Raw genomic sequence first — 446021 nt, 5'->3', positions numbered from 1 at the left:
ATATGAAGAATGAATGATAAAGAAGAATTCAAGGTAGGTAGTTTAATAATTTTAAGGAGAATATTTATTACATTTTATTGTACGCTGAATAGATTAGATATGTATTGTCAAGAGTATTCAAATTTACATTTTGTTTCAATCACATGCACAGTATGGTAGTTTTTGCCACATTTTCTTCTATTGTATTTGACATATTTCTTGTGTAAGTGGTCCATTAACTATGTGACCTGAGTATTTCCATTCTGTGCTACAATACATAAACATAACTACAACAATGGGGAAACTTTTTTACTGTACTGCATTGCATATATATTACAGTTTTAGCTATGTTTTTAGCACTGAGATTTTATGTAGCTCAATTAAAATGTTTGTCAGGGGTTTCCAGCCCCCACGAAAAAACCATGACAGGACAAAAACACTTGTTTTTGCTCCTTATCACAGATGCTGATTACCTGTTTACAGCTCCACTGAGGAGGCCACAGCTTTGTTTTGCTTCTTTCATTCACAAACAATGGTCTCATGACCCCCCAGACTTATCTTATATACCCTTTGCAGGAGGCCTGACTTCTATAGGCTGCAAACAAATGGATTAAACTCCATACACAAAGTAAATTGGCTGTATCTCCAGCAACTCCAAAGGTAGAAAGCTTTTTAGAGATTGCTGCATATTAACTAAACTTTATTGGTACTTTTACTTTACTGGAGAGTCTGAGTATCTCTCCACTATTGAAACCCTGTGTCTGCAACTCATCCCCTCACATGATGTTCCCTGCAAAAAGTATTGCATCACTTTGTTTGGCTTGTGGTTGGGTTTTCTTTTGGGGGGGGGGTTGTCCTCTGAGGCAGGCAAGCTGCTGGCCCATGAAGGCTGGACAAAATGAATCACAACAAGGACGAGCGCCAAAAGCCAAAAAAGGAGCTGAAGTAAAGCCAAGAGTGACCTGCTGAGCCCTTGAGGATGAGGCAGTCAGCTGATTCTGAATTTCAACAAACACACACACACACACACACACACACACACACACACACACACACACACACACACACACACTCCTCTGCATGTGTCTAAACTGTCAGGCAGTGGAAAGGTCTCAGTTTTGATGGAGACAGCTTTCCACTGTATTTTACAGTTTTTTCTGATTGCTTAAGCACATTTTTTGTAACTATTGGCTAATTTTGCAAAACTCTTCACACAAATAAGAAAACCTGTCACCCAATCATCAAAACATTGTAGTTCTCTTGCAAAAGCAAACACAGCTAGATTAACTCTTCACACCTTCGTAAAAATGGTGTTTCCGTATCAAACAGTACACACAAGCCATCATCTACTAAGCACACAATGCGCCAACTGCACACGGATGGTATGAATACAAAACACATCTGGCGTTTGCCTTCCCTGTGCACAAGGTAGGCTATGTCAGTTTGAGCTCATACTTCTGTCATAGATCCATAAGCATGGAGGGATCCAAACTTCAAGTACTGGTGTTTGGTCAAACACATCAAAACAAACACAAGTGTTTATTTCCAAGTATAGGATTATTTGCAATCGCCATAATGACTATATGGGTTACGTGGTCTGCAGTGAACATGCTTCCTCTGCCCCCTCCTCGTCTTCCTCTTGCTCCTCCTTGTCCTTGTCGTCCTCTTCGTCCTACTTCTTCACCTCCACGTCCTCTTCCTCGGCCTCCTCTACTTCTCACTCTTTCTGCTCCCACCATTGTACTCCGCACACACAACTTACCTGTATTATAGTGCTTAGGCTGATTGCAAAGTGAACGAATTATCTAAGAAAGTTTTCACATGTGAAAGTGTGCCAGACAGTTGGCAAATTAGTGTTAATGATAGCCATACATGTGTATACTTTTGCTAGGAGTGTGTTGGAAATTTGGAAATTGAGTGTTGTGCAGTGAATTGTGCCTACAGTCTTGCAAAGTGTGTGTTACAAAATTGCAAACTGAGTGCAAAGCAGTTTTTGTGCTTTTAGTTTTGCACACTCAGTGAGTGGTTTTGCTATAAGTCTGACTAGTTTTAGAAATTGTGCTACAGGATTCACAGTTAGTGTTTAGGCATTCGGTAAAAACTGTAAGCCGGGTTAAGTTTGACCTCTGCCTACGTGAGTGTTTACTAAAGTCTTTCTCTTATAATACTTCTGGCTGGGATTTGGAATGACTCTGCAGGCAAATAGTGTACATAGTATTTTCTTGTGTCTTTGGCCAGTTGTATTTGTTTGTCCGCACTAACTGGGGGTGGGGGCGTGGGGGTATTTGTCCGCAAAAGTCTGGTTCCGTTGGGGTTCCCACTGTCTTCAAGTGCTTGCTAACAGGGCATTGTCTGATTATTGGGACTTTTTCTACAATGCTGTATAGTGTCCTGCTGTTGCTATACAACATACTGAAATTAAACTCCCAGCTTAAAAATCAGCATCCTTCTATCTGAGACAGTGTATTTTATAGAGCATATGAAGACTGCCAAGTTACGTATAGTTGTTTACTTTAAATGTGTGCAGCACTCAGAGGTTGAGTCTCTTAACCTAATGAGTGTACCAAAGAAAAGAAGCAAGGTTAATTTTAAGTTAAAAGCATTTTGTACAACAATAGTTGTTCATATAAATAATTTTATATGAAACTCAGAAAAACATCACAATACGAATGGCCTAAATTTTCCTTTAGAAGGCTAAAGTACTTCTACACAGTATTTACATTATGAGACAGAAATCAAAGTTTGTATTGATGGCAACACGACTAAATTAAGGATAAGACGTTAAACAGTCCCAGTCTTTGCTTCTACTCTTCCAGAACTCTGTCTTACACGGAAAAATCACGCACAAATTAACAAATGAAACAATTATGCACAACCAGTTTAGGTTATGAATGCTTATGAGGAAATTGCACCTACGTCCAGAAAGGATGGCTGCAGCTGCACGAGCCTTAAACATCTAATATTAGCAGCGGGTAGTCACAGGAACGTCAAGCTGCCCAGAGATGTTCCCGCAGCCTTTAACTTTACCCTGCTTGGCATTTCTGTACTTTCTCCTCTGTGTCAGTGTGATACAAGAGAAGCCTGGGATACTCCCTACCAAGAGATATCACACATTTTGTCCAGGCCACCTCAGAAGATCTTTGCAGAGTAAATAAGCTTTTTTTCTCTCCACTTTTTTTGGTTTGAATCTGTGACACACCAAAGGTACCAGGGCATGTATCACAACATCGCTTAAGAAGACTCTCCTGACTTTTCAAGCAACACTAAGCTCCAGCGCCCCCACATGCTTTTTTCAGCTTGATAAAGACAATAAAAAGATACTTTATATTTATTTGAATTACATTGTTTCAGTTCAACGTCTTTTTTTTAGGGCAGTAGTGAGGGAATTGAAAATTCCAATGGTGCTCTAGCAAAAGTACAGACTCATGGGACTGTTAATGTTCAACTTTGAACCTTTAATTTAACGATGGTGTGATCTCTGATACATTAGCTGTGTTTAGACTTTGATTCTTGTGGATGCGTGACATGGTCATGGTCTTTGTGTGGCAGTGAACCGTGTAAACAAAGTATTACGATTCCCATTAGTCAATGTTCTTGTTCAGTTTTTGATCAAATATTAATAAAACCAGTGTCTGTGTGCTGCATGAGACACAGGAAGTCAATTAAAAACCTTGTGTACAAGTACTCTTAGTTTCCTAGTGACATATAAGGAGTTTATTCATTATACAATTTGCTGGACTGAAACCGCAACAACCACTTTTAACTTAATTAGAATTAGAAGTTAGTTTTATTTTGACATGTGATATTAAACTCATCTGGCTTAATCCACTTAAGTTGAAGCAGCAACATATATACATATGTTTTAAAATGAAAGCAAATGTCTCTACACAGAGGATGCTGTATGGCAGTCGTCTTGTTCATGTTGCTACAGCCTTAATTATAAATAAAATAAAAGCTTAAAAATTAACTGGAAAAGTTGTAGGGACAATTACCCATAGTCCCGATTGCAAAATGAATGAGGAGAAACAACCCTTAACTCCATATTTGGAGACAACAGATGCTTAAATATATATAATTTTTGTCCTGTCATTGCCAAGATTTGGAAGAACAATATTTGAAAGCCAGAAGTCACATTTTCTGATACCATAGGGTTGGGGTTATTTCTCAGACCCCACAGGGTAACTGTGAGGGTATCAACAATAATGGCTATGCCTGTATGACAAAATAATAAACAGCAGTAACAACAGCACTGGTGGTAAGAGCAACAATAACAATATGAGGCTTTAATGCACGCATGTAACTCTGAGGTTCATGAACACGTCAGTAAAAGTTCACTAGAAGCATAAACACGTTAACGTGGCCACTGTCGTTGGATGCCCTGCGTCACACAGCAGCAGGTAAAGACAAACAGGACTCAGCAGGAGCACTTTAACCCGCACGGCTGCACAAACAGTCCGTATCTGACAGCAACAGGTGACAAGTGAGGGGGCGTTTAATCATGAGTAACTGGGAAACGTCACAGGGGGACAACATGATAATCTGTTGTTGCCTTCCTTGGAAAAGGCTTTTTATGTTGCATTGTTACTGATCGTTATCATCTGCGATTCACATTCCCATTAAGTCACAAGATTTACGACCTAATTTCAAACACAGAGGAAACATCTTGTCCTTTACAAATCACCTGGTACATAGCAGGTCTTAAAATTGTGTAAATTCAACCTCGGATGAACAAACCTCGTAACATATTACACCGCGTCATTATTCTATTTAACAAAACTTAAGCAAAAATGCAGAAACGGCGTGTGAAAAATAAAGTACACCCCATGATTCAAAGCTTGCAGCACCACTGTTCATAGTAAAATGTGAAGGAATTGTTTTCTTAACACTTTATTAGTTTTATGTGTCACTTTGGAAGATTTTTGATCCACTCTTCTTTTCCTGCCACAGAATTTCAGTCAGGTCTGGACTTCAATCATTCTGTTGCAGATTTGTTGGTGTGTTTGTGATCACTGTCCTGTTGCATGAGCAGACAGATGGCTGCACATTTGGCCAATTTGCTGTTTATTTATTTTTGACAAACATTATGCTGTGGATTATAGCCACACATCTTCACTGTGGTTTCATCTGTCCAAAGGACATTGTTCCAAAAAGATCTTGTAGTTTATTCAAATACTATCAGCCCTTTAGAGAGAAGAGGCTTTCTCCTGGAAACCCTTCGAAACAAACCTTAGAAAAAGTTTTTAAAAAGCCATCATTCTTCAGTCTTTTTTCTTTAACTGTACTGTCAGGAACCTTAACATTTAACATGCTAACTGAGGCCTGTAGAGTCTAAGACGTAGCGTTGTGGGGTTTTTTGGGTTGGTTTTTTTTTCAGTTTTTCGGAGCATTACACAATTTGACTTCAGGGTCAGTTTGCTGGGATGTCCACTCCTGGGAAGATTAACAGCTGTCTTAAATGTTTTCCACTGTAGAAAGATAAACTTAGCCTCAGAACCCTTCTTTCAGATCACTGCTGATGTCATTCAATTCAGTTCCCTTTATATTGTAAAATAAAGACCTGGCAATAATACAGAGAAAATAGAGAAAACCCCATATGAGCAAGCACTTTTGTGACAGTGGGAAGGAAAAACTCCCTTTTAACAGGAAGAAACCCAAGCAACCACGAGTAAGCCTGCAGTCTGAAAGCAAAGTGCTCTGTTGGGGTGATGTGCGCTCTTTCTAGATCCTCTCAGTACTCTTGCGGCAGCATTTCGGATCAGCTGAAGACTTTAGGAAGCTTTCTAGGACATCCTCCTCAGCATTGAGTTAACACACATCTGAATGCTTCAGACCTGCAGCCTGTCCTGTTATGCTTTTATAGAGTTGGTCACGCTTCCTGATGAGCATTTAATCAAATGCTTTAGGACAGGTGTGGGCAACTCCAGGCCTCGAATGCCGGTGTCCTGTAGGTTTTAGATCTCACCCTGGGTCAGCACACCTGAATCAAATGATTAGTTCATTGCCAGGCCTCTGGAGAACTTCAAGACATGTCGAGGAGGTAATTTAGCCATTTGAATCAGCTGTGTTTATCTAAAACCTGCAGGACACCGGCCCTCGGGGCCTGGAGTTGCCCACCCCTGCTTTAGGACTATAAGCACCTCACTTCTATTTACCCTCTTAATTCCTGTTGAAGCAGTCAGAATGGACAGGTTTTCAGAGCTTCTGCCTTTGGCCTGGTGTGATATGTCATGTGTTCATCTGAGGTTGCATTTATCCAATTTTAACACTTGCTAAGGACCAGATATTTTTTTTAAATGACCATTTACTGATACATAAAACGTCAGATGTGACAGGACATTAAAAACACAAAAAGAACATGGAAATCACATCAGCTCTAGTACCTTAAACCCTTCAATAATGCACCGTGGTATCTGTCACTCTGCAAACAACACCAACAGTTTGTTAGTGTGACCCCAGCCTGACCTCAGGACACCATCTTCTAAGACTGTCTCGATGTTTCATCTTAAAATCTGGAGGTAGCCATGATAACATGAACCATTTACTGCTTGGGAACATAAATGTAGATTTTTGACTGTTGACAAACAGTTACTGTGAGGTCCAGGTATTTTACTTTATTTCAGTAAGCTCCCTAAAGTCTACCACGAGGTAAATCAGCTGCACACATACACGGATTTAATAGAGAACTTTAAATACAGGCTGAATTTCTTCCAGATCTGTGCTGCCCTCTGTTGGCTGACTGTTTACTGACTCTTCTCATAGATGCACACGTTTCTTCGTGGCATACATTAAACAGCCTGTTTAATGTCAACATATCCTGTTTAAAACAGGATATGTTGACCTGCAGCCTGAAGTGCGCCCATGCAGACACATTAGCAGGCAAGTAAGTCCTGACTTTGATATGACACATCTTCAAATAAACCGAAAACAACAACCCAACAAATCTTTGTGCGAACTTTATTGAAACCTCCTACGACCTGGCGTTCACATATCAGCCTAATCAGCCCAAATATCAAGGAGAAATTAAAAATGCATGCCGAGGAAGAGGAGGTTAAACTTGGTCAACTTTATTTAAACTTTCCAAAGGTTTTAGAGAGTACGGATTAAATAAATAAATCAGTGAGCTGTAAAAATGATTCATGATGTCATCAAGTTTTCTTCTTTTGGTCACAGTGTCTGAAGGAAAAATGCAGAACTAAGGTGAAAAAGGGGAAAGACTGCGTAAATTTTATTTCCAAAATATTAATGTATTTCTAAAAAGAAAAGTTTTGATCCCTGGATGTTCATGGTTCAGTGGTTATTATTAGGTTTTTGCCACTTACAGCTAAATCTGCAAAATCTGCTTAAAGTGAAGTCTGAGCAGCGGTGCTGTGAACCCATCCAACCAAAGGAATTTATAAAAATTTATAAAACCCAGATGGGTTATGAAATCACTGAAAATAATGAAACAAATTAAGTTGCACAAATCTATTTTTTTTAATGTATTGATTTTTTAAATGTAAAAATAAATTAATATTTATATAAATTTATTTATTCTTTCTTTATTAATGTGTGCTATTTGCAGGTTTGGGGAAAATATTATCAGGTACTTTCAATCCATGTAAAATTATCAGGTGCTAACTGGTGTATAACTAATAAAAACAGACACAAGGAAAAAAAATGCAACTTATATTTAACAAATTCAATTTGAATTCATTAAAATCTTCCGCGTAAAGTTGGTAAGTTTTGAGTTTTTGGATTCCAAGTCCCTGAAGGTAGCATCACTGTGGCGGTTTGTACCGCACGGTGGCGCTGTTTCACGTTGAACGCTACAGCATGACTGGCATGAATGAAAGTCCAAAAACTTTAGGCAAGTTCATCAGCTTGAACCAGTGTAGCACCGGAAGTGCCATGACTCACCTTTAAAAAGTCTTCCACAGATAAAATGTTTCGTGTTCATGCGCCCAAATAAATCTATTACATCTATATTCGTTTAACTTTATATCAGTTATATATTTTTTTAAAGCAGAAACCACAAACCTAGCTAGTTAGTGTTTGAATAGCATCTTGATTAAGTTTGAACATCTGAATGAGTGTTGTGAATTTATTATAATGTAAAACTGTTATTAGCAATCACATGAATTCATTTTTAAAATTGCACATAAATTTGCAAGTTTTATATTTTTTTTTAAAAATCACTTTAAAACATTTCTGAAAAACCATCAATCATCTATTTCATTACAACAACAAGACAACATTATTCGGCTTATTTTTAAGTAAACTTTAATCTCTGCTTTTTCATTGTACTTTCCTTAACTGTCACTCACACAAGTTGAACAATTAGAGCTGTTATTAATGTATAATTATTTGTTTAAATGATTAGTCAGTGGTTCAGTTACTGAGTAATTTTTTTCTTTTTCTTTTTCCAATTTATGAACACTTTAAAAAAAAATCTTAATATTAAACATTAATTCCAGTAGAATGTTTCTTTTGATAATCACAAATGTATTTATTTATTTTATTTACATTTTAATATCTGTATCAAATAATACGATAAAAAAAATACTTATTTTATCTTAAGTTTGTATATAGTTTGGCTGCCGACAGAAAAAGAAATTAATGCATCTTTGCCTGACAAACATGGTTTAGACTTTATTCTGAAAGGTAAAAACCGGATATTCCGCAGCATACTCTCGTCAGCTTGATGCTGCTAGCTGTAGGTTCCTCCTCTCCGTACTCAAAAGAGAAAAGCAAGCTGAAATGTCTTTTTTCGTCATTCCGTGTTGTTGAACCGCGGCTGGTGAAAGCCAGAGGACCCAAAATGTCCCCAGGTGGGTTTTTTCATTACTTTTAACCAAACACCTCAAGTTTTTTTTCCCACTTTTACGGACATCTTTGAACGAAACGCTTAATTTGTTTTCAGATATCTGCGGTGAATCACGTCCTGAACAAGAGTTCTAATGAAAACACACTGAAAACACCAAGTCGGCACGTTTACTTTAGCACAGCCTTGTTTTTTTACCGTTTACCGTGTTTTCCCCCGTTATTTTTGATAGCTTTGAGAGTCTTTTAAACTATGGCGTTCTTCGTGAAAAAGAAGAAATTCAAGTTTCAGACCCATCTTACCCTGGAGGAGCTCACCGCGGTGCCTTTTGTCAACGGCGTCCTCTTCTGCAAGCTCCGGCTGCTGGATGGAGATTTTGTCGCTACTTCTTCCAGGTAAATACTCCTGAAAACAACCTTAAACGTTTCTTCACACATGCAAAACATTGTTTAAAGTACCATGTTGTGGTCTCATACAGTTTGGAAGCAGTTACGGGAGGTTAAAGTGCATCTGTACATCTGAGCTTGCAATTACTGCAGTGTGTCTAAAATGTATGCAGGGTATATTAGTATATTATTTAGTACAGATTCGGTGGTTGATTTTTGGGATAAAGATGCAAAAGTTTGCATCTTAGCAGTCTCTGTTATTCCCTGTTGTTTTTAAACCTGTTTCTGCTCTGTTTGTGTTGCACCAGCTCGCTCCATGAGTCAGATTTAAACGCTGGGTGTTGCCATGTTAAGTGGTCTATCTGTGTATCTGCATTGGCACCTCTGCTGCACTGGGCTGCCAGACTAAACACAGCAGCAGCACCTCTAAAACCAGCTCATACTGGTCAGATAATCTTGGTGTACCAGCTCTTTCAGCTGTGTCGGGGATGAGACGGGGAAGATAACTCTGATTTCTGGGCTTTTCATCTTCTCATTTGCGTCACATAACTTCAGATTTTCTTCTTCTGACCTTGATAACGTTCATAACTTTCATCTGTTTTTCCTTCCTCGTTCCTGATTTTCTAGATGAGATCAGGCGAAGGACACACAAGGTCTTTGCTTCAGTGTTTCACACTTGTTGGAGGTTGAATGGATACAGTGACTGTCTGAAGTCAGTTTAAGACCCTCCTGCTTCTCTCTCCTTCTTACAGACTGGCTTACTGAACTGACCTCATTGTGTAAAACAATATGAGGCACTACGCTGTTAGTCAGCTAAGTGCTTTATTGGCGGAGGATCTCTGAAGTGCTTTTAACCTGTTTATCAGATCCAACGATGAGACCACAATTTTCCAGATCTGCTTTCCTATTTCACTGGTTGAAATACTCTGCCTCTTTTTCTTCTATTACTGGGATGTTTCCTCACCCTGTTTGGACCTCATGTACATACAGGCCTGCTGAACTTCAAATCCCACAGCTGACACATGTGTATGTGGGGTGGGAGGGGGGGGGGGTTCCTGTGCGTGCTTAAAAAGCAGGTCATCCTCTTCATCTACCCACTCAGCCTCCCTGTTTGCACGTAGCATCACTGCAGACTGAGTGTGTGAGAGGGGCTCACAGAGGGGAAAGTAAACACACAGACAGATCGGGATCATCTTGATCAGGTTTCTTGTCTGCAGATGTTTCCGTTTTCTTACCTTTCATCAGTGTGGCGGGGAAAGCGGTTTGGGACTTCTGTGAGGAGCAGATAATCTCACGGAGGGAGCAAACCTCTGCGGTCAGAGCCCAAAACCTAGTTACTTTGGAGAACATGTTAGTAAATTCAATTACAACACATTTAAAAACAACAGACAGTGACAGCAAGTGATCAAAACATAAGAACATTTTTATTCATTTCTCATGATTTAAACAGCAACTCCCACTGATTTCAAATCTTAAGGGTGGCCTGGCCAAGGCAGTAGCCATACGAGCTTTAAAAAAAACATGAAAATGCAACAAATAAAACATGAAATAAAAGATCTCTAATGTGATATACTATATACAAATACACACAACAAAACACTAGTGGTTTCACCAGAAAAAAACATCAACGTCTCCTGATGATGCTTTTAAAATCATTTGTAGATATAATTTCCTCACCCAGGTCATTTCTAAAATAAGTCCTCAATAGTAACGCTGTGGGAATCTTTAGTTAGATCAATAAAATCAGATTTATGGCCATCTGCATAGGTGTACTGAGTTTGATTGTATTAAATATTGAAACAGAAAAAGTTTAGGTTATCTGGTAAATGGCAGTGATATTATAGTGCTTTTAATTTAACGTTAATGGTGCTCTTAACCTAACACTCAAGAACTTGGAGTCCAGTGGATGCATAAGGGGGAACTGTACGGTTCAGCATCTTGGCCAATGATACTTGAACATGAGACTAGAGGAGTCGCGGATCAAACCACTGAACTTCTGATTGGTAGACAAGCCACTCTACCTTCTGAGACAGCTTTATTGAGCCTCAAATTTGAGAAACGCTTGTGCAAAAGCTGATGAAACTGGAAACGTGATGTATAACAAGAAGCAAAAGCTACTCTAGTGGAATCCACTGACTTTTGCCAGTTTTGTGTTGTAATATAAACACAGAGGTCTCTGAGGTTCAGGGAGATCCATTGTTTTTATTTTCTGCCTTCAGAGGATTGCAGCTCTCACTAAAATGTTTATCTGTCAAACTAAAGCTCCCCTCTGCTGAGGAAAAAAGCGAACTAAATGCCTCCCCTTTCCCTTTCTCTCGGCTCATGTCCCCTGGAGCAAGGACGGCAATGTCTGAGCCCTCTGTGCCCTCAGAGGTCACTCTCATCTCGGGTGGTTATATAACAGCTCAGTCCTTCCCTGGGATCAGTTATCATCTCTGTGACTGAAAACAAGGGCTCTCTCAGAGGAGGGGACAACAACCGTGGCACAGGGAGGCTCCCTCCACGGCGGACATTAGATTAGGGTTATGTCATAGATCTGACAAGCCCGGTCTTTGTATGCAAGGCCCCGCCTTGTTGAAGGTTGGGGACAGTTGGGGTGGGATTAACAGCGAACGTGTCCAGGGGACTGCGCTGTTGGAAGCACAGAGGGGATCACATGCTGCAAATGTGACTGTCTAGCTCTCAGAGCAGCGTGTCAGGGCTTTTTATTTAGTACAATTGGAAACTTTTTACTGAAGCCATAAAATACTCTAGAAAGTGTTTACTGAGGTAAATGGGTAACCAGAGCAGTCGCCCTCCTGTCTATGTGTCATCACTGTTTTAGCCGATGCTAGCTTGCAACCAACCAACGCTCTCCTTTGGAAACATGAGCCGAGAAACAAAGTGTTAACTGTGTTTTTGTTTGTTTTTTTTTTTTACTGTGCAAAATCAGACTCGCTCAAGGCTGAGGTTTTTTTTTTTTTTGTATTTTTTTGAGGGGGGTTGTGTGGCGTCTTTAAATGTTGTATTTTGTCTGAAGAGCAGTGACGGATGACACTAACTGGGGTTATCAAGTCAATTTCCACACTAGAAAAGACAAACATAATATATTTGGAGTCTTGTAGGCGGTGCTTCCCTGCTGGGGTGGTATTAAAGGCGACTGAGTACTATGAAGAAAAATTTATTATATCATGGATTTTAAATCTCATCTGGTGGTAAAAGACTGCCCTGTGGTTTCAAATATCTGTGCGGTTTGTTAATGCTGTTATGGTGGCTTTTACATTAGTCTGAATGACCACAGCAGTGCCTTGCAGGTGGATGTTGCTCAGGTTTAAGCAAAGGGTTTAACTTTTCTGCTTAATAACCTTGTGTTTTCTCCAGAGCCCCCCTAATGTCTGCATACCTGCTGTGTAACACATTGGAGCAACTGAAACTAATAAAGGAGTGTTTTTGCAGGGGTTACTCTGTCTGAACTCTCTCTAATGCCACAAAGTGGGTTAATGTTTATACCAAAATATTAAATTGGTAATTATTTTTAACGGGTGCAGTAATTGTTGCCAGCTTTGTGGTTGTTTCGGGACTTACTTGGATAGTTTCAGTTTGGAGATATGTAGCTGCACCCTCCCTGGAGCAAACTGTGCAGAGCTTAGAAGAAAATTGTGAATCACTTCAAGACTTTGCATTGTCTAAGGAGACTGTTAAACATGAGCTTTAAAGTCTAGCTATTGGTGGAATAACTTGGACCCCCCCCGCTTGGTTGAACTAGTCTGTTCAGAGATGTATCACAGTGATATAACACATAAACTCGTCATGCATGCACGGACTTCTTAGAAACTGAGCTAGAAACGGCTTGAAAGAGTTCAGGGAAACAGAAAACAGAGTTGTACTTTAGTTATAACCTTTTTTGGGAGTTTAGCGTTCTGCATTTATCTTTGTATCGAGGGGTAATTACACTGCAACGAGTATATTTTTATAAAAGTAATACAGTAAATCCCTTTCAGATTGTTTTGCTAATCGAGTGAAACGTTCCTCCAGTTGTCCTGCCTTCATGTAGATCCCAAAAAGGAATGTGCAATCAGCCCCAAGAAGCCCGTAATCACCCAATCCCTTTTTTCCTCTTATAAATCTTTCCAAATGGTTTTGTATTGAAAACCAACAAAGACTCGTTCGAATTTGATTTTTCTTTGGTGCTCACTTTTTTAGGCCATGTGAATATAAAGAAGGCTAAAGATTACTCAAAGTATTTTTTAGAAAGTATAGCTATCTGGGAGGTTATCAGCATTCGAGAGTGTCCACTGCGTCGAGTGTGTTGGACTGCTTGTGGAGAATGTGTTTTCACTCTGTAGAGCTATAGAAACCAGATGGTCTCCGTCTTGATTTGGCAGAAGAACATGCTGCAGGAGTTTGCAGGCTTTATCAGCTCTGATTCTTACGGTTCAAAGTTTACATTTTGGACATTAAAGCTGATTCTTTTAATCCATGCTGCTCCTGATATTTCACCACTGCCTGACACCAGTGTGAAAACACAAACACATCAGCCCTTGATGTATTTCTCTGGCCCTGCTGTGACCATTCCTGATAGATAAGCAGCAGGAGATGGAGAGTGTTTCTGTGTTTCTAAGAAAAACACAGGACTTCTGCAGCGATTTGAGACTCTGAAGAAAGTGTGATCACTTTTTATGACTGCATAGTTATGCCAGTTGTACCTGGCCGACTTTTCCCTGGATCTTGTTCTTATTAAGAATAAAATCTTGTTTTTGTTTTAAGTTTAATTTACACTTCTGTGTTCAGTCTGTATAGCGCCTATGGTATAGCCTGTGCAACAGGCAACACAGTTAGCCAGCATTTTCATTTGAGCTAAGTGCCAGTGTTGCAACTGGTCCGCTTCTTATTCAGTCATTCCAGAAGGAGGAAATGACATGTAGTTACATTTCTGCATGGAAATTGTGTTGTAAATTAGATTTAACAAACATCTATAAATCCAACTCAATGTGACTAATGTAATTGTTAGCTTTGACTGGATGCTCACAGGCCAGAGCTCTTGGAAGATGTAAAGCAGAGGGACAATTATGAATTGTCATAGAAGTACTGTGTGTGTGTGTGTGTGTGTGTGTATATTCATGGCACTTTGGTGTAGTAACAATATGGACTTCCCTCTGCTCTCTGTCCCTGTGTGGGGGGGGGACATATGGGACTAACATTAACATGTCCTAATAACAAATAAAAGTCCTAATGTGACCACTAATACTTTGGATTATGTTCGCACTGATTTACTCACTTGCACTTCAGTGTATCTTGCTGGCTCAGTATTGTGTTGCGCTGCCAGCAGTACTTCCAGGATGTAGTTCTTAGGATGTTGAAGTATCATGATCCGTTGGGTGGAGATGGCAGTTTCCGGGCAGTAGTTGTCGCACATCACCGACACTACTGCTGACTAATCCAACATATAATGATGAGTACATCAAAGGCATTGTAGCCCGCTTTAACTGTATAAATAGTTTATATCAGTAAAGAGAATCCAAAGTAGACTTCAGTGATGAATCTGTTCTCTTAGTCACAAACATCTCTGTTAATGTGTGCCACCCTACTTCTTCTGCACTCCGTGCTTTAATGTTTTATTTCTTCTACACAGTTTATAAAACTGTATCACGGGGCATTTAGTCATTCTTTGTATCTGTAAAGTTTTGGCTCGAGCGAAAGCAGCTGCAGGGGAGTTCAGTGGAAACGCAAGCAGGAAACCATCCAGCCACCTCTGTTTTAAACCACTTTTGGCAAATTCCCACCAAAATGTACCTGCACTGCTTTAATGCACAAGTGTGCAACCATGATGAATATTGGAGCCCCTTATTTTGTTAAGTCTACAGATGTGTGCCACGTGACAGAGAGAAGGGAACGTCCAAAACAAAAAATAAAACGTAAGGAAGACATCCAGAGAGGAGCGGGTTTGCGAGGAGAGTTGAGAAATACGACTGGGACGTGGCGCTCCACAACAGCTGTTTCCTGTTTTCCTCTCACTTTTCCAGCGGTTAGCGCTTTGCTGGGATGTGAGGGGAGGCGCGTGGGGTGTGGCGGGGGGGTTTTTGGATGTTGGTGGTCTGGTATCTGACCAGGTAATCAACGTGAACTTCCTCCATACAAGGGCTTTCCTGTTGTGAAACTGATTGTTAGGGATTGCAACTGTAGAGCTGACCTTTTTCATTATCACACATGTGTGACAGCAGAGCTTCACAAAAGTTGACTGCAACCAACAAGAGACGAGAAAGTCGACTTTATCAATAGTCAGAATGACTCCAGTGTTAGGTTAAGGCCCCGAAGAGGCTCGTTGATTTGATTTCCCTTGTGGGTTTAAGATTCCAGAGCCCAGACTGTGGTGTTTAGCCGCATATAAACCCGCTGATGATTGCATCCAAATTACAGCCAAATTATTATGACATTAAAATGTAAGAACTATCAGTTTGGTTTGCTTTTTTACTCCTAAACTGACAAATAGTGAAAGGAAAAATAGCCGTCAGTTTTACAGAATGCATAACTCTTCTCTGTCTTATAATTGTTTTAAGCTTTAGGTTTAGGATGTTAGTTGGACATTACAAAAAGAAGGTTGATTTTCCAGGTGGTGTTTGACCTAAACAGTTACAGATACAGGTGAATGCAGTGGTATGCTGACATTTGCCGTTCTTTTCCTGAAAAAAGCTTACCGTTTAGTCCAGCTCAAGGTTATGTGAATAAAAGTGATACTTTTGGGTGGTGAGGTTTGCCTAGAAGAATGAAGAGGTACTTGCACTGTCTTCATCCTACACTGGTGCTAGTCTTCTGGGTTCTCTGTTGTATTTTGTTTTGCTTCCATCTGCAAGGGGCGGTTGGGGTCATGGTGAAAACTGTAGCCGGCAGGAACAGGAGTTTGCCCTTGCAAGATAGGGGTCATGGTCAAAACCATCCGCTAATCCTGCTTCCATGTCTCCCACCATTTTTGCCTCGTTTTCATTAAATAGATTGGTTTAAATCTTAATTATAGAAATACATGATATGATGGTTCTATAGTTAATTTGTATTTGTGTTAAATAATGTTTTCAGTATTGAGCAAAATGAGTAGGACTGATGTAACAAATTTCCCACGTGTGGGACTAATAAAGGTTATCTTATTTGCTGTAACTGAGCATGTTGTACTTCACTGTAACCAGGGCCAAACTACCTATGAATTTGACATTTAATTGATAAACTTCCCATTTAAACATATTATTTTCCAAGAAATACTGAATCATCAAAGGGTTCCACATGTGAGCTGTTTAATTACTACCTTTGAAGTCTACGTTACCATTTGCTCTACTCATTTCCCCTCAGTTCCCTTCACTGTCTGAAACGAGCCGTTTTAGATCCCCCCCCTTTAAGGCCACCCTCCCTGTAAGCTGACTTTCTTCTGATTGGCAGAGGGGAGATGAACATATTTGGGACGTCCCCTCATACAGAGCCAATAGTAGGACAGAATAGTCTGTTTAGAGTTGTTTTAAGCTTTAGGTTTTGGCTCACAGGGATTATTTGTACATGCGCTGACCTTGTTATGTGAAACTTTGGTCGTGTTTAATTTGAACATAATGACAGATAATAAAGAAAAATAGAAAAATGAGCCGCTGGACTAACACTGACACATTTACACTGATGATGATCAGTAGGTGTATTTAAAAAAAATAAAATACACGATAAAAAAGTTAAAGCAGCTGGAGGAAGTAACTGTTGTGCTCGAATGGTTGTTAAAAGGGTGATGGCGTCAGCGAGGATCGACCCTGTGGCTTTCTGACTCCTCGCCCGTTCCTGTCCCCGTCCGTGGACTCTGCAGGATCCGTCTGCTTCCTCAGCACTCTGCCGTCTGGCTGTTTATCTGAGCGCTCGATACGACCCGACCGGGGTCCTGCCTGAATGTTTGTGTTTCTTGTGCGGCCGCGGGCCCCCGGAGCCACGCAGCCGGGATGAGCGATAAGGATCCCGCTCTGCCGACATGTTGAGTCATCACATGTGAGGTCCGGTGGAGGGGCAACTCAAATCACAGGCCACAAGTTTATATCTCAGTCTTGCAGGCTGAGTTTAGTGTGTAATCACAACTTTAATGATTGTTAGTGGAGAGATTGTCTTTGCTCTAGGGGTCATTTAGGCTCAGTTTTCCCACATTACAAGAGAACTGAACGTCTGAAGAGCAGGAACATGAACTCCAGTAATCTAGCCATGTCAGTTTTAATAATGTTTTTTGGCAGCTCAGAGAAGGTCGGAACAAAACTGATTCCAGTTCCTGTAACTTTAGCTCACCGTGATGGATTTATTTTTCATCATGTAAGGGTTTCCGAACAGCAGTAGCAGATGTGATTCGTAGATTCTGGTGCTTGAACCCCTGAGACACCACAAAACTGTTTGTCAGAGATGAAGCAGACTGTAAATAAATAGTCAAAATCTAAGGAAACCGTCCAAGACGACTTTCTGTGTTAACATTTTAAAAGAAGTTGGCGTTTTAGAAAATGCTTTCACCTGAAAAAGATCAGCGTTCTGCTCAAGACAGGCTGGATTAACACAGTTGCACACAAACATAAGAAAAGATATGTAAACTTGTGTAACATTGACAAGATTGTATAGAGCTGTCTTAGCCCACCACAGATAACAAAAATAACACCAAATAAATGATAAATAGTTCCTAATAAAGACAACAGAACAGGGGGTGCTGCTGAAAAGGGTTAAAACTGTGCATCGCAGCCTAGTTTCCGCCGATGTCCACCAGTAATGAGCCAGTCCTCACAGACTTCCACCAGCACAACAGTACAAGCTGTGGTTTATTTATTTATTTTCTTTATAAGTTGCACGTTTTAAATCTGTTTCCTGTAGTTCATTTGTAAACTGAAAAATTAAGTTATTTTTCATGTCGAGGCGTTCCTGTCTCACCCTTTTTCTCATGCTGTGTTTCCGGTTTTTGTCTCCACTGTATCTCCTCAAAAATACTCTGAAGAGTTACTTCATATCCTTTATTTGCTCTTCTTAGTTTTAACCTCGTTTCCTATGTCCTCTTCCTGTCCTCCTGTGCTTTTGTCACTCAGTTTGCAGATCTTATGCTTTACTAATACTTCCCAGTCTAGCCAGGATGTTACCGTTTTATTTAATCTGTTGGTCTTCTTTGGTTTTGGTTTCATTATTTGACTTCAAACCTGTTCTCCTGTACGAAAACCTAACTGTGTTTTCAGTTTGATCGATGGTAAATTAAATGTGGATAGTGATGCTCGTTGTAGAAGTTTGACAGCTTGTTTTCAGCTGCTGGAAAATATGCTTGGATCAGAGCAGATTTCTTTTATAAATACTCGTGATTTGGTTCAAACGTACCGGATGATGAAAGGGTTGCCTGCAGGACAAGCGCTTGGAAGAGGACAGGCACAGTCACGGCCTCCATTTAGTTTTTTTTTTTCCTCACAGGCGGTTTCATGTCCTCTGTTTATGTGAGCTCTGTCCGGCTGTGGTGAGAGCAGTTTCAGCATCTGTCTTCTGTCTCTGCAGCTTGTTTTTACTGAGCTGCAATCGCAGCACAGCGCAGAAATGCTGCTCCCATGAAGTCTTTCATTTTTGGGGGGTAAACCAAGTGTTTTTGAAGCCTCTAAAACAGTTTATATAAGGTTTATTTTAGTAAGTGAAAATGTTTAATCTGTGTCCTTTGTAATGTGTGATAGTGCACATACTTGGTAAGAAAGAATGTATTCTTTACAACATTCTGATGTCTGTCAGAAAAAATAAGTCCTTTTTTGGCTCATGGTTAAACTTGAAGGTTTTGTTAAATCCTACTTACAAACAAATGGGATCAAAATATATTGGTAAAGTTTTAACCCACATACTGTCTCACATAACAGATTATGGATTAGGATGAAGACAGCTGATAGCTGTAACATCTTTCAACAGCTTAAATGTTTGTTTGTTTTTTTTGACAGTTTCAGTATCAAACTCTTTCTTTTTGTTTTGTTCTATATAAATGTTCATATAAGGTGAACAACAAAGCAGCAGCTGTTTGTAGGTATTTCAGTATAGCTTTAATAACAACTTGTATTTGTAGGTTTGCAGCAGTTTTGAAATTTACTGCAAGCTGTGATCAGAAGGAGTTGAAATGACGCAAAAGCTCAGGTGACGGTGCTTTCTCCCTGTCATTGTGTTTGGTGTGTTACTTCTTTTGAGGCTGTCACTGCACTTATGGTAACCGAACATGTTGTCATCAACCACATTGATGTCGTTTTACATCACTTGTCTCTCCACGAGTGACTAAGTGAGTGAGGAGCAGTAAAAGGAGGTGCACTCAGACTGAAAGTGTGACTAACGGTGTGAATATCATCAGCAGTAGACTGACTCTCTAACTGAGCAGAAATGAGATTCGTCCAAATAAATTGAATGAACAACTACAAAGTCAGTTTATTCTGACTTTGAACGACTGTTTTTCTTTTCCACCAACACAATGCTGGACTTTCCACTAGAGAAAGTGGGATGTTGGTGCCAGAAAGCTGCTGCTGGCACAAAATTAACTGCGTGCATCACAGGTATTCTGTCTTCTCTGATTCTTTTATGTATTTTAATGTTTTAATGCTCCAGCCAGTTCTGCCTTGTTAGCCTTTGGGAACCATCCCACATTCTGATAGGTTGCAGAGCCACACCTTAACAGGAATCTGTATATTTTTCCAGTTTTCTTTTCTCACCATATATTTATTTTATAAGCACAAAGAGTTTGAAGTTTGAAGCTGGGTTTTTGTTCATACAAAATCCTGTATTTGCAGCTGACTCTTTTTCCCAACTTCTTCCAGCTGAGGTGAATCAAACCCCCTGATACAACACGTTGACCTTTTCCTTTTAGGTCAGTGTTGAGTGACAGGGGCAGCCTTTGCAGATTTTAATTTCAGGGCTCATGTGCGAGCTGTACGTAGACCTCAGTCTTAATAAATGTCTGGGTCAGATCAGAATTGAAACGAGGCGGCTGCTGGATGGGGATTTGGAGTGTTTCCTTTGGTTTTGTTCCAAGGTTGTTTTCGTTACAGACAGCCGAGGCACATGTAAAGAGCAGAAGCCAGAGCTGGTGTGAGCAGAGCCAGAAAGCACTCTGTTAAAACCTCTTCTGCAGAATTTGGGGTAATGGGGGAGAAACTCACGGCAGCCTCCTCCTGCATTAAAGGAAAAGTGTGAGAGTGAAAACAGGGAACAGAAGAGAGTCAAAGGCAGCAGGTGAGATTAGAAACAAACACCTTGTAAAAATGTACCAGGGTGAAGCCGAGTGTTGGTGTGAGCTGCTCCTCCGCCTCCTCCTCCTCCAAGCTGCTGGGAAAGCGGTCGGTGGATTTGAGTGCGAGGTTTCCATGGAGCCTGAACAAAGCCATCTGGACTGAGGAATGTGGTTTGGGAACGCTCCACCTTACACACTGACTGACCAAAAGCGTGGGGTCCTGATAAGTGTGTGTGTGTGTGTGTGTGTGTGTGTGTGTGTGTGTGTGTGTGTGTTCTTGTGTTTTGACTCTTCTTGGAACCTCACTCGTTTCCAGGGATAGAGAGATTAAAACATTTTACCTTCCTTCACCTCTTTATATGGCCTGTTTGGGAATTAGACTTTGGTGAAGGGTTAAAGTTTTAGGAGGGGGTTGTGCATGTAGTAAGTTACAATAGATTCTCTTGTCATTTGTTTAGAAGTTAAAAACTCAAATTTTGATTTTAATAAAAGCAACAAACTTTCTTTGGATAAGCCAGCACATGATGTCTGATTATTTTAGCTCCATAAAGCCGTAAACAACAGGTTTTATATGTGAGTAATACTGCCTCTTCTTTGTAATAGACTTCCAGGCTAATAAATACAATAACAAGGAATAAATAATTTAAATGTAGCCAAAGAACACCGTTTAGGGCAATAAAAAACATAGAAGCAAAAATGTAAACTGTTTAGTACTTTTAATTCTTAAATTATCTTAAACAGAAAACACATATTACATGCTTTTATATATGCAAGTGTGATCTGTTCATTCCCCTGTAGTAGGATGAGTTGCTGTTAAAAGACAAGAGCTCTGAATAATATGACTAAAATGTACTCAGAATAGTATTTAATTCATTGTAAACGTGCAAACGTGTAACTGGCTCAGCTGTTTAACATTTGCTAACTGTGAGAAAAAGAATTAAAAGAAGAAGGAAAAACAAGATGATAGTGGTACAAATCACACAACACATCGTGGAGAGCTATGAATAAAGATGAAGGGGGGATGGGAGTGTGAGGAGCAGCTGCTGCTAACTATAGACACTGTGCGTGTCGTTTGAGACAGCTCGACCTCATGTACACTGAAGTGGCTGAAATTAAAAGTAAAAGTAAAAAAAAAGATTTTTAACTGAACTCCTGATCTGACTGTCTGACTGGTCCAGAGCAATGTTTTTAGGCCAGTTTTCCATAAATTTGTGTAGTAGTGTTTCCTTAAAGAGTGCAAGCAAATTCATTATGCATATTCATGGGCTACACATGATGAATCCTTTTGATTTTAATTTAACATGTAAGTGACCCAAGTGTAGAAGTGGAAGACTAAAGGTGGCATGTTTGTTCTCCCCTATGAAGTTTTTTCAAAGTAAGTTATGTTTGATGCAAAAACATCTGCTAAGCATGGACTATAAAAGATGGACGTAGCTTCTGGTCTGAAAAGTGAATCCCGTGCACAAATGCTTTAAAGCTGCACTTTTCTTAATGGCCACCAGGGGCTGATACCCATTGTTGGTAAAAGACCAGTCCTGTACAGGTCTGTGGGAATAACGGCCTTCATATGAGACCTTAGTAAATACCTGATGAGTTTATGTGGTCAATCACTCGTTTGAAATGATGGTGAAGTATATTTTTTAAAACAGGATTATTCGGGCTAATGATTTGTGATTAACAAGTTTTTAGCCAATGAGCATTCGGTTTTCCAGTTGGATCTATCCGGCAAGATGGCGAGAAAGCTCATCTTGACAGTTTTAAACTTGACTTCACAAACCAGCAGAGCACATGAGAGTAGCTGCGCTTTGGGTAAATTCAGAAAAGTAATCACTGATTTTTCTGGAGTTAATTATGCCTAATGGAAATGTTGCAAAAAACCTAATTGACGACAACACAGACATCCATTTGTTCGTCCATCAATCCATCCACCTGTCCAGCCATCTGTCTATGCATCATCTCCATTATCTTATCTGAGGTCTGGTTGCGGTGGTAGCAGGCTAAGCAGATTATACCAGACATCCTTCTTCTCGCTCAGCCTTTCCAGTTCCTCCAAGGGGATTCTAAGGTGTTCCCATGGTAGTAGACCCAGATGTCAACCCAGCAGGTTCTGGGTCTTCCCCAGGGTCTCTTCCAGTTGGATGTGCCTGGTCTCCTAACCAGATCATCAAACTTCCTCAACTAGCTCCTTTCGTTTCATAGAAGCAGCAGCTCTACTCTAAAGATCCCTCTGGATATCTGAGCTCCTCATCCTACCGCTAATGCTGAGCCCAGCCACCCAGCAAAGGAAGCAAAGCTGCTTGTGTTCACAGACTTATTCTCGGTAATTCAGAAGTTGAATCGATGAGCTGAGCGTGTAGGGATCATCTACAAAGTGTAACAGGAAAAACTAAGATACTTCAAACACACATCACTGGTCTTCTGTTGGTTTTGCTACTTTAGTGTTGGAATAAAGACTTTTTCGAGTCACTTTTGTACTGTTTCATGAATATCCTGCAGCTTAATTCATTTTCTTTTTTGTTGTATTGGTTTTCTGTGTTGAGCAGTCACTGGGAGTTGTTTGAGTGTAAATGTTCCTCTGTACAGTTCGAGGGTGCTGTGTGGGATTGGTGAGGAAACACTTGGTGTATTGTCACACTAACTTTTAAATCCAAAGGAGCTGTAATAGAAATTGAGCTCATTAGTGCTGATCACGAAGCCCGCCGTGTCTGTGATTTATATGTGGTGGGATTAAGGAGGCGTCACGCAGTTTAAGTGACTCCAGAAACATTTGGCTGTCCATTTAATCTATTCCTTCTCAGCATACTGTTACAGACTTTCCAAAATGAGCTGTTTGCCATTTAGAAGGAGAAAAACATGACTCTTTTTTTTCATCTCATTTCACTCCTGATTGACAGAACATTTACACAAATTATGGGGCTTTTCAGCAGGATGGTATTTAACAGAAATGTTTGGCTGACAAGATGATGGTGATTCACAGTAAAGTGTAGATTCTCATAACTTCACAATAATAAATACTAACCTTTACGTAGTGTTTTCGTCCCCCCATAATGAGCATGCCCTATAGTATTTTAGAGATTTAAGAACAACTTGAAACATCCTGACTTTGGCTTTTTTTGGATGTCTCTCCTTTAGCACCAAACATTTATATTTAGGTGCAAATAACACACTGCTACTCGCAACGAAACACTGCTGGCACATCTCAGTAAATTTTAACTCAAATACCAAAAAAAAAAAGACGTTTATCAACAAAAAAGACATTTTCTTACCTCATTTTTGGTGGAGGTAAGAAAAGACAACCTGTGAAAACACCTAAAAGTTTTACAAGTTTAGACACGTTCAACCTAAAGGAAACTGCTTGCTTTAAGCAGAGCCATTCTACTTCCTACTGATCCCATTGTACAGCAGTTGGCTGAATTGAAGCCTAGCTAAAATACATATTTGATTGCATGCAAAATGTGGAAGTAAACAAAACATTTCTTACAGAGAGGCCAATTTAGCCATATAAGCTAGCTTTCTGCTAATTAATGCTGGTTGGTCATCTAAGGTTTTACAGGGTGTTCTTCCTTGACGGTACCCATTTACAAGCAATAACTTGAAGTCAGAAGCATAATCACTCCACAGCAGAAACTTCCATGTGTGCTTAGGAAACATCTGGATTTAGTAGTTTATCACGAGGTGTTAAATTAAAATGACAGATGATATAAAGTGTCTTATCGTACTGTGATCTCCCCAATATTAACAGAAAGATGTTTCACTACAATTGAAACCCACAGAGGGAGAACAAAGAAATGTTCATGTTGTCAAACCCTTGGTTAAATGATCAAAATTATAATTTTTTTAACCCATGAAATGTAATCCGACAATGTTCCTGCTCATTCTGCAGAATGTGTGTCTTTTCTAAAAACTCCAAGTCCACAGAGTGTATGTTCACGGTTATATTTAAAGTTCTTTATTGTAACTTATGGTGTGTTTATATTAATAAACATTAACTCAGGGCTGGCTTCAAACGTTTGGCACTATGTCAAAAAAGGCGTATTATGTGAAATCAGTCATCTGTGTCAGAATGCTTCACTGACTCATGTTTCAGGGTGTTTGCTTTAATAACGGTAGATGACTAGTGACTGTCAAAGCCGGACTGGAGATTCTGTTTGTTTGCTCAGTACATGTATAAGAATTGTTATAAATGACACACAAAAGATGATGAGAGCAAACCTGTGGAAGAATCTGTAACAGCCCCCAAAAAGAAATCCGAAGCAAAACTTTTTTTATTTGGGGCAAAATCTGCAAACTTTTTAAGCATTTAAAAAAAATAAATAAATAAAAGATTTACTGGCGATTCTGTACATGTGTTGTTGGTGTCCTCGAGGCCACTGAAACTGAAGCTAAATTGGTAATCAAAATCAAAATAACTTCCCAGAGAGGGATGCAAGTGGTGAGACTTGCTTATAGAAAGACTTTGGCTTTATTCCTCAGTGGTTCTTGTGCTGGCATCACAATAACTGGGAATGATGGCCATGTCATTCCTGAAAATAGAACCATTTCTGGGAATTTTCCTATTCTAGAAGCTCAAACATTACAGAACATGCTCATTATGGGGAGAGATTGCTTTGACATTTGGGAATGCGGGTGCACAATGGTTAGCTTTCAGTCATTTTTTTTTAAATAACCAACTAATGGATACAACTTTGACAGTCAGTGACTCTAAATTTGAATAAGAGTTTTAACTAAAACTTTTATTCTTTGCTTTAGACTTCGCTTATGACTACATTTCAGTGGCGCTGGAGGTGGTTAGTTCAGTAGCCCCAGTGCTTCCTGACTTCCTGGTGGCTAGCCTGACCCCAGATAAGCTTGTCCTGAGGTCAAATGTACTTTACCTTCTCTGTCTTGGACTCCACCTGCTAACCAGAACCTTCAGTAAGTGTTAAACTGGTTTTTGTGCTGTTCCACTGAGGAGACTGAGACTCTAGAGAAGAATAACGAGTGCTAGCGTCAGTCTAAGCCCACAGAGTTTGAGTTCACTTTGAGAATCGGCTGATTTGTTTGAATCTTGCAGCTAAAATGTTTGCAGATGCAAGCATCATCCAAGCTGCCAATGCCACAAATGAAATCTGATTCTGTGGGAAACACTTAAATTGGATAGATTTCCACGAACATTTCCACATGCTTAAAAGATCCTGCTGCAATGTCCAAATACCAGGAAGGCTAATGACATTACCATTAGCTACAATAGTGGTATGCTAAAATGCGCTTGCTTATTTTAACAGCTTATGTTTTATATTTATTAGAAATAAATAAAACATGAGCTCTAAAATAGAAACAAAAAAGATCTTGATGTCACACCGGACTGCAGAAAATCCAATTTTGATGGGAATTTCATCTTACCAACACGTTACACATCAAGTGCTTTATTTGATTACGAACTCCAAAGATCTGGATGCACATTTTCCCATCAGCTGCTGTTGTGGCGTCTCTAGGACACTTCTCAGGAATTTGTTTTCAGGAACAAACAGATCACTGAGCCGGTCTGTTTTTACACCTATTGTTCTGTTCCCACACGTTAACCAGGATGCATGGGTACTTAAAGGTTTTTCACAAGCCAGTCTGGGTTTTCACAGAAGTCTCGTCACCATTGTAAACCACTTCCTTGATGGGTTTCTTGTCAGTCAGACAGGTGGGAAAATCAACATTGTAGGTCGACGATGTGGGGTTTGTGTGAGAGGCCGAGACAATCGTAAACGTTTTTGAAATGAAAAATTGTAATCGGTGTCAGAAGCCCTGGGAGCCGACTCTGCCCTGCAGTTAGTTTTGGAAAAACTGGATCATGACATGCTTTCTCAGCACAGCTCTGAATCTGATCCTCAGTGGACACACTGGTCATGAGGCTGTGAGACGGGTATGACAGGACTGGAAAAAATGTGACGTTCTGAAGGCAGAGAATATAGCGATGTTTGTTTTGACCTTAAATTGAGATTGGGAAAATATTCTGCTTTTAATTTAGGTCTGTGTATAAATACAGACTTTATGTTTGTGCAATCTGGCATCGTTTTCAAGTGAGGAGTATGAAGAAATGCAAAGGCACTGCAAAATGTAATGAAGCCTGTTTTTCTGTCTTACAGAGAGGAGGTTCACAATCACTGTGTGCGCTGGAGGAAAAGGTTTACCTTTGTGTCCAAAATGAGCGCCAACCCCCACACTGGAGTTCTGGACCCGTCTGTCTGCAGGGTGTCAGTCAGGAAGGTACGCCTGTCAAAGTGGCCTCGTCAGCTCTGGGGACAAACTTTGGGTTCCTAAGCTGCTCAAAAAGATGAAGGGAACACTCGATCGCAGCAAAACACAAAGTCAGTTAAACTTCAGGGAGATCAGCCTGTCCAGTTAGAAATAATTCAATTCAAAATGTATTTGTATAGCACATTTAAAAACAACAGAGTTGACCAAAGTGCTTCACTGTTGGTTAAAAACAAGAGAAAACAATAGAGAAACGAATACAGATAAATAAGAAGACGGTGAATTAACAATAAAAACATAAAACAGGCCTGATGGTGCTCATACTGAACTCGAATTTAAAGCCAAAGTAAAAAATTGAGTTTTAAGACTCGATTTAAAAGACTGAATAGACTCTGAAGTACGAATCTCCTCTGGCAGATTATTCCAGAGTCTGGGTGCTGCTATTGCGAAGGCCCGATCTCTATGCTTCAATCGAGACCTTGGTTGTGCTAAGAGCATCTGGCGAGATGATCTCAGTGCTCTTTTGGGGTCATACATGTGGAGGAGTTTGTTTAAAAAAACAACAAAACAAAAACTAGGCGCCATATTATTTAAAACTTTAAAAGTAAGTAAAAGAATCTTAAAGTCAATACGATATTTTACAGGGAGCCAGTGTAAATTTGCTAAAACTGGAGTGATGTGTTCATACATTTTAACACCTGTTAAAAGACGTGCAGCGGCATTTTGGACGAACTGCAAGCTATGAAGAGATGAGTGTTGAAGACCTAATTAGAGAGAATTGCAGTATTCCAGTCTAGAGGTGATGGAGGCATGGATAAGTGTTTCTAGGTCTCTTGGAGGAAGATAAGGCTTAGCTTTGGCAATTTCACGCAACTGATAAAAACTTGTTTTCACAACTGTAAACTATTATGAATCCATTTCAGCTGGTTTGGTGCAGAGGATGTAGACAACAGGTTTGCTGGAGAAGCAGCAACAGGGCAACTCCTTAAAAGCAACCCCTCTAACCCCTCCTGGCGGATTTAATTATTTATTTATTTATTTATTTAAATTAAAACTACAGCCTGAGATGGTACCTGCACAGAGAGGGCCAGTTGGTGATGTACCAGTGCAAACTGGGTTTTGGCATTAAAAACAGTAATTTTGGTATTTACACTGTACTGATAAAATTGTTTATAAGAATTGTGTAGAGATTTTTTGCAACTGACCATTTTGCATGTGTATATCTGGGAGTTCCAAGTGTAGGGAGGAAAATGTTGAAATCAAGCATGCAAATTTATTTTCTAACATTTGCAACATGCAATTTACTGCTAATTGTGCTGATAATTAACACAGATAAAAACAAAAAAACAGGTTTTATTTTTTGTGCTTGATATTCAAATGAACTGAGTGTGCCTGTGTTTAGAAAAAAGCGCAAATTTTGTTAATCACTAGTAAAAGTAACCACATCTATGAGCTCTGAGGATTGGACTTGCATCCTATTTTCCCTGTTCAGAAAATTTGGCTCATAGTCAGTCTCCTCCAGGATGGTACGTTCATATATGTCATGGCATTTATGTCTGAAGTTTTGGTTCCTACCAAAGAGGTTTTGCTGTTCCAATGGAAAACCCCGAACAAAAAACAAAAAAATTCACTAGGACTGATGAAAATCTCTGTAATTCCTTTTAAAAATTGTTTAAGTAGGCTTTAATATACAAGAGCTTATCATTTTTCTTCTTTCTGCTAAGAAAATGATGGAAAATGATACCAAAAGACATCAGACCATAGTCTTGTAAATAGGGACCTTTTCTGATTTGTGATATATGTTAAGTCTTTTAAACATTAAACCTTAAGTCTTTTCAGTGTAGCTGGTGTAGCCACCGCCACAGAAATGCAGGCTTTTGATGCTAATTCTCCCATGTGAATGCCACCTCAGCGGCTCACTGAGCTACACCGGAGCCATGTGTGTGCCCTCAGCCTTTAATTTCATCCATCTTTTAGGAGCCCTGTAATCAGAAGGATGCTGTAATATGAAGTTGAATCATTCAGTTCATTACAGTCTTCCTGTTTTCCCTGCAGGAACTCAAAGGAGGAAAGGCGTACACTAAGGTAAGAGCTCCTCACCTCTCACATTCATAAACACATACAGTTACAGATGAGCGGTTTCATGTAAATATTAGCATTCCCTGAAGTGTTTGGCCAGCATTCCATCAGCCGGACATGAAAATGAATCATATTCCCATCACATTTGCCCAGAATCTGCAGAAACATCCTGTTAGCGTCTTCCTATCCTTAACCGTAACTGTAACCGTAAAAGCTCCGAACAAATGAGTAGCGTCTCGTAAATGTAACTCCAAGGTCAAACCCCCTCGTGCACATAAACTTTTGTTGATCCCTGGACGTTGCTGCCCGACAGGAACCGTTTCCTCTGCATTCGCCTCGTTCTTGATTTAGATTTCCTTCAGTTAAATATACCTCGCTTCCCTCCTTAGAAGACGGCTTCCTTAAACACACACCTAAGAAAACAGGACCTACCCCAAAGAATCTGGGAACACTTTTCTTGAGAGGGCTATAAAAATAAAATAAAAATAACATCGTTTCCACCTGGCAAAAAGCTCTGTGGTCTGATTTTGAGATAAAGGTCATGCAGACCCTTTCTTATCAGTGTGATCAGTGGCTGTCTTTAAATCCCTGATTGACATCTACAACCAGTTCATCAGCATTAAAACATTTACTGATAAGAAGTGGAGGAAGAGGTCTTTCATCAAGTGGTTTAGGGTGAAAAAAGCAGGATTATTGAAGGAGTATTAAAAGGGATTAAAGGATCTGCCTTATGGCTTGTAAACAGGGCTGCTGTACATTAGAAAAATAAGATCCTGAGATGGAAATGTTAAATTGTGTGGTTTGATAGCTGGTGGAAGCAAATCATAACCAATAAAGATTATTTTATAAATCAGTTTATAAAGATTTCATGGTTTTAATCTTACTGGCTCAATGTTGTGCTCACGTGAATGTAGTAATGTCGGAAATCTGCGAATATTTGCTCCCGAATTGGTGATTGCAAATTGGATGAGAGGTAGGCTGCTTAAAGAGTTTACCATAAAGCTGTGAATGAAGGTGGTTTGTAGTCTAAGGTGCTTTGAGTGGTCAGTAAGATTAGAAAAACACTATAAATGTCAGTCCATGTCTTGTTCAGCTCATTTCCAGGTCCTTATTTCCATTCTTGCACTCTACTAGAGTAGCTTTGCATGATTTCAAGTTCAAAATAATCCTTATCTCATACCAGATTAAACAGACCTATTAAATCCTCTCACTTTCATGCAACTTTTTTCTGATGAACTGCTTTGCGCACGCAAAAGGAATAATGTGCAGGTGGATGGGGCTTCTGTGCTCTTAAGATGACCATATTAGGGATATCCCCTCTCCATGATATCATAAGGCCAAGAGTAGAAAAACACGTCAGAAACGAAGCTCTTAAGCAGTGTTTGGCTCACGAGGACCTCAAAAATTGGTCATATTTAATGAGAATTAACCACTGAACATTAAATATATAAAAGAAAAACTCATCTGTCGAGTAGCATAAACAGAAAGTGCCACACTTATTTACTAATGTTTATGACCATGCAACAAGTGGATTGCTTTTAACCTAAATGTTTAATGTTTATCTGTTGTAAATCTGCCATCCTAAAAAGGAGTAAGACATCTGAAACAGTTGGGCTTTGAAGTGGTTTGACAGATAATTATAAAGGAAAGAAATGGATGTTTAAAGTCTGCAGAGGACATTTAAAAGAAAGACTGTAGTTTCTACAACAGAGAACCAGTGAAAGTGAAGATTAATCAAACTAAAACTGATAAGATAAACTGATGTTATGAAACTATGTAACATCAGTACAATAAAAAAAAAAGGATACTTAAAACAACTTTCAAAATGCAGGTTTCACTCTCAGTCTGGGTTGATGTCTGTAAAGACTGACTTGTGGTTTTTGCACTCTGTCATCTGCTTCACACTTCAAACGCTTGTGACGATAACTGCGTAAAATTACTTGGCTTGCTAAATGATGGGTGTCTCAGAAATCTGCTTTACCTCGAACGTGTGCCAAAAATAAAGACCGGGGAAGGCCTCCATTAGAGCAGCTTGAATTAACTCTGTTCAAACTTCTCTTCACGCCCAGCTGGGCTTCACAGACCTCAACATGGCGGAGTTCGCAGGTTCGGGCTCCACCGTGCGCTGCTGTCTGCTGGAGGGATATGACACGAAGAACACACGGCAGGACAACTCCATACTGAAGGCAAGGAGATGAGCACTGAAATAGGAATAATGGATGTTTATTAAGAAGTGAACAGACTGGACAGACAGAGAATGAGGAGGAAGTTGTCCCCTCTTTTATTTAAAGCTGAGTTGTGATGAGATCTGCCTCCTTCCAGGACCAGTGTCATGTCTTTTTCACCTTCATTGTGTTTGTGTTTTATGATGATAGTGTGGTGCTGAAATACTCAAAAAAACCTGCTGCATTAAAAGGAGACTAGCTGGTACCTGGTTGGACATCCTTAACAGCCTTAATTCAACAGTGTGCTGGAAAAATTCCCCAAAGCTTTTGGTCCATGTTGACATGACAGCATCACACAGCTGCTGCAGATTTGTCAGCTGCACATCCAAGATGTAAATCCTGTGTTATAACACATTATAAAGGTGTTCTATTGAGATCTGAAGGCCATTTGGGTTCAGTGAGCTCACTGGTGTGTTCAAGAAACCAATTTGAGGCGATCATGCAGTGGTCATAAGGGGGATGGACACGATCAGCAAAAATACTCAGGGAGGTTAAAATGATGCTCAGTTGGTACTAAGGGTCCTAAAGTGTACCAAGAAAATAGAATTTATTTCTCAATCTGTGAAATTATTAGGTTTTTATGCGTTTTTTTTTTCTTCAATAACTGTTTAGTGTCCTTGACAAAAAAATAAATTTAAAAAAACAGGCGTCGTTTTAGGCTTCAAGAAATGTTTCTCTTTTTAATTGAAATTGTTTTTGTATAAACACAATGGAAATGAGCACAGCTTACGATGAAGCTGAGTCACTTCATTGCCTTTGTGGATGATGGAGGCTGGGAAGTTCAGGAACTCTATGGCGCCACCCAGTGACCATGAACACAAACCACTCTGTGAAGCAAAACAGTCACGAGTCTTTTTGTCATCTCGAGTTTCTGGAAGACTTTGTGTTGCGCAGATGTTTGTGACTCACACGTCACAGATGGGATTAATGGGAACTACTCCAGGCTTTTCCAGTTGATGCTCATTACTTCTTAAGAAAACGGTCTTTTCAGTTTAGTCACGTTACATCTCGGCATGAGCGTAAGATGGACATTTTTGGGAGGTTTCAGCCACTGGGTTAGGGTCTGACTTCACTTTGAAACTGAAAGGAAAATGAAAAATGAAGTAAAGATAACAATGTGTTGAACAAGTGAAATAAAATAAAATCTGCCAGCTTTAGGTTACGTTACAACAGTGGAATGAAAAGGTTTACATGTGTACAGTTTGGGTAGCGCCGATAATTATTTTCACACCGCCTTAGTTAACAAGCGCCTGTATCGACAAAACCATTTGAACCATTTTCCTTTGAGTGATGTGTGAATAACTTTATACTGTATAAGTTGTAGGTTTGTGTTCCTGGTTGGGTAAAATATATTCATGCATGTTTTAATTCAGAGGTCTGAGGTGGTAGAGAGAAGGCAAAGTCTTTTTCCCGGTGAAATTACTGTTGTCGTTTCTGAGGTACATATTAACTTAGTCTGAATATGAGTTTTTTCCTTGTATTAATTATTTTTATTAATTTATCTGATCATTTAGGTGGTTCCAGTGAGTTATTAAGTTTGATTTAGATTTAATGATGGATTTAAGTAAGGTAATTGGAAGCAATTAAAACAGGTAATTAAGTTGTGGAAGCATCTTCATTTTAACTGTGGATAAAGGGCTAATCTGGAAGTTTTCATATTTAGGTTGTGAGTAGGTATAACTCGAAGTCTTGTAGTTTCAGCTGAGTAATGCCAGAGAAGCTGGTTTTGTCAGGCATGCTGCTTGTTTGGATGTTCGATATTGTTTCCTTCATGGTTTTGTTTTCTTGAATTTTTCGATGTAGTTATGCATGCATTTAAGACTTGATAGGAGTTTTTTTTATTTTGTTATGTAGTGCTCCAAGTAAGTCCAGTTTTTTATTTATCGATGCAAGAACACTGACTTCGATATCTGTTGTCAGGTCGCTGGTGTCGGTGGATGATGTCGTCTTGCCTCTGTGAGGTTTCGGCATCTCCTGTTGCGTTGTGGATTTATCCATATTATCCATCGTGAACTGGTAGTAATGATTATCAGAAACTTAGATGAAAGATTTAAAGGTATTGAAAAGTGTCATGAAAAGGTTTGTTTACCCTGAGTGGATGTGTGTGGCCATGATGAATCTGATGAATGAATCCATGATGAATCTTGTGACAAAAGTAGATTATTCTTTAGTTAGGGCTTTAAAGTACTTTTTTTGTTTGTTTGTTTGTTTGTTTGTTTCATTGTCTGAAATCAATTTCCTGTTTGAGATGTCCTTCAAATGACAGTTTTAAAAAAATGCTCTTTTAATTTTTTCCCCAAAAGGTGATCATTGGGATGACCCTCCTGTCAGGAGATCCGTGCTTTAAAACGTGAGTAATCCTCAGTGTGAGATGTAAGATGTCACAATGAATTCTCAAAAGATGTGCTAAATGATTAAAACTGATAAATAAATATGTGATTAGCTGTGCTCAGGCGTCCTCTAGGTTGCTAGGGAAAAATGTGCTGCAGCAAAAACCTTGCGATTGGTTTGACTGGTGTCAGATTTACGTAGTTGCCTGCAGTTTGCATGGAAGATGATGACTTGTCTGCAAACACTACTTGCTGGGCAGTAGTAGTGACACTGTGAAAAGAGTGGCACAAACTGGAAACGGGAACGCTTGCCTCCAAAATAAAAGCTGCACCTTTGGAAACATTGTGGTTGCCGTGATAAGGCACAACTTTTACTGTGAAGGCGAACATACTCCAGACCACAGATAATAGTTTTTAAAGTGTTTTTTATTGTGGGGGATTTTAGTTACTCTTTGGAAGTCTTGAAGATTTCTGTTTATTTTTTCTTTATGTAATATTTGTGAAAGTAAAAAAACAAACAGACAGACTATACATTTCCAGCTTAACAAACAATATTTTCTACAGTATTGCATAGCAGTAAAACCTTTTGCGCAATCCACTGGTATTTAATATGTTACTGGTATTTAAAGTTCATTTCAACCAGATTCCTTAGTGCTTATAACTTTGTGCCGTTCTGTCCTTTGTTGCCAAAATGACTCAGTTTTTCCTCCCTCAATAAAACAAATCTTATCTGAGCGTGCCAAGCTAAGCAGAACTGCACCGCTGTCCCCATTTAGTCTGTCCCAGGCTGATAAGCTGTGTATCTTTTTTCTTTTTTTTTTTTTTTTTTACCCTGCAGACCTCAAAGCACAGCAAAGTCCATCTCCATCCCAGGACAGGAGCACACCCTGCAGCTGGACTGCAAGGGGGAGGGCACTGCTGAGCCTGGACCGCCGGGAGGGGTTTCCCTGGGCCGAGGCTCCAAACATCGGCCTTCCATCATCAGCTCAGGTACACGACGTGTGCTACGAAGAAATAGGACTGAAACTGAGCATCTGTAGCAGGCTGAAGCCTAAACCTTGGGCATGTTTTATATGACCTTTCATCATTTTAACAGGTTTAGTATGACAGAAAAATAAGGAAAAGCACAATATGTCTGAGAGGAAGAGACTGGTAATACAAAGAGCAAATATGTAAATGATCAGTATATTATACTTGGAAGGTGAAAGGTGTACTTTACTGTTTATCTTGAGTTTTAGGGAGATATTTGGAAGGATTTGAATTTGATGAGCAGATTTTCTTTGGATTCTGAATCAATAAAATGGTTTTACACCCCCACAGCTGTTTTCCAGGTGCAGTGAAGTTTAAGTCAGAAGAGATTTGAGTTGAATCCACGGACAGATTTCTCTTCATCATAACCATCCACGAATGTTAAAGCCAAACAGCTCCTGAACTCGGTGGCATCTGTCAAACTGTCAGACTGAAGGATAAATCCCACTGAAGTAATGTCTAAAACAAATGAGATTAAGAAAAGTATGAAAGATCAGATAATGTTCTTGAAATTGGACTCCAATCTTTTAGATCTCGGCCCAACTTTCCTAAATCTCAGCCAGATGTTTTGCTTGGAGCCAGAAATTCCCAGAGTTAATTTTCTTTGTATGGGAAAACTAGCCGACTGCGTTTAGGATTTTAGGTTTGAATTAAACTAAAAAAAAAGAAACCTGTTTTCGTTTCAGACTTGGAAGGCTGAGTTTGTTAACCTTTTCCATGCAAAGAAAACGTGCAGATCCTCAACCACAAGCCGTAAATATATAGATGGTTAGATTTCTGCTGCGAAAGTGAAAAGACTGCATTATGTCTGCTCTTTACAGACATTTTTACCAATTATTATCACGTATGAGGTGGTAACAGTGGTGCTTTTTTCTTCTTTGTGTACCTTCAGGACTCCTGGAGGAATCTGAGGTGAATCCGTCAGTTCCCGCAGAAGCTTTCCAGTCTGGTCACTCTCGTAACTCCAGCTATGCCAGCCAGCACAGCAAAATCTCAGGTACACAATCTCAGGTCTCACACGGATGTTTCATCCATGACGGGGTGAGCATGATTTTAACACCGCTGCTGTTTAACATCTGACACTGATGTCCTCACGGCCTTCTGCAGGATACAGCACGGAGCACTCCTGTTCCTCCAGCCTGTCGGACCTCACGCATTGCAGAAATACCTCGACAGGAAGCAGCACCTCCGGGGGCTTGTGCTTCACGGTTGACACCCCCCCAGATGGGGACAAGGACGCTGGACGTCCGGAGAGACCCCCTCGACCCCCACGACCAGTTTTACCCCCAAATAGGCCTCCGAGGTACACACAGAGTACGCTTGGTCGTGTGATTGGTAGCCTAGTTCTGTTCAAACTACACAATCTTCATTCTTCACTGTGTTTCAGGAGGAAGCAGGACTCGGTGGAGAGTCACCCCTCCTGGGTGAACGACACTCGCATGGATGCCGACGACATCGTGGAGAAAATCGTCCAAAGCCAGAACTTTGCAGACATCAGCCACACTGAAGGTACAAAAAAGAAAAGATCAAAAACATGCTGCTTAGTACAATAATTTTTCAGAGAATATACAGTTTACTTATTTCCGGAGTGTTTTCAAAAAGTTTACTGGGTGCTGAACGCAGATTCACGCTTTACCGGCAATTTGTAGTCTGTGTAAAGCTGATGTGAATTTGTGGGAAATGATGTCATCACCAGCCGTAGCTGCAGACTGTAACTCTTCAGTAAGGCCTCATTTGTTTACAGTGAATCTCTTCATATGAAGCTCTCACAGTTAATTTGACAGCAGCTCATTGATGCCTAAAAGCAGAAAAAGGCAGCTGCTGCACCATCTTTGGCCCGAGCGCTTCTTCAGTTTTCCGACTCTGTGCTCCGTCACTTTCTCTTCGCTGTGCCTTCTGGTTTCCATCAGCTGGCCTTAACTCAGTTTCTGTGTTTCTGGACTTTCAGACAGCAACCTGCGCCTGTTCGTCAGCAGAGACGGAACCACAGCGCTCAGCGGCATCAGGCTTGGAAATAGGTGAGGAGCTCTGCTGTCTTTGTTTTTGGTTTATTTCTCACTTCCCAGAACTTGAGTTTCAGTATTGGAGTGCAGGAGCTGCATGAAGTCTAGTCGGTTTCCAAAAATACTGGAAAATCACAGCAATGTAATAATTTACATACCGTAAATCTCCCTCTGAGGACCCAACTTTGAAATATGAATTTAAAGCCCTGTCATCCTCTTCCCCTTGTTTCACCATCTCTATGTCACTCTCCCTCTTATGAGAAGCTCAAATAGGCTCCTATGATTTGGTGGCTTCTTCCTTTTTCTAAGAGTTATGGCTGTAATTCACAGCAGTTATGGAGAACTCATTCAGTTAAATGTCAGGTAAATCGGTCTGTCCAGTCGAGAAGCATAAACTATTGTGAGTCCTTTTCAGCTGCTGTATGAAAATGATAACTTCCAGTTATAGTACACTGTGCTGTTCTGAGCTCAGGTCCCACTAGAGGATGCTCGACTCCTCATGAAGTCTGATTATGACAGTCTGCTTAGAAACATGCATGAGTCACTCACTGGAGGTCCTTCTGTAGGGCTCTGGCTCCCCCAGCTCCTCGTTGCACAAAGGAGCAGATAGCAGTTCTACTACTGGGTCGATGGCGTTGCCAGCTCTTCTTGTGTAACAGCCCCTCTCCTAGTATCGCCGTAATACTTTTGAAACTGTGCTTTGATGGAGCAAACCTTCTCGGGGCTGCAGGTCCTGTCTCAAGCTGTGATGAGGTGATAAGCACACTAACAAAAAGCAAAACTATAGAACAATCAGTGAGGAGGGATGAGGAGAGAGAAATGGATTCACTGTGGTTTATGCTTCCTGACTATGTAGATTGATTTCCCTGAAGTGGTTTTACTGTGATGATCCAGTGTTCCCTCAATTATTTTTAGGAGGGTTTTTTGCTTTTTTCAACAAAACTGATTATTATGAAGATAAAAGTTTTTAATAACTCGCAAGAACAGAATCAGCATTACGGTTGGACCAGAGAGAGAGGAGGTCAAACATGGATCATAGAAACATGAAATCATAAAGTGCAAGTATAAGACGAGGGCTAAATTACTGCTAGTGTGAACCAGCACATCCGTTCTCCATTTAGAAGCATATATCATGCATCTGAATGTGAAACATGCACAGTTCAGTCCTATAGTCCACTTTCTTTTTTAATCCGTTTTCATGTCTGTTTTCACTGTTTAATGTGGAGAAACGGTAAACTCTGAAACTGAATTCTGCTTGCTATTGCTAACTCTGATTCTGTGTTTGGATCCCTGCAGGGTGCCTGCTGGTGGCTACGAGCCCGTGGTGATCGAGAGCCATTAAACCGAGCAGCAGGAGAGGCGACACGTGGACCAGCACGTGCATCAGCTTGACTTTTTTTTTTTTTTTTCCTGGAGTTTCAGCTGGTCTGACGCCGTGAGAGGAAAACCTCATCAGTGTGCACTTTATGTGAAGTTTGTGGCAGCGCTCGTGCTGCGCTCCGTTAAGCTGTTTCTGTGACGTTTAAAAGGCGGCAAAAATGCACAAAAACGTTTCTCCTGAGCTGCTGCTGTGACACAGTAACAGCAGGTTTTATAGATTAAAAAATATTTCAAGCATTGAGCTGATTATTAAGCTTTGTAATAAATATACACTAATCCAACGTGTTTTTAGCTTCAGAGCTGCCAAAATTCCTTTAAAATGCACGTTTAAGATGGCAGTAATCGATTGAACACTAACTGGATGCAGTACGTACTGAAAACTTTCATGTACTACATGCATGAAAATACGTACTGCTGCCTTTAAATACCTCTCAGATCGCAGTAAGAAGGGCAGGGAAGGGCGCCTTTGTTAAAAAAGAATTATGGAAAGGTTTCCATCTCCAGAAGTCCTCATCTGAGGCTCAGCAGCCAAGCAGGATAACTCTCTGCGCATAAATGATTAAAAAGTGCCCAATTCTGAAGCATCTGATCTCCCATTGAAGGCACCAAATCAACACTGAATGTGATCCAGATGTTTAAAAAAACCCAACACTGAGCAGAAACTTTTTGTTTTAGTTTGAAGTCGTGTCCTGTTGATCAGGGAAATCACTACAACCACTCTGTGCCTGTAAAGTTTCTCTTAAATGACCCTAAAGCACGATGAAAACTGTTAAGTCCGAGTGCTGGTGAAGAGAGAACTGTTTGTTTGTTTGTTTGTTTGTTTGTTTGTTTGAGGGGTTACTCACTTCAGCATGCTTAAGTTTCAAGCTGCACTTTTGCTCACTCACATCGACGATCAGTTAGTTAATTCTCTCCTCAGAAAAACACTAGCTCCATGCAGTAAACTAGCGATGGCCTTTTGCTGCGAAAGCCTCTGTCGCCCCCTGGTGGAGGGACAGGGCTTTGCAGGGTGCTTTGTTTAACAGCAGATCAGCAGAGTTTCTGTGTTGCCAACCAGCGGGCTGGTTTAAGCTTCTTTTAAAGAAAGGTTTCAGCTGCTCTACAAAGTTTTCCACCTCAGGATGGAAAATAGATTTCTATCCTAAAGAAAGAGTCTTAAAATCTTATTTTTCTTTTGTAAAACAATCAAAAAAGCTGATAATGCTGTGAATTACATAAAAGTTGTGCCTTGTATGTTTACTAAACTCATGGCTGAGTTAAAACAGGTCATTTTGCTGAAGAATAAAATATATTTTTCTTTATTAAATGTGTAAAAATATAATGGAAATACATAGATTTCTCATAGATAACCAGCCTGGAGAAATTCAGACAGTGATAAAGGATCTTATCTTTTCAGTGTTGTGCTCTTTTATATACATTTTAACCAGTTTCTTTAAGAGAGCTTTCAGTTACTCAAAAGTAAAATAGATTTTTGTTTATCTGATTAACAGGAATGTGAAAAAACATTTTTTTTGTGTGAAGAAGAGCAGGACAGTTAAACCGGCCTTTTTTGTTTGTTTGTTTGTTTGTTGTCTTTAAATAATTTGTTCGCCCCTTATTGTATTTTAAAGATTAGAGACTCAACAGTTTTAGATTAAATTACTGATAAGAAATCATTTTTAGTGTTTAGGTTTGGAGTTTGTAAAGGCGTCCTGATGGGCTCTGAGAAGCTGTTTAGAGACGCCGTAGCTGCAGAGGTTTAAGAATTTATAGTAAAATGAAACCGAGAAAAACAACAAATTGCTCTCCATGTTTACTATTTTAAAAGGTAAGATTTTAAGACTCTTTATCAGTGAACTTGTTATCTTTTTTCCTGTTCTGCTTCACATTATGCTCATTATAGATTTTATTATAGTTTATTAATCACACAGTTAGTTATTCTCACATTTGGGGATGAACCACTTTAGTCAGAGTTTAGGGTCACCAGAGCCTCTTGATTTAGTTTAAAGCCTTTATTTATATGGTTTTGGTTCTGTTTGGAGGTTTGTCATAAGCTATGCACACAACTCGCCTCCCTGTGCTTTTGTTTTTTTCTTTTAGCAAATTCTTCTATTATAACGAAACTAGTGTAACCTAAATTTGTAGAGATTGAGTTGGAAATTTATTTCCAAACACACAATAGTTACAATGATTCTTTATTTTTTTTGTATATTTCTTTTAAAAGATGACTTCTAAACAATAAAAAGCTAACCCGAGTTTGTCGTTGTGTTTTTCATTATCTTAATATGATATAATATGATATATATAATATAATAAAACAGAGTCACAAGGATGCTTAACAGAAAGAGCCGTCCGTTTTCTGTTATTAGTATTTTTCACCAAATCTTAGACATTTGTTAAGGTCTACCTCACTGAAACTACATGAACCACAGCTGTAAAGTTACAGCAGTTCATAGCATCGTTACTAGAATGGTTTAAATGGTTTTTATACTGACTCTATAATCTGCTGCAAAGTCTCTTCTGTATTGAAAATGCAGCTACTAGAACACCTGCTCATGCAGAGTCATAAGAGGAAAAACTGGCAGTCACTTTTTAGCAAAACACGAGCAACTCTACACCTCTGGTCCGATCCGTGGTCTCCTCAAAGCTCAACAGATCACAACATTTGATGTTTTTATCTTCTGGTCCAACATTTTCAGAACTTCAGAGCTTTCATTGGTCGATTTGCTTGAAAACGTAGACAATAAATTAGATGTAATATCAATAACAGCATGTGGATACATTTCCAGGATCATCCTACTATATATAATCCAAATTATGGAATGAAAATACTCCTTCAATATTGGGCCAAATTATTTAAGTGCAATCCTCCAACTCCACCAGTAGAGAGCGCTCTACACAACCGTATCAGCTCTTCGCTCAGCTGGTAAATAACCGGAGGGAAATAATCGCCACTTGCTTCTGCATTAGACTTCAAATGCATTTGCCAGAGTTATCATATTTTAAAGATCTGACTGTATTGTATTATCATCCTCTCTACTCTTAAGATCAGGCTTCAGTCGTTTCTTTTTAACAAGCGTATAGTAAAAGTTTGACTTATAGGTTTAAATTCAATCCCTAAATTTGACCCTTACATGCTCTTTTGGTCAAATGTGACAGCAGCAAAAATAATTTAAATATCATTTTTCAGCCTGAAATTTAATAAATTTTTATAAAGTGGCCCAAAATGCACAATTAAAAAAAAAAAAAACAAAGAAAAAAGTTTAATACTGTTATATAGCTGGCACAATTTTCTGTAAATTGAGGCATGATGGTGGTTTTAGAGAACTTTCGGGAATGATGACACTTGGACATGAGCACATAAGGAACAGAACATACAGGGGTCAAAGGGCACCTTGAGAGATGGTTGCTGAGTTAGAAATAGGGCAGCAGAGTGCTACAGTGGTTCATACGATCAGCTCAAGGATTCTGGTTCCAATCCTGGCAGGAGAGTTTCTGTGTGGATGTTTGAACCACTTCAGAGTACCTGAAGTGGGTTTCCTCCAGTTTCCTCCCACAACCCAGAAACAAGCATGTTAAGTTACAGGTAACTTGAAACTGGGAGGGAGTCTAAGTGGGCAGTAAAACTAGGAAAGCGCAATATAAAAGCAAATACATTACATTTACAACTGCAAGCTTAAGTCCCCATAATAAAAAAATTTAACCTCTGACAAATTAAAATCACTTTATTCTGAGTTAATAGGTAACGAAAGGGAGTTGGGGGAAGTCATAAGATCATAAATGTGCTTGATCTGCCATTTCAGTGAGAGTGGGAACCCACACATAAACCCACATAAAGTTTCCTGCCACAGACTGGCCGACAATAAGCATGTTTTGTGCTCTGTGAATTAATATTCATATTTATGATGAAAAACAGGACATGCTCTCATGTGAACATGAACTATTCCTGCGCTCTGAAACATTAATCAGGATCAATTGTTCATTTATTAATTTCAGGCTATGTATACACTATAAATGATTCTCTAGACACTTGCAGTCTAGAAAGTTGACCCAAACCATAAACTTTGAGCAGTATGTAAGCGTTATTTTACCCTAATTCTTTGAGTTATTCTTTGGGGGGGGGGAAGTTTTCATTTTGGGAAAGTTTTTTTTTTTTTTAAATTGTTGTTCAGTTTCAGTTTAGCTGATTAGTTTCAGCACTAGTTTAGTCTTTAACTCAGGGGCGGTGTGTCCGTGTGAGATTTATAGTTGTTAGATTTGGTATTACTACACAAACACAACAGTTCGTGACACGTAGACATCACGGCCTTATTAAACACGTGCCTCCTGATAAATGTAAGGTCAACAAATTCCCCTATCATCCCACAGTGGTGGGGATATGGAAAATATTATTATGTGGAAGGGGAGTTACTTCATAATATCTCCCCAGCATCACAGAGCGCTCGTGTATGCAGCAGAGGAAGGGCTCAGCTGATTGGTGTGTTTCTGGGGTTTTTTTGTTTTTTTTTATCTTATAATGTCTTTACACAATAAATCACCATTAATGAAGACCAACAAATAGAGTCGTGGTAAAAAGAAAGTACAGCCTCTTTACATTCTAAGGTTTTGTGCATCAGAAGCAGTCGTGCAAAATACTGAGCACATCATTAATGTTTCCAGAGGAATCAACAAGATAAGAATCAGCCCGGTGCTGCTAATCAAATGAACTTGATTAACTGATTATAAACATGTGTGAACGCCTCTGTAGAAGCAGATGTTTTTGTGGTTTGCATGTTTGGAGCGCTCAGATGTGTGTTATCACAATGCTGAGGAGCAGCAGCTGTTTCCGTCTGGGAAGGTTACTGAAGTCCTTTCCCAAACCATTAGAAGTCGATCGTTCTACAGTGAAGAAAATTATTCACAAGTGGAAAAATATTCAAGACAGCTGCCACAGCCTGAACTGTGCTCAGATGCAGCTTTGCAAACCTGAGCCGCACTGTTATGTTTAGCTCTTCTAAACAAGCTTTCTTCTAATCCACCGGTGTGGAAATCCAGGCCTCAAAGGACGATGTCCTGCAGGTTTTAGATGTTTTCTTGATCCATCACAGCTGATTCAAATGGCTAAATGACCTCCTCAGCATGTCTTGAATTTCTCCACAGGCCTAGTAATGAGCCAATCATGTGATTCAGGTGTGTTGACCCAGGGTGAGATCTAAAACCTGCAGGACACCGGCCCTTGAAGCCTGGAGTTCCCCACCCCTAATTGGACGGTCATGAACGTTAACATTCAGCAGGGGTCCCCAATCTCAGTCCACGAGGGCCGGTGTCCCTTCAGGTTTTAGATCTCACCCTGGGTCAACACACCTGAATCACATGATTAGCTCATTACCAGGCCTCTGGAGAACTTCAAGACATGTTGAGAAGGTAATTTATCCATTTAAATCAGCTGTGATGGATCAAGGACACATCTAAAACCTGCAGGGACACCGGCCCTCGTGGACTGAGATTGGGGACCCCTGATATTCAGCATGCTCGCTGAGGCCTGCAGAGTTTGGGGTTGTTTGTTGCAGTTTCTCTGAACATTGCAGAGTCTGACTTTGCGGTGAATTTGCTGGGACGTCCACTGTTGTGTTAAGAAAGACAGTTTTTCACATGACTTGCACCTTAGCACCCTCATATCTAAATATGATCACTTTAGCAAAAATCCAACATTACGGCATCCAAAACGTTAATGCTGTAAATTCAGAGTTGCGCGACAGGCTGGTGACATCACAGCGGCTACATCTTAGGTGGGATTCCCTCATCGCCTTCGGTTTGGCAACACAAGAACTTTTCAACTTTTGCGAAATATCGAGTCTCGTCCTCGTTTCTTACCTAATACTGACGAGCTTACTACGATGCACAGTCAGCACTTTCGCCATCTTTCCTTCATAGCTTTGCAATAACTTTGCAAAAACTTTATTTACAGAGGGCTTTTCCAGTCTCACCCCAGTGCATAAACATGCAGCACCTTTTGATTCTGTAATCTTGAATTGCAGCGCACACATCAAATATGACAGTCAGCAAAACGAGTGCCCGGACTTTATTCTTTTCAGTTCTGCTCAGAAACAGTGTTTTTTCTTTCATTTACTGATACAGAGAAGATGTGTGGTTAACACCTCGAAGCGTCGTAGGCATTAGCTACAGTTTATGAGCTCAAACCTCACAGTTCTGGTCTAAATGGCATTAACAGATAGAGAGTTTCCTGTAGCTGGGGAATCAAGAATCCCACGTGTTAACTGCACGATAGAGATGGCAGTAAGTGACAGTTACTGTGAAATAGGATGTGGGACCTTTTATGGTTGCATGTCTACCCAGATGAATAGCTAAGCCGAAGAGCTTAGTTTGTTTCCAAGTGGAAAGTGAAAAGGCGTAAGGTCTGAGACTCTAAGGTGGAACTTTTTTTCATGTCAACATAAACAAACAGAACATAGTCAGAAACGTGTACATATGTTCAAACCAGCAATGAAAAGAGCAGGAAGTGGAATAACCATGGAAGTGTGGGCAGGCTGCAGGAGGGGGGGGGTCTGAAGTTTCCATTATCGTCTCAGAATGATAAAAATGAGTCACGGTGACCATCACCCCCTTCAAACTTCAAATGTGAATCTTTCAAGGTTGAGGCTGCACACATGAGTAAATCCGTGGTCGGCCTGATGGTGGGTTATTTGTGGGTTTTGTGGTATTCAGGAATTTGGATTCTTAGTTCGAGTTTGCTGTTATTGTGGTGTCTAAATTTGGCTCTTGTGTTCACACCTTCATTATACGCTCGTAAAAAGCACTCGATCATCACAGTATACGCAAAGTCAGGCGTTCTTCAGGGATATTAGTCTGTCCAATAAAGAAGCAAAAACCACTGAATCCATTTCAGTTGCTTTTCAAATCGAACAGACAGCAGGTGCACTGGAGAGACGACAGCAAGACAACCATCCACAGAGGGGATGTTTTGCAGGCCGCAGACCTTATTCCTTTTATTGTTTTTGCTTGTGTTATTGTTTCTGCCTCTAGCCTGAGATGCTAATCCACTCTTCAGGTTGCACAGATAGTCCAACTCCTCTTCCAGGATACACGCTGTCATGCATCCGAACCAACCCTTCCTGTGACATGCTGTCAAGGAAGGGTTGCTGTGTCTGCCGGCACACTCTCAGTGGTGCGGAGGAGAAGCTATGAGACACAAGGAGAGCTACACAGGACCACAGAAGGACATCAAGAAAGCAGCAGGACTCATATCTGCAAGAAAGAACAGGAGGAGTTGGACAAAACGACCTCCTGCATGTTTATGACCAACATGTCAAAATCAAACAGGATGAAGGTCTGGCATCCTTTAGCAGGACCTGCGTCACTGGAAAACACCCGAACTGGCAGATCCACCTCTGGTACCCTGGTCTCTTCACAGATAATGGGAACAGAATATCCCACAGTTTCTCCAGACTTGTATCGGTTTTAAATGCATGCTTAGCTGGTTTCACTGTTGTAGTTTTGCTTTTGAGTTCTTGGTGTTTAATTTACTTAGGTTTCTTTTCTGGGTTCCCTTTGTATTTCCCTGTGTTTCTGTTCCTCCCTCTGTCCCATCTTTCTGTCTCTCTGTTTACTCTGCGTCTTTCGGATCGCTTCCTATTTTACTTTACTAACGACTAAAGTAGTTTTATTTTGCATCTGTCTTCCCAATTCCTTGATTGTGCTCACCCGTGATATTATTTGTAACTCTTCAGTGTACAAATAACCTGTTTATACATGTATATACACGTTTTAGTTAGCGGTTCTGAAAATTACCTAAATGGACCCTCAGATGAAGAATAAATGACATAATACACTTTACCATTATTTATTTAACAAAAGCATTCGAGATAGCTGCTGATCTTCCCAGGAGTAGATGTCCCAGCAACTTCACCTCAAGCTCAGACTGTGCAATGATCAGAGAAACTACAAACCCCCACCAAGAGCTACATCTCAAATCAGAAGTAACTAGATGAGGCTAATAGACAAATATGTGCATATGAACCGAGGTCTTTGTTTCTGTGATAAAAATGGTTCCAAATATCAAGGACACTGTGATGGCTTGATTTCAGAGATATTAATCTCTGTCTCTCTTCCACAGCATGTCTTTTATACTGTCTTCCTTTTCTCACCCCAACCGGTCGCAGCAGATGGCCCCGCCCCTCCCTGAGCCTGGTTCTGAAGGAGGTTTCTTCCTGTTAAAAGGGAGTTTTTCCTTCCCACTGTCGCCAAAGTGCTTGCTCATAGGGGGTCATATGATTGTTGTTGTTTTTTTCTCTGTATGTATCATTGTAGGGTCTACCTTACAATATAAAGCACCTTGAGGGAACTGTTGTTGTGATTTGGCGCTGTACAAATAAAATTGAATTGCTCTCTCGCCAGCACACACATCCAGCTCCAGTGTCAGCTGTGTTTGTTGAGGGAAGTACAGGTTTATACAGTTAGGTCTATAAGACTATAATAATGACAAGTTTTGTTTTATGTTTTTTTTATTACTTCCTGAAATCCTGATTGAGCGGGTTCAGCTCAGGTGCTTTGGATCATCACGTCATGTGAAGCTCAGTCTGATCGGCTTTTCAGTTATTTGGCGGAAACTGAGCAGAGAATACAGCCCTGTAATTCAATTCAGTTCAATTCAGTTTTATTTATATAGAGCCAAATCGCAACAACAGTCACCTCAAGGTGCTTTATATTGTAAGGTAGACCCTACAATGATACATACAGAGAAAAAAACAACAACAATCATATGACCCCCTATGAGCAAGCACTTTGGCGACAGTGGGAAGGAAAAACTCCCTTTTAACAGGAAGAAACCTCCGGCAGAACCAGGCTCAGGGAGGGGCGGGGCCATCTGCTGCGACTGGTTGGGGTGAGAGAAGGAAAGCAGGATAAAAGACATGCTGTGGAAGAGAGACAGAGATTTATAATTGGTATTATTCAATGCAGAGAGGTCTATTAACACAGACCTGAGTGAGAAAGGTGACTGAAGAAATACTCAGTGCATCATGGGAATCCCCCAGCAGCCTACATATTACAACATAACTAAGGAGGGATTCAGGGTAACCTAAAGGGGATGATGTGACTGCTTCTCTCTGCAGTCACATCATCAGTAAACACTCGTGACCTGGCTCCTCCGACAGCCATACATGCCCGTAATGTTGCCTTCACCGTATTTGGCACCTTATCACAGATGAAGCTGGTTCAGATCATCAGCTGTTTCTCTCCTTTTTCTGTTTTCCAGGACTGTGCAGACTCTTTTAGATGTTTTCTAGCAAAGTCTAATCTGTCCTTCCTGTTTTTGAGCGTAACCAGTGGTTTGTGCCTTGTTATAAACTTCCTATGTTTATAAGTATAAAGCTGTCTTTTGATGGTAGACCTTGACAATGATACCCCTACCTCCTCATGTGCTTCTTAAAGTTCAGCATAAAAAGTAAAAGCTGTTTCGCTTTGTTTCTAATAGCAGGTAAATTTGTGTGCTGAGCTATTTTGGCACTTACAGCTGAGTTACGGCACATGCAAATGTTGTGTGCACACATGCTTGAGAAGGGCTAGGGAAAGTTGGCCAGATGTGCCACAAATTTAACAACTCATTTGAAATCTATGAACCACAGGATTGCCCATATATGGTAAACCTGTGGCCAAGTAGTGAGCCAGACTCACCAGAGCACTCTTAGTTCAGGCCCAAATGAAGTCCAACAATGTGGGTCACAATTTAGGCCAAACAGTCTGAGGTATTATGGACAAGATTTACTTGAAACACAAATGTAAAGCAGGATTTTTAGGGATTTGTTAAGCTTTATCTGGATGCAAATACAGGAGGACCTTGAAGTTCACCACAGGTTCCAAAACATTTACCTCCATAAAGGTTTTCCATAATTCCAGGACTTTATTTAATGCAGCTAAATGGCATAAAAAGTACAGTTTATCTGTTTATTAAAGGGCAGTGAACTGGGTTCAAAACTTGCTGAACAGAGCAGTCACTTTATTTTTCTAATCAGCATTTTGTGTGTGTGTGTGTGGGCGGGTTGCTGACCTTTTATCGGATGTTGAAAGTCGGGAAACTGAAGTGCATTTTCCTTGCTTGAAAAGGGTGGCATCTCAAAAGTGCCAATAATAGAGTACAGAGTTGATTTATGTGGTGAGGGCTGCACTGGTGGTCATGAGGAGGAAGTGTCTGCAGTCAAGTGTGCTTTCCTGAACTTAGCTTTTTTTAATCTGCTGGATACTTTTGATCTACTTTTGCAGCACACGGCCCTTGAAGAGAAAGAAAGAAAAGAATTGAAACAAACTTCGTATTTTAGGTTTTAGTACAGCACTGAGCCACTTTTCATTTCTTCCAAGAATTGGGGCATCATCCAAAGAAGAGCTTTGAATGTCTTTCAAGAAAACTGGAGAACTATTCCTGAAGATTAAGAGGGTGTGTTGAAAAAAGAAGGTGGTCATACCAAATACTGCCTTTCAAGCTTGTTTGAATCACATATATAAATCGTTTTAAACTAGCCATTTCCCATTTCCCTAAGAAAATAAGCAGTTAATCAGGCAAGGGTTGGATTTACAGAGGCAGCCTGCTTCTAGCAGAGGATGAACTGAGGGGCTGGACCAAAGCCCAGCCAAAGTAAATAAGGATCATTTTGAAATGTGAATTGTGCAGAGCTACACTAGTAGATCCCAAAGATACAAATATGTAAAAGAGTAGAATATGGCCACGTTGAAGAATAGGAGGAGATGAATGTCACGCTCTTCCTCCCTTTGAAAACTGAAAATAAAGAAAATGAAGTTAATTCCCAAGATTTAATTTTATGTGCAAACTTGTTAAGTTTCCATGTTAAATGACCAAAATTTTTCAAATACAAAAGCCACAAATCTCTTCACTCTGTTTAACCTGAAGAGAGGAAAGATTGTTTGATCAATGAACGGGACCTGCTTTTCTTTTCTTCCCCCGCAAGTTGATCTTCTGAAAGTGATTTCTATTTTGGTTTGCCAGCTGTAGAGATCCATGCACTCCTCCACTTATAAACATGCAGGAATGGTTTGTTTGAAGACTTTCAGTCCGGTTTCACAGCACAAAAAGGTGAATTATGGAGTTCCACAGCCTTTCGTGCTAAGACTGTTTCTGTTTGCATTATAGGTGGTTCTCTAGGCAGTATCATTAGAAGGAATATAATACATTTTCACTGCTATGCAGCTGATACCCAACTTTATCTATCCATGAAGCCAGTTAACCAATTACTTAAATTGCTAGAATGTCTTAAAGACATAAAGACCTGCATGACATCCTTTCCTCCTTCTAAATTCAGGTAAGTTATTGTACTTGGCCCTAAAAGTGTTAGAAACATGTTGTCTTGCAAGATTTTTACTCTGGACGGCATGACCTTGGCCTCCAGTAACACTGTGAGGAACCTTACAGTCGTTTATGACCAGGATATGTCCTTCAGTGCACATATTAAACAAATATGTAGGACTGCTTTCTTCCATTTGTGCAATATCTCTAAAGTTAGAAAGATCCTTTCTCAGAGAGATTCAGAAAAACGAGTTAATGCATTTATTACATCTAGGATGGACTAGTGTAATTATTAGGTTGTCCAAATAACCTGCTTCCCATGTGTTTATACACCACTCTGTATTTAATTATTAGTCATTACTCATTCCTGCCTCTTTTCCACAGTGTCATTTTTCCAGTCTTTCACGGCAGATAGCTGGCCCTGCCTGAGCCTGGTTCTTCTGCAGGTTTCTTCCTTTAACCCTTTCACACATAGTGGTCACTACAGTGGACAGTTATTCAAAGGCTGTTTTCTTGTATTTGTGTCAGTGTTGATGGTATACACGCACATAAACCACTACATTGGACACTGATGTATCACTCCATGTTGTCCACCTAAGTGAACATGTAAAAGACTCTTTGAAAAGTACATGTTTAAAAAAATAAAGTTCAAAAATCAGATGAATAAAAAATACCTAAGAAAACAATCCTGATTGAGGTTGTCATAATTCATGTATGAAAGGGTTAAAAAGGGAGTTTTTACTTCCCAGTGTTGCTAAGTGCTTGAACATAGGGGTTGTTTGGTTGTTGGGGTATTTTCTCTATTATTGTAGGGTCTTTGTCGTACATTATAAAGCACCTTGAAGAGACTGTTGTTGTGATATGGCGCTATATAAATAAAATTGAATAGAAGAAGCATTGAAAAAAATCATTGCTCTTTGCAGACACTTAATGTTGTCTAATGCTATATTTGCAGCGATCACAATGTAGTTTAGCTAATAATATATATTTTTTAACATTTTGAGGCCTGACAGTGTTTATAACATGGCAAACCTCAGCCTGATATCTGAATGCTGCTTCAATTAAAGGGTACAACTTAAGGAAATCGGATTTTTGTGTGTAGGAGGGAAAATGATGAAACTGTAACTGGTTTTATGCTGAATAGGTGAAATAAATGCAACAGTTTTCTTTTTTATTTCATAATTTTTGCAGGGTGTGACAATGTACGTGATCAAAACAAAAATTGAAACAATCACTTCTCCCACTCTGTTGATCTCCACTGTACATTTGAATATTTAAAGGAAATCCTATACACCATCAACAGACCTTTCTGTGTTCACATTCTTTCTGTGTCAAATTAAGGATTTTTCTACTTTAAGGAAACGTTACATTTCACACATGCGTTGGCATCCGCAGTTTCCTGTTTATCACAGAGATGGTGTGAAGTATCGTTTCTATGCAAAAGCACATTGGTGAATGACTCAGGATATAATTATTAGAGAAGCACTTTTGGTTTAGTCAGTACAAACCAGCAGGTTTGAAACACAAAATTAGAGCCGGTAAAAAGATGTCGTGTTCATTTGTCTTCATGTCTTAATATTGATTGTGTAAATTAAGCCAATCCTTAATGACTCAGTCAATTCCTCAATCAAAAGAGGAATTGCCATAATTTTCTAAAAGTAGTAACATAAAGGTCAATCTTTTTTACTCGGAAAAATGAAAAGGAATCAACATTGCTACTCCCTTATTCTGTATAACAAAGAAATGGGAAACTGAATGTGCTGAATAAGATTTAATGCTTGAAATTGGTTAGGAAAATTACGATTGCATAAGGTGACTGTTTTGTCACCTCATGACAAAAGGGTTCTCCGAGGAGTTGACTTGATGACTACAGTACAGCTCACCCATCATGCAGCTAAGCGTTTTTTGTTGTTGTTTTTTTTTTGCATAAGTTAGCATAAGTTTTAGTTACCCTAATGCCAACTTAAACCTGAATCAAAGTGGACCATAAGTGCAAAAGTGACATAAAATGACAATGCTTTAGAAAGAAGTGCTGGAGTAAACAAAACAAAACAACTGTGACCTTATTGACCTGTGAGTAGCAGCGTCACAAATGAGTCTAGATATTTAATTTTTTAGAAAACCATCAGAAATACTTTATTAATCCCAAAGGAAATGTCCATGCCTCACCAGTTTGTTCTGTGCTACAGTTTGTAAAACAATTTTTACTGTATTGCTTTATGCTGCAAGGTAAAAACCTACAATATTACAGAGAGAACCGTAACAATCAGACAATCCCCTGTGAGAAAGCACTTGGAGAGAGTGGGGAGGAAAAACTCTCTTTTGAAAGGAAGAAACCTCCAACAGAACCAGGCTCAGGGAGGAGCAGCCATCTGCTGCGACTGGTGGAAAACAACACAGGAGAGTGTAGCCAAGAGTTTCTGGAGGTTGCTGGCAGTCATTAATGTCGCTTCGGTAAATAACAGGTTGATGTGGTTCACAGTAGTTTGCATGGAAAACGATAAGTTGTCTGCAAACACTCACAAAATAGTCGCTGAATGGGAGTGACACTGAAAAGTTCAATGCAAACTGGAAATAAAGACCATTCACCTGCAAAATAAAAGATGCGCAGTTTGAAGCACGTGTGTTGCAGCTGTAATGCACAATTTTTACTTTGAAGGTGAACAGTTTGTAGTTTGTGTTGCACTTTGTCAACTTTCCCTAATTTTAAGTTTCACCATGTTGCAATTGTTTGTGTCTATGGAGACTCTAGAGACTAACTCCGGGAATCAGACTTTCATGAAAGCTGGACAGGAAGTCAAACACAAGAACAGTATAGAGAAGACATGAGATTTCCAAAATAAAAGCTTTGGTGCATGCTAAACGATAGACAGACTGGATGGACATGCTGACATCACCCACTGGTTTTGAACATTTCGAATCTTAATTTTGTAAGATAATCCATTAAAAATGCGTTTTAGAAGTGTTGTGGGTTATTATACTTTTTTTTTATTTTTAAAGAAAAGCATTTTTGATGGAAGAGGTCCAAAAGTGAACGAGGCCTTCCAGACACCAGTAGCTACAGCTACCTGTGCTGGGACGCTTGTCAGTCATTACAGCCACACATCAAATAAAGTCACCCCACAGAGATTTTATGAAGGGGGGGAAGTAGAAAAACATATTTAAATTTGGGTTTACAGTTGTGGAAAAATTACAAGGTTGGGAATTTTTAGACTTAATTACACCAGATCAAAACTGTATAATCAGAGCACAAACACTGTCTTTTATACAATGATTGAGTGGCGCTGGTGTTATTCAGTCCCTTCCTGTTATTCTCCACTGCAACTCCCCGAAATGCAACACAAGTGTTGAATGTTGAATTTATTACAGTCATTGTAGGCAGGTGAATGTGGCATGCTGCGTAGACTTTAAAAGCGCAACTTTTTTAGTGTTCTCTTCTATCCAACCACAAGATTGATTGATCAGGGGGGTCCCCAACATTTACTGCACATAGATCATTTTTATTTGTTGCTGGAATGTACATCTCATTTTCATATACGAGAAGCACAGTCTAATTTTAGGGTCAGAGACAAGATCCCCCATTTAATAACTTGACAGAAGAGGAAGTGGTTAGCAGCCCCTCAGAGGCAAATACAGAAGTGCTGCTGTGCCAAGTCTAGTTGTTCTTAAGCACCAGTGTTGTATTTTCTGTTCCTGATTCCAGGCAGGTTAAACCCAGTGTGAAGTACCAATACTAAATCTGTTCTGGCCTGAATTTCCACGAATCTTGACCACAACAGTTGCAGTTTACAGAACTGTCCAGTCATCAGTTTTATATCCATGCCTTCCTAAAGAAAAGCCATGATGCACCACCTTAGTATATGTTTTTTGGCCTGCTGGCCCTCCACCCAGTGCATGTTTGGTTGTACCTGCTGTAACTGATTGGTCATTTTTACAGCTATGAAGCAAACATCTGATCGCTGAACCAATTAATATTTTGTGTTAATGCCGTGAAAGCCAAATGGGTCACAATTCCCTTGGTTGTGGGTTCAAAGTGCACTATGGTGAATATAAGAGAGCTGAGCCTGAACAGAGAAAATGCAGTTTGTCTGACACCATCCTTTTCCTTTTCCAGAATAACTTCAAAGGATATTTGCTAATATACACGAATTGCTTTGTTTGCACCTGTTCAATAACACAAACGTCTAATTATCCAGTCACATGAGAGAAACTTAAGTTCATTTCATGTTTTTAGTTTTTGACTCTCTAGTACAAGTTTTCAAGCCTTCCCATAGTGTAAACTTGCAATACGTAGGTGTGTGTTTAATCTTTGTATTAGTTGCTCCCTGTTTTTTTTCGGTACTCCTTTGTGTCTTGTGCTTTGTGTGTACTTTTCCCTCCCCTGTGATTGTGTCCATTGTGTGCACCTATGTCTCATTTATTTGTATGTATAGAGTATAAATAGTGCCATCTTCCCCTTTTGTCTGAAACCCTTTCTTGTGAGTCTTCCTGCCTGGATTCTGTTTGTTGTTTCTTTTGGATTGCTGTGCACCTTCCCTGACTGGACCCTGACTGGAAAATGTTGCTTGAAAGCACAGATCCATCCTGCCTGTATCAACACTCAAAGCTGGTTTAATGGTGTAGGGGATATTTATTTTTAGTTTAAATAACACGAGTGCTGTTTCTGACCATGTCCATGTCTTTATGACCACACTGTGCCCATCTTCTGATCGCTGCTTCTGTCTCACCATGTCACAAAGCTGAGATCATCTCAAACGGGTTTCTTGAACATCACAGTGAGTTCACTGTACTCAGCTGGCCTCCACAGTCACCTGATCTCAATCCAGTAGAGCACCTTTGGGATATGGAAGAATGGTAGATCTTGTGCAGCTGATAAGCCTGCAGCAACTGTGTGATGCTATTGTGTCAATGTGGACCAAAATCTCAGGGATGTCCAATCCAGCACTATTAGACTGATGAGGTGTCTGAGTTTTACCTCCAGCCTTAAATTTGGAGCCGACATCTAGTAATCAAAGAAATCCAATATTAATTGTACACTACATTTACATTTAGATATAACCCTAAATACAATAATAAAATGTTATTATATAACAATATGAAATTATATTTATAATTTTATTTTATGACTCAGTTTTTTATATTGTAAGTGGTGATGAAATGCGGTGTTTGCCATATTTAGCTCAGTCAGCAAAAACTACAAAAAAAAAAAACGCCACAGAGTTTCCCTCCTTACTTCCTCTTTTTCAGCTTTATAAACCCACACTCGACTTCATTCACTCTCAGACTTTCACTCTTGCATCCTCACTGGTCCTCAAAGATCAAAACAACCATCACGAAGATGAACAAGCCACTGCTCCTGCTGGTCGCTCTGACTTTCTGCTGTTGCATCGCGTCTCTGCATGGTAAGAAAACATTATTGCTTTAATTAAAAATATTTGTACATTTTGGTATCTCACAGGAGGGCAGCCAAAATATGCCATTTGATTTTGAGGGCATTATTTTATTCATATTTATCGTCTTTAAATGTATTTTATCTTGTCTTGGTTCACATGATGTCATAGTTTATTTATTCTGTTTTTTTTTAATGCATTAAAGTACAGTACAATAAAAAAAACAAGCTTTTTAAGTAGGTTGTAGGTATTACCCGTGACACTTGTTTTGAGTGTCAAGGGTAATACCTGACCTTAAAGACAGAGCAACAGATCCATTTACTGGCTTCTCTGGGGCTTTCAGCTGCATCTTAGTGCTTTGAAAAACTTTGAAATGGGACTGAAAGTTGCAAGATTTGTACAAACATATATAGATGCATAGTAATTTTGAGCCTTAACAAAGTCAGACTGGTTTAATCTACTAAAGACTAAAATAATAACTAAATCCTTTTTTACAGGTTTTACCATTAACACCTGCCGCTGTAGGCAGACGGTCGCGAATCCTATTCCTCCTAGAGCAGTCAAGAAGATAGAGGTGACTCCTGCCTCAGGACACTGCCCCCGAACTGAAATCACGTGAGTACTTGCACTGATCTGGAGCACTGGGTTGCACAGATTCTCAGTGGGCCGCAGGGTAAATTTAAAAAGAGCATCAATTTGAAATACTCTTTGGTATTAGCTACAAAGCCAGAGTGGGAAAGTTATGAGTACATTTTAGCTAATAATTCACATGTACTGTGCTAATCTAATGTTTTCCTTTAGCTTTAGGTGAAAGTTTATAATAGGAAGTTGAAACACTCAATAGAGCCCCTGGCAACTCTATTATAACTCTCACTGGTCTGATGTCTGGTGTCATTTTGGCACACAGATCTGTAAACTGAAAGCAAAAAGGAAAGTTGTGCTTCGATTTCTTACTTTTAAGTCTGTGTCAGGTTTAATCAAATGTGTGCAATGTGCTAATTTCTCCATTTTTAATTTCTTCACAGCATCACCGTGAGGAATGGTAACAGGATTTGTGTCGATCCAGAGGCCAAGTGGTTTCCAGGCCTTCTCAACACTCTGCAAAAGTAAGGAGCTTTATCACCTACAACACATATAATCACATTTAATAGACCCGACATAAATAACGTTTACCTAACTTGCTGAGAATATCTTTTTAACTGAGTTGCTGTTTTCAATGAATTTTGATGCTACATTTATCTATCTTAGCTACCTGGAAACAAACAGTATTTTTTTCACTCCTATGTATATTTATTGTGTCTAAAGGAAGGAAAACACATACTAGTTTACTGTATCTGTCACTGCTTTCTGATTTGTATGATTGTTATTGGTTATTCCAGCTATTCTGACTCCATCCTTTTGTTTTGATTACAGGAAAAAGGGCCTCCCAGCTGCTGAGCCAACCACTGTTTCTAGCTTCTGATCACGTTTCGTGGCATATCGATGCCTTCAGTCATCAAGCTGTGAATTACCGGAGGAAGGCTGACCCACCTTCCATTGTTTATGTCACTGTCTTTTTGTTTTGTATTGAAACTTTTTGCAGTTTCATTTATTTTTAGTGTTTAAGGGAAAAAAAATTATAACATATACAAAATACCATGATCGAAATGTGACCTTTTATACCTGATAGTATTAATGCGCTGTCTTACCATTTTAAAGAATGTATTGAAGAAAATGAAATACTGCAGTATTGATGCACAGATTTGAACTTTTATATGTTTTGTATCTGTTAGTGTTACCATATCTTACTTAAGAAACATGTATTTGTACTGTTTGATTAAAAATGGATGATTCTAGCATGTTGGTTAGGATGGTTTTTGTCACTTTAGCACTAGGGTGCTATGACTTCAATTTATGTTGTAATTTGGATTTTTGTTTTTTTATATAAAAAAAGATAAGAATAAAGAACTGACAAAAAGACTTAAAAATGATATTTTATTGCCTGCAGCGGGTGTGGGTGGTGGTGATGGTGGGTTCGGGACTGTGTGGGAGGTTTAAAATCCTGGTTTTGATTTGTTGTCATTAAAATTATAATTTCGGCAACAACGTTTTCTAAAGTTTTCTTTAAACATAAAAACACAAAGCACTATTCTTTGGGAAGTATTTACTTTTAAGGCAATAGTATTGTATTTTGTATATAAACAGTTTGACCCTCAGATAAATCTATTGACCTTGAAGGAGAGGTCAGAGGTCAAACATGACATGATGAGTTTCATCTTCATGTGGTCCTTTCTGTATGTTGAAAATCCACAATCATGGTAGAATTGTAGCTCCTAAGTTATATGGCTTTATATCAGTTTTACACCGATAAACAGTTGGGGACTTATGAAAAGTGTTTCTAAGGATAAGCTGCAATAACCCTGAAGATTTCGCTATTACTAATCAGGCTTTACATAAATGTAAATTAATTAACATTAACATTGCGAGAAAATGACATCCGCCTTTTGAGAACACTTTCACAGAATTGTATGTTTGTGTTAGAGGAATCGGTATTTAAACTTAGCCATATGGAAAAGAAATAGTAAAAACTTATATGATTTACTCATGAAAGTGGCCACTTCCTCATTACTTTCATATATTGTTTTAGTAAGTATCCAAAACATACAAGTTTCATTATATAATTTTTCAAGGGATCTTATATCCGTTTTCACTCTTATATGCTTTTCATACAAGTTTCACACAAGACAGATACAAACTTTATAAGATTTATATATATCTTTTCCATATGGGTAGCCTAAATGCCAAACATGAGGCTAAGTTTGGCTTTGGTAAGAGCTGTTCACCACAGCTGACAGTTTTCCAATCAGAGGACGCTGCCTGCGGTGGATGCTTGTTGGACTGGAAACCAGTGTGGTAAAGAACTGCATGCCACCTTCATTGATAACAGTTTTAAATGTGGTTCTTTAAAAACTCTCCTGAGAGCTAGAGTAGCACCAGCTGGTGGCCTGAAGACACATGCCCAGTTTTTGTCCTCTTACCTCACTCTACTAAAACAACAGTGTAGGGATTTTTTAAAATTCAGATTTAGAAAATAAAAGTTGGTCATCTGCTCTGAAAGTGTGTGGAACTCCTGACTTGCTTAACATGTAATTTTTAACAGTAATTTTTTAACAGTGCATTAAATGAGACCTTTTCTGCTGCGGTCGTGGCTCAAGAGTTGGGAGTTCGCCTTGTAATCGGAAGGTTGCCGGTTCGAGCCCCGGCTCGGACAGTCTTGGTCGTTATGTCCTTGGGCAAGACACTTCACCTACTGCCTACTAGTGTTGGCCAGAAGGGCTGATGGCGCAGTATGGCAGCCTCGCTTCTGTCAGTCTGCCCCAGGGCAGCTGTGGCTATAACTCTAGCTTGCCTCCACCAGTGTGTGAATGTGAGAGTGAATGGGTGGATGGCTAAAGTGCTTTGGGGTCCCTAGGGGGACTAGTGAAAGCGCTATACAAATACAGGCCATTTACCATTTTACACATAACCAAAGCTTCTAATACTGAAGAGTTCTCATTCCTAGCATTTGTTTCCATGTCTCACTATAGGATGTGCCTCCCTGTGTATTCCTCAGAAACACCTATCCCAGTCATGATTGGCTGGTGTTCGCGACGACCATGTGAGGCAGAGCCACCCACTCTTAAATAGCTTGCGCTATTACACAGTCGTTATTCAAAAAACGCTTGTGTAAATTAGACACGCTGATCCCCAGCACAGAGACAGAAGCCACTTTCAAAGCTCCTCAAGAGAGGCAGATATTATCCAGGCAGCTCATATAGTGGTGAAAGTAAAGTTTCAGTCATGACTGATGTCGCCCTTCAGCATTAATAATAATAATAATAATACATTTTATTTGAAAGCGCCTTTCAGAACACTCAAGGACACTGTAAACAGCAGAATAATAAAAGCAACATAAAAGCAAGCAGTTTACACAATCATAAAAGCATAAGACATAAAACAAAGTTAAAATAGCAGAGTGGAGAGGTTATGTGGTATAAGCTACTTTGAACAAGTGAGTTTTGAGTTGGGGCTTAAAGAGAGAGAAGGAAGAGATATTTCTTAAATGGAGGGAATTTGAGGAGCAGAGCAGCTGAAAGCCCTGCTCCCCACGGTGTCAAGACGGGGGGAGGGGACAGAGAGAGAGAAAGGGAAGAAGAAGATCTAAGATGAGGTGGTGATCTGAACCAGATCAGAGAGATATGGAGGAGAGAGATGATGAATAGCCTTAAATGTGTACAAGAGTATTTTGAAATTGATACGATATTTGACCGGGAGCCAATGAAGCTGCTGCAGGACAGGAGTGATGTGGAGCCACAGCTGTAAAAGCTGCTGGTCATGATATTGGTTTGGATATGTGGTGAGAGGGAAACATGAAGATGAAACCAGGAGATGTCCTTACTGGATCATCAGAGCTGAACAGGTGATGGAGAAACAGGTTTACCTTTTAGGTGACATGAATGAGTTGAAGGGAAGTTATGAACTGTTTCTGAGAGACAAATAACCCCAGGATCCTTTTCTAAGTAGCTGACAGCTGGTAACTGTGCAGGGGCGGCTCTAGCAAAGTTTTGCCAGGGGGCCAGGTAGGGCATTAACAAGGAAAGGGGGGGGGGGGAACAAAGAAATACTTTTCTTTCTTATTCTCATTTAAAATGTCTGGCTGTTATTAAATAATTATCTGAAGCTTACAACCAAAGTTTTTATCTGATGTACAACGTATAGAAATCATACATATACCAACAAGACAGTACATCACTGTCACAACAGCGTTTGTTTTCATTCAAAGGCTTTATGGCTTTTCCTGTAATACCTGGTGGGCCGGTCTCTAGTCAAAATGCCCGGGCTGATTTTTTGTCCCAGTCCAGCCCTGAGTCCAGCTGTTGTACATCGAGCTGCATTTACAACCTTAGTTAATTCAGACAGGGAAATAACCTTGAAGTCAGACAACACCAACAGGCAGAGCAGCTGAGTGATGAAAGTATGTGCAGAGGCCAAAACCACAGCCCAAAAATCAAACTCTGGCTTTGGGTCACTTTAATTCCCTTTTTTCTTGATATTTTCATTTGATAATCATATTTAGTCAGTGCGCCCCAGGGCGGCTGTGGCTACAATGTAGCTTGCCATCACCCGTGTGTGAATGTGTGTGTGAATGGGTGGATGACTGGATGTGTAAAGCGCTTTGGAGTCCTTAGGGACTAGTAAAGCGCTATACAAATACAGGCCATTTACCATTTACCATTTAAATTTAATTGTAAGTGTAAAAAAGCAGTAACCGTAAAACAAAAAAATTATGTAGGATTAATTACAGCAGATCTAAATTAAACCACAGCATAAACACTGGCTTTATCATAGTGATTGAGTGGTGTTGATGTTATTCAATCTCATTTAGTAATTTACCTGCACCTCCACCTAATGCAACAGAAGTCTTAAATGTTGAATTCATCGTCATTTGAGACAAGAGCTTATTTTCAGTGAATGCGGCATGCTGGGCAGAGTTAAAAAAAACCCCCACATTTTTAGGGTCCTCTTACCCACATAGCAAAATTGGTACGAGCCGGATCTTGCCCACACAGTGTGCACATGGCCCACATACCACAAATAATGGTGGCCCAAAGCTGGTTTGCCAGAGGTGGCCCACACATGGGACAGCACAAGACCAGTTGCAACCACACTGCTGGCCCAGAACAGTTTCAGCTCTAGCCCCAGATGTCAGCCTAATGTGTACCTTAATCAAGCCATGTAATAACAACATGTGCTAGAACATAACAGTGCAAAAGTAACACGACGTAACTCTGTTCAGACAGCGAATGGACTAATTTTCACATTGCGCTTTCCTACTCTCCCAGATTGCGCTCCAGGGCGGCTGTGGCTACAATGTAGCAGCCATCACCAGTGTGTGAATGTGTGTGTGAATGTGTGTGTGAATGTGTGTGTGGATGGGTGGGTGACTGGATGTGTAAAGCGCTTTGGGTCCTTAGGGACTAGTAAAGCGCTATACAAATACAGGCCATTTACCATTTTATATACAACATGCCACATTCACCCAAACACACACTTTCTCACTACATTCATACACACTCACAACATACAGTCTGGAGGAGCCAAGGACTGAACCACTAACCTTCTGATCAGTAGGTGACCTGCTCCACCTCCTGAGCTAAAGACACCCAGTGGTAAATATGAGTAAACCCTCACTAGGTTTTGGATAAAGTGTACACTCACAAACCTGACAAACCTGCATTTGAAACGTTGCCTACCATAGTATAGTATTGTATACTATAGTATTGTATAGTATTGCAACATGGCATTTGTTTCTTCTAACTAAAATAGGAGAACATAAATAGTGTCATCATTGCCAGACCTGGCCCACATCTGGTTGACATACACCCTGCCATGACACCGTTCAGTCAGAAGTGCCAGCTTGATGCCAGATCTGGGCCAGACCTGTCTGCTATGTGGGTATGACCCACAAAAGCATTTTGCGATTGATCAGGAGTTCCCAGTCTGATTCCAGCAGATGCAAATGTTTACTGCGTGTAAATAATTTTTATCGGTGTAATTCTGGGTTTTCCATTTCATTTTGAGGTATGAGAAGCAGTTTAATTTAAGGGGCTGAGACAAAATTCCCCCAGTCAAAGCAGAAACGGAAAAGGTTAACAGCCCTCAATTACGGAAGTGCTGCTCTGCCAAATGAAATATTTTACTTTATTTATTTATACTAGCAAGGTGCAACTGTTGAAGTGTCTGAGTGTATCTGAGCATCTTTACAGCCTTAGATTTGGAGCTAGCATCCAGTAATCAAAGAAATCCCCTATTAAATGTACTCAGTATTTACATGATTGGTAATCATATGTTACATTTATAATGATTTAATATATAATTCTACATTTTTATTATATAATAATATGCAGTTATATTTATTATTTTACTTAATAATTCTGCTTTTATGACATATTGACAATATGTGAGTGATGACGAAGTAAGTTTCCAAACTTACTTCCTCTTTCTCAGCTTTATAAACCCACACTCGACTTCGTTCACTCAGACTTTCTTTCTTGCATCCTCACTGGTCCTCAAAGGTCAAAACAACCATCACGAAGATGAACAAGCCACTGCTCCTGCTGGTCGCTCTGACTTTCTGCTGTTGCATCGTGTCTCTGCATGGTAAGAAAACATTACTGCTTTAATGCAGTAATATACCCTTTGATTTTGAGGTCATTATTTTATTCATATTTATCGTCTTACTTTAGTTATTCTGTTTAAAAATACATTAGACAGACAGATCGATAAATTATTGATCCCACAAGGGAAATTTTTATGTTACAGCAGCATGATAAAGAGTAAATATATACTACAGTTATATAGTAGATATATATAATATATATATATATAATGACACAGTTAAATAAAAGTGCCACAGGCGCCTGGTGAGCGGCTTATATTGAGATACTGCAGGCATTTATATTTTTACATAAGTGATAAAAAACAAAGAATAGTAGAAATGTAGAAATATTAAAATATTAGTAGAACTATTAAAACTTTTTCCTGTAATTGAAAGTAAATATTGTTTTGAGTGTTTGAAGGTTATTACCCGAAGTCCATCTACTGGCTTCTTTGGGGCTTCTTACTGTTTCTTACTGTTTCTTACTGTTTTCACAAACTCTTTCCTCCTAAAATAATAGAAATGCTTCTTTTCAGGTTTTACCATAAATACCTGCCGCTGTAGAAAGACGACCATGAGACCTGTTTCTGCTAAGATGGTCAAGAAGATTGAGGTGACTCCTGTTTCAGGACACTGCCCCCGAACTGAAATCATGTGAGTATTTGCAAAGGTGACGTTTCTTAACGGTGCTTTTTACTCTCTACTGTAATGCATCACAGTTTATATTGAAAGTGTCTTTAAAGATTGCAGAGCACAATAAAATAAAGCTTTCTATAGAAATGTTGTGGAAACTTACAAAAATGCACACATTTGAAATACTCAAGTGTACTATATGTACTTTATTGTTGAGAAATATACTTTATTACTTGAGTATTTTATCTTCATATCTTTAAGAGTTTTTCATTTTAAGCTTTTATACTGTAATTTTAAACTTTTTCACTGTTCTGTGAACCATGTAAATGTCAATAAAGCCCTTTTACACTTTGACATTATTGTATTATAACTGGCACTGATGATGATGATGATGATGCAAGTTTGAAGTTACCTGCTGACACACAGAACTGTAAACTAAGAGCAAAAATGAAACTTTTACTTCATGTCTTAGTTTTGTTTCTGCTTCAGTTTCAATCAAGTTTGTGCGGCGTGATAATTTCTCCATTTTTAAGTAATGTTTTGAATCTTCTGCTTTCTCAACAGGATCACTGTGAGGTCTGGTGCTAAGATCTGTGTCAATCCAGAGGCCAAGTGGTTTCCAGGCCTTCTCAAAACTCTGCAAAAGTGAGAATTTCTTATCAGTCATACACTTATCACTTTTAGAATACATATGAACATTTCATAGAACCGGCATTTTTAATGTTTAGCTAACTTTCTATACAAAATCCTATTAACTTAGTTTCTGTATTTACCGGTCAAAAGGGGGGCATTTTTAGAGCCAAAACTAATTTGCTTATTTTGAGTTATTCTGATTATTAACTCCATCGTTTTTATTTTGAATTACAGGAAGAACACCGTCTCAACCACTGGGCCACGCACTGCTTCAACACCTAGCTTCTGATCACACGGCAGATCGATTCCTCCCTTCATCAGTCTGAATTACCTGTAGCAAGCCTGTTGTATTCAGCCCGAATACAGTTTCATTTTCTCTAGTGTTATCCTTTGATGACAAAGGTATAATTCTTAGAAAATCACATAATCTGAATGTGATTTTTTTTTATGCTTGAAATTCTGATAGAATACTATTAAACTGCGCCACCTTACCATTGTAAGAATGTACTGAAGAAGAAAAAAGGACTGCAGTGTTGTTGCACACTTTTCTCTTTTTTAATAGTTTGTATCTGTTAGTGTTGCATTACACATGTGTATAAGTACTGTTTAATTAAAAAACTGGTTTCTCTAATACTATGACTTCAATGTGTGTTGTATCCCTGAATTTTGACTTTTGACTTTAACAAACGCCACTTAATTTATGTAGACTTTTCAAACAGACATCAAACACATTACATCATTATATTGTCACCACTACAGAAAATAAACTCAAATATGAATATAAAGACTTACACGACTTTTGTTTAAATAGAAAAATGGCACTCTCTTATTAAATACTAATTTCAGCAAACTTGATGTGTATTTTGGACTCTTTTTCACCACTTGTCTGAAAGACAACATGGTTTTGTCGCCTTAATTATCTCCAATAAATATTTATGTAGTTTTTACTGTACTATAATGATGAATTATCTCACTTTTTTAACAGTTGGGGACCCATGACAAATGTGATAAACTGTGATAAACCCTAAAGATTTCGCTCTAACGTAATCAGGATTTACATAAATCTATATAAATTAACATTGTGAGAAAATGACTTCCCTTTTGAGAGCACTTTCACAGGATATTTGAGTTTATGTTAGAGGACTGTGTATGAACATACAGGGAGTGCTGAATTATTAGGCAAGTTGCATTTTTGAGGAATAATTTTATTATTGAACAACAACCATGTTCTCAATGAACCCAAAAAACTCATTAATATCAAAGCTGAATGTTTTTGGAAGTAGTTTTTAGTTTGTTTTTAGTTTTAGCTATTTTAGGGGGATATCTGTGTGTGCAGGTGACTATTACTGTGCATAATTATTAGGCAACTTAAAAAAAAACAAATATATACCCATTTCAATTATTTATTTTTACCAGTGAAACCAATATAACATCTCCACATTCACAAATATACATTTCTGACATTCAAAACAAAACAAAAACAAATCAGCGACCAATATAGCCACCTTTCTTTGCAAGGACACTCAAAAGCCTGCCATCCATGGATTCTGTCAGTGTTTTGATCTGTTCACCATCAACATTGCGTGCAGCAGCAACCACAGCCTCCCAGACACTGTTCAGAGAGGTGTACTGTTTTCCCTCCTTGTAAATCTCACATTTGATGATGGACCACAGGTTCTCAATGGGGTTCAGATCAGGTGAACAAGGTGGCCATATCATTAGTTTTTCTTCTTTTATACCCTTTCTTGCCAGCCACGCTGTGGAGTACTTGGACGCGTGTGATGGAGCATTGTCCTGCATGGAAACCATGTTTTTCTTGAAGGATGCAGACTTCTTCCTGTACCACTGCTTGAAGAAGGTGTCTTCCAGAAACTGGCAGTAGGACTGGGAGTTGAGCTTGACTCCATCCTCAACCCGAAAAGGCCCCACAAGCTCATCTTTGATGATACCAGCCCAAACCAGTACTCCACCTCCACCTTGCTGGCGTCTGAGTCGGACTGGAGCTCTCTGCCCTTTACCAATCCAGCCACGGGCCCATCCATCTGGCCCATCAAGACTCACTCTCATTTCATCAGTCCATAAAACCTTAGAAAAATCAGTCTTGAGATATTTCTTGGCCCAGTCTTGACGTTTCAGCTTGTGTGTCTTGTTCAGTGGTGGTCGTCTTTCAGCCTTTCTTACCTTGGCCATGTCTCTGAGTATTGCACACCTTGTGCTTTTGGGCACTCCAGTGATGTTGCAGCTCTGAAATATGGCCAAACTGGTGGCAAGTGGCATCTTGGCAGCTGCACGCTTGACTTTTCTCAGTTCATGGGCAGTTATTTTGCGCCTTGGTTTTTCCACACGCTTCTTGCGACCCTGTTGACTATTTTGAATGAAACGCTTGATTGTTCGATGATCACGCTTCAGAAGCTTTGCAATTTTGAGACTGCTGCATCCCTCTGCAAGATATCTCACTATTTTTGACTTTTCTGAGCCTGTCAAGTCCTTCTTTTGACCCATTTTGCCAAAGGAAAGGAAGTTGCCTAATAATTATGCACACCTGATATAGGGTGTTGATGTCATTAGACCACACCCCTTCTCATTACAGAGATGCACATCACCTAATATGCTTAATTGGTAGTAGGCTTTCAAGCCTATACAGCTTGGAGTAAGACAACATGCATGAAGAGGATGATGTGGACAAAATACTCATTTGCCTAATAATTCTGCACTCCCTGTACACTGAAGAATTTTAAAGAGCCAGATAGTCCTTTTGTTAGAGGGACTAAACAAAGACAGCAGCATAACCCACATTATTTAAACTTATTTTTTTCTCTCTTTTTAAACATTTAAATGGCAAACATGAGGCTAAGTTTGGCTTTGGTAAGAGCTGTTCACCACAGCTGAAAGTTTCCAGTCAGAGGAAGCTGACCGAGTGCTTCCTCCTGCCTGCGGTGGGCGCTTGTTGGACTGGAGACCAGTGTGGTGAAGAACTGCATACCACCTTCATTGATAACAGTTTTATTATTAGTCCTTTATTTATCCAGGTAAAATCTCATTGAGATTATTTGACAAATTCTGATCTATCTATATAGTTTCTGTCTTCATCTACAGTGGAAGTGAATTTAATTTAATGTTTAGGTAACTGGCAAAACTAGCGCGCTAATTTCTGCTAACTTCTAACTCAATTATTATTAATAATTTAATAAATTCTGTTTTCACGGATACCGGGGTGTTAAGATAAGATAAGATAAGATAAGATAACCTTTATTAGTCCCACACATGGGAAATTTGTTTTGTCACAGCAGGAAGTGGACAGTGCAAAAGTTATGACGCAAAAATTAGAATACAATAAGAATAAATACAGTACACAGCTGTACAGAATAGAATAAAATAATATACTATATACAGTAGAATAAAATAGAATAAAAATATACAATAAGATAAAAATATATTTTGCACATGTGTGGATGTGTGTGTTTGTTCAGTTAAAGTCTTTGTTGTGGAGTCTGACAGCAGTGGGGAGGAAAGACCTGCGAAATCTCTCCGTCCCACACCGTGGGTGCCGCAGTCTCCCACTGAAGGAGCTGCTCAGTGCTGTCACAGTCTGCTGCATGGGGTGGGAGACGTTGTCCAACAGGGATGACAGCTTAGCCGCCGTTCTCCTGTCACTCACCACCTCCACTGGGTCCAGAGGGCATCCTAGAACAGAGCTGGCCCTTCGGATCACCCTGTTCAGTCTCTTCCTGTCCCCAGCAGAGATGCTGCCGCCCCAGCAGACCACGCCATAAAAGATAGCAGAAGCCACCACAGAGTCATAGAAGGTCTTCAGGAGTGGGCCCTCCACCCCAAACGACCTGAGTCTCCGCAGCAGGTACAACCTGCTCTGCCCTTTCCTGTAGAGGGCGTCTGAGTTATGAGTCCAGTCCAGTCTGTTGTTCAGATGAACACCAAGGTACCTGTAGCTGTCCACAGCCTCAATGTCCATACCTTGGATGTTCAGTGGTTGCAGTGGAGAATGCTTGTGCCTGCGGAAGTCTACCACCAGCTCCTTGGTTTTACTGGCATTGATCTGGAGGTAGTTCAGCTGGCACTAGTCCACAAAGTCTTGGGTCAGACCTCTGTACTCCTTGTCGTCCCCATCAGTGATGAGGCCGACTATTGCAGAGTCATCAGAGAACTTCTGCAGGAAGCACTGGGTGGAATTGTGGGAGAAGTCTGCAGTGTAGATGGTGAAGAGGAACGGAGCCAGAACCGTTCCCTGTGGGGCCCCCGTACTGCAGACGACCCTGTCTGACACACAGCCCTGAGTCCTCACATACTGTGGTCGGTCGGTGAGGTAGTCCAGGATCCAGGTAGTGAGGTGATGGTCCACTCCAGAGTTCTCCAGCTTGTCCTTCAGAACCGAGGGAAGAATAGTGTTGAAGGCACTGGAGAAATCAAAGAACATGATTCTCACAGTGCTTCCAGCGGTCTCCAGGTGAGCGAGGGAACGATGTAGGAGGTGAATGACGGCATCATCCGCTCCAATGCCAGGCTGGTAGGCAAACTGAAGTGGGTCCAGTGATGAGCTTGTTAGGCGCCGAAGCTGAGCCAGGACCAACCGCTCCAGGGTCTTCATCAGGTGGGATGTCAGAGCCACCGGCCTGTAGCTGTTGAGGTCCTTGGGGCGTGAAGTCTTTGGCACTGGTACAACACAGGAGGTTTTCCAGAGCTGTGGGACTCTTCCCAACCTCAGGCTCAGGTTGAAGAGGTGCTCCATCACCCCACACAGTTGGTCCGCGCAGGACCTGACGACCCTCGAGCTGATGCCATCTGGGCCCGCTGCCTTCTTGCCATTAATCCTCCTCAGTTCCCTCCTAACCTGGGTGGTTGAGAGAGACAGGCTGGAGCCTTGTGTTGAGTGTGTATTGGATGCTGTTGTTGGGGGTGGGGAGGAGTGAGCAGGGTGAATAGAGGAGGTGTGAAGTGTCTGAGGTGTCAGAGGTGGAACAGCAGCAGTGGGGGTGGGTGAGTCTGCAGCCGATGTTGTAGACTGTCTCATGGTTGAATCAAATCTGTTGAAGAAATGATTCAGTTCATTTGCCCACCTCACATCCCTCCCAGGCAGAGAGTTCTGCTGTTTTAAACTTAATTGTTAAACCTGGTAAAGCAGCAACACTGATCATTTAATTAAAGATGAAAGAAGTTTTTAACTCTCAGTGTGCCGCAGTGTTCGTTTGACTTTGGTACCTGAAGAGGACGGAGTTTTGGACCCAGATTGCTCCGCAGTGTTGCCAACTCTTCAGTAAGTAAAATCGCGATTGGCTGTCCTAAAAGTCGCTAGAAGTCGCCAAATGATGTCATCGCCTAATTTGCATAATAGGTCATGCCTATGCAACAGACGCTGTAGGAGAGAGAAAAAAACATTGTGGAGTTTTTGTTTTTTTAATGTCACAATTCCAACCCTCCTCCTTTATCCGTACTTGGGACTGGCAAAAGTGACCCGAAATAGGCACTCCGGCCGAGTTACTTTGTGTGTGTGTGTGTGTGTGTGTGTGTCTTTTTAAGTAGTTTTATACCTTGTGATTCATAAAAAACATTTTTAACCATTAACAATCAAAAGGGACATAGCAAGCCTCACCAGACAGCGGCTTCGCTCATGCAAATGAGCCATATTCTATGGTGATATTTTAATTTCTTATTGTTGCGTAACATTGTACCGGTTTTACCGTGAACGGTATAATGTGGCCCAGCCCTACCTCACATTACTAAAACAACAACGCCTATATGGCTTGCACTATTACATAGTTGTTATTCAAAAACCTCTTCTTGCTTCAGGGCATATCTCAACCTTCTTAGAATAGTTAACTTCACTTTCCACAGATAGGAGCGTTAGCTATTTCCTGTTGCTGGGTGCTAGCTACCTTTGCCTGTCTCTTCTGAACCCGAATCTTCACCAAAGATTGGTCGTCATACCACTTACCTTCCAGTAAGGCGGTCCTTTTTGCACAGTTTAGCACACCAGCTACCACCGTTCATCTTCAGCCAAGGTTACCAAGCCAACTAACTCACATCCTTCGACGTTAGTATACCAGCTAGCAAAAATCGCAACTTTCCCTTATACTGGAGGACGCGGAGACTCCAAGGTATGGGGTCTCGAGTAAGAACACACACCAGGTCTGCTTGTGTTGCCTTGGGCTGGAACATGCCCAGCTTGCAATCGAAACCCCTGGTTCCTGCACTGCACCCGCTTCAACATGAGGAGTCTCAGACGATGACTGATGTGCCAAGTTAGCCTGTTGGGAACAGACCCCTTTTTGCCCACAGCTGAAACTGGGGCTGATTGTGGCCAGTGTTGGGGAGTAACGGAATACATGTACCGGAATTATATTTAAAATACATAATATGAGTAACTCTATTCCATTACAATAGCCTCTTAATGGCTCTAATGCCTGTGTCTCAATGAGAGTAATGTATTCTGAATACTTTGGATTACTTAATATATTATCATGCTATTTACAACTACATGAATGTACTATTGTTGTGTGACCTATTACTTTTACTGAAGGTTATTTGCCATACCAATACCAACTAGGTTTTAAATCTTAATATAAAATGAGTAACAGTAGGTTGACATTAGGTAAGGCTGCACTTTCTGCAGCGATCTCGTATAGAAAACTATTCCGCACCTGTAAAACAGGTTCGCGGCTCCGAACCGTAAAGGCGTAAAACCGTAAAGAGACCTCTGGCTAATACATCCAGTTCCGTGTCGGGCTCGTAGCTGAAAACTAGCTTTACTTTGTTGTCTGAGTCAACTTTGCTAGCGAGAGACAGAGAGAGGCGTTGAAAGGCTGCTCCAACGGAACTTTTTGTTTCGGAGGAAAACACGAACACAGCGTACAGTCGAGTCTTAAGAGCTTACTTACAACTGGGCTCGTCAGGCACTCTTTTTGGCTGCAGTGGTTATTATTATATTTACATGCTTCCATTTCCCGTTTCTGCTCGGTGACAGCTCGTACTTTTCCACTCTTTTTCTCCCTCCTCGCGCTCACAGACACATAACAGGTATGGCTATGCTTGTAACAGGGTGTCACTAAAGCCCAACCCGACCTATGTGCCTAGGTGGTTGGGGTATTTGTACCTATTGTCCTGTCTGCATTCTCCCCCCTCCCTTTCTCTTCTGAAGAATTACAAAGGCTGTATACTAGTGATGTGTCGGTCGTGAACAAAACGGCTCTTAGAGCCGACTCTTTGAAGTGAACGACGCGAGCCTAGTGGTTTTTTTTTTCTTTCTCTCACTTTTTCCCGCTTTACTCAGCACGTGAGCCTTGTGCTTGGACTGAGCAGAGGGGGGGGGGCGGTAGTACTCGCAGTAGCACAGGAACAGAAGGCAGGGAAAGACAGAGAAAGAGAGCCAGGGACAACAACAACAGACAACATCGTCACATTAGAAAGGTATAGTAATCGTCCACAACTATTTTCAGTTGCAGATGATAAAGGATTCAGAAAGTTTATTCATGCATTTTCTTTTTTAATTATTATTATTAATATTATTATTATTATTATTCGAATACATATGAGTATTTGTGTATAAATACACAAACAATACACATATGATTATAGTATATGTGTAGGGTGTATAGGGTGGCAGGCAGCAAATGGCCTTCCGGCTTACTTCACTCGTGGTGGAGCAAGCCTGCAGGCCGCAAGCCGGTCTTGCAGAGGCAAGCTGGTCTTCACCTCTCATTTTTGTCCAGTTTTACAGGTTGGAAGTCTCTGCTTCAAGTAGTGGGCACTGGGTCCTTGACATAAGCTTGTCTGGCAATACTGGAGTCTCCATTTCCCATAGTGAGACGGTGAAATGAATGCTAGAAATGAGATCTTTAGGTAACTTGCGTAACCCTGGTTCTCAGAGTACCATGAGTAAGACATCTCACCAGACAGCCCTTCATGCCGGGGCAAAGCGACAAGAGGTGTTTATCTTAAATAACAACTATGTAATAGCACAAGCTATTTAAGGGTGGGTGGCTCTGCCCGACATAATGATTGCAATCACCAGCCAATCAGGATTGGCAGAATGAGATAAATGCATCTGAGGAATATGCGGGGAGGCACATTCCATAGTGACACATCTCACTCATGCAACTCTGAGAACCAGGTTTATGCAAGTAACCTAAAGTTAACACCGTTCATGTCATTCAGACTCACTTTGCTCTGCCCCCTACTCGCAGCTTCCTGCTTTACTGTGTTTAGTCGACCTGCGGTCACGTGACTAAGTGGCACTGAGTAGAGCCCTGAGCCCTGTGCAGAGGTACTTCCCTGCTGTAAATGAAAAAGTTGCTAACAGTGATGAATGTTGGACAAAGAGTCCCTGCTGTGCAAACTTCATCAACTTATGTAAACACACAAAATATCGTAAAACAAGAAATAACTTTAATCCTTGGAAGGAAAAGAGGAGGAAGGAGATCCCTCAGACACGCTGATCCCCAGCACAGAGACAGAGGCCACTTTCAAAGTCCCTCAAGAGAGGCAGATATTATCCAAGTAGCTCATATAGTGGTGAAAGTTTCAGTCATGACCGATGTCGTCTTTCAGCATTACTTAATGTTGAAGTGTTATTAGTCATCACAGCTGTTACTTTATGAAGGGGGAAAGTATGTGCATAGGCCAAAACCACAGCCCAAAAATAAAACAATGGCTTTGGATCCCTTTATTCCTTTCCCTCCTTTTTTCTTGATATTTTCACTTGAAAATCATATTTAAATTTAATTGTAAGTGTAAAAAAACCCAATAAACCTAAAGCAAAACATTATTTAGGATTGATTACAGCAGCTCTACACTAAACCACAGTGCGGCATGCTGGGGAGACTTAAAAAATGAATCTTTAGGGTCCTCTTATGACCCACAAAAGCATTTTGTGATTGATCAGGAGTTCCCAGTCTGATTCCAGCAGATGCGCGTAAATAAGTTTTATCGGTGTAATTCTGGGTTGTCCATCTAATTTTCATGTATGAGAAGCAGTCTAATTTAAGGGGCTGAGACAAAATTCCCCCAGTCAATAAAGCAGAAACGGAAAAGGTTAACAGCCCTTAATTACGGAAGTGCTGCTCTGCCAAATGAAATATTTTACTTTATTTATGTATTTATACTAGCAAGGTGCAACTGTTGAAGTGTCTGAGTGTATCTGAGCATCTTTACAGCCTTAGATTTGGAGCTAGCATCCAGTAATCAAAGAAATCCCCTATTAAATGTACTCAGTATTTACATGATTGGTAATCATATATAACATTTATAATTATATAATATGCAATTCAACATGTTTTTATTATATAATAATATGCAATTATATTTATTATTTTATTTTATAATTCTGTTTTTATGACATTTTATTTTGAGCAGTGACGAAATGGGGGTGTTTGATAAATTTAGCACAGTGAGCAGAAAACTACAGAAAATGTCACAGAGTTTCCAAACTTACTTCCTCTTTCTCAGCTTTATAAACCCACACTCGACTTCGTTCACTCAGACTTTCTCTCTTGAATCCTCACTGGTCCTCAAAGGTCAAAACAACCATCACGAAGATGAACAAGCCACTGCTCCTGCTGGTCGCTCTGACTTTCTGCTGTTGCATTGCGTCTCTGCATGGTAAGAAAACATTACTGCTTTAATTCAGAATATTTGTACAGTTTGGTATCTCACAGGAGGGCAAAATATACCCTTTGATTTTGAGGTCATTATTTTATTCATATTTATCGTCTTACTTTAGTTATTCTGTTTAAAAATACATTAGACAGACAGATCGATAAATTATTGATCCCACAAGGGAAATTTTTATGTTACAGCAGCATGATAAAGAGTAAATATATACTACAGTCTACAGCACTCAGCAAATGACACAGTTAAATAAAAGTGCCACAGGCGCCTGGTGAGCGGCTTATATTGAGATACTGCAGGCATTTATATTTTTACATCAGTGATAAAAAACAAAGAATAGTAGAAATGTAGAAATATTAAAATATTAGTAGAACTATTAAAACTTTTTCCTGTAATTGAAAGTAAATATTGTTTTGAGTGTTTGAAGGTTATTACCCGAAGTCCATCTACTGGCTTCTTTGGGGCTTCTTACTGTTTCTTACTGTTTCTTACTGTTTGCACAAACTCTTTCCTCCTAAAATAATAGAAATGCTTCTTTTCAGGTTTTACCATAAATACCTGCCGCTGTAGAAAGACGACCATGAGACCTGTTTCTGCTAAGATGGTCAAGAAGATTGAGGTGACTCCTGTTTCAGGACACTGCCCCCGAACTGAAATCATGTGAGTATTTGCAAAGGTGACGTTTCTTAACGGTGCTTTTTACTCTCTACTGTAATGCATCACAGTTTATATTGAAAGTGTCTTTAAAGATTGCAGAGCACAATAAAATAAAGCTTTCTATAGAAATGTTGTGGAAACTTACAAAAATGCACACATTTGAAATACTCAAGTGTACTATATGTACTTTATTGTTGAGAAATATACTTTATTACTTGAGTATTTTATCTTCATATCTTTAAGAGTTTTTCATTTTAAGCTTTTATACTGTAATTTTAAACTTTTTCACTGTTCTGTGAACCATGTAAATGTCAATAAAGCCCTTTTACACTTTGACATTATTGTATTATAACTGGCACTGATGATGATGATGATGATGATGATGCAAGTTTGAAGTTACCTGCTGACACACAGAACTGTAAACTAAGAGCAAAAATGAAACTTTTACTTCATGTCTTAGTTTTGTTTCTGCTTCAGTTTCAATCAAGTTTGTGCGGCGTGATAATTTCTCCATTTTTAAGTAATGTTTTGAATCTTCTGCTTTCTCAACAGGATCACTGTGAGGTCTGGTACTAAGATCTGTGTCAATCCAGAGGCCAAGTGGTTTCCAGGCCTTCTCAAAACTCTGCAAAAGTGAGAATCTTTTATCAGTCATACACTTATCACTTTTAGAATACATGCGAACATTTCATAGAACCGGCATTTTTAACGTTTAGCTAACTTTCTATACAAAATCCTATTAACTTAGTTTCTGTATTTACCGGTCAAAAGGGGGGCATTTTTAGAGCCAAAACTAATTTGCTTATTTTGAGTTATTCTGATTATTAACTCCATCGTTTTTATTTTGAATTACAGGAAGAACACCGTCTCAACCACTGGGCCACGCACTGCTTCAACACCTAGCTTCTGATCACACGGCAGATCGATTCCTCCCTTCATCAATCTGAATTACCTGTAGCAAGCCTGTTGTATTCAGCCCGAATACAGTTTCATTTTCTCTAGTGTTATCCTTTGATGACAAAGGTATAATTCTTAGAAAATCACATAATCTGAATGTGATTGTTTTATGCTTGAAATTCTGATAGAATTGATAAAAATACCTTTAAACTGTGCCACCTTAATATTTGAAGAAGGTACTGAAGAAGATTGTTGCACACCTTTCACTTTTTTAAGTTTGTATCTGTTACTGTTGCATTAAACGTGTGTATTTGTACTTTTTAATTAAAAAAAGATTTTTGTAATACCCACTGCTATGACGTCAATATGTGTTGTATCCCTGAATTTTGACTTTTTTAAAAAACAAAAATAAAGCACAGACAAGAAGAGTTTTCAAAAAATGACATTTTATTGCCTACAGAAGGTGTGAGTTGTTGGGGGAGTGTCTCTGAAGATTTGTTTGTAACTGACAGGTGATGCTCACATATAAAATACAGATGGAGCCTTTGCAGAAGTCCTCACTTTATTCATGTAAATATCACAGCTTCAGGTTTTTCTATACGACTGTTTTTGCCATTTCATTTCCCACAGTCTGAACACTGGATGAAGCAGGTTTAAAATACTTATTTCATTTTTGTTGACACATTGGATTCATTATTTATTTATATGGAATTACGGATTATCTCAGAAAATAATTTAAATAGACAAAAAAAAAAAAAATCACATTCAACATGTTTTTGTTCCCTTAGTTTTCTCCAATAAATCCTTATGTCGTTTTTAATTGTAGTCCAATGATTAATTATCTCACTTTTTTAACAGTTGGGGACCCATGACAAATGTGATAAGCTGTGATAAACCCTAAAGATTTCGCTCTAACGTAAACAGGATTTACATAAATCTATATAAATTAACATTGCGAGAAAATGAGTTCCCGTTTGAGAGCACTTTCACAGGATATTTGTGTATGTTAGATGAACATGTAATCTCTAAATTTTCTCAGATTAAATCACTTTTTACGTGTCTTGGAATCCTGTGTCTTGTGAAGTTTTCTACCAGAATCAAATTCGTGCATTTCCTTGATTTGAAATTTAAATTTTAGAAGCCAACAGGAATTCTACAAAGGAGAGATCTGCATTTCTCTCTTTTTTTGTCAGAGGAACTAAACAGAAATGACGTCGTCACCCACATTATTCTTTTCCTCTTTTTTTTTTAACATTTAAATGCCAAAAATGGGGCAAACTTTGGTTTTGGTAAGAGCTGTTCACCACAGCTGAACGTTTTCCAATCAGGGGAAGCTGACTGGGTGCTTCCTCCTGCCTGCGGTGGACGCTTGTTGGACTGGAAACCAGTGTGGTGAAGAACTGCATACCACCTTCATTAACTTCATTAACATTAACTTTAAAAACTCTCTCGAGAGCTAGACAGCTGTTGGTGACAGCTGGTGGCCTGAAGACGCACGCCCAGTTTTTATTCTCTTACCTCACATTACTAAAACAACAATGAAAGGCAGAAACTTTAAAAATACTTTAATTCATTTTGCAGAAATAACAGAATTGCATTTCTGGCTTTTGTCATTTATTTTAATTTTCTAAAATTCGGATTTGAAAAATGAAAGTTGCTCTTCAGCTTTGAAAATCTGTTGAGCTTCTGACTTTCTTAATTAATTCTTTCTTAATTAATTTTCCACAGTGAATTAAAGGAGACCGATTCTGCTTTTTCCTGTCTGTCTGCCAACTCTGTACTGATCCAATGTTCATGCTCAACATGGCCAAAGTCTGTAATAATGAGGTCAGAGTGTGTACAATACAAGTTCAGGCTTCAGACTGATGCAAACATCCTGTTTTCCTATTCTTGGGTCTATATGATGGCAGAGAAAGTGAATATACCTAATATGGTCATCTCAGGCACAGAAGCCCCGCCCACTTGCAGCTGATGAGGGGCACCCAATCAGTAGAAAACGGGCTTAAAGGGAGCTAAAATACCTGAGTTGCTGCATCAAGGCTAAACATGATGTAAATAAAGATTACCTTGAACTGCAATCCACCTGAAGATGCTCCAGAGTGGACTGGATTAGGACTAAGCATAATAGGTCCCCTTTAATCGATATAATGAACATACTCGTCCATAATGCCATTTTTCATTAGTTGTATTTCTTAAATTCTGTGTAGAGATTCTGCAGCGAGCTGGCCTACAGCCATAAAATTCAGAGTACAAACATGACAATGAAATTAAAACGTCTGCGTCTTTCCCCCAGTTACTATCACCAGGCATCGTATTCACCACCAAAGACTAATGGGCAGTAGCCGAGACAGTTTGAATTAACAGTGGAACAAAAATTAAAAATCAACTACAGCCAGACATCAAACATCAGGATTTCTACGTTCAGAAACTCCACGTGATGCTTGTGATGATCTTTGTCCTAGCAAGGAAACCACAAACAAGTGAGAGTGACCGTTTTACATAACGTAACAGAAACTGAAGGGAAAGAAAGTCCTGAATTCCTCCCACAATCTCACCACATGAAAAGTTGGCTTGGAGGGATGGAAGGATGGATCGAAGGGTGTTGGCTGGGCGATGGTGCTGGGTTAATCTCTGAGGGTCTTGGTCTCATGGGCAGTGTTGCTGTTGGAGAAACTGTACAAACTAGGCACATTGTTTGTAGAAAAAGTGTATGAGGTGCATCTACAGAGACAAAATTAACAAGTGAACTGCTTTCAGGTGATGACAGTTTGGTATTGTTGTGGAATAAATGCGAACGTAACTGGTGTTTAATGTGTGTGAAAGCAGAAATGACAGGAAAACAAAAGCAGCAAGTGAGGCTTTGAGATGACACTGGAGAAATAAAACCCATATAGACGAGCTGCTTTTAAACCTAGAATATTTATGGTTTTTCTCAAAAAAAAAAAAATGTTGGTAATACTGAGTAGTACAAAGTACTAATTGAAAGACTGCATGTTGGAGACAGAAAATGCCCGTAGTTCAAAAACAAGAGCTGGAAACAGAGACACGTCCGGTCTCTACAAGAGCATCAGAGACAAATGTGGAGGTGGTATTCACACGAGATCTTTAGAAGAAAATTACAACACCAAGTACACGTTTGAATTGTGAGAAAATTTTACGCCCCTTTATCAGGAGAATGGTACATTCCCCTCACAGATGTGAAAGACATGCCGTCATCAAAGACAGATTCATTTATGTACAGCTGTGGTACAAAAACCAGGAAATAAAAACCCTGTGAGGTTAGTTCAGGAGTGAAGTATAGGCCTCTAAATGCTCACCGGGATCGAATCCACCGAACCCAGAGGTGAACTCCTTAGCGTTAAATCATGTGCAACAGAAGGCCAGTAAAAGTGAAGAACCTGCGATTTAAAGCTGCAGCTACACGGTCACACACCTTGCTGTGCCGACGCCACGTATCCCAGAATTATGGCTTTCAAACACAGGAAAAGCTTTGAGTGGTTCAACTAATCCAGGTTTACTACACACTACAGTGCGAAATGTGCCAGATATGTTTATCACTAAGAGGCACATCTGCCTGCACAGACAGGACTGAGTGTCAACCATCCTGCTGCACCAGTTAAAATGTGTAGAAAAAGCTGGTTTTTAATATCAGATGTTTTGAATTCATTCTTTGAAATCAGATGGTTTCTGATTTAACTAAGCTTAACTTTTCTGTGTTCAGACCAGTGGTTCCCAATCTTTTAAACTTTTCCTGTTCCAGTGTAGAAATGAGGGAAAAAATAAGATAATAGGACACAATGTACATAGTAAGTATGTCCAAGGTTTCAAATAATGAAGTCAGCATATGTACATGAGCTACGTGAGCTTAAATCCCGTGCTTCAGACTGCTCTGATGCTCTGCTTCAGACAGTTTTTATAACTCTCGTTTCTTTATGAGGCCAAATAGAGAGGAAGTGCCAAATAAGGTCATACTGGCACCTGCAGGTTTTGAGGGGCAACTAATCAGAAGAAATTTGACTTGAAGAGAAGGTGGAAGGGAGCTAAACAGCTGAGTGGTGACACTAAGATTAGTTTTTTTCTACTCTTAGGTCTGTATGAGGCCAAAAGATGGATATCCTTAATTTGGTCATCTGAGACACAGAGTCCCCACCTAGCTGCAGTTTCAGAGGGGCGGCCAATCAGAAGAAAGCTGACTTAAAGAGTGGGTGGTCTTAAACCAGGAAGAGTATGGGGCTGCACAGACACATTTAGATAGTTGGGTTTATTATTTTTGTCCTGGTTTTTAAATTTAATGGTATTTAATGAGGTGATATTTCTTGGCACCAACAGTGTCTGTTATGACAGATACAACAGAAGGGTTAAAACTCTCCTCTGTGCTGCTTTATGAACACTTTACATGTACTTTAATTTTCCTTGTTAATACGACCCCCCACTGGTCCACATGCCGTACTTTGAGAACCCAGGTCTGAATGAGAGAGGAGCTAAAACTGGTCGTTTCAAACAGAAGAGGAACTAAGAGGCTGCATTAAGGCCCAGTGTAAGATAAATAAGGATTATTCTGAACAGTAATCATACAAAGCTACTCTGGTAGATTGAGCTGGAAACACATAACATCCACTTTAATACAAGCCATGTCCACTTGTCTCAGTTTGCATAGCTGAATTGTGAGCAGTGTATTGACATTGAAAGAGTGATATTCTGTTTTAAGACTTTAACAGCTGACAGAAATCACACAACGAGTTAAAAAGGGCAGAGACTAGAGCAAAGTTCCCATAATAAACAGGATGCAGATTTTAGTGTGTGGATTTGCAGCTGCTGGTTTAATCGTGAGATTTCTTTGAGGAAAAACTCCAAAACATTTATGTTCCTCCCTCTCCATCTTAAAAAATAATTTCTCATTTTCTTTGTACTGGCACTGAAAACATGTAGTACTGACACCCAGTCCGATCCCTTATCATTCATCGCGTCAGCCTCTCTAAAGGCCTTAAAGCAAACTAAATTCTTATTCAATTAAAACTGACCAAATATGCTTTATTTGTTTCATCTAAAACTAGGACAAATGTGATTTTCCCAGGTTAGGAGTAAAAGTGCATCAGTATTTTATCAAAAATGCACAAAGACCTGGGACTTCTATAACGACACGATGAACAACAGCATATCCGTATGCAAACACATACATTACCTGTGCTTTTTCAGAACAGTAGCTTCCTGTTTGGTTTTGCTCGTACGACATGACTCTGAGAGTCTTTAGTGTGAAAGGTGCTGCTGGATGCATAGCATAGCCCTGAGTTACGACTTACAGAATAAAGAGCTATTCCTTCTAATCATCTGACACAAATACACAAAGTTTAGAGTCCACAGGGATCTGGCATTAATCGGCTCCGAGAACCAAATTCATAGCGAGCATTTTTAGTAAATACATTCAGCCTCTTGGTCAGGAAACATTGACTAAAACATTAAACGATATACGTTTTCTCTCTGGCACCAATAAATAAAGGTCTTATTACTGACGGAGGACATGTCACTTGCTGCGGGGGATTCTTTGGCCAGGCAGATCAGGGGTTTAAAAAAAAAAATCACAGCATGAAAAGCTCAAAACTGTGAAGCGGACTGTTTGTGGATGTCAGGAAAAAGGCAGTGTCTGAGCAAATCCGCCTGCAAGGCTTAGAAAAATATTCGAACAACTGATTGTTTTATTACTTCAGAGCTGCAGAGAACAAAAGCCTTTGCAAAAAGAAAACACTTTTATAAAAGACGTACCGCACCGAGGTAAAGTGAAAGAAATTCATACAATGCTGAGTGACATGGGCCTAATTCTAAACATGGATCCAGGATGACGCATACCTCCATGCTAAATAGCATTACTTTTAAAAAACACCCAGCTTGCACATTTTATCCTTAAAAATTTGCACCCATTTCCCCGCTTATTATCAAATTAGTTTTTTGAAACTCAAATAAGGACCTTTTTGCAAAACAATTACCAACAGAAACAATCCTTCTACATTCTCCTATAACATTCAAAAGGTTGAGGTTTTTCTTTTTGTAGTGTTGACCCCCCCGTTCAATTAAATACCTGTCAGTTAATCTGGGAGTGAAAGCAGCTTTCAGCTCTATAAACTGTGCAGCATTAATACGATCACGTGTCTGTACTCTAAAAATTTCACAGCTGTGTGAAATGATGCTTACGTTTGTGTAGCAGCTTTACCTTAAACAGTCGTTTGTATTAGTTTGTTATTGTAGAATCTTTAAGCGGCCATGATTACAACTAATCAAAAAAAACAAAAACAAAACAACAAAACAGACGTTGGGAAATACTTCATCCCAAGCCCAACATTTGGTATCAAGCCTTTTCAAGGGGAGAAAAGAAAAAAAATATACAGTGTGCAAAAACATAAAAAGGAGCAACACCCGGGGCAAATACTTCACTCCTTTTGGGGTTAGAGGCGGTCAGATGGTGTCCGAGTTTAACGTGAACTGTACAGGGTCCTGTATAAAGCTGGAGGGAGGAGGTGGGACAGTGTTTAAAAGGTGAGGTAAAAAGGGGTAGGCGGGGCGCTCTCTCTCTCATTCTCAGGGTGCACTACCTGTGGACCGGCAGGTGCAGCCCGTTGAGGGGGTTGAGCGGGTGGGGCAGGGGAGGGTGCAGCTCCAGCTGGGCCAGCAGGGAGAAGTGGTCCGAGGGGATGTGCGGGTGGGGGCAGCCCGTGATGTTGTTGTCTATGAGCCACTGGCTGTCGAGCGGTCCGAGCATGCCCAGGACGCTCATGTGGGTCTTGGAGAAGAAGATGTAGTCGATCACACCCTGCAGACACACAAACACCACCTGATGTTAACTCTGTGTGGGAGTCACTTAAAACAACACCAACCAATTTAATGATCCACTGCTTCCCCATTTCCATGGCAGCACATCCTCAATTTCTTGTGTTTTGGTGTCTCGCACCAAAGTTACAAATGGTCTGTATAGCGCTTTTCTAGTCCCTAAGGACCCCAAAGCGCTTTACACATCCAGTCACACACCCATTCACACACTGGTGATGGCAGCTACACTGTAGCCACAGCCACCCTGGGGCGCACTGACAGAGGCGAGGCCCTCTGACCACCACCAGCACGGGTGAAATGACTGTCCAAGCTGGGGCTCGAACCGGCAACCTTCCAATTACAAGGCGAACTCCCAACTCTTGAGCCACGATCGCCTCCTACAAGCAGAGGAGGCGAGGAAGAAAGCTTTTCTTGTTTCTCTAATGTGTGCCATCCATCTGTCTGTGACCTCAGCACACCTTGCATAATGCAACAGGAATGGAGAGGAGAGAGGAGGATGCAGGAGGAAATATCAGTGAGAATGCACAGGGAGCGTTTTTACCATCAGTATATAAAAGACACGTGGCCACAGCGAGGGGAGGAGACAATGACGCACAAATCAAAGAAAGGAGAAAAATCTGCTGTTTGTCATTCGTCCGTAAAACATTTGAATCTGCCGAGACTCGTACAGAAAGCCCGAGCTCTTTCTAACAACTGTGGAAAATGTTTAAAAAGGTCCAGTTGGTCTATTTTATTTACCCCTTTCCTCACTTTTCCACACATCACTTCCTGTCCTCTTTTCCTCATCACCGATTGGCTGTTGTGTTTCTTCTTTAATGACACCACCCTTTTCACTGAATCACAGAGAGGCCCTTTGGGTGACTTTTGGTTACTTGTTCTTATTACCTGCAGTTTAACCAATCACTTCATGACTTAAAGCCTAATCTAGTTTTTCTTTGCTTTTCAGAGTAAACATCATTTAGCACTGGAGTGCAACGTGGCAGGTTCCCCTCGATGATACAAATCTTTACCTCTGAGCCTCCCACTTAACAGGTTGCATAAAATAATTCAGGTTGTTGCTCAAACTTCCACGAGTGGACGAGTGCGAGTGTCGTGACTAGTAATGTTCTTGTTGATGCTGTGCTGAGATGTCCAAACTTAAGTGTTAATTGATATTGTGTTGTTTTTAATCTGTTTATTACATTTTTGTGTCATTTTATTTCACAATGAGAAGGAGCTGGTTTTGTTTTTTGCTTCTTTTATGAGTGTTTATAGAAAATCCCTGTTTGATGTAGAGCTCCAGTTTCTAATTTAGTTTCTAATGAATCTATTTTTTTTGCATGAACACATTAGCTCCTCAGATGAGTAATCAACGCTAAGAGAAGCAGCAATGAGTCAAGCTCGTTATTAGTATAAACATTAATCACCGAAAGTGTTGTTAGTGACTCCGTGGGATTCAGCCAGTGATATCGCCAGTGGGCAGAGACTAAAATTGTAAACAAGTAGATGAGTCTTACAGACGCAGGGTTAGTGAGAATGGCTCGTCTGCACTGTCTGAAGAGCTACATTAAAAAAAGTTGAGTCTGTGGAAGGTTTATTAATGGCTGGCCGTAGATGCCTCGTCTCAGAGGTATCACTGTGAGCTTTAGCTCCCTGTGGGTCTCCCCGTCACTGGCTGCCTAGGTCTCGCCCCCACTTGTAACCTCAGACATCCCCGTGTGGAGGCTGGAGGGACTAAACATTGCTCATGTGACGATTACAGTCAAAAACACCCACCAATCTGGGCTTAAATTCCCCAACAGAGAACTCACTGGAAAGTCTGTGCATGCATGCAAGCATACATATATATACATATATTAAAAAAAATAAGGTAATAAATAACTGTTAAATAACTGACGCCCCAATACTGAATAAATTAACCATTTGTGAGACAAGAAAAAGAGAGCAGAAAAAAAAGAAGAAAAGAATTTGATCATGAACTGTCTGGCTCGATGACTCATTAGAAACCGAAGCTGAAATGATGTGACAAATCAAAACCGCGAGGCAGCTTCGCACAAAATAAAGCGAATACGAGTTTTTGCTGCGGAGCGCGCTGAAGGGTAAAAATCACGGCTCACAGGCCGCGATGTTCAAAGTTTTCCGTTCCCGCTGACAGCTCCCACTGCAAAACTCAGATATACAAAAGTGAAACACACAGCAACAGTATTTTTTTTCTCGATTGAACTTAATGCCCACCTATAAGTCTGTGTAATTCACTCAGTGATACAGAGTTCCCAGCACCAAATTTAACGGAGGCAGTAACAAAAAAACCTCAGTACAAAAAACCAATTTGACAGAATTCATGGTTGACGTTAAATTTGTCGCTGTAACGCGTTCATCTACCCGACTGAACCTGCACCTGAAACAGCGACATTATCCACAATAAATATAGCAGGTAGTGATTTTCTGTATTTTAACATGGCAGAGACGACTAGGAATATCACGTTTTCATATGCAGCCCTTTTGTCTTGACGACACCCTGTCGATGCGACGGCTACAGCGATCGACCAATGAAGGGTAACGGTCCATCTCTGGAAACATGCAAAGTACTCATTATGAGGCTGGAGGAGTAGCGGAGGCATGATTTGCCAGTTTATTAGCTGGGAAAAACCACTCGGTTAAGTTTAGGGACTAAACATTTCTTGTTTAGGTTTAGGGAAACATGGCCATCTGTTCCCTGACTCACAGGGTTATGGTATTAGTGTGACAGCTTCATAATGCCTGAAACCGCAAAGGTCACAAAGCACCAAAATGAGCCATGGCGGTGGTTTTTGATAAGATCAAGTGACACCTCAAGGATGAAAACGAGCTTTGCGCATCAGCATCCGTCCCAGTGTACATGGAGACTAATTTTATTCCTCTCTCTTACTTTATTTCTTCCTTTGGAAAGTCCGCGCTGCGAGGTGACACGCTTAAAAACTGTCAGCATCTGAGTGCAGCGAGGGTCTCCTCAAAACCACAGACCATCGACATGTTTTACATGATAAAGACGCTTACAGCACAGTGAAAGTTTGAAAGTTCAAAACAGATACAAATTAAGATGGTGACAACAGGATGCGTAGGCTATACTGCAATTTGTAACGTGATATTACTCCACACCAGCGCCTGTTATAACATGCCCCAAAGATAGGATAAGCTTTATTAGTCCCACACGTGAGAAATTTGTTGTTACAGATGTCAGACAAATTCTTCAATTATCTGTGAGACGCACAGGCGGACAAAAAAAACAACAACAAAAAACAAAAAAACAAAAAAACCTCATTTGTGCCTTTTAATTCCTGCACACATCAGTTTTTGTGTAGCGAGGAGGAAAATAGTGGATGTTAGTGAAAATATGAGCATTATTATTACTAGAGCAAGATGATAAAGTCAGGACAAAAACTAATGTCTGTACACGGCGGCTCTAAAAACAGTATGCTAGCACTAAACTAGTAGCAAACATACCCAGACCCAGATCTTCAACAGTTAACAGTAGCAGTCAGACACAGCACTGTAGCTATTTGCACAGTGTAAGCACAAGCTGCCATTCACACACTCACCGATACACTCATGCTTCTTCCTGCTTCTTCCATCTAAAGTTTGTACTGTTAACCGGAAATCATGCGTGACAATCAAGCTCATGTGGATTAATGAGAAACTGATGCAATGACCACTATTTCTTGGTAGCAGCTTCCTCTCCGATGGGGTCTCTCTGGTTCAGATGCGTGAGGTCCCCACCATGAATAATTGCTGCTTTGGAAAGGCTTTCTCAAGAATAAAGACACAATCATTACCTAACCCTGGCTTGCTTAACATGCAGAAACAAGACTAGCTGGCAGAGTGACTCACATTTCATGATAAATATGATCCAGTAATGTAAACCTTTACATTTAAAAAAGAAAGTAACTGGTAAGCATTTTTTTCATAAGTTGGGTAGCTTCTCTCTAAGTGAGCTCACTCTGTCTCACTTCACTTACAGAAACACATAAGCTGACTCACAAAAATCGGGCACGACCCACCGACCAACTTCCGCAGACCTACAACAGTGAACTCGTCAAGCTCAGTTGCTTTACTCAAACCAGGATAAGGTGAGCTGTCAGATCACTCAGTAGTAAAAGGGGAAAGAACATCTGCAGCGGGACATCTGTGTCCTCTCACAGAAGCTGATTAGAGCCAATGTGACTCACTGCACTCTTTGACCAAGTTATCACACAAACACAGAATGAATCTTGGCGTCCTGAAACGTGGGGCAGGGAACAGGGAACGTTTCGGGTGGGTGAAAACAACTCCCCCTCTAACTTTTCAGTCAGACACATTTGCAGGACCAGAAATTCCCGACCCTGCTCTACGCCCTCTCTGAGTCTGCTTCTTGAAGGTTTTTTCCTTCCACAGAGGACGTTTGGGGGTCTCGCTCAGCTTGACTTTTGACATTTTGGGCACTATATAAATTACTGTTACGGCTTCAAATGGAAACGAGTTTATTTGTGTTTTTGTTTTACCTTGAAGTCATATGTGTAGTTGGTGTAAGGCATCAGATTGCTGTCGTAGGCGCTCTTGAGCTGGAAGCTGTGTGTGATGCTTCCATCCGAGTTTCCGTTCTTGCCGTTGCAGTTGAAGTTGGTCAGACATTCGCTGTAGCGTAGCTCCTTAAAGTCCTTGTGGTTCTCGGCCACTCCTCCGTCGCTCAGATACTCCACCACACCTGCATCAAAGAGCAGGAACATTAGCGAGATATTAATCAGAACTTTATTTAATTATTAAATCCTTTAATTAAGGAAAAGAAACTCATGACATCATTCGTGGCTTTAAAGGGAAACTGATGATGGAAACCACGCTGGCAACAAACGAATATACAGACACTTTCCCATTGCCGGTAAAAACAAAGAAAAAACTAGATAATAAAATAAAATAACGAAGGTTCACATTTTTTAACATGGATAGGTCATTTTAATCAAGCTAAATCTATTTTTCTTTGTTATGTATTAATTGTGTCAAGTTATCAGGTGTCCAGAATGTATCAGGTGGGAACTTTAATCAGGTTTGGTTGATTTATATGGAACGACCCTGGTTCCTGATAAGTGACAGAGCCCTACCGGAGTCAGGCAGCGAGTTGAGGTCAGCGCACAGGACGATGGGGATTGAGGACGGGTCAGAGGTCGGCGATCCCGTTGCCACAGAGCCCGAGGCCCTCTCAGCAATGCTCTTTAACTCTGACAGGAACATCATGGTTTGGATCAACTTGACGTCCGAGTACTCGGGGTCCCAGTGCATGTGGGCGTTGGCTACCAGGATGAGCTGCCTCTCCTGAGGCGGCTTCATGCCTTAAAAAAAAAAAAAAAAAAAAAAAAAAAAAATTCAAGTAGGGCTTTAATTAAAATTCCTTTAATTAAAATTTTGATTTACACATTATTAAAAAAGATCAAATGTAAAAAACAATCTTCTCATGCTCTTTTTAATTCACGTCCTTTTACTTCTATTAAAAGTTCAAATTCACTCCCCAACAGGTTCACATACATTTATATAAACTATAGTTCACTGTAGGGCTGTGCGATATGACCAAAATCTCATATCCCGATATAAGAATTCTATCGCCCGATAACGATATAAATCACAAAAATTTAACATTTTCTGTAAAATCTGTGAATCTCGGGTCGAGTGTTTTAACCGATGCATGAAACAATACATTTTTAGACACAAGTTGTAACAGCCGCCGTTTTCTTTGTGAGTATTTATTACACGGCGTGCTGCGGGGAAAAGCCTGTTCTAACGTTTGAGTCTAAGGTTTATTTTTTAGCACCGGCTGGCGGCTCTTTTTTACTTCTCATCCGTAAATAATCTTCTCTTTCACGTGATTCAGTTTATTTTGAAAAGTCTCAATAGGATGTTGAGCTTTATTGTGAAAGGTTTATGTGGAACATAAACAAGCGGACACGCGATGCTGTTACTGTAGTTTTTGCTAACCACAACGCATAAAAACAGGCGCTTGTCCGTCTGTAGTGTGGTTATATTAAATAGAAAGAGAGAACTTTAAGAAATTAATATAGCCACTACAGTGACCATCAAAACCATGAAAAAAATATTGCTGTAAACAGTTTATTTTGCGACACCACGAAACAAACGATAGCGTAAAATGAAACGATAGACGTTTTTATATCATCATCCGATATATATCGTTACATGAACAGCCCTAGTTCACTGAAATGTAATTAAAGACCAATACAAACTTAATGAAAAATACTTGATTCCCTTAAAGTTTAAAAAAAAAAACCGTTGTCACCATTTGTACTCGATCATGTGACATCCTAAAAGTCTTCATAAAGAAGCCCTGAAAGGAAACTTTTTCCACAAGCAGCAACTTCCAGAAACAACGGCAGACAAGCCGAGAAGCTGCAGCTCCTGTTGTGGCCGCTTGAATAAGCAGCAACTTAACAGAAACTTAAAAGCAGAAATCAGCATTTTACAGCCCGACACAAAAACAACTTTTAATTTCCACATATAGTTTTCACATATGATCAACGAATTTTATTTATGCTTTTACGAACAAAAAGTTCTATGAATAAAGCCGTGAAAGATGCATATAAAAAGTACATGAGGAAAGAAATCAACTGACAATGATTCTAAATCTGAGTTGTGGTTTTTTTCTTCACTTATTTTGAGAATAAGACTTTAAAATATATGAATTACACAATTCTACACACTTTTACTGTACAGACATTTATAGTTCCACAAAATTATACTGGGGAAAAAAACAGACGCTATGTAAGCAAAATAGTACATCACTTTCACTGACACATGAAAAAAAACAAAACTAAAAATAAAATAAATAGGATGTAAAAGTCCCCTGAACAAATCCTCATCGTGGTCTTATTTCAGATGCAGTAAACCACAGAACTATGAGGCAACTTCAGAAACTTAAAAGCGCTGACAGAGTAAAATATTTAAAAAGGAAGAGTGCGATATAGTGAGCATCAGTAAACCAGACAGGGAACGACCACAAACAGAAGTTTTACTGTAGCTCGCTGGGAGTGCAAATGGCCTGTGCCTGTCTCTCGCTGCAAACCTTAGTAAGTTAACTAACTAATTAAATACATATAAGCTTTAAAACACTGATATTATGTGAGCATCATCAGCCACAGTGAGGCAAAACACCTTCAAACACACAATCTCCGTGGACACAACTACACTAAAACGCATTTTCCGTACGACGGCCCGGACCCAACAGCAGGACCTGTATCTGTGTGCAGGTAGATACGGGAGGAGCACTGCCAGCGCCCTACACGGTGACCTCCAGCGGGCAAGTTTCTGACAAACTGTCAGGAACAGACTCCATGAGAGTGGCGTGGAGGCCCGATGCGCAGCTCGACTGGGATCCCTGAAGTTTAACTCGCTTTGTGTTACACTGTGATAATCGAGTGTACCTTAATTAATTTTTTAACAGCGTATATTCTGTTCGGTTTACTTGTCTTTTAAACATTACATCTTTTCTTTCTCTCTTTCCATTTCCAGCCTTCGTTGTAACTTCTTAACTCTCTTTGTAAAGCACCCTGAAGCCTCTGATTAAAACCCAATTGTGACACCTTGTGGGAAAATACATTACTGCAGTTTTACTGTTTAATATTTTGGGCAAAAATAATTGTAGATCACAATTTTCAAGCTGAAAACCCATCAGATTTAAAAAAAAAAAAATCTTGCTCTGTAACTACTGAGCTGTGTGCATATATCACATGTAAGTAATAACGCTGGTTTTATAACCTTCTAAATTTCCAAGTTACAGAGGCAGGCGAGTCAGTTTCACATGCATGGTTATGTTGTCATAGATAATTTGATAATATAACAGAGCTGAAGGCATTTTTGGGTCAGGAGAAAACAACTTGGAATTACCTAAACTGCTAAATTACAAAATGAAAGTCCTTTCTTACCCCCGGAGAACATGTCCTTATTGACCTCGAGCAGCACGGCCACCCCGATGTTGTCTTTGGTCATCACTCTGTTCAGCATGACCTCTGAACCCTCAGAGTTAGCCATGGCTACCTGATTGAACTCCACAGTGTGTTTCTGGATCAAAGTGAACCTGTGAGAGAATCAAACAAGCAGCAGAAATGTCCATGAGGGCTTTGAAAATGCACTAGTTCCATATGAAAAGTTTTTCCTCCTTTAAATCTGCTCCTCGTCCTTCATTTTTCCTGGCTCAGAGAGAACCAGGCTGGGCGACTACAAAGGAAAGTAAATGCAAACAGGCTGCGATGAGTCTGTGATGCAGTCTCCCTGTTGTTTGTGACCATTTCTAAATAGATCACATGAAAAATCATACATCATAAAACACAGCGAGCTGAGCTCCATCTATGGCAAAGATTACCCAAAAATGACATATTTATAGTAATAATATAATTATAATAATAAAATACATTTTATAGCTGAAACTGGAAAAAACAAAACAAAAACAAAACCCCAAAAAACAACTTGAGCTCAGATTTTAATAAGAGGAAATTTTTTTCTTTATGTAGAAAAACTTTTCATCAAATGTGTTCACACAGTTTCAAATCATCACGGCCAACATAAAGGCATGTTTTATAACGTGTAGGGATGGGTACCGGTATCCTGACATAAACGGTAGTAACCAGACCGAAAAGCAGCGCACATTTCGGTGCTTTATTTTTTCCTGAGCTGTGATACACTTTAGATTCTAGCCAATCATTTTACGTTTCCGAGGATAGTAGGCGGGTCCAGGTACGTACGTTCTTTTAGAGCAGAGCTACAGATTAAAAACTCCAAGAGGAAGCGGTCAAAAGTCTGGCTGTACTTCACAGCAAAAGAGGCAAACTCAGCAGCCTGCAACAAGTGCTTTAATGTGATACTGTGCAAAGGAGGTAACTCCTCGAATCTGATGAAACACCTGGTGATGCGTAGCGCGCCGTATTTGATAGCTTGCTGCGAGACCTCACACCGAGCACATCTACTGCGGGTGTGGTGCCTGTTATCGGACCCGGAGTTAGCAACATCCCCCAAAAACCCGAAGAGCAGAGTCCTGGCCCCTAGCCCTGCCAGTGTAGCAGAAATGATGACGGATGATGATGCAGCAGCAGCCGTTCTTCTCTGCGCGAGTAGCTTAATGTTGTTCGTGTGTAATTTACGTTGAGTAGGCTAACCACGTTATTACATTAATGCATGTGAGGTGAACTAGGTCGTAGTTACATGCGGCTGTCTTCTTGTTTGATGGCAGATACTCCCTTCACCCTGGCCAAAAAGGCTAAAATGACCAAAGAAAAAGTGGAAAACAGCTAAACATGAGAGGTTTTTGGACAAAGTTTGTGTTTTTTCCATTGTTTAAGCACTGCTTCCAGCCAAGAGTGATGCCATAAATCCTCTATAGCTGCAGAAAAGGCTAACATTGTTATCGTTTTACAAAAAAAAAAAAAAAAAACAGCTGAACATGAGAGGTTTTTGGACCAATTTTGTGTTCTTCATTCTTTAAGCACCGGTTCGAGCACCGTTTAAGCACCAGCACCGTTTCAAAAGTACCGGTTTGGTACTGGTATCGGATAAAACCTAAACGATACCCATCCCTAGTAACGTGTATAAAATAAAGCTCTTAAACCCACTTCTCAGTCTTGAAGAACACGGCACAGCCGTCCACATGTTTCCTCTCCTGTTCTGAAACCAGTTTGGCACGAGATTTTGGACAGAAGTAGCCGTCATAGCCGCGCTCCTTTAGTGTTTCCAGAAACAACATGTAGTACTGCTCCGTCTCCACCTCCTGCAAAAAACACACAAGGTAAGAAAAGTCACGTAAAGGAGCAGATGAGATATACAGGGAACGCACACAACATTAAAACACTGACAGGTGAAGTGAACACCACTGAGGAAACCTTGTAAACTGGATAAGGAAGGGCTCAAAGTCATAACCAGGGTTCTTGTACTATTTAAAGATACACATCAGTGCTTTTAAGATCTAAGTAAATACGATTACTTGTGGCTACCAGTGTGGCCCCTCAGTCTCCGAGTAGATACAAGCTCTGAATTATCACATTCACAACTTTGGGGTGTCCACGCAACCTGCCCGGTGATGACGACACCCCATCAACTTTTCACGGTTGTGGGGTTAAAAACTAAGGATGAACATTCTGATTCCTTGATTTTCACTCATGACTGTAAGTGTACTTCACTCAAAAACGCCAGTGAAGTCAAAATGAGCAGTCAAAGCCGTCATGATTTACTAAAGAGATGAACGCTGGTATTTTTGCTGTGGCTTTGTCGGAGGAAAAAACTTTGAAAGGATAATTAAATCACAGAAACATGATTTAAGAAGGCAAAATTTGCCATGTTTGATGAATGAAAGGGGAGTGCATCATAATGATTAAATGGTGCAGGTGGATGGCTCAGAGCTCTGTGTGCAGTGCATGAGTTTTAGCTCCATCCTGTTCCTCACGTCTCTCAGATCCATACAAGATTGAAACGGCTGCCAAAATCTAGAAATTATCGGTATGCATGTGGCACAGTCACTGTATCATTTTATTAATATGCAGCTTTGTCAGGGTCTGATGATAAATAGTGTTTTGTTTCTCTTCTGCATGTCCTGCAGGTTAGCTGTTACACAGATGGACTAGTTGGTAATATACAGCACTTCTCAGGGAAGTTTCCACTCAGTGGAAAATAAAGCCAGCTTTGTATGGGCAGGATTAATCAGTAACATCTACCTCTTTATCTTCAATACACAATGGCTCGGTTGTGCTGACAGGTGAACGCTGGATACTGTGGATTGATCCAAGCAGTTTACAGCAGCTCTGCACACAGTCTAATGATTAGAGCGGAGAATAGTCCGAAGAATAATAACAACCTTTGTTGACACGATTGTGGGGGAATCACCTCAGGGGACGGACAGATGGCTACAGAAGGCAATGGCGCCAATTAAAAATGTTAGAAAAAACACAGCCAGACAAAAGCAGGCTCGTTTTAGTTCATCTTTATTGTTTTTGTTCAGATTTCGAAAGCATTTCTTTAACTGCAAAAATGGGTCCAATGCCTTGTGCACTGGAGAGCAGTCCGATCCCTGCCCTAGTGCATGAGGCTAAGAGGTGCTGGGAAGATGTAGCCTAGTTCACCTCAATCCACAGCACTGTGTCTGGATATACACATAGACAACCCCAATACTGATGTAACCAGATAACCATCTGAGTGGAAAGATATCCAAATTATTAAAAAATCTCTTTGTGTAAGGTACACTATGGCTCCACCACAAATACTAGTAATATGCCGCAAAACAGTTAGTGAGGAAGATTTAAAGTATCTTACAAGGTGGTCTAGCTTTACCTGTAGGCTGATGATGTCAGCATCACCGCTGGTGATTTCCTCCATGATTCCCTTCTTCCTGTACTCCCAGTTTAAGGCCCAGGATGGACAGTAACCATACAGCTGTCGCGTGGCATACTTGTCGCACAGCACGTTGTAGCACATAACCGTGAACACAGCTACAGGGAGACAGAAGTAAAGTTTGCTAAATTACTGAATCATCTGAGAAAAGACACACGACACATCTGACAGTTATGAATGTAGTTTACCACGAACAGCCTGAATAATTATTCCCCAAACTCAGAGTCAGAATACTTTATTAATCCCTAAGGAAATCATGTGGTTACAGTTGCTCCAAGACAATAACAGTAACAGACTGAACTAAATTAAATAACACAACATATTAGAAAGTTTACAAAATATAAGAAACAGCTCTACAAATAGCTCAGAACGGATCATCAATGGACTTTGCTAATGCTAACTTTAAGAAATCTGAATGTTTATCTCAGTTTCAAATTTATGAGCCAGTTTCAGTTGAAGCTTTTTCTGTCAATCAACACAGCCATAAAGCTAACGTTAAGCCTTACCAGAATCCAAATGGGGAAGTTATTAAAAAAAAGAAATCTTCTCCAGGTACATCTGTTTTTCATCCCAGGCTGTAAAGGTGCTATTTAATGCTATAAAAATGCTGCTGGACAGTATGCAAGTTTTTATTTTATGCATGATATCAATTTTTACTGCAGCCATAAGAGTGATTATAGAAAATACCCACAGTGGCTTATCCAGATTTTCAGACGTACATAATAGTACTATAACACGGCATGCTGGGTAATGCTGGGCTTTACGGATAACCTAAAGAGCATAAGAAGCCATCAGCTCATAAACGACTCACTCCCAGTGCCACGTTACTATATGAAGGAAACTTACCGGTGGGGATCATTTGGTCTCGCTCTTTCAGAGTGATCCAAGGTCTTTGGGGGAGCTGCTCTGGGTGCACTGGAAAAACAGGCCGGGATTAGCGCTCATTTGTGCGTGACAGACACAGTGGTTTACCTGCTATGATATACCTGCAGCGCTGAGGTCTACAAAAAACTGTTTGATAAAATATGCATGAGTTCTGATAAACAGATGAGGGGTGAGGTCATGCGTTGCAGAGCCGTTTACCTGCTAGATTGTCGAGCATGTAGTTCAAAAGCTTTCTGGTTCCATCTGGCTCCTGGTACAAATTGAGGATGTCTTGGGACAAAGGATTTCCTGCAAATACGATAAGATAAGATAACTCGTTATTGTCATTGCACAGTCATACATAGTACAGTAGTACAATGAAATTGGAAAACTGTCCTACGTCGGCACTACATATAACACAACACGACACGACACATGACAACGCAACACAGTATATTAACTTAGTAATAAAAAAGAAGAATAAGTGTATTTGAATTGCACACTGTTATTATTGCATCTTGTTATAAATATAAATATTATTATTGTTACTGTTTTTATCGTTGTTACCTCCCCCCCAAAAAAGTCCAGGGCGGTAGCCAGTCAGGTCAGCTATTTACATTGATCAGGGCTGTTGCCCTGTTGTAAAAGCTGTCCTTGAGTCTATTTGTTCGGGACCTCAGCAGCCTGAACCTCCTGCCAGACGGCAGCAGCTTAAACACCCGGTGTCCTGGGTGTGTGCAGTCCCGTAGGATGCTGCGTGCCCTCTTGAGACAGCGAGTGCTGTACAGGTCCTTCAGGGAGGGAAGAGGATGTCCAATGATTTTTTGGGCCATATTGATGACCCTCTGGAGTGCCTTTCTGTGTGCTGTGGTGCAGCTGGAGAACCACACACCGATGCAATATGTCAGCACACTTTCAATGGAGCAGCGGTAGAAGACTGTCAGCAGCTCCTTCTTCAGGTCTATTTTTCTGAGGATTCTCAGAAAGTGGAGACGCTGTTGGGCCTTCTTTAAGACCGCAGAGGTGTTAGAGCTCCATTGGAGGTCTGTGTCTATGTGCACACCCAGAAACTTGAAACTGGAGACCCTTTCCACACACTCCCCGTTGATGCTGACAGGCTGCAGCTCAGACTTCCTCCTTCTGAAGTCAACTACCAGTTCTTGTGTCTTGGTGGTATTGAGGTCCAGGTTGTTATCTACACACCAATCTGACAGCCTCTGAACTTCAGCTCTGTATGCCGTCTCATCTCCCCCTGAGATGAAGTCTCTGATCCAGCGGCAGGTGGTGGAAGGAAGTCCGATTTCCAGCAGTTTAACTATTAGTCTGTCCGGGAGTATCGTATTGAAAGCAGAGCTAAAGTCAACAAAGAGCAGTCTGGTGTAACGGCCCTGCACTTCCAGGTGAGAGATGGTGGTGTGGAGCGTTGTAGCAATGGCATCTTCAGTTGATCTATTAGCTCTGTATGCGAACTGGAGCGGGTCGAGTGTGGGTGGCAAGCAGGACATGATGTGACGTCGGACCAGTTTCTCGAAGCACTTCATTATAACAGGTGTTAGAGCAACTGGTCGGTAGTCGTTGAGGCTGCTAATGTTAGTACGCTTTGGCAGTGGGGCAATTGTGGCCGACTTTAGGCACGGCGGGATGCAGGACTGGGACAGTGAAGTGTTGAAGATCTTGGTGAAGACCCCAGCCAGCTGGTCTGCACACTCTTTTAGGACCCTTGCGGTTACCCCATCTGATCCGGCGGCCTTCCTGGGGTTCACTGCCCTCCGTGTGCGCCTCACCTCATATTCCTGCACCATGAGGCTTGGGCTGCTGCTGCTGTCCGATGCTTTTGCTGCTGCCGCCTCTGGTCCCTTCACCTCAAAATGTGCAAAGACGTGGTTCAGCTCCTCCGCAAGCGCCGCGTTACCCTCAGTCAACGTGGTATTGCAAGGTTTGTAGTTGGTTAAGTGCTGAACTCCCTGCCATACCTGTCGTGAGTTGTTGTTGCTGAAGTGGTCTTCGATCAAATGAATCAGTTTTGGGTTTGTTTTTTTTGCTTTTTGTTTTGTTCTTTCTTCCTACCTTACAATTGGCCTTTGGGGGGAGGGACTAAATATATAAATACACAGTAAAAGCAATTAATCTGTGTCAGCTTATTGGAGTCTATGCGTTTGATGGCTATTTGTGACCATTAAATGTGCTTGAGTAAATGAACAACACTTTTAGCTCTCATTGAAACTCTTTGAGAGAAGCCAAAAACGTTTATACGAAGGAAAAAAAACTGTCTGCGCACTCTATTCAACAGCTACCATTACGGGAGAAATTCTCAGGTTTTTTTGGTAAGCAGCAGTGATTCAGTACTCTTATATCGCTTTTCCATTAGTACCTACTCGGGTGAGTCAGGTCGCACGACGCGGTTTTTCATTAGGTGATGGTACCTGGTACCTTTTAGCACCTACTCAACTGGGGTTCCAAGAGATCCCAGGTAATCCAAAATGCGACGTCAAGAGATCGCATGCCACCGATTGGGTAGTCAGTGGCGTCACTCTACGACTCATGAGAGCGTCTCCATCGTGAAAACCAAAACAGACATTATTGAAACCCAGCAACGAGCAACATGGCTACAAAAAACCCCCAAAGAGTCTTGACGCTCGCTTTTGTTGTAGCGCTCGTGTCGCATGCAAATGATGTCATGGGATGTTTGGCTGCGTTGCTATAACGACCCCACAAACATTAGGTGGTACTCGAATTGAATGGAAATCGAATACAGGCTAAGTGGTACCGTCTAGAGATGTGTGGAGCCGATCTGAGTAGGGACTAATGGAAAAAGGGCTTCAGACATTCATTTTTGTTGCTCCAAAATCGTAATAATGAAAAACAAAACTCACCTTTTAGCCCGAGGGTTTGTAACTGGAAAAGCCTTCCAAGTTCGTAAGGCAGAACTCGTAAAAGATTATTGTTTAAAAGCAATTCCCTGCAAGAAAGGAGACAAAAACAGTGTTTTTTCTAACAGTTTGGTGATTCCTCATCATTGATGTATTTCTACTGGCATCAAAGCGTCGTCCACCACACATTCTTTTGTTGTCACATCTTCAGTCTCTGCTTGACAGCTTTGTTTTTGTTTGCGAGATGCTTTTATCACTCCCTCTCTTCATAATGTTCCCTGTGTTTTTAAACATTGTGTTTATCATGATCGCTTCTCTTCATTGCTTTGAGATGGCTCTACGTGCCATCCCTTCAGTGACTCTGAAGAATTCTTCGTTTTCAAGGCTAAATACGCACGTCTCCTTAAGTGAAGTTAGAAATACCAGCAGACAGCCTACCTGAGAGAGACCATGTTGCCCAGTTCGGCGGGCAGACTGCGGAGTTTATTGGACGACAGGTTCAGGTAGACCAGGTTGGGCAGCTTGGCGATGTCTGGCGGGATGCGGGTCAGGTTATTGTCATTGATGTGCAGCGCCGTGAGGTGGGTGAGTGTCCACAATGAGCTGCTCAGGCTCCTCACCCGCCCTGCATCCAAACACAGACATCAAGTCGAACATAAGAACAAAAGCACAATGTGGATGAGATGAGAAAAGTTAACTCTCGCGGATTAAAACACAGTATTTTGGCTCTGTCATGAGCTGAGATTTAAAATGTTTCCAACATTTTCAATGCTTCCTTCCTTTAGGAATAGTTTTAGATCTGAGCTTCAAGGCCTCATTTTATTTTTAATGGAAGCGGGCCCAGAGGGAGTGAGTGAGACTGACCAGATATCTCGAGCTCGGACCAGTGAGACTTCTTCCCACTTGCCGCCTCGTCGGCTGGCATGATGGTGTAACATCTGCGGGGATCTGGAGGATCATATTTTTCCTTTGGCATACCTGTTAATCTGAAAGACACAGCAAGAACACGGCAGAGATGTGCTTTAACGTTCTGCACTACAAAGAGCAGGACAACGCTACCGACGAATAACAATAATAATATTATTTGATTTTAGAAAACAAATTCAAAGAAATTATTTTATAAATACTAAAAAGGACTCAAGAAAAACCACCTCCAGTTACAATAACACGATGATAAAATTGCCACTAATAATGATTATTAAAAAAAAAAAGATATAAAAAAAAAAAACAGAATATATTTATAATCAAAACATTAGAACTGCATTTACATTAATAAATATATTTAATAGTATTAAAATGTTTTAAATGGATAAATAAAAACATGATAATAATTAAAATAAAGAAAACAATTATAAGATTAACAATAATTCTACTTCTATACAATTGCAAAATATCGTATTAGTATAATATTTAGCAATTATAAGAACTGTATTTTTAAATAAAGTAATTAAAAAATAATACATCAATGTAAAAAAAATTAACATTTAGATTTAAGTTATTTTATATTAGATATCTGCACCTCACAAAATGAACCAATGTAAATTTAAATTAATGCCCATTTTGCAAAAATATGATGATGATACCACCATAATAAATAAAAAAGAAACTACCACTGTGATATAAACACATGCTTGTACCAGTCAGCTCTGCTGTCATCACCACTATGGTCAAAAGTTCAAAAGTACGCATTAATAAAAGAAACTCTATACGATATATCTATATATAGAGAAAGACTAACAGATAAAATAATATATTTTAAAAAACCAAATGATTAAAAACTTTTAAAGGAAAACGTCGCCTGTTTGCAATGGAACTGCGTTCTCTGGAAACAAACAGATCCACACTTCTTCTCACATACAGCAGTTTATACGTTTATTAAAACCTTTTTCTTAAATACTCTGCAAAATATTTTCCCTCTCATTCACCCCACCCGCAGCAGTCAACCGTTTACCATCAGCAGCCTCAGAAAGCTTTTACCGGCACGTCGCTGCTAGAGATGATTTCCCACCCGTAGCATACCACAGTGTCTGGACCAACACGATGCCAAACCACAAAACCAGAGGGTGCACCTGGAGGAGAACTGGCAGCGACACAAAGAGCTGATACTCTGAAGTAACTCTCCCAGTAGGTTTTAAACTCAGCTGGAGACATTTTTGTGATAAAAGCATCAAATTTCTGATCTTTTAGCAGCTGACTGAAAGCGCTTTCCACCCTTTTGACCAAACAGGACGACAGCAGTCGGTTATTTAGAGCAACAATCAGACATTTACTCCAGGGTTTACCTTGCAGCCTCAAATCAAGATGCCAATCAAGAGAAAACACAACACAGTACTTAAGGCAAGTTTAAAGAAGGAGGTCTGTGAAGGCATTTATTGAATCACTGGTCTCCTGCTGTCTCCAACAAATAAAGGCTGAAATTTTGCCCTTTATTTTCTCTTGATCCCAGAAACAAAAAGAGAAAAATGTCCATTATGTTACATTTGGCTCTTGTTTAGTTTGAACAACAGTCCAAACCACAGTTTAGTATCATACACGTGAGGAAAAGGCATCGCATTTTAAAAGCTGAAGCCTACAAATGTTTCTGGCTCATTTTACTTACATGCCAGATTTTATTTCTTTAAATTTCAAAGCTACGAAATACCCATGTTTTTAATATATGTCATCACATGTATCCATGGACCACTTGGCTTTAAAAAAAAAAAAAAGATTCACAGAGATTTCCGTTTTGGAATCATCTCAAAGTTTGATTAAAATGGCTCAAAGTTCAGTTAAATACTCGCACTGAATTAAACAACAACTCCTGCAGGTTCTTCTCGGACACAACAACACTACAGAAACTGCTTGCAGAGTTAAATTCTTTATCTGGCTTCTGTGCTCACAAACAATAAACTCCCTTCCCTACAGACTCTGGCAGTTTTAGTTCACGCGAGGAGAAACAAATATTACCATAAGTGGCTGGTTAAAGCATAAGACAGGTCTCCTTTTTACATTTTCTAAACCAGGTGCTTCCCTAACCGCGGTTACTTCTGTGCCAAAATAATTTTCCAGTATAGCCTCCCGTCCCACATGGTGGCATGACCCTTCAGAGTTGAAACAAAACGCACTTTTTTTTTTAGGTTTTCTCCAATGAATTAGCAGAAAACTTCAAAGTTCAAATATCCAGGGTGCCTTTTTTCTGTTCCTCTATGTCACTGACACGAAACTGATGCAGTTATGCATCACTACGGTGATGCATAGTTTAATTATGCACTGCAGAATTAAACTATGACATAACACATAACCCGATGTTCAAATTTATAGAAGCAAATATGTTGTAATAACACAAAATTTGGCTTTAGACTGTGACACTCTGACAGGTGTAAAAGGTGTAAAATAAATCTGCCTGCGGGGTATCTCCTGCACTTAGTAAGTTCTGGTGAGTAAATAAAGCCAAATTTCCATCCACCCCTGAATTTCCAGGGGCTGTCACTTGGTAAGATGTTCAAATTGTGAAGGTAACATTTTGTATAGCTTCATTAAATATACTATGCAATTAAAAGCAGCTGATTCTGAGGGGGTCAGATGGGACCTTTGGCTGATTTTATATGACCACATTACAATGCAAAACCCTGCCTAAATGAAACAAAAGTGTAGATAAACCCTGTTTTATTCTACTTTCATCCAGTTTCTGTTTTTGTGTCGGTTAACTAAAATGTTTTTGCACACTTAGTTTAGTTTCAGTTTGCTTTAATAACCTTGGCTGACCGCTGCTTGAAGCAGGAGCGTGCATGTTATTTAAACTCCGCTGCAGTCAGCAAAGCTATGCATGCACAACACTTGATAACTTTTGAGCAGCGTGTATGTCAACATGAAAAGTATGCAAAGCCGAAAAGGCGAAGGCGCAGGGCTATTATGCAGCAGCTGCCGTGAGGGTTGGCAGAGGGGAATAAGTTTGGAGAAGGACTTACATAACCTGTTTACACACTAATACCAGGTCACAAGTGAGCAGTGACAGATATAAAGCTTGCTGGCATCGATTCATATCACAAGCACATGGAGACAGGCACGAATCTGCAGCTCCAGCAGAGAGCCGTCACTCTATCACAAGCTGGAGGGGATTTCAATAGTTTAGGCTCCAGATGTTATCGCACACAACCAAAACAGTATGTCAAAAAACACCTTTCAGGGAGTGAGGAGTTCTTATTTATTTTATTTCATTTTTTTTTAATACAGCGATTGCAACTGCTCCAACAGCTGAGTATCCAAACATAGCCATAATGTCAGAAGTGACACGGTCGGGCCCGTTCAGGAGGAGTTCAGCCCTCCAGCTGTCACACCTGACAGCGAGGTAAACACGCCCTCTGGCTGTGCACACGCCAAGATATTCCACAGCTCCGCATACTCAAACAGCTCCAACACTAAGCCCAAACACGGCTAAACCTGCAGCGCTCTCCGAGCACGCCGCTGGATTTGTTTGGCTAGCGGCTGTGAGGCGCGAGCCGCCCGGGCAGCCACCGAGGCGGACTGCGGGGGAGAGCACTTGGCACGAATACGAGCGGATTTAAGTGCTAAATTAAACCCGGGAGAGCACGGAGAAGGTGGCAGCAGCACAGAAACAAAGTGAGACCTGACATTACCTTCATTCGGGGGCGGTAGAAGACGGGTTATTGCGGGAATTGGCAGCGACATGCAGACGCGGCTGTTGAGCCCGTTTAGACCCTGAACGTCTCGGAAACAGAGGGAAGAACAACAAACGCCGTTTCCGCTCGTGCTCGCACACCCACCCAGGGCTTCTTCTTCCTCTTCTTCCTCTTGTTAACTTTGGTGCATTAGCGCCACCAACTGGTAGGGACTGGAGGCCACAATGTCGCTCAAAAAACAAAACTAAATAAATAAATAACTTCAAACCAAACTAAATATGACCTGATAACTTTGATTTCTGAATTTCCATTGCAGTAAATCGATAAGATCTGTTTTAACTTTGATTACACTGAGTTTTTGGTTTTGGATCAGCTACCTTCTCTCACCTTCATATTTCTGACATATAACATGTTCCCTGGTTTCATCATTTCAACAATACTCCCATTGCAATTACCTGTTTGGTGTTTTCCTGCTATGAACAATTAATTGTTTTAACCACTGTGTCGTGAATTTGAGTCGTGATGTATCCCAGTCCTTTCTGTCATCCTCTCCTGTTTCTTCTTCTATTTTCTTTTCTTTTCCTGTAAAACCATCATCCTCTCGTTTCTCCCTTCCATAGCTTTTCCCAGTTTTCCTTCTTTGGCTGCCTCATTATACCTCCTTTGCAACCACATTTTTGGGGTAGCTGTGGCTCAGGAAGTAGAGCTAGTTCGAGGTTCGATCCCTGGCTGCTCTAGTCTGCATGCCAAAGTATCATTGGGCAAGATACGGAGCCCGAGTTGCTCCTGATGCATTCAGGAGTGTGAATGTGTGTGGATGTAAGACAGAAAAGCACCTAAATGTAAAAGAAAGTGTTTGCATGAATGTTTGTGAATGGGACATGTTGCACAAAGTGTGTGAGTGCTTGAGCAGAAAAGCACCACATAAGAACCAGTTCATTTGCCCTGTTATTTCCTTTTACTCCATAATGTGCTGATATCTATGAAAAGGTAACCATAAGCCCATCATACTGATTCTGCATAGCAACTGCTGAATCTCTGTTAGAGTGTCTGGTCTGCTGTCTGATTAACTGCAGTGTTACTGTACCTGCAACACTGCTGCTGGGCTGTTTAAAATGCACCTGTGCAAAGTCTTAAACCCTAAATGCAGGTAAACTTTAGGAAGATGTTTTTCCTCATTAGCACCAGGATGAGATGAACCTTGAATTGAAAAAATGATTTAACCCTGAAAATGATGGACCACCAGCATCATCAAACTTCATGGCAGTGACGTTACTGTATCCTCAGGCAGAAAAATCATGTCCTGTTTGAACACTAGATGTCAGCACGGGTCAAAAATATGTTTCTTATGAAAACTGACACTATAAATACACCAGAAATTATTCTTGTGAAGGGTAAAAATATCAGATGTACACTGAAACCATTATTGTACATCGGACTGACTCGAGAAAAACAAAAAACATTATTCACTGAGTGTTGCAACAGTTTCATCATAATCCGGAATAAATCACTTAAAAAACAGAAAGTCAGGGATCAAGTACTACAACTAAAAAACACTTCCCCTACGGTTAGAGACTTTTCACTGTGTAGAAACCTACACTGGAAAGCGGATGCGTGTTGTCATATTTTACCGCTTTTTTCTAATTTGATGGCTTGTTTTACATGCAAATATTATAGCTTCCAGTTGCTCAACAGTGTTAGATATTCTTTTTTAATGATGCTCCAAATGTTGTCACCTGGTGAAAGGTCTGGACTGCAGGCAGGTCTGTTCATCACCGGGACTCTTCTACTGTGTCGCCATGCTGTTGTACTCAGTAAGTGATTTAGCACTGACTTTCTGAAACATGCAAGGCCTGTCCTGAAAAACACACTGCCGGGACGGCAGCATATGTTGCTGTAAAAACTCTATAAGCCTGTCAGTACTGATGGGAACTTTCCAGATGTTTAAACTGAGAATTCCATAGACAGCGATTCAACTCAATACAGCCAATCTTTTTGTATATAAGAATTTTTGGGGACCCCTAAAGAAGTCTTACTTTGATCCAAAGGAATCGCAGCTGTGTTTTAATCCTACTTTAAACAGTTTTTGTTCGTGGAGGTTTCATTCATGAAGCATAGAAATGATATGTAGGCATGAACCTCTTTGCATTTGTTACAGCTAAATTTCACAGTTCTGTTTTGTAACCGCAGCCTGAGTTCACTACGACAAGCTTTATTTTCTCTCTCACCACAAGGTCATCCTGCATCATTAAACTGAAGGCCGCTGCAAATCTGGAAGATTGATTTTTTTTTATTTGTTATTTTTCCCTGCCCACTTGCTCTTCCTTAATAAATTCACTGAGATGTTTCTCCTTTACCCTGTACATGACATGCTGGAATAGTAAATACATCAATACCTCCCCTGTAGAATGATGATGAGTATATTCGGTTTGCTGCAGAAACAGGTCCACCACCTGATTCTTACAAATTTGCACTTTGAAAGCAATTCCCGATCACTGCTATGCTCATTAACGCATTCTCTATTTTCTATCCAGTAAAATGATCAGATACTGGAGCTTTTGTGTTTCCTGACTTTTGTTGCCCCTTTTAGCAAGATGAAATTGTTCAAAGGGACAGAAAATTCTTTGCTGTGCAAGATAATGATAAATATGTTACTTCCTTTTGACCCACACTAAAACAATATAATACTACATCTGCTTTTCCTCTTGCATAATCACAAGAATTGTAATTTACATACATGCCCATCCTATTGTCTGTCATCTTAGCAGTGCCACTCTAAGAAATGAGTGACTTTAGGTACTTTAAAAGCATTTTGATTGTAGAACTTGTGCACTATTAAGCTACTTATGTAGAAATATAACATTTTTTTTTTTTAAGTTGACACTTTTTGCTTTAAAGTATTCATTGAGTACTATAAAGTACTCATTTTCCACAGTGATTTTATTTGTGAGTAAATATTCAGATCTCAAAGATGCCAAGAAAACAATTCCAAACCCGTTATGAGCTGATATTTATTACTTTCCCTTCATTAACTGCTTTATTATTCATTCAGTTATAGTTTAAGAGTTACAGCACAGAGGAGCCATTTATATTTGATTAATTTCAAAGATTTCAGAAAGGATGCACATTTTAATGTATGCTAAAAACTGCTGCAATGGAAATATCTGCAAATTGGATTAAATATTCTACATGTGGCCAGTTTATCAATAACACAGAGAAACTGCACCACTAAATCTTTATTTTTATTACATCCTTCTCCGTGTGCAAATTTAAGAAACAGGGTTACACAGATAAACAGAAAAGAGAGGCAGGCGTGAATGACACAAGCGTGAAGGAGAAAGCGGGTTTCTTCTCGTCTTCAGGTGGACGCTCTGTTAATCGTCTCTTCCACAGATGGCCTTCACACACTCACACTGGTCGCCCGACAGATCTGACTGGAGGACACATCAACACAAGCAAAGAGTCAAGCATCCAAAAGCACATCCCACGTTCGGTCTGGACCACTGCAGTTTTTTTTTGTACCACACTTTTGTTCTGTTTTTTGTGTCAGCGAGATCAGTGAATGTGCAGCAATGCCTGTGAGCCAAAACTTTGATTGCAAGAACAGAAACTCCACCCACCTGTTGTTCAAACCTTCAAATCAGAATAAATAAGCTTAAAGGAACGATCGTCTTAAAGACAGAGGAGCTAAAACAGCTTCAGGCAGAGGGTGAACTGAGGGGCCCAGGACAAGATATTATACTGGATTATTTTAATCTCTGAATCATGGCAAACTACTCTAGTACAGTCCAAAAAAAGTAAAATATGTTGGTGAAGCAGGCAAAACAGACCACCTTTAACTTCTTAACATGTGCCAGGGCATCAGAAAAGTGTCCAATGTAACCACATGATGAATAAAAACAGTTTCAGAAGACTTTCAAATCAACTCTCGCACACATTTCGGCCTTAGAGATTTTGCATTAATAGATCCATTTGTTATATAATTTCATATAAGGGGGCAATAATGACCCTGACTGGCCTGTCTCAAGCTCTCTGTGTTTTCAGGGGGACAGCGGTGTCAGAGAAAACACTGCATTAAAAAAATTATAACACTTTTCTGCAGTGAAGCATGGTGGTGGAATCATCATGATATAGGACGACTTCTTAGCAGGAGGAACAGGGAAATATTAGGAAATGATGAACTGCAGCAACTTGAGGCACTTCCTGGTGCCTCTCCAGCTCCAGGAGAAGATGAACTCAAATCTGACTGTCCTTAGGTGTTCTACAGAAACTCTGTAGAGTATCTCAAAGATAGCATATAAAGTTTGGGGGGATCTGACAGGAAGAAGTTGATCAACTGCCAAAATCCAGGTCAAGCTGGGAGTTGTTAAGTAGTTAAAAAAAGTTAAAAACACATCTTCACTATTTAATTCTGACCAGAATTGACAGCAAATGTATCCAGTAATATTACAGTCACAGCGCAAAGTGTGAAAAAGTGTGAAAAAAATGCTTTCTCAGGAAACTGTAAAACTGGTCTGTTTTTTAAGTATCTGGGCCAAGTAACACTTGGTGTGTCAGAAGAAGCCTCAACTCCTCCAGGAACTCCTTACAGGCCAAATCGTCTTCTGCTGTATTTTTTTTTTAACATGATAGAGAAATGACCGGCCAAGGATTTTACCTGGTTACAACCTGTTTTTCCTCATGTCATGTCTTGCGTTTTGGCCAAACAGTCTAATCTTATGTACTCATTTTTATACATTATATATATTATATTGTATGTATATATATTTTATACATACAAGTTCTTTGAAATCCAGTAACAGATTTAATATACATCTGAGAAAGCATCACTACATGTGTGGACTCACTCCCTGCATCTCTCTGTTTTGAGATGCGCTTGCATCTCAAAACAGAGGATAAAAATAAAACATATAAAACAAAAACAAAACATATAAAAATAAAACATATAAAATAAAATAAAACATATAAAACAAAAAACATATAAAATAAAACATGCCTCTCATGCTTTATTTGTTTCATGAAGCAGTAAAATTATATGAGCAGTAGTGAAGCTTGCAAAGGAGGCAACTGGACTGCTTTAAGTTTGTGAAGATGTTTCACTTCTTACCCACGAAGCTTCGTCAGTTCTAAACACAAACAGCAGCGTGTCCCAGGTATTTAATCCCCGAGAGAGGCGGTCATTTACCTAATATTGATCATCACATGAGCCAAGCTGTGAAAAAAGACCTGGGTCATTATCTTTGCTGGGGGTTAAGGGTCAAACCACTGTAAGACCTTGCTCCACCACATCATGTGACCTTTTGAGGTCACCTTAGGCGAAACTACACAGGAGAAACACAACAGCCAGTCCATAAAAGCACAGATGTAAGATAAATATAGATGAGCCACGTCAACAGGATGATGTAATCTTAAGATCCCTTTGCAGACACTACACACTCACACCGTGCCTCAGGTGACCTCAATAGGTCACATGACAGGGCGGGGTAAGACATCACCATGGTTTCGCCCATATGCCTGAATTATATTTGAGTGGGAAAGCTGAAAGCTTCCACACAACCTGATGTGAGAAACGTAACCATATTTGGGGTTGATGGAGCCAACAAATAATGTGTGGCCTGCTCAGCACCAGGCTTTACTAAGATTTCCTGCAGAAATCTCAATCAGGCCTTAACCCCAGTGATAGTATTGACCCGCGACCTTTTTCACACCTTGGCTCACGCGATGACGCACATGATCAATATCAATAGGTCGACGAGAACCTCGGAAGAGGAAAATCTACATGAGGGGTTAAATACCACCTTTTGTGGCGAAGCAGTCCAGCTGCTTTCTTTTTCAGGCTCTTAAGACCTCCATGACCTGGATAACATAGACAGATGTGAGCCACAGTCGGCTGCCTGTTCAGTCCTTGTGCTCCGGAGCATCTCCTGCTTTTTATGTGACTCCAACCAGAAAATCAGAGAAAGATATTCATGATGCGCGCATGGCTTGCATCAAATAAAACACAAGCGGCTTCATGAAAACTTAACTGCATAATTTACTGGCATAGAAACATCAGCTGTCTTTATATTTGGCTCTGATGATACAACTTGTAGGTGGCGTCTCTTTTAATCTCCAATGAATTAAGATGTCGCTCTTTCTCGGACTTTTGGAATCTGACGTGAAGAACTGTTGCAACACTTTCTGATTTCTCCAGTGATCCAGCAGATGAGTCATTTTGTGTCAGTACTCTCTTTGTGTGTCTCTGAGGGCCTCCAGACTCATTTAATTATTCAAACATATTTTGGTTTGCAGATATCAGAGTGATTCTCCAAAGAGACCCGAGCTGCCGTTACCGTACGTCAGTGAAATTAAACTTCAAAGTCTGATGACGTGTTAAACCTCAAAGAGTGAATTAACAGAGGCCAGTATGAGACGGATCAAGCTCAATCAAGTTTAGCTTCAGAGTGCATAGAAGGCCTCTGATCGTGCTCGAATTTATTATCAATTTATGTTGCTGCAAACTGTGGATCCCTGAGATGAGCTGTACTGGAGTGAACCCAGTTCAGCGTGGCTATGGTAGCATCAGGTGGCTTTATTCAGACTTCATTTATTGAATCAATAGAATTCAGAGTAAAAAACTGAAAAAGTGGCACTAAAAGTTAAAAATCTCATTTCTCACCTGAATGGCAGAGAGCAGCGAGTGTTCGTAGAGTTTCTTGAACTCGGCTCTGATGTCCAGCAGGTCGATCTCAGACCGGCTCACCATGATCCGGTTCAGAGTGGACTCATCAGTTCCTGCACCCTGAATACGAGATTCATTCAGTTAACTTACAAAATATATTTAAGCACAAGGTGGTAAATGAATCCAAAACTAATTACGTTCTCTCTGTAACATTAGTTTGTGTATTTTATTTTTATTCTTTTTATTGTGTTTTACTGGTCCGGCCCATTTGAGATCATACTGTGTGTTTTTTCCACAAACTAAAAGGAGATTAACGGGCCTGTTTAAAGGGTGGGTGGCCATAAAAGGCAAGGAGCTAAAAAAGACGATCAAAGGATGAACTGAGTGGCTGGGTGAGTGGTTTAAGGTCAACATGCTGGTTGTGTTGTGCACCAACTATCAAGTTACCACAACCCCATCACACCTTATACTGGAAACTCGAAATGAAAAACTCTGCATGAGCGCTTGTACAACAGGAGAAGGACTCAAAACGGTTTTTCCACAAAGTCTCTGGAAAGCTGTTTAAGGATCAGGGAATCTCTGAGCTCCTGTACAACCACATATGTGCTCTGAACCCTGCCAGCACAAACAGAGACACGAGAGGCCAAACTGACACCAAAGCGCAGCCGCTCCACGAGGGTGTAAGGTATGAAAGGATTATTTTTAACTTATGCAATGTTACCCAGATAATAAAATAAGCAGAACAGATCCACTTTAAATGCCGAATAATACTGTTTGGTAATAAAACACATGTCTGATAGTCTATTAGTCACATGTGCATACTTTTTATATGATACTTGATAAATTGGTAAATGCACCAGATGGAATTAGTGTGAAACAATAGTGACTGCAGGACAAAACTTGTGTTGTAACTTAAATTAAAAACAGTGTAATCACCTTCATGCTCTCATGCAGGAGTTCTGCAAAGTAACCTGGTACGCTCTTCACACATTTCACTGGAAAAGGAATTAAAAGGTTTGAACAGAATAAAAAAAATCTAAATCAAGAGTTTTAAACATTTTACAAATTATGCTGAAAAAACCTCCCACAGCTGACCTTGCTCACATTTTAAGGCACCGTAATGATGCTGAATAAACTAGAAAGAATGTCAAAGAGAGAACTACAAAGTGTACTGAGGGGGAAAACGTATAAAAGTAAATCCAAATTAAACTCATAACCCAAAAATAAACAGAAAATGTTAAAGTACTGACGTAACTGAGAGCTACCAGATGAATAAAAGGAGAATCGTTAAGATTTAAAGCTGCTGCAACATTTTTCCACTGTGTGTATTTGGACACCACCATATTGAGTTTCTACATGAGTTTGTCCACATATTTTTAACTAACCACTAACCCCGACCCTGCAGATCAGCTTACCAACAGCCACGAGCAGGTTCTCCAGGTCTCCTGACATCTCCCCTTCAATGCTTTGCTGCAGGGTCTTTCCACTGATGTTCTTGTATTCAATCACAGCTGCATAAAAAGAACCAAATCGCTTTATTATTGTTTCTTATTGGGGGAAAAAAGCCTTCATAAAACACACGATGTGACATACTTTGTCTCAGGTGAGGAATGCTTTTTTTGCAAAGGATTTCAATGAATTTAGATTCGTCGGTGCCCCACTTCTTCTCCCCGGCATTGTAAAGAGTCTGAGCAGAAATACAAACAAAGCTTTAAATACATACATGACATAAAGAGAACAGCACGTATGACACACATGAAGAATACCCCACCTTGGCGTCTTCTCTTGCCTTATTAACATCCACTGTGGTGCTCTCATCCCGCTTACCCTGAAAACGAGAACAAAAGCAAAATCAGTTTGAACCATTTCATCGTTCGTCTGTCTGAGTGATGACTTTTAGGTTCAGGGGACTTGTTTCTTTTAAATCTTCTGTTACTTTTATTTCATGGCTCACATATTTTGTTTACATATTTTGCTACTTTAGCTGTTTCAGATAGATGTGATATCCATGAATGAAGAATGTGGAAACTTAACAGAAAAATGGAGCAACGTTCCACCCAAGCTGCTGAGTTCCAAGAAAAGAGAACTGATTACAAGAAGAAACTGCAGAACCGGAGCAGCAAGTTTGCAAAATGAATGACGGTGCACGAGCAAAGATTTCATTTCTGTCCAAAAGTGCTCCAAGCGTGCCGTACAATGCGGATGACATCGTGGTGATTACTCATCGCGTATGAAACGAGGAGGAGAATCGTACGGGGCGAGTAAATCCCGTTTGTGAAACAAAAATGTAGAAATGAAGTCTGGACGCTTTCCAAAGACTGATGCATGCAAACAAGATGGCAGATGTTTTACAGATGATTTGACTAAAGGAGACAAAGCGGCTGTGGGAGCAATATTTTCAAGGTCTTTATGGCTTCATAGAAAATGTACAAATATTTGCATAGAGGATTTGGATGGAGGATATGCCGTCCTGTGAAAACCTGTTCCCATAGGAGCTAAGAGGAAATTAGAAGCCAGGTAGTGCTAATAAAAATCGCTTGATTAATTTGTCATCAGCCAGTGCGAGCACCTCCTCCTGCAAGCAGAAGTTTTGGCAGTTTGTTGGCCTTCAGCTCTCAGACAAATGCCACATTCTTCCCAGGGCTGGATGATTCAGCGATTTCACCCTGAGGTCTGACTGTGATGCTCACAGAGACTGAAGAACTACGTCTCAGACTCTACAGGACTACATCACGACACGGCTTAGGCTTGCTGAACACCACCTGAACAAAACACAAGATTTCTGGAACGATGTCCTTTTGACGGACAAGACCAAAGTGCAGATGCTTGTCCATATTGCACAGCACCACATCAGGACAAATCCAAATGCATCATGTGAGCACAAACACCTCATACCAACTGTTAAGCATGGTGGTGGATTTCTGATGATTTGAGCTTGTTTTGCAGTTTCTGTTTTGCAGAAAAGAATCAAGCTGCTGTAATGGCCCAGTCAAGTCTAGACACCAATGCAATTGAAATTACTTCAGGTTATTGGTGCTAAAGCCACTGAATCATGTGGTCTACTTAGCGTTTCACAGTTCAGTATTGTTCAAGTTTGTCACATAAATAATGACATTGTGGAATATGTTGCTGTTCATCTGAGCTTTAGCTAATTAATTTTAAAAAGACCAGATGATTTAAAAAAAACAAAAACGTCTTAATACATAAAACTCTTGAATTGCGTTTGCTTCTCGTGTAACAAACCAGAGCCAGGAGGAGCAGCGCTTTGGAATAGTCTCCCGAAACTTCACTCTCCAGGGCAGCTGTCAACTGCTTTTTGGTTTCTGGGGAGGGAAGATACGATAGACGATGCTGATGTTAGAAAAACTATCACAAAGCAGACTAATGTCTGTGGTAGATTATTTTGCTGCTGTCCAGCATGGGTAAGGTATATTTTGTTCTTGTGACTAAAAACATATTAGTTTTAAAATAATTGCCAAAAAAAAAAAAGTATCAAACGTAACTTTTACCTTTGAAATAGACGTCACTGAGATCTTTAATTTGTTGGTTAGATCTGGAGGCAAAGATTTCAATCAAGACTTTGTCTTTGGTTCCAGCTCCCTGCAACAACACGCAGTATTACTCAGCTACAGTGTATTCTTTACTCTTTAGTCCTACATATCAGTCAATCAAGAAAGCAATCAATGAATTTCAGTACCGATAAGTCCAAAGGTTTTTAAAGAAGTAACAAGAAGTAACAAGTACTTTTCACTGAAACTCTCAATATAAAGCACAAAGGGATGTGGATGCAAGTGAAGGAAACCAAAATAAAGCCGCAAAACAGCAACTTTGCAACATCTGACACAAAAAACACGTCACAGAAACTCAAGGAGGCAGGTGGATTATTGTCAGAGTCTACGATCAAGAGGTTTTATATCAATCGCAATGACAGCCTGAAGTCTTGAACACACATTTCCTCCTTTTTAATGCCCAACAGGCCTTTACTGCAGCAACTTTCAGTTGCTATTTGTTTGTGGGCCTCTTTGCCTGAAGTTTAGTCTTTAACAAGTGAAATGCTCAGTTGGGTTAAGAAGTTAAGACTTCTTTGCTTTAATAAACTCCTGGGTTGCTCTGGCTGTATGTTTTGGGCCATTGTTCATCTGTATTATGAAACGCCGCCCAGTCAGTTTCACTGCATTTAGTTGGATTTGAACAGACAGCAAGTTTCTGAACACCTCAGAGTTCTTCTTCTGAGGCTGCTTTTGTCCTGTGTCACATCATCGATAAACACTGGTGTCTCAGTGCCACTGGGAGCTGTGCACGCCCAAACCAAACCAGCTCGTGCTTTGGATCATGAGCGGTTCCATGCCATCACTCTGGTAGAGGTTGATCTTGGTTTCATCTTTCCAAAGAATGTTTTTCCAGATCTCTGCTGGCTATTTTAGATGTTTATTACTCCAGTCTAGCCTTTCTATTCTTCAGGGTTATGAGTGGCTTGCACCTTGCAGCGAACACTCTGTATTTACTTTCATGCTGTCTTCTCTTTATGGTACACTGGATATCGATACGCTGACCTCCTAGAGAGTGCTGTTCACTTGCCTCAATGTTGTAAAGGGGTTTCTCTTCACCACTGAAATGATTCTGCGATCATCCACCACTGGTGTCTTCTGTGGACATCCAGATCCCTAAACAAAAGCTGAGGGTCTACACATTATGTCCATGTCCATTATAGAACTATAATTGAAAGATCTTTCAGTAAACAGGTAAAAAAAAAAAGAGCAAATATGTATGGACATAACTGTATTTAGATAATGAAACCGAGATAAACTGAAAAGAAAAGCATGGAGGAGTGAAACAGCTCGTGGTCAGAGCGTACCATATCATCTCTGAACCATGTTGGTGAAAATGTTGCACCTTTGAATAAACAGTGGTGTTTATTAATGTCTGAAGTCTACAGGGTTGCACTCTCTGCTCAGATTCAAACAAATGCTGCAAAACTGATCCCACTGAGCTTCACAGTGCAAATGGATAATGACCCGGAGCGAAAGGCAAAAGCAACCCGAGAGAAACGAGATACTCTTCAATGGCCAAGTCAGTCACCTGATGCCAACTCAGTAGAGCAGAGGAATGCAGTTTATGGATGTGCATGGATTCTAGACTCCAGGTAGGCATTTATTGCAAAGGATTTTAATCCAAGTATTAAAAATAATTCTTAATTTAAAAATGATGTTAGTTTGTCCAGTTATTTTTGAGCCCATCAAAATGTGCTTGATGGCTGCACTCTGGTCAGCTAGAAAACAACTTCAAGGCAGAATTCATTGAGAAATGTCACCTTCATGGCCCGCATTACTTCATGGCAGTCGTACTCAGCAGGAGGAGTGACGAGCGCCACGAGCAGGTCCTCAAAGTTCCCGCTGGTGTCCCCTTTCAGGTCCTTCACTAATGTCTGTGAGTTAAACACAGCCCAGTGAGTTTTCAGACACTAGCACACATGATCCTGCAGCATTAAACCACACCCATGTAAATACCCACAGATCTCCACCCTGTAAGCTAAACAGAGACTTATCTGGCTAAACACATAAAGCATGACATTCACCTGTCATGAAAAAGGAACTATTTGTGTTCAACACAGAGGTACACATGCCATCAGGCAGACAGCATTCATGTTATTATAAGAATGCAGAAGCTGCCTGATGTTTGCATTTCCAAAAACAGTGAGGTCCAATTTCTTTAACCCCCGCTGTTCTACAACTCTTTTCATTATCATTTATTTTTTTAATGAACATTGACATCGATGAACTATTTCTTAGCCTGTTCCTTCAGAATAAGATGCAGGTGCAGTCTTAATAAAGGAAACAGATTTGTTTTCGTACTCTGCTGGTGGCCTTTTCATAAGCTTTACAGATGAGCTGTCTCTGAGCGCTGCTTCTGGTGGTCAGAATCTCAATCACAATCTTCTCATTCGTGCCTGAGACAAATGAAAAGCAAAGAGTCAGACTGATAAACACAATAAAAGGAACAAGGAACGCAGCGTGTTAACTGTGCTAGCAACCTTCAGGTTTAATCTAATAATCACCTCAATTTGTAAAGTTTACTTTATCAAAAATGTATTGATAGTACTTTCAAATGACGGAAACATGACTGTGTGCATTCGTACCAAGTCCTTCAAGGGCCTTTTTCAGAGCTGCAGCATCCTGCTCTGCATTAAAGTTTGCTTTGGGCTTGATGGTTCCTCGCTCTCCACTCTGAAGAGCACAGATACATTCACCTGTCAGCATTTATTTTGCTCTTTTATGTAATTTCTGTAATCATAAGCCCTTCGGTGACACCTGACGCGAGGGTAAAGGCTTAGTTTGACCTACTTTTGCTGAGAAAGAGGAAGGAGCATCCACGAGGCTTTCCAAGTCATCCTGCAGAGCACGTTAAATAAGTCAAACCCTTACTGAAATAATAATAATGATGATAAAAAACACAGGACATGTCTTACCCATAAAGATCCCATGATGTCTGCAGATAATTTGTCTGCAAAACAGCAACAGCACATTCACTAACTGTCTTTATATGCTGTAGCGTTAAACATTGGCTTAAACGTGAACATTTTATGTACAATGAGCTTATGCACTATTCTGTAAAATTCACCTATTAATCCATCAGTCCCTGAAAATACAGGATATTGGAGTCTTTGTGGGGTGTTCTTATTTTCTCATGTTTGCTGCGATACCTCAGTAAAGCATATGATTGAAAACCATTGCCCTGTTGTCACATCTGGGCTTGTCTATATGAATATCTGCTAAACAGAAAGCAAATAAACCCTTCAGCCTGTGATACTTCTTATTACTGGAGTCACACAGTTTACAGAGAAGCAGCTCCAGCAGGACACTGAGCAAACTGATTAAGATAAAGACTGGAAATGGAGATAAACTGTAAGACTAATAAGGAGTTCAGGAGACAAGTCACCATCTCTAATCAACTCTAAATGAACAGTGTCTAATGTGCTGCAATGAAAGACGATAAAATAAATGAGAAAAAGCTCACCTAGATTTCTCTCTGAACCAGAAATTTTACCTGCTGCACCTCCTGGTTACCTGCAAAAAACAACGAGCTACCTGAAAAGCAAACCGGCCACTCCCAATCTCTACAAGTGACTGCACAGTTTTACAGTCATTGGCCTACAGTCAGGTGATGCCTTCAGGGACTACTTGTACACTTCATGATCTGCAGCAGAAAGCCTTCTAAATAAACCAACAAACTATCTTTAATATTGAACCTAATAATTTGCCTAAATGATATCATGACTTTGCAAAGTTTTAGTCTTTATCTGTTTGGTCAGATTTTTTGGTCAATTTGAAAACTCCCACAGTGGGAACTAGTTTAACCTATCTCCACTGGAGTAACTGGTTTAGCAGCACTGGGATGTTTATTCATTAAACGTGGAGCATAACAAATAACACAGTAAGAAAACTACAATCTTAAAAAGACAAAGGAGGAAGCAGCAGCTGGTTTAAAGGGATCTTTACATCATGGAGGTCTTTTTCTTCTTTTATACTTTTTCTGTTTGAGCTTTTTAAAATCTGCAAAAATAATAAATTACTATAAAAAACAATCAAACAAAATTGCACAATATCCTAGAAGCAGGAAGCAGAATAAGAAAGAAAGACAGCTGCAGAGTAGAGTACACGGTGAGATCTAACCCAGTGTCTTTGGTGAGTAGACGGGTGTTTGCCTCTGGTGTGCAGGCCGCTGTCATCAGGGTCCTGCTGGTGTTGAATTTGGAGAGTAATAAATAAGAGGCTGCTGTTATTCTTATACAGCCGACCTCCTTCTCATACAAGTATGAAGTTATTTGGTGAAGTGTTTAAAAAAAAATAAAGGATATATTTTCCTTTTCGATTTCAAACTCTTTTAAAGTCACTCAAGTAAATTTAATGACATTTCTACATGCTAAGACAAACCTGGCGAACATCAGTAAAACTCACTTCATCTTTATTGACTAAAAATATGTCACAGCAGGTAATTGCTGCCATCTCTGTCCTTATTTGTCACAAACTTACTGTTCCAGTGGTGGGCGCTCATAATGATGTCAGTATATACACAAACACAAGTAAATCCCTATGAGCCAAAGGTTTGCCTTAAACACTCAGTTTGAATTTCTAACATGGTGATTGCAGGCAGACAGTGCTTTGAGCACATGCTGTTCAAACCTGTGGTTTATGAGGGCCAATGAGAAGAAACGTGGCTTAAAGCATGGTGGTCAAATATACAGAACGGAGCCCAGGACTGGCCTGACATAAAGGTTCAGCCCACTGGATCATTTTGGGAAATGTAAAAACTGCAAATCACACTTGTGTCTCTTTTACAGCAGCCTCACTTATGAAGAGGTTGTGCATGGCCTGAAACGCTGCACCAGTAGTGCTGTCATGAAAAAAGAAAATTCAGCTTCATTAAGTGGAAAATCTGGACCTCAACAGGTTCTAAAATTATTTAAATACAACCTCAGGTGAACAATATATAAATACACTGTGTCCTCAACCCCAGTGAAATGCTGTGATGGGACAGTGAGAGAGTTGTGCATAAATCAGGGCCTGCAAACATCAATGAGCTGAACCAATGTTGTACAGAAAAGTGAGCCAAGTTCCTCCACAATTATGTGAGAGACTCATAAAGTCACTCAGAAAACAACTACTTCAACTTACTGCTGCTAAAAGTGGTTCTCCAAGAATTTAAGCTTAATCTTTGTTAAGTATATAAGTTAATAGTATAGGCTCATGTGTTGTTGTTCATTTGAGTTTGTATTTATCTAATTATAAAGGAGGATTTTTACTTTCTTCTTTGTGACCATAAGTAAATTATAAACCACTAAACTGCAAAAAAGGGACGTTTTTCTTAATTATTTGTACTTCATTTAATACCAGATCCCATTACTTACAAAGTAAGTAAGTAATGGGACTCTTTTTTTGTGAATTCATGACCTGCTCCTAACTCTAGCTCCTAACTTTTTGCATTGATTTCTGAAAGTGTTGGCCAACAGAGGAACAGAACTCAAACACATTTTTACAGTTGCAATTATTTTCATCACCAGTTTTATAACAAACATGTTGTTAAACTCATTCATACTCAAACAACTGAAATACTTTGCAGTTTTTAGGTTTTAAAATGTTATTGAGGAATAGCTTATCTTAAAATCAAGTAGCTGTATGTGGCTCATAAAGTCAACTGCATTGGATCCCTGCCTTAAACAGAAAGGAGGTAAGATGGCTTGTTTCCGACAGAGGATGAACTGGCCTTTGTATAATGGATTATTATGAACTGTGAATCATGCTAAGCTACTCAAGCAGAGTCCAAGAACAAAATGTGGTTTAATCTTTAAATTTATGGTTCATTAGCAGAATCTAATAGTAATAAATAAAAGTTAAATCAAAAACTTGCTGAGTTTCAGATTATTTTTTATTACTAAAAAAAGGCACCAAATACAGGCATCAGTATTGATAGCATTGTTGTCATTTTCCACAAAATGATAGCACCAAAAACATAATGTCATTCCCATAATTCCCCACTCCCGTGTAGTTTGATAGGCACACAGTGGGAAGATGACAGGAGGTGGGATCAGCGAGAAAGACGCATCACATGAGAACAAACGTGTTTTTCTTCAGCAGTGCACTCGAACCAGTGTCATACACTTAAAAAAATAATACAGGTACATCAGTAGCTGAGTGGTAACATAATACATCACAGGAGGGTACCATAAAAGTACATAAATGAATACAAATAATTATCTGAGCGATGTGAGAAAATGGATTCTGTGTCTTTGGGCAGAACAAAGGCAGGTAGACACGTATCTCCTATAAGTGATTATTTTCATTAGGACAACAGTAAGGCTGAAGCAGTCGATCGTGTGGACGGGATCAGTGAAAATCTACGTACACTGTCACAGAAAAAAACAAAAACTTTGGGTGATTTATTCTGAAATTCATGAGGAAAAATACTGCATGGCACTTAATATTGGCAGCTGTCAGAGCACAGTACAAACTCAAAAATTAAGAACTGGTGTTGAGCAACGTGACAGTACAAATGTCTCTAAGTAAGGCTTAAAAACAGGTTTATTTTTTTAAATGCAAATCCTGCTAATGAAGGCAGAAATAACAAAAGAGATGGCATAATTGCACTTGAAAAGGTTGTCATTCATTTTTGTTATTTACACTCATTCATTCTCGGGCGATAGCAGCACACCGGACGTGCCAAACACTTTAACAGCAGCTGTAGCTCGTGTAGAGGTTTCTCTGAAGGACGTTTCTTTTTCGTGGAGCCAGAATTTTGATGTTTAATTCATCTGCAGAATCACTGAGCAACACTAGTAATACAAGGGGGGATCAGAAAGTTCCAGCTTTTAAGCCAAAAAACCCCAAAACATGAAAACATTGCTTTAAATTTGTCACATTAAAGGTCATCTTCTAGAGAAGCCCTGATTTGAACACAAATAAACTCGTTATCCTCAGGTATAGAATTCAAAAATCCCTCAGTGAAGCAGATAATTCAGAGACGGTAAACCTCTGCCATGAGATGGAAAACTGAGGCCCCTTCATGGAGCCAGGGCAGGATGGGATGGCCTGGAGTCTTGATGATGGCTCCAAAAGCGAGTCAAACCCATCGACCTCCATGCAAAAATGCCCACCTTAACAGCATTAAAAGCACATTTTCAGCCTTGCTTCTATTGGTAGTTTACATTTATAATAAGATGCCAATTATTTTGTGTGTTTTTGGATATTGGAATTAAGGGCGTGGCCACAATAACTGACAGGCGTCCTGACACAAGCCGCTCTCTTTGTGTCTTTGTGAAGCCTTTTGATGATCATCTGATGATGAAACAGATGATTTAACTCCTGATATGTGCGATGTGGTTCAGACCAGAGGAGAAGCTGAGGAGGTTTGGAGACTGCCTACCAACTATTGGAGGTTTACTGGGCACGCCCAAAACTAATTGGAGAGATCCAGCTCAGGAACGCCTCAAGACCAGCAGGAGGAAGTGGGAAGTGTTTCTGGAAAACCTGCTGCTGGTGACGAGAGCTGGGTTTTTATTACGTTCCTTTGCATTTAAAGAAAAACAGCTCTTCATGGCAGGAGCTGACTGTTTGAACTGTGTGTATGTGGAAAATGGTGAATGTATTCAACAATCAGGCACTCTTTTCCTCAACAACAGGGCTGCTAGCACTACTGCTACTCATCACAAAGTTGTAGTCTTACTGTGAAGTTGGGGTAGTTGCATGAGCATCCGGGACTGCAGCACTGACAGTTTACGGTTTGGAACAGAAGCACTTTTCTCATTGACTGTCTATTCTTTTTCCTGGTCGACCGGCAGACGGGTCATTGATATTTGACCTACAGTCAATGGATTCCAACAATTTTCCAACCATGCTGCATTTCTAGAGAACACGGCAGAAATGCAGGCGCACGATGCCCACATCCACCCAAGGGTGGAGGATCCATCCATCAGGAAATACATGAACAGCACGTAGTGATGTAGCAGGAGCTCGGGGAGCAATTTTAAAATAAAGATTTGGCTATGCTCCAGAAGATGATCTTGAAAGGGAGACATTTAAAAGGCCTGTTCTAGGACTTTCTGATCCCATCGTTCATCTGAAGGAGGACTCCTACACTGGCTCCCCCTCCACAGCAGGGACATGAATAGCAGTGACGTGAATAAATGCAGCAGAAAGAGTTTTTTTTAATGTGTTTTTTTTTCTTACAAAAACAATCACCAGTGTCTGAGCTACGGCTCACCATTTTGGTGCTAAAAAGGTTGCAAATGTCAAGTAACACAGTAATGAAATGAACACAGTTTGAGGTGAAGTTTGGCTGATCAGATGCAGATGTTTTGGCTGTTTCACACAGCTGTGTGTTTTATGGATTCCTGAGGTAGCCCAGTCGCCTGCGCGTCACACTCTTCCCTTTTTCAACGTGGTATAAAAATACATTAACCTCTCATTCCATTAAGTACAAACTTTCTTTTAGAAAATACCTTTTTTTAAATTCCACTTTCACCTTTTCCTCGCCTTCCTCGTCACGCGTTTCAGACCTCAGTGCCGTCGTTGAGGTTGTTGTGGAGTTTGACCTCCAGGTTGACCTGTTTGACCTTGGCCTTGCTGTTGGCCTCCTGGTTGCGGTTCAGGACGTTGATGTTTCTCACCGTGCAGTGCTTGGTGCCGAAGTTCTTCTCCACACACTTGTCCATGCACACCTCCACTTTGGTGTTGAGCGGATACTCCTCGTAGATTTTTGGTTCCTTCTTCTTGCTCTTCTTCTTGGCCAACCGTCGGCAGCGGCGGAACAAGAAGCAGGAGGCCAGCAGGACCAGGACCAGCAGGGTGATGGCGGCCACACCTCCCCCCACGGAGCTGCCCACGTGGGCGTTAAAGGTGGGGGAGGGCCCGGCTTCCAGGTAGAGCGACTTCATGTTGGTCCCGTTCTTTATTTGATCTCCTTCGTTGTCGTAGATGAGCGACTCGTCAAGCGTCAGCCGGCCGCTGCGATCCACCAGGTCACGTTTAGAACGGCTGAGCTGATACGTCACAGAGCGCTGAATCCTGGGGTTGGACCGCGACTCGGGGCCGATCACATAAATTACCTGCAGGTACCACTGGTGCCCCGCCTCCACCTGTCAATCCCCAGAAAGAGAGGATCATGTTAGCTGCACAGTTTGTTGTAAAGTAAATTCAGTGTTCACGAATTATTATGTAGAATATGCAGATCAATAAATCTGGACCCATCCAGCTGGTCTACGGCGCCCCAGAGGTGGGAAGTAACAACGTACAAATACTTCATTACTGTACTTAAGTAAAATTTCCAGGTCTGCATACTTTGAGTCTTTATTTTTTGACAACTTTTTACTTACACTTTAAAAACAAATATCTCAAACTATCTACTCCTTACATTTTTAACACAGGCTCGTTATTTTAAGTTTAACACATTGAGGGACGTTTTTATTTCCCAGCACTGCACAGCTTCAAACATCAACATGAATTAAATTAAATGGGCTTCAAACTAACTGAGAGGGGCAGGATAACAAAGACAATCCTATTGATGCACTGGTGATTATGACACACAACAAGATGAGAGAGATGCATCTAACTAGACCTACAGAAGAGGAGTGAGTGCAAAGAGTGTAATGTTTTTTATGTGGCAGGTAATTTCAAATGAAACTCTAAAGATAGCTTAACATATATTAGCAAAAACAAACTATTTGTGTGACATCGGTCATAAAATGTGTCTGCTGCTGTTTTTCACAAGGAGAGAAAAGTGTGAGCGCTAACTTCACTCAGAACGATGTAAGAAAGACAGGACAGGAGAGAAATAAGAGGTTAAATTTCAAGGTAAGAACAACTCAGTGACATTTGATGAACTGGATAATTTTATCATTCATTTTAGAGCTTTTTTGACAAGATATTGTTTCCATACATGATATGTTGCCAAATTATTTTTAAGTATACTAATTTTTTGTTTTTCACAGGTTGCATGTAAACACTAGGCAGCTCAGTGCAGGCTACACTGTTTGCAGCACTGTGGTAAAACTTAGGGTAGTGAGTTATGTTGGATTGGTGCAGAGCAGCTGTGGCGTTCATGGTCTGTGCAATATTTTTGGCTCATGTGCAAGTATGTGGGTCCCAGTCTGTTTCAATGTTTCTTACACATACACCATGTATATAGTTTCACTCACATATATGTATACATATACACTGCTTTTTTTTTTTTTTATTTATTATATATTCTTCCCCCTTTGTTGTATATTGGTTTCTCTTCTTCTTACTTTTGCACCTTTGTGGTCCAGCTACCCAATTTCGCTGTGCAAGAAACTGCACAATGACAATAAAAAGTCTAAGTCTCTAAGTCTACTGCAGTTCCCACACCCACTCTTTTTGTGAATGTTGCGAGCCTCCTTCTACACGTTGGTCAAGCTAAGATATCTGAACAGTGGATAAGAATTCCTGTTCTGTATGCGGGTCACTGTTTATGAATGCAAAAGCTTAAGGAACGCTAAACTGTCAGACTTCAGCATTTCAAGAAATTTATATTTACCAGCTTTTGATATCAAACTTTCATCACTTGCCCACAGATTTCACGTATTCTGTTACAATATAACTGATCTTTCATAGCCATATCAAAAAGGTCTATCTGCCATACTTCTTGTTACTGATTGAGATTTTATCAAAGTAACTATTTTAAGCATCTCCAAAAGTTCAAAGCTGCTGTGGCTCATTGAACAAGAAGTCTTTACTGTCTGGACTAAATCTTTATTACTTTCTTGTAATCAAACTTACATATTAACTTAACAGCATATTAACAGCTACTTCTCACATCAGATATATATACACATACACACAAACACACTATTGCTGTGCTAGACAGCGCTGTACCACATGTGCTGTTTCTGATTCCACACACCTTGTAGAGCGCATCAACCTTCATCGTGAAGCCGTCTACACCTGGCATGGCCGTCATGGACTGCAGCTCTGGGATGTCTGAGGCAAAGTGAGCCTCGAAAGGAACGTCGTGGAAAAATCTGTCACAGACATCGGGCTGTTTACGATCCTGCAGAGGAAACATGAAGAGAAGAAATGATAGCACATGTCCAGAAACACTGTAGTCTCTTTCTTCAAATCAGAAAACTTTAATAAATCTGTACCAGCAGCAGGAAGCGATGTTTGAGGTGTTTGTTGGGTTGAATGCAGCCGTACTGCGGCCCCTCGTTGTACAGAGTCCCCGTGGGGTCGAAGAAGGGAACATATCCGTCCCTGCCAGTGCACAGGTAAACCTTCTCCAGCTGCAGTTTGTAGGCTGCGTTCAGGTTCTGCTCAGGGTTCCACAAAACCCTGCCGTACAGAGTCTGACCTGCAGGGGGCAGCAGAGGGACAGGTTTTCTGCTGTGTACTGAAGCGTTTACTTTAGGGAATTAGAGTGACTCGGTAAGTGCCTCTTACTGTATAAAAAACCCCCAAATTAGTACAATAAATATTCATTATTTATTAATATTAATAATAAAATAAAACAAAAACAGCTGATTCTGAGGTGGTCAGACTCATTTTTCGTGGAATGACTTTTACATATATATATATGTATATATATGTACCCATGGAGAACGCTCCTTTGTAGTCCATCTCAGCCATCGACACATCAGCAGTAGCCGGGTCCATCATGAACACCTTCTCATTGTTGCACAGCTGGAACTCCGTGTTGAGCGAGTAAACCACAGGAACAGGCCTGTTGGTTTGTTGGAAGGCAATCGGCACCAGAAACCTGTGGGGAAAAAATTTTGTTCAAGCTCCTTATGCAGTAAATCTCTATGAAATTAGTTTGGAATCTTGTTGGATTTAAATAAGAGAACTAATTTGAGAAACTGTCTGCGGTAAATGTCTGCAGCTGTTTGGTCGTACTTCTCTGGAGCGTGAGCTGTGCAGGACAGCTGTTTGTCACCGGGATCGATCCACGGCTGAGTTGGCTGAACAGTGCAGGGGACCAAGAAGACTGTGTACTCTCCAGAATAGTCCTTCCTGTTCAAGAAAACACAAAATTATTACTATCCCATCATCATGGGAGGTCAACACGACCTGAGCCTATAGGCTGGTTATGAATGAATGTACTGACCTGCTGTAGGAGCTGGTAGCCCTCCACAGCTGGTACGGTGAGTCAAAGGTTTGAGCGCTCCACAGCAGCTGGATGTCAAACTCGATGCCTCCGAGGTGGTCGGGGGCCATGAGGCGGGACTTGTGGCCCGGCAGGGTGTGGTGCTCAAGCACAAACTGACCTGGAGGGAGAATAACAGCAGGGGCTTTGATTTTTAGTGTAAAAAAAAGAAAGAAGAAGAAGAATATATCCTGCATCCTATTTTTGCACACCTCATAAGGCTTTGCGGTCTAAAGGCACCGCAATACCATTTGAACAGGCACAGTAAAGCCCTCTGAATGCAGTTCTACAAACACAGCGAAAACCTGAAGCTAAATTTAAAAATAACAAATGTTTGACCATAAAGGCTAGAACTGTGTAGAACTGTGGGATAAAACTGAAAACCTTAAATTGTCAGTTTAATTTCCTCCCTCAGTGGCCTCCTCATTGCTGTAATAAAAGATGGATTTACATTGATTTACCTCGATCACAGACTGCTCTCTCATTAGCTTCCATTTCTTGTATCAATAACAATATTAAGGCAGACATAATAATTCTATGCAGTGCTCTTAGAACGTGTGTTTGTGGACTGACCTCTGAATTTGGCGTGAGTTTTAAACTCAATTACCAGCCGACCGTCTTCCCTGATATAGATCCTGATGATCTGCAGTCTGGCTGAGAGGACGCTGTCAGTCTGGATACCTGCAGACATGAAAAGCCAGCCAAAGAAAACCTAAATTAGAGCAGAAGTACATCACTAATAATTTCTTGAATAAGAACTTGGATACTTGGAAACAGTCTTAAATCTTAAATGATTTATTTCTACAATGCATTTTCATCATTATCCCATTTTTCAGAAAGGAAATAAACATTGTTACCCTGCACAATGAAAGCAAAACTACAATGTGAAACCAAAACACATCCCGCTATATGTTTACATCCAGGACTGTGGACAATAATAAGGTGTGCAGAGTTCATAGACATAAACTCATGACCTGTCCTCCAGAGCACGGTGTCATAGAAGAAAGAGAACTCCATCTCGGTGTGATGCTCCAGAGAGGCCCAGCCTCTCGGGGCTGTGACGTAGATGTAGGAGACATAGAGAGGAACCTGCACCGTCAGGAAGGACTGAGCAGAGTCCCGAACCTGGAAGAATAGCAGCAGCCTTTAATGTTAATTCTCTCAGAGGGTCACAGAGAACTTTCTTCTGTTTGTGAGGACTTTACACACAGTACAGAGCATTATTTCACCATCAAATAGATGCACTATGATTACATGATGGACGTCCACATCCCAACACAGTCACGGTCCCAGGTTCTGTTTCTGGGGCTGTCTACATGTACCCTATCCTGCAATCACTCCTGTGCATATTTTAGACCTTTCTCATGTCAAATGCCTTTATCTGTGCCTCCTCATCTCCTCTGTTCTCCCGCCTGTAACCTGAAAATCAATCAGTCCGACATTGAGGACTGAGGAGAAATATAAACCCATCGAAGTGCTTTAACCTGCATTTGTGCACACAGACACTTCTTTAAATCTTTTAATAGTATGAACTGTAGATGATGATATTCAATGTGCTTGCAGTTTTATTGAGGAAATTATGAAAATTGCTCCACAGTTTTTTGGGAGGTTTTTTTTTTTGCAGATTGTTGAACCTCTGCCCATCTTTACTCATTAGAAATGTCCTGTGATGTTCTTTTTACACCCAGTCTGTTACTGACATGTTGCCAGCAAATCAAAATCACTTCCCAGCCTTCTGTTGCTCCTGTCTCAACTTTTTCGAGGTGTGTTGCTGACATCAAAATCAAAATGAGCTTAAGTTTTCCATAAAGTAGTGAAATGTGTCAATTTAAACATGCGATGTGTTTTCTATGTTTTATTGAGAATGATATGGGTTTAAACAATCAAGAATGCACAGGTGTGTCCTCTGCAGGGGTGTTTTGCCATTTAAATATAAAAACCAAACTACAGCTGCACTGGCAGCTGTGTGAAATGTCATAGGTTACTGAAAATGAAGCTCCTTGATCGCCTCCTTCACTTGGGTCTCTGGAGGGAGGGACTAAGACGTGAGGAGCGAAGTCGATGATGTGCAGTCTGGGGATAGTTTAGTCAAGACATCTGTTTTCTGCTCCCAGTGGTCTTCTTGTATTCTTCTTGTTTTTGTGTTACGCTTTTAGATTCCTTTATGAGTAACCTTTTTCCCCCTCTATCTCCCCCATTTCACCTTCTTCACCTTTGCTGCCACTGAGTTTTATAACTGATTTTTAAAATCGATTTTTTTTGTTTTTGCACGTTTCTGCACACATAAATAACTCTTCCATAACAACTGATTCAATTTATCAAGAAGACTGAAAACATTGTGAAGAGCGACTGTTTTAAAAGCTCTGCCTTTGACCGTCCTACGCACCTGGAAGTCCGCGGTGACTGAGCCCCCGCACACGTCGATGAGTTCTGTCATGTCGTAGTAGGCATCGAAGGTCCAGATGCAGCTCTTCAGGTTGAGGTGCTTATAGAACTGGAGGCTCTTGCCCTCGCGGACGTTGGGGTTGAACTGGTAGGGGCGGTCGTAGCCGGGCCCCAGGGAGATGCTGTCATACGATACATCATCGAGGAAGCCCGACTCTGAGGAAGAGTGTTGTCAAAGAAAAGTAAGAAAACTACACGTCTGGTTTAATAATTATTTTTTAAATCGATCAGGAAATCTTGCAAGCATTGATTAAAATTGGCTGCCTGTAAAATATTAAACCATGAGAAGATGAAGCTGACTGCAGCAGAAAATTAAAGAATTTTAATATGGTGGTAATTCAAACGTGAGCCCTAGATACTGTAAATGGTTCAAATGTGGATCTAATCACACTGCAGCCTCCTGAAGATGAAATTTCCAGCTGTGAGGTCTGTGTTTGTGTGACTGACCGGCGATCCCCTGAAGGTCTTTGAGGGTGACCAGGTTGGAGCAGACGTGCTGCTGCCTGTAGATCGACTCTGACAGCAGGAAGTGAAGGTTGTGCAGCGGCATGGTGGAAACCAGGGGGAGCATTCCATCCTGATGGGGGATCTGGACTGAGATGTGGATCCTAAACCGGGACATACAGAGAAGAGCAGAAATTAGCATAAACTCTTGGTGAAGATGCTTATCTGGTTTAAAAAGCCGCTACGGACCGGTTGGGGTGCTCTTTGTGCTTGACGTCTAAGTATTTGAGTGTGGCGATAAAGGATTGAGCCTGGAAGCCTCTGGCGGTGCCCGTGGTGACGGGTGTGTGGCAGATGGAGCCCTCTGTGCCGATGGTGGCGATGTTGCTCCTCAGCGGTGTTCCCAGGTGTCCAGCTTTGTCTCTGGCCTGAGCCACGCAGCGAACGTGGAAGCGCCGGCTGAAATAAATGCTGTCCAGAACCTGAGAGACACGAGAGTTTCCACACACAGGGGAAAATTTTTTTTAAACATAATTTTATTGTCTTACTGCCAATAAATCCTATTAAATAACAACCTAATGTATTCGCCTCTTAATTTCAGATTTATTTGACTCCTTAGTTTAACTCACCATATGGTTGACGCTAGTATACGGGGTTGTATCTGTGACCGTCTCAAAGGGGGATCGGGCGCCGCTGGTGTCAGTGGGAGCCGCCACTTCCCACGAGAAGTGAACTTGGGTCTGGTTGATTCCCGCCTCCTCACAGCGCTCCTTCATCACAGAGTACTTGGGGTAGTGAGGGTCACAGGGTGTGACACACACCAGAGGGTAACCTGGAGAGGGAGTCTTCTTGCTGCCCTCTTTGATCACTTCCTGGACATGATCGTAATCAGCGAGAGAGACCACCTGAGCAGGAAGGAGGGTGGGAGATCGTGTAAATGAGAGGAGTTCAGCTTTTACATTTCAAGGGGCTGGCGTACAAAACACAGTATGAGATGAGATTCCTCCTAAAAAGTCGTTTGGGGTAAAATCACCCACCATATAATATTTTAATGGCAGCTGAATAGATATATTCATTGCAAGTGGTTCTGGTAAATGCATAAGAAATGTAAAAGCCTATAAACAAGTGCCTGAGGGAAAATGCTGCCCACGTTTGCTGCTGCTTTTTTGGAGTTCTCTGAATATGTATTAGGGGAGAGATGTGCTTTTGCCAGGAGTGGAGACGTTTCAAGTGACAGGTTCTCTAAGTGCTGCAGAAAATAGACAAAAGATTAAGTTCTCAGCTGAATGCTAAAGTTCTCCTAAAGGCTGAACATATCCTCCACTTCTGCTATTCTACTGCTCCTGCTTCATGTATCCTCCAAGGTTCCTTACAATAGGCGTGGCAGGTAGGATGAGACTTCCTGCCGCCTCCTGATCCAGAATGGTCACTGTGGCCATTGTGATCTCCCCAAGCACTGCCTCCACTGGGTCATCAGGCCCAAGGACCAATGAGAAGGACTCGTGCCACTCTCTGTCCTCATTGGACAAAATCTCCACTTTAAAGAGGATGTGGTCCATGCCTATGGAGAAAAAAAAACATATTTACTCCCAGTAAAATCATCCCACTAACACTCTTCCCAAGTCCCAACGAGGAGCATTTTCAGCACTTACCCGGGGTGAATTTAAGCACTCGACTCTTGGGATTGTAGTCGACTCCAGATTGGGCCGATCCATCCCGGGTGCTGCAACGGATCTTGGACGTTCGGTCCAGATCTCCTCTGCGGATCACTTTGATGTTGAGCACTTCGATGCCATCTGGACCGGGAGGCTCTCTCACCTGAAAGGACGCCTGCTCGAACTCAATGGTGGGAGCTGGAGGAACGGGAGAAGTCTGACTGTCAATCATTTGCACATATAAAACTTTTAATCAGCTTCCAAAATAACAGGTGCATCCAATTAAAACTTATAGAACAGCGGTATAATAAAACCCACCTCCATTAAGGTTTTACTCGTTTTCTTTTTTTTTGATGGAAATAAATAAATACAAACATCAGGCACCAGGCGATAATTAAAAATGAGCCTGTCAGGGAATCAATTCGTGTCACATACATCTGTGCTTCGGGAGGATTTTTAAACATTATTTGTTGAAGTTGACCAAAAGTTGACCTTTGGAATACAAGCATGCTGATCCACACAGGTGTACACACGGGTGTTCACAGACGAGGACTACACCTTTCTTGGCTGCTGCCTCAAAGCACATTGTGCGCTGTCTATCTTGCGTGTAGCACAATATCGTTTATTATTTAGTATCTACTGATATCTACTGCTAGCTAGTTTATTGTGATGGTGCTGTATTTATTATGTTGCTCTTTTTTGTTTGTTTTCTCTTCTGTTTTTTTTTCTCCATACAGGTGATCCAGGTGTTTTGTTTTTCTTTCTTTCTTCCCCCCTTCTCACCGTCTCTTCTCCCCTCTGGTTTTCTTTCTCTCCCTCTCTTTCATTCTTTCTCCCTGTCCTATCCCCCAGTCATGTCTGTCCCGTTTGTAGCAACTGAAAATAAAATAAATTCATAATTATAATAAAGGTCAATCAAATGGACCAATATGGCAAGGCCATGATGATCCACTTGGTAAAATAAATCCGCTTGGCATCTTTCTTGGCCTTAAGACAACAATTCTGATGGCTAAAGAGCCAAACGGGACACACAAAAAAAAAAAAAGAAAAGAAAAAAAAAAAAAAAGAAGTTGACCAAAAGAAAAAACGAGGAACATTATCTTAAAATTAGTTTGGAAATCAGGAGCAAGTTCAACATACTCAGGATATTTTATCCATACCAGGCTTCAGTTATTCTAACATCAGCAATTAGGCTGAGGGGTCACACACTCGAAAAAATTAGTGACGCATAGTTCAAAAAGTGCAAGTAGACTATGATATACCTCAAATATGCAGTCAACAGGAAACAAAAGGAATGGTGACGACGTTTTCATTGGTTATTAAATCTATATAAACCCATCACCCAGTAATTCACAACTTAGTTTTGAGAGTTTTGTTCAGGAACCATTTCAATATTCCCCCAAAAAATAAAAAATAAAAAAGTGGGAATGTTTTTTCAAAATAAAAGTCCTCAGCTTCTTTCATGTTAGTATCAGATAAAGGATGTAAAATGTATATATGTAGCTCTTTTTATGATATAAAACCTATCATTATTCTCTGACAGCATATCAGTAAATCCTGTTTAATGTGAATCACATGGCGATCAAGCGCCTGCTTACCATCTTCATCATTGGTGATGGTTACAGTGACAATATCATTGGCTCCCACCATGGCGCCGCTCCAGTGGTCACTGAGCGGTGTACCGAGATGCACCTGAAACTCCTCCTCAGGCTCGAACACTGAGTCGTCAATGATGTGAACTGTGCAGTTTTTCACCTGGAAAATGCACAATCGAAGCACCCTGATGAGCAGAGTCTGAGAACAAGGACACAAACATCAGGTCACATTTTGACTCAACATTTTACCTTCTCTCCTTTGAGGAAAGTGATGCGCGACTCATCTGCATTCCTTCTCTCCTCAAAGTCGTCCATCACCATGGCGGACATGGTCCGGGTGAAACAGCGCACCGATGACTTGAAGGAGAGGTCGCCGGTCCGGATGATGGGGATGTGGAGAAGGTTATCCTTCTCCTTCGCGGTGTAGGAGCTCTTCTCAAACTGCATGTTAGGAACTGAGAGAGAGCGAGCAACATCTGATCAATGAAGGGTGTTTGACATGACACATGTGTATTAAAGCCTGCGATTGTTCTGTGAGGACGTACTGTCCTGGAACGTGTCCGCGATGATGACGTTGGCTTCATAGGGCTCTTGGAGGACAGCACCCTGAGGAGAACTGAGGAACACCACGAAGGACTCAGACCCCTCAATGGACGGGTTCTGGATGTCATCCATGATGGTTAAACTGCACGTCTGTTTAAAAAAAGGGAGGTCAGATTAAATGATTTGCAAGGGTTATACGGGTGAATCTGTTATTTATCGAGGAATAAAAACACCTTCCTGGTAGCTGCAGTAGAAACTTGGTGAGCTCGGCTGATGATGTTATAAAAAAATGTTCATCTACTGTACGTAAAGATGTCAGTGTTGAAGAATTAACTCAGATCCAGCTGTGTACAAGTGCTGACACCGTTCTACGCATCCCAGAGGCAAAACTTCATACAGCGTATCCAGTTCAAGCTGCTTTATCTGCTCACAGTCTACAAGCTGCTTTTTTAACCCAGCATCCCCGACTGTCCTCCATCCTGTTTATCAATTATCTGATAGCCCATTGCACAGCTGGCTCAAGTGTTTTTGTTTGGGACGATAACATAACTGTGACATCTGTGCTGGGGTCTCCGTGCTATTTTCACTGTTGTAGCAAAATCATTGCCACTCCTAAAGTTGGACAAAAGTTGACCTACCTGAAGTTAACTGACTGCAGTGTGAGGGTGCATTAAAAAAAAGGATGATGGATGTTTTTTTTAATCACCCATCACACAGAACATGTAGAACAAGAGAAACAACATAACTGTTTCATTCTTAAAATATAAACTATAGAATTCGACTGTAGGTGAGAAGTCTGTCCTCACCTCGTCAGTTTTTCCAGGTTTGAATTCCACTTTCTTGGAGCTGGGAATGTAGTCGACCCCGGGGCTGGCTGACGGAGGGTCTGAAGGTCGGGTGGCGCACCACACAGAGGTCAGCGAGGACAGGTCGCTGCCATGACGCAGCACTGGTATTTCAATTGTGCCTGAGAGAGGGAAAAGTGAAATGCAAGGTAAAAAAATGTGAAATGTGGGAAGTTGCTGTGTTTTTGAGGGGTTATAAGATATTAATAACTCTAATTTACAAAGTTGTTTTGATCTTTACATAGAAAGTAATTTAAATCCTGATCTAAGAACAAAGTGACACAGAAACTGAATCTCGCAGCTTCTTTTAGCTGCAACTAATGATACTGTCTGTTCAACACTGTGGGGAAGATACCTTTGTATCAAAGATCAAAGCTACGCCAGCGAGAAGAAGGAGAAAAAGAAAGAAGTGGAAGAAGTTCAGCAGAAAGATGAGGCGCAGTGTAGCTGTCAGTGATGCTAATTATAAGAGAGGAAACAATCTATTCTGTGTCATGCTCCAAAACACGTCCAATGTTCCTAAATAAATGAAACAAGTAAAATATCACAGAGTGCAGTGATCTAACTGACGATGAGAAATGTTTCCACAAAACATGATGCACGTAAACTGGTTACACTAATATCATTAAATGTATCCATTATGAAACCTCCCATACAAAGACTACTTTCTAACAACTATTGGAAATGCCCTAAATTCCTAATGGAGAGCTATAAGAATAGGCATCACTTCAAACAACTCATATAAAAAAGTAATAAAGAAAATATAACCATTACTTATAAATTATGTAATTTTTTAAAATATTAAATCATTGTAAATACTGTCATGTGTACAAACACCTAATATTATAATGTATGGTAATAAATGTGTATCAAATAATTATTTTATAAATTATTCATGACGTACTGATGATAAAAATTATGTTCTGATGACATTCCATATAACATTTTTACATTATGTATTTCTTAACGATGACCTTAGACGTTATTGTTGTTTGATTAAGGTTTCAAAGGCTTCATTTAAAGCTGCTGCCAGGATATGCAGATGGATTACCAGTGAAACCAGTGACACCAGTTTTCCACCTAAGTCCTAACATGATCCTAAAGTGGTCTTCTCTCTTCTATTTTATATCTGCTTGTGTTTCGTAGCCTGTTTAGGCCCTGTCCAGGACTGGAGCTTCTACTTCCGCTTTCTGCCATCTCCTCCAGCTCCCAGCTCCCAGACTGTCACTGTGCTTGATTGTTCTGGTACACCAATCCCTGCTTCAATCAAGCCGCACCATCAATCACACCACCAGCTTAAAATGAGCAGCAAAGCAGAGCTTATTATTCAGAGCTGCTTTGAGCTGCCATGCCACTCTGTCAGTCTGTATTATTTAGACTGTACCTTGACTGTGTTGTTTTAAATGTACTTTGGCTTTGTGCTGTTTTTAACTAGTTACACCTGTACTTTATATTTATTTGCTTAATTTTCAACTCGGGCAATAGCATCTATTTTGGCTGCATAACCTCTCAGTGTTTCTGGAGAGTGGAGCAGTGATCATCTCCAACATTCACACGTGATAAAAGTTTGTCTGTGAAGGTTCTCAGTCATCCAGGTCATCGTAGTCTAAGGGGCTTGGAAAGAAAAGCGTCTGGACTTCTTTAAGTTTCCTTGAAGCCTAGTTGGGTTTTTTATTTGTTATCATTTGTGATGAAAGTGAAACTACGCAGTGAGTGGGTTCACAGGTTTTATGCCAACCCAAGTGCCAACTCTTAAAATATCTATCATACTAACATTAATGTTTGTTTATAGATCATTTATACAGTCAAAAAAAATGATTACTACTAGTTAGAATGCTAATAATAAATATGTGTAACTAAAGTTTAATTAACTACTAATCTATCATTCATTGCTAATGATTATTGTGAAGTGCTAGCTACCAGTGCACTAGTTTTTTATAGGAAGCTATTAGCCGTTTGAAACATTTAATTTTTTTTACTTAAATTTAATTTAATTACGCAATAAGAAATATGAATTCATAAAGACATTACGCTGGTGGATGCACGAAAAAGGCTCATACCAGCATCTTCGCTGAAAGTAAACGTGGCGTTTCCAAGAGAAACAGTCGATGCATCGTTGGGTCCATCAATAATGACCTTGGCCACCGACACGTCGCCCATGCGTGCGTTATCGGAGGTGTCTGAAAGCACCAGCTCGAACTCCTCGGACAGTTCGTACTCGCTGTCATCGATGAGCTTAACATCACAGGTGGACATGCTGACTCCAGGACCGAAGATCACTCGGTTGTCGGTGGTCATGCCGCGGCTCTTGTAGTCAGAGCCGGACTCCAGAGCGTGGAGGCTGCTGCCCTGTGCTGACTTGGCTACGGTGTAGCAGAGAGCAGAGACTGTGCTGGAGGTATCACCTGAGCAGAAATGAAGAGAGACAACAAGGTCACACAGTGTGTGCAGGAACTAAAGTGAAAATGAAAAGAAAGAAATTATGAGAAAATTCGTGGAAAATGAAATGTTAGAAACTCCTCTGCAGTGTGTACCTTTCCTTTCAATGGGAGCATGGATTAAGCCTGAGCTTTCATTGACATGGTAAATCTTCTTGTCAAACTGCAAAGTGGGTTCGTCTTCTGTGTCGTTGATGTTGACGACAGCGCGCGTGTTTCCACCCAGCAGCGCGTACACGGGCATGCTGAGCTCCACATGGAAGCTCTCGATCCCCTCAAACACCTTGTCGTCGTTAATGACTATAGTGCACACCTTTGTGTCCTCACGCTCATCAAACTGCACCTGGAAAACAATGAGAAGGAGGCATTAAAGAAGTGATTACAAAACCTTAACTTAACATAGGCTAGTTATAGATGATACACGTCACTGAATGTCAAGTAAAGCAAAAGTGTGCCCACTTTACTAAATCTTTTTCCTCCTCAAACCTCCATGTACACAAAGGAGTACCTCAGGGTTCCATATTAGGACCACTGATTTTCTTCCTCTGAAATAGGATGTTTGTAGTACAAACATTATGTTCCTGTTGTACTCCACTTAAAACTGATGAAAATGCAAAAAGATTCCAGGTTCACGTTACTCCCAAGATGTTAAGGTCAAAAACTGCTCGAAGCCGTGGATCTGTTTTTATGCTTGATGCTGTGGTCCACAAGTTCATGAACAGGAAAGTAAGACCTAACCTTGGATTATTTTGTTGTTACAAAGATAAATAAGATTTTAGCAGCATTTACTGGTTTCCAGACTAAATGAAGAACACAAACTCACAGGAGAGAAATAAAATCAATTAAAAGAGAAATGTTCATTTTTTAAACGTGGAATATCGAGTTTCTACCTGCCCAGCATATTCCACGTAGTCCTGCTGTCCAGGTCTGGATCCGACGCTGCTCGTGGAGGTGGCGCTGCCCTGTTCAGTGCGGCAGAGCACGATGGCGTACTGGTTGAGATTACCGGTTCGCTTCACGGTCACCGCCACTGTGCCGGCCTTCTCACTCACATTGTAGCTGTGGTGCCAATAGAAGAAGTAGGAAGGTAAAAGGGTGGGTGTCCAACGGATAATCTTTATAAAATATGTATATTTCTTTGAAATGGTGCAGACCTTTTGTGCTCAAAGCTGATGAGGGACCACTGGATGTGGAAGACATTGTCACTGACCACATTTGGTTTGCTGTCTTTGACCAGGAACTTGAAGTTGTCCATGGTTTCCTGGACGTTCTCCTGATGAAGCACGTACCGGATCAGACCCAGATTGATATCGGCTACAAAGAAAAACAGCCACATTAGTCTAAATTTATTTCTCTGTTTGGGGTTTTTAGTATTAGTGCTTCTATTAATGCTTCTTCATCAGTTCATTCATGTCTACCAATTGTTTTTTATGTTTCAATCACTTCATGTTTCAGTAGCCGTTTGGCTCGATTTCTTACTTTGTTACCGTCATGTTTTCTTCCACCCAGCAATGCTTTTCTGATCCTCCAGAGGATCCCAAGGAGATCTCAGGCCAGATGAGACATAAAGTATAAGCTCTCTGGTTTCTGGGTCTTGCTTATAATTTCCTTTGAGTTAGGTGTGCACTGATAATCTCTAAAGGAAAGATACCCAGGTGAGATCCCGCTGAATGTCTTAGAGCCTCACCCTGAAGTTGAGCTCAACGCTGCCTCAGAAGGAGATGAACATAATTATTTTAGCCATTCAGACTCAATTTTAATAAAATACCATTACTAAGAAGTGAACTGACTCAGATCAGGTCTGATGGGAGTCAGTCAAAAACGACCACACGGGTTCAAAATGTGCTGAAAATAATGTTTTAAATATGCCAGAAATGTCACAAAGCACTGCAGCAGGTTTTTAAATCAGCAGGAGAGCCAAATTCACACGATGGTCTTTAAAGACAATTAGTGCTGATTTTTATGCTTGCACACAAATTTACTGTGAGGAGGGGGACACCCAAAAAAGACTGATTGAATCTTAAGAGTGAAAATCTTTTGCAAAGAAGGCATTTCTTGGAAAATATCACTTCCATAATTTGCAGCCTTGGGCCAATTCACAGTACTTGGAGAAATAAAATAGCCTGGAAATGAATGTGAAAGTTATTATTGGCTCTGGGTTTCTGCTCATTTACACCTTCCACAGAAGGTTGTAGAAAGGGAAACACTTAGATGTGAGCCCAGCTGCTTCAAAATTGGCCAAATGACCTTCAGGAAGCTCAGCATAAACACCACAGAGATGAAGACAGTACTAAATTATGCATTAATATCCAGAATAGTAATATCTCAAACATAATTTTTAGATTGCGTACAAGCATTTGGCAGAATATGGGAGCAAATGCTCACAGTCGGGATGATGTTGATTACTAGAAATCTCATCTGTTTTATTTATTCATATTGCCTCCATCTCTCGTGCTCAGGCTAAGGGTTATTTCACTTATTGGAAATTTATTATCATTAAGAAAATGATGTTTACAAGCTTCAAATTGAGCATGCGACACATCAAAGTGGCTGTTTATACTTGCTCTCTGCAGCCTGGAGGATCAACATTTTACAACAGCAGGCTGACACTGATCCTCGTCTGCAGCCTTGAGGTGAACATAAGCAGGCTCATAATGAGAGCACTGCTGATTTAAACTGCAAATTAGCTGAGTAAACGTGTGCAACGGGAAATACAGCAGATAGGTGGTGTCGTTCAGCGGAGAAATGATCAGAGCGAAGAATGTGGGGTCAAGCTTTTGTCCCTCCTTCTCACTGTGAAGACAAAATGTGACGGAGTCTTTTGTTTTCCCCTCCTCTACCTTCCAACAGGCACCGAGTTTTCTCTGCAGCGGCACGAAGGATGCGGGATGAACAGAAGAGGGCACCGATGCAACACTGAACTGGTGCAGTGAAGGAAACAGGTGGCTCTCTATACACTGATAGAGAAGTCTTTGTGGTTTATGTCATCCGTTGAGGGAGTTTAGAAGGAAAGCCCAGGAGCAGCGGGTTTCCAATATGTGAGTCCCAACTGCTCTGAGGCATAGCTAATCCTCAGGCATTAAAAAGTCCTTCAAATGAAACTATCTCAGAAGAGAAAAAAGATTGAACTTGAAGGGAGTCAGAAAGCCATGGCTTCATTTTAAAGAGTCATAAGGGTTTGATTTGGAAACGTAAACTGGCACTAACTGCAGCTTTACACAGTATATCCCAACTATGACTGCGGTGATCCCACACTAACCTGATAAGATAACCATCCTGCATATCAAAAAGTAGCCTTCATTTCCTTTTAATATCGTACACCATCAGCCCATTGATGTGAGTTTTTAAAATGCACATGTAGTACATGGTTTATTAGTATTCAGTATGACACAAAAAAGGAAAATTATCCTAATTTTTTATGAATATTTGAAGCAGGAAAAGTAAAAAAACATCAAAGCTCACAGAAGGAGGGGAAAAGCAAAACTGCACCCACTCTTTTTCTCAACCTGTGTTGAGCTGATGGAAATTTTCTTTGATATAAATATATTTGAGAACACTTTAGTGGATAAGCACAATCGTGTGGATATCAGCTTCTGGACCAATCAGGATTTGGCCCTGATTGGTTCCAACATGCCACAGAGAGTTGCAAAAGTGTCACCACTTTAAATACAGACTCTCTGGATAAATTTGATGAACTGAGTCTTTTTTTGGACAAGGATCGAAGCTGTCTGAGGAGGAGAAGTTAAGAGGGATGGGTTGTCTAATAAGTTAAACTGTTACTGCTGTAAATATAAAGGCAACAGAGAGAGCTTCGGTACCTTGTGTGAATGTGGTAATGGGGTTCCCAGGTTTCAGCTTGCTCTCCAGGAAGCCGTGCTTTGGCTCTGTGGTGATCTCATAAACCAGCTGTCCATCATCTGTGTCCGGGTCCATGGTCAGCAGCTCCTTCTTGGTGATCAGATTGGTGGCCTGACAGACATCAGACAGGATTGACTCAAATTTCCTGTTTTTCAGTTTTCACTGCACAGAAATCATCTCACAGTGCAAGAATTCATTACTGGGGATTTCATTCACAATGTCACACTGTGATTCAGCTGAGCAGGAAGCTTTTCTTTTCAATTTCAGCTTCCCTGATGTAGCTATCATAGCAAAAATACCGCTGTTAAGAAGCGTCGCTTCACTACTGGCTCAAAAAACAGAAATCAGCATATCCAACATCACAACACCAACTAAAAAACGTGTTTGCTTCTGTATCTGATCTCGACATTGACATTCAGCCAACAAAATTTTGAAGAGCCCCTCCTCTGAAGGGCAAAGTAGTTAACTTTTCTATTCTGTTAATGGACAGCATCTGGTTTATGTGGGTTATAAACTCGCTAATTGTTCCAGTGAGTTTGGATAAATTATTGGGAAATGCTATTGTACACACTGATCTCCCCACTTAAGTACAGATTAGCATCCAAACTGTTGTTATTTGACTCTTAGTTGGATGAAGGACTTTAGACTGATCTCTACGTCGTCTTTACAAGTTTTCCAAAGTTTAAAACCACCAGCATGCACATCTGGAACATCACCACAGAAGGTGATGTGATGGCTTAAAAAGTTTTTTGGTGTGTCTCGTATATTTTAAAGATGTTTCATTTATGATTATTACAAATACGTTTCAATGTATCCAACAAACAAAGTTCAGCTGTGTTTTTTTTTTAAGCCGTTTCTTCTGCAAACTACTTTGCAACCAACCTTCTTTTTAGATTTGCCAGTAACTTCTACGTGGATGCTGGGTTGGGAACTACAGTTCTGGAAATCCTTGATTTGAACATTTTCAGGTTCAGGTTATTTTATTTTTAACCGTAGGTAGATTTGGTCTCGTGAATTGAAGAAACAACAGAAAACAAAAAAGCAGAGCAAAAAATACTGACAACAAAAATTTATACTAATTTTGGCCATCATGTAATCCACAAAAGTGACTTTTTAAACCTTGTCGTTTTACAGTTTGGGACCAGAAGCCTTTGTCTGGGAGGAAGAAAAACAAATCTCACTGTGTAAAGAAAAATGAAACCAGCCAACCGCTGCAACTGTCTGGTGGACAGGGAACTTCAGCTGTGGTTCATCAGTCAACCTGTTAGACCACAGAGTTTCTGCTCTTTTCAGATAACTATCCAAACCACAACAACTAAAAGGACAAAACAGATTCAATAAAAGCACGAAGAAATAAAACCATCATGGTTTTATCAATGTGGAAACAAGAAAGCCTTCTTAAACACGAGAGCTGCTGGTGCTCCTTCCTGCACACAGCTTCACAGTTTGCTTTGAAAATCATCTTTGAATCAAAAGTGAGATATTTATAACTCTGAACACTTTCCACATTTTGATTGCACGCTCCTATGTTAGAGGCAGGGCAACGATGCTGTAATGCATGCCCCGCTTCACCTAAATGACTAAAGAGGACCACAATTAGCAACCGAAACATCGTGTTGTATTAAATCACAGGTGTTGAACTCCAGGCCTCGAGGGCCGGTGTCCTACAGGTTTTAGATGTTTCCTTGATCCAACACAGCTGATTTAAATGGATAAATGACCTCCTCAACATGTCTTGAAGTTCTCCAGAAACTTGCTAATGAACTAATCATTTGATTCAGGTGTGTTGACCCAAGGTGATGTCTAAAACCTGCAGGACACCGGCCCTCGAGGCCTGGAGTTCGACACCCCTGTATTAAATGAAACTCCGTAAGAAATTGTTTTGAAATTGCCTCCCCCTGCAGGCCATAACAAAAACTGCACTATCATGGGACCACCTACTTGCTCCTTTCTCAACCTCAGGCGATCCATGTTTGCACATGGAAGTCTAGGATATCCCAGAACACAGCTGCACCTCCAAATATTAATGAGTTCAGATGGAATAATTTTCTTTGACCAAAGGTCTCCTGCCTATATGATCAATTGGTAATGGTCAGGTTTTGCTTTCCCCTCCAGCACTCAGGAGAAGATACTGGAGTGTAACAGTATGATAATTTGGCTCAGTGATAAAACACCCAGGACTTAATTACCTGCAGCGCAAACACAGCAAAGGCTGAGAATAAATGAACGATGTGACATATTTACAGTGCCTACCAAACAAACCTGTGCGCTGCATTGCGATGAGGTGTGCAAGCCAGCAGGTGGAGGTGGAGGGGCTAATTTCAGAACAAACGGTGATGGAGCTTCTCCTTCGCACTTCACACAGACACATTTACTCTGCTGGAGAATATTCAGGCAGAGCAGGGTGTGCTGGCACTTTTTAAAACATAATTTGCTCAGAGAGAGTTCTGCTGAGCAAACATGCAGCTCATTTAAACACATCTGAATTATCCTGATGTCTCCGTCCTCTGCTGGTGTCCAATTAAAGGTAATAAATTAGAAAAAGTTCTCTTCAGTGTCCGCTGTTCTCACTTTACGGCTATTAAACATCACAAATAGTTTAATTAGATTTGTTTCCTAAATGCCTACTAACTTGGATTTCTGCAGAATTTATTATCACCACTGTGGGACCTGGATTTAATAAATATGGGAAGGACACCAGGTTTTGTGCATGTAGTGTGTACAATAGCAAATGCCCACTACCTGAAATCTAAATCTTTGGCTATTTCTGTCCATCTCCTCACTTCAGTCAGAAGCTACAGCACACATCAGCGACTTCTGCTGTCCAAATTTGTTTTGGTGTGTGCCAGTTTTTTTACACAGGGGTCAGTGTCCCCTCAATCAGTGCACCGCTACATGCTGCATTTCGGTTTGCTGGTTAGTAGCAGCAGCAGCCACGCTCAGATAGTCAAGCTAAATTTGTTATTCCACACCACACACTGTGATGCAGTCTCGAGTCACAAGACTCGGCGTCAGACCTTGACCTTGAGATCAAGGTCACTGATTTTTGCGTGAATAGTACTAGAGGTATCTATGGTATCAATTTGAAAACCCAAAACTGGTTCATCTTCAAGTCATCGTATTCACAAATCTGGGCATCCATGCCAACTGCCTGCGTGCCGTATCGGCTTTTTACAGCTGGGGGGGTAAAAAGTTTAATGAATTAAAGACCTTTTGTTCTTGCACACCTCGGGCCTGCGGTTTCTCCCACATTACTCCCTGGAATCGATGTCTTCCTCTACTCTCACCTCTGACACGTGCACTGGATCTCTTCAGTGTGTCAAAACATTACAGACATCTTTAACATCCTTAAACTTAATTTTTGAAACTTTATGGATCATATGAACATGTAGTCTCAAGCCTTGTTTTTGCCCGTCATGCATATGGTTGTCTCTCCTCTGGTGTGCATATGTAATAGAATGCAAGTGAAACTGCGTGTGCTTATTGTCTGAGGGAGGTCATTTACTTCATCATCTCCAGCCACAAAGCAGACCAGTCTGCCACTGATGCTATGGATGTAAACATCAGTCTTACTGGTAACGTAATAGCAGGTTTGTGGCATTTTTGTTCAATCATTTCTTCTCTCTAAGAGATTACATTGGACAGTTGAACGTGCCCGAGAAGATGAGCTTGACCTTGACATTCGACATTTTTATGGATCTGTTCTCTTTTAATCAAACCCCACATTCATTTTACTCATGATCAGATGGAAAAATAAAAATGTGTCCCTGCATCGTTATCGTACCTTGTTATCCATGTACTCCAGCCACTGCAGTCCCAGGTTGGTGAAAATTAACGGCGTTCCATCATCAACTGGCAGGATATCTATCTTGAACTTCTGGGGAGCGGCTGTCACTATCTGGAAAACCCAAAAATGAAAGAAATTAAAAACAATTTTTAAAGACCGCAAACATGGTTTAAGTGAATTTTAACAAGTAGTAAAAACTACAGTGTTAAAAGGACAGCGTGTCTAACTTTCTTGTGTTTTCCTGCTGGCGACTGATCCAGTGAAACTTCTGAGCTCCTCCTTGTTCAGGATTTCTACTCAACTAAAACAAAATCCCCTGCATGTATCGCTCATCCCAGCTGATCCAAAGTAAAACTTAATTAATGATAATACTCGTGTCTGGCAATACAACAGACATGACCAATACAAACTGAACTATAGCAAACCTCAAATGTACTTTGATTAATTACCATAATACCCTCATAATCTGGAATTAGAGCGCTTACAGTAATTCTTCACACAACTCGACATGAACAGAGTTTATTACAGCAGTGTGATGTTCAGAGTTCAGCTGTGAGTTTAACAGGCTGAAAATTCTAAATATATCAACAGATTATGGAAACGGAAAAACACACATAATTAACATAATTATATGATCAGCGCTTTTTGTCAGTTTTGTGTATTGATTGCTTTAAATGATGGTCGAATGGTGCATCACTGTCAATTATGGGATCTTCTCCTGCCAAAGGAGATAATGAAGGTGAGTTGAATCATCTTTTCTCAGTATTTAGACAATTCGACCAGCTCTTATTATGGCTGCCACGCGCTTACTTCGCTTCACTCAGTTAAAAACCTTTCTAAGAAAAAGTGACTACTCAAAGGCATCCTTGACCTTTAAAATGAAGCAGGAAACAAACAGAAGATAATTGACTCTGGAGACGAGCTCGAGCATGATCGCAGACAGTGAAGCACAGAAGACAGAAGCACATGAACGAGACGGAGCACAGACAGGGAGACGCTGGAGCTCAGGAACACAAACTTAAACATATTAAATAAGTGTTTAAGCTCAAAGAAAGCACAAAAACACTAAACTTAGACACCCAGCTATTAAAATACGCCTTCAGACTTTGGAGTAAATTGTTCTTCTTTATGCAATATCAGGTTGCAAAAAGCTGTGCTAGAGACATGCACAGACTTCACTGTAGGTTCCACTTGAAGTCATTCTCATTGAACAAAGTTTTGAAAGCTCAAAATGTTGTTAGGAACCATTTAAAGGTTCTGCTGGGTTTTACTTTATTGATTCAGCCGCTTCCAACAGCGATGGCAGGCTGAATCAGATAAGTTACTCCAGTATGCACAGTTACCGCCTGCTGTCTGAGGTGCATGAGGGAGCAACTAATCACCACAAGAGAGGCTAATAAGGCCAACTTTGACACGTGCCATTTGAAGGCTGAGCTTGTCCACACAGATTATAGCAACTCATACATTATTTAATAACACAGCAGCTCCAGTGGGAATGAAACCGAAACGACAGCAGCGATAATGCCACGAAGCATCTACTGAGCTACAGAGCACGCGTGGCTGTCGAGCCAAATGTCCCCAGGTGATGGAAAGATAATAAACCCAAGGCTGGGAAGTGTGTGTTTGCGATCGGGGATGTCAATACCTACACGCTGTCATTCAGTTTAATCATATGGGCTATTAGTAATGACAGGTGGTGGAGCTGAGGGGGGAAAACTGACAAGCAGAGGAGTCAATTCACCCTGAGTCTTGCTCATAACCATAAAGCTGACATTACCACTGCACACACATTCGTCCTTCTGTAGTTGTAGGGACCTTTGTGTGATGGTTTCTGGTCTAGCTGTGAAAACAAAACACTCGCAAGGATGTCAAAGTGCATCCAGGGCAAACATGCGTGGAATAAGCCCCTCCTCACGGACCATCTTACAATCCTCGATAGTGGCGACGGGTTAATACATTTCTAGAGACAACATAGTGTGCTGCACTTTTGTTTGCCCAAGTGGCAACTCCTCAGCTAAAGAATAGAGAAGCGCTAAAATGTAGTTCCTCTGATGTCCACTAGAGGCTGGCTCCGAATTTGAGGTTTTACTTCAGAATTGTTACTGTTTCCATTTAGGAAACATAAACCACTGTTTATCTATTTCACCTGCTTCAGTGCAAATGACAGTAACAGGATTTTAGATCTGCTTTTTGCCAGTGTCACTGCTGGTAGCATTACGCTGTACCTGCAATCCATTCGGGTGGCACAGGTAGTGACAGATTGTGACACATCCATACGGACCAAAGATTTCCTGTGTGTTGCAGCACAGCACTTTTTCGTGTTTTAGGTAAACTGTCCATTGTGTGGCCCTTCACTGAATCTATGTGAGTTTTCAGGGCAGCAGATAATTAAATACGCACATTTAATAACACAAAACTTTGTGTGTCTCCGCTCTGTAGGACTCTAAATATTATTCAGATGAAATGAGCTGCAAACATAAAGCTGCTCCTTCCATGCTACAGAAATAGCCTGTCCTTCCAAACATGTCCTTTGCAAAAATATTTTCACTGTGTTTCCGGAGGTGTCCGCCCTTTGCAAAAGCCCCCAGCTTCTGTCCTCACAAAGACAGAAGCACATGAATACACCCACAAATTCACAAAAGGTCAGAGCAGGCACACTCTCGCAGACATGCCCTCACTCTGCCATTTCAATCATCCCACTGTAATAAAACTCCAGAAGGTGCCTTTTATACACACACTGATACACTCACACACACACACCTCTTTTCCGTCGTCCTCCACCATGAAGAGCAGGTTGGTGCTGTCGGTCACGGTGAAGGTGAAGCGGTCTTTGAGCGAGTTGGAGCCGTCGTGGTTGTAGCTGATGCGGTTCTGGTAGATGTCGTCCATGGTGAAGCTGCTGGTCTGTCGGTAGTGTTGGCCGTTGATGGTGCGCTCGATGGTGCCATGTCGAGGAGCCTGGACGACGCTGAAGATGACGGACTCCGCCTGGAGGAAGGTCGTGTTATAGGAGGAAAAATGCAGGGAAAGGAAGGACGGCTCAGTGATATCGTCTGCAATGTCTCCCTAGGATGAAGCTACATAAGGAGCCGTGTTTGTTCTGCACAACCAACAAACAGCCAAGCATGCAAAATAGTGAGAACTCAAATTCAGGAATCAGCTTCAAAATATCTATCTAGTGCCGGACTTTAACATCACTTTCGGGTGTTATTCTCTAAAATTCTACAGTGAAGCAGTAGAAAATAAATCTTCAAGTTTTTACTGAGAATTACAGATTTATGGGATTAACAGTGTTGGATTATCCCTTAAACCGGCTGCTTAGTTTAGCCAGCTTAGGTAATGATCTCAAAATAAATATTCAGATTTTCTAAACTGGTAACTGTACTGCTTTGATATCATTCCAAACATGACGCCAATTAGTTCGCGAATCATACCAAGCTTCAAAGATATTATCTGTTTATATTGTGCAGCTCATAAAGCGAATCAGCTGCTTAAAGAAGGAAAAAGGCAAAAGAGCTCATTGAAATTACTTCATATAAATTTTATACTTACTATTAACTCAATATATGAGTTATATATTAACAATATATGCAGCAGAGGATGGAGAGCAACATTTGCCTTCGTTTAGCCTTAATTAAAGCAGAAGCATGAGTGTGCATGCTGCAGAAATCAGTCCTCGAATGCTTTATTTTGACCTCAGTTACACATTTGAAAAGTTTTTTGTTTTGTTTTCCTTTAAGATCTTCTGAAGTGCTCAAAGCATCTCTGTCATCGTTCCTTCTCCAGAAGGTGACACCTGATTCTTATCATGATGTCACACATATACTGTAATTAAAGCTGTGAAAGACTTGCAGAAAACGTATGTAGCCAGTGTGTTACCTCTGTGTCCGCATCGGTGGCTTTCAGCTCAAACTCAGTGATGGTCTTTCTTACACCCTCCTGCACCCTCATGCCAGGGACCTGAAGAAGAGGCAGGGAGTCGTCCACAGGCTTGATGGTGATGTAGAAAGTCTGGGCAACCTGATGACAAAGAACAAATAATAAGATGATGAAACTGTTACACATATGCGTAACCAAAAATACATCCTGTCATCAATGTCCTACTTTCCACCGAAAACTTTCTCAACAATTCAGCAAATAGAAAAGTCTCACTATGATGAAAAAGTTTAACCCCAGATGGCATAACCCAAATACCACAAACTGCATTAATACAGAATTGGCATGCCCTCAAGTAATCCCATCTCCTCGCAGGGACAGAACAATATTCTGCTTTGGTATCATTAAAATACCCCCCCCTCTAATCTTAAAGCAAAACACTTGATTATAAATATGCAGTAGTTCTCAGTTGTCAGGCTTCTCAGAGTTAGCAAAAGTACAAAAGGGCTACACAATTTCATCAACTAGCACAGTGGCCACAAAGCTTCCACACATTGCAGTCAGCCAGGCGTGAAGGCCAAATGACCTTTTTCACATGTTTGCTCGAGTCCTTGTGATCCTCATTAGTTCGGATTAGCGAGGCAGATTTATGCATGAGGTGACCTGGGGCAGGAAGCTGCCACTTTCTTGCTGTTATAAAAGCTTTAGAGTTTGTTAGATTTTTAGATTTCTTTCATATCTTTCAATTTTATGGCATCGTTAAGGTTTTTTAATTAAGCTAAGCTTTTAAGTGATCAGAAAACATTTCTCTTTCTGGTTTTCTTTCTTAATTCCTGCCAACAGCTTGTTTTCTGCACCATTTAAGGTTGTTCCCTGCACTTGAGCTTAAAGGTCCCTCTTTGGACACACAAGGACTGCTGACTTATTTCTTGGCCAAACCGGGAACAAAGTTATTTGTCTTTAGGAAGAACATATAACATTTCAGAGCTTCTGTTGTAGTCAGTAGATATCTGCATCAAGACCTCCTTCATGAATGAATTTCAAAATGTGTTAAGCTACCAGGTATCGTAAAAATCTTCTGCCATTCACCTCATTTGTCCCGTCGGACACAGTGAAGGAGAACTGGTCAGCATGTTTCTCTTCTTCACTGCTGTGGACGTACTGGATGCTGCGTGATGCCAGGTCAGCCTGTGTGAAGGTGCTGATCCTGGTGCCTAAAGAGACAAAAGAGAGAAAAGTAGTCGTTAAGCCCAAAAACGTCCATTATGTTTGTTATTTCATCTTTCATATTTTGGTATGAGATGGTTGTACACTGCTAAAAAAATAGGTTATGCTTGATGATCACAGCATAACACAAAGTTGGTTATACTTAAATCTGTCCAATTAAGAAGCAGAAACCACTGTGAGTCTATTTCAACCTCGTTAGTTTAATATTAAAGCAACAGCAGGTGCAAAACTACAAAACTCTGGAACAGGGACTGGCTTGGCAGACCGTTGCTCTCTCCTGATCCCTCCTGACTGATTTTTGTCTACCTTTGATTTTCTTTGTGTTCATTCTGGTGTCCATTCCACCAGTTCTGGTGGTCTCGGGCAAATGCCAGTTCAATAAAGTGAGAAACTTCAGAGATTAATTCTTCCGCGTCTGTTTCCGTTATGTTTCCATGTGATGTCTCATCCTTCATATTTTGTTGTGACATGTGTTTGAAAGCCACCGTGGCATTTTCTGACCACACACTGAGTTTGTTTCCTCAATTTGGCTCTTATCAAATTTACATGGGGATAAAACTAAACTGAGACTGAAGTCAAACTGAAATAATAATGCTTCTCTTTACTCTGTGTTGCCTCTGCAGATTAAAACCCAGTGGGAAACATAATCAGGTTTGTCTGCAACAATCCAGCATCACTCAGCATGAAACTAAAGGTGACTGTCTTAAAAACAAGAACTTCCCAGGAGTTCTGTTATCCTCGCTTATTGTGGATGCAAAGACCTGATGCAGCCATTCGTAAGAACGCATTTATGGTTATTCCTGACATACAAAGTGTGCAACAGACACATTACATAGTTATCTATGATGTGCATTAATAAAGAAAAGGACAGAACTTCTTCTGAATTTCCATTTTCATTGATTTCCAGCTGTGATATTTCATTTTCCAACATTTTCACATTGGACAGTTTAACAAACCCATAATATTATCACATAAATTGCGATATTAAATAAAACAAGGAGTCAAACAGAAAAACAAACAAACAAAAAATGGTTTTAAATCCTGATTTGTATCAGCTTCCAGTTAACTGGTAGCTGATACAAATCAGGCGCAAGAAAATGAGAGAAAGAGCGCTGAATTAGAAAAATGATCCTACCAGCTTCAAGAAAAAGAAGGTGAAAGGAGAAAGAATGGGCTCTCCAAGACAAAAAGAATCAGGAGCTCCAAGAAAAGCTTGATGAAGCTCTGGAAAAAAATTAAAGAAATCCACCAAGACAAGAAACAACAGCCCATAGAGCAGAGAGACATGCAGAGCAAACTCCAAGGCATGGAGGAAAAATGCAAAGCACTGCAGGTAAAGCATAAGAAAACTCTGCACAAAAATCAACAGTTGCTTCAAGACAAGAAGCAAATGGAAATGAAACAGAAACAAAAGGACTCCAAGCTTGAAGAGATGGAGGAAAAACACAGATTGCTCCAAATAAAGCTCGATAAAACAGTGCACAGAAATAAAGAGTTGCTTCAAGAAAAAGACCAACAGAAAATACAACAGGAAGAAGAAAAACTTATTCTCCAGAAGAAAAACACTCCAAGAATTGTATAATGAAACGAAGTACAAAACAACTGTACTGGAAGGAGAAAAGAAAAAACTGCTCAGAGATGCAGCATCGCATCAATGAAATGCTGAGAAACAACACAGAACTTGAGAAACTTTCCAACAATTTGAAGTACAAAACAACTGTACTGGAAGGAGAAAAGAAAAAACTGCTCAGAGATGCAGCATCGCATCAATGAAATGCTGAGAAACAACACAGAACTTGAGAAACTTTCCAACAATTTGAAGTACAAAAACACTGAAATCCAGGCGCAAAAACAACAGAAAACACACGAAGACCTGCAGCGTAGACTTCAAGAAATCCAGAAGAGAAACCAGCATTTAGAAGACATGCACAAGAAAGCAGAACAGAGAAATACAGATATGCACAAAGCAAAGCGAATGGAGAAGGCAACAGTTAAAGAACTGAAAGACAAGCTTGAAGGAAAACAAGAAGAATTAGAAAACATGGTGAAACGATGCAACAAACTTGAGAAAGAAAACGCAGAAACAGTCGATGAGCTGAAAACCCTCAACGAGCAGAAAACACTGCTCGTGCAACAGTGTCTGAAAAAGAAGGGAAAACGCCTCCACTGGTTCTGGAGGAGGGACACTGCTGCTCCTCACCTGATGTAACCTCGTTTTCTTCCACCTCTATTCCATCTTAATTTTCACCACTCCTCTCCCCTCCCTTCTTCATCCTTTTTTCACCCTCACCCCCCCGACCAGTCCCGGCAGTTGACTGCCCCCTCCTGAGCCTGGTTCTGCCATAAGTTTCTCCTTTAGCTTTCTTTCATTTTAAAAGGAGTTTTTCCTATCCACTGTCGCCTGGTGCTTGCTCAGAGGGGATTGTTGGGGGTTTCTCTCCTCTCTCTTTTGCCTTCTTTTTCCCCTCTCGTATCCCTCTCTTTTTGCCCCGTCTACACTCCCTTTACCCTCTTCTTTTCACCCCCCCACCACCTCCTTTTCCATTCCCTCCATCATCTGGGGGGAGGAAATAAAGACATCTCAGCATCAGCTCTCTTCATGTCATCTATTGACAGCAAAATGAGCGCAATTCTGTGGTCTTCCTGGCTTTTGGCATCTACTCCTCAGCTGAAGGTTTATACATCATTATAATCAGGACAGGCAGGCTGTGAGACAGATCCAATATTCTCAGTCAGTGATGAAAACCAAGCTTTTTTTTAGCTCCATCATATTTAAGCAAATTACATTTTCCATTTGTCCTGACAGGGAATAGCAGAAAATGCCACATTTTGTTTAAACATGGGCTGAATGCTATGCAGGTTAACATCTGAGCTGATACCGTGGTACAAAACACAGCAAAAATCATTCCTATTTTCACACGTGAAGTTAAAACTTTCTGGGAAGTTGAGTATATTGGATGTTTAATGGTTGTAGAGACTGTCTGATGTTAGTTTAAGTCTGAATCCGATCGGCTTATCTGTCTAGTTGTGGTCTGCACAGATGTCCGGTTTTTAGAAATAATTCAAGGGCAATAGTGTGATATTTTGTATTTATTTATTTCCTTTTCTTTGTCCTTCTTTAAGAAATTTGTATTGAAATAAAAACAAGAGCAAGGGCTTTTATTTTGTCCTGCTGAAACCCACGTTACTGTACTTGACATAATTCTTTTTTATTTATACAGATATGCAGATATACTACATGTGTACAATTCCTCTCATTGTTTAAATGTTTAATAATAAAGTACATGAATATTATATATTATAGTAAAGTATATTTCCTATTAACTAGGCAGGTCATTCTCTTTCTCTTCACAATGCTGTCTTTAAATAAAAATATATAATTCCCTATATTCCTATCTATTCCAAACAATGGTAGTAAGCAACAAAGTTTTAAATTTGTCACTTTGACTCTTAATTTATTAACCATGAACAAGAGGTCAGAGGTCAAATGTAGCATGATTCCTTAAATCCTTCTATGATACTTTCTGTATGTGGACCAGAGACAGGCAATAACGCATAATCTCATTACTTTTTTAAGTAAAGAGTAAAGTAAGGGATTACTATTGCAAAAAAGGTAATTAGATTACTGTTACTTTCCTGTAAGCAGGCTACATTACTGCGTTACTAAACCGTTGTGATTTTGTTTGTGAGAGTGTCTCATGAGCGTGGAACGTCCGCGGCAGCAACAGACGTGTGTAGATCAGCAACGGATAATATGGAGTGCGGGAGAGAGTACGACCATGCAGCATTTAAAGCTTGGAAGTACTGACATTACTTTGAGTTTGATTCTGTAAAAAGTGACAAAAACATTGAAAAAATCCATGACCGATTACGCAGAAAAAATAGAAAAAGGTCTGTTGCTTTATTATGTATTCAGGTTGTGTATCATGTTTTTAAAAAAAAGAAACAAAGTAACTAAGTAATAAAGCAATTACTTTTAAAAATAAGAAATCGGTAAAGCAACAGGATTACTTTCTTGGAGAAGTAATCAGTAATTAGTAACTAATTACTATTTTAAAAGATGTGTTGTGTCGTTTAATATAGTCATAGTTTCTAAGTTATTAAGGAAGCAGTTCACCCATCGGCTGTGGGAGGTGAATATTTCTACTCTAATGAGCAACATCAGGCAAAAGGAAGACACCATTACCTGACCAAAGTTAACCTGGCCGATGGATCTGACTGAAGTCTTTCCTTCTTTAATGTGGCAGAAAAAGGGCTACACACTCAACTTTAAGCTTTATCGGAATTTTAAACTTTAGGATCAAACAACATAAGCTGTATCTACTTCTGTCATTTATTAGGAAGCTTGAGCTACGCCTCAAACTAGTGTCTAAAACAAAGCTGCAAAAATCATTTGAGGAGGTGAGGCAGGTTACTGTCTTAAGCATTTTGCGAGACAAGTGCCTTTTGGCAAACACTCAGCTGGAGAGGTGTGTCATAACCTCAGTCATTTAATAAGCCCCTTGAAAACATTGGCTTTGAGAGCGGGAGCTGAAAGGGAGCATTCATCTCTTTGTGCTGTTACCTTGACATTCCTCGTATGCTGACAAGCTTCCCATAGGGGCAGTGGGCTAGCTGTGCGTGTTAGCATGGTGTGACAGACTGGCTGAATGGCTAGCAGTAATTATCCGGTGCTGCTCTGTGGCTCAGAGGTGATCTGATGCTTGAAGATCGGGGAGCAGTGTTAACATCCAGCTCGTTAACATGCTGCAAGCACTCGTGTGGGGAATCCGTTCAGCCGGGGCTGAAATCCTCAACAGCACGGAAGCTAATAATCACCTCTCTGTGATCGGAGGATGCATCAGTTATTCCTTTTTTGTTTTCTCTTTATTGCATCACAAGATGAGAATTTTAGTTATGGCTGCAGTCATTTGAAGTTTGTTTGTGTCACAAGAAGCAGAAAGACAGAGTGCGTGAGTGTGTCTGTTTTGTAGAGGGCAGCTGGAATAGAACAGAAATAATGGATGGAGGAACTGGAGCAAGCTTCATTACAGCTCCGTCTGTGTGTGGAGTCAGTTATCATATACAGAAGGGAACGAGTCTCCATCTACAGAGTTTGTGATGAGATTTGGTTTTGGAAAGTTTTTGGTTCCATTTTCTTTTGTTATTGTAGTGAAGTCGGGTTTTTGTGATTAAGTTCTTAGCTCCCTGCTTTAGTTTTATTGTCGGTCCCCGGTGTTCCCCTGACTCTCTTGGTATTTGATGCATGAAGGTTTCCTCAGCTCAGCTCTCGTGCTGCCACACCCTGTTGTCACTAAAATACTTCTACTACCATCACACCGACAGGCACTTTAGAATCACCAATTGACAAGCATGTCTTTGGACAGGCTCAAACCGGAGAGGTGATCAATGCACCACAGCGCTGCACACCCCTGGAAACTTTGGGGAAAACGCCATTGGTTGGTGTTGGTTGCCAGGTGAAATCAGAGTCTGCTGCACCAAAAACACAAGTGTAATTGCTTTGGTAGCAATCAGAATGCCATAGTCACCTGCAGTTTGCATGCAGGATGCCAAGTACTCACCGAGCAGTTGAAAAAGTTTGGTTTGGTTTAGTGTTTGGCTGTCACCTTTGCTTTTGCACCCTCTGTGTCAGCCCCTTGTGCATATGTAATCACGCCTTTCCCTGTGCTTTGCCTCACAAACAGCATGCACACCTGACTTTCTGTACAGTATGGAATTAGCTTCTAAAAACACTGACATATAGGCCTGGTCTACCTGGACTGGCAGTATGCTCGAGGTGCCCCAGGCTCGTCTGTTTGGTGACACGGTAGATGAGCTCGCCCGGCTCGCTGTCCTGGTCGCTGGCTGACAGCTGCAGCGTGGTCAGCTTCTTCACTGAGTTTTCATCAAGCACCAGGCCTTTGTTTACCACTACAGATGGAGGGAGATGGTCCTCTGCAAGATAAAATAAATAAGGTCAGTATAAAAAGAAAAGGAGCAGAGAGAAGAAAAAAATTCCCCCGTCAAGCTAAGATTTATCAGTAAAACCCGGCTTTTGGCAGCGTTTGGGAAAACAATTCATCCAAAAGGAAATCAAAGTATTAAGAATCAGTTTCTTATCCTGGTAAAAGGGAGAAAGGATGGACTATAGCAGAGGAGGTGAAATAAGCTGAGATTTATATAGACCGAGAACGACAGTTTCATATCAGGAGGTGTGAAAAAGTGATATAGGTTTGAAAGATGTAAAAAAAAAGATAGAAAAGAGTGAGAGAAGGGCAAAGAAGTCATCAGAGGGCAGCACGGCAGGAAGAGATATGGAAGGAGAGCTTCCCTGTAGTCACATCTGAGAGGGTGCAATAAACAGAAAAGTGAAAAAGGTGAGAAAATAATAGGCTAAAAAGAGAGCTGCAAAAGATATGAGAGAGTCGGGATGCTGCTCAACCATGAGGGAAAGGCAATCCTTCAATATCCAGTAGCTTCTCATGTGGACACTGGATTCAAACTGCTGAACCAGTGCAATAGTTGGTTTTATCCCCAGAAGGAAGCGAGAGGAAGCTTTTTAGATGGAAACGGTGACAATAAAAATGTGCGCAGCTGAGTTTTCAAGGTTTATCATGGCTCAGAATGGGTCTTTGGCAGTTGACTACACACAACTGCAAAATAAGTCTGCGTAGCTTAAAATAAAAATGCATCTTTTTTTCTTTTCTCACAATCTCAAAAAGAATAGTGTCATTTATATATGACTAAAAATTGCCAAAAATAATTGCATTACAGTGATGATAAAAAGAAAATCACTGTAGCGAATGAAATTTACAAATTTCTGAGAATGTCGATTAAAAACCCAAAACGAGCTCATTTAACATGCGAAAGCTAACAAGCTGTAAAAGTGGGTTATAAATAACATGACTGCACACAATTCGTATTCAGGACGTATGCAGGATGCAGCATCACATCAGTAACCACGCCTGAGACGGAGGGATAAATCTGCAGTAATTGCCTTCTCGTCTCCACCAAATGAAAGAACACTTCAGTCCCTGCTTTGCAGAGGGTGGAGGAAACCCTACCGAGCACACTGATGAAGAAGGACTGGTCGATCAGTTTGTTGCCCTCCGGATCGAGCAGGTTGAACTTGAACGACAGGCTTCCTCCTTTCTCCCCCTTCTCGTGGCTGTACTGCAGCAGGCCTGCAAGACAGAGACAAGCACTCGGTGTCAAAGCTTCTGACTTCATGCAAAAGTGTAACTGCTGGGAATAATTAAACTCCAATGAATCGCACGACCTTAGAGCTAAATTACTGTGAGCGAAACTAGAAAGCACTGAGAGCTTTGAATGCGTCTTCTACGCTTTTATTTTGTCTTATCACTAAGTTTTTGAATGTAATTCAAACAATGAGTGAACTGAATTTAGCAGAAATGTGGTTTAAAATTACATTTTGATAAATGTACACTGCAAACCACCTGTGACCTTTTCTGCATTTTGTATTCTTGTCCATGTCTGGGTGAAAGCAGCAATAAAACTGGAGCAATTTTTACTCTGCCATCAAGCTGTGCAAGTTAAGAGTTCATCAATAAATACCTCTTGCTTCTCAACCCACCCCTCTGCCATTATCTTACCTCCAACAACAAAACTAAGAAGTAAGATAATAAACTGCATACACAGTTAGCTGTAGCCACTGTGACATCACCAAGTTAAAATGACCTGTTATAGCAGCTGATGGGGCATTTAACCTCTAAGGTGGTCCCGAGACGCCACGTCAGGACATGTTTGTGACTTAAGGACGCATGCGTTGAGGTATCAGTCGAGGTTAAATTGCTCTGAACAGGCTCTCAGGACTGTATTACACATGACCTTTTTTCAGTGATGGTCATTCACATTCCTTTAATGCTCTCTCAAACCACTTCCTTTCTCTGTCTTAAATGTGAACCTCCATATCCTCAAAATAGTCTCTTGTCTTGTCCTTTCCATGCACATGCACATCTGGGGCTTGTATTGAAGAGCTGAAACTTCAGGCTCTCCTGTATTTGCTCTGCACGTGCGGAGTGGTTGTTTGCTCTCTCCTGTGTATTAAATCCAAGCACTCTTCACTGCACTGCACACCATACCAACATTTATCAGTCCAGCTGCATTCGACTCAAGAGCTTTAGTCTACCATGACTCGGACGCCTGAGCTGAAAGTGTGAAAGCATATCCCGTTTTATAATCTATTAAAGGGCCCATAATTTATAATGTTGTATTCATTCAATCTTTAAACTACAGGTCAAGACCACCTTTGTCACAAAGGAGATGAGCATTTGGTTAGATGCTTAAAATATGGGCTATAACAGTGGCTTTGATACTTTTACTTTATGTTCTACAACATAAAACATTTTAAGTAATTTGCTAACAAATTGCTAAATTACAGAAATTGTTGTAACAGGCAACATCATCGCAGCAAATGCAGGAGTTTTACTTCATCTGTAGCCTGACGTGTTTCTTTTGCTGATACGATATCCTTATATGTTGCTAACTTCCACGTTGGCCTGCAAAAGACATCATGTCACTTTATCTGCTGGTTCCTGCTGGTCACTGGGAAAAACGCAGGATTAAAGCAGTCGTTCCAAACCTAGAGGTGACATCCATCTTTTATATACAGTCTAAGATAAAGCAAAGACCGAAAACTGTGGGACATCTGTGCAAAGTTACAACAATAAAAACTAAAGCTGGCACCTTTGTTGACGTCCTCCTGAGTGAAGCTCTGAATGGGACCTCTCACAGAAACGCTCTCCGCTCGGCTGCTCCTGTTGAGCTGCAGCTTGCCGACTGGGGGGTCTTTGGTCAAGATGTACCGGAGCTTCAGGTGGTCTGAGTCGATGTCAGTACCTTTCAGATTCTGCTCTGTGATCTTAGATGATGACCCTGAAAAAGTACAGAAATGTCAGTGATCAGATTTTACTTTACATTTATTTGATGACTTTATTTATTTGATTGGATTCTTTTTTTTTTCCGACTGAAAATACAAGAGCTGCTTAAACTCACTTGCAGAGACTGAGAAATACTCTTGAAACAAAAACCTTAACAAGCCTTAATTTGTCTTTTAATAACCCATAAAAAAACCCAAATATTTCCCCACACACGAAAAGCTGGACATAACAAATAAAATAGGAAGAAAAAAGTGGAAAATATTAAAAATGGGGCACTACAGTGTATCATAATACATTCATGTGAATAATTACTAATCAGCTGAGGTTTTTTTTTAAATAAAAACAACACTATTTTAACGTAGTTTCTCACTCTAAGCAGGGGAACTATGAACAAACTGATTTAGGAGGAAGAAGAGAAAAACAAGAGGCTATAAGCGTGAAAAGAAAAACTACTGAGTTTATTTATGATTGTAAAAGTATTCTGACTGGTGTCCCCGGGCGTCTGGTTTAACCTGAGATGAGTCAACATCTCATTAAACACAGACATATCGTTTATTACTGCATTTCTTGACTCTCACCTGCTGGAAGCTGCAGTCCTCTGTTGACGGTCATTCGAGGTCCCTCGCTCCTCGTGACGTCCATCGTGAACTCCAGGCGGCCCGTGTGGGTGTGAATGCCATCGGTGAGGGTGAAGGCCATCTCGTCTGCTCCCCCGCTGACAGTTTCAGGCGTGTAAACCAGCAGCTGATCCACCACATCCTGATAGGTGAATGTGGAGCCCTGCGTTAGGACGCGACCGTTCTCCAGTGGCTGGGAGTAGAACTGCCGCCTGCGGAGCTTGCCTAGGGGAATAAAAAATAAACCAAGCTCAGATTGTGAAGTGGGTGTAAGTGGGGGAGTGGTAACTGAATAAGTACATCTTTTTAATTGCTCTGATTATCTAAGTCAAATGGAGGATGTTTGAGTTTTTCATGCAGCACATGAAAGACAAGAAAGCTCTTTGTAGAACCTAATGAGACATTTTAGATTCCTCTAAATTACCCTGCTTCTTAAATCAAAGCCCAGGTTTAAATAGGATTTAAGTCCAAATCCTGCAGCGTGAAGAGGGGACACACAGACGTACACCCTCATTTATTCCCTCCCACACATTCCCTCTTCTTCTTCTTCTTTTTTTTTTAAACGTCTGCAGTGAAACGTTTCCGCACTGTTTAAAAGTAGAAGATGAACAAATCAAACACTTCCACCAATCCTCTATGGAGGATTTAAAAAGCCAAAAATCATTAATTAAATCAAATACAACCCCAATTTCCAAAAAATGTTGGAATGCTGTGTAAAAAATGAAAAAATGATTTGCATATTAAACCTATGAAAATATTTTCAGAGCTTGCAGTCAATTTATTATCTATTGCCCTGCAGTATTTATTTTCACTGGATTTTCTATATTTTGCCTTTTTTTAAATGAATCTTTTATTTTGTCAGTGCAAATCCATCGTTGGGGTATCCCCATGTTATTTGCATTAAGATTAATTCATAGAGTTTGAGACTGTTTGGCACTAATTACCTGAAAATTATGTGCATTTAGAAATATCTCTTGGCCTTAGACTGCTTCGACAGCACGAGGTCTACAAGTGCGTGCACATTTGCTGGAGTGTTGCTGCAACCTGGCATCTCATACTTCCTCTAAGATAAATAGATCGTTGTAGGGGTGTGTGTGTGTGTGGACAGTGGAGAGGTGGCCAGTTAAAAAGACGAGCTGACTGGGAGTCATCGACACGCCTGAAATCACTCATCTCCCGCTCTGTCCCATCAACCGTTCACGCCGGTGGTTTTATGGCGGAGGCACGCTTGGTTTCACCAGCTGCTTTATGGTGCTTTAACTGAGTGGGAGGGGGGGGAGGAATGTCCCAGACCAGGTGTCTGTTGGGGTGGGTGAGGAGTATGGGAGGGGTGATAGTTGAAGACAGCATCGAGTTAGTATCAAATGGACATCTAATCCATACGACTAATTTGCATGATCAAGACCAGGAATTCAGAAGTGTCAGTCGGAGATTGCCTTTGCATTAACAAAGCTCCTTAAATCCTTAAATACAGAACAGTCAGTTAGAGAGAATGCCTTTAAGTTTTGGGTCATTATGGCGTTAAAATAAAAATCGTAACATGTAAAGAACAAATGAGATCCTGTGAAACAGGGTTTATATTCCGCCGTCTTTCACGACTTTGTAAACTTTGCTAAAATTGGGTTAAAAGACATTTTTGCTGTGACTAAGTGCTGTATACTTATCTTAAAAAAATGTGTTTTCCGTGAAGCAATTTCTTTTGGTCTACCAGACTGTGGCAGGCGGAGAGAAAATTCAATTTGGGACGGTGAGAGGGCGTCAGAAAAACAAAGTGTTTGGAGGTCAGTTGATTTGAGTTTGTGTCGCTGTGTCATGTGAGGAATGGCTGCAGTCAGAATGCAGCGCTGCAGCGGGCGGCCGCTGTGTTTGTCTTGTTTTAAACTGTTTGGGTGTCGGAAATAAGAGTAATGTGTTTATGACTCTGTGTGTGTCTGTTCATCTCTATCACGTCCAGAACTATTTACTATCAACATGCCAGGTACCTCTTAACATAACTCTCTCCTGAGCTCTGTGTTAGGTTTTGTGTGTGTGCAGATCTAAAGTATGTGAGATATTTTAATATACTGACTGCACATCACTGCATATTTTTCCATGTTTACCTGCTGGGTTGCTGCTGTGTTAACACATAATTCTGTTTTTGAAGCGTCTCTGTTGCTTTCATATTTGAAAAACATATATGATGCCATATGAACTGGTGAATAAGCAAATGGACTTTAAGAGGAAGAATAACTAAACGTATCTCAAAAGCATCTGTTTGTTTATCTAAGTAACAGTAAAATTGCATAATTTCCTCAGGGATTAATAAGGTATTCTGATTCTGAGATCAAAGGGACTGTTCTAATTGCACTTTTCTGGGTTCATAATCCCACCAATTTTGATAAAATCCCCAACATCACTGGCTGAAATGCAGCTCTGAACCATTAAAGAGCTGGACAGATGTAGACAGTCACTGTTGTACCTCTCGCCTCCTCCGTACGTCCCGAAGATGATTTGAACCAAAACCTTCGATTTCTAAGGATACAATTTAAAATTGGTTCTTTGCTAAATTCTCTGTTATGTGTAGACAGTCCTCTGAAAACAGCCAGGTAATAGGACTGTACTGAAAATGAGTGAAGAAACAGCCAATGGCAAAAAAAAAAAACAACTTTGAAAAACCACTAGGAAGCCCAGAGAAGTACCGTTCAAGTACACTTAAAAATACAAGAAAATCTTGCTCCTTGGAAGCAAAACATAAAGAAATGAAGGGTGAGTCAAGAGCACTCTATAATAGAGAGCAAAAAGCAATAAAAATGTCAAGTTTATATAGATGAACTGAGTTTTAGCCAAAAAACTTGCTAAAGCTATAAATCACTTCAGCTGTTAGCTACGTTAGCAGCTAGCTACATGTGAGTAATCAAATCAAGCTTTTAGCTGAAAATAATGGATAAATAATTGCAATAAAGCTAGCTAAGGCTATGAAGAAGATTGTGTACATTTTCTAAATCGAGACCTATCAGTTAAATTGCCTAATAATTAAAACAATAAAATTTAAGTTTATTAACTAGCAGTATGAATTAGCAAAGGAAAACTGTTAGCTAACTGCTAGACAAATGCACTAAGTTATTAACAGATAGTAAACTGAGCAGCAGCTAAAAGTAGTTTATAATAACAGGTTATTACTTATAGACAGAAAGAAATAGTTTTTAGTAAGCTGAAAGTAATCTGCTGCTTTAAAATGAATTCTCATAGACAGACTTAACAATGAAAGGTGCAGTTGAAGAACAGCCTTTACAGGCCAATGCAGTCTGTGCTCACCATAGCTGGGAATTCTGATAATAGTGAAGAGGATCTCGTTCTCTGGTGTGTCCTGATCGTGGACGCTGAGAGACGAGTTGGTGATGACAACTCCAGAGTTTTCCTCTATATGGATGCTGCTGACGGACACCACCGGCTCTTTGTCCTCTTTACTCTGCTGAAAGACAATAAAATAAAGACATCTTTTAATATTTGTGGAATAACTACACTGTTCCTCACCAACAGAACACCAGCTTCACAAAGCAGATCTCAAACAATTTCTGTTAAATTATTTTAAGTAATGGCAGATTACTCCTGTTCCTGCTGATTTTATTTTTATTTGTGATGTGGTCCAATTTTTGGTTTCTGTCCTGATGCTTTGACATCTTCCAAGGTCTACTCAAACATTTTGCTTGTATACGCTCAAAAATTTAGACACAGGCGACCAGGAATAACCAGCATATTTCACCAGAGATGTATAATCTTTTCAGGTCCCTTGTTGGGGAGATGTTTTCCTTCAGTCAGCCAAGTGGTGTGTCTGCAGGCTTTCCCTTAACTGCAGACTCGTTGGCATATTCAGATTTTTTGTCTTATAAATGCAGATTACAATGTGGTTCTGTTTGGTTTGTTTCACACAGCCACAATGTTCAGGTGTTAAATATAACGGTTTTGTGACATATCTGTGGTTTGTTATTGCCAACAAAGTAATAAAGCAGAAGCAGTCCTCCTGGTGTGGGGATTTCATATTTTTTGCCAGGGGTTGTATACTACCACCTCTACATTAATACACACCGTGAAAGATTTATTATATACAGGTCACGTGTTCAAATACACACACTCAACAAACTTAACAGCTCACTGACAACCCCATCAATCCAACTCAAGACCTAAAACAGGCTTAAGTGATGGATTTGGAATCTCAGTTTGTTTATGTGTTTATGAAGGAGAAAAAAACAGGGACAGCCTGAGGCCATAGCAGTTTTTCCTTGGAGGAAGCCTTGTGATGCTCAAGGACAGCAGTAAAAAAGAAAAACAAAAGCTGAGTAAGACCTCTTTTTTTTTTTTTTAAATTACTAATAGAGCGTGGAGCTGTTAAGACCTCGTTTCATCTCTTTTCATCAGCACAGACACCACTTAATCAGCTCAAACTTTTATGGGTGTGCACCAGCTTCAATTTTTAAAAAGTGTTTTTGGTCTTTTTCAAGCTTTTATCGTCTTCTTTTGAAGAAACGAAAGCATCAACAGGGGCGACTTATCTAACTGAAACTAATTAAACTTGGTGATTTGGACTGATGGGGGTACAGGGTGAAGTGCAACAGTTTCCAAAATGAAGCATTACAGGCATAAGACTGAAAAATGTGTTACTTATAAAACAATGGTTTGAAACTGACAGACAGGACGTGAACTTTACCTCAGACCTAGAATATTATGCAGTCCTGTGAAAAACTAAGTACATACCACGATTCAATAGCTTTTAAAGGCGTGCTTGAAATTATTGACATTTTAGACGAGTCATTTTAAGCCAAACTTTAGCTGTCAGCAGTCAGATGACCTGACATTTGACTCTAAAATACTTTGGTATACAAATGAATTCATGGCTGACTCAATGTCCAGGGTCCTCTGGGTCCAAAACGAGCCCAAGTTATCGTCCGTCCACCACTGAGCTGACAGTTGGTAAGAGGTCTTTGTGCTCATATGCTGTGATGGTTTTCACTCGTGGTGTAGTGCATCATGGTCAAACATCTCCGCTCTGGTCTCCCCTGATCAAAGGATTTTGTGGTTCATCCAGATGCAACTTTGCAAACCTGAACCGTGATGCCAGGATGGTCTCTTTAGAGAGAAAATGCTTTTTCCTGGTAACATTTCTAGTAAGCCATTCTTGTTCAGTCTTTCTGAGAGTGTAAACTTTAACACTGTCATAAACTTAAACATTTAACATACTAACTGTGTAGTGTAAGATTGAGCTCTCAGTTTTTTGTAATTTCTGAGCATATGGGTGAATTTGTTGGAATATCCACTCCTGACAATTGTTTACTTGTGAAACGTTTGGGAATGGCCTTAAAACTCTTCCTAGATTCATAAGCTGATGTCTTTCCTCCTAAACACACCTACAGACCATCAAACTCAAAATATCCACCATTATAGAGGCGCTCACACTTGCTGATGATCAATTAACCGAGTGCATTTGATTACCAGCACTTGACTATGACTAACCCTGTTAATTCCCATGGACGCAATAAGGATATAGTTAGTTTTTTATTTATTTAAGCAGCAACGTCTGTGGTTAGAAATGAATTTTGCTGGGAAAGAAAACCATTTCTGTGCTAACCTAGCTAACTGATAACTGTCCTCCCTCTTCTTCATCACATTTGGCTAAAAATAACACAAACAAAATAGTAATGCCTTGAGACGGCAAAATGGGGCTTCTCAAACCAAGGCGTTGTGTCATTGTGGTTACTTCTGCCATAGAAATGAAGGAAAGTGCAACGGTATATTTAACACAAACACCTTCAAAAATTAAGAGAGTTGAAACAAAATCTTCAAAGAAAAACAAACTTCCTTTATTTTGAAATACATTCTTAATTATACATTAATCAATGTCACTTATAATGATAGTACTACAAGATTTAGTAGTAGTAGCTTTTTAGTTTTTCCTTACCTGGATGTCAATTTCCACACTGAAAGCTTCCGTCTGACTGAGCCCGTCGCTGATGTAGACGCTGAAGATGTCCTGCTTGGTTTGAGGTTTAAGCTGGCTCTCCTGGACGTAAGAGATATGGCCAGATGTAAGGTCCTCCACAGAGAAAGGCACGTCAGGGGTGACGACATGTGAGCCGCCAACAGAGCTTCCTGATTGACGAGAAAACAGAGGAAGAGATGCAATTTAGAAAACAAAGAGCACAGGAGAGCCACCTTTGTCCCCAAAGCCACTCTGCTTTGTAACTCCAGCAGATAAGACCATTTCCTGCACCAGAAACATAAATTTCCTTCGGGATTAATAAAGTATTCTCATTCTCTTTTTATACTACCGACACTTTATTCACTCTTAGTCACTTACAGTTATTTATTCACCTCTCAGTCACTTTAATTTTAAACTGTGTAATTTTAAACTGTATATACCGTATATTCTGTGTATTTATTATCTCACTCTTATTGCCTGTTCGTATTGTTCTTATCTTCAACGTTATGCTGCTATGTTGTATGTTAATTGCCCCTTGGAGATAAATAAAGTCTTTCTGATTCTGATTCAAATTCAAAGTGCACAAAATCATTTTATTCATTAAAGCAATCTAATTTATTCTTAAATTCTTTCTTTTAGTGTAAAAATGATGATTTGTCGCGTCGTCCGGTTGTGGCTACACACTGAAAAAAGCCATTTCTACACTGGAACATTTATTATACTGCAACAAAGAACTCATAAACCTCTCAGGTGACCAGTTAGCAGGCCATCACTTATATCCTCTGACAGCTCCAATGACAGCAATATTTGTCTTCTCCGTCCCATCAGGCTTTTCATTTGACTTCAGCCGGAACTGTCTGGTAGTTTAGATGCATGGACGGTCTTTACAATTCTCCAGAAAAGCACACTTTGGCTGTGATGACACGACCTGGCTGTCCTCAGGTTGAAGGAGAGTCGCCTTGAATACTTAACATCAACCTTGAAATCTCTGAAGTTTGAGAGAAAGTATGAGTGTCTTTCTTGCAGAAGACGGATGACTCCGCACTGAGCTGAGTCAGGGCTCTGGAGGGAATAGCTGGTGTGTGTGTACTTGTATTTACTTTAGTGTATGCGTGTAAATCAGGCCCAACAGTAAATCGCATCACATCGCCTCATCTCCCTGTTTTACGGTGAGCATCGGGAGCTTCTTATCTGAGCGGGAACCCTCACAGAAGTGTAATCAAAACAGGAAATCACCTGAAGCCACCGGGGAATTACAATTTTTCCAGAATCATTTTTTTTGGTTGTTCTGTTCTCACACGTGGCGTCTGCTGATCTCAGATTCACAGCACCACTCCTGCAATCACGCCACTGACATCTCTGTGCATCGCCGACTGAACAAGGCTCTGAAAAGGAATGTGGGTCGAAAACAGATCCAGTTGTTCAGGAATGTGATGCAGAGAGTTAGCAGGCTGGAATATTAATCCCAGAATTGTTTTTTTTATTAAATTTCATTAATTTTATTTTAGGATTAATTATAGTTACAGATGATTCTACACTAATAGGATCTGAATTACTATATTCCAACCCTACTTCTCTCTTAATGCTGGACTCATAAAAGCACGATTATGAACCATCCCAGATGATGTGGGGCATTTACTCTTGTTCAATGATGAAAATAAGAAAATGGGTCATGCACACGGCAGTTTATGGTTCCTATCTCGTTTACAGGTATCCGGTTGTACTACACAGCAGATTGTAGTATTACACAGATAAAATGGCCCAATGGGCACCAACACCACAGATAGTTCAGGTCTAGTTCAACTCAGAGCGGCTGCCAGTGCCAGCGCACCTGTAAGTGTAAGCAGGTGTGCCCTACCTTGGACCTTACCGATATCTGAATGCGTGAGATATGAAAAAAATTACCAACCATATAATCATGAAGAAAGTGCAAACCATCTATAGGTGCTAACACTGCTCTCTTTTCCAGGCTGTAGACTTATTTCCTCTATGAAGTTGGATAGCACAACATGAGTCAGTGGAGACTGGTTCACTTTTGGAGCCAGCCTCCAGTGGCACCTAGAGGAACTGCAGGTTTAGCACTTTTATATCAACTTAATTTTTTTTTTAGCCTTCAAAATTTCTGCTTACAGTATCTAAGGCAGCGGTCCCCAAGCTTTTTAGCGCCACGGACTGGTTTAATGTCAGACAATATCTTCACGGACCGGCCATTAAGGTGTCGCAGATAAATACAACAAAATAAAATGACACGACCAAGACAAAAACTATGTATTTTGTAAATATGATAATAAACGCGATTTCACTGTGTAATTGTGTAACTTTATTAGCAGCGTCCTCCTGAAATGCGCCGACAACATTAAGAGTAACATCCTCCTCTCTGCCCTTAATGCTCTCTGGTTGCTATGGTAACTATGGTGGTAAATATTTCTTTCAAAATAAGACACAGGAGACGATAAAAACATTGAAAATCACAAATTTCACACCCGAGCCTCAACTCTCTCGGCCCGGTACCGGTCCGTGGCCCGGGGGTTGGGGACCGCTGATCTAAGGAGTTTAAATAATCATGGGAGTGAGTAATCAGAATAATCCATCCGTTTTCTGCCACTTATCTGAGTCTTACACAGGGGGAGCAACTGGGGCTGGAACACTGAGGCATTCCCAAACCAGCTGTACTATAATTTTAGACAGAAAAGGCCAACAATCAGACAATCTGCTACGAACAGCAACTGGTGATGGTGGGCAAAAAGAAAGGAAGAAACCACCAACAGAACCAGGAAGGGAGTCACTTTTGTCTCTTTTCCTCTCCTGACATCTACAGAGAAAGACTAACACAAGGAAACAAAGCGGCATGTAAACAGATGGGGAGTGACAAAGATGGGCTGGGAGTTGTTTACTTACTCTAGGACCTCAGGGGCCAAAATGAGATTGGCCGTATTCCTTCCATGTCAGCTTTATATTAAAGTAATTATTTAAATTCAAATTGGAAAATGTCTATACTGCATTGCAGTACGTGTGCCTTCCTCTGTGCTAATCACCAAACTATTATGTATTTTGTTAAGGGAAAAGCCATTTCCTGCATAAACACTGCCTGTTTGTGAGATTTTTGTTTTTTCCATGTGCATGTTTTGAATTGCTGGATTCATGCAAATGCACAACATCAGCATGCAAGTCAGTGTCTTTTGTGCGATGGTGCATCTGCATATCAACATTAAAAAAACCTGTGCATGTTGGTTTTGTTGCCAGCACACTGACGGTGACACTGACTGGCCTCCCCTGTGCCCCGGTGACAGCAGAAATCCCATCACCGCTGGCTGATGCTGCTGAATACCAACGACTCCAGCTGCCATCAAGGACGGGCCGCCGGGACACGGAGAGAAAAGATTGGTGCCAGCTGGTTATCTACAGCTGCAGACACTATAAATATCTGACCCCACAAATTTATCCTTCATTATGTCTGCAGACAATGTATAATAGAGAAGGCCAATTATGGTAAATGGTCTGTAATTGTATAACGTCTTACTAGTCCCTAAGGACCCCAAAGCACTTTACACATCCAGTCATCCACCCATTCACACACACATTCACACACTGGTGATGGCAGCTACATTGTAGCCACAGCCGCCCTGGGGCGCACTGACAGAGGCGAGGCTGCCGGACACTGGCGCCACCGGGCCCTCTGACCACCACCAGTAGGCAACGGGTGAAGAGTCTTGCCCAAGGACACAACGACCGAGACCGTCCAAGCCGGGGCTCGAACCGGCAACCTTCCAATTACAAGGCGAACTCCCAACTCTTGAGCCACAATCGCCCTAATTATCTTATTATTGTTACAGCTATGGCTACACACCCATTAAAAATGAACAGTTTCTTTACATATGCAGATCAGTATGATGATTTTCTGCTCTTAACTGCTAAAATCCGACCAACAATATGATACGATTTACTGGTTTTAATGAGATTTTATTTTTACAAAGGTTTCTTCTTGGATTTGGAGTTTTCACTCACTGCCTTATTCTGTGTATCCCATGGAGTAAATCCATGTTTTCTAAATGCATTGCAGTATTCAGGTCATTTACTGCAGGTTTTGCATGCAGTCGATATCCTGAATGGTGCAGATCATGCAACTCCAGATGCTTTCATTGAGTCTGTCAAAGATAAACAGCAACCGTGTCACACAGCACATGAATGCAGCTCTCTAACCAAGGTTGATAGTCCATTCCATCCATCCATCCATCCGCTTCCGCTTATCCTTTTCAGGGTCGCGGGGGGCGCTGGAGCCTATCCCAGCTGTCTTGGGACACCCTGGACAGTCGCAGGACTAACACATAGACAAATACATGGGTAATTTAGAGTTTCCAATTAACCTATCCCCACTAACTCCATGTCTTTGGACTGTGGGAGGAAGCTGGAGTACCCGGGGAGAAACCATGCAAACTCCACAAAGAAAGACCCTGGTGGAATTGATCTCAGGACCTTCTTGCTGTGAGGCAACAGTGCTAACCATCGTGCTGCACGTGGGCATGATGAGCAGGGTTGATAGTGTCAGCTATAATTTAACTTTAATAATTTAAATAATAATCTAAATGCTGAAGATTTAAAATACGTCCCAAACCAATAGATCATCTTTTATTTAAAGGACCCAAATAGTCTGGGGATGTGCTTGTTAAGGCTTCAGAAACACAGAATATTCCCCTTCAACACTAAAGTTGTACCTTTTGAAACATATTGGTTGAAGCAGTAAGACTGATTGCTCAGGAAATACATATTTCTCCCTAGTGACCAGATATTGCCAGGGGGTTGCCAATCTGTCTCTAAGCCTGGGTCACTGAGGCGTGTAGGTCAGATCATATAATAACTTTTAAATCACAAGGTAGTCCCACCCTGCTTTATCATGTTTTTTGGACACTAATCGGAACCATATTTTATAAAATAAACTGATACGCTCATCAGGAAAATGTTTACTGAGAGTTTTGATTAAAGCAGCCAACTTCCTTACATCCATAATTGCCTTTGCAACCAGAGAAGTCACCTTGGCCATCAGAAAGAGAAGAAAGCGTAAGATTCACTTTTCTCTAAGCTACGCCCAGCTTTGATTACAACCTGTTCTTGCTAATGTGGGCTCATAATGTCACATCTGCATACAAGCATGATTTCTTCTGGCTGAAAAAAGAAGAAAGCCAAAAACAAGATGGTAACAGCCAAAATACTAAAAACGAGGCTTCACAATCTAGTGGCTGACATCACCGCTCTGTCTATTTTTTATATATAGACCAAAATTAAAATTACAGCAAGATATACCATTTTCATTATTCATTCTCAATATGACTTTTCTTCCTACTGTGTTTATATCTATTTCATTTCATGTTGTTTCAGCTTCTGCACTTGCAATGTTACAGTTTCCCCAGAGGGAATCAGTTCCTCTTCAACTCTTGTCACCTTTTTCATTTTTCCAAGCGCTTCCTCTCGGGAGCAGAAGAAAGAGCAGCAGTAGTTGAGTGAGCCTCAACATTGTGAAACTTCAACAATTGCCCCATCTGTACCTGGCTATCTGGCGGCTCTAATCCACAGCACAATCAAGCCGAGACAGATGGCACTGGTACCACGGGGAATTCACCCGGCATTGTGTGCACAGGAATGTGACGCAAATTGAAATGTGAAAACAGTTGCAGTTTGTCACATCATGAGCCAAAGTCAATTCAGCTTCCTGTAACAGTGACCACACTCCAAAATATCTGCATACCGTCACACAGGCACTTCTCACCTGTCCTGGTGTTCTCAATAAAACCATATTTAGGAGGGCTGACAAGCCAAATCAGCAGGTCCTTCGGGGGCGTGTCCACATCTGACACTGTGATGTCATTGGTAGACAGCTGCACGCGACCGCCTTCCTCGACCTAGACATGGATAATAAGCAAAAATAAATTATTTAATTGGGAGATCCTAGTTTTCTCACTTGAGTCTAAAGTATAGTTAATACAATATAGTCTGTTTAATATTTTAATCATATTATATATTTAAAGCTCTGAGAAAACTCAGAGTGGGCTCATAAAAAAAATCAGAATCTCAACTCCAGAAAAACAAATCCCCTTTCTGCATTTGAACATGATTAAAAACTCACAAAAACTGGAAATTCAAATCTTTACAAGACCCTTGAAGGATGAGTAGACAGTAGATGTTAAATTATTTAGTGCTCCGTGAGGCTTTTCCTCTTTTCTACCTTTATTGTATTCTTTTAATTTACCCAGAAACAAGACAAGCTGTGAACCCACAGAAGAGGTCCCACTTTGAGATGTATTGGCTGACCCAGAAAATTTCTCCCCACACAGCCATGAAATAAATAGATCCAAGAACGAGACATTTCTTGGGGCGAGATTTGACTTCGTATCCTTGATGAAGGGTGGAATTTGTGGAGGGACATCATATCCCAGGTACAGCCTGCAGATGCAAAGCTCTTTCTCTTATCGTATTGTTATCTTGCAGTGAAAGACAGGAAGTGCACATTTCTTTAGTGTAACACAATGAGACTGACAAATGTCCACACACATACACAGGGGAGAATGTGTTAAATATAAAAGCATGCTGATGCCATATTCTGCTGCATTTGTATTAGCCCCTGGACTGTGACAGTGCATACCTTTACCCTTATCCATGAGCCTGTAGTTTGTGGACTTGAATGTCCAGTTAGCTCAGCAGGACAGAACAAAGCAAGCAGAAGTAGAGGAGTACGTATCTGTTATTCCCACTCACAGAGGACAATACTCAAACATCATGGTACGTAAATGCCATTTGCTACATGTTGATGAAGGAAATCCAGCAGACATAAACGCAACTTTCAATTTGGAGCTATTTTTTAAACAAAGACCCTCAAGCAATCTGATGGAGTTCATGTGACAGGAGTCCCTCGCTTCTTTTGTCTCAAATATAAAACAGGTACATTAAATATGATTCGATGCTGTACTTAAGATGTTCTTCTGACTAAAGGTAAATATTGTTTCAGCTGGCCTGCTGTGTGCACCTCCGTTAAGTGTGTAAGATTCTTACTTGCACATTTGTATGCAGGACATAGCGTGTGCGTACCTTGATGCTGCTGCGGACAGTGACCAACGGCGGCTGTCTTGGTGCGGAGGTGATGGTGATGGTGCATATCTGGTTGTCAAGGCGATTGTTGTCTCCATCATAAACAACAAAGTGGAAGATATCAGTCACTGGCTGACTTCCCGTCTCTATTGAAGTGATGTACCTGCAGATGGAAAACCCGTTTTAATCACAGTTTCTATTTTCTTCATTTATCCTTCCATTTTCTTATCCAGGTCTGGGTTGCACAGATGCACCAACTTCCTTCTCTCTAGCCTTTAGCTGAGAGACACATGGCCAGATTTACTAATGGTTTACTAATGAGGCAAAAAGCCTTCGCCTCTAGTTCTTCTGGAGGACACGGAGGTGTTTCCAGACAAGCCAAGAGACAAAATCTCTCTTCTGAGCCTTGTTAGGTTTGTATTGTTGATTGTCATGTATGCTTAGAAATATTTACTTATATATGCTTAGAGTTTTGTAATTAGTTGTAGATTGGTAGAGGTTTTGATCCTTGATAGTCTGCAAACTTTGTGTGTATTAGAGAGCACTTTGGGAGCATGAGAGGTCATACCGTGTCTTATTGTTTTATGGTAGGATTAACGTAGTTGCGTCTGTTCTAGTCTAAGTGCTCTTTGTTTAGATGAACTGCAGGACTTCCTCACCGTGTTATCTAGGATGAACCATCTAGGGTGAGGGGGAGGCTACCCTCTTCCTGACCAAGGATGTTTGACCCTTTGATCAGCAGTCCACACACACACACACACACACACACACACACACACGGTACTCTTTGTGTGTATGTAGACGTCATATGTTAATGAACTTATGCATATTCATGTAACCTCAATAAAAGAACAGTGGTACGGGAGAACGGACGAGAGCAACTGGGGTCAAGCGAAGGAACGGTGCCCGTCCGGTTCTCTCCCGTGCACGAGAAACATGAAGAAGCTTGCCTACTTGTGTCTTGCTTTGCAGTGTAATTATATTGTCTTCAACGTTCCAGCGGATAGATTCAAGCTACAAACCTATCAAGCCTCAACTAGGAGACTTCAATGAGGCATCCTGGTCAGATGCAGAATTCAACTTGCTCCTTTCATTGTGGAGTACCAGCACTGCAACTCTGAGCTCTTCTTGAATTACTAATCTCCCCATCCTACTGCCTTAAGGCTGAGCCCAGACGCCTTTTAGAGGCAGATCATTTCCACCACCTGTATCTGAAACTGCAGCCATTTGGTCACAATACACAGCTCCACCTCATAGATGAGGACAGGAATAAAGATTAGACCATAAATCTTTAAAAAAAAAAAAAAAAAAAAAAAAATATATATATATATATATATATATATATATATATATATAAACACCCAGCACGCCCCTGCGGGCGGTTTATCCTTCAAGCTCGGGTCCTCTACCAGAGGCCTGGGAGCTTGAGGGTCCTGCAGTATCTTAGCTGTTCCCAGGACTGCGCTCTTCTGGACAGAGATCTCCGATGTTATTCCCGGGATCTGCTGGAGCCACTCGCCTAGCTTGGGAGTCACCGCACCTAGTGCTCCGATTACCACGGGGACCACCGTTACCTTCACCCTCCACATCCTCTCGAGCTCTTCTCTGAGCCCTTGGTATTTCTCCAGCTTCTCGTGTTCCTTCTTCCTGATATTGCTGTCATTCGGAACCGCTACATCGATCACTACGGCTGTCTTCTTCTGTTTGTCTACCACCACTATGTCCGGTTGGTTAGCCACCACCATTTTGTCCGTCTGTATCTGGAAGTCCCACAGGATCTTAGCTCGGTCATTCTCCACCACCCTTGGGGGCATCTCCCATTTTGACCTCGGGACTTCCAGGTTATACTCGGCACAGATGTTCCTGTACACTATGCCGGCCACTTGGTTATGGCGTTCCATGTATGCCTTGCCTGCTAGCATCCTGCTGTTATGTGCTGGATTGTCTCTGGGGCATCTTTACACAGCCTGCACCTGGGGTCTTGCCTGGTGTGATAGACCCCAGCCTCTATGGATCTTGTGCTCAGAGCTTGTTCTTGTGCTGCCATGATTAGTGCCTCTGTGCTGTCTTTCAGTCCAGCTTTGTCCAGCCACTGGTAGGATTTCTGGATATCAGCCACCTCCTCTATCTGCCGGTGGTACATACCGTGCAGGGGCCTGTCCTTCCATGATGGTTCCTCGTCTCCCTCCTCTTTCTTGGGTTTCTGCTGCCTGAGGTATTCACTGAGCACTCGGTCAGTTGGGGCCATCTTCCCAATGTATTCTTGGATGTTCGTTGTCTCATCCTGGACTGTGGTGCTGACACTCACCAGTCCCCGGCCCCCTTCCTTCCGCTTAGCGTACAGCCTCAGGGTGCTGGACTTGGGGTGAAACCCTCCATGCATGGTAAGGAGATTTCTTGTCTTTATGTCAGTGGCTTCTATCTCCTCCTTTGGCCAGCCTATTACCCCAGCAGGGTACCTGATCACGGGCAGGGCGTACGTGTTGATGGCCCGGATCTTGTTCTTACCATTCAGCTGACTCCTCAGGACTTGCCTGACCCTCTGCAGGTACTTGGTGGTTGCAGCCTTTCTAGTGGCCTCTTCATGGTTCCCATTCGCCTGCGGGATCCCCAAGTACTTGTAACTGTCCTCTATGTCTGCAATGTTGCCTTCTGGTAGTTCAATCCCCTCAGTTCTGACTACCTTCCCTCTCTTTGTTACCATCCGACTACACTTCTCCAGTCCGAACGACATTCCAATGTCATTGCTGTATAGCCTGGTAGTGTGGATCAGTGAATTGATGTCTCGTTCACTCTTGGCATACAGCTTGATGTCATCCATGTACAGGAGGTGGCTGACAACTGCTCCGTTCCGTAGTCGGTATCCGTAGCCAGTCTTGTTAATGATCTCACTGAGGGGGTTCAGGCCTATGCAGAACAGCAGTGGGGACAGAGCATCTCCTTGGTAGATCCCGCACTTGATGGTGACTTGTGCTATGGGCTTGGAGTTGGCCTCTAGTGTTGTACGCCACATCCCCATTGAGTTCCTGATGAAGGCTCTTAGGGTCCCATTGATCTTGTACAATTCTAGGCATTCCAGTATCCAGCTGTGGGGCATTGAGTCATAGGCCTTCTTGTAATCAATCCAGGCAGTGCACAGGTTGGTCAGTCTGGTCTTGCAGTCTCGGCTGACTGTTCTGTCTACCAGTAGCTGGTGTTTTGCGCCTCTGGTATTCTTGCCAATTCCTTTCTGTGTCCCGCTCATGTATTGACCCATGTGCCTGTTCATCTTAGCCGATATGATGCCTGACAGGAGCTTCCATGTAGTACTGAGGCAGGTTATTGGTCGGTAGTTGGAGGGGACCGGTCCCTTCTTGGGGTCCTTGGGGATCAGGACCGTCCGGCCTTCAGTTAGCCATTCCGGGTGTCTCTCGTTAACTAGCAGCTGGTTCATTTGTGCTGCCAGACGCTCGTGGAGTGCAGTTAGCTTCTTCAGCCAGTAGGCGTGAACCATGTCGGGCCCTGGTGCTATATATATATATATGAACAGTTGAGCTAATACAAGGGGAAAAAAAGACCTGAAGCCAAACAAAGAAACAAAAGTCTTATTTTTCCATTCCCATGATAATCAAAGGAAGTCGAGAAGAAAAGCCTCCCTCAGAGAATCACTCAAATGCAAATGCTGCTAGACTTTAAATCAAAATCTCTGACATTTACAAAAATTCTTGAAAAAGGTTTCTTAATCTTTAAAGTGTGTGTTTAATAATGATTTTGTCTGATACAATAATTCTCTTTTAATGGGTACATAATTATCTGTTTATGTGTTAAGTCGTGGATTGATAGAGGACTTGGCACAGATTCGCTTTAGCCCTCTCACAGTGATACAGCTGCTAATCTCTGCAGAGCACTAATAAAACTGAAAGCCATGCCAGTGTAATCTCCTCTAATCCCATTCAATTCTTTTAAAACAATTCCCAGCTCTTGTTTGTAAGAGCCAGCACCAAAGAGACAAAACTAATACAGCCGATTTGACGTTCGCCCCCAGAGATCGGCCCATGCCGCAGCTAATCAGGGGCTGCGTTATGGAAATGAAATAGCTAGTACGTGAATATTTATGCTTTATTTTAGTGCCTCTCATAGGGGCCTTACTACCACTTGCAGGTACAATCAGAGCTAAGTTAATTGGCTTTGCTAATGCCAACAGGCTGATTCATTGAACGCAACGGGAGAAAGACTATTGAATAACTTCCAGTTAATACGTTTGTTTTCTTACCGGGTTTTGGTTAATGTCTGTGGAGCTCTCATTTCATGAGAAGAAACATTAGGATTAAAGGAAAGCAAAATGGATCTGCAAGCTGTTACAGCGTCTTCTGCAGCTTGAAGCTGACAGGGAAAGTGATTCCCGCTGACTCGAGCTGCAATCAGAGAAATTGATCGTGAGTACGACTGCAGACTGAAGAACCCGAGACGGTGTTTTATTGCACAGAGTGGCCTCGACACCAGGCTATTCCTTTACAGCTGCCTCTTTATTAGAGGCTTAAAAAACCTCCTCCTCTCACCTAAAAACCAAAAGGGTATAAGCTTTTTCTTTATTTCTTTAAATTTTTTCTACCCCCAACCCGTCAATTTTCTACTGCTTATCCAGCTTAGCAGTCCAACGAGTGATGCAGATGCCTCACTGTCCAATGCCACCACCTCCAGCACTTCCAGGGCGACACCAAAATGTTCCCAACTGGCAGAAAGACTTTTTCTCCCCAGCATGTCCTGTGTCTGCCCCATGCTTGCCTTCTGGTTGAACCCATAACACCTCAACATCTAAGTAAGTCCGAACCCAAGTGGCTCAGAGCTGCACGGTGCTCTGAGCCACTGCTTGTTCGAGAATGTGAATCCTGCCTGCTATTGAAAACCAGTCTAAGCATCTATTCATTATTTTTATTGTTGTCATTTTTGCTTTCTTTTTTTAAAATATGTTTTTCTTTAATTTCATTTATGTTTATCATGTGTGCTTGTGTATACTAGATGAACAGATATTACCTCACTCCATGTTGTTTTCAATGTGCCACATTTAAAAAAAAAACTGACTCAACCCAATAAAAATAGATGAAACCAGAGCAGGCCTGCAGGTGAAGGTGATAAGACCTCAGCTTTTACATATAACTACTCCTAGTTACTCAAACGCTGTTGCCGTGAGGCAGCCGTTAATAAAAATATTAACATTTTTTGTAGACTCCCATCGAGCTTTGTGAATCTTTATCGCATTTTCACTGACTGCTTCTGGGGACAACCGAGGGTTTTTGAAAGTCATTTTTAGTTCAAGTGCAGATGTTATACTGATATTACAGTTTTGTAAGTCTCTGAAGAAACATTTAAACCTTCACAGAAAGCCGTAATTAAACACCCGTGTCTTTGAGGTGGGGTAAAGTGCTTCACAGGTCACATAAAAACACACCATTGCAACATTTACTAAATGCTGTCCTCGTTGTCTGGAGGATTTTAAACGTCTTAACTAGTCCCACCGAGTAGCTGTTGCTACCCATACCTGATCCTGTGCTTATTGATGTCCTCCATTGTGAAGGAGGAGTACTCCCTCAGCTCCTGGTGCTCCTGCTGGGACTGGCTCCTGGTCAGGATGCCGTACATTGGCACCGACACCAGCTGGAGTCGAATCTGGTCATCTGGAGATGAGTCATCCTGAGGGACCAAACAGACTTTAGTGATACTGTACTTAAAATGAAAACAGCAAGTCTCACCTACAACTCTTTATTCACAAAATTATTCTGTGCTGTAAAATTTCCCTCATGTCACACACATAGGATACAATGTATAAAACATTGCCTATCTTCCTCCGGTCACCCCCGGCCCTTGGATGGTGTTGCGCATCCATCCTCTGCTTATCCAATTCAGGGTACCTGGGAGGTTGGAGCGTTCCCTTCACCAATCTTTTACAGGGCTATCACATAAAGATAGACAACTATTCACACATGCTGGTAATTTAGAATCACTACCTGCTGTGATCTAACCCCATGCATGTCATTGGACGAGGAAGTTGGAGTACCTGGAGAGAACCCATACAGACATGGGTTCTCTCTAATATATCCAGGTTTGGTTTTGGGATTGGTAATTTTTTGGTAGCCTGCTAAAGAAAACTAACCTTACCTATACTGTAGGCGTCAACAAGAACTTGGCTCTGTTTATTAAATAAGGGTCACCCAGTCACATCAAAGCTGACTTGTAGCTTTAAAGGAAGACGGAGTTTACAGCTTGTTTCAGTCAGTGGATCGACTAACAGTCAGGTACATCTCAGGCCCCTGAAGATTCATATCTATATCACACATTATAAAATCATCGGGTTGTCCATCAGCATGTAGCTTTATAAAGGCTTCATATTTTAATTTCACAACAATATCATCTCATTTATTTCCACAAAACTGGGATGTTATGAGATAAATGATATAAGGCCTTCATGTTGCCTGGCAACCACTTAGCAATGAACTAAAGTGACATTTGTATAGTACAGCAAAACCTCAGCCTTGCAAGAGAGACACACAAATTGGCTGATTGTTTTTAAACTAAGAAAAACACATAAGTGTATTCTTTATTTATATATACAACAACACTCACCTATATTTTTTATTTTTCTCTATGCAACCACATCAAACCATACTGTAGCACAGGCATGTACTAGCAAGATAAATGAAGATGATTTTAAACTGTGAACGATGCAAAGTTTCTCCAATGGAGTCCAAAATAAAAATATGGAGCTGAAAATAAGCTGAATATGTCTCTCCATCATTGAGTGCATATGCCTGTCTATTCTAGGGCTGATATAGGGATGGACAGCTGGACTTTGAAAGATAGCACCAGGCCACAGAAGCAGCAAACAGGCCCGGAAAGGCCCTAAAATCATCTATTCGAACCATAGCTCGTGCAATATGCATTTGCTGGCTCATGTCTCACAGAACTGCGAGCATAGTTTCGAGTGCGTGCAATCAGCTCCGACCGCCGAGTCCAAACCAGGACGCGACACAGCCCGGGGACAGCCCATTATCAGATCCTACTGTGGATTTTCATGCATGTTTGGTGTGTTCCCTGCTGCTTGGATTTTTTAAAATCCTTCTTTAGTCATGCTTCGTGTTTCGCTTCTTTTCCACTTTCCTGCATCACCATATGTATTCTTCTCCTTTTTCTTCTTCTTCTTCTGTACACCATGTCTTTCTTTTTAATATTATATCTTTCTGAACCTGCCTGCACAACCTCTCTTTTCCACACAAGACCCCATGACACTTGCGTAATACATAAACCAAAGCTCAGCGTAATTCAAACACTAAACACTCTCACTGGCACGCAGCTCTCCTAACTCACCGTGTAAGCCAGGTGTGAGCGTCTGATGACAGTGCTGCTTTTCTCGCCCACTTCCAGCGAGAGCGTGGCGATGGGGTCCTGCTGTGGCCCGCTGCCTCCAGCGCCTAGAACCACCACCTGCACTACTGTGGCAGCCATGGAGATACCGTCGCTAACTGAGAAGGTGATGGCATCATCTTGGGTGGAGAGCCCGGAGTGGTGGTAGAGCAGGACATTGCGGGTGACGTCGCTGAAAGTGAAGGTGTCACCTGAAAAGACGGAGGAAATGTGGATGTTACAACTGTAGTTTCATGTGTTGATTTTAGTCCGCCTGCTTTTCTGTTACCTTTCCACCAGAGACGCGGTTATACAAGCAGGGAAAAAGAAGACGTGAGGACAAAAAAAACTGACAATAACTAAATTTTTGAGGCCATAAAAATATTCTTTCTTCTTAAGCGGGCGGCCAAGCTTCTGTTTCACATTAACTTTAAAGCTGGTGTGCAGTTCAACTCAAGCTGAGACTAAAGTAAAAATGACACGAGCCCTACGAGCCAGCCTCATGTGACTATGCAGTGTTAAAATCTATTAGCTGAACATCAAATGATGTGATAATTTACAGATCCTTAAAAAAGTTTAAAAACTAAAATCAGACAAATAAATGTCCATCCTGTTCCTCTGGTCCCAGCAGTGTCAGTGTGTTGTACTTTACCATTAATCATGCGAATCTTTGTGTTGCCGTCAGTCTTTATCAGCTCTCCATGGACGGGAGCTTCTACCACCTCGAACTCCAGCTCATCTGGAGCCGTGTCAACGTCGCTCACGGCCAGCTGCTGACCGCCTGCATGCGCCACAGAAATGGAGAAGAGTTAGAAGCATGAACAGCCGGCCCTCAACAAGTTCTCTTCTTAAATAGTTTTTGTACGAGCCTGTTTTTGCGTTTATATAATCTTACCGATGGCAGCTTGTCCTCTGAGGCTGACCTCCAGCAGAGGGTCCAGAACCTGAAACACCGGCGGCTGCTGGTGGTTTGTCAGCAGCAGGACGGCAAAGTCCAGCTCAGGCGTGTTGTGCTCGCCATCTGACACTGAAGCACACGCATGCAAGAAGGAGGAGAAGAAGAATATCATTAAAGCAACCACACAGATCATACATGACACAGAGGAAACACACAGACACAAATTAGTCCAAAAACAAACGCACACCTCTAACACATCACCGCTAATGAGCTTCCCAGCTTCTTTTACTTCACAAAGAAATCTTTTTAAGGAAATTTAACAACCTAAAAGTCAAGATTATAAAAATAAAGCACATCATAGAGGCTGAAGTTATTAATTAATTTAAAAAAAACAGAATCAAGCCAAAAAAGGTGTTAGAGTGTAAACTCTACTTAATGGGGCCACTTGTCGCTTTGCATTAACACATGATTTAAAATTGAAACAGCAACAAGACAACTGTCAAGTGTCAATTTTGTCACCTGGACATAAATGAGAGGGGGAAAAACAGCTTTATATAAAAATATATTATGATTTTATTATTTTGCTGCTCTTTTGTTTTACCTTATAACAAATTCTTCAATAATCTGAATTAAAAAGACAAAATTCCCGAGAGTTTTCACCACTGTGTGACTCTGATGGTGTAGCTCTTAACACATTTAATTGGCAAGTAAAAGGTTGCTGGTTTGATTCCAGCTGGAGACACAAATACCCTTCGGGTTTGTGTCAGCAAGGGTAAAACTTGAGTGGCAACAGAGATATTTTCTCTCTTCCACACATTTCTGATCATTTTAAACTCAAATTTTCTTCCTTCAGACTGAAATGTTTAGGCTTTAGATGAGTGCTGTCGTGAAAGTAAGTGAAGGGCCGCAATTGAAACGACAGTCCCACAATAGTGCTGAATTATGCTGAAGCATACATTATTATCAAGATACAAGGGGACAATTTTCTCTACCCACAGTAAGAACCAATTCATTTAGAAGCACAGGTTTGTACAGGGCTACGGAGGCATTTCAATGAAGATACAAATAAAACTACAAAACCTTTAAAACAACATTTATTTGCTGTAACTTTTAACCACAGGTAGAAATTCTTAGAATGAAGTCGCGCTTTTGTCTTTGCTGCAGTAATGATGGATCGTGGTTGAACAGGGTGAGCACTAACCATCAGTGCTTACCCTGATACGAGGCACACTCTGTGCTATAAGGAGCTGTTTTTGTTGTCTGCGTTTAAAAGCTGAACCAACATTATCATTTTAAATCATTTATTATTATAGTTCATGGTTGCATCAATGAATGAAGAAAAAATAAATGAGCACAGACACAAAGTACACGGTTAAACTGATAAACATGAATGAAGTCATCAATCTGATTCAGATTAATCCAATAATGACTGTTTATGAAGTGTTTTATGTACAGTTATTAATTTTAATGATGAATAAACTTTGATCACTTAGAGTAATTGGAATAACTGAGAGGGTGATTTCTCTGAAACACCATAAAATCGTGACACTTGATGAAAACTTATTCACACAGCTCAGCTGACTGAGAGCTGCAATATTTATAGTTTATCATAGTAAGAGTTTGTTTGCACTTACAGTGTAAGTAGAGTGACCTTTGTTTGAACTGAGTTAAACTGCAATACAGACTTATTACAATCATTTGTCTGTCAGATTCAATACAATAAAACTGGTGTTATTGCTTTTTGGAGGGCTGTTTAGTTGCTTAGCTGTTAGCTGTGCTGTAATTCACTGTAAATTAGTCTAAACTCACAAGTGGACTTCAGTGTTGTGTGTCTGTTAAGCAATTTCCTGTTTTATTTTGGAAGTCTTAGTCTGATCACACTGTTGTCTTTACTTCCTTTATGACTCTTATTTATTTATTCTATATATTTGCAGCATCTCTGTGCTCGCTGATGCATCATCTTTCCTTCTTGTTTAGCCAAGTCTTCCAGCACTCCTGTTTTTAGTTATATTCCTCTGAGGTCACACTTGAGCTTCTCGTGTACGACCTTTCCTGGATTTTTCCCAGGAATTTTCCTTTGTTTACTCCTTGCAGATCTGTTTGGCTCGCTACCGTTCACATGTATGACCGGTGCCTGTTTTTGCACTTGTTTTAGGTATTGCTGCTTTCTTTCTCAGCCTCCAGGTCTCCTGTCATTAAAGTTAAACACCAGAACAGAAACAGCGCAGTGAGTGAAAGTTCGACTTAATGTCTCAGTTTGAGAGCTGATGAATAATTTGGAACGGATTAAAGCCAGAAAACTGCCACCGTGTTTTTGTATTAAAAAATATTTAAAGAGGAAAGCAGCAAATGCATGTAATTAACAAAAGCTGATTACTAATGAAAGGTGTGCTTGTAACTAATCAGTTAACTGGCTAGTCTGCTGATTACATAATGAAGAAGACAAGAGGTATGAACCTGATAAAAAAATTTAAATGCTCAAAATTAAATATAAAAACAATATCTGAGCGCGTACAGCAGCTGTTCAGGTAAATGTAATTTATCTTCTGCGCTGCAGATCAGCAACAGTGTCCTGATAACTGCAGCTGAGCTTTGGGTAAAGGTCATTTTTTCTCTTTTAGGGACCTATAGAAGTCACTTAAGACTGAACTGGAGCAGAGGCTGAAAGCACTGTGTGCTCCCGAGGACCGACACTAAAGTGAAAAACACTTTGGTGACACCTGTAAACACAGACTGCTGTTGGGGTGGAGTTAGAGAGTGATGGCACGCTTCCAAATGTTCAGTAAGCCTTGTTTTTATCTTAAGGTTCAAGGTCAAAGTTCGAAAACAGAGAATCATAAAGGATCTGACGACTTCAGTTGAAGTGGATCAGTGTACTAATGGCAAAGGAGCGAAAGAGGAGAAGAGGATGGAGAGAAGCACTGGGTGTGAAAAGAGGAGAGATTAGAGAGGTGATGAACTTAAAAGCTGAGAGAAAGATGAATAGAACAGGAAAAACATAAGAGGTGAGGAAAAATCCAAGGGGAGGAACATTTATGGGGAAGACAAAAACCAGGAGAGGGGAAACAGGAAACAGGAGTAGGAGAGGAGCAAAACAGAGAGGTGAAATTCAGAGAGAAGAATCTAAAATGTACGGTGGAAAAGAGGGAAAAGGAGAACTTTAGGACTGAAAAGGGAAAGCGATATAATTAAGAAAGGAACTGAAATAAAAGTGGAAATGAGAGAGAAACGAATAAAAGGAGACACAGGGGGAGAGAGAAGAAGGATAGGTGGAGAAAAGTTGAAGGAGGTGAAGAAGGGAAGATAAAAAAGAAGGAATTGATAGCAGAGGGGAGAAGACGGGAGGAGAAAATGGAGTGTGGAGGAGGAGGTGAGGATTGAGAGATTTAAAATGAAAAAGATGAGAAAGGAGAGGACTGGGTGAGGAGGAGACAAACTGCCTCTCTTTTGTCTTCTTCCTCCTCTTACTTTTTAAATTCAGCGAGATGAAGTAGTTACCTGTGAAATAAACGCTCAGCGACTCCGGCAGGCCTGTTGGGGTTAAAAACAGAAAGGAGTTACAGCCAGGAAGCGATAAAAGTAAAAAACAGAGGATTCATGCAGAGGTGACGGTGTTTCACTAAAGAGAAAAGCCCATACTGTATAAACTCAGAGGCAATGAGGATGATTTACTGATGCAAAGCTTCCACTGGAGCTCCATAAACCCAGATTAAGAAAATAAAAGTATGCTTTGATCTCGGATTATGGAAGATCTTTTTAAACGGAGGTCTGTGCTTCTGGAAACGTCTTAGCGTCCTCTGATAGTTTTCGAAATGCTAAAACTCTGCTCTTCCTTGTCCAACCCATCCACCTCTTCAATTACTAACCATGCAAGGCTAATTTTATTGTTAAAAGCTTTGCAAGAAAAAAGGTGATCATGAGTGGCAATAAAAGACAGAAACACTAAAGACTCAAACTTTAATAATGATTAACATGTAATACTGTAATATAAACGTTCAGTTAGGACCATTTGTTGGGACAAGCAATCAATATGTGATTGAAGTTTGAGGAGTTTAACAATTTTTACACACAGTCTCCCATTTTCAGAAGCTCAGATGTAATTAGACAAACTATTAAAGCCATGTAAGGCTTTAAAAGCTGTTAGGATATCTGTTTTTACATCTAACAGTTAGCTAGTGTAGACGAGGTCCACTCTGAGTGGGGTAAAGTCACAATTTGGTGTAAAAAGGTGTAATATAATTAGAGATTAAAATCTCAAATTAATGACCAGAAAGTGGACTGTCATGAGGGGTTTTAAAGGCATGATTTTAGCCCAGAGTGACCCTTTTATCAGAAGCATCCAGGTGAAAAGGACAGAGTTGTTTTTTAAAACAAGTCAAAAACACTCAGACTTGACACTGACTGTTTACTGATAGCACCTGTGTGACCCTCAGGCTCTGCAGTCGGCCTGATACGACGTGTGGATGCTGCTAATGGCAAATGATTATTGAACCGTGGTGCAAATGGTGTCTGTCAGTGGATAAGACTATTCAAACCCTTTGTTTTAGTTTGGGGACCGCTGGTTTAAACAAAAACAAGGACAACAATCAAAGAGGTAAAACAGTGTAATTCAGTGACAGGTCTCTGAACTAAGTACATCTGGCTGATCTGGTGCATAAAGGAGCTGGAGGTGAAGTGTGAGTAACATCTTACCGGTGAAGGAGTACTGGTAGAGCTCCTGGAGGTGTGATGGAGCCTGCGGTGGTCTGTAGATGATCTTGCCGTTATTCACATCAGCCTGAGTGAAATGTTGCACGTGTGTGTATGGCCTGTCCCGATGCTCGATGGTCCCTGGAAACAAAAAATCAGCACATGATGAGATTTTGTTTGAGCGTGTAGCAAGTGAAACAGAACAGAGAGCTGACCGGGTCACTAAAGATGCTGAGAATAAGGCTGGAAGTAAGATGTTAAAGGCCAAGCAGAAAAACAAAACGTTAATATCGGAAATAAAGAAATGCAGGATGTGAGGTCACAGGGGCTGAGCAAAGATGCTGTGACGTCCCTCTCGCCAGTTCATCTCTGCCAGCGCCTCTCAGAGGACACTGAGATGTTCCCAAGCCTGTGTTCCCGCCCCGGGGTCTCCTCCCAGCCGGACATGCCCCAAATACCTCAGATACGAGGTACCCAGGAGGTTTTTGCACATTGGAGTCTGAGGCAACATTTAAACAAGACTTTGTTAGAAGGCTGTTAGCTACCTTGTAGTAAAGGAAAGCTGCATGCCATGCTTTAATTAAAACAATAAGGATGCTAATTTCTCCCAAACAGCTCTTCCCTCTGAAAATGTTTGGTGAAATCCTTTAACTTCCAACTTTATTCTTACAGAAAACCGGAAACTTCAAACTTATTTTGACCAATATATTGTCATTTAACTAAAAAGAACTAAAACTTTCAGGGTTTAAAAAAAAAAACTAAAAATCCTGAAAAACATTCCCACAAAAACAGAAGTTTTCCTCCTCCTTCTGTTTGGCGCCGTTCAAAAAGTCTACACACAAATTTATCAGTCCATTAGCTGATGAATATGACCCATTGTAAATCGCTTTTCTCTTTCATTAGACAGAGAGCTGAAAATGATGCAGCACTCTGACAGATGGTCCAGCGATGAAATGAATGTCTGAACGGCACATTAAATTCTGCAAAAATGAAAGCAATGCTCATCCTTATACACGGAAAGACGATAATGAAATTATTTTGGAGGGCGGCGACGCTACTGAAGCAGACTTGGAAGCAGAAGGTTGGTAGTTTCTGCGACTCCAAGCTGGGAAAAGCCAAACTCTTGAGCCAGTCATTACAGCTAAGTGCTCTGCAGAACATGATCCCCCTTCCTAAACTTTGTAGTCTCACTTTATTTTATTATACACTAATAAAATGTAACAAGGTGCACTTTATATGCTCTTTATTAGAATGGCCTCATAAGGCTCTTTACACATAAATTATGATCTAATACACTGCTGTTCATTCTAAAGTATACAACACTTGTGCTGTAACACACTAACTTATATCTGGATTAGCCTTTAAAATAGTGAGTTAAACACTGAGGTTGGTGGGTAACACATTCAATAAGCCTTTACACAGTTGGTTCACTTGGTGAAACTGAAATGAGGCCACTTAAACCACATCAGGTCATATGACCACAGATCCAGGTGTGATATAAATGATATGGCTGCAGTGCGAGTCTGTGTTGATGTACTGGTCCATGTACACTGCAACGCTCGCCTACTGTTGCGAGCTGGGAACAAAACCAAGACTGCTGGTAGAGATCAGAGCTGCTGCTCCACATCGAAAACAGCCAGCTGAGGTGGTTCAGGTGGTCCAGCCTCTTGGATGAGGTGCTTCAGGCAACGGAGAGATTGCATCTCTCAGCTGGCTGGATATCCCCCCGAGCAGCTAGAGGAGGTGCCTGGTGAGAGGGAGGTGCGGGCATCTCTGCTTTGACTGCTATCCCTGCAAACTGATCCAGATAATTGGCAGAAAATGGGATTGGAAGGATGCCACTATCCAAAGCTAAAACCACTCTAGGGAAAATGACTTTCTTGGAGACTAATTTGGACACATTACAAGAGAAGCGTGTCGTAACATGATGTGCATGTACTTTGTTCCTATTTTCCCCCGTTCCTCGTTATTAAACACAACATGAAATAAAGGTCAACATTTTAAAGGAATATTTTGGGTGACAAGTCTTAAAAAAACATGATCAGTTGTATATTTTAACCTACTTCTTTGATCAAACGACAAATTAACCGTGTGATAAACAAACAAGGATGTGATGTCCTGATAGTCTCCCCAGAGTAACTTCCACTGAGCACTACGAGGTCTCAACCTGCAGGAAAGTAACGTTTTCTTCTATCAAGGTACAAATAACTCTGTAACAACCTCATGCATTATGCACCAATAATAAAATGTGACAACATTTCAACTCCTCAGCAAATATTTGATGCCTCTGCAAACAAGAAATTAACAAGAAGTAATGGCTTACTCAGAAAGAACAAGACAAGATTGTCTGCAGTGCTCTGTTATCCTCTAATACCAAAAGATGTGACTGTACTTAGCCCTCATTTTAGATAATGTAAGACTTCCAGACAAGTATAAAACTCCTGGTCTCTGTACCTATTTGCAGATCTCAGGTAAAAACTCTGAGCCTTGGTGCTTCCTCTCATGATTTGCTGTAGTTTTCTGTCCATTCTCACAGCTGCTTTACATTTTTGGTTTATTCTCATCAATACTAAATTTCATTTTTTGTGGTTTTGGTCATCACATTTCTGTTTTGCAGGCTCGTGTTTTGATTCATTGTTATTCTAGTATTCTGAGCTTTAGTGGGCCTGGATTATGAAGTTCTGCTTCATGTGTTGGGGTAGTTGTGAATTCTTCAATTTCTGCATTCTCCCCCTCAGTTAGTTCGTTTATATTTCCGTGTCTTTTTTGTTTCAGTTGGGGTCGTAGCTCTCTTCCTGTTTTATTCGGACAGCTAGTTTCCTCTTGTGTTGATTTGGGTTTTCATTTGTGTCCTGATTGTTTGTGCCTGTGTCTCATTCCCCAGCTGTGGTTATCACTAATCAGCCTTCTGTGTGCATACACAGTCCAGGCTTCCCAGTATGCTTTGCTAAGGAACCTTTTACTCTGTGTCTCTCTGTGCATTTCACGTGTGTTTGGTTATGTTTTTGCAGCCTCTGTAAATTGGCTCATTTTCTGTGACACATAATTTGGTCTAATCATGTCTAATTTTGATATGACAGCACTACCATGTGGATTATGTGTCTGACCAAAATTTGGCTGTAAGGTGTCTATCTCCAGTCGAATATGGCACAGAGCAGTTCATCTCTATTTGCATTTTTCCACAGATGTTCTGGATGCAAAGAGTTTTCCAGTTTTATAACAACCCCCCCAAAAAAACAGGAAGAAACCTTTGCCTCATTGCACCGCTCCATCCCACCAAATTGTGGATTAACAGCACCCGACTTGTGACTATTTAAGTGATAATTAATGAGAATCAGTATAACTTCTTGACACTTTAACTTCTCCCTCTCCAGCTCTGAGCTGAAAATCAAACATGAACTCAGAAACTTACCCACTGTATCTAGTTATAAGGCTCCTACCCCCTGACAGGAGTTAGATTTTAATCCTGTTAATCTTTTCCACATTATGAGGGAAAAGCTGCACGAGTGTGTGCGTGTGTGGCTGACCTTGTCCCGATGGTAGAGGTTTGGTGATACTGTAGACGAGCTTCTCGCTGGGAGTCTCAGAGTCGACGAAGGACAGCGCTGAAGGCGTTATCTCTGTCACCTGAGCCTCCAGAGCCTACACACACACACACGCACACACACACACACACACACACACATTAAGGTGAGAAACGAGGTAAGCTTCTATATCCTCTATTTCTAGGCAGAAATCACCAGAAAACAACCACAAACATAAGGAGTCTCTTTAGGATCGAAAGCATTTCACCAGGAAAAAAACTAAAAAAGTTGTAAGATGCAAGAAAAAAACTTTTGGCTGCTCCCTTTTCACAGTGAAACTCAAAAATGTGTCAAAACAAACCCACTAATACAGGATAATGTCACCAAAGCCACTTCACAATTAAAAAAAACCCCCAAATTATTCAGAGGAATACTTAAAAAACAAATTGTAATTGTAACTAATTGTTGTGTGACTCACAGGACAACCTGGATGTGTGTAGTCGTTTTGGTGACACTGCACTCTGTTAGTGGGAATTCTTGGACTAATTTGTAAGTTTCTTCTTATAAATTTGTGTTTTTCTCTCCTCATAAATAAAATCAATCTTAAATATTGATGTTACGTTTTTTTGGATTTGCACTTTACAGATATTCCCCACATGCTCGTCTCTATCGTCTCACACCCTGATGGAGGACGACTCCATCGTGGACTTACACCAACTCGCCACAATGAAAGCGAGTTGGTGATTTGATGTTGTGGCTGAAATAATGTGGTTGAAAAGAGCGCTGTTGGTGTTTAGAAATGATTTGTATGATTTATTGGTTCCAGAAGTTGAAATATATGAATTCATTCCATTTATCATAAATCATTTTTTTTCTCATTTTCTCAACCTCACTGTGATCTTTTCTCTTGTAAATTTATGAGCTCCTTTCTTTAAAATTTCTGAAGTTTTCTCTTACAAATGTACAAGAAAAAACCTCACATATTTATGAGTTTTATTCTCTTAAATTTCCTGTCATTTTTCCCCTCACAAATTTATTACTTTAATCTCAAAATCTGAAGGTTTTTTCCCTCCAAAAACTACAAGCACTCCCCAGACCACTTACATTTTCTTATTACCTTCAAAAGCTCTAATATGCCGTCCGAGTCGCTAATTCTTGCAGCCACTCTAATGTCTCCTTTTTTAATCAACGCTGTGTCGAGTACAAGACTTTATAAATGAACTTTTTAAACATGGATTTTGCTGAATTATCTCCCCAGTCAACCTTTCTGTAGCTGAACCTACATCCAATGAACAATATACAGCAGATTGCACATTTATTTATGTATAAATGGTCAAGGTCACTCAGCTCAGTGGAATGAGAAACAGATTTCAGGGTGAAAGGTCACCAGTCTCTCTGGTCGCTAAGCATCTTCTCATAAGTTTCTTAATCTTCTCAAAAGCAACATTTTTGGGGGGTTTGTTTAACAGGAAAACATACAGAAAGGATGTCAGGGCGATGTCTGAGGACGTGCTGCTGACAGAAACTTCAGACTAGAAACCAAAAAAGATCAGCTGATGGTTATTCACAGTCAAAACTATTGCTGAGTTTTCACAAATAATCATGTAGTTTAGTGCAAAATAAGGAAAAAATGTATTTTACTGTTGCAGCAGTCAAAACAGTGAACAATAAAATAAAATGGCTTAAGAGGTGAAAATCTAAATGTGACATTTTCATGTAAAAAGCAGAATATAATACAATAAATGGGTCTACAGAGTAAATTAAAAAAAGAATGTGCATTATAGTAGCTGTATAATTGACAATAACAACATCATCTGTTGTTGAAGCCATTGTTTTCTAAGACTTTCATACAGCATGTCATGGCTTCCACCATGGTGTCTTTTTGCGTGTTTTCCTCTCACCGTGATCTGTAGGTCGCAGTCGGGGGCCAGCTGTGGGAATCCTGGGATCTGAGGCATGACTCCTATGGTGAAGGTCTGAGCATCGCTCTGAACGACTGGTTCTGCCTCTGTGGAAACCTGCACAGACAAACAGGTACACAGCCTCCTATATGAGCCGCATCTTCAACAAACTCCATCCACCTCAGCATCCTTAGTCTGCCTCTGCTCACTGTAAGGCTTGAAAAGCCTTAAGTCTCAATCTGCAGCATACCAGCTGAAACAATGTCTTGTTTTTCCACTGCAAAGGCATATTATAATTAATTTCTGAGTGACACAGCTGATGACATACTCCTGAGAACCACCAGAAGTAAGACACAACCGCTTTGATGAAAACAAGCTGCAGTCTAATAACTGAACAGGAACATAAAGTGAGCCTGGCATCAGGCTGCACTGCAGGAACGAGCCACAGAGACTCAGTGTGCTTCTTTTCATAAATCACTGCCTACACCGTGAGAATATTAAAAAAGAGACGTCAATCTGAGTAAAATTCAGCTCGTGTTTTTGTTTTTCTTTCAGCATTGGAGCAGTTATTACTCTGAAGCCACACCACTGCTGTTTGCTCTTAAACGATGTTCTGAAATCCACACTAAACGTGTTTCAAGACTTTTAAAAAAAGGACGCAGATGGAGCCTCTGAGGGTTTTTGTTAAGGAGCATGTTGCTCTTTGTGTTGACAGCAGTGGACAGCTGTTCTGTTTCTCAACGTATGCTTCAGGCTGATGTGTCTGTGAAGTAAAAACTTAAAGTAATCACTTACAAATTAAAAATAATTTGTCATCTCTCATACTGAAAAACTGTGGAAATGTCACCTCACGTGCAGTTACTGTTTGTGTTGCAAGGAAAATATTCAGTGGGTAAAATAATAACTTGGAATAACACCCGTATATCACAGACTTTATAAAACAGTCAAAGAAGCCTGTAACCAAATCTGAGGGAAAATCCTGAAATGCTGAAGATGGAGGTCGTTCCACGTCTGAGAGCCAATCAGCAGCTGAACCAAGAAACGTAGGAGCCAATCATGTTGTTGCATTGATGAATACAAACTTTAGAACTTCAGGCTAAAGATCTGGTTTAGGATGTGTGATGTCAGAGATATTTACTCTGTGGTGTAGTAAGTGTACTTGTAATTACATTTGCACTTATTTGACTTTTGTATAATTTTTTTTCGGCTAAGCAAAATGAAAAGTGGTTCAGCATTACTGTCTGTGTTTCAGTGATTTTGTTTCTGCGTTTGCATTTTAGTTCTAAAGAGATATTTGATGTTTGTTTAATATGTTATATGTTAACATTTTAATCTATGCTTTGGTGATTTTGCATCCTTGGGTTTTATTTAGTGTCATATATGTTCAGTGTTGGGGAGTAACGGAATTTACGCATCAGCGTTACGTGTGTAAAATACAAAAAATGAGTAACTGTATTCCGTTACAGTTACCGTTAAACAGAATACAGTTACTTTGTTGAAATAAATGGATTACACGGCAGGCTTGTCCTGTTTCACACGTTAAGCTATCCCCTCTCTATTTTTGGTAATTCCATGGATTGCCGGTCCGGAAACCCAATGGACCTTTGTAAGATCTATTTATAAATATATCTATATCTCAATATATATATGCCATGAACATGCCAGGTACTGCATGTACTGGACTTCCTCTCATGTCCACTTAAGGCTGGCTCCCATATTAAATGTTCAAACTGACAGTGGAATGAAACAGTTGTAGGCGCTGCTCACCTGGTTGAGAACAGATAACCCACATGCTCAAAGCCTGCAAAGGCCTGATGCTCAAGTCTTCCCTGGAGCATTTTCTGTGCGTCACTCCCCCTGACTCTCTCTCTCTCTCTCTCTCTCTCTAATATCCTTTCAAAACTAAAGGTCATCCATATGAAAACTGGAGTTAGAGGCTTGGCCACTTTGATTGATGCTCGAGTCGCTGTTGGTATACTTTTTGAATTATTTGAATTATATTACAGCTCACTGTGTTGAAATCTGTCCCTTACTTTGGTATTTAATTACAGTACTTTATGTATAAGTATCTGTGTCTTTGTTAGTCAGTTCAGTCTATAACCTTTGACCTTTCTGCGTGTTTATGAAGCAGCTGATCGTTTCAATTAGAATTTAAGATTACCCTAATTGAATTGCTAAATAGAGAAAGATGATAGTGGATCAGTCTAATCGTCTCTGTGTTCTTCACTGGAACAAAACCAGATTTGAAATTTAGCTCTCTTCCTGTCTGCTGACGCAACACTTTTGAAAACTTTTAAGCGAATGCACTGTTGTCTTACTCGAGCCCTCTAACGTATGTAGCCATAAATTGTTTAGTCCCCTGATAGACATGCAGAGGCAGAAGCCTTGGCTGTTCATTCTAAAAGCCAATTTCTGTCCCCACTTACTTATTCCGCTGCAGCTTGTTCCTGTCACATCAGTGGCATTTGCAGGAAGGAAAGTTCAAGAACCTGTAGTCAGCTTTGTCAGTCAGAAGTAATGTAGGAGCAGCATGAAGCCTGGAGTCAGCGGCACCAATCACAAGTAATGTGTTGTCATGAGAGGCAGTGTTGAGTCAGCTGGATTTATTGAAGCTGGTGCTGCTGCAGAAAATTATTGATCATGTTGATTTGCTTCAACATAAAAAGACATACCCTATTTTATAATCTTCATAAGGTTTAAAATCCAATCCATGAGACTTCCAAAGAAAGGTTCAGCAGCTTTATCGCTGCCAGAATACTGCAGGACTGCTACACGTTAAATTTAAGACCTTTTAATACCACTTTAAATAAAATTTAGGACCTCCATGCAACGGGAATACACATCAAAAATTAATATGGACTTTTTGTAGGAAGAAAAAAACCCATTCGTGTCAGTTAAAAGAGAACGGTAAGGTAAGCAGGGTGTTTTCCAGGATTTTGGGGTCATGAAAGAAAAGAAAAGAAAACAAGGCACAAGAGCACACAGGAAGACAAAATATTTGAAATAAAGTGACAATTGGCATTGATAAAATCAGGAATGTCTTGCAGGCTCATTTGTAGCTTCAGATGAAATTGGCAGATTTACTGTTACAGTTTCTCTTTATTTGTTTCATTTTATTGTAACTTTAGGCTGAGAGTTAAAATTGATTTTCTACAACCTGGTTCTCATCAATCAACATCTGTTGTAGTTCTAATAATTACCATTTTCTTAAAACATGTACTTTCCTTGCGTTTTATTCACATATTGTCTTAAATCTTTTAGTTTTATACAAAAGAAAAAGATGATGTAAAAGAAAAATGAATTTCCCCTCTCTGCTCAGCATACAATAATGACAAGCGCTTTAACCTTTGTCCTTTAGATTGAGTATTTCGGGTGATGGATGTGGATGAGTCTCTCTGCATGAGTCATTTCACAATTTCTCCACATCCTCACATTAAAACTAATGCACCCCGTGTGACTGTTTGTCAAAATCAAAGGATTTGTCCTTATTGAACATGACTTTTAACTTTCCCTGAGAATGATTAAATGGTGACTCAGTGGCTCCGCATTGAATTTAAACATACAATTGAGCAATCATTCAAGTGTGAAGTTACTGTCTTCAGTCCCAAGACTCGTTCCTTATGTTTGTCCTTAAATTTGAGCTGAATTTGGAAAAATGCGTTGAAATTTGCATGACTTCAAATGGCCTCTGATTATAACTGATTTATAATCCTGTACTGTGCATGAGACAGGGCTACTGGGACCTCACCTGGAGCCAGATCCGGGGTATGGCTTCAGGATGAGGGTTTAGTGGCACGGGGCCCAGATGGGCTTCTGTCAGTCCAGCACCCACAGGACAGGGCGTAGACATTTAGTGCAGGCAGTTCGGTGGTTTCTGAAACTGTGTGTATCTGTGTATGTATTTAGTTCATGCAACAACTATTGACTGTACTGCTGCACACTTTTCTTTTTTTCTTTTAATCTCAACAGTCATATTTTCCTGCTTAAAGAAAGATAAATAACTTGTCAATAAATCTTTTAAATTGTTTTTGGAGCTGTCTACTTACTGTGATTGTAACATAGCTGTCTGTTATCTTCCCATTAACAAACCTGATAAACCGCTTAAGATACTCCTCAGCTTCCAAACAACAACATAAAAGTCAAGCATGAGAGGAAAAAGTTGCAGGGGCACAGATTCCGATCCGTCTGGTTTGAACGTGGTTTATGATTTATGTGCAGAATGCAGCTGAGCACCCTCCGTTCTGCTGCAGAGCCCAGAGTTGCAGAACCAAAGTGAATTTCAAATCAACCCATTCCAAGAAGGCATCGCATGCTTTTGATAAAAATCCAGAGGAGGACAATAATACCACCCTGACAAGCCGTCAAGTTTAATCGCTACCTTTAACAAACCGCACCGATGATGGGTTTCGCTTCTCTATGTCACGTCTTCACCACTTCCCGGAGAAATGATGAGACACTTTCGAATTTAATTTGAATTGAGCACTGTGTAAATTGAAATGCATCTACTCTGATGGATGAAGCCAAAATGTGAGGGGTTGGACGGAGTGTGAGGGATGATTAGATGTAGCTACAAGCTTTTGGCTGCCTCTTTTGTTTTTCTAATGGAGGTGATGTGAAGCCGAGGCTGGCGTGAAAACACTCTAACCGTGGTGTGATGAATGCGCCATCGGTTTTAGTGCAATTGTCTTGAATTTGAAAACAATTTCAGTGTAATTTGGTGTCATTAACGCTAATTGAGATAGACCACTATGGGTGGATTTTAAGTGCCTATGCTTCACACGGAAAGTTTGAAAAGAGGGGGAAGAAATCTGCAGTGAAAAAACTGGAACGAGGAAAGAGGGAAACAAACCAGGAGGCATAAATCCAGCCAAAATGCCGGCTGCATTAACAGACACTAAACCAGTAGTGGAGTGTTTGGTGCATAAAACAAATGCTGAATGATAAGCAGGCTGTACTTTCTCAAATAAAAAGCAAAGAACATTTTTATAGCATCCTATAAACCACACAGTCTCAAACGGTTACAAGAATAAAGAAGAGAAGAGCAGAGGCGGTAAGTGGTGAAAGACGAGCTGGAGGGAGAGATGTCGGAAAGGTTGGAGACTTTTGGTTTCCAAAGGAGAGAAGAGATAAACACAGAGAAACACAACAGAGAACAAGGCCACAAAAGCAAAAATATTACAAGGAAAATGTGGCAAAATGTGTGCCTGTCATCATCTCCATTTCTTGTTTCTTATCCCCCTGAAGTTTCATCTCACGGCGCAGTTCATATTCATGTTCTTTTATCGGGTTTTGGAAAATATTGATACCTTGCTGTGGTATTAGCACAAAGTCAGTGGCAAAAATATCTCAACCCCCGCAGTTCAGTTCAAAAATAATCCCTATTTGACTTAAACTGGGTTCGGTGCAGCAACTCAGCTGCTTTATACAGTCCTTTAAGCCAGCTTTCTTCTGATTGGCTACCCTTCACAAACAGAAGGTTTGAATGACAGATGGGTGTGTCTTATGCCTGAGATGACCACATTATTATCCACATAATGGCTTACATAATATGACCTTACCATCTAAAATCTTTTGTCATGTTCAACATAAATATCCAGAAAATAATGAAAGTCATATTTTATGTGTTATAAACGTGTAAATATGTTTTGTTGTTACATTGTATTAATCATGTTTTAATGCATCTGCATTTTGTTTACTTTAAGTTTTGACACTTGATGGTTTTGCTTTGCAACGACTTCATAATAAAAGAAGAAATCTGTGATGGTTCGAGTTGGTTTTCTGTTCACTTTCAGTTTTGACGGTGCAGCTTTCTTTGTTTCAGTTTTGTATACAAAACAATAAGACACTGTGGATAGAGCTTTAATAGAGCTGTATGCTCTCCCTGCAGGAGTTAGAGGTTTTTTCCTTTAATCTGTCACCTGTATAAATGTGTAAAATGCTTTAAACTCAAACATAATCTTTTCATTTCAGCTGCCAGGAGCCAAAACAAAGGCATGTGTGAAACTGGTCCTCTGTGGACAGGGTGCATCAGCACTGACCTGGAACAGGAAGGAGTCACCGCTGCTGCCGGTGCCAAAGTGGCGGTACCAGACCGCACCGTCGTTCACGTCTTGCTGCGTGAAGGAAGTCGTTGCTGTAAAGCTGCGGTCGTCTGTTAGCGAGGGAAGCCAACCCTCTGGGGGGCCGTCAGCCGGCATGGACACCAGCAACACCTCACCTGGACGGAGAAGGTGAGTAAGATGTTATATTTACCTTAAAAGCAAAATTAGAGTTAAAATTTATGTTTAATAAAGTTTAGAAATTACATTTGAAATTAATTATGTACTAACTGTTGGAAAATCTACAATATTACAATCATACAGCAGATAAAACAGCTTGTTTGGAAATATTAAAGGAAAGTGTCACTGAGTGTTAAGGTACCATATTTGGGTTGCCCCTCTGAGGGGAGGATGCTGTAGACAATGTTATCAGTGCTGACTCCTTTGAAGTCTGTCTGCAGGTACTTTTTATCGAGTCGCACCATGCCTCCCTCTTTCACCCAGGTCACTGGGATGGACAGCATGTGAGGAGAGTCTCCAGGCTGAAAAGTAACAAACACACACACATCAAATTAATCAAAATGAATTTCAAATAGTTTAACATTATCTCTGTGGGAAACATTAAAGCCCAGAGAAGTAATTTCCATGTACTCTAATTTATATTTGTTGCTTTACTTCAGTTCTGGGACGTCCTCACACGTCCTCTGAAACCGAATGCGGTGGTAAATACAATAAATTGAGTCGGAGCTTCTGTTCAGGCGTTGCCGTCATCCCACATGTTGTTTCTGTCATTTCTGGATTTCTTTATTCGAGTGGTGTTTATTTATCTTAATTTAATGATGATAATGATTTCATGTTAATGACGATTATATTTATTCACTAAATTCCACGTTTATACCACCTTTATTCTCTCTATGGCTTGGACACGAGCCATCTAATATTTGCTTATAGCTCGATGAATTGAATTAAACAACAAAATCTATTGGAGCTCTCAATAGAAACTATTCCAACTTATTTCTGAGCGATTTCTTTCACCATGTTCATATTCATTTTTTCACAGGCAAAGTCACATGTCTACAACAAGCTCATTTTTTACCCTTTATGTTTCTCTGTGTTCTCCATAATAGATGACTGAAATCATTAAATTAGTATCTGTATCTGCACTTCTACATTTGGTACGTTCTGTTGAGACCTTGATGTCCTTCAAAGTAAAAGTTTATTTACAGTTTAGGAAGTATCCACCAACTAACTGTTACACCTGTCACCAACCCAGGTGTTTTCATTTGTTGCTGTCAGCATCGTCCAGTAAGAGTTTTAATGCAAAGGTAGAAATGAATGTTTGGGAAAGTGGTCAGTCAATAATCTCCTCGTCTCACACGTCTAACACCAAGTTGTATTTTGTTCAAATGGATTACCAGTGAGGTTAATTTACAATTTTAAGGTGACGACTGAACTGGGCTCCCAGTTTGGAGTTGCCATGGTAACCAAAAGCATGCATAAATGGGAAGCATAAAACGGGGACGGCAACAATAAAACATCGCATCAAAAGGAGGATCTTTTTTGGAGGTGGCTTGCAAAGCAGCTTGCAGCCGAGCAGGAACTATAAACAGGCTTAAGAAGCTTAATTAGTGCAACTTACATATTCAGCATATCTGCGAAGCTGATTGTGGGCTGCACACTACGCTCAGTGGATGATAAACATGTGCTTTTACGAGTTGTCTTACTGCTTCTCAACATTTTGGAAGGACAACATCCATCCATCCATTTCTAACGACCATCTAATGGTGGATTTCTCCAGAACACTGTAAAACTGAAAACACAGTTATGGGGGATCCAATCCCACTCACCATAAATAAATGAAACACATTATCCGCTGATTACCATTGAAATCTTCACAGACGCCAGGTATTTACTGGAGGTCTTATGTAAAACTTGAAACAGGTGCAGCGGCATCACGTTCGTTTACATTAAATTAGCTTTCAGACACAGTAAACTATACAATATGATAAGTGTCAGTTAATTTTCATCCTCAGATGCAGCTCGATGCCAGTCTCACTTTACTGTTTGGCTTCTTTTAATCCACATCTGTCCTGAAATCAAGTTTGTGAGCCTTTCATGAAGTTGTCTGCCAGCTTCAGCATCACCTGAGTGCAGTGAGTCTACCCTGAGCTCCAAAAAACCTCAATATGTGTTTTCTTTGTTTGAGAAGTTTCAGCTCAACTTCACAATCAGACTTATTTTTGTGATGATTTATTGATCCACGACAGAGTTCCCCCCCCTCCAGGAAAACAAAGAGCAGGATTAGCTATAGAGAGCACACAGAGTTGGTGGATGAGTCAATATCGCCTGAGGGCATTTCAACAAAGACAATTCCTGCTGTCGGGGAGGTTTTGAAACTAGACCTCTTGCTCACTGTGTCATGCCGCTGTCTAAATAAAAACAGATATGACACACTTCTCGGATGTCTAGAAAAGATAGACATCATGGATATACGTTAACATAAGCAATAAATTATGCATTTGATTATAAGGTTCATATTTATAGAAATTACCTGCACAGTACAGGCGTTTATGGGTCAAATTCTACAAGTAATTTTACATTATTTTCAGCTGAGGAGGCACAACTATGCTTTCTCACATACATTAATAAAACCACACTACATATAATATTAAATACTATAGCTACACTGTAAAAAAATACATATAAAAATATGGTACAGCGTGTCATTTATAAAGTGTGAAATGCATTGTGGGAGAAAGAACTAAAAATGGTGGGAAAAGTTAAAGAGAAAGCAGAAGAAAATGCATAATCTGGTACTATTGGGGTGAGGGGTACTTGGATCTCAGAGAGTTAAACAGTCACATTACTTCAGTATCAGGTTTATTTTAGGAAGTTTAGAGGTTTTTCTTAGGCTTTAATCACAACAAACACACACACACACACACACACCTGGCTATTTACTGCAGGGGATAATCAGCATATCAGTGGCATAAACACTGTGGCAGTAGGTGGTAATGCATTACAAGAGTGCACACAGGTGTGCGATGCTGAATGTGGGTCTCTGTGTTTGAAGATAACAACCTGCTGACCATCTGTGGCTCCTCTGCCTGCCGCCTGCTTGATCCAAATCACATTATTTTAGTGTGGCAGCAGAAGGCAAAGAATCACAGATCAGGAAGAGAAAACACACAAGTCAGTACGGCAGGCTGTTAGCTCACAGCCCACATCATCCACGAGATTATCAAACTCTCAGGCTGAACATCAAGGTCTCTCAAGGACATTCATACCCAGAAACAGCACGCTTTTCAAAATAAAACCGATCAAAGGTACCTGTTTGGAATCATGGCTAATATCCCCAGATGTCTAACGTTCTTTGACCTGCAGCTGCACTCCAGGTTGTAAATTTCCCATTTTTTCTTGGATAATACACAAATCTAATTAGTTTTTTTCCATGTGAGATTTGTGTTGCCTCATTAGGTAGACAGACAATCTAATCTCTTTCAGACAGGTGGAAAGAAAATGACATGCTCATGGAAGTTTCATTGCTTTTGACCTCTGGGAGTAAAGAAATTAGATAAGTACAGAGAAGGTGAAATACTGAGAAAACACCTGAGAGGACGAACTAAACAAACGGGTTTTAAAGTAGGTTAGAGACAGACCTCCATAGTCAGGATCTACTCATTAATCTGCTCATTAAACTGACTCATTGTCTCTGGGGGTTATTTAGTTCTGGAAATGAAATCAATAACATTAAACTGCAATTTCCAAATAACCAGCATAAATAAAGACATTTGAGGTTTGATACCTGAAAAATGGACTGCTCTAATAGGCTGCATTAACTAACTGCATTAACTGCATTAACACACTGACAGGGTTTTCCCACAAACAGATTTTTCGAACCCACCATTCGGGTGTTAGCCAGTAATAAAACAGCATTAATTTTACAGCAGGAAGTTTTGTTTTCACATCCTTCACTGAAGCACATTAAACATTTCTCCTGGTCAAATGCACAGAGCAATGCATACATTTCTGTCTGTCTGTTAATTAAAATTAGCAGTTAATTATTATGATGCAAAATAAGTGACTGCACAAACATTCACCCGCTTCGAGTCACATCCAATCATCACTGAGCCTTTATGGATAGGGCTCAGATGGGCTTGCACGTCTGGACAGCACAATCTGACTAGACTCGTCTTTTCAAAACTGCTGAAGCTCTGTGAGGTTTCAGGTCTGGGCTTTGACTCGGCCACCTTGAAACATTCATTTTTGACCTTAAAGCATTTTTGTGTAGCGTTTGCTGTTCATTTTATGTCACTGTTCTCGTGCAAGTTAAATCTCTTCTCTGAGACTGACTCAGATTGTCTGGCAGGATCTTCTATGATGTTGTTTCATTATTTCTCCCTGTATACTTATAAGCCTTTCAGGATCTGCTGTAAAGAATAAGCCCACAGCATGATCCTGCCACCACCATGCGCCGTTTTTGTGTTGACGTGCAGCGTAAAATACAACATCGAGACCCATCAAAGTGAAGAAACTTCTTAGACTTGTGACCTCGGAGTGTCCCACATGCCCATGGGGGAATTGTAGTTGAGATTAAATATGAGATATGAGCTTTCTTTTTGTCACTCTCTGCTAAGGTTTACACTGACTGTATGCAGAATAGGGCTGGACCATATCATACCATTCACAGTAATACCGCTATAATGTTCAGCAACGATAAGGAAATGAAATATCGCGATAGAATATGGGCGCAGTGCCTTTGTTTACATACGCACATGGCGGCGACGGAGAATGAGAAGGGCGAAAGCGTAACGTTGAATGAAACGGATGAACCAGAATTGGTTTGTAAAAATGCTGCAACTTCAGTGGTGTGGAACTGGTTTAGCTTTCGTCTGTCAGATACACAACAAAGCACTATTTTTGGTAGCGCATGCTAGCGGCCGTCGTTATTACCGTGTTGTTTGGAAAATACGACACACTTAAAATCAATCCTTTGATTTTTCTGAAAGTCGTCAGTACCCCTTATAATCCCGTGTGCCTGATGTATGAATTCTGGTTGTGTTTACTGACCTCGAAATGATTTTATGTGCACGGCGCTCGGAAATCTGTCAAATGTTTTAGTTGATGCTTGATGGATTGTCGGAGCATTACGGCTATCGTAGGCAGGAGCCTCGCGGAGTGATACGTACTGCGCTTCAACATAATATTACCGTATTGTGTGTGTATAACCTCTTTTTAAGCTTTGTGGATATTATACATGGTTATGCTGAGGATATGTCGGCCAATTTCCACTGGAAATGCCTTTTGGTTAAACTGTCAGCAAGGAATTTGCATTTGCACTGTTAAATGTTTATATAACTTTAATGCACATAAAAAAACAGCTGCTTGTTTAAGTGAAAATACATTGATTTTTTTTTTTTTGCACTAATAAAGTTGTGGAGTCGTAAAGTATTTTGTCTAGTGTCAATTATATCGTCAGTTATATCGTTATCGCAAATTTTCAAATGTATATCGTGATAAATATTTTTGGTCATATCGCCCTGCTCTAATGCAGAATCTCTCCTATTTCGGCTGCTGAAGGTTTTAACTCCTTTAGAGGTGTCTTGGTGTCCCCAGCTTGTCTCCTTCTGGGCAGATTTACACATGCGCCATTCTCCTTTCGTTTCATAATGACAGATATAACTGAACTCCAGGCGGTCCTCCGTGACTCTGAAACGTTTTTTTTCTCCATCCCTTGACTTTCACTTTTCAGTAACCTTTTCTCTGAGTTGCCTAGAGTGTTCTTTTGTCTTAATGATGTAACTGTAGCCATGAATAACTAATGATTTTCAAGGCGATCTCCACATCAGTAATTGTAGCAACAACTGGTTGAGCCTTGGTTGAATTCTGCCGGGTGCCATATGGACGCTCATCCAACACGAAGGTAAACAGAACATATGAAGTAGAGCTGTGCACACAGTGGAACCATAGACTTGATATAAAACTTGGTCGTAGCCACCGGGATGGCATCTTGGTCATTTCAAACCAGACGTGATCATCAGTGTTGGACATGACTGAGAATCTGAGGGATAAATAACTCACAGGTTCATTATACGGGCCACCAAGCACCAAGTAAAATCCTTTAACTTTACACACAAATACACACTGTTCACCTGTTTAGTGTGTTTTACACTGACATGTTTGCAGGAAGGAGACTTTGGAAGCTGCTTATTAATGAAAGTCTATAGGGACTCTTTACACAGGACTCTGCACGTCGAGGTGATTTCTCTTACAATCAATCAATCAATCAATCAATCAAGGCTTTATTCGCCACGTGCAGGTTGCCCTGCAGTGAAATAGGACCTCCCCCAGACATCACATGGGGATACAGGTCGGAGATCGGTAGCGTTACAGAAAAAAAACACTGAAATATACACTACAATGGGAAAGTACAAGAGACCTCTACTCATGCTGGGGTCCTGGGAGGACAGCATGAGAACAAGAGTAATATCAGGTGAACGGGCACAAAATGCCCACATTTTGATGGATAAATTGCATATATAGAGGGAAAGGTCTGGCCATGAGACAATATGAAAGCCATTTTTTCTTCAAATAATCTCCAGGCTTACAAAAATGAGAACACTCAATGTTTTACAAAACTTACAGTGACTGTGGCACTAAGCCCAAAGCTTTGTGACCCGTTTAAAGTTTGAATGATGCCTCTGCAATAAGGTATGGCCGAGAGCTAGGGCTCCAGAGGAGGCCGGGTTTTTCACTCTCGGAAATGAGTTTATTTATTCCAGTGAAGTTTTCCGAGGTACTTTTTTTGTAAATCTCAGAAAAAAGTGATGAAAAAAATGATGAATTGCTATAAAAAGTCATCGCCAGATTTAGGTGCATGTTGTGATATAACTTTTGCGGCAGTCCTCTCAAGGTTTCCAGACTAGTTTAATGCAGAAAATATTACAGAAGACAACGTATACACTGTGCATCAATTCCTTTTTATAGTCACACCCAAGTACAACAAGACAAAATCCTTAATTTCTTTCTCTAACACTTACATTGAAAATCATCCCACATGTATTGGGGTGATTTCTTTTTCGTCCCCAGGCTGTACTTGGAAACATAGTCTCAGCTTTTAACTGACTGCCAGTCTTTTTGTTTCTATAGCTGAGACCTTAAAGATTTACCACAACATGCCAAAGTCCCATATGTGACAGCCAGTCACGTCATGCCTCAGATTTTAACACAAAACTTCTTATTTTGTCGCAGAGTCATTATTTATTTTGACTTTTTGTGACGTAAGACTTGGTCTTTCTCCTCAGGTCTAAAGAAAATGAGTAAACTAAATAAAATAAGGATGTTTCTTATGCCTTTAAGGGGTTGAATATTCAGTCTTGTTCCCCATGCCAATACGGCATGCATCAGACGAACAACTTTGCTACAACAAAAGAACAAAACAGTTTTGTCAACAACATTTTTTATCCCCAGCCACAGTATTCACAAGGACAGATGCAGAAAAAGTGCATAATCCGAGACCTTTAAAGGACTTTGAGCCCGGGGGCCTGAGATGGACCGTAAACAAGCTTTTGGCCACAATCCACAAAAACAGAAATAAATGTTTTTCCACAGATGAAGTCGGAGTCATCCATAAAACATTGGCAAGCTGCCCGCCAGGATGGTCATGCTGTTGTGATGACAATGGCATTGTTGTCTGTCATATTTCCATAATTCCTCTGGGTGAGCGGTGCACAGGGTGAGCTGATGGGCTTATTAAACAACGAGTGAAAGTCAGCGAATGAAGACTGAATTCTCATCAGCAACCTTTTGTTATTTGATCTCAGTGACGCGTCCAGTAAAAGCGATGGAGCTCTTGGTAAAAGTAAACATGTAAACAGAAAGAAATCAGGGTGTAATCGCCGAATATGGACTTGAAGCACAATTTGAAAATAAAGTAAATAATTGTACTTCTGCAAACTTAACTCAGCAGCTCGCATCTGCTTCCAGAGCTGGATGGTGAGCAAAAAAACCCCAAAAAACAAAACTAATTCCCTTCCATTTGAGCCGAGGAACAGAAGAGCCCGAGGGTCTTTCAAAGGCTAAAAGTGTTCTCCCCGAGACAGTAATTGAAAGCCAAGAGTCCTGCTTCCTATTCAGCTGAGCCCCAGCAAAGCTCAGAGCTCAGGCTCCATCAGGAGAAAGCCCATCCATCAGAGGGTCATTATCAGCCTGATTAGTCCCCTGCTTTACTGCCCCGTAATCCAACTTTCAGGAAAGCCTATTGTCCCTGAGACGCCCTGGCATCGACAGCTACTGTTGCTGCCCGGATGGCGAGCCTGGAAGGACAAAGCACTCCACACAGTGCCACGCTCCAAAATTAAAAGATTCATCGGCCCGAGTTTGTTAAAATCCAGGCAGAGCTAATAATCACTCAAGGCTTTATCTTTGGGCGCTGAAGGAGCAGTCAAGGTTCATGAAGTCTTTATTGAGAGCTTTATCTCTGGATTTAGGCTTTTATTGCCTTTGATCGTTTCTACTTTCCATTTTCTCTGGTGCATCACTACTTTTGATTTTGTGATTTACAAAAAACCTTCCTCAACTCGATGCCTTCAGTGTTTAGCTTTAGGTGAAGCCATGTCTCGTATATTGTTGTAGAAATTTAATATGTAGAGAAATCCTGTGAGGCATCAGTAAACTACACACAGCACGATCATGTTTACCAACCTAACTGTTTGATTCAATGTGTCACGAAAAGGTCAAAGAAAGCGATTTTGGTTGGAGGCGTACACTTTAACGCGTTTTATAATACTGCATTCAATAATACTCGCCGTGTACGCTGTAAGGCTAAAAGAAATGCTGCACTATCTCAGAAAACCACCGTTAATAATGACATTAATTGAACTGCTTGGTTGCTTGCACACTGTGAGCCAGCTTGCAAAGAAAAGGAGATATACACATGACTGTCCTGCACTGCTGTCTGCCACTGTTTTATTACAGCACTGTGCAAAAGCCTTGAGCCACACCCAATTTCTTTATGTTTTTCTAGGAAAATGGGAAACAAATGCAGCAATTTATTGAAACGTGTGCAAATAGAAATAGAAATACATTATAGGGTAAAAACAGGGTTTTGTACAATTTCAACAAGCCTGAAAGCCAATATTTGGTGTGACCACCTTTATTCTAAATGCTGTCATTTCTTAAGGTCGTCTTCAGCTATGTTTTCGGGATCATATGCTTTCCTTTACTGCGTGGTGGATAAAAATCTGTACTTTTCTGCATTAATAATTCAATTTTAACGAGCTCTTCAACACTACTGGCTGAAATTTAGCCCTAAACCATCACCGAGCCTCCACCACTGTAGTTCTCGGTGTTATGCCTCTCTCTTGCTCTTCTCTGTATATATTGCCAACGATCTGAACCAAAAATGTATCGCTCCATCAGACCCGCTGCCACTGGTTTTCAGTCCAGTTCTTGTGTAATTTGCCACACCTCTGTCTTTTCTGTTAGTTTCCCTTCTTAAGAACGGCTTCTCGACAGCCACCTTTCCACTGAGACCCTTTTTGATTCAGTTCATCCCTTGACTTGGGCGTCTGTTTTATGCTTGAATGATTTATGGGTCATTTATTAAGTGCTTCAACAAACAAACAAACACATAAATTCCCCTGAAAATGGTCATGTGCAAGGACTGGACTGCAAATTGGTTCAGAAAGCCTGGAGCTTTATTGCTCAAGAGAACGTTAAAGGAAAGTATGGCTCATTGGACACAAACACTAATATAAAGGATGGATTTTGCAAAAAAAAATGTTATCCAAAGTGTTAGCATAACCACTCCTTGATAACCAACCTGGGCAACGTCACCAGCAAAATACTGTAAATAAAGAAAAAGCAAAACAATTTCTACATAATGAGAAATAGAAATTCTGAAAATTTCTGCTTTTAAGTTCATCAACTTGGAAAATGAAGTCCGTAACTTTTAAGGCTCAGAATTTAGTTATAACATATAAAACTTCCTCGTACAACTGTACAAGACATGATAAATAAGGCCTTTCTTTCTTTAAAAATGACTGTGGTATCTGGTACTCTTCTCACATTCCTCTACTGTCTTTACTATGGTAATGTACTCATGTAGATCAAACAGAGAGGAAGTGGGGACAACAATGCAGCCGAGACTCGTCCAAAAGCTGTTGACATAAATCACAGACATTCGTTCAGCTTTCGGTCACACTCTCCTGCTCTTCCTCATGCATGACAGAATGCAGCATCAGGACATTTTACAGTAAATGGAGACTGGTATGTGTGAGTGTGTTGGATGATATTGATTTACAGAAGAGGAGAAAGCAGAGGAGTTGAGCCTGAAGCGTACCATCTGTACAAAGCCAGACAAACAGAGCTGCCCACCTAAAATCAAACTGTGGTGACTGTGTGAGCTGGAAAAAGTCTTCTATGCTACACAAAATGACGTGGGATGTTTGTCTTGTTGTTTAAATTATTTTGTTAAAGATATGACACATAGTGTGCACTTTCTAAAAATCTTATTTTTTAGAGCCCGACTATTTCGACACAGGAAGGTGAAGTTATCAAGTAACAACAACAAACTCGGCTAGTCTCCAGATCTGAAAGGTATGGAAGCTCGTTTCCGCTCACTTGTTACACGAACTCAGTAAACACTTTTCTCAAGAGATTATGAGCTCAGTCACTGGTTGCATATCTTAGTTATTACAACATAGTGTTCATTTTGTAAATGATGGCCCCTGTTTTCCCCTCTGTGGTAAAGAAAACATGTCCTTGGCCCAAACAATCTTCAGAAGCCAAAGGTTAGACGTGTTTGGACCTCAGAAAGTTTATAATACACAACTTCAAGCTTCAATAAAATGTAAACAGTTGGGTTATAAAAACATTTAACACTCTGACCAGTTGATATAAAGGAGAAATCAGCCATAGTGAGCTTTTTTTTGTACCATGCTGTAAAAGATGTTTATTTCTGCTGTAAAACCAGGCATCACTTTCCAAAATAATATCCTCACTCTCAAGTTTAAGACTGCGTACAATAAATGGAGTGCAGACACATGCAGAGATGCACACATTAATATCGCTGACTTTCATCTGTCTAGATGTCTCAGGCATTGGAAGCTTGTCCCCCTTGCGTGCCTGTGCTAATGCTTAGTAATTCAGATGCCAAACCTGTCTCAGGCGAGACACTCCGCTCCCCTTTCGGTCACAATGGTCAGGGCTTTTTGCAAGATAATTGCATCCTTGTCATAAAAAACCCCTCACCAGGAGCGATGAAAGAGCAGGACTCACGGCTGAGATTTTAGAGGCCTGACCTGCTCTTTCTGTAACGGTGGTTAAGCATGTGGGGGTCAGACTGCGCCTGCAGGTAACGGCTTTTTAGAGCACACTGTGTGGACAGGTCGAGTGAAATCAGGGTGATAAATGCTAAATTTTGGGTAGCTTAAAATGGTTCAAATAGAGGGAAGGGACGTTAACTCTTTGGATGTAATCCCTCTCAATGGGGAACTTAAGAGAAGGTCTCCTTTTTCTCACAAAAGCAGGGTAGCAGGTCGATGGGGTGGGCACGGAGTGGAATTTTCCTCAGCTTAAGTTGGGAAAAAACATGCCAGTAATTAAAATAATTTAAGCTGCATGATCATCCTTCAAGTGTGGCGATTCCATAATTTTTTGTGCCTCTGTTGTTGTTTACTTTGTGTTCCCTATGTTACTGTTTTCTTCAGTATCTTCGTGTATGACTCTTTTGGACTTTTACTCAGTCTTCTTTCTGAAGTCTCAGAATTACAGCGATGAAATGACCTTTAAAGACAAACGTTTGACCTCCTCGTCCTCCTTGTTTGCAAGCTCCAGTAAATGATTCTACAAATTACCTCCGAGTCTTGTAAAGTATTCCTCGTGCACTGAGGAAATCAAATCTGCACAGCACCACTCTGAGCTCTACGATGAGTCAAATTATCTGTTGTAGGACTCCTTTGTCACGGTTTGGAGTTTCTGTTTAAATACTTCCTGTTTTATTTTGAAATCTCGTTCATACGCCTCAGTAAATTCTACTTCCAGCATTGTTTTGTTTCCTGTGTTTTGTACAGTCAGTATGATTGGTAGACACACCTCTCCATGTGTTTGTCTTGTCTTCTGTGTGTTTCGAAGTGATCTCTTTGTGCCTCTCTTTGACTTTTTGGGCTTTGCTTCCTTTGCTTTGGGTGTCTGTGCTGGTTTTCTATATATGCACGACCCCTGTCCAGGTTAAAGACCACATGCTAGATTTTTACTTTGCATCCTGTACCTCACATTCAGGTCCTCTCATCCTTGCTGTTCCTTGGACTCAGTAATTTTGGCTTTGAGGTCATTTTCAAGCTGCAAGATGAAACTGGAAGCAATGAGAAGTCTCACTGTTGGTATTGCAATGAAAATACCCCCCCTCCCCAAAAAAAATTCACAGTGCTACATGTTGTTATAGTTTTGATTAAACATCTTTCTCTAACGAGGTTTTTAAATTCTAAACTGCTGAATTAGAGACAGAAATCATTCTTTGAGCTTACACGTAAGGCTTGATGTGACTTCAATCTTAAACCGATTAATAGGCATTTTTCTTTGGATTTTACGCTTCCGAACATAAAAGCTTCTCCTGCTGCCAGAGGACAAGTGAGAGTACGTTTCCACTAAGAGAAACTGAACTGTAAAATGGGTGGAAATGCAAATGAAATTCTGTTTACACTGCTGATATCTCAACTCCCATAGCAATTTTGATTTTATAAAGCAAATTTTGGAATAGATTTATCCGTGTAATTCTCCACTGATATGGCTTCTACGCCACGAATATTAACTATAAAACAATCATTTGAGTGTGGGTGCTGTAGATAATGTCTTTTTTTCCACAGCTGCTGAAGCGTATTTGCATTTAAATTCAATTTTATTGCACATTACAAACATTTCTGTGTGTGTGAAGTCTCACTTTTAGTCACATTCTGTGTGATTTTTGGGGGATTTGACTCATTTCCTGAGATGATACGAGAGGATTAAAAAGAAAAAAAAATCAATTGCTCTGGTTTCTCTCGAAGCTACAGTTGGTGGTGAGGTGCTGATACTTCGAGGTGCAGCACACTGATGTGACTCGGCTGTGTACCGTCCAGGAAAGAACTTCATCCAGTAATAACAGATGATCAATGCTGCAGTTTTTACTCTGCAGAGACGTTTGAAGTGAGCCACTGAGCAGCAGGACAGCTTTAGATTAAAACCAGACAGCCTTTAAAACATCTCTCTTTGAATCTAAAAGTATGTCAGTGGTGCTTTTTAATTATTACTTCCTGTTTAAATTTTGAAAGCAACCATGTCGTGCATCAAGTCGTGTGCTAAAGTTGGACGTAGAGATTACAGCACCTCCCAGCAGCTCAGAGTGCTGTAACGTTTAAGAAACACACAGATTGTATAAAATCAGCAAATATGACTTAAAGTTAAAGAAATTTAGGGGGGGAAATAAATTAACACACAATAATATATAATAAAACATGTTTTAACTGCCATTAGCTGCACTCGAGGAAGAGCAAACATTGGATGGAAGTCAGTAATGTGGATATCTGGTGGAAAAGCAGCGCTTTGAGCAGCTGCTTAAAAGCTTTAACATGCAAGAAAAAATGCTTCAGTCTTATAGTGTGCAGCTGTCACTGTCTACTATGGTATGTAATTACTATTGCACTATATTGCTGCTGCTGGCACCTTGTGGTGATAGAGTCACACTTTAAACGGAAAAGTGTGTCATCAGTTACATTGTTTGCACTGATAAATAACCTCCTGCGAGCTACAATCACCAACAAAACACTGTTGTTTTCTACATCATAATAAATATCATTATTGAAAATTTCCAGGGGTCCAGGTGGTGGGACAGCATCCTACGTTGAGACCTGTCTTATCCCAGTCACGTCCTCCAAATCTTCAGAGGCCACACGTCTTAATGCTTGACTTCAGGTATTTTAAAGTCTTGTTGTCACAGGTGTGTAAAATCAGGCACCTAGCCATGGAGCCGGCCTTTACAAGCATTTGTGAAAAAATGTGTCGTTTTCTAAAGAGCTCAGTGAAGTTAAGCGTGGTATTGTAATAGCTAAACTTTTTAAATTTTATTTCATAAATTACAGCAAAAAAAAAACAAAACAAACAAGAACACAGCAGAGCATACTTTAGGGTGTGACCAGCATGCAGTGCTCACTGGTTTCTCAGCCAAGCTCCTGATGTCTGTTTTTAATAGGGGGTCACAAAGAGGCTTCATCCCATGGGTGCTGTCATGCTGGCTATGTGCACGCCTTTATCTTTCTATATACAAACGAATGAATTATGCTGAACTATGCAGACTAATCTTATTAATTTAATATTTTTAAATCTATATATAAATGTCAAACATCAGGCATGAAGCATTAATCCTTCCCCTCGTTCCATCCTACCTTGTGGTGTATTTGGACTCTGAGCAGAATATTCTTGTAGCTGTGGCCATCGTTGACCTGCAGCACCGCCCCGTCCTCTGCCCCCTCCGAGCCGTCGTGGATGTACTGAATCTGTTCCCGTGACAGCTCCTCCAGCTTGAATCGGCTGAGAGCGCGGTCGCTGTGGAGACGGGTCAGCCGGCCATAGCGGGGCGGCTCAAGCACCATGACCAGAACATCGGCTGCGTTGTCAGGGTCGTCGACCTGCAGGACCGACTTGGTGATGGTTGCCAGGCTGCCACGGCCCTCCACGGTAAGAGGAGAGAAGGTCACGACTCTCGGGGGCTGGGAAGGATTTTAAAAAACAGGAGGAACAGCTTTGAATATAACCTGACAGCTGTGAAGGACAGAGGTAGATTTGATTTAGGAAACATACAGCTTAGATACATTTTAACACTTCTAAAGGCTGATAGCAGAGGGGGATACAGCAGTTTACCCCAAACACACTCAAATCATCACATGATGTATTTTCTCCCAGAGAACTGGGACACGGGGGCTGTGCTGACGCCAAGGGAAATGAAGAAATGAAGGTAAGGCGGAGATGAAGCTGGGCGCCTCATTAAGCTGCACTCAGCCATACCTGGAGCCTCACCACAGATGGCAAAATGCTTCATCTTGCTAATAAAGCCATTTTAGGAGCACCAGCAGGACTGGGAGGCCTCGCGTTGTAAACAAGAGCATAACTTTATCCATATTCTTCTTTACACTTTTAAAATGAACCGTTCTTCTTAAAAAAATAAAATCTATCTAGACTAGATGTCAAACCTCCACCTCAAAATAAAGCATATGTAAAAAAAACAACCTGCCATTGTTCTTCCTCTTTAGATGTAAGAAGTAAGGACAACTGGAGAGTGTTCACCTGATCCAACGGGGATATACACTCTTTACCACATGCACTTAAATGCTTTTCCAAACTACAGAAAGTATTACTTAAGTTTAGTGAGAAATCTACTCATAAACAGATGGTGAACAGCCTGAGATCACCCTCGGTGGACTAGCTCAGGTTCCACACGTACAACCCTGGTCTCGATATTTTTGACTGTAGAGATCTCTTCCTTCTCTTGGCTATGAGGAAATACACAACACTAGCTTTGTGCAGCTCAAAGCACTTAAAAATAGATCTGAACTGCACTCAGCAGGAATCCCAGCAGGAATCATGACTGGTTACTCAAAAACCCCACAAACCTTGTTTGGAGAGTAGGAACTATTTTCTTTCTGCTTAACCACACCCGACCCCATAACTAAGCATCACAAGTAAGAAAAGGGCTCTTTCTTGTTAATACACGATAATTTTCTTTTATTTGTTTTCTGTGGATGAATCAATAGAACAGACTTCTCGTGTGATTGAGGGTTAGTTCCCTCTTTCTTCCATAGGAATGTTTGGGTCCAATGTGAAATCCGATCATCTTTTGCATCTCACTTAAGATGTTTAATCACAACTTGGTCCTGCAGGAAGTTTCTTCCTGTTAAAAGGGTGTTTTTCCTTTCCACTGTCTCCAAGTGCTTGCTCATAGGGTGCCGTCTAACTGTTGAGGTTTTCTCTGTATTACTGTAGGATGTAGAGCTGACTGTTGTTGTGAAACGTAATAAAAATGAAACTGAACTCCTCACATTTCTGTTTCCATAGGGGAAAATAAACCTAAACCTGTACTTAAAAAAGGAATCACAGATGCATGTTTTAATTTCCTGTGTTTAAGTATGTGACAAGGAAAACAACACAGCCAGGATGGTAAAATCTGGAAGCAAAACGGCTTGGCTAAAGTTCATTTTAATGCAATTTCTCCACAAAACATTTGTTAGCAGAGCAGCTTGGCAGGGACGAGGTACAGGTAGAGATGCATAGGCTGTCCCTGCGGAGATGCCAGTCTGCTGTGGCCTTAAATCAAACCGTTGTCAGGTACCGAGCTCTGAGCCGCTCAGCCTGACACAGGGCTTGTGTCCAATTCGTAGTGTTTGGCGGTGGTTGGCCGAGCTCCAGCTTTTTGGCATTACAGCAGCAACTTGAGCAAAGGGCAATGCATGAAACAAGCTGGCGCCAGAGAGAAGGATGACTTGTGGGAAAGTCATGCCCACACACTCCCTCTGTGTGTCTTTAAACCAAAGTGACCCCTGGTTGAAATTTCTAGACAGAGAACTGAAACAAAGCACAAAAACACAGGAGGCGCACGCAGTTATCTGCAGCCCCCTGCAAGGGGGCCATGTGCTGACAAATTTTTAGACGTCAGAGGAGTTATCTCCAAGAGACAGACAACTTATTCCTCAGGCGCACACCTTAATCCTGTGTCGTCATTTCTGCAATTCTCACAGGGGAAACAAAAGGTTTTGTGCTGGTGGGGGCTGAAATTGTGTATGTGTGTGTTATTATTTTTTAATCGTGCTAAGACATGCTAACGCATGAAAGGCAACCGGTAAAATCTCCTCCCTGAGGCAAACGAAAGCAAACATAGGCGCGCTGAGGTGGGAGGGCTAACCTTTCATCCTGCCCTTACAGGTTCATTTTTGGCAGAGCTGTCATCACCCACGAGGCCCTTGGGGCTCTGCTGTACTTCAAGAAGATGGGAGAGGCTTTTTGTGTGGTTGTTTTTGAGTTTATTTCTCGTTTGTTCTTAATTTGTTTTGTTTTTCCTGCTGGATGGTGTTCATGGGGAACAAAGTGGAAGAATTTCCAAAGCCAATTTCCACCCTGTGTCTGCCTTATCTGCAGCTTTTCTTTAGTGCTTTTGATGTGTCAAACCATCACAGCACAGACCACTGAACTGCAGTCTACCTGGACGTATGATTAAAAAATGACCGTTTCACAGATTGCCTATAGTTTTGGCTCGGTTATATTTGGTCTTTTTACTGAATTTCAACAGAAAATAAAGGCAGACGGCTTATTGGTATTGACTGACAGCTAAGCGCGCTGCACAGCAGATACTGGACTCTTAGAAAGTTTTTTCAAAAGAAGCAGCCACTCCTGTCAGAGCGGGGGAGGGAGGCTATCTGCAGCTCAGATCTTTCATTCCTGAGGCTATTACATTCAGAGGCCCTGCTGGCTGGCGATCTGATAGGGATTTCAATTAAAAATGTATTTTATTTTGCTTTTAGCTACACAGAGAAGGCTGCATAAGCAGAAATCGTCTTGTTCTCCCTGCTGTATAGTCGAGTCAGTGTGCGGCGTAGTTTGGTTTTTCCAGCTCTGTATGGGACAAAATAAAAATTATGCATGAATAATAGGTGCAAGCCTCTGGGCTGCAAAAATAAAACAAATGCTTAAATTCCAAAAGCTGCAGCTCCTCTAATGACCACTGGAGGCAGAGCCCACAGTTTGGGGTGTTAACATGAAATAAAAATTAAATGCAGCCAGTTTCCTCCTGCATGACATTTTTCACACAGCTCACCTGTTTAAATGTTATAAATGTGTAAAGTAAGCACGGTCAGGAGCAGGAAGGGTTTCTGCCTGAGCTTCTGCTAATCTGAGTCACTAAACTGGATCTATGGACCATGTTTGTGCTGTTGGTGCTTTTTGGAGCAACATCTATCTGGTAACTGTCATGGCTTGCTGTGCATTAAATTTTACACGCTGTCCTGGAAGTCTGTGCTCCAGTTTTGACGCGTGAAATTCTCATATATTATGTCTATGCTGTACATTATGTGCGTCTGTGTGGTTTGTTCATACAATTTACGACAACAAAGCATTTGTTAAACTTGCTAACAAAGCATGCTAATGTTTGCACAATTATTTAGACGCTTGTGTTTGAATATGCTAACTTCTGTCCGATAAACACACAACCTGGTGATGCCCCTGAATGTGACTTCACAAATCGACAGGTGGAATCACACTAAAAGATCGCACCCATGGTCTGCTCTCAGTGTTGGTCTCTAGTCTCAAGTTCTTTCAGCATTTGATGCAGAACAGCCAGAAGATGTTGCAGTATCTTTCCCCCAGCCTTTACACTCACAATAATCCCTGACCCCCCAATTGATTCTTCTGTTTATCAACAATCCATGATACTAACACAACGCTATCAGCGAGAGAGCCCTGAACACAGATCACCTCTGGATCCTCCGTGCTCAAGCTGAGTGTCTGCAGACCTCAACCGACCAACTACAGCTTGATTTTTACTAATGAAGAAGATGAACGGGCCTGTAGGATTGCACATTTCTACCTGTACTCATTCCTACACTAGAATCTGTTTATTTTTGACTGTAACATCTAAACATGTTAGTAAAAGAAAGGTCTTCAGTATATATTCTTTACTGGCATTGATATTTATCCAGATATGTTGGAGGATAAAAGTTCAGAGTTGTATTGTTAATTACACGGGCGATGTTGCAAAGCCATGCAAACGTAATGCAATAAATATTGTAACAGTAGCCTAACACTGCTTATCATTAATTAGAAAAACACACATTTTATGGCTGTAGTTTGTTCACTCAATGCAATTTGACCACTGCACTCTTTTGTCTAAATGTGGTGAGCACACAAACCAATGAATGATGAAGTCACAGTTGTTATGTCCATCTTTTAAATATAGTTTCTCGTGTGTGCATACTAACGCTCTCTCTGTGTAAAATATATTATGATTGTGATGATGAAGATAAAATGGAGAATGCATTCAGTATGCTCGCAATCAAAAAACCGTCCTGCACATCTCACCGTTTCTGCCACTGAAAGATTTCTTTCAAAGCTTGAAATGTTCTGAAACCACACTGACAGGATCTACTTTCTTTCAAAGAAAACTGTAGTGCACACAACAAAAACACTGAAAGTTACATCAGTGTATGTGAGTCGCTTTGATGTGGACTGAAAGGAGCAATCACCATGTTCCCTTCTGTCTCTCTGAAGAAGTTCAAATACTAAAAAATAGCGTATTGAGGTAATGTTCTTTCTTAGAAATGTATGTGAATTACTCCCAGAACAAAAACAGCAGGTAGCCGTCTGCACATCAGAAATATTGGAGACTGTGTGGGAGCATGAAAGCTGACCACGCACATACTTGCAGAAACTGTGCAAAGATAAGTCTTTCTTGGAAAATGAAAACTCAAATGCATCTCCATTAACAGCCTCTGTCCACTAATGCTTTTTCAGAGAGGGAGGTCAGTAGTCATCAGGAAAACATACACAAAAATGTTCTCCTTTGTAAGCATAAAGTCTATTTTTCATCATCTTTTCAAAACAGTAAATGCCACAAACACTGTTGTGTGTAGAGCAGGGCGATACGAACAAAAATATTTATCACGATATACATTTGAAAATTTGCAATAACGATATAACTGACGATATAATTGACACGAGACAAAACACTTTACGACTCCACAACTTTATTAGTGCAAAAAACCCCCAAAAAAACCCATCAATGTATTTTCACTTAAACAAGCAGCTGTTTTTTATATCCATTAAGTTATATAAAAAATTAACAGTGCAAATGCAAATTCTTTGCTGACAGTTTAACCAAAAGACATTTCCAGTGGAAACTGGCCGACATATCCTCAGCATAACCATGTATAATATCCACAAAACTTAAAAACAGGTCATACACACACAATATGGTAATATTATGTTGAAGCACAGTACGTATCACTCCGCGAGGCTCCTGCCTACGATAGCCGTAATGCTCCGACAATCCATCATCATATGATATGACCCAGCCCTAGTTGGGTGTAGGGCATTACTGTGCTATATTCTTTAATCACATTACAGTTACTAATCAAATAATCATTTTCATTTATTGCACAAAATAACAAGAATGCGATGGTTACAAACTGCATCCAGGCCAGAAACAGCCGTTCACTGCTGCTAACGTTGTGACATGGACTGTTTTCAAGCATCTGTGCAGACGGCAGAGTAACATAAAGCAACACAAGGAACACGACGTTATTTAAAAATGAGCGCATGCTGAACCCGGCCCAGCAGCCAGAGCCCGATCTTCAGCAGCTAAGAGTGATGAGCAGTCAGGCTTGTACCGCTGTAGCCTCCAATTATACCCCATCCTGCTTCTATAGAAGAATCAATCATTGTTTTCTAGACCCTTTAACAACATCTTGTAGTAGCAATATTGGCAAATAGAGCTTGTAGTAAACAGGGGGAATAAGGGAGGTATTAAGGAACTTCCTCTCGGCTCATTGGTTTGAAGAAAAGGCATCACGGTGCAACAATCCTTTTAATCAACAATCCTTTTAATCTTTGCTTGAAACACCATAAAAAGGGTTTTATCCATAAGTGACTTGTTATTTTCAGTTACATTAATATAATATTGCTTTAACTTGTTCATTTTATTTGGGATTGAGTACTGTATTTCTAATGATGTTTATTATTTGTTGAAAGTACTGTTAAAGCTGCTTCTCTAAGCTGTCAGTATAGACTTCTGACTCGTGCAATAATATGTTTTTTCAAATTGTTGTATTATTGCTTTCTTTTGCATCGCTACATCCTAAAGGTGACTGTGGAGGCCACCTAAGTGCAGTGAACCCATTCTCAAGTTGAAGAAACCCACTGCTGGAAGCAGCCATCAAAAGATGTTGTCATAAAGGGATGGAGATGGTCAGAAACAATACTCAGGTGGGCTGTGGTATTTAAATGTTTAAATGATGGTCAGGTGGAATTAAGGGGCCCAAAGTTTCTCAGTAAAATATCCCTCACACATTACACAACCAACACCAGCTTAAACTGGTGATCCATCACAGGATGAATCCATGCTTTCATGTTGTTTGCAAGAAATTCTGATGCTACCATCTGAATGTCAAGACTCATCAGATCAGGTGTTGTTTTTCCAGTCTTCTGTTGTCTAATTCTGGTCAGCCTGTGTGAACTATAGCCTCAGTTTCCTGTTCTGAGCTAACACCAGTGGCACCCAGTTTGGTACTCTGGATACCTTAATCTCATCTGACCTCTGAAGCCTAAATAAAACACAGGTGGGACAGACAATAACAAAGGAGAGAAGACAAAGACAGGAAGTAAAAACAGAGTAAAAGGTGAAGCAACTATGGCAACAAGACAGGACTTGGAAACTTGAAAGATGAAGACAAGATAGCAGATGGCAACATAAGAAATATCCGAAAGAGTAACCAAACATTTCAAATAAACACCAGATAAGAACCCAGGCCATGTCACACTTTAAATCGCTTTCTTCAGGGTGGTAAATATGTAACATAATGGATGACTTTTTAATAACAGTAATAACTTTTATATTGACTCCAAACACTTGTCACAAATTTTATACCAAAGAACAGGATATCTGGCCTCATCCTACACCTGCTTATAGTCAGATAATAAGTTAACCAGAACTAATTTGCACTGCTGAAGAAAGCAACATAATTATATATCGTTATCATAAAATGATAATCATCTGCTGCAGACATTAATTAATTTTGCACTGGTAGAAAACTAGTGGAGTGCCAGTCAAAACACAGACACACACAAATTCCTGCTAATGTTGTATGAGAAAGCAGATAAGATTGCGTAATTGCGAAGTCAACCAAAACAGACTCAAATGCAGCACTACCACTAAATCACCGTCTGCAAGCGGCCCCCTGAGCTCAGTGTCTGCAACATTCATTTGCCTGGGGGCAGATTTAATAGAGCGGTTACGCTGTGCTGGATAAACACCAAACAAGGACACACTAAAAAACGTTTAAAATCCTCATTTAAGGTTTTAGGAGACTGTCAGACACAAGAAAAATGTCCTCAAGTGCACGAGTAATTCTTTTATCATTAATATTTATAATAAAAACAAAAAGGGATTTTGTTTGGAAGACTGTAGCATACACGGACCTTTGTGAGACATTTTAACTTCTTTTAACTATTTCTCCATAAACAGCGAGTGCAGTAATGCAGGTACCACACTGACCCATCAACTGTTCTCAGAGAGGGCATGTTAATCCCTTGTTTCTCATTATTTTCTAAAGCTGTGCCAAAATCAGAGGTCAGCTTGACATCAATAGAGGCGTGCTCTCAGGCTGACATTGGCCGATCACCGGGGCTTTACTCCGCAGAGAGAGAGCCTCAAAAATAGTGAGAAATGCAGATCAGCTGGGATGATGCAGCAAAATGAGAGACAGGCTCACTCTAAAATATGAGCTGACAGATCAGATTAAATGTGGCTGTCTGCTGTTTGAGTGGTCGTGGAGTGAGAGGCTGCAAATCTCACATTTCTTAGCAGTATATGCAATAAACATGTAATATAAATAATATTATTAAAGCTTAAACAGGCATCAGAAAATCTACAATAACATTTCAACAGGTGAGTTTCTTGAATGTTTCAGATACATCTGCAGCTCCTCTGCTGAACTGACTGCTTGTAGTGCTCAAAGATGCTTTTATACAATGAACCCATTCAGACAAGCGCTTTTTCTACACTTGACTGATTTCTATCTAACGTTCACACACTGATGGAAGCAACCGAGAAACCTGCTCTACCTCCTGAGCTACAGATCCAACCGCCTAAAAAATGACCTGCAACCACCAACGTTTTCCTGGATGCAGGGAGGCCGTTGTCCTACTTTCACTCTAATACGACTGAGCCTTAAACTAACTACATGTACCTAACTGTAGGATGGCGGTATCCAGTTGACTCGTCCTGTATGACATTAACAAAAGTTAGTATAGTTTTTATGTGCCAAAACTAGAGATGTGATGTAATAAGGAGACCCACTGAGATTTTGGACCACACCTTTCTTTAGAAATATGTTTTTCCTCCAGATAAATGGTCGTCTGTCACTCAGGAGGTAGAAATTTCTTGCTACTAACTTCAGTCCTTTGTCAAGATACTGATTGCTAAATTGTGAGGTCTGCGGCGTGGCTGAGGGGGAGGCGGACGTACCTGAGCAGCATCCGCAATCTCGCCTCGCTGGCTTAAAAAGAATGAACTAGGTCGTGTTGTTGTTGGTGATGTGTGTGGGCTGTAGTTGAAAAGCTGGATGCAGCGGATGCTCATGTTATTAACGTAACTGCCGCAAATTTCTTTGTAAAAGTGATTCCGATGTTAAACGTTAGTTCCCCGTGACTTTTCTGCCAGGTAACTTGCGCCCCACCTGTCAGAAACTCTAATCCATGCAGCTAAATCAAATGATTTAGGTTCATGAATGTGGCTTAGAAAAGGTGCTTTGGGTGGTCTGTTGAAGTATATATGCATCACTGCAAACAATACCCCACACTCAGGTGCCCACAGATTGGACGACACTAATCTTTGAATCCTGCTATAATTTTAATCCAAACAACAAACCTGTAGAGTTTCATGAATGCACCTTGCACAGCTGCTATCGCTAATGCCATCATATTGACAAAATCTCTCCAAACTCACTGCTCAGTCAAAGTCAGGCCTCACATTTCCACAGTCCTCAAACTGGAGTCTTTTCTCTCTGCGGTAAACTTTCTCAACAAGGACTAAAGATGACAGATAGAACAAACAAACCTCTACATTTCACACTGAACTAAATTTAGAAACAAATGTGCCCCATGTAACGTCACTACATTGGTCTGCAACGTGGAAACAGCAACCTTTATTAGATATCTGGATTTGTAGCCTGAAGAACAGATTTATGATACAGCTTTTTTTAATGGCACTTTCAAGTCAGTTCATTTCTCAGTAAATAAAGGAGAGTTGAAGGAAATGTCTTCTTACCTGCATGGACACGGCTCGGACTTGAATTGTTTTCGGTTGGGAAAACAGCTGGGGATCAGCAACACGCAAGGTGAACTCACCGCTCCTGCAGGAAGACGAAGAAAGGGGAACTCTTAAATGAAGACAAATCTTGGAGTAGGGAGACTAAATTTCACCATCCCTTATTTCTGAAATTGCTTTAAAAACTGCTTTAAAAATGTGACAGGCACAGCATGCTACCCTCAGTCCCGTGAGGGTAGCATGCTGTGTTGTCATTAGACCTGATCACCTGTGAGTTATCTGTGGGAGTGGAGGTGAGCTATCACAAACACACAAAAGCCCACCTGCTCACACACTCATCATCATCAATGTGCCCCCCCTACACTGCTGCCTTACCATATTCCAAGCCAAGGCTTATTACCCACAACTCCCCAGGGCTGCAGCTGGGAGACATCCAGAGAGTCTGAAGATCAAATAACCGAGCGGGTTGTTTGTTTTAGTGACAGAAAGGAAAAAGCCAAGTGCTTAGGTGCTTTTTGGACTGCAGTAGCATCTTTGAAAGTTGCTGACAAAAGTCTGCTGAAGGTTGTTTTCCTAATAGTTTTAACCGTCATGGTCCTCTGGTCCATGTGTTTCTAGTTTCTCCTGCCTCACTGGCACCACGTTTGATGCCAGTCTTCACATGCTCACCCATCTCGTTTTGGTTTTACTTCCTGCTTTTGGTCTGGACGTCTCTTCCTGCAAAGATGCTGAGATGTTCTCAAGCTAGTTGAGAGAAATAATCCCTGACTTACTGCCAGTAAAAACACACCAAACTGCAGCTCTAAAGTGAAACAGCCACAGAAACAGCCCAGATACACGTAAAGTATGGAGTTATATTAAAGTAACAGAATATATTTCTGAAAAATAGTCGCTGAAGTTGTGAATCTCATTTTCTGTGCAGAGTGTTGCTGTTGCTGGTACATGTCTTCACTTCATTATAGATGAGAGAAAGATTTTTTTTTTAAATGCAGCCTTGAGACAAGTGGAAAGGCTTCTGATCAGTAGTAAAGTCTACCACTCAAAGAAATAAAATTCATTTTTTGTCAGCGTCTTGACCCATGGCATGTTTTTCAAAGGCACTCGTGAATGAAAATCACTCATTTTGAAAGCTCAAAAGAGTTTGTCTGTAACAGCAATCAACATTTAATCTTTTTATTCATCATTCGTCCATTTTTTCCCACCATCATCTGAACGCAGCACATGTTTTTGGGTTTTTTTTCCTGATGGACACATCTCCTCTTACGGGAATTAAAACCTGTTACCATGTGCTTGCTGTTCTGGGTCTACAGCCGTCATCCTCTGCTTGACATAATTTGAAAAATATGGCAGATTTAATCTCATTTGGAGTTTTACATTTTTCTGTCTCCATTAATCTAATGGCTTAAACCTGTACAGAGGATCACATTTTGCTAATTCACTGGCATGCTGCCATTTTAGGCCTAACCAGCTGAGTCAGGATTGACCAATATGACTGCTCTGTCCATTCAGACTGAGTGAGTGGACATCTGTCCCAAACACAGCGACAGAGAACAATGGGCAACATTTCTCACCCATTAACATAAGACTGCCTTTTGATTTTCAGCTGCTTTGTTTTCCTTTTAGGATGTCAGGGGTCAGCGCTCTTTAATGTCTGCTTTCTGCTGTCTACACGTATCTGCAGCCTCTGTGATTCCCGGCACGGAGTGCACTCAGACTGGGGTCAAACAGAAAGAAATGCAGATTATGCAAATATGACCACATTAACCCAAACATGTAAATGTAATGCATCTCACATCCATGTTCAGGTTAATAGAAATGAACTTTGGAGTCAAGAAGCAGCATAAATCAAACAGGAAACTTTGACAAGGAGTGAAAAATTAAATGTCAGGATAGTCATTAATGAGAAGGAAGGAGATGATGAGCTTAAAGGGATAGTTTTATCCACAGTTTGGGATAAGCTAACAGTTATAGTGATCAGGTCAGAAAGGTCTGAGGAGTCTAAGGAGACATGCACAGACCTCCCAGACACCACCTCCAGTAAGTCCTGGATTTACCCAAGATGCATTCTGGTCATCAAAGGAAGCTCATGTCTGCTGCGTATCCACAATCTGATTCTTTTGGTCACACCCACAGTTCACAGCCACAGGTGAAATGTAGATCGGCCAGTAGACAGACAACCTCACCTTTACATCCAGCTCTCTTCACCACAACAGACCAGTACAGAATCTGCATTTCCCACTGCACTCAACCCTTGAATAAGACCCTGAGGTACTCAAAGTTCTCCACCTAGGCCAGCAAGTGGAGGAGTGTCCACCCAGCTGAGACCCACCTGAATCTGGAGGTCATCACTCAATGACGCCAACACATCCAGGTTCTACTAACCGATGTTAAATTGTTAAGTCACGTTAGGCTCGCTAAGATATCTTATTACCTTTAATTTCGAGTTAATTGTTTTTGCACATAAAAAAATGCTTGAAAAAACCAGAAAGAACTACAAAGACAAAGAAATATCTTGGTACCATTTCATCTAAGATCTGTCGTTTAATCGAGGTCGGCTAAATAATCCCTGTGTGTGTGTTATCTCTGGTTTTGCACTATGAATTAGTCCTTAGTCCTGTCACTGTCTAATGCCTCTTCCACCAAAATAAATCCTTATTACTTGGTGGGACTTTTGGGACAGCGGAGGCACAAAGTAAAGATATAATCAGAATGATCATGAAAACCACCCAGAACAGTAGAAGCAGTCCGTTAGATTACGTTAGGTAAGATTTTTGCTGTACATGGATGGAGTTACAAAATTGCACACCTTGGCAAAGCAGTGCCTGCCACCCAAAAATTCATAAATTATTGTTAAACAAGTATAAGTATAGTAGCTCTGTGACTGAATACGTCCAAGTATTGTGTCAAACTCATGTCTGAGAAAAATAATTCCAGGCAAAATACAGAAAAAGTTTTGTCCATCTTACTGACCTGTCTTTGTCTCTCTGGTATTGGAATCGGACCCGTCCGTGCCTCAGCTCTGCCCACGTGAACGTGTCGTCCTTCTTTATTTCTCGGCCTCCCGTCTCTTCGCCTTCTTCCCCTCTGAACAGGACCAGCCGTCCGTTACTCGGCTTCTGAACAAGCTGAAAGATCAGCTGCTCAGACGGACTGTCTGGGTCTTTCACCTGCAGCAGGGTGGGGAGCAGCGGGGCAAAACCATCAAAGGGAACCAGCAGGGACCCGTTGACATGGAGGGCAGGTGTGTGGGCGTTCACTGAGAGGACCAAGAAAAGAAAAACTCAAATCAATAACCTCATTCAAGCCAAGCTGGTGGAACACAAGTAAATTCTCTTACAGTGCATTTTAGATCCTTCTTGTGAAATACACAACAAATAGCAAACTTTCTTATACCTGTGGGGAAATTCATCGTCACGGATCCTCCAAAACAAGATTAAAGCAAAACTGGATTGTCAACGAGTATTTTTTAATAACAGAATGGGAACTTGGAAGGTAAAATAATCAGAAATAGAAATACTGAGTAGTTTAATCCATGCACAGCATCAAAAGTACATTTGTGAATGGTTTACTGAAAAAAGCCATCAAAGTAACTGGACTAATAACCAGTGTACAATAATAATTTGGTTTAAAAAAGCATCCAATTATCTTCATTAATACATTTTAATGCCTTCTTTAAATATCTGTTGGCATGGAGTTGTAGTCGGTTGGCGTAGAGGTTGAGAGGAGGTTATAAACTGAAAATGAAAAAAGTGTGTGTGGGAGAAATGGCAGACATATCACGAGTGAGACATCTCGGCCTTGGCGTGGCATTTTAGAAGTTGGCTCTAATTGGTGCTGACTTTGTTGGGGAACTTTTTAAAGATCAGCTCTTTTTGAGATGCCACCCTAATCTCATTATACCTCCCGTAATGATGCCAGCAGGCGTGCTTAAATCTCAAACTCTGGGCCATGTAATTATACTTCCAAATGAGAAGAAGTCTATAATTTAAAGCAATAGTTCCTGAACTTTTTTTTTTAGGGGGGGCTGCCAATTTTTTGTTTTTAAAGAGCAATTTTTTCTCCGTTTTACTTCATTAACGTGTGGATTAGCTGAAGGCAAAAAATGTTCATTATTTTACAAGAAAACGCATTTATCAGAAAGTGCGTGATAATATATTCCTTAATTATAAATATGCTTTGTCACTTTTCATTAAGAACTACAGTCTGCGCCTCAAGGCCTCGGGCATTTCAGCCTGTGGGTTGTTTTAAGATAAAAGAGGAAAAAAATTAAAGTACAAACTCTTTTAACATCCTAACTCTGCAGACAAAGCCTCCCCAGTCTTATTCAGGAGGACCAATTAAAAGTCACCAACAGGAACCTTCTAATTTCAGACAGATGTTAGCAGTCTTAGCTTCCAGTATCTTTATATTTGACCTGCAAAGACTTACATTTGTTATCAGTTTTCAAATTTGACTTCATAAGATGAAGTTCTATAGACCTTTTTCACTTCTGGATAGAGTCTGATTGATAGTTTATTTACGTTCGTCAGTGACTGAGAAACACAAATTAAATCAAGAGTTTTGCTGGGATCTCAGCAGATCAGCTGATCTCAGTGCCAGTCCACATCAGCTGACACTTCTATATATCCACCAGCTCTCTCATGCAGAGAACACTATTTATGTAGCTTAGCTTGCCTACTGCACACTGAAGCTCATGCGAGCGGTATCTGACGTATTCAATGGCATAATCTCTTATCTTACTTCTGTTCTCACTCCTCTGGTTTTCAATGCATGGAAGGTTTTTCCTTTCAGTAACAACCACCTGTAATATTTAGGCCCTCTGCTAAAAGTAACCGAGATTTTTTTATTCAATCTTAAATACTTTTTTATGAACTGGTAAAAAAGAAAACCAGGAGAATGTCTTCTATTATATTACCACAGACTCTTTGGTTTAACTGTGAATGGACCGATCATAGTAACTCCCAAAAGATTTTAAAAACGGGAAAAACTGACATGGAAATAAAAATTTTTGGTCCTGACTCATGTTAACATGGTCTTTATGTTCCAAACATTTAATTGCGATCACAAATTCTACCTGCTGAAAATATATAACTGGTCTGCTTGGTTGTGAGTTTCTTTGTGAAAAATACAATTGAAGCCTTTAATATGTTCTGATATATTACTAATATTATATTACAGTTGCTATGACCTTTATCTTCAACTGGAATCACTGTATCTGTTCTTTTTTTTTTTTTTCAAAATAGCTGTTGTGAGCAATACTGCATTTATTTATTTATTTATTTATTTCTCTCCTTTTTTTTTATCATTCTCCCTCAGATATTTTTATTAAAGTTTCTGGATCCAATTTTACAAAAGACAAATTGAACAAATGCCGTTTTCTTTTTGAAGAACATAAAACAATATGAAACATACACTCCCACCTCATGATTATGATTACATGGTCTTAAAAAATTTGGCCATAGACCCACGCAGAGTGAATTTAATCTTTTCGAGTTTGCTAAAATGCAAAGCGTCTCTGATCCAGATTTCCCAGGATGGGGGAGAAGGGGACTTCCAACATAACAATATTCTGCGTCTTGCCAATAAGGTGAGAAATGCTACCAGATCCGCTTGGGGCCTCGGCAAGACAACTGTATCAGGAAGAACCCCAAACAAAGCAGTTAAGGCCACAGGTTGGAGGGTTAGCTGGATGATCTTTGATAAAGTCAGAAAAATATTAATCCAGTATTGTTTGAGGGATGGACATGACCAAAACATATGTATTAGAGAGGCAGGTGTTTGATGACAACGGTCGCAATCAGGGCTAAGGTTGGGGTATATTTGAGCTAGTCTGGCTTGCCAAATTTGAAACACATCACACCGATGTGTCGGTGATCTGACCACAGTTCAGCATTGAGCTGCACAAAGTGACTGAGGACTGCCAATGACAAAACTGCTCACTGAGTCGAGTGTGTCACAATAAAAGCACCACTGCGACACAAAAGTACGAGCTGCTGGTGAAACTTTATCATGACATTTGTTGCTGTGCAACTTCAAACTGACAACACGTTTTACTGTATAAGCTTTATTTTTGGAGGGACATTAACATTTTGCAGCTTAACCTCCTCCACAGCATCACACACTTTTTCTGTTAGCAATGTAAATTTGCTTTTATGTAATATCTTGTGGTCATTTGCATTATTTATGTGGGCATCTTTAGTTTATTTGCATATAAGAAAAAAGCTCCCACTGGTACAGTGCTTGATACATGATGCTGTGCTCAGTATAGAAACCTCCCAGCTGAGAGAGAGAGAGTGACCTGGACCTAACCCAAGCCTCCCAGTTTGGCTGCAGAATTCACCTACTGTTGGTCTTTAAACTGTATTTATGCAATTCTTCTTATCAGAATTAACAGATTTGAAGTCTGGGAGCTTTCTATCAATAAATTAAAGGACTTTTCTGCTATGTAATGATAACTGTTTGCAGTTTTAAAACCAACATAGGCATCATGTTATCACCGTGACAGGTCCTGGTCTTCTGGTCTGCATAGTATCCATGTCCACAGTCAGGAGTGCAGTATCCTTCCATGAGGTAGGTCTGATTACGACAAGCTCTGCAGAGTCCGTTCCCGTCGCAGAGCACGCAGTCGGACGAGCAAGCTGAAGGAAAAGATCCAAATTATTCAAATTAGAAAAATGCTTCTTTTTGTTTTTACACAAGTCTTCAACTTTAAATGTTTTAAATGTCTATTATAAATTTATTTTTCAAACTAAATGAATACTCTGATCTTCATAGAAACAGTCTTTAAAAGTCTATCACTACATATAGAAATAGAATAAAAAGAAGATGTATATTCTTACATTTGCAAGCTTTGGAAGATGCATCCAGGAAGTAGTTCCTGCCACATTCGAGCACACACTGGCCGTGCAGCGTGGCGTAGGGAGGCTGGCATTCCTGGCACTGTCCAGGACCTCGACAGTCCAAACAGTGATCATCACAGCCTGCCACAGAGAGCAAAACATTTGAAAAAAACAGTGATATAGTAACTGAGTTAAAGACATTATTTATTTTATCACCAGATATTTTCTTAATGTGTTTTTTGGCTACTAGCGCCGGTGAAAAAAGTAACATGGAGTCACACAGAAGCTGTATTACAGACTGATTAATGCACACATGCATTAATCAGTTTGCTTAGGCTTGTATGAATGTGTGTGACTGAGTGAATGAGGCTTGCTGAGAGTAGAAAAGTGCTATACACCAGTCCATGCAGTTGATTTGGCCAGTTCATACAACTTCTACATATAAAAGCTCTTTTAAGGAACCTTTTAGTTCAGCTGCTGCTGATTATCTGCTTTATTAAGATTGGCTGCGTTAGCAATCGATTAGGAAAAACAACTTCAAATGGACACAAATGTACAAACAACAGTGTAAAAGCCCAGAGGAAGCTCTTTGTGCAGCTACAATAGCACCGACTGCATGTGAAGTGGGTCAATTTATCTGCTTTTTGTTGGACTGACCGAGGCATCTGTCTCCATCCCGATAGGAGCCAAAGGAGCACCCCTGTGTGCACACTCCCTCCTGCAACACGTAGGCCTCCATGCATTGCAGGCAGTCAGTCCTCAGGGGGCCTTTACAGGCATTGCAGCTCCAGTCACACTCTGCAAACAGGATGGACGGTAGCAGAAAAGGAGTGAGAGGAGGAGGTGTACGTGCGTGTGTGTGTTGGGACATTGGGATTAGAAGTGAGGGGATTTTAGAGGTGAGAGCAAATAGTGAGAACAGAACAGAAGAGAGGGAGGGCGAGAGACCAAAAGAGATTAATCAACTTTTTTTCTCTATAGGATTGATTTTAAAGCCATTTGTGCTTCTTTCTCTCTCATCACCTGCACATCTGTTGTTTGTCCTGTGCACAATTAATACAGGCACGAAAATGAAGCACAGTTGGGACTCTTCATGCTTGTATGACCTTCTACATTTGTATTAAACCTGAAGATGAAACTAAGCAGGATATACAGTTTGTAGAGCAACTACACATACAGTGAAATGCTACATTTTCTTAAAACGTATCAAATATACAAATTAGCCATAACTGTAGCCCAGAAAACTTCTGAACACATCAAGCTGAACTCTGAAAAAGGGACACATGTCAGCGAGGCGACTGGTGTCTGGGCATTAGTGCCGTTCATGTGAATCAGTGAAGTGGACCTGGCACCATCTTTGTGGTGTTGGTGTCTTTCAGATCACTTTAAACGAAACGATCTGAGTAATAGCACGGCTTTGTGCTTGGTCCAAAACGTTTTTCTTCCGTTTTGGTTCTAGTAATTGATAGTCTGCTGAGAACTCCAGCCTTTCATCCACAAATCACCTCAGTCTTCAATAAAACAACACAGTGATCCAGTATGCTTTACAAACCTATGGCTAATAACATGGTGGCAGCGTCCTTCCTTAAATATACAGCATGCAGCTGAGATGGATGTTTGGACCTCCTGCTGTGATGCTAAGTTAATTAATATTCTAATTTCCTCATGCAAGTTTTCCTTGGGGTCAATCTTTGATTTTTTTGTTTATATTATGGCAATATATATATATATATATATATATATAATATATATATATATATATATATAATATATATAATTTCGTCATTTTGTTTAACAGCCACCATGAAAACTAGTTAATCTCTTAGTCTGTCTTCAGCATCTACCTTTGTTTTTAGGTGATAGTGGGAGGCAAACGGTGGGATCTGAGATGTAAATGAGGGATTTCTCAGTGGACAAAGATCACTGATAAAGCCAAACAAATGTAGGTTTTGGTAGTGCTTAAGGGTTTGTAAGAGACTCTCTCTGAGAACTTTGAAAGCTCCCCCGAGGCTGTGAAATGAAAGCTCCCAAAGTTTCTCGAAGCTGTTTTGGTTTTTGAGAGAGCTGATAGCCGTGGTGCTTTTAACTCTCTGGGTGCATCTAAGGTTCAGTGGATTAACCAGGGGGGTAAACACCATCATGAGCTGGATGGCTAAAAACCACCTGTCTAAGTGGGAGGCGCTGCTCGCTGGCTCAGAGGGAATCAAAATGTTTATTTAGCCCGGAGCAGCTAGCTTAGCTTCTAATCCCATAACAGACATGTGCAGTGTTGGTTCAGCCTCTGGGACCGGTTCCTTTGGGCCCCCGATACCTGGAAAACCCTTACTGCACTGGACTGAATCAGTGATAAAGGGTGATTTCCGCTTTATGTGAAATAACTTACTGTGAATTAAAGCATATGGTACATCAGCGTAACAACAGTCATGGGCTGAAATTAAATCTTATGCAGTCATTATTCTTTGATCCGGAAAAAGGAAAACGGATAAAAAACACATTTTCACGTGTCTTATTATTGAGTTCCAGCCTGAAAAAATGCAAGCAAGGCTGATTAGTGGGTATTTAAATATATAAACAGTGGTGAAAAAAGGGATCACTATTCACTCAGGCCCGGGATCCCCTGAGGCTCATGCATCAATGTCTCTGTGCACAGGAAGATGTAATACTGAGTTAAAATGCACACACAATGTGTAGCATTTGCATACCTGGTTCTACAGTTTATTACTTGATTGATGGAGCCTATAAACTCAATGTAGCACAGTACACTACATGCAATATGGATGAAGAGCAATTTATGAATATCATAAAGGGTGCACTGCATATCCTCATTATTAATCCCCCTTGCCTCACTGCACCAGTGCATTTTGTGTGAGGTTGTCAGGCGACTTGGCAGCGTACCTCTGCAGGTGCGGGTCGTGGTGTTGAGGTAGTACTGATGGGCGCAGCTGTCGTACTGGCATTCTCCGAACAGCAGCACCTTGGCCGGGTCACGGCAGGACGTACAAACCCCGGGCGTCTCGCACGTCAGGCACTGGCTGTCACATGCTGCAGAGAACAGAAAAGGTTGACGGACTAGTGAGGAAAATGTGAAACACCAGCCAACACCATAAACTGCCTGAATGTGGCTGTGTCGGATGCATCGATTGCCAAAATTCCTCCTAAACACATGCATGTGAGGTTAATAAGTGATTCTAAATTAACCTTGTGTGTCTGTAATAAGGAGGCAGTCTGACCAGGATGTACCCCACCTCTCGCAGCTTAAAGAGGCCCTCACAACACAAACAGAACTGAAGGAGTACTGAGTAATTAAAACACCAACTAACTGCACTTACTTGTTCATTGAGTCTGGGATCTGTCTGTAAAATGTAAAAATATCGTCTTAGCATTCTTTCGGTGTTGATGGCCTGTTTTCATGACTACCTACATCGCTTTCCCACCGGCTTCTCTGCTTCACTCATTACTTTCAGCGTATATTCCACTGACTCACCATTCATTTTCTGACACACTGTCTTTGTGAACTTTCACTAAACTTTTGTGCCATGAATGGTCCTTTTTGTTTGTGCCTGTTTTTGCCCTCTGCCCACTCTGTCTGGAATTCAATTCAGGCAATTCGTTCAATTTTATCTGCCTGACTTGTAGATGAACTTGTTTCACGCAAACAACAAGTTGGCTTTTTGGTTTTCTGTACGTGCATGCTGCATTTCGCTCTGTTTTACGAGTTGTGACAAACTAAAAAGTAGCAGTAAGCTAATACCCATCAACTTCCACGTTAAAAAGTTTCCAGCAGAAACACACCTTCTTTATAACAACCGTACCAGGATTATTATTTTTAATAACTCATCCAACATTGTTGCTTGTGTTGGAGCTGAAAATCAGTGTGTGGCCCTTGTCTGTAGCCTGTAGGTGTCTGCTAAGCTTCACCTTCACTAACCGGAGTCTCTGAACTAGACTTGTTTGGCTGTGTTTGTGGTTTTGGTGTTTTTTGGGGCATTTTAATTAAATAATCTCACCATTAATATTGCCTGATGTGTCCAAGAAGTTTGTAAATTTGTAATGGTAAGTAAAAGTCTATGATTTAATTAGACACTCCTTAGCAGTTATATATGCAGACAGTCTTCTCAGTGCAAACATAGAGTGCAGCTAACAGGAAAGGACCTTAACAAACCAAAATAGTAACATAGCAAAGGCATATTTTTAACATTCACAGTAAGCTTGTGTGTGTGTGTGTGTGTGTGTGTGTGTGTGTGTGTGTGTGTGTGTGTGTGTGTGTGTGTTTTCACTAACCCTGGCAGATCCTTTGGCCATTGTTATAGTATCCAAGGGGACATTTGGGGGCACAGAGTCCAGATGGCAAGAGAACGCTGTTGGCAGGGCAGGAAGTACAAGAGAGCGGCCCAGCCCCACTGCAGGCCTCGCATGATGGATGGCATTCTGGGGAAAAAAACGTCACCTTTTATGGACATGCAGTGACATAGAAATATAACCTAAGTTCCCAAAAAGCTGGCAGACCGTGTTAAATGTAAATAAGAACAGAATGCAATGATTTGAGATTTTACTCGTGGTTTAACATTGAAAACATATCAAATATTTAAAATGAGCCATTTTATTACGTTGTGAAAAATACTGGCCAACTTAGATTTTGATGGCAGGAACATGTTGGGATGCAGGCAACAAAAGGCTGTAAACAGCTCTAAAAACAAGAAGTAGACGTGCTGTCTGTGTTTGTTTGTGTCTATCCCAGCATCACCTCGACATCCTTGACGTTTGTCGATTGTTTCGTTCCAAGTTCGATGGAATTTCTATGCTGCTAATTAAACCCTCCATGTCAAAGGTTTTAATCCAGCGTGCCTTTATGATTTCTAAACTTCATCTTTTCCTCCGTCTGCCATGCGCCCTCCATACCGCCAACTGCCAGCTCGACAGTCTTTGCTTCTCTGTTCATTCAGCCTCAAGCCTTTATGTTCCAGTCCAACTATCCCCAGACTCTCCATTCACTGTAAAACGCGGCTTAATCGGCCTTCAAATTCCTCTATTTCTACTGAAAATATTGTATTTTGCACAACTCTGTTGCTTGTGAAGCTCGCACACAAGAATTTCACTCACATGTGCTGTACCAATGTACCTGCACATGTGATGTGACAATAAAAGTGATTTGATTTGATTTGATTTGAAAAAATAAAATCATTTTTAATAAAATAGAAACTTTTGGCTTTCTATTTAGACTTTCTCAAACCTGTAAACTTGTAAGAACTTTCAAAAAAGATAATCTGATATGTTGGAGAAGATATCAGAAAGACACTGATCCAAAAGGATGGATTGTGACAATAAACGTAGTCCTTTGTTGTTCTGTGTTTACTTCCTTAAACGTTAAACATGACCCTGTAGTGAGAATAAAGTCATTTTAGTAGTTTTGACTGTTAAAGAATTGCAATACAAGAAAAACTCAGATGGAAAAGGTTTTTTTAAGCTATAAACCCTCTTTGAAGTTGTCAAAAACAGATGGACACAACACTGAATCATCGGTTTCTTGACGACAAAAGGCGGCACAGTGGTTCAGCTGTTAGCTGTTGCCTTGCAGCAAGAAGGCCCAGAGTTCAAATCTGAGGACGGCCCAGTGCTGTGTTTTGTTTTGAAGTGTGCATGTTCTCTCCAGGTACTCCCTCAGTCCAACAACATCAATGTGAATCCTTATCTGTCTCTATGTGTTAGCCCAGCTCCCCCAGTAAGTCTGAACTGAGTAAGCGGCTGAGAGAAGGGAAGGATGGAAAAAGTCTTTTCCAACCCAAACTGTTGAGTTAAAAAATATTAACTTATCTAATAAGTGTATCGCGTTATTATCAAGGATACAGTCACTCAGAGTCATCTGCTCCTCATCCTTAGACACTGCACAGCCCAGCACCACACACTGCTCAGCACACTAACCACGGCATAAAAATATGAATCTGATGTAAAAATTCATCATCTGGCCTGAATCAGCACCAGGATAGAGGCAGATGTGCAAACATGTAGCTAATAAAATGTACCCATCCACCCACCTACCTGTTGTGTAGCACATGTTTGACCTGAGAGGTTTGTTCTGTGTCCACAGGAGCTATTTTTCCCCTCTATCTTGTGCTTTCTTCATATAGCTGTTGTAGTCACTGTGTGTGCATGAATGTGTTTGTATGCTATTGCCTGCAGCTAAGCTAAATGAGACTCCTGAGGTTTTACTCTTAAAGCCAGAGGCTTCCTGTTCACGCTCTGCATTTAGACCCGTGCGCAGATTCGCAGCAGATCAGTGTGGAGGCTGTTACAGCTGCTCAGCGGCTGAACCACAGGATGAGGAGGAGGACGAGGAGGAGGAGCAGGAGGACGATAATAATAATGACCAGGTATGATGAGGATAAGGATAATGGAGACAATGCGGAGGATGGCTTTGAAGAGGATGAGGGGATAATTAGAAATTCTTTTCTAGAGCAATTGTTTGTTTAAACATTTACTTTAAGTGTTTCTCCTGCTTGTTGTTTTCAGGTCAGCAGAGGGTGGAGAAACAAGCCCTCCCAGGTCAAGGAGGAGGAGGTTTGATTGATGAATAAAACACAAAAGCTTTGATTAGATTTCCCTACATTAAAGAAAGCTACTGCCTGACCTCTGACCTTCTTGTACAAAGGCAGAGAAGTAAAAAGTCCTTACTGATGCAGGCTCCATGCCAGCCATAATGACCCAGAGGACAGTGAGAGACACAGTGATCGCCCAGCAGCCACGTTCTTGGCGCTTTGCACCACAGACAGATGCTGCCGACGCCCGTCTGGAGGTCTGCTGTGCAGCGCTGGCAGTCCGAGCTGCACTCTGTGGAGATAACAGAAAGAATGATTTGTATTTTTTCATCTTCACAATGTAAACAGAAATGTACGCCATTATCAGCCACTCGTCAACGCCATGCTAAAACATCTTTTCTTAAATCAAACGAGCTGATGTGCATCTGAAGCAAAGCAGGCGCCTCGCTGGTTTTTGTTTAAACGAAAAGCAAAAATAATCCAATCAGTCACAACTCGCTGTTTCTGACTACGAACAGCTCACGAGCTCCAGTTTTTTCTCCTTATGTCTCCCTTTCCCTCTGTTCCCTTTGTCCCCTGGTTACTTATTCAGGCTTTTTTTCATTTCTCTAGTTTGTTGAGTTGATTAATTTATATCCATGTTTAAAAGTAGTAAAATTCCTGCATGGCTAAAACAATAAAATCGCAATTAAAACATAAAAAACAAGGAAAATATAAACAAATGATTTTTTTTTTAATCCAAAGAATAAAAATTGGTTTTCAAACAGGATTTTAAAATGCCTGTTGTTAGGCAGCAGTCCGCTCCACTTACTATCAGTGGTTACTTAAAAAATCAGATCTTTCTTTTGATGAAAACTTCAGGAGCATCTCCACAGTGATGACCTCAGTGATGTAGTTAAATATATGTTAAATTATGAGGACTTCCCATAATGCACTGCTCGTGTCGTCAGCGTTTATCTTCTCGCTCCTGTAGCTTGTGTTTTGCCCTGTCCGACATGGTTTTTATCTGACAGAACAAAGTTTGCTGAAGCGCCTGATTAACTGAGGATTTAAAGTTCTCTGCAGAAATGTTTCTACTCTGGTGACTTTTCACATAGATGTTCTATGCCGCTGCATGTATATGTTCTTTTTCATGAGCAGTTATCTTTGTCTGACATATTTGATCATAAAACACAAAAATAGGCTGTAACAAAGCAACGGACAGACAATACAGCTGCATCTCGAAGTCTCTCCTCGTGTGCTCCTCGCCTCTCCCTCTCACATGTCTTATGGAATAAACTAAGACAAATAGAAAAAGGAAAAGTAGGCAGTACAAGTCTGTAGGATTAGACGTGGCATCTACCCCAGTGTTTCATCCAGACCTCGATGATCTTCAGCTGCTTTATTCCAATTTCTATGTAACTCCCATCTCTACTGCTGCTAATTAAGCTCCCCGTGTCAAAAGTTTTAATCCAACGTGCCTTTATGATTTCTAAACTTCATCTTTTCCGCTGTCTGTCTGCCCGATCTCCGTCTGCCATGCACCGTCCAAACCTCCAACTGCCAGCTCGACAGTCTTTGCTTTTCAGTTCATTCAGACTCAACCCTTTATGTTCCAGTCCAGCTATCCCCACACTCCCCATTCACTGCAAAACTCTGTTTAATCAGCCTTCAGTTCCTCTATTTCTACTGAAAAAATAAAATCATTTTTAATAGAATAAGATGTGATAAGCTGGGTAAAGGGAGAAAGAGCAAGGGAGCTTATGCATTCACATTTAAGTTCTCCATTTACTTTGAAAACTTTTGGCTTTCTTTTCAGACTTTCTCAAACCTGCAAACTTTTAAGGGCTTTTAAATCCGTTTAAAAGAAAATCTGATATAATGGAGATTCAAAAGGATGGATTATGACAATGGCCCCATTCAAAGCAGTCCCGTGTTATTCTGCGTTTACTTCCTCACACGATGGCAGCAGGTAGCGGCAAAGGAGGAAATTAACAGCAGAGGTATTTATTGCTGCTTCACCAACAGCTTGATTTGTATATTTAGTTTCTGACTTAACCACAAACTGTGGTCAAAGCGAGTTGACTGAAAAGAGTTCCTCTCAGCTTGTTTACGTCCTTTCTTGCAGTAAGCAGTCAGAGACATTACCCAAGAAGCTGGAAAGACCTTCACTTAGTATAATAAAAGCTTACTTGTGGTAAGATGTATATTAAGATGAGGAAAAAGGAGAAACTACTGTTTGCAGCCTAATGACTCCCACTTTGATCCAAAATAAGACAGATGGTAACTCAGATGCTTCTTGCTTCAGAGCAACAGTAATCGATGCAGCATTACGGTGCCCGAGCATGTGGCAACAATACGTTTTGATAGCTCGAGCGCTTGTAAAACCACACAGTTTGTGTTTTTTTAGACAACTGCTGGTGTTTGGTGGAGAACACTTACTAAATATCAGCTCATGGCAAACAAAAGTACAATATAGTTTGTTGCTAACATGCAAAAATTAAGCAGAAATAAGTAGGAAGGATTTTAAAAGCAAAGCATTTCTGACTAAAGATATAAAAGGAGAGTAAATATGATTCCTTTATTGTTTTCCACACCTTTAAACTCCAAAACTGTGATCTCGTAAGATAAATGCCAGTGATAGGTGAAAAGAAGCTGCCCACACCCACACCCCCACCCACAGACCCGTATATACCCTCAGAACTAAGTGCAGCAGGATCTCCCAAAAGGCGCCAAGATTAACAGAACAATGAGCATCTGGTGGTGTTTTATCTGATGGTATCTGGGTTGTGTCTGGCTGACACAGTGGTGGGTACCTTAAAGTTATTTGTCTGTGATGAGATAACGATGTATAGTGGAAACAATGAGGCAGAGTGGGGAGTTATGTGATGGTGAGGACAGCAGTAAAAGAGGCGGACAAAGAAGTATCACTAACAATTTATCATTTTAATTCTGTTTGCAGATATTACAATTTGATGCGCCATAAAAAAAACATTAGGTGATCTTTAGTATTTGCACGACTAAGTACTACTATATTAAAGAAATGAACTTCTGCAAACCCAATTCCAGAAAAGTCAGGATGCCACATAAAATGTATCAAAACAGAAGGATCGCAAATCTCATAAAGCCACATTATATTAACAGTAAAATCTCAGAGATACATCTCAAAGAAGTTGGGATGGACAAAACAAGTCAATGGAAAAGGAAGCAGCGCTATAAAATAACAGCTGGAGGAACATTTTGCTTCCAATAAAAGCATCTTAGACAGACTGAATTTCTCAGAGGAGGTTCACCAATCTGCAAAACAATGTGTCTACAAATTGTGGAACAATTTCAGAGTAATGTGAAAATGCAAAAACATTGAATATCTCATCATCTGCAGTACATGATGTGATCGAAAGATTCAGAGTATCTGGAAAAATCTCTGTGTGGAAGGGACATGGATGACCGTGATCGTTGGCCCTGAAGCAGCATTGTGTTAAAAAACAGGCGTGTTTCTGTCACGCCATCAGTGTAAACACAGTTTACTGTGCCATCCACGCATGATCCAGAAACACTGATGTCTTCTGTGGGCCAAAGCTCAGTTAAAATGGCCAGAAACTGTTCTGTAGTCAGGATCCAAATCTGACCTCATGTCCTCTGAACTAAAGAGAGGGACCATCCAACTTGTTATCAGCGCTCACTTTGTCAGCCTGCATCTCTGATGGTATGGGGGTGTATTAGCAGCACGCATATCTGGAAAGCCACCATCACTGGTGAATGGTGTATAAAGGTTTTAGAACATCATATATACACATATAACATCCAGTCAATGCTGTCTTCAGGGAAGGCCTTCCATATTTCAGCCTGACAATGCTAAACCGACATACTTCCTCATTAGCGTCATCTCTTTATGTTTATATTCTCAGATCCTCTGGGTTTTAGAGTAGCTGGTCCCTGCACATGGTTGTCAAGTCTCTGTGTTAGAAGTTTTCCTGTTTTGGGTTTCCTGCTTTATTTTTCTAGTCTCTTAGTTTTAGTTTCAGTGTCTTGTCATCATTGATTTGTTCAGCTGAAGTCTGAAGAAATCACTTGGATGAGTGACGAAATGAAACTGAAAACGCTACGTCCAGATGAACAGAATCAACTATTTGGGATTTACTTACCTGGATGATTGAGCATGCATCAAGACTGCTCAGCTGTGTCTCATTTTCCATTAGCCCTCAATGTCTGTGTTTACGCCTCGCTTTTCCTTTGGTCTTTGTTGCACTGTACTGTAGTCTTCTGTTGCTTTTCCAGCCTTTGTTTGTAATCACACTTGTGGATGCTTTGCTTTGGCATTTTCATGGACTTTGTGTAAAGGTAAAGGTATGTTCTTACTCTTCTTTGATATCTGTCAGCTTAAACAAGCAATATCTTTTCAATGTTCACGTGCGAATAAAATATGGGTTTGTGAAATTTTTGAAACATTAAATTCTGTTTTTATAAAGCAAAGAAACAGCAAAGTTAAGCTCTTTTATGCTTGTGAAAGAGTTTATAAGTGTTTCAATCTGCAGCAGCACAGATGGGAAAAACAGTAAAATATAAGTAAAAGCAAAACCACAAGCCCAGTGTGGGTGTGCGTACTCAACTGCGTAATTCAAAACTCCCAAGTTGCCTGATTGCGTCAAAAACTGCTTCTACTGGACGTGACCTCAATTTTAAACCAAGTAGGGGAAAAAAGACTCTTCTGCCTCTTTTTCTATTCATGTGGCTAAAACAAGATTTTTTCCTTCCCCTGCAGGCATGTTTTATTTTACTCACAGTTTCTATGGTTTTCTAAACACACGTATTCATAGGCTTTTCTTTCTTTAGATTTCTGTTTTTCATCGATTTATTTTCTGTGCATGAACATAGTGCATGTTTGGATGTGTATTGTTTTTTTTTTATAAAGATGATACTGCCCTGTCAGTCAAGCCCTGAGGAAAAACGCAGTTTACCTTCAGTTTAAAATCAACACAAGTGAACTGATGGAAAACGCTGCACCCTAATGAGTCACCAGATTTGCATTTCTCCTGCATATTTCCACACATTGCCCTGGATCTTTATTTCATTTGCATTTTGGTCATGTTCAGTGAGGTATATGCGATGCTGTTTGGAACTAAACAGCTAAAAAAAGAAATCAAAGATCTCAAGAGGAAGAAAAAGTGAGAAACTACAAAATAGGCGCCCACTTATGCTAATGCATTTCTAACCACACTGGTTCGGTTGTTATTACACTGCTGCATTACAAGTGGGAGGATTTAAGTTATGTATTTTCACACATTAACATTATTTCTCGGAAAGCTTCATGTTTTAAACATACTAAACGAACGAATCTCTGGTTCAGTTTCATGATGAGGTTTTACACTGAGGTAATATTTAGATTGTCAGATCTATCCAATACATTTGTCAAAGTATAATAAACCAAACGGCAGCCTCTGGCTTTGTTCGTTTGTTTTTCCCCAAAGCCTTTTAGTGAGCACAGACAACTGAGAAACTGATGTCAGCTTGTAGTCAGTTTTAGTCAGCTGTTGGTCACTCTTAATCCTTTTATTTTGTTCATCTTATTCATTGCATTATTATTGTCTATTTTACTCATGTTTTAATATTTAATATATATACTGATTTATTTTTATCGTCTTTTTCATTTATGTATTCATTTTATTGTTATTTATATTTGTTTCCTTGTCTGCTTAATGTATGGTTTTTAACTGCTATCTCTGTTTTATTATTGGAAAGCACTTTGGTCAACTTTGCTGTTTTTAAAGTGCTATATAAATAAAGTTGGATTGGATTGATGTCCCACACAGATATAATGCCTGTCCCACATATAGTTTGTTCAGACCTGCTTACCCTACACTTATCATCTGCTATATCTAGAGGGGTTAAGGTTTAGGCAAGCCTGTGGTTATCTGGTTTAAGTTTTTTTGGTTAGAGTTCTTCACCAACTTTGCTCAGCAAAACAAATCTTCATAGTTCATGCAGGTTTTCCGAGAGTGTGAGCCTAGGCTCTGAAAAATGTTTGTCCTGTCCACGTCTGACAGCTTTTTGATCTTCTTACTTATTTCTGAATAGCTGCCTTTAACTCAGAAAGTCCGATTACTGCCTACAGCGCAGCGTTTCCTCTGACAGGTACTTACACTCCATTCTTCTAAACCTGGCATCTGCCCAGGTGAGTCATACTATATTTCTGAAGCAGGTCCGATATTAACCAAGTGTAAGAAGGAAAAGAAGAGAAAAACGAACTTCCCCACCGTCATCGCACATTCACACCTTTCATATCACGTCACTTTACAACAAAACACGCATCAGCATTTTCCCCTGCCAAAACTCTCCGGGCGATCCAGTTCTCAGCGCTGAACAAATGGCTTTGTGGCAGAGATAAGATAACTCAGGCGTCAGGGATTATTGACTGTGCAGCCTATAACTGAATATAAAACTAAAATGGTATTGATTTGGGCCCTTAGAGTCCCTCTTTATGGCACAGTTACCATTTTTGAAGCACATGAAAAGGGATTCTAGAGTTATAAATGCCCTGCACACAATCAGGATGGTGGTATTCTCCTGTGTGCTGGATTTATACGAGACATTATCCTATATCATGCTTTCTTTCTCTGCTTCCCCTGCGATACATGAAATAGAAACTTATTTAATGAGAGTCATACAAGAAAATCAAGACACTAATGTGCCTCGGTGGAAGTAAATGAAATGTATTTCTTAGGGAGTCTGAGAGTGGGGATGGCGCCAGAGCTGACGGAAGAGCATACGCATGACATCATCTTTATTGGAAGTTACAGGTGTAATAAAAGCAGATGTAGAAGCTGTATGGTCCTGTGAGGCTGATCTCACCTCCACTAGCCCTCCTGTTGTGTGCACTCCCACCCCTTACTTCAGTGTTCCGGTCACAATTGGCCAGTCAGTTTTAACAGCTCTTAAATTAACATAAGAAACATTTTTCACCACCAAATTCAGTTCAGTGGGTAGTTCAATCGTTCAGTGGGCCATTCAGTGGGTCAGAGGCCGGGGGGGTAACAAAGAGATGTAACAAAGTTGAACGAAACAGGTGCTCATCACTTTTATATGTTCAAGTGCATAGTGTGGAGGATGTCATAAGGCCTTGAGGCAATCCAATGTAAAACACAATGTTTATGAGTTTTTAAATTTGTAAATCGATCAGATTTGACCCAAACACAACAGGAAGACATGGATTTAAACATGCAGCTATTAAAGAAGCCCTACTTCCTTCTTTCCTCTGAAGTTGTGGTTAGCTCAGTCCCCTGAAAACAGTCCCTGTTTGACACCTCAGAATTATGGTGGGGAGTAGTCTTTTACCTAGAGCTGTGCGATATGACCAAAATCTCATCTCCCGATATAAGACATCTATCATCCCGATAACGATATAAATCACAAAAATGTAACATTTTCTGTAAATTCTGTTAATCTCGGGCAGCTCGACTTGCATTAAGTGTTTAAACTTGGCGCTGTGTACCTGGAGTCGAGATTTTTAACCGATGCATGAAACGATACATTTTTAGACACAAGTTGTAACAGCCGCCGTTTTCTTTGTGAGTATTTATTACGCGGCGTGCTGCGGGGAAAAGCCTGTTCTAACGTTTGCATCTAAGGTTTATTTTCCAGCACCTGACGCCTCTTTTTTGCTTCTCATCCGTAAACACTCTGCACACTCTTTCACGGGATTTAATTTATTTTGAAAAGTCTCAACAGGATCTTGAGCTTTACTGTGAAAGGTTAATATGCAAAACAAAGAAGCGGACGGCGGAGCCACGCCATTGTTTTACCGTCGTGGTTGCTAACGACAATGCGTATAAACAGGCGCTTGTCCGTCCGTAATGTGGTTATATGAAATATAAGAGAAAGAGAGAACTTTAACAAATTAATATAGCCACTACAGCGACCATCAAAACGATGACAAAATATTGCCGTAAACAGTTTATTTTGCAACATCACGAAACAAAAGATAGCGTAAAATAAAACGATAGATGTTTTTATATCATCATCCGATATATATCATTATATCGAACAGCCCTACTTTTAACTGCTTTTGAAATACTTCTTGGTGTACATTATTGTGACAATTAGCTGAAATAGCCTGTTTTAAATCAGTGGTTAACCAGAAAGAAAGAACCCATTACAGCTACCCATTACCTGACAGTTTTCCCAACAATATTAAATTCTCATATTAGTTTCAGTTAGTCCTGAAACATAGTGGATGTTGGACTCTACCAGGGCCGCCCTCTGTCACCAATTTTGTGGATATAATCACTTTTGTACTTGGTCTCAATATCTTTATGGTGAGAATTATCTAGTAAGGGGAGGTTGGAACAGGAGATTGACAGATGGATTGGTGTAGTGTCGACAGTCAGGCTGATGCTGTGCTGACCTGTTGTGGTAAAAACAAAAAGAGTGAAGGCAAAACTGTTGATTTGCAGGTTCATCTAAACCCTCGCCACAAGATGGACGGACTACCTAAACTATGGTATGGTTTCATGAGCTGGGAAGATCCTTCAGATGCTCCAGTGTTCCTGTTGTAGCTGCTTCACAAAGCAGAAGACAAACATTTGCTGATGCTGCTGAGAGCCACTGAACAACGTTTGAAAGGAAGTGAGAGGAGCTGGAAATCTGGATATTTTTAGATCTAAATTAAATTAATATAATTTAATAATTTCTATACTTTATTTCTATCATTCTTTCGTTCAGTTTTCCTGTTTTAATATAATCAATATGTCATTTTAATGTTATTTTTATGTTTTTATGTTTCCTGAAAGCAAGTTCTGTTTTATTATTTTAACTACCTATTTTTTATTGTTAAATAGTTTTTTGCTGTGCACAGACTCCGATCAATTTTACTTTTGTCCGTTGCTTGAAAAGCATTTTTAATTCCATCTGATTTGTCTGAAAAGTGCTAAAGACATAAAAAACAAAACACGAGACTAAAACACTAAATCAGGAAACAATTCAGCGTCATTTTGTAATGACACTCACAGTAATTATAGTATTTATGCATCAAATGCAGTGCATTCAATTGGCCTGAGCTGCAATTATCTGTGAGTACTTCCCTGGAGCAAAATGTAAAAAAAAAATTAAAAAAAATAACACAATAAAGTAATAACCCTTTTCACAATGCCGTGTCAATTGACTTCCACATTTAGCAATTTAATTACAAGCCAATGCTTTTATTCAACCTGTAAAATAACTATGATTCCCTGAGGGTCTAATTATGATGTAAGGTCATCTATTTAATGTTTTCTAATGCAGATATTCAAAAAGACCTCTGTAAGTTCACATGTTGCTTCCTACAATCACACCTCGACTGTTTGCACTGCTAAAAATCAAGTACACAGTACTCAGTCCTGTCTATTTTCTCCATTTTCTCCAATTAACTGGTTTCAAGGTAAAAAAGTAACCAATACGTGAAATGAGAAAGTGCTACATGGCAAATGATAATAAAAAAACAAACCAGTTGTGCATTCAAAGCTGGGAAAAAAGTTATATTTCAACTAAACTGAGCAACACAATCAGCAGTAACCCATTTTAAACCGCTCGTATTCCTGCTGGCCTTCAGCATCAGCACTTGACAGATGCTTGAAAAGAGACATTCGCAGCATCTGTCGCCGTAGGCGCCAACGTTTCTTAAATGCGTTTCCATGGACGGATTTTATTCTCAGTTGACCACGCAGAAAAGAAAAGAAAAAAAAAAGAACACGATCCCATGTCTTTCATTTCATTGTTGGCATGCTGTGTTTCTATGGTGATGCATTCATGTGTGCAGGCCTATTTTAAACCTCACATGTTCGGCTCCAGCACAATCATGATGCAAAAAAACTCTCGCAGCTGTAAGTTTTGAGTGAAAGCGTTCCACAAACACTCCTTTATTTGAAACTCAGATCTTTCTTCATCACTGGCTCAGAAGCTGATTGTCTTTACTTTAAAAGTCAAGCTTTAAAAAAAAAAGAAAGAGAGAGAAGAGAAGAGGGCAAGAGAGCAAGAGGTATCAGGCTGGCCAGAGTGAAAGTACCGTTGGGAACTCTCATAGAGAGGAACTACAACAAGCCCTTTGCAAGAATTTGGCCGATTCCATCTGTTTATTATCTTTACGATAAAACAGAGACTGAAGTAAAAGTCTACGGAGCTCCAGATTGTTGCAGAGTTCAGTAATCTTTATACTAAAATGTTGAGATGAAGAACCAACAGTCTTTCAGGAGATCTATTGTGATCATTTGCAACTTTGTATATTTCATTCTTAGACTGTATTTGCCTTCTTCAGTGGTTCACAGGTCAAGTTAAACATAATTTTGTAGCTTTACATCAAATTTCTTCTGACTGGCTGCTCCTTGCAAACTGAAGGTTTGAACAGCAGGTGCCTAGATCTAAGTGTGAACCTGTGTTCCTGAGAGGACCATATTAGGATATCCTCTCTCTAATAACAGTAACACTTCTTACAGTGTGCAGCTGTACTGCAGATTTAGGTCACTTTCAGAAAACCAAACCCACATGCTCTTAATCTCTACACACACCTGACTCATCACTATCTCCCATCATGCACCTGAGGCCACTGGCATAAGTGGGAAATACAGACCTGTATCTTAGCACCCATCTTGGCTGAGTCACTTTTGCCAGAGTCTGAGTCGCACACATGGAAACGTTAAAGCAGTAACTGAAACAAGTAACTGAAAGAAAGAGCTGAGTAACAAGTAACTGAATACTGGTCAATTAAAAGGAGTTAAACTGGGAGAAACACGTAATTTTTACAGGTACAACCTGTTGGTCTGTATCTCCAGCAGATGCGAACATTTCTGCAAAAACATCACAAATAACTTGCAAAATCTGGCAAATCTAGAAGGAACAGCTGCATATGTATGGGACTGGACTCTCTGTGCTTTTGAATACTGATGAAAGGAGAGTCCCTCAAGATCCAACACAGACCAGGAGAAACAGAGTGTGACAGAGAGAGACGGACAGCAGGAGAATAAAAGGAGGCATCTCCGTCTGATGGCTGCTCTCATGTGAACTCACAACTGAGAGGAAAAGCCTCAATTGCCCAAAGGAGTTGTGTAACAGTGATGGTAGCGCAGGATGGACCGAGGTAATCTGAGGCTCCGTGTGTGCGTGTGAGAAAGAGAAGAAATAATGTAGAAATGTTTTTTGGAAGCTATGAGTATAAGAATTAGAGCTCGTAGGGGCAGGTTGTGTGTATGTACGTGTGTGTGTATGTACGTGTGTGTGTATGTACGTGTGTGTGTCCTGACTATGCAGAAATGATGACCCCGGTATTTCTGTGGCCCAGAAGTGCCAAAAGGCATCTTTTATTAACTAGAGTTTGGCTGAGCTTGACCCATTTGAGATTAGGTTGTGTGTGTCTCTGTTTCACCGTGTTTATTTTCTTGTGTGTTTGCGTACATGTGTGTGTGGACATGAGCCAGCCGTGCATGTCCGCACACGTGCACGTACGAGTGGGGCTAAATCTTGTTGCCGTTTTACATCTCCAAACAATGCGCGTCATCAAAAACTGTAATTAAAAGTCGATTTTTTTCCCCCTCAGATTTTGTTTACCCTTCCACTATCTCCTCCATGCTGACTTCTCATCTTGTAAATATGCCTGTTTATAATCTATAGCCTGCAGCCCAGATAGGTAAAAACTCATTTCATTAACAAGGAAGAAGGAGGACAACATCAGAGGACACACACACACAAACTAATCTTACATTTTCTATTTATCTTCTGTCACTTTGCCTGCCAAAGACAAGCAGCGTATTTTGGGGACAATGAAGGAGACGAGTGGGGAGGAAGTGAAGCGTAAGCTGGTGTTTATGAGAAAAGAGCTCATGAAAATTCACCGTTATCTCCATGGATTTTTCTCTGAAACCGGGAGCCACAAACTTTTATCCAGTAACTTGTAGGAGGGGAAGGGTCTAGTTAGGAATGTGTTTTTCTCTACTTTAAATTCCTATTTTAACTCACTTTATTCTGCAGATTTAGGTTATGGCCACCATTATTTTTTTATTTTGATTTATTTGTTACACATTGGTGTAAAAATGTGTCTCTAAAAACTCAGCTTGTTTTCATTCCTATCAGATTTTGCTGTTTTGTCAAAGCCAATTACACCTCACAGTGCTTTGGCCTCAGTGCAGTGATGCATCAGGAATGATAATAGTGGATTCACACAGAATTCCTCAAATACACCTGCTTGTAAGGACCATTCACTATTACAGTTTATACTGAACTTTGTTCACTGAGCAATTTTTAAAAACCATTTTATGACCAAGCATTATGTTTCAATGTGGAGAGTTAACATTGTGAAAGGCACGCATTATAACCTACACTACAGCTGTTTCCTCCATCTGTGCAGCAAAAGATTATTAGTTCCATTTGTCACAGTTTCTTTTGATAAATGGGGATGAAAATGTATGCAAAAATATATTATATGCATGATAACCGTCAGCTCAGTGAAAACAAGCTACCATATAAAAGCCTTTTTATTGCATTTGTGGTTTATTTCGAGACAGCTGATTGGCTAACTAGAGCAGCTGCTATAATTCACATTATCGAATTAATCCTGCAGATTTTTCAGTTTCAGTCTGTCAGTAGGTTTGATTATTTGATGCCGGGGAGTTAATCAGCAACAAAAATCAGTTGTGATGCACTTACTGGTATTTTTATTTGTCTATAGGTTTGATGAATTTAATGCCAACATTTAGAGAACTGGAAATAAGGGAAAGTCTATTATAAGTGTCTTTTTATTCATACTAAAGGTCTCTTTGAACATCAGAGGTTTTCAGCACACTCAATAGATGTTATTAGCTGCAGTCAGTCCCTTGCTATCACTGCAGCCTCAAACTAACAGGGTCTGTAGGTTTTCCTTTGTAACCAGTGATAACACAGATCTGTGCGAAGGAGTCGAACTTGAAAACTAACCGTGCACTACTCAGTGAGTGGGTGTCCTCACACACACAATTAGGATAATATTAACTGAGCTGACAACAACAAGATTGTCCCATTTTCACCTAATGTAACTTTTGTGATTTGATCAGACTGATGAAATCTAATTATTGGATCCTTAAGTGGATGGTATGTGAGTGAAACCTCCACCATGCCTCCATCCACTTTATGCTTATACTTAGTAGAGAGTCGATAGAGGATACTGCTTACAGGTGATATGTATAAAAATGATAACAACTGATGTAAGAATTTCAATAGGGTGTTTAGATCTGAAATAAGTGTTCTGGGAAAAAAAGGACAAAACCTGCTTTATGTCCAACTGTTCCCGTGGATATTGAAGATAAATTATCTAGAAGCCTGCAGAGTGAAATACAGTACAAGTACTTCATCGAGGAGTTTTCGGTGGCTACCCAAAAACTCAGTATGGAAAAATGAGATTTCATTTACTCAGAATAATGGACATTTTTCTTCAGCTAAATAGTTGTAATTAACGTTAAAAAGCACAGATTTCTGCCCAGTAATACAACACAGACCTATCGCCCTGACTGTATGTACTCACGAGTGTAGTCGCCCTGCTAAAGGCTTAAGCTAAGCCAGGAAAAACCCTGAAGTAGAAAGTGAAACCAACTCTAAGAGCATCTATTTTACAAAGATGACTGGCATTTCTGATGAATAATGCAGATTACTGGAGCTTCAGACACGCAGGAATTGGTATGTCTCTATGTGTGATCATGCAAAGCTAAGCGGGCAGAGCAAGGGACTCTCCCTGCCAAGGTTGGTAGTTCTACTCCCATGGGTGCCACTCGGAGTGAAAAAACAGCGTGTTTGATGAAAGCTTTGCGCAAATGGCATATAAATGAGCATTAAACCATCCGTACTCTCTCTCACACACATTTACACACAGTCTGACTTACTGACGCACTCTCCAGAGATAGCATTAAGGAAATGCCCCTCTTGGCAGTTTGCCCTGCAGTGGCCACTCTGCAGGGACACCAGCGGGGGGCAGGCGATGCAGTCGGCCTGGGAGGGACCGGAGCAGGTCTGGCAGGAGGGATGGCACGCTGAGAGAGAGGGGGACAAAGACAGGTGATGACATACTACATATGCGCATGGAAACTCACAACACCACAGTTCAACTGGACTGCTTGGACGTGTTAGTGCTGTTGGAACACTCCGGTGGTCACTAAAAACAATGAAGTCTTTGGTTTGGAGTCTTCCTGCATACTGCATAGTGTTCATTTCTTATGTTACGATGCCATGCAGAGCAGGGACATAACTACTTTGTGACTGACAGGTCGCTGCCAGGCTCGGCTCAGCAGGCAATATCCTCCGTTTTTTCACTCAGTCAGACCGGCCACGAGGTACAGGGTGTGTATCCTTGATATACAGTTTGTAGGTTGTTCATTAGCCACTCTTTAATTTTGCCTCATGCATGGTGCAGGGTGGATGGTGTACAGCAGGTTTGTCAGAGCTTAATTTCTTGTTGGCTTTTAACAAACAGCTGGCTTCAGGAGATGGAGACAGAGCTGATGGAATAAAGCACTGCAGAGTTGATGCTAATGCTTTCCGGCTTTGTCGTTATGAGCCACAACTTTCACATTACACGTCATTTGGTGCATTTAAGCAACACACAGCGTTTTTATTGCCTCACATTAAAAGTCACCAACGCCACTTGTATTCTCATCTACACTGAAACACAATTCTTCTTCTGGGTACTTTCTAATGAGCCAGTCAGTACTGAAGGAGATAAGGCCAAGTCAGCAAGCAGAGCCCATTTATTGTGTAATCCAAGACGATGTGAGTTCATCGCTCTTCTTAACTGTCTTGGTATCCATCTTCATCGGTCAATTACTGAAGCCAGGTTTAAATATGTGATCCACTGAGGTCTTCAAAAAGTTTTTTTCTTGTTGTTTTTTTTCAAGATAAACAATAAAATTTAGCACATTTAAAAAAGACCAAAGAATAAAGCTGGTAAATGGAAGATAGGAAGGGTCATCTTGTTTCAAATGAGGTCAGAGTCAATACACCGAGCTGAGGTAATGAGTTGGAGATTAGAGCAAATGGATTTTCATTAAGTAGGCGAGTCACAGAGGGGCGGGGGATAGATGGGGAGAAGAGCCCAGCTAAGGTTAACATGTGTTCACTAAGAGCCACACTGAGGAATCAGAGTCATTTAATGGGTCAGATATATAAAGTTTGGACAAACATAGTAATAAATTCTGATTACCGCTCTGCAAGACAGCTACATGCATCCAAATCACAGTTACCTGTAGCACTCGCATACATTTCACAGCTAGGATATTTATAGGATACTTACAGGATATTTACCAAAACCAAATAAATCTGTGTATGTAAGATAAAAATGATGAATTTTTTATTTTATTCTTTCACATGTCTGTAAGTCTTGCCAGTTCGGCTTTACAGGCAAAACCATCACAACTTATTAGCTGTATAAATCTTTGATCCTGTGCTTCGGTGGTGCTGTGGCTTAGTTGGTTAAAGCACCTGTCTAGTAAACAGGAGATCTTGGGTTTGAATCCTAGCGGTGCCTTTGGGGCAGGGATAGCTCAGTAGGTGGAATTGTCACCCCATGATCGGAAGGTCGGGGGTTCGAATCCACTGAACGGGTACCCCTGAGCAAGGTACCGTCCCTACACACTGCTCCCCGGTGTGCCTGCTTAGTGGCTGCCCACTGCTTCACTGAGTGAATGGGTCAGATGCAAAGAGAGTAATTTTTTTTGGGTCATACTGAATAAAACACTAGTTATTAGCCTTGTGTTGATGTGGTCCTGAGAACCAGCACCCATCTCTTTTCTCAGTCTCGGGTTTTAAACAACGGCAAATAAAGGAAATCATGAAACAGGTGAGTGAATCAAGAATAAAGGCCTAGAACAAAGATGGATTTGCCACACGTTTGCCATTGTTTCACTTCCTTTTTTAAGGAGCAGTTAACCTCGAGACCATTTTTGCAAAGTAAAGACTTTTTTTGTGTGTGTTTTACTGTTAAGGTTAGAATCTAGGCTAAGCAATACTATGACACTGAGTGTGACTCAATAGTACAAAAGCAGATATGTGTGTGTGTATGTGCTCTCACCTTGGCATTGGTTGTCCTGAATAAGGAAGCCTTGTGGGCATGTGGGGACACAGCGGCCCTCGTACAGGCTGGACGGGGAGGGACAGGACGTACAGTTGTCTGCAGATGGCCCAGCACACTGCCAGCAGGAGGGATGACACTCTGAAGAGGACACGAAGAGCAGCGACATGGTCACCATGAAAAAAAGAAGTATAAAGGAGAAAGAGAGGAGGAGGCTCAATCCCCAGCTGTGCCTTCTTCACTATAGCACAGCCACAACAGAAAAATGAAAAGATGAGTGGATGGCACTTTTGTTCTAGAAATGGGTTTTGGGAGTTGAATTAAAAGGAGATGGACCAACTTTTGAGATTTTGCTATTGTCACAATAACTAAATCTCAAGAAAAACTTTATCACAAGCTGGAGCCAAACAGTATCCAAGGAACGACTGGAGTTCCTTATGTAAACTTCTGGGACTAACTTTATAAATTGCCCAGCTTACAGTTTTCAACCGATCCTCTCTGCTAACATCGCAAAGCAGTTTTTGCTAAATTCGTACAGTAGCTACGTTACAGTGAAGCGTTACGTCAGCTTGCTGGATGAATATAGTTGGTATCTGCTGTTGTATGCTTCTTAACCTTCAAGTCAAGTCAAGTTTAAAAAACCCCAACTTAGTTTATACAAGCTGTTCTAGCAGGCATATTATTACAGTTTTAAACTACATACCCTATGTACCGAACTGCAACATCACAGTACTGTACAGGATATGTAGGCAAAAGAGTCCTGAAGGCAGATCACTAAGTTCTGCTGATAATTTTAAAACTAAAAGAAAAGAAAATACATGAACCAGAAAACTTTACAAGTGTCTTCAAATGACACAGGTAGTAATTTGAAGTACTAAACCAGGTTGAGGGAAGTGCAAGTGTTTGTACACAGTTTATATACAGCCACTTATTTAGGAGTCATGCATTAATGCAACTTAAAACTGAGTCCTGTTTCTTAAATGCTCATCCTTCTCAGGGTCACGTAGAACTGAAGCATGCTGACAAAGAGGCAAGAGTCAGGGTACACTAAGACAGAGACTAAGACAGAGACTCCTATTCCTGTAAAGTTATACAGTAAAAAAGAAACACAGCCCATTTGACTGTGTCTGAACTGAATTCAATTTCCACCACTGTTCCTGCTATTTTACTGCCACTTTACTGTACCTTGGTCCTTCCCTGCTGGCATGCAGTAATCTGATTCTCAGGAGCTTTTAGTCAGCTCCGTCAGCCAGAAGTAATGTAACACTCAGATAAGGCCAGCAGCCAGATTCCCCAATCAGAAGTTACGCATTAACACCAGAGTCAGTGCCAGCCCAGAGAGCCTCCTCCAAGGCGGACACATGCCAACCAAGATGCAAATCTATAACATGCTCCACTGTTTAATTTGGACTGCTGAGATCAAAACAAACCTTCCACACGGATCATTGTAAAACACATCAGAAGATTTTAAACTGCATAAATTATAGGTGAACTTTTTAAAGCTGTCACGGTATCTCGGCTTCTAAACGAAGGACTAATTAATGAGAACTACAACTAAGAAACTGCTGATGAACAGAAAAGGATCAGCAGATGATCCTGCACAGAAAAGACATCTGTGAGAGCTGCTCATAGGTTACATTTTAAATTATTATTGTTCATTGCAGTTTGTCACTGATGGCTGGTTACTGGTGCAAATTCCAGGTTTGTGTTGCTTAGCAACCCTCTAATTATTTACTATCCTGTCATCTGTCAATTAACCGTATCCTATAGTCTGATGAATGGTCACTTCCATTGCTTGCCTTACATTTAAGCCCTGTTTAACTGAGGATTTCACACTGCCTTTTTCACAGAGACAGCAGTAATTTCACCTGCAGTCACTGAATTGCTAGCCTCTGGTCGCCAAATCACTGCTAGTGGCTTCCTGTGTAGACACAACTTTAGTTAAGCTGTGATAGGCCCAGGCTACTGGGTGATCGCCATGATGATGATGCCATGATTATTTCTTCTCCACTTCCCTCTTTTCACTCTTCTCTGGTCATGGAACATAGATGCCCCTCTCCTGAGCCCGGTTCTGCAGGTTTCTGTTCTTTCCCATCATTATCAAGTGCTGCCCACAAGGAACTGTCATGGTTATTGGGTTTCTCTCTTCAATATTGTTGCACCCTGAGGTGACTGCTGCAATCAACTGGTGTATTTTATATTAAATTAAACTGGGTAGAATTTAATGATTTTATGGACTTAAATAACACTAAGAACAAATAGTTGGAAGACTTGTTGGATCCACTTTGCTTATTTGTTTTATTTATAGATCTTTTTTTACTGCATACAGTAGGGCAGAGCTTAAAAAAGTACATTTTAGAAGCCTAAAAGTTACGGCAAAATAAATGACACTAAACTCAGCAAAGGGAAATTTTGGAACTGATCAGAAGTTAAGGGAAAACTAGATATTTTTTACGAATAAAGACAAATAAGACAATCCATGATAAACTTTCTTCTAAAAAAAACTCAAAAAACTACCACTAATACTACTTCTAATAAGACATTTTTGGGCCTCTGCTGGTGAGCAGCCTCATTTGATTTGACCAAAAGTGCTGCCTAATGCAATTTTACATTGCTAAATGTAGCTCCATATGCAGATTACCCTGCTTTTCTATATATATGCACTTCCTAGTTTATTTAGCCTTCACTTACATGCCCCCACACTGATCACCCAACACAGCAGCTGCCCTGAAACAGGCATTTTGTGCAGCCTTTGATGTCTGCTTTGGCACCATGAAGACAAATAGCTGAGCAATGCTATCAGCTCTGGCAGCTGAGAGGGGTTCATGCTGCTGGCGGGGGTTCGAATGAAAGACAAAAGGCCTGTCATCAACTGGCTAGCAGCACCAGGTGTGTGTGTGCGTGCCTGTGTGTGTGTGTATGCACTACCGGTCTTGTTTTTTTTAGTATATTTACACTGGACTGTGTGTGTTTATAATTACTCCTCTTTGGATTCTTTCAGAGGGCTGTCAGCTGCATCCGGGTCTTGTGTACACACTGCATGACAGCACTGGCAGGTAGCTCTACCTGAGCCAACACTACTGCGTGTGTGTGTGTGTGTGTGTGTGTGTGTGTGTGTGTGTGTGTGTGTGTGTGTGTGTGTGTGTGTGTGCGCGCGCGCACGCGCAAAAACATTTACCCTGTGGGACCATCTCAGTGTCAGAGCAAGGACTTTTAAAGTCACACGGTTGTCAGCCGAAACTGTCAGTCTGACATCCCATCATCGCCCACCGTCTCCCTGCCGCCTACCCGTAATCCCTCTTGTTCTTCCTCGTCAACTATGGCAGCTTAATTGGTAGAAGAGATGAGACGACATCCAATATGTTTATGATCGAGTTTACCAACCACAAATGCGCTTATTCATCCAACAACATGCAAAAACACATGACAAATAAATAAATAAATAAATCAAAATCAGCTCATCTTGCCAATCACAAGCTACCCAGAAATCTTCACATCAACGGTCCAAAAACAAACGCAGACTCAGAGGCGTATTAAGCAGGCCTGCTGTCAAACTTATGTCATTAATACGGGGAGTGAATAAGAGTGATAGGACGCCTCTCGCTCTTTTATTGCAGCTTGGATATCTAATTTGTTCCAGGAAGGAGAGCGCATATTGATTCCTGTAGTAGCCGAATTCATGTGCGCAGGCGTTCTCATCACACATTATCTGGTGCACGAGCTCAGAGAATCACATTCATTACTTTGTTTTGTGCTGATAGGGTCATAATTCGAGGTGGGCGCAGTCGATGAGATTGTGATTTAGTTTGGGGGTGTGAGCGCTCCTTAATGCTTTCCATAAATGATTCTCCTGGTACAGTACAGAGCTTATCATTTCATAAGTGCGGCAGCATGTGCCGCAGAAACACAGGTGGATGGTTATATCTCATTCCTCGGAAGTGTCTAAGGTGTCACTCATATTGATTCCGCTGCGTTATGAGATGCTCGAAATCAGCCCATTTCTATGAGGAGCAATTTGGAGGAAATGGCAACAACAACTGCTGCAAGAGCCGAGTTACAAATACATCAGGGAAAAAATTATAGGAAACTGTGCTCCTGAACAGGTTTCATTGATATGAATGACATGTAAGCTGTTTAATCCGCCCAATTAAAGTGCAGAAAATGATTATTTGTTAAGCTGGTTATGTCAAACATCAGGTTTCCATCAATCAAATTTTCCCCCTCGCAGTTTTCATTCTGGTCATGTGCTGCAGAGTTGCAGTGGAGGATAGCTGTGATCATTGGGGCCAATAATCACCCTATAAGAAAAAATTCAGAAGCCTATCTGCGCGTTTATGTCTTTGCATACCTAAATGACTCTGGTAGAATGCCTAACACTTGCAGTTAGGTTCCCAAAGAGAGCTGGGAACCATGGGGAGTATGTATTAGGACTGGAATAATGTGCTTTTACACTAGTTGGCGTCAGATGTTGCCTGTGTCTTTTGGCTCTGGTGCCTTGATGCACCAGCGGAAACGTGTCATTATTGGTTATGGTTGAACATGTTTCGACAGCAAAGCCTACACAGAGCTACAGCTACGTCGTGGTCTGGAGTAATGAGGTGACAAACACCTTTAATCTTAATGATGGAAAGTAGCCCCGAGCTGAATATCATATGTCATAAAAACACATCTCAGAATTTCAGTCCAGCCTTGTAGCGCAGTCCAAATAGAAAACATTAGCATACATATGACCATCTGCCAATTTTTTCAGCTGCATATCTTGCAGCTTAATGGTATTTCAATCAATAACTGCGACAGTTAAAGTCAAACACGGTCAAAGTTATTCCAGCACATGTTAGGCGCGCGCTAACTCTCCTCGTGTGTCACGGTGTGCTGCGCCTCAACCTGCGCATCGAGCAGCGTTAAGCCTCCTACACACAAACTGTCTCTGTCTGCACTGAATGGAGAACGTGGGGATTTACAACCTGGAATTTACTCTCAGACGTCTGATGGCTCACAGGCCCCAGCCTCCTTTAAGGACAGTAGCTACGGGGGAGGTCTGGTTATCTGTCAGAGCGCCACACTCACACACACTCACACACACACAGAAACTTGTACAACAGCATGTATTGTTCCCAGCCGTACAACTGAACCCACTGACACTCCACTGAGGGAAACCTTTGTTAGTGAGAATGGAGGCAGAGAGGAGCGACTCCTTTACATATTACTGTGAATAGAGCTTAAATGACGTGCCATTTATTGAATTGATCTTCAGCTAAATTTGTGTTCATCTGACAAAAGGAGGCTTAGTATGAACCTGGCACCCACACAATAGACACAATAACTCTGCTGACTTCAAATTCAGGTTTTCTGTACAACAAGAAAAACTCATTTTCTCATATAAGATAAGATAAGATAAGATAGAACTTTATTAATCCCTCGGGTGGGTTCCTCTGGGAAATTCGACTTCCAAAAAAAAGCACAGCAACGACCGAAGTTACAGTTACAGAATTGTTATATATATATATATATATATATATATATATATATATATATATATATATATTCCTCTTCCTGTACTCCTCTTCCTGATCATCCCAGATACACCCCATGATGGCCGTGTCATCTGCAAACTTCTGAATATGGCATAATTCAGAGTTGTAGCAGAAGTCAGAGGTGTACAGGGTGAAGAGAAGAGGGGACAGCACAGTTCCCTGTGGGGCTCCTGTGCTGCTGACCACAGTGTCAGACGTGATGTCCTTCAGCCTGACGTACTGTGGTCTGTCGGTGAGGTAGTCGGAGATCCAAGCCACCAGGCAGGGGTCCACCTCCATCCTGTTCAGTTTTTCCTGAAGCATACTGGGCCGGATGGTATTAAAGGCACTGGAAAAGTCAAGAAACAGGATCCTGACCGTGCCTTTTCCCCCATCCAGGTGTGAGTGGGCTCTGTGTAGGAGGTACAGGATGGCATCCTCCACTCCGACACCCGCCTTGTATGCAAACTGTAGTGGGTCCTGGGCATGTTGTACCTGTGGTCGGAGGAAGTTGAGGAAGAGCCGCTCTAGATATGTCAGCAGGTAACGTAGAAATCCAATATTTAATTAATGTGGCTTAAATATATATTTTTTCCCCACACACAAAAATCAGCAAAGAGAGGAACAACATGCGTACAATAAAAAGAAAGTTGTGAGATCTACACTTTCTACCTGCAGCCTTCATCGGGGTCAATAACACCTAATTGAACATGCTTTGTGAAGAGTGCGTGATCGGTTCAGCCTCACTGATGCCTGAACTCACCAGAGACTCTGTGACTCGCCATCATTTCCCCGTCTCTCTCCATTTCCCTCTGCCATCATTTCTGAGGTCGATTCAGGCTGAAACATTTCCAGCACACGCAGGCACGTCTCTCCTCTCAGTTTGTGCTGCCATCAGAGAATTTGCATCCAGTCTTTCTATTGACTTTATGTGTAATCGCACCGTGTCTGAAATTCACTTTGCATTCAGATCACTTAGACTGCTTTGCCTTCATGTGTTTTGCAAGTAGAATTTGTTCCAGTTATACCACCACTTTACTTTATGGAGCTTAACATTGTGTTTGCAACTTGAGTCTATAGAGCCAAGTTAGCAGCTGTTAGATTATAATATTATTTTATGCCATGTTATACCCCTAATTAAAGATTGTGAATTATTATGTAGTTTTAGTTTGCATTATTCTCCTGAATTAGAAGAAGCTGATAACTATTGCATTAGTTAAACTGATTTGCATTACATTAAACTGCTGACTTGTTGTGAATGAATGATATTGTTTTATGATGCATTATACTGCTGAGTTATAAGAAATCTAATTTGTCTGAGTAGGAGAGAACAGAGTGTGCTGGAGTTTTCTGCCCCATTTCAGCAGGAGCAGATAAACAGGGAGCCAAGGTCGTAGCTCAGGCGCTGTGTGAGAGAAAGCATGTGAATGTTTAGGCTTTGTATGATAAGGTGGAGGCACCAGAGGCTATAAAAGTTTGAGCAATGCTCCACCATTTTGAGATTTTGAGGCTGTCTGCATCAGTGTCCATCTCCCACGTGTGTGATCATTAAATCATCGTTTGACTCAACCCGACCGGACCAGTGTTGTTATTGTGGTTTTTCTCTTGTCTCCATCCCCAATATTAGGAGCCCCAATATTGAACCTTAACACAGCTCTACTACTTAGTGTGCTTTTTGATTTAATCAGTCATTTTCACAAATGGACTATGGACAATGTCAGGAGAATCAGATCTAAGCAGAACAGTAGACAGTATCATGCACTCACACTTATCCAGGGGACAGGAAGGTGTGCCAAATAAAACCATTTGCAGATTCCCACACATTTTTCTTTAAACTGGCACATCAGCTAATGATGGACACCTGTGTCAGTCACAGGTAGTAAATCAGATATCATTTGTGTTTTCCACTTCCTCACTTGGTTTGTGTTTAGACTTCCTTTTGCTCATTAGGCACTAATGAGGCACTAGAAACTATTAAATTCTAACCTCAGCTAAAATCTACTCACAATAACAATTTTGCAATGGAGTAAAAATTTAAGGGGCCACAAATGCTACACCCTCTGGGGAGTGGTATGCACACTCACCAGCTACACCTCATTTGTACTGAGCTGCACATTTCTCAGAGATTTTGGTCCACGTGAACACAGATGTGTCGGCTGCACATCCATGATATAAATCTGCCATTTCGCCTTATCTCAAAGGTTCTCTGCTGAACTGAGGTCTGATGACTGCGGAGGCCAGTTTTAACTTCAGTGGATCACACTGACAATGAGACAGTGGCTACACGCCTAAATGCAGGGAGTTACTGCCACGTGATCGGCTGATTAGACATTTGGGTCTACAAGCAGTTGAACGTACCTATTAAAGCGGTCAGAGAGTGTATTTGTTCAGAAATAGAGAGGAACCGACGAAGATAACAGGCTGGAGCGTCAGAAATAACTGGTCTACCCTCTGCAAAGTTACAGCAACCTTTTAACTTTGATACTTTTAAATATTTTCTGCGATTTTACATCCACACCACGTCTTCCACAAGATTAAAGGAAAAAGACTCATCCAGGTGCTGATTTCACTGTTTTTAAAACAGCTGCAAACACTGGTGGTGTCATGGCTGCCGTGCCTTCTGTTAACTGTGTGTATACATGCACGTCTTGCTACTAACTGAACTTCCATTTAGTGACAATAGCTTCAGACACTTTTCTTAAAACCACTTTAGAGTCTACATCGGTTTAGTGTCGGTCCCAAGTGATCACAGAGACGAATGAACGTTAGAGGACACTCCAATCCCACTCATTGATTTGTAATTGTGCCCCCCAGGATGATTAAGGAAATTCAATACTGCTAAGGGCTATTCAATTCCAGGTAAAGTAAACAAAATTTTCTTGGCTGCCTGAACTTAAAAACAAATTGTCGTGAGGAGACAAATCAAGCTATTACTTAAATGGCTTTTGGCTTAACATCCCTAAAAGCAAAGTGAGTGCAAGGATATATTTGCAGAGTGTTCAAGCGTGACGCAAAATTAGGATTTTTCTTTCTTTTTATTCAGGTTGTTCGAGCCCACAGGTCCAAATCGCCCCTTACTTAAGCTTAAGAAGCACGAGAGCTAACTTTTGACTCATTTCATCACTTTAATGCAAACTCGAGTTTAAGAACTGTGTCCATTTGTAGCAGCAAACCAACAGTGCTTTTTACCTCGCTTATATTCATTAACTGGCCTAATGTAAGAAACCACACAGGAAAAGTATTAACAACGTGAGCAACAAATTACAGTGTTTCCGAGCTGCGAGGGGAACTTCAGCTAACAGGAAACTATGAAGACATTCCTCAGAGCAGCCTGTAATTGACGTGCTCACTGAACTGCACTCACGCTTTGAAACACAGCTGTTGAGCTGCTGTAAACAGACGAGGATTTATCCGCGGCACTGTGGGAAATCCCAACAATCCAAGAGCGCAGCTTGCCTCGTTTTCTGCGCTCGGTTGTCTCGTGTGGCTCGTCTCCACAAACTGCTTGGAAGTTGGAAGTTTCGGCCAGAAGCAACAGTGTACTTCAGTTGTGAATATCAAATCAAATCAAATCAAATCAATTCACTTTTATTGTCACATCACATGTGCAGGTACATTGGTACAGCACATGTGAGTGAAATTCTTGTGTGCGAGCTTCACAAGCAACAGAGTTGTACAAAATACAATAATGTAAACAAGCAAAATACAAGAATGGCTACATCTGAAACTAATAAATATATGTACAATATAGCGGTAAAGCTCTGCATTTTCATTTCCTTCAGCGATGTGCTGACTGTTCACATCAGTCCAAATAAAATCTCTGCAAACCTGAATAAGTAAAGAAGAAAGCGGTTCATAAAAGCACTCATTGCTTCGTCACTTCTCACTTACTGCTGAAATATTCATTAGATAACATTTTGTTCTTCATCAGTGAGGTATTTGAGGGGCGCTCCACATTCTCATGTGTCAGTCCATGAATGAATATTTGGACAATGACAGGGTTTGATGTTGCCTCTTTACACCGCAGTGGAATTTAAATCAAACATTCAACATCTGAGTGCTGCTGTAATTCAACAGGTTTAATAAAAATATTGCATTAACTGTTAACCATAAACCACTTTTAGACATAGTCCTCCTTTCTCAGAGGCTCAATAGCAATTGGACGATTACTGACGAGCAGCTTCACGGCCAGGTGGGGACTGCTCCCTCATTATTTGATGACAAATTAACTTGATTCAAAGTATTGAAATCACATTTGTTGTCTGAGAGACAAATCATGAATCCCATACAGTCTTAATAAGGAGGAATGCCATTGGTGAGCTGAGCAACACCAAAATGCCTGAAAGACCACAGAAGATAACTAAGTGGATGATCTCAGAATGATTTACTTGGTTAGGATTTAATGGCTTAATGACTTAATATCTAATGCAACAAATGTATGCATGTCACTATCAAGACAACAATCAAGAGACAACTTCATGAGAATTTACAGCAAAGGGCAAACCACTGGTTACACTCAAGAACAAGCAGGCCAGACTAGACGTCTCCTGGAAACATCTAAAGGTGTCAGCACACCTCTGAGATAAGATCTTCTCTGAAGAGATATCTGTAAATGTCGAGTAGTGTAGTGTGTTTGATAGTTGAGGCCCTCCGGTTTGCCTTTGGAGCCCCAGTAGTGTCAACCAATCAAATTTGAGAGGTTGTAGCAGGTAAATCCAACTATCAACCAAACAAATATCAGCTCAGAGTACAAAGCGATCAAAGCTACTACCAGTGGGAGTAGTGGGTTTGAGTCATCAGACAACATCTGTGCTATTTATGGAGCTAAAAGATGGTTAGAGGTTGCTGATGACTTAGCACACTTCTCATTTAAACATCCGGATCCACAAAAACCAAGATGGTGAATTAGCAAACCACAGGTTGAAAACTAATTGTTCTCATATAACAATTAGTATAAATTAGGACTAAAGGGGGAAAAACACAATACATACATCAGTAGAAAATGTGTTTAAATGGTGCTGTAGGCTTTAAAATGGAAAACTCGACTAGCTTTAAGCAGATCCCATCAATGTTTTGCTTCTAAAGCAAAACCATTCCTACTGACGCGCTCACAAAGCCTCTCTGTGTCACGTAAGTAGTTAAAATCCCACCTTTATGTAAGCAGCAGCTATAAAACCACACTGTGTGTTTTACCCCATTCAAAGGTGAAAGCAGCTCCAGCAGATGAAAAGTGAGCTGAAGAGAAAGTAGAGCTGAACCAAAGAAACAGCATTGTTGGCAAAAGATCTGTCTGTGTGACAGGCACCGAGAACAAATACCCGACTCCCTGCCAGGTACTGAATGCAGTATGGTCAGCGGGCACAAGGACAGAAGGACTGAGTAAGAAGATAGCAAAGGGCTGATTGTTGTTAACAGGACATATTTCAGAGCACAGCACATGCGAGGGAGGCAAATAAAATCAATTACAGTCTCTTCATTGTTGTCCTGCTTTACATTTGAAAAAAATAAAAATCCTCGTAGCATTCTGGGAAGGACAGTCTGTTGGTAGGTAGGTGATAATTATTCTCACTTCACTCGACTTCCCCTTCAAACCTTAATCCCATCTTAAAAATTAGTCCATTACACGCACAATTTCACACTGGAAAAAAATGTTAACCAGCCATCTACACGCACACCTACAAATTCCACACATGCTTACACAATTCTTAATTAATTTCAAGCTCAAATTCAGGGAAAAACCTTTGAAAGACTTTTCAGTGTTAAGCCAAAACACCAACAGTTACACTTGGATCAAGTGTCTGATTTTCAGAAGTGTAAAACATTGAATTCACTTATTTTGTGAAACAGAAAAAGATACAAATGTACACAATCCTTTAAATCTAAAATTCTATTCAGTTCAATCCAATTTGATTTATACAGCGCCAAATCACAACAACGGTCGCTTCAAGATGCTTTATATTGTAAGCTAGACCCTACAATAATACATACAGAGAATAACCCAACAATAATATGAACCCCTATGAGCAAGCACTTTGGCGACAGTGGGAAGGAAAAACTTCCTTTTAACAGGAAGAAACCTCTGTCAGAACCAGGCTCAGGGAGGGGCGGGGCCATCTGCTGCGACCGGCTGGGGTGAGAGAAGGAAGACAGGATAAAAGACATGCTGTGGAAAAGAGTCAGAGATTCATAACAAGTGTGATTCAGCAGAGAGGTCTATTAACACAGAGTGAGTGAGAAAGGTGACTGAAAAGGAAAAACTCAATGCATCATGGGAATCCCCCATGCCTATCGCAGCATAACTAAGGGAGGATTCAGGGTCACCTGGTCCAGCCCTAACTATATGCTTTAGCAAGTTTTAAATCTAATCTTAAAAGTAGAGATAGTGTCTGTCTCCTGAATCCAAACTGGAAGCTGGTTCCACAGATGAGGGGCCTGAAAACTGAAGGCTCTGCCTCCCATGTGCTCTAAAGGGGAGATATGGTACTACAAGGTCATTAAGTATGGCTGAAAGGACACGTTATATGCCCCTATCTTTAGTTCTCAGGTTCCACACAGACATAGATTGTAGGAAAACCACCAACACCACGGCAGAATCCATGTATTCAAAATGCGGATTGGTTTAAAATCACAAAGGAGAACAACCTTTGCTTTTAAGGATCTGTTTCACTTTACTACAAAGAAGTTCTTTGCATATCATGACGTATGTTTTCTCTGCAGCAACAAGAACACAAACAGAATTAAGCAACTGCCGTATATTTCTGAGAGTGGCAGCTACAACTTGTAGATGTGGGTCTGCAAATTGCTGCAAACAGCACCTACAGTCTACCAACGGGACCTTTAGAGTAAAGGAGGGAAAAGCCTTGCATCATGGAGGGCCTACCCTTCACACAGTAGGTGCAAATGCCAGATCATGAATTTCAAACGCAGACTCCTCAGTTCTGATATCAGAAATGTATGAAGCCAGGATGTTTCCAGCGCTAACCAGCAGTTCAGTACACAGAATAAACAGAGCATAAATCCAGCTTTCAGGTTGTTTAATAAGTTAGAGCAAAAACTACAATTCATTCAATATTTAGGATTCAACTAATTAACATTTTCATGATTAATTACTCTGCTCATTACTTATTTATGAAGCAACTAATTGTTTCTTTTATAATTTTATGTTTAATATCCAGTTTACTTGTCACCCTAACTGTGACATTTGTTAAAAAGATGTCAAATCCTGTGTTATATAACAAATTGTTCAGTTAGAAAATCTGAATAGCTGCACATTAATATTCTGTCGATTCAGAGTAAGTATTTCATTACTACTAATGCAAATGAGGGCACGATTTGTTGTTAAAAAGAGTTAAGCTTTGGCTTTGATTCGTGGATTTTGATTCGAGTTTTTTTTGGCTTTCACCAGGCTTAAACGTAGTTAGTGCTATTAGGACTATTTGATCTGTTTTAAAAGTCAAAGTGAGCGATGGCTGGCGTGTTAATTAGCGACCATGACCCACAGCAGCAGAAATATCCTTTCTGGCCTCGCAGGTACCGCCTCTCCTGAATTATACAGGAAGCAAAATAAAACATTTAATACACTCACCTCTGCATGTCTGCATGTCATCCAGGAAGCTGCGCGTGGGACACCCAGCTGTGCAGACGCTGTGCTGAAGGTGACTCGATTGCGGAAGAAGAGCTTCCTCCGGTTTGAGGCAGCGGAGGCAGTCTGAGGCCAGGGGTCCCACACAAGAACGGCAGGAGGGATGACAGTCTGGGCGCGAGGACAGACAACATCACAGAGAGGCAGTTACACTCTGGGGACAAGGAAGAAAAGTTTTTTAACAGGATACTTTATTGATGTGTTTAGACTCTCACTGTGGCAGGTGTAGTCCTGAGCATACAGCCCCTCCCCACAGGCCTCCACACACTGGCCCTGGTGGAGAAGTAGTCCGCCTGGACACAAGGTGCACTGGGATACCGAGGGACCCCAGCAGGAGGCACAGGAGCTGTGGCAGGCTGGGGACACAAAGAAAATAAGCATTTAAGATCTTTAGTCTGATACAAACTGTGTAGGTTACAGGATTTATTTTAGAAGTTTTCTTCTCTAATTAAAGTAATGAGAAGCTTTTAATAGGGCTGAAGTCTCGGTTTGGGTTTTACCCGTTGGACAGATGGTCTCACGTTTGACCTTGAATACTTTTGTAAACAGAGGAGTTCACGGTGGACTCAGAAATTGCAAGGTGCCAGGTAACATAGCTGCACAACAAGCTCTTAATTGTAGGTATGAGGTGTTTGTATGTATATGCTATTATTTGACAAACATGCTGTGCATGATGTCCAAACATCTCCACTTCAGAGCAAACACTTACCTCTGCATCTGCTTTGGCTGTCCAGGTAATGCTGAGCTGGACACTGGCTGAGACATTTCCCATGATGCAAGGCAGTCCCCGGTGGGCAGCTCATACATTTGGGGTTGTCGGGAAAACAGGAGGCACAGGACGAATCACAGGCTGTGAAGCGCAGCGTGTAAACGTTAATGGCTTTTTGTTGGCATGACAAAATGCACTGAGGTCAATTTAAAAATGGCTGAATTATCTACAAGCAAGAGGAAAGTCTCCTAAACAAACAGTCCTTCAAATACAATCAAAAGTCACTTAGGCAAGACAACAACGAGTCCAACTTTTAATGACAGAAACTGGAAAGCAGATGTCTGAAAAGATGAACAAAATAGGTAAAAGGCAACAAATAATCTAAAAAAAATCCAACAATAGATCAAATCTTCACTCTCAGGTACCTGAGGTATCTTAGCATAACATGCACACACGCACTAAACCGTTCCCTCAGCAGGTGGTTTTGCTGCAGCATACTTGAGAGATGAAAAAAAGAAAATCTTTCACTTCTAAAGTCCCAGGAAGCCCCGCGGAGGAAAAGCCCTTCAGCTCTCTCAGGATGGTGACATTTTAAACCAGGCCTCAAAGCGCTGGCTGGCAAGTTCAAATGGATTCGACCTTTTTCTAGAAAGTTCCATTGGTTTTTTGACATTTTCTGAAAGAGGGCTCCTCACTGAGCGCTTCAAAACTGTCCTGTGAGCAACAGCAGAAGAAAAGCCCACCCCACCATCCCGGCCCCTCTGGGTCTTTTTAACCAAAAGAGCTTGGCTAAGTTCACCGTCGCCCTGAGGGGGGACTATTCTTACTCTTCCTCATCTTACCACTCAGAAATAGAAAGCATCCATATTCATATGGGATCTATTTATTTCAGAAGCCTCAGACTCCTCATTAGTGCGAGAGAGAATCGCTAATTATTGTATTTTTTTTTTAATTGTTTGTTTGCTACTGCTGCCTTATCATTTTGGCATCATGCCGAGTGAATGCTGCAGGAAGCTCCGCGGGGGGAAAGACACCCAAATAAATCTTCACCTTCAGTTCACTGCTAACAATAAACTTTCCATCGTCTCAGATAGTGTTTACTGTTTACTGCATTGGGCAACGGCACTTCGTGTGACACCTGATCCGCCTGTGGGAATGTCAGCTTTCAGTGAAGTCGCACAGCAAACACCTCACACAGAAATGTATGGTTTCTTTTCCCCTTTAAACTTTTCTGTACATTTTTATTATTAAATTGAAAAAACAAACAAACTGCAAGTTATTTAAATGTATCTGGCAACTCCAAATTGGGAGTTGCTTCAAACTGGGAGGTGCCAGTTTGGATTCAAACCCTCGGGCACCTGGGTTCCCCAGAATCCATTCTTACAGACGCTTTGTGGTTTTAGGACTAAAATGATAAAAATGATATTATTTTTCCCCCAGAGGAGAAATTACATTTAAAAGCATAAGTGTTACCTGCAATTTGAAGTGCTTTATGTACAAAGAGTCTAACTGCTGCATTAAAGAGAACAGAAAATGGATTAAAACGCCTCTACAGAAGAACCACGGTGTCTGAGTCATTATTATAAAGAAATACAAAAAGTTTATATCTTGTTTTCATGTCTTCACTTCATTTTAGTTCTCCCAAAAGGTTTTTGCTTCATTTCCTTGAAGCTGTTCAAAGAAAATCTTTGAAAAGGGAAAATCACAGACTGTCACAAAATCTGAAGGCTAAAATGAAACTGGCATTATTTAGTACAAAAAGAAAAACAACACTGAGTCTATTCACTTTAGTACGGAAGCGTAGAGCTGCCAACCAGGCAAAACAAAAACAGCTATTTCATGTTATAATGTGAAAACTTTATTGTTAACTTTTTCATATAAAAATGATAATATGAAAAATATAATGTCGTGTTATTACAATATACATAACTATCACATTATCACACGTTATGCCTCAATCCAAGCGTAAAATACACTTAACTAATTCCGATAAACGAGCCATTTTCTCAAACTATGTTTTAAGGCAAAGACATATATCATGTTCGAAAAATAAAAGATATGTTTTAACGTGAAAACTATTTTTCAAACAATATAATTATCTCGTTCGTACAAAATAATATTTATATTGTAAGAACATTAAAGGTTTTTTGTTATAACGTGATAGTTATGTATATTGTAATAAAGTGATATTATGTTGTTCAAAGATGAAAAGTATATTGTTAGAACAGTAAAGTTTTCACGTTATAGATATGTGTGTATATATATCAGATATTTATATGATATAACCCTCATTTTCTTTTGCCTGGCTGGCAGTTCTGTGCTTCCATACGCTCGACCTGTAGAGGATAAAATCACTGTATTTTAAACACATTGATTCAAACTAAAACATTTTGGTTGGGTTTAATTAACAGAGGGAGGCAAATCAGAGATTGTAGCTTCCTGAGACGGCTCATAGTGCTGTTTATCCATCTAGAATGTTTGGTAGCAGTTGGCCGGATAAGTTAATATATAATAATAATAAAAACTCTTAATATAATAACAATTTTGTGGCCATTTACTGTCATGACATTCGAGGGAAAGTGGACACATCTACAGCTGATAACTTCAAAACTGGCCAACGAAACTAAATGTGCACAAATCACCACAAGCTAGAGGTAAACTGATTCCTTAAAGAAGATATATTTGGGCTTTCTGGATGGTGATGTACTCAAACCATCTGTGCATATATATATATATATATACACCTAATGTTTTGTGTTGGATCTTATATTAGCTTGGCATCTGTGGAGTTGCACTACTTTTAGTAAAGACGTCAGCAAAAGTGCTATTTCCACTAAACCAGCCAAAACTGAAACTCAGCTAAATGTCTTCAGTGCTGCAGTGTGGATATGTGTCAGCTTTACCGTGGCAGACGCCTTCTCGACTGTAGAAACCTGTGCCACAGTCAAGGACGCACGCCCCGTCTTTCAGCAAGGCGACCGGGTCTGAGCACGACACGCACTCCTGCTGACTCGGCCCACGGCACTCCGAGCACGACTCGTGACAGTCTGAAAAATAAGAAAACAGAAAATAGATTCTTTGCTTTCAGTCCTAAAGCGCCACGAGGTCTGATTTTTTGCCCCTTTCCTGAACAGAAACACATACAGTACAGCACGGTAGGTGGGACTAGGTCGAAATGGATAAATGTGATTGTAGCGGAGAACCTGAATCATGCCAAATGTAGAAGAAACAATCTGAATTATGCAAATCCTGCAAGCACAGTTTGCAAAAGTTCTGCGATATTCTGCATGCGATTTGTAGTAAACAGTATAAATAATTCAGAAACACTGATCATTTACAATAACAGTTTTATTTCCATAACGCAGTTCGTGCATTAACAAAATATTCAAGGTTGTAAAAACAACAAAGAAAATAAGTGAGATAATCAGGGTCGTTCAACAAGTATCTACAGGATCTAATAAAGCTTGTTTGCATGTGCGACTGTGTGTGTCTGTGTGGTCTGCATAGTTGGCATTATCAGTGGTGCTCTATTAGCTGCTGTTAAAAAAAAGCACTAACAAGCCTCACAGCAGTGCCGACAAACACAGAGTGGGAGGCTAACGGGGCGAGCTGTGTGGGAAGACCGTGTAAGAGTTCATGCGTGTGACTGAGGGAGACACACGTGTATGCACGCACGTACGTACGGGCTAAAAGTACCTTTGAGATGAAATGCGGGAGATGATTGTGCGCCTTTGCATACACCTGCACCTTTATCTCTGTGTGTGTCCCTTCGTGTGTGCCCAAACAGAAGCAGCAAAAAACCCATCTCAGCACTAACTGGTATGATTACCTGTGATTTCCCAGCGGCACACAGAATGAAGCCAGATGCAGCAAGTGCTACAAAATAAAACTGACAGAAACCAGATAAAAACAAACCTACAAAAAAAAAAAATGCAGAAGGAATGTGAAAACTACACTTTTAGGTTTCTTCTAGTTTCTTCTGAGTCACCTTCACATATCATTCATGAGAATCTGCAATCTTTATATGAAAGCTTTTCTGTTCATCATCCTCATCATGATCTGGGAAACATTGTAACCTCAGTGTAGTTCAGGTTTTGTCCAACTTTCCCTCAAGTTGCAAAGAATCCTGAAACCTGTGGAAGTACCTCCAAAGTCCATGAATCCTTCCTGCAAAGACTGTGGATTTCCCTCTGGGTGCCATCTTTACACTCATACTGGATCAACGCATTCTGATATGGGTGGAAGCCGACGCTGGTTTATAAGATAGTGAATCTGTTAGCTCACCGGTTTCTCTCACCTCATGAAATCCAAAGAAATTTCTTTTATAAGGAAAAAACGGCAGAGTGGTGCAGTGGTTCTGACTGCTGCTCCACAGTATGAAGGTTCTGGGCCTTTCAGTGTGGTGGTTACATGTTCTCCTTGGGTTTTCTCCAGGAACTTCCTCCATCAGTCTAAAACATGCATGTGAGACTTGCTGAAGTGAATGGTCTGTCTCTAACAGAGTGGCAACTTATCCTGGGTTCACCCCACTTCCCACTCAGTGACAGCTGAGAAAGTGGTTAACAGAAAGGATGAGGAACCCCAGCAGAATATCTGTATATTAGGAGTTCTTACAGGAACTCGGAGCGTAATGCACCAGGATCAGGAATACTCTCTAAAGCCTTTTGACTTTTTTAAGTAAAGCTGTGCAGGATCTCATTTTTCCGAGGACTAGATCTCATTTTCTGCCTTTTCTGTTGCCCATCCTCAGCTTGTCAAATGTAAGCACCTAGCTGGATCTCATTTTAAAGCACTCTGAACCTTGGAAATATAGATTAGTCCACTACACCCAATTATAGGACGCAGACAGCCCAGACCAAAGGAGTCACGATGATATGGAACAAAACTACAGTGAAGCTTATCACAAACACTGAGAATCATCTTTTACTCCACACCACAATGTTTTAGTAAACCCAGCCTTATTGTTTTTTAGACACCGAAAGATCAGAAACCCAAGTCTCTCTCTCTCACACACACACACAAAGGGAACAGCACCAAAACACCTGCTACAAGGCTCAGGTAAAGGACCTACACACAGGACAAAGGAGAACGATAAAAAGCAATTTTTGATACTAAGCTGATACACGGTCCCAACAAAGCCTGACAGAAAAAAGCGAAAACACTAGAAAGTTGGGAGGCTTACAAAAGAATCGAGGCAGGGATGTAGCAGAACACAGTGTGAGGAACACAAGCGACAAATGGACAAAACACAGGGAGGAAGTCGTGTAAGTTCTAATACGATAGCACTTTACACATGCTTAACAGCTTCATTTATTATTTACTGGATGTCCCTTTGTGAAAGGTCAAAGGTTAAAAGTGAAAGAGTAGATCTAAAAAAGTTAAAGTTGAGAAATAAACTACGGCTGGGGATTAATGAGGCACGAGAAGTGAGACAAAACGGATCAAGACAAGTGAATATCACGCTGAGGAAAGTGTAATTAATTTAATCAGTGTCACTGAAAACTGCTGATAAAAATCTGAGTGAATTAATGGGAGATGCCAGAAGCTGTATTATTGCAAAAGTTGTTGGAAAGCAGTGTGAGATAAATCTCTGGCTCCCTCGTGCCTGTTGATACAGATTTCCTCAGGTAACTGCATTCGTATCTTTTAATAACTTTCTCTGCATCCTCCTCTTTATCATCTGCACATATTCCCCACCAGGATCACTATAAACTTTTTATATTTAATCAAAACATCCTGCGCACGCGCACACACATGATTTTCTATGACGGATACCTTCCATCCAGATTTTATAAAATAAGGGATATTTAATGTAGATTTGATTTGCCTTAAATACTTCACATTTACTGAATTTCTTTTACCCAATTCGCTCGCACTGTCTCATCTTTTTTTTTAATCTTTTCAAATTAAGAATAAAAACTGAGATTTTCTCAGCTGGGTTAAAAGTTCATGGATAACTTTTCAGAGGTCCAAAAAAGAGACAAAATCTGGTGAGCAGCAGTTCTCTGAGCAACGATGCCTTGCTCGTGTCAGAGGTCAGAGGAGAATGGCCAGACCTCTTTGAGCTGATAAGGAGGCTACAGTAACTCAAATAGTCATTCATTACAACCAAGCTCTGCAGAAGAGCACCCCTGAATCCAAAACAACAGCAGCAGAAGACCACACCAGGTGCCACTGCTGTTACAACTAGACTGGAAAACACTGCCTGGTCTGATGTGTCTTGATTTATGGAATCAGATGGCAGGCACAGTTTGGTAAACTACCAGCCGAGCATCATTTAAACACTACAGCTTTATGTGAAGATACACACAGTGTTCATCTTCTGGTGGCTGCTTCTAGCAGGATATGTCACCATGTCTCACCATGTTTCCTGAACATGACAGTAGCCGAGTGTATTTTTGTCTTTTTATGTTGACATGCAGACACAGTTATCCGATGGAAGCTCCAGCTTCAAAAACTTGAGAACCAGCTGATGAAAACTCCATTAAATTCCCACCACACTCCCTGCCGGTGGCTGATGCCTTTGGCTTTGTGCACTCTGACACAGCTGGCACATTACTCCAGCCCCCTCTGGCTTCTGCTCTGTGGCTGCTGGGTGAGCCCTCGTCTGGGGCTCTCCTCAGCTCCTCCCAGGAGGGTGGCATGGTTGCCCCTCTGTTGGTTCTCCTTGGGCTCTCGCACTCTGGGGCCTCTGGATGTCTGGAGCCTGGATCTCCTGCAGACCTGCTTCATGCCTTGGGAGACGGGGCTATGGCTCCCCACACCCACCAGCAGATGCTTACATGGAGAAACCTTTTGAATACAAGTGCGCCCGTCCACACAGGTGTACATAAACACAAACTACACCTTTCTTGGCTGCTACCTCAAAGCACATTGTGCAAATTCAGAGGACATGTAAGGTTACAGAAGAGGAAAGTTTTTGCTCCACTGTGTGTGTGAAGAGTAAAAGCCAAACCTCTGAAGTGACTGACAGACTGACAGGTTCCCATCTGACTTTTAATTTTTTATGCTTCTCAACTCTTCCTATTTCCTTCCACCTCTCAGATTTTGAAGTTGTGTGCCTATTTCCCCCCCCCCCTCTCACTCTCCCCTATAATACTCTCATTTCTCTGTCCGAGGCTTCTTCTTGCCTCAGCCCACTGCCCTCTCTACAGATTCACACTGGATTTTTGGTCATCTTTCTTTCTCTCTGTATTCAAGTCTGGGTTTTTCCCCCAGCAGCTTTTTTTTTTCATTAGTTCACATATACGTTCAATTTTAATGCCCCTCTCTCTGCGTGTGGCTGTTCATTTCATTGTGCTAAAGGTCCAGAGAGGCTCCATAATAGCCTTAGCCCAAAATACAATGATACGCTTGTTTCACCTATGCATGACTGATCCTCCGTGGTGAAATGAAATCATTTATAAAATCAATCTTTTGTTGAATTATGGACCATTGCCCATTTCAGCATCAGATACTCTGCAGCTGTAGTCTTGCAGATGAAGCAAAAAGACATTGAGAAGCACTCTGTACATGATGGGATTCTTACATTTATATTACTGGGTCACTTCAGACACACGCTCATACACGCTGCATCCAAAAATGGTTGGAGCCAACAAGGGGATTACACGTCCTTTACCTTGCCCCTCGCAGGAAAGCAATTTATTTTTCTGTGCCGCCTGGAGTGTAAAGTTATCAGCAAATGTAATCCTAGCAGGCCAGTTGCCAAAAAGCCCCTCTAAAGCCTACTCTGCATAAACCAGGCGAGGTTGAGATGAATGCACAGTCACACAGTGCACTGGATAATCTTCGCTCTCTGTCCTTCTGGGACGGGTGGGGATGCACAATTACTGTGCTGCTGCTGCCGTGGCTCACACCAACCCCCTCCAAACCTCGAGTGATAAAACGAGATGGCATGAGAGAATCAGCAATTAAGCTAAGCATGGAGAAAGCAGCTTTGCAATGGAGAGCAAATAATACAAAAAACAGGAGCTTTTATTTGAAAGTCCAACCTGTTCTCAATTCCAGGGTGTCAAATATTTCCACTTTTGGCAAAGCTGCTCTCACAAATACACAAAAGGCAGCCTTTAAAGTCAGTGATACACTGGGTTTATATCGATGATGAGATGGGTGCAGGTATGCACTGGAGAGAAGAGGAATGAAGCAAGATGAGAAACATGGGTGAATGAGAGGGAGGCAATGCGAGGTTGGAGTTTAAATACCTGGGTGGTGGAGTGGGTGGAGACCAGCACCAAGAGTGAAAGGGAAGGTTTTCAAGATGGCAGTGAGACCTGCTGGGTGTGGTTTGGAGACTGTGGCACTAACAAAGACATCGGAAGCCAAGCTGAAGGTGGAAGAGATGAGGATGCTGAGAGTTTCATTGGCATAGAAATGCAAAGTCTACATGGAAATTTAAATTTTAATGAAGTCCATATTTCACTTCTAAGGAGTCATTTTTAGCTCTATTTTTCCTCCTGGTGGAAGCAAAGGTTCAAATCAGCCCAGCAAGAAGACAGGAGGAAAATCAGGCTTCTCACAATGGCTCCACATGAAAAAGCTTTTATACCTCTATGTGAAGGTCGTTTTGGACAACAGCAGAAGGGAGGCTGTGAAATTGTAGAGTTTCTATAGCCGCCTCACTTTCTGACTGCCACATCCACAAAGTCAACTCAAATGCAAAATTTAAATAAGCGGTTAAAAATGCTGTGTGAGTGCTACTAATGAGCGATAGAGTCATGCAGGTACTGAAAGCAACGCCACGTAAACCTACTCAGAAAGCGAATCGCTGCATAAAATGTTGGAAGATTATGCAGAAAAAATAACAACCAAGTCATGTATTTACAAAAATGTACCAGAATCTATTAGAGTCAGCTTTACTGACCAAGTCCGTGCACACGTAGGAGGAACTGAGCGATGTTTTTTTCTTTCCTCTAAACAGACAAGACGGACAAAAGCAACATGACACAGACAATAACAGCACATGTAGCATATTTATATTTATATGTGCAATGAAGAAGTCTGCTTATTTTGGTGTGCAGGGCTCTGTAGCGCCCACTAGAGGGGAGGAGTAGGAACAGGTTGTATCCAGGGTCCGATCGGTCTGCAGTGACACTAATCTCAAGAAAACTGTCAGTGTAAGAATGAAAAACAAAAGGTCATTTAAATTGGTTTACCAGCATTAAAACTTCAGCAAGGTTATAAAAAAAAGGTTGTTTTCCAAAAAAATTATGAACTATTAAAAAAACAATCAAAGAAACCACAGCAATGCACGTCTTCACACTACAATAGAAATTTGATTAAACTATCATGTTGCTATAGACTCACACCAGCATTATTATGTTTATACTTCATATGTGAAGTACTTGGTTATTTTTTAGACACTAAAAGCTCGTGTTTACATTAGAGATGGACCGATCCGATATTACGTATCGGTATCGGTCCGATACTGACCTAAATTACTGGATCGGATATCGGAGAAAAATAAAAAATGTAATCCGATCCATTAAATATCACGAAAGCACCTCACAAAACTTGCAACATGCCGTAACTCACCTCAGAACGTTAGCACGTCGGAGCAGTATGCATCACGTGATAGAGCGGCTGTGGCATGCGGGACCTGTGGTGGTCTGGATAGCATTTGGAGCTTCGCTAGCAACCTGGCATTTCATCTCCGACAAAGTTATCCCCGAGAGAAGTAAAGCAAGTGTGTAAGTCCATCTCTAAATGTTTGTAAAGCATTCCTGCGTTAAGCTTAACAAGCGACTGCCTCTCCTGCTGCTACTTCAATCATGAAACTGCTTAACGATCAGCTGATCGGCTTTTCTGTCGCGAGTCCGTGTCTCTAGTTTGCTTTTGGCCCACTTTGCACCAGAAAGAGGAAACCAGCGGCTGAACAACAGCAGCACGTTTAAGCTTGATCAGCTGTTGTTAGAATTTATTTAATATTACTTTCTACACCAGGATCTTTTTCTACAGCTAACGCTGGTAACTGTGCAGGGGCGGATCTAGCAAAGTTTAGCCAGGGGGGCCGATAGGGCATTAACAGGGAAAAGGGGGCACAAAGACATACTTTTCTTTCTTATTCTCATTTAAAATGTCTAGCTTTTAATAAATAATTATCTGACACCCAAAGTTTTAATTTGATGTAAAATGAATAGAAGTCAATTACTGTATATAGTGACTATTAAGTCTAATATATATACCCTAGTAAGCTATAGTACTTTTTCCTTTGGGAAGGTACCATCTGTGCAGTCTGCAATTCTGTTGAAGAAAGATATTGAATCTATTTAATATTTCTTGAAAAATAATTGATTTCTGTGCATTTTTTTTCACACTGCATCAAATTAAGGTTGATTACGTCGATTAAGCATCATGAGGTGGAGCGTGAGGGGTGGTTCCCTATTTTTTATTTATTTATTTTTGTTGTTGCTGGGAGTTGGAACCCTATTAGTTAGGTTGCTTAATATTTATGCTAAGTACTCTTTAAAATACCAGAATAGGGAGGATGGTGTAGGTTTAAGTTTATTAGATTGATCAGTATTGCTGAACTATGAAATATTTTTTTTTGCATACAGGTATAACAGAATAGCTTTAGTGTAGTTGTTGTTTTAAACTTGAGTATGAACTTATACAAAATGCAGCAAGATATTTAAAAAAAAAACAGTTTTGTTGATTAAAAAACACTATATCGGATTCATATCGGTATCGGCAGATATCCAAATTTATGATATCGGTATCGGACATAAAAAAGTGGTATCGTGCCATCTCTAGTTTACATATGAGGTACTGCCTACATCGACCTTTAAGATTCAGACCTTTAATCATTAATTTGATGAATGATTTTGTGAAATGCTCAGAATTTGAGCCCTAAATGCCAAATGAATGTCTGTCTAGTTGAAGTGAAGAGACAGCTTCTCCTCAATGGTGCTCGGATTGAACCAGGAGCTTTTCTAGTAGGTGCTACATTATCTGGAAATAGCCCTTTCTGCACAATAAAAGGTGTAAAGCAACACACTGAACTTTTTAAAAATGTTTTAACAATTTGGGATTAACTCTTAAACTTATCCAGACTCTAACTTTAGATGTGACTTTAGAGGCTAATGGTGTTTTGATGCTTTGGAATGAGACCTCCTGTAATTGCATCTGCAGAAGTGCTGTATGTCGTTATGATTTTATCTCCGCTGGGACTTGTAACCCTGTTATCGGCTCCTCTTAAAATTCTTGCTTTATTACACAGTTTTGTTGTACTTGATGAAGAGCTCATTCAGGTTCAAAACAATGCAATAAAGGAGGAATTTAAAGGGAGCGCAAAACAGTGTTAAAAACCCATGGGGAGAAAGAAATCAGGTTTTGTGTACTCTGCACCTGAACAAGACAGATGTGTCTGTTTTTCGGTCTCGGCGTACGTTTCCAAACAAGTGAACATTACAAGTGTGACTGAGTCTCACGGTGCAATTATAAGAAAAAAGAAGAAATGTGGGGCAGGTGTTGTACGATAGCGTCAGCACAAGGCTCCTCACGAGTATTTACACCAAAACTTTGAATGCATGCGGATGAAGCTTTCAGTAACTGACTGGAGGTGGGAAAAAAATCCCCCCAGGGAGGCCTGCTGCGACACACTGAGTCCTGGGTGGTCTCGACTTCCTGCCAAGAAATGTCTCTGGCACCTTCCAGACACCTCACACGCTCATTACTTCTGTCAGCTCCCATCTCCTCTGCTTCTTCCCTCAACCCTTCCTTCTATTTTTTCCTCATTAAACAAGTGCTGGTATGAGACTTCAGTCAGCCTAAATCCACCTTAATAGCTTTAATGCAGGCATTCACTGATTTAAAGTCACAATAATTCAGCGTCCCACTTTCCACTGGCGCTCTTTTGTTCTCCAAAACAAAACTGTGTGCTGGGTAAAAACAAAGGGGGGGGGGGGGCTTCTGTCATTAAAGCAAGTTGGCGGTTAAAAGAAATGGCTGAGACACTCGAGAGTATTCGAGCACATTATTAGACCTGGATGCATGCAGGGTAAAGACATTAGCAGCTGTGAACATACCTGCAGCATTAACATACTGTAGACTCTGGATTAATGCACGAATTACAAATTATACACCTAATGGCAACGACGCAGGACAGGAGCTGCATAAATGCATGTAGTGCAATTCCCACAGAGGGCTTGTCCAATAGCTGCTACTGTATACAGTACGCGTGTGGAAGCAGCGTAAAACAAAGCTGCCTGCTGCTGTCTAACCTATTTAAGGATGTTCAACGAGCTTTTGCACTGGGAGGTCTGAAATCCTCCTGACAATATTCATTAAGGTATGAAATCGAGCTGCACAACTGAAGACCGTAATCACATTGTGGTTACTCTCTGCTCACTAACCCACACCTCTCTATTTCTACCCATCATCCCCAGGAGTCCCCGCAGGTCTCCTCCACTCAATAGAGGAGCTCATTTCGGAGCGTATTAGCAATCCCACAGGGTTTTCGCTCACCGAGCCATGGTTTTATTTATTGGCCCAGGACTAGAAATGTTGGGAGACCTTTGAGATAGATACGTCCAGTAACAGTTAATAGGGACACTCATGTATAGAGAACTGAGCCTGAGTAATACCAGTTTATTTGTATTCTTTATGCTGCTGCTGCAGAGGATCGATCCATCTATCCTGCATAAACTCTTTAAGAATAACAAAAGAAAAACAGACAAAAGCTTTTCTGTTACCAGTTTATTCAGAACCTAATTTTGACTTTAAAAGCAATTTAGCATTAAAAGCTTTAAGTCCATTAAAACTCAGGCATTAAAAGCTGGAGTAATTTAGTTTAACAACTCTACAAAGCATCTCCGTGCTGGCAAGAAGTCACGAAGTTTATAAGCAAGAAAACACAAACTTAATGTTTTCTTGTCACAGGTTGGAATCGGTATCAGTTTTTTTCTGACATTTGTATTAATTGGGCTGAAAAGTTTATTGACCTTTGGAATGAGCGTCATTACTCATAATTAACAGCAATACATTTCCCTTCGCAGTTCGTGAGTAAGTATGTTCCCTCTAACAACAGCTTTTTCAAATCCACACAAAGTCACGCATTCCCATTATTTAGGTGAGACTGGGAGTAGTAGTGCCGCCCCTACCCTATAAATAAATGCATTTATCATTTAGCTAGTCAGTCTTCTTTAGAAAGACCACGTCTTGATCTTGACAGCTTTCAGAATAGTTTAGAGATGCATGGAGATGGCAGGAAAAGCATTTCTAAGATCAGCGTGAGACAGACTTTCTACAATTTGAAGGTATTCTGGAGTCCTGTTACTGTTTCTCGGAGGGAGGCCCTTATCAAAAATGTGAAAAAGAGCACACAAAGAGCAGCAAAACACCTGCAGAAATTTCTTTCCATCAACAAAGCCCACCTGTGTACAGGAGTTCAAAGCAGCAACAACATCAAACCAACAGCAAACCAGGACAACTTATCCAAAGGTACTGCATAAGCACTGTGGAGGTTTCACGAACTGCAACACGAAATATCTGCTTGAAGTTGTTGCTTTAAGAAGACTTCAGTTAATTTTCCCAACTTGTGGTCAAATACTTTTTCTGCTTCACAGAAATTCAAAAGAGTTCACAATTTTACGTGTGCAGTTCTTTTTTTTTTGTGAAATGAAATTGGTTTGTTTAGTTGTTTCCATGTCGCCGTTCAGGTGTTTTCATCTGAAGGTGGGATGGTTCACCAGGTGGGGATGACACACATGAAGGTTGATGCAGGCAAAACATTTGAAACGTCAAGTCTGGCACAATGAAACTGGGAAATGAACACTGAGCAAATGTGTAAAGTTGTGTCCTATGCTTCATTTTTGTGCAGTTTTTCTCATGCACCATTGGAAATTAACTTTGGAACTGAAGACTGTTGTGTTTTAACATGTTTTTTGGCTGTTATTACTATTTTTCTTTTATGTGTGTTAACTGATTGACAGGAGGCAGCATGTGCAGCATAATTCAACACATTCAGATTTTACCGGGTTGATATTACAATAAAAGTTTAAAGCCTAAGATGCAACGATTTTCAAGTAATTTCACTTCCTAATAAATGTTCATACACGATTCAGTTTTCTTCATGTTCTTTTGATGACTAACAGAAAGGAAAGGAGCAAATGCAGGAAGAAATATATACGAGTGGAAGCACATTTTGTACTTTTATCTAAAGACTGCAAAACTTTACAAACTTTTCTATCCAATCCCCAGGGGAGATTTAGCCAATGTGCAGCAAAAGATCAGCAGATATCTAATAAAAATGCAGGACCTATTATGTCTGTACAATATGTGAGTACATTTGGTGCTCCTGTGCCTCCAGACAATGACTTGCACCTCTTTCCAGACTCTTAGCCACAACTGCAATAACACAACAGCCCTAGAGAGAACTCCCTGCCTCATCAGTCTATGAAATATTCAGACTCAATCCAGTGGAAAATACTCCCAGACAGTTTATCTCAGGCACCAAAAACACCAACTGCATCTTACTGTTAAACTGCTCGCTATTAGCAGCTGGGGAAATCCATCTCTCTTGGTGTTCACGGGTGGATCCCAGTCAAAGCAACATGCTGACCACCGCAATCCAGAAGCCGCTATAGGGCACATGAACTCCTGTGATACTCACAGCGACAGTGTGTTGGGTCGTGCTGATAGGAACCAGGTGGACAGGAAGCCAGGCACTGACTCCTATCGGGGTTCAGCAGGGGCAGCCTGGAGCCGCAGGACTGACAATCCCACCTGCTGGAACAGGTGGCACAGGATGATTGGCAGGCTGCAGGGGAGAGACGGGAGAAAGGGGAACCAGTGGCTGTCAGTCACTTCCAAAATAAATTTTCACTTCACACGTGAGTTGCAAGACTGCTTGTCACATTTTAGTCCTCGCTGCTGTAGTGGAAAGCAAAGGAAAATGGATGTGCAGCTCATTAAAAGGAAACCAAGTAACTCATTAAATCCAGTGAGTGACTTCCCTGACAGGCTGGCTGGGGTCTTCTAAGACTATGCAAAAGTACTGTTGAGATAACTATATTAGGCTACGCCATGATTTTCTAAAAATGGTCTTATTAAAGACTTCAAGCTCCTTAACATCTTTAACTTTAGCACTGACAGTTATTTTGTGCAGTGAAGTGTACCTATACCACGAAAAGATCAACTTTTTGGCATTTCCTTACCTGGGTGATTAAACATGCATTAAGACCATGTATCTGTGAGCGGCACAATGAAACAAGAGCAACGAGAAGAAGGGAAACAAAGCAATGTGGAGGTTTCTGTTGTTTTTAATAGGAAATCTCAACATTATAGAATAAAAAGCAGCTAAATCCTTTTGAAACCACCACAGCCACCCACACAGACACACATAAGTAGAAGAAGAGGAAAAGGAAGAAGAAGAGGAAGTAGAAATATAAAAAGCTAAAGGAAAAAAAGATTCCCAGAAAGATTAAAAGAAGTCTGAGAGGAAGAAGGAAAACGAGTGGGAGAGATAATCTTATCAACAATGTGAGTTCAGACTCACAACTTTATATTCGCCCACATGCACAAAGTAAAACAAAATAAAAGAAGAAGAAACTTAAACAGTGATAACAAACACACAGAAATGATGACTGTGACTGTGTGCAGCGCACCACTGATACAAGCTAAGTGACCAAAAATGTGACACTTAAAGCTAATCAGAAATCAATAATATTTATCATCCTGTACTTAAACTAATGTCGCTTTCAGGATTCCAGCAAACGGCCCAAACGTCTGCTTTTAGTGATGACGTTCACGCTCGCTGATGATCACTTAAACAAGCACATTGATTAGCAGCACCTGGGTGCTACTTACCCTTTTATGGATGGAAACAGTACTGTAGATTTGAAAGCGAGTCCTACCTGCACATACTCGTCCTTCGGCGTAGAAGCCCACTGGACAGACGGACAGGCAGCGGCCGAGATGAAGTAAGGCCTGTGGGTCCCTGCAGCTGTCACAGTGATCAGACGTTCCCGAGCACGACAGGCAGTCTGCGTGGCACTGGACTGTAAACACACATCAAGTTCATTTAACTCAGAGATTTGGATTTCAATAATAACTGTGCATTTTGGGAAAAATCTGGATATTGGATTCCATTTTATTCAAGATTCAAGTTTATTCAGCAACTCTGGACAAATACTGTTGGTGCACGCAGGAGCACTTGGTACTCCACACACATTTTCACATTTAATTTTATGCTAATTATATCTAAAAAAAATTAAAAAGTCCTGTGCACTGACACTCTGCAGAGGCAGACACATTAAACTATGCAAAACCACACACATACACACAATTTATTTATTTTTTAATAACTTCCATCCATTACATTTGGTTCTACGGTCAGACTGTGTTAGCAGTAGCACATTTTACTCGGTTAACATGTATCCTGTGGAGAGATTTTGAATACCAGTCTGCTGTCTGCCAGCAACTCCTCTGGTGCACTTTGTGATCAAGAGTTAAAGTGCTTTCTCTGCCCACTCTGGTTCCCAATTGATCCAGCATTTTCCCAAGTATTTATGAGTGCTAGACTGTTTGATTCATTTGCCAACTAACGGTACTTAAAAGTCACTCTTCACTGTGTAGGCCACTATGTAAACCTAAATATTAGGAGGAAATCTGAAGACCTAAAAACCCGAATAAGCAGATTCTGTAAGTCCAAAAATAGAGACCTGAACAGTAACCCTCTCTACTTTTAATATTGGACTTAAAAATGTCCTTTTTCATGAAGCATACAGGTCTGGTTGCATCAGGTGAGCTTGAATCCTGCATTAGTTACTCTACAACAGACTAAGGCACCTGGGCGCTTCCCATGATGCACTGAGCATTTCTTCTTCACTCGCATCTTTTCACTCTGTCCTTACACACTACTCTGAATTTAGAGTCAAAGTTAAAGTAAACTTTATTGTCATCTCCACTATATACAGTACAGCAGCAGTCCCCAAACTTTTTTGCACCATGGACCGGTTTATGCCCGACAATATTTTCATGGACCGGCCTTTAAGGTGTCGCGGATAAATACAACAAAATAAAACGATGTTCAAAAAAAAGATTTATTCATAACACATGGGAAAAGACCCAGGGAAACCGAGTTAATGATAAAAACTAAAAAAAAAACTAAAAAAAATAACGATAAAAACCCTGAAAACCATTCATTTCACACCCGAGCCTCAACTCTTGCATCCCGGTACCAAACGACTCACAGACCAGTACCGGTCCATGTGCCGGGGGTTGGGGACCACTGCAGTACAGTATATAGAGAGATGAGACGACGTGCTCCAGTTACATCAGTACAAAAAAACAAACAAAAATAAATAAATAAGAAGAGTAAGAAAATAAATATAATAAATATACACTTTTAGTGTATATTTATTTAATCACTGGTTAATATTTAATCTTTGTCGCTCTTCCAGAGTCTTTTATCCTGTCTCCTTCCCCTCACATCCAACCGGCCAGGGCAGACAGCCGCCCCTTCCTGAGCCTGGTTGGTTGGTTCCTGTTAAAAGGGAGTTTTTCCTTCCCACTGTTGCCAAGTGCTTGCCCACATGGGGACATCTGATTGTTGGGGCTTTCTCTGTATTATTGTAATGTCTATACCTTTCTCATAATTTGGCACTCTATAAATAAAATTTAATTCTATTGAATATGTGAACTTGCCTGCTAAAGATACCTAACAGGTTTCCTTTCATGAGTGATGCAACTGTCTGGTTACATTCTGGTATGATTTCACACACTTCCTCCGTGCCTTTGAATGTGATGCCAACAGATACTTTACGACTGTGAGCATGTGATGATTTAGGAGTGCGATGTCTGCTCCATAACCCTTGTTCCAGAGTGCGTCACTCACCCACACCATACAACACATGACACCAACAGCTTTGATAAAAGTGGCACAATTTGATACCCATGAATGAATGAGAAGGTGCTTGTACACCGCTGTGAGGGCTGTGAGTCACGGTTTAAGACAAAATAGTAAGCTCTTGTTTGGGATTGCATCACAAGTCCTGTGAAACTGGGGCCCGTTCTTCGTACGTCGCTTACTACATCCAAGATCAAATGACACATCCAAGATCAAATGACACATCCAAGATCAAATCATCGCGCTAACCGTGAGCTCGCTAATCCGGTTCCCCGAACACACCTGCTGTTGACGATTACTACAGCTGGACGCAGTAATGTGACATCACTGGGTGTAGTAAAAGGGGCTACGCATCGATAGTAGAAACATTGATCGGCAACCCTCTGATTGGTCGGCGAAAATGTCGAAGGAGTGCGCTCGGCTCGGTATTTTTCGGCAGCAGAGCAAGAACTCCTGAGTGAGGGATTTCAGGAGTTTCAGAGTTTAATCAGAACGCAAGGGAACACTGCAAAGGCTGCAAAAGCAAGGAGCGAGGGCTGGCAGAAAGTTGCTGACAAATCAAACTCGTAGGTAATTTAATAATAATAATAATAATATATTGGATTTATATAGCGCTTTTCAAGGCACCCAAAGCGCTTTACAATGCCACTATTCAGTCACTCTCACATTCACACACTGGTGGAGGCAGCTACGGTTGTAGCCACAGCTGCCCTGGGGCAGACTGACAGAAGCCAGGCTGCCATATCGCGCCATCGGCCCCTCTGGCCAACACCAGTAGGCGGTAGGGTAGATTTATTATATTACACTATATTATCCAATATTATATTACATTACATTATATTATAATATGTTATATTTTATCCTCTTTCACATTAGAGCCACGACAGGACCCACTAGAACATGGGAATAGGTAAAAGTGAAATATAAGAATATCCTACAGAATGGTAATATTTATCACTTATATTGCTTTTAGTCTCTTGGAAAGAGACCCTGGAATAATCTGTTTGTTTATAACAGCAACCAAGAAAAGGGCAGAGGAAAAAAAGACAGGTGGTGGTCCTGCACCCCCTCGTCAACAAGTTGGTTAAGTGAATAATACCCTCACGGGAAAATCGATATCTCTCTATGAGCACACTGTCGCGCTGAGCTAAAGGATCCTGTCTGTCCCGCAATATACGCTGGATTCTGAGGACTCTCCTTATCAATCTTGCACCTTCCGCAATGGGTGGCTCGCGTATACGGACAGGACATGGCTGCAACAGGCTTCCCAAATCCACCTTCGCTTTTATAGCCGTGGTCTCTCATCTTGATTACACGAAGTAATTTACAATTGCTACTCTGAAATATGAATTACATCTGTAATAATCACATACATGTAATAGAATGTTAATAGTACATTTCCCTTTTTTAGGAAATGACCTGTGTGAAATCAATAAATGGATCAGGTGCTGCATTGTCTTTAGTTACATTGATGTTATTTATTTATGGTGAAACAGTGGTGGAATATCGCTGTTGCTTTCGTATAAATGAAGCGGACATACCTGCGTGGCCGCGATCTAATCCTGTTTACATAAAGTAAACCTGCTCCCGAGCAGGTTTACGCTTACGGCTCTGTTGCTATGACAGCAAGTCCCGGATGAGCTTCGGGGAACCGACTGATCCAGGATCACGCGAAATCGTCAACAATCTAATCCGGCTAACCTACTTAGCGAGGTACGAAGAACGGGCCCCTGGAGGTTTTTCACAGGCTATGGGTAAAATGGGTAAGTTTAGGTCTAAAGACTAAAGAGCACTATGTAAGGAAAAAATGACTACGCAAACACCAGCTGGTACAGGCAAAATCAGTGCTGATGCTAGACTGATTCCAGCATACTAGCAGTTTTATGTAAAATAAATAAATAAATAAAAGCTGTCTGGCCCCTTTCTGTGTAAATAGGGCATGCACGCCTTAGAAAACTGGTCTGTTTATCAGTATGCAGAGGGATCCATCAGGCATATGCACCTCATAGATGCTGGTCTCAAGTCAGATGTAATCTCTTTCATTTGACAGTGAAAATGTGTTTCTGCATCTCTTTGGCAAAGTGTTCAGTCTTGCACCCATAAAAATGGACTATAAAACTACCGTCACCCAGAAAATTGTATCAGAAAGTATTAGTAGGATCACAAATTATTTTAAAAAGTATTTGATAAAGTATTTTAAAGTATACTGAGTGTCATTCATTTTACCTACATACATATTTTTCATTGCTCTTTAAGGCTAAATCAAAACACTCATGGCGTAAAAACTGGTAATTTTTTATTTTCTAAAAGAAGTTTTCTTCTGCAGCGACGTTTTCTGTGACACGAAAAAACTGCAGAATCTCATCTTAAAATAAAATTTATATTTAAAACAAACAAACAAAAACTCCCCTCACTGTCCTGTGTTAAAGTTTTGCTACAGCTTTTTATATGCCCAGGTTTCTTCTGGAAAAATACCTGCCCTTTAAAAGCCAACCTCTTAAAAATTAATACGGCCATCTCCTGAAACTACAGATTCGGGGGAATACAGCAATAATAACACTGTCGTATCTGGATTGCAGAACAAGCAAATGCATGCAGTCTCTTGTTAAACAATAAGCGAGGTTGCTTGCACTTGATTGCACTGTGATTGCTCCATTCATTATGTGAATGCATTGAGTAAATGAAGTGCGTGAAGCTTGAGGAAATGTGACTGAGGGATCTGATTAATGTGACAACTGCAGATGGAAGAGAAAAAGAAGAAAGAAGAAAACACAAGAGAAAGGACAAGAAAAGACTCAAAGCACGAAGAGCTAGAGCGATTGTGAGGACAGGAGAGTGGGACGATAACATGAGAAAAATGAAGATGAGACTTAACGGCCAATAAGGCTGTCAGTAAGCCAGGATCTACTGTTCTATATATCTCTGTCCATCTCTTTTCTTACTCTAGTACCACTCGTTACACCCTCTCCCCGACTTCATTGTCCTTTATAGCTTCTTTCTTTCTCACCCATCCATTTCCTTTCCATCTGCCACTCAGTCTCACTTTTTGACCTCCCTTTTCATCCCACAACTGAAGCTATGTGCAAAAATAAGAGTTTAAGAGAGAGGAAGTCAAGTATGAAAATGGGAGGCTAAGACATTTAGCGGTGCAAGTTCTGGCCCGCTGACGGCTTTACCGACTAATATTGTCACGGTTCTGGGTCGGTTCGACCCAGGATTTGAGTTCTGATGTTTTGGTTATTTTTGAATGATTGTTGTGTTTTTCGGGTGCTATGATGATGATGATGATGATTATTATTATTAGAATTCCATGTTTCTGTTTATTCGCGTTTCAGGATTTATGTCTCGTGTTTAGCATCGAGTTCCATGTGTTATATTCTGTCTGTCTCTCAGTGTCTAGTCTGCGTCCTTGTGTAGCGATCTCTTGTTTCCTGTTTTATTGTGAAGGTCTGCGTCTCATGTGAGTGTATTCAGTTTTACCTCCCTTGTCTCGTCTCGTTAATTACTCCCAGCTGTGTGTAATCTCCCTGTGTTTCTCTGAGTATATTTAAGTCGTGTCTTCTGTTGTTGTAGTCGCTGGTCCGTCTGTGTATCCATCAGATTTCATCCGCGTGTTCTTCCTGCTGTCCGTCATCACTTACCTCCGCCCATCCTTCTTCATGTTCGTGTACTGGTTCATGTTTTGTAGTTTAGTTGTTCCCAGTTCAGATAGTCTGCAGTCCAGTTTACCGTTCTTCTATTTTGTACTTTACTTTCAATAAACCACCTTCACACCTTTAAAAGTGCCTGCGTTTGGATCCTACTTCATTATCTCCACACGGCTCACTTCACTCACCGTGACAAATATGAGTACCAGCCAAGTGTTGATATCTTTATTAAGCTGGGCTCTCCTGTTTTACGAAACTTCTCCATGTATTTGAACATAGTCTCCTGGCAGTTTGTGAAAAACTTGCACAAACAGCCGTGTGTTTGTTTGTGGACACCAGATCTTTTCTTTAGTGGAACACATTTATTTATCACACCTGGTAGAAATCAGTCGGTATCTAAATATTTGAAGTCCAGTTTAGACCAACTCCAATTACTTCATCTTTGAGCCAACATGGTCAAATCAATCTAAGTGTCTGCACTGATGGGTCCAACTCATTTGAATTTTATCTCTTTGCAGGAGAGATCAACAGTAGACTCCACCCACTGGTTGCCCACTGGTTGCAGTCTGAGTCAGCTGAGAGCCACTTTGCAATTCTGCTGATGTTGGATCTCACGTCAGCCTTTGACACCATTGACCATCGCATCCTACTTGAAAGGCTAAAATACTGGGACGATCTGATATCCTTGTGTTGGTGTTGTTCCCTCGTCATCATAAATAATGTTGTTCAAGGTTCAACATTGCAAGTAACCAATCAGCTTCTGCTGACGTCATCCGCGACCTCGGAAAAAAACAAACGCCTTCAAAAAATCTACTTCACTTGCGAGAAGAGAAACCGCCTCTGTAAGGACAATATGTATAATGCTTACCGTTTATTAAAGGAAAGTATCCTGAAATGCAAAGAATTCAAGTTCCTGGATCGGCGGACAGAAGCGGTTTCTCTTCTCGCAAGTGAAGTAGATTTTTTTAAGGCGGTATTTTTCAAAGGCACAAAAGGGGGACGTCACAACAATGTGATTGGTCACTTGCAATGTTGAACCTGGAAAAACATTTATTATGATGATGTGGGAACAACACCGACACGAGGATATCAGATCATCCAAAATACTGGGTTGGTGTAACTGGATCTGCTTTAGAGTGGTTCTCATCATATCTGTATGAATGTAACTTTTTTGTGGCAGTTTCTAAATACAGGTCATCTTCCACGTCCCTGTACTATGGTGTGCCAAAATGGCTCTGTGCTGGGGCCTTTATTGTTCTTAATATATCTACTTCCCCTCCGGCATGTTTTGAGCCCCTTTGAGGACATTTGCTGCCACTGCTACGCAGACGATATCCAGGTATACATTTCTTTAAGCCCCAAGATGTTTCTAAGCTACAGATTTTGAATGAGTGCTTAGATTCCATTAAAGTTTGGATGGCTGACAACTTAACGAAGGAAAGGCTGAAATCCTTGTATGTGCCCCTGATAGACACATAGCTAAGATAATAAATGCTCTTGGTCCCTTGGCAACATTTGTGAAATCGTCTATCAGGAACCACATCTTTTTAGAATTGCATTTTGTTAACTGTCGTCTGTTTTGTTTTATGCTTTTGGATCTTTTATCTAGAAAGGTGCTATATAAAAAAAGTATTACTTACTTACTTACTTAAATCGCCATCTTGCAGCAACCAAGTCACTACTTATGGAGGAATCTGTGAATTTCTTTTTAAAGTCGATGACGTTCTGCCTTGACTTTGAATGTAAATAGTTCATGTGAATTTTTATATATGCATACGCCAACAGATTTACAGTTGTGAAAACAGACTGACTTGTTCTAATTGCCATTTTATCACCACCTTAACAGACCAAAGTTGCTTTAACCTCCTAGGGCCTGGTGACAACATATGTAGACATCACATTTTGTGTTGTCTAGACCAAAATACTAAATTTTGCTCTACAAGGGCCTGATATCCACTTACGAGGACATTATACTGCCACTGTTCTATTGAAATTTTAAACGAATATCCTCATATGTGGATCTCATTTTTGTCAGAAACAAAAATCAAGTAAAAAAAAAAAAAAATCTGGAAATTCTTTGTTTTTATATTCATCAGGTCCCAATATGCCCAAATATCAAAGACAAATTAAAAATGCATGCCGTGGAAGAGTTGAGGTCTTAGGAGGTTAAAGATGGCAACTGACTGTGAGCAACCAAACGCAACGAGATTGCAAATTTATTGGTCACGGTCACACTTCTTTGGTTGAAGCCAGAGTTATGGGCTCAAATTGTGGTCATAAATATATTGTACTTGTAAATCAGGATTTGTATGTGTAAAAAGAATTTGTGTGTGTAAAAAAAGATTTGTGTGTGGACTTAGCCAACAAATACGTGTGAAACTCTGCACTCAAGTTTCAAGTTACAAGTACGAATTTTGACCCTATTTTCCTTCCTTTCATCTGATTGGCCAATGTCATGTCAATCACAAATTTAACAATCCAATCAGAGAAGAGATGGGTTTGGCTATTGGAGGGGTGATTTATGGAGCATCAGGTCATGGCAGAATAAATGCCCTTTTACATGCCATGCCAAACTCAAACTCTGAGTTTCTGTTCAGAAAAAGGTCAGAGATAGAAACGACAAGGAGCCCCACAGAGCTCAGCAGCCAGTGCAACAAATTCTGGATCCTTGGCTTTTAGTTAGCAATTAGCAAAAAAAAAAAAAAAGCGCCCCTCCGACAGCCAAACCCATCTATTCTCTGATTGGATTGTTAAATTTGTGATTGACATGACATTGACCAATCAGATGAAAGGAAGAAAAATAGGGTCAAAATTCCTACTTGTAACTTGAAACTTGAGTGCAGAGTTTCACACGTATTTTTTGGCTAAGTCCACACACAAATTCTTTGTACACATACAAATCCTGAAGTACAAAATATTTATGACCACAATTTGAGCCCATACAGGGTCTCTGTTTTCTCTAATGTGGTTGTAGCATTAGGTTTATAGGCATTAAGAACTACTTAGGCAGGTTTAGGCAGTAATGTTTAGGGAATAAAACTTGGTTAGAATTAGTCAATAAAGTTAATCATTTAGGTTAAGTCGACTCAGCGAGAGTGAAGCAGTGAAACTTTTTGGACAATAAAACATTCTTGGTTGGGGTTAAAGATCAGTTTGTTTGTTATTTCCTTGGTTTTCACCTGGATTTTGTACTCTCTGAAGAGTCTTAACAACAACAAGCTGCAGGCACGAAATGCTTCTCACTTAAAGCTATCAGTTTAAGAGTTGCATTGACTGTAACAATAACACAGGACAGTCCACGCCCAAACACTATCTTGCATTGAGACCATGACGGTATTCTCCACTCTTCCTGCAAAAAATTAGTTCCTGAATATTAGTAAAAACAAAGAAGTATATTTTAATACAGCACAGAACTCATGACTGCTTACAGGAATCTTTCTTCTTTGCCTTGAGTGAACCAGAATAGCTTTTGTCTCGTCTTGAGGATAAGCCCACACTATAGGGCAGGTTCAGAAATCATACACTTTGATCCAAGCTGCTGTTTACAGAACGCTGCCTCGACGCTCTCGCGCTGTACTTTAATTTTCTCACAAGCGTGACGAGCCAGAGTCCCTGAGGCACAAAATTAAAAAATTGCAGCATTGATTAACAGTTGTATTAAAACAACTGATCCAGAGGTGTGGATCCAGGCGCACTTAACCATACAACACCGCCCCGATAATGACAAACACCTAATGAGAAAAGCCTCACTCTGGAAAACTGCAGATGTGTTAATATTAGACACGGTTGTTGTTGTGCTGTTGCTTTATAAAAGTGTAAGAGGGCAAAAAAATAACTGCCAATTTTACTGTTTGTACAAGCTTGACCTCCACCTGAGGCTGGTCATGTGCCATAGCCTGGAAAATAAGCCAACTTGCCAACATTACAGACATTTGGCTGATGAGTTTTAGTCATTTCACACCCTGACACACACTAAAAAGGCAGTGCCTCACTGTAATCCACCTAACTCTGCCAACTTTCAATCATAAGACTCTTTATTTAAGACAATAAAGCTCCAAATGGCATCAGATTAATTCAACCGTTCCTAATTTTGATAATCAAAACCGATTAAGCAATGATAAGGTGGTGATTAAGAGGTTTAAAAAGTACTTGTTTAGTAGAAAGAAAATAGATTTTAGGTGAAACTGCTCAAAACAACGTTTATATTTTTCTTTTTAAGTAAATGGGTCAAGATTTCTGAAGAGACACTTAAGTTGATTTTTTTTTTTTTTTTTTGAATCTGTACAGCTGATATCTCCAAAACTTTGCAACTCGCACCAAAATAACTTAAACGGCTTGATAGCACCAGAAGAAAATAAAACATTTTATTTTGGGGTAAACAGCTCTTTTAATGGTGTGCTTATTTATGTAGCATCCATGCAGTTATTAATCATCTCAGCCCCTGTAAGGAGTCACGTCACAGTAGGCCTTGGGAGAGTTTTTCAAACAATAATATAAGGTTACATACTGTAAATGCTTTCTGATATTAGGGGTGGGGGAAAAAAATCGATACTGTGTAGTATCGTGATATTTTGTTTGCTAATAATGTATCGATACAGGGACAGCAGAAATCGATATTTTGTTACAAAAACGTTTTTGTGGACTGAAACATGCTCCGACTTCAGAGCATGTTGATCAGCTCCTTTTTCTGAGCAAGAATCCTGACATTCCTTCAAGTCCAAATGTGTTTAACTCTTTATTTGGCAGCAATAAACATGTTTTATTTTAATTAAGTTTAAAACTTTTTTATTTAATGTAAAATTATATTTTGTTTTAATTTACTTTCAAATTCTTCAGTTGCTGAATGGGCTGCATAGTTTTCACAAATTGCATAGTTTAGAATAGCTATAATTGTACCAGATGGTTGCATTCAGTTAAGTTGGACTAGACTGTAATACAAACTGTTCAGTTTGTCAACAATAAAACTGAAATGAGAGAAAGACTGAGTGTGAGACTTTGTTATTAGATAAAATGAATATTGATAAAGTTTAACTTTATGTACAGAATCTGAATATCGCAAAATATTTTTAAAAAATTGCAATAATATCGTATCGTGCGTTAAGTATTGTGATAATATCGTATCGTGGGATGTATGGTGATTCCCACCTGTATCTGATATATATATTTTTTTTTTGATTGATTACATTATTTATTTTTCTTTGGCAAACACAAAAACATGATTAGTAATTTATCAGTGTTGCTTCCACACAGCTGTGCTGAGGTTTATCTGGAAACTGTTTCAGGATTTTTTGTCTGTATTTAGGTTTTTGGATTCTTGGTGAATATGTACAGTATGTATGTTTTTCACTGTTATTCTAGGGTTTGAAGTTTTGATTTTTGTGTTTGGATTCCTGATTTAATTGTTTTATTGGTTTTAATTCTGTTACTGATATTTGGTGAATCTTGTAAAAGCACAACAAGGGACAAGGGTTGGAAATTAGCAACAGCTCTAAACCCTGAGCAGCACATCAATGATCCAAACTGTGTTAAACTGAAATGACTTCATGTACCATGTTTGAATCTGGTTCATGATTTCTTTATTGTTTTAAACGTCAGTTTGATTTCTTGTGACATTGTTGAGTCTTTGATTTCTGTTTTTACGTCACGTTTTTTTGGGTAAAAGACGTTGTTTCGTGATCCTGTGTTTTCAGTATTGTTTAAGTAGGTTGAGCTTTAGCTTTATTGGATTGTTTGAGTTTTGATAGTTCACAGTTCGAGTGCTAGTGTTTGTTATGTCTTGTGTGTTTGGTTCCCTCAGTGTTACCCTGTCTGTTCCCTCTGATTCTGTTTCTTTGATGACTGAGTCTTCTTGTCTCCATGTTTAGTTTTTGTCTTTTGTTTATTTCCTTTCCCAGCCGGCCCGCGGTGTACAAACGGTTCAGTCTCCCTCTTTTTCCTTGTCAAATTGTTTGTCTATGCTCTCTGCTTCCTGTTTTCTGTAATTCCCCGTTAACTTTTTGGATTGTTGTTTTGTGTACTGACTCACTGGCTTTGCAAACAGCCAATAAATATCTTGCTTTTGTCTAACACTGACTGCCTTTGTGTCCTGCATTTTGGTCCTGCTTTACACTCCACCTCACAACAGTAATGGGCCATGACTGAGGCTCAGGTGGATACACAGTTTTAAGAAAAAGAACTGTTCATGTTTAGGCTGTATCATTACTCTGTCAATGTTAGGCAATAAAACACCAAGTGAGCCATAAAATAACAGGCTAATGTTATCTGGTAACCCCAATTTAACAATGAAATTTGTTACAGTGTGAGATTTACTGTAGGAGTACAGGAAACAGAGTTATCTAATTAGTTTATATTATCTCCACATGCTTAGAAACGGCTCGAAACATATTTTAAAATATTTAATTAAAATATTAAGTTAAGGAAACGCTCACTTAGGACTGATCCTATTTCGCGGTGACAAAATGAATGGGACCGAACGTAATGTGTGACTCTAACAGTGTCTCACATTTTCGTATATTATTACAAACATTATAAATGCATGAGATTATAATACAATTATTAATGTGTCCAAGCTGAGACGAACAGTTAGGCTGCAGGCTCCTCACTGAAGGAGTCACAAAGGAGATTTTTATCTCAAAACTATCACGGCGTCCTTGCCGTGTATTAACCTGTATGCAGCCCCACACAGGTTAACACACCTATGGCATCATATTCGAAAGTTAGGAAAATAGATTTTACTGCTAAGTATGAAACTTTGAAACGTATTTCATCAATTTCAAATAACTCATCTGGGTCAGATCAAAGCAAAATAAGAAGCTGACATCTTTCCCCATGAGACCTGAACACTGCACGACTTCTGGTTATGCCCCTCAGGTATGAACTGCCCAATCAGAAAAGAGGCTACGGACCTCTGGGCCGGTGTACAGCCATGATTAATAGGCTTAAAGGATGATTTACAGTTCCAGCAAAAAATGAGAGCGAATGAAAGAAAAGGAGGTTGTGATCTTTTTTCCCCCTTTTCTATTTTTAGCCACAAACCGAACTCAGTTGGGATGTTCAGATCACTGGCAGGGAGGAAAAAGGAGCCAGGGTTAATAACCGAACACGTGACATGTGAATTTATCACATCGGCATGTTAATTTAGTGAGCTAACCTTGTTTAAATCAGTTTCTATTCAGACATGAATATATCTGTTACGGACCATCATGGGCATACTATTGCATGCAATTCTCCAGTAATGACAGAAATAATAAAATTGTTTTCATGAAATTATTTTTATTTGTCTACTGCATAATTACTTTAGTGTGATATGAATGGAAATGGCGGAGGTCTTTACCAGAAGTAAATGCTGTTAAAATACAGTTAAAGTCCAAATTCTATGCTCTCCTTCAGATTGGGCCAGACTGGGGGATTTGGCAGGCAAATTCTGGCCCCTGGGCCTTATGTTTGACACCCCTGTTTTAAAGGCTTGTTGTTTACTAACACGTGGTTATGACGAAACTGTCATGAAATCAAGTCAAATCAAATGAAGGGACAAGATGTTTGTTCATAGTCCTAATTCTGCTAAATGTGGGCAAGTTTTGGTTGGATGCAGGTAAACGGTTCATGAGAGTGAAGGAGTGACTGGATTTGCTGAAATGCTGATTAGGAAAAAGCAGCGTGAACAAAAACAACAGAACTGAATAGAATAATGTATTTATTTTTAGAATATTCTCAGTCTATTGTTTGAATTGGTCGACACCAGCATACACGCTTGTGAATATGATTGATGAGTGTGGTTTTTTGTGAATTTACTGCATAAATTAAATCATTTAGTGCAGATCTTTTTTTCCCTACTGGGCGCACTGGGTACTCAGATTAATAAAACAATCGGCTACTCCAGGATATTACATTTTACACATTTCCCATGTTGTTTTCCGTGTTGTGGACTAATTAGACTGTTTGTCTGAGAATATGCATACTTTAGATTTGAGACATTTGAATATTCTGCTGGGTAGAAATACAGTAAAAACTGAGAGAGCATGAAGACTGCCGAGGGACGTAAAACACGGAGACAATAAATGTGAATTAAACAGCTTCAACTATTGTTGTATCAAACTGAACCTTTGAATGGCGCAATGAAAAATGCCTCTGTTTCCCAGCTGTAATTAGTCACTCACGCAGCCAACCTGAATTACAAGTCTGCCTGAACTTAAACAATGTGGTCCCTGTGTTTAATTGCCTGTTAGGTTATTTATTTATATGAGAAAATGGTTATAATTGCTGGCTGTGAATATACCCATTTTCAGTCATTAAGACAGATGGAGCCGCCTCTTTCAAGGAGGGCGGTGAAACATAAGAGCTTTGATGTGGTTTACAGGAGGAAATCAGCTAGAAGCCATAATTCAATGTCACTGGAAGAATTTTTATTTCTTAATTTGTGGTATTTCCACTTGGAATAAGTTTTTATTTGCACCTGTTCGGGCCAAACTCACTGCTATTGACTCATCCTCTCATTTTCTTGCCAGTAAAAGTTTTTTCTCATCATTAATTGTTAAATAGGTTTATTTTCTGCCAAGGAGAAAGAGTGCAACCAGGAGACAATACGATAAAAAATTAAAGCACCTACAGCAAAGAACAAAAAGGACCCAGAAATTCAACTCACATCACCACCAATGTTGTTGAACAACATTAGATTAATGCACACATTAACATCAATATTAATATGCCGACATGAATGAGAATTTGGCAGTGACAGAGTGAGGAAAGACTTTTTGTTACACTCTCAGTGTGTAGCTGATGACATGCTGACACACACGGAGCAGATCGCCTTACAGCACATTCATCACAAAGGAAAAACAAAAACGATGTTGCATGATTTCACTTTTTAGCCAAACAGCGTCTCGTTTACAGGGAACACGATTTTGATTACATACTTTCAGGATGAATGAACTGACAAACACATTTACACCTGAGCAGTACAGACGTGGCGTTTGATAACGAGGGGAGAAAAAGATAAAGAGCTCTGCTCAGGAAACGTTCTGGAGGGGGCAGAGATGTTTCACAGAATCAGAAACTCAGGTTTTCATTCATGACTCCTGATTTTTCACAAACAAAAATCAAACATACAAGGGGAAAAAGTCAATCAAAGAAAATCCACAAAAAACAGTTTCTTCGACTTTAGGCAGGCAAAGATAAGAAATCCAGTGTACCTTCAAACATTTCAATATGCCAGGTAGGACGTTTATACTTTAAAAACTGTTTTAAACTTTACTTTAAACTTTTATACGTTTTTAGTGAGTACTCTCGGACATTTTAATGGTTATGGTCGTCTCCATTGTCAAAATGATTCTGGTGAATGTATGAAACGGGTAGTTTTACAATTGGGTTATGGTTAGGTTTAGGCATTTGTTTTTGATGGTTAGGGTAAGTGGCTAGGGAAAGCAGTATGTCAAAAAGATGTCCCCACAAGATATGAATACCCGACATGCGTGTGTGTGTGTCACTTTTCCTGCATACATACCTTGGTGACACTCGGGGCAACATTGGCCGTCCTGAATGACAGCCAGGGTGCCCAGAGGGCAAGTACGGCAGGATCTCAGATGACAAGTCACCTGGGCATCGTGGCATTCACACTCACGACAACTGCCATCACTCCATCGAGCAAGGTTCTATAAAAGAGAGGACATAGTATTTGCAGCTGTAAATGGGAGGTTAATGTTCTCATTATGCTTAAAGTGTGACTGCGATAAAGGCTTTTATAGAGGACGGACAGAATGTGGAAAATACTGAAAAGAAAAGGATTTTGACTTTGAAGAAGCTGATTAACGATTAAAAAGGATGCCACACAGAGAAGGCCGTGGTCTGAATGCTAATGAGCTGCATGTGTCCGTTTTAAAAGAAGGCTGACAGTCACGACTCTCATATGTTTTTTGAAACAGAAAGAGTGAACTGACTGAGGCCCACTAAGGGGAGATATTCGAACAGGCGACAGCAGGAATGTCAGTCACAAAGGGAAAAGAGCCTCACATGGAAAACTGAAACATTTTTCAAGAACCTGTGAAGACTTTTCAAACTTTCTACTGTCCACACAGGGAACCAAGCAGATCGCTTTAAAAACTAACTTATGCCGTCACCTGGCTCTGACACCAGCACTACCGTTATTTAAGAAATTCTACAGGTGTAAGAGCGAGTTTTCCTCATTTGCAGATAATAGGTTTTTTTCCTTGAAGAGTTTTAGACTTCAGTCCTCTGAAGAACGAGATGATCCAAAGCTTGTCTTTAGCTTGACGATGTAAGAGACTGATAAACCTTGATTTTATCAGTCTCTCACATCGTTTTTAAGTTCTGATCCACTCCTTTTTATACAACTACTTCAGTTCATTGATGTTTGTGGCCATTCATTTAAGCACAGCTCTTTTAAGGTCCCATAACAGCCTTTCAATCAAGGTCGAGGTCCAGACCTTAACTTGGCTGATTCTTTTTCTTAGTTGTAGGTTGCTGTTGTAGGTTTGTGGCTGTGCTTTGAATCATTGTTCTGTTGCATGACCCATTTTTGGCAAAGCCAAATGGCCTCACGCTGGACTCTAGAAAACTTTGGTATACAGAGGAGTTCATATTTGAATCAATGATTGCAAAGTGCACACATCCTTCAGCTGCAAAACAAGCCCAAATCATCACCTCTCCACCACTGTGCTGACAGCTGGTATGAGGTGTTTGCCCTGATTTGCTGCGTTTGGGGTTTACCAAACATGGCGCTGTGTGTTATGTCTTGTTGTCTGTTTGGATGCAATTTAGCGAACTGAAGTCACGCTGCCATGTTCTTTTTGGAGAGCAGAGGCTTTCTCGGGGCAACTCATCCAAAAAAGCTACACTTGTTTTTCTAATTGCACTTTAATATTTAACATGTGTTAAGGTTCAAAAATTGAGGAAGGAGAGTACAAACCACCATTGGTCCAGAGGATCTTGGTCAAACAATGATTTTAATGACTACACACGTGTGGGAAGAACACTCTGTACGCAGACAGCAAGTGATCTTCGACTTAATCAAAGCATAAACAGATATTTTATAGCATCAGGGTTTGATTTACTGACGCCCCTTCATGCGTCACAGATACATTTTATACATAGATCAGATCAACACCACAATGACTTTTAACCCAGAAGATCATCTTCTATTTTCATGGCCGATTCCTCCGGTCAACCTTTCAGTTCCTCTTTCTTGCCGAGAAGACAAGGACGGTTCCTCTTTTACCGAGACATGACTAATCTCTCTCTCCTCTAAATAAATCTAACTCATGTGTGTGTGTGTGTGTCACGACCTCACATGCTCTCTGTGTCACCTCTTCACCTACTAACTGTCTGTGTCTCGTCCTCAAATGCTCTTTCTCAATTCACCTGTTGCACTTCTGACCTTTTACCAGACCAGAGGCTCACTGAGACTATATGTATGTCTTCTACTAAATAAATGTTTTAATCAAGAACCCCTACTAAAAGCTTAATACAAGAATATGAACATATAAAAGATATTAAAATGAACTGTTGTGTAAGCATGTACTGCAATTCCTTCTATGTTCTAGTTTTCCCTCAGCATGGATCATCTAGACACTCTCACTAGGTGAAGCTTTAGACCATTAATGAACCTGAACATCAACTCAAATAAGCACAGATATGCAATATGTATAAAATAGTTATAACTGCACCTGAAATACAAAGTTATCATCATCATAAACATCTTAAGGCCATCTTAAAGCTATCTGTTACATTGTTAAAGCCTCGTCTTAGCCTGCTGCTCAAAATAACTTTCACTTCTGCAAACTCTCTGCAAGTTCCTGTCAGCCTGCCACTTAGTCTTTCTAAAACACACACACTGTTCAAACCTCTGAATACAATATTAATGCTGCAGATTCTATTATTAATGCTGCTTTTGCAGCTTCTCTCAGCATTGCACAGCCAGACCTTGGGGTGAAAGTCTGAGACATCCACTCCTGGGAAGATTCTGCTGTTGTGTTAACACACCTGATTGCTCCAGACGAGCACGCTGCCAAAACATCAGCTTTTACAGAGGTGTTCACATGTCCCGATGTGAAGCATAATTGATTAGCAGCATGTAGCAGCTACCTACCCTCTTATGGATGGAAACCACAAGTTTCATCAGTTTTTCCATTTCATGGAGTCCTTAGAAAACTTTTTGTTTGCGTGATCGTACGTATGAGCACAGTTATAAGTACAAAATCAATCCGAGCTTAATAAGTTTGTTGTTTAAGTGACATTTGTAATTATTAATCTTTGTCTCTCTTCCACAGCATGTCTTTGTCTTCCTCCTCTCACCCCTACTGGTCCCAACAGACGGCCTCCCCTCCCTGAGCCTGGCTCTGCTGGAGGTTTCTTCCTGTTGAAGGGAGTTTTTCCTTCCCACTGTCGCCAAAGCACTCGTATGCTCACATATGGGGTCATATTATTGTTGAGGTTTTCTCTGTTCTCTTCATCTTACTGTAAGGTCTTTATCTTACAATATAAAGCACCTTGAGGCAAATGTTGCTTTATTCTGTGATATATAAATAAAATTCAATTCAATTCAACGGAAGTGAATCTATGCTATTTAATCCCAATCAGCTTTCTTTGCAGAGGTGAGAAAATAACTACCTGTGTGACAAATGATGTGAACAGCTTGGCTTAGCATCAAGAATAAAAGCAAAAACTTTTTTTATTCAGCTTGATCGATCTGTGCATGACGAGAAATCTAAAAATGTTATGGTGCCAGCTGATTTCTGCACACTCTTCTCTCACTTGTATTTAATCCATCTTTAAAACTTCATAAGTTAAAAATGATTTGGTCAATTAGCATAAGCCCCCCACACGCACAGTATAAATCTGAGCTGGGCTGAGAGAGAGAACCTTGGCTCAACAGGACACTTTATATTCATATCTGAGATATTCTTTTATGCAGGGCAGGTTGCAAACCTCTTTTTATTTATTATACTTAAGGTTGTAATAAAATGTTCCCATTTAGACCAATCACAGCTTCAAATAAACACCTGAAAACTGTTTCATTTCTTTCAGTTTCCCTGTAAATAGTCTGTTAATGTGCCTTTAAATCAACCAGAAGATAAGTGTTGGGTAAACACAGTTCATTATTCTAACTCATTAACGTCCCGAGCTGTTATTTTCCAAGTCACTCGTGAATTCAAACCAGTAATCATCCCGTCACAAACCTGCAGCTTTAACCTTTCGGTGACTCTCTCCCATCACAGGAAAACGCCAAAGCTGATACAACCGTGTATAAATGTGTGTAGGCGCGTAATAAGTATGCAGTATCTATCTGTTTTTATTTACTCGTGGTAAGATTAATTCCTCATGGGAACAAAGAACAATCTATTCAAAAGGATAATAGTTCTCCCGACACTCGCTCTGAGCCACAGCGTCGTTCACCATCCTGCAGCGCTACATTAGCATCGTCCCCATCAATGTGAAACAATTAAAGCTTTGCATTGTGGTTTTCCAGGTCTAACCTATGAATAATGAAGCTGAAGAGCCTCTAAAAGAACACAAACAAAAGATTGTGACCTAAAAAGCCCTGATTAATTTCACAGCTCTGTCCAAAAAAACACACATGTTCCGTCTGAATGCAACTGTAATTTCCAGTGTTTCGAGTTTGTGTTTGTGTAGCTTAATAGCGATGTGTTTGTTTTCGTAACAGCCTCCTCTGCAGAGAGACTTCATGCCACTTAGCTTCTTTTTTTCTTATGTAAAGGGAAAGAAGCCCTGTGGAGTCTTCGTCTCTCCCACACAGTAGGAATTCTTTGCCCGATTTTGCAATTTTGTTTATAAGCAAACAAGCTCAAAGTAAAATCTACACTTGTGATAGAAGTACCTTGTAGGATTTTCCCTTGTGCACACAGGAAGGTTTCGCAGACGAACACTCGGGGCAGCATTTCCCCGGCAGGTTAACGAGCTCAGATCCCTGAAAAAACAAAGAAAATGTACATTTTTATAAAATTCTCCTCGTGAAGTTACAGACGGCAGCTAAAAGAAAAGAGTACAGCACAAGAGAAAGCTATTTTGGAAATGATGAAGGAGAATAAAGGAGTAACGTGGAAAAGAAACAGAAAAAGAAGGAAACAGGACAAGAACAACGAAGGAAGGGGTAGGAGGGAGAAGGGAGTATGGTTGGAAAGAAGGAGGAAGAGAGCAGTAGACAAAAGAAAGTAAATTAATTAAAAAAGACTGGAAGAAGAGGCAGACAAAGGGAGGGAACAGAAAAGATAAAGGAAAAGAGAGCAAACCAAAGTATTTGCTGTTAATCTTCACATAGAAAAACAAGCCAAGATGAGTCAATCAAAACTCCTGAGTCATCTAAACAGCATAACGTGATGGTTATTCAGCTATAATTTGATTGCTGGTTGCTACTTATTAATAATTTAACTTTTTCCTCAAAAAAATTACAAACACTAGGAACTATTTTCTCTGCACCAAACTCCACCCACCAAGTTTCCTCTGCTCACTGAGGACAAGAAATTGGAAATCCACTCGTGTTTGTGACAGCATGACCAAATGAAAGTATTGCTCCATCCTCTTGAGATGTTAGGTTAACTGTCGGGTACTGTAGCTACTTGATTCCTGTAAGTGGTGGATGTTGCTCTAAAATAAGCTAAACTAAGAGCGACAGTTACTCAGCTTCTCCTGGATGGCTCTGCAGAGAAGGCGAGCATATTGTTGAATGGATCAAGTCATGAGAGTAGTGGAAATCATTAAATATTTGACAGTTTTGCAGCCTGCAGACAAAGAAAACTGCCCATGATATCATGCATCACATTAAAGTAAGACGGTTACGTTATTTTTACTGACTGCGCACAAATTACTGTCTTTTATGCATTTATTGACGTAGATGGACTGAATGTGGAAAAACTGAGATATTGTTGAAACTGCACTTGTGTTTATGAAGATATCTCAGCTCCAGACAGCTGCATGCTTCCTTCTGCTCAGTGATGAGTTTATTGGGTGCAGTTTTCTAGGGAAAAAGCAAGTTCTCCATTAACCTCTTCCCAACAAGACTCATGCATTACTATGATTACCTGGGTCATGAGGGAGGCGCTGCTCCTGTGGTTATTTTTGGCACTTTGAGCACTACACACCATTTAGTTCCATTATATTCAAGTCATGGAAGTCATCTCTATTGCAGATATCATCAAAATCTGGCATCTAGAGACGGAAACTGCTTCTGAAACTTACCAATTTCTCCCATGTGTTATTGATTTTAATGGCTCCTCCTACACCCATACGCATTTCAACTTTAAGAAAAGATGAAACTTGGAAATAAAAGATGCATGTCACAGTAGTAGTATCCCAATACTGCAGTTTTCTAAGACTAGAAGTCCTTTCAGTACCATTACAGTAGGTACATTATTAGTGCAGGAATCATAAACTGCCTGTATAACTGTACCCCAGTGCCTTTCGCCGCCTCCTGACCTACACATCATTAAACCCATAACCTTGTCTTAATTGTTTTGTGCACACACACTCACGCGCACACACAAACACACAGTGGAAATTGGCTCTGTCTTCTCTGCACGGTGACCTTGTTGAGTTCAAAGTTGGAAAAATGCCAGTTATGCTACTTCGAGCTAACGACACTTAGCAGCTGTAATTATCGCCATACAGCATGATTAATGAGGGCTTATTTGGTCGTGGTCGGGGATATTAAAGCAATATTATTAAATCTGCTTGATGTAAAACTGGATGAGGTGTTGAGTCAACGTGGCGTGGAGCCTAAAGCAGGGGGACTGAAGCAACTATGGGAACACCGGCTAATAACTTTAACAAATCCTCTAGGCTGTTTTGTTCAAACACACTCACCTACATTCCTGCCAAGTCTGACCTTTGATGACTTAACATGAAGGCTATTATTGCTTCAGCTGTTGCACTCTGACTTTTAAAGATCCTTTTAATAACACTTTACATGACGTTCTAGACCAGGGGCGTCCAACTCCAGTCCTCGAGAGCTACTGTCCTGCAGGTTTTAGACACATCCTTGTTCCGACACACCTGAATCAAATGAATGGCTTGTTATCAGGCCTTTCCCAACCTTAAGGGCATGCTGAAGAGGTAATCCAACCATTTGATTCAGCTGTGTTGGAGTAGGGATGCATCTAAAAGCTGCAGGACAGTAGCTCTCGAGGACTGGAGTTGGACACCCCTGTCCTAGACCAAACCCATCTGATGGAAACACATATCAAAAAGAAAAATATGTATTTATTAATATTTATATTTCAAAACACTGGCATCAGTTCAATAATGTAAAAATGTCATTTTTACAGTGAGTTTAAGGACACGGTCCAAACTGTTCATCCAAAAGGACATCATGCTGCGGTTTACATGGTTTGCATTAACAGATACATTTTGAATAAAAGAGGAAATCACTATAACTTAAACTTAGATCATTCCCAAATGATTTTGGATCAAATTTAGCATCTTTGTATTTCCATAGACTAACGAGGATGCTAACTAGTAGGACCTTCTTTTTCATCATCATGTTCAGGGTTTTCATCACTGCACTGTAAACTTGTCTGAGTCCATCATGTAGTAGAAACTACCAGGATGGGCAAAAATACACTTCTTTGCGTGGTCTGTATGTACAATGTAACAGGGATATATTTATATGATTGATGTGTATTTTTAATATGACTGTCAATTCTAATGTGTGTTTTCTACAACATTAGCTGTAGCTGTTAAGCTGCCAAATACTCAACCTCGACCTACAGTCAGCAACATAAGTGTTTAGACCAAGGATAGGCAACACTAGGCCTCGAGTGTCGGTGTCCTGCAGGTTTTAGATGTGTCCTTGATCCATCACAGCTGATTCAAATGGCTAAATTACCTCCCCAACATGTCTTGAAGTTCTCCAGAGGCCTGGTAATGAACTAATCATTTGATTCAGGTGTGTTGACACATGGTGATATCTAAAACCTACCCCTGGTTTAGACAGTGACACAGTTGTTATAATTGTGCCTCTGTACACCACTGCAGTGGATTTTAAATCAAACATACAAGTTGAAATAAGACGAAATCGCCTGACTCAAAGCTGAGAGCTCTCAACTTCTGCTTTTGATGGAGATGTAACTAAAACATTTAAACAGATTTTAAGACATTTGATACGTTTTAAATGGTCTGGCATTTATGTAGCACTTTCTCAGTTTACTTCACTACAAGCCACATTGACACAGCACTTTTTAATTCCTGCATTTAGTGCTTTATGTACAACGCATGCTGTTGCACACCCACAGGTGCATCGGGAGGGAATCTGGTGCTTAGTATACTGCTCAAGAATATTTCAACACATGCTGTGAAGAGGTAGATATCGGAACAAAGCCACAAACACCCAAAACTTATTACTTAACGTATTGGTAAAAGTGCATTTTAGAGATTTTAATACCTTTTAAGAACCAGTAGATACTCCATATTTAACACTGACACTGTATTACTGTCTTAAGAGATGCTATGCATTTAGCAGAGGGGTTCAGCCTGGGGTAGGTTTAGTGTAGCTGAGCGCAAGTCATATTTTTCATCTAGTGACAAGCTCTAGGGCCAAGTTTCTTTCACAGACCATTAGTTTCATCTTTTCTTTCAATTTACTTCATCTCAACTGAGTGAATCACCTGTGATGGAATCAGCCAACCTCATAACCTCAAATGATCGCCCTTCCTCCCATTCCACCAAAGTGTACGTTTAAACTGGTAAATTTCACTGTGGCAAATACAGGAAACTGAACAAAGTAACAGTGACATCTTCCATTAACTTTTAAGTAGCCTATTTAAAAGAAAGGAAATGGGATTTCAGGGTGCTGACAGGTTGCATCAATAGGCCAAGGGTTTGACAGCAAGGGTAAGCCTTGAGGAAAGGTTAAGCAGGGGGGGGTCTGCAGGAAAAGCATAGTTTTATATGATCATAAAGGAATCCTGAGACCAGTAACGATGCTGCAAACTCAAAACTGAGATCATAAAAACACAAGAATAAAATTATACAAACATCGAACACAGGTATTACCCATTAGCAGGAACATTAGGGGTAATTATGTAAAGAAAAGCAACACAGCCAGAGTGACATGTTCATTTTAAGCCTTCAAGCCTGTGTATCATTCAGGTTGTTGAAGGGAAAAAGACACAATTGTCTCCAAAAGCTTTATACATGCAGATCTGTTGGACACAACAGCTGTGAGGAAAGAGCTCATTTTTGAACCAACACGCTGGTGACCAAATCTGAATGACAAAAGCATATTTAAAATACAACACATTAGACTAATGGTGCTTTGTTTTCAATCACAATTCAAATGTTCCATTTACAAACTGCAAACAGCGCTAACTTCTCATCACAGGATGTTTGTCTGTTTTGCAAATTAGCGGGTTCATAAATTTGAACCCTTTATGTTGGGAGATGTTTTTAGAATTGGTTCAATTAGCTAAACTGTTCATTGTACCAATGTTTATAAAAACAGCTTAATGGTTTAATGGTTTCACCCGACATCAGTCTAACCATGTGCTTCCAGTAAAACTGGCACAATGTTAAACAAATCCAGGAAGGTGTGTCAGTGAGGGCATGTTGCTATTAAGATTATATGATTATTAATATTATGAAATGTAACCTTATGAATGGCCACCAAGGCTGAGTCATATTCCCGCAAGCGTGTGGTGCAAGGAGGAGGAAAATTGTAACAAAGCTCCAGAAATAAAACGGAATTCAGGGAACATGAGCGAAGACATACGGTTAAACTTTATATTAATAAACTACTGGTGACAGCATGACATTAACCAAATAGTCAGTATAACAGCAAAGATTACAGAGCTTTACTGTAACTTAACAGTGAAAGTTTCTTGATGCATTTTCAATCATCCAGGTAAGTAAATCTCCAAAAGTTGATTCTGTTCATCTGGACGCAGCGTTTTGTGGGAGAAACGTTTCGTCACTCATCCAAGTGACTTCTTCAGTCTCAGCTGACTGAGAAATTTCTTACAGTGTAGCCAATCATGTCAAAAAACTGAAATACTATGAATTGCTTTTTCCTTAGATCTTACATACACACATGTTAAGTGATTTATTTTAACCACCTAGGACCTTACGTCCACATATGTGGACACCACATTTTGGGTTGTCTAGACCAAAATACTGAATTTTGCTCTACATGGGCCTGAAATCCACTTATGACGACATTATACTGCCACTGTTATATCGAAATTTAAAGTGAATGTCCTCACATGTGGATCTCCAAAAAAAATTTTTAAAAATCTGGTAATTCTTTGTTTTTGCATTCATCAGGTCCCAATCAGCCCAAATATCAAAGAGAAATTAAAAATGCATGCCATGAAAGAGTTTGGGTATTAGGAGGTTAAGGCCTATTATGGTTTAGAGGTCATCAACAGACTCTAGGAACCTGATTTACATAAGAAATGCAAAATTTAGTTTCATCTAAAAAAAAAGAGGACTTTGGCTCTCCAAGCAGCAGCCCAGTTCTCTTTTTGCTCAGCCCGTCGTCTCAACACAGAGATTAGGGATGTGATCGCAGGATGGATGGTAGGAGGACGATCATCACCTAGACAACTATGATGTCGGCAGTCTTCCCCGTGATTTTGGTTGTGTGTACTGAACTAGATAAAGAGATGCGTGCCATTTATACTATCTGAATAAAAATCTAATCAACCTCAAAATAATTTGAGATACTCAGTTTCTGATTTTATAAGCTATGAGCCATAAAATATATCATATATAAAAGCATCCTGAGTAATGTGTATATGTATATATAAAAGTTTACCCTTTTGAATTAAATAAAAATGCATAAATAAACAAAACTTTTTTCCGAGATGCAGTGGGATGTCTCAGCGCCCCTACAGCTGTCCTGCTTATGTGGAAATTCATTTAAAAAAATAAGAGATGACCGTTTTCCAGCCTAAAACAGAAGCTGTGACCTGAGGAAATGTTTGTGAATTTTAACCTTGCATCCACAGATTTTTAAAATCGGGCCAGTTTTGCCTCTGGGCTTCAATGAACATTTTTTTTTCCCTTTCGGGCTCACCTGTGGGCATTCGACACGTCCACACTCGGCCCTCTGACAGAGGACCTGACCCCGGCTGCAGGTACAGAACTCGCAGCCGGTGCTGTTCCACATGTCTCCATGGTAACGCACTGCGCCCTGGTACTGGCAGCTTCCCTTAGCAGCAGCGCATTCATCACAGCACTGCCCGGCACGCTTCACTTTGGTCTGCCCCTGTTTGGAGGCAGGATAATGTTATTTACAGATGATGAAAGAATGCAAACTGAGCAGCGGGAGAAGACGACGGAAATCCAAGGAGCTTATAAAAATGCTGGTTTTGTGCATCTCTGTTTCAGCAGAGAGAGATAAGAGGAGCGAGGGAAGAGAGAGTATGTGTTTTGCATTATTAAGGGGAAAGACACCAAGCGGAGTGGGCCGCCAGACCGTTCTTCTAACTTTATTTGAAAGTGCACAGAGGTGTGCTTTTCCTGACACTGCAGATGTCACGCTTACTCTGTGTCTCAGCTCTGACAGCTACTGTAGTTTATTTTGACACAATCTCACACAATCTCACAAAACCATCAACTGCAGGACTTTGAAATATCAGGAAAAGTGGATGCAAACTGTTTTCGAGTCATATTAAGAAAATACTTTAAAAAAATAAATAAATTACACATTTGTGAACCGTATAATGTGCAATTTTATCAACACGTGATTTACAGAAATGTAGTTTTCCTGACAAACATGTGTTTGCAGGGAGCCCGAGGCCTGTCCCATTGCACGGCCAACACACAGAAACAGACACTTGCATTCACACCTACGCCCTGTTTAGAATCACCAACCTAACAGGCATGTCTTTGAATTGTGGGAGGAAGCCAGAAGACCTGGACCAATCACATCCAATGATCCCTTGTTAGCAAGGTGACAGTCCTAACCACAGCACCGTGCAGCCCTTACTTAAGAAAAACACCTGCAGGTTTACACTGGCTTCCATTACAACGTAGAATAAATGTTTAAATCCTGCAGCTAGTTTATAAATTGCTCAAAGCAAAGATATATTTTTTATGTGCCTAAAGAATTTAAACTCATTTCGGCTTTAGAGCGTTAGTCTGACTTTTTTCAATGGTTTTTTTGTGCATGTGTGTATTTGGTCTTGTGGGTTTTGTATTTTCTTCTTTGACAGCATCAACGTCACATCTTCTTTTTTTCCATTTGATAAATTTTCCCATGTTGCACTGGTAAAAAATACTTCCTGGATCTATTTCTAAGTTGTGTCAAGCATCACCTCTGGCAAAAATGTTCGAGTGAATCTGTTTTTTAACTTTCTGGGTAATCTGGCTGTTAAACTGATAATCTGAAGACTTAGTTATGAAAAGGTTAGCTTAGCGCTGGGGTGGGTTGGGTAAAGTGTCCAGAAAATAGATCTGAGGTTCAGAGATAGTTAGCGATGCATGATACTGTCAGTGTGTGGCGACTTCTGCATAAAACCGAATGTCAGCGATTGCGCGCGTGCGTTTGTGTGCATGAGACTACTCACCTTGTCGCAGGTTATGGGTGGGCAGGTTTTAGTGTGGCATTTAGATTGACCCCGGTCACACACGCACGTGGTGCAGGTGTTCTTCTGCCACTGCTCACCGTGCTGCCAAGAGACACACAAATACACATTTAGACCATCTCCAAACCCACACACACTTTCAGGCTTACACACAGTGAATCACAAGCTGTTTGCAGGAAACTCACAGCTCATTTGAAACCAGTGAGCGCCTTCTTTTCTTTGAGAACAACAATGGGATGTCTCTGCAGTGTGAAAAGCATACAAACACGGAGCCAGCCACCAGATTTCCACATGATTCTCTTTAATTTGAAGACTATAACAGCAGTGAGCTCAAACACTGAATACACAACTTGCACAGGAAATGTGAAGTATTGAAACAGTTAGTTAATGAAGTATTTGAAATATGTATGAAGCATATTATTGAAAGCAAACTGGACTTTTATTGTGTAGGTCACCTTTGTGCAGTCGCTGCCTTTTGGAACATTTTTAATAGATTTTTGTGACAAAGAAATATGGTAAATGGTAAATGGTAAATGGTAAATGGCCTGTATTTATATAGCACTTTACTAGTCCCTAAGGACCTCAAAGCGCTTTACATATCCAGTCATCCACCCATTCACACACACATTCACACACTGGTGATGGCAGCTACATTGTAGCCACAGCCACCCTGGGGCGCACTGACAGAGGCGAGGCTGCCGGACACTGGCGCCACCGGGCCCTCTGACCACCACCAGTAGGCAACGGGTGAAGTGTCTTGCCCAAGGACACAACGACCGAGACTGTCCAAGCCGGGGCTCGAACCGGCAACCTTCCGATTACGAGGCGAACTCCCAACTCTTGAGCCACGATCGCCCCGTGGCTCAAGAGTGGCCTGCTATGTGCAATTATCCAAAAAGCCAGTGCTGCATTTTTTGTTAGTGAACTTTTATTTATTAGCCTGTTACTTCACACTAAATAGAATTTATCGGTGTCTGTGGGTTGCACCAGATACTAGCTTTAGGCAATAGCTTAACACTCAACCCTCTGCCGCAAACATAGCAACCTCTGGCTTCAAAAACCCAGAGGTGTACAGGCACTTGTGTTAAAAAAATATTCTGGTAAAAGCTGAAGTACCGATTAAACTTCTTTATTCAATTAAAAGTGAGAAAGTCCAGGCTCGCTCACTGTTTTTACTCGTTGAGAAATACAGCTGCTGTATTTTTAGCTAGCAAAACACCGTGTGAGAGACTGCACAGAAACAGCTGATGTTTGTTGAGCTGATAGAAACTTGAATTTGAAAATAACTGCAAACTAAAAAAAAAAAAGCAAGAAAGTTTACAGGTTACTCTCTTTGTAGCACTAGCTTGACACTTGTACCGCAAACACAACTTATGAACTGCACCAAAAACGTTTAAATGGGCTTGACGTTTGCAGTCACACAGTGTGCACAGTGCACCTGCTGTGAAAGCTGTCATGGTGCGTGGCTCTGTCTGAGGAGTGTTTGGGATGCCCCGGTGACCACACCCTCAGGTTGGGCCGTCACCATCACACCTGCATCCCATTCCAGGCGATTACGAGGAGGAATATTTAACCCTGCATAGACGGTTGCTCCACGCCAGTCAGTGATCACCCCTCAGTGGTTACTGTCCAGTCTGCCACCTGACTGTCCTGCTGCCTGCTTGGCTCTCAGAGTGTACCACCTGACCTCGTCTCTGCCTCCTCGGATTTACCTCCCACGAGTCCCACGGTCCGGCTCTGATCGTAAGCCAGATTGCTCTAGCCCGGTCTTGTTGTGTCACTCCATTCCCCTGCACACTAACAACCGTTTCCCCTTTTCTGTTGCAGCCTCCCACAGTCCCGATTACAGCTTCCCTGTGTCCTTTGTTTTCCTGGTTTCCTTCAGTTCTGCGATTAGCCTCTCGCCTCCTGTGGTTGTTCCGGGTCACCTTTTGTTGAATAATAAAACTTGTACTTGCTCGCACTGAAGCGTACTGAGTTTGCTTTTGGGCTCCACTTGATTGCGTGAACTGTGGTCCATGACAAAAGTGTAAGAAGTAGAAAGTACAGATATTTGTGTAGAAATGTTGGGAGTAAAAGTTGCCCAGTGCAGAAACAAGTGGGTGACATCACAGTGGCTACGTCTGTGTTTTACATTCAGCATTCAGGTGTGGACGAGTGTTATCCTGCTGGCGGAGGTTGAGGATGTTAGGAGGATGTTACTCTCAGTGTTGTTGGTGCATTTCAGGAGGACGCTGCTAATAAAGTTACACAAGTACACAGTGAATTTGCGTTTATTATTATATTTACAAAATATCTGTTTTTTGTGTTGGTCGTATCATTTTATTTTGTTGTATTTATCTGCGACACCTTAAAAGGCCAGTCTGTGAAAATATGTCTGACATTAAACCGGTCCATGGTGCAAAAAAGGTTGGGGACCGCTGCCTTAGAGGAGGGTGTGCTTGATCTGCAACACTTAGGTGGGCACCACATGAATGCTAAAGATTCCCACCAGAGCACTGCAATGACATCACTTTAGCTTTTTCCCGGTGCAGTAACGCAATCATTTAAAATCATAGTTCTTTGATCTTCCTTGGTCTGTTGTAACAGGTATTTAAAACAGTCAGCAGCATGTTAAGTTGCACTTTTTCTACAATATTGTTATTGTTGTCAATGTTAATCAAAAACGCAAACACACAAAACACACACAGAAAAGGACAAACAGCTCTTATGTCATTTGGTTATTATTATGTTTCTTGGTCAGCTGTATCCTTCACAAACTCTTCCTGCAGTGATCGATGACGGGTTTCAGACGCATCCATTTAATTTGTACCTTCTTTATAAAGTTCTGACTCCCTTTCAGAGAAAACATTTGCTTGTGCGCTACGTTGTCATGATACCAAAGGAAATGTCGCACAGATGTTCCACGTCTGATGTGTTTAAGATCCTAAACGTATTATCTGTTTAAATTTAAGGTCAAATTCTGTAAATGTCAGATTAAATTCCAACTTCCTTCCTCCTCCACCCTAAACTGCTCAATTAAATATTGATTATAGCCCAGAGGATGCAAATTATTTCATTATTTAAGGCATCAAAACCCTGTGAGGCACACTGTAGAGCTCTTTGAACATAACTTGCATGAAACTCTCTTTCGTATGCATGCGTATTACGAAGTGTATAATAATGATCTATATCACAGAGGTCCAGACTACTTCACTCTCTTCTGAACAACCAGGCTGATTAAAGGACAGCACAATAAATAGCTTTTAGGATGCACAATGTTAATAAAGTCTTAAATATCTGGAATCTTGTGCTGTATACATGCAGACACACTTATTTACATTTCCTATAACTTCATCCACGTTCACATTTAGAGGATTTCTGCACCAACGATGGAGACTTTTAACAGTCACCACAGAGCCCATGATCGTGTTACAATTTTGAGGGTAAAAGCAAAAACGATGCCTGTTATAACCCATTATAATGTGTCCTTTGATCCTTTTTGCCTTTGTGAAGTTTAGCTCGTACTACAGAGCAGGTTAAACATACTCAGGACATCTCTTTTGAGTTTAAGTTATCTAATAAAATTGGTTATGACCTTGACAGGCCAACCCAGGGTTTATAGTGTAGATACAAGTTTATATGACAGTATGGCGAACAGACGGAAATGCAAGCTGAGGAGGCCATAATTCACAAAGTGGATCAGACTATAATATTAAGAACAGCACAAGGAGCTAAACACATAAAACAGGCTGAAAGAAGTGTGACTGAGAGGAAACACTGAACAGTATATACAGTATTTTTAAATGCTGTATGAATGTGTTTGAACTTTATTCTGTACTGGAACACACACGAGTCTATTGGAAAGCTGTCAGTATCGCAGCTCTCTATCATTAAGACAGTGGGTGAGATGAATGTGAGACGGTTTTAGCTTCTTTCAGCTGCATCACTGATGGTGTTAAAGTGTCTAAGTACATAATTCAAACACAGGATTAGCCAACCAACACATTTTACACAAGGTAAACAAGTAAAAGGCTCGCTGTAGGTGTTTTATAATCATATCGCTATAGAAAAATAAAAAGCCTTCTTCTATTTAATGTGCTTTTCAATATTTACTGATCTCTCAGAGTGCTTTGAGTACAAGTCACATTTAAACATATCCACATCTACCACTTCTACAATCTCATATCTATGGCTAATTAAGAATTATTAATTAACCTAGCATGCATGTCTTTGTACTGTTGGAAGCTGGAGTAGTGGAGGAAACCCACACATGCCACGCAGAAAGGCCCCCAGCTGGGGTTTGAACCAGGAGCCTGATTGCTGTGAGCACCAACACCTCTAACCATGCCACCACTGTGCTGCCCTCTCCCTTATAAATAAAGTGTAGAAATGAAAAATGGACACTGGAAATCGTGAGATTGGATTCTTTCCATTTTTAAATGTGAGAATTAGAAATTCTCTCTTATGTATACTACATGTGTTTTACACACACACACACACACACACACACACACACACACACACACACACACACACTTACAATAATATGTGTGTGTGCATGCCGATGTGGAGGCACTCATGTATGGACTGTATAGCTACTCAGTTAGGTAATCAACACCAGAGGCAAAGCATCACAATTCCTTCTCTTATCCGTCAAGATGATGCCAACATGAATGAGAGAGTGTGTGTGTGTGTGTGTGTGTGTGTGTGTGTGTGGGGGGTAACGCAAACACACATTAGATAGAATGGGACATTCTGTGATCAAAAGAGAAAGTTGGCAGTGAGCGAGATGGGAGCATGTGCACTGCAAACACAGCAGGAGAGGAGAAGGAGGAGGAGGAGGAAGAGGAGGAGAGACGAAGGCTCAGACTTTTCATGTCAATAGAGACATTCACATATTCACTGCATGCATCATATTCTCACTATCATCACAGATATTCTAATCAATGTTTCAGGTTTCAAATGTATAGATTTATGAGCCGTTATCAGCTGCCTCCAACACACAGAGGCTTTGTAAACCACAGGATTCACACAAATCTGCACAATAACAGGTGCATACACAGTACAAGCACAGTTCAAACACCCACAGGCTGCCTACCTGGTACTGTTTTCCAGCTGACAGACAAGGGTTGGACACACACTGGGGACAGCACTCTCCTGGCTGGATCACCAAGTTCTCATGCTGAGGAAACATTGCACACACACAAGCACAAACCCTCTCAGATTACCGTTATTTCACTGTATTTCACACAACAAAGGGCATATAAGCTTTGACAGTACTGTTAGCCCACCTGACATTTTAGCAAATACAATTACCAAGAGGTTGATAAGATGAATTTCATCCTTAGCACAAAGCCAAACCACCTTGCAACAACTTCAAACCTTTCTTACTTGCATTTCATTTTTTAACACATGAATATTTATTTAACCTGTGAAGGAATAAAAAAAGCACTAAAATAGAAAAAAGAGGTGTCTATAACCCAAGAGGCATACTGGAATTTAAAACAGGCTCCTCTATCTTTAGCATTTCAATATAATTTGTTTCTTTTCTAAGAATAGCTGAAATAAATATTCCATTTTTGTTGTGTATTTCGGGGAGTTTTCTGTGAGCGGTGGCAGAGTGGAGCAGGTGACTGATGCAGTGTTTGCAGGCCTGGTCTGTTGTGATGAGAATACAGGTGAAGGTGTCAGTGTTCCTCTCCTCAGCCATGACCACGAGCTGTTAGTCACCGAGAGTAAAAATACGACAGAAGCAGCGAAAATGAGTCTCTGCGCTTAGCTTTAGACTAGAAAGGTGGTGAGCTGAGGGATTTAGGAGGTAACAGAGGAAAGCTGACTAGGATGGATCCAAGACACCTCCTTCCAAATCCTTCTTTTAATGCAAGTAGGTTTAGTGAATTAAAAAACAGTGACTGCCCACATGAAAATTAAAGATCAAAACCTCTTAAAATTGTGTGTTTCTGTAAACCTACCGGTTTGCAGGCCACTTGCTGACACTCTGCTACTGAACACTGGACCTCTCCATTGCTGCAGACACATCTGGAACAGAGGCTGGGCTTCCACTCCTCTCCATCCCTGTAAACGATCCCCTGCCAAGAGCAAGACTCTAACAAACACACACACACACACACACACACACACACACACACACAGATAAAAACTAAATGAGTAAATAGTGTCAGGTAATGAGCTGACAGTTCAGGCATTGTTTGCATGCACACAGAGTGATTTAGGGTCAGGAGAGAAGAAAGAAAGTAGTAGCAAATTAGCTGCTAACCACTGGGATGCATCATAGCAGCTCAAAGACGTCATTACAGTCTCGATTAACCTTTCAGCTCCAATCTGGCTGCTCTGTGCACTCTATAAACTCTGAGTTTTTCACAACACATCTGGTCTGATCCAAGTATATGAGCGATACGTATAAAGAGTTCATCTCTAGTAATCTACTGCATGTCTGACATACACCAATCTGATATTTATGATTGGATATCGGTCCAATCCTCAATCAAAAGCAGAATCGGGCAAAGGTAAAAATGGGCTGATCTACAGATACAGAAAGTTATACTCCTGGATGTATCTGTTTGTGCCTTTAGGTCAAGCCTGATGTTGCCTTACATATTAAAGAACTACTCCCAGTCTATTCCTCAGGGTGAGGAATGCAGCTTATTTATTTAGCACTGATAGCACTGCTCAGTACGGCCAACAGTTTCACTATATCCAGTAATTAAAACATCATTCAATCAGCTGTAAGAAAGGCATTTAAACGCATACCTGACTAAGAACTGCTCTGCATTTTTATTGCTGTTTCATGTGGATGGATACATCTTTAGCATTTAAGCCTTTGGACATTGGGATTAATTAATCAGGTCTTCCTGAAGCTAATACTGCGGGAAGAATGTTTTAATAACTTGTAACCTTTAAGTTTTGGAAAATAATGCAGTCACACAAATCACCGCTGGCATAAAGTTTTCAGAAAGAAATCCGAGTCTGGAGCGGCTCGTCAAAAAAGTGTCAGGGCCCGGTCAGACTAAGGAGTACTGATGAAACATTGGGGTTTTGAAGTTAGGAGATGATAATGTTTGAGGTTGAGGTGTTTTCTCTTTACTTAGTGGTTTTTATTCAAAGTCATTAGTTAACCTGCTGCTGGCGGATGCCTGAGGTCTCACTCAGGCTACGTCCACACCAATGCCTTTTTGTTTTCAAACGAAAACGATGCGTTTTCTCTCCCGTCCACACTGAGACGGCGTTTTCCCCAAGGAAAAATGCAGCGTTTTGAAAGCGCTCTCGAAAACGCTGCATTTCAAAACGGAGCTGTCCCGTCGCAGTGTGGACACTCGAAAATGCAGACTTTCGAAAACGATGACGCATGTTGGTCATATGATGCAGTCATGTGACGACTTAAACCAAGAATTCGGTGCTTTGTCTTGCCATTTCGCCGCCACGTTTCAAAGAGCCGGAATGTAAATAATGACGCAGATCGAGTCGTCTTGCATTTCACGCATGCGTGGAACTGCAACGTCAGCGTTTTCGGCTGTTTTAGTGTGGATGTGCAACTCATTGAAAACGACTGAAAACGCTAGTGTGGACGCGGAACGTTTTCAGACGAAGACGCCATTTTCAAATCCATCCGGGCTAGTGTGAACGTAGCCTCAGTCGAGGCGAGGCAAAGCATCACTGTCAAGTAATAAGGGTTTGTTCCTGTGTGGACAACATTTACCTGCAGTTCTCACCTAAATGCATTCGGTCAGCAGATTCATATCTTCTACTTTTTCAAGTCTTAACTTAGTTTTGGAAACAGATACAGCAAAAGGATACGACACTTTATAGATTTAATGAAGCTTTGGTATCCGAAGAGCTACGGCAACATTCACCTTTGGTGCAAATGTTGAGACACATTTCAGACAATAAAGACAGAGGCTGATTCACATGAGTCATTTGTTCACTGGAATATAATTTTCATGTTTTAGCAGAAGGGTGCGCAGCAAGATAAACAGGTGCCAAATATTAAATTGCAGACAATTAAGTAGAAAGCTGTGTCTTTGCGTATGTGTCCTGTTTCCTGTTTTACTTTGATAGTCCGTGTCCCATGTCAGTGTAGCCTGCTTTGCTTCCTGTGTCTCGTTATGTCAGATTAGCCCCAGCTGCGCTTCCCTCCTGTTTCCCATTCCCTCGTTACTCCCTGCCATTTTTAAGCCCTGTGTTTTTCTCTGGTAGTTGTCGTATTGTACCCTATAGTGTTCGGGTTTTTGTTTTGTATTCATAGTAGTGATTTCCAGCAATAAATTTCCTGTGCGTGAGTCCTGCGTTTGGGTCCTGCATCCTACCTGCCACAGAGCAAACCATGACACAAAGAATGTGACACATCTGCAAAGTCTTTCCTTTTTCATTTACTCCTGAAAACTAACAAAAAGAAATCATATCCATAGTCACCACCACACAGTTTTGCTCTGTTTGCATATATCGTACTCATCCTACCCATTTGTAGATGCCCTTTCAGAGATATCTAAAGATCAATTATTGTCTAAATTAATGAAAAGAAGCAAACAATTTCCATGAGATGCAACATGTTTTTCATGTATCTACACAGAGTTATGATCATTTAAAAGAAATCTGCGTGGAAAAAAAGCGGCACCTATAATCTACAAAGTATGCTATGTGTTAGCCCTAATTTAGCCCTCACCTCCATTGCTGGCACACTTGGGGCAACACTCCCCGGCTGGGGTGAACAGGCTTTGATCCCCGGGACAGGTGAGATGTGGGCAGGGGCGAGTGCTGCAGGATACGCTCCCTCCGGAGCAAGTACACACTGAGCAAGGCGAGGGACTCCACTGACTGTCATGCTGTGGAAATCAAAGAAACCAAGTGACAGTTACACAGAGAAATACAACGAGGGTGCAAAGAAAAAGACGAGGAAACAGCAGAGAGACAGTGACAAGAGGAAAGCTGTTTTCTTTCTGTAAACGTGACGACTTTGTAAGACTAAGCCTGAGTGACAGAGAGCAGAGTCGCAGAGGGGCAGAAGATCTTCAGAACAAAGAGAGACCATGAGAAGAAGCGATAAGGAGCAAAACCCTGATTAAAATATAAGAGGGTGTATGCGAATGTAGATAGGGAGGCACGCTGTGAAAAGGCATTGCCTTAACATTTGAACGCTGACATGCATATATCTAATTCAAGTTTGTACTAAACTTTAAGTTGACGACAGCTTTTCGACTGATAGCTAAACTGCAGTGCTGTAAGCCTGTTGGTGATTTTCCCAGGCTTTTCTTCACACATGTATGAAAGAGTTATCACTTCAGGCGAGTGTATGTTCATGCAAACCATGAAGATGTTTCTTTTCTGTGACTGACAGAACAGGATAGATTAAACAGTCATTCTGAGGTATTACAGAGACTTCGATATCCATCTGTTATACATCCATTTGTGGATACCGTGGAAGACCAGAGCAGTTCTTTCACTCTAAATGAGATATCAGCAGGTCCATCATGCCTGCAGTCATAATGATAGAAGTTAAGATCTGATTTCTCTCATTTTCAGAGGTGTCAGGCTGAGAAACCTGCATGAAATCCTTCTTAAACCTTTGTAAAACACCTAATTAGTCTTAGGTTTAATGAAGCATTTATCCAAATTCGTTTTCACCCCAGGAAGAAGTCTGTGGCAAACAATTAAGAACTTTATAGTTTTACCAGCCAGGATATTTTTCCCTTATTTTCAATACTGAGGGAAAAATCTGCCAGTGATGTACTGAATTAAAATTCTGTATTATAGCTCTTGCAGAGCGACAGTTCAAACTCAGAAAAGTCTCCAAAGAATGCAGTTATATAAGGATCATCATCCTGTGTGACCTTGTATTTCTGGAAAAAAGGAAGAAGTCAACAGTTCCAGACTGTGTCTCCTGGAAAAGGAGCGGCAGCAATGCAATGTTATTCTTTGCCCTTCAAAGAAGGTGCAGCAAAACTCTTAAAATGCTATTACTCCTCTCCAAAACTCATCTCTCCTCTCGCTGTTCAGATCCATGTCAAGTGCTACTTCACCAGGCAAGCAATGCCAACAAACTCTTTAAAATCATTGCCAAGAAAGACCTGTTTCTCTTCAGGTCGTTTACTATCCAAAATGGCAGCCAACGTCATTAAACTAGAGGACACTTGATGGAAAATGAAACAGCCAGAGATGCTTTTGTCAGGGGGGGAGAACACTAGCATTAGTTTTTTTTGGAAGTGACTGAGGAGTTGGGTATTGAAGAGCAGTTACAAGTTCCAAACTCATCAGTGTCAAATGATTGATATGAGCCTGTAAATGAGGGCAGAGAAGGAAACAGCAGGTTCCAAAAGAAAAAAACAACTTTGATGAACTAATAAAAAATGAAATAAAACTGAAGCTGTTGCTGCGTTTGTTTCCAAACAGTCGGACACTGGGAGGCATGTCTAAATACCCGAGTCAGGCTGACCTGTCAGCTTTGTGAAAACACAGGATTAGACTGACTAAATTCTTATTGCTCATAAGTGATGTCAGAGACAATAGAAGTGAGAGCCATTGAGAACTAAAGTCTTTATAAAATATGTTTAAAACCTTATTTTGGGGCAAATGCAAAATATTTTAAAACATTTTTATTAGATTTGACTGGAGATTCAATGCAAGTCCTTCAAATAACTACAGCATGTCGAGATGAGTCTACAAACTCTACCAGTGCATGAGCTGAATGACTTTGGTTTGTTCACGCAGAACATTTTTTACTTTTTGAGTAACTTTTATAATATTTTTTTTAAGAAAAGGGTGGCATACAAGAGAAAACACACATCTATAAATGATTACTGGGCATGTGTCATGGTTCAGTGTCGTTGATGATTGCGTCATGTGTTCTTCTTTTGTGTCATTCATTTTGTCCCTGGTTGCCTTTGCGTTTATTTCCTCCCTCGGTGTATTAAGTTGATTCATGCGTTTTCCCCATGTAGTTATCTCACGTCTTACTTTATTTCTTGATTTAGTTTTCCTTGTGCTTTTTTGTTACTTTTGTTTCCCTTGTCTCGTCATCTGGGATTTAGTTCAGCTGTGTCTTGTTCTCCCCAGGTGGCCTCCATTGCCCTGATTGCCGTTCTGTGTGTGTATATAGTTGATGTTTCCCTTTATTCTTTGGCTTCGTCCACACGTAGCCGGGTATTTTTGAAAACGCAGATTTTTCTATGCGTTTGCACCTTTCGTCCTCACATAAACGGCGTTTTCGGTCACTGAAAACGGAGATTTCTAAAAACGCCTGCCAGGGTGGAGATTTTCAAAAACTCAGTTTTTGCATTTACGTGTGGACGAGGAAAACGCAGCATCAAAGGTGTGCGCCTTTTTTGACGTCACACTGTGCGCCACGTTATTGTTTCGGTGAAATGAATTTCTACAATACTGTTACTGTTAATTGTACTCTCTGCAGTGTTTAAATGCTTACATATACACACAGTTACTGTCCCTCCACACATAGGACTCGGTTCTGCTCCTGTGCACCAGCTTTGTTTACTATTTCCCACTGAGGCTTCTAGACTTCTGATTGGCCAACATTTCTACACAGTTAGGAATATATCACCACCTGTTGCTTTGGCATGTTCCTAGCAGCGTTATCCTTCATTTCTGCGTTTACGTGTGGACGGGATTATTTTTAAAAACGAAAAAAAATACCCGTGTACGTGTGGACGTAGCCTTTGTCACAGGGTCTGCTCCCCTTGCTTTGCTGTTTTCTAGCCCTAGTGTTTTAAAATTTTAGCTTTTACCTTTTCGTATTGTTGTCATCAGCCTAAATAAATGGCTCGCTTTCAGTTCAACCCTACTCTACGTTCCCCACGACCGTGAAACAATGACATTCCAAGAAATAATGCACTGCTTTTACAGACTTCATTTTCCTAATTTTAGGTTTTCCACACAGCTTTAGAGCCTGGCTGCAGGGGTTTCCTCCCATTTAACCATAAAAGCATCAAATGCTGATGTTGGCCCAGGTCGCGGTCAACCTGTCGGTTCACCCAAATGAAAGTTGATGAGGTGAATCGTCTGTGCAAACAGATTGTCACTTTCTTTGTGAACCTGAGTTTGTGCCATGTTGAAGCAGGAAAAGGGATGAATTAGGAAAAGGAAGACAATGATTTAATAAACTTCTGGCAAACTGATCTATAGCTGCTGCATCCTGGTGTAAACATTTCAACCCTGAATAATTTGTATGGTGAAAGAGAAGCAGCCATTTTTATAATCACTTACTCCATAAATGACTCCTTCGTACTGGCAGGAGCCCTGGGATGAGGAGGCGCACTCTGGACAGCACTTGTTGGTGGGGATCCTCAAATGCTCGCCCTTTTTAAAAGACACAAACATGAATAGACTGACAAAAGGAGAAAACACACTCAGAAACTCAATCAGAAAGAGGAAATGAGTTAACCAGCATGGATACATCACATTTCAAATATACAGCCTCTCAATTTCCATGAAGATCAACTGACATGCAACACATCAGTGCACAGAATAATGAGTCAATGAAGACTATCAGGAGCACACAGCATGTGGAATGGAGGTAGTAAAACATATGCAACACAGAGTCTTCTAACTGCGCTGCCCATTCACACTAATTGAGGCCGGCTGTGCAGCAGGAAGAGAACGTGAAAGCGGCGAGAGCCAGACGCAGAGCCTGTTAGAGGTTTCGGTGATGTTTATGGAAGTGACATGGAAAAGAAAAAGGAGGAGGTGAGTGCGATTTGTGAAAGGGAAGAAAAAAGATCCCCCAGAGCTTTCAGAGTGTGTTTTTCCAAATGAAAAATGGTAGGGAAAAAAAAAAATCAAATAGAGCTACACTGAAGCAGCATGAAAGACAAAATTGCATACAAAGACCCGGAAAAATGACAAATCAGTGTAGAAATAACAAGTGGGCGAAACAAATAGATGGAAATTGAGCTGTGCAGCAGGTAATAGTTCTCCCCAAATAAAGAAAAAGAGAGTTCATATCTTAGCTGAAGCTCGCCATTAATCACCCAGCAGCACACAAAATTTAGAAGTAGAAACAAGCCCCCGAAGTGAATTTTAACAGTAATATAGTTCTATATTGTGTATTGTGTATTTTGTTGTACAGTTATTTTATTTTCAACTTTAATTTATATATTTTATCTTATTCTTCCCAGTTAAATTTACCCTTCATTCTAATTTGTGTTGTACAGTTATTTCATTTTTAACCTTAATTTATATTTTATTCCTTCCTAGTTAAATTTACCCTTTTTAATTTTTCATATTTATTTCCTATCTTATTCATAGCCTTTCCTTTTTTGTTTTCTTTAGGTCACGAGCAGTTGTCCAAGCATTTCACTACATATCGTACTGTGTATGACTGTGTACGTGACAAATAAAATTTGAATTTGAATTTGAATTTGTCTTCAAACTTCATCTGTCACAATGGCTGAATTGTGCAAATAAAATAAACATTATGAGATGAAGCTCCTGGATGTTTTCATATATCTGGATTCTTGATTCGGTGTCTCCTCTCCCGAACTTTTCATCTTTTTTTGTTTGGTTTCAGTCCCCCGAGTCCCCCCGCGCTTTTCTGTCCACTGCTTAAAATTGAATCACCATAACTGAATTTGATCCAATTTGAGTTTTATTGGTGCAAACAAACAGAGACTGTTTAGGATCAAACAGAACAAGAGTTCATTTGTCACCAGAGTGATGCTTTTGTTCAATATTTAAGGCAATTACAGCACATAGGCTTCTGTAAAACACTGACGAGCAAATCCCTGCATGCAGATAAATGGCTCTGCACACACGCTGTCATTTCTTTAGGAATAGTATCAAGATTATTTTGTATTAATGGCAGCTTTTCCAGTTAATTGTTTACACAGAATTAGTCTCTATTTGCTGGGAAAATGCCACTTTCCCAACAACAATTTGAAAGATTTGCCAATTCACTGAAGAGGACATGCTGTGACCGATGCGTGCATCTGCTGAGGCGTTTTAGAGCAGGTTCAGTAACATTTGGGAAGCCTTCATCATTTAGGCCACTGTATTTTAAGACTAGTGCACTCTATAAACATGAAGTCAGACTTTAACCAGCAGTGGTTGAAGTGGGAGCTACAGCATTTTTTACCTTGGACATGCAGAATTCACTGCCACTTCCTGCTGTTGTAGCCCGCCTGTCTACCACAGGAGAACAGCTGACTTGTCCCCAGCGCTACATGAAAAACATTCAGTGAAACTAAGAAGTCGTTGGCTTGGATTTCGAACATAATTCACTAATTTAACTGAGTTTCCTGCCTGTGTTTCAAAGTCTCTACTGTGCAGCTCAGGCTTTCAGCTCCATCTGTCTCATGAACCGTGGGCACATTGGAGGCCGGCGGTAACGAAAGCAGCACTTCAGTCTTGAGCTCTTCACACATCTTTGCTCTGAGTCGACAAACTGCAGCTGAACTGTGAGCTCCTCTCAATGTGATTAATTCAACAGTGATGTTACCAACCAGCTTCAAAAAGTCGAGAGTGCAGCCGAGTCCCGTGTCTTACAGGACGATCGTGTGGCCATGGGAGCAAAAGACAGGCCTGTCATTCTTTGGTAGCAGTGCTCAACGTGAGAGGCGAGCTCATTAATTAGTGTTGCCGGTTTGGGCAACGCAGGCTTTTGTCATCCTCTTATAAGCAAAATAATCATAAATACAAATGAAATACACACGTGCACGTCAACCTCACAATCGCTCGCTGTAGTGGGTCCTGGCTCTTCCAGCACTGAGATGCTGTGATAATAAATTGTCTGCTATCCAGGCATCTCGAGGCGTTTTAAGAGACACATTCAGAATGTATGAAACTCATTTCTCTAATGTTTCCTGAATGCTGTGGCCGTCCTATTAATCGTCTTTATAAGCTCCTGTATCCGTTAACAAACTTACATGTTTAAAAATGCCTTCATACTATACGATAAAGTAAAATACCATAAAACAAAAAAAATGCCATGATGTTTTCTTGGTTATCTTTCAATTGTGCAAAGTACATCTGTCTAAACGACTGATGTCATGGTCTCTGAGTCAGGCACCTTTGGAGTTTCTATTCGGAGGTTTTTTATTGTCCTCGTTTTTGTCAAATGAATTATGTTCAGGTTCATGTGAAGCCTAAAAAGCTTCACATGTTCCCAGTCGCGTTTGTCTCCATGCAGTCAGACGCTCATATTTCCACATGCTGTGTCGCCTCTTTGTTACCCGCTGTGCCAGTGAGATACAACTAAGAAGTATCTCAATCTTAGCACTACTAAGATCAAGAACCTGATACAGCTGATGTCTGCTTTCAATTCTAGCATTTTGTTATAAAAGGGTCAGAATGATTGCATTAATAAATGGAAAACATTTCCTCTCACTGTTATCTGAGTCATAAAAGGGGAACAAAATGGTTTTTTTAAAAACTATTACCGCTCCCAATGGTAAAAAATGTTAATAGTTTTAGGAAGATTCAGAATGAAAACATGATTATAGAGTAGAACATATTCTGTTTTGTTTTTTTCCTCTTTGCAATTTCAATTTCTCAAACGTTTTCTGACCTCCTTTGGAAGCTAAAAAACGTTCATGCCCCACACTTTCTATTAGTCATTAACATTTAAAAAAAGGTTTCAAATCAAAATTTATTCAACAAAAGGTCCTGTAGTAGCATCAGCAAACTCTTTTTATTTTACCTAATAATTTTATTTTTTCACACGATTTGATAACAGCGGCTTAAAAGGGATAAAAGCCACAGTGTCATCATCCGCCGTCAGTTCACGCTACACAATATGCGGCTTTAAGAGACAGTGAGAGGACTCCTTTGCAGATCGAGGAAAGCTGATTAACCCACAGTGTCGAAAGTTGCGGGCATTTAGTTATGCGTTTTAGGAAGGTCACAGTGGGAGGGGGTGTTAAGCTTGCAGATAATGGCTTTGGATTTCAAAAGAAAGCCTCATAATCGGAGACTGTCCAATGATAAAATCTCTGAAGCTTTATTTCTGTTTAATCAGTGTAGGTGAGAGGAAGTCACATTACAAGAGGTTTTTAAATGGAGAGGGAGCACACAGCTCGCTGAGCATGATGACTAATTTTTAATTAACATTGGATTGCCAGGCAGCGGAGTGGAATTCATTAGACATCGATTGTTGCCTTAGCTCAGAGTTGGGATTGAATCTGATGCCGTCACTGCAGGCTTGATGTTTAGATCACATCTGAGAAGAAGCACGGGAGAAAACATTTTTGACAATGTGTTCATGTGAATTAAAATGGGCCCAAAGAAAAGGTGCTGGAACGAACGCTCAATGAACATTTCTCATTGTGCCAAATTAAATGGTGCAATTGCCAGACTCGGCTGCACAATAGTCTGCCAGTTCATGAATTCTTGTTGTAAGGGCAACGCACAAAGGAAAGTGATTTAACAGGTCCTTGAAAGTGGATTTGTGCTTGTAAAGAAGGAGATAAAAGGAAATAAAAATATCACAAAGCAAAGGTGAACCTCCTGAACTTCCAAGGCAAGGTTAGGGCTTAATATGAATTTCAATTGGAGGGATGCTGCTTTCGTACCTAAAAAAAGGGTAACCAACGTAGTTTAATGGCTCGAAGACTGATTTGTGCCGCATTTGGGAGATTTATTTTAACAGGTTGAAACAGTAACAATTGTGTGGTCTCTCTTTAAGACAACCTAAGTTAATGTTTAATGATGTCACAAGTATGTGCCACTGCCCTCTGTAGAGTGTGGGAGAAACATGCTTGCACATGGACGTATGGACTGAGATGAACCTCATTTCTTCACCTCACTAACTCAAAGTAACATTACCAGTTGTACGAACACTGCTCGCTTCATGTATGATAAGACAGCAGCCGAATTCCCAGTACCAGTGTCACTGTAAGTTTCTAGCTGTCATGCTAAGTGTTTCTGCTGCCTCCTCTCAGCCACTGAATAAAACCCATGTTGTATTCAGGTCATTGAATTTCTGTTTACTTCTGTTTATGCACCAAAACTACTTTGTTAGAAGTTTAAACAAAATCTGCACGAATACAGCGTATGCTCCAGTATGACTGCCGTGGGGTCCTCATCATTTATCCTTTACTGAAGTCTCACTGCACCACGGCACTAACACCTGTTTGTATCTCTGAGGTTTTAAAGAAATGTCAATGTTTGATGTCTTCTTAGTCCTCAGTCATGCGAACTAGCAACTTCACAATTTTAAAGTTAGCATAGATTTTAAGCTGAATAAATGAGCTAGCAGATTTCAAAGAAGATTTCAAACCATTATAATAATGTTAATAACGTTTGCTTGTTTCTGCTAACAGTCAGAGTCAGACTGCAGTTGTTTGAACACAGTTAGTCTCCCAACAGGTGATCCTACAATCGCCTTGTTATAAAGAGTGATCCTCCAGAGGTTGTGGGTGTTGCAAGCTCAACCTTTGACCGAGCAGCTATTTGCTACAACCACTTACGATTGTCTCTGACTGTGGAAAATTCAATGCAATCACCCGGAAAGCCCCAATTTTTCATAGCTTCAGGGAAGTTGTCTTATTTTCGCTCTAATATAAATGAGCCATAACCCAAAAACCAGAAGCAAAAGCTGCCATGTAACAAACAACATTAGGTAACATCACTAGGTAAACTGATTGATTGCTCACCTGGACATAATAATTACAGGGGACAAAAAGAAAAAGTGCATATTTGTCAAATGTAAAATATCTTACCCTCTGCAGGTCACAGTGGGGGTTGGGACAGTGGGTGGGCCCACAGATGGCCACATCACCATAGCAGGTACACTCCTGACAGGACTGCGGCCTCCATGACGTGTTGTTCTGTCGAGACAAAGATTGAAGCAGGCATTAAAAATGGCCGAGGTCACGCTTGGTTTATCGCTGCAGGAAAACAACATTACTCGTTTCATCGTCGCCATATTTAAACACACCAACAAGTCATTTGACGTTGACAGCTGGGGCAGAAGACTGCAAACACACAGGCCTCTTTGTACATAATAATCTAAGAGAAAATGTTTGCTTGGCTCACTCACTTGGAAATTTCCAGGTCTGGGATTGAAAAAAATAGAATAATAATAATAATGAAACTATCCTAAGGGACTTTACTTTCGACTAATTAGCACAAAACTATGTGGTAATTGAGCATCTCAAATACAGAACACGAATATGAAATGATCTTAAATGTAATTTAAGCTCCATGTTTGGGGGAATCGCACCTCTCTTGCTCACTGCAGTGGTTTGTATGAGCTCCATGATTATGGAGTAAGGTTTTACTGCTGCAGTTTACAAAATGCGAGCACCACCATAAGAAAACCATTTCACATTTTGAACTCTTATCATCCTCTACACTTAAGGTTGTAAAACACTGAAGGATTTCTGCTGCAGGTAGTGTGAAACTACTTCTGTGTTGATTAAACACATGGCCAACTAGACAATGAGATAGGGCAAAAAGGCAGAAAAGTTAGAGATCAGCTCCGCCAGCTGGCTTCACCCTTTTGGATGCCTGCTATTTGTCAATAGCTCATAACACCTAGCTGACGATGTCTGAGCTTAAAGCCAAAATGAAATCAATATTCCAGTGCCTGCATATGCCCCCCATATATCATCTTACAGCACATAAATCCAATTTAGCCAAATGATTAATAACCCACTCATGACGGGAGTGTCCATGGGCAGATGTGGCTATGAAGTAGAGCCTTCATGGAGAGGTGGGGTGACTGTCCATCCCAATGGCTGCGCTTCATTTAAAATGGTAATTTAAGCTGTGCTTGCATTTGTATAATGGTCTTATTTTCAGGATCAGCTGTAGCGAACAAGGCGAGGCAAAAAGAAAGAACTTCAAAGGTGTACTGCAGGCTTGGATCTGGGTGCAAACCTCAGCACCACTTCATAACCAACAGGAAATCACTCACATCATGTCTAGATTTTGTTCACAAATGACATCCTTAAACATCAAAGCTTTAGACATACAAAAGACCAAATCAGATCATGCACCCTTCTTACATATGGAGACATTTATTTTTAAATGAGGAGAAATGAGGATCTTAAACTAAACTTGCTATTCATCCATCCAAAAATAAGACAACAGTGTTGGCATCAGAAAAGTGAACTCATCTTCACCGTTTCACTTCAACAAATCTATTTATTGAACTTTGACAAGTATGATAACAAGTGTGGATGTGTAAAAGCAACAACACTTCCATAAACATTACCCATACTGCAACCACGTATAAAAAAGCGGAAATTGGATAAAAGACATGACAACAAACTGCTATCTCATCTCATCATCAGTTGACAGAACACCATTAAACGCAGAAGACTAAATAAGATGGCTGCACACGGTTTTATTGCTTTATTCTGCACACGCATCCAAGGTCAGTGATCTGCTCCATAAAACAGTCTTACAGATTGTGAGATGAAAATAACATGTTAAATACAGCCCCAAATTATGTGCAGGAGTATTTATGGAACGTTTTACACTTAGCTGTAGCTTCCAGGTCTGAAAAGTGTGTTGTTTTTCTAATGGATACAGAGGGCCAACTTCTCTGGATGCAAAAAGACTGGCTGCAGAGAAGTCTATGATTGTCTTTGTTCTATTGACCTCATTAAACCATTTTCAGAAGACCTACTTGGAAAAAAGTACTTTAAAAAGTAAAACACGAAAGAAAGTCGTGCATTAAGCATGCAGTCCAATGTCAGAGTAGTTATAGGTTACGTTGAAAGACACACAGGCAGAGATGAGAGAGTAAAAATTTAATTAGGGACACAGCCAGTGGAGGTGAAAGACACACCTGGAGAGAGCATGTAAGTTAACGCGCTCCCTGTAGTGCAGATTAAACTGTTTATGCATCTGCGTACATGTGTTTAATTGTGAGTTTGTGGATGTGCAACTCTGCACAGCTGTGGCCAGATGTATAACGAGCTTTATGTGACAGCAAATGAGTCATAACAAATCTCTGCAAAGAGTATCAATGTTCCAGGAGGGAGGAGCGACCTTCACAAGGGAAGGGAAGGTGGGTCTCAATCGAATGCGGCAGTTTTCCCAAGTAGGCATTCCTTTACTGTGACAGAAACGCACACGTGATGAAGCAACACTGACAACGTTCAAACAAACACCCTGATGTAGGAAGACACGTAAAGTAGCAGCTTCATTTTTCTCAAACTACATCAGAAGACCAATACAACTTTAGCCTTACTTCAGGCACGCCTTGAGGTCAAGTTCATCCACAATCCCCATCGATCAGCTGATCTCAAAGCCAGCAATCAGCTGATGCATCAGCCGATATCCTGCTACACATTCTATTAGCAAAACTAGAGGATCTGCTATGTAAGCTGCTTTAACCTGCCTACTTAAAGTGCACATCTGTAAGCTGCTTTGCAACCCACCTCCACCTCCCTCCTACTGCTGCTGCTCTCCCAGCTTTCAACCTTCTGAATATGTACATGTAAGAGCAGAAACGTCTGCCAAATATAAATTGCTGCAAATTCTTGACAACAGAAGCACTGACCCAAATGAATTTTATATACTGTATGAACCCACATTCGAGTGTATTGCACACATATTTTCAACTACAAGAAAAAGCAATCTAGCTACAACACAAAAGCAGACTGCCTCTAAAAGGCACACAGTTGTACTCTACTGTCCTGAACCGTCTCCGAGGTCACCTGTTCTGACTCCACAGAGCAGTTTGTCACAGCGAATATACTGCTCCCTCTTAATCTCTTTGTTATAAAAAGACCAAAGATACTTCCCTCCTGGCCTTTTCTGAATGTGAGGTATGGTCACTGTGAAAGTGTGACATCCTGACCGTAATTCAGAAAAGATCCACCATACCAACCAATCTCTCTAAAACGATGATCTATTCTGTGTCGCATGGCCTTCCGACAGATTGGCCGACAGGCTAAAAGAGGATCAAAGCAAACATAAAAATGGGAAATTATTCTGACTGGACCGGAACAGCAGAACCGCGGGCTCCTCAACAATTCTTTCATTTAGAAAAGTGATTGTTATCAAAAGTACTGGAATACAAACGAATACAAAGTCTTGTTATACAGTAAGATAAAGACCCTACCTGTGTTTGCATGTGCCGTATTTCTACATATGCTCACATTTAGCCACTTGTTATACACTAAAAAGTGGCTAAATGAGACCTGATGCGTCAGACTAGAGACCGTAGAAGCCTACCATTAGCATTTTAATGCTGACATTTGCACTTGTCATAGAAAATGGTATTATAGTAAACAGAAACCTTTAGGGGTTTTTTGAAATGTTGATCAGATGGATTTGTACAGATTATACAAAACATAGTACCAACATAGTAAATCTCATCAACTTTTATTTCTCACAAAGATTATTTTCTGTAAAATATAATTTTTTTCACTAAAGGAATCGGTTCAAAGTGAACATCACTCAGCATTATCATATTCACAGCAAAGTTATTTCGCTGTTATTTTAAAAGATTTTTAAAATAAAACAAGCATTGCACCCAAACGTGTTACAGCACCTTTTCCCTAACACACACACACACACACACACACACACACACACACACACACACAGTGGGTGTATTTTGAAGGATGGGCATGTCACATTATATTAATAACCTGTAAGTGCAAGAAAAGGGCATCATGTGAAAGATTTGGACAGCTTAAATATAATTTAGTTAAAGGGGTCACTGGGGTTAATAATAAGCCTGTGTGCATGCAGGTATGCCCTCAGAAATAACTTTCCCATTATGGCTCTGTGGCTGCCATTCGTGGCAGTGACTCATTCTTAATAGAGCTGTGTAAAATTAGCACAGCAGCTAATAGCATGGGTGTCTGACTGCATTGGCACCGGGGTGCCGCGGCTCAGGGGCCGAGTCCATTTCAGCCGAGGTCTCGGCCAGATCCAGGAGGTTACACTCTGTTGCAGATCTACGTCGTTTGCCTCCTGAGTGTACGACAAGCCAAATGGGATTGACCCAGAGTTCACTGTAAACACGGACCTCTTAGAGAGGATAGGGCAGGAGGGCAAGGATTTCTCAAGAAACACCGACTCCCTCCTGTTTTGACACGTCCGAGCAATGGGAGCTATACAGACAGCAGTGTGAGCGGTAGTAGCAATTCCTTCCCCATCCCCTCCCAATGAGACTGTCCCCTATAGGGACCCATACCTGGGATTCGTTGATTAAACATCTAAGGAGTTGAAGGCTTATTTCATTCGCCCCCTGGAGAAAGAGCTCTGCCTCAGATTCGATTTAGGCCAGAGCCAGCTCAGCCAACATGGCTGAATGTCTCCAGTTTCATAAAGAAGAAAATAGATCCATAACTTTCGCACACAGTACATTCTGGTCAAGGCTTTCTGCACGACAAAGCAGTTTGCAGTGTGGAAGTCGAAGTGGAAGGTTGCCAGGTTTCATTACATCCCAAAAAGAGCCACTTGAATGAAGTATAGGGTATCTATAGTTAATGTCAAATTAATAAATTATAAATAATGATGGATTTTTCTGCAGCGATGGGAAGAACAACACTACAAAAAGTATATGATAAATTATTTTGACTAGAACATATTCAGCTTATTATTGGTTTGTTTGATTAATCTTTCCAGCTTTACTGCAAAACCAGTGACTGTTTGTGGGGATATTTATTGTTTATGACCATTTCTCTTATCGTACTACATGCATACGTCTCACACTTACAAGCAGAGAGAGCACAGGGGACGCCGTGTTCTTATCAGTTAAGTGGAAAGCTAAGTGATGAGAGAAGTGCAGCTTTAACCTCCATTAGTTTGTTCAGCAGCCAGCATCAGAAGGCTGTGGTCACAGTGGGAAGCTCCCAGTGAGAAGCGTGTCTTCCTCGCTGAATCTCAAACAGGATAAAGCTGAAAAACAACCAGCATCTCCGAGTCAATTCTCCCTGGATGAAAACAGAGCGAGGGGAGGACTTGGTTGGCCCTACATGGGATTAAGTGGCAGTTTCGATTAAAATCCAATCAAGAACAAAAGGTAGAGTCAAACATTAACAGGCCCCAGTTTTGTTGAGCTGTCAGTTGAACTAGTTGGACTTTCCCATTGAAAACAGAGAAGTGTGAAGAAAGGCAGGCTGCCCAGCAAGCAAAATGTAATTGGGCTAAAATTGGGGCAGGAGCTGATAGAAACTAAAGCTATTACTGAGGCAAATTCAATCGTGGGACATGATGGCTTAAAGCAGCCAAACAGCCCTGGCTGAGGCGCTTCAGACGACTGCAAAAACACTCGAGCTGCTGCTCAAGGGAACTCGCTTCTGTCAACACAACTTTGTATTTGCAGCTGATCAGCGGGATCACACCGAAGCAATAAGTTGTATTCACAACTATGGATATCTGGGCCAGGTTTCAATAATGCAACAGGAAATCTGAAGTATTGGGTAATTTGACACTGCTGGGGGAAAAAGTATCAGTTTGCACATTGACTTTAACAGCACTGTTAAATGTTACCTCACCTACTGTAATTGCTAAAACTAGCATTTCTTTTTGTGACCCACTATCCCACATTAACAGAGCAGTAATCACAATAAATTAAAGTTTATTGCTGTTCTTGGAAACACAACTAATTACTGACAATCTTTCTTCTTTAATTAACAGATTGAGTTTTGGTTTATATTTTTGTTTTTCCAAGTCAAAAATTAAATTACGGCTTTAATTTCAAAGCCAAACTGATGTGAAGTGGTATGGATGGGTTCTCAGGGTGGCTTTGGTGAGCTTTCAGTTGGAGTTGTTATAACATCTAATATGTTTTTTATTTAATTTGACATGTGCAGCGATTGTAAACGGGCCTATAGAAAATACTGATGAAGAACTAACGCAGAGGCAGAAAGCAAGAAGTCATAGTTTCTCCCCCTTGAAACAGCAGTGCCTCCAAGAGTCTCAGCTTTAGGCGTCCCTGTAACAACGGTGTGGATGGTAAACGTATTAAAAGTTAAATGTTTTGAAACTAAACCCGAAAACAGCTACAACGATCTGCGTGATTTTGACAAATGAATTATTTTTCGATGCCCTTTTTGATTTACGCTCAAAAATAACATTGAGTCAACAATATGAGGCTTAAAGGTCAGTTTCCACTTCATATCAGAGCATCCTGTGCTGCCACTGATATCCATGTCAAGACATCCTGTTTTATGCATCAGTCATTGTTTATAATCAAAGGTACATTTTTAAAAGAAATGTTTTTTTTAAAAACTGCATTCTGGAAAATGTAATCCCTCTTTTGCTCTCTACACGGATTATTTAATTGCATGAATTCCAAACATGTACAAATCTGATTGCAGCCTGAGCTTTATGGACCAAAGGGAAAGTGGAAAGCTTCTGGTACTGAAAGTCATGTCCTTTACCTGCAGATTCTGCATATTTATTCTTGACTTGTATTACAGTGAAGTGAACAGAATTTAACAAACTTATAATGAATAAGAAATTGAAGAACCCTGACGTACGGGGCAAATGTGAGAGTTAATATGATGATAAAACACAGACTGACACCACAATGAAGTGAAAACCTACAGAATTAATGTTTCGTTTTTCTGCACATTTTCTTCTTCGGTTGCAAAGATATCATGAAGTATCAACTCACAATGCATTGCAAAATTGCAGATATCAAGATACTGCAAGATTGGGAGATGCGCTGTTTCATGCATGGGTTTTGTTTAAAAGAAAAAAGAAAATAGAGATGCAGTGGACAAACCAGGCCTTACTTCCTCAGCATCGTTTCCTGCTCTCGGGCTGCTTCCTCATCGTTCAGCTGATGCAGAAGGAGCGTTAGCATTTCTCTTTTTAGAGGGCAGCAGCTTTGTCGCTCATGTTTTGTCAAATAAAACACGGCTGAAATGAATTCAAATTCATTCATTTGCTGCCGTTTAACTGCTTCATCCCACAACTTCCCTCAGTGTCAGCCAGCTGATTATATGCTAATTTCTTACAAGGCAAGCTGTGAAAACGAGCAAAGTTATAGAGCTGCCCAGCTGAAGGACACCTAAAACTGTCACAGTCTCGGCCAAAAAGCCTGATTTAATCAAAGTGTTGGCAAATATTCAAAGCACTCACAAAGGGGACGACTCTTTCTGCTCAATGGTTTAATCATGAATTTCCCAGCCTGTCTCGCATCTTTTTCATTACTGACCCCCAAGTACGAGCTATCTAGCAACTAATGAATCTGCATGCAAAGCAGGAGACGGTGTCCTCTGCCACAGGGTTAGCATTGTTAGGCTAATAGCCACACAAAGAGAAAGGAAGAGTTTAAAAGTTGTGGCTTAGCTCATTGATTCAACTTTCCCCCACACCTCCAGTCCAATTAGAGGGCCTGCTGGTAAGACATGACAAATGACTGGCTGATCGTTGGCCTCCCAGCACCCATAAATCCAGCTGTCTGCCCTCACCCTACCATAGCTGCTATCGCTCCTGCAGCCAAATATCAGCATCGAGCACGTAATGGGTTCTGGATCATCAAACAGATGGCCCAAAAGAGTCAGAGTCCACCAACAAGAAAGAGATTAGCAGTGAAGCCACACAGGCGTGAACAGAAAAACAAAAGCTGGGTTTGTGACACAGAGCTGATTCATAATTACTTTAGGAATTTGTCACTGCTGTATTTTTGCAATTATTACACAAAACAATAAACATGTCAGCCTGAAAAGAGTGACTTGACTCAAAAGGAAAAACAGCTTTTATATGATGGTGTGCTGCAAATAAAGCCAAACTAAAACACCTCAGCAGTGAACTCTTTAAGATGCATTTTTTAATATGTTTATTTTACTTAAGGTGCCATGAGGAGAAAACAAGCACAAACTGATAAAATTTGCATAATTTATAAATGAAGTCACAGGAAAAGTCCTGAAAGGGGAAAGTTTACAACAAGCCAGGTGCAGAGATCTGTAACGACGAGCGAGGAAGGAAAAACATTTCGCTCAATAATTCACCGCTTCTGTCTCAGCACCCATTAGCTCTAATGAAAAATCTATGCCACAAGTCCAGCCACAAGTTTTGACGCTGCTCGGACTCCATTTGTGCTGCACTACAGATTTAGTTTGATTCAGGGATTTATACTTTGGAAAGGCTAAAACAAAAGAGACAAATTTTCTGTGAGCCAAAGACAACAATGGCTGAGATGCAGGTGAACAGAAAGCCGAGAAACTAAATCACATACTGCATTTCATGTCACAGGCCCGCTGTGATACATAATGCATGCTTCCTGCGTTCAATCTGAGAAGTTTGTTCCCTTTCATTGTTGAGCTTTTGGAGGAGCTGACTCATTCATTATCCAGTGTAGAGGTTCCTCACATCTTACAAAACTCATTTGCATTCATTCAAAAGGATTTCAGGTTGAAGCCACGTTGCATAATTTGAAATCTGTTTGATAAATCTGTCTAATTTGTTCCTGTTTTGTTGCTCCTGTCAGCTCACAGTGATCCCACTGCAGACACATCATCATCCCTCCAGCTTCCAACTTTCACCTCCAACACCTTGGCAGGTCTTGGCAGGCTACAGTGAATCGCTCCTACAAAAGAACAGCAGCTTTTAGACAAACAAACAGAATGTAAATAATTTATATATTTAGATAGCTCAGAGAAGTGCCGCCATTGTTTTAAAATCTTAAAAATATGGACAGAGGAGCTCTGAAAGTGGCTCGGACTGCAAAGCGTTATCCTCAAACGTCTCGCTCATGTACACGAGCAAGAACTTTAATAACACACCACTTGGGCACGGTGAAAGTCATGTTAGGTGACGTAGGCGGCAGCCCTCCGTCTCCCAGCTACAGCGTAACCAGAAATTTGAGGCTGAGCAACTTTTTAAATCGCTGTTTTTCACCTCAGAGGAATGAAGAAGTTAAAAATTAATGACAAGTGATTTCTGACCCATTTTGACGCTCTGATTTGATTTGGGGAGCTTATGAATCTGTAACCAAATTTTAATTTGGGGCAGCTGTGAGCAGAGCTGGAGACCTGCGCTGCAACACAACTGCAATCCCGCTTGGAGGAATACCAGCTGGATAATGTTTCATGAAGCTGCTCCGGTAATTCCAGACCCATCAGAGAGAAGAAAAGGGGAAAGGTCAGAGGATGTCCTGTTGGCACCATTACTGGCTACCACTCAAACTTACATATTTATACTAACCAGTGTCATGTTGCACATTCACAACCAATTTAACTGCATCCCATTCCTATCTTTCTTTCTTTTTTACCTTTTAGGAAGGCCTATGTTTGTCTTCAAAACCTTTAAATCTACTTAAAACCACATACAAATCACGCAAAATGCACAATTTTCTTAATTTAGCACTACCAACTTGGCTCCAAGGTACTTGGCTCCTTCACCAAGGCTAATGGCATTGCTGTATTTGGTTGTTTTAAACCAAATGATCTAAATCTCTAGTTTGCACTGTATTCAAACTCCATACATACTGGATGGTCGTTGCATAATGTTAGTGACCAACAGACTGTCAGAATAGATCAAAAAATAGATCCAAGTGCAGATAAAGAACTTAAAGATGAACTAAAAATGGGCAATTGTGATAAAAGATGGAAACAACATGATCTAATAAAGACAAAGGAAGACATAGCTGCATGCATGTACACAGAGGGATAAGAGCCAAACAAGACACAGGTAGGAATAAGACGGGGGTGGGGCAAGCAGGTAGAAAGGAGGGGAAACAAAAATGGGAAGTCAAACCGAAACAAATAGGGAAAAATTAGAAAACTAATCTTCACAGTGAAACAGGGAACAACCAAATAACCAAGACACATGAAGACAAACACTGAAATGATGACAGAGAAAGAGCAAAAGAAGGCGAGTATAAGACTAAAAGCAAGTAAAAATAAATAAAAACCTCAGGGAGTGTGACTGAAATGGTGCCTGAACTGGTGTGAAAATGACCCACTACAAATATGACACAACATCCAAAACACATCTCATTAAACAAAACAAACAAACAGAAATTATTCTGGATTAATGAATTAAGTAAGAGAGCGTTTGCTGTATCGCATTTCACGTCTCGCTTCAGCACGAAAGTCACAAACGGCTCATGTTCGCATTTCCTTAGACTGAACTACATTTTTTAAATGCTTCATGAACAGGGGTTTGGGTGGGTGGCACGTAACAAATGTTAAATTGCTATCTGGAAAGGCTGGGGGCCAGGACTTGAACTGCTGACCCCGTGATTGAGGAACGAGCGCTATACTTGCTTAAGCCTCGGGCGTTGCCGTTTGTCAGGGTTGTTAATTTAAAGTTATCTCTCCAGAGTGGGAACAAAACGCTGTGAAATGACACACGAAAGCATAAAATGTGTTGACACGACACCCGAAATGTCCTTATAAGTGGTGCGCTGTGATTTAAAGGCCACGTCTCGTGCTTAATGATACAGAAACAACATCGCCAGCTGGCATCGCTGACTTAAAAACTGCAGTAGCACGTCAGCTTTCCTCTATATATATTTAACACCAAATTTTAAATGTTTTCTGCTTCACTTTATCTAATGTTTAAGAGTAAACTGTAACAGCTGAAATGGGAATACAGCAATCTTTAAACTGGCCCATTGCCTCCCTTAAATACGGCATCCTCGCCTCGATGCACAAGACCAGGGCGCTCGACTGATTCGCTTCTTGTACATAAAAATATCAAAGTAAGAGTTTGCAAAAAGGGATTCAAGCGTTTGCTTAATTACTCAAAAATATAAATTATGAATAAACTGACCATAATCATCCTCATTCCACTTTCTTTATGTTGTTCATACTTAACGTTGACATTACATCAGGATTATGTCCACATCACCTGCTGTTAATGTGTGCTCTCAACTTCCTCTTGAAAGAAAGGAAAAGTCCCGAATCAGCAGTTACTAGGCAAGTGATGACTAATGAATCACTCATTAACAATTCCCCATTCCCACTACTACTATTCAGTAACAAAAACCCATTCTCATTGCAAGGGCACCAAATACCGCTGGTGGCATCTTAATATCCACAAGGTTTTGTTTTCCATCCAGTCCCTGATCTCCCACATTTGGGCAATAAAGGTCATTTAAACACAACAGGTAAGGCCATTTCTCAGTGTACTATACTTTAACCAAAAACACAATCTTTTCCCAAACCAGATGATTTAGTCTAGTCTAATTTAGTCTGGCAAGTGAAAGCCGAAGTAAGAAAGCAAGTAAAAACAAACGGATGCCTGAAGAACGGCGAATTAAAGTGCAAAACAGGAAGCTATCAAAGCCACCATCCAGCCTCCTGATCCAGACTCTTCAAAAGAGGACCTCTAAGTTGAGTAGTACAAGTAGTGTTGTTGTTAGTAACTAAGCAGGTTTGTGTCCATTATCATAACGATTTGTAACTCAACGATGGTGTAATCAGGTTGTTTATAACACCTGTTCAACTGCTCATTCACACAGATATGAGATTGGCCAATCACACGGCAGAAAGTTTAGACATGTAAACTAACTCTGAACATGTATGGTTGCTCTGAGTATTTCTAAAACTGGTTTGAAAAGGTTTGAATAATAGAAAATATCCAGCGAGCAGCAGTTTTCTGGGTGAAAATTTCTTGTTGAAATTGGAGGAGATTGGGCAGCTGATGCTTCCAGCTAGCAGTAACTCTAATTTCTCATTAGGATCTGTAATGCACAACTTGTTGAGTCATGAGACAGATGGGCTACAGCACCAGAAGATCACAACCGTTATGAATCATTTCAACTAATAACAGGAAAGTGAGGCTACAAATCAAATGGGCTCACTGAAATTGGTCAGTAGAAGATTGGAAAAACATTGCCTTGTCTGATGACTCTCAATTTCTGCTGCTACAGTCAGATGGGGAGGTCAGAAATTGGCAAAAACAACATGAAAGCACGGATGAATCCTGTCCTCTATCAGTGGTTCTTGTATCAGTGGCGTAATGGCATGGACATGAACAATGATTTCACTGTACTCAAAATGCTTGCCACAAGTCATGAATGTGCGGCTGAAAAATCTGAAACCAGTGATGCAAAAATCTGTGAGGTATCCTTCCAGCATCACGTTCACAGTTATGGGATGAGATGAAGAGGGCAAATGTTAGTCAGAGTCAAGTTTATTATAAGCACATTCAAAACAACAGCTGTTGACCAAAGTGCTGTACAAAACATAGGACCAGATGACAGAATATAAGAAAAGAAACATAAATTGGGCTGTGTGATATGACCAAAATCTCATATCCCGATATAAGACATCTATCGTCCGATAACGATATAAATCACAAAAATTTAACATTTTCTGTAAATTCTGTGAATCGCGGGAAGTGTTTCCAGCTGGGCGTGGTGTACCTGGAGTCGAGTGTTTTAACCGATGCATGAAACGATACATTTTTAGACATAAGTTGTAACGGCCGCCGTTTTCTTTGTGAGTATTTGTTACACGGCGTGCTGCGGGGAAAAGCCTGTTCTAATGTTTGAGTCTAAGGTTTATTTTTTAGCACCTGGCGGCTCTTTTTTACTTCTCATCCGTAGATAATCTGCTCTTTCACGGGATTCAGTTTATTTGTGATTCAGAAAAGTCTCAAAAGGATCTTGAGCTTCATTGTGAAAGGTTTATGTGGAAAATAAACAAGCGGACACGCGATGGTTTTACCGTCGTTGTTGCTAACGATAACGCATAAAAACAGGCGCTTGTCCGTCTGTAGTGTGGTTATATTAAATATAAGAGAAAGAGAGAACTTTAACAAATTAATATAGCCACTACAGTGACCATGAAAACGATGAGAAAATATTGCAGTTTATTTTGCGACATCACGAAACAAACGATAGCATAAAATGAAACGATAGACGTTTTTATATCGTCATCCGATATATATCGTTATATCGAACAGCCCTAACATAGTAGTCACAACTCCTTCTGATTTAAAAGGCAGAGAATAAAAGTGTCTAATGTTGGGGAGGTCCTGACGTGAAGGGGCAATCTGTTCCACAGTTTAGGAGCAGCCACAGCAAAGCCTCGATCTCCTCTGTGCTTTAATCGGGACAGCAAGGAGCATTTGGTCCGCAGACCTCAGTGATCTTGAAGGAGTGTACAAATCGAAAAGATCAGACGGTACGAGGGCTCTAACCCATGCAGCTCCTTAAAAACAAATATTAAAATCTTGAAATCATTTTGAAAACTGACTGGCAGCCAGTGTAATGATGCTAGTACTGGAGATATCTGGTCTTGCTTGTGTGTGCCAGTTAGAGACTGTGCTGCAGCGTTTTGGACCAGCTGCAGTTGGCTAACCAATCACAGACTGACACCTGAATAAAGATGATGGTTGGGATGAAATGACAGAGGAATGGCTTCACTTTTGCGAGTAGCTGGAGATGAAAGAAAGAAGTGTTGGTGTGAATCTTGGGTCAATTTATTCATTAAAAACATGCAAACTGCAGCTCACAACTTTATTGTTCCCATAGACTGTACAAAAACACAAATGCACGATACAGATCCTCACTACTACAACGTCATGGCACCCCCCCCCCGTGTATATTGATATAGACTAAACAATACAATATCAATCCACCATGAATTTATAAGAATAAACCTCCCGATTACAACTTGGTGTAAATGAATCTGCCTTTTAAAAAATGAAACATGAGTCAGTGGCATTATTTATTCATATGTTCTCCCAGTACAACTATGTAGTCTCTGCCCAAAATTAATGATGTAATAGTGTCACTGCACTATGAAATATGACCTGAGGATGCTTGTATCCTCTCTCTCTCCAACCAGCCGTTGCAGTCTCCTGCCCACGCTCACATCAACGAGCAATTTTCCATGTTGTGTATTGGCCTAAAAAGACTAAGTGCAGTCTCACTGAAAAGTAACCGCCCATTTGCTCCTTGTACCTCCTGGCAGGTTGTAAAAGCAGCAAAACTTTCTTTTCAGGGTGTAAAAGTGCAGCAATAGTTTAGCAAGCGGCATGCAATAAAAGAAAGTTCTACAGCAGCTACATCTGCTCTGAGAAATACGATGCGGTGAGTTCAAGAAGCGGCAGACGATAAAAACTAAATCTAAAGCTCGTAAAATAAGCGCAGGAAGTTTGCACATCACTCTTTGTGGGTGTAAAATGACTGTGAACCAGCCACCAATCAGCGGCGCACGCACACGGATGAGGATGTATGGATTACCAGAGGGACAGCTCTCTGACAGATTCAGCAGCCAAAGGGAACCTGACTCAGGAAACAAGGCGTGCTGCTGTCTAAATGAGAAGAGCAGCAGCTGTGTGTGAGTGTGCGCATCTAGTTTAGGAACAAGGTCTACCCTTTAAGCTACTCAACAGAAATCACACGTGCTGTCACTCTAAATGTGAGTGTGTAGGAGTAGGAGAAGCCAATTAAAAGAGCGTTAAGCAGACTGCAAATGCAATGGATGCACGGATCCAGGAAGGAAATACAAAAACACAACTGTCCTTGGCACTCTTATGAACAAACACGCACTCACCAGCTCTCCTCGTGGGTCAGTACACTCTCACAGAGATGAAAGTACACTGCACTCCAACATAAAGTACTCTCTCTCACTCTGATTTATCCCTCTACGTGTTGGCATTTTCTATCTATTTATATCTCTGTCAGTGGTGATGAAAAATAAAGAATTTAACTTTTAAACAGTGTTTCATCATCAAAGTGGGATTTTAAAATTGACAAGTATCCTAGAAAAACATGACATGCGATGGAAATGTCTTTGACTATGAAATGTAACTATTTTAAATGCTAGAGTGACTTTGTTGCATGAAAAAATACCCAAAATCCAGTTTGTGTCTGCAGCCTTGACAGGAAGTTTTTAGCTTGCATGCAGCAACTGAGGGCAGCGATGTGGAGAACCGGGTACAGCATATTTTTATTTCAGGTCTCTGACCACACACACCCACTTGTAGAAACCAGCACAGACTCTGGAGCAGTCACAGTTACAGAGGATGGAGAATAAGCCTGCTTCGTTAATAGAATATAAACCACTGCTGGCATGGTGAGCAAAAATGCTTGTTTGGATAACGCAAGACTGTTGCAAAAAATGCCATGATATACTTCTGGCATACTTCTGACTCTACAGGAAGTTACGCTCTTTTGTGACTCTTTTGGTGCAGCTATAATTCATTAAGCCCCACAACCTCCAAAATATTTTTTCTTACATTCTTGTGCTTATCTGTTAATTTTTGTGGGTGCATTTATTGAACTTTGTGTTGCAGGTGATGCAAAAGTGTCATTATGTCAGGAACTTTTATAAAATTCAGACCAGGAGATTTACTGAGACATGAGAGATGTTCTTGGAACTTTTTCTTCTATAGCTGGTTTTAATTTTTGCAAATTTCACTTCATGATCACCTGCATTTTTAGATCGCTCCCTGGAAGCCCCACTCTATAACTCCTATCTGCCATGGGGTGGACCTTTAAAACTTATCTCTGACTTGCATGTGGAGGATCATAGCTGATGATGATGGCTGGTTCTGCAGGTACAAACCAGCAGCTTTTAGGTCAGGAGTCAGCTCCTTTTCCCCCCAACATTTCAAAGATTGCTGTGAGAGTTTTATGGTGCACAGAGTCTTAACATAGTGAGGTGTCTAAGGAAGAAGCAAAAACCACCTAAAATGTAGCCCTACCATTAAGCCAACATGTGGCTGCGCACAGCACTTTGAAATTTCATACACTTCTTTGGCCAAACCAGCACAATCTTCACTCACTAACTGGTCCAGTTGCCAGATTAATCTCCTTAAGACGTCAATAAAATAAAAATCAAGAGTTATTTTGACACATAACTCTTTGATTATGTCTCCATTTGTCCACACGGGACTTTTGAAAAGACGAAACAACCTTATTGTTGGTAACCACACACTTTTGTGCATTTTCCATCCATGTGAACAGCAGCTATTATACATTTCAGGGAAACACTCTACTTAAGAACCCTGATAATGAGAATGATGATGCACAACTTAGAATCAACATTAATTATGAAAAGCAAAACAAACACTGTAATTTTTTAGGCAGCAGTGGGGGAACCAATCGATACCTAGAAATTTTCCATACACAAGATACAACTTCCTGTATGTGCCGCTGATGTTTTGATCTTTGACTGCTTACAAACATTAACACATGGAGATCTGATGTCACAATCGAGGCTGTTACAAAAGTACTGCGTCGCTTTATAATCCATAATTAGGGTTCCCTTTGTGTCACTGCTTCATGCTTCAAAGGCAAAGTTTGACTGTGTGTGTGTGTGTGTGTGTGTGTGTGTGTGTGTGTGTGTGTGTGTGTGTGTGTGTGTGTGTGTGTGTGTGTCTGTGTGTGTGAGAGAGAGAAAGAAGAACAGAACACACAGAGTGGTGTTCCTCTCTATATTAGCGATTTGATTAAGATAAGCGAAGCATAGCTGTTGGTAAAGAAGCCAAACTGGCTGCGATATGCATTCATTGATGTGAGTTTGTGTTGTGACAGTCTGCGTTTGCGTATAATCCAATCTTCCTACTTCCTGCTCTATAATTGGTTTTGTCCTCAGCAGCACAAACCCAGGCAGGATCTTCCTTCTGGGAATTTTTTGTCTTCTTTCACTTGATTTTTTTATTTTTTTTGACAATCAAAGCATCCCATACACACCCACACTCACACTCTCTCTCTCACACACACGCTCTCCAAACACCCCCTGCCAGCGCTGACAGGATTCTTTTGCAGTTTCTGCACAACAAGCAGGGAAGTTACAAGCATCAAGCTGGGCGTGCGTGTGTGTGTGTGTGTGTGTGTGTGTGTGTGTGTGTGTGTGTGTGTGTGTGTGTGTGTGTGTGTGTGTGTGAGAGAGAGAGAGAGAGAGAGACACAGCATTGCCCTGCAGGGTGACTGATAATCAAAGTACATTATCACCACTGAGCATTTCGAGTACTTTCCTGGTAGTAAGATCCACGGGCTGAGACTGACACTTACACACACACACACACACACACACACGTGTATTTATTAGATTGTTTTGTCTGGAAACCCTAAGAAATTAGAGCTACATGGTCATTAAGTCCAACTTTGGTTAATCTTACACTAAGATTTCAGATAATAATAAGATGAGAAATACTTTTCTTACCCCATATTTTTTTAATTCTCTCATTGTAGCAGTTAATAAGGTAATAAATGTCAACTTAACAAGTAAAATATTTCAAATTAAAAGCAAACAAACATTGTTATAATAAAAGAAACAAATCTGTGAAAGGAGGACTTGTTTTGGTTCACAAACACATGTGCACGCACATCATCTGATTGTATCAGTTCAATAAACACTAATTACATTAATCCGTTATTTAAAAGATCAGTGATTTACAATGTGTCAAAAAAACAAAAAAAACTGAACATCAGACTCAGCTGAACCAAACCTGTTTCATTTGATTATTTTGTAACTACTAAAAAGTTAGAGATTCAGTTCAGCCAGATACAAGGCAGTGCAAAGTCGCACATTTTCACATTAAAATCATCAGAAGATAATTCATTCTTGATCTTAGAAGCAGCAGTTTAAAGCATAATTTAGACTGGCTTAAAAGCTGAGCTTATCTGAGGCCAACAAATGAGCGAGATAGCGGGAATCAAAGGGCACTGGAAGTACGGGGCAAAGGAGCCAGCAGGCTCCCACTTTCTTTATAAGTGGAGGATCACTATGTGGCAATATTCTCACCCCTACTCTGCTTCTGATTGGATAGTGCCTGCTCATCCATCAGCCTTACAAGTTACAGCATACAAATCCACAACGTCGATCACTTCCATGTTTCCTCTTCATTATCTGTGTCACCAAACTAGGAACGCATTCTGGAAGTGTGACCTTTTCAATGATATGCATGAAGATTTAGGCGAATTGAGGTATCTTGCTTCCCCCCTATATTCAGCAACTGAAAGGCTTATTGAGACTTATCTCTGACATTTTTAAAAACACACATCACTGAAATGTTTTCATAACATATGGGAGCGGTTGCAACTGAGGTAGCATGTTGCTCTTGATTTCAAATCCAACAGCAGAAAGCTCATGAGATGTGCCTTCGTCCAATCACGTGAACCTCTGTGTTTCCGTGGGCTTGGAAGGCTGGAGAGGAAGATCACCGATCACTCATCTATTCACTGTCACTGACTCGCCCATCAAGAGGCCAGCAGAGGAAGCAGGGCGACCCCTCGCTGCCGCTGTGGTCACATGCCATCAGACTCCACAAGCTTCAGTTTGGACTTTGACTAAAAGCAAGTAGATGGATCACCAGCTGAGTTTGTTTTGGTTATACTGAGAATATTAGTTATTAAATAACTGTTTCAGAAATCGTCTGAGTTCCTAGAATGCAAAAGAGAGAAAATGAAGCATAAATTGCCTCTTCATCCTCACTCAAATTACAGATTCCCAAGTCTTCCTCCATAATTCAATGCTTCCAAGGCAGCTCCAGATCTGACTGAGCTGAATTTCGTTTTAGGGTTTATTTGGCTTTCACCATCTAAGATATAACTACCATAAAGTCTACCATCACATCTAGTTACCTTATGCTGCAAATAAAAAAACCAAATTAATGAGTAATTCATGCATTTGCTGCAGGAATATTTGCCTCAGTTGCTGCAGTTACTTTCACCGCTCCATCAAGTTCTCAGCCTCCTCTCCACTACACCACAGGCACCGCTAGTCCAACCGAACCAGCAGAATCATGCAAGAGAATGAAAATCTGGCAAATGGAGCAAGATAATGTCCTCTTTATATAAAACCGGAGAAAGCGCAAAGTCATTTTCCAGTAGGACAGAATCAAATGAGTGTGAAGATGTCAGAAAATCATTTGGTTATGTTTTATGACTCAGCTGATTTAAAAAAATCTTTCGAAACACTTCTTTGAAACAGTTAATTACTCCATTTCTAATGATTTGTCTTCTTTCTCTTGAAACTGGCAATTTTTACAAATAGATAATTATTAAAGGATGTATTTTGAGCTGATTTTTTAATTCTCTTTAAACTGCATATTGATGCTATGTATTGATATTATTTTAGCAACAGCCTGTATTATCAGAAACATTTTTCACCTTCACTTCCCTCTTCAACATATCCCTCTACACCTCGCCGCTGTAATTACAGAGCTTCCCCTCGGGGATCAATAAAGTTCATCTCATCTGATATCATCTTCTCATCTCATCTCATTTTATCTTCCACGAGGGGTGAAAGACACGGATTCACAGAGCTACCTAGAAAATGTCGTTTGGATAAAGTACATATGTAAAATCTTTTCAGATGCGCTATCAGGATGTTCCCTCAGGAAGAGGAGCAATCGATAGTTACCCCCCAGGTGATCTTCCAGGACTGTTTCTACTGATTTTGTAGTCTTTTGGAAAAACTTGCTTCATAAAATATAAACTCCTTTAGATGGTTCAAGTGTTCCAACCTCACATCTTCTCCTGAAAGCTCGGTGATGACATCATGTGTTCGAAGTCTTTTTCAGTCTTTCATTTTCCAAACTTTTTTTTTTTTTTGCATTTTTGCAATTTGCTGTTGTCTTCTTTCACCTTCTGCTTCTTCTATTTTACTCATATTTACCATAGTTAGTTTTTACCCCATCATAACTTTGAATCTGCTTTGAATCAGAGGACTAAGCACTCCAACTTATTTTCTTTCTAAGTGGGAATCATTTGCATATGCAAAGATCTAAACCTGGACTGCTTTCAAGTGAAATTCAGATAAATGTATGCAGTATCATGGCTTTCCTGCAACACTGCAGCGAAATATTTCCCAATTTCAACAAGCATGATGATATTTAACTTAATTATTCTCTATCAGTTCGCTTAGCAGCACAATTATACCACCAAGAAGGCAAACATAGGAATTGTGCTGCACTTAATTTAACATACTGCTGTGTGCAGATATCTACCTGTCAGTATAAAGGTATAACACGCTAGAGCTGGGCGATAGAACGATAACGATATGTATCGCGATATAACTTTTACTCGATAGAGAAATTAAGCTATCACGATAGACCTCGCCGCTCTTGTCCTCAAAAAAAAAAAAAAAAAAAAAAAAAGGTCAGCCAATCCAAATTAAGTAGCGCAGAGCCGAACCAATCACAGCCGCAGCGTCACGTCGTGTGACTTGTTACGTACAGCACAAGTGCCAAGCCGCACGTGTGTTTGTTTGGGAAGCAGCCAGCGCGTAATGGAGGAAATGAGTGTGCCGACTAGAAAAATCAACCGAGCGTGACCGAAGAGAAAACAGATGATGGTTCCAATGCCGGAGAGATTGTCAAACAGAAGAGCCATAGAAGTTCCGTAGTGTGAAGGTATTTCGGCTATTTCAAGTCTGACAAAAATAGAGTAGCGTGCACTGTAAATTGTGCCGAAAGCAAGTCTGGAAATACAATAAACTGGTGCATGCGTCACACTGTGCGCCACGTTATTGTTTCGGTGAAATGAATTTCTACAATACTGTTACTGTTAATTGTACTCTCTGCAGTGTTTAAATGCTTACATATACACACAGTTACTGTCCGTCCACACTTACGACTCGGTTCTGCTTCTATGCCCCAGCTTTGTTTACTTTTTCCCACCGAGGCTTCTAGACTTCTGATTGGCCAACATTTAGGCACGGTTAGGAATCTAGCGCCACCTGCTGCTTTGGCATGTTCATAGCAGCGTTTTCCTTCATTTCTGCCTTTATGTGTGGACGGGATTATTTTTTAAAACGAAAATGGAAAATCTCCGTTTTCAAAAATACCCGTGTACGTGTGGACGTAGCCTCAGTCTCTGACTGGAAGCGCTAATTCGTCATTCGGCTTTTGTCAGACTAAAGTAACTGTTAAAACTGTTTGAAAAGCTCAGCTATACAACAAGGAGAGATTGAGAATTTCCTTTTAGTTCTCAGTTTATTTGATATTGACAAAAGTTAGTCAGTTTTGTCTGTTCTTCTGTAAAACAAACTAAGATTTATTTTTAGAATTAATATTTTGTTTCTAAGTGGAATTGACAATTTAGTCTGTTTCGTTTGTTCTATTTTGAAACTTAAACGCTTTAGCGGCTGCCTTTTGTGTAGTTTGCAATATTTGCCTTTATTTATCTGAAAAAGTCTCATGTTCCTTAAGTACATCTACCCTGTTGAACTTATTATGGGAAATAAATATTTAAATAAAAACAAGCTGCTGATTATTTCACATTTTACTTGTGAGCAACGGCACATTTAAATCTTACAAATATAGTTATTTGGCTTATATCGTGATAGATATCGTTATCGCCTGAAATGAAAAAAACATATCGTGATATGAAAAAATCTCATATCGCCCAGCTCTATAACACGCATTGATTTATTTGCGTGTGATGACATAGAAGCTGTGAAGAGTTTGTTTTATTCTCCCCGCAGGCTGAATAAAGGTGAAGTTTTCTCTGTCTCTGAGAGCAGACTGTGAAATGTAGGAGCTCTGCAGCTTCGATCTCAGATGATTGTCTACAAAGGTGTTTACGGAGGGAATCCAGCCAACAGGCTGTGCTGTGTTGAATGATTTGGCTGAGAAACGGGAGCCAAGAAGTATTCTGCCGTGCACGTTTTCTAACCCGAGTGAGCACAGCGCTGGGTAATTATTTGGCAGAAGACATCGTGAAATGGATATGACAGCTGCAATTACAATGAGGATGAAGCATGACTGCCGTGCTGGCCTGTATTTTCTGTACCGTTACAGGCCCTTATGTCACTACGGATTTGGGGTTATTTGGGCGTGAATCAAGTTTAGGAGAAGTTGATGGTTACTGATTTGAGATATTAAAGGAGGCGATGAAGACAAGTTAATATTCTAAAAGAGGATCTTGGTAAGAGTACCAACCTGAGTAATTACAATTCCTTATCTGCAGTTTTGCTGCTGCTGTCATTGCATCTGTAGTAACCAAGGTTGAAAGATGGACATCAACCATTGGTAGGCGAAACCTGATCGTTTTGGCCTTCGGCACTTTAGTGTCTAACTAACTGATCAACAACAGATAAGTCACTGTTTTCTACTTCAAGGTTGTTTGATTGTGCCTCTCATCGCTCCACCAGCCTCCTGACATGCATCACTGTAGGCTGTAGGTCTAACATACATCAGAAAAAGACGTTTAAGAGAGGACGCTTTGTCAGAAATTGTTGCTACTAGGGCATCCGAAATGTGAGGGGAAAAAAAGCTTCATTACCAAACATCATTCTATGATATGGATATGAGTTAAATCTTTGATGGTCTTGGTCTGGACCTGAACCAACAGACTAAGATCACCGATGCTGCTGGCAAGAAAAAGGACAAGAACTTATTTATTTCCACAACCACGTACAAATCCCTGTTTGGTTTTTTCACAGACCTTATACTGACCTGCAGTAAACTCAACCTGAGTACCTACACATGTATTTACTCAAACTTCAGCATGTGTGAAAGAAAGGATGAGTAACCCTCAGCGCTTCTGGACAAACAGATAAATCTTTACACTACAGCAGACAAGATTGACACGTGTGCAGGAAATTGAGTGTCTGTGTCGGTCCAATCACCTCTGACTCTAAAGGTTATCTCATCCAATTAGTTTTCCTCAGAAACTTGTCAATTGCAAATCGATCGTGGCACCGCGTCCAGAGGTTGAATCGGCCAGGAGAAGAGTGAGGAGACTTTATTAAACTGCACAGAGGATATAAAACCTTGGATTCAACTAAACTGTCTTCAATCACGTTTAGACTACAGAAGGGTCACAATATCCATCCTACCCACAGAGAAAGGTTCGAACCAACTTGGAGGGTAGAGCCAGGAACATCCTCGCATTAACTCAAGATTTTAGGCACGGAAACACGAGTTTAAATGAGCATTTAAGGCTTTTTCAGGCTTTGGATCCCTAGAGAATGAGAAAAGATTCCTCTAAGAACTGATGGAAGAATTTTCATAAAACACACATTTTACTTTTCAAGGAACTAGTTACCATTAACTGTAGCAAAAAACAGCTCTTTTCCCAGGATCTCTCTAATAGACAGCACTACTTTTCCCTATTTTATACAAACTGGTGAGTTCATGCTTACATAAAGACAAACTATTCATCACAAGCAGACAGCCATTCAATTAATATTTTAAAATCGCCTTTATGTTCTCATAATTTATGTGCAGAAATGCTAAAACACAGGCGTCCTTTATTGGTAAAGTTACTGCTTCAAGTTTCCCTTAATTTGAAGGATTAGTGAAGAAGCTGCTTGAACAAAGCTTAAATGAAGGTTTTATGAACTGAAGGAAGAGCAGACAGAGGAACAAAAGAATATTTATGTCTCTTCTATATATTTCTCAGTTGTTTTAAGTCCTTCATTTTAGTTTAACTCAAAATTTCCATGTGATTTGCTTCATAAAATACAAACATAAGACAGAAACACAGTACATATTAGACTTAGTGGGACTGCTCATTGTCTCCTACTCTTTCATCATATTGCAATAATGAACAGCTTATCATGAAAGCCATTAAAATGCATGGGTTTTGTCAGCGGTACAGCTCAATGGGAATCGTTGTTCTTTCAGCTTCAGTCAGGTGAAACAACAAGTCGACGCAACACTCCTTCAGTATGTTCATGCAATTCCTGAGCAGTAAAGAGAATCTTAAATCAATGTTACACAATCTGGGGTTTCCATGAATGTTTTACTCTACCTGTAAATGTCAATGAATTCTGGACATTCTCAGCTGCCGTGGCATTTCACTCTAAATAACTCCAACATATAAAAAGGAAACATGACCATCAGCAACACTGAAGTGAACCATTCAGTGTCATATTGCTGTTTGATGCATTTTATTTCATGTTGAGACTCAAGTGCATGCTGCAACCTCCAATCCAGCGGTGTTGGGATATTCAAACATCCACACAATAGTGTTGAAAGAGGTGCGCAATGCAAACAATGCTTTATTCCTGGCAACCAGACAGGTGTCAATGTTTGGCTTCCCCTAGTTTGCCGGCATAATTTCTAGTGTCAGTTCTATTTTTGGTTGGTCTTTCCCAGATGCAGTTTCAGTGTAAGGGGTGATGTAACATCCCTGTTTGATCCATATCTTGTAGAGCAAAAGGCATGTTAGACAGCAGCTTCAAACACACTCTTACAACATTATTTTAAATCCTTGTGAGGAGCTTTTAAGGCTTGCATAAGCACCAAAAACATCAGGCTGAGTTACGGGGCAACCTGCACATCCAAAACATACACTGTAAGCATCAAATTCTGGTATAATGATTCAGCAACAGAAATACTCACACTGCAGCAACTAAAAAGGGTATGTGCTTTCAATTTGATGAGTCTCTTTCACCACTTTCTGCTGCTGAGGCTATGAAACAGTGACAAAAATCCCGTTTTCATTACTCAAACCAATGACATTCCTTGACATTCAACTTCAAAATGACACTGGTACTTGGCAATCTTGCTTTTATTTAGAACTAAAACCAAAATACACCTAACTGACTGAGTTATGCTCATTAGTTGAGACTGGCTCGGGTTGATAAAAACATTGTTTCCAAATTAGATTGCAAACCTTCACCATTCTGTTCGAGAGTGATTGCAGTGAGACGGACCACGATTATTTAAGGAGCGATTGCCTCCCACCAGGCGAACCTGCTGTAGTGTCGGTCGCGATTGGGCTCTGGGCTCAACCGCTGCTTTTTTCCAAGTCCAAGGAGGTTGCCACCCTATTTTTACCCTAGTGTGACTGAGCCAAAATACAATCTTCCCATACCAACCACTCTATTTCCAGGTTTAATTTCTCTGAAATTAAATTCAAGTTAAACGTTCACCATTAAAGATCCACAAGAGCAAGATCAGGAGCAACTGATCACAACAGGACTTCCAGGGAACAATCCAAACACAGCAGGAGAATTCACAGTAATATAGAAGGAGACCAGCAGCAGCTCTTGATTTTAAAAAACTTCAAGATAATCATTCTTCTAGTTTAAACCAGAGGAGTCACACCCTCCAGGTCATTAGAAAGACTGAAAATTTAAATCCCTTTGTCATCAGTTTTGTTTTTCATATTCAGGCTGTTTTAAAAAAGACACTTTCTACACGTGTAACTAAAAGTACTACTGGCACCAAGCAAAGTTTATTTTTAAATGCCTATCCATTTGAAAGTGACAGCAAACAAATGTAATAGTACACTAAGAAATTTCTGTACCACTCGCTTTACATTCAATCCATAAGGAGGAGGCTGCGAGTCAGAGTCCCCACTATTGTTTCCTGACAGCAGTGGAAACACAATACTCCTGCGACCCCTCAGAAAAACATGTACAGCAGGAAAGTGCTGGCTAAGGAGATGCAGAGCTGAGTTATTTTTACCTGAAGACAGGAACAAATTAGAGGGTATTAGAGGCAGTGGAGGAGGAAGACACCGGAGAAGAGGTGAGTGACTCAAGTGGAACAGTGCGTCCTCCAGCAGGCTTTAAGATTTTGGGTTACGAGCAGAGATGGGAAGTTGCTCTGCTGCTGCCGTTTAATAAAGCTCTCCTGCTCTTTGGTGTGTGTCTTTATAACCTGCGTGGACTTGAAACTTTAAAATACAAGGCTGGTAGTTTCATTGTTGTCTTTTTTTTACATACATCCAGTCAGGCTGTGGCTTCCACATGCTGATGGACTTTATTTAACCTGCTCTTGTGCAGCTTCACTCTTCATGTCTGCACACTGTGCTACACAGCCGGGCCTCAGCAGGTGCTCGTGTGAAACCATGACAGCTCTGTCCATATTTAGTAAAGCTCTGTGATGACTCCACATACCGTCCCTCTGCCTCCAACCCAGATTATTTTGGTGGCAAAGACTTTCCAGGCACCAGTGAACAAACAGCTGCAGCCAGGCGCCAAGAGGAAAACACCTCAGCTATTTTGACTTTCACTTCGTAACTGAATATGAGGGTGGAACAGTTTTTGAATTATTGGGGGCAGACAGATGAGTGTGTGCAGAACATGCTTTGTAAGTGCTGAAATCCACATGTACACACAAAAACTGGATAAATAATCACCGTCGGTGGAGTAAAACATTCCTGACGCCGATTAGCAGACGGCGGCGGCAGGCAGGCAGCCATTATAAATCAGAAGGATTACTGCTCGTGGCGTGGCCTACATTGGAGTGGCAAACATGATACTGCAAGTCAACTATTTGTGTCCTCATAAAGGAAACCGCCAAAGTGCCGTACTGTATTTATCCATCTTGGCTCAATGTTTTTGTGCTACAGGGAAAGAAGCTATGAAGGGAGGAGAGAGGAGGATGGTTTAGGATCTGTTCTCAGACAGAATATTTTGCATAAGGAGCGCTGCAGAGCCGAGGTGGAAAGGAGCTGAGCATGTTGATATTATAAGCATTTTACTCCATAACGTGTGTTTCAAATGATCAAAAACCAGAAAAGTTGAGAAAACTTGATAAGGCTGTGTAGCCATTCACACGACATCTCCTTTTAAGTTTACTTATCAAGACATAATGTGTTCTATCAAGTCATGCTAAGGTCAGTCAACGTGCTATCTTAGGTTTGTCATATTTAGCATGGGTCTACACAGGTGATGCAGAGGTTTACATATCTACTTTATGTATCCCTGGTGTAAGATCCCTGGTCACAACCTAATGTTCTCCTACTCCTACTGGGAGAGTTGCCCTAGGAAAGCTGTCTAATGTAAACATGTGGATCCATTGTGGTGAGCCATTTGGAAATAAGGGAGCAGTTCAGAGTAACGTCTTCTCCGCTGGTGATTTTATTAGGAATACTCAAGGGGCCTTCCAGTGTTTCAGAAGCTCGATGGTGCATCAGGTCTCAATCGATTCCCTCACTGAGCCCAAGAACTCGGGAATCATTTTTAAGCAAAAGCCACAACTGTTAATTTCAGCTATTAACTGCTTATCAATCAGGACTGTGGGTCACTGTTCCAGCCAACGGTCTGACAGTGCTCCAGTTAGACGGCAGGTTTAAACTCATAGCCTACTTGCTATGCGGTGACAGTGCTAGCCGGTGTGCTACTGTGCTATGGATACGTTTCTTAATAGCCTTCACTTACTATAGATTAAAAACAGCTTGAAAAATGGAGGGAAAAAAAGTTGAATAAAAAGCATCTAAAGTGGGAAATAAACTTCCTGGCGTTGCATTCTGTCCCACCCACAGTGATGACAACAGCAGCTACTAATGCACTTACTCTGTGCCACAATTAGAGTTATAGTAGGTAGATAGCACTGTATTAATCATGCTTACTCTTCCCTCATTTCTTTACTTTCTTCTTATGCAGAATAAAAGAAAAAAAGAACAAAAGAAATGAGCAGACACAACAGCATCAAAGCATACATAGTGAGGAAAAAGCTTATTAAACTGAAGCAACAGAAGCGTATGTGGCGATCATGAATTTCTAAAAACAAAGGAAGCAAAACAGATGAGGAGTAACAGATGTGGACTCATTTTTCGCTGCAGCTGCAGAGTTTGTTTTGAACACAGTCACCTGGGGATTTAGCTTGTGCAAAGCCAAGTTCTGCAACGCTTTCATCTTTTTCTATCAATTCTGGATCATGGCTTATATCGCCGTGTCAGTCAAGACTGCAGCTACAGTGGCTCTGAAAGAAAGGAAGGTAGGTAGGCAGGCATGAAAGACCAGGTATTGGTCTAAAACTATGAATTAGATATAGGGCAGGAAAAACAGTAATATATTGTATTAGCCTCTTATCAATACTCTGCAACGAATATCAAAATATTTTATTTTTTCTTATTTTCAGGCGCACTAAACAGACGAGTCCTCATTTTGAGGCTTGTCAAATGAACAAGGGTAAACTTGAGGAACAGCAGACAGCACAGACCACGCCACAACTTTCAAGCAAAGAAATGAAGACAAGAAGATGAAGCCAATCCCCAAAGACTCCCATATTAGAAAGCCAAAAAAAGGCTTGTAAAACTGCCAAGAATTTAAATTTCATTTAATTTCTGAACAGCTCCTTGAGCATTTCTGTGAAGCCTCCAAACTGCAAAAATTAGGGATTCAAAGCGAGACTTCCCAAACCACATTTGTCTTTTAAATCTGCATAATCAGAAATGCCGTGTTGTCATTCTCACTGTTGGTAATCTATTACAGCCCTAATAAGAAATGTTCCACTTGCTACTATACTACATTTATCTGACAGTAATACTTGCATTGTACCATCACCATTCAGCATAACGATTAAAGTAAAATTACATTAAGAGGTTTTGATTACATTGCAGTTTGGCTTTTGTTAGTATAAGTAAATTAAAATGAAAGCCCTTATAACAAACTGCTTTACAGTTATAAAGAGATTCAGTCATTTGACAGGTTTTTTTTACCTTTTGCTCGATGAAAGAGAATATAAGCTTTCACACTTTCATTCAGTTTCTATCGATTCTGCACGACGGATAACAGCCTCGTGTCACTCTGAGGGTTTAATTTCAAAGCTGCTGTTTGAAAGCAAAGCAAAGGGATGTCTTGTGTTTTTTGATCTGAAAATGTTCAGATCTCTCTACAGTAAAATGTTACTGATTGAGCAATCTGAGGTAGACAACCACTAATATAAAAAACTGCATTAAAGCCGTATGAGGATCAGTTGAGCGTCACTGCTGCTAAGTTTGGTTGTGCTAAAACAAACAAAACCAAACATTTTCTGTCTAAATCTACAGAATTTTAAAAACATACGTATCCAATCAGCATTCACTGTGTACTTTTTATATATACACAAAAGGAAATTTACAAAATGTCCCAATACTTTATTTTGAATTAAACAATGCATATATGCACAATAATGTCAGCCAAAGTCCCCACACCTTGAGGGCGTACCCTGCTTTATTACCCGATTTATAGTGTTGCGAAAAAATATTCCCCTCTTCCTGATTTCTTTTATTTTTTTGCATATTTGTCACATTCAAATGTTTCAGGTCTGTATTAGCATGAATGACACACATGCCTAGAGTGCCATAGTGAAGATGGTAGGGACACTGCACTGTTGGATACATGACCATCCCTGAGGGAAACAAGGCTTTCAATGCAGCTTTAGCAGTGACTTCATCAAAAACCACAGCTGCATTTTCAACCTGATTTTTTCCATATGTATATTATTTTATTATACACACTTGATCTATGGTGATTCCTTATTTATAGAACCTTTCTATTTAGAGATTACAAGGTAAACTGATGGAAATAAAATCTTGTTGTGAAAATAACATTATTTAAAGATAACTTAAAGCTTCTGTTCGTCAGAGCTGCAGGAGGCTGTCAGCGTGTTTAAAAGAATAAAAGCAGCATGCTGTTTTAACCTGGTCCAGTTGGTCTCGTTAAACAGTGGAAGATGGTTTGTGTGTGGACGAAATATGAATTTACTTTTAGAAAATAAAATTGCATTGTGATACATAAGATAAAGGTAGTTTAGGAAAGTTTAATTAAATTAAGCCAAGGATTAAGAGGACACGGGTTTTTGTTTTTTTTTAAAGGTGAACCAAGACTCCAAAGAGCGACTGTTTAGAATGTAAACATGTTTGAATGCCGAGTAGAATGGCAACACTGGCCCGTGATGACAACGTGTTATTATTATTCGAAATAGACGCCTCTCTCCTCGTTCTGCTGCAACTCTATTCTGCATGTGATAGTAGATACAGGCACACGCTGACTGCATTACCACAAGTTACCGTTCGTGTTGCTCAGAGAGCCAAGTTTTTAACCCAGCGACATTCAGAGGAAATTATTACAAAGGAGCCGTTTTCATCTAAGAGAATGAGCAGCAAACGCGTAGACGTACTTTTTTCCTCCACAACGAATTTTCAGTGGAGTGGTGGCGGCAAATCTTTTGACCAAGACGATGATGATGAAATTGAGGAAGAAATTATAGATGACATTGAAGAGAACTGTGAGAGTGATGACATTGAAGAAGACTGTGAGAGTGATTCGGAAGAGGAGAAATCTGATCATCTCTACAAATTTGAAAAAGAGAAGTCAGAATTTGAAAACAAAGCAGAAAAAAGCAAAGAGTCTGAGAAATCTGGTGATTTTTGGGAGGCCCCCAGGAAAGAGGCCGGAGACTCGTCTGCTCACGACCACTTCGAAGAAGAATTCAAAGAGGAATCTGAGGGAGCTGCTGGTTTTCAGGAAGACCCTGTTTCAGTGGACAACTCTGAAATGGGATATGAATATGATTTTGGAGAGGTTTGTTTGTGTGTGTGTGTGTGTCTGCATGTGCGCACATATCCTTGTGTGTTTCATGGTTAGGGTTAGGGGGTAGGGAAAGCATTACGTCAATAAGATGTCCCCACAAGATATGAATACCCAACGTACACACACACACACACACACACATTAATGACCAACTGAAGACACATGCTAAGAAAATAGTTGTTTTGCTTTATTATTTAAAGGCAATTCTCTTGTCTTAAGAGAATGAAAACACCCTGATGAGAATGTTTGAATTTTTTACTCACATCCAGCCACCGCCTGCTTTGGCAAATTTATTTTAAACTGAACAAACATGCTAGAAAAATATAAATATTTAACTATGAACAAAGCTACATATTTCTATTCTGTACAAATTGTTTGACATATTCAACAACACGATAATTGTTTTCGCTTTCCACAGTACGATGGTCCTGAAAAGTCTAAGAAGACTCAGACTTGTCTCAAACAACTGGAAGAAGACAAGCTTGCTCTCCAAAAGGAGTTAGAAATAGAAAAAGAGGCTAAATCTCAACAGGATGAAGCCTTTAAAAAGCTGCAAGAGGAAAATGATCGTCTTGAAAAAGCTGTGAAAAAAGAGCGTGAAGAACTGAAACGCATGAAGACAAAAGTGGCTGATCTAAAGAAGTCACAGAAAGAATACCGGAGCAGCACTGAGGACCTTAAAACCAGAATTAGTCAAATGATGGCTAACAGTGATGAGGACAAGAAGACGATCAAGAAACTCCACAAAGATCTGATGATCTCCTCACTTAAACATGGAAATGAAAATGCAGAGGCCGCTGATATTAAGGCACTAGAGGATCGTCTCACTGAGCAGCAGAAACAAAACCTAGAAAAAAACAATGAAATACAGTTTCTGCGCCTCAAAGTCCAAAAGCTCCAGGATGATATCGAGGCCAAGGACACCATGATTTTAAGGCTGCAGGAAAACGTTAACAAGTGGGCATCAGATGTCCAGAAAGAACAAGAGAAGAACTCTGGAAATCAGGACCTGTCTTCTGAAAACCAGACCCTGCGAGACGAAGTTGAGTTTCTCAAAAATGAGAGGGAGCTTATGCAAAAAGATCTCGATGAAGAGAAAGCGGCTCGCAGAGAACTTGAGGAACCTGTTAAGGAAGACAAATCTCGGTTTTCTAAAGAATATAAAAAGTTAGAAATGAAAGTGACAGCGCTGCCTCCACTGCCTCCACGTTGCAGGAGAAGAACTTCTAAATCTGCACAGCATCTTCTCTATGACATGGAGACACTAAAGATGGAGAACGCAAATCTCACAGCTAAATTAGACGCTATGGAAAATCAGTACAGTGGAGCAAAGTTTAAACATGAAGCTCTCTCTGAGCAGCGCCGAGACAAGCTCCTGCAGGTGGTAGATGAGCTCAAAGGACGGCAGTCTGAGAGAGATACTGTGCAGAAAGAACAAGAGAAGAACTCTGCACTCCAGAGGAGCTACGACTCCATTGTCTCCCAGGAGCACGCTAAAACACAAAAACTGAATCGACTGACCTCCGAAAATCAGGACCTGTCTTCTGAAAACCAGACCCTGCGAGACGAAGTTGAGTTTCTCAAAAATGAGAGGGAGCTTATGCAAAACGATCTCGATGAAGAGAAAGCGGCTCGCAGAGAACTTGAGGAAGCTGTTAAGAAAGAGAAATCTCGGTTTTCTAAAGAATATAAAAAGTTACAAATGAAAGTGGAGAGCACTTCTAAATCTGCAGAGCATCTTCTCTATAACATGGAGACACTAAAGATGGAGAACGCAAATCTCATAGCTAAATTAAAGGCTATGGAAAATCAGTACAGTGGAGCAAAGTTTAAACATGAAGCTCTCTCTGAGCAGCGCCGAGACAAGCTCCTGCAGAGGGTAGATGAGCTCAAAGGACGGCAGTCTGGGAGATATACTCTCAGACTGCCGTTACTGTGCAGAAAGAACTTGAAATCACTCTAAAAGAAAAGAAGAAACAAACCTCTCAATTACCGCAGAGAGTTGGTGCTCTTGAAAAGGAGCTCAAGATGTGCGAGAAGCAGTGATCCAAGTTCGAGGAAGTTTTGTCCAAGTACATAGAGAGCAAAAAGGAGTAAAAGCAAGAATTGTCTGTGAACGTGCAGAAAGGTCAAGACAGCTCCAGGGTTCAGGAACAAAAAATGAGTGACAATGAGCACAAAATTGTTTTCCTGATTGTGGTTCACACTGGTTTTACACATGGTTAAATCTGTAGGCTCTGTGGAGGAAACAGACGACACCACGACGAGTAACCATTGCACATTCGTTTATCATATATATTCCACTGATTTGTATTGTAACAGCAGTGAGCGACACAACATATCCTCATATTGAATTTCTCTATAGCTGAAATAAAAGATTGTGATTCTTTAAAAAAATTAAAAAAATTAAAAAAAAGAATTAAAAAAATCAATTCAAAAAGGAGTAAATTGGTTTGTCTTTTTGTCTGTTTTGTAAACTGAAGTTTCTCATTTTGGGGGCAGTTAGTAGGTGGACTCTATTCCCCACAGTAGGTCCCACTTACACAGGCCTGGAGACGTATCAGCAACCATGTGACATTCAGTGCAGTTTAAGATACCTTACAAACAAGATTGTTGTATGTAAGGGAGGGTGGGGCATGTGAACGAGAACAGCTTGTAGAAATCGGGGGTGATACATAGATAAGAACTGGAAGGGTCAAGTTTGGAGGCGTGGCCCAGCTCCTGAAATTCTGATATTTTATCTCCGAATGTTACTTGGGAGCACGAATATGTGGCTCTAAACACTCAGCATGAGGACTGAGTAAACAGGACAATGTTTGGAGTGGTAAGAAAAGCTACATGTTGGACTCAAACTTAAAATAATCAATGCGTTGACAACAATAGCACAAGTTTAAGGATTGTTTTTAAGGGGGGGCAAAACAAATAGTACTGTAGTTTTATTTATTTTTAACCTTATTTTCTAGCTTTTTCTCTAGTATGTAGGATTTAACATGGAAACGAAATCCTCTACAGTATATTCTGCATGCTTACTGGGTCATTTTAATAGTGTAATACATATAAATTCATTAACTTGGTTAAAGCATGCTATCTCAGCGATGCATGGCCTTTTCAAAATAGTAAAAGTCAGCTCCACATTCAGATGATGTTCAGGACAAGGTGAGACAAGCTTCTTTTGCCATGAAAACATAGTAAACAGCTCTGCAGTCTGTCCACTGCCTGTCAAAGCACAGAAATCTCACTCAGGAAGGCAGACGGACAGAAAGCTGTAATTTCTTGTGTTATCAAGCAGATGCAGACTGACAGAGCAGCTATTGGATACGCTGCCCCTGGCGAGGCATTTTGAGCTGCGCAGCAGGTGCCTGGAGGCACAACAGCAGAAGTTATGTCAAATATGTAAACAATTGGCAGGCAGAGTTAGAAGAGTCAGAGCGATGCTGGTCTTTGCAGCCTACAACTGAGGCCACAAAAACTCTCCTCCAGACTCAGAGAAAATCAATGTGAGACGGTCATCTCCACCCCTAGCACAACACGAATACCCTGAACTCATCTCCAACTGTTTTGTATGCAGGGAGCTTGTTTATTGCAAAATATTGGAAAACTCCCACACGGAGTCCAATAAATTAGAGTAAAAGAATAAACCTACACAAAAACAATGGCTAATAGGAGGAAGGTGAAGGAGAAAAGCAACGAGAAGGTCAAACGTTCAATCTTGTTACCAAAGATAAAAGTAGCCCAAAACTTTATACACGAATAAATTTACCTAATTTCAACAGTTGGATACTTTGAACAGAAACTTATGTTTCTGAAGTTCTTTCATAAACGGGAAAGCTTTTAAGACCCCGGCAATAATCAGAAACTGCAGGCACCACATTGTTCTTTTTAATCTACACAAGCAGATTTTTGAGCTTTTTGAAAAGGGTCAGCTTGCACAACACTGGCTCCTCCTATTCAGAAGTCTGTAGTAATCCTGAGTTCGGACTTTCTCTGCCCTGGGTCCACGTTGACTAGTTTCTGCGTTTAAAAAAAACAAACTAAAAGCTTCTTATGCAACGCTAATCGATTCATCTGCTGAGATCTGAACAGATTCTAGTCATGGCTCTTGACTCTTTCTTCTTCTGTCCCAGCCCAGTGCCTCAAAAGGAAATGTATCTTTGGATTCCAGCTCCCGAGTTCTGGATAAATCACTCACCCTCCTGCCACATGTCACCTTCTGATGACCACTCATTTTTCTTGGGTCCTGGAGTACATGGCAATTTGTTTTGTGCTCTCTCACTTTCCAAAAAAATAAAAAAATAAAAAAATAAATAAAACATTCCTTAAACTTGTCTGACAAAACCAGATTCATCAACTCAACACTCTCCCGAACAAGCGTCTCCATGCTGTACATCACTTCTTAAAACCTCACAGCTCTGCAAGCATGTATGCGTAGGAGACAGATCTGGCTCACGGAGAAAATCCCAGCTCCCGACCCCAGGCGGGTGTCGCCATAACCAAGCTGACGAGCTGAGATTTGTCTTTCTTTCACAAAAACCTCCTCCTCATAAAAAGGGGGGGGGGGGGGGGGGGGGGGGAGCATTCGCATTGGGAAAAAGAGCTCTGAGGGTGTAAAGTCTCTTTCAACTTCAGCTGAGGAATAAATTGAGCCTTTAGATGAGCAGAACGGCCTTGAATTTGAAAAGATGAAAAAAGAAAAAAATCAAAGAGTCGAGGGGATGTGTTTTTATATGGCAGGATGTGGTGAAGTTCAGGGACGAAGGAGGATGATATCAGTGCCTTTTCTCATGTTTTTTTATAGGAATTTACTTTTCCACATCGCCATCACAGTTACAGTTTAAGGAGGCGGCCGGGGCGTTTTTAAAGTGGTGATGTAATCGACTTTTAATTTATGCAAATATAATCATGACCACAATATACTTATAAAAGAAAACGAAGAACCTCCTTTCAACTTACTCACAGGGAGCAGCCACAGCAGGTAGATCCACAGATTTCATCTGGCAGTGTTTATGCCGAACGCCCTTCCTGATGCAACCCTAAAGGGATCGAACCAGCGTACTGTATACTTAGGGTCGATATAATGTGTAAATATCCACAGCAGGTGGGGCCCCAAATAGAGTCTTTTTCAGAGTACAACAAAGTTTAATCCCGAGCTGTTTTCATGCTTCGAGCAAGAAGTGAATTTTTAATTCTATTTTCTTTGACCTTTGGACTGTTTCTGCAGAAGCTGACAGCCAACGGGTTTACAGATTGACAGGAAGACGGTTTGCTCAGACAGGAAGCACTGACAGCTGTGTGACAGCTGAGACAGACAGATCTCAAAACTGACAACAAACCATTGCTTGTGTCCTCCACACCTCCAGTTTTCTGAGTCCACAGACTGCAGATGCATGTTTGCTTCAGCTTCATGCACTGGTTGCATTTTTTTGCAGATGTGTTTGTTTTCATATTGCAACAAACCTACAGACCTATATCACTGTGCGACAAAATATCTGATATAAATTTGTTCAATCATCTTTTCCAGTTGTGGACTTGAGAGGAGTTTCTAGTGTGCTCCATCAAAGTCCTGTTTCTACTGTGCACTGGTGACGCATGGTGAGCTGAGCTGGTGTAGCCAAATAAATAAATTTTAAATGTATTTAACCTTCAAAGTTCTGCTCATACTGAGACAATCTTAGGAAAGAAAGCAACACTTATAAATACCAACTTCAACACAACTTCTGTAGGAAACAGACTTCCATTAACCTCTTTGCTGACATCACCTCTTTGCCTTTCCTGAAGCGGAAAAACATCTTAAGTTTTTATTGGTCCTTTACTCTCATATGATCTGACAGCGAATGAAAACTGCAAACACAGCTCCATTTGCTGATTCACAAGTAGCGCTCTTCCTGCTTTAAATGATAATCTGAGCTGAACCTGAGGTTTAATAACATTAGATGCAGAATGTTGGCCTCTTGAGGCCAAACGTCTGTTTAGTTATGCCTGATCGGTTTACTGTAATTACACTAACATCCCAAATCTGACGAGGTAATGATTTATTGATGCCGAAAAGCTCAATACTTCAGCCAGGCCTGAAAGGAACTCCTGACCTCAACCTTCCCCTCAGGTTCATCTGTGCATGACATGCAACAGAAAGAGGAAGGGAGGAGGAGGAGGGGACCTGACCTCCTCTGAACTCAGTGCACAAACAGCACACAGGCAGGTGTTCCTTTATGGAGGGACGTGACATTCGCACAGGCTGAGTAACGATTCTATAATTTAGAGACAATTTTCACGTTTATCTTGTCTCTTGGTGGCAGCAGTTTCTATTCAGATTCACATTTTGGGATGACAACACATCAAATACAGATTTGCATTTACATAATCATTTATGTAAATGCACATTATTTACACCGCATTGTGTATCGAGCCTAATCTCTGAACTCCGCGCTCCTTATGAGGACTCAACAAGGTAAGCACGCACACGGTGGAGAGCGATCAAATAATCTTCCCTCAAAACATGACATAAGTCGAGTCAGAGCTTTTAAAAAGCCAAAGCCAAATGAACAGTTGCAGAAAATTTCAGGTGATCCGTGTGTCACGAGGCATTTAGTACAAACAGCGAGCTGACAACTGAAGGCTTAAGTACAAAGCCAGAAAAGGATACACTGGATTGGAGTAAGAAGCTATTTAAATGAAGGCTTTGATACAAGATTGCAGTTTTTCTCTTTTAACCTGCTCTCTGTCTTTAGTTTCATTTATTCCTCATTCTTCTGCTTCATCCTGAAATTCCAAAACTGCAAATCCCAAAAACTGGAGACAAGAAAATATAATCTTCCCTGTGAGCATTTTAATACCTGAATGGAATTTTAAATGCTCATCTTATTTTGTAAATCAGGCAACAAAATATCAGCCATTCTCTCACATATACTGAGCGTCTGTAAAAAAAAGAAAGAAAGAAAAATCATTTGTTGCATCAGTCATTAGTGAAATTACATATTTTCTTATGGGCTTTAAGGCCAATATCAACACATAATCCAGGTTTTTAAATCAAATATTTAGTTTTATCTTCTGTACTGCAGTACTCGGATGCATGATGCAAAATCAGAAATCCAACATGCGGATGGAAATACAGAAAAAAATCATGCCAGAGGCAGTCATGAATCTGAAAGTCAGCCACACACATCATTTCCTGCTGGCAGAAAGAGAGGCTGCAGTGCTGGATATTCATTTGCTGTTTGTTGCAGTGCTTTCACCACATTTTACATTTTCTCTACCAGCAGGAGGGGTGGCTGAAATAGCAGCGGCGATGACCTCTCTGTGGGACCAAAGAACAGGACAGGTGGGAGGAAGCAACCGAGCGTGTCGGCACAAATCATCTGCACGCCAAGGGCTACTGACAGGTGACTGTGCCACGTTTCTTAGGGTCTCAGGGAGGACAGCAAGACCGCAGAGCCGGCAGTACAAATGTGACAGACAGTCGAGAGGAGTACAAGGAAGAAACTGACCAGAACCTTGTTTCCAACCAGAAGAGCAGTTCTATATGTGCAATTTGCAAATGTGGGATAAGTTTTGGAATATACGATTCTCCCAAAGTCTCATATTTTTTACATTTTAACATTTAGATTGTGGTTTACACAAAACTCAACTCTAAGCCTAGACAGAGCTCCAGCAATCAGGTGATGTGAACAAATCAACGTCCACCAGTAGATGTAGCCTTGGTAAGTATATGTGGCAAACATTCTGACCCTTTTTTCAATTAACTTATGTTTTCCACAGTATTTTATGTTAAAAAGAAAGTTGAACCTCAGTGTCATGAAGTTGCCTCTCCAGTGAGGCCACAGCAATCGCTGTTCTGTTCTTCAGGCTGCAGAAATAAGGACTCAGCTGCAGTCCGGAGCAATGGAGTTGGACTCCATCCGTGGGAGGAGAGGCTCACTGGAGAGGCAGCAGGGTGTAAAAGTCAGTTTCTCACAACATAACTTTACATTAACCTTCTCGAGGCAGGCGTTGCCGATTTGCAACAGTTAAAAACTAACAATCTGATTACCCCACATACATATTTTATGAGTTTTTGTTACTCAGGAGTACCACTGCAGGACTTGGTTGTGCATTAGCAACAAAAAGTTTAATTTGAGCCTGAGAGGGTTAAAAGATTTGCAGGGAGAATAGTGAGGCTACTTTGAGCGACTCCCATATTCACGAGGGAGTAAAGCGCCTTGAGGCGACTGTATAAATAAAATTGAATTGAGTAGCTCCACGTAACTGATCTCACAGATTTTTATGCCATATGCTTTTCCTGACAACCCCTGTGTTTCCTTAGGACTGAGCTAGGGTTCTTTGACTTGTTAGGTAAATGTGTAAACCACCACACTATGGAGCCACTAAAAACTCATAATTTACTTGGGTGTAGTTTACACTTTCCTAACAAGCAAAAGCTGCCCAGTTCAGTCCCAGGAGAGGACACAGATCCCTTTGGTTTTGCATTGGGAAGTTTATCCATTGTTAAAATCTGCCAAATCAAACAAGCAGAGCTGCCCTAGGAGCAGCAGAAAGTAGCTTTCTATTTAGTTGTGGGTTCACTTTTTCTGCTTGTTTACACATGAACAAATACGCTTCAAATAGAAGTTGGACCTGTGGGGGAATACCGCCCCGGTGCATGGGCCCTTACAGTTTGACCCCTCCAACAAAAATGATGACAACTACAAGAGCTATTCTGCCAAAACAGCCTCAGGTATTTTCATCTTTTTTTACTCTGCACATTTTTGCACTCACGGCCATCCCTGGAGAAAAAACCTCCCACTGTTCCAGGTGGCATTTGGCCTCTAGCTGCCAGGCATGACTGTAACTGACTACAAGTGTCAAAGTAAAGCAGGGCTCCTGTGCTCTGCAAATCTGTGAAACAAAGGTTAAAAATCTCCTCCATCTGGCAATGCTCAGGACAAACTCAGGGCATCCCTGCAAAGCAGCAACATGTCGCAGCAGCCTTCGTTTCATCAGCGAAGGGCAAAGCTTCACCAGAAGCTGAACTGTCGACCGCAGGGAGAGGGAGGGTGGGGAACCACGGATTTACGATCGTGTTTGGGAAGTAATTATAGTCAAGTGTAAGCCCTCTAGGCACAAGGTGAGGGTTCAAAGATGATATTTAGTATGTGAGAGGCTTGAGCCTGTGAAGGCCAAACAGCTCTTTCACAGCGCCATGAAATACAAAAACAAACCAAGGTGTACGGCTGACAGTTGCTGGACAACAGCCCGGCTCATTACTGCGACCTGCTGTGTGTGAGAAGTACAGGTGTAAAATAAAAAGACTGAAAGAAGATGGCTTTCCAGTCCTCTATGCTCATTCTTGGACTCCACTAGTGTAGCTCTGCATGACACACAGTTCAAACTATTCCATATTTGACCTCAGCCTTGGAGCAGCTTCTCTATTTGTCACTGCCACAGTTGTGTTGAGATGACCATGTTGGAGATACCAACTCTCAGTAATATCATCTAGACTATGATGAAGAGCAGAAACATTTCAAAAACTGAATGCTGAACAGTCTGAACCCTTAGTATTTGGCTCACAGGGATTACTTCCACATACACTGAACGCTTCAAAATTTTGATTTAGTTTTAGTCATAGTCTTTTACTAAAACGTCCTTTTAGTCATAATTTATGCCTCTAAATCTTTTCGTTTTCGTCAACTAAATATCATAAGATTATCATAGACTAATTCTAATGTTGATTCAGTTGACTAACTTATAAAGTGTAAAAATGTTGTTGGTTACACATGGTTTACAAAGTGTCTTTTTTCCATATAGGTGTCCACATGTCTACTCTCTTCTTCCAAAGCGTTTTCATGAAAAACAGGAAGTGTTGGAGATCGTTGTACCTTCTTCCCAGTTGCAAATGAAATGTGCCCGTCTGTGTCATGGTTCATTGTGAGGTTTTCCTGATTTCTTTGAAAAATGTTACGTTTTTTCATTTAGTTTAGTCCTTGGTTTTCATGTTTAGTTAATAATACTCTTAGTCCTTATTTTCTTATCCCTGTGTCATTTTCTGATTCTACCATGTCTTCCGTGTCGCGTCGTTGTTGTGTTGTGCTTTCATGTACGCTCTCTCGTCTGCCTTTCGTCCTGTGTCAAGTTCATGTGCAAGTCCACATCTCACGGTGTTTCCTGTTTTATTTTGACAGCCTCGGGTCCATGTTCAGGTGTGTTCAGTTTTCCTTCCCCTGTGTTCATTTGGTTCAGCTGTGTTCCCCAGGTGTTGCCACTCCCCTCGTCTCCACTCTATGGCTGTATCCCAATTCAGGGTCTGCAGCCTTAAAGTACGCAGCCTCAACGATCCTCAAGGGCCGCGTACTCGAAGACCGCTAAGGCCGGAAGTGCGAGGCTTGTGAAATGGGACGGTCTGGCCTCCGTTGCGCTGCCCAGGTTGCCTAGCAACCATGATACTAACAGCTGGAAAAGTGTCATACAGCTTTGTTTGACAGAAATGAAGGAGAAAATCTTCTGTTCATTTGCTTGTTTCTACATGAGCTTTGATCATTCTCTGTAAGATTAAGCTCAGCTATTGAACGGCGTATATTTTAAAGTAAAGGCTTTAAAACCAAGTTAGTACAAACGTCACTAATGTCACATAACTTTGCAGACATGTGGCCAACAGTAATGTTTTAATGTTCTTCGTTATTAAACATTTGCACATAAATAAGTGACATAATATTCAGTACTTAAAGTTTACTCTTCGGCCGCCCCTCATCCACCGTTTTTTTCGGCAAAATTATCCACACCCACCGCAGCGCTATGCATTCTGGGATATGTTGGGCCACGAAGTCTACACTGCCACAGCCTTAAAATTCAGGGAAATGAAGGACGCATTTCAGGGCCGCATTTCGAGCAGCCTTTGAATTGGGACAGCCTTCGGCGCGCCGCTGTGACGTAATCAGCCTTGAAATGCGTACTTTAAGGCTGCAGACCCTGAATTGGGATACAGCCTATGTCATTCGTTGTCAGGCTGTCTGTTGTATTCACGTCCCTAGCTTACATGCTCCCTGGTTTCCATATTCTGGTAATCCTGTGTTTAGGTTTTCATCATATTCTTTCAATGTTCTTTGTCCCTTGAATTTAGTATATAGTTTTTCCCAGTGTAGCCCTAGTTAAGTTTTGCATTATCTTACTTGTGTGTGTTATTTTTTCCCGCTTAACAAACCATTCGCTTTTTGTTTAAACCCTGCCCCTGTCTCGAGTGTCTGCATTTGGGTCTGTTAAAAGAAATATAAGGTCTGCCGCTGCAGCACCTTTGACAGTCTAACCCAACTGCACAAGGACATCACATCTGATCGTCCCACCTTTCTGCACAACATATTTTGCTCTGATTCGTCTCTCCAAATTAGTTTGTTTTTAATTTGTTGACAAAAGTGCCAATACATTTTAGTTCATCAGAGATTTTGACCCCCTAGTTTGTATTTATTAATGGTCAAATAATTAGCCAATCATATAACAACAACTCATTGCCTTAAGTCAAGTAGACATGCTCAAGATGACCTGCTGAAGTTCAAATATTATATGTGGCACGGTTGTTGGTAAAACGATCTAATGATGATCCGATGATCTAATGAAGTTTTCATTCACATCTCTATAGTTTACAAGGAATGGTCAGAGAAACAGAAAATGTTGTTGCGGACCATGTTCATTCGTTTATGCCCACACCGTACCCGTTTTCTCATGGCTGCTTCCAGGAGAATAACATACAGTGTCCTAAAGCTCAGATCATCTCTAACTGATTTCTTATGAGTTCACTGTACACATATGGCCTCCACAGTCTCCACATCTCAATCCAACAATGTGCAAAACATCCTTACAGCTCGCTTTTTTAAAAACTTCCCTGTGCACTGGTCATTACATCTCACCCATTTAACTGTGGATTTAATTTAATAATAATGTAAAAACAAGCTTGAAACATTTTGACTGAGAAAATAATTGGCAAACAATTAGATCAAACTAGAGCTGTTTGGAGATTTTCATGGGTATTTATAACACAGCCAAATAACGCACACAAAAAATATAACTCGCATCCTTAATTTATGGCTACTACTACCACTGTTAAAAATTATAAACATAAACATTTCAAATAGTCATGTTGTATAGCAGCACCTTTCCATTATGTATATGAAGGATTTTACATTAAAGCAACAAACACCCCGAGCACAAAACCTAATTAACAAAGAACAAGACTGCAGCTCGGCCAGTAATTATGTAGCAACTGTGCAAGGTAATGACATGATTTCAGATTTTAGCTCCCAATTAGACCTCCTGCTTGCTCTGACTAAATGAATTTTGTGTCAAAACCTACAGTCATAACCTTCAGCAGAAGCATTACGCGATGAACCAAAATCAAAGCCGGGTCATTGATATCCGCTTAGACGGGACCGAGTTTGCACAAATCCCTTCCTCTGCTTGCTTCCTCTCGCCGTCCCTCCCGGGACGGATGAGGGTGGGTGGGGGTGAATGGACTCCAAAGTCGACGTTGTGCTGTGGGTGTAAACAAAGTGAATTCCTGCTGTCGAGCAGTTCAAGTTCAAAGCCTCCTTACAAAGCCGGAGCCTTGGGATCAGCCACCCTTGAATTCCATTATGCTGCTGTGTATGTGTGTGTATGCAGGCAGAAATTGGGAAGGTGTGTAATGGTGTTGGGGTTTGATACAGAGGCTGTATCTCACTTTAACGAAGATTCTGGTTGATTTCCACAAGCAGACCAGACACTGTAAACCTCTTGCAGGGTCTGCAGAGTCACTCTGAAGCCAACTGGGGAACAAATGAGGCCGGACAAAGGCATGTTTTTGGAAGCTGTCTGGTCTCTTTGGAAGCGCTGGGAAGACTCCCACAGCACAAAGACCACATTCATGCTCTGTGCACTACAACAGTCAAGGGGTTTTTTTTTCTCTTTTTTTGATGGAGCTCATCCATAAACATCCTTTTGTCCTCCAGCTGAGCAATGAAAACAAGGTGAAACGAACGAGTGTCATCTTCGACTGTGCCGGGCCTGATGTTGCTGATTCTTTGGACAGAAGAGCAGCTGGTGCTTGGATCAGAGCCGAACTCGATCACATTACTGTCATCCCGAAAAGAATCGGTGTTAACGACACACACCGATAACTTTCCTAATGAGAGTCTCGAGGTTCATACAACCTAAGAGAAGAAAAATCTGTTTTATACTACCAGGGAATTTTGAAATAGACATGTACTTTGATTTTTATGGTTTGGTTGTAGAGCTGGACGATATAAGATTTTTTCATATCACGATATGTTTTTTTCATTTCAGGCAATAACAATATCTATCATGATATAAGCCAAATACCTATATTTGTAAGATTTAAATGTGCCGTTGCTCACAAGTAAAATGTGAAATAATCAGCAGCTTGTTTTTATTTAAATATTTATTTCCCATAATAAGGGTAGATGTACTTAAGGAACATGAGACTTTTTCAGATAAATAAAGGCAAATATTGCAAACTACACAAAAGGCAGCCACTAAAGCGTTTAAGTTTCAAAATAGAACAAACGAAACAGACTAAATTGTCAATTCCACTTAGAAACAAAATATTAATTCTAAAAATAAATCTTAGTTTGTGTTACAGAAGAACAGACAAAACTGACTAACTTTTATCAATATCAAATAAACTGAGAGCTAAAAGGAAATTCTCAATCTCTCCTTGTTGTATAGCTGAGCTTTTCGAACAGTTTTAACAGTTACTTTAGTCTGGCAAAAGCCGAATGACGAATTAGCGCTTCCAGTCAGAGACTGAGGCTACGTCCACACGTACACGGGTATTTTTGAAAACGGAGATTTTCCGTTTTCGTTTTAAAAAATAATCCCGTCCACACATAAAGGGAGAAATGAAGGAAATGCGCACACCTTTGACGCTGCGTTTTCTCCGTTTTTCTAGTCCACGCGTAAATGCAAAAACGGAGTTTTCAAAAATATCCACCCTGGCCGGAGTTTTTAAAAATCTCCGTTTTCAGTGACTGAAAACGCCGTTTACGTGTGGACGAAAGGTGCAAACGCATAGAAAAATCTGCGTTTTCAAAAATACCCGGGTACGTGTGGACGTAGCGCATGCACCAGTTTATTGTATTTCCAGACTTGCTTTCGGCACAATTTACAGTGCACGCTACTCTGTTTTTTGTCAGACTTGAAATAGCCGAAATACCTTCACACTACGGAACTTCTATGGCTCTTCTGTTCGACAATCTCTCCGGCATTGGAACCATCATCTGTTTTCTCTTCGGTAACCTTCGGTCACGCTCGGTTGATTTTTCTAGTCGGCACACTCATTTCCTCCATTACCCGGGCGGTACGGTGGCTGGCTGCTTCCCAAACAAATACACATGTGCGGCTTGGCACTTGTGCTGTACGTAACAAGTCACGTGACGTGACGCTGCGGCTGTGATTGGTTCGGCTCTGCGCTACGTAATTTGGATTGGCTGTTCTTTTCTTTTCTTTTTTTTTTTTTAAGAGGACAAGAGCGGCGAGGTCTATCGCGATAGTTTAATTTTTCTATCGAGAAAAAGTTATATCGCGATACATATCGTTATCGTTCTATCGCCCAGCTCTATTTGGTTGTCAAACATTAAAACAAAAGAGTATGGAGCTAATGGAAACTCACTAATGTAAGCCATCTTCTACAACTGTATGCAAATTTTGGCAATGCCAGCAACTTTGTAAAGCATGCTTTTATCCCTTGCAACACTTGTCTCATGTAAAAATGCTTTGTCACCAATGCACTTTGCATTTGCACAGCACATCAGCTCCAAGCATCCCTAGTTGTACCAACTATTCAGCGATAATGTAAAAGGTAATGCTTTTTTTAAATTGAAAAAGAGATGTTACCAATTATTGAATGACGTACACTGCAATTTTAGAAAACAAATCTTAAAATCTTACACCTTGACACCAGACTTTTTGTTTTCATAGATTAATGCATTCTGAGACTCTTAAAGCTACTTAGGGATCTGCTGGAAGCTTGCGAAGCTCAGCTGTGCCTCAAATACTCTAATGTACATATACGACTGAGCAAACACAAACCGAGGCTTTTCATTCGTATTTAATCATTTAAAAATATGAGAAAATATAAATGCCAATGAAAATTCTACTTTAGTGAAGAACAAACAAAGGAAAGAACAAATAAATGGGTAAAGATTGGGGGAAGGAAGAATGAGGAAACAGAAGACATACGCAAAGAACAAAAGCAGAACAGGAAATGAAAGGAATAAAACATGAATGATGGAGCAGACTTTAAATAAAAGGAAAGAAGACAGGAACAGACAGAAAAAAGGAAAACAGGCTGTGTCGAAATAAAGAACTGTTATAAAAGGGAAAAGAAAAAAATGAAGCAGGGAGTGAAAGAAGGAAAGATATTTGCAGATTTAGGGTCTTATGTTAAAATATAATCTGAATCTGTAGACATAACGGATTGAAATTTAAGGCTTCACAGAGCGATGACTGTGTGCCTCCTTTAACTCTGAATCAACTCTATTTCAAGTTGCCATTAAGAATCACTGCAGTTCATTTTCCTGCAGGCCCTTTCTGACTTCTGTGCTTTAAAGCTGTATCTGTGGTGCTGCAGTGGATCCATCTGGACATCAGAACCTCAGATAAAATGTCCATTTCCCTCCTCTGACTTTCACTGTCAGTGCACCCCTGTCCTCGCTAACACACTGTTGATGTACAGCTCTAACGGAGCACCATTGTTCTAGTCTGACGTAGTTTGTGAAGGTCACCCTCGACTTATTCAGGAGCTCTGACAGTTTTAGCTGTGAGTCCTTGTCAGCCCGCAGAGACACGGTCGCACTGGAGAGACGCAAAGACAAAAATCCTCCGCAGGGCTGTGCTCTTAAATATATATAGGAGTGGTTTCAAAGCCAAGGACAGTGCACAGTGTAAACAAAAACACACTGCGCGCATGCTTCAGCAAAAGTCCTCCTTCCGTCAGATGTAAATATTTTATCTACTCTACAGATGTTTGTTCGTCATTTACTCTCCTTATCACAGTGTACTCCTCTTTACAGGTACTTTTCTTCAGTGAATCCCCCTTCACTTAAGGGCTTTCACCATTTTCATGGTTCTTTTCTTTTTCTTGCCCTTACTTTCCTTTTGTTTTGTCTCTTTTTGTTCACGTCTTTACTCTCTTTGAAAACAAGTCTTCTTCTCCTTCCTTCCAAAAATGTATTTATTGTTATTTATTTCATCTTCATCTTCCTATCTTTGTCTTTTATTTCTTTTGGAGAGAAATAAAAGAAGGAGAGATATAGTCTCTGTAATGTGTCCTGGGTCTGCACGGGGCCTCCATCAGGTGGGACATGCCCAAAACATCTCAAATGGTAAATGGACTGGTTCTTTATATAACAGTTTTCTACTCTACCCAAGCACTCAAAGCACTTTATACATCATCCCTCATTCACCCATTAACACAAGCACTTTTGTATGCTTAAGTGCTTTCTGTCTAACATGTCTCACACGCACTGATATCTCAATAGATGCATCAGAGGGAACAAATTGGAGTTAGTATCTTGCCCAAGGGGATGCAAATTGGAGCAGCCAGTGATTGAACTACATGCCTTCCAAGTAGCTGATGACCTGCTCTACCTCCTGAGCTACAGCCATCCCACAACAAGTACAGATGATCTCTTGCCTGCACCTAGAAATTCTGTCCATAAAAGTTATGAGCAGAATCACTGACAAAGGGGGCCATGGCACAGTCCAACACCCACCCAGTGTAAAAGGCTCTGACTGAAGCTTTCACTACAACTGCACAGGGACCAAATGGCTCATAACGAGTCACACATTCAGTACCCGGAAAAAATCTGCCCCTTTCAGGGACATATCTATGACTGGCACCATCATCATTATCAGCACTGACAACATATCCTCCTCTCGGCCGTAAATTGGTTGGTACATTCTGCCCTCAACTTTCTGACTGTTAAAAGCACACCATCTGGGTGGTGCGCTTCATGTAGCCATACTTGATGATGCGAGCACTCTCAAAATAGCAGGCTGAAGAATGGAGGTACGTGATCCGACTCGACACTTGACCTTCTTGAAATTGTCATTTTAACACTAGATGATGCTGCAAAAAGCAAAAACATGTTTTTATTTCCCAGCAGTCCTTGCAGCCATGCAGTTGACAAGTTCGAGTTGCTATGGCGACTGTATCTTACCAAACTTGCCTTCTTGTGGCTGTTTGGAGCTGTGTTTTTATAATTGGTTCTTTTAACATACCTGTTGGAACAAAAAAAAGCTTCTTCTATTGAACTCACACCTTGAATGAAAGCATGACTAAGTGCTCAGAGGATCTGAGTCCGTCTTCCACCATTGTCACAACACAAATTACACCACAACTCTCTGCTTTTGTGCCTTTTTTTTAGACATAAACGCATCGACAAGAAAAAGAGCATCATTACAAAAAGGCAATCTCAGGTAACAGATGGAAGAGGAGCAGAGTCGTGTCTGATAAGGATAAAATGGATGTGTGGGGTCTTTTCGTCTGGCAGCATCTCCCCCTCTCGCCTACTGTCATCCCAGCCTTCACAAGAGCACAGCATAGGAAGAAAAGCTCCTCCTGCCTCATTCACTTGCTTTTAGACACACATAAAATACAGTTGAAGCCCAACAACAATGCCCCTCCAATCCCCCGCCCTCCCAGTGCTGCTATCCAGGTCTCCTGTTGGGGCTCGGGTCTGGTTGACTTCCTAAATCCTCCCCTCCCTGCATGGGGCTTGGGTAAGAAGAGAGAGCAAAACCAGTGAAGTGCTATAGTTCAGGCTCACAGCTTGTTAGCTTTCCCTCCTTTCTTCCTTCCCTTTCTTTTCTTTCCTTCAATCCATTTAGCCATCCTTTCTCTTCCACTTATGCTTATAAGGTCACAGGGGGCCGCAACCTATCCCAGCTACGATAGGGCGAGAGGCGAGGTACACCCTGGACAGGCTGTCAATGTGACACCAGGTTAACAGAGAGACAGACAACCACCTCACACCAATTTAGAAAACCCCACTACCCCAGTGGGGTTTAGTGGTCTTCTTTTCTTTTCTGCTATTTATCCTTCTCTCCTCAGCCAACCTGAAAAAATGAAAATTCCAAGCTAGCTACAACTATTCAAATTTGACCTGTTAGCTTCACAACTTTCTATTTATTGACTTCTTTTACATTTTTCACCTTATGATATTTGTATTATTTTTCCAATTTTAAACTCTGTGAGAGAAAACACAGAATAACTAAAGGTACAGAAATAATAAATGGTTTGTTTCACAACATTTTAACGAATTCCTTTATGTATGAAGCTAGAGAGAAGCATGGATAGTTCAACTTGGTATTAACAGAAAGGCGCAACAGCCTTGAATTTAGTCTCATGAAGCTTGTGTGAAATACTTGTCTGCCAACACCAAACACTAATTTACACATTGGGTGGTGTTTAATTTGCACAGAAGCACAGACAGGAGAGGAGCTGGAGATTGTCCATACACCCAGGAGGAAACTGCTGGAGGACACATAACCTTTTTCTCTATATTTAATTAATGATAATAGAAAGGAATGCTCCCCTATTTAAAGACATTACAAAGAGCCATGAAATTATGTTAAGATTATTTGTTTTGAAAAATATATTTCTTCTTTTATTTCCCCAGCACCTGTTAGTACACTAGCACAACCTCCACCAGAAGTTAACAGTAATCTACCTATAAGCTGGATTGGTGCTGTAGTTATTGCAATAAAACATATGCTATTGTACAATAAAGCTAGTCTACAAAAACCATACCGATTCATTCCAGAGATGTCAAATAATTCCCTGTGAATTTTGAATGTCCGTTCCCTTAATTAGAGAGTTTTATGTAAGTTAAACAGCATCCCCTGCTTCCAGTCTTAATATTAAACTTCAGTTTAGGGCTGGGCGATATGGCCTAAAATCCATATCACGGTATAATTTCAAGCATGTGCGGTAACGATATATATCGCATATATTCTTTTCTTCTGTATAACCTATTTTACACACTATAAGGCACACTTAAAATCCTTTAATTTTCTCAAAAATCGACAGTGTGCCCTATGTATGAATTCTGGTTGTGCTTACTCACCTCAAACCGATTTTATGTGTTACGCGACGCACAGAAATCTGTCAAAAATGTTTTAGTACGACTTTAGAGAGCTATGAAGGCGCACCGTTTGATGGATTGCTGGAGCATTACGGCTGCCGTAGTCAGGAGCGTCGCGGAATAATCCAAAACTCCCTCTGCTTCAGGTCCCAAAGTCAAACGAACACTGCAGAATCACAGAGTTAAAAACTGTCTCAATTCTTTCACCTTTAATAAAATGATCAGCGTTGCTGCTTTACCAGGTGTAACAATTAAGTTTAACATCCAGGCATCCATGAAAACAGAATCTATTAAATTTAATGGAGTTGGAAGTTAGCAGGAAGTTAGCGGAAGTTAGCTCGCTAGTTTCCACCTAAACATGATATAGCATGTTCTGACTGAGAGATTTCTGAAAAACTGTAAACGTACAGCTCTGCTATCACTTCCAACATAAATGAAGACAGAAAACTAAATACCTGTGACGTTTTGTAGGGTTAGACTAGCTGGTATATAATGGTGTGCTATGTGATCGCTAGCAAAACAGCGACGTTAGCATAACATTAGCACAGTGAAGCTGAAGGATGAACGCTAACTTTTTTCCACTCTATAAAAGTTAACGTGAGGGTTCCTGGTGGTCAGGGACAAATGTAATCGCATGGCAGGATCCTATAAACGGACCAAACTTCAGTCAGGAGAACAACTGAGATAATCCATCCACAATACGAGGTTAGTGATTAATATACTGCAACAACATGGGAATAGAGCAGCTGCGAGAGAATTCAGCATTAATGAATCAATGGTACGGAAGTGGAGGAATCGCAGTTTTTGGCTTTCCCCATATTCCAAAAGTGCTTCATCTCTTTGCTTTTACTGTCGCCCGGCATAATTTGCAGATGATGTTGTTTGCAGCCACTGCGATGCTTTCGACCAATACAGGCGCAGCTTGATGACGCCATCAACATGCGCTATCGCGGTAGAGCGGTATAGTCAAAATCTCTACCATTGGCCAAATCTATATAGCTTCTACCGTATACCGTTTATACCGCCCACCCCTACTTCAGTTCATACCGTGTATGGCTGCATGCAGTTTTTATGACAATCAAATACTCGAGAGTAGGACGTCAGGGGTCAAAGGGTATTTAAATTTGAGTTTGGGAGTTTAATATATTTTATAATTAATTTTTCATGTGATGCAGCGCAGTGGAGCTGAGGCTGCGGACTCAACAAATCATAAAGTATCTTCCCCCCATGGTCCATCCTGCACTCTAACCCTGCACAGTCCCTTGTTTTTCCCTTACTACTACTACTACTACTAATGATACTTGAAGTATCAAGTCAAAGACAGAAGCCATTGGCTAAATTCAGTCAGATGTTTTTCTGTCTTTCTTTACTTCCACTCATCCTTCATTCTTCTGTTTTCTTCCTGAGTTCCTCAGGCTAAAATCAGACTGCATGACCTTTGCTTAAAATATTTTGTTCCACTGTCACACTGCTGTGCTTTAATGCAACAGGGAACCCACTTACTCAGTCCTGCTGAAAAAAAAAAAAAACAACAACAACAACCCACAAATATAAAGACTGTTTTTTGGTCCTTATTAGTGTCGAGTCTTTTGTGTGAGGTTGAGCCCTAGGGCACCTTGGTGCTCATTAATGTCCCATTGACGCCAAATGCTGCAGGGCAGGGAGCTTCTGGCCGCTCAAGCCTCTTAAGGCTAATTTACAAGAGAAGTGGAAGCCTTGGGGTCATGACTGACTCATCAGAAGCCAGTCTACACCTTAAAAACTTCCTGCCCTCCAGTGCTTTGATTCCCCTGGGAGCACAGGGCTTGGAACAGGTACTGTGTAATTAAAAGCTGAATGGAAAGCACCTCTAGAGAATTAGTCATCACAAAGTACATGTCTTCATTGTGGCCACACAAGTGAAAACTAATTTAGCAGGCAACGGAGATTTAAGAAGAGGACTGATTGATCTTTTAAAGAATACTATGACGAGACTGAAGTTTTAAAAGCGTTCTGCAGCTGAAATTAAAGACTGCAAGAGACTGAATCAAAGTGGTATATAATGTCACTAAAGAGAAATAAATCCCAGCACTAAGTCAGTTTTTTAAAGTTCTCAGTTTGTAGAGAAACATGAATAATTCATAATCAGAGTCATGTATTTCCATATACTGCACAGCTCCAGAGATGAAGCCTTTTCTTCATCTTTTGCATTTACATTTGAAGCATTTCACTGACAGAGATTCGTGGTCAGGGTGACTCTAATTGTACGAGCGAAGATTTCCATTTCAGCTGATAATGGACAGCTACGAAGATCTCCTTTGAAGCCGGAGAATTACACGTAGCAGTGCTTATTGTTCTCTTAATACAAACAGATCATGAATAAAGTTTCCAACACCCAGTTTCTGGAACTAGGAAAGATGCAAGAAACACAAAAAGCAGACGTTTCATTCCTTGTGTTTTTAAAATATCTCACACAAAATGTTATCAGCCCATTGAATGGCTGTTATCAGGTGTCTTCACTGAAATAATTATGCTTCAGACAGATCAAAGTGAATTTAATAGTAGGACAGAACTGCATCTCTATTTATTTCTAATGTCATGTTAAATCACTGCTAGTGTTACCCATGAGTGTCACTGCCACTCATCTGCAAACCAAGAAAATGTGAGAAGGCAAACAAATGCAGAAAGTTGGTGTTTGATCTCTGAATCTATCGCACTAACTCAAAGCTTTCTCCGGGGGCTTCAAGTGGCATGTTGTTGTTGCTGCTTGCATATCAGTCATAGACGGTATAAACAATGGATCCAGCTTCCAGATCAGAAAAAGGCAAAGTGCCTTAATCCTGCATTCCTTTTAAAGGTCACCAGGGGGCGATACTTGTGGTTGTGCACCCCTCATTTGTCCAGTGTATCCAGTAAACACAATAGAAACTCTCCTTAATCTGTCTTAATATAAGAAAAGGCAGTGTAATTTCAGCATCTCAGATTTTTCTACAAAATACAGAAACGCTTCTGTAGTATATTAAAGAAGCTTGTCACAGCCCTTTGTGCTTAAATTGCAAGAAATACATGTTTAAAATTACAGAGAAAGTTCTGGAAACTGTCCAGTAATTACTAAACTTAAAGGTTTTTAAAAAATGTTTTCTTTGTTAATCATGTATCCATTGTAAAAATAAAAAAACAAATCCCCAAAATATCTATAGTAGATGGTAAATTAGTTAATTCACAGAAAATTGTCTTTTCTTTTTTTAAACCATGTATTAATTGAAAAAACAAACAAACAACAAATATGCAGTAAAAAGTCCAAAACTAGTGGGGCTTGATTTGAGTCTTTGCTGGGCCAATTCTGCACAGCCGGGCCTCATGTTTGACATCCTTTATTTAACTTAACACAATCTTGGAGAGTGTTAAGTAAAACTGGTGAATGGAGAATAAGTGTACTGGTGCCCACTTTCAAAAACAAGGGTGACGCACGGAACTGTGGCAACTAGGGAGGAAATAAAGCTGATGAGCCATAACATGAAGCTATGTGAAAGAGTTGTTGAAGCAAGGTTAACAAGAAAGGTGGTGATCATTGAGCAGCTGTACGGCTTCTTGCCAAGAAGGAGCAATACAGGTGCAATGCTCGATTTGAGAGTACTGATGGAGAAGTATAGAGAAGGTCAGAAGGAGTTATGTCTTTGTAGATCAAGAGAAAGCATATGACAGGGTCCCAAGGGAGGAACTCTGGTACTGCACAAGGATGTTGAATATGGAGCTTCCAGACAAGAAGAAAAGAGGAAGCCCATAGAGAAGGCTCATGGACGTGGTGGAGGAGGACACGCAAGGGCTGGCGTGACAGAAGAGGATGCTGAGGACAGGGTGAGATGGAGGCAAATGAGTCACTGTGGGGACCCCTAAAGGAAGCAGCTGAAAGAAGAAGAAGCAACAAGATATCACTTTTTTCACTCTTATTGTATCTCATTTTTGGCACACGACCTTTCTACCTTAGTTAAGCATAAATACATGTTTGTACTATTTTCAGTGAGATGTTTTTAAGTTATGCTGTTGGATGCAGTTTAGATTTTATTAAGTTTAGGTTTAAAAAAAAATGACAACAGCTCTCTGAAAATGAGACCCAAAGAAAGACCACATTTGTTCCTGCCAAAACAACCCCCACTCTTGTAATTAAGCCATAGAAGACAACTCTTCACTGTTCACGTGGGAACTGAACACCCAGGCTGTGCAGGTCATCTGCTGTATGAAGCCACTGCAGACCTCTATGATCTAAATACAGCCTCGGATAAAAGTTTCAGCTTCTGTATGAAATCGTCTGATATTCATTTTATATACTTCCATTTGGATCAATTTCTCACATAACAAACACACACACACACACACACACACACACACACACACACAATCCATTTGCACACTAAAAAAAACAACTTTACAGATTTATGTCTTTCAATATATCATAATAGAAATAATGTCGAGCCACTCTGGGAGCTGCTGAACGATCCAAACTAGGATGAATAACTGATTCTTTATGTCAGCTTTGATATGTGCTGCTGGCATGCACCAATACCTGATCAATACTTTATTAAGCTAAATCAGATGAACTGATGGTGAAGTCAACAAGCATGGGACAGATGCAGAATGCAGAGCAGATTTGGGAACAGCACCACATAGAAACAGGAGTGAACTGTACCTCTTCTCAGCTGTGCATCCAAAAGTGCACAATTTTAACAATATATATATTTACAGCTATGCCAATATACTGCTCTGCACAAGCTCCCAGAGGGAAATTAATGCATTCAAACATTGAACATTTGCCTTCAAAAGCCCAGAATTTGACCCCATGGGTTCTCCAGACTTAAACTGTTCTGTCAAAAAAATCATTTTCTTTTACCGTGGCACCTTGGGATACACGTACAAGGTTCTGCTGACAATATGAAAGATGTGCAATATTAACAGCCTTTTTTTGTAACCCAAATTTGCTTCTACAGAGAGAGACTGCCATAACAGTTAAGTCTGTACCATCTCCAGCTAAAACCAGTCTCCCCCCTAACCTTTAACCCTCTGATGCCTCACTAATGATCCTAATTCACCATTAGTATGACCAGAATACGTGACAAACCACCACACTTTACTCCCATAAGAAGCTTTGGGCCTGCGGTTGGAAATCCTAATCTGACAGTTAAAGCACTACTGCTCTGTGACGAGAACCAAGCGCTGTGAAAGGAAAACAACAAGTGGCCTCCCCTTCCTCTCTCTGTGCACTCAATAAAACCCAAAGCTGCCCCATTTTCACCTGTTCCATTCAGCTGGTCTTTTGTGTGAGCATAACTGTGTCAACGCTGGCCTTCCCAGAGGTCAGAGAGGGCAGTTTCTTAATGCGAGGTGGATGTTTAAAAACCTCAGGCTTGAAGCTGTGGTGCACAGCTGAAACGTGCCAAAAGAACAGAGAGGCAAGTCCTCCTCAGCCCAGCCGTCTGTGAGAAAAATCTGTTGATATAAGCTATAAGCCAATTCCTTGTATGAGTTATACTAATGGCAAGGATAGGCAAGGCAAGGCAAATTTATTTGTATAGCACAATTCAACAACAAGGTGATTCAAAGTGCTTTACAGAAACATTAGAAACAAAAACAAATAAAAAGCATGATTTAAAATTGATTAAAACAAGCAAACAAACTAACTAAACACACACATTTCACACCTGTTCGCGCGATAATGAATAATGATATTTGCCTCTCTAATTTTCATGCTTATGCTAGACTTGTGCACTTATCCCAACTCAGAGCATCTGTGGTTTTAAAAGCCTTGTGCAAGTACTCCACTATTAATGAGGATAAACCTTATTTGGGTGGAACTCCAACGGGGCGGAGCTTCAACTTGCTTTGCAAAAAGTATGACATGGTTGAAAAGAAAAAAAGTGATCTGACAGGAAGTTACAAAGAATGTAAAACTGACAATTGAGCACTCAGGGAGAAAAACCCAAAATAACAGGTAAAAACAGTCAGTTTATAATAATTCATTCTCAAGAGGCCAAGATTCTCAGCCGGAAAAGGGTGGAGTGCCCACTCCGGGTCGGGGATGAGTTCCTGCCCCAAGTGGAGGAGTTCAAGTACCTCAGGGTCTTGTTTGCGAGTGATGGGAGAAGGGAGCCGGAGATCGACAGACGGATTGGTGCGGCGGCTGCAGTGATGCGGACGCTGCACCGGTCCGTCGTGGTGAAGCGAAGCTCTCAATTTACCGGTCGATCTACGTCCCTACCCTCACCTATGGTCACGAGCTGTGGGTAGTGACCGAAAGAACGAGATCGCGGATACCAGCGGCGGAAATGAGCTTCCTCTGAAGGGTGGCTGGCCTCTCCCTTAGAGATAGGGTGAGAAGTTCGGCCATCCGGGAGGGGCTCAGAGTAGAGCAGCTGCTGCTCCACATCGAAAGGAGCCAGCTGAGGTGGTTTGGGCATCTGACAAGGATGCCTCCTGGGCGCCTCCTGGGGTTGGTGTTCCAGGCATGTCCCACCAGGAGGAGGCCCCGGGGCAGACCCAGGACATGCTGGAGAGATTGTATCTCTCGGCTGGTCTGGGAACGCCTTGGTGTTCCCCCGGATAAGCTGGAGGAGGTGGCTGGGGAGAGGGAGGTCTGGGCCTCTTTGCTTAGGCTGCTGCCCCCGCGACCCGGACCCAGATAAAGCGGATGAAGATGGATGGATGGATGGATGGATGGAGGCCAAGAGGGTGATGGGTGAAATTATACTAAAAGAAACTGTTCTTCACATAATTTTTGCTACATTTTAGGAACATAATATTTGAAAATGTTTCCGAAAGTCACTCTGGAGAAATAAAAACAAGAATAATATTAGCTAGCTGCATTTGTGGCATTAAAAGGTTGAATGCCGCTGATAATAACTCTTGTAATGATAAACTCTTGAGATGGAGATACAGAGCAGAGTTGTTTCTCTTTAACTATCCATTTGAGACTCATAAAAAGTGTTATGGCATAAAAAGATATGAAAAGCCAAAGCAAGAAGCATGATACACCAGAGAGAGAGACCGTTTTCATTGGTTTGATATAACTGTTGAAATTGCACTGATATTGAACTCTTCCTTCTATTGAGAAATCAAGTCCCCATGTACGTATTCAAATCATGTTTAGACGCTCTGAGGCTGTCGTGCGGTTCAGTAATAAAACTGTCACTGGAGAATCATCTTTAAACTTAAAAGCCTGACCGACGTGCTTTTGATTCGTTAACTGTGACATGAGCCATGCGTAAGCAAAGTCCCGCTTTCACATTGTGGCTTTCGTCATCTTGTTTTTGGAGCCAGAAGCCACGTCATTAGTGCAGATGGTGGATTGCTACAGTCATTTGAAAAATGAACGTCTATTGAGTACCTCTATATAAGCTGAAGTTTTGGCAGTTTGCTTGTCTTGAGCATCTTCCCAAGAGTCAATGTCCCAGCAAAAGGGACCTCAAGGTCAAGACAAACTTTAAAGCAGCCAAAAAAGCCAAAAGCTACATCTCAGACTCTACAGGCCTCAGTTAGCATCTTAAGGGTTAAAGGTTAAAGTTCATGACAATACAACAAGATAGAACACTTATGCCTCTGGGGGATTACCCAGAGAAAGCCTCTTTTCTTTAAAAAGAATGTGGCAGCACAGCTTAGGTTTGCAAAGTCGTATCTGAACAAATGACAAGACTTCTGGAACAATGCCCATAATGCACAAAAGTATACAACACGTTCTTACTCCCAAAGCGTTACGCTAGGTGACAAATCATCAGTAGACTTCCGGGCACCCAACACGTCCCTATATTACGAGATCGGAAAAATGGAGAAATATGAGAACCGTCTGGAATGAATCTACACATGCACGTTCGTTTAACTTAAATCGCTTTGGAAAACACTATCTAATGTCATTAAAGTGCCAGTTAAGGTTAGGGATAAGGTTATGGTTAGGGTTAGGGCTGGAATACATGGCTGGAACGTGTATTACCGCAGGAGCGTCATTCTACTGGATTTCATCCATAACCCAGTGCGTAGCATAAGAACGCGGAAGGTCGCCTTTCGCCTTCCTCAGGAATGCCTTGAGACTTGACAAATCGTCACTATATTATGCCTCGGGAGTGAGAACAGGCTGAAGTATATCAACACAAATAATTCATACCCAACTGTTTGCATGATGGTGGAGGGGTAATGAGTTATGATTTTTTTTTTGCAGCCACTGAGTCAACCATGAGCTGCTCTGTATAGAAAAGGATTCTAGAGACAAACATGAGGCCAAGGCTAAAGCTTTGGCCAACCTGGAGTCATACAACAGGACAATGATCCCAAGCAAAGCAACAAAATGGCTAAAAAAAATAAAAATAAAATCCAGGTGTTGCAAAGTCCACACGCCCAACCTCACTGAAATTATATGTTGGATTCTTAAGACAGCTGTGAACAAATGAAAGCCTACAACTCTGATAAAGTCACACTGAAAATGATTATTTCAAGTTATTGCTCCTAAATGTGGTTCGACATGGAAAAACCTCACACACACTCATTTGTTCGCTTGGTGAATTCACTAAGGTTGGTGCCAATGACTCAAATTATAAAGGTAACAAGACGCCTGTCAGCATCCACCGATCTCTCCAAGTGGTCTTTGTACCAGGATGTAAACACAATTATTTCTGCTGTAAAGTTAAACATTCTAACACGGTGTTATGAGGTCTATGGGGACTGGCTTGGTTTTAGAGCCAGCCTCCAGTGGTCACTAGAGGAACTGCAGTTTTTGTCACTTTGTGCTTGATTTTAAGCAAAACACTTCAATTTTCCAAGACTTGCAGAATATGCAGATGTGTCCAAAAGCCTGATCAAACCACAAGTGAAAATTGAAACCAAAGAGAAAATGAATATGCCGAAGAACAGACTTGATCACCCCCCCCCCTCTAACCTTGTTAAGAGTGAGAACACTCCTCTTATTTGCATTCAGCAATAATGAAGCAACCACAAACAATTACTGCCCACTGAGCCCACTGGGGGGTAGCTTTTAAAACAGATGTGCTTGGGGGGGTTGTTGTATTTTTTTTTCTTTAATCTGATAAAATATCCCATTTAATTTGATTTAATTTGATCAACTTTGGAAATGCATCCAGCATGTTCAACTATTGTTTGGGATAAGTAGGATCCATAATGAATCCATGTTTTCCCAGTTTCTGTTTTTCAGCAAAATGGTCTAAATTTGTAATCTGCACTTCTAGTAGTTTCCTATGTGTACTGTGAAAGTTAACTCAACTAAAAAAAATTTTTTTTTTTTTTTTTTTAAAAAGGTCAGAGGCAACATGTACACTCTTCAAAACTAGACTGAATTCATGCCCAGCCTTTAAATTCATGTAAAACATCACTTCAGAACTAACAAGCTCTTCAGCAGCTCTACAAAATTACTTCAAAGTTTCAAACGTCTCTCTGCAGCGCTGTGGAGTGAAGACTGATGTATTCAAGTGAAGGCTCAGAATAGGCTGTTGCTGACAGAAACGAAGCCATGTAAGTGGCTTTTTTCATCCACTGCTTTAGATATAATGATCTCCGTGAGAAGCTCTTATTTCTCCTATTCATAGGCAGCAACCAAAGTCAACATGAGGACACCGGTGCTAGATGTCTGCAGGCTCTTCATTAATACCTGAAGCAGCCTGTAAAAGCCCTTTCACACAGACAATTATCAGCTGGATCAATATCTCTCAAACACTGACTGCTGCTCTTCTAACCACACATCAAACTCACTGTTTCAAGTCTCTGTGGCCTACTTGCCCTTGGAACACCACCATTCCCCCCTGCACCTCTAAATATGCTCCTACTTCCTTCAACAGAGGTAGCTCTTTCCAACCACTGTTACAGAAGTCATCTCCTGAGCTCTCTGGGGTACTGCCGACCTGTATTCCTCACCCTTGCATGCCAGAGAGATGAATGGCTCAGTCAACTAATGACAGATAACAAGAAGCCCAACCTTTCCTCATTATTCCGGGCTTGTGGTTTTTTTACTGCCATTCCTTTACAAATTACAGTGGAGTAGCTTCAGCGGCTCACAGGTCCAGATGTTGCGCGGCAGCTTCAACACCTGACATTATGTCAGTGCTGCTTTGCTGCAGCACTCTGAACACTAATTGCAGCACTGAGAGCCAAAGTAGCTGTTTGCTGAGCAGCTTTCCTGCTAAGAAATATCTGAAGGTGCAGGCTTAATTGGCTCTTAGTACATGACCTATGCTGTTTAGAGACCAGATGACTGGCTTTTTAAACTTTCATGATTAGAGTTGGAGTGAAGGAGGTAAATTAGCATTCCCGGTTTTGTAGAGTTTCAACTCATTGTTAAGCTGCCTCGTCTAAAACTTTTGGTTCATTCCCAAAGCTCTAATTTTCTGACACCGTCCACTAGCTGTTCAGTACCAAGCAACAGCCAAACACAGTTTGATGAGCTGGTGAACACAGTGGAGTCAGCTCTTTCTGTCTCGAGACCAAAAACATCTAAAGTTCAGTGCAGAGAGAGTAAATCTGGGCTTTCTGTTATCAGGCAGCTACCACAGACTGAAAAAAACAGATGTATCCTGCCGAAGTGGACTGTGATTTTGAAGTATTGACACAGTTACACAAACACAGATTTGAGTTCATGAATTCTTAGTGCAGTATCTCCTCTTTAGAATGTTTTGGCCACGCCATAAGGCATCAGTCACACAACCCTGTTTGATGACCCCCTAGAAACCTCAAATCTCTGTGGAAAAATGTGTATTCCCCAACCACTTGGCAAGTGATTGCTGGAGGCTGTTGGAGGTTGCTAAGTGAAATCAGTGACAAAGGGGGTGCATTGCCAACAACTTCCTTGTGAGTGGTTTAGTCATTTGAAGATTGTTATGAATTCCTGTAGCTTCCATGGAAGACACCAACTTCACTGCAACACTAGCTAAGCAACCACCAAGCGCCTTCAAATTAGAAGTTATGCCTTTTGAATCATGTTAGTTACATCAATAAGGCATAACACTTTTGCATTGCACTTTTCACACTTTCAGAACCACTTAAAACATAGCTGGCAAGTGTCTGCAGAAAAATAGGCAGCCAGGCAAACTATGGGCGACTGCAGCAATCTGCTGGCAACCAAAGCAATCCTGCAACCACTCACAAACCAGTCAGGGAATATTCATCATCAATTAGTACTTTCCAGGCGATCACCAATCAGCTTCCAAGTCTATGTGACTGAGACGTTAGTGATGCACATCTTTAAACGCTAATACAATTTATATAGGTGGGTTATGTAAAAGTTCATTTAGTGTGCAGTTGTCACAAATTAGCTATAGAGACTATAACATTTTATACCAGGCTGTAAACACATTTATTTCCTCTCTTGTTGGACATTTTAATATGGGAGTCTGCAGGGGCTGACTCATGCCTGGAGCCCCAAGTGGTCATTAGAGGTACTACAGTTTTTGGCACCACAAACAGGATTATGAGTGAGGGGTAATGCTGCTTTATATCTGCTGGATGTGTAAAAAACACTGAAATGTGTTTGCAGCATCAAGTATAAGTATTAGCATCACACAGCACCTGACACAACTCTATATCATGACAAATTCTCCACTGCAGTCTCTGTTTTGCCAATATTTTTAAGGGTCTTTTGACACTTGTAAATAAATTGTAATTCTGCCGATCTGTCTGGACCATTGCAGGAAGCCAAAGATGTGGCGGCAACAGAATTGATCTGGTTTGTTGCCCTTGTTCTGAGAAACACCCGACTCATTTGCAAAAGCTCTGCCTGAGTGAAATAATTCAGGGCAAAATAACCACCTTCTGTCACTGCTGAGATAAAGCTTGTGCTCCTCTTTGAATAAAATATGTTTTAATACCCCACCAGAGCTGTAATAAATAAATAAATAAATAAAATAGGAAAAAGTAAATCGATTTTCTGACATGACAAAACAGGCTCAGAGCGCCTGTTGATGAAGATGATGATTTGTATCAGTACGCTGCCTATCATCTATCATTTTTTCTGCATTGTCTGAACTAACAGAGAAGCTCGGCAGCCCTGGACATCTGCCAACACAGACCTGAGCCAAAAGACAGACGGCACAAAGAACAAGGACATTCCTCGCAACAGAGAGCTGGTCGTTGAGAAGGAGGGGGCTGATGGGTGAGAAATAAAACTTGATGATGAGTGGCTGGTCCCGGCCCATTTTCTTTCAACAAACTATCAAATTATGGCCAAGAAGAAACTCAAGTAGTGGGAGGAGCACTGCTTCAAGCCTCTGCAGCCACCCCAGTATGGTTTTGCACAACATGTCCATGTCTAATTCATACTGCATGCGTCTACATGCTAGCAGACCACAGGATGCATTTTTCAGGTTAAAAGGGTTAGTGTGGGAATGTATGACTCATGAGTGCGAGAAGATGTGTTCTTAACTCATTTACTTATAGGAGAAATATCAATTTCAGATCTCCACAAAGGACACAGCACACAAAACCCCTTCTGTTTATATCTTTGGGTTGCCAAAGGTATGATCAAGAATTGGTGCCACTCGGCCCATAAAAGCAACAAAAAAAAAAACAGGTTTAAGTTTCCTCTCTTCTTCAAAGGCATCACATTGGGCAGTGTTGCACTGCTCCAGAGCTCCCGCTATGCTCAGTCAGCTCTGCCAAGTGTGCAGGATCCCCTCTATTGGTTCTAAACAGTAACTCTTCAACTTTATTTAGGGGATGACATTGCAAAGAGCTGGAAGCATGTGGCCAAAAATCTGGTTGTTCATACTAAACGTTCTCATTCAGGACATTATAGCCAGCTGATGCATGAAAAAAATGGCACCACCACTGCCAGCATTGCATTGCACTTTGATGACATTTCCGCTTGTTGTGCTCACCCACACAGCAGTCTGTGTATTCTCCCTCAGATTGTTGTCTCATCCTCCTCCATGTTTAATGGCTTAATGTGTTAATTTTATTTATTATCAAAATGTCATTAAAGATATTTCAATCTTAGTACGTGCTATTAGTCTCTTGCTGTTAGAGCAGAAATAAAGTTCTAAACAATTTATGTTCTGCCTTCAACAGCTTGCCTTGGGAAAATCCAGAAGAGACGGGTGGGTGGACGGGTGAAAAGGGAAGGGATAAGAGGTGTAGACGAGGAGGAGGACAGGGGATTGTTTAGCATTGTTGTAGCTCTGTTTACGTTCTAGATTAATGACTGCTCGCCCTCTGTGCCAGGGAGGGTAGGTATGAGGTGGCGGGAAGGGAGCTGCAAGACTGTGTTTACTTTCCAAAGCTGTCGTTGGCTGAGACTCAAGGGTCTGCTGGGGCCTAACATTGAGCAGGAGACACGGCAAGCACCAAGCTATTTCCAGTGGACAAGATAAAGGATGTCCATGTTGCTGTGCTCAGACGTGGGAGGCATGGGGCGCTGGCTAGCAGTAATTGCCTGCTATTATTGTCCCTCCAGGCTTATTGGTGGCATTTTAACCCTGTGGAGACAAGAATAGTGCCTACTCCTATTTTTTCACTCATACTCTAGCATTCCTCTTTCAAGTTCACAGCAGCTTTTCCATGCATAACGCACCATAAAATCTGCATCACCGGTCATGTAAAGCGTGGGCATTTTACTGACAGCTTTTTAGAAAGCTAAACTATTGTTAAAGGGCTTCCTTACTTTATGATGCAACAGAGGGAGAGCCAGTAAAACTTCGAGGATGCCAATTAACAAGGAAAAACATGTTTCACATGCATGTATGGAAATTTTGAAGCGGTAGCCATCGAATCCTGACAACATGTGAAGTCATCTGTCACTCTCGCAGAGGTTGTTTAAAATTGTGCGTGTTCTCTCTAATGTAACCACGCTGCTTTAAACTCCAGCACTTTATCAGCACTTTGGAAAAGTCATGCTTTTGTTATTATTAACAAGGAAAAACCACCAGACATCAGAAAGAGTCATTTTCACAGTCTGTTCGCCATCACATTCATCTCAGCATGAAGCAGCGAGAAAGTGGTTTCCAAAGTGAGCATCAGGGACTCAGGAGTCCTTCGAGCACTTTTAAAGTCTCCAGGGAAAAGTCTGAGAAAATATTTCGTTTCATCCTTCATTAGGCCTGACATTTATTTAAATAAAAAGAGCATTCATGAACCATTACCTGCTATTTTTTTGTGTGAAATTGGACAATAAGTCAAGCACTTTTCCATAAACAATCTTTGATAACAGCAGCATCCCTGGAATCTTCCGATATAAAAAAAAAAAAACCAGAACAAGTTGATTTAACATAAATTATAATAACCCGACTAAATGAGGCATATTACAGAGATATGGTGAAGAGGATTTAAAAAGAGGTTTAGATTATATACGACAATAACAATAAAATATAGCAGATTTTTTCAGTAATAACGCAAATATTTAACTAGTCAATCATATGGCAGCAACTCAATGAATTTAGGCATGTAGACATGGTTTGTATTTCATATCACGCCTCAGAAGGTGATTTAAGTGATTGGGACATTTTTGTTGATGCTAGTTGGCCTGGTCTGAGTTTTTCATGCATTGCTGATTGGATTACTTGAACTTTTCAACAACCAACAACCAGAAAATGTTTTACAGAGATTGGTCAAAAAAAAGAGAAAATAGTGGGTGGAAGTTCTCTGGGTGAAAATGCCTTGTTAGTGGCAAAGGTCAGATGAGATTGGCCTCCCTGCTTCCAGCAGATAAGAACAACGAGAACAACAGCAACTCAAATAACGACTTATTATGACCAGGCATGCTGAAGAACATCTCTGAACACAAAACACATGAAACAAATGGAAGCAGATGGGATACAGTAGCAGAAAACCACAATTCACACAGCCTCACCAAAAGTGGATAATAGAAGATTGCAAAAACATTGTTTGGTCTGACAAGTTTATATCTGCTGTGACATTCCTCTGGTTGGGTCAGAATTCAGTGTAAATGACATGTAAATAGGTTTCCATTCTGCTTTGTATCAATGGTAAAAGGCTGGAGGTGATGTAATGGTGTGGGGAATATTTCCTTGGCAGCTTGAGCCCCTCTGTTTTCTGTTGCCTACATTGTAGACGTTTTATGAGTTGTCCTGCCTGAGTTCCATCCTCTACACCAGCAGAGTACTGCCTATTCATCACAATCCATCACTGTACAGCAAACTAATGTGTTCATCCTGCACTAACCTGCAGAGTATTTTCATGAAATCTTTAACAACAGTTAGTCAACCTCAGTTTGATTTACAGCAGGTTTCACAATACGAAAAACCACATCGTCACATGTACAGACCCAATATCTAATTTAAAAACACGAGGACTTACATGTAAGCTTTAAATTTCCAATTTATCAAATATCAATGAGCAGTACTTACCTTTAAACATAACCTCTCCTCTTCCTCTCCTCTCCTGTCCCATCTTTCTACATCTCGGAGTGAACTTAGCTGTCTTTTCTCTCCCTGTGAAAAACAGCAACTGGACCTTTAGCTAGCAACACATTGTCTGACAAACTGCACACAAAGAGTTTGTGTGTGCGGATGTTTGTTGAGCTGATAGAAACGTAGTATTTGAAATTTCCTGCCATTTAAAACGTTATTCCCTTTGTGCTCCTCTTGCTCCTTTTTTGTAGAGCTAGCTAAATGCTAAATGCTAATGGACGTTAGAACTCCTGGTTGTTGGGCCGGTGCTCTGAGAAACCGTCTTACCCATATTATAATTTGACAGTGACTTGTGACCAGAGATGGGAAGTAACGCGTTACTTGTAAGGGATTACAATTGCAAAAACGGCAATTAGATTACCGTTACTTTTCCCGTAGGAACGCTGCGTTACTGCGTAACTAAAACCGTGATTTGTTTGGGAGAATGTCTCATGACAGTGACATAAGCAAATGTGACATTGTTTAAAGCGTGGAAGTACTGACCTTACTTTAAGTTTGATTCCATAAAAAGTGACAAAAACATTAGTGTCCGTTGTGCGTGGGAAGAAAACTTCTTTTTACAGCGAAAAAAAAACCCCTTACTTCCAAGCAAGGTGCCACGACATAATGGGAAATTCACAGAGAAACTCGTGGATTCTTCCACTGACCGCCGCGGCACACCTGCACCAGGGTAAACCTCCGCCTACCCTACTCCTGCTTTACAGGTGAAAATAGAGCAAAAGGACTGCTAGTCTTTGATTTTATTTATTTTCTGCTGTGTTTTACTTGCATCTATTTGAAAGAGTGAGTGTAAACACACACAAAAAAAATTATGTGCTGGAATGTGCAGAAAATAGGTTTAAATATTAAACAAATTTCTTCCAGTCAGAGAATGTTGCATATAATTAAATTTTTGCTTGATGCATAAAGTTAAAAGATTAAAACGAATAAAACAAGTTTTAAAAAGGGACCTTTCCATTTGATTACATTTTGTATGATGGATTATGTAGAAAAAGTAGAATTGGGCTGAAAGATCTATTGCTTTATCACCTATTCAGGTTGTAAATCGTGTTTTTAAAAAGTAACGAAGTAAATAAGTAATCAGTAAAGTAACAGGATTACTTTTGGGGGGAAGTAATCAGTAATTAATTACTGATTACTTTTTTCAAGTAACTTGACCAACACTGCTTGTGACTAATACAAACCCTAACCCTAGCCCTAACACTAACCATAACCATAAGAAATCTTCACAATGGGTTAAAAAAATGATGTATATCTGGGGTCTGTGTTACACGCATGCGCAGCGTGTGAGCAGAAACAACGGGTGGGATGGTTTGTGAGGTAGATTCCCAGAACACCGGCCCACATTAACCCCTGAGTGTGGCACACAGTTTTGCCTCTTTTATCTCTCTTTATGCCACATCCGCTGGTGATCAGTACATGAGTAGGATTGCTTGCCATGTGTTAATGTTTAGCTTCAAATTGATTTAATGTTTGAAGGCCCAAGGTAACTTAAAATAATAATTCCCCTTAAATTCCTTAAATGGAAAGTAAAGCGCCAACTCACTACACTTTTTGTTGCCAGAAAAATAACTACTCAAATAAAGTACTGATACCTGAAAATTCTACTCTTCTAAGTATTTGCACTGCTTTATTTCCCACCTACAACCCTGTGACTCAAAAGCTCAGGGTCAGTCTTGTCTTAATGCTTTGAGACCATTTTTTCTACCCTTTGCTCTGTATGATGTAATACGGGGGAGATTTCCCAAATTTGGTCATCTCAGGCACTTTTAAATATGCACACAGAAGCCCCACCCATGTGTACTCCTCAAACCTTTTGCTCTTGAGGGGCAGCCAGTCAGAAGAGAGTTCTCTGGAAGGCCGAGTGCCCTTAAAGTAACAGGAGCTAAAATAGCTTCTTTCAGAAGTGTGAATCCTGCAAAGCTGAATAAAAATGTTTCACTGGAGATCGAAATTAGCATAATGGGTCACCTATAAACAAACCAAAGAATGGTCACATCAGAACAGAGCAGCAAATTAATACTTCGACAAGTGTGCATGACTGATGTCTGAGATCTGACAGTCCCAAGCAGTTTTCTATGTTGCTGTTGAACTAAAAAGAGTATGAACAGCTTTTCTGATCTTTCCCAATAAAGGAAAAGCACTTCTCCATTTTGCCTCTGTGGAGTAATAAATATTTCAGCTTGTAGTTTGAGACCTTCTTGATGCATTCAATCACCAAACCTTTATTTAAACCGGATAGGACTTTGTTTGTACTAAATGACAGACACCCCACTGAACAGCAGTATCACAGAGGTAGAAACCTCAGTAGATCCCTGACAACCCACCGGAGACAGAGTTGCCAGATGCCCAGCGGGTGTCAACAAGTAGGACAGCTGACTCAGCCTATGGCGTCACAGAGGAAACAGTGGTGAATAAAGGCACAATTTAAAAGTGGTTTCACGCTCTTACATAAACATAACAGTGTAGCGTCAAACACATATGGTTTAATTGTGATTACATTATTTGACTCAGAGGAAACAGTTTACTCTATCCCTCTGTGGCACAGCAGGTTACCAAAAATCCTCCCACATTTTGGTTCCAAGACAAACATTTTTAGGCTCTTCGTGGTTATCGTATTCAAACATGCACCTGTGACGCACATCCCTAGTGTTTCACACGTTGTGCTCAAAAAAGCACAAACAACGACATGTTTACACAGCAAGATGTTGAAACAGCACGCAGACATCTTCCAGGGTCAGTGGGTTACAAGCTGTCCACCGAATATGAGATGTTTCCTTCTGTCTGTTTGAAAAACAGTACAGGTTCGAAGAGGCACGAGAAAATGAAAACAAAGAGTATTCTGAAAGCTTCTGTGTTTAATCCATCCTCAAGGTAGCACTAAAGTACAGATACTGAGAGGGTACGTCACTTCAAATGGAGTTAAAGGTTTGTGTTGCTGAAAGAGTCTGAAAGCAGGCTCTTTCAGCATTATTGTTCTCATGAACGTATCAAAGTCACTGACAACTGGCTTTCTGAGGCTACTAAAAGTATTTTGCTCTTTGCTGTATACATAAATATATAATAGAAGGATTTTGTGTATAACTTTAATGGTGTTATACAGCTATTGATTAAAAATTGAACTATTTTGACTGGTTTGTTTGAGAGGTTTGGGATGGTTACTGTGTGTTGTTGAGGCCCAAAGAGGGTATTCCACTAAAAACCTAAAGACTGCCACAGTCTCCAGAGGCTGACTTGTCTCCAAACACTCTGGTGGAGAACATTTACCTTCAAATGTGTTGGTCACAGCACTAAGAGACAACTTTTACTTTACAAGGCAAACATTGGTTTCCAGACAAATCGTCATCTTCCATGCAAACTTTGGGCAACTGCAGATGGAGGTTTTCACTGCACCAACCTTGTGCAATCAATTTCCCCTACCAGCAGGCAGCAACCTGTCATGGTCCTGAGTCTGTGGACTCAGTGGTTTGATTATTATCTTATGTTTCAGTTTAATTCTTGTTCAGATTTGAGCTCCTTCTGTTCTGTGTCTCCGTGTTCCCTCTATGTTGCCATATCTGATGTCTTCGTGTTAAGTGTAGTCTGTGCGTGCCTGTTGTATTTCCTGTTTTACTTTGATAGTCCCTGTCCTGTGTATAGTGTGTGTAGTTTTGCTTCCCCTTGTCTCGTCAGCTCCGATTTCTCCTAGCTATCTCCCATCCCTGATTCTCCAGCGTGTATTTAAGCCCTTTGTTGTCCTTGTTGCTGGTCCATCTGTGTTCCTCTGCGTGTCATCCTGTGTTTCTCCTTGCCAGTTATAGTTTAAGTTTCTTAGATTTTCCTAGTTTAGGTTTTCTAGGTCTTGGTTCCCACTATCTCTTCTTTTATTAATTTTGTCACCACCTGTAAATAAAGTACACTCGCAGTAAATCAGTGCCTGCATTTGGGTCCTTCGTTCACCACTTCACACGCGCCTGTGACACAACCGCTCACCAACCAGTTGGGGAACACACATTTTATTTTGGTTCCAGTTTTGCTTTTGTTTTGAGCAGTTGAAACATTGTCTTAAGCTAGTTTCATGAAAGAAAATTCAAAGTTGCTGAAACACAAATGAACTTGGGCTCTGACTTTTGCCAAAAAACACAACCATTTGTTCAAAGTCTGGGTTGTTTCAAAAACACTAATGGTCTTTAGGATTTCTTTAATAACTATTTACTGACTAAATGTTGCTGTGAACCTAGAACCAGGAGTCACCAATATTGCAAGATCTTGCCTTAGATAGGTAGTTAATGTTAATGGGGCAAAATCCTGAATTCTAAAGGTCCACAAATCTCCTGTTACTGCTCACTATGCAACACAGGGTATTGCCTCTTATAGCGTCTGACTGAATGAATAATGCTGTTTTAAAGCCAGCCAGTATGACCTGCTGAACTCAATAACATCAAACAAGAGGATGTAAAGAAAAAGTCAGCAAAAATCCAGATGAAACCATGCCAACTTTACTTGTCAGCCACGAATAAACACACAAACACATTTTATTTGCAGCTTCAAGTAAGTGAAAAAGACAAATCGTTTCCTCGCCAATCTTCATATTTCCTCATTTTTTTTCTGTCAGGCAGCCAGGAGCCAAGATTTGTACACTGGTAGAGGGATCTGTAGAGTGATCCCGACATCCTGCGGGGTCAGACACAGTGGGAACAGGCTTTGTTTTCTGCTGAGTGAAGCAGCAGCTTTCAGGTAAGACAGAGAAATGAAGTCATCGTCGGGCTGAGCCAGGTCTGGCTTCCAACATGTTAGCCCGAGGCAAACATCCATCTCTACCTGTCATCATCGGCTTTATCTGCAGGGCCGCAATTCCACCGGGCTCCTTTTAGTAAAAGGTTAACAGTGCAGGGTAATGAGCACAGACTCACAGATAATCATGCTGTACTCATAAAATTCTGCTTGACAGACCGGGCCACAATTAAACCACTTGGCTTTAAATCTCAGGAATATTTCGCTAAGGCTTTTCTTGTCATCCGTTCTGAGATTTATGCCTTTCATGTGCAAAAAGGTGTGAGCATGATTAGGACAGACATCTGATTATCTATTCATGTCAGGAAGAAGAGCTGATGCAGTCCCTCTTATATTCTATCAATAAGTAATCAGAAAAACAAGTGTGACTGGTAAACACAGATTTGATTACCAAGCAGCGGGACGAGTTTAGATAAAAATAATACTAATACTCGTGAAAATAGTCGAACTTCAGACTTGAAATCACTCTCATGCACAGTGCGACAAAAATGAGTCACAGTAGGCTGCAAAGTAGCACCAGCTGTCAATTAAAAACAGATGTTACATTTAGCCCTTTAACACTACAAACACAGCGCTTGATGTGAGAATTTCAAGTTTTCCAGATCATTTTATGGGACAGGAGCATGTGAATAATCACGGTGAATGAGTCAGACACAGATGGGTGACGAAACTACGAGTGCATAGAGTTTTGTAGACATTCTTTTTTGAGCCGTTATGCTCTTGGGGGCATTTTTCTAAATGGTTTGGGCCCACCTGTCCCCCCTTCAAGTAGTTCATGCCCGCAATTGTCATCCAATTGTCAGCACGTGCCAAATTTACCCCACAACTGCTGACTTGTTGCACGCTTTGGTGTTGTTTCAGCTGAGCAACTGTGTGGTCTATTACTTTCTTCTAAAACCTGTTCCTGTTCATTTAATTTCTCTCCATTAAGAGAGTCAGTCACAGTCAAAATCACATCTTATATCTTGCAGATATATATATATATATATATATATATATATATATATATAGATATATATATATATATATATATATATATATATATAGATATATATATATATATATATATATATATATATATACACACACATCTTGTAATTCTGTCACAAACGCTCTTCTCTTGAAGTGAGAGTTTAAAAGGACACTAAAAACACAGTTCTAAGAACTCTGATAGTTCCTAGTTCCAACAGCGTTGACACAAAAAGAAAGCAAATTTTCCTCCAAGAGTTATAAAAGGTTCCTGTGGTTTGATCCTCGTGTTTTCAATTACTTTATTATGTCATTCATCATCCCTGTATTTACACTGTAAACAGAGAAATCCACCCATCTATCCATTCCCCTTCTGGAGGCTGGAGCCTTTCCCAGCTGACATGCCTGGACGAGAGACATTGGGCAGGTCACCAGTCTGTCGATGTGCTAAATATAAATCCATCAGGACAACAATTAGCAGTCTAAACCTGAACCTGAAGTGCTTCCACACCGAGTGTTCATATTAGACTCTCTACATCCTGAACCTCTTTAACGCCTCACTCTACCTGAAGTCTGTCTGATTTCGCTCCACCTGCTTCATCAATAATCCATACGAGCCCAAGGGAAAATGTGGTTGACCAGTGATTGACTTCCTAGGAAAAATAGTTCCAACGAGGAGGGGAGGAGGAAGACAGGACTGACCGTGAATCACTGACAGCAGATGATGATCCTGCCTGAAAGCACAGAGTGGACGAAGAAGAGGCTGGACCGCTTGCTATAGATTCACTGCCAGGCTTAATGGCACTTCAGCAGCAGATGCTGAAGATGGAGAGCCCACCAGTCACTTCAACCACTTAAAACTGCAAGGTGCCAAAAGCCCATTCATCATCACCATTTCTTTATACGGAGTCCTTAAAAAACCCTGAATGTGAGGTCAGCAGGCGTCACAAAACAACACCAAGACTTCAAAGCTTAATTTGTATTTTTGATTAGCTTTTGGTTTATTTTTACAGATTTTACACATTTTGTCCTTCAGAAAACAAACAATGTTGGATTCTAATTTTTCCAATAGCGCATCTCGACAAAGACCTCACAGAATGAATGATTACTCATAATTTACTTTTTAAACAGAATAAATAAAAATGTTCTGTAATGTAATGGAAAAAAAATCCCGCTTAGCTCTCAACTCTCAGCTTTTTAAAGCTTTCTGCATTGCAAACAATAGTGCTTAAGTAGTCTCTAAGCAGTTCTCTATTTGGATGTTCTCATTCTTCCAACCAGTATTCATGGACAGATACAGGAGGGAAAAGTAGGGATAAAGTTGAAAGAATGAGCCTTGTTTTGGGATCTGCTGCATGTGTGAACACGGCCATCAGAGCCAACAGGGACAAAAGCGGGGTTGAATGTAACTCTTCTCTGTCTAAACACTTGTAGCTCCAAGAGCCTGCGGGCACAGACGGAAAGAAAAGCAGAGCAAGAAAGACAAACTGAGGCATGTGGGGGGGCTGCATGCTGGTATTTACAGATAAGAGGCACACTGGCTTGAATGGTGAGCTGGGAATTAAAAGCTCTGAATGAAGTGAGAAACAAAAGACCGACAACCTCCCAGACCTTCAGCGATGACACTGTCACAGCCGGCACCGGATGGCCCGGAGGGTCGGAGAGGTCAGGGGTGGGGGAGGATTGACCACAAAGGGGAGAGGCTAGCTTGTTTGTTTGCCCATTAGCCCACCAATTGGGTGTTTGCCAAAGGTTGTACCACTTCAGTGCAGTCCTCCATAGCTCTGCATGTCTGCAAAGAACTGGTGGGGAAAAAAGGCTTAGTTCCAGGCGAGAAAGCATGGCGAGCTCTCATTTAGGCCCAGCGGCAGCGCTGAGGCATGGGATAGCGTCAAGCAGAGGGTCTCAAACCAAGGTTTAGAGCCATGCGAGAGGCCTCTGTTGCATGAAACATGGAACAATAAAGTTTTTGATAAAATGATCAGTCCTTTTGGTCAACTGAAACCTTCTTGTAGTATATAAACCAAACTTCTTTTTTCCTTCAGTCACCCACATCAATCACCTTTCAAGGTAACGTGTTCTATATTAGTAATGCTCTAAAGAAAAATGTCTCATCATTCATCTCACAGCCAAGGCTCCGTCACACAGAGTGCTGGGAAAAAACAAGAAAAAACTCCAATGTCATCCAGCTAAGCAACTACAGCATAATCCACAACAAACTGCACTGGCCCCCCAGTTACAGTTCCACACTGAGCTACAATACCTGTACCATTTATATTACTCAAGCTGGACTTCCCCGATCTCACATCTTACCTGTACATGAAGAGACATGCCTGGACTGACAAAGCCTCGGGGAGAAACACGACTGTTTTCCATCCTTACATAGCCTTCAGGCACAGACTGTGAGCTTTGAGCAGTCCTATAAGTTTATTACAGCCACTTGGCACAAGTTTAATACGTTTATTTATTACATTAAGTTTGATATATGTGCACCACAACAATGTATTCCTTCCACAATTTCTTTCTACTTTACATCCTCAGTACAGACTCGATACAACTAGAGGACACATCATACAAACAATGCAACACACAAAGGTTTGTGTGACCATGAACTTGTGCGTCTGTTCACAGACTCATCAAATCAAACCACTTGCAAATAAAAGTTGGCCTGCAATAATCAGCTACCTCCCCCAGGCTCTGTCTTGGAGAGTAGCTAGCAGTAACAATAACAGTGTGCTTGGCACTGACACAGACGCAACAACTCTCCACCTGCTGCAGGTTCTGGTTAAAGTGACCCTCCAGCTCACAGCAGCGCTTCAGAGCCGGACAAAGACTGCTGTCGTCGTGAGATTGCTTTATTCTTGCAGACAGATGCCAAAATGAGTAATCAAATATACTTAGAAGGACTTTAATATACTTCAAGGAGTCCTGGTAGGGAACTCTCCTTATGGAGCAAGACAATACAACCATGATCCATCATTAAAAATACCATATTACAAGGTGGTCCTTGCACATTTGTAGTTTGGCTCGTCCTGTATGTTATGTTAGTTCTTGCCGTCGTTGCTCAGGTGGAAATTAAAGCAAAGACTAACCTTGAAAAATCTTCCAGTGCTCAAAGTTTTCATGTTTTTGTCTTTACAGTCACGGATGTCTGAAGATGCAGATCGTTTTTAGAAAAAGTTTGTTTTTTCCCTGCCTGCACCACAAACATAAAAACAAATGAATTCACACCTAAAGAAATCTGTTTAGCAAGCAGTAAGGATAAAATGAACTGAAAAAAACGAAGTGCCATTTCCTCTCCTGGATGTTACACTTTAAGATTTAAACCACTGTAACCTGTAGCGCCTTACCGAGTAACTCTAGAGTATCCTTGAAACTTTAATGCCTCTACGCAATCCAAACCAATCTCAGTGATGGACGTATTGCTGTATATAGATTTCCCATTGAGCAAAACAAATGGGGAACTGCTGCTCTGGCTCAAAAATATACACAGGAATTCAAAATGCAAGAAGCAGTTTAACTTTAAAAGCATCATGAAAAGAGCAGCCAGTGTAGGCACCTCACAGCCTCGGGCCACTTAATAATTCAGATGTGGTACAGCCACGAATGGCAAGTCCTCAGATAATCTATTTCTGTGTCCTGGGCCACAGTACTTCTGAAAAGCGCCTATTCTCCTGACATCAGTGCGGCCGGCGCTCGTCTCATTATGTTCGGAACTTCACACATCACAGGAGCAGGAAAAACCTCTCAAAGGGATAAACAGCGAGGCGCAGTGTGAGCGAGGTTTAATTTGGATAAATCAGCATTCACAATCTAACAGAACTCCTCAGTAAGCCGAGTAGGTAAAGAAAAACTCGCTGCAGTCAACGCGAGGCTTTATCCACTCAACAGTGGCAGTGACAGAAAGTGCAGCACAGCATGTCCCAGACTGAACTTTATGTGATGTTTATGCTGAGCACCAAACCCAAACGGATGAGTCGTCACTGATTGAACCGATTTAAATATTCTGGAAAACGAAAAGGAAGCCCGTCTTTTTAAAACAGAAACACGACATTACAATAAACTCCTACTGCAGGAAAAACTTGGCAGACAATGCAGTGTTTATGAAGCTTCAACAAGCTTCATAAAGTTCATGTTGACACAAGATCAAATATAAAACATTAATATGCAGTGTGAGCGCTGCATCTGTTATTCATGCCACCAGAAAATCACCTAACAGATGCCAAAAAAGCAGCCATTTGATACTAGCTGTGTTTGTTTATGAAGAACGCTTGTGATGATTTACATTTTTTTCTTAAGGAAAGTTCAAAACCTGTCGTAAATTGGTGTAGATATTCAAAATGCTTTGCAGTAACATACCGATCTTTGCATCTTTACATTACAAAACTGTTGTTTGTCCATTTGTGCTTTTTTGTATTTAGGATTTCAAAGTTTAATGTGATACAGAAGAAATTTAAGGGTTAGCAAGGAACCCACTCAATCAGCCCAGTTTCACATCACTTTGAGTAACAGTTATGAAAATACAATATATTTTTTGTGTGTTCGAGGACACGAATTGTCAGATGCGTCACCTTGGCAGTCAAGAAGACAAAGTTTTAAAAGATGTGCCAAAGGTTACATTTTAACTTAAACCGTTGTCATTTTCTAAACCCAACTAAGTCACTGTTACTATTTTAATTAAAAAAAACAAACAATGGTAACAAATGAGGTGTATATAACTCAAACTTGGTGTGAAAGGCAAAACTATTAGCTCGATCATCACACTTTTAACTTCTTAACGAGCCAAATATATGTTTTTTGTATACATGGGCACATCAGTACACATCAGAGCAGAGAGGTGAAATGTTGTGTTCAGGGACACAAAATAATGTTGGGAAATTTGTGTTGAGGAACAAAAACAAAAGGAAACACAAATCAATAACTTAAAGGTTGAGAATAAAACTCATGTGAGACTGGATCCATAACAATAATACAGACTCCAGTAGAGGAGCTCGTCGTTAAAATGCAGAATGTGACACCAGGGAAATACCAACAAAGGTGAGAAGTTTTCTCTTTTCTCTAAGCTACACGCAGATGTTTATAATGTGAAGCCTTTTGGATTTTACAGACTTTTGAGTTGAGTTGCGTGAGATGACACACATGTAAGGAGATGTGGCAGGAGTATCATCAGTCAGAGCCACGGTCAATATGTCAGGGAAAACAATGGGTGCTGCTGTTGCTGAACATGCTGGGTCCTGCATAGCGCTCTACAATGCCCTCGCTTCATGTGATAAAGTTGGTAAAGTTTCCACCTCCAGACACGGTGTTCGTGACTCCAAAGTCATCATTTGTCGACCCAACTGAGGAATTCTTCTCTGCTTGGAGGAGGAAGGGGTAAAACCGACAGCCTCGTGATCTGATACATCTAAAGGAAGCAACGGATACTGGCTATAATGATGTCCCACCTGAGAGAGTGTGTGTCTGTGTGTAGTGTGACTTTACTGTGCTATACTTGGTGCTGTTCTAAGTTTATATATATCTCTTTGCTTTCTGATGCATACAGTTTCACTGTTTTCTCATTGTCAACAGTTATATTGTGTAAAGGTTTCAAATAAATCCTTCACATTTCATTTATGTCTGAAGACAAAAATGAAACGTGAGGTGGCTTTCAAAGTCAGTGCAGTTTTTTTTTCCTTGATGTATTTATTGAGTTTTAAACTTTTACAATAACAACAGCATTAAACAAAACAAAAACAACAGAACAGAACAAAACAGACAAAAGCCCCGCCCCTCCCTGAGCCTGGTTCTGCCGGAGGTTTCTTCCCGTTAAAAGGGAGTTTTTCCTTCCCACTGTCGCCAAAGTGCTTGCTCATAGGGGGTGATATAATTGTTGGGTTTTTCTCTGTATGTATTATTGTAGGGTCTAGCTTACAATATAAAGCACCTTGAGGCAACTGTTGTTGTGATTTGGCGCTATATAAATAAAACTGAATTGAATTGAAAACAGAGAACCTGGCTTAAGAATACAAGTAAATAAATAGAAAATCCAGATACTTTGATTATGAGATAGAGTTAGCAATACTCAGTGGCATGCTTATATTATACCAGGGCCTGTGAGAAAATAGCAGAAATATCCAAACCGGCGTACACCATAAATGAGTCCCATATTTTATGAAACCTGTTGTCCCTACTATGTAACTTGCATGTTAGGAAGTCTACTCACACATATTCCAGTACGTCTGCTGCCATTGAGTCTTAGATGGGGCCGTGTGCGTGCTCCAGTTCAACAGGACACATTTCTTTGCAGTCAGTCAGTGCAGTTTTGAGAAAAGTGTAAAATCATTTAGCATTTAAGTCTTGACTGAAAGGTATTTATTGTTTTGTCACAGACTTGAAGTCACTGTCAAACTTTGTATATTGTGACAAAAAGGTTTTTGTTGTTTGTGATGTTTTGCACAGGTGAGTCTTTCCTATAAGATGGCCTTAACTGCTTTGGGAACTGCATCAGCGCAATGAAGAGTAACCGTAATGAACTGATAGTTCAAGATAGCGCTGCAGCATTTTTAACAGAAAAAAACATGTTGTGGATCACAGTAATTGGCCTATAAAATAATAAAATTACCTTCTAGCTGTGATTTAACTGCATACCAAAAAGTTACAGTTCCTAGTTTTCTTAAATTAGTCAGCTCAGTCCTTTCTCAAAGAGAATATCTATATTTTTCACCCACCTTTGAATATTTAAAGACTGTTAAAACACCTTCAGTAACAGCTAATGGACGTGTTGTTCTAATAATAACAAAGGTTTAATTATAATGTTGCCTTCATCCTTTATGATCACGCGTTATCATCAAGAAAACGCCAACAAAACTAACACTTCAGACGTCTTAAGTGGAACCTAGTATGCTTTTCATTATTTTCTATTATATAGTTACTGTTTTCAACAGTTTAGTTAAATTTGTGTAAATCTTATAAGTTACAATCTCATGTTTCAGACTGCTCCAAATGCTCGATTTCCTGTATTTCGTTCTCCTTTTTGGATTCGTATGATGTCATAGCAGATATTTATAATATGGTCATCTCACCTCACAAATGGCAGCTGGTAACAAGGTTGTTATGAGAGAGAGAGGAGATAAAACAGCTTTGTCCAGAGAGAAGATGAGCTGAAGGGCTGTACCAAGACCCAGTGTAAGATAAATAAGGATTATTCTGAATTGTGAATCATGCAAAGCTACTCTAGTAAAGCCCAACAATAATAAAATGGATAAAAATTATCATATTTTGTCTGCTTCAAATCAAGTTGGGTTTTCCTGTAAACAGTAATCAGACTGTTGGTGACAAAGATGCCCATAAACCACTCAGGAGCCAGAAATACTGCAATATTCATTCAGTTTAGCTTTCCAGTCGATGTTTCCTCTGCTGGTTTCAGGTGACCCCACCAGCCCAGGATTTCTTAACACGCTTAGAAGAAGAAATTGCTGACTCCGACTTTCTGTCTCATGCGAGTAAAGTGAAGTCGGGTTGCTGCTGTCAGATTTTGCACATTCTCTGACTTTGTTTTTGTCGCAGACTGTCACCTTTCAAATCGAGCTTCTTCTGCCCAAGCCCTCATCCTGTTTTCACTTTCATATCTGCTTTTGGCATTTCAGTATTTTCTGTTTTTCTGCTCTTGGCTCACTCCTGCAGCCGTGATGTGCGCCTGGGGTGAATGTCTCATCACTCAGGGGGTGTACAGAAATGAGGTCTGATTTGATTCGATCACATGGGTGGTTTAGAGCCCTGTATGGAGAACAGCAGTGGTCCTGTGGTCAGTGAGGAAATATCACTTCAGCTTCTGCATTAATCCACAAAGGAGCCTTGAAGAAGACAGTTTACCTCGATATACATATTCAGTCTAACAGCAGTCAGATCCTCTTACTTCTTTTAATATCATTTTTCACCACTGAACCCTACGGGGAACTGCGTTGATGGTTATGAATATCCGTGATGAGGATATTACACCTCGGCACAGATGTCTCTCTCTCTCCTTTAAAAGAGCTTCTTGTATTTGCCTTCACTGAACTGTTTTAATTCGAGTTGGAGATGAAGTTTTTCTAGCTAGTTTTATTTTTAATTTTTTTTACAGTCAGGCTCATCAAACTCGAGTTGTGAAGCGTGTCGGGCAGCAGCGGCGATCAGACATACTGCTGAGATTGTTTTTCTGACGGTGACTGGAAGTCTTGTGCAAAACTATTTTCCTGAGAGATCACCTTGGAGAGCTGCACACACGTCGAAAGCTGTGATGCATTTCCACTGCGGGAAAATTATATACGGAGTTTTACTTCAGAGGGGAGGCCGTGTGAGGAAAAGTGATGAGGGCTACTCAGATTCAAAAGGTCCACAATGTCATCAACTACCTGACTCGCACACCCTTAAAAAGCAACATTAATGGCGTTGATCATTCGTATGCTTTAAATGTTATTCAAACATATTTACAAAATTCTTCTTTCTGATTGGCTCGTGTGAGTCTGTTTAAACTATTCATCAGGATGCTTCAATATTTAACCATCGCTCTATATCAGTGCTCCACAATCTGTTGACTATAGCAACAGCGCAGAGTCTGCACCAGCTTTGGAGACAAAGTTAAAGAGGGAAGGCTGATATGGGGTTAGGGAGGAGGGATGGTGGATATGGCGACCGTGGCTCAGGGGGTTGGGAAGCGTATCTGTAACCGGAAGGTCGCCGGTTCGATCCTCTCGATGCTCTCTGTCCTGGTCGTTGTGTCCTTGGGCAAGACACTTTACCCTACCGCCTACTGGTGATGGCCAGAGGGGCCGATGGCGCGATATGGCAGCCTCGCTTCTGTCAGTCTGCCCCAGGGCAGCTGTGGCTACAACCGTAGCTGCCTCCACCAGTGTGTGAATGTGAGAGTGAATGAATAGTGGCATTGTAAAGCGCTTTGGGTGCCTTGAAAAGCGCTATATAAATCCAATCCATTATTATTATATATTTGACAATGGATGTTGAATTGAAGATTCATGGATGTAGTGAAGGAGGGCTGGTGTGACAGAGGAGGATGCTGGGATAGGGTGAGATGGTGGCAGATGACCCACTGTGGCGACCCCTGAAGGGAGCAGCTGATAGAAGTAGAAGAAGAAGGACCGACTGACTGAGATTAAATCTATTTAACAGCTATAGCAGGGGTAATTTATCACTACTGAAACTAAACTGGAAACAAACAACAACAGTCTGAGATGGGAAACCAGCACCATGGCATTTTTTTCTTATTTTGATTTGACTTGTAAAGTTATGATGTGAAGTTATGAACACTTCCAAAAGTTCCTGAATCTAGATCTGGAATGAAAAGACAACCAAGCTGTTGAGTCTCAGTGTCCTGATTTAAATTGATACACCAATTAATCTTATAATTCATCTTTAGAGACGGATTCGTTGGTGTTCAATCTTCTTTTGATCTCTTCCTCCTCTTCACCGATTGCATTATATCGTGTGTAATAAAACAATTTGCTTTACAAATAAACTTCACAGTTATTATTATTCTAAGTTGGGCCAAGCCCCATTACTCACGCTGCCCATAACTTTTTGAATAATCCTGCTAACCAGCAAACACACAAACAAACAAACAAACAAACAAACAGATAATCATAATCTACTTGGCAGATGTAAAAAAAAAGAGGGGGGGGGGAAGATGTGGGGTGAGTGGTCATGGTTTCGGGGTCAGGCTGTGGCTGAGTGGAGCGAGTTTAAACAGCATGTCGTCCAATTAAAAGTGTTTATAATTGTTCCAAATGGCTTCCCTTGAAGGCAGAGTCAAACTATCCACACCATCATCACCACCTAATATAAAGAATGAGGGTATCTTAGCATTAATTAACAGCAGATAGTGCTGAGACCAAAAAGGAGAGAGACGTCACAAACCTTGAGCATGTGAGAATGTCTTCAATGCTGCACATTTCACCAAGCAGCTCCCTCAAAGCAATAACTGCTCTAAAGTCGACCATTATTTGCTCCGGCACGTTCTTATATGAAGACATGAAAGCTATTTACAGGCTACAGCAATTCAAACAAAAGGAAGTGATCACAGTGTCAGTTTTGCACGTAAACACCGAACACGTGGACGACTCTAAGAACCGTCTGCGGGGCTGCAGAGAAATCAGAGCAGCTCAAAGAGACAAAAGATTTGCTTTCCCAAGTGCAGAGCAACAATATTCATTACCCTTTTATTGTTTACTATGGTGTGAACTCTCTGCGTGTGCATTATCGTGTGCATAATTGGACATGTCACAAGCTCAGCTGAGGAAAATAACTACTGGAGTCCTACTGAGAGGAATAACAAAGCAGTTCTTATTAAATCTGGAGTAAAAGTCTAAATATGCATGGAATGAGTTAGGACTGGAAGAAACTTCATTCTTCTAAAAACACATTTAGCAGTTCACTCCAAATGACACATTACTGTAATGTATCATCTTTAAAATGCAGCGCTGAAGGGGTGCAGGACAGGTAGGAACAGGCATTGTTAGGTCAATCCCAGCTCTGCTTCTTTGTAAACATACAGCTCAGACCTCTGTCCTGGTAGCGCTATTCTTGAGGTGCCCTATATTTTGATTCCTTGCGGACGGGTGACTTGCAATGCTAGGAATTCAAGCCTTGAGGGGCAAGTGATATATTTGGACATGGTGCTGCATGTTGTGGAGGCTCGCTGTCCTTCACTGCAGGCTTTAAACTCTTTTTCAGCGGCACGTCAGGCCCGGTGGCACACTGCACCGCTGCAATAAGTGCGAAGCATGAATCTGTCAGGACACATGTACTACACGTTACCCACAATCCCCTCAGCTTTGTACTGTACCGCCTGAGGGTGACTGAGAAACCTGAACTCCCGCCGACAGAAGAATTTGATTGTTTAGGAACAAATGCTTTCTATTTTTCTGTCACTACATATTTCAGAGAAATTACGCTTTCTTTACTCCACAGAAAAGTAAGAACATGAGGTAAGATGATAAATACTGCAAACCTTTCTGTTCTGGTTTGATAAAATTAAATTTTAACCATAAACTGTACATAAAAGATGGAGTCACATTGCCTGAGGTTTTTTTTGTTTTGTTTTTGTTTGTTTTTTTCCTGTTACTCCTTTAAAGTGGATCTTAACAGATTTGAACATGCATGAAAAGAAAACTGCAGTTCATCTAACTGCCACAAGAGGCTCTAAAGTGTCTCAATCCCCTCAAACTTAAAATGCTTAACTTTACAGCACTGGTGCCTTTAGACCACTGTAATGGATTATTACATTATTACAGTGTCGTACAGACACTCAAGAAGCTTATGCTTCAGTTTTGCTGAGTTCTAGTACTTAAACCAATGGTAAACAATACTCAGCAACTAAAATAACTAGTCATATATTGGGAAAAACATCTAAAAATGTTGGTTCTAGATTGGAGATATGAGGACTTGCTGCCTTTCCTTCCCTTAAAAACAAAAATGTGTAAGTTATGTAAAGACATTGTTGGGTTTAGGACTTCTGGGCACTCAAAACAAGCAAAAGAAACAAAATACATAATTTATAATAAAATCAAAAGACTAATAATAAAAAATAAAGACACTTTATTTAGAAAGGCCAGAGAGTGAAACAGAGGTGACAGTCAAAAATGTATTCAGTTTAAAAACATTTAAATGAATCAATTAAATAAAGAGGCTCTTTCTCCGCCGGCAGCCATGTTGAGAAAACGCTGTAAGCGTTCAGGCTGGTATGAGCTGCAAGTTTGGGATATTCAGGATTTCCTCAGGGTGATGGCACCGCTGAAGGTCTTTCTGCAGACTGTTCAGGATGCTCTACAACCTCCAGGGCTGCAGCAGAGACACTGATTGTGATTCAGTCAGTGAAGAAATCCAAACAATGGCAAAGTTTGATCACGGGAAAACTTCTACCACGAGAATTCGACTCTTACATGTGGGAAAATTAGAACTTGTAAGGCCTTTATTAACATTGAATATTAATACTGAAGAACAAGTCAGAAAAACAGTAAGTATTTCTACAGCAGTGCTCACAGTGATGCCTCCCGAACACTAATTGTTATTTCACACATTGGCTGTTGGAAGATCAGACAGTTTGCTGCCGGCTGTCTGAACGGTTACTTGTTCTGATTTCCCAGATGGCTGCTGTCAAAAGACAATTTTAAATCCATCTTTGATGTAAAATAGACAGACCATATTGTCCGAATCTCCCCAGCCATCTGTGTGTCCAAATGTCCTTCTCTTCTAAATCAAAAAACATGCAGACATAAACTGTATATAAAAGACAGGAACAGCACCAGTTAGTTAGTGAGGTCTCTGAATATGTGAAACAGTGCACGTTCATATCTTAGCAACTTGTAAAGGACACTTTAAACCATGCCCTTTTATCTTTACCTTTTTTACTCTAATAGGGACGTTAACTTACATAAAGTATACTACTGTATTCATGAATACTTGGACCCAGCAACTGAGACCATGAATTTATTCGAAAACCTTTTATGAATAAATCACAACATCAGAGAAGTCGACCCCTGCTGGCCATTAGCAAGAATGCAGCTTCAAAGAACTTTGCTTTTAGAAAGCATAGTTCATCTTTTATACGCGCTATCTGAACCCATGCATTACACCTACAGGAGCTGCTTAGCCGTTGAGACCCATGTCATGAAACTCTGCAGTCACTCAGTCAGCAGAGAGCTGGCAACTTTTACAGCACATGGTGCTCTGCAGTTTAGTGCTGTGGTTCTGTGAATGCTTCCACAAATTCAGTCAAGCACCTAGCCGCGAGGTGCTTCATTTTATACCATATGGCAATGAGACTGAAAACACCTGAATTCAAAGATTAAGAGGAGTGTCCCTTGACATTTATCCAAGTATCACTGAGATTTGTGTGAAAACGCTTTGGTATGCAGATGCAAACGTCTGAAAATCCTTTTAGAAACCCAGTTACATGTAGACCTGTAGACCTTGAAATCATGGCTCACTAAGAGGACTCCAGCAAGGGAAGACCATGTCCTGTAATCTATGTCTGCGACTCTGACTGTGGAAATCGGATAAGTTCATTTCCTGGAATCTTAGAGTTTTAATAAAGCGCTGATTCAGAGCCGACACGTTCCTTTTAAACGTTTTAGTTTCCTGATAATCATTCATGTCCCTGATGACAGTTAAACTATATGATGATAACAATATGAACACATGCATACTGGATGTCAAAGCCCTTAGTAAATGCAGTACTTTTACTACTACTAATAAAAGTCTTCACTTTTCTTTACTGAAACAGTGAGGTTCATGGCAGTTCATGTGGCTGGAAATCCAGTTTTTCATGCAGTGAAGCCAACTGTGACACTTTTCCTGAAATGTATAAAAAATGCTCGTACGTAGGAAAAACATTAACTCATGTTTGACTGATCAATCAAACCACACAGCGTGAGTAAAACCTTGTGTATTTGAGCAGGCCAGAGAGGGTAAATGAAACGTGTGAGCACAAGTTGTAAAAAATAAAACTGCTGTGTTTGTCAAACTTATGTCAAACGTATGACTTTAACCATGAAATCGCTAAAGCGCTGAAAATAGCTGCAGGAAGTCGCTGAGAAAGATATGGGAAAACTGGCTCACTGACCTGATATGAAATAGGTCTGTGGTTTAAAATGCCTGTCAGCTCATATTTATTTATATTTATAATCACGCCTCTATGTCTTTTTATATTTAGTTGTGACGAGTGATCAGAATGATCTTTGTTCAGGCACTGACAGAGTTATTATTGGCATAAATCAAGCCGATCGCTAAACCAAATCAAATAAAGAAATTAAAGTCTGGAAAAAGAAGAAAGAGCACACCGAGGACTTGTGATTATTTTCACCACAGAACCAAACACACAGAAGGCCCTGCAGGCTTTTACCGAGACCTGCACTTTAATCCGCGTGTTTCTTTTGCACATTTGTATCTATGGGCCCCCCACTCCAGGTGTTGAGGGGCCACCACTTACTTTGAACTCCAGGAGGGCCTTTTCCCAGCTGCGTTAGAACATGCTGGGACGTCCCTCCCGTCTCTCTGCCCTCATCTTTTCCCCCCTCTGTTCCACCCTCACTCCTCCTCCCCCCTTTTCCCTCCTAAAACACTAACTGAGCCATCCCTGTCTTTACGGCCCTGCTGCAAACATTCCCCTCCTTCAAAGCGGAGGGAAAAGTAACACAGGGGACAGGATGTGTTTGTGTGCATTTACAGGATTGCAGGTATGTTACAGCTTGCTGCTCTGAGCTTTGCTGTAATTACACTGATGACACAGCAGGAAAGAAGCAGGAGCTCATCATTAGTCTACCTGGGAACCGCAACTCTACTGCTGAGACCCTTGTTTAAGGCTTTTTAAGAGAGTTTACCATTTGCTGCAAGACACAAAGTGCACAGCAGCAAATTTCCTTCTTTTCTTTTGTTTTTCCTCAGGTTCAACTGCTAAAAGGAGAAAAAGATATGTTAAGGCTGAATCGTTTCAAAGTGCAAGCTGTGCTAATAATGAATGACTTTAACAGGTCAGCTTTTCTTTCTTTAAGAAGCCTCGGGAAGGAAACGCATTAGAAACATCATGTAGACCCTCAGAAGTCTTCACTTAAACCTGGCTGACAAATTTCTTTAAAGACTCGCGGCTCTTTCAGCCAAGGTTAAAATCGTGTAACTCACAGGAAAAAAACAAATCAGGGTTTTTATTAAATATATAAAATCTTCAAAGAAAAGTGTATTCTGATGAGGCAAAGCATTATGACCACCCCTGCCTCAGGTGCTGGCCGTCCTTTGCCAGCCTGTTGAGTGATTCCTGTTTTAATGGTTTGGCCCTTGTTGGCCTGTTACACCTGTTTTGGCTTAATATGTGTATTTTCACTGTGCACATTTCATGATAATTGTTTTTATGCAGCTGCATTCAACAGACAGCTGAAAGACAGACATTAAACAAAGAAAGATAACGACATTAAACATTTGAAAAAGCATTAGCGAAATGTAGTCAGATCAAAAAATGGTCTTTTGACTCCACCCACTATCTCTACATATATATTATGACATAGAAGATACAGTCAAATGTATTCCACCGTCTAACCCCCATGAAGGGAACTCCTAAAGCTAATGTGGATAGTGTTAGTGCTGATTTTAGTGCCAGTCCACATTAGCTGATAGCCAAAGCCTCTTGCTGAGTATCTGCAAGCTGCTTTGCAACCCACCTCCAGCCCAGATCATCATTTATTCTTTATCAGATTTAATCACTGCAGTGTTTGTTGTTATTGACGCTTACTCTGTTCAGTAATGCTAATCTTGTTGCTGCTCTGCCCTCGCTGGGCTTTGCGTTTACGTTCAAGAAAGGTCACGGAGGTCCCAGAATAGAGCCATACAGATAAAAAAGAAACTTTATTTTTCATGATTCTGACTGAAATAAGCTTTAAAAACTGCAACGTATGTCCACTTTATGTTTGTCCTCATCCTTTTTAACATGAAATATGGTGCGGAAGCCCAAGAACGAACCTGCAAGAACCCTGATCTTAACCAACACCAGTTCGAGCACTAACTTGCCAAACCAGAAGCAACTCCTGCAGCTCAGCAACTTGACAAAGGTTTGCAGTTATCTGGAATTAACCAGACTAAATCTCTATCTATCATATCGGGGTGAGAGCCACAGCTTCCATTCCAAGTGCTTACTGGGACTGAAAAAGTAAACAATCAACATTTCTGCTCATGGGATTACACAAATGCACATTATGGCTATGGCTATCCAACAAACATCATACACTTACTTACATCTCTACTATCATAATGAGCAGATACCTCTGCTGCCACACAGGTACAACAACCTCGTTGCTAGTAAAGCAACATGATTGGCCCATATGTTTCAGAATTTAGCTGTTGATTGGCTCTTTGGAGTCTATTAGATTTACCGCCATGGTTCTCTCTTGCAAAAGTCATCACCCAACATCACCCACTTTTCCCACTGCGTCTCAGTGTGAAGAACTCATCAATACCTGGTCCCAGAATAAAGCAGACAGACTGAAATCAGAAGAGTGCACCCGTGTGGTGTAAGGGGAAAAGTTAATAGGCTGGTCTGAGTTTATAATCATATAAATTACATCTGTGGGCAACCCCCGGCTGCCTGCACAGAGGAACAAAACCACTCCTCATCTGCCGATGCCTCTAGCCAAACACGACAACTTTAAACATTAAAATAACTCTCAAGCAAAGATATGAGTAACCAGCAGCCGGGTTTAAAGAATATAAAGCAGAAGCACACCTCAGAGCGAAGCGCTGGATGTTAGCCAATACCCAGCAGAACCACAAGAGCAAAGCTCATCATAAACTTCTTTTAAACTTTTTTTTTAGAACAGCCTAACCTTCAATTGGCAGCACAGCAGGAGACAGCAGCTCATCTTTGCTAGTGACCCTGCATCGCGCTCTTTCATCGCCATTATCAAACACAAAGCCAGGATCTTCTATGCATTATTGATGAGACACATCTTCTTAGCTACTTCTCAAACAACAGAGGATGCGCAGCAACTCCTACCGATAATACCTCTTACCGCCTATCCTCGAATACACACACACAGGTAAGAGCTTCAAACGTCAGTCACACCAACCTGCTCAAGTCTCCAGTGAATAATGCACGAGCTAAGACCCATTAAGCCATATAAACACAACAGATTCTGTGAACAGTAGGGACGGAGATTTAAAGCGGTGCTAGGCAAGAGGTAGGAGAGTACAAAAGGAGTTGGTGTACCTACCGCATGCAGCGCTCCTTCATAGATACAAGCTCCTGGGGTGACATAGAAGGAAGAGAGGGAGAGATACAGAAAAAAACACACCATTAGTATCAGAGTTCAGTCTGAATCATACCTGTGAGAGGATCCTGCAGATGGTTAAACAGCAAACGAGCTGTATGAAGGATAATCAATCAGTTCCCCTGTTAAGATGCAGGTTTATAAAGTTCTTAGTGCGATGACAAGCTCTGAAAGAGATCAGGACATGTCTGCAACACAGAGACTCGAGCCCAGTGGGATAATAATACAAAAACAAGCTTATAAATATTAAAGTTTCATGTTTGTAATTGACTAACATACAGTTTTGACCAAACAGTTACACAGCAATGCACCACTTTGCTGTAGTTATGCTTCTAAAAAGGTTTGGAAATATGTAAACAGAGCTGGGATTTATTGAACCCCTAATAACTATGATACACTGCAGAAATGAGAGGGGGTAGCTGAGGCTGACAGGTTGGGTTCCTATTACACTGTAATCAGGTAATCAATGTTATTCACCTGCCCTGTGAGTGGTTTGATACTTATGGCTAATCAGCATGTTTAAAGACATAATCTCATGTGTGGATCGCCAAGCAGCCGTATCAGTAGAGACCACACTCGAGTTTTTATTCATCGCATTAACGTTCTAGATTTTAAAAAAATCTATTTCACTGATTATTATGAACAGAACAATGAAATGACTGTTATAATGACTGTTATTTTCATATTTTATACATCTATTATGTTATTAGACCAGCTGAGTCGCTTAAAATTTCCCACCAAAAATGGAAAATTTTATAATTCCCTAAAGCAGGGGTGTAAAACTCTTTTTATTTCATGGGCCACATGCAGCTCAATTTAATCTTGAATGGGCCAGACCAGTGAAACGCTCCTTTCTGTCACTGTAAAGAAGTAAAACTACACATTTAAAATTAATGAGATGTCTTAATATAAGAAAAAGAAGTTTCAGTTTTTCTACATGTTGAAGAAATGTTGTAGTAAATAAAAAAGAGGAAATAGTTGTTGTCTTTTTCAATCTGGACCCAAGACAGGAACTTTTCTGTCATTTAATTATTTATCTGTCACTTAATTACTTTTGTGAACTTAAAGCAACCAAAAGTGGCCTTTGGCCTTCTTCATATCTAAGACCAGAATACAGACAGACTTAAAAAATAAACCGTAAAATCTTTGCACTAATAAAATCAGGGTGAAAAGGCCATCGTCTGACTGATGAATAATGTGTCGAATGTTTTTAAATTGGCACGTGGAAACAGCAGGTATGTGTAAGTTTAATATTTCTGGTCGAGGTCGGTCTGTGAGTAAGCGAGAGAAATGTGAGAAATGCCCAGTCTATGACAGAAAACAATCCTTGAGACTAAAAAAGCCTGGAAAGACTAGAAATTGCTTGCGAGGTTGAAAACTGGAACCTGAGTAGAGGAACCAGGGGAGTATTTACACTGGGGAGAGTGATTAACTGATTGGACACGGGTCCAGAACTATGACATTATGTGAAAACAGCCGAGTATCTAAAGAACCTCTATTCATCCACACTGCTTTTATCTGCAGTACCTTTACACCAGCTATAACCTTTCTCACTTCGATTGTGCTGCAAGCCAATCAGAATCCAGTAATGCATATTCTTTGCTTTTTTCTGTCTCATTAAACTAAGCGTTTACCGACATTTGTATTCACGGTTCAGCTGGAAACAGCTGCCGTTAAAAAATTCCTTTAATAAATGTGAAACATGCAACCTTTAGACTGAAACTGCAGGGTGCCACTGATTATCTTTGCTCTGTCTGAGAGCTAAATGTTTAACAAAAACACAAACAGATAGATGGACAGGCAGCACGCGCCTCGGCCCAGCCGGGGCTCCGAGCCTCACGACACCAGACCTGGGAAATCTAAGCTGCCTCAGGGGAAAGTACAGAGGTAAACATTTACCATAATGGTCGAGATGGGAAAACAAGAATACAGTTACAGTTATGCCCTCATAAAGGATGCCCGAGAGCGAGTGTGTTTATGCTGCTGCACCATGCTATAGTCTCTTTATCACACTGTATGGGAGAAAGAGTGCTGTGTAAAATATAATCTGGTGGTTTAATCAGTTTGGGGAAGACACAGTGGAGAGGTTTACTTTTCAGTTCTGCCTGCTAAAGAAAAATCCAACTAACAGTTCAGATTGTAAACAATTATCAACACTCTTTGAATCTCAGGCATTAATTAACAGATTAAATGTTGGTGTCTTTGAGAGAGAGTGTCATTTTATCTGAGCATGGGTTTAATATCATCTAGTTTGCAGGTTTTTTAAAAGATGGATTGTATTCATATCAAGTGCACACAGGGATTTCTGGCACAACTTTCCCTGCTCCCAAAGTACATGGAAATCCTTATTTTTGGTCTCACTTGTGTTTTAAACATACAGCCTTTTAGATTATTGTTAAAATCATCTATGATGGGAACAAAAGTTTGCTCTTTGACTGTTTTTTAATGAATTTTATTTACACAAGCGTCTCATGGCCCTTTATATTTTAGAGGGAAAATTCCACAGATCAGATCCTCTATGAAAGAAGTGGGAACAATATGGCCACGCCCACCTGACCAGCCCACGTGAGGTAGATGGAAAATTAGGATTCAAATACAAATAAGCACACTTCATGCATCAGCTGCTGTTTTTCACATTTCAACTAACAAACTCTATTTGATAAACTAGTGATTTTACTGGAAATGACAATACAGGTTTTTTTGCTTTTATTTTGAAGGCAGCTTCAGTGTAAATGTGTTGCAACAAAGGTTTATAAGGGTTTTGAGTTTGCTAGCCTTGAAAGATGTCAGCTCATACTAAAAAAAGACATTTCAATTGAGAAAAAGAAGGAAACTGACTTTTGCTGAGCAGGAACAGACATCTGAACCTTTGCTGCAAAATCAACAGGAACTCTTTACAGAGTGACAGCAGTCGAGACTAGCTTTGTGATTAAACACAGAATTACAAAAAAAAGCCGTTCTCCGATGGCGAGCTCATCAAAGAGTCCTTTGTGTACTGCTGTTAATTAATGCACTTGTTCAAGCCAAATGAGAAAAAAGGAGGCAGTCGAAAATGTGCCCCGTTCCAGGTGAACCCTAACAAGACTGATCAAGGACATTCAGTTGAAAACAAAGCAGACGAGTTTAACTTTTTCTCCTCAGTTTCTCATCTTTACTCCTGGACTACAGAAAGAGTTTGAGATTATGGAGCAGCTGGCAGCAAAGCGATGAATGAATGAAACTACAACAGAGGCTGAAATGGGACAAACTGACAGATGTTACAAACGAAGGCTGTCCAAATCTGGCGGGGAAAACATTTCTGACTTTTGAAGGCAAAAGAAAAAGTGAGTGAAATGAAATCTGAACTGAAATGAGTTTTTTTGCATTGTGTCATACATCAGGTGTAGTGTGAGTCAGTGCTAAGAATGAACCATCACAGACAGCTTAATTCGCCACTGACAGAGCGCTTCAAGTCAGCATCACCACTGGATTTTTTCTTCCTCTTTCAAAGAGGAAAACATTCCACAGACAAGGAGACAAGGATCTCCCTTTATATGTGAACAAACATTCTCAGTGATGCAGTTTAACAAATCCAGAGAGAGATCCTCTCTCAGTGACGATCAGCTGTCTGTTATCAGCTCAAACGTTGAACCGACTTTAATGCACATTCAAGCCTAAAACAGACTAGATTTCTCTCACTGGGGTCAGAGACGTAAAAGACGAGCTGAAAAACTGCAGGTGCAATCAAACTACAAGCAGCACTTTGTATAAAGTTAAAAGTCTTTGAAATTTTGTCAAAATGTGCACATTTTGTTCACAACTATTTTTGTGAAAGTTGTTTAAGTAGTGATAAATCGTTGGTGCTTCACCTGTTTCGTATTCCCATTAGATAATTTAAAATCATATCTTACCAGTTATAAAGAGAGCTTACTGGTCTGGTCCCCTACAACAGTTAAACTTTCTCATGTGGCCCCTTGGGAAAATTAATTACCCACCCCTGGATCAGCTTATCTTCTATGAGGATATTTGGCAATGGCGGTAAGGAAGAACTCCCTTTTAACAGGAAACGCTCCCCAGCTGAATGAGAGTTAAGAAGGAGACGTCATCTTTCGTGACATATTGAGGGATGAGGGCAAAGGGAAGACAGAAAAGATGAAAATATGGGAAAGAGCGGGCAAAAGTTGGTGACATGCAACAGTTGGATATAAACGCATCAGAGAGAAGTGCTCAGTGCATCATGGGAAGTACCCCAACAGTCTGAGCCTACAGCAGCATAACTAAGGGGTGGTTCAATGTCACATCGTCGTTTTTATCTGAAACGAAAGCTTGAAATTGAATCTTAAAAGTAGAGACGGTGTCTGTCTGCCGAATCCAAACTGGGAGCTCCATGAAATCGGAGCCTGACAGCTGAAGGCTCTGCCTCCCATTCTACTGCCACAGCACAGCAGTGGTGTCTCCCTCACGACTGAGGTGCATAAAACAAAACACTGTAACACCTTCTGTTAATTCTGGGTTTAATAGGGAGCCAATAAATAGAAGCTAATATGAGAGAAATATGATCTTCATATATGGTCTCTGAACTCTTACTGCAGCATTTTTGATCAGCTGAAGGCTTTTTTCACTGAGCTGTTAATAAAGAACTACAAAAGTCCATCCTAGAAATAACATATCCACGAAGCAGCATTTCAGCTTCTCTCTGACACAGGATGTTTCTCATTTCTGTAGATGGATTGTTGAAAGTGCAAGTTAAAGGATACATCCTGGACAAAAAATGACTCCAATCACTGTAGTGATGGAGGCTGAGGGAAAGCCATCTAGAAAGGAAGTATTGATTTATGATACTTGCACATTTCAGCATGATAGTCTCATAAATAAGTGCAACCTTTATTAGCCTTTTTGAACTCAGTAATGCCAAGAAAAGATGCTGCATGACGGCTAAATGATGGTAAAAAATCTGTCTATAATCTGTGTTAATCACAGACCTTATTTCAGGAATTTAAGCAAAACTTTTTAAAACATTAACCTCCTAGCAATAAATAACATCTGGTTAGTCTCACTGCTGCACCTCAGAGTCAGGTTCAGCTTTTATAGGCCACATATCAGGTAATGAAACGAGGGCAGCTCCTAAACTTGGCCCACATCTGACCCACACAAGATACTTGCCAGTGTCATAACCGAGGTGTGAGAGCAACAGGAAGTCTGGATTAAGCACAAATGTGTCTGCTGAGACCAAAAAACCCCCAAACATGTATTGTCTTCATCATCATCGGGTTCTAAAACCACTTGAAACAGCAACAATGCCTGTATCCTTGTTTGGACTTTCATCCCTCCCTCAAATTTGAGGGAGGAAAGAACTTTGTTCGGTGGAAGATAATGGAGGATTATGGAAATCTGAAATAGGAAATGTTGTTCAAATTTAGATTTCATTGTCCATTTTCACAAGATGATTCTTTGTGAACAGGATCTTAAGGTATTAAACGGTGTTTGCTGGCAGTGAAGCCTTAAATGTCTGATCAGCTCAGGACAATCACGGCCTAAATACGTGTAGACTTTGACAGTACAGGCTGAAAATAAGATTACTAACAAAAAACAAGGACTAGATTTGCACACGTTTTACCACAGCTTCATATTTTCCTTTGATATCACATGTTGACACAGTTCATCATCACCTCTGAAAGAAATGTGCCACAAAATGAAATGATCAGCGCATCTTTTCGCTACAATAACCCAGAAATGCTTTGTGTTGAAATATAATCATTTGTACTGTTGTTCTAATCATTTAACTCCTATGATTAACCCAAACTTAAGCCTGCAAACAACCAAATCAATGTTTTATCAGATGAAAGTGCAGTCAAACTTCAAAGTGTTTAATTTACATAGACCCTGAGCTGGAATGCTTGCATATTCAACAATAACTGCCTGGATGAGTGCGACTCTAATCTGATTCGGTAACAGATAATAATTCTGCAGATGCTCAGAGCCACACTCAAAGCTCTACAAAGGAATCTTAATTGAAAAGCACTAATCTCATCATGACTCCAAACATTTGTCCAGAAAACGCCGTTCTCAGCTCGGCATTCAGTCCATCCTGCAGCACTCACTGTTGATCACATTTGAACATTTATAACCGTTTTGCTCTGCTCGCCGATGCCAGCATGCTCTCTTTTAAGCGCAGAAAGAAGCGAAGGGGTACCTTGCTTCATAAAAGTTTGAATCTGACTGAAGCAAGTCCTGCCAAGCAGAATGAACGCATGCCAAGAATAAGAGAGAGGATGCTAATGACTTTGGTAGGCATATGGTGCTGCTGCTGCTGCTGCTGTTACATGCAGGCAGAGGAGGTTTTCACCTGGCAGATATCAGGCTACAACATTAACCATGCCTCGGTCTGACAGGAGGAGTACAGAGAAACTATGAATGGGTCAGTTAAGCAGCAGCACTTGCACAGACCTGCTTTAGATTCTGCTCTTGACAGTCCTGTGCATTATAACTCCTCTAATGGGAATATCGTAGCCGTGCATGGGCAGCTATTTTAGATCTGATGCAGAGTTATGAATATTTATACAACACAGAGGCCGTGAGAAAGACTGGATTTAAAAAGAAAAGGTGTTTAGATATGAATATGAAAAACTACAACAAGTTCATGTGTTGCTTTTTAATTCAGATTCATTTGCAGTCTGTTGAATGTGACTCTGGGTACCTGCAGAACTATTATCCAAACAGAAGATTGTTTTGCTTAACTATGCCCGCCTAAAATCGGGAGTTTAAGAGTGTATTTAAGTCTGGTCCTTTCTTTGAGTTTCACTTTCTCAAATTGACTTTGAAGTTTGGGTTAAAGACAGATTTTTTTTTAATTACTGTTAAGGTTATATGAGGTTACTCTATGTCTGTGTTTCAGTTAAGAGTATTTGTTTCTCTACAATTAAAGTCTGAAATTCTGTTAAATAACTCCAGCAGCTCAGTTAAAACAGATTTTCTTTTTGTCTTTTCAGTTTTAACTCGCCTAACAAATGCTTTTAGTTACTGAAACATAATCAAAGAGCACGTTTTAGTGAATATTCGAGCCGCTCTCCCTGAATCAGACATTTCCAGGTCCACTCGGAGAGCATTATTGACTGCACAGCTCAACCCTGGTGGAGTGTGCTCATTCAGAAATCCTATCAAACGAGTGTTTGTGTCATATGAAAGAGCTCATTTGAAATTCACCAGCTGACTTTTCTCTTCTGGGAAAATCTGTCAACCCTGAAGTTGGGATGGGAACTCTTATCCTTGGGTAACAACACCCTGCTCTGGCTCAAGGTCCTCCACCTGCGATTGTGGGTCCTGAGCAATTATAGCCTAAATTGCATTCATTTTAAGCTGAAAGTGTTCCTAATGGAAACGGTGATCGATCGCTCTGCCCGCAACTTTCACACCTCCACAAGATTTCTCTGCGCGTACTGGAACAATTCTTCACTCGGTGCTGGACAAAGTAGCTGAGGTTGAACTAAATCCGATCCGATTTAGAGTCGGTGGATCGCGTGCATGGTGGTCCCTAATAACCCCTGACCTGGCTACGTAACAAGCAGGACAGGAGGACAAGTGGCTTGGTGAAAAGAGACTAGAAATACCAACCGTGAATCCCACGGGGGACGGTGAGGATCCCAGCCAGAGCGCCAACAAATATCCACCATCCACACATGATCGTACAAAAAAAGAGGATTTAATCCAAATCCAGTCAGAAGAAAAAAAACGGGATGTGTGTGTTTGTGTTCGACTGTATCTATTTTAAATGAAAGCGGGTCTCTCTGTGCATTATTGGTGCTTTGAACACAAACAGAAAAGATCCGGGAGTCTTCAGAAGGAGCGGGGAGACGGAGCGCACCGGGTCCGACTCCTGAGCGCTGCGCGCCGGACTGGAATGCGGCGCAATGCCGAAACCTGGAGAAGTGGGTTATCCACCTCCTTCCTGTTCGCGTGCTCAGAGCTCTACCGGCTGGACACAAAACTCTGTTAAGAAAAAAGAGTCACCGACAGCAAGTTGTTCCCTCTTCAGCTGCAGCAGCAGAAGCCGGGACGCTTTTAAAAGCCGAGGCGCATGACGACGACTGGCGGCCGGAGTTTGAGCGCTCCTGCAGCGAGCCTCGCGCGTGTTTGAAGTCACTTCTTGCGGTGGACCGGTCTACTTGTCCTCCCGGAGCCCACCCCACTCCCTCTCCTCCTTCTTTTCCTTCTTGTTCGTCCTCTCCCCCTCTGTCAAAGAGGACGTCCCACCTCTCCACCCCCGCTTCCACCACCCACCTCGCAGATATAATCTCACATGATGGGGACTGTGCTCCCTGGGGATTAAAACATGAGGGAGAGAATTAGTTTTCTGGAGGGGAATTTGGTGATCTAGGATCAGCTGAGGGATTCATCCTTTTAATCCCATTTTCAGCTGGAAATCTGACGTTTACAGAGAATAAAAATAAATACATTAAAGAAAAGTGGAGCTGTAGGCTGTCTGAACTCACTTTTACACCTCTGTGGTCATTATAATTCCCCGGCGCCAATACTCTTTTACGGGAACTCGTGTTTGGAGTGATCTTAAAATAGTTTCTGTTTTGATGCCCTAAGTTTTCTCAGTCTCGAATAATCTTCCATGAATAACCTCATTATGCTCTTATCCTATTATGTGCGTTAAATCTAAAAAACTTGCGGGTTTATAGATGCTGAACTCTGTGTTACCTTTAAATGACTTGAGATTATTGAAATTAAAAGGCAGTGATTTTCAAACCAGGGGTCAGGATCCTCCGAGGGAATTTCTTGGACTCTCAAGATAATTACCAGTAAGGAAATATTGAATTCTCAGCGTTATTCCTTTAATCTAATTCCTGACAGCAATATTTGTAGTCCACGTTTGTCATTGTTAGGTCCGCGTTACATTGCCCAAATGTCAGGTGTGTTATAGCATTTGGTCCACATGAAAAAACCTTCCTATAACCGATGTGGTCCACATCTGGCAACGCCAAAAGTGCCATAAGTAGCCCAAACGAGGCCCAGATTAGGGTCTGATGTGTCTGAGTATGTGCTGTAATTCTAAACAGCTTGACTTCAGATATCATTAAATGATTTAATTGTAAAAATAATATGAGAGCTGAGAGACACTGTCAGCTTGAAATCCAGCACCCTGAGACTGTACACTAAGTGGAAGGGAGAAGGCTGTGGACTAGTGAGTGTTATAACCAGTATCCAGGATGAAACAATAAAGATCCATGAATACATCATGAAGATGGCCACGCCTGATAGTGTGCTTAGGACCACCTCAGGCAGCAGAAACCTGAGACAGAAGAGAACCAAGGAGAGGAACCATCATTAAAGAACAGGCCTGTGCACGGTATGTACCAGTGGCAGATAGAAGGAGTGGTTGATATCGAGAAATCCAACCAGTGGCTGGACAAAGCTGGACTGAAAGACAGCACAGAGGCACTAATCATGGTAGCACAGGAACAAGCTCTGAGCACAAAAATCCATGGAGGCTGGGGTCTACCACATCAGGCAAGATGCCCCTGAGACAATCCAGCACATTACAGCAGGGTGCAAGATACTAGCAGGGAGCGCATACATGGAACGCCATAACCAAGTGGCCGGCATAGTGTACAGGAACATCTGTGCTGAGTGTGGCCTGAAAATCCCAAGGTCAAAATGGGAGACGCCCGAAAGGGTTTTGGAGAATGACCGAGCTAAGATCCCGTGGGACAGTTTGACCGACGGACAAACTGTTGATGGCTAACCAACCGGACATAGTGGTGTTAGACAAAGAGGAAGACAGCCATAGTGATAGATGTAGCGATACCAAATGACAGAAACATCAGGAAGAAGGAACACGAGAAGCTGAAGAAGTACCAAGGGCTCAGAGAAGAGCTCGAGAAGATGTGAGGTGAAGATAACGGTGGTCCCCGTGGTAATCGGAGCACTAGGTGCGGTGACTCCCAAGCTAGGCAAGTGGTTCCAGCAGATCCCGGGAACAACATCTAAGATCTCTGTCCAAAAGAGCGCAGTCCTAGGAACAGCTAAGATACTGCGCAGGATCCTCAAGCTCCCAGGCCTCCCAGGATCCGAGCAAGTGTTTGCAAATCATTACTAATTGAGCAATTCATGTAAGTGTCATTAATTTGTGTAATTAAAATAAAAAATAAAAAACTCAATTATAATTATATATTGGTTTTGTGTGGTATTTATTCGTGAAGTGAACTACCAACTTGTCTCCTGTCTAGGGTGTACAGGTACCTTAGCACAGCTCCACCCGTAAATGATGGGTTATAAGACTTTAATAATAAAGGTTTTATTACTGAGCATAATTCCAGGGTGTCAGTTACTGACATTTAGTCAAAGCCTCTGGTGTCTCACATTCAAGCAGAAGGTTTCCTTTAGTGTTGCTCAGTATGTGTGACCACAATACTGAGACCAGTGTCTCTCCTACTTTGTCATAAATTAACCCAAACCTGACCGAGTAGTTTTGGTCACAACTTTGTGTCCAGGTTCACAGTCTTGTGATTTGGCCACCACCACATCACACCACCTATGTCACTAACAACTTTATAATGGACTCTGTTTAAAACATTACACAGTATTTACAACTTTCCAAGAACCATCCAAATAATGTTTTACAAATTAGTAAATATTGCTTTCAATTTCATGCTTTAATAAAAATAACTGATAATTAAAGTTAAGCAACTGTATTTTTACCTTATGGACATGATTTTCTGAGACTTGTAAACACATATTGTTAACAGCAACATAAAAACGTGTCCTTAATCAGAAAAGAATAATTCAACTGATGTTAACAAGGGAGGAGACCACAGACACTGAGGTATTTCTCATCTTGTTTTCAAAACCTCAAAATCCATTATTCAATTTTTGAGGTTCCATGGGGCTTTTATATATTTAAGATTTTGCTGAAATCCTGGCAGAAGTTTAAGAGACTCCCTTTAACACTATCCATTTTACATAGAAACTGAATATTTTGGGAAAACTGATCAACTATTGACTTGCTAATTAACTTTTTTTACTGACTTTATTAGTCAGGAACATATTATTACTACTAACAATCTCCTTTAATTATTTAAATATTATCTCATGTGAACCTTTTATTGTCTTTTTTTAGTTTTTCCTCTAATTTAAAATTTAAACATTTAGATTTAACATAATTTCAAACAACAAATCCTGTTTACCTTGACCCTGGTGGTATGGAGGACAAAACAAGCCAAAATAATAAATAAAAAAAAAACAGAGAAAGAAATTTTTAGATTAAAAAAAAAACAAAATAATTGAAAAAAAAAAAGATTTAAAATGTCTTGATGCATGCTTAATAATCCAGGGAAGAAAATCCCAGAAAATTGTTTCTCTTCATCTGGACGTTTCATTTTCGGTGGGTGACTTCTTCGATCCAACAGACTGAAGAAGTCACTTGAATGAGTGATTAAGGTCAGTTTTATTTTCTTCAGTGATTTTGTTCATATTATTTATTTCTTTATTTTCTAGTTTTATTCATTTATTTGGGCAGTCTTGGTCTTCCATACAGTAATATGTACTTACTTTGTTGTTGTTTTTTTCAGGTAACGGGATAATCTCCTCTACCTTAAGTCCTGTCACTATCTTACAGGAAGTTGGCAAACTTTTTTTTTTCAGTGACCATTTACTTAGTGCTTCATTTTTCCCCCAGTTTGCTTTTATTTCATCCACAGCTTGCTGATCTACCTGGGAGCTGCTTTCCCCCCTCTTTTTTCTGTACAATAACTAACTATTGTATGTCTACAGCTTGTTTTTCAGTGTAATGTTTAATCAGCAGGAGTGCAGCATTGAGATTCCTCAGGGTCACATGGCAGTAACCTGATCTCCACTCAGTCCTTTTGTCCTCTGCCAAAAACAGGGATCAGAATCGGTTTTGCCTTTGAACAAGCTTTCTTTTCTGCTGCTTTAATTCTGCTGCTGTCTGCACTCTTCAACTATTTATAACCAGCTCCCCGTCTGCAGTGACAAAGGAGAAGATTAAAAAAATATATAAATATATATAGCAGGTTAAATTCTGACCTCCAACACAACCAAAAGTATCTATATCATTTTGACATGTCATGAGGGCTCTGGTGAGATTATACCTGACCTCCTATTAAAGTCAGGCTTGGAATGGAGGTCTTATAAATCTCTGGTTATAACTATAGCGACATCATCGCTGGCCATAACCACACAGCAGACTCTTCATGATGTGTGTGACTAAAGGGTATGTTGACAGAAATTGTATCTTAAATATGTTTCTGAAATCCCATTGGTGTGGGGATTGGTAGATAAGGTGAAAGGCAGGACAGGACACGACCTTAGCGGTCATGATGCCAAACTAGTGCCTTACAGTGAATGGATGTACTCGCTTGGTAGATTAGAGCGGGGGTGTAGCTCAGGGGTAGAGCATTTGACTGCAGATCAAAAAGTCTCTGGTTCAAATCCAGATGCCCCCTGCTTTATGAGTAACCTAAACACCTTTCTTCACACTTCAGCTGATACAGTCTCATCATGAACCTTCTAGAAGTTCAAAGGATGTCAGTCCCCCAGGTCTACATTCAGTCTTCCAACTCCCCTTTTTGATAAATCTTATATTTATAGCTGAAGCTGGACACAGAGACTAAACCTAAACCACTCTGTAGTTATGCAGATTTAGGCTCAAGCTCCTGGAGAAATTCATTTCTTTCCATGCACCCATTCATTTACATTACACCGTGCTTCTAATTAACTCCTGTCTTCTCTACTGCAGTTTGTTTTATCTTCTTTGTTCATGGTCCTGTCTTCTCTTTCCACTCATGTACAACTGTTTACACCCTCCCCAGCGGCTGCACTTCCCCGTGTCTGGAGGTCACTTTAACTAGAATTTTCTCTCTAATAAAGTGGAGTCTTTAAAATGCGAAATAAAGTGCCTTGAGACAAATGTTGTTGCAAACTGGCAGCATATTTTAAATAAAGCAAATTGAACATACGGGAGATTTTGGACTGGACTGTTAGACTAAACTATCCACCACTAGATAAAAGAACATCTTCTCTCCATTAAATTTCCAGAGACAAGATGGACTGAAGCTGTTCTGAAGCTCAGTATGATCTCGCACCAAAAAATAGTTAACCGGAAATAAGCCGCAAATCCTCCAACGGCTCACTGGAGGAGTTAACAAGCTAATGCTGCTGGTATTTCTGCAGAATAGAAAGAGCAAGAGCAGTTGCAGTTTTCTTCAGTCTTTGAGACATTTTAGTTTAGTTTGTTGATGTGAAATCACTTCCCAGCCTCTCTGTCCCCAAGAAGAACTCTTTCATCTCGGCGAGAGAAACAAAGGAAGTAAACATCTTTACAACAACAGCCAGATCAGTATGAAAAACCACAGTTTACAGACAGACAGACAGACCTGTGAGAGTCAAGCTGGCACCACAGCAGCATTACTGCATGTCAACAAGAAGCTCGTTAAAGGCGGTTTCATGACTTTTACTGTTTCCAGTTTTTCATTGCTTCTTTCTATAGTCTGTTTCTTTTGCTCTCCACCACCAAATCCTATTAAATTAGTTGCAGCAGCAGCAGCAGCCTGATTCCCCCACAGGGACCAATAAAAATTCAAACTAATCTCAATCTCACTCTGAACGTCAACCTGCACAGCATCACAGGATTAATGTCTAATAGGCTGCGCTAATTCAACACACAGCTTGAAAGGATGACTCTACTCTTGCTGTGGTTTGGGACATAAAAGACGTGGGATACTTTCCCAAAGACTTGCTAACATCTAAAGATGTTTTGAACCACAGAAATAATGTGCTGGGAGGGTTGAGAGTGCAAATCTTAGCTTCTAAATTGAGTTACTAAAACACTGTTTTCACTTCAACCTTCAACTCACAGGTTTAACTTCAGGGTTATTTATTCATTCACAAACTTGAACTAATAAAGATAATATTCAGTACAGAGAAACTACAGCTGGAAGAGCTTAAACTGATGGATGACAATTTATGGAAAATTGACCCCAATTTGCAATGTTTTGGGAGTTAAGGCAAAAAAAAGGCTTCAGTTTTACCTGTGAATATATCTCAAGCATCCACAACATAATCTAATGCAAGATTATACATGATGTGCAAGTACATGTCTACTATTAAAATCTGTGAACATTTTTTACTTCACTACTTTTTATATATTAGTGGCCTCATGTAAGAAAATCTAATTTCTCCCTCAGTGTCAGTGTGGCTTTATCTCCTGGAATGAGCTTCAACAGGTTGGTGGAAGACTTCCGTTTAACCCTACAGGAGTCTGGAGTGCAAGCTATGTAAACACTGCCCCCTGCTGTTCAGCTGGTAGTATTACACGTGATTTTATACCAGTTTATACCAGGATGACCCGGGATGAAAATTTGTGGTTGTGGACATGGGGCCCCTCACTTTGCATAACAGCTTAATTATTTCCCCGAGTGACCCAGAACCTGATTCTTTTTGGATACCAACTTCTTAAATGTGTTTATTTGTCATTCTCAGGTAACATAAGAAAAATGAAGCCATTTGTATGTATTATATATGTATTTGATCTGATCGTGGCTCAAGAGTTGGGAGTTCACCTTGTAATCGGAAGGTTGCCGGTTCGAGCCCCGGCTTGGACAGTCTCGGTCGTTGTGTCCTTGGGCAAGACACTTCACCTGTTGCCTACTGGTGGTGGTCAGAGGTGGCGCCAGTGTCCGGCAGCCTCGCCTCTGTCAGTGCGCCCCAGGGCGGCTGTGGCTACAATGTAGCTGCCATCACCAGTATGTGAATGGGTGGATGACTGGATGTGTAAAGCGCTTTGGGGTCCTTAGGGACTAGAAAAACGCTATACAAATACAGGCCATTTGTTTGAGTGGGGATTGGCTCAAACCTTTAAACATCATGTCGACAGCATGAATTGACTCATGACTGAAGCCTAATGACTTAAAGTTAAAATCATCAAATGCTTTATAGTTTATTGTATTTGAGGACATGTGGAGATTGGAGCATATAGAGCTGTTTATACGTTTAAACGGATTTCAAAGCTTTTGTTAGCTGAAAAAATGATAATTAGGACAGCTTTCACTGACCATGTGGTCAAACAACTATAAATAGAAAGAATAAAAAGATAAAATAAATAAATAATTCAGACAAAACCCCCTCAGACTGTTTCTGGACCTCCTGTCATTCTGTAAAACAATAAGAGTACAGCTGATTTATGGGTTTTAATTTGCCATGTTGTGTTATCATTAATAAACGTCACTTTCCTGTCTTGGTCACCTTTTACCTTTTGTCCCATTTTGCTCTCCTGGGATTTCCTTCTTCGAAAGAACAGATACCAAAACACACGAGCGACAGAACAAAAACTTTATTGACTACAACGCACATATACACAATCTGCACCTCACTCCTCCTTTTCTGGTGATTTCGGGAGAACATCTTCGCTCTTGAACCAAACAGCTTCACTGGTGTGACTGGCGATGATCGCTCGCTCAATGAAAGGTCCTGATACGGAAAGAGGAAAAGAAAGGAAGAAAGACGCTGTCATCATAAAGAACGGCTCTTTTTAAGTGGAGGAGAAGCCAAACACAGACTGAAAACTGATATCTGCTTAATTGCAGGGCTAATGATCACTATCGACTGACAAATGATCCCCCTCCCCTTCTGCTGCAAGTGTTAATGACAACATTTGAAATTAATTAAGTCAAACACATCATAAAAAAGGAAGATACGGGGTGGAGGTGGGTTGCAAAGTGGCTTGCATGTATATAGCAGATGTAGGCAGTCTAAAGGAGCTTAGATGGCAATGAAGCTCCCAGCAAAGAGTTGCTGTGTTGACATTAATGACAGAGGAGGTTGTGATTATTGAGTCAGCAGAGTGTTCACGACTTCTTACGCACTCCGTGACTCTGCTTTGTAACTTTATGCAGTTTACATTTTGTGGCTGAGCTGCTGTGAATCCCAAATGTTTCCAGTTTGACATAATACCACATAGTTACCTTAGAATATCTAGGCTCAAATTTGGCCTCAAAGCACTGATGATATCTGAGCTTCAGCAATGTATTTGTATCAATGTATTTTTTTTCATAAATCCAAAAATATCCCCACCGTCACAACGCAGCTACCGATAATACTGGTTACAGACTCCTGTTTGTCAGATTTACAGAATAAATTCATACTTTTTAATAAATAATTCACATTTAAAACATTTACATTTACAAATGAAAAGTTCTATTTCTCCAGGCAGAATCTCCACCATGTCCGAGGTAACCTGGACTGACTCGTATTACTGAGACACTACAATCCTAAACCTGTTAATGGAGCATCATCTTGCATTAAGTTATGTTAAACAGCTTCTTTCCATCTCGTCCTCTTTTCTCTGTCTTTGGCTTACAAACTCTCTGCAGTCTTATTTCTCTCACGTATTTACTTTTAACATACTTATGAATAGTTATTTCAGCACTGCGTTCCCCATCGTCTCCCGTCCTCTGCATTTATATTATTTTTTATTAGCATATTATGTCTTTGGTCGTGAATAACTCCCATCAGCCCCTTGGGGGGAGCTGGTCTCTTCTTCATACCCACACGCTGTATTTCCGCACTTTTCTCTCTGTTTTTAAGCACTTATCTCTGAAGTTTACTCTTGTTTTTGCCCACGCTGCTGCCATTAGCCTCTGTCTAAATGACTCTTAAAAACAGTAATGGAAATAAAGAAGCCAATCTAACAGTAAGTATTCCTGATATTCGCATTTTCTGATGCTTCACTACTGGTTGCCGAGGTAATTAAATTCTGCCGCGGGGTCCTTGTGTGATCCTTGTCAGGGATTTGTAACGTTTGCTGGCACAAGCTCAAAGACGCGTCTCTGCTGACGAGAGTTCAGCAGAGCCCAGGTGGCCCGGCTCGACGCCTTCATCGCCAAATGAAGCAGAGCCGTAACGATGCACCGAGTGAGACATTTCACTCAACCGACGTTGCGTTGAGGATGCCGCGCGTAGCCGAGCGGGTTCAGCAGAGCATTAACGCTTCAAGGGTGAGCGGTGAAGACTCCCACAGGGATCGTCGTCAGGCTGAAACTGCACACACTCAGGTTTACTGCGAGCACTATAAACAGAAGCATCTGCTGCGCGTGCAATCACACGGCTGCTGCCAGGAAACGGCGTGATGACCTCTGCCAGAAAAAGTCCTGTTTCTCTTCTTTTTGAGGTTTTGAAGGGTCAAAAACAAACAAACAAGCAAACAAACAAACAAACAAACAAACAAACAGGCAACCGCTGGTGTCAGCCTCCTACTAGATGCACATATGGTGTCAATTTCAAAATTCTATGCCATGTTATTATCAATTTATGACAAGCTTCTCAGAGAACTTGACCCCTGACCTTTGACCTTGAGGTCACTGAGATTCGAACTCATCCGAGATCTTTAGTAGAAGCACCTACAGTTTCAATTTGAAAATTCTAGGTGACTTCACAACATTTTCACAGAATTTGACCTCTGACCTTTGGGTCAAAGTCGCTGAGATTTGGACTCGTCCTGCTAAAAGCAGATGCACGTACGGGATCAACGAAGCTCCAACGTCGTTGTTCTTATGTTATCACATTCACAAACTCAGGCGTCCATGTGGGGTGACGACATTACCCCATCAGCCTGAGGGATGAAAGTGAGTTTGATTTCCATCGTAACGAGCAACACAACCCTGCAGAGCTGCTAGTCTGGCTGTAAACCTCTGGAGGCCGTTCCTTTTTAATATGTTGCATTCACGGGGCTCATTCTGCTCGTTTTTCCCCCATACGTTAAAACATGAAGCGATTTTATTTTTTTGTAAAATGAAACGATTGCAGGTATGATTGAAAACTGACATGCAGGACCAAAGCAAACTTTCAAGAAATTAACTCCATTCTATAATTTTATGAGAAGTATGAGGAAAAACAATAAACGATAAGAAAACCATTATTCTTTATTCTGCTGAAGAGACAAAGGTTTAGTGGTACTACGGTCTACACGAGAGAGATCGGAGTTCTCTCTATATGCACGGCTCCAGTTTAGATGGCGTCAGTGGTTTAAAGAGTCCTTTGTGAAAGCTCTGCAGTTTACTTCAGCGGGGAAAATGTTAATAACGTGGTATTTAGCAAGCTCAAAATTAGTTTTTAGATCGTTTAGGCCTTTCTCTCTAATGAGAATCCATTAGCTGATGATTACACTGCATCCTGTAAATCGAACAAAGTGGAGGAAAATGCAGAGAAATTACTGAACGAACTACAGCTTGATGGAAAAGCTGCTGACTCCTCTGCTTCCCTTCTTGATTTATAAGAAGAGAACCTGGACAAACGGCCATAATTTTTAACTCAGGGGTCATAGTTTTTGTTTAGGTTTACCATTACACCTCAACGTCACGTCATACACTTTTTACGCTGCAGTGTTATGGTATGAAAATAAGTGGAACTCTCTTGAGGGAGTGATTGACACTCACAGGAAGAAGGCTCTGGGTTCAAAACTCTAGAAGCTTTCTATCGAGCATTCAAGCAGACAAAAATAAATCAAAAGTCTGCTATTTTTTCCCTGCGAGCTATAAAAGCAGAGGTAGGGCTTGGGGAACTGTCGGAGGGTTTTTGCTGTTGGTTTTGGTGAACATACATACCCAAGCTGGCTGGTCGGTGTGAACAAACATCAACCAGGATTGTCTGCAGGTTGGCGAAGATGTGCTCACTGGGCATGTCGAGCTAAGCAGAGGAGAGAAAACAAAATGTCTGAAACGTCCGATTATATTTACCATTTCTGAAATCCTCTGTATGTTCATACTGGCGAAAAATCAATGTGCTGCATTTAAACAAATAACGCCAGCATTTCAAGTTAATTTCACACATGTAGTGCACCCCTGAGCACTTCATGGACTCACCCGACAGAAGTGCATGCAAGAGTTTAAATGTCTGCCAGAACCCTAACCAGTGATGTCACACTGCAGCCTCCTGCTAAAGCTATCCAGGGAGATCTCCAACCTTGACCCCACAGAGAACTGCAAAGCACATAGCCTGCATATAAAAGATGGACGTGGCAACTGTGACATCACCTGAGTTTGCATTTTGAAGCCTCAATGTTACTTTTTGGTCACCGCCATGTTGGATTTTTTCCCTCATTTAGAAGAGAAGGTGGACAAGCTTGGTTAGCAAGCTGCCAATCACGTGTCAGATCATTTCATTTAGACTTTCTGACTCACTTTTGAAGTTAGCGATTGTGACCACTGAAGAAACTTCTTTTCTTGTAGTTCTGAACCAGCTTCACTTTTCAGCCTCAGAGGCTGACGGTGTGAATGCAAAGCAGATCATTTCCTGCTGTGTTGCAACAAAGTTAAACTGTACCGACCCGACTGTCCTGCGTTTATGTGTGAAAATGTCCTGATATGCTGAGTGCTTATAAACGAGCGAATATGTGTTCTCTGCATTTTAAATTCATGCAGATGTGATAAAAATATATAGAACAGGAAAACACCAAGCCTGTAACCAGCTGATACTACTGTTTTATTTAAAAATGTACCCAGTAGAAGCAAACACACACACACACACATACACACATAAAGCATTTCCTCCCTAAACACACTCCAACATTTCCCTCAACCTTCCTCAGGGCGCATCGATTTTATGTCTCCATCCTTGTGGGAATTTATGCTTTTTTAATCAGGACTTTTTTTCCCCTTTGCTTTGAGCTCTAAAACTTGCAAAACTTAAAACTGCCTCATCGCTGAAAACTTCCTCTGTTGGTTTTGCACACATTCACACAGCTCCTCCCATCAATGCACATTGCATGTACCGGTTTGTTATGACGTACCGTAGCTATCTGGGACCTAACATAGCAGTCGCTCTCCACCATGTACTCGTGACCCGTTTTAAATAGCTCCAACATCTTGGGAACGTTGATACCGACTGAGCCTGAGAGTAAAGGGAGAAAACGGGAGAGAGAATAAGTGATCAGCACTCATTATCTCGTAACGCATTCACACTTTAGACATCCAGTTATGGCTGTCGTCTTCACTGGTTGTGAGTGACACTGGATTAAAACTATCGACTGCTGAATGTGAAACATTTGAACTAAAAATAAAATGTCACTGAAGCCACAACAGAATTTTGAAGCACGAATTAGAAATAATAGAATTTCCTGTCATCATCATCAAAGACTGATATCATCAGCCTTCACTTTGTTGAATAAAAGTAGGCATTAAAATTCCAGTAACTCTTCAGACATTCAATTTTTCCTGATGATCTTTCAGATATTCCTAATTTGGTCACCTCGAGCCAGGAAACAGCCAATCAGCAGGACAGTTAAACGGTGAGGAGCTCAAACAGCTTGTTTCAATCAGAGGTTGGACTGAGATGCAGCATTAAGCAGCAGTATATGATAAATAAGAATTACTTTGAACTATAGCAGACAACCAATTAAAATAAATAAATAAAAAAGGTGCTGAAATTGGACAGGTTCACCTTAACCTTCAACACGGCTGAAGGTAAAAACAACTCTTAACCTGCAGCTCACCTCTCTTGCTCTTTGGAAACTTCTTCCTTAGTTTGTTTTTCAGTGGTACGAGCTTCGGCAGGATGTCGGGAACCGCCACATAGAAGTCTGCTGAAACCTCATCATCCAAGATCTTAAAAAAGAATAAAACCACATGACCAAAAATTAGTTTAAACATTAAGACTCCTGCAGGTTTTGGTCCTCATCTACCCAAATCTGCTGCTATACTGGTGGTCTCCTGTTGTCTCATTACTGTTATCATAAGCTCTGTGCATAAACTGGACCTGTGGAGACTGAGATTTTCAGGCTGTGAGGTCTGACCTGTGGACTGCCTGCCTGCAAAAGATGTGTGCTGTCAATTCTTTAAAAAGTCAGTTTTAAAGTTTTTTAATAATTTAACAGTTTGCCTCACAAACAAGTAAACAGCACAGAAATTTGGAGAGAAACAGAAAAGTAATACTTTTTTTCAGTTTTCCCGGTAAACTCGATCTGACCTCACGGGATGTGCCGTTTAGCTCAGTTTAACCAACTCACCGGCTGTATGAGCTCCACTCCTCCAGCAAACACCGCTCCGTTCTCCCGAGCAACTGTGGCTTGATTAGCATCCTGCAGAGACACAACCAAAGACACCCACGCCCATTTAAATCTGATTTGGGTGCGTCAACGTCTGGCAGACCCCAACGATGTCATTCATTATGACCGTTAACACGCTCATCTAAGTTACAACCCACGGCCTGCGCAGCTTGACAGGAATATTAATCAAACCCTGCTCGTCGGGTTCTACGATAAAAAGCAGCCACGACCGAAGCACATTCATTACAGACAAACAGGGAGACAAATAAAAGGTGCTGCTGCTGCTGCACATCTGAATCATGCACCGACAAAATTAAAACAATTCATCAACAACAGACACACAAATGGCTACGAAATGAAGATTCAGTGAGGCTAAAATAAAAGTTTTTACCTCTGTAAAAACTAAAACTCTGTTCATCTCTGCCTTGAAGGCGTGCGGTAAGTGCACAGTGCTGACGAAGGGGTCGACTTTTTTCTGCAAGGAGGAAAAACAGAGTAATTTATTATGAGTAACAACACCGGGTATGCTGCAGGAAAAGAGCAAAAGAATCTGGAAACAAATAAGGAAAAGCGAGGATGTCAATCACAGAGCAGGCCTACATAATCAAGCATTAAAGTTATTCAGCCACCACTTTAATTTTTCATTTCTCTAGAGAGTTCATAATTCATAATGCATGGGAACATTAGTTCTGCAGTGACAGACAGCTAAGAGTAAGACAGAGTTTGTCTCCCGTGGACCCTCTGGACAGCACAGCAGCAGCTCTGCAGCCCTGCGATGTGTAAGAAAGAACGAAAAGAAGCACTCGTGAGGCTTTTATTCCTCGGTGCCGCGCTGTTTTCAGCAGATTAACTGAAACTGCTCGTGCTGCAAAGATTGATGTCATGAATAACCCTCAGATTGGTGGAAGCGAGGCGTGACAGTGACAGCCAGAATGGGAAAGCACCAAATAAATCCAAATAAGTCTGCCAAGTGTGACTGCTAAAATTTGTCTTCGGCACACACACAAACACGCACAAACACACACACTGGCAGATGATCAACCCTCATCAGGATGTTCTCTTCTATTCTGAGGTTCCAGCTTGATGATAAAAGGAAAAGCAGCCCGTGGTTTCTGGGACACTAAAAGGGTTTGATGGAACCAACGTGTGAATAGCAACAAAGTCAGAAAAGCAGGGAGCAGTTTGAAGCCATGATGTGAATCACCTTGCTGTGCTCAGAAGACTGGGCTCCAGCAATGTTAACATACATGGTAAATGTCAAAGTAACATCCACAGAGGACCCAAGGATTGAACAGAGAAACAGCCCTCTTCGTCAATATGCTTGCACTGAAATTTCTTTGAAACTGAACCAATTCTGTTCTGGAGAATTTATAGCACATGATGCAGCTGCTGTGTGTATTTTTGTGTTTATAGTAGTTATAATGTCTGCTGCCTTCTTGTCCAACATATTAATGAAAAACGCTTCTCTAATCACTTCCACCTGGCAGAGAACACAATTAAAAAAACCTCCCCTAGTACCACAGTTAGCCGTCCTTGTCTTTGTGCCATTCAGTCAACATGAGTTTCAGTGTTTTTGTCATTATTACCTTCTTCTCCAGCTTCATGTCCAGCTTCAGATCTATGTAAACCGGCTGATTGTGGGGAGTGAAGTCTAACGCCTGGAATTTCTTCAGCATGTCAATTGCCTCCGCTGGGTCATGCAGAGTCCGTGGGTAGTACCTCATAACATATACGTCATCCACAGGCGCCCATCCCGTCTTACCGAAAGGCTTATGTCTGTTTTTGTCATCGATGACCCTCTTCTCTTTCTTCACCTCCTTTTCTGCGTTGTCTTTTTTGTCTTTCTTTAGTGTCCTGGCAATCAAAAGGGGAGATGTTAACCTGAGAAATATCTGAGTCACCAGGTCAGCATCTAATTTCTCTCAATTTTATTGTTCGCACTAACCAGAAAACTGCTCAGAATGGGAAAAATGGGGTGAGTCAAGCAGAGAAAAACCCCCACCTTTAGAGCCAGTAAATCATTTCTGGGTGACAAGCTTTAAAGGTCTGTAAACTCACTTGACAGCTGCAAAAGTTCTGACAGGTAGATTCCTTGGTGCAGTCTGTGAGACACCTGAGTAAGCTGGACCGCTGGCACTCAGTAGCTGCCTCTGACATCGTGCTAAAACTGTAAAGACAGGCGAGGAAAAAAGCTTCATAAGGAGTTTAAACAAACAGACACGTGCTGTTTTTTTCCTGTGGGACACAACATCAAACTGCACACCATAATTAAGAGAAACGCTCTGTGATTTTATAAAACATTTTTAATGAACTTTGCATAAACTAAATGCATCAAAGTATCTTTTTATTTCCAGCAGACAAGCTGATGATGAGCATCGGTGTTTAATGCTACCTAATTTAAGTATACCACTGTCTTTTGCATGACAAGCACTTCTCCCTGATGTGCATCTGCATCAGTGAGTTCATCAATTTAAAAAAATCATGGTTTACAGTCTCATTCTGGTAAAAACTCTTCCACAAAGAATGAAACCCACACTGATGGTGTAAGTTTTAGCAGTACCGATCATAAACTGTTTAAGTGAATCTAAATGTTTCTTTGAATGTTTTATTGATGTTGTGCTGCCAGGATGGAAGACATGTTTTATCATTAATATCAGCTTCATAAATACAATGTGGAAGACTTTTGGGAGGACATTATTGAAATTATTTTATAATAACAAGAAGAGGTCAACTAAACATATATTTTTATGCTATTGCTAGTTTTCTGTATTGATGCTCTGCTCTCTTTTGTTTTTTAATTATTTTGGCAGTGACATGCTAAAGCTTTTTAGGATGGGTTAGCGAAATGGCAAAAGCTGTTGTGATTTTGTTAATGCCAGCCCTACTGTAAATGTCTTGTAATGCTGGCATCAATTCATCGGGAGAAGAACACTTTATTGAAAACCTGAAATATTAATGGCTTCCTTGCAAGTTTTACCTGCAAAGTATTAAGTGTTTATCTATTTGGAAATTCTTCTCAGTACAGTAAATGTGAAAATAAAAAGAAATTATACCTTCCAATACTAACCGATGGGAGTTTCCTAATGAAGTGGTGTAAGTTTTGGCTATGGCTCATGTATTTTAAAAACATATTCATTTTTGGATGACTGTTACATTACACTGGTTGCACTGCATTGGTTTTACTGGTCGGTCAGACCACTTACGATCAAATTAGGATAACTGACACAATGAAACGACTGTTGGGCGATATCATATTTAAAATCCAACATTTTAATTTACATCAAGAAAATCGTTGGTTTCAAGTAAATTGTCACAAAAATTCGTTAATAATTTATATGATTTTTAACCCGGCATATGGCGACCCAAATTAACTCTTAAAATACGACTGCAATGACAGCTTCTGACCTGGTTGTTACCGCACATCACGGCTGAAAGGAAACATAACATGAAAATCTAATTAATTTAAGAAGTATCTGGTCAATCAGAGCAATGCCGATTTAAAGTGTATCAAAAATTAAAATAAAATCAAATATTGTTGATTCGTGAGAAAATTAAGTGACGACAAACAAGCTGATAATATGTTAAACAGTCAAACAGCAGGTTGGCTATTGGTTAGCTAACAGTGAAGCCAAAAGGCTACACAAAGAGATCTCTGAATCGAGCCCAGAGACAAAAGCGAGAAAACAGGAAAGGACAAACGCAGCCTATAAACACATGCCTTTATTTTTTTTTAATGTCATCTAAAAAGAATCCAATTTCACAACAAAACAACTGACCTTTCCACACAGTACGCGTGCAGGTTGCCATGTCAGGGAATCGCGCTTGGCCGTGTGAAAACAGAGGTAGGGAATAAATGGTTCCGCCTCGGAAACGATCAAATGTTAGTTGAAAAAACGGAAAAGTTTTAGTTCTGCTGCATATTCTGAAACAAAAAACATACATAAATAAAAATATAAACTACCTGACAACAGTCTGAGGGTGGTACATTTTCATTCGGCATATATTTATTTAATTAATATTTACTTATTATGATAAAAAACTAAACGAATGTAGAGACAGCTGTACTCTACTCGCTGCTATAGGAAGAAAATTGAGCATTATAAAAGTTTTGAACTAAAACCTGGACGCCGAATTTTAGGTTTCAAACCATCCTAGCTATGTATAAATTATCTAAGACATGGTTTATCTTATTATCTCTATACGACCATATTTTGGAGAAACGATACATGAGAAATATTATATGACTTAATATTAAGGTCACTGAAAAAAACCCAATAGGATTCCTGGGTGGATAACGAGAATTTTTTTATTTATCTATTTTTTATTTCATACATATTGCGCAGGCGCGTAGTTTCCCGCCACTGTCCTACCAGATATGCTACACCATACCAGGACGAAGATAATTTTTCCCACTATTTACAGGTAATTAAGCGTTTGTTACTAACATTAATATTATCTATTAATAGAAAATCATGAGTGGAGCCTGAGTTATTTCTCACTGAGCTTTAGCATTAGCCTACCGTAAAAAAGGGAGTGTATGTTGCATGTTATCTAATTGTATTAGAACAACTTCTTTACTAGTTAGCGGTGGTAAAATAGCTCCTGCCAAAACAGTTGTGACTATTAGAAATATTGGCTCCAAATATTTTGTCTTTGTGTGTTTCTTTATATGGAAAAATGGCTTTGGATTTACCTGTGGAAGCTAGCATATATATAATTTCTTTCTGTAACACTGAATTAAATTGACATCTCAGATTTGATTGATGATTCTATCATATGCAGAATGACCGCTGAAGTTAAAAACTGGTTTAGATAACCCATTTAGCTGCTCTGATGTATCTCAACATGGGTGTCAAGTTATGATATTGCTTATAGAAGGACTTGGATATTATGGTAAATGCCTGTATTTATATAGGCTCTTTACTAGTCCCTGAGGACCACAAAGCGCTTTACACATCCAGTCATCCACCCATTCACACACTGGTGATGGCAGCTACATTGTAGCCACAGCCAACCTGGGGCGCACTGACAGAGGCGAGGCTGCCGGACACTGGCACCACCGGGCCCTCTGACCACCACCAGTAGGCAACAGGTGAAGTGTCTTGCCCAAGGACACAACAACCGAGACTGTCCAAGCCGGGGCTCGAACCGGCAACCTTCCGATTACAAGGCGAACTCCCAACTCTTGAGCCACTATCGCCTAGATAAATTCAATAAAGTACAGTCATATCACCCTAATTGTAGGTAAATAGGAGACAGGGTACTTTATTGTCTATTATATCTAGAAGTAGCTTTTGTATTAATCCTACTTTGAATCATGTCCTTCTAATTTTAATCAGCCCATGACATTATTTGACATAAATATGTGTAATTTCCTGTTATTTGTGACCACTTAATAATTAACGTACTTCAGTAAATATGTCCTAATGAGCAAAACTGTCAGTCGTTTATTAAGCAACACAGCTGGTTTTCCTTCAGACCCAACTAAGATTTCTTTGGGATTGCCATACACTTTTCTGTCCAGGAAAAACTTTGCTTACTAAAGAACATGCACTAAAATATCTAATATCGGAAAAATATTTTTGTTGAGATCTGGTAAAAGATTTTGAGATGATTGTTTTAGTCTCTCCACAGAGCCCATCAACAGCAGGAAGTTTTGTTCATCAGTGGCCAAATGTGGTGGTGACAGCATGCACTCAGTCAGTGTAAGTTTCTACAGTATAAGAAGTGTCTACCACTAAAAAATAATGTTATTTAGTTCTTGGCCACTAACTTTGTGTTTTTTGAAGCATGAAAGGGTGCAGTTCATTCACAAATGCTGTGGTAATACACAATGAATAAAGTTTTTTTTTAACGATTTCTTAGTAATGGATGGAAAATGGAAAATTTATTATATCTGTCTTGAAAACAAACACATGTTGACCTCATGCTGCCATCTAGTGGCAGTTATTACAACAGTTTTTTTAGCTGAGGATAGAGAATTTGCTCTTATATGAAGTTTGATATTGTAAGCTGTCCATCATTTATGGGGTGAAGTAATTTTACTGTTGCAGGTTCATCTCATCCTGATGCTGATGAGGAAGACATGAATTGTGGTGGAGCTGCATTGGACTATTCAAAGAAAGAAATAAAGGATAAAGGCTCTGGGCCTATAAACCATCAACAGCACCTGATGAAAGTTGAGCATCTTGAAAGCATCAGAGCAGATAATTCATATGAAATGAACAGACATAGGACTGCTGCACTTAGGTAAGTGCAGTGACTAACTGTCCCGACCATATAGGTTATGGAGAAAATAAAGTGAGGACAGATATTTCTTGAACAGATTTGCAACCTTTGATGTTAAAAGCATACCCTGTACATTGCTACAAGATGTCATGTCTGAAAGTCTTTTAGGTTTTAGCTCCTGTTTCTCAGAAAGCTGGGAGTTTGAGGTAATGTTACTTATTAAGTGGCATAAAGAGCTTTGGACTGCAAAGCATCAGTGCCACTGCGACAGGAAGCTTCAGCCACATTTGGCTTTAAACTTTCTCTCTCAGGGGTCATTTAACATGTGAATACAGCCATAGTAAGTGACTGTAACTTATGTGAATGTCAGACTGGGATGACAAGGAGGATAAAAATTGGCTTGAAAGTAAAGAGTGGTTTACATTAGTGTTAATGGGTGCCATTTTTGTAACTTTCAGGCTTGTACAGCTGTCTGAAGTAGGGAAATAAATTAGAATAGCTTTGTTGTGAATTCAGCTGGATTAAAATACAGTTGATGTGAGCATAGAGTTTAATTGCAGAGAGAAACAAACAGATGCAATGTTAGTTGCATGAGCTGCTTACACTAAACACATACTGGTTTTCTGTTGTTGTGAGGATCTTGTTTTCAGAACTAAATCCTCATCCACTCAGTTTTTGGTTCCTTTGGTAAGATTTGGCCTGGTTTGGTGGCAAAAGTTTGTCTCTGTTGGAAAAATCCTGACAATAAGTTTCGTGCCAGACTGAATCTCGTAACAATGTTAAAAGGCACTGATGAAAACAACATGATTCATGAAATCAGGAACACAGGTGACATGCATGTTGTTTAGTTTCCGAACTTTTGATTGTCAGATCTTTTTATTGTGCTGCAAACAGAATATACTGTGTGATGATTATGAGCAGATTACAGAAGCATAAACTTGGTGTCAAAGTCCTAACTTGTGGCTGTCACGTCTGTTTCATGCTTCCAGAGACAACCTGGAGATGACCCAGAACTTCAGTCAAGAGAACTACAGAACTGGAGATCTGTCTTCTTCAGACGATGACTCGTTAAGCTTGTTGAAGGATCTCAGTCCCAGGCAAAACAAAGAAGTAGCTCGGGTTGTGCTCATAGCTGATTCAGATCCAGAAGCAGGGAACAAAGAGACAAAACAGAAAAGAGAGATGAAAATAAATCATCTTAAACCAACTGAACCTGTGACATCCAACTGTATCCAGTCTACATCAGGCTACGGAGAAGCTTCATCACAAGCAGGTAATTACCGTCATTACGTTATGTCACATGTTTTAGCTTAATTTATGTTTACAAATCTGCTTTTAATTATCTTATTCAAGCAAAAGTCTCACGACGTGTGAAAATTCCCTCCCAAAAAAACCTTCACAAGAGAAATGGAACGGGAGAGACTCTGCTACACGCTGCATGCAAGAAAGGAGATCTCATTCAAGTCAAAATGCTCATTCAAGCAGGAATCAGTGTCAACATGGAGGACTACGCAGGTGTGTCACAGCTCAATCACATCTGTACTCTGACAGCGTCATCCTCTGTCTGTCATCAAACACAAACTCCATTGTGATCACTAAATATTGACTTCAACTATCAGGATGGACGGCTCTTCACGAGGCGTCTGCTGTGGGTGATGAAGCGGTGGTGGAGCAACTGTTGAAGGCTGGAGCTGATGCTAATGTTAGAAGCTTTGATGGAGTGACACCTCTACATGATGCTGTTTTCAGTGGACACTATCAGGTGATGGACAAACTTTTAAGGTGCAGAAAATTGTTTTTTGTAACACTTTCCACATGTCGGTAGATGCAAAGTTTCACAAACTTTACAAACTTTGATTCATCTGTCATGCTGCATTAGATAGAATGCCCTTGAGAAATAGTTTGATGTGAAATTCATGTGTGCTGCGCAGGTAGTGAAGCTTCTCCTTCAGTCTGGAGCAAATGCCAGCGACAGGAACACTAGTGGCCTCAGTGCATTAGATATGGCAAAGGAAGAACACATCAAAGAGCTGCTCAGGACTTTCCAGGTTTCTTCTGTTAATCACACAAAGTCCTATAATGCATCTTCAAAGCACAGAGAACCAGGTGAGCAACACCAGAGTGTCTTATGTAGTATTTATGTCACTGCCGTGCAGCAATAGTAGATACAAAACCCACGTTCTTCTCTTGCAGGCTGGGTTGTTGTTATGGTGAAGGGAATACCACTGAGCTGCTTTTAGAGCTGGAGATGAAAACTAATAGATTAACTAATAGAATCTAAACCATAGGACACAGTGCTGAGTGGCTGGATGAGCAGTAGAGAAATGAAATCTGAATGTTGGATTGTTTCAGGTGCCACGTCCTCAGAGCCTCGCTGCCAGAGCAGTCCTAACTGCAGTGAAACATCCAACCTACAGTGGAGGGATTCAGGTGATAAAGGCGGAGCCAGGGGGCCCAGAGATTTTGAGCTGAGACAGAAAGATGCCACCACTCATAATGTGAGAGCGTGTTACACTTTCAGTAGACTGTCAGCTAAGCTGGATTTAATGGGCATGGACAAAAACAGTTCTTTCAACCATTCAATAGGCCTAATTAACAAATTACATGTATTATCACTTTATTGAAAGGTTCACAGGTGTGACTATTTTGATGCGATAATCTGTCTCTTATTTTTTTATTATATAGCCGAGTCATTCAGAGGCAATAACAGTGATTTTGGAGGAGGTCAGAAGGAAACAAACAGAAATGTCAACTTGGCCTCTGACAAGTCTGAATGATGCAGGTAAAAGCTGCGTTAAAAGACAACCAGAAAGATACTAAGCGTGTTTTATTGACCATATTTGTGCTTTTTTACAGACAGATATCATGCAGCTCTAACGGAGATCCAGAGTGTGCTGATTGAGGTGCTCGCCAAGCAGCAGTCAGAGAAGGAAAATCTTGCCCGAAAATATCGGTCAGTACAGGAACTGCTCTCATCTTTGGCCTAAACGAAACTTTGTGAGAAAGCACCTTGCTTTTTCAGACTTTCAGGACATATCTACATTAACTGAACAGTAATTGTGTACTGTTTTCAACAGAGAAACTATATTTCCTAAAGTGAGCAAAGAGTTTGGCAATGTCATTCATTTGTTTTCAGTAAGTAGTGCCTCCACCACAATAAGAGTTGGCTGGAATGGTGGTGAAAGTGAGATATTTAAAGTCTTTCCTCAATTTTGATGGAAGTTTGACCTGTTTTACCTCTGGTTGTTTAAACCACGCAACTAAAGTGAAACTAAGTTACATCAATATATTTTATTACGGGGAACTTAACAATGGCTGATGTTCTTGTGTTGACTTTTATTTAATTAAAATTTGAATCAGATTCTTTTTTTTTTCATGACTGATAAAATGGGTCATGATAGATGAAATTTAAGAACCACTGGATTAACAGCTAACTCTGTTGCCTTCTTGTGTTAAATAAAATGAATTACATGATATTTCATTGTCACTGGTCCAACAGCAGTAGAAACTAAATAAAGGTATTTCAAGTATTTAGAAATACGCTGTGCTTCGGTTTATTGCTGTGATGGTTTTTAATGAATCTATTCCAGTCTTTACTTCAAGTGTAACACTCTTCTTTGATTTTCTTGGTGTAGGAGTGTGCCTGACTGCCTTCGTCACTGTTTGCTAAAAAGTCAGATCTCATCCCTTGCTTCATGCCAGAGAACCTTGATAGAGATACTCCAGAACCAAATGTATTTGGTGGAAATGTACATTACCACGAGAGCCAAACTTTCACTGGATTCTTCAAAACCCAGAGAAACACGTGGATATAATCAATGTAGTTGTAAAGCACCTACACCTGCTAACCTGTTGAGGTCGACCAGATGCGACCAGTCAGCCAGTAGCTGTCCAGACACTCCACAACCAGGAATTGCTTTAGAGCATTTCAGTATAATGATCAGACGAAAAAATGCTTTGATTCAGAACAGAGTCGTGGACAACAGCAGACGTCTCTCTGTGCTCATCCAGAGGGGAATCATCTCACCTGGAAGTGCCCTACAGCTGCTGTTGAAGGTCAGCAGAAAGTCTTACTGTTTTTTATCATGTGACCATGTGAACCTTTTAATAACAATGAGTAATGACTGGCTGCTATTCTACAATTTACATATCAATATGTAGTTTTTTTTACCAATTCATTGGTTACTCCCACCATGTGTGAAGATACAAACTGTTATACTGGTATCATAGTCTTTTTGCTATTATAAAACATAAACAAATAACATAAAGCAGCGGTCGGGCATAAACCGGTCCGTGGCGCAAAAAAGGTTGGAGACCGCTGACATAAAGGATCCATAGTCAGGATTGCAGATTTTGTTTGTCTATCTTGGAGAGGACATATCAAAGAGGGAAAATCTGAACAACTTCATTTTCTTAATTTCTGGAGATTTTTTGTGGCGTTACTACTTTAATATAGGGTTGAAATATCTGCATTTATGTAAAGAAAAAACATCAGACACCAGGTGACGGTGTTACTCGTATAGTTAAGATAAGAAAAAATATTGACAAGATTATTGAAATTAAAAAAATAGTTTTCAATTTTTTTATTAAAAGACTTGATTGATAACTAAGTTTGATACGAAATGTTTGATAACAGACAAATACACATTGTCGGGATTTGTGCAGATCAGGACTGTAAAAACCATTGTTGAACAGGCAGTGTTCAAGAAGCGTGGTTAACGTAGTTGTCAGTGAGGCTAAGTCTCCAAACTCAGGGTGCTGGTTTAGCTCAGTGCGTTAAGCAGGTGACCACATGCCATATGGCAGCTGGCCTGGATTCAAGTCTGACCTGTGGCCCTTTACCGCATGTCTTTTCTCTCTCAGTTAACTGATACTTGAGATTTGTCTGTGAAGGTTCTCAGTCATCCAGGTCATCGTAGTCAAAGGAGCTTGCAAAGAAAAGCGTCTGGACTTCTTTAAGTTGCTTGAAGACGTTTCACCTCTCATCCGAGAAGCTTCTTCAGTTCTAAGGTCAAATGGTGGAGAGTCCCAGATATAAACCTAGTGGGAGTGACCCCCCACAGAGGGACAAAAGGACCCCCTGATGATCCTCCACGGAGGCCGTGGAGACTGTCAGAAAACGACTACAAGAAGACAGCTCCTTGGAGGACAGGACCAACTTCACACCCGATCAGATCTGCACACTGTTAGACCTCTGCCTCACCACTACATATTTCAAGTACAACGAAGGCTTTTACAGACAAAAACATGGCTGTGCCATGGGCTCCCCCGTGTCACCTATTGTAGCCAACCTTTACATGGAGGAAGTGGAAAGGAAGGCTCTTGGCTCTTTCAAAGGAAGAGTACCCAGCCACTGGTACAGATATGTGGACGACACCTGGGTCAAAATCAAGACACAAGAAGTGGAATCCTTCACTGCGCACATTAATGCTGTGGATAAGAACATCAAGTTCACCAGGGAAGACACAAAGGACAACTGTCTGCCTTTCCTGGACTGCGCTGTGCACATTGAAGAGAACGGCAAACTCAACATCGAAGTTTACCGGAAGCCCACACACACGGACCAGTACCTCCTCTTTGACTCCCATCACCCTTTGGAACACAAACTTGGAGTAATCAGGACCCTACACCACCGGGCAGAACATGTTCCCTCTAAGCCTGAAGGGAAAAAGAAGGAACACACACATGTAAAGGAAGCACTCAAAACGTGCGGCTATCCTAAATGGGCGTTCTTAAAGTCAGCAAAGAGGCACAGAAAAGAAGATCAGACACCAGCGAGGGAGGACAGACGCAACAACATTGTCATCCCCTATGTAGCCGGCGTATCAGAGAAACTCAGGAGAGTTTTCTCCAAGCATGACATCCCAGTGTATTTCAGACCCAGCAACACGCTCAGACAGAAACTGGTTCACCCGAAAGACAAAACGCCAAAACACAGACTTAACAATGTGGTGTATGCTGTACAGTGCAGCGAGGAATGCTCAGACCTCTACATTGGAGAGACCAAACAGCCACTTCACAAGCGCATGGCACAACACAGAAGAGCCACCTCCACAGGACAAGACTCAGCAGTCCATCTGCATCTTAAGGATAAAGGACACTCTTTCGAGGATGCCAATGTTCACATTTTGGACAGAGAGGACAGATGGTTTGAAAGAGGAGTGAAAGAAGCCATCTATGTCCACTGTGAGCGACCATCTTTGAACAGAGGCGGGGGTTTACGACACCAACTCTCTGCCATCTATAATCCAGTTTTGAGATCCCTTCCCAGACGCCTTAACGCCCACTCACATCCTGGGCCATCTGACCTCAGGAATTCGCATGATAAGGTGGGGCCAGGTTTCACAATGAACACACCCGAAACTCTGGCTGATTGGGACCCACGCCCAGTTTCCCACCTTGGCTCAGGCGATTAGAGGATCATCAGGGGGTCCTTTTGTCCCTCTGTGGGGGGTCACTCCCACTAGGTTTATATCTGGGACTCTCCACCATTTGACCTTAGAACTGAAGAAGCTTCTCGGATGAGAGGTGAAAAGTCTTCAAGCAACTTCAAGAAGTCCAGACGCTTTTCTTTGTAAGCTCCTTTGGATACTTGAGATTGAAAAAAACATGGTCAGCCAGGGTGGCAATCCTTGTGTTCTTGATATAGGAAGGAATGTATTCCCTGAAATCTACAACTGCATCGACAGTGAATTTTAAAACAATCTTACTTTTTTCAGGGTCACTGTCACTTTGCTAATGTGCTGGCCGATGGCTCCATTCTGAGTAAAGGAAAGGTGCACTTGGCTCCTGAATGCTGGCTCAAGTCGATTCTTGGGAAAAACATCCCAGTCAGCTCAGCATATGCCTGGGACAAGGTTCGATACCCACTCACGTTATCATAAAAATAATGAATCTCTTGTAGTAGCTCACACAAGCAGCCTGAGGTGATTTTCAGATAGAGCAGCCCGCATGAGGGAAAAATGAATGAGTTCATTCATTACTATCAGACCACTCCTGCGGGTCCTTATGAAGAAGAAAAAGAAACAGAAAATAATTCATAAGTTAAGTGAAAGAAAACTGCTTCCTTTTTCATTGTGCATCTTTATACTGTAATTTGTGGCTTGTGTTGTTTGAATTACCCGAATATGTTGCTGAAATGTGAGTTGTATGTTCTTAAAGTATTTATAGAGCACAAGTTGTCTTTTCTACAATATTTTATACATCTGCTTAACAAATATTTTCATCTACAAATAAATAATGACCATAAAAAATGTGACTTAGATTCAGGTAGCAGAGGAGTATGAGCAGTAGAGCAACTGTGCTCTTGTTAATTTGTGCAGCACATGGAGTAAAGTAACTAAAATATTATTTGAATTGCATCTTTCAAGATAAGTGGAAGCGAATGGATGGATTAAATAAGTTCAACTTGTTGAAAGAAAAATTAAAATTTTCTTCACATATATGGTTAAAAAATACTGTTATTATCACACATGAAATTTCGCTGGATGTAAACTTATTTTTCCTTTGTAGGCTATAAATTATATAGTGTTTGTTGTAGAGCGGTGTTCAAAACTCAGGTTCCACATATCCTACAATTGCTCATTTCTAGACATGGATTTTACTGGTTAGATATTTGTGAACTCTGAACATTTTCTATAATTTCCCCAGGTGACATTCAGAGGCAGATCTTTGTCTTTTTACTTACTGAACATGGAGGGTGATGAAAACACACCACAAAGGTGTCTTGAGGAAAACCGCACAGGCAGTTCTTCTAAAGAGCTGATAACTACTGGTATGTTCATGTCTGCTGACAAGTGTAGCCCCTACATCAGATCCAACACTTCCTGCCTCATGTTTACAGTCAGGTCCCTGCAGCAGGTGGAGAACTAGTTCATGTGGCAATGCTGCAATCCAAAAAAACACTGCCATCGGCAGCTGCGGTCCAAGACAAAGGAGTTCACTTGCAGAATGACAGACTTATTGGAGAGACTGCTGACTATTTCTTCTTTATTTGTTTGCCAAAAGGTATTCAGTAAATAAAGGATTTACAGAGGAGCACTTTGTAAACTGTTCACCACTTTGGAAAATCCTTGAAAACACTACTATGACATTTCTTTTAAGGCTACTCAAACAAACAAAGAGGGCACAAAGGCAGCTGATAAAGCCTAGGTATCAGTCTGTCACAGCATTATTAAGTTATATTGTAGTTCTTTTATTGTATTGTCTTTAATTACGCAGGAACAGACAACTTGAACCATCACATGAAGATCAAGATCATCCATTTGGTGAACGATGAAGAGCTGCTGCCAAATGCTGTAATGGACATGTACTGGGACAAGCTCATAAAGGAAGACTACTCAGAGTCTCAAGACTGAGCAAGTTAATTATTGTAACTTGCTCTACTCATATTTTGACTGTTCTGCTTAGTTATTTTAGGATCATTTGCATTTGCTGTACTTTTTCCTATACACACACACACACACACACACACACACATATGTGTATGTATATATATATATATATATATATATATATATATATATATATATATATATATATATATATATATATATATTTATTTATTTTTATTTATTTTTGAGCTTTGCTAAAATAAAACTTGCTGTAACTTCTCCCTCAAACACAGTCCAAAGTGGTTTATTATTTAACGTGAAGAACAAAGACATTTATCTTCTGCCACTATCAGTAAAACAGGGAACACAAACCACATTTTTCTTTTTAGATGATTTTTTGGCATCTTATCAGAAAGCTAGAGTGCAGGGATTGCAGTAAATATAGAGGATAAAGATAAAGACAACAAAGTCTTGATACCACACCACATCTTATTGACTTGCTGCTTTGGTTCAAACGAAGGTGACATCAGGCGCACTGGAGAGGCAACAACAACAACTGGGTTTTATAGATGGTGGCTACACAGCATTATTCTCTCTTTATCTGTGCTGACTGATTCTTCTCAGCTTTTGTTTTTAGCCCTCAGATGTAAAAAGCTGATGATCTATGGTTGTCTCCTTGCCAAGCGGGCAGTGTGACCTTGACCTCAAGGTCAGACTAAGTTTTCTGGAAATCTTGCAAATGCAAGAATTTGAGAATAAGGTGATGTAGAATTTTGAAATTGCCATACATGCCTACTAGGAGGCTGAGGAGTAGCACTGGGGGTCCCTGTTGCCACTGATAGCATGAGATGGTACCTGTAGCCCATTCAGGTTGCACAGGCAGTCCAGCTTCTACAGGATCCAGACGGTTTGCTGCATCTTTCAGCATAATCTCAAGAGTGTGGAGAAGTTGCCAGGACATGGGCCATTTCATGATGAGGTACTCACTAACCACTGACACTTAAAGAGTTTCCTCTTTAATGTCTTTGTTTTTTCTGTCCAGTTTGGGGTTTCACTAACTCAGAGAACATTAAATGAGCTCAGATTTACCTTTAATCTAATACAATATTCAGGTTGTTACACTTGTACATTTGTGACTCCACAACAGGACAGAATTTGAGATTTTTTTTCTGGCAAATTAACAACTTTGTAATTTCAGGGAATATCTATTTTTTGGGTTTGTTTTTTTTTTTAACGTAGAGATTTTTCTCATTTATTGACCACTTTAATCTCATAGAATATCCAGATGTTCTTTGTCATAAAATCAGAAACTCAGATTGCTTTTCTCTGAACATTAGGAACCATCAGTAGTCATAATACTTTTCAGTTATTATCACCATTAAAGCGTCACTGAAGCCCCTTGAAACTCTAACTTCAGTTCCCAGAGGTCTGATCAACATTAATGGGAAAGGAAAAGCATCTGGAGTCATCTCAAAGTTTAAAAACAAAGTCTAGCTAATTGTCATTGTGTTCCTCTGAAAATTACCATCATTTCCAGCTGTATTTTATTTTTTATTTATTTTTTTAAATGAGCATCAGTATTGGAGCATCATTGAAGCCCCTGAAAAATGCTCTCAGCTCACAGAAAGCAAGCTAATTTTCATTTTCATTCATGACAGCAACAACACTGGGGTAAAAAGTGTTTGAAGTCAGGTCTGTATGATTTAAAAAGATTGGACGGACTATTTGTGATATTATAATCTCAGGGAATGTACTTTTTCTTACATTTTAAGAAATATTTTTCTTACATTTATCACTTAAATTTCAAGAATATCACAAGCTTTTTTCTGTAAATGTACAGCTATATTGTTGGATGGTATGATTTTTTTATCCTCTGACTATAACATGCTTCCTTTTAACCACTGAGGAGTCTTGGTTAAAAACACTGGCACCAGTCATTCTTATGTAGGACCCAAACACAGCACCTAAAGATGGTTCAACCACCAGCAGGTGGCACCATACACTGCACAGACAACCAGACAACAATAAGTGTGTCAGAGAGGAAAGATTCCCCCCTGCAGAAACAGGATGTGTCCAGACATGGGGGTTTATACAGTCATGTGATCCCACTCTGCTCCTCCTTATCTCTTATGTAATCCCCATCTCAGCCGTGGGTTGCCCCCACCCACCCCTCACAACTGCTGACCTGAATATGGTAATTGTGACCACTTATCTGTAGAGGTATATGTTTTCTTCCTCTAGAAACTGATGTGCGGAGGACATAGATGTCTTGAGGAGTACAGTAATGAAAGTCTGTAGGTCTGTGTGATGGATTGTTAAGCCTGCACACGGCAGCTGTCACACCACTTCCTTGTTGGCAGTGTGTGGTGAAAAATTTGTGTTATTTTCCATTGCTGATGGTCATTAAAATGTAAGGGAGTGTTGTTAAGAGATCAATTTACTGAGGAAGTAGCATGCCTTTAAAATGGCCAAAAATGCTTTGTAGGCAGAAGAAAGACACAGATGAAGATAAATCAGGCTTTTTAATAATGAGCAAGTTAATAAAGCTGGATCAGGATAACACACTAATTCAGTTC

The 446021-nt window shown here is 40.5% G+C and overlaps 8 protein-coding genes and 1 long non-coding RNA gene across 23 annotated transcripts; 4 read left to right on the top strand and 5 right to left on the bottom strand.

Annotated features, from left to right (window-relative positions):
- Window positions 1-8649: 8649 nt before the first annotated feature.
- eeig1a (estrogen-induced osteoclastogenesis regulator 1a) lies at window positions 8650-39867 on the top strand. 3 transcript variants are annotated; one of them, XM_082554111.1, is made up of 11 exons: window positions 8650-8786; window positions 9012-9174; window positions 26479-26599; window positions 28643-28672; window positions 30736-30852; window positions 33195-33241; window positions 34060-34211; window positions 35143-35247; window positions 35358-35759; window positions 36199-36268; window positions 37550-39867. In XM_082554111.1, exons 2-11 carry the CDS (start codon window positions 9032-9034, stop codon window positions 37593-37595), a joined length of 1233 nt encoding a protein of 410 aa, XP_082410237.1. In that variant the 5' UTR covers window positions 8650-8786; window positions 9012-9031; the 3' UTR covers window positions 37596-39867. The 3 variants fall into 3 exon arrangements, with proteins under 3 accessions (XP_082410237.1, XP_082410236.1, XP_082410238.1); XM_082554110.1 differs by having other exon boundaries at window positions 8879-9174; XM_082554112.1 differs by having other exon boundaries at window positions 8652-9174; window positions 35358-35553; window positions 35638-35759.
- Window positions 39868-54189: 14322 nt separating this feature from the next.
- On the top strand, window positions 54190-63369 carry LOC309719333 (C-X-C motif chemokine 10-like). 3 transcript variants are annotated; one of them, XM_082555377.1, is made up of 4 exons: window positions 54190-54307; window positions 62009-62126; window positions 62670-62750; window positions 62973-63369. In XM_082555377.1, the coding sequence occupies exons 1-4, from the start codon at window positions 54244-54246 to the stop codon at window positions 63025-63027; spliced, it is 318 nt and encodes a 105-aa protein (XP_082411503.1). In that variant the 5' UTR covers window positions 54190-54243; the 3' UTR covers window positions 63028-63369. The 3 variants fall into 3 exon arrangements, with proteins under 3 accessions (XP_082411503.1, XP_082411505.1, XP_082411504.1); XM_082555379.1 differs by lacking the exons at window positions 62009-62126; window positions 62670-62750; window positions 62973-63369 and adding exons at window positions 54793-54910; window positions 55321-55401; window positions 55709-56300; XM_082555378.1 differs by lacking the exon at window positions 54190-54307 and adding an exon at window positions 61370-61474.
- Window positions 63370-68132: 4763 nt separating this feature from the next.
- Window positions 68133-77981, top strand: LOC309718734 (C-X-C motif chemokine 10-like). Its single transcript, XM_082554249.1, has 4 exons — window positions 68133-72347; window positions 72899-73016; window positions 73566-73646; window positions 73869-77981. Exons 1-4 carry the CDS (start codon window positions 72284-72286, stop codon window positions 73921-73923), a joined length of 318 nt encoding a protein of 105 aa, XP_082410375.1. The 5' UTR covers window positions 68133-72283; the 3' UTR covers window positions 73924-77981.
- cnot6l (CCR4-NOT transcription complex, subunit 6-like) lies at window positions 74340-100586 on the bottom strand. Its single transcript, XM_082554248.1, has 12 exons — window positions 100444-100586; window positions 96692-96813; window positions 96266-96452; window positions 95831-95916; window positions 93177-93266; window positions 92940-93008; window positions 92034-92191; window positions 90326-90480; window positions 88646-88797; window positions 85820-86047; window positions 85226-85428; window positions 74340-80712 (listed from the first exon to the last, which is right to left on the bottom strand). The coding sequence occupies exons 2-12, from the start codon at window positions 96801-96803 to the stop codon at window positions 80491-80493; spliced, it is 1662 nt and encodes a 553-aa protein (XP_082410374.1). The 5' UTR covers window positions 96804-96813; window positions 100444-100586; the 3' UTR covers window positions 74340-80490.
- Window positions 100587-103451: 2865 nt separating this feature from the next.
- Window positions 103452-114848, bottom strand: anxa3a (annexin A3a). Of its 2 annotated transcripts, XM_082556097.1 has the most exons (15): window positions 114778-114848; window positions 114122-114171; window positions 113574-113608; window positions 113449-113496; window positions 113244-113331; window positions 112960-113054; window positions 112419-112532; window positions 110617-110707; window positions 110351-110430; window positions 108879-108935; window positions 108701-108794; window positions 108523-108618; window positions 108044-108102; window positions 107105-107227; window positions 103452-103880 (listed from the first exon to the last, which is right to left on the bottom strand). In XM_082556097.1, exons 3-15 carry the CDS (start codon window positions 113586-113588, stop codon window positions 103821-103823), a joined length of 1020 nt encoding a protein of 339 aa, XP_082412223.1. In that variant the 5' UTR covers window positions 113589-113608; window positions 114122-114171; window positions 114778-114848; the 3' UTR covers window positions 103452-103820. The 2 variants fall into 2 exon arrangements, with proteins under 2 accessions (XP_082412223.1, XP_082412222.1); XM_082556096.1 differs by lacking the exon at window positions 114778-114848 and having other exon boundaries at window positions 114122-114343.
- A 1664-nt stretch (window positions 114849-116512) lies between these two features.
- Window positions 116513-416213, bottom strand: fras1 (Fraser extracellular matrix complex subunit 1). Of its 3 annotated transcripts, XM_082555470.1 has the most exons (73): window positions 415438-416213; window positions 407791-407822; window positions 320458-320565; window positions 315008-315100; window positions 311457-311616; window positions 308749-308882; window positions 307875-307958; window positions 302777-302878; window positions 301282-301473; window positions 295093-295182; window positions 290743-290890; window positions 275603-275746; window positions 274360-274506; window positions 262655-262798; window positions 259752-259892; window positions 259258-259398; window positions 258986-259153; window positions 245888-246028; window positions 243708-243854; window positions 229994-230149; window positions 227606-227752; window positions 226220-226366; window positions 223982-224122; window positions 223325-223465; window positions 222983-223123; window positions 219456-219741; window positions 216486-216570; window positions 206845-207168; window positions 192807-192966; window positions 192425-192603; window positions 186387-186503; window positions 184489-184603; window positions 180965-181102; window positions 179771-179803; window positions 176270-176401; window positions 176027-176155; window positions 175339-175586; window positions 173516-173667; window positions 167998-168160; window positions 166682-166814; window positions 160900-161090; window positions 158262-158418; window positions 154929-155192; window positions 154157-154345; window positions 152515-152634; window positions 151226-151405; window positions 145334-145458; window positions 144248-144388; window positions 143129-143356; window positions 140366-140479; window positions 136542-136692; window positions 133878-134037; window positions 133614-133782; window positions 132820-133066; window positions 132346-132690; window positions 130247-130407; window positions 129443-129590; window positions 129147-129352; window positions 128901-129057; window positions 127300-127500; window positions 127021-127208; window positions 126277-126552; window positions 125897-126129; window positions 125651-125811; window positions 125145-125359; window positions 123733-123883; window positions 123332-123439; window positions 122720-122879; window positions 122509-122625; window positions 122205-122371; window positions 121761-121966; window positions 121520-121666; window positions 116513-119735 (listed from the first exon to the last, which is right to left on the bottom strand). In XM_082555470.1, exons 1-73 carry the CDS (start codon window positions 415502-415504, stop codon window positions 119151-119153), a joined length of 12018 nt encoding a protein of 4005 aa, XP_082411596.1. In that variant the 5' UTR covers window positions 415505-416213; the 3' UTR covers window positions 116513-119150. The 3 variants fall into 3 exon arrangements, with proteins under 3 accessions (XP_082411596.1, XP_082411594.1, XP_082411595.1); XM_082555468.1 differs by lacking the exons at window positions 407791-407822; window positions 415438-416213 and adding an exon at window positions 355022-355310; XM_082555469.1 differs by lacking the exons at window positions 407791-407822; window positions 415438-416213 and adding an exon at window positions 355022-355310 and having other exon boundaries at window positions 158262-158415.
- On the bottom strand, window positions 358665-386037 carry LOC309719387. Of its 3 annotated transcripts, none has more exons than XR_014280233.1 (3): window positions 385802-386037; window positions 385256-385339; window positions 358665-358743 (listed from the first exon to the last, which is right to left on the bottom strand). It is a non-coding gene; the product is annotated as an uncharacterized lncRNA (long non-coding RNA). The 3 variants fall into 3 exon arrangements; XR_014280234.1 differs by lacking the exon at window positions 358665-358743 and adding an exon at window positions 363588-363977; XR_014280235.1 differs by lacking the exon at window positions 358665-358743 and adding an exon at window positions 370007-370098.
- Window positions 416214-423163: 6950 nt separating the features above from the next.
- mrpl1 (mitochondrial ribosomal protein L1) lies at window positions 423164-432774 on the bottom strand. The gene is made up of 9 exons (XM_082556085.1): window positions 432661-432774; window positions 430943-431051; window positions 430471-430738; window positions 429276-429359; window positions 428846-428917; window positions 428333-428444; window positions 427631-427731; window positions 426447-426528; window positions 423164-423315 (listed from the first exon to the last, which is right to left on the bottom strand). The coding sequence occupies exons 1-9, from the start codon at window positions 432689-432691 to the stop codon at window positions 423215-423217; spliced, it is 960 nt and encodes a 319-aa protein (XP_082412211.1). The 5' UTR covers window positions 432692-432774; the 3' UTR covers window positions 423164-423214.
- On the top strand, window positions 432700-443584 carry LOC309719733 (ankyrin repeat domain-containing protein 31-like). Of its 6 annotated transcripts, none has more exons than XM_082556063.1 (15): window positions 432700-432726; window positions 433228-433306; window positions 434519-434589; window positions 434938-435133; window positions 436102-436385; window positions 436466-436627; window positions 436732-436874; window positions 437044-437218; window positions 437465-437610; window positions 437798-437894; window positions 437969-438065; window positions 438748-439168; window positions 441832-441969; window positions 442763-442886; window positions 443333-443584. In XM_082556063.1, exons 4-15 carry the CDS (start codon window positions 434970-434972, stop codon window positions 443467-443469), a joined length of 2088 nt encoding a protein of 695 aa, XP_082412189.1. In that variant the 5' UTR covers window positions 432700-432726; window positions 433228-433306; window positions 434519-434589; window positions 434938-434969; the 3' UTR covers window positions 443470-443584. The 6 variants fall into 6 exon arrangements, with proteins under 6 accessions (XP_082412189.1, XP_082412191.1, XP_082412190.1 ...); XM_082556065.1 differs by lacking the exon at window positions 432700-432726 and adding an exon at window positions 433800-433976 and having other exon boundaries at window positions 432846-433306; XM_082556064.1 differs by lacking the exon at window positions 432700-432726 and having other exon boundaries at window positions 432846-433306; window positions 434508-434589.
- Window positions 443585-446021: the final 2437 nt, after the last annotated feature.

The sequence above is a fragment of the Aulonocara stuartgranti genome (genome assembly GCF_965226115.1).
Source record: "Aulonocara stuartgranti genome assembly, chromosome: 12".
Lineage (NCBI taxonomy): Eukaryota > Metazoa > Chordata > Actinopteri > Cichliformes > Cichlidae > Aulonocara > Aulonocara stuartgranti.
The sequence above is the reverse complement of the archived record's forward strand: the minus strand, read 5'-3'. Positions and strand labels throughout refer to the sequence as shown.

Bases quoted from the DNA above. Each gene is read 5' to 3' on its own strand.
- eeig1a (XM_082554111.1), top strand. From the start codon at position 9,032: ATGGCGTTCTTCGTGAAAAAGAAGAAATTCAAGTTTCAGACCCATCTT. The intron at 26,600-28,642 runs GTACGCCTGTCA...TTTTCCCTGCAG, and splicing joins GCAGGGTGTCAGTCAGGAAG to GAACTCAAAGGAGGAAAGGC. The intron at 28,673-30,735 runs GTAAGAGCTCCT...CTTCACGCCCAG, and splicing joins GAGGAAAGGCGTACACTAAG to CTGGGCTTCACAGACCTCAA.
- LOC309719333 (XM_082555377.1), top strand. From the start codon at position 54,244: ATGAACAAGCCACTGCTCCTGCTGGTCGCTCTGACTTTCTGCTGTTGC. The intron at 54,308-62,008 runs GTAAGAAAACAT...GCTTCTTTTCAG, and splicing joins TTGCATCGCGTCTCTGCATG to GTTTTACCATAAATACCTGC. The intron at 62,751-62,972 runs GTGAGAATTTCT...TTTGAATTACAG, and splicing joins CTTCTCAAAACTCTGCAAAA to GAAGAACACCGTCTCAACCA.
- LOC309718734 (XM_082554249.1), top strand. From the start codon at position 72,284: ATGAACAAGCCACTGCTCCTGCTGGTCGCTCTGACTTTCTGCTGTTGC. The intron at 72,348-72,898 runs GTAAGAAAACAT...GCTTCTTTTCAG, and splicing joins TTGCATTGCGTCTCTGCATG to GTTTTACCATAAATACCTGC. The intron at 73,647-73,868 runs GTGAGAATCTTT...TTTGAATTACAG, and splicing joins CTTCTCAAAACTCTGCAAAA to GAAGAACACCGTCTCAACCA.
- cnot6l (XM_082554248.1), bottom strand. From the start codon at position 96,803: ATGCCAAAGGAAAAATATGATCCTCCAGATCCCCGCAGATGTTACACC. The intron at 93,009-93,176 runs GTAAACGGCTCT...CTGTTTTTCCAG, and splicing joins CATGCTCGACAATCTAGCAG to TGCACCCAGAGCAGCTCCCC. The intron at 85,429-85,819 runs GTAGGGCTCTGT...TCTTTGATGCAG, and splicing joins CAACTCGCTGCCTGACTCCG to GTGTGGTGGAGTATCTGAGC.
- anxa3a (XM_082556097.1), bottom strand. The intron at 110,431-110,616 runs GTAAAAGTTACG...TTCCCTCCCCAG, and splicing joins CAGTGACGTCTATTTCAAAG to AAACCAAAAAGCAGTTGACA. The intron at 107,228-108,043 runs GTGATTACACTG...TCTCGTATTCAG, and splicing joins TCCTGCATGAGAGCATGAAG to GGTGCAGGAACTGATGAGTC.
- fras1 (XM_082555468.1), bottom strand. From the start codon at position 355,219: ATGTACAGCATGGAGACGCTTGTTCGGGAGAGTGTTGAGTTGATGAAT. The intron at 192,604-192,806 runs GTACCTTAACAC...TTCTCCGTCCAG, and splicing joins AGAGGGGCAACCCAAATATG to GTGAGGTGTTGCTGGTGTCC. The intron at 129,591-130,246 runs GTGAGGACAGAC...TTTTTTAAACAG, and splicing joins AACCTGGAAAAACTGACGAG to ACGTGCAGTTTAACCATCAT.
- mrpl1 (XM_082556085.1), bottom strand. From the start codon at position 432,691: ATGGCAACCTGCACGCGTACTGTGTGGAAAG. The intron at 430,739-430,942 runs GTGAGTTTACAG...TTTGATTGCCAG, and splicing joins AGAACTTTTGCAGCTGTCAA to GACACTAAAGAAAGACAAAA. The intron at 428,445-428,845 runs GTGAGTTGGTTA...TTCTTTTTTAAG, and splicing joins GAGTGGAGCTCATACAGCCG to ATCTTGGATGATGAGGTTTC.
- LOC309719733 (XM_082556063.1), top strand. From the start codon at position 434,970: ATGAATTGTGGTGGAGCTGCATTGGACTATTCAAAGAAAGAAATAAAG. The intron at 438,066-438,747 runs GTCAGTACAGGA...TTCTTGGTGTAG, and splicing joins AATCTTGCCCGAAAATATCG to GAGTGTGCCTGACTGCCTTC. The intron at 441,970-442,762 runs GTTCGATACCCA...TAATTTCCCCAG, and splicing joins CAGCATATGCCTGGGACAAG to GTGACATTCAGAGGCAGATC.